The sequence below is a fragment of the Podarcis gaigeae genome (assembly GCF_964106915.1).
Source record: "Podarcis gaigeae genome assembly, chromosome: 2".
NCBI classification, from domain to species: Eukaryota; Metazoa; Chordata; class Lepidosauria; order Squamata; family Lacertidae; genus Podarcis; species Podarcis gaigeae.
Genome location: NC_139679.1, coordinates 112,822,970 through 113,386,838, shown reverse-complemented (window position 1 = coordinate 113,386,838; position 563,869 = coordinate 112,822,970). Strand labels below are relative to the sequence as shown.

At 45.7% G+C, this 563,869-nt stretch overlaps 29 protein-coding genes across 59 annotated transcripts in view; 15 read left to right on the top strand and 14 right to left on the bottom strand.

The window, feature by feature from the left end:
- The window catches only part of LOC310837719 (zinc finger protein RFP-like), an 8,955-nt gene extending 5,245 nt beyond the window's left edge, over positions 1-3,710 (top strand). For both annotated transcript variants that reach the window (XM_083724737.1, XM_083724736.1), the window contains exons 6-8: positions 591-703; positions 1,448-1,480; positions 2,708-3,710. In XM_083724737.1, coding sequence (XP_083580863.1) covers positions 591-703; positions 1,448-1,480; positions 2,708-3,219 — 658 coding nt within the window. In that variant the 3' untranslated portion in view covers positions 3,220-3,710. The remainder of the gene's footprint in view (positions 1-590; positions 704-1,447; positions 1,481-2,707) is intronic.
- Positions 1-228,925, bottom strand: part of LOC310837988 (E3 ubiquitin-protein ligase TRIM11-like) — a 1,016,249-nt gene extending 787,324 nt beyond the window's left edge. Inside the window, exons 1-3 of the mRNA XM_083725296.1 lie at positions 228,787-228,925; positions 225,359-225,558; positions 222,382-223,953 (exon numbers count right to left, since the gene is read on the bottom strand). Of these exons, the coding sequence (XP_083581422.1) occupies positions 223,322-223,953; positions 225,359-225,434 (708 nt within the window). The 5' untranslated portion in view covers positions 225,435-225,558; positions 228,787-228,925 and the 3' untranslated portion in view covers positions 222,382-223,321. The remainder of the gene's footprint in view (positions 1-222,381; positions 223,954-225,358; positions 225,559-228,786) is intronic.
- On the top strand, positions 8,724-21,281 carry LOC310837282 (vomeronasal type-2 receptor 26-like). The gene is made up of 6 exons (XM_083723589.1): positions 8,724-8,909; positions 15,787-16,078; positions 17,346-17,564; positions 19,446-19,676; positions 19,890-20,016; positions 20,330-21,281. Exons 1-6 carry the CDS (start codon positions 8,725-8,727, stop codon positions 21,220-21,222), a joined length of 1,947 nt encoding a protein of 648 aa, XP_083579715.1. The 5' UTR covers position 8,724; the 3' UTR covers positions 21,223-21,281.
- Positions 30,142-32,668, top strand: LOC310837740 (vomeronasal type-2 receptor 26-like; the record flags this gene model as incomplete). The annotated part of the gene is made up of 4 exons (XM_083724792.1): positions 30,142-30,357; positions 31,004-31,234; positions 31,445-31,571; positions 31,776-32,668. The coding sequence occupies exons 1-4, from the start codon at positions 30,259-30,261 to the stop codon at positions 32,666-32,668; spliced, it is 1,350 nt and encodes a 449-aa protein (XP_083580918.1). The 5' UTR covers positions 30,142-30,258.
- LOC310837354 (uncharacterized protein) lies at positions 38,376-48,714 on the top strand. The gene is made up of 6 exons (XM_083723806.1): positions 38,376-38,481; positions 41,206-41,710; positions 42,546-42,621; positions 43,157-43,224; positions 44,406-44,532; positions 45,451-48,714. The coding sequence occupies exons 2-6, from the start codon at positions 41,297-41,299 to the stop codon at positions 46,902-46,904; spliced, it is 2,139 nt and encodes a 712-aa protein (XP_083579932.1). The 5' UTR covers positions 38,376-38,481; positions 41,206-41,296; the 3' UTR covers positions 46,905-48,714.
- LOC310837699 (zinc finger protein RFP-like) lies at positions 52,869-62,889 on the top strand. 3 transcript variants are annotated; one of them, XM_083724696.1, is made up of 8 exons: positions 52,869-53,174; positions 55,734-56,163; positions 56,641-56,736; positions 58,516-58,746; positions 59,855-59,877; positions 60,922-61,037; positions 61,851-61,883; positions 62,112-62,889. In XM_083724696.1, the coding sequence occupies exons 2-8, from the start codon at positions 55,747-55,749 to the stop codon at positions 62,627-62,629; spliced, it is 1,434 nt and encodes a 477-aa protein (XP_083580822.1). In that variant the 5' UTR covers positions 52,869-53,174; positions 55,734-55,746; the 3' UTR covers positions 62,630-62,889. The 3 variants fall into 3 exon arrangements, with proteins under 3 accessions (XP_083580822.1, XP_083580820.1, XP_083580821.1); XM_083724694.1 differs by having other exon boundaries at positions 55,728-56,163; XM_083724695.1 differs by lacking the exon at positions 52,869-53,174 and adding an exon at positions 54,283-54,725 and having other exon boundaries at positions 55,091-56,163.
- Positions 66,640-92,986, top strand: LOC310835787 (zinc finger protein RFP-like). Its single transcript, XM_083720752.1, has 15 exons — positions 66,640-67,283; positions 70,766-70,855; positions 72,068-72,298; positions 73,223-73,245; positions 73,644-73,759; positions 74,384-74,410; positions 75,358-75,384; positions 76,442-76,983; positions 81,526-81,747; positions 86,777-86,872; positions 87,841-88,071; positions 88,442-88,464; positions 89,568-89,683; positions 90,216-90,251; positions 92,093-92,986. The coding sequence occupies exons 1-15, from the start codon at positions 66,867-66,869 to the stop codon at positions 92,617-92,619; spliced, it is 2,724 nt and encodes a 907-aa protein (XP_083576878.1). The 5' UTR covers positions 66,640-66,866; the 3' UTR covers positions 92,620-92,986.
- On the bottom strand, positions 97,675-146,582 carry LOC310837397 (uncharacterized protein). 11 transcript variants are annotated; one of them, XM_083723951.1, is made up of 6 exons: positions 143,758-143,957; positions 143,230-143,322; positions 119,545-119,674; positions 104,324-104,428; positions 100,880-102,061; positions 97,675-98,710 (listed from the first exon to the last, which is right to left on the bottom strand). In XM_083723951.1, exons 1-6 carry the CDS (start codon positions 143,806-143,808, stop codon positions 98,493-98,495), a joined length of 1,779 nt encoding a protein of 592 aa, XP_083580077.1. In that variant the 5' UTR covers positions 143,809-143,957; the 3' UTR covers positions 97,675-98,492. The 11 variants fall into 11 exon arrangements, 7 of the variants coding, with proteins under 7 accessions (XP_083580077.1, XP_083580072.1, XP_083580073.1 ...); XR_014560521.1 differs by lacking the exons at positions 97,675-98,710; positions 100,880-102,061; positions 104,324-104,428; positions 119,545-119,674; positions 143,758-143,957 and adding exons at positions 132,412-133,066; positions 138,462-140,040; positions 140,586-140,696; positions 141,800-141,929; positions 145,867-146,582; XR_014560522.1 differs by lacking the exons at positions 97,675-98,710; positions 100,880-102,061; positions 104,324-104,428; positions 119,545-119,674; positions 143,758-143,957 and adding exons at positions 132,412-133,066; positions 138,462-140,037; positions 140,586-140,696; positions 141,800-141,929; positions 145,867-146,582.
- Positions 119,805-130,324, bottom strand: GLOD5 (glyoxalase domain containing 5). 2 transcript variants are annotated; one of them, XM_083725404.1, is made up of 5 exons: positions 129,992-130,324; positions 127,488-127,640; positions 126,300-126,455; positions 125,240-125,419; positions 119,805-120,201 (listed from the first exon to the last, which is right to left on the bottom strand). In XM_083725404.1, the coding sequence occupies exons 1-4, from the start codon at positions 130,061-130,063 to the stop codon at positions 125,288-125,290; spliced, it is 513 nt and encodes a 170-aa protein (XP_083581530.1). In that variant the 5' UTR covers positions 130,064-130,324; the 3' UTR covers positions 119,805-120,201; positions 125,240-125,287. The 2 variants fall into 2 exon arrangements, with proteins under 2 accessions (XP_083581530.1, XP_083581529.1); XM_083725403.1 differs by lacking the exon at positions 119,805-120,201 and having other exon boundaries at positions 124,200-125,419; positions 129,992-130,322.
- On the top strand, positions 151,311-160,123 carry LOC310837955 (butyrophilin subfamily 3 member A1-like). The gene is made up of 4 exons (XM_083725216.1): positions 151,311-151,820; positions 154,685-154,774; positions 156,779-156,862; positions 159,134-160,123. The coding sequence occupies exons 1-4, from the start codon at positions 151,739-151,741 to the stop codon at positions 159,652-159,654; spliced, it is 777 nt and encodes a 258-aa protein (XP_083581342.1). The 5' UTR covers positions 151,311-151,738; the 3' UTR covers positions 159,655-160,123.
- On the bottom strand, positions 176,471-213,036 carry LOC310837596 (uncharacterized protein). 3 transcript variants are annotated; one of them, XM_083724439.1, is made up of 11 exons: positions 212,891-213,036; positions 193,235-193,401; positions 191,631-191,704; positions 189,666-189,792; positions 186,401-186,514; positions 185,892-185,974; positions 184,872-184,998; positions 184,244-184,354; positions 181,434-181,694; positions 179,772-180,185; positions 176,471-177,051 (listed from the first exon to the last, which is right to left on the bottom strand). In XM_083724439.1, the coding sequence occupies exons 3-11, from the start codon at positions 191,652-191,654 to the stop codon at positions 176,705-176,707; spliced, it is 1,608 nt and encodes a 535-aa protein (XP_083580565.1). In that variant the 5' UTR covers positions 191,655-191,704; positions 193,235-193,401; positions 212,891-213,036; the 3' UTR covers positions 176,471-176,704. The 3 variants fall into 3 exon arrangements, with proteins under 3 accessions (XP_083580565.1, XP_083580566.1, XP_083580567.1); XM_083724440.1 differs by having other exon boundaries at positions 181,434-181,691; positions 212,891-212,987; XM_083724441.1 differs by lacking the exon at positions 186,401-186,514 and having other exon boundaries at positions 212,891-212,995.
- On the top strand, positions 191,731-207,920 carry LOC310838061 (galectin-1-like). Of its 4 annotated transcripts, none has more exons than XM_083725455.1 (4): positions 191,731-191,870; positions 204,505-204,584; positions 204,707-204,866; positions 207,367-207,920. In XM_083725455.1, the coding sequence occupies exons 2-4, from the start codon at positions 204,556-204,558 to the stop codon at positions 207,541-207,543; spliced, it is 366 nt and encodes a 121-aa protein (XP_083581581.1). In that variant the 5' UTR covers positions 191,731-191,870; positions 204,505-204,555; the 3' UTR covers positions 207,544-207,920. The 4 variants fall into 4 exon arrangements, with proteins under 4 accessions (XP_083581581.1, XP_083581579.1, XP_083581580.1 ...); XM_083725453.1 differs by lacking the exon at positions 191,731-191,870 and adding an exon at positions 193,327-193,458 and having other exon boundaries at positions 207,367-207,558; XM_083725454.1 differs by lacking the exon at positions 191,731-191,870 and adding an exon at positions 200,352-200,523.
- LOC310838057 (16 kDa beta-galactoside-binding lectin-like) lies at positions 213,953-221,528 on the top strand. Of its 2 annotated transcripts, none has more exons than XM_083725448.1 (4): positions 213,953-214,017; positions 217,788-217,867; positions 219,595-219,766; positions 221,311-221,528. In XM_083725448.1, exons 1-4 carry the CDS (start codon positions 214,009-214,011, stop codon positions 221,455-221,457), a joined length of 408 nt encoding a protein of 135 aa, XP_083581574.1. In that variant the 5' UTR covers positions 213,953-214,008; the 3' UTR covers positions 221,458-221,528. The 2 variants fall into 2 exon arrangements, with proteins under 2 accessions (XP_083581574.1, XP_083581573.1); XM_083725447.1 differs by lacking the exon at positions 213,953-214,017 and adding an exon at positions 215,938-216,261.
- Positions 228,926-233,991: 5,066 nt separating the features above from the next.
- On the bottom strand, positions 233,992-240,754 carry LOC310837811 (uncharacterized protein). Of its 2 annotated transcripts, none has more exons than XM_083724961.1 (5): positions 240,491-240,754; positions 238,813-239,305; positions 237,104-237,208; positions 236,768-236,842; positions 233,992-234,614 (listed from the first exon to the last, which is right to left on the bottom strand). In XM_083724961.1, the coding sequence occupies exons 2-5, from the start codon at positions 239,303-239,305 to the stop codon at positions 234,127-234,129; spliced, it is 1,161 nt and encodes a 386-aa protein (XP_083581087.1). In that variant the 5' UTR covers positions 240,491-240,754; the 3' UTR covers positions 233,992-234,126. The 2 variants fall into 2 exon arrangements, with proteins under 2 accessions (XP_083581087.1, XP_083581088.1); XM_083724962.1 differs by lacking the exon at positions 240,491-240,754 and adding an exon at positions 240,417-240,485.
- A 14,275-nt stretch (positions 240,755-255,029) lies between these two features.
- LOC310839503 (E3 ubiquitin-protein ligase TRIM7-like) lies at positions 255,030-287,042 on the bottom strand. Its single transcript, XM_083728141.1, has 13 exons — positions 286,964-287,042; positions 283,340-283,765; positions 279,860-279,955; positions 278,017-278,247; positions 277,360-277,482; positions 268,978-269,064; positions 266,115-266,528; positions 263,557-263,652; positions 260,628-260,858; positions 258,836-258,858; positions 258,591-258,709; positions 257,526-257,552; positions 255,030-256,456 (listed from the first exon to the last, which is right to left on the bottom strand). The coding sequence occupies exons 2-13, from the start codon at positions 283,751-283,753 to the stop codon at positions 255,909-255,911; spliced, it is 2,409 nt and encodes an 802-aa protein (XP_083584267.1). The 5' UTR covers positions 283,754-283,765; positions 286,964-287,042; the 3' UTR covers positions 255,030-255,908.
- On the bottom strand, positions 270,777-276,759 carry LOC310838013 (butyrophilin subfamily 1 member A1-like). 2 transcript variants are annotated; one of them, XM_083725334.1, is made up of 3 exons: positions 276,650-276,759; positions 274,116-274,169; positions 270,777-272,814 (listed from the first exon to the last, which is right to left on the bottom strand). In XM_083725334.1, the coding sequence occupies exons 1-3, from the start codon at positions 276,663-276,665 to the stop codon at positions 272,261-272,263; spliced, it is 624 nt and encodes a 207-aa protein (XP_083581460.1). In that variant the 5' UTR covers positions 276,666-276,759; the 3' UTR covers positions 270,777-272,260. The 2 variants fall into 2 exon arrangements, with proteins under 2 accessions (XP_083581460.1, XP_083581461.1); XM_083725335.1 differs by lacking the exons at positions 274,116-274,169; positions 276,650-276,759 and adding an exon at positions 273,343-273,890.
- A 3,876-nt stretch (positions 287,043-290,918) lies between the features above and the next one.
- Positions 290,919-304,193, bottom strand: LOC310837605 (zinc finger protein RFP-like). 2 transcript variants are annotated; one of them, XM_083724463.1, is made up of 8 exons: positions 303,242-304,193; positions 300,637-301,056; positions 296,748-296,999; positions 296,552-296,574; positions 294,859-294,974; positions 293,007-293,033; positions 292,287-292,313; positions 290,919-291,947 (listed from the first exon to the last, which is right to left on the bottom strand). In XM_083724463.1, exons 2-8 carry the CDS (start codon positions 301,042-301,044, stop codon positions 291,208-291,210), a joined length of 1,593 nt encoding a protein of 530 aa, XP_083580589.1. In that variant the 5' UTR covers positions 301,045-301,056; positions 303,242-304,193; the 3' UTR covers positions 290,919-291,207. The 2 variants fall into 2 exon arrangements, with proteins under 2 accessions (XP_083580589.1, XP_083580590.1); XM_083724464.1 differs by lacking the exon at positions 303,242-304,193 and adding an exon at positions 302,697-302,749.
- A 5,224-nt stretch (positions 304,194-309,417) lies between these two features.
- On the bottom strand, positions 309,418-344,135 carry LOC310839502 (uncharacterized protein). The gene is made up of 16 exons (XM_083728140.1): positions 343,663-344,135; positions 339,744-339,839; positions 338,016-338,246; positions 337,825-337,847; positions 336,752-336,867; positions 335,999-336,025; positions 328,153-328,680; positions 326,026-326,123; positions 322,241-322,660; positions 318,992-319,087; positions 317,896-318,126; positions 314,473-314,495; positions 312,867-312,982; positions 311,557-311,583; positions 310,581-310,607; positions 309,418-310,099 (listed from the first exon to the last, which is right to left on the bottom strand). The coding sequence occupies exons 1-16, from the start codon at positions 344,089-344,091 to the stop codon at positions 309,570-309,572; spliced, it is 3,018 nt and encodes a 1,005-aa protein (XP_083584266.1). The 5' UTR covers positions 344,092-344,135; the 3' UTR covers positions 309,418-309,569.
- A 2,875-nt stretch (positions 344,136-347,010) lies between these two features.
- LOC310837688 (zinc finger protein RFP-like) lies at positions 347,011-367,038 on the bottom strand. The gene is made up of 8 exons (XM_083724666.1): positions 366,349-367,038; positions 365,380-365,475; positions 363,219-363,449; positions 362,219-362,241; positions 360,309-360,424; positions 358,357-358,383; positions 357,528-357,554; positions 347,011-348,393 (listed from the first exon to the last, which is right to left on the bottom strand). Exons 1-8 carry the CDS (start codon positions 366,739-366,741, stop codon positions 347,858-347,860), a joined length of 1,449 nt encoding a protein of 482 aa, XP_083580792.1. The 5' UTR covers positions 366,742-367,038; the 3' UTR covers positions 347,011-347,857.
- Positions 367,039-373,729: 6,691 nt separating this feature from the next.
- On the top strand, positions 373,730-382,414 carry LOC310837589 (uncharacterized protein). The gene is made up of 3 exons (XM_083724426.1): positions 373,730-373,883; positions 376,323-376,489; positions 381,047-382,414. Exons 1-3 carry the CDS (start codon positions 373,733-373,735, stop codon positions 382,358-382,360), a joined length of 1,632 nt encoding a protein of 543 aa, XP_083580552.1. The 5' UTR covers positions 373,730-373,732; the 3' UTR covers positions 382,361-382,414.
- A 3,521-nt stretch (positions 382,415-385,935) lies between these two features.
- On the bottom strand, positions 385,936-394,170 carry LOC310839501 (zinc finger protein RFP-like; the record flags this gene model as incomplete). Its single annotated transcript, XM_083728139.1, is given in 7 exon segments — positions 385,936-386,456; positions 388,805-388,920; positions 389,217-389,239; positions 389,797-390,021; positions 390,106-390,201; positions 393,694-393,823; positions 393,826-394,170. Coding segments are annotated over 7 exon segments (1,389 nt in total). The 5' UTR covers positions 394,104-394,170.
- Positions 394,171-396,607: 2,437 nt separating this feature from the next.
- Positions 396,608-411,080, bottom strand: LOC310837501 (zinc finger protein RFP-like). 2 transcript variants are annotated; one of them, XM_083724181.1, is made up of 9 exons: positions 410,587-411,080; positions 407,005-407,319; positions 403,809-403,904; positions 402,545-402,775; positions 402,402-402,424; positions 401,275-401,384; positions 400,812-400,838; positions 400,486-400,545; positions 396,608-398,767 (listed from the first exon to the last, which is right to left on the bottom strand). In XM_083724181.1, the coding sequence occupies exons 1-9, from the start codon at positions 411,001-411,003 to the stop codon at positions 398,217-398,219; spliced, it is 1,830 nt and encodes a 609-aa protein (XP_083580307.1). In that variant the 5' UTR covers positions 411,004-411,080; the 3' UTR covers positions 396,608-398,216. The 2 variants fall into 2 exon arrangements, with proteins under 2 accessions (XP_083580307.1, XP_083580308.1); XM_083724182.1 differs by lacking the exon at positions 400,486-400,545.
- Positions 411,081-417,970: 6,890 nt separating this feature from the next.
- LOC310837529 (zinc finger protein RFP-like) lies at positions 417,971-436,090 on the bottom strand. The gene is made up of 11 exons (XM_083724244.1): positions 435,995-436,090; positions 435,440-435,868; positions 433,728-433,823; positions 432,865-433,095; positions 431,297-431,319; positions 427,172-427,293; positions 425,643-425,669; positions 425,046-425,135; positions 422,499-422,603; positions 420,965-421,069; positions 417,971-418,903 (listed from the first exon to the last, which is right to left on the bottom strand). The coding sequence occupies exons 2-11, from the start codon at positions 435,857-435,859 to the stop codon at positions 418,374-418,376; spliced, it is 1,749 nt and encodes a 582-aa protein (XP_083580370.1). The 5' UTR covers positions 435,860-435,868; positions 435,995-436,090; the 3' UTR covers positions 417,971-418,373.
- A 15,937-nt stretch (positions 436,091-452,027) lies between these two features.
- LOC310837709 (zinc finger protein RFP-like) lies at positions 452,028-486,930 on the top strand. 4 transcript variants are annotated; one of them, XM_083724719.1, is made up of 11 exons: positions 452,061-452,196; positions 454,050-454,478; positions 456,709-456,804; positions 458,572-458,802; positions 459,744-459,766; positions 460,807-460,922; positions 461,355-461,387; positions 483,325-483,414; positions 483,565-483,597; positions 485,282-485,382; positions 486,511-486,930. In XM_083724719.1, the coding sequence occupies exons 2-11, from the start codon at positions 454,059-454,061 to the stop codon at positions 486,565-486,567; spliced, it is 1,200 nt and encodes a 399-aa protein (XP_083580845.1). In that variant the 5' UTR covers positions 452,061-452,196; positions 454,050-454,058; the 3' UTR covers positions 486,568-486,930. The 4 variants fall into 4 exon arrangements, with proteins under 4 accessions (XP_083580843.1, XP_083580842.1, XP_083580844.1 ...); XM_083724717.1 differs by lacking the exons at positions 483,325-483,414; positions 483,565-483,597; positions 485,282-485,382; positions 486,511-486,930 and adding an exon at positions 463,210-464,902 and having other exon boundaries at positions 452,028-452,196; XM_083724716.1 differs by lacking the exons at positions 483,325-483,414; positions 483,565-483,597; positions 485,282-485,382; positions 486,511-486,930 and adding an exon at positions 463,210-464,902 and having other exon boundaries at positions 452,060-452,196; positions 461,355-461,399.
- On the top strand, positions 466,339-509,994 carry LOC310837600 (zinc finger protein RFP-like). Of its 3 annotated transcripts, XM_083724455.1 has the most exons (8): positions 466,339-466,519; positions 466,669-467,097; positions 503,232-503,327; positions 503,960-504,190; positions 504,405-504,427; positions 506,058-506,179; positions 506,901-506,933; positions 508,678-509,994. In XM_083724455.1, the coding sequence occupies exons 1-8, from the start codon at positions 466,502-466,504 to the stop codon at positions 509,235-509,237; spliced, it is 1,512 nt and encodes a 503-aa protein (XP_083580581.1). In that variant the 5' UTR covers positions 466,339-466,501; the 3' UTR covers positions 509,238-509,994. The 3 variants fall into 3 exon arrangements, with proteins under 3 accessions (XP_083580581.1, XP_083580579.1, XP_083580580.1); XM_083724453.1 differs by having other exon boundaries at positions 466,339-467,097; XM_083724454.1 differs by lacking the exons at positions 503,232-503,327; positions 503,960-504,190 and adding exons at positions 470,646-470,741; positions 472,048-472,278 and having other exon boundaries at positions 466,339-467,097.
- On the top strand, positions 495,400-548,756 carry LOC310839500 (zinc finger protein RFP-like; the record flags this gene model as incomplete). Its single annotated transcript, XM_083728138.1, has 8 exons — positions 495,400-495,486; positions 538,832-539,260; positions 542,582-542,677; positions 543,847-544,077; positions 544,976-544,998; positions 546,558-546,673; positions 547,702-547,746; positions 548,599-548,756. Exons 2-8 carry the CDS (start codon positions 538,841-538,843, stop codon positions 548,754-548,756), a joined length of 1,089 nt encoding a protein of 362 aa, XP_083584264.1. The 5' UTR covers positions 495,400-495,486; positions 538,832-538,840.
- On the top strand, positions 497,442-535,068 carry LOC310837606 (zinc finger protein RFP-like). Of its 2 annotated transcripts, XM_083724466.1 has the most exons (8): positions 513,832-513,864; positions 514,013-514,441; positions 515,445-515,540; positions 516,151-516,381; positions 518,131-518,153; positions 518,721-518,842; positions 519,618-519,650; positions 521,404-522,720. In XM_083724466.1, exons 1-8 carry the CDS (start codon positions 513,847-513,849, stop codon positions 521,961-521,963), a joined length of 1,512 nt encoding a protein of 503 aa, XP_083580592.1. In that variant the 5' UTR covers positions 513,832-513,846; the 3' UTR covers positions 521,964-522,720. The 2 variants fall into 2 exon arrangements, with proteins under 2 accessions (XP_083580591.1, XP_083580592.1); XM_083724465.1 differs by lacking the exons at positions 513,832-513,864; positions 514,013-514,441; positions 519,618-519,650; positions 521,404-522,720 and adding exons at positions 497,442-497,966; positions 531,819-531,851; positions 534,146-535,068.
- On the top strand, positions 525,930-531,160 carry LOC310837926 (zinc finger protein RFP-like). Its single transcript, XM_083725171.1, has 6 exons — positions 525,930-526,591; positions 526,740-527,168; positions 528,172-528,267; positions 528,878-529,108; positions 529,479-529,501; positions 530,770-531,160. The coding sequence occupies exons 1-6, from the start codon at positions 526,574-526,576 to the stop codon at positions 530,852-530,854; spliced, it is 882 nt and encodes a 293-aa protein (XP_083581297.1). The 5' UTR covers positions 525,930-526,573; the 3' UTR covers positions 530,855-531,160.
- A 6,752-nt stretch (positions 548,757-555,508) lies between the features above and the next one.
- LOC310838094 (zinc finger protein RFP-like) overlaps positions 555,509-563,869 on the bottom strand; it is a 13,151-nt gene continuing 4,790 nt past the window's right edge. Inside the window, exons 4-8 of the mRNA XM_083725488.1 lie at positions 563,575-563,597; positions 562,850-562,965; positions 561,985-562,014; positions 560,848-560,952; positions 555,509-558,523 (exon numbers count right to left, since the gene is read on the bottom strand). Of these exons, the coding sequence (XP_083581614.1) occupies positions 557,994-558,523; positions 560,848-560,952; positions 561,985-562,014; positions 562,850-562,965; positions 563,575-563,597 (804 nt within the window). The 3' untranslated portion in view covers positions 555,509-557,993. The remainder of the gene's footprint in view (positions 558,524-560,847; positions 560,953-561,984; positions 562,015-562,849; positions 562,966-563,574; positions 563,598-563,869) is intronic.

Here is a 563,869-nt window from a genome sequence, read left to right as displayed (position 1 = left end):
GTTTCAGAATGAGAACAGAAATCGCGCGGCAGCAGCAGCAGGAGGCCCCATTAGCTAAAGTGGTACCTCAGGTTAAGAACAGTTTCAGGTTAAGAACGGACATCCAGAATGAATTAAGTTCTTAACCTGAGATACCACTGTAAACTTAACTCAAAGTAGAAACTGTAAAAAGATTTAGACAGATTTTTCTGAGCACTTGAGGTAAAAAAAAAAAGGTAATTGAAAACAACTGTTTTCCGAATCATTCCGAATCTCCTAGACAGAGAAGTTGATGACAGGTGGTTGTTCTGCCGTCACCCCCCAAATAAATCCTGGCTGCAGCCATGACTCCCAAAAACCTTGGAACAAACCCTGCACATTATTCCCTGTCCCCACAGCCTCTCCTTGGAGCAGAGGAAGAGGAGGCTGTAATTCAGGCCACGTAATGAGAGAGGGTAACCAGAATACTTCACTGCTATGCATACAGCAATTGGTAGGGGCCCCATTGAATTTGGGTCTCTGGCTATAGTCCCCATTGAGCTCATTTGCTCTTTTCTGTTTACTGTTTCTGTATTGTGAGGTTGGCTGCTTAAAAAATATCTCTTTTCCAGATTTGAGGAGGAGTTTGCGAGTCCAGTGGCTTTTCCACCAGCAAAGCGATGGGGACTCTATGGTTGGCATGATTTCACGTTCCTTCTGCACTCTGCTGTAGAAAAATTCACAGGTGAGAGAAGGGCTGGGGCAAAAAAAAGTTAAAATGGCCCCGTAGTATAGTACTCCAAAAGTGTGTGTCTGCTGCTTTAGTCCTTGAGCCTGGCAGGACGAATGGGCAATTCTCAGCATTGGTTGAGAAGGTGGCAATAGTTAACTGTGCAGAGGGCAGTGGTCAAAATGGCTTCTTTTTAGAAGAGTTTGGAAGAGTTTGGATTTGATATCCCGCTTTATCACTACCCGAAGGAGTCTCAAAGCGGCTAACATTCTCCCTTCCTTTCCTCCCCCACAACAAACACTCTGTGAGGTGAGTGGGGCTGAGAGACTTCAGAGTGACTAGCCCAAGGTCACCCAGCAGCTGCATGTGGAGGAGCAGAGATGCGAACCCGGTTCACCAGATTACGAGTCCACCGCTCTTAACCACTACACCACACTGGCTCTCTCTTTTAGGTCTTGTTTTGGAATTTTGTTACCTAGGACAGGGTCAGGGAAGCTTTTGCAGTCCAGGTTTCCTTCTGGGTGACTTTCTGAGGGTCACATTCCAGTGATGGAGGGGGCCAGAAGCAGAAGTGGTGGAGCAGCATCTGCAGATGTTTCTACACTCATTCACATGTGCCTCTGTCCTCCACGCTTTGTGAAGAGTACAAGGACGCATTGCGGATGGGCAAAAAGTCTGAGTATGAAGCAGTGGGTGGGGAAAGAACTGTTGGAATGAGTTATGTGCTTTTGCTTAATGTGTGTTCTTTCCCCCTCCCAGGCACTCTGGTATCTGGATATCCAATGCAGGAAGGTAAACATGAGAGACCAATGGGGGGCCAAATTCACAGGATGACTAGTTGGAATAATACCTTTCGGTCATCAGATGATGGGCTGAAGAGGAACACTTTAAAAAGAGATCCTCCTGAAAGTTGTTAATGAGGGCAAAGGATGTACCTCATTCCAGAAATTGGGAACACCCCCCCCCCCCGGAAGGCCTGGTCACAAGTCAACACCATCATTATGGTGCCATTGCTGTTTTCTATTGCCAGGCAAAAATACACTAGTATTTACCCAGGCCTCTCGATCTTAATTTTCTGCTTGTCTTTTAGTTGAGTTTGATCTGGTCAATTATTATTATTATTATCAATTATTATTATTATAGATTATTGGTGTGTTTTAGGTTGTGCTTGCTCTTGCTCACAAGTCACTTTGAGTTGACCTTTCTGAAGAAAAAGTGACTAATGAATATGATAAACACCGTATTTTTCGCTCCATAAGACACTGTGAGTGCGCAGATAGGGGGAGCTGCGCAGCACCCCTTCAGCGACATGCCTGTCCTTCTCCAGCTTCACTTGAAGGGGCGCTGTGCAGTTCTCCCTCTCTGCGCAGTGCCTCTCCTTTGCAGGAAATGCGCTGTGCAGAGAGGAAGAACTGCCCAGCGCCCCTTCAGCAATGTCCCTGTCCTGGCTTCTGCACAGCCTCTTTGGGCAGGGGGAGCCTTCATCCTGCTGCCCTGAAGAGGCTTGGCGCAGTTATCCCAGAAGCTGGAACAGCCACACGGTATCCCAGAAACCAGATCCCTCTTGCTGTTCTGGCTTCTGGGATTCAGAATAATTTTTTTCTTGTTTTCCTCCCCCCAAAACTAGGTGCGTCTCATCGTCTGGTGCATCCTATAGAGCGAAAAATACGGTAATAGCCAGGCAGCCCCGAACAGCAGCACAATGAACTGGGCCCCCAACTTGTTCATAAGGCAGTTGTTTTTTCATCTGGAACTCTCCGGAACTCAGTTCTGGCACCTCTCAGGTGGGCACCAATGCCATTCTAAGAGAGCAAGGGAAGTGTTCACAGTGTGTTCTGGCACCTCTTTCCCCAGAAAAATAGCACTGTACGATGGATGAGGAGTGGAGGGTGCTCTTTAGACAGACTTTGGAGCCAGCCACAGCTGGACCGCTTTTCTCCCTAGTTCAGGTTATGTATTGTTCTCAGCCCGACTGCTGGTTTTGCCATAATTTACATTCTCCTTCTCTCTGCCTTCTAGTAAGCGTGACTTTGGATCCAGACATGGGTAGCCCGCAGTACTCCCTATCTGATGATCTGAAAAGTCTGAGGAAAGATGGCCCTCTAGATCTGGCCAGTGATGTCCTTGGCCGCCTTCCTTTTGTGTTGGGATGTAATGTATTCACCACAGGCCGCCAATGCTGGGAAGTCATGGTGCACGGTGAGGACGACTGGGCTGTGGGCGTGACCAGGATTTCTTTGAGGAGGAAGAAGAGAAGCACAGCTGCCTTTAGCCCCTCAGAAGGGATCTGGGCGATAGGCAAGTGGAAAGGCGGCTATGCAATGTTCACCTCTCCCAAAACTCCTGTGCCCATGAGCGGAGAGGTGCTGAAGAGGATCCGAGTGTCCTTGAACTGTGACGGGAAGCAGGTGTCTTTTGCCAATGCTGACAGTGGCGCCGTGCTTGCCAAGTTCCAGACAGCTTCATTCTTGGGGGAGCCGCTTCTCCCCATCTTCTGGTTGGAAGGGAAAACCTGCCTCTCTGTCTCCTGAGGCAGCCATGTTTCACCCCACAGGCCCTCCTGCCCCCTGACCTCCAGCCTCTCGTTCCTCACTTCACATTTCCCTCTACCACTGTTCCTCACCCCTGACTCCACCATCAATGGAAATGACTCTTCTCGTGGTGTGACATCGTAGGCCGAATTTCTGTATTCGCCTTGGTCATTTGCTTAGTATGTTTATGGGAGTTTCTCAGCCAGTGAGGAACCTTCTGTGAGATTTTTGTTTTTCCCGGTGAGAGAAGAGGATCCTGATATGAGGAGGGTTGGGGGTTGAACCTGGTAAATTCAGGGTTTAGTATTCCATAAGAGAACACTCCGGTTTTATTCACCACAATTTGTTTTATAGTTGTGAATGAAGCAAATGTTCATTTTTTTAAAGAACAAAGAGCACGTGTGTTCACTTTTTTGTTTTGTTTAGGGCATGGGAATGGTGAATTTGGGATGGCTTTTAATGAACTGATCCAATAAAAGGTTTGTACTTTTGTGGTTGTTTCTTTTTTTTCTTCCAATTTGTTTAATTTTCACAAAATTATAAACAAACAAGCAACCACAAATCATAATCTTATTAAAAATTATTAACATTGTTAAGTGACTTCCTCGCTTCCCCTTGGTTGAATTTCCATGCATATCCATTTAAGGGTTTTCCAAATCACAGTTCTTATAAAGTTTACCTTTCGCTTTAACATCTTTCAATCTTTTCATTTTGAAATTATACAAATTGATTCATCACTTAACCTATATAAAATCCTAAGCCAATTAGTTATCTGCAAGTTATTTCCAACTAATTTAACTTAACATATTTAATTAAATAATCATTAATTTTTTTCCCCATTCTTCCTGGTACTCCTCCTCCTCCTGGTTGTGGACTCTTAGGTCGGCTAGCTCCAAAAAGTCCATCATCTTCATCTGCCATTCTTCTATCATTGGTAATTCTTGGGTTTTCCACTTTTTAGCTAATAAAATACGAGCAGCAGTTGTGACATACAAAAATAACCAGGCCTCTGGTTTCTTTATGAATATATATTTCAACATTTTTTTTTCAATTCATTATATATCTTTTCCCAGAAGTCTTTCACTTTGGGGCAGATCCACCACATGTGATAGAAAGTTACTTCCTTTATTAGCATTTCCAACATAAATTATCACAGTTATGATATATCTTAGCTAACTTAACAGGAGTTAAATACCATCTGTACATCATTTTCATTATATTTTCCTTTAACACAGCACATGCAGTGAACCTAACCCCTTTCTTCCACAGTCTTTCCCAATCCTCGAACATGATATTGTGTCCTACATCTCTTGCCCAATCAATCATCACAGATTTAACTTATTCATCTTTTGTATGCCACTCTAGCAATAGCTTACACATTTTAGACAATTTTTTACCTTTATTATCCAACAACTCAGTCTCTAACTTAGATTTTTCAGAAGCAAAACCATTTTTCTTATCTAGTTTGAACAGTTCATTAATCTGGTAATAGTGTAACCAATTTAACTTATCTTCAACTTGATCAAATGGTCTTAGTTGGTTCGTCTACTACTTTCGCCCTCACCCTTCATGCTCAAATGTCTGCTGACCATTTATTTCCACATAGTCTCCCCCCCCCCCGAAATCTACTCCTGTAATCGATCTGTGTGGTGGTTCTCTCAGCATATATTCACGACAACCTTATGGGGTAACCTAGGTTAAGAGATGAGCAGAAGGAAAGGAGGACCTGCTTCTATTGGTAAAACCTATTTGGTATTTCGCAACCTTAGTCAGACCTAGCAGAGTACACGCAGAATCCATGGAAGCAATTGGCAACTTGGCTACAGACAGGATAGAGGAAGCAGGAACCAGGAACTTGTAGTTAGGTGTTTATTATATACAGTGGACTATTTACAGGAACAGAACATGGATCTTTAGCTAGCTCTCTCTGACACGACTCACAACTCCTACACTGACACAGAACTCTGAACCTCATGAACTCCTAACTAACACATTCCAGTTAGTAGGCCATTAATTATCACTCCCTTGAGAGAGCTTGACCAATCAAGGAGCAATCTCCATGTCTCTGTTATCACCAGGCAGACTTACTCCTTCAGATTGCCTTCTGGCTGTCTGCCAAACCTTAATTGACTCTGTGTGAGTAGCTGCACATATACAGTTTCCCAACAGCTTTTATAACTGCTTATCACGCACAACGCACCATCGGTTAAAAGCACATTTAAAGCATATGGCTTCCCCCAAAGGATCCTGGGAGCTGTAGTTTGTTAAGGATGCTGAACATTGTAGCTCTGTGAGTAACAAACTACAGTTCCCAGGATTCTTTGGGGGAAGCCAATGTACTTTAAATTTATTATTTTATTTATTTGTTGAATTTATATACTTCCCTATACCCAAAGGTCTCAGGGCGGTTCACAAAAGAGATCGCAATATATAAAACAAAAACAATAATCCAGTAATTACCCCCCCCCCCGAAAAATCCAGCCACATTTTTAAAGGGTATGGGATGTTGTTTAGGTCAACCAAAGGTCTGATTATAAAGGAATGTTTTTGCCTGGTGCCTGAAGGTGTATAATGAAGGCGCCAGGTGAACTTCCCTGGGGAGAGCATTCCACAGGCAGGGAGTCACTGCAGAGAAGGCCCCGTTCTCGTGTTGCCACCCTCATGACCTCTCAGTGAGGAGGCACATGAAGGAGGGTCTCGGAAGATGATCTTCTTGGATAATTAAGCGTGACTAATTGGTTTACGACCCCAATTAGGTGCAGCTTACAGCGGTCCGGCACGTTTCTCTCAAGCTGCGCCGATCTGCGTATCTCCGTCACGCCTTGCAGAGTAAAAACACAGCGGGGGAAAAAAACTGTTGCTTGTTGCTTAGATCCAGGCAAACACATCAGGCACTTGTGTGTCCATTTATTAGCCTTTTATTACAGCAGAATATTTACAGCTCAGCATTTCTCAGATTCTCCTGGGCTGCTAGCATTCATGGCCGCCCTTCTCTCTCAGAGACAAAGAGAACAGTGAGTAGAACTCCTCCCTCCTTCCAAAACTGACGTCAGAATGTGAGGCGTCAGAACATCTTAACCCTGTAAGTTCTGAATCTCTACAGATCTCAGGGTCTGAGTAGGTTCATATGGAAAGAGGAAGTCCTTGACGTATTGCAGTCGTGAGCTGTTTGAGGCTTTATAGGTCAAAACCAGCACTTTGAATTGGGCCTAGAAACTAATACAGTGGTACCTTGGGTTAAGAACTTAATTCGTTCTGGAGGTCTGTTCTTAACCTGAAACTGTTCTTAACCTGAAGCACCACTTTAGCTAATGGGGCCTCCCGCTGCTGCTGCTGCACCGCCAGAGCACGATTTCTGTTCTCATCCTGAAGCAAAGTTCTTAACCTGAAGCACTATTTCTGGGTTAGCGGAGTCTGTAACCTGAAGCATATGTAACCTAAAGCGTATGTAACCCGAGGTACCACTGATGCTCAAACCGTCTTGCTCCAGTGAGCAACCTGGCCGCTAAATTCTACACCAGCTGAAGTTTCGGAGCCGTCTTCAGAGGCAGCCCTACGTATAACATATTGCAGTAATCTAACCTTCAGGTTACCTGAGCACTGGCAACAGCAGTTAGGATATCCCTCTCCAGATATGGGGATAGCTGGTGCACCAGCCAAAGCTGATGGAAGGTACTCTGGGTCACTGAGGCCTTACTTGAGATACTTTTGTCAGATCCTGCACCTCGAGTGACAGCAAAGGATCCAGGAGTACCCCCAAGCTATGCATGGTGTGTCTGCAGTGTTTCGTTCTTCTTTTTAATGTGCAATCTTTTTTTTAAGTAACATTATTTACAGATCAGTTTCCTTTCTTGAGACATTTGCTGAGGTTCTCTGCTATTCACTTGTGTTCCTTTGGTGGCCTAGGGTGTGGTTGTTCATTTGTGATTGGCTGTGGTGATCTTTGTTTGCATGTGTAAGTGGGATGGGTGGTTGTTTTGGATCAAGTCAGCCATATTGATTTGTATGCTGTTGGTGGATTATTGTCATTGTCTTATTGGGTTATGTATGTGATAAAGGAGAGCCATACCAGGGTGAAGGTGTCTTCTTCTATTTGTCCCCATGTCAGTTTCAGTTCATTGGTTAATTTTTCTAGTAAGGCTGTTTCCCATACTATTTGATGTCTGCAGTACAGTGGTACCTCAGTTTAAGTACTTAATTTGTTCCGGAGGTCCGTACTTAACCTGAAACTGTTCTTAAGCTGAAGCACCACTTTAGCTAATGGGGCCTCCTGCTGCTGCTGCGCCGCCGGAGCACGATTTCTGTTCTCATCCTGAAGCAAATTTCTTAACCTGAGGCACTATTTCTGGGTTAGCGGAGTCTGTAACCTGAAGCGTATGTAACCTGAAGCGTATGTAACCTGGGGTACCACTGTATTTCCGAACCACTCCTTTTATTCCAAGACCGAAGCTCTGTTATGGTAAAAGCAATGCCCAGCCACTTCTCTAGGCAAGTTTCAGTTTCAGGAACAGGAAACCGAAGCTGCACAAACCAATGAGTGTCTTGTAACCCCTTAAAGCAACGGTTCCCAATTAGTTAAGTACTGCACTTCCATAGGGGTACCTGATTTGTAGCTCAAGAAAAAGGGTTGGAAAAGACTATCTGGGATTCTAGAAAGTTCTAGGCAACTTTGGGCTGTTTTGACTTCCTACGAGACAGCTTGATAAGAAGAAGAAGAGTTTGGATTTGATATCCCGCCTTTCACTCCCCTTCAGGAGTCTCAAAGCGGCTAACATTCTCCTTTCCCTTCTTTCCCCACAACAAACACTCTGTGAGGTGAGTGGGGCTGAGAGACTTCAAAGTGTGACTGGCCCAAGGTCACCCTGCAGCTGCATGTGGAGGAGAGGGGAAGCGAACCCGGTTCCCCAGATTAGGAGACTACACCACACTGGTGATTAGTTCATGAACAAGTGCATGTTGTGTAAATCTGAATCCTTCCTAATGCAATGGAAGATCAAACATCCCTTCCAACCTCAGGGATTTGAGCTGTGAAAGTACAAAGCCACACTGCAAAGTCTCATAAACATATTTTCCCCAGCTATACACTTGCTGCAGAGAGAATCAAGACATTGCTGTGTACTCTGCACCTGATAATTATCAAAACTATTGTAATTTTTATTTTATTTTTTCCTTCTGAAAAGCTCTGGGGAGTTTTCCAAATATCATTTCTGAAACTCATAACAAAGAAGTCAGAAGCAAGAACAAAACATAAAAACTTTGTTTACCCAATGTGGAAAGGCTGGTGCATTAATATCTCGGGGGCACAAATTCAGGGCAGGCAGAGACTAGGCGGAGGTGAGGTTTAAATATGAGCTCCTTTATTTCTGAAACCACAGCTGGACTCCCATCTGGATCAAGAAAGCACTGCAGCAGATCGCAGCTGAGAGCAGTCAGGCAGAAGGGAGTGCAGCACCAGCAGCAGCAGACAACAGTGAAATGATAATAATCTCCCTAATGCTTTTGCTAATGATGCCCCATTCATCCTGTAGGACACTGAAGGGGAAATGCCAGTTTGGTTTGATAAATGATCGAAAAGGCACACTTAATTATTATAGGCCAGGAGACCACCTCATTGTTGGTGTCTTAGCTACAGGCACTGTTGTGACCTCCCTGCATGATTTCTCCAAGTCTCCATCTGCTACTGATTTTAAGTATGTCACCATGTGGAGAAACATTTACTACTGCTACTTTCACTGTGATTCCATGCTCTCCCTTTCCTGCTAAATTTTACCTCAAATATGTCCTCAATTGGCTTCAGGAGTACCATCATTCCTGGGTGCACAGGGACATTTGTACACAGCCAGAAATTTCTCATACAGCTGTGTAGCTATGAAACACCAGACGCTCCTTCCCCCTCTGCCTGTAGTGTAAAGGTAAAGGTAAAGGACCCCTGGACAGTTAAGTCCAGTCAAAGGCAACTATGGGGCTTCGGCTCTTATCTCGCTTTCAGGCAGACAGCTTTCTGGGTCATGTGGCCAGCATGACTAAACCGCAGGTGTCTCTCCAGCAGAGCTCACATTATAAACAGCATGACATGGGTAGAGGTGCTGTTTCAGATAAGCAGCTCTGAACCCATCTAAGGCTTTGCATATCAAACCCCAAACACAGAATTGGGCTTGACAATTAATTTTCAGCCAGTGCATGTCTTTGAGGGCCGATGTTCCCTTTTCTTGGGGAGAAAAATCCTGTTGCCAAACAACCATTTCCTTTTTTTTTTAAATAAGATATTTATTAAAGATTTTCTTAATACAATAAAACAACAACAACAACAATATAACTTTACAATAACCATATTTTCTTCACTTCTTTGGACTTCCTCACATCTCTCGTTCCTGCGTTCTAAGTTTTTCAAACTTTACCCAGCAATTTATCACCTTGTTTCAATTCTTATATTATAATTTCCAATATTGTGTCCCTAGTTTTAGATAATTTTACCCAAACCTTAAAAGCTTAATTTTAGCATAATATTTATCCAAAATTTGTCTTTTCTTATGTTTTCATTTATCTTCATATTTCTTTTAACTAACTTGATGGTGCCATATTGTTAATAATCTTACATCTTTCTTAACACTCATACAATTTACAGTATTTTTGCAGATAGTCCTTAAATTTCTTCCAGTCCTCCTCCACAGCCTCTTCTCCCAGGTCCCGGATTCTGCCAGTCATTTCTGCTAGCTCCATATAGTCTATCAGTTGCTTCTGCCATTCTTCCAGTGTGGGCAAATCTTGGGTTTTCCAGTGCTTGGCGAGAAGTATCCTTGCTGCTGTTGTTGCATACATAAAAAATGTCCAATCCTTCTTTAACACCCTCTGGCCGACGATGCCTAAAAGAAAGGCCTCTGGTTTCTTAGGGAAGGTATACTTAAATACCTTTTTCAACTTGTTATATATCATTTCCCAGAAAGCCTTAACTCTAGGGCAGGTCCACCAGAGGTGAAAGAACGTTCCTTCGGTTTCTTTACATTTCCAACATTTATTATCAGACAAATGGTATATTTTTGCAAGCTTGACTGGGGTCATGTACCACCTATATATCATTTTCATAATATTTTCTTTCAAGGCATTACATGCCGTGAATTTCAAACCGGTGGTCCATAACCTTTCCCAGTCAGCAAACATGATATTGTACCAAATGTCCTGTGCCCATTTTATCATAGCCGATTTCACCGTTTCATCTTGTGTATTCCATTTTAGCAGCAGATTATACATTCTTGAAAGTACCTTAGTCTTAGGTTCTAACAGTTCCGTTTCCAACTTTGATTTTTCCACCTGGAATCCTATCTTTTTATCCAACTTGAAAACCTCTTTGATCTGAGCGTAATGTAACCAATCTCGCACTTTATCTTTTAGTTTCTCCAAACTCTGCAACCTCCAATTATCTCCATCTTTTTCTATTATTTCCCAATATTTCCGGGCCTTAGCTTCCATTGATGATAACCACCTTGGGGTCTTATTTTCCAATAAGTCTTTATATTTTATCCAGACATTAAACACTGCTTTCCTAACAATATGGTTCTTGAAAGCCTTATGACTTTTGACCTTGTCATACCACAAATATGCATGCCATCCATAAGCATTGTTAAAACCTTCCAGATCCAAAACCTCAGTGTTTTCAAGAAGCAGCCAGTCTTTCAACCAGCAGAAAGCTGCTGATTCATAGTACAACTTTAAGTCTGGCAGGGCAAAGCCCCCTCTTTCTTTAGCATCAGTTAGTATCTTGAACTTAATTCTGGGCTTTTTGCCCTGCCAGACAAATTTGGAAATATCTCTTTGCCACCTCCCAAAACACTCCATTTTATCCACAATCTGTAAAGTCTGGAACAAAAACAGCAATACATTCATCTTTATAGCAGCAATTCGTCCTGACAAGGAAAGTTTCAATCTTGACCAAACTTCTAAATCCCTTTTGATTTCAGACCAACACTTTTCATAGTTATCCTTAAATAGACTCATGTTTTTCGCTGTTATGTTTACCCCTAGGTATCTTACTTTTTTAACCACGTTTAACTCTGTCTCTTTCTGAAACCTTTCTGATTCTGAAGGTGTTAAATTTTTCCCCAATACCTTAGTTTTCTGCTTGTTGAGTTTAAATCCCGCCACCCGACCAAACTCCTGAATCAATTGTAATACCCTTTTCGTGCTAGATTCTGGCTCCTGTAGGGTCAAAACTAGGTCATCTGCAAATGCTTTAAGTTTATACTGTTTCACTCCGACCTGAATTCCTTCCACCAACCGGCCTCCTCTAATCATATTCAAGAGCACCTCCAGGACCGAAATAAATAACAAAGGGGAGATAGGGCAACCTTGTCATGTTCCTTTTTCGATTTTGAACTCTTCCGTCATCACATTGTTCACTATCAATTTAGCCTTTGTTCTGAATAAATTGCCTCTATCCCATTCTCAAATCCCCGTCCCACTCCCATCCCTTCCAAATTTTTCTTCATAAACTTCCATGAGATGTTATCAAAGGCCTTCTCCACATCTATAAATATTAACACTGCTTTTGTATTAATATTTGTTTGCAAAAGCTCCAAAATGTCAATAATGTTCCTTGTGTTAGCAAACAAATGTCTACCTGGGAGAAAGCCTGCCTGGTCCTTGTGAATTACTTCATTTAAAACTTTTTTAAATTTGCTTGCTAAAATGTCTGCAAATATTTTGTAATCCACATTTAGGAGGGAGATGGGGCGGTAATTCTTAAGTTGTGTCTTTTCAGTTTCTAGTTTAGGTATCAATGTGATGAAAGCTTCTTTCCACGACTCCGGTGCCTTCTTCCCCTCCATAATTTCATTGCAAACCTCCATTAATGGATGTATCAGATAGTCTTTCAATGTCTTATAATATTTGGAGGTAAGCCCATCTGGCCCTGGAGATTTGCCCAATTGCATGTTCTGAATGGCTTCTTCAATCTCTTGTTGTGTTATTTTGTAGTTCAGGATTGTTCTATTTTCTTGAGACAGCTTTGGTAGACCATTCCTTGTCAAAAATTGTTCTATCTCAACCTCATTTTGCGGCCCTTGGGTGTATAATTGTTTGAAATATCTCTGGAAACACTTTCTGATCTCCATTGGATTCTGAATATTTCTTCCTTCTATCTCTAAATTTGTGACCGTATTTAATTTTTGTCTCTTTTTCAACTGCCATGCTAACAATTTCCCACATTTATTTGCCGATTCAAATGATCTTTGTTTCATTAGCTTAACTTTCCACTCCACTTCCTGATTTATCAATTTAGAATATCGTGCTTGGTAAAGTTTAATTTCTCTCAAAATCTCTTTTGACTTCGGTCTCGATCTTAACTTCTTCTCACAATCTTTGATTTTCTCCAAGATCTTGTCCTTTTTCTCATTCTGTGTTCTTTTCTTTATAGTGTTCTGTTGTATCAAGAACCCCCTCATAACCGCTTTACTTGCGTCCCAGATGATTCTTTTTTCCACCGTAGTGTTCAAATTTATCTCAAAATAGTCCTTCAAAAGGCCTTTTTAGTGATCTCCTGATCTCTAAACAAATTGTCATTCATCTTCCATCTGAAGGAGCCGGTTGGAGTTAGTCTCATATCCATCTTTACGGCATTATGGTCGGAGCAGGTCTTTGGGCAGATTTCCACTTTTCTAGTCTTAGGTGCCAGACCTCTAGTTATCCATATTTGATTGATTCTTGTCCATGGCAGTTGGGCTTCAGAAAAGAATGTTCCTTCTCTTCCCAGGGGGTTCTTTGTTCTCCAAATGTCAATCAAGTCCATATTGTCAGTCAGTTCAAAAAATGTTTTAGGTAGTCTGCCATCTTTTGTCACATTTTGGCTATGTGACTTATCCATGTTGGTCGATGCCACCCCATTCATGTCTCCCATCATGATGATGTTGTCATAGTTCAGATAGTCCAGCATTATCTCATGCAGCTTCTTATAAAATTCCGATTTCCCCTCATTTGGCGCATAGATTCCTAATATCAAAAACTTTTCTCCTTGGTTTTGTATCTCAATTGCCAAAATTCTTCCTTGCTCATCTTTAAATAAAAATTTTGGTGACAGGCTCTCTTTTGCATATATCACCTCACCTCTTTTCTTGACTCGGTCCGAAGAGATAAATTCTTGGCCTAATCTTTTGTTTATTAACACTTTTCTGTGGAGCCTGGTCACATGTGTTTCTTGCAGGCAAATAATGTCCAATTGTTCTTTTTTCAATATGTGAAATATTCTTCTCCTTTTTTCCAGAGAGTTGGCGCCATTGATGTTCCAACTCAGAAGTTGCAGAGACATCCTGGACAAATCTGTTATTCCTCTAGTGGTGGTATCTTTTTCTCCTGGTCTTCAGACCCCGAAGGTGTAGGTGTAGGTGCAGGTGATGGTCCAGACCCTGAAGGTCTTTCGATCCCTTTCTGAAGGTCCTCTCCGTAGGTACTCAAAATTTTTTCTTTATCCTCAGCTGTTTTAATTTTCACTTTCTTCCCTCTAAATGTGAAAGATAATCCTTGGGGAAATTCCCACCTAAAAACAATTGAATTGCTCCTCAGCAATCTTACTAACTCAGTGTAGGTGGATCTAAGGTCCAAAAGTTGTTTTGGGATATCTTTGTAAATCTCTGCTCTTCTATCCAAAATTTCAAGTGACTTTTTGTAATGTAGGCCTAGTATTTTGTCCCTTTCCTCCTTAGATCTCAAAGTAATCAAACAGTCTCTGGGCCTGTCTTTCCTTGTTAATTTTCCAAGTCTAAAAGCAGTCACAATTTTAAAGTCCTTTTCTTCCTCCAAAGGCCAAAACTTGGAAAATTATTTTGTCAGGAACTCAATTAAGTTCCCTTGTTCAAGTTCTAATATTGACCTCAATCTCAAATTATTTTCCCGAGCCCGTAGTTCTATCATAGACAGATAGGCCTGCTGTTCTCCAATTTGCTTATGCAATGGTTTTACCTCCTGCTTCAATTCTTCAGCTTTTTGGTTGGCTTCCTCTGCCAGTTTTCGATTTTCTGCGGTGGCTTCAAATAATTTGCCAATTGATTGTGCATTCAAAGTAACTTGTTCAGTTAATTTATTAACACTGGCTGTATTTTGGTCAATCTTAGCCGTTTGCTCATCCGCTTTTTTGTCCAAAGCCTCCAATTTTTCAAAGATTTTATCTAGTACTGAAGTGGATCCTCCTGCTGCCATATCTTCCAACAAAGGTTGCTCAATTCCTTCTTCCACTTCCAAAACAGCAGGGACAGATGATCTACGCGGCTGTGAAGTTAAAGTCAAAGTTGTTTGTTTAGCTTTAGCTTTGGCCGCTCTTGTTTTCCCAGTGCCACTCATTCCAGTTCTGTCTGCTAGTCAAGGTCAAACTGAGTGTGTTCCCATAGGAATCCACCAGCCCAGAGGGTAAACAGTCAGATAGGAGGAAAGGAAAGAGAAAGCAGAGTCACATGCAGTTGTAAGTCCAAAACCCTCTAGAGGGAGTTCAAATGTGTTTTGAGGGAAGAAGTCAAATTGTTAAAATCAATTATTTAAAACTCCAGTCCTTACAAAGTTCTGATACTTCTAAAACAATGTCCAAACAGCCATTAGTCTCCAAAGAACCTTCAGTTTTCCTGTAGTTAGCAGAGTTGGTCTTAAAAACATAACAATGTCTCCAGCAAGTGCCAGAAAAGATGATTCAATATAACAGTTCCAATAACACTCAACTTGTAGCAAACCAAAGCAACAAAGTGTCAAAATTTGCAATCTGACAGTTCTGTCAAACAGGCAGTCCGACTGCCTGGGTTTCTCTGTAAAATTGTAGTTCCAGCAGAAGAGGTAAAGCACAGTCCGTACTAAAAAGTAGATCACTTAAACAATTAAATCCTAGATCTCCATAGAAACAGCTCCAGTAGATGTACAGATTGATTGCTTTTAGCGCCTTTTCAAAGGCTCCAAACATCAAAGTCTTTTGCTTTAGATCTTAAGCAGAGGCGAGAGACGGACTTCCTGGTTGCATCTCCCGCTTTTAGCTGAATTAATAGTAATTTAGCCTCCAATTCTTCTATCTTTTCTTACTCACGGGTTTCTGCTTTCGAATCGGATGTTCCCAGGAAAAAAGGTCAGCGCTCACCGACAGCGGCTACACGGCTTCACTCCACAGAAAGAGTGATCGACTCACAGCACCGCGCCAGCCCTTCCACGTTCCGAAACCCCTTACGGGGTCTCTTCACCGTTTTGGGGGGCGCTTCTGGTGCCCGCCGAGTCCCACGGCCACAGGCTTTCGCTGCCGGTCATTTTCCGATGTGGGTCTCCGCTTTGCCGTAGCGGACGACCCGTTTCTGCGGAGCTCCCCCTTCACAGTTAGAAGAGGACAGCCATTGTCGTTCGCGCCGCCTCCGGAAGTCCTAATTCGCCAAACAACCATTTCCAAATGAACTGAAAACACATAAACTCTGAGCTGGCCTTCCAAGAGTTGTCACAGTAAAATCCAAATATTTCTCCTAGTTATCCATGCTCTAATGTGAAAAGATGCACAAACTTTAATACTCTTTCACTGAATGCACAATGAAAAATCTGATGACATCTATTTGGCTGCAGGATATATGATCAAAGTTACTGGCACATCCTGCCCTTCTTGTTTGCCATTCAAGAGATCAGTCGGAATCCCAGGCTCCTGCCCAACATCACCCTGGGCTACAACCTCTATGAGAGTTATTTTCATGCAGTAATGACTTATGAAGCTGTGCTAGACCTGCTGTCTGGTGGGCAGAAGAATGTTCCAAACTACATCTGTGAAAGACAGAATAAACAGCTGGCTGTTCTAGAAGGAGGTGACTCTGCTGTTTCCAGCTTGATTTCAACCATTCTGAACATTTATAAAATCCCACAGGTATGAATTGGGGAAAGGTGGGTGGATTGGGGGCTGAGCCTATTTCTGTACTGCAGTTTCTCTCCCCCGGTTGCGTCAATCTCTCTTATTTTTTCATCTTTTCTAAGTTTGCTCATTAAAATTTCCAATACCATAATAAATAATAATGAGGAAAGAGGGCATCCCTGACTTGTACCCTTTGAAATCTCGATGTTTCCTGTCACCCTGCCATTGATGATATGTTTGGTCTTTTGCCTCCTATAAATTGCCTCGATTCCTCTCACGAATATTTTCCTCAGGCCCATTTATAACTTCTATTAACTCTAATTTTTTCCATCTCTTTCTTCCTTTTTTGTATTGCATTTTGTTCTATTAAATACAACCTGATAATGACTTTGCCTGTGTCCGAGACTGTTTTGAAATCTGTGCCTTTGTTGCTATTAATTTCAAAGTTTTCTTTCACTAACTTTTTGACCCCTAGAAGTATACAAAATCACTACATCTGCTTCTCAAAAAAAGCAAATACCGTTCAAATTAAAAACAGCCTACCTACAACACCATTATAAATCTTTTAACTAAATAAAAATAAATCGGGGCTCTCAACTTCCTAGACACCTAATCAATCATCATGGTGAATATGTTCCCCATTATTAATCAGTTGAGGTTAATACATATTTGCACAAAACGCAAATTCTTTTTCTCCTAGATCAGCTATGGTTTTGCTAGTCGTGCACCAGCTGATAAATCTCAGTTCCCTTTCTCCTATCGGATGGTCCCAAAAAAAGAGCCTCCTCACCTGGCTATGGTCAAATTGCTCCTGCATTTCAAATGGACGTGGATCGGTCTCATTGCACCAGACAATGACAAGGGAGAAAAGTTCATGAGGACCTTCACAGCTGCAGTCACAAAGAATGATATTTGTGTGGCCTTCTCAGAAAGTATCACAGATATTGTTATTTCCAGTCCAAAGAACCTGCTATTATTTCTCATGCAGAGAGAAATCAATGTCGTTGTCTACCATGCAGATGTTCCATCCACTATAATTCTAGTTGCGTGTATGACATACTTTGGAAATACCTTTAAAATAACAGTGGGAAAAGTTTGGGTCACAACAGCTTTGCAGGATCTCAGTATGAGTTTGGCAGCTGACACGGATCCCCACTCTGTCCCTGCTTCTTTGTCCTTCTTAATCCAGACAAAGAGGAGGACAAAATATAAAACATTGGATCTAAATGCTGTTTTAACCCAGAAGCCTACAGATATAACATTTACGTGTTCTGTTTCAAAGAATTCTGAGAGAGTCCAGGAAAGATGTAGAGAGAGAGGAGAACTGGGGACCATGTCACAAGACTTTACTGAGAGAATGTTGTCTCAAGACAGCTACAGTATTTACAACACTCTCCAGGCCATGGCAAGTGTCCTGAGTGCCGTATACTCATCCAAACCAAGCCTGGTGGCCGTGGTGGGAAGCAGAAAGATAGACCTTGAAAGAATACAACCATGGCAGGTATGATCCTTTCTCTGGCATATTCTCAACCCTGAACGGTGATTCAGAAATTAAATTCTGATTTCAGGATATATTCATGGTGGGATTGGTGGGGATGTTCTGAACCCATAAATGAGACAAAACCATTTTGTCAAGTTCCCAGTGCCTCACACTTATACGTGAACATTTAACTGGACACTGCCCAGGCTCCTGGCACCATCTCCTCTTATCCTAACAAGGTGTACTTACTGTTACACCTTGTATTTGGGGCAAGAGTCCAGGGGGCCAGAGAGCAGCAGCAGGAGGAGGTGGAGGGGCACCCAAATACCACGGGGTGGCTTACTACATTTGGAAGTGAAATAATTCTCATATTTCCTTGGCAAACCTGTGTGTGATGCCTAAGACCATGAAATACTGAGCCCAAAATTGTTTGAGGATATTGCTGCCTTGGGTATCCGATTAGTGATTATTTTTTAGCTGCGGGGAGGGGCAACCAAGGGAGGGGGTGGAAAACCAAGGCATCCCATCCCAAGCCCACTTTGCTGTGACGTGTCTGCTTTGAGCTAAGGGGAAAGAGCCCCTCCAAGACTGGCTAAATTACAGTATATTCTCCTCCAGCTTTCTGAGAGGCATAGTGAGGGAAGCACATGTTCCTTGCCAACTGCTTCTTTTTCAGACATGAAGCTGTCTACAACCATGTTGTGGAGTTTGGTGGTTAATGGGTTAACCTCTGGTATGCCCTGTACCTGGGAGGGGCTTCTACGGGAAGCCGAGAAGGAAGTAGTCATCTCTTTGTTCTGTGAGATTGGTTTCACTTTGCCTCCGAGAGCGAGAGGACAAAGACGAAATGGGTCCTAGCTCTGATGGAATGGAATGCTTTGCTTGTAAATAAGGTTTTTAACTTAGAGAAGCTGTCTGGACTATATTCACTCCCTTTTTCTCTCACACGGAAGACGCTGTGTGTCTGCTATTTGTTTTTCTACCTGGGGTCGTATTTCTCAGAGTTGACGCAGAGGAAGCGGCCGGACAGAGAAAAGCAATAAATCAGCAATAAATTAAGCAATACCTAATGCAGCAAGACCCTATGTAATTCCCTTCTCGTGCATTTTGGTGCCTGGTCTATCACCGTCCCCTTTTCCAGTGAAAGCCGATTTGCTCTTGTTTTGATGATGATGATGATGATGATGATGATGCTCCCATCTGATAACAGTATTGGAGAGCAATGCTGGAACATGTGTGTGAAAAGAGAAATCCTTTCCTGTAGGCACTCGGCACTTCTTAGCCCTCCAGCTTCCACTCTTCTTCCCCCAAGTGTCTCCACCCAAATCACTTTCCCCAAATGTGCACAATCTCCTCTTTCAAACTGCTGTTGGGAGAGGCATTCACAAACTAGATGCAGGGCTACTCTGCCCATGAAGGTGGACTGAGGCAGCCCTGGGAAGCAAGGCTTCAGGTGGGGGTGGATGACACCTTCCTGTTTTGCCTCAGGTGGTAAAACGGGACAAATCACTGACTACATGTTACCTGTTCCCGGGCTGAAGGGGTACAGTTACAGGCGAGTTCGTTTGTCAGCCTGCACCCCATATGCTTAAAGGACATTGAGTAAATGTGTTGTAAAGGCTGCCACCTGGTGCCCCCATTTGGATGGCTCTTCCATTTTAGAATGGGACCACACACCCTGATCCTACCACAACGTTATAACCACACTAGCTGTCATTCCTGGTTCTAATTTTAGCATGCAATATATTAACGACTCTAGCTCTGCTATTTCCCAAATAAGAGTCCCATCTGAGTCTCTGGGACTACATCTTGGGAGACTAGAGTTCTTAGTGGCCAAGGCTCATGTACGCTACTTTGTTCCTCGTTTGCTAATTGTGTGTGTGTTTTCCTGTACCATTTTAGCTCCACTCTTTCCTAAGAAACCTCCACCTTTACAACTTTTCCATGGACGGAGCTTACTGGGATGAGAATGGGGAGCTGGCAGCTGACTTTGACATTGTCAACTGGGTGGCGTTTCTCAATAAGTCCCTTGTTGGGTTGAAAGTTGGGAGTGTAGAGAGATCAGCATCTCCAGAGAAAATCAAGTTTGCCATTGACCGAAATGTCATTGTGTGGCCCAGATGGTTCAAACAGGTGGGTGAAAGAATTAATCACATCTTATTCTCTTTAATACATCAGACCAAGCAATATTATGCTATTGGCCAGACAGCAGCAAACATACACGTGCATAGCTTATTCTGCAATTCTAACCTCATTGTATGATTCAGGCCTAGCTGCACTCTATGGCTCCTCCTATCCACAAAGTCCTAACATCTTCTGCTTGATGCTTTTTCTCATTTTGGCTAGAATGTGCCTCTTTCAAGGTGTACCGAAAACTGTCGTCCAGGATATGCCAAGGCCATTAAGGAGGGAAAATCAATTTGCTGCTATGCTTGTGTTGAATGCATGGAAGGAACAATCTCCATTCAGGAAGGTAAATGTCCCTGAAAGATATTTAGAAGAGTTGACGTTTCATAGTACAAAATCACTTTCAAATTCCAGGCATTGGTACCTATGAAGGGGCTGTCTTGCTCCAGTAAAGGAGCTCAATGGAATATGCTGGCCCTTAATACTTTTATTTTGACCCCAGACTTTAGCCCAAAATTGCTTCATGGCAAACCCACAACCCAAAATAAAGTAAACAGATAAGAATCACAAAACAATATACTTGGTATGTAGTAGACTACAGATTATTATGGCTATAATATTCATACTGGCAACACTGAAGTCACTCTTGTGTTTTTCAGATGCAAAGCATTGCAACAAATGTCCAGATGATCAAAATTCCAATCTACACAGAGATCAGTGTGTCCCCAAGATTATACATTTCTTGTCCTATGAAGAACCTCTGGGGATGATCATGGCTTCTTTTGCCCTGCTTTTGTCCCTGACTGCTGGACTTCTTTTGGGACTCTTCATTAAATACTTTGACACACCAATAGTCAAGGCCAACAACCGGGACCTCACCTACTTGCTCCTCGTCTCCCTCCTGCTCTCCTTCTTGTCCTCCTTCTTATTCATCGGTCGGCCCCAGAAGTGGACCTGCCTTCTCCGACAAACTGCCTTCAGCATCATCTTCTCCGTGGCCGTGTCTTCCCTGTTGGCAAAGACTATCACGGTGGTGGTGGCGTTTATGGCCACAAAGCCAGGGAGCCAGATGAGGAAATGGCTGGGCAAGAGCTTGGCCAACTGCCTGGTCTTGTCTTTTTCCAGTGTCCAAGGGGGCATCTGCATGGTCTGGTTGGGAATGTCTCCCCCCTTCCCAGACTCCGACATGCACTCCCAGCCTGGGCAGATCATTCTGCAATGTAACGAAAGCTCTGTTGCCATGTTTTCTTCTGCCCTTGGCTACATGGGCTTTCTGGCGGCCGTCTGCTTCACGGTGGCTTTCCTAGCCAGGAAGCTGCCTGGGGCCTTCAACGAAGCCCAGCTGATCACCTTCAGCATGCTGGTGTTTTGCAGTGTTTGGGTGTCCTTTGTGCCAGCCTACCTGAGCACCAAGGGGAAATACATGGTAGCCGTGCAGATCTTCTCTATCTTGGCCTCCAGTTCAGGGTTACTGGGTTGCATCTTTATCCCCAAGTGCTACATTATTGTCCTGAGGCCAGATCTGAATAAAAAGGAACATCTAATGGCATAACTTTTTTAAAAAATCTAGTCTTCTTTTGGCATACCTCTGCAATGATACAACCAATGAATGTGAATTGAGAGTTCCTTTCCCAATATGCCAATCTAACATCCTTCCTCCATGTGAATCAGAAAAGAAACTGGTCTTTGGACACAATGAAAGTGGGGTGGCCATAGGACCTTTTCTTTAAAGATTTGCAATCCCAGTTTTTGCAATCTGAATCTAAGTAGAATCATGTTAACATTACTGGGTTTTCCATGTTATTCCTTGAAGGAGAACTACCTGAAAATGATTTATCGATGGTATTTAACTCCAAGTAGACTTGCTAAAATGTGTAAGTCCTAATCAGAGAGGTGCTGGAGATGTAATGAGGTTAGAGTATGTTTTATCATATGTTGTAGACTTCTCAAAGGACAAAAGAGTGCTGGGAAATGATTTATAATGAATTGGGGGGAAATGTTTAGAAGTACCTTTCCAAAAAAACCAGAATCCTTTTTGTTGGGTATAATTCAGAGGAAAATTCCCAGGTGTCAACTATTGTGGTCCATGTTTTGCTACCCAAAAATGGATAAAGAGTGAGGTCCCCACCAAAGAAGGAAGCTATCAGATAGAACACAGCTTCTTCAAACAGTTTTGTGGATTATTGGAAGGAAAGATTTGCACATTCTTATTGGTCCCATTATAAATTAAATAGTTCTATTTCTGGGTTTCTTTGTGTTTTATTTCTGGAAGCTGGGAATGAAATCCTTTTTGTTGGGTGTAATTCAGAGGAAATTGTTTAGCTCATGTAAAGCATGCAGTGATTTATGATATGCAAAATGAACCGTGGAAAAAGAAGGGAAGTCATTGATTTAAGGATGTCTAAATGAATATATTGAAATGCATATTAGAAAAATTTAATAAAAATTTCATTAAAAAAACAGTATTGGCTTTTATTCAACTAATGCCCATACGGTTTTGAAGGATCTGATCTTAGGGTGGAAATGAAAACAGCACTAAGGAGATCTCTCCATCAGCTCAAGTGTTTCTGCTTTCCTGATGAATGACTTATCCCAGTGGTGGCGAACCAGAAAGGGCATTCAGAGCCCTCTCTTTGGGCATGCACGCCATCACCCCAGCAGGGCTGTAGCACCGTCCAAAGTCTGCGGCCACAGGGCCTGGTGAGCACTGAGGGGCTGAGCAGGCATTGACTTTTGATGTGCCAGGGCCTGATCCCACCAGTCTGTTTTTCCTACTTTGGAGTAAGCCGCCTTTAGTTCAGTAGGGATTAACTCCCATGTCAGTAAGCATATAAAGACGGCAACCTAAGAAGGGGCTTCTGGGTTTACATGTTCGCTGAGCTTTCCCACGTAAGCCAACAGAAAAAAATCATTCCATGGAGACTGCGATCAAACGGCAGCAGAAGAGATGGCAAATAATAATGTCAGAGCCACCCGAGGTCCCAGCTCACAAGAGACCAAAATCCAGTCCAAGTTATATACAAAAGGTTTTATTGAAGAACATTGTTGTCGTTACGTCCAGGCTCCGTGGCTCAGCATCTGTTACCCTTAGATGTTTGAAGTCCCCTCTGAGTCAGTCCCGCCCCTGCACCAGCTTAAGAGGCTTGTACTGCTCCACCTTTTCCTCTCCTTCCTTTTCCGCAGGGTCTTCCTGCCCCCCTGTGCTCCCTCCCTTCGGGACTCCCCCGAGGCTGAGTCTTCTGACGCCTGCTCCCCCCTCCTTCGTGCTTTGGGACCAGGCTCCTCCTCAGGGCTCTCCTCATTTCCGCGCGCCTCCACATTTGAACTTGGCGCGCGTACGTTGCCTCTGACCTTCCTTTCGACCGTTACGCTACTCTCGGTACTACACTCCTCCCCTTCCGGCAGGACGTCCTGCTCCGAACTCCTTCCCCTCTCTGCTCCCTGTTCTGCTCCTTCTGACACACTGGTAACTCCACCCCCTTCACTCCGTTCCGACGGAGAGGCCGGTCCCGATCTCCAACCCCCACTGGGGATTCCCTCTTCGTTCCCCTGCTTCTGACTGCTTCCCTCTCTACTGCCCCTTGGCCTGACCAGGGGGGCTCCCTTTTGGGAATCCTCGGATTCACTTGACGGACTCACTGACAACCTCGGGTCATCGTCGTCCTCTTCCTCGTCACCCTGGGACCCCTCCCCCTCGCTCTCTGTCCCTGAAACCCTGACAAATAATAATAATAATAATAATAATAATAATAATAATAATAATAATAATATATTTATACTCCACCCATCTGGCTGGGTTTATTTATTTATTTATATTTATTTTATGTGCACATGCACATATTATTATCTCAAATTACAAATTGGGAGAGGGTGGCTCTTAGTACAGCCCTCCAGTGTTCAATAGTGGCCAAAATTGTGGAACCTTCTGGAAAAAATGTATTTCCGAGGTTTGATGGCTCATAACACCACTTTGTTTTGGAGTAATACCAGTGCTCTCTTTCTGTGGGGACACAGGGGGACGCATACCCCATCACATTTTGTTAATTTAATGGGAGAAGAAATTCACTGTATTTCTTTCCCCCGATTTGAACTGTATTTATTTCCCCCCTGTGGTGATCTTCCTCAGTTGAAATGAGAGTACCCCTAGACATTTTTAAAGAAAAAAAAGCACTGAGTTATAATACCATAAAATTATATATCAATGGAAAGATAATTTAATGAAGAATGTAATGCAGTAACTTTTATGAAGGATTATTTAATACAACAGCAGCCATAAAAATATACAGGTGAAAATGCCATGTTGGCACTTTGTGATAAATAAGTGGGTTTCGGGTTGCAGTTTGGGCACTTGTTCTCTAAAAGATTCACCATCACTGGTCTGTACTCTAAACAGGACCACCAAATCGATGGTAATATTCTCCAAATATGCTTTAAGATGTTGAAGGATATGAGACTGTGCTAATCAGGAGCCATCCTTCCATTGCCTTCTTAACTAAGAAACCCAAGCATGGGTCAGTGGAGAATGAGCATTTGGAAAAGAAAGCAATACTGGCTTCTTGGACCGTCAAGGTCTTGGCTGCATTGCCAATGGATCTACGATGGGCAAGATATTGCAGAACCTGCCCATCTCTTGGTGCTGAGGGGGTGGACCGGGCACACATGGCACCAAACTGCAGCACAAGACCCCTGCTTGAAGCTGCAGGTGTGTGGCTGAAAGTGAAGGTCAGAAATTCCTCCCAGGCCTTTTGATAAGATCAAAATGTGGATGGCGATACAGACGTCATTACTCCACGGATCACTTTGCGCTGTCAAGATTCCAAAGATGGTCTGGGAAAGGGTCTGGTTCCTGAGAAGCCTCTGGAGCCAGGGTATGGAAGCGTTCCATCTAGAAGCAAGACAGGGCATCAGCAATGCTGTCGTCCAACCCAGGGACGAAACTGGCGGTGAAGGAAAAGTTGGCCTGCAAGCAAAGGAGCACAAACACACACAGAAGCCCCAATACTAGGTCCAAGCGTGTTGATTGCCAGTTGATAACATTGACCACTGTCTGACTGTCCAACCAGAATCTTAACCAATGATTCCTAAAAACCTCGACTCATAGGTGAATGGCAACCACAATAGGAACAAATTCAAGGAAAGTAAATGGGGGTGATAGCAGCACCCTGCCAATGCTCTGCGTACCACCTTCCTCTAAAATAGACCTCAAAACCAAGGGAACCTGCCGAGTTGGAGTGCACCTGGAGGTCATGCTGAGTGGCAAGAATATCCTATGAAAGAGAAATGCCGTTGTATTCCAAAAGGAATTTGAGCCACACCGCCAAATCTGCTTTAACTGCCTTACCCAGGCAGACCCTGTGATGAGGTGACTGCAAGTTCAATGTTAGCCGTGCAAGATGTGCACAGAAGGCTCTTCCCAGAGCTATCACCCTGCAAGAAAAGTTCAGGTGACCAAGAAGTGACTGGACTTGGCATAACGTCACCTTTTAAATATGTAGGTGCTGCCTAATAACTTCTCGCGGGGTTGCTATTTTATCCCGCAGAAGACGGGAAGCCTGTGTCACCAAATCTAATTCAATGCCAAGATAGGTAAGTTTAGTAACTGGGCCTTTGGTTTTTTCCAAGGCCAGAGGGACCCCAATTCCCGTGTCATAGCGGCGAAAACATTCATGAGCTGTTGACAAGGGAGGGGAAGAAAGTGGGGCAATAAAGAGGAAATCATCGAGATAATGATACACACATAGCTAGAGCCCATTCTATAGCTAGACCCCCTGGCAAATAAAGCGAGATGAGCGCCGCAACCTCAGAGTCGGTCACGACTGGACCCAATGGTCAGGGGTCCCTTTACCTTTACATACATACATACATACCCCACCAATCTGGCTGGGTTTCCCTAGCCACTCAGGGCGGCTCCCAACAGAATATTAAAAACAATAAAACATCAAACATTAAAAACTTCCCTAAACAGAACTGCCTTCAGATGTCTTCTAAAAGTCAGATAGTTGTTTATTTCCTTGACATCTAATGGGAGGGCATTCCACAGGGTGGGTGCCACTACCAAGAATGCCCTCTGTCTGGTTCCCTGTAACCTCATTTCTCACAAGAAGGAAACTGCCAGAAGGCCCTCGGAGCTGGACCTCAGGAACTTTTTGCATACAAAGAATGTGCCCTAAGAACTGAGCAATTGTGATTCCATTGCAATACCTATTATCCTTATCCTTATTATTATTATTATTATTATTATTATTATTATTATTATTATTTTGTACAAACGTATTGCAAGTAACAGGGTTGGAAAAGACTATCTGGCATTCTAGGAAGTTCTAGGAAACTTTGGGCTGTTTTGACTTCCTACGAGACAGCTTGTTAAGTTTTCATAAAGTTTAGAAAGAACGAGTGTGTGTTTGGTAAATCTGAATCCTTCCTAATGCGATGGAAGATCAAACATACCTTCCAACCTCAGGGATTTGGGCAGTGACAGTAGACAGTGCACAAAGCCACACTGCAGAGTCTAATAAACATATTTTTCCCAGCTATACACCTGCAGCAGGGAGAATCAAGACTTTGCTGCATACTCCGCGCCTGATCATTATCAAAACTATTGTAATTAATTTTAATTTTTTTCCTTCTGAGAAGCTCTGGGATGTTGTCCAACTATTATTTCTGAAACTAACAAAGAAGTCAGAAGGAAGAACATGTAAAAACTTTGTATGTGGAAAGGTGGGTGCATTAATATCTCTCGGGCCACTGAGGGCCTGGGCTCAAATTCAGGGCAGGCAGGGACTAGGCGGAGGTGAGGTTTAAATATGAGCTCCTTGATTTGAAACCACAGCTGGACTCCCATCTGGATTAAGAAGGCACTGCAGCTGAGAGCAATCAGGGCAGAAGGGGCTGCAGGAGCAGCAGACGGCAATGAAATGATCATACTCTCCCTAATTCTTTTGCTACTGATGCCCCATTCGTCCTGTGGGACACTGAAGGGGAAATGCCAGTTTGGTGTGATCAATGATCGAAACGACACACTTAATAATTATAAGCCAGGAGACCACCTCATCACTGGTGTCTTAGCTGTAGGCATTACTAATGACTACCTGCGTGATTTCTCCAAGTCTCCATCTGTTTCTGGTGTAATGTATGTCACCACGAGGAGAAAGATTTACTACTGCTACTTTCAGCTGTGATTCCATGCTCTCCCGTTTTCCTGGTGTCTTTTCCTGATCAATTGTACCTCAAAGATGTCCTCACTTGGCTTCAGGGAACCATAATTCCTGGTGCACAGGGAACTTTAGTGCACAGCCAGACATCTCTTGTGCAGCTGCCTAGCTATGAAACGCCAGACGCTGCTCCCCCCCTCCCTGTCTGCAGTGTAGCTGCCCACTGGGCTATGAGATATGGCTAAGGTGCTGTTTTTGTTTGAAGCTGGCTCCAACGTGAAACTGAACATTGTTCCCCAGCTTTTCAAAAGAAAGAGAATTGTGGTGGATTTACTATTCCAGAATTAATTATAGTGTAGATATAGCAAAAAAAGAGAGAGAAAGCAATTTGGAATAGTCGGATGAAGTGTTTCTGTACGTGCTTGTGCAGTGACTTACATTGTACACTTGTTTTACTTGCAGTGGTTTACAGGCCTCTCAACCTCTGTCAAGGATGAAACATCTAGCAGTGTCTCCCCAATAGAACTTGAATTGTAGGCAGCATGACATGGGGAGAGATGGTCTTTCGGCTAAGCAGGTCGAAAGCCATCTAAGGCTTTGTATATCAAACCCCAAGCACAAAATTGGGCTTGACAGCCAGTGCAGGTCTTGGAGGGAAGATGTTCCCTTTTCTTGGGTATAAAAATCCTGTTGCCAACACCCATTTCCAAATGAACTGAAAGCACATAAACTCTGAGCTAGCAAAATTCATATATTTCTACTTGTTATCATTGCTCTTATATGAAAAGATGCACAAACGTTTTTTTCCAGATTAATTTTTTATTGATTTTCAGTAAACATACATACATTCATAAATTACACAAATATAGGTTACATATTTAATTTAGGCTCTATCATGCCTCTGAGTTCCCTTCATTTCTTTGGTAAGTATCAAATAAAATTCTAATGTCACGTACTTTATATATCATATTATGAACTACACGCTGTAAGAGTTATTCCAACCCTACCAGTGTCTTCAAAGATTTACAATTGTTTCTTATATACATTCAAATATTTACTCCAATTTTCTTGAAACTTCTGCTCGTCCTGATCTCTTAATTTTCCTGATAGTCTGGCCAATTCTGCGTAGTCCATCATTTTAACCTGCCAGTCCATTATATTCGGTATTATGTCTGTTTTCCAATTCTGAACTAACATATTTCTGGCTGCTGTCGCGGCATATAGAAAGAGGTTTTTATCTTTTTTTTTCAATTTCCTTTCCAATCAATGCCAGTAGAAAAGCTTCAGTTCTTTTTGGGAAAGTATATTTAAAGATTTTTTAAAGTTCGTTATAGATTAATTCCCAAAAGCCCTTCACTTTACTACAGGTCCACCACATATGGACAAACTTTAACATTCTTTCACTGACTGCAGAATGAAAAATCTGATGACCTCTGTTTTACCGCAGTCCAGAACCTATGAGGTATTGGCACATCCTGCCCTTCTTGTTTGCCATTCAAGAGATCAGTCGGAATCCCAGGCTCCTGCCCAACATCACTCTGGGCTACAATCTCTATGAGAGCTATTTCAAAGGAAGAATGGCTTATGAAGCTGTGTTAGACCTGCTGTCTGGTGGGCAGAAGAATGTTCCAAACTACATCTGTGAAAGACAGAATACACAGCTGGCCGTTCTAGAAGGAGGCGACTCTGCTCTTTCCAGCCTGATTTCAACCATTCTGAACATTTATAAAATCCCACAGGTATGAATTGGGGAAAGGTGGGTGGATTGGGGGCGTAGCCTACTTCCATATTGCAGTGTCTCTCCACCAGTTGCGTCAGGCTATATGCAAAGATATATCTTTTTCCCAAGGCTTTCCTAGATCCGTGCTTATTTTCTAGGGGAAAAGGTGCCAGAACTCAATATAAGTATCGCACTTCTAACATATTCTCTGATGTTCCCTCGTCTTCTCTAGATGCGAACTGGAAGTAGGCGATCTTACAAATGAAACTGAGTGCACCACACACTGGAATATTGGTCAGAAAGTCTTAGTATTGTAATGCAACAGGTGAAAGGAACATTAGAAAACAGGACAGAGCACTAACATTACAATGAGGAAAACGAAGAGAATATTCCCCACGTTTGAATGAACCCTTTGACTACCAGGTCTAGGCTACTGGTTGTCCTTTAACAGTGTTGGCAGAGCAGAAGGGAGGTGGGACTAAGCTGCCATTATGGAGACTTGCAACTGAGCAGTTGTTTCCCAACTCCTGAGGAGACCACCCATGTAAGACCCCCCTGGCCTTTAGTGACACATTAGAGAGTAATGGCAGCAGAAAGGACTAGTGCGTATTCCCACGGCTATTGGTTTACCCGACAGGATTGATGCTATAACCTCCCTAAAATTACACAAGCAGCCAGGATGAATGGTCAATTAATAGGTCACCTGAAAGTCTTTTTGTAGGTAGAAGGAACAGAGGACATAGGGAAGCTTCATGGTTTCAGGTTTTTAATTTGGGGGTGGGATACCAATGCTGCATTAAACTACATGACATGTTTGTGTATATGTAAGTTTGCTTTATACAAGCTGTATATATGTAAAGAGGGGAGCGGAGAATAAAACTTGGCTCTCAACTGCCCAGACACCTAATCAATCATCATGGTGAATATGTTCCTAGTTATTCATTTAAGTTAATACAGAGTTGCACTTGGCCCTGAAAACAATTGAAAAAACCAAACTCTTTCTTTCTTTTCCTAGATCAGCTACGGTTTTGTTAGTCATGAATTTACTGATAAAACTCGGTTCCCTTTCCTCTACCGGATGGTCCCAAAACAAGAACCTCCTAACCTGGCTATGGTCAAATTGCTCCTGCATTTCAAATGGACGTGGATTGGTCTCATTGCACCGGACAATGACAGTGGAGAAAGGTTCATGAGGACCTTCACAGCTGCGGTCACAAAGAATGATATTTGTGTGGCCTTCTCAGAAAGTATCAAAGAAACTGAGGCTTATAATTCAAAGCACCTGTATTCATTTCTCATGCAGAGACAAGTCAATGTCGTTGTCTACCATGCAGATTTTCGATCTACTATAGCTCTCCTTGTGCTTATGACAACCGTGGAAAAGACCCTTAAAATAACAGTGGGGAAGGTTTGGGTCACAACAGCTTTGCAGGATCTCAGTATGAGTTTGGCATCTAACAAAGATCCTCAATGTGTCCCTGCTTCTTTGTCCTTCTTAATCCAGACAAGGAGAAGAACAAAGTACAAAACATTTGATCCATATGCTCTTGAAATCCGCCAGTTTATAAAGACAACATTTAAGTGTTCTGTTTCAAATAATTCTGCCAGAGTCCAGAAAAGATGTAGAGAGAATGCAAAACTGGGGACCTTGTCACGAGAATTTACTGAGAGAACGCTGTCTCAAGACAGCTACAGTATTTACAACACTATCCAGGCCATGGCAAGTGTCCTGAGTGCTGTATACTCTTCCAAACCAAGCCAGAGGGCCATGGAGGGAAGCAGCAAGATGGACCTTCAAAGACTACAACCATGGCAGGTATGATCGTTTCTCTGGCACATTCTCACCCCTCAACTGTGAGTCAGAAATTAAATTCTAATTTGAGGACATATTCAAGGTGTGGTTGGTGGGGATGTTTTGAACCCGTAATTGAGGCAAACCCATTTTGGTAAGTTCCCAGCGTCTCACCCTTGTAAGTGATCATTTAATTGGACATAACCAATTTGAAAATTGAAGACAGGAGTGCCTGGCATGCTCTGGTCCATGGGGTCATGAAGAGTCGGACACGACTAAACATACAACAATTTAAAATTGGGAGAAGAACACTGCGCAGGCTCCTGGTATCATCTCCTTTTAACCTAACAGGAGATACTTTATTACTTACCGTGACATCTTGTATTTTGGGCAAGAGTCCAGAGGGCCAGAGAGCAGGAGGGGGAGGAAGTGGAGGGGCACCCAAATACCACGGGGTGGCTTACTACATTTGGAAGTGAAATGATTCTCATATTCCCTTGGCACACCTGTGTGCGACACCTAAGACCTTGAAATCCGGAGCCCAAATAAGAGTCCCATCTGAGTCTCTGGGACTACACCTTGGGAAACTAGAGTTCTTAGTGGGCAAGGCTCATGTACGCTACTTTGTTCCTCGTTTGCTATTTGTGTGTGTTTTCCTGTACCATTTTAGCTGCACTCTTTCCTAAGAAACCTCCACCTTTACAACTTTTCCATGGATGGAGCTTATTGGGATGAGAATGGGGAGCTGGCAGCTGACTTTGACATTGTCAACTGGGTGGCGTTTCCCAATAAGTCCCTTGTTGGGTTGAAAGTTGGGAGTGTAGAGAGATCAGCATCTCCAGAGAAAATCAAGTTTGCCATTGACCAAAATGTCATTGTGTGGCCCAGATGGTTCAATCAGGTGGGTGAAATAATTAATCACAACTTTTTCTCTTTGATGCCTCAGACCAAGGAATACTATGCTCTTGGCCAGTCAGCAGCAATCTTACACCTGCATAGCTTATTCTGCAGTTCTAACCTCATTGTTTGATTCAATCCTAGCTGCACTCTATGGCTCCTATCCACAAAATCCTAACATCTTCTGCTTGATGCTTTTTCTCATTTTGGCTAGAACGTGCCTCTTTCAAGGTGTACCAAAAACTGTCGTCCAGGATATGCCAAGGCCATTAAGGAGGGAGAACCAATCTGCTGCTATGCCTGTGTTGAATGCATGGAAGGAACAATCTCCATTCAGGAAGGTAAATGTCCCTGAAAGGATATTTAAAAGAGGGTGTTGCCTTTTCATAGTACAAAATCTCCTTCATATTCCAAAAACCTACAACCCAAAATACAGTAATCAGATAAGAATCACAGAATAATATAGTTGGTATGTAGTAGATTATGGAATGTCATGGCTATAATATTTATATTGGCAACACTGAAGTCACTCTTGTGTTTTTCAGATGCAAAGCATTGCAACAAATGTCCAGATGATCAAAATTCCAATCTACACAGAGATCAGTGTGTCCCCAAGATTATACATTTCTTGTCCTATGAAGAACCTTTGGGGATGATCCTGGCTTCTTTTGCCCTGCTATTGTCCCTCACTGCTGGTTTTCTTTTGGGAATCTTCATTAAACACTTTGACACACCAATAGTCAAGGCCAACAACCGGGACCTCACCTACTTGCTCCTCGTCTCCCTCCTGCTCTCCTTCTTGTCCTCCTTCTTATTCATCGGTCGGCCCCAGAAGTGGACCTGCCTTCTCCGACAAACTGCCTTCAGCAACATCTTCTCCGTGGCCGTGTCTTCCCTGTTGGCAAAGACTATCACGGTGGTGGTGGCATTTATGGCCACAAAGCCAGGGAGCCAGATGAGGAAATGGCTGGGCAAGAGCTTGGCCAACTGCCTGGTCTTGTCTTTTTCCAGTGTCCAAGGGGGCATCTGCATGGTCTGGTTGGGAATGTCTCCCCCCTTCCCAGACTCCGACATGCACTCCCAGCCTGGGCAGATCATTCTGCAATGTAACGAAGGCTCTCTTGCCATGTTTTCTTCTGCCCTTGGCTACATGGGCTTTCTGGCGGCCGTCTGCTTCACGGTGGCTTTCCTAGCCAGGAAGCTGCCTGGGGCCTTCAACGAAGCCCAGCTGATCACCTTCAGCATGCTGGTGTTTTGCAGTGTTTGGGTGTCCTTTGTGCCAGCCTACCTGAGCACCAAGGGGAAATATATGGTAGCTGTGCAGGTCTTCTCTATCTTGGCCTCTAGTTCAGGGTTACTGGGTTGCATCTTTATCACCAAGTGCTACATTATCATCCTGAGGCCGGATCTGAATAAAAAGGAGCATCTGATGGTGTAATGTAAATATGGTTTCCAATATTAGTACATTTTTCATAGCACGGCATTAATAAAATCAATATACATGCCAGCAGCATTCATTCCCTGACTATTTCTTTCCTTCACGTGAATCAGAAAGGAAACTGGTCTCTAATGACAATGGGATGGTCGGAGCCCTTTTCTTTTAAATATAGACATTCCCACTTTATTCCTATCTGAATCCAAGTAGAATCATGTTAATATTATAGGGTTTTATTCAACTAATGCACCTATGTTTTCACCAGACCCATTTTGCAAGGTCTGATTTCAGGGTGGAAATAAACATGCCGCTAAGGAGATTGCTACAGCAACCCTGGTATTCCTCCTTGGATGTCACAAACTGGTTGGCTGTGGGGTAATAGTTGCAGGTCCCAGCTTGGGAAGGAGGCTCAGTGCCTAGGGATTAGGGGTGAGACAATGATGAATGGTCAGAGGGAGAAGACTGTGGGGAGGTGTCAGAAGCTGTAGAGGTAAACAGGGCTTAGTGAGCAGGGGGGAGTCTGTAGCAGAGAGCAATCCAGAAAGAGGCAGAAGCTGGAGGAGGAGAGGAGGGAGGCAGAGATGAGTTCAGCTGGTGAAGAGCCATCAAACATTAATACATCAAACATTAAAAGCTTCCCTAAACAGGACTGCCTTCAGATGTCTTCTAAAAGTCTGGTAGTTGTTGTTCTCTTTGACATCTGGTGGGAGGGCGTTCCACAGGGCGGGTGCCACTACCGAGAAGGCCCTCTGTCTGGTTCCCTGTAAACTTGGCTTCTCACAGTGAGGGAACCACCAGAAGGCCCTCAGCGCTGGACCTCAGTGTCCGAGTAAAACGATGGGGGTGGAGATCCTCCTTCAGGTATACTGGATCGAGGCCGTTTAGGGCTTTAAAGGTCAGCACCAACACTTTGAATTGTGCTTGGAAACGTACTGGGAGCCAATGTAGGTCTTTCAAGACCCCGGTGTTATATGGTCTCTGGGGCCGCTTCCAGTCACCAGTCTGGCTGCCGCATTCTGGATTAGTTGTAGTTTCTGGGTCACCTTCAAAGGTAGCCCCACGTAGAGCACAATGCGGTAGTGTCTCCCCTTCCTGCTCCCTACTGGTTTCCCAGAACCAGGAGAGGCATGAAGAGAGCAGAGGAGATGTTAGCTTCATACAGACACGGTCTCAGATTGCTTGAGTTGGCTGGGGCAATTGTAGGGATGTCTCCACAACTGCCTTACTGGGGCAAGACCTGCTGGAGAAGAGTTGCTGCGCTTTCTTCTTCTTCTTCCTTGGCGATCACTCGTAGCCAAGTAAGATTGTCTTCCTTAAACAAGGTTCTGAGTCTGTAAGTGACTGTGGAGGCCATTTCTGGATCCACATGTCCTTCCACAGTAGGGACATTGGTTCCTGGGCGGGAGTTGATCATGGTGTGGATTTGCCAAGTGTTCCTTCCTCCTAGCACGTTTCTCCCTTGCATCCTGAGTTTGAGTGTCTTCAAAGCCCATGGCACCTTTGGTAAAGGCTGTTCTGCAACTTGAGTGCTCACAGGCCAGTGTTTCCCAGTTGTCAGTGTTTATACTACATTTTTTTAGATTTGCCTTGAGACAGTCTTTAAACCTTTTTTGTTGACCACCAGCATCACGCTTTCCATTTTTAAGTTCGGAATAGAGTAATTGCTTTGGAAGATGGTCATCAGGCATCCATACAACATGACCAGTCCAATGAAGTTGATGTTGAAGAATCATTGCTTCAACACTGGTGATCTTTGCTTCTTCCAGTACACTGATATTAGTTCGCCTGTCTTCCCAAGTGATGTGTAAAAATTTTCGGAGACACCGTTGATGGAATCTTTCGAGGAGTTAGAGATGGTGTTTATAAGTGGTCCATGATGATCCAGCAAGTGCGAATTGCTGCGCACATTACACCTGACACTCCTGTGCAGATAAAGAGCTAACTGCGGCTGATAAAGAGTTAACTCCAGCTTGCTCAGTGTTCTTTCCTGCTGGCTCACTCCTCTCATTGGCTGATGGAATTAGCTGACCTCTCCTCACCCTGAGTGCTGCTCTGGGGTTTCTCCTGATCCTCCAGAGCTGATCTGGGAAAGGCCAGTTGTGGTAGCAGGACTCCTTGCAGTGGCTCCCCCTAGCACAACTATTTACTTGAATGCAGCCCTCAGAAATTAGAGTATATTTGTTTGTATTTATTATTATTTATCTTAACATTTTCTACCCTCCTTATTTTTCCAAGGAGACATATTTACACACCATAATGAATGCAGAATAAAACAGACACAATCCTTTAAAAGTGTTGAGGAATTTGCAGCAGGGCCCCAGATGATGACAGGACTATGTGGGGAGAGGCAGATGGTGTTGGGATTTTGCATTCCACCTTAAGTTGCACAAACGGGATTGTTACGTGTCACATGTCTGTTTACATTCCAGCACAGTTTGCTGGCATAAGCGGAACTTCCCTTCCGCTGTGTATAGCTTTGGCTTTTGACTCTCTCTCTGAGGAGCCGGCAAGGAGAGACGACATGTTTCTTTGTCCTGATTTATGCTTAATAAATCCATAGCTTGTAGTATGTATCCACAAGCCTCACGCCTCTTCTGTTTGTGCAGTTTGCTCTGCTGATATAGTGTGCTCATGTCAGCACACATGAGTCACTGATTGACATTGGAGCCAGAGGTCAAGGGATCTTCGCACGATCCAGGGGGGGGCTAAAATACCCAATTTCCATGCTGTTGATGCCACTAAAGGCACGGAACCTTAAACTGAGCCTGGAATATAATTGGCCGCTGATACAAATCCCATAGTACTGACATGATAGACTCAAAATGCCTAGTTCCTGTCAGCATTCCAACAGCATCATTCTGCACTGGCTGAAGTTACCGACTTTTTTCAAGAGCAGTCCTATGTAAAGCACATTACAGTAGTCTAATCTGGAGGTTACTAGAAGATGAGTGACTTTGGCACTGTTCACCTTTGTCCGTAAGAGCTATAAGGCGAATGCTGCATGCACTGTATCTCCAAGCAGTGAGAATGGTACCTGGAATAAAGGTCACTGGAGACTGGTGTCTTTTATGGTATATATAGCATTATTTGCACATATGTACAACCTAGGCATAAGATGGAAGGGCTCACAGCTGTAAAGACTTTTCGCAGGGGAGAGACATGCTATTTTGCTGTGAGCATTTTCTTTCCTCCTGTTGCGCTCTTCCTGTGTTCTTGTCTGCAAGGGACTATGGTTTCCAGACAGTCACCCATCAGGCACTGATCAGACCCAGAACTGAAGGAGCATCTCCACCCCCAACGTCCAGCCAGACACTGAGGTCCAGCTCTGAGGTCCTTCTGACGGTTCCCTCCCTGCGAGAAGGGAGGTTACAGGGAACCAGGCAGAGGGCCTTCTTGGTAGTGGCATCTGCCCTGTGGAACACCCTCCCATCAGATGTCAAGGAAATAAACAACTATCTGACTTTCAGAAGAAATCTGAAGGCAGCCCTGTTTAGGGAAGTTTTCAATGTTTTATGTTTTTAATACTCTGTTTGGAGCTGCCCAGAGTGGCTGGGGAAACCCAGTCAGATGGGCGGGGTATTATTATTATTATTATTATTATTATTATTATTATTATTATTAAACCACTTAGCAGGGGGTTAACCAGACTGGGATAGGTGGGATAGCAGGCTTGTTGGTTTTTGAATGTCTGGTATAGAGTTTTGTTGTTCTGTATGGGGCAATGACAATAAAGATTATTGTATTGTATTGTATTGTATTGTATTGTATTGTATTGTATTGTACCGTACCGTATCGTATTGTAAGAGGAGAGCAGCTTCTGCTCCCACTCTGGGGCCTTGTTTGTGTCTGCTTCTACCCCTTTAAAAGCTAGCAAAGGCTAGAGAAGATGCCCATTTTATTCACACGGATCCTGGGCTGCTCTGACCCACAACTGGGCAGAGGTGCAATGATAGAAGATTCACAGGCCAATTTTCAGCCAAGGTCCTCAAAGTAGCTTACAACAGGGGTTCTCAAACTCTCCCATCACCCTCCATGGCCACTTGAAAATTGCTGAGGGCTTTAGCAGACCACTTAATTGTTTCCTCCACCCCCCAGTTTGTTGTAGCCTTTGCAGTGTTCTGTTCTGTGCATGAACCTTAATTGTATTTTTATTGCTTCTTTTATAACTTACGTTTTGCATTTTATCACATTCCGCAGAATTAAGGCCGCAATACAAAGAATTGCAAGGAATAAGAGCAGGAACTAAAATACAACTAAAAATCAATGTTTAATGGGATGGGGGTAGCCTCTCCCATCTTCACTCATTCTGAGAGCTGGCTGAATGGGAGATATGATAGCCATCTTCCAATATCTAAAGGGCTCTTCGCATGAAGGAACAAGCTTGCTTTCTCCTGCTCCGGAGAGTAGGACACGAACCAATGGATTCAAGCTACAAGAAAGGAGATTCCGACTCAACATCAGGAATAACTTTCTGATGGTAGGAGTATTGTAAGAATTCTAAGGTCCAGTGGCATAGCGTGGGGGGTGCAGGGGGGGCCGGCCGCACCGGGCGCAACATCTGGGGGTTAGGGTTAGGGGGCGCAAATCCACGGGTTAGGGGGCACAAATCCACAGGTTAGGGGGCGCAAATCCACGGGTTAGGGGGTGCAAATTACTTGCCTTGCCCCGGGTGCTGACAACCCACGCTACGCAACTGCTAAGGTCTCAAATATAGAATAAATATTCATAAATGCGCACATATCTAAATATATAAACCATGTGTCTGAAATAGTACAGGGGAGCAATCCTGATGCCATTTTGACTCTCCCAGTGACCTCAAATATTCCTCTGCAGTAAAGGAGGCAAATGTCTTTTTGCTTACACAAGGAGAAGGGGACGACGGAGGATGAGATGGTGGGACGGTGTTCTCGAAGCTACCAGCATGAGTTTGACCAAACTGCGGGAGGCAGTGGAAGACAGGAGTGTCTGGCGTGCTCTGGTCCAGGGGGCCACGAAGAGTCGGACACCACTAAAGGACTAAAAAACAAAATGTTTATTGAGGGGTCAATAAACCCCCATTGGCTATGCTGCTCCCCCATTGGCTATGTCCATGTTGAACTAAATAACTCTCAGGTCCCTTTCAGCTCTACAATGCCATGCTTCTATAATGGGGTTTCCTATTTCTCGCAGTCTTTTTCAATGCAAACTGTTCTTCCCGTTTCTGGCCAAGGGACGGAACAGCTCGGAATGCCAGACATGACAGTCCCCTAAAACAGTGTTTTTCAACCACTGTTCCGCGGCACACTAGTGTGTCGCGAGATGTTGCCTGGTGTGCCGTGGGAAAAATTGAAAGATTTCAAAATAAAGTATTTTATAATTTTTCATATTTCTGTTTACTTACTATTTTATAATAAAGTAATTATAAAATACTTTCTTTGTGTTTATTTGATTCCTATTCAAGAGAATTACTTTATATATAGTCAATATAGGCACAGAGTTAATTTTTTTAACATTTTCTAATGGTGGTGTGCCTCGTGATTTTTTTCATGAAACAAGTGTGCCTTTGCCCAAAAAAGGTTGAAAAACACTGCCCTAAAATAAAACATCTTTGTGTGTGCGCGCAATGCGCGTTGAGAGGGAGGCGTGATCTTGCTGCGCTCGGCTTTCCAAGGGTTAAAAATGAAGTGCTCTGGATTCCTAGAGAGGAAAGTTCCATGGTCCTCCAGATCAAAAGCCCCTCCCTCCAAAGTCCCTTCCTGCAAGAGGAGGGGGGCACGGCTTTTGTGTCTCTCCTCTCTAAGTGCTGCGTCGTCGGCGGCGGCGGCTTAAGGGATCTGGTGAGTCTTCCCTCTCTTCTCCAATAGTGTGCATTTGGGAGAAGTGGCGGGTGGGGGGGTCCCAGGGCTGCAGGGGGAGGGTGCATGCCCCCCCCCGGTCAGCTAATGCATGGGGGAAGCCCCCTCCAAGACACAACCCCCAAATCCGGGAGCAGAGGTTCCTCTCCGCTTCCCCTCTGCAAAGCCAGACAGGGGGCGAGTTTTACATTTAGGTCTGCAACTGTATACTTCTGTATTTGTATCAATTCGCAGCTTGGGGAGGGATATTGGGGCCAGGAAAAAAGAAAATGGAATGCAAATAAACCGATGAATGAAGAAGTCACATTTATTAACAAGGATCACAGGAATAATAAATGATACAAAGAGAGAGAGAGATCAAGCCTTCCCATGTCGTTTGCGTATCACACACACAAAAATAGCACAATAAATTTTGCAGCAATATCTACAACATGTGGTTCGTTTTCAGTGGTCCGTGTAGAAGTTCTTGGTTCGCGAATTAGTTTAAACAAAGCCGAAAACAAAGGAGGGAACAGGATAGAGCAGAGTTTACAGCATCACATAGCCAAATGCTATATCTAGAGACTCAGGTTAATTATGTATAATAGTGATTTTTCCTCTTATGTTACCAATGAAACAATATGAAGTGTTGGTCTTTTGATGAATATGGGGGGAGGGGTGTCGAAGTGAATATAATTTAAATTTAGATCAACCAGATGGAGCCAAACGCTGATTGTGTGTGTGTGTGTGTACGTGTGTTTGAGGCTTTATTTTATTCTCAGGATGCTGTAATGTCTGTGTTTAGTTATGCAAAAACTCTTGCCAGCCTAGCAGTTCGAAAGCACGTCAAAGTACAAGTAGATAAATAGGTACCACTGTGGCAGGAAGATAAACGGCGTTTCTGTGCGCTCCGGCTTCCATCATGGTGTTCCATTGCGCCAGAAGCAGTTTAGTCACGCTGGCCACATGACCTGGAAAGCTTTCTGTGGACAAATGCTGGCTCCCTCAGCCTGAAAAGCGAGATGAGTGTCGCAACCCCATAGTCGCCTTTGATGGACTTAACCATCCAGGGGTCCTTTATCTTTTCGGGTGGGTTAAGCTATATAACATTATTATTAACCCCTAACTCTAATGCAAACCCGTTCTTCACCCGAAATTCCCAGGGCAGATTACGACATTAGAACACAGTATTAAAAACAGTTTTTTAAAGAAACTGTTTTACAAGCACAGTCCTACAATCATAATTACAGTACTTCTTTACTTGTCCAAGTGCTAGAAAATGAGATGGAAGTGGGGGGGGGGGGATGTGCAACTGAAGTGGGGGTGGGAGAGAGAAAGAAACTTTTTAGGACCCTGAGGTTAGGATCCACATTATAGCCTAGTGTCCAAATTGAACTAGGTAGAATTCACTCACTTGTCAGTCACAGTTCTGACTCTGTTCATTGACTGAAAACACTGAAAGGCAGGAGCAACCCTGGAGAAAACTGGACACCACCCACACACACACACCCACACCACTGATTTGCAGCACCAGACTTCTGGATGGAATGGGGAGGTTAAAGGGGGAAAGTAGTTGAAGAGGAAGAACTTACCCAGTTCACCAGATTACGAGTCTATCGCTCTTAACCATTACACCACACTGGCTCTCTTAGTTGGTCTGATGTGAATGATTTTTATGCTAAGGGGAGGCTGAAGTTCTGTTTATTTTTGTCTATTTGTTAATTGGGGGGGGTCTGAGTGTTGCTTTTTTGTTATTTGAGTATGTTTTGTTGTGACGTGGGGTTTGTGATTTCAGCTCTCTTGACATAATATGCTGGAGACAGCTCTCTAGTAACACTTCTTTATTAAAGCAACAAGACTAGAACCTGAGGAGGGGAGAGCTACATTTATAGGGACAGGGAACAAACTAGAAAGGATACATTTTGGAGGGAACAATATCAGGCAATCACAGTCCTGCCTTTTGGAGGCAACCAATAAGACAGAGGATCCAAATACAGCAGCTTAAATGAACCAATAGTAGCTGTACCCTCTGGAACCAAAAGGCAGTTACTTTACCCTAATGCAAATACAGACAATAATAATACAGATATAAAATCCTTTGACTCAATACACAACACGTTTTTTGCATTGATTTTATGTTATATGAAATATTAATATATTATATGGTTCCCCCATCCCCCCCATGGTAATACGTACAGTCATACCTCAGGTTACAGATGCTTCAGGTTGTGTTTTTTCGGGTTACGGACTGCCGAATACCCGGAAGTTCCGGAACGGGTTACTTCCGAGTTTTGGCGGTCGTGCATGCACAGAAGTGCCGAATCGCAACCCGCACGTGTGCAGACACGCTGCTGTGGGTTTTGAATGCTGTAGGTTGTGAACATGCTTCCCACACGGATCACATTCGCAACACAAGCGTCCACTGTGTTGCGTGTGTATGTTTGTTTGTTTTTTGCATATGCTGTAAGTTGCTTGGAGACCTTTAGGTGACAAGCAGCTAATAAGTCTAACAAATGAAATGAAATGAAGTGATTCATCTCATAGAAATTGCTTGAGTTGCCTGTACATTTTGCATTGTAGCGTTCTTTCTTTCTTAAGAAAGCTCAGAGTGCAGGCTATGGTGCAACCCAGGTCTGGTTCCTAGCCGGACTTTTCCACACCTGCTCAGGGAACATTTTCCTTCTCCTGACAGTGTATTAATTTTATGATAATGTAATTGCTTTGCAGAACTTGCTGGCACCCTTAATTGGGAGAAGCAAGACGTGGCAGAAGACAAAAGAATTCCTTCAGATCTTCTGGAGTCTTCCTGAGAGCACAGATGGATGAGCAAGACTCGCCTGGCCCTCGAGAAGGAAGAGGCAATACCATACAAAACGGGAGCACCGGGGGATTCTGGGAAAATTCAGTGCAGAAAATCCTGGGTGAGGAGGACACCCTCAGCTCAGATGTGCAGAGCCAGCAGTTCAGGCAGTTCTGCTACCAGGAGGCCAAAGGACCCCGAGAAGTTTGCAGCCGACTCTACCACCTTTGTCGTCAGTGGCTGAAGCCAGAAAGGCATACGAAAGCTCAGATGCTGGACCTGGTGATCTTGGAGCAGTTCCTGGCTGTCCTTCCACCGGAGATGGAGAGCTGGGTGAGGGAATGTGGAGTGGAGACCAGTTCCCAGGCGGTGGCCCTGGCCGAAGGTTTCCTCCTGAGTCAGGCAGTGGAGAGCAAGCAGGCCGCACAGGAGGTGAGAGAGACTTTCATCTTATATATATAATTTTTATTAATTTTCAAACATATTATCATGCATTCCACAAAGTTTCATCACTTATACAATCTTTTTGGACTTCCATCAGCACCTCTGATGATCTTCCATTTTTATAATTTGTTCTGCATTTCTTAAATTCATATTGCCTTAATTATCTTAACTAACATCATCCTTTTCATTCAATAAAGCAATAATTCCAATTATTAACCTTACAAAACTTCCTGTAAACCTACAAATGTAATTTGGTCATCATAACTACTTTTCAAATAGTCCGTAAATTTACACCAATCTTCCCTGCGGCGGGGTGCGCTCCCGCTGCTCGGTCCCAGCGCCTGCCAACCTAGCAGTTCGAAAGCACCTCCGGGTGCAAGTAGATAAATAGGGACCGCTTACCAGCGGGAAGGTAAACGGCGTTTCCGTGTGCAGCTCTGGCTCGCCAGAGCAGCGATGTCACGCTGGCCACGTGACCCGGAAGTGTCTCCGGACAGCGCTGGCCCCTGGCCTCTTGAGTGAGATGGGCGCACAACCCCAGAGTCTGTCAAGACTGGCCCGTACGGGCAGGGGTACCTTTACCTTTTACCTCTGTGAATCTCTGGTCCCGCCGGTTTCGAATTCTTCCCGTTTGTTGATCTGAGAGAGACTTTCATCTTGATGGGCTCAGAACATGAGGAAAGGTACCCCATGAGTCTCTACTGATCACCTGTCCTTTTTTGGAAAGCATCCAAGGAATGGTAATCGGATATACCTTGCCTCTGCTGTTCCTTTTCTAATCATTCTCCCCTTTCTTTGTTTGCAATCCTTGTTGCTAATTTAGGGAGCGAATCTGTTTGTAGAATTGTGCATGGATTACTCTGAGGCAGAGACATTGGACACCAGACAGAGGCTACTGGGTAAGGGTGAATGATTTTCTCTCTCTCAGTTTGGTCGCATTCTGTTGATTTTTGTTATGTACTGAAGTTCTTGCCCTGGGCCAATAGGGGGATACTGTAGATAGTTATGCAAATAAGGGATTGAAAGTGACGTTCAGTGATTGGATAGTTACAGAAAGTGGTTACTGTTGCGTTGTAGTGGAGCTCTATATAAGCAGGCTGGCTGAACCCTTCAGTTCAGTTCTTTCCTGGCCTGTGAATAAACAAGAGCTGTTTGAAGAATCGCTGTGTCATCTGATATGTTCACCCACAACTTAACAATTTTGAAACTAATCCACGGGTTCCTTTAATCTTTTGGGGGAAGACACTTTAAGCCACGGGCCCCAAGGAGAGGGGATGTATTTTTACACAACTAAAATATGAAATGGGTACAAATGTCAAAACGCCCTCAGCAGGTGAGACTTTTTCTAAGGCCCATTTGTAGGTTAAGAGATGCACCGCTTAACCTTTGAGAAGCATGCACTAAAGGCTCCCCACCTGCCCTTGTTTTTCACAGGTGACAGAATGATGCTGGCAAGACCTTCTCATCCATCTTTTCATCGTGGCAGAGAGGAACCAGCTCAGGTAGGGGGAAGGAGCATTGTGGGAGAAGAGGCAGTGGACTAGGGCAGTCAGCGCGCCACTGGGCCCAAACAAATCTCTCTCCCCTGGGCTTCTGTCAGAGCTTCCCTTAACAATGGCTGAAAAGGCCATTCATGGCGGTTTATGTGCTGAGAATAAGAAACAGCCGCCTCACCGTAACTAGCTTTCTAATTGTCGCTAGTGTTTTATTTATCAATAGTTGAAGTTTTTATTTATATGTTTATCGTTTAATGCTAAAGTACGCTTCTATGCAGTTTTACAAACCATGAAAAACAGTGGCCAGGATTCACCTAACCAGCTCCATCAGTTGCAAAACAGGGCTTTCCCCTTCCCCCCATGCACTCCTTGAATTTTATTTATGCATTTATTTATTTATTTATTCATTCATTCATTCATTCATACATACATACCCCGCCCATCTGGCTGGGTTCCCCTAGCCACCCTGGGTGGCTCCCAACAGAACATTAAAAACACAATAAAACATCAAACATTAAAAACTTCCCTAAACAGAACTGCCTTCAGATGTCTTCTAAAAGTCAGATAGTTGTTTATTTCCTTGACATCTGATGGGAGGGCATTCCACAGGGCAGGTGCCACTACCAAGAAGGCCCTCTGCCTGGTTCCCTGTAACCTCACTTCTCGCAGTGAGGAAACCACCAGAAGGCCCTCGGAGCTGGACCTCAGTGTCCAGGTAGAAAGATGGAGGTGGAGACACTCCTTCAGGTATACTGGGCTGAGGTCGTTTAGGGCTTTAAAGATCAGCACCAACACTTTGAATTGTGCTCAGAAACGTACTGGGAGCAAATATAGGTTTTTCAGGACCGGTGTTATATGGTTTCGGCTTTAGGACATTGGGAGGGTACCCCCCACAGAACAGCACAAGGGGAGAGTAGAGAGATCTTTCCACCTGGCAAACTGGAAAGCTTGCACAGACAGTATGATTGAGGAACACAATGTGGAGTTCCATTTACACAGATTAATAAACATCATTAAAATACACAATAAAAGAATTCCATTAAAATGTTAAAATAAACATCCAACATGTGCAGCAAAACAGTATCATTAAAACAACATAGCAATTACCAAGCAGAAAATAACAGAGAAATATGTAGCAGATAATCTTTATGCTGTCAAAGAGGAGGATATTTCCCTTTTTCTTTTAGGGTCCAGTGCGCTTTGAAGATGTGGCTGTTTATTTCACAGACGAGGAGTGGGCATTGCTGGATCCTGACCAGAGAGCTCTGCATAACAAAGTCATGGAGGAGAACTGTGGGATAATGGACTCTCTTGGTAAGGCTCCCTGTTGGATCGTAGTATCTGTTTTGAAATTCAGTACGTATTTCCATGTCATGAAGTGCCAATATTTTGACGTAGCTCAACAGTGCCACCCAAATCATTTGGGACACTAACACCCCCACAGCTAACCTTGAATGGAAGGCTATCTATTGTTTCGTCTGTGAATATTCTTCCTCTGGTTATGCCTTTTTAAACAGTCTGCTCTGAACCAGCCCACCCAGGCCTTCAGAGTTGAAGAAACTTCTATCAAGTTTTTTGTTTTTGCTTCTGTCAGTTTTTGGTTGACCAAAGAAACTACTGACATTGAAGATGGAGCAGATTCCACGATGGGGCCAAACAAAATCCATCCCAGGTTTTTCAAATCTCTTTTTTTTAAAAAAAAAAATATTTATTAAGATTTTGGAAATTACAAAAAGAAAAAAGAAAAGTTAAACATAGAAAAACAGAAACAAAAACAAAAACACTACATAAAACATTAAATTAGCAAAACAAAACAAACAATTAAAAACACTTCCAATCTTTTCGATCTTAACTTTCATACACTTGTTTCATTGACTTCCTCAACGCCTCCCTTTTTGTATTCCACTTCAATTAACTATTTCAGCAAGTCCTTTCCATCTTCATCTATTTTCTGTCTTATAGTTAATTTTAACATATTGTAACCTAGTTTTTTCCCCTTTTAATGCATTAACCATCTATCTATACCTAGTTCCTTCTCAGGTTTTTCAAATCTCAGGTTCCCATAAATATGTCAGCTAATGGCAGTCAACAAAGACAGTGAACCCTGTAGTAAGATCTCACATCTAACTCCCTTCAGTTCTTCCTCTTTCACAAGTATTAATTAGCAGTGTTCAATAATTTGGGGCTACATTATTTTCTTGAGGCTCTAATCCATTTCTCCACTTGTTGCAGGTGGGGATGAATTGGAAATTAAGAACAAGGTAGTTCACAACAAAATCCACACAGTGGAGAAGCCATCTAAATATTTGGAATGTGGAGAGAGCTTCAGTCAGAGCTCCCATTTCGCTTCCTATCAAAGAAATCCCCTTGGGAAGAAACCCTATCAGTGCTTGGAATGTGGAAAGAGCTTTAATACAAGCAGAAACTTCCGTCGACATCAAAGTATTCACCGTGGGGAGAAACCGTTCCATTGCCAAGAGTGTGGGAAGAGCTTCAGTCAGAAAGAAAGTCTCACTTCCCATCAGAGAATTCATACAGGGGAGAAACCGTATCATTGCTTGGAATGTGGAAAGAGCTTCAGTCGAAGTCACCGCCTCACTTCCCACCAAAGAACACATAGTGGGGAGAAACCATATCTGTGCTTGGAATGCGGAAAGAGCTTCAATCGGAGTGACCGTCTCACTTCCCATCAGAGAATTCATACAGGGGAGAAACCATATCAGTGCTTGGAATGTGGGAAGAGCTTCAGTCAGAAGGAAAGTCTCACTTTCCATCAAAGGATTCATACAGGGGAGAAACCCTATCAGTGCTTGGAATGTGGGAAGAGCTTTAACACAAGCACAAACTTCCGTCGACATCAGAGAATTCACAGCGGGGAGAAACCCTTTCAGTGCCAAGAGTGTGGAAAGAGCTTTAACACAAGCACAAAATTCCATAGCCATCAAAGTATTCACCGTGGGGAGAAACCATTTCAGTGCCAAGAGTGTGGAAAGAGCTTCACCTGGAAGGAAAGTCTCACTTCCCATCAAAGAATTCATACAGGGGAGAAACCCTATCAGTGCTTGGAATGTGGGAAAAGCTTTAATGCGAGCACAAACTTCCGCCGACATCAAAGTAGTCACCGTGGGGAGAAGCCGTTTCAGTGCCAAGAGTGTGAAAAGAGCTTCAGTCAGAAGGAAAGTCTTCTTTCCCATCAAAGGATTCACACCGGGGAGAAGCCATATCGTTGCTTGGAATGTGGGAAGAGCTTCAGTCAGAGCGCACCTCTCACTTCCCATCAGAGAATTCATACAGGGGAGAAACCCTATCAGTGCTTGGAATGTGGAAAGAGCTTCAGTCATAGGTCCAATCTCACAGCTCATCAGAGAATTCACAGCGGGGAGAAGCCATACCACTGCATGGAATGCGGAAAGAGCTTCAGCCAGAGCTCCTACCTCACTTACCATCAAAGAACTCACAGTGGCGAGAAACCTTATCAGTGTTTGGAGTGTGGGAAGCGATTCACCTGGAAGAAAAGTCTCACTTCCCATCAAAGAACTCACAGCGGGGAGAAACCCTATCAGTGCTTGGAATGTGGAAAGTGTTTCAGCCAGAGCTCCAATCTAACCACCCATCAAAGAACTCACAGTGGCGAGAAACCATATCAGTGGCTGTGTACGGATTTAATTTTAGGAGACTTTCATTAGTATGCAGGTGAGGATTGCAATGGTGTTCTTGTCATTTGGCCACCCGGCACAGAAGTTGACCTTGTCTCTCAAAACCATGGAGTGCATAGTCAGTATTTTTTCATACCATGTACCTAGATCTGTGAGGTGCAAGCCGTTGGCCAAGATGTGATTTGGCAACACTCAGCTCTCAATGCTGAGCTTTCCTTTGAAGACGCTGACGTAGTTCCACTTCTAGAGCCTCCAAATTGCAAATTTGTGGTGCTCCTGACCTCCGCTGTCCTCCTCAACATGTCTAGGGTGGTGGTGGTATCAACTGAAGCTCTTTCTGGTATCTGCTAAACGCACACAGGACATCTGTCAAAAACTCCACAAGTTTTCCTCTGTGAGAAGGTTAAGTAAAGGATTCCCCTGTCCTCCTTTGATCATTCAAAGTACATAATGAGTGCATGCCGGGAGCAAAGAACTGTATCTATGAGGAAGAAAGAGTTCTCTTAACCACTACACCACACTGAGAGCCAGTGTGGTGTAGTGGTTAAGAGCGGTAGTCTCGTAATCTGGGGAACTGGGTTCGCTTCCCCGCTCGTCCACATGCAGCTGCTGGGTGACCTTGAGCTAGTCACGCTTCTCTGAAGTCTCTCAGCCCCACTCACCTCACAGAGTGTTTGTTGTGGGGGAGGAAGGGAAAGGAGAATATTAGCTGCTTTGGGACTCCTTCGGGTTGTGATAAAGTGGGATATCAAATCCAAACTCTTCTTCTCTGTTCATTGAATCTCAAAGGTGGTTGGGAGCAACAGGAAGCAAATTTGTTTGCTTCAGCCAACTTCACTTCTCCTCTGCGCATGTCAAGACACATGAAAGGAGGCTTAAATTGAACCAAGACTCTGAACAACACAGCTCACCCCAGTGGCAGCATCCGACTCATTTTCCCATGCCGTGTGGATAGGACACCAGATCTTGACTCGTGGGACATTTTTGTCAGTGTCTCACCTATATTCCTTGAGACTGATCTACTTCTGATCTACTTCTGATCTACTTCTGATCTACTTCTGATCTTGACACTGATCTACTTCCTGCCCAGTGTTAAACTGAGACTCATAACGGACGAGGTGTTGTTGAAACCATGCTGAGTGGCAGTGTGTCCAGTCAAGGTTTTGTGACCCTCTTCACGAGGCCTTGTGCCCCACAGATTGTCAGCTCTAACACTCCAAAGAAGTCTTGCTCTTCTTCTCAAGATTTGAAGCCACTTTGTCCAATGTATATCTTTTGTCTGTGTGTGTATCCTGGCTGCCAATCTGTATCACCTGTGGTCCCATCCCTTCAGCTATTATTGAATGTGGATGTATCTATTGTAACATGAACATACACTACAAAATAGTTGAAGGTTCCTTCTGTTTACATACACTGTTAATGGTATACTAGGTTGTGAAGCCCTCCCCAGTGCTCCGGAGGATCTTCAGAAGAACGCGAAGGCTCCAGGAACTCCTGGTGAACCCTGCTCTCGGTCACTCCTTAACTGAAATTCCTCTCAGACTATTGCTGCACTCTTTTGGTACCTGCTTAACATACTTGTTAATCAGGTATGCCTTTCCAGAGGCATAGATGTAGATGTGTTTTAATCTTATACTGGCAATTATAATATTTTAAACTGTTTTAATTTTGCCTTTTTATTTCAAACGTTTTACTTGTTTTCAACTTTTTAATTGATAATTTTAACCTTTCTAGTGAACCACGTAGATGTTTTGTTACCATCAAGTGGCATATAGGTTTTATTAAATAATAATAAATAAAGGTCTGTCCTTCCCCCAATTGTAAGGGTTTTAGAAACCTACTTTGGTTTTTTTGTTTTTGTGGAACATTTGCAATACAGTCGTACCTTGGATCCCCAACGCCTTGGTACTCGGACATTTTGGCTCCCGAACATCACAAACCTGGAAGTGAGTATTCCGGTATGCAAACGTTCTTTGGAACCCAAACATCTGGTGCGGCTTACACAGCTTCTGATTGGCTGCAGGAGCTTCCTACAGCCAATCAAAAGCCGTGCTTTGGTTTCCGAACGTTTTGGAAGTCAAACGAACTTCCAGAACAGATTCCGTTCGACTTCCAAGGTACAACTGTACTTTATATAAAAGTTTGTGAGTTGTTTTTCCTGGTATCATTTCATGGAATAAGCACCATCTATGGAAAATGGCTTCCATCTTCCAGCAACTTTTTTGCTGATGGCTCTGTGCTCTGACCTGTTGTTATTGTTGATAATATTTTTTCTTTTTTTGTATCCAATTCATTAGTAACTGAAAATAGAAAGATGCCCCTCATTTATTTTTATTTTTTGAAGGAATGACCACGGTTTGCTTTTGGAAAGTTCTCAAAAGTATAAATTTGGATCATTCACACACTAACGTGGCAGCTGGGGCTTCCAGGGGAAAAGTAACTCAAAAGATACAAATATAGAAAGGAAAACCATAGGGACACCTTTCTCAAAAAAATGCATTGGACTGTGCCTGCAGCATATGTTCAGATTTGGTCAGCACGCGAAGGACTATGACCCTCTAGTGTTCTTAGTCGGTCTCATATGTTTGGAAAGATAAATCTCTTGCTGCACCACATCCCTGGAAGGCAAAAGGATACAGAATTTATATATCTAAATACCCTTACTCCTCATATAAATTGCCGCTGTAGAATCCTTTGGGAGGAAGAGCGGGATATAAATTTAATAAATATGGTATTGTACTGCGTGGCAGCAAATTGTTACACAACTGAAAAACAAAACACCGTCATAGTTCCACTTCACTTTGCAGTGAACAAAGGCGTGAACCACCCTGAGACCTCCGGGTATAGAGCGGTATATAAATTCAATAATATTAAATAATAAATACAGGCAGGTCTTTGCTTTCCTTCTTTTCAGCCCAGCCGTATGATAACGTGGCTTCAACAACAGCTATCCTGAAGGAAAAACAAGCCTGCATTTGATTAGAAATTGGGAGAATTTGTACACTTTCTGAGGCTTTACTTCAGAAGTGTCTAATCTTCAGCCCTGAACCACAGCTTACACCATCCCTGACCGCTGGCCATGCTGGTTTGGGCAGATGGAAATTTGGATCCCACAACATCTGGAGGGCCAAAGCTTCCCCATCTTATACTCTACTTGACTGGAAGCACGAATTGGTCACTGAAACCGGCATGCCCAAACAGATGAGCTATGCTTGACTCTTTTGCTTTGCAATTACAGTGGTATCTCGGGTTAAGTACTTAATTCATTCCAGAGGTCCGTTCTTAACCTGAAACTGTTCTTAACCTGAAGCACCACTTTAGCTACTGGGGCCTCCTGCTGCCGCCGCCGGAGCCCGATTTCTGTTCTTATCCTGAAGCAAAGTTCTTAACCTGAAGCACTATATCTGGGTTAGTGGAGTGTGTAACCTGAAGCATATGTAACCTGAAGCGTATGTAACCCGAGGCACCACTGTACAGTGGTACCTCGGGTTACATACGCTTCAGGTTACAGACTCCGCTAACACAGAAATAGTACCTCAGGTTAAGAACTTTGCTTCAGGATGAGAATAGAAATCGTGCTACGGCGGCAGTGGGAGGCCCCATTAGCTAAAGTGGTGCTTCAGGTTAAGAACAGACCTCCAGGACGAATTAAGTACTTAACCCGAGGTACCACTGTATACCACAGTGGGTTTCCATGTTAAGATCAAATAAAGTACACTGCACCAGAATTGAGGTCAGTTTGGTTTCATTTAACCAAAAGCTTTCCCGCTTGCTGGCTGGCTGATCTGCTCGCTCAGCCTTTCGCCATAACGGTGACAAGTTGTACTGTAAGTAGATGATGTTGCGTTAAGGATATATTTCATTGGACTGGTCATGTTGTGTGGATGCCTGATGATCGTCTTCCAAAGCAACTACTCTATTCCGAACTTAAAAATGGAAAGCGTAATGCTGGTGGTCAACAAAAGAGGTTTAAAGACTGTCTCAAGGCAAATCTTTAAAAAATGTAGCATATACACTGACAAGTGGGGAACACTGGCCTGCGAGCGCTCCAGTTGGAGAACAGCCTTTACCAAAGGTGTCATGGGCTTTGAAGACACTCGAACTCAGGACGCAAGGGAGAAACGTGCTAAGAGGAAGGCACTCTTGGCAAATCCACACCGTGATCAGCTCCCACCCGGAAACCAATGTCCCCACTGTGGAAGGACATGTGGATCCAGAATTGGCCTCCACAGTCACTTATGGACTCGGCTACGAGTGATTGCCAAAAAAGAAAAGATTCATGATTCCATAACATTCTGCACTCCACCCCCAAACATTTAGCGAGGACAAATCAGCACCATACATTCTTATACCACTTTTAACAATTGTGGCTTCCCCCTGAAGAATTTTGGGAAGCGTAGTTCGTTAAGAGCGCCAATAGTTCTTAGGAGATACACACATACACCCTTAAAGAGCTACAATTCTCGAGAGTGGTTTAACAGTCAAATTCCTCTTCTTATGGACCTTTGAGGATTGTAGCTCTATGAAGAAATACATATGCTTTCTAGGAACTCCCAGCATCCTTAAACTACAGATCCCAGGGTTCTTTGGGAAATGTTTTTATATACAGTGGTATCTTGGGTTAAGTACTTAATTCGTTTCAGAGGTCCGTACTTAACGTGAAACTGTTCTTAACCTGAAGCACCACTTTAGCTAATGAGGCCTCCTGCTACTGCCACACTGCTGGAGCACAATTTCTGTTCTCATCCTGTAGCAAAGTTCTTAACCTGAAGGACTATTCCTGGGTTAGCGGAGTCTGTAACCTGAAGCCTATGTAACCTGAGGTACCACTGTATGCTGGAAGCAACCCAGAGAGGCTGGGGCAAGTTCAGTCTAGTACGGGGCAAAACCTTTTATGCTGTTTCTCTAGACCAGGCACCCCCAAACTTGGCCCTCCAGATGTTTTGGGACTACAACTCCCATCATCCCTAGCTAATAGGGCCAGTGGTCAGGGATGACTAGACCACTTAAGAGTTTGCTTGCTTTTAAGCATCATGATGCGCTTTAGCAATGCTTTTAAATAAAGAGCACGAAATAAAAGGGGTGAGAGGGACCTGAGAGAATGAAAGCAAAGAGAGTAAAAAGTGAAGCTGCCCCAACTCTGGCACTAAGCCAGAAGAGAAGGAAGAAGTGATGAAACCTGTTATTGTTTAGTTGTGTCCGACTCTTTGTGACCCCATGGACCAGAGCACGCCAGGCACTCCTGTCTTCCACTGCTTCCCGCAGTTTGGTCAAACTCATGCTGGTAGCTTCGAGAACACCGTCCAACCATCTCATCCTCTGTCATCCCCTTCTCCTTGTGCCTTCCATCTTTCCCAACATCAGGGTCTTTTCCAGGGAGTCTTCTCTTCTCATGAGGTGGCCAAAGTGCTGGAGCCTCAGCTACAGGATCTGTCCTTCCAGTGAGCACTCAGGGCTGACAGAATGGATCGGTTTGTTCTTCTTGCAGTCCATGGGACTCTCAAGAGTCTCCTCCAGCACCATAATTCAAAAGCATCAATTCTTTGGCAATTAGCCTTCTTTATGGTCCAGCTCTCACTTCCATACATCACTACTGGGAAAACCATAGCTTTGACTATACGGACCTTTGTTGGCAAGGTGATGTCTCTACGTCTATAAAATAGACGTCTTGCCTTTTCACTCCTGTTTTCGGCAGGCGGGGAAACCACAGCAGGAATAAAATTGGTCTGAGCCACACCTTTCCCGGGAGCAGCCAATCCACGGAGAGCGGATCCGCCCTCGAATGAAAGGAGGAGGGATTCAGAGCTTCTCGCAAACACACGTCTTCCCTCCCACCAAGCAGTTTTAAGGAAAGCGATGCCCTTTAAAACCCCTCGTGTGGAAAGAGGCCCATTGCAAGAAAATAAATGGCACCCAAACGAGAGCAGACTCGGGACTTGCCTGCAAAGCCACAGTTTCACCTTTCACTCCCCTCCCCCCCCCGCGCGCGCAACGTTAGCTGCTCCACCTGCGTTGATCCGTGGGCACTCGGCGCGCCTTCTCATTCATGCGCGCTCCGCTCATTCATGGATTGTTGCCCCAAGCACGCCACGCCCCCCCCCCCCCCCGCGCGCAGGGAAAGGCGTGGCTTCGGCCGCCACTATTTATCGGTCGCCTGGAGCAGCTTTAGAACTTCCCTTTCGCGCGGGTGCTTCCTCCGCATCCACAGTTTCGCCATCATCTCTGGACGCTGGCCGGTCTCTGCTCTCTCTTCCCCACCTAAAGAAGTACCGGAATTGGCAGCACGCAGCGTTTTGGGAGGTAACCTCCTCCTTTCTTATCTTGCTGCGTAAAAAAGCTGGCTGCTGTTTTGAGCTGGCATCTTAGGGAAATTGCTGTGCTTTAAAACTAGCTCCACTTATTATTCTTGTTGTTGTTATTCTTATTATGCTTGCGCAACCTAGTCTTCCTCCTAACTGAATAAGGGGAGCACGGGAAGCTTGCGAGGAAAGAGCTAAAGAGCCTTTTTTAAAAAGCGGAGCTACCTTTGCAGCCTCCTTGCCCCCTCCCTCAACGTCAGAGGGTCCAGTTTCCTGTCTAGTACACTGGAATCCTGAATCTTCTATGAAGCTGCCCAGCTTTACGGACCCTTTGTGAATAAACCTGAACAGTCAATAGGCTATGTTTAGTTCAGTTGCAGAGCCACAGTGGGTTTATTTTGTATTCTGTTTTTACCTTCTGCTTGCTTTCTCCCCCCCCCCCAAAAAAAAACCTTTTATTCCTAAGGAAAGTTCCTTCGTGTGACTGCTGATGTATGTATGTCTGCCAGCCTCAGGGTTACAGAATCTCCACCTACCTAGACACTTGGCATTCAGGCTACTGGGAGTTTAGGATCGCAGTTTGTAGTGACCACACACTCTATTGAGGTCTGGGAGAGTCTCTGAGATATTGATGGACACTGGCTCAATCCCTTTTTTAAAAGGACCTGCTTTAGTGTGTTCCAGTTTTAAATATACAGTGGTACCTCGGGTTAAGTACTTAATTCGTTCTGGAGGTCCGTTCTTAACCTGAAACTGTTCTTAACCTGAAGCACCACTTTAGCTAATGGGGCCTCCAGCTGCCACCGCGCGATTTCTGTTCTCATCCTGAGGTAAAGTTCTTAACCCAAAGAACTTTGGGTTCTTCTGGGTTTATTTCTGGGTTAGTGGAGTCTGTAACCTGAAGCGTATGTAACCTGAAGCATATGTAACCCAAGGTACCACTGTGTGTGTGTGTATATCTACACACACACACACACACACACACACACACAGTGGTACCTCGGGTTACATAAGCTTCAGGTTACATTCACTTCAGGTTAAGAACGGACGAATTAAGTACTTAACCTGAGGTACCACTGTATATATGTGTGTGTGTGTGTGTGTGTGTGTTAAGACCCCCTCGCTGAAGAAAGTTGCAAAAATTAAGTATCACCCCTTAAAATGAGACTCCCTACAAAGCCCTGCTTTGATCTATTTATCTGTCTAAATTGAGGACTCAGTTACAACTCCCACAATCCCTGTCAATTGGCCATGCTACCTGGGATTGATGGGGCAGGTGGGCACTGTGTTGGCTATGCTTGATGTAAATGGATATTCGGGAAAACATTTCATTTTCTTGAAATACCCTTTCCTTCCTCCTCCTCCAACAACCCCTCATTTTCTCACCCGCTCACCCTCAGGCTGAGTGAGTGGCTGTTGAGAACATGTGAAGAGTGTTAGAGGCCAGAAGAGGAGTTCATCTCCGTGTGGACGGTGATTTGCTGAAGCTGTCAGACAACTGATGGACCAGTTGTCTAGGTGCAAGTTTCTTTAGTGTGGAGGTACATGAAAGGTACATGAAACTCGAAGAGACGCAGGTGGCGCTGTGGGTTAAACCACAGAGCCTAGGACTTTCCGATCAGAAGGTCGGCGGTTCGAATCCCAGCGACGGGGTGAGCTCCTGTTGCTCGGTCCCAGCTCCTGCCAGCCTAGCAGTTCAAAAACACGTTAAAGTGCAAGTAGATAAATATGTACCGCTCCAGCGGGATGGTAAACGGCGTTTCCGTGCGCTGCTCTGGTTCACCAGAAGCGGCTTAGTCATGCTGGCCACATGACCCGGAAGCTGTACGCCGGCTCCCTCGACCAATAAAACGAGATGAGCACCGCAACCCCAGAGTCAGCCACGACTGGACCTAATGGTCAAGGGTCCCATTAAAGGTGAGATTATATCGTGTGAAATTTAAGTGCTCTGGTAAAGAGGTGCTCTGTTGAGTATTCTGTTAGAGAGCTTTGCTATAAAGTGAGGTTTTCAGGTCTTGGTTTATATATTTGAGCAGGGTTTATATACTAATAGTGAGATATAAGAAAGGGCACAGCTACTATGTGTTAGAATTCCTGCTCCATGATTGCAGTCATGGGATTTTTGTCTATCACATGACGATATGTGTTTTGACTCCACAGAGTAGGAAGTGACGGAGACAGGATGTTTGTGTTACTGTGTTCCGTGAAGTGGGACTATTGCCCTTTGTTCTTTTTCTCTTTGCTGTCTGATGCTAGAGAGAGAGGGAGCCATGTTGCAGTGCTCCGTGTGTGTTTATATGTAAATAAAGTAGATTAGCCAAAATGCTGAGTTACTGAGGTCTGATACGCAAGCTGCGAAGACTCTGCGGATCCCTAAGTATGCCGGTGTCTGTTGCCATCGGTCGCTGTGATGTTTGGGCTGAAGAAAGCTTTTGAAGCTCCCAAACGATGAACCAGGAGGGAGAGAACATGCCAGTTGGGCATGTGTCTCTACCAGGGTCCTACTCGAGTGTAGGCTGAACTCCTGACACTATTTCCCTCTCTTTTCCTGCAGTTCCAGGAAGAGAACCACCATGGCTGCTGAGAACCTCAGGAAGAGGTTTCAGGAGGAGGTGACGTGCTGCATTTGCCTCGACTTCTTCACCAATCCTGTCACCTTAGAGTGCGAGCACAGCTTCTGCTCCGCCTGCATTGCCCAGTGCCGGGGGGAATCTTCTGCCAATGCCCTCTGCCCTCTGTGTAAAAGGGCCATCCGGGCAACAAAGTCCAAGCCGAACAAGCAGCTGGGCAACTTTGCCGAGATAGCCAAGCAGCTGAGAGATCAGGAGAGGGAGGAGGCTGAAGGGAGGCGGTTCTGCGGGAGACACGGGGAGCCCCTGAAACTCTTCTGCAAGGATGACCAAGTCCCCATCTGTGTGGTGTGTGACTGGTCCAAGGAGCACAAAGGACATGAAGTGGTTCCCAAGGAGGAGGCGGCCCAAGAGTACAGGGTAGGTTAAGGTTACCAGATTTTTTAAAATGAATCCGGGGATCCTTTTTTCCCAGAACTTATTTACACTGTTGAATTTATCTTAAATCTGCCCACGTTTTCAAATAAACACAATTTTCCTCCATATATTCAGTAAACATTTCCCAATCTTCTTTAAACGTATGCTCTTCTTGTTCTCTTATTCTATATGTTAGGTCTGCAGGTTGCACATAATCCATCAGCTTACGTTGTCATTCTTCTTTAGTTGGGACTTCGCTCGATTTCCATTTTTCGGCTAACTAAACACGAGGCCGCAGGAGTGGCATACATAAATAACCCTTTTTGACACCTGGGAATTTCCATCTGAATTATCCCCAACCCAAAGGACTCTGTTTGTTTTTGGAAAAGCACTTTTAAACATTTTTTTTCAATTCCTTATGGAACAATAGTGACTTTTTTTCAAACCTGCTCTAACGCGATTTCTCGCCCTCCTCTCCAGGATCACGTCTGCAGCTTGCTGGAAGTGATGAGGAAGCAGAGAGAAGAGATACTGGTGCATATATTGAATACAGAAAAGGAAAGCCAAGACCTGCTTGTACGTGTCTCTTTTCACCAGGAGCTTGTGGCGCTATTATTTTGAGCACCACGTGCCACCAAGAGTTGTCTAGTGTATCCTGAGCTCTCAGAAAGCCTCCTGAAGATGCTCTGACTTCCTAGAATGCCCTAGAAAGCTATTGTGCCTTGGGAGCATAGCTGAATGTTGTGGTTCCCTAAAGGTGGCTCATGCACCACAATGTGATCCATAAATGGATTTTTTTTGGGGGGGTGAGGGGGCAGGAGGGAAGACAGACAATGAATACCACCCTGATCTCTTGGAAGAAAGCATGGAAAATGTTGTAATTAAAGTAAATACAGTGGTACCTCTGGTTGCGAACAGGATCCATTCCTGAGGCCCTTTCGCAACATGAAAAGCCCGCAACCTGAAGCGCTGTATCTGCGCAGGTGCGCAGCGTGATTTGGTGCTTGTGTGCATGCGCAAAGTGCGATTTAGCACTTCTGCGCATGGGCGAGTGGCGAAATCCAGAAGTAAGCCTTTCCGGTACTTCCGGGTCGCTGCGGGACGCAACCTGAAAAAACGTATCACGAAACAAACGTAACATGAGGTATGACTGTAGATGTCTGATTTTGCTTTATATTTTTATTATTACCTTCATACCCCAGGTTTCCTCCAAGGAAACTAAGGGTGGCATATTTACCATAGCTGCCAACCGTCCCTTATTTAGCAGGAAACTCCCTTATCCCAGTGCCGTGTCCCGCTGCTGTCCCTTATTGATGATGTCCCTTAAATTTTCTGGGTTTCATGTTCGCCCGGCTCGGGAGGGAAGCAGTGGCTTGGGGTCCTCCACCGCGAGAGAGAGATCGTGCTTGCGCCGTCGTCCTGGTGCAAGGAGTTCCATCGGCCCTTCCTGAGGGAGAGGGGGGTGAGGGAGACAGACTCTTGCACATGCCGCCCCGGAGGCGGCAGCAGTGGTGGCAGCTGAGGAGGCGGCCTGAGGGAGGAGGAAGAGGAGGGGATGGGGAGGAACGCAGAAGGGCAGTACGTTTCTGAGCACAATTCGAAGTGTTGGTGTTGACCTTTAAAGCCCTAAACGGCCTCGGCCCAGTATACCTGAAGGAGCGTCTCCATCCCCATCGTTCTGCCCGGACGCTAAGGTCCAGCGCTGAGGGCCTTCTGGCGGTTCCCTCATTGCAAGAAGCAAAGCTACAGGGAACTAGGCAGAGGGCCTTCTCGGTTGTGGCGCCTGCCCTGTGGAACGCCCTCCCATCAGATGTCAAAGCGATAAACAACTACCTGACATTTAGAAGACATCTTAAGGCAGCCCTGTTCAGGGAAGTTTTTAATGTGTGACATATTAGTGTATTTTTGGTATTTGTGGAAGCTGCCCAGAGTGGCTGGGGAAACCCAGCCAGATGGGTGGGGTACAAATAATAAATAATAATTATTATTATATTCAGCGGCCGCCACAGCGCCGCAACCACCTCATGCCGGATTGACAGCATCTGTCAATCCTACCAATGTATGTAACTCTTTACAATAGCAAAATCCCTTATTTTGGCTGCTGGTCCCTTATTTTCAAATCTGTAAGTTGACAGCTATGCATATTTGCATTTCTCCCCCCCCCTCCCCATTTTATCCTTACAACAGCCTTGTGAGGTAGGCTAGGCTGAGAGACAGTGGCTGGCCCAAGGGCAGCCAGTGAGCATTATGGCTGGGTGGGGTGGGTGGGATTTGAACCCTGGTCCCTCAGGTCCCCTAGTCGAGCTCTCTAACCACCACACCACACCGGCTCTCCTCTCTCTTCACCTGCTGCAGAAACGGATAGAATCCGAGCGGGAGAAAATGACAGTGGGGGTCAAGCAGCTGTACCACATTATCAAAAAGCAACTGGGCTTCATTGTGGCACAGATGGAGTGGGCCAAAAAGGAGATTATGACGAAGAGGGACGAGCAAATGGCCAAACTCTCCCAGGACCTCTCCTCTCTGGGCAGCAGCATCCAAGAGATGGAGCAGACATCTCGGCTGCCTGTGAGTGACTTCCTACAGGTAAGATGGCTGGCTGCATTTTCCCTGTACAGTCGTACCTCAGAAGTCGAACAGAATCTGTTCCGGAAGTCTGTTCGACTTCCAAAGCGTCTGACTTCCAAAGCACGGCTTCTGAACGGCTGCAGGAACCTCCTGCAGCCAATCGGAAGCCCTGTTTGACGTTCGACTTCCAAAAGAACGTTTGAAAGCTGGAACACTCACTTCCGGTTTTTGATCGTTTGGGAGCCAGAACGTTCAACTCCCAAGGCGCTCGGGAGCCGAAGCACGATTATAGTGTTGTACAGTGGTACATCAGGTTACATATGCTTCAGGTTACAGACTCCGCTAACCCAGAAATAGTGCTTCAGGTTAAGAACTTTGCTTCAGGATGAGAACAGAAATCAGGCTCCGGCGGCGCGGCAGCAGTAGGAGGCCCCATTAGCTAAAGTGGTGATTCAGGTTAAGAACAGTTTCAGGTTAAGTACGTACCTCCGGAACGAATTAAGTACTTAACCTGAGTTACCACTGTATACAGAATAAAGCTGGGGGAAGAAGTAGTCGTGGGGGGGGGGATGGGAGAGAAGATTGCCCCCCCCTTTTAACCTTTTCCAACTCAACAATATCCTTTTTGAGTTGAGGTGACCAGAACTTTATACAGGACTCCAAATGCAGTCGCACCACACATTTGTATAAGGCATGGGTAGGCAAACTAAGACCCGGGGGCCGGATCCTGCCCAATCGCCTTCTTAATTGGGCTCGTGGATGTTCTGGGAATCAGAGCGTTTCTACATGAGTAGAATGTATCCTTCTATTTAAAATGCATCTCTGGGTTATCTGTGGGGCATAGGAATTCGTTCATTCCCCCCCCCCCTTCAAAATAAAATCTGGTTCCCCACAAGGTCTGAGGGACAGTGGACCAGCTCCCTGCTGAAAAAGTTTACTGGCCCCTGGTATAAGGGCATGCATCAGGATATTGGCAGCTTTTGTTTTCTTTCCCAGCGATCCTTAGCTAGAAATTTTAAACCCCCAATGTATCCTTACCCCAGGGGGCATTCAGGTTCTGTGGGGGGTCTCCTTAGCAGCCTGCGGCAGGGCACTCAGTTCCCTCTTCTCCCTCTCCCCCCTCTAGGACGTTGCAGGCACCTTGCAAAGGTAAGTGGGTCCCGTTCGTTCTGTTTCACATTCGATTTACCTTGAATGGCTTTGCACAATAGGGGAAGTTGCTGCTGCAGCGCCGTTTAACCTGTTCCTTCCCCAGTTATATTTGTACCTGGCTCAGCTCTTCCAAAGGACCAGCCAGCTTTGCACAGGGAAGAAGGTGGTGGTGAAGGAATCTCCTCTTCCTTTTAATTTCACTTGCTGAAGGTCAATCGGCTTGTCCTTAAAGGGGCGGCACTTCCTGTGAGAGGTGGATGATCTGTTGGACTGTTCTTGGGATGGTGTGGGATGAACTTATTGGCAAAACCTATTTGGTGTTTCGCAACTTTCCGACTAGTTGCAGGACCTTAGCCAGACCTAGCAGAGTAAACGCAGGCCCCACGGAAGCAATTGGCGACTTGGCTGCAGACAGGATAGACGAAGCAGGAACCAGGAACTTGTAGTTAGGTGTTTATTATACACAGTGGACTATTTACAGGGACAGAACATGGATCTTTTGCTAGCTCTCTCTGACACGACTCACAACTCCTACACTGACACACAGAACTCTGAACCTCTGAACTCACACATTCCAGTTAGTAGGCCATTAATTATCACTCCCTTGAGAGAGCTTGACCAATCAGGGAGCTGTCTGCATGTCTATGTTATCACCAGGCAGACTTACTCCTTCAGATTGCCTTCTGGCTGTCTGCCAAACCTTAATTGACTCTGTGTGAGTAGCTGCACGTACACAGTTTCCCAACAGAACTTTAGATAGTCTTGAAGCCCAGTTGCTTATTATGGTGTCTTCTTCTCCACTAAGCAGCCCGCAAGGCATGAAGGGTGGAGTGTGACCTACAGTACAAAAATGACCCAAATTGTGCCAGTTTTCTGAGATGGGTTTATTGGTGTTCACCTTCCTTCCTTCCTTCCTTCCTTCCTTCCTTCCTTCCTTCCTTCCTTTTTCTGTCCATTTCTCTCTTTTCCTGCCACTGTGATTAATAATCTGTCCAGATAAAGGGATAATCATCATTATAGGCTCTTTTTCTCTTTCTCCAGGAGCAAGGAGGTCAAGTTTAAAAACGTAGCCGCTTTCCCTCCAAAACTAAAATGGAAAACTTGGGAGTTTTGGGACGTCACTGCCATTTTGCAGAAGTTCACAGAGAAATTCAAAGGTATTGGAAGGGTTTTGGGTGGGGAATCGGCTGCCAAGCAAGGGGGAAGGGTGGAATTGGTGTGGGAATGAGGCTTTGTGGGAGATTCTCTCAGATGAAGGGGAGCTCAGGCCACAGCGAGGAGGCCATTTTTTATTTCTTCCAGAAGCACAGCTTCCTGCATCTGGAAGTAACTGCTTCCTAGTGTATTGTTGCCTTGCAGCAGAGGAAGACAGAGAATGCCTAAGGCAGTTTGGATTCTTCTCTCCTGTCAGCCCCTCGATGAAAGAAAGAAGGCCCTGCATTGTCAGCTAGGAACCTGGAAATGGCAGAGTTATAAAGCCATAACACACACATATACCTTAACCCGACTCGAATTGAAGGTGACTGGATTTCATGGGCAAACCAGGATCCATCCTATAGACTTCTGGTATTGGAAGGCACCCAAAAGCTCTGTTCAGTTGACTATTTATTTATTCACTTAATTTCCTTTATGAATCGCTTCTCATAAAGTTTCCCAAAGCAATTTCACAAGATAAACATATACACACTGGCTTATCCACGCCTCCCCTTGTTCTGCTGCTTCCGTCACCCTCCTGGGGGGGAAACGACTCTTTAGTGCTCAATCGGAGCCAACAGGAATCTGGGTTTTCCCCAGATTGCCAAAATCTACTGGTACCACATTCCCGATAGGTGGTCCTGCAACCTTTGATTAAAAGCCCTCTTAACAAAAGGGGGGGGGGTGTCTATCGGTTACTGGTTTTTACACATGGGGTGGTTTTCTGTTCATTTGGAAGCACTCCTTTGATCTCACTCCCCCATTTTCTTCTACAGGCAATCTGATATCTGGATATTCACTGCGTAAAGGTAAATGTCAGGCAGCAAAAGGTGGTGTTGAGGTATCTCTCAATAGCTGACCACCTATTTCTTTGTTCACTCACTTTAAATCCAGGGTGGGAAACTGGATCGAGAAGTAGCCACAGAGTGTTTGTTGTGGGGGGGAGGAAGGGAAAGGAGAATGTGAGCCACTTTGAGACTCCTTCGGGTAGTGATAAAGCAGGGTATCAAATCCAAACTCTTCCTCTTCTTCTGCAGCGAAAGTGTCTCTGAACCCAGCCACGGCCCATCCTCGGCTCATCGTATCCGAGGACCTGAGAAGTTTGGCGCTGGCAGAAAGGTCGCAGACCCTTCCCCTCAGCACTGGCCGATTTGAGCGCTGGCCGTGCGCTCAGTGCCGGGAGTCCTTCAGCTCTGGCAGAAGCTACTGGGAAGTCGAAGTGAGGAACGAGGGCGCCTGGGCTCTGGGCATCTCAAAACCGCTTGTGGCGGTCAGGAAAGACGCACAGCCTTCCCCGGAAGCCGGTGTCTGGGCTATTGGGAGGTGGGAGGGTCAGTACAGGGCTGTTGTCCCACCACATTACCCTTTCCTGTATCCGAGCAGGGAGCCCCAAAGAATACGAGTGGCCCTGAATCTGGATGCTCAACAGGTGGCTTTTTTTGATGCTGAGGCGGCAAGCCTGCTCCACACTTTCTCCTTAGCTGAATCCTCGTCCGACACCTTCTGCCCCTTCTTTTGGATCTGGAAAAAATCCCATCTCCAACTCTGCCCGTGAGAAAGGAGAGCAGCCTCTGTTGTTGATCTATTTTCTGCTCCTTCCCTCCGGCTGCTCCCAATGCAAACTTAACAACAAACCTCCAAACCAAAAGGCTAGATATTCTTCAACACTCTAAGGTTCTGTTTACCGTTTTTCACAAAACAGAAGCTTGCCTCTCTTTGAAATCGGTGTAAATGCTTTTTAATGTTTGATTTTACCTTACAGAATGAGCAGCCTTGGAGGTTTCTTTAGAACCATGGAAGTTTTATATATATATTCTTAACACACAAATAAAAAGAATAAAGGATCGTTACTCTCAAGGTGGCCTGAGCTTTATTTGCTGTGGAAAGTCCAGGATCTGAAGCATCTGTTGCTGCTTTTCTGTGGCTAAATGTTTTTTACTTTAAAAGCTGTTTGACAGTGGAGCGGTCTCCCTTGGGAAATTTTGGGTTCTCCTTCCTTGGAGGTTTTTAAGCAGAGGTCAGATGACCTGTCTGTCCTGGATGCTTTAGCTGAGATTCCTGCAGTTCAAGGGGTTGGACTAGATGACCCTAGGAGATCTCTTCGAATTCAACAATTCTGTGGTTTTATTATTCCCTGGTGGGTAGATCCTTGGCGTATTTACATAAAATTGCAAAAAAAAGAAGTGAGTGTTGGAACTCTGAGCCACATCTGCAACTTGTTTTTGCATGCAAGCAATAATGGCGGTCGGACGCGGGTGGCACTGTGGGTTAAACCACAGAGCCTAGGACTTGCCAATCAGAAGGTTGGCGGTTCGAATCCCTGCGACGGGGCGAGCTCCCATTGCTCGGTCCCTGCCCCTGCCAACCCTAGCAGTTTGAAAGCATGTCAAAGTGCAAGTAGATAAACAGGTACCGCTCTGGCAGGAAGGTAAACAGTGTTTCCGTGCGCTGCTCTGGTTCGCCAGAAGCGCCTTAGTCATGCTGGCCACATGACCCGGAAGCTGTACGCTGGCTCCCTCAGCCAATAAAGCGAGATGAGCGCCGCAACCCCAGAGTCGGCCACGACTGGACCTAATGGTCAGGGGTCCCTTTACCTTTAATGATGGCTGTCAATGGCAACAAAGGACTCTTTGCAGTGAAGCTCCCCTATATTCTGAGTTCACTGTTTCTTCAGAAACGAAAGGTGAACAAATGTATCCAGTGTGGCAGTGCAGCACATTTAGAGCTGTGGAGGTAAGAGGATAAGCCACTGTGGCTAGAAGTCTCTGATAGCAATCCACCACCATAATTTTTTTCCCATTCATCTTTTTAAGCCATCCAGGTTAGTGACCAACACTGGGGAATGCCATACTTTAACCATGCACAGTACGAAGAAGTACCATATTTTTCCATGTATAAGACGTGGGATTTTTTTATTAAGAAATATTGTTAAAAATTTGGGGTTGTCTTATAGACGGGTAGTGCATAGGGGGGATGGGCGATTGTCATAGCTGTTTTCCTTTTTTTAAAGGGAAATTCCCTTATTCTGAATAGGATTCCTTGCAAGAAAAGGGAAAGGTTGACAGCTATGGCGATCGTTGGCACCTGCGAGTAGGAAATACACAGTGGTGATTGGGCGGGTGATTAGTGTATGCGCCAAGGGCTGTTGTTGCGGCAATTGGGCGGGCGATTTGTGGCTGCTGGCGGGCGATCGGGCAGATGATTGTTGACTTCTGTGAGGCGTGAGACTGGCAGCTGCGTTGAGGCAGGTGAGTGATTGCCGGCAATCCCCCCCCCAAAGGTGAACAACTCTGGGCAACCTTTCCTTTTTTAAAAAATAAATAAATTTTTTATTCATTTTTTCTTTTTCATTCATTACATACATCTCAAATTCTTTTTTCCAAGTGAATTTTTATTGTTTTCCTTCCATATTCTTTTCCAACAAATTGTAATAGCACCATACTGTACATTCCCTTTGACTCTGCCAAGTCGCGACCCCCCTCCCTCCCCACAACTGGTATATTTAAAACCTTTCCATCACGCACATCATTGGTACTATTATACATTGGAGGCATTGTGTCAATCCTGCTAGTGTCTTGACCTCTTTACAATTCTTCTTTAAATATTCAATAAATTTACTCCAGTTATTTTGGTATCTTTGATCTCCCTGGTCCCGGATCCTCCCTGACAGTTTGGCAAGTTCTGCATATTCTGTCAACTTCGCCTGCCACTCCTGAATAGTTGGTATATCTTGTACTTTCCATCTTAGGACCCAGAAGGGTCCTTGCGGCAGCTGTAGCATACATGAACAAATTTTGATCTTCTATTTTAATTTCTGTTCCTATTAAGCCTAATAGACACGCTTCTTTTGGGGAAAGTATATCTAAATATTTTTTTGAGTTCATTATAAATTGATTCCCAATTTTTTTTTACCTTATCGCAGGTCCACCACATACATCTCAAATTCTTAACATTTACTATGTATTCCTTCCCCCCCCCAGGCTCCCCCCAACACCCGCTTCTGGTTTGTTTCTCCTTTCACCCACTTTGCTACCTCCTAACAGAAAAAGTTACGAATAACATAACATCAGACCTAAAAACATAAAAGTAAAAGTAAAGACACTTTAATATTTCTCTATCTTCTACACATTTTCTAATACAAATAATCTGAATGTTTATTTAAATCCTGCCATCAAGTCTATCGACTTTCTTTGTTTCTGCAAGTACAGTGGTACCTCGGGTTAAGTACTTAATTCATTCCAGAGGTCCGTTCTTAACCTGAAACACCACTTTAGCTAATGGGGCCTTCTGCCGCCACACAATTTGTGTTCTCATCCCGAAGCAAAGTTCTTAACCCGAGGTGGTATTACTGGGTTAGCGGAGACCGTAACCTGAAGCGTATGTAACCTGAAGCGTATGTAACCCAAGGTACCACTGTATAATATAAATGGTTCCCATTCTTTTTCCGCCGGGTGACCTTTTTTTCAACAACTTTGGGGGCACCTGCGGATCTTTGCACCCCTGCGCCACATATGCTTATATATTGTTAATAATAAATTTTTATATGCCTGTTGTCTTTGTCCATGGAGTTTTCTTGGCAGGGATACACCTAAGCCCGTTCTGCCCCTTTCCGTGGCATCTTTATGACACTTTGGGGCTGCTTCCAGGTTTGGCGCCATGTGTGATTGTGCATCATTCGGAAATTGGTTGTTACCTGTGCTACATCTTCTGGTAGTGGATGTTCATAGTTTAACTGTGCTGTATGAAGAAATACTCTGACCTGGCCCTGTGAGTTAAACCACAGAGCCTAGGACTTGCCAATCAGAAGGTCAGCGGTTCGAATCCCTGCAACAGGGTGAGCTCCCGTTGCTCGGTCCCTGCTCCTGCCCACCTAGCAGTTCAAAAGCACGTCAAAGTGCAAGTAGATAAATAGGTACCACTCCGGCAGGAAGGTAAACGGCGTTTCTGTGCGCTGATCTGGTTCGCCAGAAGCGGCTTAGTCATGTTGACCACATGACCCGGAAGCTGTACACCAGTTCCCTCGGCCAGTAAAGCGAGATGAGCGCCACAACCCCAGGGTAGGCCACAACTGGACCTAATGGTCAGGGGTCCCTTTACCTTTAATCCTCTAATGTTCTGCTTCATTTGATCCCCATGAGTTCCAGTATTATTGTTTCCATTTATTAAATTTGTGTATCGCCCTTCATCCGAAGACCTCAAGGCGGCTCACAGCGTGTTCAACACGACTGATTTTGCACACACCTTTCATTTCCCCATCGCTCCCGCCTTTCTTTCTAACCTAAAATGGGCCAGATGTTGTCACTTCCCTCCTAGGGGGAGTTGTCCCAGCTCCATTATCATTTTGATTGCCCCAAACTATCCCTGTACCTTGAGCACAGAGCGCCCTATGTCAGGTGCTGTCACGTGTACGCATATATACAAACGAACACACAAACACGTGCACACAGCTCCCTGGGGACCGCAGCAGATCAGCTGGGCAGGGAGGGGATATAATGTACATCCCTCCCAATAAATAGGATCTGGTGGGTGGGTGGCAGGACGTATTCCCGGGAGCCACTCCTAGTTTAAACGATCCTAAGAAAAGATCATGGCTGTTTCTGGAGGAAAGAGATCTACCCCTCCCTCTTAGCCCAGGCCACCCATCTGACAGCAGCAAAAACATCCGGCTAAGGCACACCCCATTGCCGCTCCTCGCTCAGCCAGTCCCGGAGGAGATTCCGGGAAACGGACTGCAAAGTCATTGCAATTGCGATCAGAAGCCAGAGCTGTCCTTCTTCCCGGGCGAGGTAGCCATGGACCACCCGGGGGGTCCCATCCAGGCGCTGTGCTTGGAAGCGACCTGCTCCATCTGCCTGGAGTTCTTCAAGGACCCGGTGATCCTCGACTGCGGGCACAATTTCTGCCAGGGCTGCCTGGCCCAGTGCTGCGAGGAGGGGGGCAAAAACGTCTCCTGCCCCCAGTGTAGGGAAGCGGTCCCGAGAGAAAGCCCCCGGCCCAACTGGCAGCTGGCCAGCATGACAGAAATACTCCGGAAGCTGGAGGAAGAAGGGAGCGGGGCAGAAGCCAAGGAGGGGGGCTTGTGCCACAAGCACCGGGAGCCCCTGAAGCTCTTCTGCAAGGAGGATCGGGTCCCCATCTGCGTGGTGTGCGACAAATCCAAGGAGCACCGGGACCACCCCGTGATTCCCATAGAAGAGGTGACCCAGCAGGTAAGAAATCTCTGCTGTGGGGCATTATGGGGCAGTGACTTTGTTTTTCTTGGGGTGGATCTGTGCGGGAAAGCACCGGGATCGTAAAGTGGTAGGGGACCTCAGAGGTCATCCATTCCAGCCCGCGGCTGCTGCTGCAGAAAATCCCTGCCTACAACATCCCTGATAGGTGGGCATGCAGTCAGTGGCGTAGCGTGGGGGGTGCAGGGGGGCCCGGCCGCACCGGGCACAACATCTGGGGCTTAGGGTTAGGGGGCACAAATCCATGGGTTAGGGGGCACAAATCCACGGGTTAGAGGGTGCAAATTACTTGCCCTGCCCCGGGTGCTGACAACCCACGCTACGCCACTGCATGCAGTTCCTGTCCTCTGGAGCAGCTTTCCCTGAACTGGTGCACACCAGGGGTTTGGGACTACATCTCCCAGCAGTTCCAGCCAGTCAGGGATGATGGGAGGTGCAGTACATCTGGAGGGTGTCGGGGTGGCTGTTGTGGCAGGACAGGAAACGAGTTCACTCCATCATCTACGTCGAAGGGCTTCAGATATTAGAAGGAGGCTGCCTATGGCCTCGTCACCATCTCTTCTCTAGGCTAAACATATCCTTCTCAGAGTTTATATTTATTTTATCACCTTGGCACCCCATTTTTCCTCTAATAAGTTGAAGAAACTGCAGTGGTTCAGAGTGGCTTAGCAGAGTGGCTTAGCAGTCCTAAGCACTCTTCATAGGGGGTGCTGGGAATTGTAGTTCTGGGAATAGGGGGTTCTCCTGACAACTCAGAGCACCCCTTAACAAACTACATCTCCCAGAGTTCTCTGGGAGGAAAGCCATGCCTGTTTAAAGAGGTATCACAGTGCTTTAATGTGTATGCTGTCGATGCTGAGCCTTGGCTGTGCTCCAGCAGGGCTCTTTCAGCGTTTGTCAACACTGCTATATTCATCATGAGTCCTGGCTGACCACAAACTTGACATGAGCCAACAGTGTGACGCGGCAGCTAAAAAAGCCAATGCAATTCTGGGCTGCATCAATAGGAGTATAGCATCTAGATCAAGGGAGGTAATAGTGCCACTGTATTCTGCTCTGGTCAGACCTCACCTGGAGTACTGTGTCCAGTTCTGGGCACCACAGTTCAAGAAGGACACTGACAAACTGGAACGTGTCCAGAGGAGGGCAACCGAAATGGGCAAAGGCCTGGAATCGATGCCTTATGAGGAACGGCAAAGGGAGCTGGGCATGTTTAGCCTGGAGAAGAGGAGGTTAAGAGGTGATATGATATCCATGTTCAAATATATAAAAGGATGTCACATAGAGGAGGGAGAAAGGTTGTTTTCTGCTGCTCCAGAGAAGCGGACACGGAGCAATGGTTCCAAACTACAAGAAAGAAGATTCCACCTAAACATTAGGAAGAACTTCCTGACAGTAAGAGCTGTTCGACAGTGGAATTTGCTGCCAAGGAGTGTGGTGGAGTCTCCTTCTTTGGAGGTCTTTAAGCAGAGGCTTGACAACCATATGTCAGGAGTGCTCTGATGGTGTTTCCTGCTTGGCAGGGGGTTGGACTCGATGGCCCTTGTGGTCTCTTCCAACTCTATGATTCTATGATCATCAGCTTGAAGATGATGATAATAATAATAATAATAATTTATAATAATTTATCATTTATACCCTGCCCATTTGGCTGGGCTTCTCCAGCCACTCTGGGCGGCTTACAACAAAATATTAAAATACAGTAATGCATCAAACATTAAAAGCTTCCCTAAACAGGGCTGCCTTCAGATGTCTTCTAAAAGTCTGGTAGCTGTTGTTCTCTTTGACATCTGGTGGGAGGGCGTTCCACAGGGCGGGTGCCACTACCGAGAAGGCCCTCTGCCTGGTTCCCTGCAACTTGGCTTCTCGCAGTGAGGGAACCGCCAGAAGGCCCTCGGAGCTGGACCTCGGTGTTCGGTCAGAACGATGGGGGTGGAGACTCTCCTTCAGATATACTGGGTCAAGGCCGTTTAGGGCTTTAAAGATCAGCACCAACACTTTGAATTGTGCTCGGAAACGTACATTCAGTACACCACACTTCTGTTTACAGCACAGTCGTACACAGATGTACTCAGAGGTAAGTCCCTCTGGTTTCAATGGGGATCACTCCCAGATAAATGAATACAAGACTACAGCTTTATTCTCCTTTTTCCTGGAAGAATTTGTATTGCTTCATTGGGCTCAGTTTGTGGTTATAATCTAAGAGCGCGTCCCGTTTTCCTTCCATTCACAAACTTTGGTTGAAGCTGCTCTCTCATAGAGTATAGTTCTTCAAAAGAAAAAAGACAGAAATCTTCAGGTGTCCACCCCTGAAAAGAAACACCCCTCTTTTTTTTTGCTTATTCGCCCCCCCATATTTTCTCCTCTCTCGTTTACTCATTTGGTGTTGTTGTTGTTTCTAATGCATTTTTATTAAATATTTTCTTAGTTTGCAAAAGTCTGTGCAATCTCTCTCTCTCTCTCTCTCTCTCTCTCTCTCTCTCTCTCTCTCTCTTTTTCCAAGTAACATTTTTTACAGATCAGTTTCATTTGTTGAGACATTAGGAGGAAGAGGGGGGAGGGGGGGAAGATGGGTGGGGGTGGGTTCGGGTGGTGAGGTTTCTGTTATACTTAATATATGTGGGGTTTCATGTCAGCGTCGCTTGTGCTGGTTCTCTGCTATTCACTTGTGTTCCTTTGGTGGTGAGAGAGGTTGGGGTTGGCCTAGGGTGTGGCTGTTTATTTGTGGTTGGCTGTGGTGATCTTTGTTTTCATGTGTGATTGAGGTGGGTGGGTGTTTTGGATCAGGTTAGCCATATTAATTTGTATGCTGTTGGTGGATTATTGTCATTGTCTTTGTTGGGCTGTGTGTGTGATAAAGGGGAGCCATATCGGGGTGAAGGCGTCTTCTTCTGTTTGTCCCAGTGCCAGTTTCAGTTTATTGGTTAGTTTTTCTAGTAAGGCTGTTTCCCATACTATTTGGTACCATGGGTCCATGCTTACTCCTGACAGGTCTCTCCTGGTTAATGGTGCTTCTGGCTGCTGAAGGTAGGTGGGTTACAAGTTCTGTGTGGTGTAAATGGGCATTATTGTCTTGGAAGATGTTTAGTAGGGCCAATTCTGGGGTGATTTCTAATACTCATTTGTGAACATTGAAATGAGAGAAGGGTCAGCGTAACCCTAGCTGTTGTAATAAATACATAACTGCACATTGTGCCTGAGTCTCCAGTTAAGTGTGGCACAAACATGCAACTTGAAAATAAAATGCTGACCATTCATTCTTAAATACCCATTTGAGCAGAGAAGACATGAAAGGCCCACCTTGCGAAAGAGGTCCCTGATTTATCCAAGGCGAAATATGGAGGGGACAGGTTGCTAGTCCTGCAGTCGTATCAAACATGGCTTTCAAAGGAGATTAATCAGTGGCATCAATAATTCTCCATATAAACATTCTTTCTTTTCTTTTCTTTCTGCTTCTCGAGGAAAAGGCTGAGCTGAAGTGTTTGGAAAAAGAGAGAGAAATTCTTGCGGATCGGAAACTAGCTGAAGAACTGAGAAGCAAAGAATGTCTAGTAAGTGCTTATTCTTAAGGTACAACTTTCCCCAAGCTAGAGCAGATGTTTTGGACTACAACTCCCATCAGCCCCAGTCTGCGTGGCCAGGGGTCAGGGATTATGGCAGATGTAGTGTGTGTGTGTGTGTGTGTGTGTGTGTGTGTGTGTGTATAATCTCCATATGGAGGACAAGGACAGATTGTAGTCTTTGGGGATGGGTGTTGCCTACAAGACTCCTCATCCCCCCCCCAAGACATCTCAGCCCGGTGTTTCCAGGCTGGCCTCTAGCTGAAGAGTCAAGTGTTGACTACGAGCCATTGGCACATTTGCGGGCATCTTTGTAATGCAGAGTTGGTCTGCCAATGGGCCTGGTGCCAGAAGCCTGCTCTCCATAGAGCACATCCTTGGAGATGCTGCCATCTTCCATTCTGTAGACATGACCAAGTCAACGTAGACATCACTAAGACAGGAGAACAAAAATGCTGGGGATGTAGGCATGGGAGAGCACATCTTTGTCTGGAATTCCATCCTGCCCTGCCATGCTCAAAATCAGGGTTAGGCAACCTAAGGCCCGGGGGCCAGATGCAGCCCAATCGCCTTCTCAATCTGGCCCATGGATGGTCCAAGAATCGGCGTGTTTTTACATGAGTAGAATGTGTGCTTTTATTTAAAATGCGTCTCTGGGTTATTTGTGGGGTACAGAGGTACCTCAGGTAACATACACTTCAGGTTACATATGCTTCAGGTTACAGACTCTGCTAACCCAGAAATAGTGCTTCAGATTAAGAATTTTGCTTCAGGATGAGAACAGAAATAATGCTCTGGAGGCGCGGCAGCAGCTGGAGGCCCCATTAGCTAAAGTGGTGCTTCAGGTTAAGAACAGTTTCAGGTTAAGAACGGACCTCCGGAACGAATTAAGTACTTAACCCGAAGTACCATTGTATAGGAATTCGTTCATTTCCCCCCCAAAATATAGTCCGGCCCACCACATGGTCTGAGGGACGGTGGACAAGCCCACGGCTGAAAAAGGTTGCTGACCCCTGGTCAAAATCTTCCTGACAGAGCACATGTGGAAGGCCTTGAGATGTTTCTCCTACGTCACTTGGGAATCACAGGCAGGGAAAGGGTTGGCGCCTTCTTCTCTTCAGGAGTTATGCACCTGCATGTAAGAACCAGCCCTCCGTGGTTACGGCCCGTCGTTGACAATTTCTGTGTTTCCCTCCCCGCCAGACGGAATTAGAAATGGAGAAGCAGAGAGTCGTGTCTGCCTTTGAGCGAATGTACAACTTCCTGGAAGAAATGGAGCTCCTCAGGCTGGCCAAGCTCGAAGGCCTGAAGAAAGAGGTGGAAGTGATCCAGAAGGAAAACCTCACCAGACTCACAGAAGAGATTTCCCACCTCAGTAACCTGATCACTGAAGTGGAGAGGAACTGCCAGCAGCCGGAAAACGAATTTCCACAGGTGAGGCTGAGTTTGCCTCCAGAGGTACACAATAGAAACATCTTTTCATTTTGCCCCCGTTGCATAAGCCCAGATCATGTCCACCTTTGCTCTTCAAATGACACGTATACTCACTTCAGTTACCCATATATGATTTCCTTGATGATTCCCCTTCCCCCCGTTAAATTGTATCTTTATTGTTAAGTTGTGGGCGAACATATCAGACGACACAGTGATTCTTCCAAAGCAGCTCTTTATTTGTAAGCTGGAACACAACTGAGGAGCTCAAACAGCCTGCTTATATAGAGCTCCACTAGAATGCAACAGTAACCAGTTTCTGTAACTAGCCAATTACTGAACGTCACTTTTGATCCTTCATTTGCATACAAACTATCCAATCACTGAACGTCACTTTCGATCCTTCATTTGCATAACTATCTAAAGTATCCCCCTGTTGGCCCAGGGTGAGAACTTCAGTACATAACATTTATAGTGGTCGTTTATAGCACCATTTATAGGGTTCTGCTTTTAAACAATCGTAGAGAACTTTCAAAAATGTTTTTAAGGTGGGGAAAAAAACTGAAGTGGGGAGATTTGGGGCACGGCGCTTCATGATATCGCAAACACTCTGCACGCAACCCCTTCTGCTTCCAGCTGGCAGAATTTGCACACACAGCCCAAGCATGATACTCAAGAGAAGACTGTTCACATGACAAATAATCCCAGGGAGAATTAATTCCTGCTTTTTACAAACCAAGATAAAAAGACCGTTCCCAACTCCCTTTACAAGAAAGGGGAACTCTTCTTGAATCATAAGATTGGAAATAAAGTTGACACAAACGTGGGGAGTGGCATTAATTCCCAGCAGAATAACAAGCAATCCAGCCTGTGTTGTGTTTGTGCAGCTGAACAGAACTCTTTCTCCCCTTCTTCCCATGCTGTCAGGACATCAAAAAGGTTTTGAGCAGGTAAGTGGCACTTTCTCACTCCTTGAGTCATAGAATCATCAAATTGTAGAGTTGGAAGGGACCGCGAGGGTCATCTAGTCCAACCCCCTGCAATGCAGGAATCTCTTGCCTGAAATTAATAAGAGTATTGTGCTTTACCAACCTGAAAAAGGGCTCCCTGACTCTGTTCTGCACCCTGGGATTTCCAGCAACAGAGATATCTCCACGGGGCTCTCAGGAATCTGTGAACCATTTTGTGGGACGTGTCTGTTGGAGAAGATGTCTCCTTAGGTTTCAGAGGAGCGCCATATGGGGCAAACCAGGGAATGGATCCATCTCCTCAGGATAGCTCTCCTCAGAGGAGTTTGCCTGGGCAGGGGCCATGGCAGACTTCTCTGTTTTACCTGCTTCCCTTGCAGATATGAGAAAGGGCAAGTGAGACAGCTGGTGGACCTTTCTCCAGGACTGGAAGAAAAGTTCAGGATTTACTCTCAGACGAATTCCGCTCTGGAAGAAGCTATGGAGAAATATAAAGGTATTGGTGGTAGTCATGGGATCTGAGGGAAGGAGGCCGGGTATAGTCCTTTGAGTGGCTCTGTGAGGAAAGAGAGGCCCTTGATGAAGAGGAAGCGGTTCTCCTCCTGTGGTTCCTCCAGATTTCTGAACTGGCGTCCCAATAAATATTGTCCCTTTCCATTCCATTCCACTTTGGTGGATCTTTTGATGAGCTTGCATTAAAGGCAAGCTGGTTGCTTTCCTCACAAAATAATCTGTGGGCATCAGGGTGGAAGAATCTCGTCTCCCACCATCCATATCTGTTTCTGAGGAGAAGGAATGTAGCTTGATGCCATTGCTCTCTTGAGAGGCACCTGGCGGGGCAAGAAAGAGCCTGTGGCAACTTAAAGATCAAAATATATATTTATTATGGCGTACAGTTTTGTGGTTCTTCAGTCCATGAAAGCTTCGGCCAGAATAAATAAATGGGCTAGTCTGCAAGGTGCCACAGGACTCCTTCAACGCTATACTTAATTTTATGTAAGTGAGACTCTTGTGTGGTTTTCAGTTCTTTTTTTCTTTCTCTCTCGCATGAATTTACACATTGCTATCTACAGTATATGGTGGTCTGAGTAAATTTGTCATCCTTTTCTCCACATGGCAGAATCTCTGGAGGAAGCAGTAAACAAAGGTAGTTTTCTGGGAATGTATGGGAAGGGAAATTTTGATGGGAGATTGTGCTTGAGATAGAGGTTGCTTCCAAACTAGAACGTAGGCTGTGGTTCTCCTTTTCCAAAAGTGAAATTATAATTTGTTCTTCATGACCTGTTCTATAAAGCTTATACAAAAATAACTCCTGTTCAGCAAAGGTTCCTTGCAACATGAATTAGAAGTTTTCTCTTTGCAAGTTCTGCTTATTTTTTTGTTGCCTACTGATTAGTGTGGCTGGGAGATCAGAGACTGATTGTTTATTAGCTGGCTTCTGTTACTCATAAAGTAGTTGTTTTAGAGATCCAGATTCCATGCACTGTTTTTTCTGTTTCTGTTTTGATAGAGAAATAGCACTATTTCATTGAGAACGGGTGAGAGGGAGAGAGAAGGAAATGGATTAAGACCCCTACAGAGAAGAAAAATTCGGGGGCATTTAATCACTAATCCTACAAACACCCTGAACCAGAAACAATAAAACAAGGAGAACAGGAATCTTTTAATTAAAGCAACACTAGTCTTTGAAAGCCTCAAAAGTGCTCTGTCTGTCCATACTGTTTTATCATAAAAATGATCATAAAAAAACCAATGAAAAATTGGGTGTACAGCAAAGAAAACACTGGAATGCAACAATTTAGCAACAATGACATATTCTCCTTAAAGACTGAGTGAACAAAGGATAGTAATTTAAGAAACAGAAAAAAGATCTAGTGTAGAAACAACCAGGGTTAAGACGCTGCCCTCTCTGATCATGGAAACCACATCTGAGAATTCAAAAAACAACAATTAACTAAATACAGTTCTAATTGAAATTTGAACGTGATCAGTTTAGTGTGAGAGGTTTCACTCCCTCATGAAACATTAAATGATAGACCACTCTATATATGATGGTGTCTGATTTAATTTGTCTCTCTTTCCCCTGCACAACAGAGTCTCTGAATCAAGACTTGTACAAAGGTAACTATAAAAATAAAAGTAAATTAAAAAGTGGGAAACTTTTGATGGGGGATGGAGGCTCAGCAGCAGCCCCACACTGAAGTATTTAATTGAGTTGTGTCAGGTCAGGGCTGGGGCCCTCCAGGCGCTGTCAGACTCCAACTCCCATCAGCCCCAGCCAGCATCATCAATGCTAGGGCATGATGGGAGTTGTAGTCCAAAACATGGAAGGCATCAGGTTGGAGAATGATATCCTCCAGAGCTTTCAGATGCCCCATCCAGCATGACTGTAAAGACTGGCGGAAGTCCTACAAATCTCCTCAGAGGGCACCAGGTTGCCAAAATCTGGTCTGGAGAAAAGAGACATTATGAGAAGTGGGGGTGGGGAGGACCACAGGCCCCGGTGGCCAAAGCAGGCCTCAAGGCCTCTCTTATTTGGCCCCCTCCAGACTCTCCCTAGGCAAACACCTATCACTGGCCTTCCCTGAGTGTGTTTGTCTGGCTAGAAGGTGTCTGCCAACTGCCGCAATGCCTCTTGCATGCCTAGATGAAGACGTGTGTGTGTTGTGTGTGTGGGGAGGCCTTTGGTTTTTGCATGGCTGGAATATCACCTAGTGTGGAAGTCAGAGTTACATCTGCTGATCCACCCACTTTCCCATTTGACCCCGCCCACCACTGGCCTCTGGAAGGTTGCCCAGGATGAAATGTGGCCCTCGGAAGCTGAAAAAGGTTCCCCCAGATCCGCTCTAGCCTCTGAGACTAGTCTTTCCAATGATTTAATACACCCTGCTCTTCTTTCTGTCTGTCTATCTATATTTATCTATCATCTATCTATCATCTATCTATCTATCTATCTATCTATCTATCTATCTATCATCTATCTATCTATCATCTATCTATCTACTATCATCTATCTATCTATCTATTTATCTATCATCTATCTATCTATCATCTATCTATATCTATCTATCTATCTATCTATCTATCTATCTATCTATCTATCTCTATCTATCTATCTATCTATATCTATCTATCATCTATTTATCTATCATCTATCTATCTACCTTCCCCTCTGCAGCGAATTTCACTCTGGATCCTGACACCGCAAACCCCTTCCTCATCCTTTCCGAAGACCTGAAGAGCGTGAGAAGAGGGAGTCGATACCAATCCGTGCCCGACAACCCCGAGAGATTTGACATCATGATGAGCGTGCTGGGCCGCGAGAGATTTGCTTCGGGGAGGCACTGGTGGGAGGTGGAGGTGGAGGAAAATTTGGGGAGGTGGGCCGTGGGGGTTGCGAGAGAGTCCGTGAGGAGGAAGGGGCAGGTCCGCATAAGCCCCGACGAGGGGTTCTGGGCTGTGGGGAAGTCTTTCCACAACAGCCACGACTTATCCTCCCCGTGCCAAATTCTGGCTTTCACATCCCCAAAGCCAACCCCCTTGATCCTGAGGCGTAACAAGCTCAGGAAGATCCGAGTGTCCCTGAGCTACGAAGAGGGTCGTGTGGAGTTCTTCGACGTCGATTCGGATGACCTGATCTTCGCTTTCCAGCTGGCCTCATTCTCTGGGGAGAAGATCCTCCCCTTTTTCCGGGTGTGGAGAGGGGTCAGGTTGAAGTGCTGAATTCTAAGGGAGAATCTTCCCCCATCTCAGCTACAATAACTTCCACCATCCTGAAAGGAGGTGACGTTCTAGCGCTTTATTTGCACCCAGGCAAGGAGCTTACGGTCTTAGCGGCTTCCCAACAGTAATGGTGTCTCCCAGTCCTAGATCTTAACTTCCATCGGCGATGAGAGAAAACAGAATCAATGTAAAAACATAAGCGAAACAGGTGGGATTAGAGACTCCCTACACTGGGGAACCAGTGGCCCTCCAATTAGCATGGCGGATGGTGAGGGATTATGGGAGTTGTAGTCCCAACAACTGGAGGGTCAGAACCTCCCCAATCCTGCCCTACAGCTTCAGTCCTGGCTGTTACTTAAAACTTTTTCTTCCCCCAGCTATATATTTTTGGTAGGGCCCTTAGAAGACACACCAAAGGGAAAAAAGTTCAGCTATGGTGGACTTCTGTTTATTAATGATTCCACTTTTCTACAATAAGGCGGCTTGTGTGGGATTTGTAGTAGTCGCCCACAGATCAGGTGAAGAGCTGCTTGGCTTCAACTCGTGCCCTTCAGTTACTGCAGCTCCGTTGATTGAATCTTGCCATTCAGGAGTCAAAGTGGGAAAAGGTGGTCCTGCTTCTGGAGAGGGGAGGTACATCTGCCTCAGCCTAAGATGGGGAATCTAGATTCCCATCAGCCCTTGTATTGCAAATCAGGCTTTGTAGGAGTCCAACGACATTGAGTTCCCCCATTCCCTTCTAGGAATTGAACTGCAACTGGAAACCAGAAGCGTGGGTGAAGCTTTTTGATAATATCTCTTTGGGGTCAGGTAATGTGCTAAGCTTTCTGGAGGCCATTTTTGTTCTGATGGCAAGTTAGACAGGAGCCCTTTGTGAGCATTGACAAGAGGATAAGGCATAGAGATAAAGCCACTTAGGTGATGTTAGCTTTTTCCTCCCCCCCCCAATAAATTTTTATTATTTTCTTTACACTATCATTCTTACAGTACAATACATTAATCAACATATAAACATTTTTGCTCTGCCGAGCTTGCAACTTCCCTCCTTCCCTTCAGCTGGTATCCCTTATCAAATCCAATCACATATTTTAACTTTTTACGTCTTATCTACATTGTAGGAGTTATATCAGTCCTGCTCGTGTCTTTAAAGTTTTACAGTTATCCTTTAAGTATACAATAAATTTACTCCCATAGCTTTTTCCATAGGGCAGGGAATGTGGAGACATTTCCATCTGTAAAATCATAGGTACCTCCGTCTTTGAGATGGACCTTAATTTGCAAACATCTTCTATTTGTGCTGTTTTCTCCTCCGTATCATTGGCATGTTGTTTACAGTGCCAAGTCCTGTAGCATAACATAAATAAAAAATCGGCTTGGCAAACACTTCTGACAATCTTAGGCTTTTTTCACTCTCTGGTTATGCTTATGGGGGGGAGGGGACTGGAAGCTGCTTCCCACAATAGTTTTGCTTCTAATTTTCAGTTGTTTGGAGGCTGGGAAGGCAAGTACAATCTCTTGGCAGGAAGGCTGACAGAATATAAGGCTTGTGTACAGGGTGCTGGAGGAGACTCTTGAGAGTCCCATGGACTGCAAGAAGATCAAACCTCTCCATTCTGAAGGAAATCAGCCCTGAGTGCTCACTGGAAGGACAGATCCTGAAGCTGAGGCTCCAGTACTTTGGCCACCTCATGAGAAGAGAAGACTCCCTGGAAAAGACCCTGATGTTGGGAAAGATGGAGGGCACAAGGAGAAGGGGATGACAGAGGACGAGATGCTTGGACAGTGTTCTGGAAGCTACCAGCATGAGTTTGATCAAACTGCGGGAGGCAGTGGAAGACAGGAGTGCCTGGCGTGCTCTGGTCCATGGGGTCACGAAGAGTCCAACATGACTAAATGACTAAACAACAACAACAACAGGGCCAGCCACCATGAATTAGCCACTGTGAATTAGGATGCTAAGTGCTGGATCTCTTGAGCTTTTTTAATCCACCAGGTGTGGATCCAGAATTGGCCTCCACAGCCACTTACGGACTCATTGTTAAAACCGTGTTTATGGAAGACAATCTTACTCGGCTACAAGTGATCGCCAAAGAAGAAGAAGGAATCATAGAATCATAGAGTTGGAAGAGACCACAAGGGCCATCGAGTCCAACCCCCTGCCAAGCAGGAAACACCATCAGAGCACTCCTGACATATGGTTGTCAAGCCTCTGCTTAAAGACCTCCAAAGAAGGAGACTCCACCACACTCCTTGGCAGCAAATTCCACTGTCGAACAGCTCTTACTGTCAGGAAGTTCTTCCTAATGTTTAGGTGGAATCTTCTTTCTTGTAGTTTGGAACCATAGGAGAAGAAGAAGAAATTAGGATGCTAATTAAATGTATAAAGTACCACATTTCTCAAAGTTCAAAGAACTGCAAATAAGAATCTCAGGGAACTGCTGTTTTCTTTTGTACAGTGGTACCTCGGGTTAAGAACTTAATTCGTTCTGGAGGTCCGTTCTTAACCTGAAACTGTTCTTAACCTGAGATACCACTTTAGTTAATGGGGCCTCCCGCTGCCGCCGTGCGATTTCTGTTCTCATCCTGAGGTAAAGTTCTTAACCCGAGGTACTATTTCTGGGTTAGCGGAGTCTGTAACCTGAAGCGTCTGTAACCCGAGGTACCACTGTACTGTAGTTCCATAATGAAATGCTCAAAATGAAGGCAGGCTCACAAGGGGGAGGAGTCACCCCTGCAAGGTGCATTTCCTTAAGAACGTAAACAGTTCCCTCAAAACCCCAGTTCCAAGTCTCTTCTCCCTCACCAGCCAGTAGAAACTCTGTGCCCTGTTTTCTCATCACTGCCATTCTGGCACATGGCCCATCAGACTACCTGTCTTGGGGCCGCGTGCAGAGTGCGGAGGAGGCTGAAGAGGGAGCAAAATGCCCAAGATCTCCTCCTCCTATCCAGGAGGCTGCACGCTTGAGCATTTGGGCAAGCCATTGTTTGGTTTAGTGCTGGTTCTGCTCCAGAACATTGTGTTTCATCCTGTCATGGCTAAAATGCATCTTTCATCCTCAGACGTGGTTTTCATTGGTTTCACAAGGGAAATTCCTCCGAACCGTGGCTTTAAAATGAATACAGAGGAAGAGGAGCCAGTAAATAACATGTTTACTTTAGGCTGGCAGACGCTACAGGACGCTGGCGCAAACGTCGAATTTGACCAAGTTGTGCACAAAAGAAATCTGAAACAAACTATATCTCTGTGTATAACAAAGTAGTAACTCAGCTCCTAAGAACCAATTGCATCTGAGTGGGTTCACGTTTCTTTGTGAAGGAAATCCGCATTTCTTTCATGAAGTGCCTGAAGTGGAAAAGGAAAGGCCTTGGGCTCAGTCCTTCCTGCATTCAGAAAAATTGGCTTGTTCTCTTTCTATGAGGAGCAGGAGGAAAGTTACAGGAACCCTTCATCTCGCTGTTTATGATGATGATGATTTCAATTTACAGTGGTACCTCAGGTTACATACACTTCAGGTTTCAGACTCCACTAACCCAGAAATAGTACCTCGGGTTAAGAACTTTACCTCAGGATGAGAACGGAAATCGCGCGGCGGCAGCTGGAGGTCCCATTAGCTAAAGTGGTGCTTCAGGTTAAGAACAGTTTCAGGAAAAAATAGACTGTTAATTGGTGAAAGGAGGGAAGGTAAAGTTACATTATGTTAAGATAAATTACAGAACAAAAATTGGAAAAGATGGAAAGGATTTGCTGAAATAGTTAACTGAACTAGAATACAAAAAAGGGAGGTGTGAGGAGGTCAAGGAAACAAGCAAATGAAAGATAAGTTATGGGAAGATTAGCTGTGTTTTTGTTTTTGTTTTTGTTTTCTTCCTTATTGTGATGTGTTGTTTTGTTTTTGTTCAATATGGTGTTTTTACTTTTTCTTTTTGTAACCTTTAAAATTTTAATAAATTTTTTTTTTTTTTTTAAAAAAAAGAAGTTTCAGGTTAAGAACGGACCTCCAGAACAAATTAAGTTCTTAACCCGAGGTACCACTGTATATGCCTCCTTTTATCAAAAGTTCCCAGGGAAGTGTGCGACATTAAAAACACATTACAGAACATCAATGATAAAAACATACTGGAAATTATGCTGACAGATAGCTTAATACTGTACAACCTTTTGTATTAACCAAGTTGTTTTGACACCTAAAGCAGAAAAAACCCACCACAAATGCTTTCCCAGGGAGTACAAAATACAATGAAAACAAAATTAAATAACAGATTTGCTACCCAAAATCAAACAGCATCTCTCACTGCATCTGATTGTAAGCAGGATTTTCCCTGTTTACCTAAAAGTGAAATTTCCCAAGTGTCTGCGCACACAAACACACCCACCCTGCTAGTTATACAATTCTTGGTCAAGAAACCTGAAAGCGAAACCAAAACACTTTTTTTTTTTCCAGTTGCTTCCTGCTGCTCTCAGATTCCTCCGCCATCCGGTGTCGGTTGCACAAAGGGAAATGCCAGGCCTTTATTGCATCAAAAGGAGCTTGAGATAAGAATTGCTGTTGCTGCTGCTGCTGCTGCTTCTGTTGTTGTCACTTGGAGACAGGCTTGGAAGAGGAGGAGATGGAGGAGATGGAAATGTGCGAGAAGCACCGTGAGCCCCTGAAGCTCTTCTGCAAAGACGACGAATGCCTCATCTGCTTGGTCTGCGACAGAGCCAAGGAGCACAGAGGACACAACGTGGTCCCTGCAGAGGAAGCTGCCCCAGACTACAAGGTAACGGTATTCACCGTGACAGAAGGTCAGGGAAGAAAAACATGTAGTTGTCCAGATTTTGGGGGGATGCCCCCAAAGAAAGGACATTAAGGGGGGAGAGGCTTCAGTGGGATTTGAACAGAACCTCTGTTAATTGAGTACTTTCAATGCTTTTCAATAATTTTGGTAGATCTAAGCCCATGGATGTAGCCAAGTGAGTCCGTAAGTGACTGTGGAGGCCAATTCTGGATCCGTACGTCCACAGTGGGGACATAGGTTTCCAGGCAGGAGTTGATCCTGGTGAGGGTTTGCCAAGCGTTCCTTCCTCTTAGCCCGTTTCTCCTTTTTGTCCTGAGTTCGGGCGTCTTCAAAGTCCATGACGCCTTTGGTAAAGAACCATGTGCTTCTCCGTAAGTAACGTGGAGGAAAAGGTGGTTTAAATGCAACAAATCAGTCAAAATGAATAAAGCAGTACAGTGGTGCCTCGGGTTAAGAACTTAATTCGTTCTGGAGGTCTGTTCTTAACCAGAAACTGTTCTTAACCTGAGGTACCACTTTAGCTAATGGGGCCTCCCGCTGCCACCATGCCACCGCCACGCGATTTCTGTTCTCATCCTGAAGCAAAGTTCTTAACCCGAGGTACTATTTGTGGGTTAGCAGAGCCTGTAACCTGAAGCGTCTGTAACCCGAGGTACAACTGTACAGTGGTACCTCTGGTTACGAACGCTTCAGGTTACAAGCTCCACTAACCCAAAAGTGGCTGCTCCTGGCTGCAAACCTTGCCCCAGGATGCGAATGGAAATCACACACCTGAGGGGCATGCGCACCATTACACAGGATACCCCATTAGTGATAGCCCGCCTCAGGATAAGAACAGTTTCAGCTTAAGAACTTACCTCCGGAACGAGGTAAGTAACCAAAGGTACCACTGAAGACTTTGAACACAGAAGACTTTGAACAGTCATGGTTTCCCCCCAAAGAATCGTTGAACTGCAGTTAAGGGTGCTGGTAGTGATGTGGGACCTCAATAAAAATAAAAATAAAAATAATTTATTATTTATACCCCACCCATCCGGCTGGGTTTCCCCAGCCACTCTGGCCGGCTTCCAACCGAATATTAAAAACAATACAGCGTCAGATATTAAAAACTTCCCTAAACAGGGCCGCCTTCAGTTCTAATACAATACTCTCCTCACAGAGTTACAATTTCCAGAGTAACCATCCCTCTTTCCAGGGAACTCTTAGCTTTATCTCTTTTCCACACCAGCATTTTTTTCCAATGTCCTTTTGTGCTGCATATCTCTTCTCTGCAACATACACAGAAGAAACTTTGCTTTTAGATTCCATTCCTACTGCCTATAAAAATTTCTCACAGGTTTAGGATTCACTGTCTGTGCTGAGCTTTCTGCATATGTTTTGTGCAGCTTCCATTAATTTTTGTAAGTAGTTTTTGGGAGACTTTACTTCTCATCAAGAGACAGAAATGTTTGTTGTCGTTGTCATCATTGTCCCCCCACCACTGCCACCGCCACCCTGAGCTTCAGGCTACGGACAGCTTTGAACAGATGTTATAGAATTTTGTTCCTGGTTCACAATTTTATCATGAAACACTTGTTTTTTTACTTTTTTTGTAATTCTACCTGGACCAACTTTCTCTTTGATTTTTTTCTGGATGCCAGAATGATCTCTAGTACCACATATCTAACAACACAGAAAAAACCATGCTGTCCAGAAAAAACCATGCTGTCTAGGGTTGTAAAGTCTGCGGAGAGAATAATTGGGTGCACTCTTCCCACCTTGGATCAAATCTATGCTGTCAGGTGCCATAGGAAAGCTGCAGAGATAGCGCAGGATAGTACGCACCCCCGGAAATGATCTCTTTCAGCTTCTGCCTTCTGGAAGAAGGTATAGGGTTATAAAGACCAGGACTAGCCACCTGAGAAACAGTTGCTACCCAAATGCAATTCTGGTTCTAAACACAGCATAAGGAGTCTTTATAGCATATTGTATTTTAAAATTGGGTTTCAGAGTTTTTAGGGGTTTTCGAATGTTTTGTGTAGATTTCCAATTTCATTGTTGTGTATGGGACAATGACAATAAAGATATCGTATAGAAGCACGTTTCTAGGAATTTCACTATGTTCTTAAACTAAAAGGCCAGTTAAGGTAAAAGTAAAGGGACCCCTGACCATTAGGTCCAGTCTTGACCGACTCTGGGGTTGCAGCACTCATCTCACTTTATTGGCCGAGGGAGCCGGCGTTTGTCCGCAGACAGCTTCCGGGTCATGTGGCCAGCATGACTAAGCCGCTTCTGGCAAACCAGAGCAGCGCACGGAAATGCCGTTTACCTTCCCGCCAGAGTGGTACCTATTTATCTACTTGCACTTTGACATGCTTTCGAACTGCTAGGTTGGCAGGAGCAGGGACCGAGCAACGGGAGCTCACCCCGTCACGGGGATTCGAATCGCCAACCTTCTCATCAGAAAGTCCTAGGCTCTGTGGTTTAACCCACAGCGCCACCCGCGTGCCAAAGGCCAGATAGTTAATGGGATAATGTAGTAAACTTTTAACTAGAGTATTGGTGGTGTTTAGCTAGTCCAGTGTAGGATTCAGCAATGGATAAGATGCAGCTAGTTTTAATCATGCCTATTGCAATCACCACTTTATACTCTCTTTTCTCCAAGTTTCTGTGTACAACGTGCTGTCGATTTCTCTTTGACATTATAATGCTGGTGTCTTTCACTGGCTGAAATGCACTCACTGCTCTTCTGCTGGTGTATTTAAAATTAATCTTTCCAAACAGATTGTAGCCTCTTGGCTCCTGTTTGATCACCAACCTCATTTTCAATCTCTGCTGCATTTGGGGGCCACCTTGTTCGTTCTGCTGGGTGGGGGCGCAGCAGCTTCGCAGTGTTGAGAACTTAATTGGTTCATGTTCACAGAATGTTATATATAACACATCCTGCCAAACATTTGCTTGTGAGTGTTTATTTCTTCCTGGCTGCTGTTTGCGGTTCCAGACCGGAAAACCCAATTGTGTGCTTGCACGAGATATGCAGATACACAAAAATCCAGACACACAGAGGCTGACAAGATTAAATATTTTTAACCACTGTTGATTTCAATCAACTTTTGAATAGTTTAATACCTGTTTTTATCCGCTGATTGGCGATTTTAAAAGTTTTCTATTGTTGTAAAGTACCTAGAGGTGGGTTTTTGTTTTGTCTTTTTACAGTCAAGGGGGTAGATAAATTTTGTAAGTAAGCAAGCAAGTAAATGAAATCAGCTATTACATTTAACAAGTAAAATGAAAAAAGTAATGATAGACAAATAATAATAAACCAGATGACTGGCTGGCCAATAAATCTTTATTACAAGGATAGGGAGACTGGATTTGAGGTTGTTGGATTCCAGCAACAACAACAACAACAACAACAACAACAACAACAACAATAAAAATAAATTACCTATACCACACCCATCTGGCTGGATTTCCCCAGCCACTCTGGGAGGCTCCCAACAGAATTAAAAGCACAATAAAAGATCAAACATTAAAAGCTTCCCTAAGCAGGGCTGCCTTCAGATGTCTTCTAAAAGTCAGATAGTTGTTTATTTCCTTGACATCTGATAGAAGGATGGTCCACAGGGCAATTACCACCACCGAGAAGGCTCTCTGCCTGGTTCCCTGTAACCTCACTTCTTGCAGGGAGGGAACTGCCAGAAGGCCCTCGGAGCTGGACCTCAGTGTCCGGGCTGAAGGATGAGGGTGGAGACGCTCCTTCAGGTATACTGGGCCGAGACCATCAATCCCAGGCCAGCATGGCCAGTGGTCAGGGATGATGGAAACTGTAGCTGAACATCTGAAAAGCCACAATTTCTCCATCTGTCCTTTAACATTTCCCCCCTCTGTGGTCTGTCTCTCTTCTTTAGAAATCAGCTCTGCCACTTAAACCCTTCAGTTTCCAAATAGCTCTGCCTTTACATCTGTTTATTTCCCTTTCCCTACACTCCTGAAATTGCAGTTTGGCAGAGAAGGGCTCAGGAGTTCAGTGGGCGTTGGAACGTAATGTAAAAGTGCTGTCTAAAATGTATAAAATATTGTTGGAATGGGTGACAAAGGATGAGCAGGTAAAATCCTCAATGATACATTGGGCAATAGATATTGTTCATAATATAGGCATGGAAGAACGGGAACAATTGTGGAATGGGGATATAAAATTTACAGCATGCTATGGTTTAAGAGAAAATTATATGAAAATGATATATTGACGCTATCTAACACAGAGTAAACAGGCAAAAATGTATAAAACTAAATCAAATTTTAAGTGTTGTAAATGTAAAGAGAAAGAAGACTCTTTTATCATATGTGGTGCTCTTGCAGTAAGGTTAAGGCTTACTGGGAAATGATATACAATGAAATGAAAAGGATGTTTAAAATAACATTTGGTGGTTTGTTTTTTTAAAAAAGAGCAGAAGCTTTTCTCTTGGGAATTATAGGGATAGAACTACCTAAATTGTATAGAAATTTATTCATGTATGTGACTACAACAGCAAGACTGCAACTTGCCTCAAAATGGAATGCAGCAGAAGTCACAGCAAAGGAAGAATGGATACAAAAACTTTTGGAATATGCAGAAATGGCAAAACTTACCGGAAGAATAAGAAATCAAGATAAACTTTTTTTTAATAAAATAATGGAAATGGTTTATTGAATATTTACAGATAAAAACACTGGCAGGGTTACTGTAATAACCTGCAGCTACATAAGAGTATATTTATAAAGAAGATAAATAAGTGAGCAAATTACGTTAATTTGGATATGCAGAAGATATTAAAAACAAATTTAAGGAACCACAGAAAAAGTGGAAAGGAAGTAAAGTTTTAAGATGTCAAAATGATTGTAAGATCAGTGAAATGTACGGTATATATCTGAAAAGTATAAATTTTTAAAAAAAGTGTTTAGTGGGCATCTCTTGTCCGTGCCTGGAAACTATGACATTTGGGGTTTGCTCACTTGGCTACATGATGTTGTGCATTTTCTGTTTGTTTAGGAAGAAATCGAGGGCCACCGGAAGTCTGTGGAGCTCATGAGAAAGAATCTTGAGGACCGTGTGTTGGCCGAAGAGCTGGGAAGCCAAGAATGTCTGGTACGGGTTTGTTGTTATTATGGTATAGAATCATAGAATCATAGAGTTGGACGAGACTACAAGGGCCATCGAGTCATTTAGGAAGGTGGAATCTTCTTTCTATACACCTGGGGGTATACACCTGGGGGTCAGCAATGCAGAGCTTTAGGGAGGCAGCATGCCCACCCTAAACATCTGTGGCAGCTGTGAAAGGTCTCAGAAATCCCCTCAAAAATCCACAATGTCCCATGGAGAAAACGGGGGGGGGGGGGGAGCTGGTCAAATGTTGCTGAACCACAGGCAGATCCAAAGTGAGCACTTCTGAAGGCAGCCCTGTTTAGGGAAGTTTTTTAAGTTCTCATGTTTTATCATGTTTTTAATATGCAGCAGCTAGACTGGTGACTGGGAATGGCCACCAGGACCACATAACACCGGTCCTGAGAGATCTGCATTGGCTCCCAGTACGTTTCCGAGCACAATTCAAAGTATTGGTGCTGACCTTTAAGGCCCTAAACGGCCTCGGTCCTGTATACCTGAAGGAGCGTCTCCACCTCCATCGTCCAGCCAAGACACTGAGATCCAGCGCCGAGGGCCTTCTGGCGGTTCCCTCCCCGCAAGAAGTGAGGTTACAGGGAACCAGACAGAGGACCTTCTTGGTAGTGGAACCCGCCCTGTGGAACACCCTCCCATCAGATGTCAAGGAAATAAGCAGCTATCTTATTTTTAAAAGACATAGGAAGGCAGCCCTGTTTAGGGAAGTTTTTAATATTTAATCCTGTATTGTTTTTAACACTTGATTGGGAGCTGCCCAGAGTGGCTGGGGAAACTCAGCCAGATGGGCGGGGTATGAATAATAAATAAATTATTATTATTATTATTATTATTATTATTATTATTATTATTATTATTATTGCATTCTCCATAAATGTTCCTCCTCTTCCATCTGGTTTTCTTCCCCTCATTTCACTCTTTGTACATTTGCCTCCTAGGCAAAATTAGAAGCCGAGACAAAGAAAGTCAAGTCTTCCTTTCATCGGATGTGCAGATTGCTCGAAAGAATGGTGCACCTCAAGCTGACCCAGATGGAAGATCTGAAGAAAGAGATCAATAAGAGGCAGCAAGAAAACGTCAGCAAGCTCTCTGAGGAGATCTCCCACCTCAACGATATGATCGTTGAGATGGAGGAGAAGTGCCAGCAGCCGGTCTGTGGATTCCTGCAGGTGAGAGTTGAGACCATGACATCTCCCAGCAGTTCCTACATGAGAAATGTAGGCCTGCTGCCTACCAGCCCTATTTAGGAAAATATAAACTGCCATTTGGACATTAAGGATTAGAGCTGGGCTTTCTCTCCATCATCATCATCATCTCATCATGAAACAAATGTTATTACTCATTATTACTTCTTAGTATTTATTAGATTTTTAAGCCACCCTCCACCAGAATGTGGAATGGGGACAGGCTTCCATTTTGTCCTTCACCTCAGGCCCTAGTTTTTCCATAGAAGGAAGGGGGAAAGGACTCTCCACAACAACAAAGATCAGGCCAGTGTGTGTGCTGGCTGGGTAACTGAGACCTATTTCTCTGTTTCAGGACATCAGAACCGACTTGAACAGGTATGTGGCTTTCTCCTACCATCTTTTGCATTTCATCTCTGGTGGGATTCCATTTTAAAAGCAAACAAACACATTTCTGTGGAGTGCTGCCAAGTGCTAGATTTCTACCTCAGAGTTGCTGAGGAACACAAATGGGGCAATTGACCACCCTCTGAAGATGCCTATTGCTTGATACTGAAAGGCAGAACACCTTCCACACAACACAAAAGCTTACACTGCAGACAACTGTATTCCTAAACTCATTCATTCCTGAATTTGAATCCATTGGTTTGGCTCCTACTCTCTGGAGCAGCAGAAAACAAGTTTGCTCCATCTTCCATTTTGACAGCCCTTCCGATATCCGTCTTCTCTTCTTCAGGTTAAACGTACCCAATTCCCTCAACTGTTTAGCAAAAACCCTGCAAAATTTGGGATCCCTTCCTAACCGGTGGCGCTGTGGGTTAAACCACAGAGCCTAGGACTTGCCAATCAGAAGGTTGGCGGTTCGAATCCCCGCGACGGGTTGAGCTCTCGTTGCTCGGTCCCTGCTCCTGCCAACCTAGCAGTTCAAAAGCACGTCAAAGTGCAAGTAGATAAATAGGTACCACTCCAGTGGGAAGGTAAACGGCATTTCCGTGCGCTGCTCTGGTTCACCAGAAGTGGCTTAGTCATGCTGGCCACATGACCCGGAAGCTGTACGTCGGCTCCCTCGGGCAATAAAGCGAGATGAGCACTGCAACCCCAGAGTCGGTCACAACTGGACTTAATGGTCAGGGGTCCCTTTACCTTTACCTAACCGGTGCCAATCTGTTGCAGTTGTTTTGAAGTGAAACCCCCATGTTTTGCAGCACCCAACAAACTGAGCAATTGATACATCAGACACAGGGTTCGTACCTAACTACAAACCCGACCAGGAGGAATGTTATCTCATTCCTCCATTTAACCATGAAATCAACTAGAGCAGCATTTTCTTGTAAAGTAATGCCATGTTCAAATGACAGGCTGAGGTATCAACTTATGAGTAAGATCTACTCTCAACTACATGTCAGGCTTCAGCACTGCAGGTGGGCCGGGGAGCAGTAGTCCCTAGCCATCCCTTAAATGTTAACCATCTTCCCTTCCAGATATGAAAAGGAACAACTAAGGGATGCAATTGAGCTTTCTCCTGGATTGGAAGGGGCGGTTGGAGTTTATTCAGAGAACAGCTCTGCTTTAGGAATTGCTGTGGAGACATTTAAAGGTACTGGTTTGAATCCCCACGACAGAGTGAGCTCCCATTGCCCTGTCGCAGCTCCTGCCAACCTAGCACAGTAGTTCGAAAGCACACCAGTGCAAGTAGATAAATAGGTACCACTACGGCGGGAAGGGAAACAGCCTTTTCATGTGCTCTGGTTTCTGTCACGGCGTTCCATTGCACTAGAAACGGTTCAGTCCTGCTGGCCACATGACTTGGAAAGCTGTGTGTGGACAAACGCTGGCTCCCTTGGCCTGAAAGTGAAATGAGTGCCACAACCCCAGAGTCGCCTTTGACTGGACTTAACCGTCCAGGGGTCCTTTTTTTACCTCACTGGGATGGGAACAACTCTGGAAGGTCAAGGGAGACAGATGTCTGTGGGTGCTCCACTCAGTTGCACAGCTGATGTTAGTGAGAGAAAGGGAGGGAGGCATCGACAGTGTCCATTGGAGTCTTTTATCAGGTGCTTGATTGACATGTAATGTGACAGTGCCAAATGTATCTGAATAAATGGATAATTCTTTCCTCCACATAACAGAGTCCTTGGAATTCCTGGAGCCGGCACTGTACAAAGGTAATTTTCTTGGTCAGATGAGATGGGAGGTGGTGCTTGAGATGGTTTCAAGGGGGCTAGCTCTGGAAGATGTTACCATTTGCTTTAATGAGAACCATGTAAATTGCACGTGTGGCGCAGGGGGGTGGGGCAGGGACAACATCAGGAGAATAAGAGTTAAAGTCCCCCATGCCGGTGCTAGGGTATGAGCCGTGAACTGTAACCAAAGTATGTTATTGGGTTTACGGTTCATGGTTTGTCTGAAGGAGATGAGCCTGGGTTTCTACAACATGCCAAAACATGGTTTAGCACATGGCAGCGTAACAGGAAGACTAAGGGAGGGCAGTGGCCTTAGTCTGCAGCAGCTAGACCAGTGACTGGCAGTGTCCGTGGATACCGTATAAAACCAGTCCTGAAAGACCTAGATTGGCTCCCAGTGCATTTCTGAGCACAATTCAAAGTGTTGGTGCTGACCTTTAAAGCCCTAAACTGCCTTGGCCCAGTATACCTGAAGGAGCGTCTCCACCCTCATTGTTCAACCCAGACACTGAGGTCCAGCTCTGAGGGCCTTCTGGCAGTTCCCTCCCTGCAAGAAGTGAAGTTACAGGGAACCAGGCAGAGGGCCTTCTCAGTAGTGGCGTCCGCCCCATGGAACACCCTCCCATCAGATGTCAAGGAAATAAACAACTATCTGACTTTTAGAAGACATCTGAAGGCAGCCCTGTTTAGGGAAGTTTTTAATGTTTGATGTTTTATTGTGTTTTTAACATTCTGTTGGGCGCCACCCAGAGTGGCTGGGGAAACCCAGCCGGAAAGGCAGGGTATAAATAAATTAGTAGTAGTAGTAGTAGTAGTAGTAGTCTCCTCTCTAGGGAACCTTCATGCATAGCCGTTTGCACTAAGCTATGTTTTGGCTTATGGCTTGTCCACACTTCTGCTTGCCCTGTCTCTGGGTGGGGAAAACACTCTTTACCACCAAATCGGAGCAAACGTCAATTGGGTTTTCCGTGGACTTATGTTTGTTCTGACTCAGCGGTAAAGAGCGGGTTTTTCCCGGGGAAAGTGGCAGGGTGAATGGAAAACCTCTTGCACCCGTGCCTAGAAACCCCAGCCAAGCAGAATACCTCTTGGATCTGTGTTTTCTAGACACAGGAGAAGCGGGGTGTGGAGGAGCCAGGAGAGCTGCATGCGAAACAGCCCACAATATCCACGTGACTTCACCATTTAGCTCTAGGGAGGTTTAAAAACAGCTCCATCCAATTAGACCATGTAGTACATAAACATTAACTGGAAAAGACATTATGATTTCGCCTTCCATCCCCAGAGGCCTGGTGTCGAAATTTATACAAGGACGGAGCTCCTTACTTACAGATCTCAACAACTGGGCAGGTCTATTTTGGAGGTGTCACAAAGCCGGTGACTTCATCAGCCAGAGATTTCCCCACTCTTTGCTAAGGCCTCCTGAAACAGATTATGGCAAAAGTCTGGAAGAAGGAGGGTTGTTTAGTTTTTCGTTTTTTAAAAAATGTCTCCAGAAACAGAAGTGGATTCTTTCTGTGACATCACTCATTCAACCTCTTCCTTTCTTCTCTTCTTCCTTCTTTATCTGTGTTGGTGCAGTGGTTAAGAGCGGTAGACTCGTAATCTGGTGAACTGGGTTCGCTTCCCCGCTCCTCCACATGCAGCTGCTGGGTGACCTTGGGCCAGTCACACTTCTCTGAAGTCTCTCAGCCCCACTCACCTCCCAGAGTGTTTGTTGTGGGGGAGGAAGGGAAAGGAGAATGTTAGCCGCTTTGAGACTCCTTCGGGTAGTGATAAAGCGGGATATCAAATCCAAACTCTTCTTCTTCCTTCTCTTGCAGTGACAGTGACTCTGGATCCAGACACGGCACATTGCCGCCTCGTTCTCTCCGAGGACCTAAGAACTGTGAGGAAGGCAGAGGAAGAGCAGACCCTGCCTGACAAACCGGGGAGATTTGATGTTGGGCCCTGTGTGCTGGGCCGCGAGCGATTCACTTCCGGAAGACATTTGTGGGAAGTGGAGGTGGACAACGAAGGCAGCGGGGCGATGTGGGCCATGGGGGTAGCACGAGAGTCCGTCAGGAGGAAAGGAAAGGGCAGCTTTCGGCTGATTCCCAGCGAGGGAATCTGGGCTGTGGGGGCAATAATGGGCGAACTCGTAGCGTTTACTTCCCCCCAACAGACCCCTTTGGCCGTGGGGCAAGACCCCAGGAATATCCGCGTGACCCTCGACTACGAAGAGGGACTTGTGGAATTCTTTGACACGGACAGAGCTGAGCTGATCTTTGCTTTTACGGGAGCCTCCTTCTCTGGGCAGATGATCCGGCCCTACTTCTGGGTAGGGTACAGATCCCAGCTGAGGTGCTGAATCGCAGGAAGGAGATCCTTCCCCTTGTTTCCTATCAGTTCCCTGAAAGAAGGAAGCATTCCAGCAATTTTCCTTCATAGCTCCATGAAAGGTTCCCAAGCCATTTTTTCAGCCTCAGTGGTTTTTGAGTAGGACCTCCTGATCTCAGAGCAGGAAGAATGAAATGAAATCAAATCAAATCGTAGAATCATAGTTGGAAGGGACCCCAAGTGTCATCTAGTCAAGCCCCCCTGCAATGCAGAAATCTCAACTACAGCATCCATGTACAAATTAAAAAAAATACCACAGAAAGTTTGGTGGCTCCCTTTTGTGGCAGGTTTTTGAAATATTTACGTCTGCATGCAAAAATGGTAAAAGAAGCTACAAACAACAGGTGTTGGTGTGGTTTTTTTGGGGGGGGGCGTTTGCTTGAGCTCATATACAGTGGTACCTTGGGTTACATATGCTTCAGGTTAGACTCCGCTAACCAAGAAATATTACCTCGGGTTAAGAAATTTGCTTCAGGATGAGAACAGAAATTGTGCTCCAGGAGCACAGCGGCAGTGGGAGGCCCCATTAGCTAAAGTGGTGCTTCAGGTTAAGAACAATTTCAGGTTAAGAACAGACCTCCGGAACGAATTAAATTCTTAACCCGAGGTACCACTGTACCTTTAAAGGTGGTATGGCAGGCAGAATTTCAACCAGTACAGACTATCCGGTCCCTGCATGTCCAGATCCACCTTAAAGCAGCTATAGATCAAGTTGCCAAGAGTGGGGACAGGAATCAAATTAGCCCAGTCTCTTCTTGCTGTTCCTCCACCCGAACCTCAGCAGAAGAAATTCCCTGTACCACTTCTCAGTATTGTTTTTTATACTTCTCTGAGTCTCTGGTTTAAGAAAATCCACCTGTAGGTCCCTCCTCACAGAGCTACAATTCCCGGTACCCTTAACAAACTACAGTTCCTAGGATTATTTGAAGAAAGTTATGTCCTTTGAGTGTGCATTGGCTGTGCTTAAAAATATTGCATAAAACAAATGAAATACCGTGAAAATCCCTGAAATGAGAAGTAATCGACTAGAAATATTATCTTACGGAAATAAACTAAATAAGAATAAATAAGTTTATGGAAAAAAATAGAAAAACCTGTAGAAACTGTACCTTTGAGTCCTCAATCCTTTATTACTGCACTTTGCTTCATCTAGGTTGAGCTAGGATTATTCTTCAGAATTTTTGGGAGTTCTACCCCCTTTTTTGGAATTTTGGTCATTTAAGGTTTATGAATTTTCTATTTCCTTCTGAGGAAACTGAATAGTTCAGGGAAACGAGGTTTCTAGCCGGCATCCCGTTAAGGCTTTGTTCAATTTTAGGTTTTTCTAATTTTTTCCTGCTTACCTATAAATTAGAGACCACTTCTTCCTTTTTTAAAAAATAGTTTTTAATAAGAATTTCAACATAACAAATTATCAAAAACATATCATCTCCATTCCCCCCCATTTTCCCCCTCCCCCTTCCCCAAGAAAAACCCACTCACCCCCAGCTACTCTCTCCAGTTTTTCAACACATATTATTCTCTGCATATTACAAAATTGTAAAGATCCTTAAATTATCTATCTATTATGTTAACAATAATAAATTTGTGTATGTTTATTCAAAACCTGCCAAGGACTCCAATTCATTTTGTTGCTTTAAAAAGTAATTTATAAAAAGTTCCCATTCTTCTTTAAAGCCACAGTTGTCCTTGTCTCGCAATTTCTATGTCAATTTCGCCAGTTCCACAACAACAACAACAAGCTCTACCTGTTGGATGTGCCTGCCCTAGATGAATGTAGAGTTGATGTCGAAGAATCGTACACAATCTTGGAAAAAAGGCACTTTAAAAAAAGAACACACCTGGAGCCCAGCTGTAGTAAACCATGGAATATATTTATTAAAGACAGGGAAAGCAGGCGAGTTGGATAAATGTAATACAAAGCAAATGGTACACAGTTACACGTTGAAGCAAAAGTCAAAAGTGTTTTCTAGGATGCAGAAGCTACCTAGCAGCATGACTGACCCGATCTCTCATTCAGCATAAAGATGTGGTGGGAAACTCAAGGCCCTTCATTGAAGGGGGTGTGATGGGCTTTGTAGTGTAGCAACATCCCAAGGCCAGCAGGTTGCCCAACCCTGACATAAATGCAACCATGGAAGACCTTCCGAGCTGAGTGACCGTTTGCCCACCAAAAGTCCTAACCACAGAGCGCCTTATCAGGCTGCCGCCCCCAACCCCAGTTTAGTCCAGCTCCCCTTCTGCCAGAGTGAAGGAAAAATTGGGGAATTTCTTCAGTCACATTCGTAGATTCCACCTTCCCTCCATGGAGCCCAAAACAATATATGCTCCATGGTAGAACATCTGTGTTGCTTGTTAAAGGTAAAGGAACCCCTGACCATTAGGTCCAGTCACGACCCGACTCTGGGGTTGCGGCACTCATCTCGCTTTATTGACCGAGGGAGCCGGCGTACGGCGTACATGACTAAGCCGCTTCTGGCGAACCAGAGCAGCGCACGGAAACGCCGTTTACCTTCCCGCCAGAGCGGTACCTATTTATCTCCTTGCATTTTGATGTGCTTTCGAACTGCTAGGTTGGCAGGAGCAGGGACCGAGCAACGGGAGCTCACCCCGTCACAGGGATTTGAACCGCTGACCTTCTGATCAGCAAGTTCTAGGCTCTGTGGTTTAACCCACAGCACCACCCGCATCCCACATTGCATGTTAAAGACCCTCAATTCAATCCCCCGCTAGGAAGGACAGGGGAATATTCTGTGTCTGAAACCCTGGTGGTTGGCTGCCAATCAATGTAGGCATTACTGAGCTAGATGGACCAACTGTCTGACTTTGATATAAGGCAGCTTCCTATGTTCCTAAATGATCCCTGCGGGCGTACATTTCCCCATGAGAAAGCAGGCAGCTAAAATAGGCCCTGGCAGACTGAAAATGGGCCACTGCCGACGGATTAATCTTCCGATTATATTGCTTCTAGCGGAACCCTGCAAATAACATACGTTCCCACTTGTTTTCCATCAACACAAACCACAGCCCTTGCATGGGTTCTTCATTAACAATGAGTCAATCGATTCGCACAGGGCTTGTTTTCATTGCATGGCTTTTTCAGATGAGAAGTGCTCCCCCTTCCCTGCGCTCTGCCTTTGGTAGAACTAGACATGCTTTGCAGGATGAAGCTGCCAGGTTCAATTCGCACTCAGCACCGCCAGTCAAAAGCAGCAGCAGGTGACAACTGACAGCAAAGAGCTCTGGAGAGCTGCTGCCAGTAGGGCAGACAACACTGGGTTAGGTAGACCAACGAGCTGGCTCGGTATGTCCACATTTTATTTCGTAGAATCGTATAGAGTTGGAAGGGACCCTGAGGGTCATCCAGCCCAACCCCCAGCAATGCAGGACTCTTTTGTCCACTGTGGGGCTCAAACCCACGACCCCAAGATGAACAATCTCACACTCTACCCAACTGAGTTTCTCCAGTTTTACGCAGGTACCGCACTTTTCACTCCATAAGAAGCACTTTTTTCTTCCTAAAAAGGGGAAATGTTTGTGCGTCTTATGGAGCGAATGTGTGGTCGATTGCTGGCTCCCTTTTTGGCTTGCCTGCTTGCCCAGGCCTCCATGGTTGAATGTTCTGCAGACGGAGGCTGTTTGTTTTCCCCAGTGACATGTGACTGGCTGATTAGATTATCTATCTGGAAACTGTAGAAACGGCTCCCTTTCCTTTCCTAAGGAAGCTGCGGAACTGTGAGCCGAACCCCATAAAAACAGGATTTCTCCCCTTTCAAAAGAAGCTGCACAACTTTGAGCTGATTCCAAAAAAACCGGGATTTTCCCCCTTTCCTCCTCTAAAAACTAGGTGCGCCTTATGGTCAGGTGCATCTTATGGAGCAAAAAATACGGTAACTTTCCACAAATTTCAAATTGCCATCGAAGAGGCGGGGTTCTTTGTAGCTCCGAACGATCTCAATAAGTTCTGCTGATCCCCCGTTATCCAAACACCTCCCCACGTTAAGATGCTCCCTGCTGGACCACATCAATGGTCATTCTAGCATCCAGCATCCCACAGTGGCCAACCAGATGTCTCCTGCCTCTAGATAGCCCACAAGCAGTCAATAAGGCAATAGACATCGCTTGCTGTAGACTGAAAAGGCTACATATCCATGCAGGGCCTTCACATCTTTGTCTTGTCCATCATTTAGCTATGCTTTTGTGTGCATAAATACTTAAGAACACAAGTAGGGTGCTAACCCTTATGTTTCCCTCCCTTTATGGTTTTGATCTATGGGCTACTATTAAAACAAGGCTGCATTTTAAATTGTAATTTTAAATTGGGTCCCCCCCCCATTATGTTTTTATTGTAATTTTACTGGTAATAGCCGCCCTGAGCCCGGCTCTGGCTGGGGAGGGCAGGGTAAAATGAAAATTTATTATTATTATCTCACTTGTGGTTCCTAGCCAACTGGTATTTAGAGGCCTCTGTCCTAGAATCATAGAATCATAGAGTTGGAAGAGACCACAAGGGCCATCGAGTCCAACCCCCTGCCAAGCAGGAAACACCATCAGAGTACTCCTGACATATGGTTGTCAAGCCTCTGTTTAAAGACCTCCAAAGAAGGAGACTCCACCACACTCCTTGGCAGCAAATTCCACTGTCGAACAGCTCTTACTGTCAGGAAGTTCTTCCTAATGTTTAGGTGGAATCTTCTTTCTTGTAGTTTGGATCCATTGCTCCGTGTCCGCTTCTCTGGAGCAGCAGAAAACAACCTTTCTCCCTCCTCTATGTGACATCCTTTTATATATTTGAACATAGCTCAAAGTTAATATACAGCCATCATGACTAGCAGCCACTGATAGCTTTTTCCTCCACAAATCTGGCCTTGTTTGTCCTGAATATTCCACCATTCTGCTTCATTGGGCGACATCTGTTCTAGAATTATGGGGTGGAAGACTTTCCCCACTTTTTCTGTACCATGCATAATTTTATAACTCTCGATCCATGACTCCCCTGAATCAATTTTTTTGCAAACTAAAAAGACCTCCGGAACGAATTAAGTACTTAACCCAAGGTACCACTGTATTTCTTCTCTTCATTCTCTCCACCCTTTTTGAGATGTGACCAGAATTGCACATTGCGCTGTATACCGTACCCAAACCTTTGGGGGAGATTGCAAGTGTACCATTCAGAGATGAGACAGATTTGCCTCACAAATTAAGTTCTCTTTGACATTTGATGCCAAGTAATAAATATGCAATGTCAATATTTGATGCCCGGTAGTATCTGAAAGTTGTTACTTGAAAGCATTTCAAAGACGACATGCAGAAGTATTAGTATTTGAAAGCCGGCATGCAATAGCATTCATATTTGACTATATTTGCTAGCTAACATGCAAAGTTTTTTTATGATTTCACTAAATTTGACAGATGGCATGCAATGGCATTTAGTGTTTAAGCACATGTAAGTAATTGGCAATCAAACCATTTGTATTTAATCACCGACATGCAATAGTGTTTACCATAATCTGATAAGATGGAATGGAATGGTATGTAGTGTTTGATAATAGTCATGCAATAGTATTTACCTACCTACCAGTATTTTATAGCTGACATGCAATGGTATTTAGTTTATGGCTATTTTAAAGTTGCTGGCTTATGGCATTTTATATTTGACACCTTATAAAAAAATGAAACAATCAGAGAGACTGTCTAATGAAAGTCTAAAGCACCCATATTTTGTGGTCGATTTTCAAAATGTGTTGGGAATAGCTTGTTTCAGCTTTAGTGTCATTTTCTCTGACCACTTTTGGACTGTGATGTCACCTCAGTCTGTTATCGAAGAGAACTGACTGCCATAGGTCAGTGCTTTCTTCCGACATACGCTTTGCCATCCTGGGTCAAGGCATCTTCTTCTGTGTGAACACCTTCACTCTGGCCCAGAGACCCTTGCAGGCTGAGCCACTTCCCAGATGCGAGCCATTCATACAGTTTGTTTTCCTGCACCGATTCCCCGGCATCACACCCCAAGGCTTGGTTCGCCAACAAAATGTTGTCCACGCACTGGGCCAGAGGATAGCCTGAAATGAGAATAAGTGCAGGCTGAGATCACACGAGGAACAATGCGGAATTATAAAACTACAGTCACCCACAAGAGCAATGAACTAATCTGAATGACGGAAGGACCACAGAACTCTGACCTTACCTTCATACTCTCATAATTTACCCCCAATTCTCTCTCTAACAGTGAACTCGGGTGGTTGAGTGCCAGTCAGTTTGGATGGAAAACAGGTCTGCACAAAAATAAGGTTGTGGTTACTATATTTTCTTGGGGGAAACCTCAGTTCTCCTCCTGGAAACAGTGCTTCTCTATGGAAGAAGAGGTGATCTCAGCAGCTAGGATTGCTTTTTACAAGACGCTGTAACTCTGGTTACATCCAAAACGAGGCTAATGTTGGCACTCTCTACACAGAGCACAGAAACTTCACCAGGTACCAAAAAGAACAAAACTTCATAAAGAATTGGGAAAATTTATAATTTATTTAAGAAACCACTGTAAGCAGATGAAAACATTAGCAGGATTGCAATAGCACTCATAAGGTAGCAAAGACTATGGACAAAATGGAGAGACATAAAATATGGACTGTGAAATAATATGCAGTTGAAAAGGATAGCAATAGGACCCATGGAGGGGATGCTGGGAAGTCCAGAGATACAGAAAAATCTCTAAATATGGCTATGTAATTAGTAAGTAAAACCTCCGCGAATGTCCACCCCGCTGAGCGTCGATTTTGGCGCGCGGCAAACCCGGAAGTACCGGAATGGGTTACTTCCAGGTTCGCCGCTCACGCATGCGCAAAAGCGCTAAATCTCTAAATCGCACTTCATGCATGCGCAGAAGCGCAAACTGCTCAGCGCATGTATGCAGAGCGCCCTTTGTCGAGCATCCCTTTCGTTGCTCCAGAACGGATCCTGGACTCAAAACAAGGTACCCCTTTGTGGCGTTTGCCCTCTTAGGTGTGTGACATCTTACTGGATTCATAAGGAAAGGGTTAACTAATTGTAAAATGACTAACTAACGGGAACCCAAGGGGCAGAGTTAACTGTGTATAAGGTTTAAGCACAGAGTTTTTTGAGTTAGAGTTAAGGTGGTTGAGAAGACAGACTGGAGTTAGAAGAGACAGAGAAGATAAGTCTGTCGGTTGGGCTAGTCTAGTGTGAGAGACTGAGAGAATGTGTTAAGAGGAGTCAGTCAAACAGTTGAGATAATCAGTCAGAAGGTAATAATAATAATAATAATAATAATAATAATAATAATAATAATAATAATTATTATTATTTATACCCCGTTCATCTGGCTGAGTTTCCCCAGCCACTCTGGGCTGCTTCCAATCAAGTGTTAAAAACAATACAGAATTAAATATTAAAAACTTCCCTAAACAGGGCTGCCTTCAGATGTCTTTTAAAGAGAAGATAGCTGCTTATTTCCTTCACATCTGAAGGAAGGGTGTTCCACAGGGCGGGTGCCACTACCGAGAAGGCCCTCTGTCTGGTTCCCTGTAGGAAGCTATAGGCCGGTAAAGAAACTAAAGTTAAGATACTGACAGGAATATTATCTGAGAAACCATCAACTGGTTAATGTTTGTAAAATAAACTTGTTTATTTGGTTCACTTTCAACAACTGTCTGGACTCAGTGTGTACCCGAGAGTAACAGGTTGGTGGCAGCGGGGAAGCGAGCACAGTGATGGCACAGGGATCAATAGACCATTAAACGTCCGGGGACCCTGTGTGATCGCCACACCCTGAAATTCTATAGCTGTAAAATCAAATAATGGGATGCAGGTGGCGCTGTGGGTTAAACCACAGAGCCTAGGACTTGCTGATCAGAAGGTCGGTGGTTCGAATACCTGTGACGGGGTGAGCTCCCGTTGCTCGGTCCCAGCTCCTGCCAACATAGCAGTTCGAAAGCACATCAAGTAGATAAATAGGTACCACTCCGGCGGGAAGGTAAATGGCGTTTCCGTGTGCTGCTCTGGTTCGCCAGAAGCGGCTTAGTCATGCTGGCCACTAGTGTACGCCGACTCCCTCGGCCAATAAAGCGAGATGAGCGCCGCAACCCCAGAGTCGGTCACGACTGGACCTAATGGTCAGGGGTCCCTTTACCTTTACTTAAAATCAAATAAAAATTATTTAAAACAAACCACTAAAAACCCAAACCTGCCCTTTGTGATAAAAAGGAGTAGCTCACCTATATGTTGCCTCTGATGGTGAATGAGACTCCGATTGGCGCTGAACCTTTTCCCGCATTCCAAGCAGGCATAGGGCTTCTCGCCCGTGTGGACACGCTGGTGGGTCACGAGGTGGGTGCGGTTGGCAAAGCACCGCCCACACTCTGCGCACTTGTAGGGCTTCTCGCCCGTGTGGACGCGCTGGTGTTTGACGAAGGCCGAGCGGTCAGCGAAGGCTTTCCCGCAGTCCGGGCACCCGTGGGGCTTCTCGCCCGTGTGGCGCCGGTGGTGGCGGGTCAGGTGGGACGGGGAGCCGAAACATTTCCCGCAGTCAAGGCACCGGTAGGGTTTCTCCCCCGTGTGGGTCCTCTGGTGCCTGACGAACGTCGAGCGCTCCGAAAAGCACTTCCCGCACTCGGCGCACTTGCAGGGCTTCTCCCCCGTGTGGACGCGCTGGTGGCTCACCACGTGCGACTGGCGGGCGAACGACTTGCCGCACACCAAACACTTGTAGGGCTTCTCGCCCGTGTGTACCCTCCGGTGGCTCCCGAGGTGTTCCTGGCGGGCGAAGGTTTTCCCGCACTCGGTGCACTTGTAGGGCCGCTCCCCCGTGTGGACCCTCTGGTGTTTCGCGAAGACGGAGCGGTCGGCAAAGCATTTCCCGCACTCGGGACACTTGTAGGGTTTCTCTCCTGTGTGGACTCGCCGGTGCTTCAAGAGGTGGGACTGCTGGACAAAGCTCTTCCCGCACTCCAGGCACTTGTGGGATCTCTCCACGGCGTGGATCCGCTTGTGGCTCACCAGGGCCGATGGGTCGGCGAAGCACTTGGCGCACTCTAGGCATTTGTAGGGTTTCTCTCCCGTGTGGTAGCGCCGGTGGATGACGAGCTGGGACTGGCAGGCAAAATGCTTCCCGCACTCCAGGCACTTGTAAGGGGTGTCCCCCGCGTAGATGCCCTGGTGCCTGGCCAGGTGCGCCTTGCGGCCAAAGTATTTGTCGCAGACCAAGCACTTGTAGGGCTTCTCCCCGGTGTGGACAATCTGGTGGCTCATCAGGTGCGAGTGGCAGCCGAAACATTTGCCGCATTCCAAGCACTTGTAGGGCTTCTCCCCCGTGTGGATTCTCAGGTGGCGGGTGAGGTTCGGTTTCTGAGTGAAGCGTTTGCCGCACACGGTGCACAAGTGCTTTTTCCGAGGGTTATCTGCAGAGAGAGAGAGAGAAATCACCTGAGAAGGAGCCTCAGAAAGCATATGGACAGAGGTGAGATTGTTGTACAGCGGTGCCTCGCAAGACGAAATTAATTCGTTCTGCGAGTTGTTTCGTCTTGCGATTTTTTCGTCTTGTGGAGCGCAGATTCCCTGGGTATTAACGGCTTTAAGAAAAAGGAAACAAACTCGCAAGACGTTTTCGTCTTGCGAAGCAAGCCCATAGGGAAAATCGTCTTGCGAAGCAACTCAAAAAACGAAAAACCCTTTCGTCTTGCATGTTTTTCGTCTTGCAAGGCATTCGTCTTGCGAGGTACCACTGTACAGTGGTACCTCAGGTTAAGTACTTAATTCGTTCCAGAGGTCTGTTCTTAACCTGACACCGTTCTTAACCTGAAGCACCACTTTAGCTAATGGGGCCTCCTGCTGCCGCCGTGCCGCCGGAGCACAATTTCTGTTCTCATCCTGAAGCAAAGTTCTTAACCTGAAGCACTATTTCTGGGTTAGCAGAGTCTGTAACCTGAAGCGCATGTAACCTGAAGCGTATGTAACCTGAGGTACCACTGTATACACAAAGATGGAAAGATACAGCGCTACCTGCTATGCATTAATGGTTGATAAAATTATTGGACTTAGCTGAGATGGCCAAGGTAATGGGATTAACTTGAGAAAAATCTTTTTTTAAAAAATATTTTTTATTAGGAATTTCAACGTAACAATTCATCAAAGTCAGATCATCCTAATTTTTTCCTCCCCATTTTTCCCTCCCCAAGAAAGAAAAACCCACCCCCCACCCAAACTTCCCTCAGCTCCTCTCTCTGATTTTTCAGCACGTTATTCTCTGCATGTTATAAAATTGTAAAGATCCTTAATTTATCTATCTATATGTTACCAATAAAAAGTTTGTGAGTGTTTATTCAAAACCTGCCACAGAGTCCAATTCATTAATTAGAGAAAAATCACTACAGTGGTAGCTTGGTTTACAACCATAATCTGTTCCGGGGGTCCAGTTGTAAACCAAAACAGGTTGTAACCCAAGGCAGGCTTAGGGCCTCCCCCACAAAATTGGTTGTAATCCAAAGCGGTTGCAAACCAAGGTACCACTGTATTGACATTTATTAAGGACTGGAAACGTCTTTTGGTTTTTTTGCGTGAAAGAGAAAATGAACTTGTAACCTCTGGATTTGTTGAAGATAGAAAAAATATTGGCTCATAGAAAAGTTGGATGTTTCAAGAAGGCAAGAACTTTAAAAATGAATGGGGAAAGATTATAATTTATCTACAAAACCACTGTAAGCAGGTTAAAACATTAGCAGGATTTTAACCACACTTGCAAAGTAATGGAAAGTATGGATAATTCAGAAGGATATAAATTTGGATAAGTATTGATATGCAGTTGTAAATCTTATTATTAGGACTCGTGGAAGGGATGTGGAGAAGTCAGGAGATTCAGAGTAATCTTGATACAGTACAGTGGACGCTCGCATTGCGAACATGATCCGTGCGGGAAGCACATTTGCAACCCGCAGCGCCGCATCCGCACATGCGTGGGTTGCGATTCGGCGCTTCTGCGCATGCGTGGAAACCCAGAAGTAAGCCGTTCCGGTACTTCCGGGTTCGGCGCAGTATGCAACCCAAAATTGCGTAACCCGACGTGTCCATAACTTGAGGAATGACTGTATTTGGATTTTGAATGGTTTTTTGTTGTATGTTTATATTTTTTAAAAAATCAAATAAAAAAAAGAAAAAAGAAAAGTTGGATGTTAATGAGTGATTACTATACAGTGGTACCTCTGGTTATGTACTTAATTCGTTCTGGAGGTCCATTCTTAACCTGAAACTGTTCTTAACCTGAAGCACCACTTTAGCTAATTGGGCCTCCTGCTGCTGCCACGCCACCGGAGCACGATTTCTGTTCTCATCCTGAAGCAAAGTTCTTAACCCGAGGTAATATTTCTGGGTTAGCAGAGTCTGTAACCTGAAGCGTATGTAACCTGAAGCGTCTGTAACCCAAGGTACCACTGTATTTAGCTGTAGGACAGAAGTCTTTTTTACTTTGTTTATTTTCTTTCCCCCCCCCCCTCTCTCATTTCCTCCTTCCTTTTCCTTTTCCTTTTCCTTCTGAATGAGGAAATGAGGAAAAAGGCAGTTGTACCATTTCTCAGAGCGAGATTAGAGACATCACCAAATTCTAAGAGTACGCACAGCCAACACCAGGGCTGCCAACACCCTTTGCCGGGCTCAAACCAGTGCCTCACCTGAACAGGTGTCAAAGAGCTTCCTTCCATCTGGAGAATCGGGCACACAGGGCTCTTCTCCTTGTTCCAGGCGGCAGATGAGGCCAGGCTTAGGGACTGGGCATCCTTCTCAGGAAGAGAAAAGGAATGATGAGGACGGTTTTCCTGTGTTTTGGACGCTGAGAGTTGTTAAAGGAGTTCGCTATTGTCCTCAGAGAGCTGCCGTCCTGAGAGTGGTTTAATACTTCACTCCTCTTTCCCAGGGAACTCTGGGAATTGTAGCTCTGGGAGGGGAACAGGGGTCTCCTCACAACTCTCAGGGCCCTTAACGCACCCACATTTCCCAGAATTCTTAGGGGGAAGCCATGACAGGTGGCCATCCAACCTCTGCTTAAAAACCCTCAAGGAAGGAGATTCCAGTGGTGGGCGGAGCCAGGGGCAAAAGTGGGCGGAGCAAAGCATCTACATTTTATATGTAAAAAAATGTTATCAATACATTTTATATTTGTATTGGGAACTAATTGTACCCTTGCACGGTAGTCTCTCTCTCAAAAATATAATAATAATAATAATAATAATTATTATTATTATTATTATTATTATTATTATTATTATTATTATTTCTACCCCACTCACTCTGGGCGGCTTCCAACAGAATATTAAAATACAATAACCTATTAAACATTAAAAGCTTCCCTGAACAGGGCTGCCTTCAGATTAATGTAACAACTTGCAGTTTTATAAGAGTATATATTTACAGCAGATAAATAAATGAGCATGTTAAATGAGTTTGTGATATGCAGAAGGTATTAAAAAAAAATAATTTATGGTATGGAACCGCAGAAGGAGAGGGAAGGAAGTCAAATTTCAAAACGTTAAATTGATTGTAAAACTAATGAAATGTTTAAATTTGAAAAAAAATATAAATAAAAAATGTTTTTAAAAAGGAAGCAAGGGTCTCTATGAGAGTTCAAGGATTATTATTACAAATGTTAATAATAGATGCATTCTAGCCAAGAAAAGACACTCAAGAGTGCAACAAACTCTTTGTGATTTTATGTTGTGAACCGCCCTGAGACCTACAGGTATAGAATGGTATGCACCAGTAAATTTAATGAAATAAAAGTAAAAGCGCGGATATTATGCGGTGTGGCCTTAGAAGAGTTCAGAGGGCCGCACAGAGACAACTGGAGGGCCGCATTTGGCCCCTGAGCCTGACGTTCCCCACCCCTGACATAACTAAATCTGAAGGAAGGAAGCAACTTCCCTAATGCAGAAAGGAAAGACGGGGGAAGGAACTGGCATAAATCTTATATTTTGAAGCCACCTTTGCCAACCTGCCACCTTTGCCAATGCGGCCCCTCTAGTGTTTTGGATCCTAACTCTCATCAGCCCCGACCTATAGACACAGCCTTCGCACACCTACGCCAAGGAAGAAGAGAGTTCCTTACCCAAGGAGGCCACGTTCCCGTAATTCTCTATCATGACTTCCTTGTACAAAGCTCGTTGGTTGGGGTCCAGCAGATTCCACTGCTCCTTCGTGAAATACACGGCCACATCCTCAAACGTCACCAGGCTCTGCAAGAAGAAGAAGAAGAAGAAGAAGAAGAAGAAGAAGAAGAAGAAGAAGAAGAAGAAGAAGAAGAAGAAGAAGAAGAGTGTGGCAGAGGCAGAAGCAGAGATCAAGCAGGCTACTGAAGGTTTGTTAGAAGAAGAAGAGGAGTTTGGATTTGATATCCCGCTTTATCACTACCCAAAGGAGTCTCAAAGCGGCTAACATTCTCCTTTCCCTTCCTCCCCCACAACAAACACTCTGTGAGGTGAGTGGGGCTGAGAGACTTCAGAGAAGTGTGACTGGCCCAAGGTCACCCAGCAGCTGCATGTGGAGGAGCGGGGAAGCGAACCCCGTTCACCAGATTACAAGTCCACCGCTCTTAATCACTACACCACACACAAAGGATCGTTGCTCAGTCTCCTGCGCCTGGCAGAAATACTTTCTCGCTGGATCTGAAACAGAGGTGGGGATCCCTCCCCCCCCAAAAAAAATGCTTTTTGGGACTCCCATCACCGCCAGCCAACATTTCCAATGGTCAGGGCTGACGCAGCACCAACAAGTAGAGGGCCACGGATTCCCCAGCCCTGCTGTATAATAATGCCTAGGCAACACGATGACCATATATATACGTAATAGACCATCTTTATAGAATTCCTTCAAATCATAAAAAGTTCAGAATGAAATCTTTAGTCTCACAGTCTCTGAAAATCTTTAAATGAAGAGAGGTACTAAACTTTGTACGGCAGAAGACAAGCTGTGAAGCTTTGTGTACTCAACAATGATGTCCAACACTGAACAGTAATTCCGGATATTGACTACTGTTTCGTAGAATTCGTCATCAGCGTGGTGGGTGGATATAGAATGCTTCATAAACTGAAAATAAAATAAATTATACATACGATGACCTGCCTGCCATATCACTTTACAAAAATTATAAACTAGAATACAAACAGTAATGAAAAAGAGTACATACCCCTTTTTATTTCGAATGAATGTATATAAATGAAAATATATCCACCCACCACGCTGATTGTTGAATACTAATGGACGGCCTTGGGGCAGAAGCTGTGCAGGGTTCCAAGAGACTGCTGGCAGAGTAAGGTTTTCTTCCGGCTTGTGACTCATTCAACTCTTAACAAAAGTTCCTCATTTCCTTATTGGAAATTATATATTGCTTACTTCCCAGAAAGTGTCGTTTACTGTCAGTCCCTGGGATTCTGAGCTTAGTGCCTATTAATTTGCTTGCTTTTCAGCAAAGTGTACTAAAGCTGTCACTGGCACCTGCCTATTTTCTGAATATAAAAGGAAGTGTTACAAAGTCAAAGGACAAATAATTGGACTTTTACAACCCTACGCATGTTTACTCTTAAGTAGCTCCCACTGATTTCAACGAGACTTTATCGCATGTAAAATGCAAATGTGTGTTTGAAGTTTCTGTATTTCTTGGTATAGGACACAGAAGCTGAAGGTCTTGTTCTGTCACAGGCTAAGTCAGGGGTCAGCAAACTTTTTCAGCAGGGGGCCGGTCCACTGCCCCTCAGACCTTGTGGGGGGCCAGACTATATTTTTTTTTGGGGGGGGGGAGAAATAATTCCTATGCCCCACAAATAACCCAGAGATGCATTTTAAATAAAAGGACACATTCTCCTCATGTAAAAACACTGATTCCCGGACCATCCGCAGGCCAGATTTAGAAGGCGATTGGGCCGGATCTGGCCCCCAGGCCTTAGTTTGCCTACCCATGGGCTAAGTCAACATTTAAAGACTTTCCCCAAACTTTCATAACATCAATGGCATATATATATATATATACCTTCTTGAAGAAGGAATCTCCATTCTGCTAGATGAAAGGAACCATACACAGCACAGTGAAGCCAGATTTTTTTTTTAAAAAAATTGTTTATATTATGTTCTTTTATTTTACAAGCAACAGCAACAAAACTAACAAGACTTCCACTTCCATTCATAACGCGACAGACAGCGGTAAAAGTCAGCCAACTGGGAGAGTCGACAGAACTGGCCCTCCAGCTCTTAATCAAAATTCAGCAAATCACACATATTAAAGCATTAGCTGCTGACCGAGGCAGGAAGGGCTTGTGATATTTGGCAAGCCCCTTCCTTACAGCGATCACATCGTACTTAGGCTCCCACTTTGCAGATAATATCTTCCTGCTAAGCTGTCAAAACCTAGAGGACTCTGGCAAATCATTTTTATTGAAAGTAGAATTTGAAATCAATAAGTAATTAGGGTAACACAAGAATTGGCTCACCGGATCAAACTCAGATTTACGTTCCATGATTGGCGGCAGGGTTTCAGGCAGGGAGTCTTTCTCAGCCGTACTTGGAGATTTTGGGGGTTAAGCCTGCAACCTTCTACACATGCAAAGCCAATGTTCTAACACTGAGTCCCATAGTAAAAGGTAAAGGGACCCCTGACCGTTAGGTCCAGTCGTGACCGACTCTGGGGTTGCGGCGCTCATCTTGCTTTACTGGCCGAGGGAGCCGGCGTACAGCTTCCGGGTCATGTGGCCAGCATGACTAAGCTGCTTCTGGCGAAGCAGAACAGTGCACGGAAACGCCGTTTACCTTCCTGCCAGAGCGGTACCTATTTATCTACTTGCACTTTGATGTGCTTTCGAACTGCTAGGTTGGCAGGAGCAGGGACCAAGCAACGGGAGCTCCCATGGACGATTCCCTAAATACGCAATTTCAGGGACTTTGCCTCCCCGCTTCCTGCAGGAAAGAATGCTCTGCTCTTAACTGCTAGCTCTCTCTCTCTCTCTCTTTTAACTCATTAAATATATAACCTTCCCTTCTTCCCAAAGTTGCTTGGGAATGCAGAGGAGGTGCGCTGGGGTCTTGGCCATCAGCCAGGAAATCAAATGTCGCTGGCAGGCTTCACCTCCTGCCACCTGGCCAGAGCATCATACCAATTGGGAGACTGACGGACCAGTGGGCAGAACAGTTGCTCCAAGGCTTTGCTTTCCTCTTCCCTCCACATCCTTCATCCTTTTGTGCAATGCCTGCTTGATTGTGAGCCTGCAATGCAGGGATGGTCTTATCTTTTCATATAATTACAGTACAGTCGTACCTTGGTTTTCAAACAGCTTAGTTCTCGAACGTTTTGGCTCCCGAACGCCGCAAACCTAGAAATGAGTGTTCTGGTTTGCGAACTATTTTTGGAAGCTGAACGTCCGACAGGGCTTCCAATTGGCTGCAGGAGCTTCCTGCAGCCAATCAGAAGCCGCAGTTTGGTTTTCGAATGTCTTGGAAGTCGAACTGACTTCCAGAATGGATTCCGTTCAAGGTACGACGGCACATACATACTCTATAGGTGAAGGTAAAGGGACCCCTGACTGTTAGGTCCAGTCATGGCCGACTCTGGGGTTGCAGCGCTCATCTCGCTTTACTGGCCAAGGGAGCCGGCGTACAGCTTCCGGGTCATGTGACTAGCATGACTAAGCCGCTTCTGGCGAAACCAGAGCAGCGTAAGGAAACGCCATTTACCTTCCCGCTGGAGCAATACCTATTTATCTACTTGGCACTTTGATGTGCTTTCAAACTGCTAGGTTGGCAGGAGACGGACCGAGCAACGGGAGCTCACCCAGTCGTGGGGATTCGAACCGCCATTTACTCCTCTTAGCAATCATGGCTAGTTGTTGAATCTTCCATGAATTTTTCAAATCTTTTTTTTTTTTTTTAAAGAGATATAATCTAGTAGATATCAACTATCAAGTCTCAGCACCAACATCCAGAATTCTTGGGCAGCCGATAGTGTCCTGGGCCCCTTCTTTCCTTCTCCACTGCTGCCCCATGCTCCAAAACATGGTGCACCCAACTAGGCCTAGGGAAGCCATCATTTCGAATCCTGCCATTACTCCACCAGAGCACCACTTCTCAGCATGGTGGGAATTTTAAACGCTGCTCCCTGCAAAGAGAAAACCAGCACAACACAGGCAGAAGGCTAAGTCAGGACCTGTCTCAGTGCTAAACTAGTTTTCTGTTTGCAGGATGTTTTCCCTTGCAGGAGGCATTCAGAAGCTGCAAAGCACAATCACAGCTGCAGTCTAAGCTCCACCATGCCACCTCATTTTGCTGCACAAAACATACAACAGAGTCTCAAGAACTGGTCCCATGAGCGTGGTGTCACAAAGGTTGACCTGACTTCTTTAAGGTTGCAAACTGACTCAGGCTACAGTCCCAACAACTAAGGTAAGGTAAAGGGACCCCTGACCATTAGGTCCAGTCGTGGCCGACTCTGGGGTTGCGGCGCTCATCTTGCTTTATTGGCCAAGGGAGCCGGCGTACAGCTTCCGGGTCATGTGGCCAGCATAACTAAGCCGCTTCTGGCGAACCAGAGCAGCGCACGGAAACGCCGTTTACCTTCCTGCCGGAGCGGTACCTATTTATCTACTTGCACTTTGACGTGCTTTCGAACTGCTAGGTTGGCAGGAGCAGGGACCGAGCAACGGAAGCTCACCCCGTCGCGGGGATTCGAACCGCCGACCTTCTGATCGGCAAGTCCTAGGCTCTGTGGTTTAACCCACAGCGCCACCCGTGTCCCTCCCAACAACTAAAGAGGGCCTTAAATCAAAGTAAACCTTTTCCAGATTGCTCTGCAGGTATAACACACTTTCAAAGGGCCTTGGCACTGCACAGCAGAACTAGAGAACCTGTAGAACCTGTATTGTTGGACTACAACTCCCATCATCCCCAACAATTGGCTGTGCTGGCTCGAGAAGGCTGGGAGTTGCTGTCCAACACGTGCATTGCTACAGTAGAGAGGTCCCTGCCCCCAGAACCATACAATCTAAACCTGGACAGAAGAACAAGGAATGGGAGGCACACAGGTAACAAGAGATGCAGATAAGCAAGCAAAGTGACACACAATCCATTCTTTTTATAATTCTGTCAGCAAGGAGAAATGTTAGAGACAAGACGTTAGATTCGTGTCTCCTGCTTAGAAAAAAATGATCCATGCCTGTTTTGTTTTCACACCACTGCGGCAGAGATATTTACAATGTTGCAGAGATTTTTTCTTTTTTTTTACGATGTTGTCATCAGCAGGCAATGATACGAGACGCTGGACAAAGTGTGTTCTAACCCACAAAAGCTCATGGTTACGCCTTAAGTCTTTAAGGCGCCTACGAGAGTCTGTCTGAGTTACGATCGGAGGGTAGCGTTGGGGAACTTGCACACACACATCGTGAGGGGACATGCCTCCAAGCATGGCTTTTATAGCACTGCAGCGCCAGCAGGGACCACATCAGTCACACTCACAGACACACACAAAATATGATGCCGCAAACAGCCAAGGACACAACAACTCTCTCTCTCTCTCTCTGTTTGTGCGTGTATTTCAGAGGTGGATCTGAGACTTCAGCATGCAAAATCCCGAGGATCCGAGTCTCATCAAAGCGCTGGATCCGTGGCTTAAAAGATAAATAAGTGAAACCATGCAATGACAGCAGATTGACATATATAAACAGACCCACGCATGTGTATCAGCTGCTTGTTTTTCTAGTTTTCCTGCTGCTTTTTCCAAACTAAGGCAGAAGCACTTTCAGGATCTACAAGGACCTGAGGTTTATCTTTTCCCCGCCATTTTAAGAGGTTATATTTGGTCTCTTCCCACCCACCCCTTGCTTTTCTGCCCTTCCTTCTCCCCACACCCAGGCACCCCCCCCCTACAAGGGGGTGCAAAGCTCAGCCCCTTCCTTTTCCCCCTCTGGGTCTATGAAAAAGGGTGGGGAGGGAACTCAAGCAGACAAAGGAGACACCCCCCTCCCATTCCCCCAAGTTGCAATACACATAACCCCCCCAAAAAAGCCCCTCGCCCCCCCCCCCGCTCTCAGTTAATGCACTCCCCCCCCCCACCTTTTACCTGCATTTGCAAAAGGTGGGTTTCTCCTCCGGACAGTTTCCGGCTCTTGCAACTCAACTCACTGACGCCCCCCCCCCCCTTCTGTCCTGGGGATGCTGCGCTCACGCGCTTCCCCACGCCCTTTTTCCAGCTCAGCCAATCCCTCGGCTTCTTCGCACCCATCCGGGCCAATCCACTGTCGGGATATTCAAGACTCAGTACCGTGGAGGCGGGGCTAAGAACCCAGTGGCTTCTGGGAATCGTAGTCCTTGTTCTTCCTCCCCCCCCCCCCAAGCTGGTCCTCAGCGCCTCCCTTTACCCTGCGCTTGAGAGACTTGGGTTGTTGCTTTCTAGTTTTTAACCCGTTTTTCGGCCCGCAAAGCACTCTGTAGGGTTGGAAACGAAAAGAATAGAATGATAAAATATAAAATAAATAGTAAAGGGGACCCCTGACCATTAGGTCCAGTCGTGGCCGACTCTGGGGTTGTGGCGCTCATCTCGCTTTCTTGGCCGAGGGAGCCGGCGTACAGCTTCCGGGTCATGGGGCCAGCATGACTAAGCCGCTTCTGGCGAACCAGAGCAGCGCACGGAAACGCCGTTTACCTTCCCGCCGGAGTGGTACCTATTTATCTACTTGCACTTAAGGGTGCTTTCAAACTATTAGGTTGGCAGGAACAGGGACAGAGCAACAGGAGTTCACCCCATCACAGGGATTCGAACTGCTGACCTTCTGATCAGCAAGTCCTAGGCTCTGTGGTTTAACCCACAGCGCCACCCGCATCCCAAAATATAGAATAGAATAGAATAAAATAAAATCTAAAATAAAATGATGCTGCTGCAAAGGTAATGAAGATGACCTTAACATTTTAAAACTGCAGCAGACGAAAACAAAATCCAAAACAGGAACAGCCTGTGCATTTGTGTTCTGGTGCAAAATCACTACCTTTTTTGGAGGGGGGGGGTGGAATTCAGCCCTTAGGTTTTATTTAGATAGAATGAAGTGTTCCCTCCACACACAAGAATATGCTGGTGCCCTTTTTTTCTCAGGCTGCTTCCAGATTTATTTATTTATTTAAAAAAGATGTTTTTAATAAGGATTTCTATTTTTAAAACAAGCTACAGCAACAAAACAGAAAAGATTTAACAATGGAAACAAATCCATGAAATGCCCATTTTGCTGCTGGTGCTCAATACAAAATAAAACGCATACAAGAAAAAGCAGGCAATCCCACCGCCCCCAGAAAGCAAACAAGTTCCCCCCAACAACTTTTTATTTACCTTCTGTTTATAAGTACATTTTTAAAATGTACAAGGGTTAGGAGCTTGAGCAGCAACCAAGAGAGGTACTCTAACCACTACACCCCATGACCACCAGGTAAGTTGTCTCTGTGTGCATGGCTGCACCTCCTCCAGTAACACAGGCAATCTTCAAGGGAACACATAGCAGGCAACAGCTGTGACATTCAGCACAACTTCCAAGCTGAAAATGTCCAAGTCCATGTGGGGGGTGGGAACCCCTTCTCCATGGACATGCTGTTCACCATCTGCAGCAGAGAGCTAGAGCGGCCCCACTGCCTCCAAATCATTCGATTAGCTTCTGTCGAGCTGTACGAAAATAACTGTGCCACCTTTTCCCTCCCAGTCCAACTACAGGGATTCCACCAAGCGGAGGGGGGAAATTGGCCGATGGACAGAGGCAGTCATCTGTCAGCTGAGTGCTGTGCAGCAGATGAAAAACACAAATTCATTGGTGTTTGCTGAGTGGGTGGCAAGTCTGCAGTCTGAAGGTGGCTGATATTCAAGACCAGAGGCCATCTTATCTTTAGGAATGAACCTAGTGGATGTTGTGTGGGCCCGGGGGGAGTCGGTGGAACTACAGTGGTACCTCAGGTTAAGTACTTAATTCATTCCAGAGGTCTGTACTTAACCTGAAACTGTTCTTAACCTGAGGTACCACTTTAGCTAATGGGGCCTCCTGCTGCTTCCACGCCACCAGAGCACGATTTCTGTTCTCATCCTGAAGCAAAGTTCTTAACCTGAAGCACTATTTCTAGGTTAGCAGAGTGTGTAACCTGAAGCGTATGTAACCTGAAGCGTATGTAACCCGAGGTACCACTGTATATGCTGTAAGCTGCCCAGAGTGGCTGGGGAAACCGTGTCAGATGGGTGGGGTATAAATAATAAAATTATTATAATATATGTGTTTGCATTCCTGCATTATGAAGTCATACGATTTTGTTTCCAAATCTTGTCACCACTGAATTACAAGCTTTCCCATCACCCCCCTTTTCAGTGATAATATAGGGTGTAAAGGTAAAGGACCCCTGACAGTTAAGTCCAGTTGTGAACGACTCTGGGGTTGCAGCGCTCATCTCGCTTTACTGGACGAGGGAGCCAACGTTTGTTCGCAGAGTTTTTCCGGGTCATGTGGTCAGCATGACTAAGCCGCTTCTGGCAAACCAGAGCAGCACACGGAAACGCTGTTTACCTTCCCGCCGGAGTGGTACCTATTAATCTACTTGCACTTTGACGTGCTTTCGAACTCCTAGGTTGGCAGGAGCTGGGACAGAGCAACAGGAGCTCACCCCATCGCAGGGATTCGAACCACCGATCTTCTGATTGGCAAGCCCTCGGCTCTGTGGTTTAGACCACAACACCACCCATGTCCCCAATATAGGGTTTAGAGCACACCAATGAATAAATATGCAATTCTGAGTATTGTTTGCATCTCTCAGCTACACGTCCTTTGACGTCCGTTCTCTATGGCAGAGGTTCTCAAACTGTGTGGCAAGAAAGGATGGCAAGTGTGGCAGGAAGATTCAAGGACAACCAAAATAACATTTAAACATTTCAGTGTAGGTATGGGTATACAACCAGAAACAGAAACCACGACTCTCTTCAAGAACATTGGCTGTTCTTCCACGACATATTGTTGTGAACAGGAGTTCTCAACTCTGACAAATATGAAAGATCAGAAAAAAAGGAAGGCGATAAGAGTTTGTCTCAAATCAGACCTACTACAAATGAGATTAACTGGAAAAAGCAAGCTCACACCTCTCACTGAGTTTGCATACCTACTTAAGGTGCATATGTAAGAGGCTCATTCATAATTAAATTTTGGGAATGATTCATGTTCTTATGTAGCTCCTGGTATGTCCCATGGAGGACCTTAAGGTCCACAAACGACAACATTTTGGAGGTCCCAGGTCACAAGGTGGTTACACTGGCCTCAACTAGGGCCAACTTTTCAGTACTGGCCCCGACTTGGTGGAACGCTCTGTCACAAGAGACCAGGGCCCTGCAGGACTTGACAACTTTCTGCAGGGCCTGCAAGACGCAGTTGTTCTGCCTGGCCTTTGGTTTGGACTCAGTCTGATCCTTATGTTTCCCTCCCCTTATGGTCTTGATTTATCGGCTATTTTAAAATGAGGCTGCACTTTAAATTGTATTTTAACCTGTATTTTAAATTGGTCGCCCCCCTTTCTTTCCCCCTATTATGTTTTTACTGTGATTTTATTGGTGTTGGTCGCCCTGAGCCCGGCTCTGGCCGGGGAGGGCAGGGTATAAATAATTTTTTAGTAGTAGTAGTAGTATTATACTTGCTGGTGTTCCACAATCACATTATAAAATAGCTGTGACCTATGTTGTAAATCAGGGACGCAGGTGGCGCTGTGGGTTAAAGCCTCAGCGCCTAGGACTTGCCGATCGAAAGGTCGGCGGTTCGAATCCCTGCGGCGGGGTGCGCTCCCGCTGCTCGGTCCCAGCGCCTGCCAACCTAGCAGTTCGAAAGCACCTCCGGGTGCAAGTAGATAAATAGGGACCGCTTACCAGCGGGAAGGTAAACGGCGTTTCCGTGTGCGGCTCTGGCTCGCCAGAGCAGCGATGTCACGCTGGCCACGTGACCCGGAAGTGTCTCCGGACAGCGCTGGCCCCTGGCCTCTTAAGTGAGATGGGCGCACAACCCCAGAGTCTGTCAAGACTGGCCCGTATGGGCAGGGGTACCTTTACCTTTACCTTTTTATGTTGTAAATCAAGTTGTTTCTTTTCCTTTTTCCAATAAAAAAATGGGTGCAGCCCACAGCAATTTTTTATTCTGAAAGTGTGGCCCAGAGATAAAAGCTTGAGAGCCACAGCTCTATTGTATGGGGAAAGGCTTGGAAGAGTCATAATAATTCTCATCCACATGGGCTCTCTCGTGGCAGATGAGGGCTGACGTCGACGGGAAACATTCGCCGCACATCAAACACGTATAAGGTTTGTCGGCCGCACAGGTCCTCTGGTGCCTCATAAGGTCTGAACTTTGAACAAAGCATTTATGGCATTTCAAGCATTTGTGGGTCCTCTCGCCCGGGTGAACTCTCTGGTGTTTTGCCAGGGTGGAGGGATCAGCAAAACACTTCCCACACTCCGGACACTTGAAGGGCTTTTCTCCCGTGTGGACTCGCTGGTGTCTCTCGAACTGCGGTTTGGAAGCGAAGCCTTTCCCGCACTCTGAGCACCGATAGGCCAAGCGTTTGTGGGTCGTCCCTCCCGTGTGAACTCGCCGGTGTTTCGCAAACGTTGAGGAGTCAGCAAAGCACTTCCCGCACTCCAAACAAACGTAGGGCTTCTCCTTTGTGTGGATTCTCCTGTGCGTCGCGAATGTGGAGTTGTGGGCGAAAGACTTCCCGCAATCCACACACTTGTAAGGTTTCTCTCCTGTGTGGACTCTGCGGTGAGTAGCAAACGTGGAAGAATCGGCAAAACTTTTCCCGCAGTCCGAACACGTAAAGGGCTTCTCCTTTGTGTGGGATCTCTGGTGCCTCGCAAAGATTGCTCTCCGGGCAAAACTCTTCCCGCACTCTGCGCACTCAAAGGGTCTTTCTCCTGTGTGGGTTCTGCGGTGCGTGGCAAGCGCAGAGGAATAAGCAAAGCATTTCTCGCACTCCGCGCACCGGAAGGGTTTTTCTTTCGTGTGCACCCTCTGGTGGTTTGTCAGTTCCGACTTGCGAGCGAAAAGCTTCCCGCAATCTAAACACTCAAAAGGTTTCTCCCCAGTGTGAACTCGCTGGTGGTTCCCGAGCTGCGACTTCCACGTAAAACATTTCCCGCACTCCGCGCATTTGTGAGGCTTCTCCCCTGGGTGGAATCTCCTGTGCGTCACAAAGGCTGTAGAATAAGCAAAGCTTTTCCCGCACTCCAGGCACTTATAGGGGTACTCTCTCGTGTGGACTTTCTGGTGGGTGACGAGCACCGACTTGTGAGAAAAGCGCTTCCCGCATTCGGCGCACACAAAGGGCTTCTCTCCGGTGTGACTTCTCCGGTGCTCCCCGACCTGAGATTTCCAAGCGAAACACTTCCCGCAATCTAAGCATTGATAGGGTTTCTCTCCCGTGTGGACCCGCTGGTGGTCGGCGAGTTTTGATTTCTGGACAAAGCACCTTCCGCACACGGCGCACTGATACGGGTACCTGCCCGTGTGGGCTGTCTGGTGAATCACGAAATAGGATTTGTGAGAAAAACGCTTCCCGCACTCCGCGCAGCCGTAGGGCTTCTCTCCGGTGTGGATTTTCCGGTGGCTCGTGAGGTTTGATTTGGTGGCACAGCGCTTCCCGCACTCGGAGCACTTGTAGGGCTTCTCTCCTGTGTGGACTCTCTGGTGGATTGTGAACTTTGATTTCTCAGCAAAGCACTTGCCACACTCCAAACACTCATGGGCTTTCTTTCCTGTACGGAGATCCTGGCATCTGGCAACACGTGATTTCTGAACAAGATGTCCCTCCCGAGCGGCATGTGGGTGATTTCCCTTTTGCTCATCTGCTGGAGCAAAAGGCAGATAGAAATAGGATTTATTCTGGAGGAAGGAAAAGCTGGAAACCTGGGAAGAAGGTTGAAAGGGGAAACTGAACCCCTGAAACATCAAGTAACGAAGCAGCTTGAAAACACCTCCCTCTTTCATCCCATCATCCCCAAACACTGCAGTCACATCCACATCACACATTGACACTGCATGGCTTCCACCAAATAATCCTGGGAGCTCTAGTATAAGGGTGCTGGGAACTGTAGCTCTGCCAGGGGCAAGCCGGGAAAACAGAAGAGCAAATAAAAATTTTATTGTCACATGAATTTGGGGGCTTAGGTCTTCAGCAGCAGTTGGTTTAATGCAGTGTTTCCCAAACTTGGGTCTCCAGCTGTTTTTGGACTACAACTCCCATCATCACCTAGAGAGGAAGACCAGTGGTCAGGGATGATGGGATTTGTAGTCCAAAAACAGCAGAACTGATCAGAGTCCCAAGAAATCACGAAAGAGTTTGGGGATGGTTGGCTTCCCCTGAGACCCCTCACCTGAGCTGGCGTTGGAGTTCTCAACTTCATCCAAACCCCAACAATTTGGCACCCACGGTTCTTCCCCTCGTTCCAGGTGGGAGATGAGCTCAGGTTTGGTGAACGGAAATCCTACCCCGGGAAGAAGACAGCAGAGAATGTGACAGGAGATGTGGTGAAACACAACCAAACCCCCAAAGCGGGAACCACACAACCACCACACATATCCTGATATCTTTACAATTGGGGAAGAACCTCCTTGTCCACTAGGTCTGGCAAGTGTCTTAAATTGGACCCTATGGCTATTGCCCCCAGACCACACCCATGATATACAATGTCAGTTAAAACTGCACCTGCTAAAGAACAATTGGGAGCTTAAAGAAAGCTTCCAATTGTTTGTTAATTTCTTCCCTTAATGTTGGAGTTATAGAATACAGTGGTACCTCGGGTTACATACGCTTCAGGTTACATACACTTCAGGTTACAGACTCTGCTAACCCAGAAATAGTACCTCAGGTTAAGAACTTTGCTTCAGGATGAGAAGAGAAAACACGCAGCAGCAGCGGGAGGCCCCATTAGCTTAAGTGGTGCTTCAGGTTAAGAACAGTTTCAGGTTAAGAACGGATCTCCGGAACAAATTAAGTACTTAACCCGAGGTACCACTGTACAGTGGAACCTCGGAAGCCGAACACCTTTGAACTTGAAAGTCTCAGCTCCTGAACGATTGAAACTCGAAAGTGATTTTTCCGGTTTTCGAACGATTTTCGGCAGCCAAACATCCAACACGACTTCCGATTGGCTGCAGGACAGTCCTGCAGCCAATCGGAAGCCACGCTTTGAAAGTCAAACGCTTTGGAAGTTGAACGGACTTCCGAAATGGATTCCGTTGGACTTCCAAGGTACGACTGTGTGTGTGTGTGTGTGTGTGTGTGTGTGTGTGTAGATAGATAGATAGATAGATAGATAGATAGATAGATACACACACAGTGGTACCTCGGGTTACAGACGCTTCAGGTTACAGACTCTGCTAACCCAGAAATAGTAGCTCGGGTTAAGAACTTTGCTTCAAGATAAGAACTGAAATTGTGTGGCGGCAGCGGGAGGCCCCATTAGCTAAAGTGGTGCTTCAGGTTAAGAACAGTTTCAGGTTAATAACGGACCTCCGGAACGAATTAAGTTCTTAACCCGAGGTACCACTGTGTGTGTGTGTGTGTGTGTGTGTGTGTGTGAGAGAGAGAGAGAGAGAGAGAGAGAGAGAGAGAGAGAGAGAGTATTCAATCAATGAATGCATGAGGCAGTTGCATGAATGATGGTTCAAGTGTGCCTAGGTCTTCTCTCAGCCTGGTCTGCCTCAGCCTGTTGTGAACAGGGAAATCTATTGAGCAACTTGCCCTGAATATTTTTAGAGAAAAGGCCCAGTGAAGAAACCAGGTGTGCCATAAATACGCATCATTTCAAACATGCAGAGAAGGGCAGGTGAATTTCGAGGCTTCTTGCAGAATGATGAACCAGAATCCTTACCCAACGAGGCCACATTCCCATAATTCTCCATCATGACATCCCTGTAGAGGGCCCTTTGGTCGGGATCCAGCAGAACCCCCTGGCTCTCCGTGAAATACACAGCCACATCTTCAAAGGTCACCACCGGCCCCTGCAAGGACAAAGAGACCCCCCATCTCATTGCCCACAAATGTTTTCAAGAGTAGAGACATCACCTCGCCAACAAAGTTCCGTATAGTAAAAGCTATTGTTTTCCCAGTGGAAGTGAGAGCTGGACCATCAAGAAGGCTGATCGCCAAAAAATCGATGCTTTTGAATTCTGGTGCTGGAGGAGACTCTTGAGAGTCCCATGGACTGCAAGAAGATCAAACCTCTCCATTCTGAAGGAAATCAGCCCTGAGTGCTCACTGGAAGGACAGATCCTGAAGCTGAGGCTCCAATACTTTGGCCACCTCATGAAAAGAGAAGACTCCCTGGAAAAGACCCTGATGTTGGGAAAGATGGAGGGCACAAGGAGAAGGGGACGGCAGAGGACGAGATGGTTGAACAGTGTTCTCGAAGCTACCAGCATGAGTTTGACCAAACTGCGGGAGGCAGTGGAAGACAGGAGTGCCTGGCGTGCTCTGGTCCATGGGGTCCCGAAGAGTCGGACACGACTAAACGACTAAACAACAACAACAACAGGGCGCAGACCTGGAACAGGAAGCAGCTGGCCCAGAAGGCACCTTGCCCCACTGACTCAGTCCAGACTCTCCTCATCTTCCCACATCCACGACTCCCCTCCTGTCCCGGCCCTTGATTTAAAAAAAGTTGCTTCTGGAATGTGCTACTTCAGGCTGCAGGTGGAGCAGTCTTTCCACACAGCACAATGCCAGTGGTAGAATAGACTACAACACTTGGGTCACTTCCGCAAGGCCCGCAGGTGGCTTTTGACAGGTGAGCAGGACATGTCATGTGATTGACAGGTGGGTTGCCCCGCCCATCTGTCAAAGGTTGCCCCTGAGGAAGATCTTTATCTCACCCCCCTAGAGAGAAAAGGTCCCCCTTGCCCAGCTTGAAAGCATTGCAATTATGAGCAAACACAGCCACCAGCTGTGTTAAGAGAGTAGATTTAGGGCATCAGAACTTGAATATACGAGGTACTGTCCAAGTTCAGAACATCAGGGGGGCGTTCCGGCCAGGTGTGTGTTGTGAGATCAATGCTCTACCTCTACCACATGCAAATTCCACACAATATCTATGTGGCATTGCTCATATTAAAAGCACTATTTTATATTTCTCACCCACCCACCTCCCATTTCATCCAGGTTTGCCATTTGCTAAGAAAATCCAATAACTCGTTGTTGTTGCTTTTTTTTTAAAAAAAAAGCCCCGTTTGTGATATCTAAACAATAATAATAATAATAATAATAATAATAATAAATTATTTATATCCCGCCCTCCCCAGCCGAAGCTGGGCTCAGGGAGGCTAACAACAATAAAATAATACAACAATAATACAATCAAATTGCAAAATTAATCCCCCACTACTTGGAACTGTCCCGTTCCTTTAACAACGAACAAAAGTGCGCTGAGATCACATGCATGCAAGCACCTTTAAGGGCTGTTTTGTTTTGTTTTTTCAAAACAAACGAAGAAGAAGAAAAAGAAAGCTCTTTCAGGGATTACAGCGGTCTGAACGTTTATCTCTTTTTTTCTTTTCTCTATCCACACCTCCTCCCCCCTCCTCCGCCATTTTTTGAGGTCACATTTGGTCTTTTCTTATCATTTCCCTCTCTTCCCAAGTACATAAAGGGATGCAAAGTGCAGCCGCTTCCTATTCCCTTCTGCATCGAAAAGCAAAATAAAAACAATAAAATCAATACTGGGGACCCACCAAACAAAGGGAGGAGTCAGCCCTATTTGCCCATGCTATGCAAATATAAAACAGCTCCTCGCACACGCCTTCCCAGTGATGCATTTTCCAGCCTTACCTCCATTCCGGCTCCGGGAGATAAAGATGTTCTTCTTTCCCGCAGTTTCTTGCGAATTTAGAGAATGCCCACCTGGCTCTGCTGCCCTGGGTGGAATGTTGCGCTCTGACGTCTCCCGCCCCCTTTCCCCATCTCAGCCAATCACTCGGCACCTTCGCCACCCTCTCAAGCCAATGGGCAGGCCGCATTCCCAATGGCTGCTGGGAAATGTAGTCTTCTTCTTCTTCTTCTTCTTCTTCTTCTTCTTCTTCTTCTTCCTCCAGGGCAACATTTTCGCAGGGACTTGAGGGTGTTCGCAGACGGGGACCAGAGCTGCAATATTTTGTTGCTGGCCTTGCTGCAAACAAGCTATGGCTTAGGGCCCCCCAAAAAAAATTCAAAGGAAAAAAACAACTGGATGTACATTTCCAGAATATAAGATAAAACACAAATAAAATTAAACCTACATACAGCAACAGTGGTTTGTGTTGTGTAGGCTCCTATGATGTAAGTACTGTAATGGGCCCTGCCTGCTAGCCTGCTCCCTAACATATCACTGGTTTGCTCATTTCTATATATAGGGTGCCTACATTCTGCTATTTATAATTATTAGTAGATTGCATCATATATTTACACCTATTAAATATACCTATCCTTTGGTAATTCTTCACAGAACTCTAGCCCAATGGTTGCCATCAATTTGTTTTGAACTGATTTTATAGTGAATTGATTTTATAATGCTGTGTTATTTTACTGTTGTTAGCCGCTCTGAGCCCAGCTTTGGCTGGGGAGGGCGGGTTATAAATAATAATAAAAATTTAAAAATTATTATTATTATTATTATTATTATTATTATTATTATTATTATATGTTATAGGAAGTTTCTAGAGACCAGATTATGAAATTGTGTTTCTAAAGGAACTTTTGTCATTACCCAATGCCCATGTGTTTGCATTATTATGTTTGTTATGGATAGAAAATCATTTTACGTTTTTTTTTTTAAAAAGGTAAAGGACCCCTGATAGTTAAGTCCAGTCGCGAACAACTCTGGGGTTGCGGCGCTCATCTCGCTTTACTGGACGAGGGAGCCAATGTTTGTCGGCAGACAGTTTTTCCGGGTCATGTGGCCAGCATGACTAAGCCACTTCTGGCAAAACAGAGCAGCGCACGGAAATGCCATTTACCTTCCCACCGGAGTAGTACCTATTTATCTACTTGCACTTTGACGTGCTTTCGAACTGCTAGGTTGGCAGGAGCAGGGACTGAGCAACGGGAGCTCACCCTGTCACAGGGATTCGAACCACCAACCTTCTGATCAGCAAGCCCTAGGCTCAGTGGTTTACACCACAGCACCACCCAAGTCCTCATTTTAAGTTAAAGCTTCATAATTATTCCACTATTAATATACTTCTTCTTAATTGCATTTCACTATAAATATACTTAATTGTATTTCAGTTCAACAATTTAGATAAAATACATATTTTGTCCATAAATTACCATATAGCAGGCATGTCCTACCAGTAGATCGCGATCTACAGTGGTACCTTGGTTCTCAAACGCCTTGGTTCCCAAACGCAGAAAACCCGGATGTAAGTGTTCCAGTTTTCAAACATTTTTCAGAAGCCGAACATCTGATGCGGCTGTCGGCTATTGTTTCCGGGGCGCTTGCACCACTCAGAAGCTGCGCCTTGGTTTTTGAACATTTCGGAAGTCAAACAGACTTCTGGAGTGGATTAAGTTTGGCCCTTTTGTCTTTGCCATTTTTTTGTGTTTTTGTTTTTGATGCTTTTTCGGTTAATTTGTTTTTGTGACTGTGTCGAACCCAGTTCAGCTACTGATTGATTGACTGATTGTGTGACTGCGGAAATGGATAAAAGCCCCCCCATCCAAACAATGACTATCATCAGTACAGGTAAGAAAAAATAATAATTTTTATCATCTACAATACTGTCTTATTTATTTTATAGTACAGTACATTGATTATTGCTTTCATTTTATGGATCCATGGTCTCGTTAGATAGTAAAATTCATGTTAAATTACTGTATTAGGGGTCGTTTTTAAAAGTCTAGTACAGATTAATCCATTTTGCATTACTTTTTGGAACGGATCTCCCGAAAGAATATAAGAATTTGTAGAAAGTACTTTTATCAGATGTGGTGGCAATGCAAGCTTATGAAAAAACATTTTTTTCCAATCCATTATATAACATTTCCCCATTTTCCCCCTCCCATAATTTTGCATTGCCACCACATATGATGAAAGTCCCTTCTACCTCTTTACATTTCCAACACTGATTTTCCCTCGCTTTATACATATTTTTTGCCAATTTAGCCAGTTTTCAATACCACATAGCCATTGTTTTCATATAGATCTCTTTAAGTCAGGTCCAGGCCATGAATGTGAATTCCTATTGTGCTTTTAATTCTTCCTTTAAACTATTTTTTAATTATTTTTTGCAATCACATAAAATAAAAAATATCACAGCCCACCTCCCAAATGTGGAATTTCCAAAATCCCCCAATTTCCCTCCATTTTTTCCAATTCTTTTTAAGTCAGGTCCAGGCCGTCAATTTTAGATTGTTATTCCATAATCTTTCCAAATCTGTCATTTGAATATTATGTCCCACATCTTTTGCCCACTTTATCATAATACACTGTACCTTTTAATCCGTTGTTTCCCATTCTAACAAGTTATACATTTTCAATAATAATAATAATAATAATAATAATAATATATTTATTTATACCCTACTCATCTGGGCAGCTTCCAACAAAAGATTAAAATACAATAATTCTAAAAGCTTCCCTAAACAGTCATTTGTCCATGAAGTTTTCTTGGCAGGGACACTGGGGTGGCTTGCCGGTTCCTGCTCCAGGTGGATCACGTTTGGTCAAAACTCTCCACTATGACCTGTCCATTTTGGGTGGCCCTGCACGGCATAGCTCATAGCTTCTCTGAGTTATTCAAGCCCCTTTGCCACAGCAAGGCATGCAGATAACACAACCTTGATGGCAGAAAGTGAGGAGGAATTAAAGAACCTTTTAATGAGGGTGAAGGAAGAGAGCGCAAAATATACTCTGAAGCTCAACATCAAAAAAATGAAGATCATGGCCACTGGTCCCATCACCTCCTGGCAAACAGAAGGGGAAGAAATGGAAGCAGTGAGAGATTTTACTTTCTTGGGCTCCATGACCACTGCAGATGGTGACAGCAGTCACGAAATTAAGAGACACCTGCTTCTTGGGAGAAAAGCAATGACAAACCTAGACAGCATCTTAAAAAGCAGAGACATCACCTTGCCGACAAAGGTCCGTATAGTTAAAGCTATGGTTTTCCCAGTAGTGATGTATGGAAGTGAGAGCTGGATCCTAAAGAAGGCTGTTCGCCAAAGAATTGATGCTTTTGAATTATGGTGCTGGAGGAGACTCTTGAGGGTCCCATGGACTGCAAGAAGATCTAACCTCTCCATTCTTCAGGAAATCAGCCCTGAGTGCTCACTGGAAGGACAGATCCTGAAGCTGAGGCTCCAATACTTTGGCCACCTCATGAGAAGAGAAGACTCTCTGGAAAAGACCCTGATGTTGGGAAAGATGGAGGGCACAAGGAGAAGGGGACGACAGAGGACGAGATGGTTGGACGGTGTTCTTGAAGCTACAAACATGAATCTGACCAAACTGCAGGAGGCAGTGAAAGACAGGAGTGCCTGGCGTGCTCTGGTCCAGGGGGGCACGAAGAGTCGGACACAACTAAACAACAACAAACAGTCATTTAGTGTCACTTTCCATTATTTCTCTCTGGAAATTGGAAATTTCACAAGTCACTCCCACCGTAGTTGCAGACTTCCAGCAGATTAAGGTCCGGGTCTCGGAAATAAACGGATTTTATTGGGCCAAGTGCCCCAGTTCTGACCACTGGGCCTTCTTCAATGCTGACCCCACATCCCTAAAAAAAGTGACGGGAGGAAATGAAGGAAATGAAAATGAATGAAATGAAATGAATGAAAAAATCTAAAATTCCATCAAAAGCATCGAGGGCCATTTGCAACGTTACATTGCTCCTGCAATGCCAAAACCGCCCCCCCTTTTTAAAATTGAGTGTTACAACTATTCCATTCATTGTTAAAAATAAAAGAACACCTAAAAAAGTAAAAAAACTACACACAAGAAACACCAGAACCTGATAGTAAGATTCTAATAATAATAATAATAATAATAATAATAATAATAATAATACTGTAATAACATAATTTCTACCCCGCCCATTTGGTCACTCATTGTTAAAAATAAAGTAACAATTTTTAAAATATTATTTTCTGCTGTACTTTATTGGAAGGAGAAAAACAATCATTTCTGTAACAACAAAACAATTTATGTAACTAAACAATAACATGATAGCATATGTATCCATGTTTGTTAACTGATGTAGTTAAACCATTTCCCCCAAAAAACCCCACAAAACTTGGAGTTTTAGCACACATAAAAAACTTTAAACAAATCCTTATTTCCTGATGAATAGCTTTTGGACTATAATGTAACTGAAATAGAAAACTATATTTGGAAAGATTTTTCCTCCAAAAGCATTTTATTTAAAAAAATAATAATTAAAATTTTAAAAATCCAATTTAAATTTTAAAAGCCCTATTTAAATAAAAAAATCCAATTTAAATAAAAAAGCTGATTTAAATTTTTTAAAATCCAACTTAAATTAAAAAACCAATTTAAATAAAGAAAAGCCGGTTTAAAATTTTAAAATAGGATATATATATATTTTTAAAAAACAACCCATTGATTTTTATCCATCCTGGTTGCAGCCCCTGCCTGACCTTCAGGTGTTCTACCAGCTGTTCCAGAGGCATCTCTGTGACGAGGCAGAGGTCCAAAGAGCCAGGGGTCGGCTGGTGGGCTTTGGGTTCGAATTCCTTCCCCACCTCGTGGAGGTTGAACTTCTGCTGTCCAAAATGCAGAGCTTGACGGTTTCCCTGTGAAGGCAAAACGTAGCCTGGAATGATGAGGAGGGAGACAAGGGAAGGGCCCGGGCTTGGCAAATACAGCCTTTGATCATGGTAGAGATATTCCGTATTTTTTGCTCTATAAGACTCACTTTTTCCCTCCTAAAAAGTAAGGGGAAATGTGTATGCGTCTTATGGAGCGAATGCAGGCTGTGCAGCTATCCCAGAAGCCAGAACAGCAAGAGGGATTGCTGCTTTCACTGCGCAGCGATCCCTCTTGCTGTTCTGGCTTCTGAGATTTAGAATATATTTTTTCTTCTTTTCCTCCTCCAAAAACTAGGTGTGTTTTGTGGTCTGGTGCGTCTTACAGAGCAAAAAATACGGTACCCGTTTCGGAATTCTGTTCCAAAACTGAGGCACGCTTTCCCATTATTATTTTTTTTAAAAAGCAAAACGTCCACGACCAGGAGGAGGAGGAGTATCAGGAAGAGTGGAATAAATTTAATGATTATCTAGTTAAATTTGTTAAGTTAAATTAATTGAAAATAGCTTGCAGATACCTAATTGGCTTAGGATTTTATTTATGTTAAGTGATGAATTAATATGTTTAATTCCATAAGGTGAAGATTTAAGGATGCAAATGTTTAGGTTAAATTTCATAAGAATTGGGATTTGGGAAACCATTAAAAGGACATGCAATGAAATTCAACCAAGGGGAAGCGAAGAAGTCACTTAACAAAGTTAATAAGTGTAATTTTCAATAAGGCTATGATTTATGTTTGTTTGTCTTGTGTGTGTGTGTGTGTGTGTGTGTGTGTGTGTTTGTTTGTTTGTTTATAATATTGTGAAAACCATTAAAATTTTTGAATTTAAAAAAAATAAAAAATAAAAAAGCAAAGTGGATTAATCCATCCCAGACTTTTTAAAAACAGCAATTTGAGCATGAGTTTTACTCTCTAACGAGACCGTTGATCCCTAAAACGAAAGCGATCCTCAATGGGCCATACTGTAAAATAGATAACACCGTCTTGGAGGTGATAAAGGGGTCGCCGTTCCCAGCACCTTGAAGGAGATGACTTCCATGCCGAGGACCCGGGAGTAGAAGGCGGCTGTGTCCTCAATGCTCCTCACTGTCATTACCAGGTGGTCCAGCCGGTGGATCAGGCCCGGTAGGGCCGCCTTGCCGCTTCGCTCCTGGGACATTTCCCGAGGAACCTGCAAAGCACAAGGAGAATTGCAACGACCCAGCGCAGGAGATTTGTCAGCAAGACTTGATTTAAAACATTTTTTACAGAGAGATTCAGCCTTGCTGGCATCCTCCTAATATAGACAAGTGGGGGAAGGCTTCCAATTTGGAATAATAAAATCCCTTTTTTACAAAAAGGTTCAGCCTTGCTGGCATCGTCTTTTTACAGTGGTACCTCGGGTTAAGTATTTAATTTGTTCAGGAGGTCCGTTATTAACCTAAAACTGTTCTTAATCTGAAGAACCACTTTAGCTAATGGGGCCTCCCACTGCTGCCCTGCCGCCACCGCACAATTTCTGTTCTCATCTTGAAGCAAAGTTCTTAACCCAAGGTAGTATTTCTGGGTTAGCGGAGTCTATAACCTGAAGCGTATGTAACCTGAGGTAACACTGTATTGACAAACAGAGGAAGATTTCCTTTTTGGAATAATACTGAAAGGTTCAGCCTTGCTGACATCCTCTTAATATTGACAAGCGGAGGAAAGTTTCCTTTTTTGGAATAATAAAATAAAGGCTGAACCTTTCTGTAAAAACAGGATTTTATTATTCCAAAAAGGAAACCTTCCTCTGCTCACCAACATGAAGAGGATGCCAGCAAGGTTGAACCTTTATGTAAAAAAGGGATTTAAATCAAGTCTTACTAACTAGTGATTTAAATCATGATATAAATCGATTTGATTTAAATCAAATCCTCCCTGCTGCCCTGTGCAGCAGAACCCTAAATCTAGCTTTGCAAGGTCCCGGGCTCGGGGACAAGGACACCGCCTCCCCTTGCACACACATTTGCTTACTGCATTTTTGGCTTTCTGTTTCGATGGAGAACAGCATTTGCTGGGCTTTCATGTGGCACCAATCAAATGCTGCCAATGCAACCCTTGCCCCTGGGGAAACCCAGCAGGATGGGCAGGATATAAATAATAAAATTATTATGATTACAGTGGTACCTCGGGTTACAGACGCTTCAGGTTACAGACTTTGCTAACCCAGAAATAGTACCTCGGATTAAGAACATAGCTTCAGGATGAGAATAGAAATCAAGCGGCGGCAGCGGGAGGCCCCATTAGCTAAAGTGGTGCTTCAGGTTAAGAACAGTTTAATAAATAATAATAATAATAATAATAATAATAATAATAATAATTTATTCCCCATCCATCTGGCTGGGCTTCCCCAGCCACTCTGAGTGGTTTCCAAAAAAATATTAAAATACTGTAATACATTAAACATTAAAAGCTTCCCTAAATAGGGCTGCCTTCAGATGTCTTCTAAAAGTTGGGTAGTTGTTGTTCTCTTTGACATCTGGTGGGAGGGCGTTCCACAGGGAGGGCACCACTACCGAGAAGGCCCTCTGCCTGGTTCCCTGTAACTTGGCTTCTCACAGTGAGGGAACCGCCAGAAGGCCCTCGGTGCTGGACTTCAGTGTCCGGGTGGAACGATGGGGGTAGAGACGCTCCTTCAGGTATACTGGGCCAAGGCCATTTAGGGCTTTAATTTAGGGTCAGTACCAACACTTTGAATTGTTCTCGGAAACGTACTGGGAGCCAGTGTAGGTCTTTCAAGACCGGTGTTATGTGGTCTCTGCAGCCACTCCCAGTCACCAGACTAGCTGCCGTGTTCTGGATTAGTTATAGTTTCCGTGTCACCTTCAAAGGTAGCCCCACATAGAGCGCATTGCAGTAGTCTAAGCAAGAGATAACCAGAGCATGCACCACGCTGGCAAGACAGTGCACAGGCAGATAGGGTCTCAGCCTACATACCAGATGGAGCTGGTAAACAGCTGCCCTGGACACAGATTTGACCTGTGCCTCCATGAACAGCTGTGAGTCCAAAATGACTCCCAGGCTGCGCACCTGGTCCTTCAGGTTACCCCATTCAGGACCAGGTAATCTTCCACACCTGCCTGCCTCCTGTCCCCCCAAAACAGTACTTCTGTCTTGTCAGGATTCAGCCTCAATCCATTAGCTGCCATCCATACTCCCACCACCTCCAGACACTCACACAGGACCTTCACCGCCTTCACTGGTTCTGATTTGAAAGAGAGGTAGAGCTGGGTATCATCCGCATACTGATGAACACCCAGCCCAAAACCCCTGATGATCTCTCCCAACGGCTTCATATAGATATTAAAAAGCAATGGGGGAGAGGACAGAACCCTGAGGCACCCCACAGCAGTTTCAGGTTAAGAATGGACCTCCGGAACAAATTAAGTTCTTAACCCGAGGTACCACTGTATTCTAAGAATCCATGTTCAGACTTCCCATCATAGGAATAACTGCCCCCACCCCACAACTAAAAGGTCAGGACAGTCAGGAGTCAGAAAATACCTGGACAGGTAAGGAGGAAATTCTGCACAGCAGTTGGCGGCAAAGGAACCGGAGACTCGTCCAGCTCAGCATTTCCTGGTCTGAAGGTGGAGTTTGAACTGGTTTGGCATATTCAGCAAGTGAAGGACACCCTCCCTGGGTCACACGCTGGAAAAGTCATTCTCGCCTCTCCCGCCAAGTAAATGATTTGCCAACCCACCGGGCTTGGGAGACAACTTTCAGCTGGGCCTCCATCAAGGAAACTGGGTGCTTCTTGTATTTAGAGATCGGAAAGGGAGTGCTTTTGGCAAGCCATGTGGGAGAGCCATTTCAGGAATGCGTCAAGATATGCGGTCGCCTGAAAAAGCTCCTTGGTTTTTGAAATGCTTCTGGGCACGGCTAGAGATGTAAAATTTCTGGGAATTTTCCAGTTTTTCCAAAACCGAGGTGTGCTTTCCCATGGAAAGGAATGTGAAACAAATTAATCCGTTCCAGACTTTCAAAAACAGCCATTTGAACGTGAATTTTACTCTCTGACAAGACCGTTGATCCCTAAAATGAAAGCGATCCTCAATATCCTATAAAATAAATAACACTGTCTTGTAAGTGAAAAAGGGGTCGCCATTCCCAGCACCTTGAAGGAGACTTTACTGTAGCATTTGTGTTTGATTTTAAGAAATGTGTAATATGTTTAGGGTGTCTAAAGAACTATGGGGTAGGGAACCAACGTGTTTTGAACTCCGATTAGCCCCGGCAAGGTCCACCAGCAGTCAGCAATCAGGTGAGGTCCAGCAACATCTGAAGAGACATAGCTTCCCAATTCTGGATCCAAGATACAAAATAGAGGATCACGGATAGAGCATTGCTAATTTACAAGTTCCCAGCCTTTGCAGGAATTTCCAAGAGCTGTTAACTTGCACATGGTTGTATCGCCTCCACAGAGAAATGGATGGATAAAAGATAGATGGATAGATAGGTAGATAGATAGATAGATAGATAGATAGATAGATAGATAGATAGATAGATGATAGATAGATGATATAGATAGAGAGAGAGAGAGAGAGAGAGAGAGAGAGAGAGAGAGAGATATAGACAGACAGACAGATAGATGAATGAAAGCTTAACTGGCAATATATTTAAAATCAGTGGCAGGCCTGTCCACCCAAACTTTATTTTTAATTGACTGAATAGTAATGAAAACAGCGACACTTTTTACATACCGGTAATTAAAAACAATCAAATCAGATGATAATTTTAGGTTATATGTTAGTGCTTAAGTTTAAATTGATATATTTTTTAACTGTTGCTATATCTGTATTGTCCCTGTTATACCTAATTGCAAATTCAAATGTATCCCTATCGTGTTTTATGACTGTTATGTATTGAAGTTCTCACCCTGGCCACCAGGGGTATCGTGTATATAGTTTTCACTCAGGTCCACGTCAGTTCATTTAGGTCTTGTTGTTACGATGTTGACAGCCGGCTGCCTATAAAAGCAGGCCGGCTGAGCTGTTTGCAGTTCAGTTCAGTTTCAGCTTACTATAAAGAACCACTTGGAGAAATCTCTGTGTCGTCTGCTTTGTCAACCCACTACTTAATAATGACTTCCTTGATATTGTATGTGGGCTGGAACTGGTCTGTGACCGAAATAATAAAAGTCATTCATTCGTTATTATTATATTTATATTTATTTATTTATACCCCGCCCATCTGGCTGGGTTTCCCCAGCCACTCTGGGTGGCTTCCAACAAAAGATTAAAAATACATAAAAACATCAGTCATTAAAAACTATCTTTCCTAAATATAGGATATCCCGCTTTTTTTATTCAATGACATAGAAGAATAGAATTGTAGAGTTGGAAGAAACCCTGGCGGTCATCAACTCCAAACTCTTGCGATGCAAAACTCCACTAAAGCTTCCCCTGTCCAACCTCTGTTTAAAAACCTCCCGTGAAGACAAGTCCACCCTCTTCCAAGGGAGCCCATTCTTACTGCCAGAACGTTCTTCCTGGTGTTTGGTCAGAATCTCCTTTATTGTAACTTGAAGCCATTGGTTCATGTCCCTCCAGAGCAGGGGGAAAACAGCTTGCTCCATCTTCCATGGGATAACCCTTTAGATATTTGAAGATGGTTATCCTATCTCCTCCCAGTCTCCTCTTATCCTGGCTACAAACCCAGCTCTGACTTAAGGTCAACTACAGTGGTACCTCGGGTTTCAGATGCTTCAGGTTACAGATGCTTCAGGTTACAGACTCCGCTAACCTAGAAATAGTACCTCGGGTTAAGAACTTTGCTTCAGGAGGAGTACAGAAATTGCGCAGCGATGGCGCAGCGGGAGGCCCCATTAGCTAAAGTGGTACCTCAGGTTAAGAACAGTTTCAGGTTAAGAACTGTTCCAGAACGAATTAAGTTTTTAACCCGAGGTAAAGGGACCCCTGACCATTAGGTCCAGTCGTGGCCAACTCTGGGGTTGCGGCGCTCATCTCGCTTTACTGGCCGAGGGAGCCGGCGTACAGCTTCCGGGTCATGTGGCCAGCATGACTAAGGCGCTTCTGGCGAACCAGAGCAGCGCACGGAAACGCCGTTTACCTTCCTGCCAGAGTGGTACCTATTTATCTACTTGCACTTTGATGTGCTTTCGAACTGCTAGGTTGGCAGGAGCAGGGACCGAGCAATGGGAGCTCACCCCGTCACGGGGATTCGAACCACCGACCTTCTGATCGGCAAGTCCTAAGAGCAGACAATTTGCTATAAGAATTTAGAACTTCTTCTTTTTTGTCACTTTAATAAAGATACGTTTTAGTGATTAACTGCATCCTACCCAGATCTGGAAAATCTTGTCTGAAGGGCCGGTAGATAGCAATAAAAGCATCAGTCTATAAACACACAAACACACTCCCAGGTTAAATGTACTTTCAGACATGCGTCAAACACTCATAATGCCTTCACTTTGCAGAAATATGTTCATTCTCAACCATCTTTTTGGCAAGGCCTGTTTCCTCAGACAATATTCTTTCTCGAGTGGCTTCTCTATCTTCTCCCAAAACTCAGTGCTCTCATGGACTTTGCAGAAGAGCATTTCTCTTCGATAAAATGCTGGGATGAAGAAATAGAGAGAGAATTAGATTACTGCAACACGTTATAGAAAAGGCTGCCTCTGAAAAGGCAGGCATAATGTTTTACAAGAAACAACACTGACAGAATAATTGCCACACAGAGGAAGAGCAAGGATATAGCTTGAACACTTCCCCTGCAGCTTCATTAATCATTTAATACGAATGGAAGTCGTTAACATCACGGTTGTTGTATAAGGGATTGTTATTTTGACTGGGGTGTTAATAAGATTTTGGAACGCAGAAATAAAGTAAATTATCAAACCATTAATTCTAGCACACCGGGGGGAGGGCACCTAAATTATATAATTTGGTATCTGAATGATTGGTATTAGTAATTGTATTATAATTTGGCATTGTTATAATGAGGCTACTATTAGATTATTGTAATTGAAAACTAATAAAAAACATAATCTAATTTATGTATATATATATATATATGCAGGTTTTGGTGTCCTCGGGTGTCTTCCCGTGTAAAAGTTGGGGTGTCTAGGCGACGTTTCGACGAGGTCTCACTCGTCATCTTCAGGCTGGTGCTTTCGGCTTCTTGTTACTGGAACAGAGCGGGATCTCAATGTTTGAGTTCCTATAAATACTGTAGAGGGGGTGTGGTGTCTAGCCTCCAATGTTCTGGGCAGAGAGGAAGTTCCCAGGCTAGTGTGCCTTTTCTTCTTTTGTTCCTTAATTACTTGAGAGATACCTTGAGTGATTTCTTGAGTGATATCCTGAGTACCACTTAGGTGGGTCATTAGGTGTGGATTAGTTGCTAAAGTCTTTGTGTCTTGACCTCTTGAACTTTGTGAAGAGTTTTCCTGAGAAGATGGCTGTATTGCACTTAGTTGTGCTTTGGCTTGGCTTCGTGTATAGGGGCGAGCTGTGGTTTTGTGGCTTGTGTCAGCCAGATCTGTGTAGGGATTGCAGGGGGGTGCAGCATCCGGAGGTGCCACCATGGATTGGCTACTGGATGGTGTCAGTAATTCATCTGTGGAGAGGGTCTGGGTTTGGGTCTGGTGTGGTTGATTGGTGTTGGCGTTCTGTGTGCCTCTGGATCTGGTGTCAGTTTTTGTGGGGAGGGCTAATTTCCAGATGTCTGGCAAGCGGGATGTGTCGTCACGCTTGTTCATGTTGTGAGGGTGTTTCTCTATCTCGATGGCTTCCATGATTATTCTCTTGTGGTGATGTTCCGTGTTAAAGAGCAATTTGGAATCTGCAAAATTAATTTCGTGTCCTGTTTCTTTCATGTGTTGGAAAAGAGAGGAAGTTTTTTCTTCTTTTTTGACGGCATTCTTGTGTTCTGCGATACGTGCATTTATTCGTCTGTTTGTTTGTCCAATGTACGTGGCTGGGCAGACTTTGCAGGGTATTTCATAGATCCCTTGGTTTTCCAACTGGATTTTATCCTTGGGGTTTCTGAGGATATTGGCTATTTTTTGGTTGGTGCAAAAGGCTGTTTTGATATTGTGTTTATGGAGGATTTTGCTAATTTTATCTGTAGTGCCCTTGATATAAGGAAGGAGGGCCATGCCATTGTTTTCTTCTGTGTCTTGGTTTTTGGGGGGTGTTTCCTTTTGGATTAGCTTCGTAATCCTGTTTTGCTGGTATCCATTGGCAATTAACACATTTGAGAGATTCTGTAACTCAGTTGTCAAGTGGTCTTTGTCAGCCAGGCGTTTGGTTCTGGAGATGAGAGTCTTGGCTACGGAGTTTATTTGTGCAGGGTGGTGGTGTGATTGCCTACAAACCTATAAAAACAGATCCCACCACCTATCTGGAAAAAACCACCAAATCCAAAATAAAAGCCTCTCCTATCAGTGAAGAAATCCAGCTAAGAATCATCCCCAGAGAAAAATCATCCAGATGCCCCAAACTCTACGGCCTCCCCAAGATACACAAAGAAGGAACACCACTCAGACCAATAGTCAGCTCCATAGGCTCACCTCTACAAAATCTCGCTAAATTTCTCGCCAAGCAACTTCAGCCCTATGCAGAATCCATCTCTTCACACGTACCAAACTCCTTCCAGTTCATAGAAACAATAAAGAAGCAAAACCTACATCCTAATGACCTACTTGTGAGCTTCGATGTTGTATCTCTCTTCACACAAGTGCCCATTAATGAAGCCTTGACAGCTATTCAAAACAAATACAATCCCCCCGAATACATCTTGGACCTGACCAACCACTGCCTAACCAACACGTACTTCATCCACAATGGACAAAGATACAAACAGATAGAAGGAGCACCTATGGGATCACCCCTCTCACCGGTCATCGCAAACCTGTACATGGAACACTTTGAAACCAATGCTTTAGACAAGTCAGAACACAAACCCAAACTTTGGCTCAGATATGTTGACGACACCTTTGTAATTTGGCCACACGGGAAGGAAAAACTGGATAGCTTCCTCACACATCTCAACAACTTACACCCCAAAATACAATTCACTATGGAAATAGAAGCCAACAACCAACTTCCCTTCCTTGACGTCCTAATCTACAAAAAACCTGATGGCTCCCTAGGACACACTATCTACCAGAAAAAAACACACACCAACCGCTACTTACATGCACAATCACACCACCACCCTGCACAAATAAACTCCGTAGCCAAGACTCTCATCTCCAGAACCAAACGCCTGGCTGACAAAGACCACTTGACAACTGAGTTACAGAATCTCTCAAATGTGTTAATTGCCAATGGATACCAGCAAAACAGGATTACGAAGCTAATCCAAAAGGAAACACCCCCCAAAAACCAAGACACAGAAGAAAACAATGGCATGGCCCTCCTTCCTTATATCAAGGGCACTACAGATAAAATTAGCAAAATCCTCCATAAACACAATATCAAAACAGCCTTTTGCACCAACCAAAAAATAGCCAATATCCTCAGAAACCCCAAGGATAAAATCCAGTTGGAAAACCAAGGGATCTATGAAATACCCTGCAAAGTCTGCCCAGCCACGTACATTGGACAAACAAACAGACGAATAAATGCACGTATCGCAGAACACAAGAATGCCGTCAAAAAAGAAGAAAAAACTTCCTCTCTTTTCCAACACATGAAAGAAACAGGACACGAAATTAATTTTGCAGATTCCAAATTGCTCTTTAACACGGAACATCACCACAAGAGAATAATCATGGAAGCCATCGAGATAGAGAAACACCCTCACAACATGAACAAGCGTGACGACACATCCCGCTTGCCAGACATCTGGAAATTAGCCCTCCCCACAAAAACTGACACCAGATCCAGAGGCACACAGAACGCCAACACCAATCAACCACACCAGACCCAAACCCAGACCCTCTCCACAGATGAATTACTGACACCATCCAGTAGCCAATCCATGGTGGCACCTCCGGATGCTGCACCCCCCTGCAATCCCTACACAGATCTGGCTGACACAAGCCACAAAACCACAGCTCGCCCCTATACACGAAGCCAAGCCAAAGCACAACTAAGTGCAATACAGCCATCTTCTCAGGAAAACTCTTCACAAAGTTCAAGAGGTCAAGACACAAAGACTTTAGCAACTAATCCACACCTAATGACCCACCTAAGTGGTACTCAGGATATCACTCAAGAAATCACTCAAGGTATCTCTCAAGTAATTAAGGAACAAAAGAAGAAAAGGCACACTAGCCTGGGAACTTCCTCTCTGCCCAGAACATTGGAGGCTAGACACCACACCCCCTCTACAGTATTTATAGGAACTCAAACATTGAGATCCCGCTCTGTTCCAGTAACAAGAAGCCGAAAGCACCAGCCTGAAGATGACGAGTGAGACCTCGTCGAAACGTCGCCTAGACACCCCAACTTTTACACGGGAAGACACCCGAGGACACCAAAACCTGCATTCCTGTACCCGTGAAAATCTACGAAAGCAAATATATATATATATATATACCACCAATCCTGGCCCAACTACATTGGCTGCCAATTAGTTTCCGGGCCCGATTCAAAGTACTGGTTTTGACTCATAAAGCCTTGAATGACTCAGGGGCACAATAACTCAAGGCCTGACTCTCCCCAGATCCTGTGTTCATCATCGGAGGCCCTTCTTTGTGTGCCTCCTCTGCGAGAGGTCCGGAGGGTGGCAACACGAGAACAGGGCCTTTTTCCCAGTGGCTCCCCACTTGTGGAATGCTCTCCCCAGAGAGGCTTGCCTAGCACCTTCATTACATATCTTTTAGGTTAAGGCAAAAACATTATTTTCTTCCCAGGCCTTTGGCTAATTAAATAATCTATGACCTTTTAAACCGGGGAGGGGAGGGGAAACTGTTCTTGGTTTTTTATTACGCTATATATGGCTGTGTTTTTATATTGCAAAACACCCTATCATCTTCAGATGAAGGACGGTGTAGAATTTTAATAAATTAATAATAATAATAGGTAAACATTTTGAGCTAAACCTGATCTTCCCATTCCACAGAATGAAGATTGGAATCCTAGACTGTACTGCTTCAGATTGAGGACATCGGAGGAGAGTCAGCCAAAAATATTTCCCCATGTAAAAAAAGAAGAAAGAAAGAAAAAAAACCTCTCTTCATGAAGTAAACTAGCTCATCGGGTTACATTTGCCCTTTGGCTAATTAAACAATCTGTGACCTTTTAAAAGCAGAGACATCACCTTGCCGACAAAGGTCTGTATAGTTAAAGTTTTCCCAGTAGTGATGTATGGAAGTGAGAACTGGACCATCAAGAAGGCTGATCGCCGAGGAATTGATGCTTTTGAATTATGGTGCTGGAGGAGACTCTTGAGAGTCCCATGGACTGCAAGAAGATCAAACCTATCCATTCTGAAGGAAATCAGCCCTGAGTGCTCACTGGAAGGACAGAACCTGAAGCTGAGGCTCCAATACTTTGGTCACCTCATGAGAAGAGAAGACTCCCTGGAAGAGACCCTGATGTTGGGAAAGATGGAGGGCACAAGGAGAAGGGGACGACAGAGGACGAGATGGTTGGACAGTGTTCTCGAAGCTACCAGCATGAGTTTGACCAAACTGCAGGAGGCAGTGGAAAACAGAAGTGCCTGGCATGCTCTGGTCCAGGGGGTCACGAAGAGTCGGACACGACTAAACGACTAAACAACAACAATGGGCTTTTAAACTACTTTTTTGTGGGAGGGAGGGTATTGTTTGACTTTGTTACTATGTTATGTCTTTTAGTATTTATATTGCAAACCATCCTGTGATCTTCGGATGAAGAATAGTATAGAAATGAAACTAATTAATCAATTAATTAAAGAAGAACGATCATTTAAGGCAGGTTGTGTTGATCTGCTCAGCAGTGGATAATCTCTGCTCCATAGACATAATTAAACCTGCCAGCCAAAATTATGACATGTGGAAGTAAATATAACAATGTCTCACCTGGTGTTCTCAGGTGTGAAGAATCTCTACTGGGATGAATATTCATGAGGTCAGTCATCTGTGTGAGCTGCCTGGTGTCTGAGAAGGGCTGATTTCAAAGAAAAACATTTCCTACACTTTAAGCACTTATACGGCTTCCTCCCAGTGTGGAGTCTCTGGTGGTTTTTGAGGTATGACGTCCGAGCAAAACATTTCCCACACTCCATGCATTTATAAGGTTTTTCTCCTGTGTGGGCCTTGTGGTGCTTCACGAGGCTAGATTTCACAGTGAAACACTTCCCACACTCCAGGCATTTGAACGGTTTTTCCCCTGTATGGACTCTCAGGTGTGTCTGGAGATTTGATTTATTAGCAAAAGCCTTCCTGCACACCTTGCATGTGTAGGGTTTCTCTCCTGTATGAACTCTTTGATGTTCCACAAGACGGGACTTGAGATTAAAACATTTCCCGCACTCCAAACATTTAAAGGGCTTCTCTCCTGTGTGAACGCTTTTGTGGATTGTGAGGTGCGATTTCTGACCAAAGCACTTCCCACACTCCAAACACTTATGTGGTTTCTTTCCCCCGTGGACTCTCTCGTGGTTCACAAGATGCAACTTCCAGGAAAAAGATTTCCCACACTCCAAACATTTGTACAGTTTCTCCCCTTTGTGGACCCTCTCGTGGCTGCGGAGGTGCGATTTCCGAGCAAAACATTTCCCGCACTCGGAGCATTTGCACGCTTCCTCGGTCGCATGGCTTCTCTGGTGGAGCGTGAGGTTTGATTTCCAAGCAAAACATTTCCCACACTGCGCGCATTTGTAGGTTTTCTCGCCGGTGTGCACCCTCTGGTGTCCCGTAAAGGCAGAGGAATCAGCAAAGCATTTCCCACACACCAGGCATTTGAAAGGTTTCTCTCCCGTGTGGGTTCGGCGGTGGATCGTGAGGTGTGATTTCTGAGCAAAGGACTTCTCGCAGTCCACGCAGTCGAAAGGTTTCTCTCCCGTGTGGGTTCGGCGGTGCATCACGAGGTACGATTTGTGAGCGAAACATCTGCCACATTCCAAGCACTTGTGCGCTTTCTCTCCCGTGTGAACCCTCTGGTGGCTCACAAGTTTTGATTTGTGGGCGAAACCTTTGCCGCAGTCCAAGCACTGAAATGGCTTCTCTCCCGTGTGGATTCTCTGGTGCATCATGAGGTACGATTTCTGAGCAAACGTTTTGCCACATTCGGAGCACTTGTACGGCTTCTCTCCAGTGTGGACGCTCTGGTGCCTGTTGAGTTTTGGCTTTTCAGCAAAGCGCATCCCACACTCCAAGCATTGGTGAGGTTTCTCTCCTGTGTGGACTCTCTGGTGTATCACAAGCGGCCATTTCCAAGCGAAACGTTTCCCACACTCGGAACATTGGTACGGTTTTTCTCCTGTGTGGACTCTCTGGTGCTCCACGAGCTTTGATTTACGAGCAAAGCACTTCCCACAATCCAAGCATTTGTTCAGTTTCTCTCCTTCCATCATTTGCTGGCGATTGGCAAGGGCAGATATCTGCGTTAACTGCAACCCCCATGTGAAATATAAATTATTTTGACTGCACAGACCTGCTGAGATAAGGGGAAAATAGTAAAAAAAAAATTATTTTGGAGAATAAAGAAGACTGAAATATGTTAAGAGTTAGAAGGTGGAAATTCAGCTTGCTTTATTGGCAGAGGGAGATGGCGTACAGCTTCCGGGTCATGTGGCCAGCATGACTAAGCTGCTTCTGGTGAACCAGAGCAGTGCACGGAAATGCTGTTTACTTTCCCGCCGGAGTGGTACCTATTTATCTACTTGCACTTTGACGTGCTTTCGAACTGCTAGGTTGGCAGGAGCAGGGACTGAGCAATGGGAGCTCACCCCATCGCGGGGATTCAAACCGCCGACCTTCTGATCGGCAAGTACTAGGCTCTGTGGTTTAGACCACAGCTCCACCCACGTCCCTATATCAAACACTAACTCCTCTCAAAATATAAATATAATGCAGCTTAAGGGCTAGGTGCTGTACAATAATTAAATTAGGAGGAAATCCTAACATTTTAAAAGGATAATGGCCAGATTCCCCAGAAATCTGGAAAGAGTAATGGTCCCCTGGTTTCCTAAAATCCCTTACCTGAGTTGGAGCTGGAACTCTCTGTTTCATCCAAGTCCTGAGAATCTGGCACCCAGAGCTCTCCCCGCTTTTCCAGCTGGCAAATAAGTTCAGGTTTGGCGAATGGAGATCCTTCTCAGGAAAGAAAAAGAGAGAATGTCTAAGGATGTGATGAACCCCCGCAAACTCATCCTATGACCCCTCAAAGTGACTCCAGAAAACAAGCCCCAAAACTACTTTTCATAACACAATTCACCATCAAATACATAGCTGAATTTTCTGAATCTATAAAAATAACAGCAAATTATTTTTTTTTAAAATATCCCTTCCTTTATCTTTCCTTTCCGGGTTGAACTGTGCATTGTTACAGTAACTTAAAGGTCAGAAGACTTTTTCCAAGGCAGCACGTTGGCTATTGTACAGTGGATGCTTGGGTCATGAACGTGATCCGTGCGGGAGGCACACGCAGGTTGCGATTCGGCGCTTCTGCGCATGCGTGAGCACTGAAACTCGGAAGTAAACCGTGCTGGTACTTCCAGGTTTGGCACAGTACGCAACACAAAAACACACAACCTGAAGCATCTGTAACCGAGGTATGACTATATTTGTTTACCCACTACGTCATGGGTAGGCAAACCCAGGGGCTGGATCTGGCCCAATCGCCTTCCAAATCCAGCCTGCAGACGGTCTGGGAATCAGCGTGTTTTTACATGAGTAGAATGTGTGCTTTTAATTAAAATGCATCTCTGGTTATTTGTGGGGCACAGGAATTGGTTCATCCCCCCCCAAAAAAATATAGTCCGTCCCCCCCCAAAAGGTCTGAGGGACAGTGGACCAGCCCCCTGCTGCAAAAGTTTGCTGACCCCTGCACTGCGTGGTTTGCCTTAAAACTGAGCTCCTCCAAAATCCCATGCCCATCTCTGCCATTTTGCACTGGTGTTATAACCCATTTCAGTGTACAGTTGTCAGTAAGCCCTGTAAATCCCTGACCCCATGCGTACGGCCTTAAATGATCTAAAGAATGCTAAAGAATGGGGCAGATGCATGAACAATGTAATGTCTTGGTCTTCCCTCAGAACAGCCTGCCGTGACATTGCAAGAAGGTAAGTATATCATGCAATCTGACCTTTAAAAACCTTAAGAAATTAGGACATTAATAAATACATAGAGTCGTTATTTGCCCTGTGAACATGAAGACATCCAGCTGTTTCGTAATGAAGACAGAAGCTCCTTACCCAATGAGGCCACATTCCCATAATTCTCCAACATGACATCCCTGTACAAGGCCCTTTGGTCAGGATCCAGCAGAGCCCCCTGGCTCTCTGTGAAATACACAGCCACGTCTTCAAAGGTCACCACCGGCCCCTGCAAGGACAAAGAGACCCTCATCTCATTTCCCACATATGGTTTCAAAAGGATAAGGTAAAGGTAAAGGACCCCTGACAGTTAAGTCCAGTCACGAATGACTCTGGGGTTGCGGCGCTCATCTCGCTTTACTGGCCGAGGGAGCCGACGTTTGTCTGCAGACAGTTTTTCTGTGTCATGTGGCCAGCATGGCTAAGCCGCTTCTGGCGAACCAGAGCAGCGCGCGGAAACGCCGTTTACCTTCCTGCCGGAGTGGTACCTATTTATCTACTTGCACTTTGGCGTGCTTTCGAACTGCTGGGTGGGCAGGAGCAGGGACCGAGCAACGGGAGCTCACCCTGTTGCGATGATTTGAACCGCCGACGATCGGCAAGCCCTAGGCTCAATGGTTTAGGCCACAGCGCCACCCGCGTTTCAAAAGGATAGAACTCTGCAACTCTAGAATCCCTTTCAAAAGTCTGAGCCACAGACACAGAACAGAAAGTAGCCACCCCAGAGGGCATCTTACTCAGCTCAACTTACAGAAACCACTTGAAGCCACATCTACTTATGCATTGCTCTCCAAAGTCCTAGCAACACAGGCCAATGTTTTTTCTGCCCAAAACTCCAAATGCGAAAAACCAGGTTGTTGTGTGATTTTAAAAAAAGGTTTCTGGAATGTGCCAATTCAGATTGCAGTGGGTGATCAGAATACTCCTCCATACAAAAAACAAGACAAAACCAGTAACAATACCCTCCCTATGCAGAGAAAATTAGCATAGTCATCCTACGTGTTCTTGTCTGTGAGATGTCCATGCAGTATGATGGGCAGGACATTTTGTACCGGGGAGGGCATTCAAAATGCTCAGTTTTCCACACACACACACCCCTACGTGATCTGCTTCCTGCATAGACTTGCCCCAGATGCCCCACGCCAGAAAGGGAGATCCACACACAGAAGAAAGATTTGTATTAATGGAGATTGTAAAGCGTGGGTTGTAAACATTCCCATACTTCTGGCTCTGTGAATGAGAAATGCAAATTTCCATCCATTGTCCTGGGTAAACTAGTCTGTGGATCTTGTAGGAACGTTCTTCCAAAAGTTATTTCTGCCATAAATTGTCCCACTTACTAGATGGATCTTTTCATCCAATCCAGAAGAAGTCTTTTTACATTCACAAGGGGAGAGGGATGGAGGAAAGGAAGGAAAGAAGTGGTGCTTTGGGTTGTTCCCTGCCTGGTTCACTCTCCTTGCATTAGGTCCTGGTTCCCCCCTCCCATCTCCTCCCACCCACCAATCAACTTACAGAGGATCTCCTACCTGGTTTGGCTGTTGTGCAACATCTTGCCTTGTCCTGGAAGGTGGGGGCAATCTCATTTGAGACTTGGATATCATTTTTTTCACTCTGTGGGGCTAAGGAGGGTGAAGCAAAGAGAGAGGGGACATTTTCAGAAGCATAAACGTTCAATGCGACATCGCACCCCCAAAACGGACAAGCCATTTGCTAACTTCACATTGTGGGAAGAAAGGAAGGGGCGAAATTCTCAATGGCTTCAGCGCTGATTGCTCGGACAGTGGAAGTTGCTCCAAGTCCCAGTCACCACATGGAAGCAGTTTAAAGTCCAAATAGTTTACTGCTGAAGAAGATAAGGCTCAGTGTAACAGTTCCAGGACATACAGCTTGTAAGCTTTTGCGGATACAGATATAGATACAGATACATACAAGTACAAAGTATCTCTGTGGCTCCAAATAAACTCCAGCCATTCAAGACACACTGGACAAGCAACAGACTCTGACTTGCCCTGACAAACAGTAACTGAGCTGAAATACATTAATTGCAGATATACCTGGTGCACTGGGCTGTTATCATAGCAACTGGCTTGGCTGACCTTGCACATTTGATTAACTGATCCATGGGGTGATTTATGCTCAGAAAGGAAATGAACCCCTTCTCAGGTCCAGTTGCTCCAACACTGATGCACTCGGAAGCTTCCCTACTCTGAGTCGCACCCTTGGCCCCTCCTGTTCATTCAGTCAAGCTGGCAATGGCTACAAGCTATTTGCCTTCCTGCTGGAGCAAACCTAAGATTACACCTGGTACCTTCTGCCCAGGGGTGCCGACTTATAAAAAATATTGGGGGGGCCCATACCGGGGTCCTGCCCCGGGAAGTTTTCTAAGATCCGCTCCCGGCCCGTTGCTGCTGCTGCCGCCCGCCTCGTGGCCCCCTCGCCAGCTGAGGGAGGGAGATAGACCGAGAAGGAGAGAGATGCGTGGTGGGCAAGGCAAGTGCCCGCCGCGCCTCGCCTCCCACCGCCCCTCGTGCCGGCCGCCCCCTCCCCTCCCTTCCCCGCTCGCTCGCCCTCCTCACCCCAGCTCTTGGCCGTTCGCCCCAGGAACTCGCTGCTGTTGGGGTTGTAGATGAACCTCCGCCACTCGGCCATAGACTGACTGAAGGGCTTCTCCTCCTCCTTGGCCATAGCGAGCGAGAGAGAGAGAGGCTGGAAAGAGAGAGGGAGCTCGGCGGTTCGCGGGCGGCGGTTTTTCCCCTGCCGAAACAACAGCGGCTCCTCAGAACCGCTAAGTAACTCTCCCTCAGGCGCCCGGCGGGAGAGCAGAAGAGAGGAAAAGGAAAGAGGGGCTGGGCCAGTCGCACGCACCGAGCAAAACTACTCGCGCCGCCTCTTTTACTACTGTAATAATTATTTGTTTTAACTCATTACTGAATGTATTTTAAAAGGTAACTATCGTCAAACAAGGAAAATAAAAAATACCAACATAATTTTGTGATTTTACAAAGCATAAGATAACTAATAATTTTCTTAAATTATTGGGGGGGCAGAGCCCCCCCAAACGAATTTTTGAGGGGGCTCGGGCCCCCTCAGGCCCCATGGAGTCGGCGCCTATGCTTCTGCCAAAAAACTATCTGTTCTACCCTTGAGCTCCCAGGTAAGACAGCTTTACCAATTAGGACAGGATAACTCATGGAGTAGCCATCTCTCTGTGGCTGAAAGATGGAAGATTACCAGATCTATTCCTTACATCCCACACCAAAAGTGATAACACACTTTACAGTCACTGTAAACAGCAATTTGCCACCCAAATTATTGAGGAGGCCCATGCCCAGATGGTAGAAAGCCCCTTGGGGATAGAAACCCACTTCTGGACAGCTGATTCTGCCATTCTGCAAGATGCACAAAAGCCAGAGAACTGGTCCGTTGAAAAGGAATTGAAAACCCTCAGCTAGGAACTACTTTATTTTTATTAGGACAAGGTGCAACATCACAAAAATAGTGAGCAAGCTTTCAGCTTCTCAAGAACTATTTTCTTCCCTTTTCTAGGAAAGACTTCATTCTCTCTACTAGATAATACTAACAACTGCCTAACATGGAGCCTCTCTCTCTTTCAATTATATTTTTACTAAGTTTCAACATTTTCAACACATGCAATCCAGTGTGCATTTAATTCTTTCCCTTTCTCTCTCTTTTTAAACCTAAAATTAATTTCCATCTTTGCTAATCTAAACACTGCCGTGTGTCTATTTCTAACTAAGGTTTCTGAGAATGCAAACTCCATCCCTCTCTCTTTCTGCGCGCAATCGCAGGCGGGAAGAAACGCGGTGTGCTTCTTTGTCCATGCGGTGGCACTTTCCCCGGGCACAGCCTGATCCATCAAAGACCAAAATCCCCTCCTACATCGCATCTTTAAAGGAAATCCTGCAGACGCCATTTTGCGCCCTTAGACCAACTCGCCACTCCCCGCTTTGTTTAACAGCTGGAAGAAGAGCTCTGAATAGCAAGCTTGCTCGCTATTTGGGGGCGCGCGCGAGATTTCTATGTTTATGGGGTTTTTTCTTATAATTTGACGGATACACTCAGATCAGGCGGAAATAAAAATAGAGGGTTTTTTTGGTTTTTTAAATGCAACATGTATAATTCTAAAAGTAAACTCTACTCACCCAAAGTGCAGACGCGTCTTCTTGGCTGCTGCAGCCTCCAAGCCAGTGGAGACGATCCCAGGCAAAAGTAGCCTCGCGCGCCCTCCCTGCGCACTCGCGCAAGCTGGAGGAGAGTGCGGACCTTGGAGGAGCGCGAAGGGATCGGATCGGAGGCTGGGACCCGCGTCTCTTGCCCCTCTCCGAGGTGCTCCAGGCGTCGCCGGACGGAGGAAAGATTGTCGCGGCTCTTGCAAATTGACCCTGATCTCGGAGAGCGCACGGGGGAGTCTTATGGCATCATCGCACGCACTGCTCTGACCTTGGGGGTGGTCGGTGGGGGGATCTGATAGGAGACATGCATTTCCACGCAGGGGAAAATTGCTCCCAGTCCCACTCAGCAAAGGTCCAAATGGGTTGCTGTTGCAGAAAAGAAGGCTCAGCAAAACAGTGCATAGATATAGCAACGGATCCCGGTTGTTGGCAACGGATCCCGGTTGTTCCAAATGAACTCCAGCAATTCAAGACTAGCGCACTCTGCATAAGGATGACGGCGCACAAACTAAGCTGAGCTATAGTCATCACAGATATAGGCAAGGCGCTGAGCCATTGCCATAGCAACTGGTTGACCTTGCACCTGCGATGAGCTCATGCGTGGAGCGATTTGCACTCACACATTAACCCCTTCTCATGTCTAGTTACTCCAATAATGATGTGTGTGTGTGTATAAATATATAATTATTAAAGGTAAAGGTACCCCTGCCCGTATGGGCCAGTCTTGACAGACTCTGGGGTTGTGCGCCCATCTCACTCAAGAGGCCAGGGGCCAGCGCTGTCCGCAGACACTTCCGGGTCACGTGGCCAGCGTGACATCGCTGCTCTGGCGAGCCAGAGCCGCACACGGAAACGCCGTTTACCTTCCCGCTGGTAAGCGGTCCCTATTTATCTACTTGCACCCGGAGGTGCTTTCGAACTGCTAGGTTGGCAGGCGCTGGGACCGAGCAGCGGGAGCGCACCCCGCCGCAGGGATTCGAACCGCCGACCTTTCGATCGGCAAGTCCTAGGCGCTGAGGCTTTAACCCACAGCGCCACCTGCGTCCCATATAATTATTGCATTTAGGTAAAAAAAGGTAAAGGACCCCTGGACGGTTAAGTCCAGTCAAAGGTGACTATGGGGTTGTGGCGCTCATCTCGCTTTCAGGCTGAGGGAGCTGGCGATTGTCCACAGACACCTTTCCGGGTCATGTGGCCAGCAGGACTAAACTGCTTCTGGCGCAACTGAGCAGTGACAGAAACCATAGTGCACAGAAACGCCGTTTACCTTCCCACCACAGAGGTACCTATTTATCTCCTTGCACTGGCATGCTTTCAAACTGCTAGGTTGGCAGGAGCTGGGACAGAGCAACGGGAGCTCACTCCGTCACGGGGATTTGAACCAGCGACCTTCCGATCGGCAAGCCCAAGAGTCTGAGTGGTTTAGACCACAGCGCCACCCGCATCCCTAGTTACTGCATTCTCAAGCCACTTCTCTACCAAAGAGCTCAGTGCATGTATGGTTCTCCCCTTCCCCATTTGATCTTCACAACAGCCCTGCGAAGTAAGGTTAGGTTTCGGAGAGACTGGTAAGGGCTGGTTGGGGATTTGAACCCAGGTCTCTCAGGCCCTTGTGCAGGGCTCTTAACCTCTCCAGTGGTACCTCGTTCCGGAGGTCCATTCTTAACCTGAAACTGTTCTTAACCTGAAGCACCACTTTAGCTAATGGGGCCTCCTGCTGCTGCTGCGCCGCCGGAGCATGATTTCTGTTCTTATCTTGAAGCAAAGTTCTTAACCCGAGGTAGTATTTCTGGGTTAGCAGAGTCTGTAACCTGAAGCGTCTGTAACCTGAAGCGTATGTAACCCGAGGTACCACTGTATACACACCAGCTTCTTCTGTATATTACTATGATCAATAATAATACATGTAAGTTCCGTTTAGTTATTACTGGTAAGAGATGTTTCAACATCTCTTATCGTGTTTGTTGGCAACCTTGTTTGCGGCAACAAGCACTCCGTTCCTCATTTATTTGTTATATTTATATCTGGGCCTTTAATCCAAAGAGCTCAAGGCTGCGTACACCATGTGTCTGCGCCCATCTGTGGGAAAACAACAACCCTGCGAGGTGAGGCAGTTAAAGAATGCGGCTGGCCCAAGTTCACTCACTGAAATTGCATGGCTGAGATTGGGGGGTGGGATTCAAACCTTGGCCGCCCCAGTCCATGGGTAGGCAAACTAAGGCCCGGGTGCCAGATCCGGCCCAATCGCCTTCTAAATCCGGTCCGCAGACGGTGTGGGAATCAGCTTGTTTTTACATGAGTAGAATATGTCCTTTTATTTAAAATGCATCTCTGGGTTATTTGTGGGGCCTGCCTGGTGTTTTTACATGAGTAGAATGTGTCCTTTTATTTAAAATGCATCTCTGGGTTATTTGTGGGGCTTGTGTATGCAATAACTAGGGGTGCGGGTGGCGCTGTGGTCTAAACCACTCAGACTCTTGGGCTTGCCGATCAGAAGGTCAGCAGTTCGAATCCCCACGACGGGGTGAGCTCCCGTTGCTCAGTCCCTGCTCCTGCCAACCTAGCAGTTCGAAAGCACGTCAAAGTGCAAGTAGATAAATAGGTACCGCTCTGGCGGGAAGGTAAATGGCATTTCCGTGCGCTGCTCTGGTTCACCAGAAGCGGCTTAGTCCTGCCCTTATTCCCTTATGGGGTACACAAGAGCCCTTATAGAGTCCTTTGTAGGTTCTCCATCGGTTGGAGAAAATAACAGAGGCCAACCAGAGAATATTGAGAAGCAAAGCAACTAGTAAGCCTGATCTTTATTAAAGTTGTTGCAACAGGGTGCTCCCCTCACATACAGGAAAGGAGGAGGACCCAGAATAAAGGTGTGCCCGCCCTTATATAGACATTTTAAATTTCCTGCCCTGGAGCTCAAGACCACCCCTCCATACATCATACATACATCACAGAAGGGGTGTAAACCAAGACCACCCCCCACAAACACCATACCTACCTCACAGAAAAGGTGGTCTACAACAGAAATTTGAATGTTGTTTTTCCTGTCTGCCAGGTTATCTGATAATGCTTTATCTGGTTGCCTTTCCTGGTAGTCTGGTCCTTCCTTTGAGATGGTGATTTCCCAATTCCTGAGACTATGGGAAGGTTCCCTCACCCCCTCCCTCCTTGCAGAGAAAACATTTGGTCAGTTTGGCAGCCAAAATGGTTTCAGGGCAGTCTTCCTGTGCTGTTCCAGACATGTGGTCCACATATCTATGTACGTGCTTGGTTGGTGCATTTATGAACATTTATTTCATATCTCTATCTATCTATCATCTCTATCTATCTATCTATCTATCTATCTATCTATCTATCTATCATCTATCTATCATCTATCATCTATCTATCTATCTATCTATCTATCTATCTATCATCTATCATCATCATATATCTATATCTATATCTATATCTATCTATCTATCTATCTATCTATCATCTATCTATCTATCTATCTATCTATCTATCTATCTATCATCATCTATCTATATCTATATCTATCTATCTATCTATCTATATCTATCTATCTATCTATCTATCTATCTATCTATCATCTATCTATCTATCTATCTATCTATCTATCATCTATCTAATCTATCTTTCTATCTATCTATCATCTATCTATCTATCTATCTATCTATCTATCTATCTATCTCTATCATCTATCTATCTATCTATCTATCTATCTATCTATCTATCTATCTATATCTATCTATCTATCTATCTATCATCTATCTATCTAATCTATTATCTCTATCTATCTATCTATCTATCTATCTATCTATCTATCTATCATCTATCTATCTATCTATCATCTATCTATCATCTATCTATCATCTATCTATCTATCTATCTATCTATCTATCTATCTATCTATCTATCATCTATCTATCTATCTATCTATCTATCTATCTATCATCTATCTATCATCTATATGACCTTAATTTTTTTATTACAAATTAAACCTAGGAACTGTGGTCAGAGTGATATGTTGTGCCTGTTCAAGATAGACCATAAATGCACAGGAAAAGGTAGACCGGCAATCCCTTTGTTTCCAGACAGTGTTCCTTGGGTTACTTTTGACTCCACAGTGGCCTCTTGTTGGACAGCTGCTCATGGGATATAGCAGAGCAGAGATTCAAGCCAGGCCAATTCCACCCGGTCCAAGTCAATCATCATCATCATCAGTTTGGAGCATGGACAGTTTGGTTAAGAGCAGTAGTCTCATAATCTGGGGAACCGGGTTCGCTTCCCCGCTCCTCCACATGCAGCTGCTGGGTGACCTTGGGCCAGTCACACTTCTCTGAAGTCTCTCAGCCCCACTCACCTCACAGAGTGTTTGTTGTGGGGGAGGAAGGGAAAGGAGATTGTCAGCCGCTTTGAGACTCCTGAAGGGGAGTAATAAGCAGGATATCAAATCCAAACTCTTCTTCTTCTTCTACATGCCTAGCAACTAAGGTCTCACCCCATGCATCTGACAAAGTAGACTTGATGAAGTGGCACAATAAATTTGTTAAGTCTTTCTGATAGCAAGAGCTGTTGGACAGTGGAACGGTCTCCCTCGGGAGGCTGTGGATTCCCCTTCCTGGGAGGCTTTTAAGCAGAGGTTGGATGGCCACCTGCCTTGAATGCTTCAGCTCAGATTCCTGCATTGCAGGGACTTATGCTAGAGAACCTTTGAGGTCCCTTCCAGCTCTATAGTTCTGTGGTTCTATGAAAAGAAACGCTTTCACCGCAAGAAAGAAGCTTCCCTTCCTGGCAATTTTTTGATGATATATATGGTTTCACGCTTCCCCATTTACAAATCACTATTTCGAAAATGTCTTATAAACGTCACCCTAGAGAAAAGACAACAGAGGGAATCTTGGGAACTGTAGTTTTTAAGGGTGCCTGGAGTAGCGGCTGTGAGAGGTCGGCACTTTTCACAAGCTACAGTTCCCCAGATTCTTTGGGGGGAGGCATTATTATTATTATTATTATTATTATTATTATTAGTGCTTTTTTCTAAAAATATATATATAGTTAAAGATACTCTCATTTTCCTACTCATATTCAAATGCTGCACTTTAATGAGGCCATACTTAGATTCACAAAATGTTTAGGGGTATGTGTACGCCTGTGTCCCCCCCAGAAAAAGCTCCTCCTCCTCTTCTCCTCCTCCTCCTCTCCTCCTCCTCCTCCTCCTTCTTCCAATATTTATAGCCTGTCTTTTTCCCTGATGAGGACTCTAGGTGGCTTACAACTAAAACAGAAACAGCTAAAAATATAGGCAGGAAACAGGGAAAAAAGTAACCAATTAAAACCAATTAAGTAATAAGTGGTATAAGAGTGCTTTAAATGTACAATGTGCACATCCAAGCCACATACCTGTTCCTTCAGGGAAAGTGCAACCCCATCAACAACAGGTAAGCTGCCAACTTCCTGAAGCTGGAAATCCACTAACCGACAGGATTTCCCTTCATTGCAGGATCCAGCTTCAGTTCATGGGATGCCAACTGCCGTACGCAGTCATTGCATAAGCGAGTCAGTCGCAAACCTCAGGGAGGTTGTCAAACATGTTTGGTGTGTTCATCTCCAGATGATATCGCTGGGAACTGAGGAAGTCTCGTTTGCACAAGACGGAGGAGGAGGGTTGTTCCTGCGCCAATTTTTACATATGGGTGGTTGTTTTTTGTTTTGTTTTTTACAACTTGAATCGTCTATGAAAGTGAAGAACTCTCCCTTCCAAGGACAGAAAGTCTAGCTTCCAGGAATCATCTCGCTTGCAGAAGCTGCTTTACTCGGGGCTGAAGAGAAAGCCTAGAGGATGGAGGATGAAGAAGGATACATGACAATAGACAGAGGAAGCAGAGACACCTATGCGCCACCTGTTCCCCCAAAGCCACAAGGTATGGACCAAAACTGAGTTACAGTAAGCTTTAACTAGCTGGCAAGCAAATATTCCAGGCAAGGGTGTTTGGTTTCTTACCAAAGTCACTGGCTTGTTACTGTTAAGAGGAGCCTGTGTGTGGTTTAGTGGCCAGTGTGTTCGAATAAGGTTTGGGAGCCTAGGGATCAAATCCTCGCTGTTCAGCCACAAAGACCACCTTGGGGCATTTATTCTGTCTCAGTCTAATTCTTAATTTTTGGCCTGTTTTCAATTTTGTGTAAGCTGCCTGGAGTCCCAGACTGGGGAAAACTCCACTGCGAAAAATCACCCGACCCAGGTCAGAGCTCTTTGTGGAGAACGATAAATCTTCTCAAGAGAGCTTTCTTCTTCCTCCTACAATTTAGCTTGTCTTATAGAATATATACGGTACCCCAAACAGCACAGGCCCTGTACAAGCTAAGGAGATGGAAGGAGACCATGTTAACGGTTCGGTTGTTTTCAACAAGAGACTAGGCTATGTACAATTAAAACACATTTAGAGCACCCACAGGGACGCGGGTTAAACGACAGAGCCTAGGACTTGCCAATCAGAAGGTTGGTGGTTTGAATCCCCGCAACGGGGTGAGCTCCCGTTGCTCGGTCCCTGCTCCTGCCAACCTAGCAGTTCGAAAGCATGCCAGTGCAAGTAGATAAATAGGTACCGCTCCAATGGGAAGGTAAACGGTGTTTCCGTGAACTGCTCTGGTTTGCCAGAAGTGGCTTAGTCATGCTGACCGCATGACCCGGAAGCTGTACGCCGGCTCCCTCGGCCAATAAAACGAGATGAGCGCCGCAACCCCAGAGTTGGTCATGACTGGACCTAATGGTCAGGGGTCCCTTTACTCTTTACCTAGAGCACCCACACCTCCCAGTCCTAAGAAATGCAGTTTACTCCTTACAGAGCAACCACCTCCAGCACCCTTAACAAACTACAGTTCCCAGGATTATGTGTGTGTGTGTGTGTGTGTGTGTGTGTGTGTATTTTAACTGTATGGTGTGTATGCAACCTATTGGACCAGGCATTCAGTACAGTGGTACCTTGCAAGACGAATGCCTCGCAAGACGAAAGAGTTTTCCGTTTTTTGAGTCGTCCCGCAAGACGAATTTTCTTATGGGCTTGCTTCGCAAGACGAAACGCCTTGCAAGTTCTTGCGAGTTTGTTTCCTTTTTCTTAAAGCCGCTAAGCCGCTAATAGCCGCTAAGCCGCTAATAGCCGTGCTTCGCAAGACGAAAAAACCGCAAGACGAAGAGACTCGTGGAACGGATTAATTTCGTCTTGCGAGGCACCACTGTATCATTAATCTTATCAGCTGTCCACATATGCAGTGGCGTAGGGTGGGTTGTCAGCACCCGGGGCAAGGCAAGTAATTTGCGCCCCTAACCCATGGATTTGCGCCCCCTAACCCTAACCCCCAGATGTTGCGCCCGGTGCGTCCGGCCCTTCCTGCACCCCCCACGCTACGCCACTGCACATATAGCTGTGAAAAAGCTGTGCTTGGGAAGTAGCCTATTTAGACGGATTGTGCGTCTGTCTTTGCCTCTGTGGTGAGGAACTATTCAGCAAGAATGGAAACTTTTAGGGCAGTACGTCATGCCTAATATTAGGCAACGTTCCTTCCAGGAGCTGATCATTTAACTGTGACTCATAAGAACTTAAAGAAAAGGAGCCAACATCTCTCTGGGGCCAACCGGATGCTTGCATAGCTGTTGTTTTTTTTGCAACTGTATTCCTAAGTATATCCAAGAGTAGAACTTTACACCTGCCTGAGATTTCTGCAACTCCATAAAAGCCCCCTTCTTAGGGTTGCCATGTTTCTAGAAGTGAAATTCAGGACACAAAAGTTGTTGACCTCAAAATTCCGGACGTTTTGTGCCGATTTTACGAAATCTCCCTCCAACCCCAGGACGCTATTTCCCCCAGTTAAATCCAGGAAATTCTAGATGTACAGTGATAGCTCGAGTTAAGTACTTAATTCGTTCCGGAGGTCCGTACTTAACCTGAAACTGTTCTTAACCTGAATCACCACTTTAGCTAATGGGGCCTCCTGCTGCTGCCGCGCTGCCGGAGCCCGATTTCTGTTCTTATCCTGAAGCAAAGTTCTTAACCTGAAGCACTATTTCTGGCTTAGTGGAGTGTGTAACCTGAAGTGTATGTAACCTGAAGCGTATGTAACATGAGGTACCACTGTATGGCAAACCTGCCCCTTCTGGAATATCAAGGCCAGGCTCTTTGTAGCATAGCAGTCATCAGGCACATGAACAAGAAGCCGTTAGTTCAGCTCTCGGTTCAGCTCAAAGTCCTGCAGTGGCTTTAAACTAGCCTCAGTCCACTCTGAACATTGGCCATTTGTTGCATGGAGGGCAAAACAATCTTTGGTGCTATTCAGCTATGTTTTACTCATAGCAGACACAGCAAAATCAACGAACCTGTGTTAATCCTGTTCATTCATTTCTGTGGTTCTGCTCTGATCTAGCTAACTACACCCCTTATCTAGTAATAGCAAATTCATTCCCTAAGTGGGGTTCCTTAGGTAGCAAAAACGGCACCATCTACGGAATCAGCAAGCCAGAGTGTGGATTCCAGGTTTTGCAAAGTACAATAAATATTGGAGGCTGTGGGCAGCAGTGAGACCCTAATGGAAGGGAACCCCAAAACAAACCAATGAAAATAATATTGCTCACTCCAGGGGCACAGAATGAAGACCAATTGGAGGTGTGGTGGTGGAATGGAGTATTCCCAGAGGGGGTCACTTGGAACCCTGAATCCGAGCACTCCATTCACTTCTGCTTTTCATAAAATGGCTGTGGTTGCGTTTTCCTGACGAAACTTTATCAACTCCACAGAAACTCCTTCGAAATGCTGCAAAGTCACGCTGAGGGTCTTACTGGCAGTCAGCATCGCTCTGAACGTGGCCCTGATCATTGTTCTTATAGGTAGGCTTCTGACCTATTCTAACTCATGGTGGGGCTGCCCCATATTTTCCTGGCCCTGCTCCTGTGTCAGAGACATGGGGAACCTCAAGCTGTCGTCATGGACTGGCTGGATGCCGAGGAGTGGTGGGAGAAGAAGACTCAGAGCCAGGGGACTGGTGGTGGGATGACGAGGAGTGGCTGGAGAGAGAAGAGGGAGCAGATTGGGAGGAGGAGGAGGTGTCGGGGGCAGAAAGAGGCAACAGGGTTTAGTGAGCAGGAAGAGGCTGTGGCAGAGAGCAGTCCGGAAGCAGAGATCAAGCAGGCTACTGAAGGTTTGTTAGAAGAAGAAGAGGAGTTTGGATTTGATATCCCGCTTTATCACTACCCTAAGGAGTCTCAAAGCGGCTAACATTCTCCTTTCCTTTCCTCCCCGACAACAAACACTCTGTGAGGTGAGTGGGGCTGAGAGACTTCAAAGAAGTGTGACTGGCCCAAGGTCACCCAGCAGCTGCATGTGGAGGAGGAGGGAAACGAACCTGGTTCACCAGATTACAAGTCTACCGCTCTTAACCACTACACCACTGGGGTGGTGTAGTTAGGGGTGGTGAGATTTCTTAGGAGATCCCCATTCCCTGGGAAGAGGGACTGATTGTTAACCCACTCGGGTAATTGTATCTCTGTGCAGAGAATAAGGGTCTACTAACAACACTCAAGATGATCTGCAGTGATGGGAGTCTAAGCGTAAAGCATGTTGCTATATCCTCATTATTAAGATTGGGACAATACCTTGCAAAACCAAAAACCTATCAATGGACCCCTCTTCTTCTTCTCTGCACAGAAGTTGACCATGCTCAGTAGCCTGTCCTCTGAGAACGTTCCAGAAGCAGGCAGATGGGCTGATCCACAGGCGTTTGGAGGAGGGCTGGATATTTCTTTTAAGTCTGTTTGCTGTAATTGCATATTTCTCCAGGTTCTTTATCTACCATCAGATATTGTTGTGGAATGCAGCACAGTATGCCTGCAAGAAAGTGTGACCTTTATCCTGGGCAGAACTTGCCCTTGGAGTTTGAAATCTCTTGAAATGTTAGATCTCCTCCTCCTCCTCCTCCTCTCTTTTTTGCCCAGCGCAACCCCAGGAGTGCTGAAGATGTTTTTTACAATCCTGCTCGATGTATATTCAGTGAATCATAGTTTTATATTTATACAGTGTATCAGGGCCGGCCCTACTATGTGGTAGAGGGAGGCGGCAAATCCTGAGGTGCAGAAAGGAGCTAGAAAGGCTTCAGCACCGAAACAAGCTTGTTGCCCTAGCACGACCGGTGCATCAACAAGGCAGTGTGAGGTGTCCTGCCTCAGGTTGCATGCTCCACAGAGGGCAGAAGATCCTGAGCCAGACTGAGTAAGCCAAAGAAAAAATTGAAAGCCAAAGTTGGGGAGACACCAGCAACAACACCTTGTGGAATGCCCCTTTTCTGCTAAGACTGACAGTGAAAAGGGGAGGCTCCCACAGAGCAGCCATGTTGCTGCTGGTCTCTTCCCACCCATCCATCTGGACGGAGGACGTTGGTGGCCGGCCTCGCCTCAGGCGCTGAAAGGTGTTGAACGGCCCGACAGTATATACCGTATTTTTTGCTCAATAAGACTCACTTTTTCCCTCCTAAAAAGTAAGGGGAAATGTGTGTGTGTCTTATGGAGGAAATGCAGGCTGCGCAGCTATCACGGAAGCCAGAACAGCAAGAGGGATTGCTGCTTTCACTGCGCAGCGATCCGTCTTGCTGTTCTGGCTTCTGAGATTCAGAATGTTTTTTTTCTTGTTTTCCTCCTCCAAAAACTAGGTGCGTCTTGTGGTCTTATAGAGCGAAAAATACGGTACATAATTTACATACATAATAAAGAAACATGTGCTTAGTTTATTATACTGTTTGATATTGGGGCAGCCTGTGCATGAGGCCTACTGTTGGTCAATGCTGGTTACATAAGGACACAGGTTCTCCATACCTGCCCTAACCTGAGCTATTCTGAAAGTTTTCCAGGTAAGAAACGCGGAAGGAGGTTCCTGCTCGCCGAGTTCCCCCAATTCATGCACTGCGCTTCCAGGAAATCCAACAGGTAACTTAAACGCCTTTGTCTCTCTTTGAACACAAAGCCTACCGTAACCCTCCTTAATAATTTTACCATACATTTGTAAGGTGGCAGTACTACTGTTAAGGGACGCGGGTGGCGCTGTGAGTTAAACCACAGAGCCTAGGACTTGTCGATCAGAAGGTCGGCAGTTCGAATCCCCGCGACGGGGTGAGCTCCCATTGCTCGGACCCTGCTCCTGCCAACCTAGCATTTCGAAAGCACGTCAAAGTGCAAGTAGATAAATAGGTACCACTCTGGCGGGAAGGTAAACGGCGTTTCCGTGCGCTGCTGTGGTTCACCAGAAGTGGCTTAGTCCTGCTGGCCATATGACCTGGAAGCTGAACTCCGGCTCCCTCGGCCAATAAAGCAAGATGAGCGTCGCAACCCCAGAGTTGGCCACGACTGGACCTAATGGTCAGGGGTCCCTTTACCTTTTTACTACTGTTGTGAGACGCCTTAAGACAAACTGCAACTTGGTGGTGAGTTTCGACCCACCAGTTAAAGACCAGTGTCCAGCTCTCATCCCTACACACGCTACCAAGAGGTCTGGGGCCTTTTGCGTGAGTTATGTGTGCTCGTTGTGAATATGTGTTTATAACCCTTCACCTTTTGCTCACAAGATGTTCACACACAAGAGAAATAAAAACTGGTTTACTACCGAGTGATAGAATATATGGACGCTGCTGCAGATAGCAAAGTTACAAATACAGGTGGAAGTTACGTTCTAGGGATGGCAATCATGTATACTCGAAACACTCCCTTGGAACTGCCCCTACACCAGCAATCGTACCTTCCAGAGCTGGCACACTGAACGGGTCTTACCACTCAAGCAAGGAGACCCTCCCAGGGCCCGGTAAGCAGGGCAGAGAGCTTAAAATCCGTTTCCACACTGGGGAAACCCTGCACAAAGGGCTTCTAAGCAAATCCGCCTTCTGTGCATTTAATCTGTGTGATGTCAGCCGGTCAGCCTTAAACTATGCGTAGTTGGAATCGCACGTGTTCAAAGCACGTAGCTTGTAAGTTCCCTGTATAAGTGGGAAGCAACTCACATTGTAAAGGGACCCCTGACCATTAGGTCCAGTCGTGACCGACTCTGGGGTTGCGGCGCTCATCTCGCTTTATTGGCTGAGGGAGCCGGCGTACAGCTTCCGGGTCATGTGGCCAGCATGACTAAGCCGCTTCTGGTGAACCAGAGCAGCACACGGAAACCCTGGTCACCTTCCTGCGAGAGCGGTACCTATTGATCTACTTGTACTTTGACGTGCTTTCGAACTGCTAGGTTGGCAGGAGCAGAGACGAGCAACGGGAGCTCACCCCGTTGTGGGGATTCGAACCGCCGACCTTCTGATCAGCAAGTCCTAGGTTCTGTGGTTTAACCCACAGCACCACCCGCATCCCCCCAACTCACACTGTACCGAGGGGTAAAAGAAGGATCCTTTTCAAGAGCCAAAAGAGAGGGAGATTGGTCAGGGAACATATTGACAGGAACACCTCTGTAAAGTCCAGGGAAGCACCAGACATGTTTAGGACCAGAAAGTGTGTGTCTTGCGGAGGAAAATTTGAAAAATTGCTTGACGTTTTCAGTGAATGAGTACAAATCCTACGAAGGCGAAGTGACAAGGAAAAAATAACCTACTGCAAAATGACCCAGGGAGGACTGAGTATTCCCAGTTTTGTGTTGGAGGAGGAAATTGAAAACAGGGAGCAAGGAGGAATGGAAGGGTCCACTTTCACGTTGAAATGTCAACGGAAAGAGCAGGCAAGGGCTGAGGAACCTCAAGCCCTGTTGCTGCTGTTGCACCTCTGTGTCTCACCTTTTGGATTAATCCCCAGGCCACACTCCTCACCCGACCTGCTTGGCAAATTCATTTTTGACCTGTGGAATGGGTCCTTGAACTGAGATAAGGCCCGTAGCTGTCAACTTTCCCCTTTTCTTGCGAGGAATCCTATTCGGAATAAGGGAATTTCCCTTTAAAAAAGGGAAACGTTGACAGCTATGATAAGGCCTTCTGCTGGCCTGGCTGGAGAGAGGAGAGAGGTACCAAACCGTACCTCTCTCCTCTCTCCAGCTAAGCCAGCAGGAGGATTCAAAAACAGGTGTGCAGCTGACAACACAGTCACATCTGCTGCTCTGCTTGCTGTTGCCTCTGCACCTGCCAGTCAAATAAATTTCTCCACGTTTTGGAAAGTGGAATATACCAGCCAGGGTGGAATCTACCATCCTACGGTCTGATCCTTCATTTTCTTTTCTTGCAGCCCGAGTGACTCTGGATCCAGACACGGCCCACCGGCGGCTGGTGGTATCCAAGGATGAGAAAAGTGTGCGATGGGGAGAGGTGGAGCAGACTCTTCCCAACAACACCAAGAGATTTAACCAGCATGTTTGTGTGCTGGGCAGGGAGGGATTCTCTTCAGGCAAACGCTGCTGGGAGGTTGGCGTGAAGGGCAAGGGGGAATGGGCAGTGGGGGTGGCCAAGGTGTCTGTGAAGAGACAAGGGCTGACAGACTTCAGCCCGGCTGCGGGCATCTGGGGAATAGGAGAATACGAGGGACTCGGGAACTACATAGCTTTCACCACTCCTCACACACGGCTCTCCTTTCCCAAGAGGCCACAGTGGATCCGCGTGTTTTTGGACTACACTGCAGGGCAGGTGGATTTTTTCGATCCGGAAACCCAGACCACAATCTACACCTTCAGTTCAGCCGCTTTTGGTGGGGAAAAGGTTCTCCCTTGGTTCCGTGTGTGGGATGGAACTGAACTTATTGTGCGTCCCTGAGACACTGGACTCCACTCAAAAGGGTTCTTCTGCCTCTGGAGCAGCCTAGGCTCTGTGACCCTGGAAAACCTGACTGATGTCTCTCCATAGCACCTTCCCGTGTTTTTACATAGTTTTTAATTGTCTTTAAATGGTTTGATTTCAGTTGCATTGTTTTAACGTTTCGATGCTTGCGATCTTGGAAGGAAAGGTGTACAGTGGTACCTCAGATTAAGAACTTGATTCGTTCTGGAGATTCGTTCTTAACCTGAAACTGTTCTTAACGTGAGGTACCACTTTAGCTAATGGGGCCTCCCGCCGCTGCCACACAATTTCTGTTCTCATCGTGAGGTAAAGTTCTTAACCTGAGGTACTATTTCTGGGTTAGCGGAGTCTGTAACCTGAAGCGTCTGTAACCTGAAGTGTCTGTAACCCGAGGTACTACTGTATTACAAATGTAATGAACAATAAGTAAGGTAATCCTCTCAAATTATAGAGGCCTATACTAATTGCTTACGGATAGAAAGGAGAGAGGAGGGTTTGCAGTCCCCAACTTAAAATTGTACTACGAGGCTGCCTGCCTTTGTTGGGTTAAAGATTGGATAACCTTGGAGAATACCGACTTACTAGATTTAGAGGGGGCAGACAACAGGTTTGGCTGGCATGCCTACCTGTGGTCAAACAAAGAGAAGGCCCATAAAGGATTTTCGAGCCACACTATCAGGGGCTCATTGTACGAAGTTTGGGAAAAAATTAAAAAACTGTTAGAGTGGAAAACTCCTTGGTGGCTGTCCCCAACAGATATCCTAATAATTAAAAAAACAAACATGGAAGAGCAAAGATTGACATATGAAGACTTATTGGTGAGATCTCAAGACAGTTGGAAACTAAGACCGTATGAGGAATTGAAGGGAAAGCTGACAGGCTGGATACAGTACCATCAAATCAATGCAATATGGACAGAAGACAAAAAAATCGGAATGAATGAAAAGAAATCCAAATTCCAGATCGAAATAATTGAGAGTAAGTCTAGGCTATTGTCTAAAATGTACAACATACTTTTGGAATGGGATACAAAAGACGAGGAAATTAAGGAAGTTATGGTCAAGTGGGCGATAGATCTGGGGCATAACATAGAATATGAGAAATGGTCAAAATTGTGGAATGAGGGGATAAAATTCACGGCAAGCACTGCAATTAGAGAAAACCTAGAGAAGATGATATACAGATGGTATATAACACCAGAAAAACTAAGTAGGATGTATAAGACCGGAAATAAGGCCTGCTGGAGGTGCAAAACAAAAGAAGGTAATTTTATACATATGTGGTGGGCATGTGAGGAAACGAAAAAGTTCTGGGATCAGATATATAATGAACTAAAAAAAATATTTAGATACACATTCCCAAAAAAACCAGAGGCCTTCCTATTAGGTGTTATTGGAGAAGAAATTAGGAGAGAAGATAAAACCTTGTTTCAATACTCAACAGCAGCGGCCAGAATGTTAATCGCCCAAAATTGGAAAAGTACAAACATACCAACGGTGAGGGATTGGCAAATAAAATTATATGACTTCGTTGAATTGGCAAAAATGACGCAAAGAATCAGAAACCAAAAAAATAGAAAGTTAAAGGACGATTGGAACAAATTTATGGTCTATATTGAAGGTAATTTTAGAAACCTACGAACTATAGCAGGTCTGTTATAAAACTTCTGATGTATTAACTAATAACCAATACCAGCTGTAAAATGAATTTTGAAAATCAGAAATCCGAAATCAGTAGGGAAGGAAGTCAGGCGTTGTATGTTAATTGGTATTTTTCTTTAGTTCTCGTTCTTTTTTTTCCTTTTTGAATGTTTTGTTTTTCCGTTTCGTTGTATGTGTATGGTATATGAAACTTAATAAAAAAAAATTTAAAAAAAAATTATAGAGGCCTATACTGAAGGGGAGGTTCCTATATAGTTATATCTCTATAATTCCAAGCAAACTGGTTTTCTTTTTAAGGAAACCACGGAAGCGAGTAAGGGCGGATCTACACTGATCGGTTAAACGTTATTGAATATAATGTTATATACAGTCGTACCTTGGTTCTCAATAGGGACGCGGGTGGCGCTGTGGGTTAAACCACAGATTTGCCGATCAGAAGGTAGGCAGTTCGAATCCCCGTGACGGGGTGAGCTCCCATTGCTCAGTCCCTGCTCCTGCCAACCTAGCAGTTTGAAAGCACGTCAAAGTGCAAGTAGATAAATAGGTATCGCTCCGGCGGGAAGGTAAACGGTGTTTTCGTGCGCTGCTCTGGTTTGCCAGAAGTGGCTTAGTCATGCTGGCCACATGACCCGGAAGCTGTACGCTGGCTCCCTCGGCCAATAAAGCGAGATGAGCGCCACAACCCCGGAGTCGGCCACGACTGGACCTAATGGTCAGGGGTCCCTTTACCTTTACCTTGGTTCTTGAATGTAATCCGTTCCAAAAGTCCATTTGACTTCCGAAAATGTTTGAAAACCAAGGCGCGGTCTCCAATTGGCTGCAGGAACTTCCTGCACTCATTCAGAATCTCTGTTTCCAAAGAATGTTTGAAAACCGGAACACTTCTGGGTTTTTGGCGTTTGGGAGCCAAAACGTATGAGCAGTGCTTTTTTTCTGGGGGTACTCAGGGGTACGCATACCCCCCTAAACATTTTGTGAATCTAAGTTTGGCCTCATTGAGGGGCAGTATTTCAATATGAGTAGGAAAATGAGAGTACCCCTAAACATTTTTATGGAAAAAAAGCACTGCATACGAGTAGTAAAGCATTCGAGAACCAAGGTACAACTGTAATGTTCAATGCAGTTTTCCACTGCCAGTGGCTTACTGCTCTGCAGCGCCCTCTGGTGTCACATTTTAATGACGCCTTTTTAACGTTATAAACTTCGAGTGTAGATCTGCCATAGGTACTTCGAGTAACTTGGGAGCGTGTGAGTCATTGGAGGAGGGCAACATCCTACTTTGTGCTACTCTAGCATCTTGTATACATCTTGTATCTTTAAGCATGGTTTAAAGATTTTGCGTGCCAGAGGGCTGCAAAGCAGGTTTGCCTAGCAGATGAGCAATATTGGCAGTCTGGACTAATTTGAGAAAAAGTTCCCGTGCGTGTTGAGAGAACAAAATCGAGATAGTTCAGACCTGGATCCTGGCAGAGAAGAATGTTATTTTCATAAGCCAACTGGCTTTCTGGATTCAGTGGAGGGGGGCGGACTTCCGTTTGCCAGGACGTGTCGCTATAAAAACGGTTCCTTCTCAATACCAGCTCAGAGAAGGCAGGGAATGCAACTGTAGAGAAGACCACGGGGAATGAGACTATCAGTTCGGAGAAGGCCAATTGGAAGAAGCCAATTAAGGAAAGGATCACAGTTTGAAGAAAGGATTACAATTCAGAGAAGACTTAAACAGCAGAATTCAAAGAGCTGCACCCATCTGCATATCTCCCCTTTTCCCTAGTTCCACTTGTGCAGGATCTCTGTCTTTGGTAGGGGAATATCTTCCCAGGGTCAATCCCCACAAGATTGTATTTTGTCAGGTAATAAAGCTTAGAGCTTTCGTTTTGGGTCTGGTTATCTGTCTGTATATTCCTTTGCAAAGGAAAACCCCATATTGTGGTCTGGTTGTTCATCCTGATACCTTTGCATTCCCATTTGCAAATAAAACACCTTACACTGTGTGTCGCAGCATAGACCAGGGGTCAGCAAACTTTTTCAGCAGGGGGCCGGTCCACTGTCCCTCAGACCTTGTGGGGGGCCGGACTATATTTTGAGAAAAATAATAATGAATTCCTATGCCCCACAAATAACCCAGAGATGCATTTTAAATAAAGGGACACATTCAACTCGTGTAAAAACACGCTGATTCCTGGACCATCCACGGGCCAGATTTAGAAGGCGATTGGGCCGGATCTGGTCCCTGGGCCTTAGTTTGCCCACCCATGGCATAGACACATACAGCAAGGCTGTTATTTGAAGTTTGCTAGCCAGTTTGATCCCCGAACTGGGTTGTAGCCCTAACAATCCAATCCAGCTCTGAGCTCTTCATAGAATATCAGTATGGGAGTTGTAGTTCAGCAATAGCTGGAGAACCAAGGGTTCCCTATACCTGCTGTGAGTTGGAAGGGAACCCTAAGGGCAATCTAGTCTAGTTGTTGTTCTTGTTTAGTCGTTTAGTCATGTCCGACTCTCCGTGACCCCATGGACCAGAGCACGCCCGGCACTCCTGTCTTCCACTGCCTCCCACAGTTTGGTCAAACTCATGTTTGTAGCTTCGAGAACACTATCCAACCATCTCATCCTCTGTTGTCCCCTTCTCCTTGTGCCCTCCATCTTTCCCAACATCAGGGTCTTTTCCAGGGAATCTTCTCTTCTCATGAGATGGCCAAAGTATTGGAGCCTCAGCTTCAGGATCTGTCCTTCCAGTGAGCACTCAGGGTTGATTTCCTTCAGAATTGAGAGGTTTGATCTTCTTGCAGTCCATGGGACTCTCAAGAGTCTCCTCCAGCACCATAATTCAAAAGCATCAATTCTTCGGCGATCAGCCTTCTTTATGGTCCAGCTCTCACTTCCATACATCACTACTGGGAAAACCATGGCTTTAACTATACGGACCTTCGTTGGCAAGGTGATGTCTAGTGCCATGCAGTAAATGCAGGAGGTTCTATATCACACACACACACACAAACACACACACACACACACACACACACACACACACACTTAAAACACACTTGCTTTTAAACTGCTGATGCAAGTTTGTGGTATCTCGTGTTAACATGGTACAACATCCTTTTTGAAGTCAATCTTGCAAACTACTAAAAAATAAGGAAGGTGTTTAAATTCAGCTGCAAGCCAATCACAAGTGTCCAAGAAGCCTTGTGGGGTTTTGATAGGTGCCCCTGAGATTGCAAAGGAGCTAGAAATACTACCAAACTTTGAGACGGAACAAGCTAGAAAAAGGAGAAATGCATCAGTTTGAGTATGAGGCCGAAAAAGAGGCGCCACAAGATCCGAAGCAGAAATTCGAAGCAGGTTATTTGAAGCAGAGGTTGGAAGGCCATGTAGGATCTAGTTGAGATTCCTACGTTGCGGGGGATCCCTTCCAACCCTACAATTCTAATACAGTGGTACCTTGGGGTAAGAACGTAGTTTGTTCCGGAGGTCTAATCTTAACCTGAAACTGTTCTTAACCTGAAGCACCACTTTAGCTAATGGGGCCTCCTGCTGCTGCCGCGCTGCTGGAGCACGATTTCTGTTCTCACCCTGAGGTAAAGTTCTTAACCCGAGGTACTATTTCTGGGTTAGCGGAGTCTGTAACCTAAAGCGTATGTAACCCGAGGTACCACTGTACCTTGAACGTGACTTAGTTATATACTGGCAACCAATGCAAAGCTTTCCTCGCTGGTGCAGAGCTGTTCTGGCTAAAAACTGGAGCCCAGCATTCTGCGCTAGCTACAGTTTCCTCACCAACCTCGAGGGCAGCCCTTCAAGGAGCACATTGAAGCCATGCAAGCTAGAAATTACCAGTGTCTGCACCTCTGAGACCAGGCTGTGTCCCTGTCCAGGAATGGCCACAGCTGGTGCATCAACCGAAGTTGGGACAACGCTCTCAGTCACTGAGGACAGCTAGCTCTGCCTCCAGGGACAGCGAAGGACCTAAAGCCACATTCCCACTTATTAATAACACTTGAATACTCATGGAAAACCCCAGGAACTGTCACTTGTTAAGGGTGCCTGGAATTGTGGCTCTGTGGGTGAGCACTTTTTGCAAACTACAGTTATTTGGGGTTAGCCAGGGATCAGCAAAATTTTTCAGCAGGGGGCTGGTCCACTGTCCCTCAGATCTTGTGGGGGGCTGGACTATATTTTTTTGGGGGGGATGAATGAATTCCTGTGCGCCACAATAACCCAGAGATGCATTTTAAATAAAAGCACACATTCTACTCATGTAAAAACACCAGGCAGGCCCCACAAATAACCCAGAGATGCATTTTAAAGAAAAGGACACATTCTACTCATGTAAAAACACGCTGATTCCCGGACCATCCGTGGGTTGGATTTAGGAGATTGGGCCTGATCCGGCCTCCGGGTCTTAGTTTGCCTACCCATGGGGTTAGCCATGACTGGTAAAGTGATATAAGATGACACAGGTGGCACTGTGGTATAAACCACGATCAGAAGGTCGGCGTTCGAATCCCTGCGACAGGGTGAGCTCCCATTGCTGTACCTGCTCCTGCCAACCTAGCAGTTCAAAAGCACTCCACTGCAAGTAGATAAATAGGTATTGCTGCGGCAGGAAGGTAAACGGCGTTTCCATGCGCTCTGGCTTCCGTCACGGTGTCCCGTTGCGCCAGAAGCCACATGACCCGGAAAGCTGTCTGTGCACTAAGCCCAGCTCCCTCGGCCTGAAAGCACCCCATAGTCGCCTTTGACTGGGCTTAACCACCCAGGGGTTTCCGTTTTATGTACAATGTGCATCCAAGCCATGTACCTGTTCCTTCGGGGAAAGTGCAACCCCATCAATAACAGGTGAGCTGCCAGTTTCCCAGACCTGCAAACCGCTAAGCCACAGGATTTCCTTCTTCACGGGATTCAGCTTCGGTTTACGGTGTGCTGCCGCCGTACGCAATCATTGCACAAGCGAGTGTGTCACAAACCGACAGAGTGGAAAGGTGGATTGCTTCACATGTTTGGTGTGGTCAACTCCCGCGGCAATTGGGGAAGTCTCATATTCATTAGACCGAGGAGGAGAGGGCTATTTTTACGTGCTATTTTTGCAGCTTGAGTGGTCTAAAAACTGCTAAATTCTCCTTCCAAAGGCAGAAAGTCTAGCTTTCAGGAATTACCTTGCTTGCTGAACCGCCTCTCCTTGGATCTTAAGAGAGATGTTAGAAGATGGAAGATGAAGAAGGTTACATGGCAGTAGATGAAAGAAGCAGAAACATCTGCTCACCACCTGTTCCCCCAAAGGCACAAGGTATGGACTGAAACTTGGACATTGCAGGTTTCAGTTGGCTGGCATGCAGTAATTCCAGTCAAGGATGCTTAATTTCTTAGTGAAGTTGTGGCCTGTTACTGTTTATTAGGAGGGGGAGTGAGGTGTAGTGGTCAGAGTATCAGACTAAGGCTCAGGAGGCAAGGGTTTAATACTAATAATACTAATAATACTAATAATAATACTAATAATACTAATAATACTAATAATACTAATAATTAATTTGTATCCCGCCCATCTGGCTGGGTTTCCCCAGCCACTCTGGGCGGCTTCCAACAAAGATTAAAAATACATTAAAATGCCACACATTAAAAACTTCCCTGAACAGGGCTGCCTTCAGATGTCTTCTAAATGTCAGGTAGTCGTTTATCTCTTTGACATCTGATGGGAGGGTGTTGCACAGGGCGGGTGCCACTACTAACAAGGCCCTCTGCCTGGATCCCTGTAGCTTTGCTTCTCGCAGGGAGGGAACCACTAGAAGGCCCTCAGAACTGGATCTCAGTGTCCGGGCAGAACGATGGGAGTGGAGAAGCTCCTTCAGGAATACTGGGCCGAGGCCATTTGGGGCTTTAAAGGTCAACACCAACACTTTGAATTGTGCTCAGAAACGTACTGGGAGCCAATGTAGGTCTTTATGTAGGACCGGTGTTATGTGGTCTCGGCAGCTGCTCGCAGTCACCAGTCTAGCTGCCGCATACTGGGTTAGTTGTAGTTTCCAGGTCACCTTCGAAGGTAGCTGCATGTAGACCGCATTGCAGTAGTCCAAGCGGGAGATAACTAGAGCATGCACCACTCTGGCAAGACAGTCCGAGGGCAGGTAGGGTCTCAGCCGGCGTACCAGATGGAGCTGGTAGATAGCTGCCCTGGACACAGAATTGACCTGCGCCTCCATGGACAGCTGCGAGTACAGAATGACTTCCAGACTGCGCACCTGGTCCTTCGGGGGCACAGTTACCCCATTCAGGACCAGGGAGTCCCCCACACCTGCCCGCCTCCTGTCCCCCCAAAACAGTACTTCTGTCTCGTCAGGATTCAACCTCAATCCATTAGCCACCATCCATCCTCCAACCGCCTCCAGACACTCACACAGGACCTTCACCGCCTTCACTGGTTCTGATTTGAAAGAGAGGTAGAGCTGGGTATCATCCGCATATTGATGGACACCCAGTCCAAACCCCCTGATGATCTCTCCCAGCGGCTGCATGTAGATGTTAAAAAGCATGGGGGAGAGGACGGAACCCTGAGGCACCCCACAAGTGACCAAATCCCTGCTCAGCAACAAAAATCACTTTGGGGCATTTAATCTGTCTCAGCCTAATCTACCCAGTGGCGCAATTGGGGGCAGGACTTGGGGGCGGAAGTCCAGAGCCACACTCAGCAGAAGGAGAAGCAGGGACCCCCAAAACAGCGGGGCAGGTTCACCACACTCTGAAGTCAATGAAGGAAGTGGAGTTTGAGGCCATCGAGCCAGGATTACTGAGGGGTGTTGTGAATCTAAAAACGATGTATGCTGCCCTGAGCGCTTCAAAGGAATGGCAGATAAGAAATAATAATAATAATAATAAGTTGTGTTTTCCTGATGGACCTTATCAACTCCACAGAATCTCCTTCAAAATGCTGCAACATCACGCAGAAGGTCTTCCTGGCAGCGAGCATCGCGCTGAACGTGGGCCTGATCACGCTTCTGATAGGTAGGCTTCTTGAGTAGTCTTAACTCATGGTCGGGCTGCCATGTCTTTTCTTGGCCCTGCTCCTGTGCCAGGCTTGGGAAACTTCAGGCCTGGGGCCAAATGTGGCCCTTCAGGTTTCTCTGCCTGGCCCCTGGGACTCTCCCCAGGCCAGATTCCTCCTCACTGGCCCTGCTTGGCACCTTGTGTGAGTGTTTTCGTTTGGCTGGAATATATCCTCCAACTCAAATAATACCTCTACTCGCCTGGATGGAGAGTATGGGTAGACACTAGCCTACCATGCAAAGGCAACAATTTATGTCAATTAACTGCCGACTTTTGCCTCTGGCTCTGCATATCTGGGATGTGGCCCCTCAGAAGGTCGCCCCAAAACTAATGTGGCCCTCAGGCTGAAGAAGGTTCCGCTTCCTATTCTATTTCTTAACAGTGGTCTGGCACTTGGAAATATACAGTGATACCTTGGGTTATGAACCTCGTTCTGGAGGTCCGTTCTTAACCTGAAACTGTTCTTAACCTGAGGTACCACTTTAGCTAATGGGGCCTCCCGCTGCCGCTGCGCGATTTCTTTTCTCATCCTGAGGCAAAGTTCTTAACCTGAGGTACTATTTCTGGGTTAGTGGAGTCTGTAACTTGAAGCATCTGTAACCCGAGGTACCACTGTAGTCCTAGCTATTAAAAATACCTCAGAAAATATTGTTTTTAAGAGAGCCAATCGGGGGGGGGGGGGTCACATTGCCCTTAAAAATTCTGGAAAACAGCCTCTTCTTTCTTGTTGCCAATGCCTCTTGGCCACTTCTTGGTTTTTTTAAAAAAAAATAAAGGCCCCATCTGCACTATACTTTTAAAGCAGTATGGTACCATGTTTTCTTCTGTGGATGGACTAGGGCAACCATGTATTGTCCAGATTAGACCACACCTGCCTGCTATTGCTGAACAGTGGTTTCCTAAGGTTCTCTGGTGGCTCACAGATTCTCCATCCCTGCCCTAACCTGAGCTATGTTGAAAGTTTTCCAGATAAAAAACATAGAAGGCGGTTCCTGCTCACGGACTTTGCCCAATTCATGTGACTCGCTCCCAGGAAGTCCAGCAGGTAATTTCATCTCCTTCTCTTTGCCTCTCTTGGAATACAAAGCCTGTCCTGAATTTCAAATTCTTAATATTTCTCTGTATTGTTAGCACGGTGGTAATTCTGCTCGGGTCAAACTGTGACCCGGTTGTGGGTTTAAACCCACCAGTTAAAGACCAGTGGCCTACAGGGAGCCTGCAAGCAGGAACTGAGCAACAGCACTCATGAAGCGTTGCCTCTCTTTAAATGGCCTGTGGTCCACGAAAGCTCCCTCCATAATAGATGTGTGAGGATTATCTCACAATGAAATGTGAGGAAATGAAAAACGACGGGAACCTCAGGCCTCAGGCTCAACTGCAGCCCTCTGTACCTCCCTATCTGGCCCTTAGGTGTCTCCTCAGGCCACATTCCTCACTAAATCCATCTTGTTTTGTTCCTGCGTTTTGTTTGCACCTTACTGGAATGGCTTCTTCAACTGTGGTAAGGCCTCTGGACTGCCTGACTGGAGAAGAGAGAGAGGTATTCGTAGAAACCTCTGAATTATTTCGTGCGGTTGGGACGTAAGCCTACAAGACAGTTGCTCTGCCTGCTTCTGCCTTTTGATCTGCCTGTTAGGATCGTCCTACTCTTGTGTACTCTCCCTCCTGGTCGGTTGTTTGGGAGCTTCAAAAGCTTTCTTCAGCCCAAACATCACAGCGACTGATGCCAAGAAGCATCAGCACACTTAGGGATCCACAGAGTATTGGCGGTTCATGTAACAGACTCAATAGCACAGCATTTTGGCTAATCTACTTTATTTACATATAATACACTTGGAGCACTCCTTCCTCTTTCTCATCAGACAGCAAAAAGAGAAAGAACAAAGGACAACAGTCCCATTCCATGGAATACAGTAATATAAACATCCTGTCTCCGTCACTTCCCACACTGTGGAATGAAAACATACACCGTCATGTGATAGACAACAATCTCATGACTGCAAACACGGAGCAAGAATCCTAACACTGCCAACCTGAGGCATGAAGCTTCTGGAAGGTTCCTCACATGGGAGCGGGACCCCTGAGGCTAAAAAAACAAGTCCCCCACCGCCTTTCACTATTGCACCTTGATAGGTGCAAATATAATCTCCCTTGATTGATCAAATATATTTCCCCAAGGTTCAGAAAGTGGGATCTAACAGCTGGTACAGAGTCTGTCGGCGAGAGCCACCAAGTCTTCTCCTATGGCAGGAATCTATGATCCTACGATCTGATACTTTCTTTCCTTTCCTTGCAGCCCGAGTGACTCTGGATCCAGACACGGCCCACCGGCGGCTGGTGGTATCCAAGGATGAGAAAAGTGTGCGATGGGGAGAGGTGGAGCAGACCTTTCCCAAAAGCGCCAAGAGATTTAACCAGCGCGCTTTTGTGCTGGGCAGGGAGGGATTCTCTTCAGGCAAACACTGCTGGGAGGTTGGCGTGAAGGGCAAGGGGGAATGGGCAGTGGGGGTGGCCAAGGAGTCTGTGAAGAGAGAGGGGCCGACAGGCTTCAGCCCGGCTGTGGGCATCTGGGGGATAGGAGAATACGAGGGACTTGGTAACTACATAGCTTTCACCTCCCCACAACACACACGGCTCTCCTTTCCCAAGAGACCACAGTGGATCCGCGTGTTTTTGGACTACACTGCAGGGCAGGTGGATTTTTTCGATCCGGAAACCCAGACCACAATCTACACCTTCAGTTCAGCTGCTTTTGGTGGGGAAAAGGTTCTGCCTTGGTTCCGTGTGTGGGATGGAACCGAACTTATTGTGCGTCCCTGAGACACTGGACCCCGTACAAAAGGGTTCTGGAGCAGTCTAGGCTCTGTGATGCCGGAACACCCGCCCAATGTCTCTCGATAGCACCTTTCCCGCGTTTTCCCTCAGCTTTTACTTGTTTTTAAACAAGATCTATATTATTTTTCGTTGCATGGCTTTGACAGCTTGGGTATTTGCAACCCTGGGCTCCTTAGCAAGGAAGGGTGGGTTACAAATGTAAAAAAAAAGGAAGTAAACATCTCCAAACATGAGAGGGCTAGACAATTACAAGCAAGCTTTTGCTTTTTTGACAAAAGCCACAGAAGCGAATAGGTGCTTTGTGTAACTTGCGAGAGAGAGAGGCGTTTGAACAGGGCAACATTGTTTTTTGTGCTAATCTCACAATTAAAATACATATTGGGTTTTTCAAGCATGCTTTTAGTAACTTTCCAACCCTAATAAACAGAAACACTAGGGCCAGCTTGGCAACCTGGTAAATTAATGTTTATTAGAGACCTTTACCCTTTATGATATAGGACGCGGGTGGCGCTGTGGGTTAAACCACAGTGCCTAGGACTTGCCGATCAGAAGGTTGGCGTTTCGAATCCCCGCAACAGGGTGAGCTCCCGTTGCTCGGTCCCTGCTCCTGCCAACCTAGCAGTTTGAAAGCACGTCAAAGTGCAAGTAGATCAATAGGTACCACTCCGGCAGGAAGGTAATCGGCGTTTCCGTGCGCTGCTCTGGTTCGCCAGAAGCTGCTTAGTCATGCTGGCCACATGACCCGGAAGCTGTACACCGGCTCCCTCCGCCAATAAAGCGAGATGAGCGCCACAACCCCAGAGTCGGTCACGACTGGACCTAATGGTCAGGGGTCCCTTTACCTTTACCTTACCCTTTATGATACAGTCACATCTGCCGTTAAAACCATGTATCAAACCTCTTTATTCTATCCTTTTAAAAGCTAGAAAAAGTTGTGTTTTTAACCTAGTTAGACCAGACATTCCCAACCTTCGGCTCGCCAGATGTTTTGGACTAAATTTCCCATAATCCCTGACCACTGGTCCTGTTAGCTAAGGATCATGGGAGTTGTAGGCCAAAACATCTGGAGGGCCACAGGTTGGAGACGCACGAGTTAGACCTTCACCTTTGCAGAGTAATTCCAGCCTTGAAACGAAACCAAAATGGCCAGAACATTTACATTCCTGTAAATTCTGGACAGATTTTGCTTGCAGATGGGTAAGACAGAGGTTTGGCCTAGCAGATGAGAAATCTAAACTCTTTGCTACTTTAAGAAAAGTTCCCATGCATGTGGAGAGAATATTGAGACATCTCGAACCTGGGCCCTGGCAGAGAAGACTGCCATTTTTTACAAGCCAATTTACTTCCAGGATTCTACGGGGAAGAAATTTTGCTTGCCAGGACTTGTGACTACAGAATAAAAACAGTTCCCTCTCAATTCCAATTCAGAGAAGGCAATCTGTGCAGAGATGCTAACTGTGAAGAAAACCAACTGGAACTGAGAAGACAATTCCGAGAAGGCCAACGGAAAGAAAGCAATTGAGGAAAAGGATTGAAGCCTGAAGGAGATTACAATCCAGAGAAGTATTAAAACAGCATAAACCTTGAGAAGCTACACATGCTTCCACAGGCCTCACTTTCTTTCAATTTTTGCTTGTATGAGATTTCTAGGCCAGGTCTTTGGGATATGTGAGTGCTAACTGGGGAATATCTTCCCTGGGGTCAACTTCCACAATGGAGAGGACACTTCGCTATGTAAATCTTTTGTCAGGTAATAAAGCTTTGAGCCTTCAGCTTTGTTCTGTATTTGCATTTCCTTGCAAAAATAATATAATTATTAATAATAATAATTTATTTTTTATACCTCGCCCATCTGGCTGTGTTTCCCCAGCCACTCTGGGCGGCTCCCAGCAGAACATTAAAAACACAATAAAAGATCAAACATTAAAAAGTTCCCTAAACAGGGCTGCCTCCAAGTGTCTTCTAAAAGTCAGGTAGTTGTTTATTTCCTTGACATCTGCTGGGAGAGCGTTCCACAGGGTGGGCACCACTACCGAGAAGGCCCTCTGCCTGGTTCCCTGCAACCTCACTTCTCGCAGGGAGGGAATTGCATGAGACACACTAGACAGGCCCCTCCATTATTTGGGGGGAAATGAATAGGAATTCCTCATTTGGGAATCCTGTCTCTTCAGTCCCTTTGAAGAGCCACTGTTTTAGGCCAGGGTGCTCCTGAATACCCACTGCTTGGAAGCTTAGCTGGAGGGAACACAGCTATTGCATTCATGTCGTACTTTGCAGAGGCATCTTGTTCGCCACTGTGATAAGAGGATGCAGATGCTGAGGTCGGATCCAGCAAGGGTCTTCTTACATTATCCATTTGGGCCGGATGCTGACCCTTCCCACTGCCACTTCTCTGCTCTTTCCTTTTGGACATTTTCTAGCTGCTCGCTCTGGATGAGCGACGGACATTGCGCAGCCTGCCAGCGATTTGTTAGGCGTTGCCTTTGAACTGGAAGATCTGGGATGGCCGACACACAGCTGCATTTCCCTTGCACTTGTTGCAATGAAAAGAACAGCGAGCATGTGCAGCATGCCGTTCTGTTTTATTTCTAGAATCATCAGATAGTTTCGCATAATTTTGCGATGGACATTGCTTTCTCGGTGAGGAAGAAGAGAAGGTGGGAAAAGGAGATAACAGGACAGATAGATAGTTAAAGCTGGGGGGAAATATGGGAGAAACGTACACTGAAAATGTTGACTACAATAATAAAATAAAATTATTATAAATTACCTTTTTTTTTGCTCTATAAGACTCACTTTTTCCCTCCTAAAAAGTAAGGGGAAATGTATGTGCGTCTTATGGAGCGAATGCAGGCTGTGCAGCTATCCCAGAAGCCAGAACAGCAAGAGGGATTGCTGCTTTCACTGCGCAGCGAACCCTCTTGCTGTTCTGGCTTCTGAGATTCAGAATATATTTTTTCTTGTTTTCCTCCTCCAAAAACTAGGTGAGTCTTGTGGTCTGGTGCGTCTTATAGAGCGAAAAATACGGTAGTTTGGAGATGGTATTTAACACCAGTCAGATTAAATCAAATAAACAAGGAATACTTGGTGTTATGTTGGAGGGGGTGTTATGTTCACATGTGGTAAATATGTACAATTGGGGGGGGGCAAAGGGTGTTTAAGGAAAGAACATAAAGCACTGGGTTAAAGTTGACCAAAAGTCCAGAGGTAGCATCATTATCAATTAACGATGGAGTGGAAGGTTCACAGGCTATGAAGGACTTGCTCACAAATTTATTGACGGCTGCACAAATTATTACAGCTAGGAAGGGGCAAGCAGAATATAAAATGGAAAAATAGTATAAAGAGGTTTGGGATGTAGCTATTAATGATGAATTAACATGTGCCATTAAGGTAAGATGGGGAATATGCAGGAGAAATGATTTTGAGGAGATATGGAAGGTATTTGTAGAATTTGTATAATGTTAAAACAGAAAGGGGTCACACCATCACAAGAGGTGTTGAAATTTTGGGAGATGGGATAGTTACAATGGAATGGTCTCAGTGGTGGGGTGCACATGTTTATTCTTATCTATGATTATTACTTTGCCAAAATAAAATAAAAAAATTAAACAAGAATGGGGGGGGGGGAGGAAGAGGAGAAAGGCCACATTTTGGACTCACCTGTTGGATTTTCCTCTTCCTGTTTTGAGACATAGCCTGGCAGTCGACTGCAAAAGGGGGAAATTGCTCAAGGGGCTGCTACAGCTCAGCACTATTTCACACATGGCACGCAACACGGAACACAGCAACGACACACGCAGGAGGGGTGGCTCACCTGTGGCCTCGCAGAGGTTACTGGAGTCCAACGGCCACCTGCCTCAGCTGCTAGGGTCAAGGGCCGGCAAACATGGGAGCCGTTGTGCCACAGGTTACCCATGCTTGCAAACAAGAATTAGGGAGGGAGGAGAGAACGGGGCCTTCTCTGCAGTGGCTCCCCGTTTGTGGGATGCTCTCCCCACGGCACTTCGCCTGGCGCCTTCATTATACACCTTTAGGCGCCAGGCAAAAATGTTCCTCTTCGACCAGGCCTTGGGCTGATTCACATCCAATGCCCTTTTAAAATGGGGGGGGGGTTTGTTTTCATTGTGTGTTTTGTGTTTTTACGTTGTGATTTTATCCTGTGAACCACCCTGAGACCTGCGGGTACAGGGCAGTATACAAATTTAATAAATAATAAAAATGAGTAACATTTCTTTTCAGAGATGGGACACTGATAGTGCTTCACATGAACTCTGTAACTCTGACAAACAACAAGCAACGTAGCTCATTACAGTGGTACCTCGGGTTACATACACTTCAGGTTACATATGCTTCAGGTTACAGACTCCGTTAACCCAGAAATAGTGCTTCAGGTTAAGAACTTTGCTTCAGGATGAGAACAGAAATCGTGCTCCAGCGGCACTGCAGCAGCAGGAGGCCGCATTAGCTAAAGTGGTGCTTCAGGTTAAGAACAGTTTCAGGTTAAGTACGGACCTCCGGAACGAATTAGGTACTTAACCCGAGGTACCACTGTATTAAGATCCTTGCACTGGGCATGGGGATGAAACTGCAGTTTACCTCTGACACAGCTAAGACACGCAGCATCTTTAAGAAACTACAGTTCCCAAGATTCTTTGGGGGAAGTCGAGCGAAGAATTCAATATGGCGCCAAGGAGATTGTCCCGCCAGGGCAATCTTTTCAGCCAGCCAGACAAAACGAACACCCCTCCCTTTCCCTGACACCTCCAGAGCCTATTTCAGGACGTGTGGGGCAGCCTCAATGCACAGGCTTCTGCTAGTGGGACTAGTTAGCTGAATCCTGCCCCACATGCTTTGAAGGAACATTGTGGATGTGACCTCAAGTCTCTCAAACCACTATAGAGGGTTAAGCGTGGCCTCAGCAAAGCGCTGTTCAAGCAGCTCTCACTCCCTAAAATGGGGCTCCGTAAGGCTTTTGGTGTGAGGGGAGCTGGGTGCCTCGCCCACCCTCAAAATTCAAAATGGGTGGCTTGTGGTCCAAAACAGTTGGTGAGCCTCCCTCTAAATCAGGGATCAGCAAACTTTTTCAGCAGGGGGCCGGTCCACTGTCCCTCAGACCTTGTGGGGGGCCGGACTACATTTTGAAAAAAAATAATAGTGAATTCCTATGCCCCACAAATAACCCAGAGATGCATTTTAAATAAAAGCACACATTCTACTCATGTAAAAACACCAGGCAGGCCCCACAAATAATCCAGAGATGCAGTTTAAATAAAAGGACACATTCTACTCATGGAAAAACATGCTGATTCCTGAACCGTCCATGGGCCGGATTGAGAAGGCGATTGGGCCGGATCCGGCCCCTGGGCCTTAGGTTGCCTACCCATGCTCTAAATAGACAGTCATTCGATACACAGGGCGAAGGGCTCTCTCCTTTTCTGCCACACAGCTTCTGGCCAAAGACATCATTTCCCTGCCGCCATCTTGCCTCATCCCACGTGGGTCCTCCGATGCCGATCGAGGTTTCCTTTGAGAGTGAACTGCTTCCCGCACTCCGCACAGGAGTAGGGTTTCTCTCCCGTGTGAATCCGGTGGTGTTGATAGAGGGCTGTTTTGCTACCGAACATCTTCCCGCACTCAAAGCACTTGTGGGGCCTCTCTCCAGTGTGGCTGTTTTGGTGCGCCCCCAAGTCCCCTTTCTTCTTGAACCTCTTCCCGCAGTCGTAGCACTCAAAGGGCCTCTCGGTCGTATGGCGTTTCTGGTGGCTGCTCAGGCTGGATTTCTTGCTAAAAACCTTCCAGCATTCCGGGCAGGCGAACTTTTCCCTCAGCTCATCTGTTGGAACAAAGAGCAGAATGTGCATACCGTTTTTTTCCGCTCCATAAGACGCATCCAGTTTTTAGAGGAGGAAAACAAGAAAAATATATATATTCTGAACGAAACAATGGATGTATGATTTTTGTGGTTCATGCTGTGGCCACAGACATGTGATCTGATGGTGAATTTGGGGTGACCCAATGCAAAAATCCTGAGGATCCATGTGGATCCGTGCTTTGTAACCACATTTTTGTGACATTGCGGTCCCACACAATAGTGGGTGCGTGATTTTTTTTGGTCCAGGCTGTAGCCATGGACATGCTATGTGATCTGATGGTGAATTTGGGGTGAACCAATGTAAAAATCCTGAGGATCCATGGGCTTTTACCTCCCAGGCAGCCTCCTTTATCTCTAGCATCCCTTATCTCTCTCCCCGATCAGCAAACGATCAACAGCTTTGTTTCAACACCCACTTCCCTCTTTCAAAAGCATGACCTGCTTTTTGCCCCTGGGCAATTCAGCTCCAGGGAACACGCATTCACTCCATAAGATGCACAGACATTTCCCCTTACTTTTCAGGAAGAAAAAAGTGTGTGTTAGGGAGCGAAAAATACGGTATAACTATATATGTATATATATCTTCAATCATATATAATATGTATACACACACACTGACACTTGTGTCTCTCTGTATTTTTGTAAGGCAAATCATACTGCAGTTTGCATGGCTGCCGACGGGATCTCTCTATCTGTTATAATATCCCATTTTAAATATATATATCACGTCCATTCAGTTTCTCTCGTGCCTGTGTAGCTCAGCCTCCTCTCCTTTAGGGAACAGGCACACATTCGAAATCCAGAGCGGGCAAGAATCCTGAGAGAGAAGGGTGGGCCATTTTAGGATGTGAAACTCAACGGGAAGCCTTAAAAATAGGCTTTGGGGTATGAGGAATTAAAAGCTGTTGGAAGAACGGAAGCCTTTTTCAGACTATTATAATATTATTAATTTGCAAGCAGGATTTATTATAATAATTAAGAATGAGAGATTATTGTATTATGATTATGATATAAAATAAGGGTGCCCTACGTCCAAGATTTCCTGGGATTTCCAAAACAAAAGTGGGGAAAAGCTCAAAAATTTTGGGGTCTTCCTAAATAAACAACCTTCCTAAATAAACAAGCTTCCTAAATAAACAACCTTACTAAATAAACAACCTTCCTAAATAAACAACCTTCAGAATGTCCTGGTTTTACTTTTTGAAATATGGCAATCCATATTTCAAAACAGGGTGAATCAATGAGACAGAATTAAAAAAATCCATGGACAGGAAGCCACTAAAATAAAACAAACATTTATCACGTACTGGATTTTTTATGTGAAATTTGTGTGAATTCAATAAAATGTTTGTTTTAAAAAAAGAATTAAAAACTGCTATTATTTTTGTGACTGGACAACAGAATGTCTATGTGCACTTTTTTAATAACAATAATGCAAAGCTGAAAAATGAATGAACTGCAGCTAAAATATTACAGTGGTACCTCGGGTTAAGAATTTAATTCGATCTGGAGGTCCGTTCTTAACCTGAAACTGTTCTTAACCTGAGGTACCACTTTAGCTAATGGAGCCTCCCGCTGCCATCGCGTGATTTCTTTTCTCATCCTGAAGCAAAGTTCTTAACCCGAGGTACTATTTCTGGGTTAGTGGCATCCGTAACCTGAAGTGTCTGTAACCCGAGGTACCACTGTTATGTTCCTTTTTGCACATGGTCTACTCCTTCCCCTGCCCACCCCCCTAATATTCTTAAGAGGGTCTCTTCCGCAGTCTTCAGAGAGTAGCTGGAAGTGGGGAGGCAGAAAAAGGCCCTCCTTTCTTTCCAACTCTGCAGTTTTAATCCGAAATCTTAGGCGCAGCACTGTGCCCAGAGCTCAGAAACCGCTCGCGTTAATGAAATTCCCTGTCATAAAATGCACCTGGAATCATGGGAGTTTCGAGCGCTGCCGTTGAGGTCCCTTCCAATTCTAAGATCTGGCTGGCCCCTGTGAGAACAGGATACAGTGGTACCTCAGGTTACATACGCTTCAGGTTACAGACTCCGCTAACCCAGAAATAGTGCTTCAGGTTAAGAACTTTGCTTCAGGATGAGAACAGAAATCGTGGTCCGGCGGCGCGGCGGCAGCAGGAGGCCCCATTAGCTAAAGTGGTGCTTCAGGTTAAGAACAGTTTCAGGTTAAGTACGGACCTCCAGAATGAATTAAGTACTTTCTGCTGTTATAAAGAATTACGTACAAATAGATTGTTAATGGACAAAAGGGAAAAATAAGGTTAGAATGTGTTAAGATAAATTATAGGACAGAAAACTAAGGAAGATGGAAAGGATTTGCTGAACCAGTTAATCGAAGTGGAATACAAAAAAGGGAGGTGCGAGGAGGTCGCTGAAACAAGTCAACGAAAGATAAGATTTTGAAAGTATTTGGTGTGTTTCTAATTGTTTATGTTTTGTTATGTATATGTAGTGTTTTTTTGTATTGTACTGTACTGTATTGTTTTGTTTTGTTTAACTCTTTTTCTCTCTTTTTTTGTAATTTTTAAACTCTTAATAAATATTTTTTTTTTTTAAAAAAAAAGCCAGAACGAATTAAGTACTTAACCCGAGGTACCACTGTACTGGAGTAACCTGGTGGGCGCTTCTTATGGCCTCGCCACCTGGAGAAGATCCCCCCGGCGCTGCCCTGCTCACCTGGGTGCTGATTCTGGTGTCGGACCATGTCTCCCCTCTCACAGAAGGCCTTGCCACAGATGGGGCAATCGTAGGGCTTCTCCCTCGCGTGCTTCAGGTAGCGCCCCTTCCTGCTGAACTGCTTCCCGCAGTCGGCGCACTGGAAGGGCTTCGCTTCTTTGTGGAGGATTTCGTGCCTGGTGAGGTTGGAGCGGATGTTGAAGCGCTTCCCGCACTCGAGGCACGGGAAGGGCCTCTCCTGCCGGTGTGTCCGCTGGTGCCTCACCAGGCTCCCGTTGTCGTAGAAGCTTTTCTCGCACTCGGGGCACTGGAAGGGCCTCTCTCCCGCATGGACCCTCTGGTGCCTCTCGAGGCCTCCTTTACTGAGGAAGCTCATCTCGCACTCGAGGCACAAGTAGCGCTTCCTCAGGTCACCTGCGGAGGGACCAAACAGGCAAGGAGTGACCCCTCTGGAAATGATGGTGCAGGACTAATGCCACCAAGCTATTGATGCTTGGCAGGGACAAAGTTAAAACGGACAGGTCCAGAGATTATTTTGAAGCCTGGGAGTTTGAGGTCACTGAGTTCCATAACAATGAGAATCGAAAGATGTCTGTGTGGTTTGCGGCATAAATGGAATACCGTGTCTGCAAAGGACTGGTGCATGCTCTGGTTATCTCCTGCTTGGACTACTGCAATGCGCTCTACATGGGGCTACCTATGAAAGTGACCCAGAAACTGCAACTAATCCAGAATGCGACAGCTAGACTGGTGACTGGGAGCGGCCGCCGAGACCACATAACACCGGTCATGAAATACCAACATTGGCTCCAAGTACGTTTCCGAGCACAATTCAAAGTGTTGGTGCTGACCTTTAAAGCCCTAAATGGTCTTGGCCCAGTATACCTGAAGGAGGGTCTCCACCCCCATTGTTCTACCCGGACACTGAGGTCCAGCACCGAGCGCCTTCTGGCGGCTCCTTCACTGAGAGAAGTGAGGTTACAGGGAACCAGGCAGAGGGCCTTCTCGGTAGTGGCACCCGCCCTGTGGAACACCATCCCATCAGATGCCAAGGGAAAAAACCAACTATCTGACTTTTAGAAGACATCTGAAAGCAGCCCTGTTTAGGGAAGTTTCTAATGTTTGATGTTTTATCGTGTTTTTAATATTCTGTTGGGAGCTGCCCAGAGTGGCTGGGGAAAACCAGCCAGATGGGCGGGGTATAAATAATAAATTATTAGTAGTAGTAGTATTAGTATTATTACTAAAACCAGTCAGGCATTTATGTATGATAAACAGTGGGAGAGACGCGTTGTGACATACGCATTATTGATTTATAACTAAAGATTTACGTGGGCTGACAAAGCGAAGAGCAACTTGGGAATGTCCTATAGTTAAGCAAAATTCTAGCAAAATTGGTAAAGAGTAGCCGACAGAAAATGAAGAGGAGAAAAATAGAAGGGGAAAAAAATGCTAAAATGAGTATTTCCTTTATCCTCTCTACAGAACAGGGGAACAAAATATATTTGCTCAGGCCGTTTAGTTTAGGTTTTCCTTTTATGGTAGATTTTTATTGCCCGCCGCAGTTTGTTTCTATCTATCTAAAAGGTGCCTTAGTTGTTGCAGAGCAAAGCACAAATAAATAAGCGACACCCCAAAGCATGGGGACCACAATTCCCTCACCGAGATGGGTTTTCTGATGCTGAATAAGCGCATCTCTTTCCGTGAACCTTTTCCTGCATTCGTGGCACTCGTGGGGCTTTTTGCCAGTGTGGATCCTCCGATGTTTGACGAGGCCTCCTTTGTCGCGAAACCCTTTCCCGCACTCGAGGCATTTGTAAGGTCTCTCCCCCGTGTGGGATCTCTGGTGCCTCACGAGGCTCGCTAGCACCGTAAAACTGTTCCCACAATCCGGGCAAAAGTGCCTTTTTTTCTTGTCACCTGCTAGGAGGGAGACAGAGAGAACGCTCATGTGAACAAAGGAATAAACCAGAGACATTTTAGGGGCTGAGAACATGAGGGACAAACCTAAATAAATCATTTAGAAGGAGCCGAGAGGAAATTAAAATGTTTGAAAAAACAGGAGGCAGAGTCCTCTCCAGGAATGGGCGGGGAGCACTGGGGAACAATTTTTTTTGAATGTGTTGCCTAGAATGTTATTTTTGTTTCAGACACTACAAATTGTGGATAAATTAAATTGTTTCAAGAAGTGGCAGAAAGATATATCTAAATTTGTCTGGCAGGGCAAAAAGCCCAGAATAAAGTTTAAGATACTTACTGACGCAAAAGAAAGAGGGGGTTTTGCCCTGCCGGACTTAAGACTGTATTATGAAGCGGCAGCTTTCTGCTGGTTGAAATATTGGCTACTACTTGAAAATGCAGACATTCTGGATCTGGAAGGTTTTAACAATATGTTTGGTTGGCATGCATATATTTGGTATGACAAGGTTAAAGTGCACAAGGGTTTTAAAAACCATATTGTCAGGAAAGCACTATATAATGTTTGGATTCGGTATAAGGATTTGTTGGAAAACAAAACGCCCAGGTGGCTATCACCAATGGAGGCTAAAGAGGTGAAGAAACTTAATATGAGAACTAATTGGCCAAAATATTTTGAGATCTTAGAACTAGAAAGTGGTGAATTTAAATTACAGAGCTTTGAGAAGATAAAGTCCAAGGTACGAGATTGGCTCCATTATTTTCAAATAATGGAGGCCTTTAAACAAGACAGGAAAATTGGATTCCAGGTGGAAAAATCAAAATTAGAAACTGAATTGTTAGAACCCAATACGAAGAATTTATCAAGGATGTATAACTTGCTGTTGAAGTGGAATACAATTGATGAGACAGTAAAATCAGCCATGATTAGATGGGCACAGGACTTAGGTTATGATATTATGTTTGCTGACTGGGAACAGTTGTGGACCACAGGTATTAAATTTACGGCTTGTAATGCCTTAAGAGAAAACATTATAAAAATGATTTACAGGTGGTACATGACCCCAGCCAAGCTCGCGAAGATTTACCATTTGCCCAATAATAAATGGTGGAAATATAATGAGACCGAAGGTACCTTTTTCCATCTTTGGTGGACCTGCCCAAAGATCAAGGCCTTCTGGGAACTGATTTATAATGAAATTAAGAAAGTACTTAAATGTACTTTTCATACGAAACCAGAGGCATTTCTTTTGGGTATGGCCGGCCAATTGGTGTCGAGGAGGGATAAGATCTTTTTTATGTACGCCACAACGGCAGCAAGGATTCTTCTAGCAAAGTATTGGAAGACACAAGAGCTACCCACACTGGAAGAGTGGCAGGCGAAAGTGATCGACTTTATGGGATTGGCAGAAATGACCGGCAGAATCCGTGACCAAGAGAAAGAGACTGTGGAGGAAGATTGGAAGAAGTTTAAAGCATATCTTAAAAATTGCTATAAAATTGAGGAGTGTTAAAGTGTTAAGGGAAAGGAAGATGTATAATTACAGCTATATATATCTTTTGATTTAAAGGGTAATTGAAAGGAGAATAAGTTAAACTATAATTGGCTAAAAGGGTTGCTGAAAAATTTTGAAACTAGGATGCAAAAAGGGGAAGGTACGGGGAAGTCCGAGAAAAGAGGCTTATGAAAATGAGGTTAAGAAAGCAAAATGTATGTATGTGTCTGTGTTTGTTGTTGTTTGCATTGTTTGGTGTTGTTTCGTTGTTAAAATTGGAAAATTAATAAAAATTTTATTAAAAAAAAGAACAATTTTTTTTCCCATTTTCTCTTGCATGAGCTTTTTCAACTGTTCTTCCATGTTCTTTCTATGCTGATTTCAAATCTGAAATCGATTTCTGTGTACGTGCTATAGTTATCTTTCAATTTCCGACTTTTGCTGATATGTCATATTTACACTGGGGATAAGTGGACACTGACACGTTGATCTACCCTAACCACATGGTAATTATTGTTTTGCAAACTTAATTTTTCTTTATTTTTATAGTTTTGTAACCTTAATATAGGGACGTGGGTGGCACTATGGGTTATACCACAGAGCCTTGGACTTGCCGATCAGAAGGTCAGTGGTTTGAATCCACACAACGGGGTGAGCTCCCGTTGCTCGGTCCGTTCCGACGGGAAGGTAATCGGCGTTTCCGTGCGCTGCTCTGGCTTGCCAGAAGTGGCTTAGTCATGCTGGCCACATGATCCGGAAGCTGTACGCCGGCTCCTTTGGCCAGTAAAGTGAGAGTCGGTCACCCGACCTAACCTAAATATTTGTATTTTTCAGATTGGACCATGGCTTCTCCAAGTAGACAAAAATGTGTAAACAAGTGTGGTGCATGAACTGCAAAAAACCCCTAGAGCTTACAGAACAAAACCAACTTCAGATATGAAATCGGCACATCTAAATTAGGTTAGAACAACTGCAAGAAATTTTTTGTTTCCCAGTGTTATGTTTAAATGCTCTTCAACTCAAAACAAGCAAACGAATCTCGAATCCTTCCTCTCTCACCAGAGCTGGAGTCCAAGGCCTTCCTTTCCTCCAGGGCCTGTGGATCTGGCACCCAAGGTTCTTCCTCTTCTTCTAAGCTGGAGATCAGGGAGGGTTTGAGGACATGAGACCCTGTTTGGAGAGAAAAGCCAAAGAGGATCAAGGAGGAATCAGACAATCATTTCTTGGTCTCAAGTAGGGCCAGGGCCTTTTCAGTACTGGCCCCAACTTGGTGGAACACTCTGTCACAAGAACACTCTGTCACTAGGGCCCTGCGGGACTTGACATCTTTCCGCAGGGCCTGCAAGACAGAGTTGTTCCGCCTGGCCTTTGCTTTGGAGTCAGTCTGACCCTTATGTTTCCCTCCCCTTATGGTTTTGATCTATGGGCTACTTTTAAAATGAGGCTGCATTTTAGAGTCTCAGCCTGTGTACCAGATGGAGCTGATAAACAGCTGCCCTGGACACAGAATTGACCTGCGCCTCCATGGACAGCTGCGAGTCCAAAATGACTCCCAGGCTGCGCACCTGGTCCTTCAGGGGCACAGTTACCCCATTCAGGACCAAGGAGTCCTCCACACCTGCTCCCCTCCTGTCCCCCCAAAACTGTACTTTTGTCTTGTCAGGATTCAACCTAACAAGGTACTTACCCAACCAAGATGTATTTTCATAGTTCTCAAGCATGACATCCCTGTACAAGCTTCTTTCAGCCGGATCCAGCAAGGCCCACTCCTGCTCTGAAAAGTACACAGCCACATCCTCAAAGGTCACGGGTCTCTGCAACAGTGACGATAACAACAGGTGAGCAAACTAAACTAAACTTCACTTCCCCAGGTACCATCCCAAAGAGGCCTTGACCCCAAACCACACACAATAGTGGCATATCTGCTTCGAAATGTGGTTTTGCTCATATCTGAGATTCTGTAGAGGCACTAAACTCAGTCTGTCCTCAGCCAGCTCGTGTCTGTCTGGGTTCAATCCCTGTCACCCTAGGCAAAAAAAAGGTAAAGGACCCCTGGACAGTTAAGTCCAGCCAAAGGCGACTGTGGGGTTGTGGCGTCATATTGCTTTTCAGGCTGAGGGAGCTGGCGTTTGTCCACAGACAGCTTTCTGGATCATGTGGCCAGCAGGACTAAACTGCTTCTGGCGCAACTGGACACCATGACAGAAACCAGTGCGCACAGAAACACCGTTTACCTTCCCACTGCTATGGTACCTATTTATCTACTTGCACTGGCATGCTTTTGAACTGCTAGGTTGGCAAGAGGTGGGACAGAGCAACAGGAGCGGGGATTTGAACTACCTTCTGATTGGCAAGCCCAAGAGGCTCAGTGGTTTAGACCACAGCACCTGTTCCCGAAACCTTGGAGAGCTTCTGCCAATCATCACAGGATCTGTAGACAATACTGTGTTGGATGGACCAATAATCTGCCTCGGAACAAGACAGTTTGTATGCCTCCCCTCTCCCACAACCACACAGCGGGACTCTCTGATGGCATCCTCACAGCAACACTGTGAGGCAGGGGTGGCCAAGGGACAACAAGTGGCCCAACAGAGATCTGAAATGCTGGTCTCCTTGGCCCAGTTGGGATTTCAATCCACTACACTAGTTCTCAATGTGAGCAAATGACAGATTTCTGTTGCTGGGCTCTGCAATCAGAGTTTCCTACCTGCCCAGGGTCTGCCTCAGTTGTATCCCTTCCACCAGGAGGAGCGGGTGCACCAGCACAGAGAGAGTACGGACTTCTTGCACCTGAAGGCACAAAAAACGCAGAGAACAATTCCATTTCTACCCAGCCTTGAACTTTTGACGCTCCGTTTAACCAAGCCTCAGAAAGTGAGTGGAGTGAATTCTGCGAAAGGAATTCTTCTCCTTCAGCAAATATCACATGCAGAAGAAAATGCATGCAGGGGGGCGACAGGCACACAGAGGTAGCACCATTTTGATTACATTGATTATCATCACCCTTGTGATCTAAACCGCGGTTCTCAAGGCAACAAAATATAATCTGAAGGGAGCTTACGAGAGGGTAACTTTGTGGCACCACCCCACCATGTTGGCATCTTCCCTCCCGAACAGGGATGATGGGAGTTGTAGTCCAACAAAAATCTGGGGATTTTTGCATCGTGCACAATCCCAAACACCTTATTTGAAAGCTGGCTTCATCTAATTTCGCACCTGGTCTAGAGTCCAGAGTCTTCCCTCCATCCACCTCACAGGGGATCGGAATCCAGGGCTCTTCCTCTTGTTCCAGCCGAGAGATCAGGTCGGGTTTGAGAACTGGAGACCCCACTTGGGTAAGGATGTGAACATTATTATTACCGTTCCTGTTGCTATTCAATACTCAACATACCGCCTTACATCAAAAACTGGCTTCCGAGAGGTTTACGAAGTACAAAGGCCAGTTGCACATACGAACATCCATAATTGAAACACGCAATAAATCAAAGCTCATGAAAACAGCACAGCAATCAGAGGCGGTGAAGAGAGGTTGATTGTTCCACTACTTTTGGAAGTGTAGCTTTGGGAAGGAGATCAAGCTAAAGGTAAAGGGACCCCTGACCATTAGGTCCAGTTGTGGCCGACTCTGGGATTGCAACGCTCATCTCACTTTATTGGCCAAGGGAGCCGGCATACAGCTTCCGGGTCATGTGGCCAGCATGACTAAGCCGCTTCTGGCGAACCGGAGCAGTGCATGGAAACGCCATTTACCTTCCCGCTGGAGCGGTACCTATTTATCTAACTGCACTTTGACGTGCTTTCGAACTGCTAGGTTGGCAGGAGCAGGGACCGAGCAACGGGAGCTCACCCGTCGCGGGGATTTGAACCGCCGACCTTCTGATCGGCAAGTCCTAGGCTCTGTGGTTTAACCCACAGCGCCACCTGTGGGCCTCCAAACTCTTGACACCCTTATTTATTTATTTGTTTGTTTGTTTGTTTATTATGATGAATTTATATACAGTCATAGCTCGGGTTACAGATGATTCGGGATACGGACGCGCCGAAACCCGGAAGTACCGGAATGATTTACTTCCGGGTTTTGGACTCGCGCATGCGCAGAAGCACTAAATCGCACTTTGCGCATGCACAGACGTGGTGTTGCGGGTTGCAGACACTGCGGGTTGCGGACGTGCCTCCCACACGGATCACATTCGCAACCCGAGCGTCCACTGTACCGCCCTACACCTGGAGGTTTCAGGGCGGTTCGCAGAAAAGATCACAATATACAAATTAAAAATAACCTAATAATACACACACACTGCAAAAAAAGAGCCACATTTTAAAAAGGGTATAGGATGTCAATCAGGTCAACCAAAGGCCTGGTTAAAAAGAAACATTTTTGCCTGGCGCTTAAAAGTGTATAATGAAGGCGCAAACCTTGAGAAACAGCAGCTCCCGGTACCCTTTGGGGGAAGCCAGGGGTGTTTAAAATGTTATCATAGGTCTTTAGATGTATAGAATCATAAAATCGCAGAGTTGGGACCCCAAGGGTCATCTAGTCCAACCCCCTGCAATGTACCGTATTTTTCGTCCCATAGGACGCTCCGTCCCATAGGACGCACCTACTTTTTTGGGGGGGGAAATAAAGGAAAAATTTTTTTCCTTTATTTCCCCCCCCAAAACCAGGTCGGGGAACATTGGGATGGCGGTGCTGCGCCTCCCCGCTGTCCCCCGAGCTTGTGGGGCTGGCCCATGTCTGCCTGGCGTGAGGGGCGCTCTGCTTCAGGGCGCCCCGCGCGTTGGGCGGCAGGCTACAGTCCGCAGCATGGGGAACCCTCTGTTTCAGGGCGCCCCACGGGCCCCCCGGGTGCGCAAGGCTTGCCAACACCAGCGCGGAGCACGGGGCGTCCTCCAAAGGGCGCCCCGTGCTCCGTGCTGCCGGCTTCCGCCCGCAAACCTTGCGCTCCCGGGGGGAGATCCCCCGGGTGCGCAAGGCTTGCCGACACCTGCGTGGAGCACGGGGCGGCCTCCGAAGGGCGCCCCGTGCTCCGTGCTGCCGGCTTCCGCCCGCAAGCCTTGCGCTCTCGGGGGGAGATCCCCCGGGTGCGCAAGGCTAGCGGACACCTGCGCGAAGCACTGGGCGTCCTCCAAAGGGCGCCCCGTGCTCCGTGCTGCCGCCCGCAAGCCTTGCGCTCACGGGCGCAAGGCTTGCCAACACCAGCGCGGAGCACGGGGCATCCTCCGAAGGGTGCCCCGTGCTCCGCGCTGCCAGCTGCCGCCCGCAAGCCTTGCGCTCCCGGGGGGAGATCCCCCGGGTGCGCAAGGCTTGCCGACACCAGCACGAAGCACGGGGCGGCCTCCGAAGGGCGCCTGGTGCTCCGTGCTGCCGACTTCCACCCGCAAGCCTTGCGCTCACAGGGGGGGGGGGAGATCCCCTGGGTGCGCAAGGCTGGCCAACACCAGCGCGGAGCACGGGGCGGCCTCCAAAGGGCGCCCCGTGCTCCGTGCTGCCGGCTTCCGCCCGCAAGCCTTGCGCTCTCGGGGGGAGATCCCCCGGGTGCGCAAGGCTAGCGGACACCTGCGCGAAGCACTGGGCGTCCTCCAAAGGGCGCCCCGTGCTCCGTGCTGCCGCCCGCAAGCCTTGCGCTCACGGGCGCAAGGCTTGCCAACACCAGCGCGGAGCACGGGGCGTCCTCCGAAGGGCGCCCCATGCTCCGCGCTGCCAGCTGCCGCCCGCAAGCCTTGCGCTCTCGGGGGGAGATCCCCCGGGTGCGCAAGGCTTGCCGACACCAGCGCGGAGCACGGGGCGGCCTCCGAAGGGTGCCCTGTGCTCCGCGCTGCCGCCCGCAAGCCTTCGGCTCCCGGGGGAGATCCCCGGCTGCGCAAGGCTTGCGGACACCTGCGCGAAGCACAGGGCGTCCTCTAGAGGGCGCCCCGTGCTCCGCGCTGCAGGCTGCCGCCCGCAAGCTTTGCGCACCCGGGGGAACTCCCTCCGGGCGTGCAAGGCTTGCGGATAGCTTCCTGGAGCCTGGAGAGCGAGAGACGTCGGTGCGCACCGACGCCTCTCGCTCTCCAGGCTTCAGCGAAAGCCTGCATTCGCCCCATAGGACGCACACACATTTCCCCTTCATTTTTGGAGGGGGAAAAGTGCATCTTATAGGGCGAAAAATACGGTATGTTGTGAATGTGGCCTAGATGGGCCTTTGGCCTGATCTATGCAGGTGTTCTTCAGGTGTTCTTATACCTGGCAAATGCCCTCAACTGATTTTCCAGAACAGCCCTATTATTATTTATTAAATGTGCATGCCATCATTCATCCGCAGAGCTCAGGGCGGTTCGCAACATAAAAATGCAACATAAGAGCACAAAATACCTGTTAAAAACAAGAGCAAACAAAGAAACCAATAGCCCCGCTTCCCCTCCCACACATTTAAAAGGAGTATAAGATGGCTGCTTCAGAACATATATCTGTCCCAACAAAATGATGAGAAATAGTACCTACTCAGGAAAGCCACGTGGCCATAATTCTCCGCCATGACGTCGCTGTACAAAGATTTCTGATGCGAATCCAGAAGATCCCACTGACCCTTCGTGAAATAGACAGCAACGTCTTCAAAGCTCACCAGCATCTGAAAGGTGGGGAGAAACGACTACAAGAAGGAAATGCAAAACAGGCTGATTTCACCAATATAAAGAAAAATGGCCGCAACATGTGCAGTGTTTACTTCCCAGGTTGAAGAGGGCACACAAAGCTCATAGGTTTTCTAATAAATAACAACAAGGACTCCAATATCTTCAGGAATGCCTCCCCCAATAGGAACCTACGCATATCTTTTTTGGACGGATCTTCTCCAGATCCCCGCTCTAAGGAAGGTGCCGACAAGGCAGAGGGCCTTTTCAGTGGTGGCTCCTCCTCTGTGAAATGCTCTCCCCAGCAAGATCCACCTGGTGACTTTACTGACATGTTTTCAGTACCAGGAAAAGGCTTACCTCCCTCCACCCCAGCCTTTTGATAGACTGAGGTGATAGTGATTTGTTACTGTGTGCTATTCCTATTGTGGCTGTCACTAGGGTTGTACTGATAGTATAACCAGTGATAAAATATATAAGCTAATCACCAAATGGCTCCTTCAACCTAGGTTACGGTTGCCACAACGAAATGCCTAGGCATCATTTCCCCCTCCCCCCATGGTGAGGTTTATTGTTCCAAAATGTTCGGGAACCAAATAACGGCTTCTGATTGGCTGCAGGAAGCTCCTGCAGCCAATCAGAAGCTGCGGAAGCCCCACTGGAGGTTCAGGCTCCAAGAGAACGTTCGCAAACCGGAACAATCACTTCCGGGTTTGCGGCATTCGGGAACCAAAACATCCTAGTTCCAGGGCATTTGACAACCAAGGTAAAACTGTACAGTTTTATATGTTAAAGAGAAAATCTAAAAGCAGTTTAAGGTAAAGGTAAAGGGAACCCTGACCATTAGGTCCAGTCGTGCCCGACTCTGGGGTTGTGGCACTCATCTCGCTTTACTGGCCAAGGGAGCCGGCGTACAGCTTCCGGGTCATGTGGCCAGCATGACTAAGCCGCTTCTGGCAAACCAGAGCAGCGCACGGAAACACCGTTTACCTTCCCGCCAGAGCGGTACCTATTTATCTACTTGCACTTTGATATGCTTTCAAACTGCTAGGTTGGCAGGAGCAGGGACCGAGCAACAGGAGCTCACCCTGTTGCGGGGATTCAAACCGCCGACCTTCTGATTGGCAAGCCCAAGGCTCAGTGCTTTAGACCACATCAAATGAAACAATCCGAAATAAAACAAGCTTCAAGCTTGTTCAAGCTTCAAGGAAAAATATTTCAGATCCTTCTCTGAGTGACATTTTGCTTTCACGGTATTTACCTACCCAGTTTACAGAGCTGCCCCATAGCGGAAGTACTCACGCCAGTCGCAAAACGCGCCTGGGGAATTTCAAACCCTGGTCATAATGTATTAATGTTTTCAATTGTGTTCTGAGTTCCTTGGACACCTTTGGGTAGCAGGTAAAAAAGGTAAAGGACGGTTACATCCAGTCAAAGGCAACTATGGGGTTGCGGCGCTCATCTCACTTTCAGACCGAGGGAGCTGGTGTTTGTCCACAGACAGCTTTCCGGGTCATGTGGCCAGCAGGACTAAACCGCTTCTGGCGCAACAGGACACTGTGATGGAAACCAGAGCACACGGAAATGGCGTTTACCTTCCCAACACAGCGGTACCTATTTATCTACTTGCACTGGTGTGCTTTCGAACTGCTAGGTTGGCAGGAGCTGGGACAGAGCAACAGGAGCTCACCCTGTCGTGGGGATTCGAACTGCTGCCCTTCCGATCGGCAAGTGGATTAACAATCGTAATGGGCCAGCAAGAGCAGGGGGGGAAAGAGCATTTCTCTGAGCTCACACCTCCCTGGGACAAACCCTCTGCCTTCATCCTCCTGCATACCTGAGCCAGGTGTGTTACTGACATCTCTGTTCCTTCAGGATGAATGGGCCATCAGAGCTGAAATGTGCCACAGCCTGTGAGGACAAAGTGGAAAGGAGATGGTTTCAGGAACGGGGATCCTGAAATCTGAAAGCATGAAATCTTCTGATTCAGGGTTGGGGAGCCTGTGGTCCGCACCCCAGATGCTGCTGAGCTCTGGATCCCACCGACTCCAGCTGCCATCATTCGGCCAACGGTCAGGTAAGATGGGAGTTGTAGTCCAGGCAACATGTAGCAAGCCAAAAGTCTCCCAGCCATGCTGCCCATGCAATCCTGCCCATGCTTACTTGGAAGTAAATCCCACTGAGTTTAGCGGAGCTAACTCCCACATTAAGTGTGCATAAGATTACTATTGTCATTATTTATTTGGCTTACATACAGGACCATATAACAGCGGTCCTGAAAGACCTGCATTGGCTCTCAGTATGTTTCCGAGCACAATTCACAGTGTTGGTGCTGGCCTTTAAAGCCCTAAACAGCCTCGGTCCAGTATACCTGAAGGAGTGTCTCCTCCCCCATCGTTCTGTCCGGCCACTGAGGTCCAGCGGCGAGGGCCTTCTGGCGGTTCCCTCACTGCGAAATGCCAAGTTACAGGGAACCAGGCAGAGGGCCTTCTCGGTAGTGGCATCCGCCCTGTGGAACGCCCTTCCATCAGGTGTCAAAAAGATAAACAACTACCTGACATTTAGGCAGCCCTGTTCAGGGAAGTTTTTAATGTGTGACATTTTAATGTATTTTTAATCTTTGTTGGAGGCCGCCCAGAGTGGCTGGGAAAGCCCAGCCAGATGGGCGGGGCACAAATAATAAATTATTATTATTATTATTTATCAAAAGACCCACAGGGCGTTGTACAACATTAAGAGCATATTCCGAGAGGTTGGTACAAGAAGATATTGATTTCGGTCAGTGGAGAGGTTATGCTAAGTAATATGCTTGAATGTTGAACGTGGATAAATGGATAAAACAAACACCGTTAGCTATACTGCTGGATAAGTGTTTAAGGGTTTTTGTATTTGTTTAAAAACCAATAAAAAATTGATTTAAGAAAAGGCGGGGGGGGGAGAGACACATTTTATGGAACATCAGTAGTAAAAACGTAATGAAAAGAATACTAACGGACAGCATAATAGTGAGAGATTCGAGACAGACAAAAGAAGGTGGAATTTGCACGCGTGGAATTTGCTCCGTACAAGAGGTAGAATCCTAGAATTGTAGGGCTGAAAGGGTCATTTAGTCCAAACCCACCCCCAAAAATGCAGGAACGGTTTTAAAAGAGGGCAAAGGCTGTGCCAATGGCTATTTATTCCCTTAGAAACGAGTATTTGGGGATCGCGCGTGGGGAGGTCCTGTTTGGAGAGGCTTGCCGTTGGGGCATCTGGTTGGCCGCTGGACTGGGGTGATCCCTTGGCCTGATCCTGATCTTCGGATGCTCTTAGCCCGAACAATGCCTCGCCTCCCTCCTGCCCCACGAATCCAATCTGCACCCCCTTCCTTTCTCCTTTTCTTCCACCCGGAATTGCACCTTTCACCCACGGGCTTTTCAGTTCATCTATTTTTAAACTCACCGGCTTTCTCCCCCAAGAAACAATGCACCGCCCCAAGGCCTGGGAAATTCCATTAATTATTTCCCACGGTGGGCGGAGCAGGAAGCGACATCCGCCATCGATCTCCCCGCCATCCAGCCGAGCTAGGAAAGGACTCGCTTGGCTTTTAACCCTTAACGCAACAGGAGCTGGGCAAGAAAGCAACGCATTTGTCATACAGTATATTGTGTTTGCCACTGCTCCAGGTTCTCTGTAACGGCTTGAATCCCCTTTAAAATGTCGCTTCTCTCTCTCTGTCCAACAGCTCTCATTCTTGTCTAGAATTAAAATGTTGAATCTTGGCAGCATTAAGATAAATTCAACAGTGAAAATAAGTTGTGATGGAGGTAATGATGGAATGCTGAATGGTTTAGTTTATGTAAAGTATGCAGGGATTTTATGTTATGCAAAATGAACCATGGAAAGAGAAGGAAAGTCACTGATATTTTAATGATGCTTAAATGAGTATTTTAAATTGTGTATGTTGTTCTTGTTGTTTAGTCATGTCCAACTCTTCGTGACCCCATGGACCAGAGCACGCCAGGCACTCCTATCTTCCACTGCCTCCCACAGTTTGGTCAAACTCATGCTGGTACAGCGCTGTCCGGAGACACTTCCGGGTCACGTGGCCAGCATGACGAAGCTGCATCTGGCGAGCCAGCGCAGCACACGGAAATGCCGTTTACCTTCCCACTAGTAAGCGGTCCCTATTTATCTACTTGCACCCAGGGGTGCTTTCGAACTGCTAGGTTGGCAGGCGCTGGGACCGAGCAACGGGAGCGCACCCCGCCGCAGGGATTCGAACTGCCGACCTGACGATCGTCAAGTCCTAGGCGCTGAGGTTTTACCCACAGCGCCACCCGCGTCCCTAAATACACACACATATACACACACACACACACACACACACACATATATATATATATACAGTACACACAGAGAGAGAGAGAGAATATTAAAATTTGGAAATCTTTCCATTATTCAAATTCCCTGTACCACTTGGGTTATATTTACATAGCACCCTATAACACGGGGTCTTTGCTTTTGAGACTGCTAGACCTACACATGCAGCAAGGGTCCAGGTGTTAAGATTAGTAGATGTGCTTTTATTACGCTGCTCCTGCATTGGAGGGCAGCCTTTGTAGGCAGGGTGTGCAAACTGCTGGGAAACCCATCTCGCATTGGAAGGCCTTTTTCAAGCATGGTTGCTGCCACGCAGCTGGGAAGGGAAGGGTTAACCCTTCTCTGCGTGCTGTGACACCCCCCACCCCACCCCTCAAAATCCTTCCTGCTACCTAAGCTTCCCATTAGTTTAGGCTTGTTCTGTAGAGAATGCAATCATTCTATCTGGTAGTTATAAGAACTTCCATTTGACTTAAATAACCAGCCCCTGAGTTTGCTTTCTTCCTCTTCCCTCCCTACCCCCTTTTCCTTTTGTGTTTTGACCTTAAGATTGTAAACCTGTGGGCAAGGAATGTCCTTGTTTTACTTTCTGGGCATGTAAGCTACTCTTGAAAGCATAATTTTTTACCTGAGAGGCCTAAAAAAGGTAAAAGACCCCTGACAGTTAAGTCCAGTCGCGAACGACTCTGGGGTTGCGGCACTCATCTCGCTTTACTGGCTTAGGGAGCCAACATTTGTCCACAGACAGTTTTTCCAGGTCATGTGGCCAGCATGACTAAGCAGCTTCTGGCAAAACCAGAGCGGCACACAGAAACGCTGTTTACCTCCCCGCTGGAGTGGTACTTTCAAACTGCTAGGTTGGCAGGAGCTGGAACAGAGCAATGGGAGCTCACCCCATCGTGGGGATTCAAACCCCCAACCTTCTGATCAGCAAGCTCAAGAGGCTCAGTAGTTTAGACAACAGCGCCATCAGAGCTTTCCAAACTTCTCATGTTGGTGACACACTTTTTGGAGAGTAATCAGTAATTCAGTTTTATTAGCAAACTGGAGGTTAAACTAACCCCTTATAAAGAGCATTTGCACAATGCACCTGCACACTGCAGCCAACACACTAACATGTCACAACACAGAGTTTGCAAAGCTCTGATCTTTCATCCTTAATTAAATATAAGCAGGTTCCTCCCTTTCTTGCTACCATCTCCCATCATCCTTGGCCACTGGCTATGTCAGCTGTAGCTGATGGGACTTAGAGTCCAGCAACATTGGAATGGCTACAGCTATCCTCTCCCTGTTACAGAAGGTTTATAAGTGGTTGCAGGATTAAGGCTTTAACCAGCAGCTCAGATCAATCCTGTCTCAAGCCCGGTTAATACACTGGGCAGAAGTGGCAAGGAACAATAAAAATTGTTTAGCTGCCATGGTCTATCTAATTCATCGTCCTGTTTGCATGGAGGCCAATCAGATGTCTAGGCGAAGTGTAAATAGGTTTTGATGGATGTAATAATAGATGGTTTAGTTTGTATAAAATATGCAGGGATTTATGTTATGCAAAATGAACCATGGAAAGAGAAAGGAAAGCTTTTGATATTTTAAGGTTGTTTGAATGAATTTTCAAAATTGTGAAAGAGAATACAGTGGTACCTCAGGTTACATACGCTTCAGGTTACAGACTCCGCTAACCCAGAAATAGCACCTCGGGTTAAGAACGTTGCTTCAGGATGAGAAAAGAAATCACGTGGCGGTGGCACGGCTAAAGTGGTACCTCAGGTTAAGAACAGTTTCAGGTTAAGAACGGAACTCCGGAACGAATTAAGTACTTAACCCGAGGTACCACTATATATATATGAAGGGCATGAGTACAATAGAATTCTCCGTGTGATTTCAGACTTCAGCTAACAGATCACATTGTGATTATTCCCCAATGAAACTGATAGTTTATTTTAGCAAAGACTTCCAATTGGGTTACAAAAATGTCCCGCACGTACATAATTATTAGGAAGACTATATTTTAATTTACCTGTTTTTTGTGGGCTTTTTTACTTGCTCTGAAAGCTCCATGTACGTGGAATTGGCAGTCAGATCGAAAAAAAGATAAGTTTCGTGCTGGGAGTGCCAACAAAGTTCTGTACTGCATGGCCAAACTTGGCCCTCCAGCTGTTTTGGGACTACAACTCCCATCATCCCTAGCTAACAGGACCAGTAGTCGGGGATGATGGGAACTGTAGTCCCCAAACAGCTGGAGGGCCGGGTTTGGCCATGCCTACCTGCAAACCAATCCTCAGAAGACAGATGCAGCTTCATCCTATCCATGCTTAATCAGATTGATAGGTTGAGGTAGGAATTGCAACCTCTGGAGAAAGTGGTGGGCGGAAAAAGCCCACCCACAAATGCTTTCGCTCATCTTCAGGGTGTTAGGGCAGGTTTTAAAGTATTCTTCCCCGTGAGCAAGCTGTGAGATATATATATATATATATATATATATGCTTTCGTAGATTTTCACGGGTACAGGAATGCAGGTTTTGGTGTCCTCGGGTGTCTTCCCGTGTAAAAGTTGGGGTGTCTAGGCGACGTTTCGACGAGGTCTCACTCGTCATCTTCAGGCTGGTGCTTTCGGCTTCTTGTTACTGGAACAGAGCGGGATCTCAATGTTTGAGTTCCTATAAATACTGTAGCGGGGGTGTGGTGTCTAGCCTCCAATGTTCTGGGCAGAGAGGAAGTTCCCAGGCTAGTGTGCCTTTTCTTCTTTTGTTCCTTAATTACTTGAGAGATACCTTGAGTGATTTCTTGAGTGATATCCTGAGTACCACTTAGGTGGGTCATTAGGTGTGGATTAGTTGCTAAAGTCTTTGTGTCTTGACCTCTTGAACTTTGTGAAGAGTTTTCCTGAGAAGATGGCTGTATTGCACTTAGTTGTGCTTTGGCTTGGCTTCGTGTATAGGGGCGAGCTGTGGTTTTGTGGCTTGTGTCAGCCAGATCTGTGTAGGGATTGCAGGGGGGTGCAGCATCCGGAGGTGCCACCATGGATTGGCTACTGGATGGTGTCAGTAATTCATCTGTGGAGAGGGTCTGGGTTTGGGTCTGGTGTGGTTGATTGGTGTTGGCGTTCTGTGTGCCTCTGGATCTGGTGTCAGTTTTTGTGGGGAGGGCTAATTTCCAGATGTCTGGCAAGCGGGATGTGTCGTCACGCTTGTTCATGTTGTGAGGGTGTTTCTCTATCTCGATGGCTTCCATGATTATTCTCTTGTGGTGATGTTCCGTGTTAAAGAGCAATTTGGAATCTGCAAAATTAATTTCGTGTCCTGTTTCTTTCATGTGTTGGAAAAGAGAGGAAGTTTTTTCTTCTTTTTTGACGGCATTCTTGTGTTCTGCGATACGTGCATTTATTCGTCTGTTTGTTTGTCCAATGTACGTGGCTGGGCAGACTTTGCAGGGTATTTCATAGATCCCTTGGTTTTCCAACTGGATTTTATCCTTGGGGTTTCTGAGGATATTGGCTATTTTTTGGTTGGTGCAAAAGGCTGTTTTGATATTGTGTTTATGGAGGATTTTGCTAATTTTATCTGTAGTGCCCTTGATATAAGGAAGGAGGGCCATGCCATTGTTTTCTTCTGTGTCTTGGTTTTTGGGGGGTGTTTCCTTTTGGATTAGCTTCGTAATCCTGTTTTGCTGGTATCCATTGGCAATTAACACATTTGAGAGATTCTGTAACTCAGTTGTCAAGTGGTCTTTGTCAGCCAGGCGTTTGGTTCTGGAGATGAGAGTCTTGGCTACGGAGTTTATTTGTGCAGGGTGGTGGTGTGATTGTGCATGTAAGTAGCGGTTGGTGTGTGTTTTTTTCTGGTAGATAGTGTGTCCTAGGGAGCCATCAGGTTTTTTGTAGATTAGGACGTCAAGGAAGGGAAGTTGGTTGTTGGCTTCTATTTCCATAGTGAATTGTATTTTGGGGTGTAAGTTGTTGAGATGTGTGAGGAAGCTATCCAGTTACAGAATCTCTCAAATGTGTTAATTGCCAATGGATACCAGCAAAACAGGATTACGAAGCTAATCCAAAAGGAAACACCCCCCAAAAACCAAGACACAGAAGAAAACAATGGCATGGCCCTCCTTCCTTATATCAAGGGCACTACAGATAAAATTAGCAAAATCCTCCATAAACACAATATCAAAACAGCCTTTTGCACCAACCAAAAAATAGCCAATATCCTCAGAAACCCCAAGGATAAAATCCAGTTGGAAAACCAAGGGATCTATGAAATACCCTGCAAAGTCTGCCCAGCCACGTACATTGGACAAACAAACAGACGAATAAATGCACGTATCGCAGAACACAAGAATGCCGTCAAAAAAGAAGAAAAAACTTCCTCTCTTTTCCAACACATGAAAGAAACAGGACACGAAATTAATTTTGCAGATTCCAAATTGCTCTTTAACACGGAACATCACCACAAGAGAATAATCATGGAAGCCATCGAGATAGAGAAACACCCTCACAACATGAACAAGCGTGACGACACATCCCGCTTGCCAGACATCTGGAAATTAGCCCTCCCCACAAAAACTGACACCAGATCCAGAGGCACACAGAACGCCAACACCAATCAACCACACCAGACCCAAACCCAGACCCTCTCCACAGATGAATTACTGACACCATCCAGTAGCCAATCCATGGTGGCACCTCCGGATGCTGCACCCCCCTGCAATCCCTACACAGATCTGGCTGACACAAGCCACAAAACCACAGCTCGCCCCTATACACGAAGCCAAGCCAAAGCACAACTAAGTGCAATACAGCCATCTTCTCAGGAAAACTCTTCACAAAGTTCAAGAGGTCAAGACACAAAGACTTTAGCAACTAATCCACACCTAATGACCCACCTAAGTGGTACTCAGGATATCACTCAAGAAATCACTCAAGGTATCTCTCAAGTAATTAAGGAACAAAAGAAGAAAAGGCACACTAGCCTGGGAACTTCCTCTCTGCCCAGAACATTGGAGGCTAGACACCACACCCCCTCTACAGTATTTATAGGAACTCAAACATTGAGATCCCGCTCTGTTCCAGTAACAAGAAGCCGAAAGCACCAGCCTGAAGATGACGAGTGAGACCTCGTCGAAACGTCGCCTAGACACCCCAACTTTTACACGGGAAGACACCCGAGGACACCAAAACCTGCATATATATATATATATATATATGCTTTCGTATATATATATATATATATAAAAAACACTGTTAACGGAGAACTCTGAGGGCTCCCTTGGACAAAAAACAAGGACACCAGCCAGGAATTCCAGAGCAAAACAGCAGCCAGTAGGCTTGGTCTTTATTGAAGACTGTCGCGATAGGACTCCCACCTGCCACAAGGTGGAACAAGATGGAAGCCCCGAACAAAAGAGAACCCAAACTTTTATTAGCTGCTAATCCCCATGTTACACCCTCCCAAACTACATCACTCATACATCATGGTTACATCATGAAAGGGGAGGTCTGGTGGCAGTAATCTGAGCCTCCTGGACCCTGCCCCATGGCTCTCCTTGCCCTCCACCAAACACCCATCAAGTGTAACAAAAGAGATATTTACATTTCCCTGTTTCCCAGCCAAGTTAATCACACCCTTTTGTCTTCATCTGGGTTTGTTATTTCAGGAATGGCTACCTGTCTGGCACTCAGGTACCAGGATGCCAAGGATTATCACTCAGGCAGAGGGGCTGCTGAGTAGCTGAGCTCACCTGTCTATATGAATTTCTGAAGTTTTCTTAGTGAGCCAGTACATAGATACATTTATCCAGTGGCATAGTGTGGGGGGTGCAGGCCGCACTGGGCGCAACATCTGGGGGGAGTGCGCTCGCACTCGCAGCTCTCTGAGTGCTAAAATCCACGGGTTAGGGGGCGCAAATTACTTGCCTTGCCCCGGGTGCTTACAACCCACGCTACGCCACTGCATTTATCAGCGAATTGTTATGTTTGGTATCGTGCAGCAAAGGCCCTTTGAATAGATAGGAAGAAACTGTGATGGAAGTGTTTTGTGGGGACAAATCACAAAAGTCACAATTGTGCTGACTTTGGTAGTGGGCTGCATGTGCATGATATCTGCTGGAGGGGCAACCCCCCCAACCTATACATAAATTCCTGCAACAACACTTAACAATTGGTCTGGAAGGAACCCACCTGGTGAGATGCTCCAATCTGCTCCATTGACCGGCCTCGCCTACTCTTGACTAAATGGTGTTTACAGGCCAGCACCTCTGATTGGATGGGAGGAGTAAGGACAGACTCCTGACCACGGCTTTAAGGGTCAGGCTTTGAAGCCCTTTCGCGGATTCCTCCTGTGTCTTTTTTGAAGCAGCTCTGAGAAAATTATGGAGTATGTAAGTTACTCCCGAGTGTGACCAATCTGCATAGCAAGAGGAATAGTTCTAGCTGACTACCGTACTGTGTTGTGTTTGTCGGGGGGGGGGGGTGGTTCCCTCTTAGGGGAAGCAGATTAAATTGTAATTTTGTCAAGTCGTTATAGAAAGTTTAGGAGAAAGAACAGTCTGGTGACTCAGTCTCCCTTGTGCAACTTGCCAGTGGAGCAGTACCTGGTTTTCCACTGGGGTGGCAGGTGCTTGTATATTTTACTAATAATATGCATGTTTGTGTGAATATGCCTATATTGTGGGGGTTTTTCGTTTACTTATGTTGTAAGTTGCTTGGAGATCTTTCGTAACGAGCGACTAACCAATTAAATTACCATGGCCCTGTTTTTTTAAAGAGAAGTGGGTCAGGAGGGGTTTAAATATGCTCTCTGTCCCTGTTTTTTAAAAAATTCATTTATATTAGATTTTACAAGCAAATAAAAAAAGTTTATAACAATACCAAATCCATATCCATTTAAAGAGATTTCTGAATCTCGCAACTCCCCCCCCCCTTGGGTCCTAGTGTGAACATTTTCAACTACATATTATTTCGTGATCTATTTTTCTGTAACAGATAGGTAGCCGTGTTGGTCTGCCATAGTCAAAACAAAAAAAATTCCTTCCAGTAGCACCTTAAAGACCAACTAAGTTAGTTCTTGGTATGAGCTTTCGTGTGCATGCACACTTCTTCAGATACCTTTTAAAGAGAAATAAACTTCTTCAGATACCTTTTAAAAAGAATCTGAAGAAATGTGAGAATCTGAAGAAGTGTACATGCACACGAAAGCTCATACCAAGAACTAACTTAGTTGGTCTTTAAGGTGCTACTGGAAGGAATTTTTATTTTATTTTTTTGTATTTATCCATATTATCCATAATACCTGTTACATTACAAGTGATATTAAATTCTAATAATAATAATAAAAAATTAAAGTCCTGCTAATGTTTTCATCTGTTTACAGTGGTCTCTTCAGTAAATTATAAATTTCCTCCATTTTTTTAAAAAAAGGGTTTGTCCTCTTGGTTCCTGAGTTTCCAAGTCAGCATTGCCATTTTGGCATAGTCAATCAGCTTAGTTTGCCATTCCTCTCTGGTAGGGACTCTGTCTTCTTTTCATCTCTGGGCTAGTAGCACCTGTTCCTGTTTTTGAAAATGCAATTTATTAAAAGAAGAAATTAAGCCATCTGTGTCATGCCAAATGATCAGCTGTCAGGGTTTGCAAGTGCACCAGCCAGCTGACTGGCGGCATCAATCAGCTGATTGACAGTGCAAATTTGCTTTTGGCTGAGTTCTGCTTTTACCTACCCTACAACAGAGAGAGAGAGAGAGAGAGAGAGAGAGAGAGAGAGAGAGAGAGAGAGAAATATAAAACAGTAGATAGGTCTGCGGAAAGTAGTGGCAGATAACCATGGCAGGAACTCTCCTCTGTTTGGGTGATATGTTGAACTGGCTCTGCTCATTATCAGTGCCATGATGTTTGACCACCTAGATGTTGCCGAACTACAACTCCCATCAGCCCCAGGCAGCATAGCCAGTGGACAGGGATCATGGGAGTTGTCCATCAAAACCCATTATTACGGTAAGGTAATTAGGTTCAGTCGTGTCTGACTCTGGGGTTGCGGCGCTCATCTCGCTTTATTGGCTGAGGGAGCCGGCGTTCAGCTTCTGGGTCATGTGGCCAGCATGACTAAGCTTCTGGCAAAACTAGAGCAGGGCATGGAAACGTTGTTTACCGGAGCGGTACCTATTTATCTACTTGCACTTTGACGTGCTTTCGAACTGCTAGGTTGGCAGGAGCAGGGACCGAGCAACGGGAGTTCACCCCGTCACAGGGATTCGAACCGCTGCCCTTCTGATTGGCGAGTCCTAGGCCCTGTGGTTTAACCCACAGCACCCCCCCACATTACGGTACTTGTATTCAAAAAATGGGCATTCAACCATCCTAGAACATTTTTTTCTTTGTTCGCAAATATTTTTTTTCAATTTTCATATTCCAATTTGTATCAAATCAAATCTTGCCACATCATAATATAAACAATATAATACATTCCAAATTAAAAGAATTTTGGGACTTCCCATGTTCTGGATGTCTGGAGAAAGTCTCTTTCAGTTGTTCCTGCGTTTATCTCTCTTGTTTTTCCCCAATTTCATAAGTCCGATCTTAACCCATTGTTTAGTCTTCACAGTCCTGGTGTATGACTCTATCGTGTCCAACAAATCCATCTTTCTTTTAGCATGCAGGAGGCAGTTTATTCTGTGTTTATTTCCTTTAATTGATTTTTAGTGTAGTCATCTCAGTCTTTCATTTCACCATTTTACCTTCCAGGTTCTGGGCTCTGTTCCAACACTCTCAACACACGCCAACTCTCCTTGTCTTGATAGGATTTATGGCGCAGCAGTCTTTCAGTCTTTCAATGAGTTAATTTACCTTTACCTTTTTATTCCAATTACAGTGGTACCTCGGATTACAGATGCTTCAGGTTACAGACTCCGCTAACCCAGAAATAGTACCTCAGCTTAAGAACTTTACCTCAGGATGAGAACAGAAATCGTGCTGCAGCAGCGGGAGGCCGCATTAGCTAAAGTTGTACCTCAGGTTAAGAACAGTTTCAGGTTAAGAAGGGATCTCCACAACAAATTAAGTTATTAACCCAAGGTACCACTGTATAAATCTCCCATAGTGTCCAACTTAATGTTCCAAGTTAGCGTTCCAAATGTGGATCTCCGTAGCAAAGCTTTTCAACCTAGAACATTTTCAGACCACAACGCGATAGTATTTACCGGTACATGGAGAAAGGACAGATAGACATCATTTTGATGGAGACTTAATGAATACTTACTTTTTTAAAAAAAAAGTAGTGGAAAAGGGCTAGCTAAAAATAAAAGATGACTTTGAATTGAATTTAAACCAAGAAACAGATATTAAGACAGGGATGATGGAAAAGCAGTGGTGACAGGATTTACTTTTTAAGTAGCAGAAGGAGTTGAAAAATCAAGAGACAATGTTGGAAATAGCTCAGAAAGAGAGTGAACTTAGACAATTTTCTTAAAAGGTGAAATTCTACAAGCCATCAAAATGTTGCGAAAATTATCTATGTCAGAGTAGAAGCTGAAATATTTAAAGCAGGGGTCAGCAAACATTTTCAACAGGGTCCACTGTCCCTCAGACCTTGTGGGGGGGGCGGACTATATTTTTTGGGGGGAAATGAACTGTGCCCCACAAATAACCCAGATATGCATTTTAAATAAAAGCACACATTCTACTCAAGTAAAAACATCTGACAGGCCCCACAAATAACCCAGAGATGCATTTGAAATAAAAGGACACATTCTACTCATGTAAAAACACACAGATTTCCGGACTGTCCGCGGGCCAGATTGAGAAGGCGATTGGGCCGGATCTGACCCCCAGGCCTTAGTTTGGCTACCCATGATTTAAAGCAATGAGCAAACCAGGCATGGAAACTTAAAAACGAGAGGTAAAACAATTTTATAATTAAAGTAAGGTAAAGGGTAAAGGGACCCCTGACCATTAGTTCCAGTCTTGACCAACTCTGGGGTTGCGGTGCTCATCTCGCTTTATGGGCCGGGTCATGTGGCCAGCATGACTAAGCTGCTTCTGGCGAACCAGAGCAGTGCACGGAAACGCCATTTACCTTCCTGCCAGAGTGGTACCTATTTATCTACTTGCACTTTGAGGTGCTTTCGAACTGCTAGGTTGGCAGGAGCAGGAACCGAGCAACAGGAACTCACCCCGTCGTCGGGATTCGAACCGCCGACCTTCTGATCGGCAAGTCCTAGGCTCTGTGGTTTAACCCACAGCGCCACCTGCGTCCCATTATAATTAAAGTAGCAAGTAAAAATGGGATATTGTATGTCAAAAAAGTAATAAGGGGGCCCATGTTTCCCCACGCCTGGTCTAACGCTGCCCTTGGGTCTTATTTTAGCAGCTGGCTGTCACCGACAAGACAATCAAGATTGGCGATGGGATCCTGGTGATGGGGAGAGTGACCCCAGATGCCAAGAGGTTTGTACTGATAAAGCAGAAGAAAAATACATGGGTTGAAGGGGGAAGGAGCAGTGTGGGGTTCTGCTGCTTCCTATCAAATGTGAGTTTCTTCTCCAGTATCTCCTCCGTCTCCATGACAGGTTTGCCATCAACCTGGGCCGGGATCGCCACAACCTCCTCCTCCACTTCAACCCTCGCTTTGAGACACGTGACATTGTGTGTAACTCCAAGGCGTGTGGAGTGTGGGGTCAGGAGCTGCGAGAGTCGCTCTTCCCTTTCCAGCAGGGAGAAGAAGCCAAGGTGAATATGAGGATACGCCGCTAGCTCAGGGGTGGAGCATTGACCTCGCAAGTGAGAGGTCACAGGTTCAGTCCCTGGAATTTCCGGGTAGGGTGGGAAATGTCTCTTGTTTGAAACTCAGGAAAGCCACTGCCACTCATTCCAGACCAGCGGTTCCCAAATAGGTAAGTACTGCGAAGCCTCTGTTTTTCCAAAAGCCAAGTCACAGACTCCCACATTTTTGAAAATGTTGATATTTCTGTGGTAGTTTTTTGCTATGCAAATGATGCCACCATTAGGGCCAGGCGATATTTCAATAATATCGTCCAAAACCGGTTTGAAGTCCATCTCGTGACATCGGTTTCATAGTTTTTGAGCTGGCAAATATATCGCGAATCGTGATGTGTGTTAGGACTGGGCGATACTGTCCAAAATCAGTTTCAAGTCCATATCGTGATAATGGTTTTGTAGTTTTTGAGCTGGCAATACATCGTGAATCGTGCAATGTGCGCGCGCGCGTGCTATGCAAAAATCACAATGTGGGGAAAACCGTGAAGCCAGCCAATGCCTCTACATAGCTCCATCCTTATTTCAGACATCTTGATATATCGCAATGTTTAGCTGGTGATATATCGTGATGTCGCAAAACCAGAAATCCCCCGGCCCTAGGCACCAACATGTCCTAGCACAAAACCAGGATGCGCACCTTCCAGGCCACACTCCTGCACAAGTCACATGACCCACATGAGAGCACAGCGCTCAAAAACGGGGTGTTAATAGGTATGTGCCATGGATCTCCTGGGTGGGTTATGTGGACCCCTAATTGGGAACCAGTGCTTTAGACAATACAGTCATACTTTGGGTTGAAGTTGCTTCAGGTTGAGCGTTTTTGGGTAATAATAATAATAATAATAATAATAATAATAATAATAATATATTTATACCCCACCCATCTGGCTGGGTTTCCCCAGCCACTCTGGGCGGCTTCCAACAAAACACTAAAATACAATAACCTATTAAACATTAAAAACTTCCCTAAACAGGGCTGCCTTCAGTTGGCTTTTAAAAGTAAAATAGTTGTTTATTGCCTTGACATCTGATGGGAGGGCATTCCACAGGGCGGGTGCCACTACCAAGAAGGCCCTCTGCCTGGTTCCCTGTAACTTGGCTTCTCACAGTGAGGGAATCGCCAGAAGGCCCTTGGCGCTGGACTTCAGTGTCCGGGCAGAATGATGGGGGTGAAGACGCTCCTTCAGGTATACTGGACCGAGGCCGTTTAGGGCTTTAAAGGTCAGCACCAACACTTTGAATTGTGCTCAGAAACTTACTGGGAGCCAGTGTAGGTCTTTCAAGACCAGTGTTATATGGTCTCAGCGGCCGCTCCTAGTCACCAGTCTAGCTGCCACATTCTGAATTAGTTGTAGTTTCTGGGTCACGGAACACATTACTTCCAGGTTTCGCTACTTGCGCATGCGCAGACGATCAAAATGACGCCATGCACAGAAGCAGCGAATCGTGACCCGCGCACAAGCAGACGCGAGTTGTGTTCACTTCAGGATGCGAACGGGGCTCCGGAACGGATCCTGTTCGTATCCAGAGGTACCATTGTACTGAGCTTGATGATCGATCAATAGTCTTAACTCGCTTTAAGACCGTTTCCTGTGTTCCTCGTAAGGCGAGTTGGATAAAGTGGGGCGATAATGTTGCAAAGCAGGCATTTTGTAACCTTTGGCTCCCTCCAGACCCTTTTAATGTATTTATATAAGTTTGTATGCCGCTTAATAATAAAATACCTAAGCGGCAAACACACGAACGTGATTTTAAGATAATAAAAGATGGAAACAATTTACAACACACGAATAGTGCATGGGTAAGTTGCATAACGGGGAAAGTCTGAGTGAATAAAGAAGCTTTGAGCAGGTGATGGTTACTTGGCAGCAAATGCCACAGTCCTGGCACTGCCACACTGAATGCCCTATTCCTCGTAATCAGAGCCGTCTTTCCCATAGGGCTTAGTGGTTCGTTGCGCCAGGGCGCTGGCCTCAGGGACACCCAGCGAGTGGGGGAGCTGTGCAGCTTTGCCAGCGGCCTCCCCTTTCCCTGCAAGCCCGCCAGCTGCACCCTGTCAGCCATATAGTTTCCCCCTGGCTGGCCCTGCGCAGCTTCGCCCCCCCCCCATCCATGGTCATTTGAGGGTGCTGGGTGGATATTTGCACCCTAGTGCCACACCTGCTAAAGACGGCCCTGCTGGTGATCCCAGGGTGGGCATCATGCAGCACTGTCCAAAGTGCCTCTGCTGCAATTTGGGGCCATTTGTGCCACCAGTTTCCCTCTGCTCTCAGTCACCTCCCACCTGCTTGCCTTCTGGCTGGAGAAGAAAGAATGGACCGCATTGCACCAAAGGTCTATCTAGAACTACAACTCCCATCAACCCCAGCAAACAGCCTGACCAACACTTGTTGCACTCCGACAACTTCTGGTGAGCACCAGGTTGGCTAAGTCTTTGGTTTCTCCTTGCTAGATCTCCATCTCCTTTGACGCCAGGGCGGTGACGGTGACGATGCCAGGAAACAAGGAGATCAAGTTCCCCAACCGGCTCGGGATGGATTCTGCACAGTTCTTCTCGGTGGCCGGAGACTTCAAGATCAAATCCGTCAAGTTTCTGAACTATTATGCTCCCTTTGCAGCTCTGAACTAGCTGGGGGAAAGAATGTGCAAATAAAGTCCCGTCTCCCAGAGTTTCTGTTGTTTGAATGTGAAATCAGGAACCATGTCCTCCAAATTACTTCACCAATCACTGTATTTTTCGCTTTATAAGACGCACCAGACCACAAGATGCACCTAGTTTTTGGAGGAGGAAAACAAGAAAAAAAATATTCTGAATCTCAGAAGCCAGAACAGCAAGAGGGATCGCTGCGCAGTGAAAGCAGCAATCCCTCTTGCTGTTCTGGCTTCTGGGATAGCTGCGCAGCCTGCATTCGCTCCATAAGACGCGCACACATTTCCCCTTACTTTTTAGGAGGGAAAAAGTGAGTCTTATAGAGCAAAAAATACGGTAGTTAACCAAGGCGTTAACTCAGGGTGCCTCTGGGCTGTCAGTGTTTTGCTGGAGGGGACTCGGCTGCATACCAAAACTTTAGGTTTGCACACTTAAAGGGGGTTAAAGTGCTGTGCTGCCCTAGTGTAACAAATCCACAGAAATAAATAAAGCCACAGACTTGCATTTTGGAATGTGATGACAAAATACCTCCAGGGATTTGGGTGAATGAATGATAAAGGTTGTGTAAACACCCTGCAGGAACATCAGGACGAATGAATCAAAACAAATGGCCAGCTATAATCTAACCTCTCTGTAATCAGCATGCAAGCAAATTGGGATATACAGTGGTACCTCGGGTTAAGTACTTAATTCGTTCTGGAGGTCTGTTCTTAACCTGAAACTGTTCTTAACCTGAAGCACCACTTTAGCCGCACCGCCGGAGCAGGATTTCTGTTCTCATCCTGAAGCAAAGTTCTTAACCCGAGATACTATTTCTGGGTTTGCAGAGTCTGTAACCTGAAGGGTATGTAATCTGAGGTGCCACTGTATACTCAATAAATGGTTTATCTGGAGGGACCCTTAGCAGCCTCTGCCTTTTAGTCCATTTTAGTGTATTGCCTATTATATTTACAATATAATGCCAGATATTCCTCCCAAGAGCTCAAGCTGCCCCTCCCCGTTCTATTCCTAATAGCCGCCCTGAGAGATGGTGACTGGTTGAAAGCTCTGAGTTTCACGGCTGAGTGGAGATTCAAACCCGGTCTCCTAGGTCCTACTTCAGCACACTGAAAGAGTCAGCAACTTGCAGAGATTATTATTTTATTTTATTTTATTTATTTATTTATTTATTTATTTATTTATTTATTTATTTATTTATTTATTTATTATTTCTACCCTGCCCACCTTGCTGGGTTTCCCCAGCGACTCTGAGCGGCTTTCAACAGAACATTAAAAACAGAATAAAACTTCAAACATTAAAAACTTCCCTAAACAGATGTAACCATACGAGGGAGCAATCCTAACTATGGGAAGCCAGCGCAATTTATCCCGGTTTAGGTGAAGCTGGTGTAAAGCACGCCTGACCCAAATCTGTTCAGGAGCAATGTTCCTGCCAGCTGAGCCATTGTAAGCCCAGCAGAGGGAAAACAAGCCTTTAAAACAGAATTTAGCTCACGCTGCCCTCTTTGCTGGTATAAGTTGCACTGGGTTGCCTGGTCACATGTTTGGGCAGAATGGGGTTAGGATCCAGCATATTCCCACCATAATGCTCTATTCACCATCTCCAGGTCAAGGTGGAAATAGGTAAGGTAAAGGTAAAGGACCCCTGGATGGTTAAGTCCAGTCAAAGGCGATTATGGGGTGCAGTGCTCATCTCGCTTTCAGGCCGAGGGAGCTGGCGTTTGTCCACAGACAGCTTTCTGGGTCATGTGGCCAGCAGAACTAAACTGCTTCTGACGCAACTGGACACCTTGACAGAAACCAGTGCGCAAAGAAACACTGTTTACCTTCCCACTGCTATGGTACCTATTTATCTACTTGCACTGGCATGCTGGCACAACGAGACTCCATGATGGAAACCAGAGTACATGGAAATGCCATTCACCTTCCCGCCAGAGCGGTACCTATTTATCTACTCGCACTGGTGTGCTTTGGAACTGCTAGGTTGGCAGGAGCTGGGACAGAGTAACGGGAGCTCACCCTGTCTCGAGGATTCGAACCACCAACCTTCCGATCGGCAAGCCCAAGAGACTCAGTGGTTTAGACCACAGCTCCACCCGCATCCCTTAAAGGTGGGAATATCCCCTGCCTGACACCCCTGGAGAGCTGCTGCAGTTACTGTAGACAATACTGACAATACCAAAGGTCTGACCTGGTAGAAGGCAGCTTCTCTGGGCAGCCCATGTCCCCCTTCTTTTTCACCCAACAGGCAGACACCAGTGTGGTCTGTTGCTGTGTAGTGTGTCATATTGGCAACTTCTTTCCATCGTGGCTCTTGCAACGTGCCCCTAAAGTAAAGGGTAAAGGGACCCCTGACCATTAGGTCCAGTCGTGACCGACTCTGGGGTTGTGGCGCTCATCTCTCTTTATTGGTCAAGGGAGCCGGTGTACAGCTTCCGGGTCATGTGGCCAGCAGGACTAAGCCGCTTCTGGCGAACCAGAGCAGCGCACGGAAACCCTGGTCATCTTCCTGCGAGAGCGGTACCTATTGATCTACTTGCACTTTGACGTGCTTTCGAACTGCTAGGTTGGCAGGAGCAGGGTCCGAGCAAAGGGACCCCTGACCATTAGTTCCAGTCTTGACCAACTCTGGGGTTGCGGTGCTCATCTCGCTTTATGGGCCGGGTCATGTGGCCAGCATGACTAAGCCTCTTCTGGCGAACCAGAGCAGTGCACGGAAACGCCATTTACCTTCCTGCCAGAGTGGTACCTATTTATCTACTTGCACTTTGAGGTGCTTTCGAACTGCTAGGTTGGCAGGAGCAGGAACCGAGCAACAGGAACTCACCCCGTCGTCGGGATTCGAACCGCCGACCTTCTGATCGGCAAGTCCTAGGCTCAGTGGTTTAACCCACAGTGCCATCCGCGTCCCTCAGAGGAAAGGTAGGATCTTAAATAAATGAATAAATTTATTAATAAATAAATAAATAAATATGGAAAGTTCAGCTTGCAGGCTTCCCACTGGCACCCGGTTGACCCTTGTGGCCAAATGAATACTGGACAAGATGGGTCTTTGGTCTGATCTAGCCAGGCTGTTTCTTAAAACTATCTGTTTACGCCTCGTGTCTCTTTTCTCTTTCCCTACCCAATGCCATCCAGAGAGCCAATCAAATTGAATACTCATCTCTAGAGTTCAGAGAGGCTGGAGGGTGCCAGACTAAGATGGATAACGGGACGCCAGCCGTCGTATACGCCGAAATACCCAAGAGCAACTTAACCAAGAGGGTTGGCTAGTTGCTGACGCCGCTGCGCATCTCAAGGATCGCGAACAGAAACAATTCCTTCCGACGAACTTAGGAATTTCTGCAAACGTTTTAACAGCTCAGGATACCAGGAAAGCTTGATAGGACACCGTCTGAAGAAGTATGAGCAGGAAGTGTTAGCAGCTGTGAACTATTGGGGTCAGAGAAGGCGGAAGAGTGGCAGCCGTTTGAAAGGAAATTTCCTGCCTTTGGATTACAAAATATTAGAAACCACACACACTGCAATACATTTTGACGTGCTTTCAAACTGCTAGGTTGGCAGGAGCAGAGACGAGCAACGGGAGCTCACCCCGTTGTGGGGATTCGAACCGCCGACCTTCTGATCAGCAAGTCCTAGGCTCTGTGGTTTAACCCACAGCGCCACCTGCGTCCAACGTGCCGCTAGAGGCCTCATTAATAACTTTTGGTACATGTACAATTCTGGAGTTCAAGGTGCAAGATGATAACAGGCCAGCCAATTCTTATAATAACAGCAGCTAAGATTATCCCCCCCCCCCCCCGGGGACAGAGGAAGGTGTTTTGGAAAGTGACAAGCGAAACACCTGCCCACCGTCTCTGTCGAATCAGCTTCAATGCAAATAGACGCTGTGGGAGCACAGAGGGGGCCCTTTAAGTTGGCAGGTCTCCATTTAAAACATCTTATTAGCAGCGCAGATGCACTTGGGAGTAATTTGGCTGTTAACGTCTCCCAACTGTGTCTGAGCTAATGATCCCTGGGAGTCACCCACAGGCTTTGACGGTGTGAATTCACCAAGGAGAAATCCACACAAGAGATTCTTAATCATCATCATCATTTTTTAGCGCCTTTAAAAAACGCTGTGCGGTAATTGGTGTTTAGCTGTTGTGGCTTTCCCCAAAAGAATTATGGGACTTTACTTTGATGATGGTGTTGTTGAGAGAGTCCCTGTAACAAAGGGATCATTTCTTACTTTCTTATCAAATATTTTTTATTAGAATTTTCAACATAACAGTTTATCAAAAACATATCACCCTCATTTTCCCCCTTAGTTTTCCCCTCCCCAAGAAACACCCCCTCCCACCCCCAGACTTCCCTCAGGTCCTCTCTCTGGTTTTTCAACATATGCTATTCTCTGCATATTGTTACCAATACAGTGGTACCTCAGGTTACATACCTTTCAGGTTACACACGCTTCCGGTTACAGACTCTGCTAACCCAGAAATAGTGCTTCAGGTTAAGAACTTTGCTTCAGGATAAGAACAGAAATTGTGCTCCGGTGGCGTGGCGGCAGCAGGAGGCCCCATTAGCTAAAGTGGTGCTTCAGGTTAAGAACAGTTTCAGGTTAACTACGGACCTCCGGAACAAGTTAAGTACTTAACCCGAGGTACCACTGTAATAAATTTGTGTATGTTTATTCAAAACCTGCCAAGGAGTCCAGTTCACTTTGCTGTTTCTTTAAGTACTTTGTAAAAGGTTCCCATTCTTCTTTAAAGTCACCGTTGTCCTTATTACGCAGTTTATGTGTCAGTTTCGCCAATTCCACATAGTCCATCAATTTCTCTTGCCACAGTTATTTGGTTGGGATTTCGTCGTTCTTCCATCCTTGTACTAGTAAGACTCTTGCCGCCGTTGTCGTGTACATAAAGATGTTCTTCAATTTCCTTGGCAGGACAAAGGGATCATTTCTATACCCAAAGAAGAAGAAAAATCTCCAACAAAAGATTTTGTTTGGATACATTACACAGTAATTTTGCCCACATTTTCACTCTGGCCTGTAAGGTCAATCACGCTTTTATTTTCTAGGCATGCATGGGGAATTCAGAGAGAGGGGAAGATATATGGCTTAAAGTCTTACAGATTAAAACAAGGTTTATTTGTCTGAAGGTTTGATTTCAGCCTCCAAATAAAGTTGTAAGAACATAATAATTGCTCTGCTGCTAAAGTAGCTCACTTTCTTTCAGGCTTTACATTTGGTCACTACAGATGTAAGTTATATCTGCAAGGTATTTGCCAAATTCCAACAAGGACTACAACAATGTGCTATACATTTAAAGGAGTCTCATACCTCTTTAAACTTCCATGGCTTCTCCCAAAGGATCCTGAGAACTTTAGTTCGTTAAGGATAATGAGAGATGCATGGAGACCCCATTCCCCTCGGAGCAACGATTCGCAGATATCCCTAAAAAGAGGGATTGACTGTTAAATCACACTGAGAATTGAGGCTCTGAGAGATCATTCCAGTAGCAGCTGCCTGGAGCAATCCTATATACTTATTTACCTGGGTGTAATTTACCTGGATCCAATGGGACTTAACATCTGAGTAGATGTCTGGGGTTGTTCTGTGACAGACTCAAAAACACTGACAGACTAAAAAAACATTGCTCTGACATTTTGTGGGTGGTGGTGCCCTGATCTTCCATCAGCATGGCCAACAGCCAAAGATGATGGGAATTGTAGTTCAACACTTTCTCTATGTCAGGGGTCAGCAAACTTTTTCAGCAGGGGGCCAGTCCACTGTCCCTCAGACCTTGTGGGGGGCCGGACTATATTTTTAGGAGAGAAAAAAAGAACAAATTCCTATGCCCCACAAATAACCCAGAGATGCATTTTAAATAAAAGCACACATTCTGCTCATGTAAAAACATGCTGATTCCCGGTCCATCCGGGGGCCAGATTTAGAAGGCGATTGGGCCGGATCCGGACCCCAGGTCTTAGTTTGCCTACCCATGCTCTATGTCAGTGATGGCCAAACTTGGCCCTCCAGCTGTTTTGGGACTACAATTCCCATCATCCCTGACCACTGGTCCTGTTAGCTAGGGATGATGGGAGTTGTAGTCCCAAAACATCTGGAGGGCCAAGTCTGGCCATCACTGCTCTATGTTCATGATGCTGGGACCTGACTAAAATTATGGGTTCCTCACATGGAGTCAGGAATGCAAAGGACATCGAATGGACCAAGAGAGACACAAGTCTCGTCACTTAGCAATTTGGTTAATGATTGGAGAGACTCCAATTTCCATTGGCCAGTCTCTTCTTCACTGATTGATTGATCCTTACAGGCTTGTTCCTGATTGGCAGGAAGAAGGCCACACCTCCTCTTGGCCACTATTTAAAGCTCAGGCAGAAGAAGGAAATCTTGTTTGCTTTGGTGTTTGTCAGAAGCTGAGTCATCAAACCTTCACAATGGAGACTGTAAGTTGTCCGGAGGGAGTGGACTATGAGAATATGAGAGGAGTTTAGTTTGTTCTTTAATGTTAGATAGGGTCAGCTGGTAAGCATTTTAGCTTACTGTTTAATCTTCCTAAGTATATTTGGAAGTCAGCCCGGTAGAATTGATGGAGGCTTATTTCTAAGTGGAGCTGAGAGATTGCAGCCTTAATGAGTCAGGGATCAGAGGTTGCCAGTTCTGAGTCAATAATAGGTTTCTGCAGCTCATAGTGGCATGCCCATATCTAAAGATTCTTGAATGTTGCTCTAGCAAAACCTCCTTAAAACCGTTCTCCCCAAAAGCTCCGCTGCTGGACAGAATGCAAAAGGAACTAGCAATCCAGTTCTGTCTGGGTCTGCGAGATTGCAAATCCTATTGTGCTTCTGTGTACTTCTGGGTGTACGTGGAGTTAGAATTGCAGACAGTGGTAGTAGTTTCCTAGTTCCTTGTCGCATGGGTCAAGGTGGATGAACTGTTTATAGCTGCAGCAGTGCCTTCTGAATGAAGGCTAGTATTGCATGGTACTTAAGGCTCAAAGAACTGCCCTGGCCCTACCGTTTAGGCCTGGTGACATTCCAGCCTCAGGCAGTTGATGCTGGGCGTTGTGAAAGGGTAGCAAATTCGTGGTATCTAACTTCCCGTATCTCCTTACTGCTAGAAAAAGGAAAGGTTCCTGTAAATTCTTAGAGGTGGCCGGCTGTGCGTAATTTGCTTTGGGCAACAAAATATATCTTTCACGGTCATTCCTGTTTTTGCTCCGTAGAGCATGAGACTCTTAATCTCGGGGTCATCGGTGGGTGAAAAATTATTGCATTGCAGGGGTTGGACTAGATGACATTCATGGTCCCTTCCAACTCTGCAATTATGTTTATCCATGAGTTGATTATAAACAGAAGGAGTCAAGGTTGTGGCAGTTACTCATGCCTTAAGAGTACAGTGGTACCTCAGGTTACATACGCTTCAGGTTAAAGACTCCACTAACCCAGAAATAGTGCTTCAGGTTAAGAACTTTGCTTCAGGATAAGAACAGAAATCGGGCTCCGGCGGCAACAGAAGGCCCCATTAGCTAAAATGGTGCTTCAGGTTAAGAACAGTTTCAGGTTAAGTACGGACCTCCGGAACGAATTAAGTACTTAACCTGAGGTACCACTGTAGTTATTTGCTGATATAACGGCTGGTAATAAACTAATTTAATTATTGTGCTGTGCATGTGACCAGGCATGCCTTTAGAAATTATTCGGTGGTGCAGCTAGATATTAAATTGCTTAAAGCTCTCTGGGCTTCATTTTATTATTGTTTTCCTGTTTAGAAAATGCCTATTACTTAAATTCACTTCAAACTGTAGCAAAGCAACTCTGCTGTGTCTGGGGCCTTCCGGCATATCCCACAGAGCGTGGCCCTGAATCTCTGCCCGAAAGTTTTCTCTGATGATTCCACTGGGCTTATTAGGGGTTGTAAATGTTCTCTCTTGCTCTGCAAGCCATGATACTTTGTGCGAGACTTGTGGGTAGGAGGATGCCAGCCATTGTCTGGTTTGGCCTTGAGGAGGGCAGAGGCCTTGTGAGCAAAACGGAAAGGCAAACACTTAGCTATAGCACCTAATGATAACGGACATTCCTGAAAAAAGACGTCTTTGATTTTCTTAACCAAAAAAAGAACATTCCTGTTGGATTGGGTCAGAGAAACTCAAACAACTAGTCTTGCTCATTTACTCATTAACTACATGGAGAGAGCCTGCAGCTGGCTTCTTGTGAAACGGAATTGAAATAGCCAAATTTTCTCCCCTGTACAAACACATTTGTAAAGCACTAATGGTTTTCTGTGCTGTTGTAAACAAAAATCTGCCCTTTTTCCCTTATGGGGTATCCAAGAGCCCATATAGGTTCCCTATTGGTAGGAGAAAATAACAGAGGCCAACCAGAGAATATTGAGAAGCAAAGCAGCTAGTAAGCTTGATCTTTATTGATCTGTTGCAACAGGGTGCTCCCCTCACTCGCAGGAGAGGAGGAGGAACCCAGAACAATGGCGTGCAAGGCCTTATAAAGACTTTTGAAATTGCCACCTTGTAGATCAAGACCGCCCCCAGAAACATCATACATACATCACAGAAGGGGTGTAACCTAAGACCACCCTCCAGATATATCATGCCTACATCACATAAAAGGCGGTCTAAAACAGAAATTTGAATGTTGTTTTTCTCCTGTCGTTGTTTATCTCCTGTCTGGCAGGTTACTTGATTGGATTGCCTGGGGAGCCTGGCCAGTTTTTTGTAATGATAAATACTTAGTTCCTGGGCCAGGTCACAGGCTCACACCCTATTCATAAATGTGCCCTTAAGACAGGATTTGTGAGGAAAGAGACAATGGAGAAGTTTCCCACTTTGACCTTGCAGAGAAATAATTTGCTCAGTTTGGGAATCAAAATGGTTTCAGGTCGGTCCTCCTGTGCTGATCTATGTACGTGCTTGGTTGGTACACTTATGAACATTACCATATATCTAAGACCTCAAAATTCGTATCACAGTGCCTCGCCCCACATCATAATTTTGTTCTGAAGTAATGAACTCTTTGTGTGACTCCCTTGTCTGACCTGAACTACACCTGCAACCAGCATACTGCCCTCCAGCTGTTGGGGGCTCCCACTCCATCCTCTCTGGCCATTGACCATTTTGCTGGGGTCTGATGGGAGCTGTCCTGAAAATGCCTCTCTTCCAGCTAGATTCCTAGAATTGCTGGGAAACGGGGAAGGCTTATAATTTCTTGCCCTGTGTCCCTGCTCTGCATATGGGAGCATTCACCTGGAAACCAGCAATAACAGCTGTGTAACACTTTGTCTGTTATCACGTCCAGACCATAGATTTAAATCACTCATATACTTGGTTTCCCCTAAAGAATATTGGGAACTGTGGCTTAAGATTTTAACAACTCTCGGCACCCTCTACAGTTCCCAGGAATCTTTGGGAACATAGCTGTTTCAAAGTGGTATGAGTGTTTTAAATGTATAATACAGATGTGACCTACTTCTCCAGTTGGATCTCTGGTTCCTTCTCCCTTCCCCTTCCATGCTTGCAAAATTACAGTTCCCAGGTTTCCTGGGAAGGGGGGGGGCTTCCTAACCTTTATGGGGATGTGGACACCAGTCATAACATAGCTGTTGTGGTGGGGTTGGGATAATTCAACATGGTGCCTGTGGAATTGTGGCGCGATACAAGATGGCGGTGGTGGTCCAGCATAGTATAATGCAAAATGGCCGCCACATCTGAAAGACCAGAAGCAGAACATAGCTGTCAACGTTTCCCTTTTTAAAAGGGAAATCTCCTTATTCCGAATAGGATTCCTCTCATGAAAAGGGAAAAGTTGACAGCTATGGACCAGAACATGATATGGACATGTCCCCTCCATCAATGGAAATAATGGCCACTGTCCCCCACTTGCTGACAGAAAGAAGCTTGTTACATGTCTCCTTCATTCGGAATAGGTGGATAATTCTGGAACCCAATGAACTGTGGGCATGTTTAAGGGTTGTGTGTTCAATAATAGAGAGGCCAAGCCAATGGGGTGGGGGTGGGGGAAAGAAAACAATGCTTCATTGATTAGGGTGCAGCTGGGCCCTTTCTGGGAACTGCAAATATTTGCAGGGAGTTTCTTCCAAGAGAAACTGGAGTGGAAATGGTTCCCATTTCCAGATAGGAATGACAGTGATAAGATGTTACCTGTGTGCATTCTAATGCTCTTTGTTTCTGCTTTTCCTCCAGCAAATGGTTTTTTCTCACTTGTCAATCAAGCCTGGTGAATGCATCAAAGTGAAGGGGAAAGTGCCACCAGAGGCCAAAAGGTTTGTGTTGTTGAAGGTGGGCTGGTCTATTTTTGTTGGTGCAAAACAAACAAACAAACAACCCCCCCAAGCATATAGAAAGGAGAATTCCTGAATGCCAAGCTCTAAGTTTGGGGCAAGTACTCTTTGGTGAAGGAACTCCAGCAGAGATTTAAAGTCACAAAATATGCAGCAAAGCAGAGTGTGGAAAGGCAGGCTGCATTTGAAATATGCCCCTCCAAAATGTCCCCTTAAAAAAAAATATTTCCAAAGTTTCTTCCCCCAGCATAAAAAAGACCACACATTTGGTATAAATGGTTTACTTACAAACTCTCCAAAGGTCAGATTCATGTGCTTCAGAAAAGTTGCACAGGCAGTAAAACCTAGGTTGGTTACAAAGTGGTGAAAGTGCCTAAATTATTGGTATAGGAACTCAATCATTTATGAGAGCCATGCTGTTGGAGCAACCAATACATTATTGGAATGATAAGGTAAAAGATACAGTAAAACCATATATTTTTAATTAGTAATCTAACCAGCCACTGATGCTGATCACTACTAAAGGATGCTTAGCTTAACTATCCTTAAGAATTATTGGATGCTATTTTTGTGTGCTTTTATGGGCTCCTCCAAATGAACTGTCCATCCTGCTTTTCAAAGCTTACGTGGAGCTTATACAATGCCTGCTCTTTATTGAGCGTTTGTTCTGACTGTGGAGGCAGAGCATAGATTTTGGGGGGAGGTTACATATCTTCCCATTAATCATTATCTGACTCCTCTTAGTACAAGCAAGTTAAACGGTTCCATGATCACCACCACCAGTCTGTTAAAGGACTTGAAAGATGCAGTCAAATACCTTCAGCAGTGGCTTAGCATGGGTTGGCAGTGCCCGGGGCCACATGGAGGGGGTGAGAGGGAGGTAAACAGATGTAGTACGCATGCACATTCAACTGCTTAATGGCATCCGCATCACATGGGAGATGGCAGCTGCAGAGATGAGAAGAGTTATTGGAAGAGGACTGGAAGAACTTTAAAGTTTATCTACAAAAACATTGTAAAATTTATGAATGCTAAGGGCATTGTAAAGGAAATGAAGGGGTTCTAGTGATTAAGATAAGTAAGAGTATAAAGGGAAGGATAAAGGATGAACTTGAATAACATGATAATTGCTGAACTAATTTTAAAGTGGAATACATGAAAGGAAGGCGGGTGGAAGCAAAGAAAATAAGATTTGGAAGGGTATTAATCTGAAACGGAGTTTTTTAATGTTGAATTTTCTTTTTATGTTTTTATTTTTTTCTATTCTGTGTTTTTGTTTGTATTTCTGATGTGTGTGTTTGTTGGTTTTTTGTGATTTTAGTTAATTTTATTGTTGTTAATTTTTGTAAAACTCAATAAAATATCATTTAAAAAAAAAAGATGAGAAGAGTTCTTCCTTTGTCTGGAGAGGTCACATGGAGAAGCTTTTTTCAATGGAGCCCAGCGATGGAAGCACACAACTGTATTGAAGCAGCACCGGGGGTTGAAATTTGTGCCCCGGGTAACTGCCCCCACGCTACACCACTGCAAAACAGGACTTTGCAAAGACAAAGGCTTTTGCCAAGTCACAAACCCAGGCTGGGTCAATCGGCAACAGTATCCTACTTCCAATATCACCATAACAATAGAACCGTTAGACTTTGTCTCTGCCAGCTCCTGCTAATCCACCTTGTGAGTGTTTGTCTCATGTGGTCCTCCCCTCTTTCCAGCTTTGCCCTCAACTTGTGCCACGATGATTCAGACACGATCCTCCACTTCAATCCTCGCTTTGATAGTCACGGAGACGTCAACACCATTGTGTGCAACTCAAAGACGAATGGGCAGTGGGACTCGGAGCTGCGGGAGTCGCTGTTCCCCTTCCAGCAGGGAGAAGACACCAAGGTGAGCAGGAATAGCCTCAGCACCGCCAGAACTTCAAGGCGAGGCAGTGGTCATTCCTGGATTGGGGACCTCCTTGGGCACTGGGAACTTCAAAATAAGTTGGATCCTTGGTCCGCCTGGCATTGACTCTCCTGGTATTAAGTAGTGAGTGGACATAGCAGATGACAGAGATTTCTCCAGGTAGTTCTTTATAAGTAAACTGGAACTGAACTGAACTGCAAACAGCTCAGCCGGCCTGCTTTTATAGGCAGCCGACTGTCAACATTGTAACAACAACAACCCAGGGTTTCCCGCCTAAATTAACATGTGGACCTGAATGAAAACTATATACACAATACCCCCTGGTGGCCAGGGTGAGAACTTCAATACATAACACCTGGGTTTCAGGGAGAGGCTACCTGAAGATGCTGAAAAATTGAACCCAGGTCTTCTGCATGTGATATGGTTCCTCTTTCCCCTGGGCTATGATGGGGGTGATGCTCCTTCAGGTATACTGGGCCGAGGCCATTTAGAGCTTTAAAGGTCGGCACCAACACTTTGAATTGTGCTCAGAAACATACTGGGAGCCAATAAAGGTCTTTCAAGCCGCTCCCAGTCACCAGTCTAGCTGCCACATTCTGGATTAGTTGTAGTTGTTGTTTCCGGGTCACCTTAAAAGGTAGCCCCACATAGAGCCCATTGCAGTAGTCCAAGCGAGAGATAACCAGAGCATGCACCACTCTGGTGAGACAGTCCGTGGGCAGGTAGGGTCTCAGCCTGTGTACCAGGTGGAGCTGGTAGACAGCTGCCCTGGACACAGAATTGACCTGCGCCTCCATGGACAGCTGTGAGTCCAAAATGACTCCCAGGCTGCGCACCTGGCCCTTCAGGGGCACAGTTACCCCATTCAGGACCAGGGAATCCTCCACACCTGCCTGCCTCCTGTCCCCCCAAAACAGTACTTCTGTCTTGTTAGGATTCAACCTCAGCCTTCATCCATCCTCCAATCGCCCCCTGCAATGCAGGCATCTCAACACATGGTTTCCCATCCAATTTGAAACCATACCAGACCCTGCTTAGCTTTTCAAACGTTCTAGCAATTTTATTGCTGCACCACTAGAGGGAGAGAAAGGATAGATGTGTTTTGTGTGAAAAGCATCAATTAGCTGGTTTATTTTCATTAAAATGTTTAAAAAGAGGGTTGCATCCATGTCCTGTTTACAGTAGACCCATTGAAATGAATGAGCTCAATTTTTCCATGCCTATTAATTCAGGGAGCCTACCCTAAGTAGAACTGGCATTGGCTACAACTCTGAATTTCTCTCCCCAACCTTAATTTCTACAGCCAAATGATGAGGGTCATGGTTTCAGGTTGAACTGCCCTAACAGAACCCCCCAAACAAAATTGGGCAGGAGGTACAATTGCAAGGGTGATAGTAGTTTATTTCCCTCCCTCCCTCCATTAATCCACTCCTGTTTGGGCCATAAATCTCTTGGAAGCATCTAATTGCCTCTTTCCAAGGATCAACCCATGACCCTAACTCCTTGACTCCTCTTCTTCCCAGATCTGTTTGTCCTTTGATTACGAGGCAGTGACTGTGAAGATCAACGGAGACCAGGAAGTCAAGTTCCCTAATCGGCTTGGGGCGAGTTCTGCAAAAATATTCTCGGTGGAGGGAGACATTGCGATCAAAAGTGTCAAGTTTGATTGAAGTTCAGCCATGTCTTATTTTGTATGTCTATAGAAGGAAAAACAGAAAATAAAATGTGTTGCTTGACCTTGTCTGCCTTGCCATTTTCCTGGGGATTCCTATTGACATACAATTACCACTCCGGGAGGGAAACAGATACCAGCCAACGACAAATGCGAACTTGGATTAAAGTTAGATTGTTCCTGGTTTGAATTCCAGGTTTTCTCCTTGGCTAAGGTGTGAATGCATGCATGATTTCATTATGTTCCATGAGATTTATCTAGAGCCCATGTTTCATTGAACTTAATTTAGTGTTTTTACCCTGCTGCTCCCAGATCAACAAAAATGAAACAGTCCCAGTTCTTGGGTTTAGAATCTTAAAAAGACAACACAAAAGGAAAATGGATTGGGAGGAGGAAGTAAGCAAACTCAGAACAGTTTTTAGTTACAATGTCTTTTAATGATCAGCTGGGATGGAAGCTGTTCAAGGAGAGCAGGAGCCAAAAGTTCTTGTTTTCTCTTTTCTTACCTCCTGACAGGTTATCTTTTCAGGTGACTTCAGTAAATAAGCATTTAATAGAATGTATAGAAATGCAATAATTCTTCCAGTGAAGTTGTGAAGCAAAAGCACTGAGCTCTTTCAAAGTGTGGCACAACCCTCTGGCTGTGTACACACACCATATGCTTAAAGGACCCTCCCCCAAAATGCTGGGAACTCTAGTTTTAAGGATGCTGAGCTTTGTATCTCTCTGAGCGTAAACTACAGCTCCCATGATCTTGCAGTGTGTGTGAAAAGTACAAATGCCGCCTTGGCCTTATGTATTTGAGCTTCTTGGTGACAGCAATCTGGTCCCTTGGTGCCTTAAAATAATTGAAATTGAAATACTTTACTGTCACTTGTACAACTTGTATACAGTGAGATTACATGAGTACCTAGTGTAATACAATGAATGCAGTACAGTTGTACCTTGGAAATCGAATGGCATCTGTTCTGGAAGTCCATTCAACTTCCAAAACGTTCAGAAAGCAAAGCGCGACTTCTGATTGGCTGCAGGAAACTCCTGCAGCCAATCGGAAGCCCGCTGGACATTCGGCTTCCAAAAGAATGTTCAAAAACTGGAACACTCACTTCTGGGTTTGCGGCATTTTGGAGCTAAAACGTTTGAGAACTAAGCTGTTTGAAAACCAAGGCATGGCAGTACTTGAAAGAAATGAGTTCAGATCTTTCCTTCAGCATAATATGGTAATTGTCTCCTTACAGCTGTCTGAGTTTAATTTTTTAAAATTTTGTTTTGACTATGGCAGACCAACCTACCTGTAACTAGTTTAACATTATGGCCAACCAAAATGTCACAAATTGGTGAGTAAGGTTTTATTTAGCTATTTATATAAATATTTATATACAGTGGTACCTCGGGTTACATACGCTTCAGGTTACATACGCTTCAGGTTACAGACTCCGCTAACCCAGAAATAGTGCTTCAGGTTAAGAACTTTGCTTCAGGTTGAGAAAAGAAATTGTGCTCCGGCGGCGGCAGCGGGAGGCCCCATTAGCTAAAGTGGTGTTTCAGGTTAAGAACGGACCTCCAGAATGAATTAAGTACTTAACAGGAGGTACCACTGTACTGCTGTATCATAAATATGTCTGTGGTTTACAGCAATGTAAAACCAGACAGTAAAATCATAAAAGGTTTTGAGTCCACCTGAACTTAGGTTTTAAGCAAAGCAAGGAAGAGGAGTGATGGAGGAAAGCTGTCTTGCTCTTGACATCTGCATCGGTCAAAAATCCATTTCCCTTTTATGCCTGATGTGCGGCTGGTCACAGAGCATTCGCAGTTCAGAATTTGCCACTCGGCCATTGGGTTTTGCGGTGGAATTTGAGATTTCAGCAGCTCAGCCTGACTCCCCAATACACCCCGAAAAAGGGACAGATCCTCTCCCCGGAGAACGAGGCTGCAGGGAAACTGAATATCAAGTCATCCGTGTCAAAGAAATCCACGCGACCTCCTTCATAGTCCAGGTACACCCGGATCTTCCTGGGCTCGTATCTCAAGCTCAAGAGGGTCCTCTCGGAGGATGTAAACGCCGTGAGCCGATAAGGAGACAATGGCGTCCTCAGTGAGTCTGGCAGGGCCTTGCCCAGAGCCCAGATTCCCCCGTTGGGATTGAAACTGACCTTTCCTTTCCTCACGACGGACTCTCTGGCAGCTCCCACTGCCCAGATCTCCATGTTTTCTTTCAACTCCCATTGCCTTTCAATTGGACGAGACTCTCCTTTCCTCCTGACGGATGGTTCTCGCGAAGCCCGCAAGGCCTGCGGCGGTGCCTCTTCTACTTCCACCTCCCACCAGTGTCTTCCCGAAGCGAACCTCTCTTGGCCCAGTACAAAGGGCTCCCAGTCAAATCGCGAAGGGTTGTCAGGCAGGTCCTGCGTCCTGCATCCCCATCTTACTCTCTTCAGGTCTTGGGAGAGGATGAGGTTTGCATGAGCTGTGCTGGGATCCAGAGTCACGTTCACTGCGGAGAAGAGGAAAAATAAGGAAAGAAGGATGGTTGGATTTATTATTATTATTATTAAAGATTTTCTTGTTTTACAGAAGTATGTGTAATGTCTCTCCTATTTTTTCCATGTACCCTTTTTACAAATCCGTTTCATTTGTTGAGACATTAGGGGGAGAGAGAAAAGGGGTGGAGGGGGGAAGATGGGTGGGGGTGGGGTCGGGTGGCGATGTTTCTATTATGCTTAATGTATGTAGGGTTTGGTGTCAGCGTTGCTTGTGCTGTTCACTTGTTTCTTTGGTGGTGAGAGAGGTTGGGGTTGGCCTAGGGTGTGGTTGTTTGTTTGTGGTTGGCTGTGGTGATCTTTGTTTTCGTGTGTGAGTGGGGTGGGTGGGTGTTTTGGATCAGGTTAGCCATATTGATTTGTAGGCTGTTGGTGGATTATTGTCGTCTTGTTGGGCTGTGTGTGTGATAAAGGGGAGCCATACCGGGGTAAAGGCGTCATCTTCTGTTTGTCCCCGTGTCAGTTTCAGTTTATTGGTTAATTTTTCTAGTAGGGCTGTTTCCCATACTATTTGGTACCATTGGTCCATGCTTACTCCTGACAGGTCTCTCCAGTGTCTGGTTATGGTGTTTCTGGCTGCTGAAAGTAGGCAGGTTATGAGTTCTTTGTGGTGTAAATGGGCATTGTTGTCTTGGAAGATGTTTAGTAGGGCCAGTTCTGGGGTGATGTCTAATACTTGCTTAGTTATTTTACATATTTCTCATGTGGCTGTTGTCCAGAATAGTTGGATTTTGGGGCACTCCCACCACATGTGGAGGTATGTTGTATGGTGCCAGTAGAAACTTAACCAGAGAGGGACTCACAAAACTCCCTTTCCACCGGCTTCTGGTCAGGAGGCCAGCCTAACCTACCTTACAGAGGTGTTGCGGGGATTAATAATAATAATAATAATAATAATAATAATAATAATAATAATTTATTTGTACGCCGCCCTCCCCGGCCGGAGCCGGGCTCAGGGTGGCTAACATCATGAAACTAACACAGTATACACAGTAAAACTATACACAGTATACAATATTAAACGTGAACAACGTAAGCTACCTCGAGCTTACAAAAATATGGGATTTCAATGCAATGAAATTTAAATGCCATTTAGAGCTTTAAACACCACCAGCAAGAGCGCCTTAAATTCACCAAGAACTGGACTGGCAACCGATTATTAGATTTACCTAGGTGCTCTAACATATAGCAAGCTGCAATCTCATGTTAAGAAATGCTTGTTTTGACGTAGGATTACATTGAAATGATGTTTTTCATGGGGAGCGGGTGCGATTTAATGCAAAGGCCCCCCTACTTGACCTCCATCTCATGCATTTAAAGAGCCAAAAGTTCCCTTAAGTTTCAGTCGTGGAGATCTACCTTTCTTCCGTGTTTGTGAAAGGATTCGTAGAGGTGTGTTCTCCTTGAACTTTTCATGCAGGCACAACCTTGCCATGGGTTTGGTGTTGCCGGCACAACGGTGCAAAAATGGGTGGCTTCGGCAGTGCAGAGGGGTGACTTTGGCAAGAATAAAACGTTCAGAGGTCAGTCCTTCCCATGATTGTGGTGTGGCATGAATCCTGCAAGGCAAAACGTTTAATCTGAAGCCAACGGATAATAATAATAATAATAATAATAATAATAATAATAATAATAATAATAATAATATATTATTATTTATACCCCGCCCATCTGGCTGGGTTTCCCCAGCCACTCTGGGCGGATTCCAACAGAATATTAAAATACAATAGTCTATTAAACATAAAAAGCTTCCCTAAACAGGGCTGCCTTCAGATGTCTTCTAAAAGTCTGGTAGTTGTTTTTCTCCTTGACATCTGAAGGGAGGGTGTTCCACAGGGCGGGCGCCACTACCGAGAAGGCCCTCTGCCTGGTTCCCAGCAACCTCACTTATCGCAGTGAGGGAACTGCCAGAAGGCCCTCGGCGCTGGACCTCTGTGTCCGGGCAGAACGATGGGGGTGGAGACGCTCCTTCAGGTATACTGGGCCGAGGCCATTTAGGGCTTTAAAGTTCAGCACCAACACTTTGAATTGTGCTCAGAAATGTACTGGGAGCACTGAGGGAAGGCACTGTCCCTTTACAGAAATGCTGGGAGACCTTCAGCCCTTCAGATGTTCTGGGGGCTGGGGCTCCATTTCCCATCATCCCTGAACATTGGCTATGCTCGCTGGGCCTGATGGGAACTTTCTCCAACCCTGTATTATGGTTAAAACTCTTCTCACCAGTATCTCCCATTTGTGTGCATTTGTAGGGGACAGTGAGAGTTCCTTTGCATTATTCTATTGCTGTTTCAGCATGTGGGTAATGTTTACTAGTTTTACGCTGCAGTGGTTGTTCTGCAACTTAATGCAATGTCGTATACCGCAGCCGTGTCGTGTGAGCTCCCCCATTCCTTCGTGAGCCCGCAAAGCAGTATCGGACACCTGTCAAAGCCCATTTGTCGGCGTCAGTTGCTGCTCTTCTCTGCACACTGCGACCTGAAACGCATTGTGGCGGGGTGTCTATGGGTGCTGGATTCCACGATTTAGGGTAGGGGGTCAGCAAACCTTTTCAGCACGGGGCCAGTCCACTGTCCCTCAGACCTTGTGGGGGGCCGGACTAGATTTTGAAAATAAAAATAAAAATGAACAAATTCCTATGCCCCACAAATAACCCAGAGGTGCATTTTAAATAAAAGCACACATTCTACTCATGTAAAAACACCAGGCAGGCCCCACAAATAACCCAGAGATGCATTTGAAATAAAAGGACACATTCTACTCATGTAAAAATATGCTGATTTCCAGACCGTCTGTGGGCCGGATTGAGAGGGCGATTAGGTTGCCTACCCCTGGGTTAGGGAGACAACATGGGGTAGTTTCACCAACCAGATGTGTCGATAGGTTCCTTCAGTCTGTGGCTAACTTCAGATGTGCTCAGAAGCGATAACCGGCCAATAAAGCGAGATGAGCGCCGCAACCCCAGAGTCGGTCACGACTGGACCTAATGGTCAGGGGTCCCTTTAGCTTTACCTAGGTAACCATTGTCCCTCCAGATTGGGGTGCTGCAAAGTAATTTTAAGAAACTCTGGACTAGCTGGTTTTAAAGGGGGGCTGTTCTGTGGCCATATAAATTACTCTAGTGAGGAAAAACGCAATCAGAACTTCATTTTGCCCCCCCCCCCCCAAAAAAAAACTGCCATTCCATAATATACAGCTGCTCTTCTATTCCTAATAGGTTAGTACAGGGTTTCCTAAACTGTGATATGTGAACTTCATTCTGGTGGTCCATGGCATCTCTACATTAAGTGTTCATCTTGATTATTAACTGCACGTTCGATTGCTTATTTTATTTCTTGCCTCGCATTTTTGTTTTACATTTTTTTTTAATTCTACGGAATGCAAACGGTGATGAAGCAAAATGCAATGTAAGAAATGAAAGAAGCTGTAAAAATACATTGAAAGACCTAGCACAGTGCAAATTACAATCATAGCTGTCAACGTTCAGATTTGAAAGTAAGGGATCAGCAGCCTCACCTGTCCCGGGGACAGTCTATGGGATATCTAACAATCTGGGATAGCAGCGGGAAATGGCACTGGAATAAGGGAATTTCCCGCTAAAAAAAGGGAAGGTTGACAGCTATGATTACAATAGCTACAACAGGCAAAATAATTAAAATAATCCAGTGGTCTGCTAAAACCACCAGCAATTTTCAAGTAGTCTATGGGAATGAGGAAGAAGTCTGAGAATCACTGGTTTTTGGGGGGACAGACAAAAAACTATAAAAACTACTGCTTGCCAGCATAAATCCCAAAACTGCTTTTTTATTTTTTAAAAGAAATACCAGTCTCAGCAAATATAAATGTTTTTATAAATGTTCTAAATTCCACTGTGCTTTTATCCTGCTTTTCTATTCTGCAAAGTTTTAATATTCTCAAGGTTTTCCGTTTATATGGTGATATTTCTTATTGCTGTATCTGTGTTTTGTATGCTGCTTAGAAACTGTGGTACTTAAAAGGTAAAGGTAAAAGGTAAAGGTACCCCTGCCCGTTCGGGCCAGTCTTGCCAGACTCTAGGGTTGTGTGCTCATCTCACTCTATAGGCTGGGAGCCAGCGCTGTCTGCAGACACTTCCGGGTCACGTGGCCAGCGTGACAAGCTGCATCTGGCGAGCCAGCGCAGCACACGGAACGCCATTTACCTTCCCGCTGGTAAGCGGTCCCTATTTATCTACTTGCACCCGGAGGTGCTTTCGAACTGCTAGGTTGGCAGGCGCTGGGACCGAACGATGGGAGCGTACCCCGCCGCGGGGATTCGAACTGCCGACTATGCGATCGGCAAGTCCTAGGCGCTGAGGTTTTACCCACAGCGCCAACCGCGTCCCACTGTGATACTTAAGGAGGTATATAAATTATTTTTAAAATGAAATGATTTGGGGGGGGGGGGTTTAAAAAAACAAAACAGGAACTTTTTGAAGGTGCAGAGTGTAAGCAAGTAAGCACACGATAAACAAACAAAGGAACTAATAAATAAATAGCTTTGCATCTTGCTCCTTCCTCCTTACCTTGATCCCAGACCCAGAAGTCCCCTGACTGTGAAACCTTTTTGCTTTGAGGCGGAGGATAACTCAAGACAACCGGAGGCAGCGCCGCAAAATGCACATTTGCAGTTATTGCGCACACATACAAGGGAACTTACAAAAGCCAAGGCAGACTCGGGATATCAAGCAAAGCCGCAAGATGAGGCTGCCGGGGAAAACTCAGACCACACTTCCATCCACAATAGGACATGAAACAGTGGAATAAACAGACCTGCTGGCTAATCGGACCTCTCCAGTCTTCAAGTTTCCGTGTCTCTGAAGTTGACAGCAGCCTCCAGGCAGAGACTTCACATCAATGTTTCTCGCCACCTCCCTCCTCAGGTGGTTTTATAGCCTGCCCTTGATATTACTCCATCCGATGCAATCCTAACTGTTTACTCAGCGGACTTTTTGGCAAGGCCAAGCTCTGCAAAATGATACCTTTGCTTATCAGTTTTGCATCTCTCATAAACGGTTATATTTTACGTAAGCGGATGTAAGTGCTCAAACAAGCCTGTATTTATGAGCTATCGGGGAAAAGCGAGGCGATGGCCTCAGGGCGGCACCCTGGAAAGATGTGAGAGGGGCGACCGCCTGGGGGGCAGAGAAGCCTCCTCATGGAACTGTATGCAGCGTGGAGAGAAGACATAAGGTTCACCGCATGTTATAATTTGAGAGAAAACCTAATGAAAACGCTGTACCAATAGTATCTGACCCTGGCCAAACTGACCAAGATGCACAAGAAAAGCTCTGACATTTGCTGGAGATGCAAAAAAGGGGTTGGTACCTTTATGCACAGGAGGGACACGGGTGGTGCTGTGGGTTAAACCACAGAGCCTAGGGCTTGCCGATCAGAAGGTCGGCGGTTCGAATCCCCGCGACGGGGTGAGCTCCCGTTGCTTGATCCCTGCTCCTGCCAACCTAGCAGTTCGAAAGCACCTCAAAGTGCAAGTAGATAAATAGATACCGCTCTGGCGGGAAGGTAAACTGTGTTTCCATGCGCTGCTCTGGTTCGCCAGAAGCAGCTTGGTCATGCTGGCCACATGACCCGGAAGCTATACACCAGCTCCCTCGGCCAGTAAAGCGAGATGAGCGCAGCAACCCTAGAGTCGGCCATGACTGGACCTAATGGTCAGGGGTCCCTTTACCTTTTATGGTCTGTTTATGTTGTTTTCCATTTTGTTTACGTTCTGTGTAAATTGTTTTATAATAAAGAATCTTTTTAAAAAAGGAACTGTAGCATTGGAAGGTGCGGCGAGGGTCCTCTAGTCCAACCACAGGAGCCCACATGAGGAAAGCCGACAGGTGACATCGACACTTCATCCAAGAAGCAATTCAGCTGCGCTCTCTGCAGCCAGCCAGCGAGACACCCTTTTCCAGGGGGGCTTGGAGGCAGAAAAAATTCCCCAGTCTGCCCAGTTGTAGTCTGTTCAATGGGACGTCATGTGTCATGACTTCAGGCCCATTGATTTGCACGGGAACGAAGGCCACATCTGCACTATAGACTCAAAGCAATCTAGACTTTAGAACAGTCATGGCTAGCCCCTCAAAAGAACCCTGTAAAAGATCTGTAGTTTATGATACAGGTGACTGAAAATTGCTAGGACATCTCTAGGTCTCATTCCCATGGGAAGCTCTGTGAAGCTCTGTGAGGGGAACAGGGTTCGTTTCATCTAACAATTCTCAGAAACCTAAACGAACTCCGGTTCCCAGGACTTTATGAGGGGGAAGCCATGACTCTTTAGAGGGATATGGTGCTATTTTAAAGGTATAATATGGATTGGGCTCCAATCTAGAGGGATACAGCCATTTTTCAAGGGCACTTCTCTTGTTGCCACTTTCAGGTTTGTATGATTTATCGTAAGGCCAACTAAAGGTTTTATGGCCTTCAGCCTGGCATTTCCAATCAGTTGTAAACTTGGGACTTTCCAGCTGCATGTTTAAAACCCGGGTACAAAGGTCCATCAAGTACAGGTGGGCAAATGTCTCAATTTCTTTTTCAGTTTCTCATTTTTCCAATCTCAAGCTCCATTCTCCACATTTGTTTCTGGTGTCTTTATTCTTAAAGGACTCGTGAAAGTTAATTCGCATTTTCATGTCCCCTTCTCCAAATAGATACATTTTTGCAAAGCAATTTTGCCTAATGTAACGCATAGGTGTATGTTTTTCCCATCCATTATACGCATTTGTATGCACACTTTACATCAGTGCATGCACTTTTGCACGCACAAATGGACAGCTGCATTGCAAAATCTGGAGAAGTCCGGGTTTCAAAGGGTGGCTGCCTTTCAGTTCTTGTGCTGTTTCAGAAAGTGTGAATCGGGTAGGCTCAGCTTGAGATGCAAAATGAACCAAACTTCTCCTGCTCCTCATCCATACCCTCAAATCACCTTAGTGATCCCAGGACCAGCCCCAGGCCACACTGCAATGGTACAACCCTTTCCCTATCCACTCTCATAGAATCACAGAAAGGTGACGTAGAAATTTTGTAAATAAATATATTTTTTATGAAGTGGTCTGTCAAAGATCTCTGAAGCTTCCAGGCTGCTTGCAAGTATAAAAGTTGAGGGTGGAAAAAGCTGTGTCGGTGGATTATCCAGCTAGAGCTCATAGCAGACACCTGGAAAATTGGGCATACAGTGGTACCTCGGGTTACATACGCTTCAGGTTACAGACTCCACTAACCCATAAATAGTGCTTCAGGTTAAGAACTTTGCTTCAGGATGAGACCAGAAATCGTGCTCCTGTGGCGCGGCAGCAGCAGGAGGCCCCATTAGCGAAAGTGGTGCTTCAGGTTAAGAACAGTTTCAGGTTAAGAACGGACCTCCAGAACGAATTAAGTACTTAACCTGAGGTACCACTGTATATGTTTTCGTGCAGGAGTGAAATTGACTCACCAGCTCTATTTGGTTTCCATGATAACATGATGGTTGTTTTCTGAAGGCAGCCCTATATAGGGAGGTTTTTAATGCTTAATTATGTTTGTTTATATGCTGGAAGCCAGAGAGTTTGGCTAGGGTAACCCAGAGTACAAATAATAAAATTACCATCATTAACCCCCGCAACTGTTTTTACCAAGTGGTTCAAAGGGTCAGCCTAGGAAACTGAAACTTAGGAGAAAAAGAAAGCTGGTGATTACGAGAAACAGACACCGCAGGGTGGAAACTCCATAGCTCTTCTGCGGCAGTTGCTCTTTAACTGTTTATTTCCAAAGGAACAAATGATACCAAACAGCAACCACAGATGCACAAGACTCTCTACATTTAGAGAAGTGTCCCACCATTTTAAAACAGGCATGGCTTCCCTCAAGAATCCTGGGAAATGTGTTAAAAAGTGTTGCCGGGAGATCCCTATTCCACAAACGACCATTCCCACTTCCCCGGAGAGAGGGATTGTTAAACCACTCCCAGAAACTGTTTGAGAAAACGAAGAGGGAAGACGTAACACTCTAGTTAAGGACCACAATACCTCAGGAACGGCCTCTTCTCATATGAACCTACCCAGACCCTGAGATCATCTTCTGAGGCCCTTCTTCATTTGCCGCCTCCTCAAGAGGTCCAGAAGGTGGCAAGACGAGAACAGGGCCTTCTCTGCAGTGGCTCCCCGCCTGTGGAATGCTCTCCCCAGGAAAGTCCGCCTGGCGCTTTCACTATACACCAATAGGCGCCAGGAAAAAACACTCCATTTTAACCAGGCCTTTGGTTCAGTTGATTGACCTTTTAAAATGGGGGTGGGGTGAGGTTATTGGGTTGTTTTTATTTTGATTGGGTATTTGATGGTTTTATATTTTGATTTTGTTTTGTGAACCGCCCTAAGACCTCCGGGTATAGGGCAGTATATAAATTCCACCAATAATAATAAATAAAATAATAATAGTGGCACCCTCCTGTGGAATGCTCTCCCTTCAGATAAAGATACAGTGGTACCTTGGGTTACAGATGCTACTAACCCAGAAATAGTACCTTGGGTTAAGAACTTTGCTTCAGGATGAGAACAGAAATCGCGCGGCGGCAGCAGGAGGTCTCATTAGCTAAAGTGGTACCTCAGGTTAAGAACAGTTTCAGGTTAAGAACGGACCTCTGCAACAAATTAAGTTCTTAACCCGAGGTACCACTGTATACACAACCTTTAGAAGACACCTGAAGGCAGCCCTGTATCGGGAAGATTTTAATGTTTGATGTTCTATTATGTTTTCATATGTGTTTGAAGCTGCCACTATCTTTTACTCTAACCTACTTCACAGGATTGTTGCGAGGAGGAAATGGGGAGGAGGAAATCCCTGTACAGCACCTTGAATTCCTTGGTATATAAATTCAATAAATAATAATAATTAAGCCAGGGGCTGGACGAATGCGGCAGCTAGACTGGTGACTGGGAGCAGCTGCCGAGACCATACAACACCGGTCTTGAAAGACCTACATTGGCTCCCAGTACGTTTCCAAGCACAATTCAAAGTGGCTGTGCTGACCTTTAAAGCCCTAAACGGCCTCGGCCCAGTATGCCTGAAGGAGCATCTGCACCCCCATCCTTCTGCCCAGACACTGAGGTCCAGCTCCGAGGGCCTTCTGGCGGTTCCCTCATTGCGAGAAGTCAAGTTACAGGGAACCAGGCAGAGGGCCTTCTCGGTAGTGGCACCCGCCCTGTGGAACGCCCTCAAAGAGAAAATCTACCAGACTTTTAGAAGACATCCGAAGGCAGCCCTGTTTAGGGAAGCTTTTAATGTTTGATGCATTGCGGTACAGTGGTACCTCGGGTTACATACGCTTCAGGTTACATACGCTTCAGGTTACAGATTCCACTAACCCAGAAACTAGATTTCCACTAACGGCCTGAAAGCCTGGAAAGCTGCTGCCAGTCAGTGCAGACAATACTGAGCTTATTTATTTATATTATATCATTTATATACTGCTTGATTGCAGGGGTGGGAAACCTCAAAGCATTTTATGAAAAAGAAAAACGCAATAAAATTATCACCACAGTGGTACCTCAGGTTACATACGCTTCAGGTTACAGACTCCGCTAACCCAGAAATAGTACCTCAGGTTAAGAACTTTGCTTCAGGATGAGAACAGAAATTGTACTCCGGCGGCGAGGCGGCAGCAGGAGGCCCCATTAGCTAAAGTGGTGCTTCAGGTTAAGAACAATTTCAGGTTAAGAATGGACCTCCAGAACGAATTAAGTACTTAACCTGAGGTACCAATGTATTTTAATATTTTGTTGGAAGCCCAGCCAGATAGGTGGGGTATAAATAAATTGTTGTTGTTGTTGTTTCAGCATGCACGGGAAGCACTAGCTAGACAACTAAGGGCTACCAACTAAAGGATGATTTCCTCCTGCCTTTCCCAATGGACCAGGGCGGTTTGACACCCTTTGAAAGGCACCTTTGTGCTGTAAGCAGTTGGATGAATTGGCCTGCAGAGAAACAGGTGATCCAGAGTTCCTTTTTCAGCAACAGGTTTATTTCAAGCCACCCGTTCTTTCGCAACAAACTGTTTTCAAAAACTTACTGGAAAACGTCTCTTGGTAAAAAACACAAGTGTTCGCGGCCGCCATTTCTTTGGTCTCTCCAGGGCTAGGCCATGTGGTGCGTGTTGTTGGTGGGGAACAGCAATGAGGACAGGTTGTTGGAGTGCAACCGACGGAGGGGGCTCCGTGGGCTGCAGTTCTCGTCATTCGGCCTGGCGTGGCCCCTCTGGGCGTTGGCGCTGTTGGGCACACCGGGGCGAGGTGTCCTGGCCTGCGGGTGGCTGGCAAAGGCGTCGGTGAGGCTGCTGAGGTTGGCGGCCAGTCCCTTCAGAATCTCGTTGTGGGCGCGCATCATCTCCATAATCTGCCTCCTCTCCTCCCGGCACCCGGCCGCATCCTGCCTCAGGGTCTTCAGGAGACTGAGCGCCACCTCCCTGTCGCGGCCCATCTCATGGAGAAGCTCCTCCTGCTCCTCTCTCGACTGCTGCAGCAACTCCTGGAACAGGGTCTCGGCCCCTTTCCTCTTCTTGGGCCGCAGTATGGCAAAGTCAGCCAGGGGAGATGGGGCGGGTGGCGGGTGGGCCACTGGGGGTTCTGAGGGTGGGGGAAATACAAATGATAACTTTATTTTACTTATTTACTTTTATTTAACTTTTTGTAATAATAACAACAACAAATGAAGCAATCGTTTGTCAAAAGATGCACGCCCACACAGGTACAGTAGTACCTCGGGTTACATACGCTTCAGGTTACATACACTTCAGGTTACAGACTCCGCTAACCCAGAAATAGTACCTCAGGTTAAGAACTTTGCTTCAGGATGAGAACAGAAATTGCGTGGCGGGAGCGGGAGGCCCCATTAGCTAATGTGGTGCTTCAGGTTAAGAACAGTTTCAGGTTAAGAACGGACCTCCAGAACGAATTAAGTTCTTAACCTGAGGTACCCCTGTTGTAGTATTTGGAGTCAGATGATCTCGCCCAACCCCCTACCAAGGCAGGAAATCAAGTACTACAGCATTCCTTAATAATAATAATAATAATAATAATAATAATTTTTATTAGTTTATAAAGAAAAATAAAAAGATTATTGTCAAATATCTTTTTTTTGTCCAAAGTAAAGCATTAATCTAGAGGTGAGATAAGAGGAAAAAGCAGGAAGGAGGGAGAGAGAGAGAGAGAGAGAGAGAGAGAGAGGAAGGAAGGAAGGAAAGAAATATAAAGAAAAAGGAATTAAAGAGTGAAAGAGAAAGAGAGAAAAAAGGAAGAAAAAAGTTAAAAAGCTAAATAACTTCTGATTTCCCCCCTGTCCACTGTATATAAACATTATTCACTTCATCCACTCCAGTATAAAGCCACTAATAAACCCACTTTCTACAAACCATTATCTTCTATTCTCAAATCCAAATGTCATTATTTCTTTTTCTTTTTGGTGCAAAAGGTCTATGAGTGGTTAAGAGTGGTGGACTCGTAATCTGGTGAACCAGGTTCGCGTCCCCGCTCCTCCACCTGCAGCTGCTGGGTGGCCTTGGGCCAGTCACACTTCTCTGAAGTCTCTCAGCCCCACTCACCTCACAGAGTGTTGTGGGGGAGGAAGGGAAAGGAGAATGTGAGCCGCTTTGAGACTCCTTCAGGTAGTGATAAAGCGGGGTATCAAATCCAAATTCTTCTTCTCAGGGGGGAGAGAAAGCCAGGATGCCCCTCTGGGCTTTGAGCCAGAGGTGGATTGCAGAGGCACTTCCATTGCACTGCATTTCTAAGAGGTAGCATGAGGTCAAGGAAAAGGCCTTGTCCCTTATAGTCATGTCCTGGGAACCATGAGTGAGTGAGTGTGTGTGAAAAAGACTTGATGAAAAGAAGGGGAGGCTGTGGACACTTTGGGCTCAATCTCTCCTGGCTTTTCTCATAGGTCAACCCCACTCTCATCACTCCCAGAAAACCTGATGCAACCGAGCCAAAGCTCTTTCCGCATTACAGTGGTACCTCTAGTTAAGAACTTAATTCGTTCTGGAGGTCCGTTCTTAACCTGAAACTGTTCTTAACTTGAGGTACCACTTTAGCTAATGGGGCCTCCTGCTGCCGCCGCGCGATTTCTGTTCTCATCCTGAAGCAAAGTTCTTAACGCGAGGTACTACTTCTGGGTTAGCAGAGTCTGTAACCTGAAGCGTATGTAACCCGAGATACCACTGTATTCAAGAATCCAGATCTGCTGGAACTTCTTCAACTGAGTAACTGAGCACAGATCACAGTGACTTCTTCCATCAGTCTCAAATGGCTGAACTGATATGATTATCATCTATTTATTAGTCATCTAATGTGAAAATAGTCTCCAGGCGATTAACAGACTAAAACTACAGAGTTCGAAAAAACTTAGTAATCATTACCATAGTAACAAAAGAAAGCAACAGCTACAGTCATACCTTGGAAGTCAAACAGAATCCGTTCCGGAAGTCCGTTTGACTTCCAAAATGTTCGGAAACCAAAGCGTGGCTTCTGATTGGCTGCAGGAAGCTCCTACAGCCAATCAGAAGCCACAGAAGCCCCGTCGGACATTCGGCTTTCAAAAGTAGTTCACAAACCGGAATAGTCACTTCCAGGTTTGTGGCGTTTGAGAACTAAGCTGTTCGAAAACCAAGGTATGACTGTATTCAATTGCAAGAACAGTAAAAACAGCAGCCGTGACTATTCTTGAATGTAAATTTATGTTGCAGACAAAACAAAACCAAGAGTTGTATTTGGACAACGCGTACCTGTGTTGACGAGGACATCCTGATGCGAGGGGCTTATTTGGTTAACTTGGGGTCTCTGATAATCCAGGTCTCTTCCTGTGGCAAAATGCAGGGAGAAAAACAAAGCAGAAATAAAGGAGGTTAGCAGAGCTGGGTTTGCACAACAGAAATGCACGGTTTGTTTGGTTTTTATTTAAAAAATTGTTGCACAAAAGGATTAAGGGTGTTGCAAATGAAACAACAAAAAGATTCATAGCAGAGTTACCACGCAGAACATTTTCACCACAATTTCTCCAGCACCCACAGGGAAAAAGCAACACACCCACCAAACTCCCAGTTCAAGCGGCCAACTCTTACCACTGCCTTCATTGCTGTCTTCCTCCTTCATCGCTGCCATGTCGTTCTCCCCAGCCTCTGCCGTGTCTTCCTCAGTACCATTCCCAGTCACCATTCCTGTGTCATCTGGAGAACAAAGCAAGCAGGGGGGAAATACCCACCAGTAGTCAAAATTAAAACAGCTAAAGGAAATAGACACAGAGACATGTTCCCAAGACACGGGTGGTGCTTTACTTCTTATACAAATATTTCAGATGACTGGTTCTGTTTGTAACGCAACTTAAGAAAATAATAAAGAAATGCTCTTTTAAAAAAATGTGGCTCAAATTTTTCTCTTTCATAATAATAATAATAATAATAATTTTTTTATTTATACCCCGCCCTCCCCAGCCAAGACCGGGCTTAGGGCAGCTAACAACCAATAATAAAAACAAGTTGATTAAAATACAATTTAAAAGATTAAGATGCAATCTCTTCATAGAAGGAGAAAGGAAAAAGAAAAAGGGGGAGGGAATCAAACTGATTCTAAGCCAAAGGCCAGCCTTTGCCAACCCCTGAACGCTCGACCCTCAACAATAATTCATGGCAGGTGCTAAAATAATAGGATATCACCAGGTAAAAATGACCAATAGCCCAGGTCAGCCTTCCCCAAACTGGTGCCCCCCCCCCGATGTTACTGGCTGTAGCTCCAAACATCTGGGGGAAACTACATTGGGGAAGGCTGGCCTAGTGAAACGGGTAAAAAAAGTTGACCCCCCCAAAATTTCATTTCAGTCCCACCAAGGACTGAAAAAGATAACATAGAGAATAGCGTTTATTCATGTACAGTGGTGCCTTGGTACTCAAATGTCTTGATACTCAAACAACTTGGAACCAAAACACTGTAAACCTGGAAGTAAGTGTTTGTTTGCGGACTTTTTTCAGAAGCTGAATGTGCTCCATTTTGAGTGTTACACTTCCGTTTTGAGTGCCACGCTGAGGTCTGTCTGTCTTTGCTAATTTTGCGTTTTTTGCAGCTCTTTTTGTTTTGTTTCTGTGACTGTGTGGAACCCAGTTCTGCTACTGATTGATTGATTGTGTGGCTGGAGTACATTGTTTATTGCTTTCATTTTATGGACCAGTTGCCTCGTTAGATAGTAAAATTCATGTTAACTTGCTGTTTTAGGGGTTGTTTTTAAAAGTCTGGAACAGATTAATCCATTTTGCATGACTTTCTATGGGAAAGCACACCTTGGTTTTGGAACACTTTGGTTTTGGAACCAACTTCTGGAACGGATGATGTCTGAGAACCAAGGGACCACTGTATGCTACAGAGCAAAACTATAACTGCGGCAATTTTCTCGAGAAAGGAAACAGGAGGCCGCAATGCATACTGCCAATCAAACTCCCCCCGTAGAAATGATCCTGTTCAGCAGGCATCGCTAAATAGCAGTGTGGAGCAATACAGTGGTACCTCGGGTTAAGTACTTAATTTGTTCCAGAGGTCTGTTCTTAACCTGAAACTGTTCTTAACCTGAAGCACCACTTTAGGTAATGGGGCCTCCTGCTGCCGCCACGCCACTGGAGCACGATTTCTGTTCTTATCCTGAAGCAAAGTTCATAACCTGAAGCACTATTTCTGGGTTAGCAGAGTCTGTAACCTGAAGCGTATGTAACCCGAGGTACCACTGTATTAAAATGACCGAATAGCGTAAGCAGGACTCGGGGCAGCTGTGGCTGTGGAAACCTACCAGAGTCCTCTTGCTTGAGGTATTCTCCAACATTAACCACATGAACATCCGGTGGGATGATTTCTTCCGCTGCCGGCTGCGGCTGTTCCTGCGCTGCTTCCGGCTGCGGCACCAGGTGGAAGCTCAGGGTTCGGCCCACCCGGCTGGGTTTCATGCTCGCGTTGCCCTGGAGGATGCGGTGCAGCTGTTCGTAGAAAGGGCAAGTCACCTTGCTGTTCCCCGCTTTGGAGTTGTGATCAATCACACGCTTGTATTCCAGCCTCATCACTTTGGTCTTTGAGCGGCACTCCAGGGCGGTCCGGCGATGGCCCCGCGTGGCCATCTTCTGGGCAATGTATTCGAAAAAGTCTATGTTCTGGTGGCTGTTGCGGAGCTGGTCCTGGATTTTCTGCTCTCCCCAGATGTCCAGGAGATTCAAAGTTTCCTGGAGCCGCCATGAAACGCCACGGCCCTTGCGGCCGTTGCTGGTACCCCCGCTGCTGTTGCCAGTCATCTATCAAAACGACGGGGAGGAAAATAAAGAGAGTTTCGAAACGCACGCCAGAGAATGCATAAGTTACAACCGACAGAGCCTTGAAAGCTAACCAAACTAAAGAGACCTCAAAAAAGCTAATCCAGAAATGGAAACAAGAACAAATACCAACGTTGAAGGAGTGGAGAACGAAGCTGATGGACTATGCAGAACTTGATAAATTGACTGGGAAGATCGGATATCTTCGAGATCAAAAGTTCATCGAGGACTGGGGAAAATTAGTTGAATACTGGGAATGTATAAGTGATAATGGAATAACGCTAGTGACATTTAAAAAAGCTCTGTAATAACATAAGAAATATTGTAAAAAGGCAAAATAGAAGTGGGGGGTAGGTATAAAGGCAATAGCAAAATTTGGAAATGTGTAATTAAAGAAGTTAGAATTTGGATGATTGGCAGAGAGGCCGAAGGAAGTCAAAAACGGAAAATTTAATAGAAATTGTAATGTGGCATGAATGTATGGAAAATGAATAAAATATAATTTAAAAAAACAAAACAAAAAAGCTAATCTAGGTCTGGACCAGTTACAGATAGGTAGCCGTGTTGGTCTGCCATAGTCAAAACAAAAAAATTTCCTTCCAGTAGCACCTTAAAGACCAACTATGTTAGTTCTTGGTATGAGCTTTCGTGTGCATGCTACTGGAAGGAATTTTTTTTGTTTTGACTAGTTCTGGACAACAGCCATACGAGAAATATGTAAAATAACTAAGCAAGTATTAGACATCACCCCAGCAACACACAACACATACAAAACAGCGACAATTTGTTGCTGACAAAGGACAGCTGGACATATAAAGGGCCCATTACCTTCCAGCGGTTCTCAACCTGTGGGTCCCCAGATGTTGTTGGACTACAACTCCCATCATCCCTGAGCTCCGGCCTTGCTAGCTAGGGGTGATGGGAATTGTAGTCCAACAACATCTGGGGGGCCACAGGTTGAGAAAGGCTGGTTAGGGCCTCATCAAACCTCAATCCGGCCCTGCATCTGCCCCACCCCACCCTAAAATGCCTCCCGATTCAGCGCAGAGGGGGCACCCGCCGCCTGCCTCCCCGCTTACGAGGAACAGCTTACGAGGTGGGAGTCCACGCCGAAACCATTGCACCCCCCGCCGCACCCCCCAAAAAAAGCACCGACGGATTTTTCACCTTGGAGGGAAGCAGCAACGAGGAAGAGCCGCGCCTGCAAAGCGGAGCCCAAAACAAAAGGCAGCTGGAGTCGCAGGGGGTGGTGGCGCGGAGCGGCTCCTCTGATTGGACCTGGCGCGGCTCAGGAACGTTCCAGGAAGCCCCCTCGTCCAATCCTGGAACGAGGCGCGGGGACGGGGGGGACACCGCGGATTCCCACGGCTTTCTCCGTCTGCTGCGGAAAGTCAGCGGAAGTGGGTAGATCCGTGGAGGTTTGCTTTCGGATTGCTCCTTCCTGGGAGGTGCACTGGGCTGTGTGCGCGTATCGTTACTGAAAGCCTGCTACTCCGGGTTTGGGCGCCGGGGGGCAGCAGAGCTCCTTCAGCCACGCGCCTCCTTTTTAGGTTGGACGCCTGCATAGCAGGGGGGTTGGACTAGATGACTCTGGGGATCCCGATTTTGTGGTTGCCTCATTCTTTGGCCGCAGGCAGCCCTTCGAAGTACAGTGGTACCTCGGGGTACATACGCTTCAGGTTACATACGCTTCAGGTTACAGACTCCACTAACCCATAAATAGTACCTCGGGTTAAGAACTTTGCTTCAGGATGAGAACAGAAATTGCGCGGCGGCAGCAGGAGGCCCCATTAGCTAAAGTGTTGCTTCAGGTTAAGAACAGTTTCAGGTTAAGAACGGACCACTGTATAGCTGATCTTGGCCAGTGCATGTCAAAAGAAGCACAAGTTTCTTTTTTTAATTTCATGGGTTGCCCTTTTTGTGGAACAATCTAACTTTGGCATATGGCTTAAATGCCTTATTTTACTTATTTATTACATTTATATACCACTTTACAGGACGCGGGTGGCGTTGTGGTCTAAACCACTGAGCCTAGGGCTTGCTGATCAGAAGGTCGGCGGTACAAATCCCCACAACGGGGTGAGCTCCCGTTGCTCGGTCCCAGCTCCTGCCAACCTAGTCAAAGTGCAAGTAGATAAATAGGTACCACTCCAGCGGGAAGGTAAACGGTGTTTCCGTGCGCTGCTCTGGTTCGCCAGAAGTGGCTTAGTCATGCTGGCCACATGACCCGGAAGCTGTACGCCGGCTCCCTCGGCCAATAAAGCGAGATGAGCGCCACAACCCCAGAGTTGTCCACCTGAACCTAACGGTCAGGGGTCGTTTTACATTTACCGCTTTACATCTTCCAAGGAGCTCAAGCATAGCTGTCAACTTTTCCCTTTTCTTGCGAGGAATCCTATTTGGAATAAGGGAATTTCCCTTTAAAAAAGGGAAATGTTGACAGCTGTGAGCTCAAGTGTACAGGGTCTTCCTTCTCCCCATTTTATCCTCACGGCACTCCTGTGATGTAGGTTAGGGTAAGAGACAGTGGCGGCTTCAAACACATATAAAAACATAATAGAACATCAAATATTAAAAACTTCCCTGTACAGGGCCACCTTCAAATGTCTTCTAAAGGTTGTGTACAGTGGTACCTCGGGTTACATACACTTCAGGTTACAGACTCCGCTAACCCAGAAATAGTACCTCAGGTTAAGAACTTTGCTTCAGGATGAGAACAGAAATCGGGGCGGCAGCAGGAGGCCCCATTAGCTAAAGTGGTGCTTCAGGTTAAGAACAGTTTCAGGTTAAAAAAGGGCCTCCGGAATGAATTAAATACTTAACCCGAGGTACCACTGTATTTCTTTATCTCCTTGAGGCAGGGCTCCACTACTGGGAAGGCCCTCTGTCTGGTTCCCTGTAAGCTCACTTCTTGCAGTGAGGCCCTCAGAGCTTCTTGCAGAAGAAGGCCTTTGGAGCTGGACCTCCGTGTCCGGGCTGAACAGTGGTCAAGAACTGCACCATGAGACATGTTTTACATCAGTTTTATTACATTTCACATTTGGTTGCCCTAACCTGGAGGAAAGTACAGCTGGGACCCTTGCTCTTCCAGCACGTTCATCTGAAACATTCAAACAATGTTTTACAATTCCATATGCTTTGTGGTGTTGTTATTTTCTTCGTGTTTTATCAAGAGGCAAAGAACATCCTGTTTATGCTGAGGCTATGTTGTCTTTAATCTTAACGATCACCCACCTCGTTACTGAGAGTCAGCGAAAGTGCACAAAAGCAGCAGACGCTTGAGTTTTCCCATGACTGTCGTCCAGTTGAGCCCCATCATGGCTGCGGTGCTGTTTGATGCAGCAGGTGGATTGCCAAGGGGTTGGTGAGCAGTGCAAGCAGAGGTTCGGCCTCTAATGTATTTTATTTCCAACAGATAATACCCGGTTCACATGAAGAGGAGCGGTCTAAAGCAGTTCACATTAAAACAACGGGCTGTAGTCCACCAACTTTTTCTCAGAATACACCTGTGGAAACGAAGGGAACCAAGCCATGGCGATTAATTGCAATGAGTCTTACTCTGAGTAAAAATTGGCTGAGTGCAACCCAAAATACAGTAATACAATAGCAATGAAAGATACAGTGGTACCTCGGGTTGAGTACTTAATTCGTTCCAGAGCTCCATATTTAACCTGTAACTGTTCTTAACCTGAAGCACCACTTTAGCTAATGGGGCCTTCTGCTGTCGCCGTGCCGCCAGAACACGATTTCTGTTCTCATCCTGAAACAAAGTTCATAACCCGAGGTAATATTTCTGGGTTAGCGTAGTCTGTAACCTGAAGCGTATGTAACCTGAAGCATATGTAACCCGAGGTACCACTGTACAGTGGTACCTCGGGTTACAAACACTTCGGGTTACAGACTCCGCTAACTCAGAAGTAGTACCTCGGGTTAAGAACTTTACCTCAGGATGAGAACAAAAATTGCACAGCAGCGGCAGGCCCCATTAGCTGGTATCTCAGGTTAAGAACGATTTCGGGTTAAGAACGGATCTCCAGAACAAATTAAGTTCGTAACCAGAGGTACCACTGTATATTGCTATAGCCCTACAGAAAGCAAATCATTTGACATATACCAACATTTAAAGCTCACCAATAATTTCACATCCAAAAGCACCAAAGTAAGCACAACACACACACCGCTTCATGCACCTTATGAAGTAGACTCTATTCCATGAAAGCTTATGCCTCAACCCAAAAGGCCACAAAGATTCTCTTCAGGGTTTCTTCAGCATCTTAGGGATATAACTGTACATCATTAACGCACCCGCTATCTGGCAAAGAGAATGGAAAGCTAAAAGTTAAAGGTTTCCTCTCTCAAAACCATACTTCCTCACCTCCCCATTTGAACTCCTTGAAGCGATTTTCTGTCAAATCAGCTCAGTCAATCCCCATTCCAAACTATTGCTATGGCTGGGAGTCCCCACCCCACACCTCCCTGTGGCCAAGCAGAAAAATATGTATGAAAAACAAGCACAAAAACAGTCAACTTACCAAGCTTGTTAAAAGGTTTGGGGATTCCGTTCTCACTTTTACCTTGACTGGGCTAAAGGTAGGAAAAAACACGCTTACACTCAGCTGGCAGTCACAAAAATCAAATGCAACAAACTGGTCACTAGGAGAGCTTGCTTGCTCAGACTAGCACCAGCAATACAGTGGTACCTCGGGTTAAGTACTTAATTCATTCCGGAGGTCCGTTCCTAACCTGAAACTGTTCTTAACCTGAAGCACCACTTTAGCTAATGGGGCCTCCTGCTGCCGCCGTGCCTCCTGAGCATGATTTCTGTTCTCATCCTGAGGTAAAGTTCTTAACCTGAGGTACTATTTCTGGGTTAGCGGAGTCTGTAACCTGAAGCGTATGTAACCCGAGGTACCACTGTACAAGCTCCCCTGTTTGAGAAATATCTGTATCCCCCCCTATCAAAATGCAGAGACAGAGCCCTACAATGAGCCAGCTCCACCTATAGGGCTGCCTCAGCTGACATTAATTTTGGCATCATGAAAGGGCCTCAAATTGTTTTATTTATTACAGCTGTGCTTTTTCCAGTTAGGCAAAGGAAGAGGTCCTTATGGGATTCCAAAATAACTTGGTGTGTGTGTGTGTGTGTGTGTGTGTGTGTGTGTGTGTGTGTGTGATTTGCTCTTCTCTGTCGGGTAGCAAAATGTCTTGGGCTGACCCTGAGCGGAATTGTCCCTGTTGCCTCCAGTTGGTCAGAAATTAATTCCAGAATTGGACAGCCTTGATGAAATCTGCCCAGTGATATCTATTCAGCTATCAGCTTCCGGAGAACATGTCTGGTTTGTTTTGACAAAGCTTACAGGGACGCCGGCTGTTTATGGAACATCCTGATTTGATTTCAGGGAAGTTAAATGATGTTGCGTCAAAGCAAAAGTGTTATCTGACACCTCCCAGTGCTTTCCCCCAGCCTTTCCCCCAGTGCTTTTGGAGGGGAAGCGGGTTTAATCCACAACAGCGCCAAATCAACTTCAATGGTGCAATCTGAATTTGACAGTACATGACTGAATCCCATTCTGGAGGTACCTTATCTATCTCGGATACAGGTCAACAGAACAGGTGCACATCTTTCACCTACATTGGCTCCCAGTATGTTTCCGAGCACAATTCAAAGTGTTGGTGCTGACCTTTAAAGCCCTAAACGGCCTCAGTCCAGTATACCTGAAGGAGCGTCTCCAGCCCCATCGTTCTGCCCAGACACTGAGCTCCAGTGCCAAGGGCCTTCTGGCAGTTCCCTCACTGCGAGAAGCCAAGTTACAGGGAACCAGGCAGAGGGCCTTCTTGGTAGTGGCGCCCTCCCTGTGGAACGCCCTCCCACCAGATGTCAAAGAGAACAACAACTACCAGACTTTTAGAAGACATCTGAAGGCAGCCTTGTTTAGGGAAGCTTTTAATATTTGATGTATTATAGTATTTTAATATTTTTTTGGAAGCTGCCCAGAGTGGCTGGGGAAGCCCAGCCAGATGGGCGGGGTATAAATAATAATAATAATAATTATTATTACTAACCCAGCCTCAGTAGTGTGAGGAAGCACGTTTATGCCCTTGGCGACAGGGGTGCCAAGTTGAATGGGGAGCCCAGGTAAGTGTCGCCTCACATAATTGATCACATGACGGGGTGCACGAACACCATTTGAATGGCAATGGCCCTCAACTGGGGGGGGCAGCCCCCTCAAATATTTTATTGTGGTGTGTGTGAAAGAACCTCAGCCCCTAGGCTTGTGGATGAGCGATGGCCGCAAAGGGATCTTGTGGCAACCAGAACATGGAGGCATTAATGGTTCCTACAATATAACATCTCTGGTCAGAAAGCCACACCAGTTCTATTTACAATTTTATTGATTAGCATGAATAAAAGCTTTTAGGGTGGATCCGTACTATACAATCAAAGCATATTGAATGCACGTTCCCCCCCAAAAAAGAATACTGGGAACTGTAGTTTGTTGAGGATCCCACAAATGGCACCCTTTCCCAGGGGAAAACTATAGTTCCCAGGATTCTTGGTGGGGCCACAGAGACTCTCAAGCTGGACCTAAGAAAGTTCCAGTTAAAAAGAGGTCAGGAAGGGGTCCCAGGCCTCTCCAAAGAATGCTGCCTTCTGCCTAAGTTGGCCGGGGCTCCTTTTGCAGGAAAGGCAGGGTATAAACCAAATCCTGAACAAGCATCCCTTTCCTACTTCTTTCCCTTCCTTCTCCCACCTGTTCACATCGTTTTGCTATGTCAGCCTTACCTGTGGTGAATGCGTTGCCCATCCCAAGTGATGGAGACCAGGTAGTCCCCGGGCACAGCAGGGCAGTTCTCAAAGCCATAGATCCCATCTCCCAGGTCCACCTGCTTGAGGGGCACTTCCAGTCCTTCTGTGGGGAAAGATGGTGGTGCTCGAGGCACACAGAGGAAGGATCAATGCAATCGTAGTAGTAATAATAACCAATTGCAGTTGTACCTCAGAGGTCAAACGCCTTGCAACTCAAACGTTTTGGTTCCTGAACGCCGCAAACCCGGAAGTGAGTGTTCTGGTTTGTGAATGTTCTTTGGAACCCGAACATCCGACACAGCTTCCGATTGGCTGCCTGCAGCCAATCAGAAGCCGCGCCTTGGTTTCCGGACATTTTGGAAGTCGAACGGACTTCCGGAACGGATTCCATTCGACTTCCGAGGTATGACTGTACTTGATTTATAAAATTCATAGATAGGCAACTCCCCGCTTATGCAGAGGGCTACATTCTGGGGACCTGGGTGCTAAACAAAATCACATAAAGTAGGGAGCACTCTCTAAACACCCTTTAAATGCCCTCTCTGCCCTGTGCTCTCCCATCCAGAACAAACATACAGTATCCAAAAATATCCACAACTAGAATTGAAGCTCTGGGGCTAGCAGGAGGCTAGAGGCTGCGCAGGAAATTGGCTGCTGCTGCTGTTTTATAGGAAAACCCCAAAGTTGCTGAGCTTTTTTTTCAAAGCGGTGCATTTTGGAAATTCCCCCTGGACATCATTCTGCCTTGGGTTAAACCACAGAGCCTAGGACTCGCCGATCAGAAGGTTGGCGGTTCGAATCCCCTTGACGGGGTGAGCTCCCGTTGCTCGGTCCCTGCTCCTGCCAACCTAGCAGTTCGAAAGAATGTCAAAGTGCAAGTAGATAAATAGGTACTGCTCCGGCGGGAAGGTAAACGGCGTTTCCGTGCGCTGCTCTGGTTCGCCAGAAGCGGCTTAGTCATGCTGGCCACATGACCCGGAAGCGGTACACCGGCTCCCTTGGCCAATAAAGTGAGATGAGCACCGCAACCCCAGAGTCGGTCACAACTGGACCTAATGGTCAGGGGTCCCTTTACCTTTTTAATGTATGGCAGCTCTATGCTACTGCCAAGGAGATTCAGCCACCCACTCGGCCATAAAGCTCACTGAATGAATTTGAATCACCTTTGGAGACAACTTCCCTGCCCCCAATTTATCAAAATAACTGCAGCTTTCTCAGAAATCTGGACACAAACCTAGCTTGGTGCTGCCAAAAGAACAACACCGTAAGAAATCCGGTCCCACCTCTGAACGTGCAAAGGAGTGCCTCTGAACCTATGCAGAGTGCAATCAAGCACTGACCCCACCCACACACAAGAATTGGACAGCAGTGCTTTCAGATCAAAGGGTTGGGACTTGTGGGTAAAGGCACACATCGCACCAAGCCCAAATTTAAAGTTAATCATGGTGTAGGGAGGAGAGAGAAGGACTTACCTGGCCCTTTCACGGTCACTTTGAGCTTCTCGTGATTTATCCCGTTTCTTGCGTAGACCTTGAAATCTGCTGCCTCCTTCACCAGGGCACCTTCGGGTTGCAGACCTCGACCCACAGCCCAGCAAACATTGGGCATAAGTGCAGGAGCTAGAGAGAGGTGAGCGGAACGTTAACTCCACATCCATCCTAGAACCCCGAAGAGATCTTGTAGGATTTGAGGGTTTTTGTTTACAATCAAGTGGCACATATATTTTATGCACTGCAAGATTTATTAACAGGCTCCTGTAAAAGTCAAATCACTTGAGATTTCTAGCTTTAACGATCTTAGTTGTTTTATCCGAAATCATAGGAGCAGGCTCCCAAGGTTATAGGAACTCAGGAAGCTGCCTTAAACTGAGTGACCATTAGGTCCATACTTCATGCAAAGGGACGCGGGTGGCGCTGTGGTCTAAACCACAGAGCCTCTTGGGCTTGCCAATCAGAAAGTCAGTGGTTCAAATCCCAGCGAAGGGGTGAGCTCCCGTTGTTCGGTCCCTGCTCCTGCCAACCTAGCAGTTCGAAAGCACGTCAAAGTGAAAGTAGATAAATAGGTACAGCTCCGGTGGGAAGGTAAACGGCGTTTCCGTGCATTGCTCTGGTTCGCCAGAAGCGGCTTAGTCATGCTGGCCACATGACCTGGAAGCTGAAGTCCCTTGGTCAGTAAAGCGAGATGAGCGCCGCAACCCCAGAATCGGCCACGACTGGACCTAATGGTCAGGGGTCCCTTTACCTTTACCCAGGCATTTATAAAATCTGTATGTTTTAAATTACACTTGAAAAAAAATACAGTGGTACCTTGGGTTAAGTACTTAATTCGTTCTGGAGGTCCGTTCTTAACCTGAAACTGTTTTTAACCTGAAGCACCACTTTAGCTAATGGGGCCTCCCGCTGCCGCTGTGCCGCGGGAGCACGATTTCTGTGCTCATCCTGAAGCAAAGTTCTTAAACTGAGGTACTATTTCTGAGTTAGCGGAGTCTGTAACCTGAAGCATATGTAACCTGAGGTACCACTGTGGTGATAATTTTATGTGTTTTTCTTTTTCATAAATTGCTTTGAGGTTTCCCACCCCTGCAATCAAGCAGTATATAAATTATATAATATAAATAAATAAGCTCAGTATTGTCTGCACTGACTGGCAGCAGCTTTCCAGGCTTTCAGGCAGTAGTCTCTCCCGACTCCATCTTCCCCTTTCCCTGCTCCCTATCAGGGATATGCTGGAAGTGGTTTTCCTGCAGTGGGCTAAATTTTCTTTAAGGTTGCTGTTGTTTTTAAAATTATGTTTCCATAGAAAATTTGCAATGTTAGGCTGTTGTAGTGAAAGCAACAAAGAGTCTTGTGGCCCCTTGCGGTTTTCTACAACACTTAGCCCAATTGCCATTTGAATCTTAAGGTAAAGGTAAAGGGACCCCTGACCATTAGGTCCAGTCGTGGCTGACTCTGGGGTTGCGGCGTTCATCTCGCTTTATTGGCCGAGGGAGCCGGCATACAGCTTCCGGGTCATGTGGCCAGCATGACTAAGCCGCTTCTGGCGAACCAGAGCAGCGCACGGAAATGGCGTTTACCTTCCCACCGGAGTAGTACCTATTTATCTACTTGCACTTTGACGTGCTTTCGAACTGCTAGGTTGGCAGGAGCAGGGACCGAGCAACGGAAGCTCACCCCGTCGCGGGGATTCAAACCGCCGACCTTCTGATTGGCAAGTCCTAGGCTCTGTGGTTTAACCCACAGTGCCACCCACGTCCCGTTTGAATCTTACATGAGTACAATTAACGTATTGCTCCAATAGAGCTTTGATAAAGCTCTATCTGATTATTGTAACCTAATGGTTGCCCCCGATAACGTTTTTGGACCTCCTTCATTTCCTTGTAAGATAGTGACCTTGGTACAGTTCATATGTCAGCTTCTCTGTGGAAGAAAGCGTAACAGATTTAAAGTCAGAGCATGCATTTTGCAGATATGTCATTACATTAAACAAAACAAAAAAACCCCTACTCTTATATTTCAATATTGATTAAGCTAAGCATTTTAATTAAGCCTGCAGCGGACAAATAGTCTCCCAGCACAGGACTGTGCTGTCTTTATGATATATGGTTTATTTACACAAATATACAACCTGAGACTATGATGGATGGGTTTACAGCATTAACACTTCAAGAGGGCCTTGATTCCCCCAGAACCACAGCCTTGGATTCAAACAGAAATCAGGCATAGCTCAGTCTCCCAGCTGGCCAGCCTGGAAGCTCACCCATCTCTCAGCTGTGGCCTTTGTCTTTATAACTGCCAGCAAGTTGAGGGATGGGGGCCAACCCATTTATTATCTGGCACAGAGCCACTTCCTTTGTTACCTTAATGGCCCATACTCAGAAGGCCACTGCGTCACCAGGAAGCTAGCCTGGTTATTCCAAGAATTGAATCCATGATTGATTCAGGAATTAGAAGGGAGCTCAGTCATAAAGCCTACCCTCCCCAAAAAAAACTCCTCACACCATGCTGCATCTTCTGCTTAGAATGCCAAAATCTTCCCGAATGTTCCTCTTGTCCCAGTCAATTGCTGTTTAGGGAAGTTTTTAACGTTTGAAGTTTTCTTCTGTTTTTAATGTTCTGCTGAAAGCCGCCCAGAGTGCCCGGGGAAACCCAGCCAGATGAGCAGGGTAGAAATAATAAATTATTATTATTAAAATTTTTATTTAGAAGCAGCTCATACCCATAGCAAGAAGGGCAATACTTGTGAATAAGTCCCAGGCTGGGACATTTATTTAGAAAGACAGACAGCTCAGTCGGTAGAGCGTGAGACTCTCAATTTCAGGGTTGTGGGTTCTGGAACACCTTGCGACTTGAACATTTCGGCTCTCAAACGCCGCAAACCCGGAAGTGAGTGTTCCAGTTTGCGAATATTCTTTGGAGCCTGGACGTGCGGCGTGGCTTCCGATTGGCTGCAGGAGCTTCCTGCAGCCAATCACAAGCAACGCCTTGGTTTCCAAACGTTTTGGAAGTCGAACGGACTCCTGGAACGGATTGCGTTTGACAACCAAGATACGACTGTGCATCGAAAGCAAAAGTTCCCTCTTTCTAGGAAGTGGAAAGGGTGAGGGAAACGTGGGGACGCTTCACGAATTTGCCTGTTGTCCTTGCGCAGGGGCCACGCGGATCTTCTCTGCATCGTTCCAATTTTGGCACATGCGCTGCCGACGTGAACACGGGGTGAGGGAAATGTGACAGGAAAAGCAAGCACTACAGACATCTTCAGGACATAGCTGTCAACTTTCAGATTTGAAAATAAGGGATCAGCAGCCTCGAAAATAATAATAATAATAATAATAATAATAATAATAATAATAATAATAATTTGTTATTTGTACCCCGCCCATCTGGCTGGGTTTCCCCAGCCACTCTGGGCAGCTTCCAACAAAACACTAAAATACAATAACCTATTAAACATTAAAAGCTTTCCTAAACAGGGTTGCCTTCAGATGTCTTCTGAATGTCAGGTAGTTGTTTATCTCTTTGACATCTGATGGGAGGGAGTTCCACAGGGCAGGCAAAAATAAGGGATCAGCAGCTTCACCTGTCCCGGGGACAGTCTACGGGATATCTAACAATCCGGGATAGCAGCAGGAAGCAGCAGGAAATGGCGCTGGAATAAGGGAATTTCCCGGGGAAAAAAGAAGGGAAGGTTGACAGCTATGCTTCAGGATCATTCCAGGAAAAGTCAGCTCCTCTTTAAGAAACCTCTGACTTTCACATCAACCGAACCTTCCTAGAAACGGCATCCTTTTCCTGTTAAATAGTGGGTAGACATGGCAGACGACACAGCGATTTCTCCAAAGCAGCTCTTTATTTTGTAAGCTGGAATAGAAACTGAACAGCAAACAGCTCAGCCGGCCTGCTTTTATAGGCAGCCAGCTGTCAACATTGTAGCAACAACAACCCAGGGTTTCCCGCCTAAAATAACTGACGCGGACCTGAGTGAAAACTACCTACAGTATCCCCCTGCTGGCCCAGGGTGAGAACTTCAGTACATAACATTTCCCTTCCCCAGAATGACCCCCAGTACCTTCAAATTCGTTCATGGATTCTTTCAGCATGGAACCTCTCTCACAGAAAATCCTGAGCTTCTTCTCCAAGTCTGGAGAAACTCCCAGGTGCTGCTGCCCCATTTGCCTGTTCTCACATCTGGAAGGAAGTTGGCTTAGCATAAGCAAGGTTAATGGAGACCTGCCCTTTCGAAAACGTGTAGCCTCAGGTCACAGAATCAGGAGCTGTATTTAAAGGTCATGTAGTTCAGCTCTTTGGCCACCTCATGAGAAGAGAAGACTCCCTGGAAAAGACCCTGATGCTGGGAAAGATGGAGGGCACAAGGAGAAGGGGGCGGCAGAGGACGAGATGGTGGGACACTGTTCTCGAAGCTACCAAAATGAGTTTGACCAAACTGCGGGAGGAGGTGGAAGACAGGAGTGCCTGGAGTGCTCTGGTCCAGGGGGTCACGAAGAGTTGGACCCGACTAAACGACTAAACAACAACAACAACAAAATCAGCTCCTTGCTCATTTTGGAAACCCAGAAGCAGAGCGTACTCAACAGACGGCTGCCCAGCCTTTATCTGAATTCCTCCGAAGACCACGACGCCCAGTTTATTAGTTTATTGTGGAAGGAGAATTACCTAGGTTTTTCCTTATAAGTCAGCCTTCCTGTATCTGAAGCCCATTAGATATGACCTCATGGCCATCCAGGCCTATGATGTGGAGCTATCTTCCAGGAGAGGCTGTGTGATGATAGCATGACATTTCTATGTATATAGGATTAAGCAACAATAACAGTATAATAGGCACTGCGCCGCAGGAAAGAAGGGGAAACAGAAAGGGGAGCGACCAAAAAAAAAAAAAAGTTGCATACCTGCTCAGCTTATTTTTTAAGTCCTGAAAAAGAGGATGAGGGAAATGGGTCTCAGTTGCACTGGCAGAACACAAACAAGGCATCTCGTTCTATTGAAGATTCCTTTGCCCTTCCTTTGTAAGTTGGAAAACCAAGACTGCATCCACATATTATACATTCTGTCAGTTCGCATTTCTTAGTGCAGAAAGGACTGATCTGATGTGTGGAGATCTTTCCTATTCTGATTAATACAAGGGGATTCTAGAAGCTACTAGAACATGGGTAGGCAAACTAAGGCCCGGGGGCCGGATCCGGCCCAATCACTTTCTAAATCCTGCCTGCAGATGGTCCGGGAATCAGCATGTTTTTACATGAGTAGAATGTGTGCTTTTATTTAAAATGCATCTCTGGGTTATTTATGGGGCACAGGAATTCGTTCATTCCACACCCCCCCAAAAAAATCTAGTCCGGCCCCCCACAAGGTCTGAGGGACAGTGGACTAGCCCCCTGCTGAAAAAGGTTGCTGACCCCTTTACTAGAAGCTCCTCTGTGTGAGAGAAGCAGGTGATTGCTTGGGAATCTTAAGGGAAAGATTAAGGTTTCCCTTAAGGGAAGCTGGTTTTAACTAGTTCTCTTATCTCTCCCAATTAAGGTCATGCTGACCTTAAATATAGGGCCAGAAGGGTTTTACTTTCTCTTTCTATCTCTCTTCCTTCTAGTGTGGTGTTCTGTACATAGTACGCTTAGTGTTAAGTTTTAGTCATGTTATAAGTTTATAAGTGCAGCAACTGGAATTTTTAATGGACTGTGCCAATCCTGAATGTACAGTATTTGGATTTGTGATCATTATGCTCATTTGCCTTCAAGCATAAGTAGAGCTCTGCTGGATGAAATATTGCCTCTGGTCTATTTTTGGAAACGCTGCTACTATGTGTATAAGGTTTTCCTCCACACGGATGACACATTCAATGGGGGCCCCCTCAAGGGCCCCCAAAATATGCTTTGAGTGAGAAACCTTTAAAAAGCCCCAGTTGAATGAGATATTGCAGTTCTGTTAAAAACCCTTGGTTCATAATAGTTTCCTTTTGTTCATAAAAGACACATAGCACAGTTGCTGCTTGGCTGTTGGAGACTAGATAAGAATTATATTGGGGAGTGAACTTTGAAGTAGTAAAATTGTGGGAGTCTGGCTATGGCAGCTTACTAAGGGCGACTCCCCTCATGTAGGCCTGTTATCTAGCTGAACAGAAATCTCAGAATACACTTCTCCATTCTTTAATATGTAGGGTTGTATCTATGTAGGCTTCAAAACTTTAGGAGCCTGGAAGGGCTGGACACACGTCAAGTTGCTGGCTGGACACCTAGAAAGTTGTATCTAAAGAGTGTTCTGCCAGCTATAGCATATGTCTGCAGCATTTTGATTAGTTTTTATATACCGTATTTTTCGCTCTATAAGACGCACCAGACCACAAGACGCACCTAATTTTTGGAGGAGGAAAACAAGAAAAAAAATATATTCTGAATCTCAGAAGCCAGAACAGCAAGAGGGATCGCTGCGCAGTGAAAGCCGCAATCCCTCTTGCTGTTCTGGCTTCTGGGATAGCTGTGCAGCCTGCATTCACTCCATAAGATGCACACACATTTCCCCTTACTTTTTAGGAGGGGGAAAAGTGAGTCTTATATAGCAAAAAATACGGTACTTAACCCGAGGTACCACTGTAGTGCAATGGGGGGGGGGGGGGGGTTGAAGAATCTGCATCAGTGAAAGGTGACCGGCTTCCAGTAATTTAGATGCATATCATCAACATCATCATCATTTAATAACATTTATACCCCGCTTGATTGTAAAAAAAAATATTAAATTTTTTTTGCAAAACGCAAAACAGGTAAACATTGGCACAGCATTTCTCCGCAGAAGTGGGGGATTCCCCTCATTTTCACTGACCTTCTTCCTGCTCAGACATTTCCCAGACAAAAAAACACAAAGTGTTGGTGTCACTCACTGCCCCCCTGCTAATCTAAATAATTACTCCACTTTCCGGAGTAAAAAACTAAGCAGCCGCAGGACAATCTATTCCAGGAGGAAGAAAATTAAGGAAACCATTATCTTTAGGGGGTTGCTATTGACCTCATGGGACGCGGGTGGCGCTGTGGGTTAAACCACAGAGCCTACGACTTGCCAATCAGAAGGTTCGAATCCCCACGACGGGGTGAGCTCCCGTTGCTCGGTCCCTGCTCCTGCCAACCTAGTCAAAGTGCAAGTAGATAAATAGGTACCACTCCAGCGGGAAGGTAAACGGTGTTTCCGTGCGCTGCTCTGGTTCGCCAGAAGCGGCTTAGTCATGCTGGCCACATGACCTGGAAGCTGTATGCTGGCTCCCTCGGCCTATTGTAAGTAGGATGAGTGCTGCAACCCCAGAGTTGGCCACGACTGGACCTAATTGTCAGGGGTCCCTTTATCTTTATTGACCTCATAGGAATGTGTGTGTGAAGAACATGAAATAGGATTGCAAAAGTTTGTAGGTTTTTTTCATTTTTTATTTTTCAAAAAACAAACTCTTCCATAGAAAATAACATCAGCCATTGTGCTCTGACCCTCTCCCCAGCTTGCCGCCTTTACCAGACTGCAACCTCTTCCCCCTAGGTCACCAATTCTAAAGACTCTCCTTTCAAACTCTCCTTTGTTTTCTGAACCAACTCAGAACTGCAGGAGGGGCCCCACCCAACAGCTATCTGGTCCAGAATCCCATTCTCCTTGACTTTTCTTAATGGCCCATTCCTTCCTTCTTTTCTTCCTTCCACCATGTAGTTTTTATTATTATTAACATTTTAAAGTTTTTCAGTTGCATAAAATAAAGTTGTACAAAATAAAGTGGAAAAATAATGTTGTGGGAGCTATGGCTTGTCTCCCAGGCACTTCCTGACATGGGGGAGCTGGCCTGGTTTATATTTTAATGCTTGCTAAACCTACTGTCTGGCATCCAGTTCTAACACACCACACACAGATTAAATTCTAACATTTACTGGATCCAGAAATTTAGGGTGTCTGGTGTCTGGCACCCACAAACTCATAACACTGCAGAGAAAATGCTAGGCTGTCACCTCCTCTCAGGTTGGGGGTGGTAGAGCTGGTGTGGGTGTCATGGCTTGTCTCCCAGGTACTTCCTGACATGGGGGAGCTGGCCTGGCTTATATTTTAATGCTTGCTCAACCTACTGTCTGGCATCCACTTCTGACACTCCACACACAGATTAAATTCTAACATTTACTGGATCCAGAAATTTAGGGTGTCTGGCACCCACAAATTCATAACACTGCAGAGAAAATGTTAGGCTGTCACCTCCTCTCAGGGTGGGGATGGTAGAGCTGGGAGCAGTGAGGATCGTCCTCAGGACTCAACACTTCAGACCAGCTCCCCACCAAACATGGAAAAAGGGCTGGACCTTCTCCCCAGAGAATGAGGCTTGTTGGAAATTGAAAATCAAGTCGTCAGTGTGGGCATTATAGAATTCCACACAGTCCTGATCATAGTCTAGGGACACCCGGATCTTCCTGGGCTCATAGCTCAAGGTCAAAGGGGTCCGCTCAGGGAGGGTTGAAGCCCAGAAGGGATCAGATGAGGCTGACTCATCGTTTCCCTTCCCAATGACCCAGATCCCCTCAGAAGGAAGCATGCGGACAAAGCCTTTGCGCCTGACAGACTCTTTGGCAACCCCTACGGCCCAGTTGGCCCGTTCTCTTTCCTCCTTCTCCTCTTCCACCACCACCTCCCACCAATATCTTCCTGAGGCGAATTTTGCATGGCCCAGCGCGTAGAGCATGCTGTCGAATCTCCCAGGGTTGTCCTGAACGTCCTGCATTTCCCTTCTTCTTCTCAAACTCTTCAGGTCCTCGGTTACAACAAGAAAGGGGTGGGCGGTTCCTGGATCCAGAGTGACGCTCACTGCGAAGAAGAAGAAGAAGAAGAAGAAGAAGAAGAAGAAGAAGAAGAGAATATGACAAAGGAGGCTGGATGGCTGATGAAGTCAGGTAAAGGCTCAGTCTCACCTACTGGAGAGAGGCTTGAAAACCCCCCAGGCCTGTTCCTGGGGCCCAGCAAAGAGTGGAAAGGACCACTCCTTCAATTACAGGCAGGTTGAGGACAGAGAGGCACTGTGGACCCCCACTCACATATGGATATTTTGGAAGTCCCACATCCCTAAATAATAATAATAATAATAATAATAATAATAATAATAATAATAATAATAATAATTATTATTATTACCCTGCCCATCCAGCTGGGTTTCCCCAGCCACTCTGGGCGGCTCCCAACAGAATGCTAAAAGCACAACAAAACATCAAACATTAAAAACTTCCCTAAACAGGGCGGCCTTCAGATGTCTTCTAAAAGTCTGGTAGTTGTTTATTTCCTTGACATCTGAGGGGAGGGTGTTCCACAGGGTGGGCGCCACCACCGAGAAGGCCCTCTGTCTGGTTCCCTGTAACCTCACTTCTCTCAGTTAAGGAACCGCCAGAAGGCCCTCGGAGCTGGACCTCTGTGTCCGGGCTGGACGATGGGGGTGGAGATGCTCCTTCAGGTATACTGGGCCAAGGCCGTTTAGGGCTTTAAAGGCCAACACTTTGAATTGTGCTCGGAAACGTACTGGGAGCCAAAGTAGGTCTTTCAGGACCGGTATTACATGGTCTCGGCGGCCACTCCTAGTCACCAGTCTAGCTGCCCCATTCTGGATTAAGCAGGCACTGACTTTACCACATGTGGAATCCCTGCCATCCAGCATCTTAGTTGTCCTCTCATTAATGAGCCCAATTTCTGTTCATATGAAAGGAAATAAATTGACTTTTCCAGAAGAGGGTTGCAGCAAGCCACCCGCCTAAGGCCCAGAGATCCTCTGATGAAGATTGGGTATATAAATTTATCAAACTAAATAAAAGAAAAATGAAGGCAACCAGTTGAAATTGTGAACACTTGTGAACATTTTCTCTTCTTCCATTCCTTACAGATAGTTTACCTTTGTTCGGTGCCTGCATCAGCAGCCCTGTTATACAGAAGAAAGAGCGACTAATTAAAAATGTGGTCAAAAGTCCATCAAGTATATAATTTGTTAACCGTCCCTTCCCCCTCAATCCCCACCCTCATACTAAATTCTTGGTTAATGAGGCCTATTGTGGATATAATTGGGGGGACGGAAGATGGGTCAGGTGGCCAATTACTCACGGACAAAAAACAAGGATATGCGTCGCCTAAAAAGAAAAACAACAACTGTGAATAAAATTGGCGCACGTTCTGCTCATAGATCAGCAGTGGATGGATGCCATTGGGAATGGGGGGGGGGGGTAGAAAGGCATAAAGGCAAACTTTAGATGGTGCCAGAGTCAATGACAAGCAAAGAAAACTATTTCTAGTTTTCTCTCCATCCTCTTCTCCGCTAAGAGCTCGTCCATACTGTTGTTTAATGTGGGCCGTAAGGTTCCGTCAATCCATATGATGGGTCTTCTCTAAATCAGCACCTCCCCACACTTTTGCCTTCCCCAATCCCAGGTTTTCTCATCCCCTCTCCTTTTCAGAGTATCCCTGGTATGTGCAGAAAAAAATATAATCGCAAATGGATTCTGCGTGACCTTGCCATGTATATACCAAGATCACAAACACCACTTCCTTGCTTCTTCGCTCACCTGGGACATGTTCAGGGAGGGAAAGGCATGGATAACCTATTCAAGGGAAGGGTTTTCAAACACCTATAGGGTAACCACACGCCCCATTAGGGATGGCAGGATCTAGAATCCATCTAGGTTGAAAACAGCATGTTGAGGACGAGGAGGAAAAAATTCCAGACTGAGATCAACTGCATTTTTGTGCTACAAATGGCTAAGTGTGTGCACAGGCAAGGAGGACAGTTGCATCAAAGGAATTCTAGGAAGCGGATGGAATGAGGGAAATGTGATTTGAGACCCGCTGGATCAGCTCCTCTTTAGCAAAATTCTGACTTTCGCAGCAACCAACAGAGATGCGGAACTGCCTGACAAACGGCGTCCTTCCTCATTCCATGAACTGACCCCCCGACCCCAAAGAATACCTCTGCATTTCTCCAAGGTATCCTTCAGAAACGAATTTTTCTGAATGTAACTTATGAGTCTCTCTTCCATGCCTGTAGAGATTTCCAGCACTGTCCGCTTTCTTTTCCACTGCACAAACCTGTAAGGAAGGTGGGTCAGCCTAAGAGATGGTTTAAACAGCAGCAGCAGCAGCAACAGCAGCACCCAATGTGGGCGACCGGCCACTGGAAAAGGATAGGAAAGAGACCGAGAAAGAGCAACGTACCTGATCACCCAAGTCCCAACGCCCTGAAAGAGAGAATGAGAGAAATGGGTCTCGGCTGCACAGGCAGAACACAAACAGGGCATTTTGCTCTACAGTGGTACCTCGGGATGTGAACGGGATCCGTTCCGGAGCCCCATTCGCATCCCAAACGGAACGTAAGACGCAACAGCGCGTCTCTGCGTGCACATGCGCGTGACGTCATTTTGAGCGCCTGCGCATGCACGAGCAGTGAAACCCGGAAGTAACGCGCTCCGTTACTTCCGGGTTGCCGCGGAGTGCAACTCGAATGTGCTCGACCCAAAGCACATTCAACTTGAGGTATGACTGTATTGGATATTACTTTTCTTGGAAGGCTCCATGCATACAATATTATAAAAAGGTAAAGGACCCCTTTACCTTTACCTTTACCCTATACCTTGATGCTTTTGAATTATGGTGATGGAGGAGACCCTTGAGAGTCCCATGGACTGCAAGAAGATCAAACCTATCCATTCTGAAGGAAATCAGCCCTGAGTGCTCACTGGAAGGACAGATCCTGAAGCTGAGACTCCAATACTTTGGCCACCTCATGAGAAGAGAAGACTCCCTGGAAAAGACCCTGATGTTGGGAAAGATGGAGGGCACTAGGAGAAGGGGACGACAGAGGACGAGATGGATGGGCAGTGTTCTCGAAGCTACCTGCATTTGACCAAACTGCGGGAAGCAATGGAAGACAAGAGTGCCTGGCATGCTCTGGTCCATGGGGTCACGAAGAGTCGTACACGACTAAACAACTAAAGAACCACAAAGGACCCCAGGACGGTTAAGTCCAGTCAAAGGTGACTATGGGGTTGCGGTGCTCATCTCGCTTTGAGGCTGAAGGAGCCGGCATTTGTTCTCAGACAGCTTTCTGGGTCATGTGGCCAGCATGACTAAACCGCTTCTGGCGCAACGGGACACCGTGACAGAAGCCAAATCACACAGAAACATTATACATTCAATGGACACAGAGACTGTATTTTCTTCTATCAAGTAGTCCATACACAACCTGGACCTATTACACATTCAGTGCCCTGGGAAAAGCGCTTTTTCACAAATCAGTTTCACTGTGGCTGGGTGTACGCCAAGATTTCAACCCCCAATTCCTTCTTCGTTCACCTGGGATATGGGGCAGGGAGGAAAAGCCATAGAGAACCTAATTCAAGGAGAGCATCTTCAAATGTGTATCAAGTAACCACACCCACTTTGGGGGATGGAAGGTTCTAGAAACAACCTGGACTGAAACCAGCATGTTGAGGATGAGCATGCATGGTTCCACGCTGAGAAAAAGCTACTCCATTGCGCAACAAACGGATAATAAGTTTGTACAGAGCCCAAGTGTCCTCCCCAGGTGTTATGTACTGAGTTGAATAGGATCCAAAATGCAGCAGTCTGATTGGTCCTAGAACAATAGGATCCAAAATGCAGCAGTCTGATTGGTCCTAGAACAATAGGATTCAGAATGCAGCAGTCTGATTGGTCCTAGAACAATGCAGAGGTATGATTGGTCTGCAGGAGCCACCCAATCCAGCTCCAGATGGAAGTGAATCCACAACCTGATTGGCCTACGGGAGAATTCCGGAATTAGCCAATCACATGCAGCCCATTGTGTAAATAATGTATATAAAGCAGATACTTTGGGGAAACTTTCATTCCTCCTCACCACTATGAGCTGAATAAAGAGCATGAAATCCACTCTCGACTCTAGAGTATATTTCACTAGGGACCCGTACTCCCGGGATCAGGGAGCTGCCTTTGTGTTTCACTGTCTCACCTGCAGGAACTCAAAAGGCGGCAGTTGGCGCTTCTTTTCTATGTCTGCGATGTGGCTACTGAGAAAGGCGATATCCTGTGAGAGCTTGACGATATTACTTTCCTTTTTATTCTTCATCTCTTTCTCCAGATCCTCCAGCTCGGTCAGCCAAAAGCGCTGCAGCTCGTGCAGGAAGTTGTGCATTTGCTCAAAAGCGTCCATGATCTTGTTCTTCTCCTCCTCTAGCTCCGCCTGAAGGGGAAATAGAAATTGGGGAGGGAGTAGATGTGGAAGCTGAGTGCCATTCAAGGGAGCATAGCTACAGGCCTGTGACGCATACTGCAAAAGAATTCTACACATAATGCTTCTTTAACGTACCACAGTGCAGTAAATTTCCACAGGATTCTTAAGAATGAACCTTTTTTCCGTTGGTGGTACAGTGGTACCTCGGGATAAGTACTTAATTCGTTCTGGAGGTCCGTTCTTAACCTGAAACTGTTCTTAACCTGAAGCACCACTTTAGCTAATGGGGCCTCCCGCTGCCGCTGGAGCACGATTTCTGTTCTCATCCTGAAGCAAAGTTCTTAACCCGAGGTACTATTTCTGGGTTAGTGGAGTCTGTAACCTGAAGCGTATGTAACCCGAGGTACCACTGTACTGACTTTGGAAGGGGGACACCGCAGAATTTTTTCCGTTGCCAGATTTACCATGGAGCTTATGGTGCAAGCTGGGGGGAAAGGGTCTCACAACAAATGAAAAAAATTACATACAGTCATAACGCGGCTCCCGAACGCTTTGCGAGTCTAATGGTTTGGCTCCCGAACGCCGCAAAACCGGAAGTGACTGTTCCAGTTTGCAAACGTTCTTTGGAACCCGAACGTCTGACGCTGCCAATCGGAAGCTGTGCCTTGGTTCCCGAATGTTTTGGAAGTCGAACGGACATCCAGAACGGATTCTGTTCAACTTCCGAGGTACCACTGTACACACAATACACTAAATAAATAGATAAATAGCAATCTTAGAGATTAATGATATACGTTAATCTTGGGAATGCAACAAAATTAGAATCAGGTAACTGGTAAAAATGGCCACTCGGTTCACCAAGGTTTATGTGTTTATATTTTGAATAAGATATATATAGGAGCACCAAAAAATTTTAAGCGACTCGAAAGGTCTTAATCCAGCCCTGCAAAGGCTGCCTGCCATAACATTGCTCCCTTGTGTTATCCCCGTCTTTGATTAGAAGGGCTCAGGTGGTCTTGGTGGCAGGGTTGGCAAAATGTCCTAGGCCGGCCCTGCTTTAAGGTATCCTGGACGCAAGATGTTCAGGGCTTTTCGTATTAACACAGGAGCACACTGAGCCAGTTGCAAATGGGCACCCAGCACAGATGTGTTGTTTTTTTCCCTGACGGGAGATGCACAGCAACTTTACTGAGCTCTAAGGCAGAAACGTGAACACAACCAGAGGCCTTTCTCCTTGGGATAATAGGTTCTGAAATGCCCAAGAAAGATGCAAAGTTATTTTTGTATGCCACAACCGCTGCTCGAATTCTTATAGCTCAGAAATGGAAAACACAAGAATTACCAACTGTGGAAGAATGGCAGATGAAAATGATGGAATATATGGAGCTGGCAGACCTTACTGGAAGAATCCGCGACCAGAAAGAAGAGGAACATCAAGAAGAGTGGAAGAAATTTAGAGACTATTTGAACAAATATTGTAATATTAAAAATTAGAAACTAAGAAAGAAAAATTAGAAACTAAGAAATTAGAAAGTAAGAGTTGTAAAATAACTGAGATCTGAACTTTAAGAAAAGTTAACAAATTAGAATTTAATTGGAATATTGTGTTTTAATAATGATATTGGAAAACTGCTACATTTAAATACAAGGAAATTCAGAAGGGAGGACTCAGAGGAAGTCGAAATGATGTTAAGGATGCTAGAAGTTTAAACGGTCAATTAATTTGTGTGGTTTGGGCGTTTGTTAATATGTGTTTTTCTTGTTATCTTTTTTGTTTATATTATTAATTTTGTCCCTTCAGTTTCTGTTGTAATAGGTGTTATATTTGCTAGAAACTTAATAGTAAAGGTAAAGGGACCCCTGACCATTAGGTCCAGTCGTGACCGACTCTGGGGTTGCGGCGCTCATCTTGCTTTATTGGCCGAGGGAGCCGGCGTACAGCTTCCGGGTCATGTGGCCAGCATGACTAAGCCGCTTCTGGCGAACCAGAGAGCGCACGGAAACGCCGTTTACCTTCCCACCGGAGTAGTACCTATTTATCTACTTGCACTTTGATGTGCTTCCGAACTGCTAGGTTGGCAGGAGCAGGGACCGGGCAACAGGAGCTCACCCCTTCGCAGGGATTCGAACCGCCGACCTTCTGATCGGCAAGTCCTAGTCTCTAGGGTTTAACCCACAGCGCCACCCGTGTCCCTAGAAACTTAATAAAAATCATTAAAAACAAACAAACGTGAACACAGCCTGATATATCTGCCGGCACACATATCCAGGATGACAGAACTGTTGGCCAGCCAGGACTCATCCCCAATGTGGGAACTATAACAGCAAAGAGGGACGCAGGTGGCGCTGTGGGTTAAAGCCTCAGCGCCTAGGACTTGCCGATCGAAAGGTCGGTGGTTCGAATCCCTGCGGCGGGGTGCGCTCCCGCTGCTCAGTCCCAGCGCCTGCCAACCTAGCAATTCGAAAGCACCTCCGGGTGCAAGTAGATAAATAGGGACCGCTTACCAGCGGGAAGGTAAACGGCGTTTCCGTGTGCGGCTCTGGCTCGCCAGAGCAGCGATGTCACGCTGGCCACGTGACCCGGAAGTGTCTCCGGACAGCGCTGGCCCCTGGCCTCTTGAGTGAGATGGGCGCACAACCCCAGAGTCTGTCAAGACTGGCCCGTACGGGCAGGGGTACCTTTACCTTTATAACAGCAAAGACCTACCGGAAATGCCTTGATCCTCTTTTCTTCAGCCAGTTTCCATTCCCTAACTACTTGTCTCTCTTGCACCAGAAACTGTACCCGACTCTGGATTCCTTGCTGTGGAAAACAAAATGAGGCTTTTTGACCTGTGAGAAATCAGCCAGTTTGATGCCCAGACACAATTCCCCCCACAAAATATTGGATTTATTTTTATTTTTGCAATAAGGAGAGTGACAAAGAAATGCACTGGAAAGCATGGGATAAAAGTCATCGAACTTCCCCAGAAATAAACCGGAATTAACGCTAATCAAATAGCCTCCGAACAAATCAGAATTAATGCTCAATAAACAAGTCATTTGGAAGTGCCTTATGTCCAGTCTTTATTGAGCATTCATTTTTATTAATTTGTGGGGTATGTGTACATGGTATTAGTCTTTTTTGTTTACCACACTTTTCAAGAACCCAGTTTTACCCCACAAGCTTCCTCATTTCAGAAGTTTGATGGGTGTGTGGAGAGAGAGAAAAAAAAGGGTCTTTTTGCTGTTGTCATTATCCCCATTTAAAGTACTGCCATACCACTTTAAACAGTCATGGCTTCCCCCCCCCCCCCAAAAAAAAATTATTGGAGTTGTAGTTTGCTTAGGGTGCTGAGAGCTGTTTGGAGACTCCCTCATTCGCCTCTCAGAGGTACAATTCCAGACGTCTAAAATGCCTGAGGGGAAAATTCCTTTAAAATATTTTTGGAGATTTTGCCAAAAAAACCCACACCTCAACACCTTTGTGTCCAGATTTTCACTTTTTTGAAATATGAGAACCCTAGTTTAACAACCAATCCCTCTTCCCTGGCAACTTTGAGAACTGTAGCTGTGAGGAGAAGAGCGAGTCTCCTAACAACCTAACAGCACTTTTTACAAACGCCAGCTCCCAGAATTCTTGGGGGGAAGCCATGACGGCTGAAATGGTATTAAACACATAGTGCTCCAAATGTGCAGGTGGCGCCACTGTGAAACAATTAAGAGTCAGAAATCCTTGCCAATATCTTATTTATTAATTCCATTTATAAGTGGCTCCGCTCTACATAATCCACTGGCAATTAATTCTTACAGCTATTAAATTTAAAAGCTACACTCCGCCTGAAGTTTTAAAGATCACAGGGCACTTTACAATATAAAAACATAGAATTAAGCCACAATATAAAAGCATAGAATTAAGCCACAAAATCAACTATACCACTTCCTACTGATAACAAATCCATCTTTGGAAACCGCTAACCAGTGATGGCCAAACTCGGCCCTCCAGCTGTTTGGGGACTACAGTTCCCATCATCCCTGACCGCTGGTCCTGTTAACTAGGGATGCTGGGAGTTGTAGTCCCAAAACAGCTGGAGGGCCAGGTTTCTCCATCAGTGCGCTAAACTTTTTGCCCCGGTATTATTCTCGGGGGTGAAGTCTGCTGTAGCTCAACTTTTCTCATGCTAAAGGACAGATATGCCCTTGGAGGTGACTCAGCAACCCCCTTTTAAGCAGAAGCTGCAAATGGAAAAGGCTGCTCCAGTTAACCTTAGGAAACAAACAACAACACTATATCTTTTCCAACTCATTATAAATCAATCTCCCAAAAGTCCTTAGTTACTTTGTACATCCGCCACATGTGGTAAAAGGAGCCTTCTACTTCTTCTTTTTTAAAAAATGTATCTTTATTAATTTAAAATAAATACATTAATGAAAAAACAGCTGTATATACAGGTAAACAAACATACAATGAATCAAACAAACATATAACAGAAGGATCAAACAAACCACCACACTATAAGATATAAGAAGATTAATATAATTCTCATCGTATATACACTCCTGGTATTGAACACAATTATAAAACTTACAGAGAAGAAATTTAAAACTGACTTCCAATTAATCTCACTGTACTTTATCTATCCATTACTTCATACCGCCCAGTTAGATATTTCTTATATAATTTCCTTTTACCTCCCTACAAACTTTTATTTATACAATACTTCTACTTCTTTACATTTCCAGCAAATATCTGACGTTGATTTATATACCGTATTTTTTGCTCTACAAGACTCACTTTTTCCCTCCTAAAAAGTAAGGGGAAATGTGTGTGCATCTTATGGAGCGAATGCAGGCTGCGCAGCTATCCCAGAAGCCAGAACAGCAAGAGGGATTGCTGCTTTCACTGCGCAGCAATCCCGCTTACTGTTCTGGCTTCTGAGATTCAGAATATTTTTTTTCTTGTTTTCCTCCTCCAAAAATTAGGTGCGTCTTGTGGTCTGCTGCGTCTTATAGAGCGAAAAATACGGTATATTTTGGCTAATTTGCTTGGCGTTAGGTACCATCTATACATCATAGCAAGGTGGGGATTAAAGCTAGACCTCTGAAGCACATCTCCCTCCTCAAAGAATTCTGGCCGCTATAGTTTACCCCACGCAGGGTTACAACTCTTAGGAACCAACTGCAACGTCCAGAATTCTTTGAAGGGGAAAATGGGCTTTCCAGGTAGAATGCTCATGCAACCTAAGACACAGTTCTGAGAATTGATGCTTGAAGGAGATTTCCTACCTTCACCTGCTGTGAAATCCGGTCCAGATTAAACATGGCGTGTTCGCTGTGCTCTTGCGACCTCTTGCAGACGTTGCAGATGGGGGCTATACAAACCTTGCAGAAAAACTCAAAGGGCCCCCCATGTCTCTCGCAATTGGTTGTCTCCGCCTGAGAGGAGAACTGCTTGGCTATTTCGACCACGTTGGCCAGCTGCCGGTTCGGCCTGAAGCTGGTTCTCTGGGCTACCTGCCTGCAATGGGGGCAAGATGCTGGTCCTTGGGTTTCTTTCCAGCACATGGTGAGGCAGGCTTTGCAGAAGCTGTGCCCGCAGTCCAGAATCACCGGGTCTGTGAAGTAGTCCAGGCAGATGGGGCAGGAGGTTTCGTCCAGGAACTGCCGGGTGAGGAGCGCGCTTGCCATGTCAGCTCCGCTCTGAAGCAGAAGGGAGAAAGGGAGGATGTTTTGCTTTTGGTTTGAAGGCACCGACTGTTTCCTGGAACTGCCAGGCTCTCCAGCATGAGTCATCCCAGATTAAGTGTTCTAAGCCACATCCCTTCATATTAAAAGGTGGGCGTGGACTGTTGCCAAAGATTCGTTCAAAAACGCAGCACTTTTTTTCTGGGGGTACGCAGGGGTACGCATACCCCTAAACATTTTGTGAATCTACATCTGGCCTCATTGAGGGGCAGTATTTCAATATGAGTAGGGAAATGAGAGTACCTTTAAACTTTTTTTTTAAATAGAAAAAAAGCACTGCAAAAACGTATGCCACCATAGAACAGCTTCCCATCTCCAGTCAAACCATCCACCTGACAATAACACTTACAAAATACAGTGGTGCCTCGGGTTAAGAACTTACCGTATTTTTCGCTCCATAGGACACACCCGAGCAAAGGACACACCTAGTTTTTAGAGGAGAAAAACAAGTAAAAAATATTTTGAATCAAATCAGTGTCGGGGCTGAAGGGGAAAGCCCCGGCATCCCCAAGCTAGAACAGCGAGACGCTGCGCAGCGCTCCGTCTCTCTGTTCTGGCTTTGGGGACAGCCTGTCAAGCCTCCGCAGGGCAGTGGGGTGCCTTCACCCCGCTGCCCTGCGGAGACTTTGCGCAGCTAACCCCAAAGCCTTTGGAGTGCAGCGCGAGTTCCCGCTGCGCTCCAAAGGCTTCAGGCAGCTATCCCTGAAGCCTGGAGAGCGAGAGGGGTCAGTGCGCACCGACCCCTCTCGCTCTCCAGGCTTCAGCGAAAGCAACGTGTAGCCTCCAGAGCGTGGAGGGAGCGCTCTCTCTGCACTTCGGAGGCTTCGCGTTGCTATCGCTGAAGCCAAGGAGCCTGCATTCACTCCATAGGATGCACACACATTTCCCCTTCATTTTTGGAGGGGGAAAAGTGTGTCCTATAGACGAAAAATATGGTAATTCGTTCTGGAGGTCCGTTCTTAACCTGAAACTGTTCTTATCCTGAAGAACCACTTTAGCTAATGGGGCCTCCTGCTGCCGCTGCATGATTTCCGTTCTCATCCTGAAGCAAAGTTCTTAGCCCAAGGTACTATTTCTGGGTTAGTGGAGTCTATAACCTGAAGTGTATGTAACCCGAGGTACCATTGTACAACATTTGACATGTGTCTGCCTCCGTTATTAGCTTATTGTTGATTCTGATTACTTTTTGAATGCTTTAAATAGCTGTTTTTACTCATCATTTTATCGTTTTTACAAAACCACTTTTTTCTTTTTACCATTAAGAGGTATACAGTGGTACCTTGGTGCTCAAAATGCCTTCGTACTCAGACAACTTGGAACCCAAACACTGCAAACCCAGAAGTAAGTGTTCTGGTTTGCGAACTATTCTCAGAAGCCAAACGTGCTCCGTTCTGAGTGTTTAGGGGTTGTTTTTAAAAGTCTGGAACAGATTACCGTATTTTTCGCTCTATAGGACGCACCCGACCATAGGACGCACCTTGTTTTAGAGGGGGAGAACAAGAAAAAAAAATCTCCCCCTCTATGCTCAGCACCCCTTCAGCGAAGCGGCAGGAGAAACGGAGCCCCTTCCATTTCTCCTCCTGCTTGGCTGAAGGGGCGCTGCGCAGCTCTCCCTCTCTGCTGAAGCCAGGAGAGTCTTGCTCTCCCGGCTTCAGCTAAAGGAACCCGAAGCCTTTGGAGCGCATTGCGAGTTCCCGCTGCGCTCCGAAGGCTTCAGGCGGCTATCTCCGAAGCCTGGAGAGCGAGAGGGGCAGTGCGCACCGACCCCTCTCACTCTCCAGGCTTCAACGAAAGCAGCGCGTAGCCTCCGGAGCGTGGAGGGAGCGCTCCCTCTGCGCTTCGGAGGCTTCGCGTTGCTATCGCTGAAGCCAAGGAGCCTGCATTCACTCCATAGGATGCACACACATTTTCCCTTAATTTTTTGGAGGGGAAAAAGTGCATCCTAGAGAGCGAAAGATACGATAATCCATTTTGCATTACTTTCTATGGGAAAGCATTCTTTGGTTTTGGAACGGACTTCCAGAACGGTTCAGCATGAGAAGCTTGCGTTTTCAAAGGAGAAGGTCAAAGTAGCACGTAAGCAGGAGGAGGTTGGAGGGAACAGAAGATAAGGAGTGAAGGCCGAAGGCCGTTGCTATGCAACTTTGCTGGAGCGAGACAGAACATCTGCTGTTTATGAATGCTTGTGGCATCAATATTGTGTCTTTTACCTTGAAGCAGTGGCACTTTCCTCTTTGCCTACAGGGTATCTGTGCGGATGAAGTGACAACCATTGCAATGCTTTTAATAAAGATGCCCAGTTTGACAGACAAATTGGGGTCTGGGTTCTTTTGGCTGCCCAGGCTGAATCCACAGCTATTGGGGCAAGTGAGTTCCCCTTCCAATATTTCCCTGAGGAGACCACCTGCTTTTCTTTGGAGCTTTCTGCTTCTATTATCTTTTTTGTATATGTCAGAAGCAGCCCAGAGTGGCTGGAGCAACCTAGCCAGAGGCTTCAGGTTAGGGACAGACCTCCGGAACGAATTAAGTACCGTATTTTTCGCCCCATAGGACGCACCGGCCCATAGGAGGCACCTAGGTGTTTTGGGGGGAAATAAAGAAGAAAAAAAATTTCCCCCCCAGGCACGGAGCTGGGTCGGGGAAGCTGGAGCTTCCCCAGCCCCTAGAACAGGCTGTTCTCCGCAAGCCGTGGGAACCCTCCCACGGCTTGCGCAGAGCTACCCGAAGCCCAGGCGCGACTGCTCAGCACGCCCAGGCTTCGGGTGTAGAGGCAGATCTGCGCAAGCTGTTGGAGCCCAGCGGGAACTCCTGCAGGCTCCCAAGGCTTGCGGATAGCTTCCTGAAGCCTGGAGAGCGAGAGGGATCGGTGCGCACCTGCATTCGCCTCATAGGACGCACACACATTTCCCCTTCATTTTTGGAGGGGAAAAAGTGCGTCCTATAGAGCGAAAAATACAGTACTTAACCCGAGGTAAACATACGGGAAAAAACTTTCTGGCAATAAGAGCTGCTCAACCGTGGAACGGACTCCCTCGGAAGGTGGCGGACTCTCCTTCCTTGGAGGTTTTAAGCAGAGGTTGAAGGGCCATCTGTCATAGATGCTTTAGTTGAGATTTCTGCATTGCAGCGGGGTTGGACTAGATGACCACTGGGTGCCTTCCAACTCTACTATGATATCTAAAAGCGTAACCAGTCTGCATGCAAGTCAACGGAGTACAAGGCTTTGGCAGGCAACTGAGTGCTTGATTTGGCCTGGGAGGAGAACTGAGAAGGAAACAAGGCCTTTTCTGCAACCTTGGAGGATTATTGATATCTCCGAATCTTGTCCAGCATGTTCTCTGTCCTCCACCAGCTTCGTTTCTCAGAAGTGTTTTTGTTTGCGAGTGATGCCCTGCTTGCTAGTAAACAGGTTCATGGTCAGGTGTTCACACACCTATTTCAGCAACGTCTATGCTATTCCACGTCGACGGAATTTAAGATGGCAGGATCCGCAAGGATCATAGAATCATACAGTTGGAAGGGAGCCCCGGGGGTCATCTAGTCCAACCCCCTGAAATGCAGAGATCTCAGCTGAAGCATCCATGGCAGATGGCCATCCAACCTCTGCTTATAAAACTCTATTATCCTGAGGGTCACCGGGTTCTCCACCTCTTCTTTAGAGAGTGCTTTAAGGCCCAAAAGTTGAGAACAGCTGTTTTGTGTTGGTTGTTTTCTAAAACATGCCTATCGGGAATATTTTGCTTTGGCTTTAAAGTGGAATTGGTGTGTTTTAGCTGTGTGTGTGTTTAAAATCAGGGATGCAATATTGTAAGAGTGCAGAATGACAGGACAGAAATATTTAATTCAAGCTGCTAGCATTCAAATTGCAAGTACAGTGGTACCTCGCAAGACGAATGCCTCGTAAGACGAAAAACTCGCAAGACGAAAGAGTTTTTCGTTTTTTGAGTTGCTTCGCAAGACAAATTTCCCTATGGGCTTGCTTCGCAAGACGAAAACGTCTTGCAAGTTTGTTTCCTTTTTCTTAAAAATGCATTCCTATGGGAATCCGTGCTTCGCAAGACGAAAAATTCGCAAGACGAAAAAACTCGTAGAATGAATTAATTTCGTCTTGTGAGGTACCACTGTATTTTAAAATGTTATGAACACCTTCAGGGTTTTTTTGGGGGGAGGGGGAACACACATAGCCAGCTGAAGCAACGAAAATTTCAAAAAAAGTAACTTTATTCTCTGTTACATAATCCTTTTAAAAGCACACAAATGATGGCTAAAAAAAACCTAAAAACAGAAGTAACGGCACTTTTACGAGGAAAGTGTGACCTGCATGTTCCCAAATCAGTATCGTGTCAAAGGTAATAAAAGAAGAATTAATTTTAAAAGTGGGTATTTCTCCCTATTAGCAATCAAATCACTTGAGGGGTGTGTCCCAATCTCTTAGGAGCCATCTGCACTAAATATTTAAAGCTGTAGTGTGCCACTTTGAACAGTCCCAATGCATCCTGGGAACTGTAGTTTGTTAAGGGTGCTGAGAGTTGTTAGGAAACCCCTACATGCCTCAATTTCCAGAGTGGTTTCTAATCATTCCCCATTCCCAGGGAAAGTCTAGCTCTGAGAGGGAAATAGAGGGCTCTTTACAACTCTCAACACCCTTAATAAACTACAATTCCCAGGACTCATTTGGGGAAGCCATGACTATTCAAAACAGCTTCAAACATATTGCAAAGATGGGAATTAAGCTTGTATTATTCTGACCTCATTCCACTACCACACTTGTCCACTCTTTATAGTGGCTCCCCTCCCGCAGGAAACTCCAGCCTAGGCTCTCAGATTCAGTCACCTGACCTAGAATGTCACATGACTACCTAAGCCCTTCACCCACCAAAATAAACGTATTCCTCACCAGTGAGACCTCCCCATTGCAGCTACAAGCCTCTTTGTGTAGAAGGGAAGCAGAGGCGTGCACCGTGAGCCCCCATCCCAAAATTGTACCCCAAACCCACCTCTTGACATTTCCGAAAGAGAGAGTAAGGCATGAGTAGCTGTTTAAGTACAGACCACTCTTTGCGATCGCAACCCCTGGTCACGGAGGGGACCCAATTGCGTGGAATGGCTACAAAGGACCAACTTGCTCCTTTGCAGTTGTTGAGGGACAGATATATATATATATTCCTTCATACGGAGGGAAAGAATGGTGGAAATAAAGCACAGGGAAATAAATGCAAAAGCCCAAAGTGAGCACAGTTAGACGCTTCTTCCAACTGCAACATCCTGAAAAAAACCTGCTTTCTACCCCAAAATAAATTTTTTCTGGTAGAGTTCACATTTTTTGTTTGCCCCGACACTTGCACAGTGAGGGCAATTCCCAAATCCGTTCATTTCCCCCCCTGGCAAAGGTACTGGATCATTACCCCTAAATTTTTCGATTGTCTGCAGCTTTTTTATATATAAAAAAAAAGTTAGAAGGAATCATTATTTCAAAACAAAGTAATGACACGGAGGGCCTCTAAGCCTTCTTGGAAACATGCAAATAAAGCAGATGGGGAAACAATCTAAAAGCTGTGGTCAGGAAACGGAATCCTGCCTGAAAACCAGTTAAAATGGCCGCCCTTATATAGTCACAGATAAAACTCTAGTGTGTCACCACCATTCTGGGTGGGATTTTTGGGGGTGACAGGAGGCCCCCTCAAGAGTCAGCACTTCAGAGCGAATCCCCTCTCCCGCAGCTGGAAAAAGGGCCTGATCCTCTCCCCAGCGAACGACACCGAGTGGAAAGCAAAGATGAATTCGTCGGTATCGGCGTCGAAGAAGCCCACCCAGCCTAACGGGTAGTCCAGGGCCACCAGAATCTTCTTGGGCTCCTTTGTCAACATCAACGGAGTGGTTTCGGGGAAAGTTAAGGCCAAGATTTCGTGAGGCAGATACGTGTCGCAAAACGGCTTCCTCAGAGCCCAGATGCCCTGGTCAGGGCTGACGTTGAAGGATCCTTTCCTCGCGATGGAGTCTCTCGCCACCCCCAGGGTCCAGCTGCCTTCTCCCAAGACCTCCACCGTCCACCATTGCGTCCCCGAAATGAACCTCTCGCGGCCGAGCACACAGACCTCCCAGTCAAATCTGTCTAAATGCTGGGAAACGTTCTTCTTCCTCCACTCCCTCTCCTTCCACGACGGTTCCCATTGCACGCTCTTCCGGTCCGGAGTGAGAACAAGATAGGGGTGTGCTGAGTTTGGATCCAGAACAACATTCACTGCAGGAAAGAGGGAAGATGGAGTGGCTTCAGGAAAGAAGACCTGTGGCTTAGCAGTAGAGGCGCATGCCTTGCATGTCAGAGTAATGATGATGATGATGATGATGATAATAATAATAATAATAATAATAATAATAATAATAATAATTTTTATTTATACCTCGCCCTCCCCAGCCAAGGCTGGGCTCAGGGCGGCTAACAAGCAATAATAAAAACAAGTTGAATGAATACAAATTAAAATACAACATTAAAATATTGAAACATTAAAATATTAAAATGTAGCCTCATCGCAGGAGGAGAAAGGAAAAGAAAAAAGAAAGAGGGGGAGGGAATCAAATTGGCTCCAAGCTAAAGGCCAGGCGGAACAACTCTGTCTTACAGAGAAAGAAATCAGATCCTGCAGGGCCCTGGTCTCATGAGGCAGTGTTCCACCAGGCAAGAGCCAGTGTTGAAAAGGCCCTGGCTCTGGTTGAAGCTAATCTAACTTTCTTAGGGCCCGGGACCACTAGGGTGTTGCTATTTATGGACCTTGAGGATCTCCGTGGGGCATACCGGGAGCGGCCAGGGTTTCCCAAATATGGGTCTCCAGCTACAATTCCCACCATCCCTGAACACTAGTCCTGCTAGCTAGAGATGATGGGAGTTGTAGTCCAAAAACAGCTGGAGACCTAAGTTCGGGAAACCCTGGTTGTAGACCATACTGAACTGGATCGGCCAATACAATGATACCTTGGTTCTCGAACGCCTTGTGACTCAGACGTTTTGGCTCCCGAACGCCGCAAACCCGGAAGTGACTGTTCTAGTTTGCAAACGTTTTTTGGAAGCCGAATGTCCAACACGGCTTCCGACTGAGTGCAAGATGCTCCTGCAGCCAATCGGAAGCTGCACCTTGGTTTCTGAACATTTTCGGAAGTTGAACGGAACGGACTCCATTCGAGAACCAAGGTACCACTGTAGTTGGAGTCAGTACAACACAGCTTCCCATGCAAAGGATAATCTTCAGCTGCTGCAGAATCACCCCCAGACTCTTCCCCAAAACTTCAGCTGAATGTAGGCAAGGAGGCACAGCAAACAGCCACAGGTTCCTCAAACAATTTTGTGGGTTCGTGGCCGGAGTGCCATTTGATCTCACGCTCAGGGCAGTGCCCCTCATCCTATGCTATTCCATCTCCCGTACATCCTCATTGCAAAAGTAAGCCCCCTGGTTATGCGGGGGGGGGGGGGCTCTCTTAGACCCCAACGCCTAAACACCACCTCCTGTTAAAATGTCCCCTCTCTCTCTGTCTCCCCAGGGAAGTTACCTGTGTTGACAGCTTCCTCCAAGTTGTTTGCGTCCAGCGCTCGCTCCAGGGAATCTGTGAAGGAGAGGGAAATTGCTCAGACCCTCAAACATAAAGAAAATGGCCTGTTCCTGCCTCTCTTCCCCAGGCCTAGAGTGGGGCCTGACAGACTACAAAAGAAATATATATATAAAATAAAATAAATTGTCCAGTAGCACCTTAGAGACCAACTAAGTTTGTTCTTGGTATGAGCTTTTGGTATCTGAAGAAGTGTGCATGCAGACGAAAGCTCATACCAAGAACAAACTTAGTTGGTCTCTAAGGTGCTACTGGACAATTAATTATTGTTGTTGTTGTCGTTTAGTTGTTTAGTCGTGTCCGACTCTTCGTGACCCCGTGGACCAGAGCACGCCAGGCACTCCTGTCTTCCACTGCCTGCCACAGTTTGGTCAAACTCATGCTGGTAGCTTCGAGAACACTGTCCAACCATCTCGTCCAAGAAGAAGAAGAAGAAAAGTTCGGATATGATATTCCACTTTATCACTACCCTAAGGAGTCTCAAAGCGGCTCACATTCTCCTTTCCCTTTCTCCCCCACAACAAACTCTCTGTGAGGTAAGTGGGGCTGAGAGACTTCAGAGAAGTGTGACTGGCCCAAGGTCACCCAGCAGCTGCATGTGGAGGAGCAGAGACGCGAAGCCAGTTCCCCAGATTACGAGTTTATCGCTCTTAACCACTACACCACACTGGCTCTCAACAATTATTATTATTATCATTATCATTATTTCTACTGCATCAGACCAACACGACTACCTACCTAATTAATTTTATAATGAATGATTTTAGAGTGTTGTTTGTGTTGTACTTTTGTACTGTTTTATTGTTGTTAGCCGCCCTGAGCCTGGCTTCAGCTGGGGAGGGCGGGATATAAATAAAATTATTAATTATTATTATTATTATTATTACCTGAATCTAGACTACAAAAGGACTGCTTACCATCCAGCAGAGAATAATGCTTACATTCTTTTAAACTGCTTTGTAACTGCGTTTTCAAAAAAAAATTAACACTGTGTGTGTGTGTTGGGGTGGGGTTACCCAGCCACTTTTGTTTATATTTTATGTATTTTGTGTTTTTCCTATTGTAATTTTATCTTGTGAACCGCCCTGCAGGTATAGGCCGGCATATAAGTTTTATTTTGATGGTGATTTCATGAACAGCAACAACAAAAACCAGCTCTCTCAAGGCGCAGAAAACCCTAGGGAGTCAGCATTTAAATTGAGATCATGCTGTTTAGAATTACACTGTATTCTTAAAGCCTGTAATCGAGTCCAATGACATACGGAGGTGAAAGTGAGGGGAGGATTCCCAAAGCAGGAAGAGGAGGCTCTTTCCATTTGTGCCGGTGCACTCAGAGACTTTTTTGCTAACTGGGGCAGAGACAGAGCAAAGGTGGTGCTGTATCTGTCCATTTATACCTGTGAAGCCGTTTCGGTCAACCATGCCCACCTGCCCTACTGAGCAAGCCCCAAAGGATCACCCTTTATTTATTCAGTGGGCTGTGTTTGCCTGAGCTTGAGTCTGGACTACGGATTCTGAGCCCCTGTGTTCTGATTCGATACATGATATCCAATCACAGGACATTTCAGGATTTGGGCCTCTGCCGTTGGCCCTGAAACGCTGAGTCATGATTGGCAGCTTGGAAGTTCAGACAGCCAATCACGTTGGGGTTGGGAGTGGCCCATGCCTTCAGAAAGGTATATAAGCAGTTGCTTTGCCCCTGTTGTCCAGTTCTGTTAGTTCAATAAAGGTTATTGCTGTTATTCACTGTGTCTTGCCTTGTGGGATCCCACCTACACTTCAGGACCTTCACAGGACTTGCAGCTATCATGATTTGTAGCCACCAAGAGCCTTTTGTAAACTCATCTAAGACAGCAGCCTTACATGTTGTGGTGGCAAATTCCATATAGATTGGAATATAGATTGTGTGGAGGAGAAATAGAAGCAGGCGATACCTCTTTTTTGAAGACCTACTGAGGGACCTTATAGGGGAATTGACCCCCCCCTTTTTTAATGACATTTGTTGCAGAGAAGCATAGCTGTCAATGTTTCCCTTTTTTAAAGGAAAATTCCCTCATTCTGAATAGGATTCCTCGCAAGAAAAGGGAAAAGTTGACAGCTATGCAGAGGAGCCTGAAATTGGAACTTTCTGAGAACACCTGTAGCCATTTCCCTTCCTTCAAAGGTCAACTGTGTTGGAATATTCTAGAAAGAACTTGAGAATTGGTCTTGAACAGGTTGCCAGGCAACAAAAAAATCTACCCAGCAACAGGTGCCTTTATTAACGGCATGTGATCAACAAGGGTCGGTGTGTAAATGAGCATGAGTTTCTGGCCAGATGGGTGGAAGAGGAAAGGATTGTGTTATTTTATTTGTATTCAAGCAGCGTACATGTTTGTAAATAATAAAGATACTCAGTTAAAAGGAAACTCCGCTGCAAGTCTATTAGAAGAAGAAAACCCAAGTGTAAATGCTGCACACACAACAACAAACTGTACCTTTGTAATTCTCCATGGCCTCCTCTAAAGCGGTGGTTTTCTGAATGGCAATTCTGAAATGGGCTTCCAAGCAGGAATGAAGGACCACCACAGGCTCTACTAAATTCTCCTCACACCTGGAAGGAAATACAAAATAGTAAAATAATGCCATTCTCCCGTGAACTTGTGTCATTAAAGGACAAGACGGGCTTTTAACTCAAGAACCACTCTTGAACAAATGCCTAGGCCTGGTGTTCTAAAGCTTGAGACCTCTAGTAAAAATAAAAATTATAGACCACTTAATCATAAAAGAAAAAACACACCTCCAGGTGGGTCACATAAAACAATGTAAAATAGTAATAAAAAAAGAGCTTCTCTCCTAAAGTAAGAAGAGACCTGCTGGATCAGGCCCAGATTGTATCTGGCCCAGTATCCTTTTGTCGTTGACAAACTTATCCTCCATGAAACCCCAAAAGCAGGTAGACAGCTCTCACATTGCAGAGGAAATAAGAAAGTCACAATCTTCCATATTACCCCTACGAAGAAAACTGCTTGCAGCAGTTGAGTGTATCTAAGGAATGTTAGAACCATATTTTGCAGAGATCCATTTATGCTTGTTTTTTAAAATGAAAACAAATGTGTGAGGGGGTGGGACACCCCCCCCCGGGAAAAATAGCAGGGCAGCACCAACTCAAAATTAAAAGAGACAGACAACAGTGCGAACCACACACAGTGAAGGAAAACCGCGTCATTTGTTTGCAGGAACAGCCCCAGTGTGATCGAAACTCGTCCATGCAAAGAGCAAAGGACACAAAAAGGGGAGCTACATACCTACTGATAACATTGCTAACGTCCTGAAAGAAAGAGAGAAATAGATCTCAGCTACACAGACAAAAGGGACACGGGTGGCGCTGTGGGTTAAAGCACAGAGCCTAGGACTTGCTGATCAGAAGGTCAGCGGTTCGAATCCCCGCGACGGGGTGAGCTCCGGTTGCTCGGTCCCTGCTCCTGCCAACCTAGCAGAAAGCACGTCAAAGTGTAAGTAGATAAATAGGTACCACTCCGGCGGGAAGGTAAATGGCGTTTCCGTGCGCTGCTCTGGTTCGCCAGAAGCAGCTTAGTCATGCTGGCCACATGACCTGGAAGCTGTACGCCGGATCCCTTGGCCAATAAAGAGAGATGAGTGCCGCAACCCCAAAGTTGGCCATGACTGGTCTCCCTTTACCTTTACACAGACAAAACAAACACAGGGCTTCCTCTTGTCCTAGTGGTGATTTCTTTGTCTGTGGAAAGCAACTGGCCGTTCCTAGGATCGTGCCTCCTTCATTCCAAGGCTCCTGAAACATGCATTTTGTGTGTGTTTGTGTGTATGTGATTCTAAGTCTCACCTGCAAGAATTCACTCGGGGGCTGCCGGCACTTCCCTCCCATCTCCGCAATCAGCCCATTGATCCGGGAAATCTCCTCAGAGACTCTGGTGAGGTTCTCTTCCTGCTTCCTCTCCAGCTCTTTGGTCAGGTCTTCCAGCTGCTCTAGCCAGAGCTGCTGTTTCTGAATGAGGTACTCATGCATTATCTCAAAGGCGGACATGATCTTCTGCTTCTCTGTTTCTAACTGTTTCTGGGAGTGGGAGAGAATACATTAAGGAAAAATAAGGCAGAAGAACAGGGCCAGATTTAGGTTTGAGGAGGCCCTAAGCTACTGAAGGTAATGGGGCCCTTTATATGCCCAGCTGTCTTTTGTCAACAACAAATTGTCACTGCTTTTTGTGTTGAATATATGATATATATAAAAAAGCAGAGACATCACCTTGCCAACAAAGGTCCATATAGTTAAAGCTATGGTTTTCCCAGTAGTGATGTATGGAAGTGAGAGCTGGACCATAAAGAAGGCTGATCGCCGAAGAATTGATGTTTTTGAATTCTGGTGCTGGAGGAGACTCTTGAGAGTCCCATGGACTGCAAAAGATTAAACCTATCCATTCTGAAGGAAATCAGCCCTGAGTGCTCACTGGAAGGACAGATCCTGAAGCTGAGGCTCCAATATTTTGGGCACCTCATGAGAAGAGAAGACTCCCTGGGAAAGACCCTGATGTTGGGAAAGATTGAGGGCACAAGGAGAAGGGGACGACAGAGGACGAGATGGTTGGACAGTGTTCTCGAAGCTACCAGCATCAGTTTGACCAAACTGCGGGAGGCAGCGGAAGACAGGAGTGCCTGGCGTGCTCTTGTCCATTGGGTCACGAAGAGTTGGACACGACTAAACGACTAAACAACAACAAGCTACTGAAGGTAATGGGGCCCTTTATATGTCCAGCTGTCCTTTGTCAACAACAAATTGTTGCTGTGTTTTCAGTTGAATATATGCTATATGGTAATTTATGGACCTCATAGGTATATAAAGCCATTTGCACATAACAAAATATGCATTTTATCAAAGTAATTGTTGAACTGAAATATAATTTTGGAAATGTAGAGTTTTTCCCCCTTTAATTTTTATGGGGGGCCCCCAAGAGAGTGGGGGGTGGATCAGGTTGGGGAACCTTGGGGCCCGTCAGATATTGCTGAACAACAAATCCCACCATCCTGGTCATTGGTTGTCCTTGTTGGGACTGATGGGAAGAGAAGCTCCCAAGGGACAGCTGGGAGAGTTTACCTCTTTCGTAGTGGGATAAAACTTAAGATCTACCTTTGAGAGAGGCATGGGAGTAGCCAGGATTTTTTGGGAGGGGGCAGGCTTTTGCAAGGAGGACAGAACTTCAGATTTGTATTAATTTTTACTGATGGGGAGGGCAACTGGCCCCTGCTCCCCCATGGAGAGAGGATTTGTATTCTTCTTTTTCTGATTTTATTTTTGTTTAGATTAAGTTTTTTTAGTGTAACACATTATGAAAAGTCTTAATAATTTATTTATTTTTAAAACAATCTTGAGGGCACCAAGCCAGACAGGTCTAAATTACAAAATCTGACACGGCTGGTTGTTCAGAACTTGCGGGTACAGAAAAGGAGGCACCTTGCCTCGGTATCGTACGCACAATCTCTCCGACAAGAGATTGTCTGCATGAAGTGTACTGGAGAGGTAAACCCCTTCCCATCTCAGTCCTGCAGGTTGACCTTCACAGGTGACTTTATCAGTCACGTGGCCATGATGTCATTTGATTGATAGGTGGGTGGCCCCTGTCCATCGGTCAATACTGGCCCACAGATTCCCCACCGTAATGACATAAACCTACCAGACATTTCTGCTTTTTCTGATCTTTAGCTAATTTCCGGTCCACAAGCCTTTTCCTCTCTTGCTTCAAAGACTTCACATAGACACCAATTCTCTCCTGAAAAGAACAGAAAAGTCATTTAGCTCTGACAGGACTTCAACCCACCTGATGTAAACCAGTCATTTCCTTAGAAAATAAAGCCCGATTCAAGACAACAGATTCTGCCCTGCCCTGCCCGCCCCCCCTTTTATTCCAGGACAATCAAGTGTCACTGCTTTCTTTTTCTTCTTCTTCTTCTTCTTCTTCTTCTTCTTCTTCTTCTTCTTCTTCTTGTCCCCATCTCTGACTAGCCTGCTCAAAGTGGCGATATTTTGGGAAGAGATGGGAAGAACTTCAATAAGAAGTTGAAACTTTGGGATCACATGCTTCATTATTGCTATTAATCACCTTCTATAAGCGGGTGGCGCTGTGGGTTAAACCACAGTGCCTAGGACTTGCCGATCGGAAGGTCGGTGGTTCGAATCTCCGCGACAGGGTGAGCTCCCGTTGCTCGGTCCCTGCTCCTGCCAACCTAGCAGTTCGAAAGCACCTCACAGTGCAAGTAGATAAATAGGGACCACTCTCCGGCAGGAAGGTGAACGGCGTTTCCGTGTGCTGCACTGGTTTGCCAGGAGCGGCTTAGTCACGCTGGCCACATGACCTGGAAGCTGTCTGCGGACAAGCGCCGGCTCCCAGCCTCTTGAGCGAGATGAGCGCGCAACCCCAGAGTCGGTCACGACTGGACCTGATGGTCAGGGGTACATTTACCTTTTTATACCAACGTCTTTGCCAACAAAGGTCCATATAGTTAAAGCTATGGTTTTCCCAGTAATGATGTATGGAAGTGAGAGCTGGACCATAAAGAAGGCTGATCGCCGAAGAATTGATGCTTTTGAATTATGGTGCTGGAGGAGACTCTTGAGAGTCCCATGGACTGCAAGAAGATCAAACCTATCCATTCTGAAGGAAATCAGCCCAGAGTGCTCACTGGAAGGACAGATCCTGAAACTGAGACTCCAATACTTTGGCCACCTCATGAGAAGACTCCCTGGAAAAGACCCCGATGTTGGGAAAGATGGAGGGCACAAGAAAAAGGGGACGACAGAGGACGAGATGGTTGGACAGTGTTCTCGAAGCTACCAGCATGAGTTTGACCAAACTGCGGCAGGGAGTGGAAGACAGGAGTGCCTGGCGTGCTCTGGTCCATGGGGTCACGAAGAGTCGGACGCGACTAAATGACGAAACAACAACAACATACCAACGTCTCCAGGCAATGCAAAACAGAACAGCGAACAGCAACTGAAAACAGGAAACCCAGAAGGTTTGAAACCAAAGTAAAACTTATTATTACTAAATACTATGCTTAAATTGAGATAACCATAATTGTACTGGACATCTGCATAGGGCTTTCCAGCGCTCAATCAGTGTCGGCTCCTAGTTTTGCAAGAACTTTTTGGGCAAGACTTGCCGGAGAAAGCTCATCTCGCTTTCAGGCCAAGGGAGCCGGCGTTTGTCCACGGACAGCTTTCCAGGTCATGTGGCCAGCAGGACTGAACCACTTCTGGTGCAACGGAACACTGTGATGGAAACCAGAGCACACCGAACACCATTTGCCTTCCCGCCATGCGGTACCTAATTATCTACTTGCACTGGTGTGCTTTCAAACTGCCAGGCTGGCAGGAGCTGGGACAGAGCAGTAAGAGCTCTACCCAACGCAGAAATTCGAACCACCGACCTTCCAATCGGGAAGCCCAAGAGGGTCAGTGGTTTAGACCACAGTGCCATCAGCGTCCCTTTTAAAAGTCACTTGATCCAGGGATAGTCCACATATTTATCAGCCTATTTCTGCCTCTGCTCCTTAATGGTGACTGCTCTCGCTCAGGCTGCACAGAAGAAGCATTTGGGTTCCAATATATTCATTCCGACTGTGCAGATAAAATATAATGGATAGAATTCTACAGGATGGGGGTATTAGTGTGTGAAAACAGTCCAGATCCAGTAGCCTTTCTACTTGGAATAATAGGATTGGAATTGCCCCAAAAGATGTTAGATTGTTTTTGTATGCCACTATAGCGCAAAGGGGAGGCGGGTGGTGCTGTCGGTTAAACCACAGAGCCTAGGACTTGCCGATCAGAAGGTTGGCGGTTCGAATCCCCGCGACGGGGTGAGCTCCCGTTGCTCAGTCCCAGCTCCTGCCAACCTAGCAGTTTGAAAGCACCTCAAAGTACAAGTATATCAATAGGTCCCGCTCTGGCGGGAAGGTAAAGGGCGTTTCCGTGCGCTGCTCTGGTTCGCCAGAAGCGGCTTAGTCATGCTGGCCACATGACCCGGAAGCTGTACACCGGCTCCCTTGGCCAATAAAGTAAGATGAGCGCCGCAACCCCAGAGTCGGCCACGACTTGACCTAATTGTCAGGGGTCCCTTTACCTTTACAGTGGCAAGAATTTTATTAGCCAAAAACTGGAAATCACAAGAGATACCAACAATAGAAGAATGGCAGATGAAGATGTTGAATTTTTTGGAGCCGGCCGACCTGACTGGAAGAATCTGCGACCAGAAAGAAGAGACACAAAAGGACTGGAAGAATTTTAAAGAATATTTGGCTAAATACTGTAATATAAGATAAAGAGAAACCTCTTGGAAGTAAAAAAAAGGCCTAGGGTTAGAATAAGATTATGTTGTTAATAAATATTAAGGAATGGAGTATTAATAATGGAAAGGAAGTTAGTAAATGAAAGAAGTTAATATTATTAGAAATATGAATTTGGAGAACGGCTAATCAGGTGATATAATGAAATTCAGTTAGAGGGGATTCGAGAAAGTCAGTTATCAATGTAATGAAATTAGGATTTGGAAGTTAAAATTCTTTTTATGTTTTTTTGTGTATTGTAATGTTTCTTTTTTACTTTTTTCTTGTTCCTTTTCTATGTGATTAATGTGAAAATTAATTTTAAAAATTGAAGAAAAAGGAAAAGGAAACAGTCCAGATCCAAAGATCCCTAGATGGTGGAGATGTCAGGTGCTATCCTGACACCCAGGCATCTTCAATGGGTCGCAAGTGGCCGGTAAGGTAAAGGTAAAGGGACCCCTGACCATTAGGTCCTATCGTGACTGACTCTGGGGTTGTGGCGCTCATCTTGCTTTATTGGCCGAGGGAGCCGGCATACAGCTTCCGGGTCATGTGGCCAGCATGACTAAGCCGCTTCTGGCGAACCAGAGCAGCGCACGGAAACGCCGTTTACCTTCCCACAAGAGAGGCACCTATTTATCTACTTGCACTTTGACGTGCTTTCGAACTACTAGGTTGGCAGGAGCAGGGGCCGAGCAACAGGAGCTCATTCCGTCACAGGGATTTGAACTGCTGACCTTCTGATCGGCAAGTCCTAGGCTCTGTGGTTTAACAGATGCGCCTGGCTAAGTTCGAACGCTGCTCCTCAGCCACCTGCTACAGCAATTGCCTACCTTATACTGGCGAGAAGCCTCTTCAGCAGGAAAGACGCTGTGGCCTCTGTGCAAGTCCGACCTGTCGCACACCTCGCAGATGGGGACTTTGTCATCCATGCAGAAGAGTTTCAGGGGTTCCCCGTGCGTCTTGCATACCCCATCCTTTCCCTCGACTTGTCCTTCCTCCTGAATTTTCTTGATGAGTACAAGGCTTGCCAGTTGCCAGTTTGGGCTGAAGTTATTTGCCTCAACCCGTTCTCTGCACAGCGGGCAGGAAGGGTCTGCGTCGGACTCCCCCAAATATTGGGTGATGCAGGCTTGGCAGAAGTTGTGCCCGCAGTCTACAGTCACTGGGTCTTCGAAGTAGTCCAGGCAGATGGGACAGGTTACTTCATCGTAGAATGACGTGCTGGTGGGACTCCTGGTTGCCATGGCTGCCTCCCTCTGAAGCAAAAGGACAGGCTTAGTTAGCGAGAGCTCTGCGGATCAGGCCAAAGGCCCATCGAAGGCCTGCACTATTTTCTCACAGTGGCCAACCAAAAGCCTGTGAGCAGGACGTGAGGACAACATCCCTCCCTTCCCCCTGTTATTCAGCAAAGCATTTCCTCTGATATGGTCATCATTGATAGTTCGGTCCACCATGAATTTGTCCAACCCAAAGAGGCTGTGCTTCGTTTATTTATCACTACAGTGGTACCTCAGGTTACAGACGCTTCAGGTTACAGACTCTGCTAACCCAGAAATAGTACCTCGGGTTAAGAACTTTGCTTCAGGATGAGAACAGAAATCGTGAGGCAGAGGGGGGACAGCAGGAGGCCCCATTACCTAAAGTGGTACTTCAGGTTAAGAAAAGTTTCAGGTTAAGAACAGACCTATAGAACAAATTAAGTTCTTTACCCGAGGTACCACTGCACAGTCACACTCATATTGCGTCCGCTTCAGGTTACATGTTTTTGTGTTGTGTCCCGCAGCAACTTGAAGTACCAGAATGGGTTATTTCTGGGTTTCGCTGCTCACACATGCGCAGAAGCGCTAAATTGCGTGTGTGCATGCGGAAATGTGGTGCTTTGGCTTGAGTCAGTTCCGTGTTACGGACGGGCCTCTAGAACGGATCTTGTCTGTAACACGAGGTTCCACTGTACAGTGGTACCTCGGGTTAAGTACTTAATTTGTTCCGGAGGTCCGTTCTTAACCTGAAGCACCACTTTAGCGAATGGGGCCTCCCGCTGTGCCGCTGGTGCACGATTTCTGCTCTCATCGTGAAGCAAAGTTCTTAACCTGAAGCACTATTTCTGGGTTAGCGGAGTCTGTAACCTGAAGTGTATTTAACCAGAAGCGTATGTAACCCTAGGTACCACTGTACATCTTTATCCGGTGCTGTTTTTCTAGGGGGGGGGGGGAAGAGGCGCCAGAACTCACCATGAATACCTTCTTGTTCTCTTAGGATGGCAATGGCGCCCACCTGAGAGGTGCCGGAAACTCAGTTCCGGCTAAAAACAAGCCCTGTCTTTATCACACCTTTCCCATACGGAGCTGAAGGAAGCGTGCGTGGTCTTTCCTCACAACAAGCCTGTGAGGAAGGCCACCAGAGAGCATGACCGGCTCACAGTCACCCTGTGAACAAAATGGCCGAGCAGGGATTTGAAGCCTGGTCTCCCAGGTCCTAGCCCTAACCACTACACCGCACTGCCTTTCCCTGCCTAGAACTGTGGGAGATGGGGGCAGGGAGACCCACTGAGATCCCCTGGGTCCATATGACTGCTTTCGCACACCTCATTTAATGTGTTTTCCCAGTTCTTTTACATTCACTCCTCTGCTGCTCTGATTCTTTTATATGGGACAATCCGTCCCTTCCTTTACCATCACCCAAACCACCACCTATGGAAGTACAGACACAACTCTTGCTCCTTAAGATGGACTGGAAAGAGGAATCTGTAGAGCTTGGCTGTGTGCACTGAGAAAAAACTAAATTTTCCATTGCTACTTAATTCTACAAATCAAACTGTTTCTGAAAAAAATGTTTCCTCTCCCACATCCTGCTTTTTTGTCCTTTTGTTGTCTTAGACAAAGCTGAAGGCAAAAGAGGGCTCCTTTTCTTTTTAATGTGCTTTTCTTCCTATGAGGAGGAAGAACGACACTTGCAATTTTGGAAGAGGAGCCTCAGAGTCATTATTACTCTGCACTTGCTCAAGAGCCGTATTCTTTTGAGATTTTATCGCATTCAAAATCCATGCCTAAACCACTTTAAAATTCCCAGGGGATATAACAAAATAACAAATAGAGACTAAAAAACTATCTCTCTCTCACACACAAAAAATGCAAACAAACAGCATTATAAAAACAGAAATTCAGGAGACCAGTGTTAAAATCCCCAACAACCAGAAGCTGGCTGGGTGACCTTGGGCCAGTCTCCAACTCTTGGCTTAACAGGGTTGTTGAAAAAACCTTGGAAAAAGGAGGGTGGGTGAAAATGCTGAACGCCACCTTGAGCTCTTCTGAGAAAAATGTGATATAAACACAATACAATAGTAAAATAAAGGCGCAGGCAACTCCTGAGGAAGAAGTTACGCCTTCACAATATGTCTGAATACCATTTCACATACGACTGGGCACACTTCAAGTACAGTGGTACCTCAGGTTACAGAAGCTTCAGGTTACAGACTCTGCTAACCCAGAAATAGTACCTCGGGTTAAGAACTCTGCCTCAGAATGAGAACAGAAATCGCACGGTGGCAGCGGGAGGCCCCATTAGCTAAAGTGGTACCTCAGGTTAAGAACGGTTTCAGGTTAAGAACGGACCTCCAGAACAAATTAAGTTCATAACCCGAGGTACCACTGTAGAATAAAACTTTACATGGGGCTGTGGCACAAATGGACCATAGATGGGAAAGGGGAGCCAATAGCTGAAATATTTAACGTTCAGCATTTAATAGTGAATCAAAGTGGGGCCAACACATTGAAACAGCAAGGCCCTGCCTTCCTGCCTTACCTCGTTTTGCCTCCGAGCTGAAAGCTGAAGCTTTCTTGGCTGCTAACCACACCCTGTTGCAAACTCAAGGGGGGGGGGGCATTAAAAAAACTTTGAAACGCTTATCCCTCACTCTCACTTTCTCTTACGCACCCCTATGCTAAACCCACGTGTGTCGCTTTTCATTCTAATAGCATTTATAAACCGCTTAATCAAAGCAGTCTCTAGTAAAAACGGTAAATGAGAAGCAGCTGAAAATCCAGAAGGCAATTAAGGTAAATTAAAATTAAAAGAACAGCAACCCAGAGATACATTTTTTTTTTTTTTTGACTGAATTTGATTTACTGCCTACCCAGGCCTCGGGGCAGATCACAGCCATTTAAAACACAGAGTTAAAAAAAGAATTCAGAAATAAACGAATAAATTACACATAATTTTGAACGGGAAGAGAACCACGTGCGCCACCTTGCGCTCCTTGGATGGAAAACGGGATAGAAAATGCAACCAAATACAATACGTACTGTACTTTCTAATATTTCTACGAAAGAGGAGGAGGCTTGGATTTTTTGCACGGTGGCTTGTTTTGTTTGCTCAGGACAAGGGACTACCCAAACCCTGCAACCCACCCTCCCCAAAAAAGGGCTTCTCACAGCCCTGCTGTACAAAACCATCACCTTAGCTTTTCCGCTTGCAGAGCGAGCGCCGCTTTCCCAGGCTGCGAATTGGAGACAAACCAAAACAGTGGGGATAAAAGGCGCTAGTCCCGCTGAAAATTCGAAAGCGCCTCGCCTGGGATTGGTCAGGACGGTTCAGGCTGCGCTCCTCCGGCCAATCGGGGAGAGGGGCGGGGCGGACCAAGAGCAATTACAACACACAAACGCACCCCGCCCCGAAATCTCGTTTCTTGCCACCCCTACCTGCGATGCTGTCTGGGGTGGGAAGAATTGGGAAGAAGTGTTAGCTGCCTCCCACGGGGATTTGAACCTGGGACCAGCCTAGTGCAAAGTGGCTGGATGAGTCCCCTCTCTGAAACCTCCGTGTAAGGAATTATTAGAATTTAAGAGTTGGAAGGGAACCCCAGGGGTCATCTAGTCCAACCCCCTGCAATGCAGGAATCTCAGCCAAAGCATCCGTCATAGATGGCCATCACACCTCTGCTTAGAAACCTCCAAGGAAGGAGAGCCCACCAGGATATGAAATTAGATTTTTAATTTTTGTTTGGTATGGGATCTTTATGAGCTTTTTTGGGAGGGGGGAATAGGGGAAATCTCCCTGTATTTTTTAATTTTTTATTTCATAAAATTTTATATCTGTCTCAGTTATAGGGAAACACCTCCAAAAGCGGTTTACGAAAAAGGATAACGCAATTAAGATTATCACGGAAAAAATGTACACCATATATGCATAAACAGTGGTACCTCTGGTGGCGAACGGGATCCGTTCTGGAGGCCCGTTCGCAACATGAAAAGAACACAACCGCAGTGGCGCGTCTGCGCACGTGTGGGTTGCGATTCGCTGCTTCTGCACACGTGCGTGACATCATTTTGCGCATGCGGTGAAACCCGGAGGTAACCCTTTCCAGTACTTCCGGGTTCCCGCAGGATGTAACCTGAAAGAGCGTAACATGAAGCGGATGTAACATGAGGTATGACTGTAGTGTTTTATGTGTTATTCAAAAGGAAATCAAAATATTTCACTCTAGGGTCTGAGGGTGAAGCAGGAGAGCTGCCATGGGCATAGCCGGGGGGGGGGGGGCAGCTGCCCTCCATTAAGTAAGTAAATAAAATACTTAACTGGTCAATTGTGTCACAGATAACTCAGTTCTGCCCCCCCCCCCGCCCCAAACACAAAGCCTGCCCCTCCTAAATACTGGTTATGCCCATGGAAGCTTCTGGTGCAAACTCTCACCTACCATATGCAAAACCTAAGGTGATGCCCCTCCCAGGTCCTGCCTGGCTGGTTGAGCCAAAACTAGATTCCTTGGGAAGGTAACATGGCTGCAATCTGGAAGGTAACATGGCTGCAATCTGGTGTTTCCTTGAAAGAAACCTCACAGAACTCAATAAAAAGGTAAAGGTAAAGGACCCCTGACAGTTAAGTCCAGTCGTGAATGACTCTGGAGTTGAATAATAATAATAATATTTTTTATTTATACCCCGCCCTCTCCAGCCAAGGCTGGGCTCAGGGCAGCTAACAAGCAATAATAAAAACAAGTTGAATGAACACAACTTAAAAACAAGATTAAAATACAACATTAAAACATTAAAATACAGCCTCATCACAGCAGGAGAAAGGGAAAAAGAGGGGAATATGGGTTTACTGGCCGAGGACTCAAATAGGGTTGCATGCAAATGCACCTTTGCTACTAGGTTTTGCTAACTGTCAAAAGATGAAGAAAGGTGGAACAGCTGTGTGTCCTTGGCGTTAAAAAGAGGGATCACTGCCAAGACCACAAAACAAGATTAGCAGCTTCTGTCCATAGCAATGTTTTGGATAATCCAGTTCTCTGTGCACACAAGTTGAAAGGAAGCAACATAAAAGAGGGGCTTTTTAGTGGGATAAGCGGCCTCATTTGGCCAAGATCCTCAGGTCTTGCACGCAGGGTTTAATACTGTTGCTCACCACCACCCCAAACTTTGAAAGATGACATTTCAGGCGTTGCTGCAGGGTTCGTGTTTCCTTTTGCAATTGAGGCACAGCCGACTGTGGCGTCTCCAGGATATATGGTTTATTGACACATACAGTGGTACCTCAGGTTACAGATGCTTCAGGTTAGAGTCCGCTAACCTAGAAACAGTACCTCAGGTTAAGAACTTTGCTTCAGGATGAGAACAGAAATCATGCTCTGGCGGCGCGGCGGCAGCAGGAGGCCCCATTAGCTAAAGTGGTACCTCAGGTGAAGAACAGTTTCAGGTTAAGAGCAGACCTCCAGAAGGAATTATCTGTGGGATTGAGTGTAGGTATGTTTGAACATTTTTAAGGATTGTATGAAATGTATATTTGTATGCTTGTATATTTGCAATATGTGTGTATTAATGCTGAATTATTTTAATTATAAAAACTTTTCCAAAAAAATGAAGGAAAAAAACAACTTTGCTTCAGGATGAGAACATAAATTGTGCAGCAGCCCCATTAGCTAAAGTGGTGCTTCAGGTTAAGAGCAGTTTCAGGTTAAGAATGGACCTCCAGAACGAATTAAGTTCTTAACTCAAGGTACCACTATATATACAACCTGAGCCTATGATGGAGGGGTTCACAGTAATAACACCCCAAAAGGGATGGTCTTCTCCCATAGCCACAGCCTTGGACTCAAAATTCAGGCTTGGCATTCGCTCCACCATTCCAGCCCACTAGTTCACATAGCTCTCTCCCCTAAACTGGCTTTTTCTCCTATCAGTGAGTAGAGCTCCCCCCCCCCCCCATTCATCTGCCACAGAGCCCCTTCCTCTGCCCTCCTTACACCTAACCAGGATAGCCTGGGCTTGATTTGAACACTTCCTGAAGCTGGGAACTAGGAGTCTGGTACCCCCGTTTTACAACCACCAAACACTACCATAGCATAGGCTGACCTGCCAAACTTAGCTATGTCCCTGTGGCATTTGCCCTCCTAGGTGTGTGACATCATACTGGGTCATAAGGAAAGGGTTAACTAATTGTAAAATGAATAACCAATAGGAACCCAAGGGGAGGAGTTAGAGTTGTTAAGAAGTCAGTCTGAAGTTAGAGAAGAGAGAGGGAGGAAGTCGGTGGGTTGGGCAAGTTTGATGTGGGAGTGAGAGAATCTGTTAAGAGGAGTCAACTAACAGTTGAGATAATCAGTCAGAAGGTATTAGGAAGGTATAGGCCAGTAAAGAAACTAAGGTTAAGAAACTGACAAGAAAAATGATCTGAAACCACAAACTTGTTAATGCTTATAAAATAAACTTGTTTATTTGGTTTAATGTTAACAACTGTCTGGACTGTGTGTACCCAAAAGTAACAGTTTGGTGGCAGTGGGAAAGCGGGCACAGGGATCAATAGACCGTCAAACGTCTGGGGAGCCTGTGTGATCGCCAGTCATGTCCCCTCATACTGGGAGGAAATAGGTAATCAAGCTTTTTGTTGTGTTCCAGCCTACCTCCGCTGAAGCTGTGAAGAGGGCTGAGCTGGCTGCTCCACAACATGGCTCTCATCATCCACTCCTGTACCAATAACCTAGGAAGTCTCACCACTTTATAACTTGTTTTACTGCCTGTGCAACCTTCCTGACTGGTGTTTGGAAAAGCACATGAACTGGACCTTTGAGGAGTTTATAAGTAAACTAATCTTTAACTTGCTAAATGTCTGGCCTTTTCTTAGGCTGGAGAAAGAGGGAAATTTTGGAATGGTTTATTTTAAAGGTGTAACAACATATATTTTCACATTTCACCTTGCTGCATATTTTGTTACTTTAAATCTCTGCTGGGGTTCTCACCAAGAGTCCTTGCCCCAAACATGATTCTTGGCATACAGGAACTCAATTTTTTATACATTTTTGCCTGGCTGGGTTCATTTTTCCCCAGACAGGGTTTCTGTGCCTATAAATCACACAAAAGTGGGGTTGGGGTGGGGACTCAACACAGTAACTGTGTTGGGCCAGAATCTGCTGAATCATTCTGTGTAACACAAAGAGCCTGTTCCTCTTTTTATTTTATCTCAATAAATGGTCATTCCAAAGGTACAGCCACACAAAGAAGACTCCAAAACTAGCCTACTTCATTTGCATTTTGCAAGTGGAATATTCCATGATCTGAGATGAGGAACTGGAAATCCTGCCATTTAGACTGTGCCCCCCCCCCCCCCGGCTTAACTAAGGTTAAGAAACTGACAAGAAAAATTATCTGAAACCATAAACTTGTTAATGGAACGGGAAAACCTGCGGTCCTCTGATGTTGCAGGATCAGAACTCCCACCACCCCTGATCAATGTGGAACGCTTCCGCGGCTGATGGGCGTTGGCGTCCAACCTCATGCGAGAACCACCGGTTCCCCGCTGCTGTTCTGGTGTTATCATTTCCGTTCACGGCAGCGGGGCTCCGAGGCCAGCACTTCAAAGCCGTCCCACAGCTCCTCACTTGGAAAAAGGGCCGGAGCTTCTCCTCAGAGAATGACCCCGTGTGGTAGGTGAAAATCAAATCGTCGGTGTCGGCGTCTGAAAACTGCACCTGACCCCTTTCGTAATCCAGGGACACGCGGATCTTCTGGGGATCTTTTGCCAAGGCCAAAGGGGTCGGTGCAGGGAAGGTGAAAGCAAAGAACTGGCAAGGCGTAGATGGGCTGCGGGAAAACCTCCCCACCGCCCACACCCCTTCGTTCGTATGGGTGCAGATAATGCCTTTCCTCCTCATGGTGTCTCGGGCAACCCCCACAGCCCACATTGCCCTCCCCCAGGTTTCCACCTCCACCACCCACCAATGCTTCCCTGCCGTGAACCCCTCCAGGCCCAGCACACAGAGCTCCCCGTTAAATCTCTCTGGGTTGTCAGGGAGGTCCCCTGTCGCCCCTCTGTTGTTGCTCTTCTTCTTCTTCTTCTTCTTCTTCCCCCCCTTCCTCTTCTTCTCCACCTCCCACCACACACTCTTCAAATCCTCAGAGACGGTAAGGCAAGGGTGTGCGGTATTTGCATCGAGGGTGACATCCACTGCAGGAGAAAAGAGGGGAGAAGATGCCAGGTGGCGGTGTCAGGAGCGAGACGGAAGTAAATCACACGATCTACACAGGCTTGGCAGGGCGTCCGGCCTACCGAACACAGAAGCTCATGCCTGCTAGGGTCTCACTCCATGGATCTGTTGCCAATACTAAAAGCCCCACTTCCCCACCGCCTTCCACATTCTCACCTCTCCAGCGTTTCCCCCCAAGCAATCTGAGACTAAGCCTTCATGGAGCCTGCTGCTGCTCCACCCATTTCAGCCCTCTTCTGGTCCTAAGAACCATCCAGTCTCTCCCACCCCCACGTTATCCAAATCATTCCCCGAGTTACCTTTGTTCAGGTCTTGCATCAGAGGAGCTGTTGCAGGGAGGAAAGAGTGACAAATTTAGAGACAGATTAGCACTAAAACCAAAACAAACCCTCTCAAAGAATTGTAGAGTTAGAAGGGACCCTCCCTCAAGGAATCTCGACTAAAGCATCCATGACAGGTGCCCATTCAACCTCTGCTTAAATAACTCTAAGGAAGGAAAGCCCACCACCTTCTGAGATATGAAATGGATTACTTTATTTTCCTGTGTGAACTCCATGTTCCAAGATAACTTCCTTCACTAAGGGAGCCTCACCTAGTGCCATCATTACAGGCACCAGGCAAAAACATTCCTCTTTACCCAGGCTTTTGACCATTAAATACTCTATGGTCTGTTAAAGCTCAGGGGGGACAGGGACCTGTTAATATTATTATTCTGCTTTTCTGCTTTGTATTATTATTATGCTTTGTATCAGGTTTTGTAAAATGTTTTTAATGTTGTATAACACCCTAGGATCTTTTGATAAAGCCGGACTATCCTAACGTGTGTGTTGGTGCAATAAAAACATCTCACGTTAAAGTGCAACTAAATTGGACATTTTAATTGATTTTCTGTTGAAAGGATTCATTGCTGTGGAAAGTCCCCCTCCCCCCTTTCTATGGACCACACAAATGGTTTCCTAGATGCAGCTGAGTGGCTCCCTCAAACTCCATCTTCCATCAAAAATGTCTGAGAGAATTACCTGTGTCTTGAACTTGCTCCAAAGATGCTGATGCAGAAGAAAAGACAGAAAAATAAATAAATCAGATAATAAATAGAAGAAATTGTTTTGGGGAAAAAAACAAAGAATCTCAGCACTTTCACATTCAGGTTGTAGACCCACACTCCCTTAAACGGGATTAAATGTCATTAAATTCAGCGGCGTTTACTTCTGAGTAGACATGTATAGGACTGTGCTATTACATCAGCATTTTTTTGTGTTTACTTATAAAAATATGTGTAGATTGCTATACCATACGGTAAATGCCGAAGCAGTTTCCAACCACACACCACACACAATGAAGACCAGGTTAGTAATTAAAACCAGAGATCAAATATTTCAGAAACACTTTTTCTTAATTGCCTGTGTACGCTTGGAAGCACAGGAAAGTTTTCATTGTGTCCAAAGGTTAAAAACAGCAGCCACCTCCAGGCCTCTATCTCCACAGGACACATCCTCTACTAGTCATCTGCCCAGACACTGAGGTCCAGCTCCGAGGGCCTTCTCAGTAGTGGCACCCGCCCTGTGGAACGCCCTCCCACTAGATGTCAAAGAGAAAAACAACTACTTGACTTTTAGAAGACATCTGAAGGCAGCCCTGTTCAGGGAAGCTTTTAATGTTTAATAGGTTATTGTATTTTAATATTATGTTGGAAGCTGCCCAGAGTGGCTGGGGTAACCCAGCCAGATGGGTGGGGTATAAATAATAATAATGTTTATTAATTATTATTATTATTATTATTATTATTATTATTATTATTATTATTATTATTCATCTAGGTTTTTTGCCTGGCTGGAATGTGCCACTCAACTCTGACCATGCCTGCCAGCATCCCTGGGGGATGGTTAGAAAAGAATCCACAAAGTTGTGTGGAAACTAGCCTTCTGTACCAACGGCAAGATGAACATTCATTGCTCTGCCTGATTTTGCCTCTGGAAAGATGGCCGTAAGGGAGCGTGGCTCCTGGGCTGCCCCACCCGATTTAAAATTAAGATTATGCTGCTTGCAATAATGTTTTGCTGCTTAAATGTGAAGGCCAGGTTAACGACAAGGAGATGAAAGGGAAGTCACACAGAGGACTTTGAAGCAGCAAGAGGCGACACTTTCCATGTGAATCGGGTGCATTTTCACTTATACCTAAGGTTCCCCAAACAAAGGATGTTGCTTCGATCTCTTGTTGACTAGGAGAAACACTGTGTCCCTCCTTGCAGAATAAGGTGGGGCTGGCTCTGAAAGTTTCTCTTCTTCAGCAAGAAATGGACAGCTTTCGGAATGGAATGGTGAGGGGGAGTTTTAAAAGTAAAGTCACTTATACACCAGTTTTTCCTCCTCAAAATGGCTTCCATGATATTATAAGCAGAACCTTGCTTCTCTGCTGACGCGGAACCAAAGGGGAAAAAGATTTTTTTTTGAGATGTCTCCTCAGACATTCTGCGGAATCTCATAGGGTAGGACAGGTTAAGGAGTGATTTAATTCTCCATAAGTTGGTACAAAATGCTTTTCTTTCCAGGATGCAGCTGCAGAATACTCATGGCTGTCTTATCTCTGTTCCTGTGTGGCCAGGCACATAATTCTGGCCTATACCATAAGCTCCAATTACAGCATTCTGTGGTACTGTGTGGTGCAGAATTGTAGAGAAGGATTGAGGGAAGACAGAAATGGAAAGGCTTGTGAAGAAACTGAAGACTAGATTTGCAGGGCTTTGAACTTGCACTTTAAGCAAGGACTATGAAAGCTGAAAGCCCTCTCTGGGCTCAGAAAGAGGCCTTCTTGAAGCAACTGTGTTTTGTGTTTACCAAGTAAAGCAAACCCTGCTATGCTTTTGGCTGTACCTTTATACTTCTCCGTAGCCTTTTCCAGCGCAGAACCTTTCTCCACGGCGATTTTGAGCGTCTCGTCCCACCAGTGAGAAAGGTCCGATTCGTGCTCAGATGCTTTCTTCTCACACCTGGAAGGGAACGCGGTCAAGTTTAAATAACAGCAGCAGACTACAGCTCTCGAAACATTAAACGAGAGGGCTGAGCTCTTAATCAAGATGTACTTATCGGGAAGGTGCCCTAAGCTACCGTTTCACGGCCTGAGATCTTTTGAGCCAACTGCTTCTAATCCAGTCAAATTCATCCTGAACTGGGACAGCCTCCTATATTTCCTCCTCTATCACCTGTCCACCCTGGAGGAGAACCATCTAGATTGGTTATAAAAATTGCCTAGGAAGCTTGAAGGGAAGGGAGAAGCAAAGGCCCAGCGCCAAGAACGAAATACGTGTGTCAAAGGATGATGCAAACATCAACAGAGGTGCAGTTAAGATACTTGGGTGCAAGCAGGCCACACAAAGCACTTTGAAGCCCCAGTAACCAGCTGATGGCACACACGTGGTTTAATTTCACACTGTGCAGGTGAAAACGAGCCCCATGACTATCAATCTCAGGTGACTGGCAGGTGGCTAGGACCACCCCCTGCCAGGATGCGGTCATGGGGGGCGGGGAGAGGTAAAGACCTGGCTCACTGGCCTAGACCCAGTCTCCCACACTTGCCTTAGGCAGGAGGACAATCTGATGTTTGCCACAGAAGGCAACTGGCTGATCATTGGTGGATTTGCAGGGCTTCAAAGTGCTGAGTCACTGGACATTGCAGGCGCCCCTTTTTCAGCGACCTGAGTCTTTACTCCGCAGGCGGCAACAGGTATAAGAGCAGGTGGGCCTGGCCTGGCCAAAATGGAAGCACCAGCGCAGAAGAAAGCAGGGGCTGATTGCCCAGCAGCAGGGCAGGGACTTCACATGAACATGTCTGCATGTTCTTTCCATGGCAGCTTCAATAAAAAGGTACAGTCATACCTTGAATCTCAAATGCCTTGGCACCCAAAGAAATCAGCCCCCGAACAATCGAAATCTGAAAGTGAGTGTTCCGGGTTTTTGAACGATTTTGTTCCTGCAGCCAATCAGAAGCCGCGCTTTGGTATCCGAATGTTTTGGAAGCCAAACAGACTTCCAGAAAAGATTCCATTCGACTTCCGAGGTACGACTGTATAGCAGAGGACTAAGTCTAAAGGTGAAGGGACGCAGGTGGCACTGTGGGTTAAACCCTTTACCCTTAAGTCTAAAGGTAAAAAGGCCACTACTCCCTCTTCGGTATCTGAAGGGCATCTGATTGTGAGGTTGTAGAGAAGTCACCCTTTGCGGAAGAAATAAAACTCCAGAACCTTCATCTACTGCCGTTGGAAGGAAATGGTTTCTAACGACCGACTGTACTCCAGAGTGCCTTTATGTGGGCCTCTTTTACAGAAATCTGTCCCCCCTCCCACCCCCAAACGAAACCAAGGTTGTTTCACAGGGGGTGAAAAAGGAAGGAGTGTGAGCAAGGCTAGATAGAAAGGGGATTGGGGAGAGAAAGACCAAATTAAAAGAGCAAAGTAATGAACCTCACGCAACGCTGAGGAAAACAGTATCGTTTGCTTTCCAGAAACACACCAAAAGGGAGCAAATTTCTTCCACATGAAAGCCGAAAGGGTGTGTGTAAGCCACATACCTCGTTAAGGCTCTTCTGATGTCCTGAAAAATAAAAATAAAAGTGGGTGTCAATTACACAGGCAGGAAAAAACACTGGGCTGTTTTTCGTTCTAGTGAGAATTCCCCACCGGCCTGTGGAAAACAAATGGATGGACACAGGCTCATTTTCTTTTTCATTCAAGAGACCTGGAAGTCACCTTTGCATTAAGCCTCACCTGGAGGGATTCCTTCGGGGGCTGGAAGACGTTGTATGATGGCTGCACGTTTCTTGCCTCCATTGCCACAATCAGGTTTCTGAGTCGGGAAAGCTCCCCAGAGAGTTCGGCAAAGTTTCCTTCACCCCTCCTCCAAATCTTTTTCTCCAGATCTCCCAGCTCTCCTAGCCAGAGACGCTGTTTCATCCGGAGAAATACCTGCATTCTCTGGAAGGCGGATCTGATTTTCTGCTTCTCTGCTTCTAACTGCGCCTGGGGAGGAAAGATTTCAAAGGAAGTGCAGAGGTGGAAAATGAGAATCAGCCGAGGGTCAGTTTAGGACCAGTGACTTTAACTATGAATCTCATCAACAGGTAGAGGCTCATCCACACTCCCTTTGTGGCCCTGTATTCTGAAAAAGCTTATGTGGGTTATGTTAGACACTTAATGGGAAAATGTCCTGGTTGGTTTCTGGCCCCAGACTGGACAGCAATACATATTTTACTGGTATACTAGTAAATACGTGGGGACACGAGTGGTACTCTGGATTAAACCACAGAGCCTAGGACTTGCCGATCAGAAGGTCAGCGGTTCAAATCCCCGAAGCGGGGTGAGCTCCCGCTGCTCGGTCCCAGCTCCTGCCAACCTAGCAGTTCAAAAGCACATCAAAGTGCAAGTACCACTCTGGCGGGAAGGTAAATGGCGTTTCTGTGCGCTGTTCTGGCTTAGTCATGCTGGCCACATGGCCCGGAAGCTGTTTGCGGACAAACACCGGCTACCTCGGCCAATAAAGCGAGATGAGCCCCAGTCGGCCACGACTGGACCTAATGGTCAGGGGTCCCTTTACCTTTAGTAAATACGTATCTGAATTTTCCCCCTTCTTCATGATCAATGCTGCTCATAGTTATTCTTGAGCTAGCCTGCTTGGGCAAGATAGGAGTTTCCCATTTTATTTTTCCAATTACTTTGCCTCTGTTGAGCTCAAGACTTCAGAGTTTTACTTAAAAACATATTTTTTCTTACTGTTTACCTGGACCCTACATCTTGGACTTTACCTCTTGGCTTGATTTGATTTTGGGGTTGGTTTTCCCCAGCCTTAAGTTTAATCTGAACTGCCATACAACTGGGAAACTTGATCCACGTTGCATATAATTAGTTGGCCTTGTGAAAGAGTTCAGGTGGGGTTGAGCATCTGTTGCCAGTTCTTTCAAAGGCATCTCGGAAAAAAGAGGCAGCAAAACTTAAATTTCAGCTGAATTTTAATCCCGAACGCTGCAATCTTTGCATGCAACGGCTGTGTCACATTGTTTTAACACAACGCAACACATTCACATCTTTAACTTTTCCTGCAATCCCAGCCTGTTCTACATTACAGTGGACACTCAGGTTGCGAACGTGGTCCGTGCGGGAGGCACGTTCGCAACCCGCAGCAGCACGTCTGCGTGGGTTGCAATTCGGTGCTTCTGCGCAAAGCGTGATTTAGCACTGCTGCGCATGCGTGACTGCCGAAACCCGGAAGTAACCCGTTCCGGGACTTCTGGGTTTCAGCGCGTCCGTAACCCGAAAAAACCCCGGCAAGCGTCTAGGTATGACTGTACTTTTCATTCAATCACCAAATTATGCCACCTGCGCAGGTCATGTTTTCTGAGATTTCCTTGCCTAAAACTTAAGCTAGTGCATTTTCTAGTTCTCTGAAATTTCTTACATATCATGTTTGCAGTGACATATAAAATCCTACCGTTTAGGACCTGACTATTTGCTAGACTGTCTGCTCCCCCTGTATACACCAACCGTGTGTTTCAGACCAAGTGGAGTCTCTGTCTTACCAGTACCAGCATTTGCAAAGGATAAAATACATGAGTGGGTCCTATGCAGAATCCCCTCAAATCTGGAATGACCTCACAGATCCAGTTGATGCCAACCCTGATGGGTTTTAGGCATCTTGTAGCGACTGACTTAGGGACGCAGGTGGCGCTGTGGGTTAAAGCCTCAGCGCCTAGGACTTGCCGATCGAAAGGTCGGCGGTTCGAATCCCTGCGGCGGGGTGCGCTCCCGCTGCTCGGTCCCAGCGCCTGCCAACCTAGCAGTTCGAAAGCACCTCCGGGTGCAAGTAGATAAATAGGGACCGCTTACCAGCGGGAAGGTAAATGGCGTTTCCGTGTGCGGCTCTGGCTCGCCAGAGCAGCGATGTCACGCTGGCCACGTGACCCGGAAGTGTCTCCGGACAGCGCTGGCCCCTGGCCTCTTGAGTGAGATAGGCGCACAACCCCAGAGTCTGTCAAGACTGGCCCGTATGGGCAGGGGTACCTTTACCTTTACTAGCGACTGACTTTAGCATTTGGTTAAGGCAGGCCTAGGCAAACTCAGCCCTCCAGATGTTTTGGGACTACAACTCCCATGATCCCTAGCTAACAGGACCAGTGGTCAGTGATGATGGGAATTGTAGTCCCAAAACATCTGAAGGGCCGAGTTTGCCTATGCCTGGGTTAAGGTGACTACAGAAGTCTTGCAGCTCTCACTGTACTGTAAATCTGACCTATTGTGGTTTTATTCTGTGAAGCAATCGCCTGGTCCCTTCTGGCCAAGCCGTATTGCTCCCTTGAACTTAAAAAAGAACCAGATATTAAATTGCGGGGTGGGGTGGGGGGGAGAGATGCACACAGCAGCAGGATATTTCTGTGAAAATAGAACATTGCTTTGGAATTGGAAGAGCGGTGCCATCTTTGTGGGGTTTGCAGCCAAATCACAAATTCATGTTTTGCTAGGTGTGCAAAGGGCCAGAGGGTTCTAAAACTTCCTAGAGAGGACATTATGTGCGCTCATTCCCTGGTCTCTTCTGGGTGGGAATTCTGTAACAAATGAAAAATATTTTATACTTCCTCCTGCCTCTTAGGAAACTCTTATCTACCATGCTTCCAACACATACAGCTTATTTTGAAGCCAACTTTTGTATGCTGTACCTGATAATATTTTCTTACTTGTATTTGCTGTCTGCTTTGAAATGCAAGTAAACATTTTTTTGTTTATCTTATGAAAAACGTGTTGCTCATTCACTGCAATGGGGGTGAAGAGGGGGAGGTTAGCAGACCACAAATAAAAGGTATAAAAAGGAGGTCTGGATTTTGTTGAGATTACATCAGCCTCCTTCCCTGAGGTTAGAAATAAGAACAGTGAAAGGGACAGGATGGGCCACAGCGTATAACAACATGGCACCTTCTGAGATTTTCTGACAGAGAAGAGATACGGATTATTAATGAGCTGGTTGTATGTAAAACTGAGGATTAAATCTGGTGAAATGTGAAGGGTGGGTGACGCTGGGAGATTTGCGGTGTGAGAGGCAGGGAATGCTATTATCAGAGGGAAGTGTTTCAAAATTGATTAATGGTTGTTATAGATAGATAAAAGAGGATTTTACTCAATTGTTATTTTGAGGACAGGTTATAACAAGGTATAAAATGCATACCACAAATAGGTAATTGAACAGGTGATGTGTAGGGCGATGGGATGAATGCATTTTGAAATGATAGTTGGAAAAGTTATTGTATTGGGAGCAGCAAAGAAGGGAGAAAAATAGAGGGGACAAGGCGGGGAGAGTCAGTTTTTAATTTTTTAAAAAAATTGGAGACAATTTGTTGTAAATTATGCAAAGTCAATAAAAATAACCGGCAAAAAGGTATTTTAATATGCTAAAAAAAAAAAAAATCGAAACAGCGCATTTACTTTTTGTATTTCTCCCACACGTATGGGATAAGAGGTTTGCGTTTTAATCTACAAATTTAATCCTTAATCCATCTCCTGCATAATCTTTGCATGACCTTTTACTCCAGGGAAAACTCATAGGGCTGCATAGAACCCTCCAAAAAAGAGCCAGGGCGATTTCCTAGGACCACCTGCCATATCAATTTCTTACCTTGTATTTTACGGAGATCTTGCTTATAGAAGACGCAGTGTGGCCCTGGTCAGCATGCAACCGGTCCCAAACCACACCCATTGGTGCCTGACCATCCCTCCATTTCGTGGGCTCCTGCTGCCTCTGGGGCTCTTCCCACTTTCTCTTCAATCCTTTCCTTTCCTGGAAGTTCTTGACGATCTCGACCATATTTGCCAGCTGACGGTTTGGCCTGAAGTTCCTCTGCTTGATCCTCTCTCGACACTGAGGGCAGCAGGAGTCTACATTGGGGTCCTCCCAAAGTTGGTCAAAGCAGGCTTGGCAGAAGTTGTGGCCGCAAGCGATTGTAACTGGGTCTATGAAGTACTCCAGGCAGATGGAACATGTCGCCTCCTCGAGGAGCCCCTCAATAGCACCCTCGGCTTCCATGGCTACCTCCCCCTGAAGAATAAGGACAAAATTATCAGTTTCATTTGAGATCTCCAATGCAGACTGCGTGTTTCCTTCTCTAGAACAACCAAGGGGAGTTGTGTTAGCTGGATGGAACTAGACTACAGGATCCCCTTAATCAATCAGTGGTTTGTTTGTTTTTAATAATAGGATTAGTAACTGCCTATGGGGCCTGTTTTAGGGACGCGGGTGGCGCTGTGGGTTAAACCACAGAGCCTAAGGCTTGCCAATCAAAAGGTCGGAGGTCCCAGCTCCTGCCAACCTAGCAGTTCGAAAGCACGTCAAAGTGCAAGCAGATAAATAGGTACCACTCCGGCGGGAAGGTAAATGGTGTTTCCGTGCGCTGCTCTGGTTCGCCAGAAGCGGCTTAGTCATGCTGGCCACTAGTTTTGCTTGACTACTGTAATTCGCTCTATGTGGGGCTGCCCTTGAAGCTGTCCCAGAAGCTCCAGTGGGTGCAGAATGCTGCAGCGAGGCTCCTCACAGGGTCTCTGCCATGGGAGCATATTCACCCAGTGCTTTTCCAGCTGCACTGGCTTCCGGTGGAGTACTGGGTCAGGATTCAAGGTGCTGGTTTTGACCTTTAAAGCCCTTCACAGCCTAGGACCCTCGTACCTACGGGACCGCCTCTCCTGGTATGGCCCATGGAGAAGCTTAAGGCCCATAAATAGCAACACCCTAGAGGTCCCAGGCCCTAAGGAAGTTCGATTAGCTTCAACCAGAGCCAGGGCCTTTTCAACACTGGATCTGGCCTGGTGGAACTCTCTGCCTCATGAGACCAGGGCCCTGCAGGATCTGATTTCTTTCCGCAGGGCCTGTAAGACAGAGTTGTTCCACCTGGCCTTTGGCTTAGAATCAGTTTGATTCCCTCCCCCTCTTTTTCCTTTCTCCTCCTGTGAAGAGGCTGCATCCTAATGTTTTAATGTTGTATTTTAATCTTTTTTGAATTGTATTTTAATCAACTTGTTTTTATTATTGGTTGTTAGCTGCCCTGAGCCTGGTCTTGGCTGGGGAGGGCGGGGTATAAATAAAATTTATTATTATTATTATGACCCATAAGTTGGCTGGCTCCCTCGGCCATAAAGCGAGATGAGCGCCGCAACCCCAGAGTCATCCGCGATAGGACCTAATGGTCAGGGGTCCCTTCACCTATGGGGCCTGTTTTAGTACAACAGCTGGCAAAACACAGGATTTATTTGTTAGCTCATTCCAGTCCCAAACTATTTGGGAGTGGCAAGGAAACCTGTTGCTAGTTAAACCAGGATCCTCCAAAATAATGTGGGCAACACATCTAGCCCCTAAACATACAGGTGACACCTCCAACCACCACCCCCTGCCCCATTTTGTGAGACGCCTGGAGATTTCCCCGATCCTAACCTGCAGGTTCCTCTTAGCCAGGGTTCAGCAAACTTTTTCAGCAGGGGGTCGGTCCACTGTCCATAAGACCTTGTGAGAGGCCGGACTATATTTTGGAAGAAAATAATGAACAAATTCCTATGCCCCACAAATAACCCAGAGATGCATTTTAAATAAAAGGACACATTCCACTCATGTAAAAACACGCTGATTCCCGGACTGTCTGTGGGCCGGACTGAGAAGGCGATTGGACCAGATTTGGCCCCCGGGCCTACCCATGCTCTTAGCCTCTGCCTGCCTCTGAATCAAAGAGCGAAAAAGCCGATTCTCAAATTAGGACATGTGCAGAGCAGGATCTACTAGTTGATTTGAAGTAGATGGGCAAATATTTCAAGATCCAAACTGTTTAATGATGACCCACCCCAATTTAAACTAATGAACTGGGGGGGGGGGGGAAGCTGCCAGAATCAGGAACAGATCTTTAGGTGGAAGGACCATGTGATCTATTCAGCTCTGGAACCCCAGAACTGCTTTCTACCTGCTGCAATGGTATTTCTTTATGCTCTTTATCTTTAATTTTTTTAATATTAGAAATATATAAAAAAACAAAGTCAGTCCCACAAATCTTCTGACGTGGGTGGGGGGAGACGAGAAAAAACTCAAGGCCAAGGAACAAACCCACCTCCCCCTTTGCATTTTAGACCACTTTTTTGTCCCAGCATTTTAAAGTTGCACACCGCCCGGGCAGGAATGAAGGATATAAATGAAATAAATATTAATAAAAAAATCTCTTCCGTGAGCACGCAATGCCGGCTCTCACCTGTCCTGCGCGCTGGAGTCTCGTGGGAGCGCACAAAGGATCCGGGATCCGCTCCGAAAGTTCGGACGTTCCCTGCGCCTGCGATTGGCCAGAGCAGCCGAGCTCTCCCGACGTTCCAAGCGATCCCTCGCCCAATCAGGTGAGAGAGTGGGAGGCGCGGCGCGCTGGGTGGTCCCGGGCGAAAGCACGTGGGCGGCAGCAGCAGCAGCCGCAGAGCTTTCCGCTTCTCCCCACGGCGCTGGTTACTCAGGGGGCTGGCTGGCTGGGATAGGGCAGGGCTGTATACGCACGAGAAACGGAAGCCTCCGCTTTACGAGCTGCAACGATTCCGCACACTGTATTTCGCTTAAGCGTATAACCCGATTCCCAAAGGGCGGAGGCGCTTTGCACATGCTCAAGGGCGCTAGTGCTTTCCCCTAGGGATCCACATAGGGGCTCAAGGCTAATACCGAGCGCAGATTTGGAGAGAGTCGGGGAGGCTTACTGGCACATGGAACCTCAATAAAATAGCAGGGTTTGCGGGGGGTTTTTTTGCAGCAAACACGCTTTTAACTGAGCCGCTCTCCTGGCTGCAAGGCGGATCCGCCTGGCTGTGTTTTTTGCCCCCTATTTTCCTGCTAACTCGAGACGCCGTGGGGGGTGGGGAAATTTAAATGATGAGGAGCTTTGCACCCAAACCTTGCCTAATTTACTGCTTCTCCATCCCATAATGAGTCTGGGAGAAAATAAAAATAAATATTTATTTAATAAAATTAGTAACTATTTAATAAATAAAAATAAAGGGGGTGCCTTTTATAATAATTTTTCAGCACCTCGCACGCTGCCTTCTTTGCATAGGACAAAAGAGCGCACGAAGAATGGTGATTTTTTAAAAGCTACGCTTTTCCCGCTCCGTTTTTATACAGACAAGCAAAGCCAAACCTTTGCGCTCGATGTTAGTTCGGATGGCGAGTAAACTTGCTGCTCTGGAAATTCGAGGCTGCCTGCCTCTTCCTATTGGTCGGAAAGGGCTCAGCCTGGGGAATTCGAACTCCGTCGCCCAATTAGGGACGGCGGGGGCGGGGCAGAGCAAACGTTAACTCTTCCCGTGCTGCGTGCGCTACTTTTAGTGATGTTTGCAGAAGTTTTTTTCTGGAGGGGAGGGGCGCCCAGCAAGGCTATCATTTATTTCCTTAAATCCCACCTTCATTCCATCATTGAATTGTAGAGTTGGAAAGGGTCACTAGGGTCATCTAGTCCAACCCCCTGCAGGAATTTTTCTTTTGCTCAAGTTGGACTTGAACCCACAACCGTGAGATTGAGTCTCATACACTACTGACTGCACTATATCATGTACATTCCTTTTATGCCAGGCCTTTAGCTGAGTAACATTTTATGCTCTTTTCAGAGTCGGAAGAGACCCCAAGGATCATCTAGTCACCCCCCCCCCCTGCAATGCAGGAATATGCAGCCGTCTCATACAGAAATCGAACCTGCAACCTTGGTGTTATCAGCACCATGCTCAAACCAACTGAGCATGTGTTTGTGTGGGGAGTGTTGTAGGAAACACCCCCCCCCAATCATGAAGGAGCGTCTCCATCCCTATTTTTTTAAAAAAATATTTTTTATTAAGGATTTTCTTGTTTTACAGAAGTGTAGTGCCTCGTATTTTTTTTTTCCTTCTTCTTCTTCCATGTAACGTTTTTACAAATCCGTTTCATTTGTTGAGGCATTAGGGGGAGAAGAAAACAGAAAGAAAAAAGAAAGGGCGGGTGGGGAGAGGGAGGATGGATGGGGGTGGGGTCGGGTGGCGGTGTTTCTATTATGTTTAATGTATGCCCTATTGTTCAGGGACAATGAGATCCAGCGCTGAGGGCCTTCTGGCGGTTCCCTCATTGCGAGAAGCAAAGCGACAGGGAACCAGGCAGAGGGCCTTCTCGGTAGTGGCGCCCGCCCTGTGGAATGCCCTCCCTTCAAATGTGAAGGAAATAAGTAGCTATCCTATCTTTAAAAGACATCTGAAGGCAGCCCTATTCAGGGAAGTTTTTAATATTCAACACTATTGTTTTTAATACTTGATTGGGAGCCGCCCAGAGTGGCTGGGGAAACTCAGTCAGATGGGCGGGGTATAAATAATAAATTATATTATTATTATTATTATTATTATTATTATTATTATTATTCAGTTTGTACAAACATGACACTCTCACAGGACATACGCGAAGCTTCTGTTATAAATTCATAGAAAATCACCCATACATCGGATCTGCACTGTTCCACTTTTATTTTACACCATGAAGGAAAGACTATCAAAGGGGGGAGACTCGTCACAAGGCAGCCAAGAGCCCTACCCAGTTGGCATGACAACCTTGATGGTCCTAGACAGAAGATCATTACACTCACAAAGGACCTGCATATGGGAGTGGATTCAGCATGGACTGAAACAAAGGACAGTGATCAGCTCTTCCCTCTGGAGACAGAAAACTGCAAACTCCCCTTTGTCACCTGGAAAGTACTCATAGGGAGGGGGAAGGAGGAACCGGCCAGGTGACAAGACACTCAAGTTACCACCACAACTCCTCCCTCAACCCCTCCTTTTTTGTGATGTGTCAGTGATGTAGTCTTAGGGGTGTAGCATGAGGGATTAGTAGCTAATAAAATTTGGGGTCTCCTTTTCTTCAGGGCTTCCATCTTGTTCCACCTGGTGGCAGATGGGAGTCCTGTCGAGACAGACTTTAATAAAGACCAAGCCTACTGGCTGCTCTTTTGCTCTGGTATTCCTGGCTGGTGTCCTTGTTTTTTTTGTCCAAGGGAGCCCTCAGATTTCTCCGTTAACAGTTGGGAGGGGGGCTTCTCTCGTTCTGGTTTTTATTATCCATTTTGTGTTTTTGTATTTACGGCCCTGAGATCTTTGGGTGAAGGACAGTGTACACATTTTATTATTAATAATAATAATGTACGTCAGCTGCTCTTGTAAAAGCATTTTATCAATGCATGTGACATCCCGCCCCCCCCCCCAATCCTTTCTCCACCCCATGCAAAGGAAGCATTCTGTTATGTATTAAGAGCTGAGTGCTGCCCCATAAACGAACAAGAACAATTGCTTTGCTGTGGTGTTGGTGCACAGCAAATTTGTTCACTTCCTCTATACTTGTCAGTCTTTCCCTCTGTAGGATTTTTGTTTTGTGTTTATAATGAGACCCCTTGAAAAAACACGTACCGTAAATGTAATAGGCTGTATAATAACAATTGTAAAGTTATTTACTGGAAACTACTTCTCAAAATAACAATTGTAAAGTTATTTACTAGAAACTACTTCTCAAAATGGGACGTGGGTGGCGCTGTGGGTTAAACCACAGAGCCTAGGACTTGCCAATCAGAAGGTCAGCAGTTCGAATCCCTGCGACGGGGTGAGCTCCCATTGCTCGGTCCCTGCTCCTGCCAACCTAGCAGTTCAAAAGCACATCAAAGTGCAAGTAGATAAATAGGTACCACTCTGGCGGGAAGGTAAACAGCGTTTCCGTGTGCTGCTCTGGTTCACTAGAAGCAGCTTAGTCATGCTGGCCACATGACCCGGAAGCTGTACGCTTGGCTCCCTCGGCCAATAAAGCGAGATGAGCGCCGCAACCCCAGAGTCGGCCACGACTGGACCTAATGGTCAGGGGTCCCTTTACCTTTACCTTACTTCTCAAAATTAGATACAGCTTCTCATAATGTCAAAATCAACATCGTGACACAACATATTAAAATATAGCTTATTCAGTTAACCACCAAGTCCAGTATGTACAAAATGCGATTCCTATTTTGTCAGTCCCGTAGTACATTCATTTCCAATTTCTTCATCTTCTCTTGTATTTTTCTGTCTGGCGTATTCCTTAGAAGAGTACCATGAAATAGTCTTGTAAGTGTTTAATGAAGATGATAAGGTTGGTAGACATAAGAAACTGGCACTGGTAGATGCTGGCAAAGGACTGACAAAATAGGAATCGCATTTTGTACACACTGGACTTGGTGGTTAACTGAATAAGCTATATTTTAATATGTTATGTCATGATGTTGATCTTGACATTATGAGAAGCTGTATCTAATTTGGAGAAGTAGTTTCTAGTAAATAACTTTACAATTGTTGTTATACAGCCTATTACGTTTACGTGTTTTCTCAAGTGGATTGCGTAATATAGGCATTCTGGTGGTTTTGATTTATAATGATATCCCATGCCACTCGGTTTCAATACACAGACCTGAGATCTCCTCGTCTTCTGAACCACACAAGCACTGAGAAATAGGACAAGTTTGGATGATTTTAGAAAGATTTATTGTAACATAATTTAACGAGGAGATAAAGTGCAAGAGGAAAAATAACAGAAGGCAAACACATACTGTCAGGACTGCCGCTAGGTCCCAGCTCACAGAGGACCAACGCCCAGTGGATATTATATACAAAAGTCTTTATTGAAGTTTAGTTTCCATTTCCAAGCTCTGGGCGCGCAGGCCCACGTCTTAACGCTAGACCGGCTAAGTCCCCTCTGACTCACTGCTCCACCCACACCAGTTTAAGATTCTAGCCCGGCTCCACCTCTTGCGCTGCTCTTTCCTGCGTTGGGTCCTTCTGCCCTCTGGGGTTCCCTCCTTCCTGGACTCCTCTGACGCGGAGCCTCCTGAGTCTTGCCCCTCCCTCCGGCGGGCTTTAGGACCTGGCTCCCTTCCCGGGCTCCCCGCTGTGCCGCGCTCCTGTACATTTGAACTTGGCGCGCGCGCCCAGCCGGTGACTTTCCTTCTGACCGTTTCCCCGCTTCCTGATGTGGGTGTTGCCAAACCTGACTCCTCTCCTCCCTCTGGTGGTGAGGACACTGGTCCCGACTCCTGGGACTCCCCCTCCCCACTGCGCTCTGGTGGAGACGCTGGCCCTGATCTCCAGCTGCTGTTCAGGGACTCCCCGCTGGCCCCTCCCTCTTGAGGTTTCTCCCTTGGAATCTCCCTTGCTCTGGCCACCGGCGCTCCCTTCTGTGAGTCCTCCGATTCGCTAGAGAGGCTTGTGGAATAACTCTGGCCACTGTCACTGCCTGCGCCCCCCTCGTACTCCTCCTCCTCACTCTCCATTTGCTCCCCCTCCTGTGTCTCTCCTTCTGAACCCCTGACACATACAAAAACTATTGCGAGTCTAGGGCCAGATCTTCCTTGCCATCACTTCTCCCTCAGTCTACCTCACCTCCTGCCGATTCGCTCCCCAGGCTGCTAACTGTCCTTCAGAGATAGCCTTTCATCCTGTCCTTCAATCTCTTTTTCCAAACAAGAACCGTGATGTTATCCTGTACCATAAATACACATCTATCTGGCCTTGCTCTGCTGTCCTTTCAGATATTATCTATCATCTGAAAGCAGTTTCTGTATGTGAAACCTTCGCCAAGCATTTTGTATGTCCCTCGATAAACTTCTGCTTTTAGCTGTAATATGGTGTGTCTTATGATTACATGTCTTGAACCCTTTTGTCAGCTATTTATGAATATGAATATTGCATAACCCAAATGCACCCCGCATAACATGTGACTGTTACCTAAAAATGCTAAATGTACCACTTAACAGTTTGACAATTAAAGTATTGTGTTTTTTAAGACCCACATCTCTGGCTGAATTTATATTACTCTGTTCTGTTCCACAGAACGGTTTTACCTGAATTATTTTTTTTGGTAGCTGCAATGGCTTTGCCTTTTATAGCTGTATATTACATTGCCATAACCCACCCTGAGACCCTGTGGTGAAGGACAGGTAAGAAATCTTATACAAGAAAATGGAATAAAAATAATTTAAAGATGGCAGTGTTGCTGTGAAGCTTCCTGTAGTCATCCTTTTTATCTTGCAGTGTCATAAAATTAGAGGAGGGGTGGGAAGAGAGGGAATGAATAGGCACATTACACGTGAGGGATGTTGTTGGAATTATTCCAAGGGGGGGGCTAGATATTCACTCCTATGCAGGGGGAAAGTGCTGGAAATAAGCAGCAATCAGTGAAAAAAACTCAAAACAGTCGTCAGAAGCTTCCTTTCCCTGCAATGTTTTGAAATAATCATGCCCTCAACCCCAATGCTGCAGGTTGCGTTCCTTTCATGTTGTGAAGGGGCCTCCAGAACGGATCCCGTTCGCAACCAGAGGTACCGCTGCATTTGGAGCTTTTTCCTATTTTGTTTACAACGATCATTTCAAAGAGTGGTAACGAAAGGGCCCATCGAACCCAGACTGTTTTTATTTGCTGCCTTTTCTTTTCTGCAGATGGAAGAATCTTACCATCTAGAACGGAGAAGTTTTGGAGAGGATTTGCTCCTCTCAGGGCGGTGGCCCTGCAGAGTTTGCGTTTCAGCATTTCAGGCTGACGTCGCAGCACACCTGCAGAAAGGGCCGGATTTTCTCCCCGAAGAACGATCTCGGAGGGAAAGCGAAGATGAATTCCTCCGTGTCGGCGTCGGAAAACTCCACGCAGCCCGCCTCGCAATCCAGGGCCACGCGGATCTTCCTGGGCTCTCTCCTCAAGGTCAGGTCAGTCGGCTGAGGGGAAGTAAAAGCCAGGAACTGGCAGGGGGAGGGGGAGTAGCAGGGCGGCTTCCCCATGGCCCAAATCCCCTGGTGGGGGCTGATGTCGACGCCCCCCTTCCTCCTGACCGACTCCGTGGCCACCCCCACGGCCCACGTCGCCTTGCCCCACACCTCCACCTCCCACCAGTGCTTTCCGGAAGTGAATCTGTCGCAGCCCAGCACGTAGGGCATGGTGTCAAATCTCTCGGGGTTGAAAGGCAGGTCCTGCTCCCTCTGAACTCTCCGCACGGCCTTCAGGTCCTGGGACAGAATGAGGAAGGGGTGGGCCGTGTCCGGATCCAGAGTCACGTTCGCTGTGGGAAAAGAGAGGGGCGGAGAAGGAAATTGGAGGAGGGATGATGTCGGCGAAAGGATTGGGGTAAGGGGCAGAGGCGAGGGCAGGGAACTTCTGCTCTTGTTGTTGGCCACTGTGAGCCTGGCTTCGGCTGGGGAGGGCGGGATATAAATAAAATGTCATTTTATTATTACAGTGGTACCTCAGGTTACATACGCTTCAGGTTACAGACTGTGCTAACCCAGAAATAGTACCTCAGGTTAAGAACTTTGCTTCGGGATGAGAACAGAAATCGTGCTGCGGCGGCGCGGCAGCAGCAGCAGGAGGCCCCATGAGCTAAAGTGGTGCTTCAGGTTAAGAACAGTTTCAGGTTAAGAACAGACCTCCAGAATGAATTAAGTTCTTAACCTGAGGTACCACTGTATTATTATTGCCACCCGATTAAGCAGCTAAGTCTCCAACTTCCCACCCAGCGCTTCCCATTCCATTGAGTTATTTACCTTTCTGCAAGGTTTGCTTCAAATAATCTGTTACGGGAAGGAAAGGGTGACAAGTTTAAAAGCTGATTCTCGGTAAACACAGAGACACCCCCCCCCCGAAATGTCCTGTTCATTATGCGTTCATGACGATTTGTGGTTGTGCGCCACTGGGCACCAACATTTCCTTTTATTCCTAGAAAATGACCCTATTTTTCGCTCCATACGACACACTTTTTTCCTCCTAAAAAGTAAGGTGAAATGTCTGTGCGTCTTATGGAGCGAATGTGTGGTCGACTGCTGGCTCCCTTTCTGGCCTGCCCGCTTGCCCAGGCCTCCATGCTTGAATGTTCTGCAGACGGAGGCTGTTTGTTTCCGCAGTGCCATGTGACTGGCTGATTAGATTATCTGTCTGGAAACTGTAGAAATGGCTCTGTCAGGGAACTGACATCGGAGACAGGAGTGGAGGCAGCGCTCCCAAGCGATGCCGGAGAAGGGACAAGCAGGGAGAGAGGGGACTCAGCAGCTGGGGAAGGAATTCAGCGTAACACCAGGGATAAAGGGGGGCGGATGGGGGAATCGGAGAGAGGGCTCCAGGACTCTTCGCTGGAGACCAGCGGGGAGAGCACAGGTCCTCCGCTACCCACACCCACCCTGTGCAGAAGACTTCCCCGCAGGGAAAGTAGGCGTAGACTTGGCGTCAAAGAATTTCTTTGCTGGAAGAAATTCAAGAAACACCCACTGACAGATTCTGCTAGCGACTGAACAGCCACGAAGTGAAGGGCTGTCCAGCCAGGAAATGTTTAACTAGGCTACCTAGCCAGGAGTGGCGGCAACTTACGCACGAGCAACCCCATATAACCATTACAGGCTCCTTTCCTAAAGAAGCTGCAGGACTGTGAGTTGATCCCTCCAAAAAAGGGGCTTTCCCTCTTCCCTCCTCTAAAAACTAGGTGCGTCTTATGGTCAGGTGCATCGGATGGAGCAAAAAATACGGTACCTGGTTGCAGAACTTGCTCCAGAGATTCTGTGATGGAGAAGAAAAGGTGAACAAAGTTATTCAGACCATCATACGTTGAGCGGCAGTTTGTTTTGTGAATAATAATAATAATCAATCTCAAGACCCTTGTGGGCAGGAAACTCCACATTTCGATCAGCACAAGCCACTCCTGGGGGGTGGAGCAGCAGCAACGGTTCTTCAGATGCCCTTTCAGACATTTCCAGGAATCTCCAGAAAAGACAGGTCCCCATCTAAAAGGATTTGGCTTTCCTTGCGAACAGCCTGGAATGGGAGCTGATAGCTGCATCCATGGCCAGAAGCGTTTGCCGCAGACAGCATGGCATGGCTCACTTGCTTTCTCAGTGCTGAGCGTCATTCGTGGTTACTGAAAGGGAAAGGCGTGTGGAGGCCAGCGCGGTGAAGGTGAGGCAGCAGGGTCATCAGACTGGTGCTGCTGCTGCTGCCCCACTGCACCTAGCTGAGCTCCTATGCCCTCCCAGGAACCAGTTCCATCTGGTATGCTGGCTGAGACCCGACCTGCCCATGGACTGTCTTGCCAGAGTGGCACATGCTCTGGTTATCTCCTGCTTCAACTACTGCAATGCGCTCTACGTGGGGCTACCTTTGAAGGTGACCCAGAAATTGCAACTAATCCAGAATGCGGCAGCTAGACTGGTGACTGGGAGTGGCCACCAAGACCATATAACACCGGTCCTGAAAGACCTACATTGGCTCCCAGTATGTTTCCAAGCACAATTCAAAGTGTTGGTGCTGAGCTTTAAAGCCATAAACGGCCTCGGTCCAGTATACCTGAAGGAGTGTCTCCACCCCCATCGTTCTGCCCGGACACTGAGGTCCAGCGCCGAGGGCCTTCTGGCGGTTCCCTCACTGCGAGAAGTGAGGTTACAGGGAACCAGGCAGAGGGCCTTCTTGGTAGTGGCGCCCGCCCTGTGGAATGCCCTCCCATCTGATGCCAAGGAAATAAACAACTATCTGACTTTTAGAAGACATCTGAAGGTAGCCCTGTTTAGGGAAGTTTTTATTGTTTGATGTTTTATCACTTTATTATTATTATTATTAATTGTATTATTATTAATAAGATTCTGTTGGGAGCCACAGAGCGGCTGGGGAAACCGAGAGAGATGGGTGGGGTATAAATAAATGAATAAATCATTATTATTATTATTATTATTATTATTATTATTATTATTATTATTATTGCAGCTCTTGGCAGTGGGAAGACAGCTGAACAGTAGTTTGCCTGTCTAACCCTGTGCCAGCTACTGTCCTTTCCCGTCCTCCTTCAGTACCTTTATAGTTCTCCATAGACTTCTCCAAGGCAGCATTTTTCTGTGAGAAAACTCTGAGCTTCTCTTCCAGCCTGGGAGAAAGGACCACTGCATGCCCTCCCAAATTCTTCTCGTACCTAGAAGGGAATACAATCGTGTTTATGGAGCAGTAGTAAAACATACTAGCTCCCCTTTGGGGAATTATAGGGGCAGAACTACCCAATCCCTACAGAAACTTATTCATGTATGCGACTACGGCGGCAAGAATGTTATTTGCCCCAAAATGGAAAGAAGTGCAGGCGAAAGAAGAATGGATACAAAAACTTAGGGAATATGTAGAAATGGTGAAACTTACTGGAAAAATAAGAAATCAAGATAAACTTTTTCATAAAAGAATGGAAATGGTTTATTCAATATTTACAAACCAACTGTAAAAAGATAAGAACATTGGCGGGATTATGGTAATAACCTTCAGGCTTATAAGAGTATACATTTAAAGTAGATGAATAAATGATTAAGTTAATTTGGAATATGCAGAAAATAAAATAAATAAATTTAAGGAACTGCAAAAAAAGGGGGAGTCGAGTTTTGAAATGTTAAAATGCTTGTAAAATTATTGAAATGCATAAAATTGAAAATCATAAATAACTTTTTTTAAAAGTAAGAAAACATATTTTTCCTGTAAGCATCAAAGTGCTTCTAGATGACCAATTTACTTAGCATTCATCCTGAGCTGTTTGCACAAACCTTGCATGGAGGTGATGCACAGTCCACTGTCTAGGGAGCATTCATTCTGATTTGTTTGCGTGGAGGTTATTATTCCACATTTCCACATTTCTCCATCACTTTCCTTCCTGCAAAAAGGCTGATTCCTTTTTAAGGGAGTTTGATGCACCAGAATGCTTTAATCCAACTTAATTATACAAACCTGTCTCAATGAAATTTCATTGCTGCTGTTTTTGCGGGGGATCAGGAAGGCCAAGCGGAAGAGAGATGAGGAGCTCCGGTGCAGATACAAAGCAAGGACTCATCACTAAGTGGTACAGTACATGCTTCACGTTCAAAATAGTCTCATGTAGCAGAGGCTGGGGAAGACCTTGATATAAGCAGCTGGGAGAACGGCTTTCAGCTGGAGTTCACAGCACTTAGGGGACCCCACCTTATGTCCCTAAATCCTCTTGTGATCTTTCCGACAAAAAAAACCCCTAAATCTGCAGACACAAAATACATTTATAGCACATGGCGACTCCCCAAAGATTCTTAGAAGCTGTGGTTTATTAAAATCGCTGGGAACTGTAACTCAGGGAGGGGTAAGTTGCGGTTCCCAGGATTTTCGGAGGAAGCCATATGCAGAAATCTGGGTTTTGTTTCATTTGTTTTTAAACGGGATTTAAGCTGTTTGATGGCAAATGAAATCGGAAAAGGAAGGAGAAGGAGCAGGGGGGAAAGGAGGGGAGTAAAAAATAAACGAGATGGAGGGAAATAATATATTTTCTCTTCCAAATAACTCCATGGGAGCTAAGCTTCCTGATGCAAAGAGGGGGTTGGACTTGTTGACCCTTGGGGTCCCTTCAACTCTACAATTCTCTGTTTCTAAGAAATGGGGAGGAGAGAAAGAGCCACGTACCTGCTTAAGGAACTTCTGGTGTCCTGAAAGAGAAACAGAGAGAGAAATGGCTGCCAGCAGCACAGGCAGATGACACACAGGGCTACTACTTGTTCAAATAGGGATTCCTCTGCCCCCTTCCTTGTCTGTGGAAAACAAATCGCCATTACCTCTCTCGCCCTGACCTAGCCACTGTGATCCACGCAACGGTCGCCTCCAGACTGGATTATTGTAACTTGCTCTACGTGGGGCTGCCCTTGAGACTGACCCAGAAACTCCAGCGGGTGCAGAATGTCGCGGCGAGACTCCTTACGGGGTCCTCGCTGCGGGATCACATTCACCCGGTGCTATACCAGCTGCACTGGCTCCCGGTGGAGTAGGGGATCAGCTTTAAGGTGCTGGCTTTAACTTTTAAAGCCCGATACGGCCTAGGACCCTCATACCTACAGGACTGCCTCTCCTGGTATGTCCCACGGAGGACCTTACGGTCTTCAAACAAAAACATCTTGGAGGTCCTGGGCCACAGGGAGTTTAGGCTGGCCTCAACCAGAGCCAGGGCTTTTTTGGTCGTGGCCCCAATCTGGTGGAACGCTCTGTCACAAGAGACTAGGGCCCTGTGGGACTTGACATCTTTCCGCAGGGCCTGCAAGACAGAGCTGTTCCATCCCCAGGCCTTTGGCCAAGGCACAGTCTGACCCCCTCCTTTGGCAATCCTCACAGAACTCCAGTGCAATGGTTGCCATTAATTTGATTTTGAATTGATTTTAAAATGAATTGATTTTAGAATGCTGTGTTACTTTTATTGTTGTTAGCCGCTCTGAGCCCGGCTTCCGTTGGGGCGGGCGGGATATAAATATTTTTTTTTTAAAAAAAATTATTATTATTATTATTATTATTATTATTATTATTATTATTATTTCTACGTTCAGGCCTTCTTCCTTTCAAGAGCTCTGGAAGGTGTCTTTGGGCACCTCCTGACATCCGATTTATGGCACACCCATGTCTTTGTAGGCTCCTGGTGCTATCAGGACAGTCAAATACCACCCTGCGTTCTCTAATGTTTGTGGCTGCAAACTTTTTGGGGTCGTTGCATTGCTTTGTTTCCAATCAGCAGACATGTCACAAAGAGTAAAAACACTGTTGCTGATAGGTTGTGGTATAAGGCCTTTCCTTCTAGCCTTCCACCCCATTAAACCAGAGAAGAAGAAAAGGGAAACTCCCGTTGGGGGTAGAGGGGACAGGTGGGAATAGCCAGGCCTCTATGTAAGGATCCTCTATGAAGAAAGGGAAGACTTGGCCCATGCTCCCTTGCCAGAGGCCATCCTTGGGCTCTTCAGCCCTGCTGGCTGGGGCCAGAGAAGGAACACCAGCGTCCTTGGTTTACAGTGCGGGGGGAAAGTATTTGATCCCCTGCTAAATTTGCCCGTTTGCCCTCTGACGGAGAAATGACCAGTCCATAATTTTAATGGTAGGTTTACTGTAGCTGCGAGAGACAGAATAACAACAGGGAAACCCCCCAGAAACCCAGAAGACAAAAGTCAGAGATTGATGTGCATTATGATGAGTGAAATAAGTATTTGATCCCCTATGAACCAGCCAGATGTCAGGCTACCTGGTATCTTCACTGGATGTAAGGAGCTGAGATTAGAAGCGCCTGCCGTAAGGGAGAGGTCTTACCTGTAATCCCAGCTCATTACAGTACCTGTACATAAGACACCTGTCGACAGGAGCAATCAATCCAGCAGATTCCAAAGTAGCCACCATGACCAAGACCAAAGAGCTGTCCAAGGATGTCATTGTACAAGATTGTAGACCTGCACAAGGCTGGACTGGGCTACAAGCAACTTGGTGAGAAGGTGGCAGCAGATGGTGCAATAATTCGCAAATGGAAGAAACGCAAAATAATTGTCAACCCCCCTCGGTCTCAGGCTCCATGCAAGATCTCATCTCATGGAGTTGCAATGATCATGAGAACAGTGATGAAGCAGCCCAGAACTACACGGGGAGAACTTGTCAATGATCTCAGGGCAGCTGGGACCATAGTCACCATGAAAACAGTTGGTAACACACTACGCCATGAAGGACTGAGATCTTGCAGAGCCCGCAAGGTCCCGTTGCTCAAGACAGCACATGTACAGGCCCGTCTGCAGTTTGCCAATGCACATCTGAATGACTCAGAGGAGAACTGGGTGGAAGTGTTGTGCTCAGATGAGACCAAAATCGAGTTCTTTGGCATCAACTCAACTCGCCGTGTTTGGAGGAGGAGGAATGCTGCCTACGACCCCAAGAACACCATCCCCACCATCAAACACAGAGGAGGACATATTATGCTTTGGGGGTGTTTTTCTGCTAAGGGGACAGGACACCTTCAATGCATCGAAGGGACGATGGATGGGACCATGTATCGTCAAATCTTGGGTGAGCACCTCCTTCCCTCAGCCAGGACTTTGAAAATGGGTCAAGGATGGGTATTCCAGCATGACAATGACCCAAAACACACGGCCAAGGCAACAAAGGAGTGACTTAAGAAGAAGCACATTAAGGTCCTGGAGTGGCCTAGCCAGTCTCCAGACCTTAATCCCATCGAAAATCTGCGGAGGGAGCTGAAGGTTCGAGTAGCTACACATCAGCTTCAAAATCTTACTGACTTGGAGCAGATCTGCAAAGAGGAGTGGGACAAAATACCTTCTGAGATGTGTGCAAACCTGGTGGCCACCTATAAGAAACGTCTGACCTCTGTAATTGCCAACAAGGGTTTTGCCACCAAGTACTAAGTCATCTTTTGCAAACGGATCAAATACAGTGGTACCTCGGGTTAAGAACTTAATTTGTTCTGGAGGTCCGTTCTTAACCTGAAACTATTCTTAACCTGAGGTACCACTTTAGCTAATGGGGCCTCCTGCTGCCATCACGTGATTTCTGTTCTCATCCTGAGGTAAACTTCTTAACCCGAGGTACTACTTCTGGGTTAGCGGTGTCTGTAACCTGAAGCGTCTGTAACCTGAGGTACCACTGTACTTATTTCACTCATTATAATGCACATCAATCTCTGACTTTTGTCTTCTGGGTTTCTGGGGGGTTTTCCTGTTATTATTCTGTCTCTCACAGCTACAATAAACCTACCATTAAAATTATGGACTGGTCATTTCTTCATCAAAGGGCAAACGAGCAAATTTAGCAGGGGATCAAATACTCCCCCCCCCTGCACTTTACCTATTTCCCTCCCTTCACAGGGAGGCATTGGAGTTATGGACCTCAGCCAGTCAAGGTCAGCAACACAGGAGCATGGCAGCCCCTATGAGGCAAAGACTTTGCTTATTAGTGAAAGTCATCCAGGACATGGCTGGAAGCAACATGCCTGAAATCAAGGAGACCAGACTTGAGTTGGTGCCTTCTTTCACCCCTTAGGCCTCTTCAGCTCCTCACAGGGTACTGTATACTCACCTGCAACAATTCGCTCGTGGGCTGCAGGTACTTCCATTTCATCTCTGCGATCAGCTCGTTGAGTCGGGAAATCTCCTCAGAGAGTTTGGCGAGGTTTTCCTCCTGCCTCCTCTCCATCGCTTTCTGCAGATCTTCCAGCTGGCCTAGCCAGAGGTGCTGTTTCTCCACAAGGAACTGGATCATTCGCTCAAGGGAAGACCGGGCTTTCTTCTTCTCCGTTTCAAATAACATCTGGGCAGGGGGGGGAGAATGAAAAGAAATTGGGCAAGGGGGCAGAGGTGCAATGATGAGGTTCTTTGGCATGGTTGTTCACAAAACTTGCGGGTACAGAAAAGGGGCCACTTTCGCCCCTTTGCTGCATCACATTCTTCATTAAATTATCTTTCTATTGGTACATAGTTTTATGGTATTACTCCCCCCAAAAATGATATTATGGGCCATCAAACCTCGGAAATACACTTTCCCCAAAAGGTTTCCACAATTTTGGCCACTAGTGTATGTTTTATGCTTCTAAAGTAACAGTGGCTTGTGATCTGTAAAAGTTCCTTTTAAAAACATAAATATTGTCTATTTTTTAACCACAATATTAAATTGAAAGCAAGGGGGGAACGTCCCCCCCCGCCATAGCTTCAAAATTCCCAGAAATGTTAAATTTCCAGAAGGCCATGGGGATTCCACCTGACAACACACTGCCCAATAGGTAAAGGTAAAGGGACCCCTGACCAGTAGGTCCAGTCGTGGCCGACTCTGGGGTTGCGGCGCTCATCTCACTTTATTGGCTGAGGGAGCCGGCGTACAGCTTCCGGGTCGTGTGGCCAGCATGACTAAGCCGCTTCTGGCGAACCAGAGCAGCACACGGAAACACTGTTTACCTTCCTGCCGGAGCGGTACCTATTTATCTACTTGCACTCTGACGTGCTTTCGAACTGCTAGGTTGGCAGGAGCAGGGACCGAGCAACGGGAGCTCACCCCATCGTGGGGATTCGAACCGCCGACCTTGTGATCGGCAAGTCCTAGGCTCTGTGGTTTAACCCACAGCGCCACCCGCGTCCCACACACAGCCCAATAACAGGACCCATAATAAACACAAACTTACCAGACACTCCTGCCTCCCCATCTCTTCAGCAAATTTCAGGTTCACCAGCTTTTCTCTCTCCTTTTTCAGATATGTCAGGTGGGACTTGATTTTCCTCTGCAGAATCAGGAAAGCATTTTTTCCTCTGTCAGGAGTTCAGTTCATGTCGGATCGCACACACTGACTCACTGGTGGTTTCTTTCTAATGCATCTATTTTTAGTTGCCTTCCATTATGCCATCATCATCACCAAAGTATTTATCCCCTTCTAAACCACTGCCTCGAGGCGATTGACACAGAAGATAATTAAAAACAGAGACACCAAAGCAACAAATATGTGTTAAAGCCAGATTTGCGTGTCTCTACTTGGAAGTAGGCCCCAGTGAGTTCAGTGGGACTTACTCCAAAGTCAGTATGTGCAGAACGGCAGATTGAAAGTCACCTCTCAGTTATGCTCTTGACCAAAAATGGTATTTATAAAACTGCAGTGAGAATAATAATAATAATAATAATAATAATAATAATAATAATAATAATTTTTATTTATACCCCGCCCTCCCCAGCCAAGGCTGGGCTCAGGGCGGCTAACAAGCAATAATAAAAACAAGTTGAATGAATACAACTTAAAAACAAAATTAAAATACAACATTAAAATGTCACTGCTTCTGTGGAAGGAGGGATGGGGAGAAAGCCAGGAAACTGGGAGAGCAGGGTTCGAATCCATGCTGAGCCATGAAGCTTGCTTGGTGACTTTAGGCCAGTCTCCATCTCTTAGACCAGGCATAGGCAAACTCGGCCCTCCAGATGTTTTGGGACTACAACTGCCATCATCCTGGACCACTGGTCCTGTTAGCTGGGGTGGTGAGAGTTGTAGTCCCAAAACATCTGGAGAGCCAAGTTTGTCTATGCCTGTCTTAGACTAACCTACCTCACAGGGTTGTTGTGAGAGTGAAATTGGAGGAGGGGGGCTGAGAGGAGAACCAGAAACACCAAGTTGAGCTCCTTGGAAGCAGCGTTAGAAATTCCCAAGGTGCCAGTTGCGTTTTGCAACTCCAATTGTGACCACATGAAGATCTTGGGATGCCTGGTTGTCATCTGACATCTCCCTCTAGGTGGCCTCCCCAGCTTTCTTAAGCAGAAGAGCTTACTTATTGCATTTCACCAAGGAGTACATGGTTCATTTTTTTTTTTTTTTTTTTGCATTTTAAAATTTTTATTGAGTTCGATTAAATATACATTATACATTATATACATTATATTCGAGTTTCGGCATTTCTTATCATTTTGGGCTTCCTTCAGCGATGTTGACATTCATTCGTATTTGAGTCTTAGAGTCACATCCCATCCTTTCATATTGCCATTCGTACCTCCTTTTTTACATTGTTTCAATTAAACAATACTTGTTAGCTCTTTACAAAGCCTCTTTAAATGCCACTAACGTTGTATTTACAAAACATTTGTTCTCCAGATAACCCACGAATTTCCCCCAGTCTTCAATAAAATTTTGATCTTTTAAGTATCTTATTTTCCCTGTTAGTTTGTCCAGCTCGGCGTATTCTATTAATTTTGCTCTCCACTCTACCACCGTTGGGATTTCTTCCTGCTTCCATCTCTGAGCTAACACCATTCTGGCTGCCGTGACCGCGTACTGGAAGAGTTTGTAATCCTTTCTCCTAATATCCTTTCCCATAATGCAAAGTAAGAAAGCTTCTGGTTTTTTGACAAAAGTATAGCCTAACATCTTTTTCAATTCATTGTACACTTCCTCCCAGAAACTTTTAACTTTCTTGCATTCCCACCATAGATGGTAAAATGTCCCTTCCTTTTGTTTGCATTTCCAACATTTGTTGTCTACCTTGTACATCTTGGCCAATTTCACGGGTGTCATATACCACCTGTATTGCATTTTCATCACATTTTCCCTGAGTGACATACAGGCCGTAAATTTAATATTATATTTAATATATTATAATAATAATATATTAAAATTTAATATATTTAATATATTTAATATATTTTATCACTACGACAAGCCTGTGAGGTAGGTTAAGAGGCAAGTGACTCACCCCGTGAGCTTCATGACCGAATGGGGACATGAACCCGGATTTCTTAGGTCCCAGTCCAACACACTCTAACCACGACACCAAACTGGCTTCCCACCCTTCATCTGTTTACATCAAGTAGGCAAACAATATATGCAGAAAGCGAAGTGTCACTTAGAGAAGGATCTAAAAGTATTTCCCTTGAAGCCTGAATGTGTTTTGCTCTGTAAAACTCTGTTGCAAATTGCTTTGAGGTCCCCCCCGCTTTGAAATATAAAGCGGCAAAAGATATGAAGAATACTACTGCCTGGAAAAGAAAGTTGGTATAGAAATCAGTAAATGATACGTACAGTGGTACCTCAGGTTAAGAACTTAATTCATTCTGGAGGTCTGTTATTAACCTGAAACTGTTCTTAACCTGAAGCACCACTAGCTAATGGGGCCTCCCACCGCCACTGCACAATATCTGTTCTCATCCTGAAGCAAAATTCTTAATCTGAGGTACTATTTCTGGGTTAGCGGAGTCTGTAACCTGAAGCGTCTGTAACCTGAAGCGTCTGTAACCCGAGGTACGGTACTCTGGTGGCACGGCAGCAGCAGGAGGCCCCATTAGCTAAAGTGGTGCTTCAGGTTAAGAACAGTTTCAGGTTAAGTACGGACCTCCAGAACGAATTAAGTATTTAACCCAAGGTACCACTGTATATGAAACAGTAAGAGCTGTTCAACAGTGAGATGGTCTCCCTCAGGAGGTTGTGTATTCTCCTTCCTTCAAAGTTTTTAAGTCGAGTTTGGATGCATTAGCTGAGCAGGGGGTTGGCCTAGATCAGGGGTCAGCAAACTTTTTCAGCAGGGGGCCGGTCCACTGTCCCTCAGACCTTGTGGTGGGCCGGACTATATTTCTTGGGGGGAAATGAACGCATTCCTATGCCCCACAAAATATCCCAGAGATGCATTTTAAATAAAAGCACACATTCTACTCATGTAAAAACACACTGATTCCCGGACCATCTGCGGGCCGGATTGAGAAGGCGATTGGGCCAGATCCAGCCCCCGGGCCTTAGTTTGCCTACCTATGGACTAAATGACCCTAGAATAGGAAATCACAGAATGGCAGCGTTGGAGGGGACCCCAAAGGTCATCGAGGCCCACCCCCTGCGATGCAGGAGTTGCATTGCAGGAATGCAACAAACAAACAAACAAGCAAATCTCTTTCCCTTGAAGTTTCCAACCTTATACTGCAGGGAAGCCTCTTCTGCGGGAGAGGAGTCGTGGGGGTCAGGATCCCCCTTGGGTGGGTCGCACTCCGCCCCCAAGAGCAGGGCTGGGTCGTCCTTGCAGGAGGCCGGGCTGGCTTCTCCCGAGTCCTCTCCCGCGTCCGCTCTGAGCTGCCTGACCAGCTGCACTAAATTGGCCAGCTGCAAGTTGGGCCGGAGGATCCTCTGCTGGGTGGCTTCCCTGCACTGAGGGCAGGAAGGGCCCGCGCCGGATTCTGCCCAGTACTGGACGAGGCAGGCTCGGCAGAAACTGTGGCCGCAGTCGATGGTCGCCGGGCTCGCGAAGTAATCCAGGCAGATGGAGCAAGTCGCTTCCTCGCGGAGGCCTTGCAAGGGATCTCCGGACGCCATGGCCGACTCCTCCTCCCTTCCAGCCTTTGAACAATTTTAGGACTTTTGGGGAAAGGGTGTTTCCTTTCTAGGAAATGCCTCCGGGCAGGGGCGGATCCAGCTGAGCTCAGCTGCAAGAGCTGGAATGTGGGGAGAGAACTGGATGCATGTCAAAGTTATTAGTCCGGTCCCCAAGTATTTTGCAAGCGAAGAAGTGACTCGGAAACTTGTCGCCGATTTATTTATTTATTTATTTATTTTAAAAATCGTCTTTATTGATTTAAAATACCATCTTACAAATATATTACAAATGCTTACAACGGAGCTAAACATGGAAATGAAAAAGAAAAAAAAGATAAAGAAAATAATAATAATAATAAAAAATGAACAGTAAGTAAAGAATATCCGTTATAACATATCTTATCCAATAAAATTTTCTGTAAGAAACTTCCAATCATCCTCATTGTACTTTTTCTGTTGTCTTAATTCTACATAATTCTCGAAATATTTATTCCATTTGTTTATCATACACAAGCATCATTCATTTCTGCAAGGATAATATCATTGTCGCCGATTTAATAATCCGATTTTACAAAATGGCGTGTCTAGTTGCCCGCTTCCCCTCCCCCACTCGCCTCATCTTAGAAAGTGACCTTCTCCCATGCATGCACATTCCAGTAGATTTCCTGTAGCGGGTTGGGCTAGATGACCCTCAGGTCCCTTCCAGCTCTACAGTTCTATGAGTCTTGGATCCCAAGTGGCAAGTTCAATCTCTGCCTTTGTCTGCCTATGAATCGGACAGCTGAGCGGCATCATTCACGGCAGCTTCCTTCTCTTTTCCTCTCCTCTATCCAGGCGATTTTGGTCCATCCATTTCCCTGTGTTAAACCTGAAGTCCCATGCCTTATATAAAAAGGTTTTCATGTGCAGCTTGTGGGGTGGGGGTGGTTTGAATGCCATCTTTGGTGTGTGTCCCCCCCCCAAACAAAGCCTGGGGTTTTTGGGTGCCTTTAAGATTGGGAAACAACCTTGATGGCAGAAAGTGAAGAGGAATTAAAGAACCTCTTAACGAGGGTGAAAGAGGAGAGCGCAAAACATGGTCTGAAGCTCAACATCAAAAAAACTAAGATCATGGCCACTGCAAATAGAAGGGGAATAAATGGAGGCAGTGAGAGATTTTACTTTCTTGGGCTCCATGATCACTGCAGATGGTGACAGCAGTCCCAAAATTAAGAGACGCCTGCTTCTTGGGAGAAAAGCAAGGACAAACCTAGACAGCATCTTGAAAAGCAGAAACATCACCTTGCCAACAAAGGTCCGCATAGGTAAAGCTATGGTTTTCCCAGTAGTGATGTATGGAAGTGAGAGAAGGCTGATTGCCAAAGAATTGATGCTTTTGAATTATGGTACTGGAGGAGACTCTTGAGAGTCCCACGGACTGCAAGAAGATCAAACACATCCATTCTTAAGGAAATCAGCCCTGAGTGCTCACTGGAGACAGGACAGATCCTGAAGCTGAGGCTCCAATACTTTGGCCACCTCATGAGAAGAGAAGACTCCCTGGAAAAGACCCTGATGTTGGGAAAGATGGAGGGCACAAGGAGAAGGGGGCGACAGAGGACGAGATGGTTGGACAGTGTTCTTAAAGTTACGAACATGAGTTTGACCAAACTGGGGGAGGCAGTGGAAGACTGGAGTGCCTGGCATGCTCTGGTCCAGGGGGTCACAAAGAGGCGGACACGACTAAACAGCTGTTTTATGTCTCTCTCTCTCTCCCACCCCCCACTCCCCCCAGCTCTGAGGGCAGAAGTGAAGCCTGCTGCGGAAATCAGCCTTAAAAGAACAGAACACACGGATGGGTGTGTTAATCTGGCTGGCTCAAAATCACTTCCTTTATAGGCAGATTAGCAAGCATGTGTTTAAAAAATGCATCCCGTCTGCTTTGGCTCAAAGTCCTTCTCTCAAGGGAGAGACAACGCAGACTGAGAAAGCCATATGAGGCCATGGGCGTACCCAAGGGCACGACGGGGTGAGCTCCCGTTGCTCAGTCCCTGCTCTTGCCAACCTAGCAGTTTGAAAGCACACCAAAAAGTGCAAGTAGATAAATAGGTACTGCTCCGACGGGAAGGTGAACGGCGTTTCCGTGTGCTGCTCTGGTTCGCCAGAAGTGGCTTAGTCCTGCTGGCCACACAATCTGGAAGCTGTACGCCGACTCCCTCGGCCAATAAAGCGAGATGAGCGCCGCAACCCCAGAGTCGGTCACAACTGGACCTAATGGTCAGGGGTCCCTTTACCTTTACCTAACCACTAGGTGGTGCTACTGCAGGTATTTCATGCAGGCGCAGTTTTGCTCTGAAGGCCTGAGCTGCTGCTTTAGCTGCCCGTTCTCTAATTGTTTTATTATAAACCAGTATTTCAAAACCCCAGTTCTTGACTTCCATTCCTATTGGAATAAATCTCCCTCTGCACACTTTGCCCTAGTAGAGGCATGTTCTGTACACATAACTTGGTTGGAGAACGGCGTCTCAAAATCTGGAGAAGCATGGTTACTTACGTTTTTTTATCAGAAAGTGTGAATTATGTAGCCCTGCCTTTAAAAGCAAATGGAATTCAATTTCTATCTCCTCCCCCCCTCCATTTCTCCCCCATCAGAGCGCAATCCTGAAAAGAGGATATTCATAGAGGTGGCCCTTCTCTCCATACCAAGATAGTGCAGAAGGCAACAAATCAGAAGACAAACTTTATTTTCTTCATGGCTGTCAAAGAGCAAGCAAATAACGTTCAGGATTTCACACATCAGCAGAAGTAGCAAGCATCTTCACAAAGGGGAAGGTCTCTGTGTGTTTCTGAATTGAAGATTTCTTTAAAGATGAACATGGAAATAGCTTTCAAATGTCTCCACATATATTGCATCATTGTATCTGTGCTAATCTTGGGAAGTGTGAGCTAGGAACAGGACCGGATTTAGGTTTGATGAGGCCCTAAGCTACTGAAGGTAATGGGGCCCTTTGTATGTCCACATGGCCATTGTCAACAACAAATTGTCACTGTTTTCTGTGTTGAATATATGCTCTATGGTAATTTATGGACCTAACAGGTATCTAAAGCCATCTGCACATAACAAAATATGTACATCATAGGAGCCTACACAACACAAAACACTGTTGCTGTATGTAGGTTCCATTTTATTTTTATTTTTATTTTATATTTTGGAAATGTACATCCAGTTTTTCACCCTTTAATTTTTTTTGGGGGGGGGCTGGGGCCCTAAGCTATAGCTTGTTTAGCTTATACGTAAGTCTGGCACTGACTAGGAAGTATGAATGCAAACCTGATCAAACTCACAAAACACCAGACCTAGAAAGCTACAGGCCCCAAAACATACACTTGCAAGGGAGACAGTACCTCACGGATACAGACCTAAGCTTCATTTTCACGCTGCCTGCGTGAAAGGTCTCCCATGAGTAGAAAGGGCAAGTGGGGATTGCGTCACAAGATCCCTGGACATCTGAAAAAGGGATGTCGGCATGAGAGCATCTATTCACCCATAGGCACTCTGTGCAAATAGGACTAACCCCAATTGCACAGTGGTTCCTATTTCTTGGAATGCCTTTCCACCGGTGAGCAGCCTGCAGTTGTACTTTTGCAGCTATTAAGAGAAGGCAGTCGTTCAGTGCTGGGTCTGGGTCTAATGGGTGAAGGGAGCAACAGATTTCTTCCTACATATCATAACCAGTGAAAGGAAACTCAAACTGTGCTAGATGCTTCTTTTCGCTTCAACATAATTCTGTCTTCTTCCCTCAAAAACAAAGAAGCAAGATAAGGGTGGCTTTCCTCTGTTTAGGGTCAAAAGATTGAGATGAAGTAGTGACAATGTTTTAGACCCCTTGATTTTCTCTCCTCTCACCTTTGACACTGAATCAATGTTTTATAGCTTCTTTTTAATATTTTGGGGAACTGCCAATCACCTTTCCAGTAACTTGAATCCGTTGGTTTGGGACTGACCCAGAAACTCCAGCGGGTGCAAAATGCCGCAGCAAGACTCCTTATGGGGTCCTCGCTGCGGGATCACATTCACCCAATGCTATACCAGCTGCACTGGCTCCTGGTGGAGTACAGAATCAGGTTTAAGGTGCTGGTTTTAACCTTTAAAGCCCTATACAGGCTAGGACCCTCGTACCTACGGGACCGCCTCTCCTGGTATGTCCCACGGAGGACCTTACGGTCTTCAAACAAAAACACCTTGGAGATCCCGGGCCACAGGGAGGTTAGGCTGGCCTCAACCAGAGCCAGGGCTTTTTCGGCTGTGGCTCCGTTCTGGTAGAACGCTCTGTCACAAGAGACTAGGGCCCTGTGGGACTTGACATCTTTCTGCAGGGCCTGCAAGACGGAGCTGTTCCACCAGGCCTTTGGCCAGGGCACAATCTGACCCCCTCCTTTGGTAATCCTCACAGAACTCTAGCCCAATGGTTGCCAGTAATTTGATTTGAACTGGTTTTATAATGAATTGATTTTAGAATGCTGTATTATTTTACTGTTGTTAGCAGCTCTGAGCCCGGCTTCGGCTGGGGAGGGCGGGATATAAATAAAAAATTATTATTATTATTATTATTATTATTATTAACAACAATAATAATTTATTTCAAAGCACAGCCACCAAAGGAATCCTTGAAATCTGCAATTTTTTTGTTTGTTTCTTTGCTTTTGCCAATGAAGGGTCCTAAAACCTTGGGAACTGGAAGTCGTGCCTGAAAGCTGTTTAGCCCCTTTGCCTAGCTGTTACACAATGTTATAAGAAAAACTGCTCCTCTTTCCTTTATGTGGTATCCAGGAGCCCATATAGAGTCTTTCTAAGGTTCCCTGTTGGTAGGAGAAAACAGAGGCCAACCAGAGTATATTGAGAAGCAAAGCAGCTAGTAAGTCTGATCTTAGTAAGTCTGATCTTTTTTAAACACATGCAGGAGGGAGGAGAACCCCGAACAATGGTGCGCAAACCCCTATGTAGCCTTTTGAAATTGCCTCCCCTGTAGCTCAAGACCACCCCCAAATCATCATACATACATCACAGAAGGAGGCTGTCTACAGCAGAAATCCTGCCTGCCAGGATACCTGATAATGGTCACTGATTGCATTACCTGGGCAGCCTGGCCATTCTTTTGTGATGGTTAATACTTTAGTTCCCAAGTCCAGCTCACAGGCTCACCCTATTCACACACAAATATGCCCTTTAAGACAGGATTTGTAAGCAAAAACACAAAGGGAAGGCTTCCCCCATCTTCCCCCTTACTGCAGAGGAATATTTGACGCCATTGGGAGAGTCAAAATGGCTTCAGGATTGCTCTCCTGTACTATTTCAAACACATGGCTCATATATTTAGATATGTGTGCATTTATGAGTATTTATTCTATTTTTGAGGCCTTAAAAGTCTTATAACAGCAACCACTGAGAAGGTTCCAGAATGCTGTCTACTTAGGGTGGTGGGTCTTGTTGGGGGGTTTTCCCTGCTCATCACCCCCCCCCCACAAAAAAATTCAACACTTTAGAGTGACTCCCAAACCCAAGAGGAAGAAGGGGCGGATCTTCTCCCCCAAGAATGACCCTGCAAAGAAAGTGAAGAGACATTCGTTGGCGTCAGCATCAAAAAATTCCACCAGACCCCCTTCGAAATCCAGGGACACCCGGATCTTCCTGGGCAGTTGCCTTACGGTCACAGAGACCGGCTCGGGGCAGCTCAAAGCTACAAGCTGAAAAGGCGAGGACTCGCCAAACTGCTTCTTCAGAGCCCAAACCCCCTCATTCGGATTAAGCCTAAACGGACCCTTCCTCCTGACTGAGTCTTTGGCAACACCCAGACCCCACATGGCTTGGTCTACCGTCTCAATCTCCACCTCCCAGCAAGGCCTTCCTGAGGTGAATCCCTCGCGGCCCAGCACAAAGGGCATCCAGTCAAATCTCTCCCGGTTGTCGGGCAGATCCTGCTTCTTTGCTGCCCTTCTCACACTCTTCAGGTCCTCAGAGACGAGGAGCTTTGGGGACGCAGTTTCCGGATCCAGGGTCACACTCACTGCGTGACAGACAGACAGAAAGAGAGACAGAGACAGAGACAGACAGAGAGAGAGAGAGAGGACAGATGATGGTACAGTGGTACCTCGGGTTAAGTACTTAATTCATTCCAGAGGTCCGTACTTAACCTGGAACTGTTCTTAACCTGAAGACCACTTTAGCTAATGGGGCCTCCCGCTGCCACTGCGCGATTTCCATTCTCATCCTGAAGCAAAGTTCTTAACCTACAGCACAATTCTGGGTTAGCGGAGTCTGTAACCTGAAGCGTATGTAACCCGAGGTACCACTGTATACACCATGCCAGTCTGATCTGCATTGAATCCGATTTATTTTACATGCAGAATTGTTTTGATTGCTGAGGTTATTTTCAGTCACCTCAAGATGTTTCACAGGTGAATAAACAGGTAAGGTGTTATGTACTCATTATGTATTCAGAATGCAGCAGTCTGATTGGTCCTAGAACAATAGGATTCAGAATGCAGCAGTCTGATTGGTCCTAGAACAATAGGATCCAGAATGCAGCAGTCTAATTGGTCCTAGAACAATAGGATCCAGAACGCAGCAGTCTGATTGGTCCATAGGAGCCACCCAATCCAGCTCCAGGTGGAAGTGAATCCGCAACTTGATTGGCCTACAGGAGAATCCCGGAATTAGCCAATCACGTGGGGCTCATTGTGTTAATAATGTATATAAAGCAGACATTCTGGGGGAACTTCCTTTCCTCCTCACCACTATGAGCTGAATAAAGAGCATGAAATCCACTCTTGACTCCTTGTATATTTCATAAGGTTAAGAGCTTGTCTGCTGATTTGAAGTGGCGGCAGAGTTGAGTTCACACCTCACAATCTTAGGCTCTACCCCACTCCTGTCTTCATGAACATGCCAACCTTTCTACACTCCCCCCAGATCAACCCTAACCAGCCCCCAGCCTAGATACTTCTGACTGAATTTCCCAAAAGGTTGGCCCAGTCAGTTGCAAAATGTCATCTGATCATCACATCGTTGAACAAGGGGCTTTTGTCCACGTCCCATGTTGTCCTTCTTATTTTGATGATGCGTTTTGTGGTTTTATATTTTGATTTTTTATTCTGTGTACCACCCTGAGACCTCCGGGTATAGGGTGGTCTATAAATTCAATAAATGGAGGCTTCCGGTCGGCGCCAGCGTTTAATGGCGGTCTTAGCCTCGAGCTCCGAGGCAAGACTGCTCCGTAAAGTTCGGGTCTGACCCGCTACGGCGAGCGGGGGACCCCTAAAATCACAGGCGCTGAAGCCTGTGAACAAGGAGATTCGGTGGGCACCTTTGCGCCCCCCGGTATCGCGAAGGAGCCTTTTTAAAGGCTCCGGAGCGGCATCGGGTGTGAGCGCGGTGCTGAGGATCGCAACCCAGCTTACGGAGTGAAGCCGCGTCGCCATTGACGGAGAGCGCCGATTCCTTCCTGAAACAACCGATTGGCAACATTACCCGTGAGTAAGATCTGCAAACTAAATGGGACTCTAAAAGCAATTTAAGAAAATTCGGCTGAAAATGGGAGAGGTAGAAAATAAGGAAGCCAGCCCTCCCGGAACTGCACGACCGATTGAGCAATGGAAAAACAAGCTATTTTTAAAGGGAACCTTTCTATTTAAGAAACCTTATTGAACTCTTGATATTGGAAGAAATCCCCCCCCCCCACAGGCAGGTGAAGGGGGGAAGAGGACTGTGTAAATCTAATCTGCCAGAGGACAGGGGGTTGGGGAAAAAAAAGTCTTCCGCTGCCGAAGCCTCTGATCAGGCTGCCGGGAAAAAAACAAGCGCCAGGAAAGTGAGCTGTCAGAAAATGAGCTGTCAAAAAGCTGGTGGATACAGAGGCCAAACTTAATTGAAATAAAATAACGGGACTTTAGGTAATTGAACTTATAAGATATTGGATTTGAAACAAATAAGGCTTTTGGCTGGACGTTTGCTTGGTGGAACTTTGCATTGGCTACTTGTTTCCCTGTCTTTTGTGTTGCTATTGTCGCCATTACTTGGATACAATTTCCCCCTCTAGAGGACTAAAAGAGAGAAACAGTTGCACTGTGATAGAGACAGAGAAGTGGGATTTTCCACTTGCAACTTTCCTGTGGGAACGACCTTGAGTTATGAGCACTCCACAGGAGGAAATAACAACAAGAAGCAAATCAAAACAAACTCAAAAGCAGACCCAAAGAAGAGGCTCCACATCAGGAGCTACAGCTGTACAGGAAAAAGGAACAACAGCATCAATGGAATCTATGACACAGGCACTGCTTAGAATAAACAAGTCTTTAGAAGCACTTACCAAGCAGTCCACAGAGAACTCTAGGAAATTGACAGATAATTCTAAGAAATTGACAGAGCTGACAACAAGACTAGACCTGAACACAACGGCAATTGCAAATAACACAGACTCTATAAACCGTCTTGTGCAAGAATCTACAGAAACGAGAAAAATAGCCGAGAGCGCAAGGAGCACAGCCGAGGACACCAGGGGAAAGTTTGTACCCATTGCAAAGAAAGTCAACGAACATGATTCAGCTTTGGCCTTTTTGGAGCTAGAGAGGAAAAATAAGAATTTGAAATTAAGATCAGTACCAGAGGAAGAACAGGGTAACCTGGGAGACTTCCTGACAGATAAATTTCAAGAATTTTGGATTGATGAACTAGGAGGGGAAGAGGAGCAGGAATTTGCAATTACCTCAGCCTTCCGGATTGGCAGAAAACAAGGCAAGAAACCAAGGGATTGTTTAATTACCTTAAGATCCAAAGAAGAAAGGGATAAAATATTGAACCTACATTTTCAGAAGGCCCTGATTGTTAAGAATTCCCAGGTACAGATCTTCAAGGACATTCCTAAGCACTTCCTAGAGGTGAGGTTTCAATTTAAGACTTTAGCAGATTTGCTGAAAAAATATAACATCCCATTTAGGTGGGAATTTCCACAAGGATTGTCCTTCAACTTCAAAGGGAAGAAAATTAAGATCAAAACAACTCAAGATAAAGACCAATTTTTGGAGAAATACTTTGAGGACTTTGAGAAAGGAACTGTAGAAGAGAGGGAAATACCAGACATAGCAAATCTATCATTTGGACTTGCCCCAGCACCTACTGACGAGGAACAAGAACTTGGAGCAGTCGGCGGAAAAGCAGCCCAATAACAGAAATGTCTCTGCAATTTTTGAGTTGGAACTGTCACGGCCTGAACCATCCCCGAAAAAGAGGACAGGTGTTTCACATATTAAAGAAAGAACATCTAGATATAATATGTTTGCAAGAAACCCATATTGCCAGGATAAACAGAAAACTTTTGATAAATAAAAGATTGGGACAAGAATTCATTTCTTCTGACAAAGTCAAGAAAAGGGGAGTTGTGATTTATGTGAAAGAAAAATTAGAACCAAAATTAATTTTCAAGGATGAACAAGGAAGATTTCTGGCAGTGGAAATTCAAATTCAAGGAGAAAAAATTCTGATTGTAGGAGTTTATGCACCTAATGAAGGGAAGGCCGAGTTCTTTAAGAAGTTGCATGAGACGTTAATGGATTTTATGGACTTTAAAATAATATTTATGGGAGATATGAACGGAATAGTCTCCACAAACATGGATAAAGCGCAGAGACAAACGATTTCCAAGGATGGGAGACTGCCAAAGACTTTTTTTGAACTGACTGACACCATGGACTTGATTGATATCTGGAGAACAAGGAACCCTCTAGAAAGAGAGGGGACCTTCTTCTCTGAAGCAAAAATGACATGGACCAGGATTGACCAAATATGGATTTCCAGCAATCTGGCACCAAGGGTTAAAAAGACAGAAATCTGCCCAAAAACTTGTTCCGATCACAATGCAGTAAAGATGGAAATGAAGCTGACAACAACTGGAACCTTCAGATGGAGAATGAATGACACCCTGTTTAAAGATGAAACAATTTAGAAAAAGGCCCAAAAGACATTGAAGGACTATTTCGAGATAAATTTAAGATCAGAGGTGGAAAGAAGAATAATATGGGATGCAAGCAAGGCCGTGATGCGAGGTTTCCTGATTCAGCAAAACTCCATAAAGAAGAAACAACAGAATGAGAAGAAGGAAAAAATCTGGAATCAAATAAAAGAAGGAGAGAAGAAACTGAGGTCTAAACCTAAATCTCAGGAGATCCTAAGAGAAATAAAGTACTATCAGACTCAATATATGGAACTGGTGAATGAGGAGATAGAATGGAAAATAAAACAAATGAGGCAAAAATCATTTGAATCAGCAGATAAATGTGGGAAATTGCTATCATGGCAACTGAAAAAGAGACAAAAGCTGAACACTGTGACATCCCTAGAAGTGGATGGTAAATTTATCAATAAACCAAACGAGATTAGCAATTGTTTCCAAAGTTATTTCAAAAAGTTATATGCTCAAGGGCCAAAGAAAGAACAAGAGATTGAAGAATTCATTAAAAAATATGGACTCTCAAAGATTTCTGAAAAAAGCAAGAGGACTTTAAATGAGAAAATTACAGACCAAGAAAAAGAGGGTGCCATTCAAAAAATGCAGCTGGGAAAATCACCAGGACCAGATGGACTGACGGCGAGATACTACAAAGCATTGAAGGAATGGTTAATACAACCATTGAAGGAAGTATGCAACCAAATCTTAGAGGGGAAAAAGGCTCCCGAATCGTGGAAAGAGGCATTCATCTCACTTATACCAAAGACAGAAACTGAGAAACACCAAGTTAAGAACTACCGCCCTATATCACTCTTAAATGTGGATTATAAAATTTTTGCAGAAATTTTAGCAAAAAGATTTTAAAAAGTGTTATCAGAGGAGATTCATAAAGACCAAACAGGCTTTCTCCCAGGGAGATACATGTCAGACAATGTGAGAAATATTATAGATATATTAGAACTCCTGGAGATGGAGATAAACAGAAAAGCAGTGTTGATCTTTGTGGATGCGGAGAAAGCCTTTGACAATATTTCTTGGACCTTTCTAAAGAGGAATCTCCATGGGATGGGGGTAGGCCATAATTTTGAAAATGGTATAAGTGCAATATACTCTGAACAAAAGGCTAAATTAATTGTGAACGGTATGGTTATGGATGAGATTCCAATAGAAAAAGGGACACGACAGGGATGCCCAATATCCCCTCTATTATTTATATCTGTCCTGGAGGTATTATTGAACATGATCAGAAGGGACCAGCTGGTAGAAGGGATAAGACTCGGAACTAAACATTATAAGTTAAGAGCTTTTGCAGATGATCTAGTTTTAACTCTGCAACAACCAGAAGCCAGTACGAAAAGAGCTTTAGAACTTATTGAAATATTTGGTCAAGTGGCAGGTTTTAAATTAAACAAACAAAAGACGAAGGTGCTGGGGAAAAATCTAACGATCGAGGAAAAAGATAGCTTTCAAAGAGAAACCGGTTTAGAAATAACAAAAAAGGTGAAATACCTGGGGGTGAACTTAACATCAAAAAATGTGAACCTATTTAAAGATAACTATGAGAAATGTTGGTTGGAGGTGAAGAAAGATCTCGACATATGGTCTAGGTTAAGACTCTCCTTGTTAGGCCGAATTGCTGTTATTAAGATGAATGTATTGCCGAGAGTGTTGTTTTTATTTCAGACATTACAAATTTTGGACAAAATGGACTGTTTCAAGAAGTGGCAGAAAGATATATCTAATTTTGTCTGGCAGGGCAAAAAGCCCAGAATAAAATTTAAGATTCTAACTGATGCAAAGGATAGAGGGGGCTTTGCCCTGCCGGACTTAAGACTTTATTATGAAGCAGCAGCTTTTTGCTGGCTGAAGCAATGGCTACTTCTTGAGAATACAGACATTTTAGATCTAGAAGGATATGATAACAACTTCGGTTGGCATGCATATTTATGGTATGACAAGGTAAAAGTGCATAGAGGTTTTAAAAACCATATTGTCAGGAAAGCATTGTTTAATGTATGGAATCGTTATAAAGATTTGTTGGAAAATAAAACCCCCAGGTGGTTGTCACCCCTGGAAGCTAAAGCGGTAAAAAAACTTAATATGGATTCAGACTGGCCAAAATACAGTGAAATCTTGGAATATGATGGTGAAAAGCTCAAATTACAGAGCTTGGAGAAATTAAAACCTAAAGTCAGAGACTGGTTACATCACCAGCAGATTAATGAAACATTTAAGCAAGACAGGAAAGTAGGATTTCAGAAGGAGAGGTCAAAGTTAGATACGGAACTATTGGAGCCCAATACTAAGAATTTGTCTAGAATGTATAATTTGCTGCTGAAATGGAACACCCAAGATGAAACAGTTAAATCAGCAATGATTAAATGGGCACAGGATATTGGTCATGACATTATGTTTGCGGACTGGGAAAGGTTATGGACCACAGGCATTAAATTTACGGCATGCACTGCCTTAAAAGAGAATATAATGAAAATGATCTATAGGTGGTACATGACCCCAGCCAGGCTAGCAAAGATATATCATTTGCCCAATAATAATTGCTGGAAGTGTAATGAATGTGAAGGAACTTTTTACCACCTTTGGTGGACCTGCCCAAAGATTAAGGCCTACTGGGAAATGATCTATAATGAAATGAAGAAAATTCTCAAGCGGACATTTGCTAAAAAACCAGAGGCTTTTCTCTTGGGCATGGTCGACCAAATGGTACCAAAGGAAGACAGAACATTCTTCATGTATGCAACCACAGCAGCAAGAATTCTACTAGCAAAATATTGGAAGAAGCAAGAACTACCCACTCTGGAAGAATGGCAGACCAAGGTGACAGAATTTATGGGATTGGCAGAGATGACCGGCAGAATCCGTGACCAGAGGAGAGAGACGGTGGAAGAGGACTGGAGAAAATTTAAAGTTTATCTTAGGAACTGTTGTAAAATTTCGGAATGCTAAAATGTCAAGGGATATAAGATAGAGAATTATAGCTGTTAAATCTTAAATTTAAATAAAATATAAAGAGAATCAGTTATGAATTGGAATGAAGGATTGCTAGAAATGCTGTTTTAAAAAAAATAAGGGTGCAGTGAAGGGAAGGCTTGGGGAAGTCGTGTTATGTATGTTATTGTATGTTATGTCTTAGTATGTTATGTTATGTCATTGTATGTTATGTTATGTTTTTATTTTGTTATATTTGTGAAAATGAATAAAAAATATTTTTTAAAAAAATAAATTCAACAAATGTTGTTATTGTTGTTGTTGATAATAATAATAATAATAATAATAATAATAATAATAATAATAACAACAACAACTCAATCCCCTCAAAAGTTTCCCATATCAATGTGGGGCACATGCTTTAAAGATAATTTACCTTTGTTCAGGGCTTGTGTCAGAGAATCTATTAAGAAGAGGAAAGAGTAACAAATTTAAATATCACCATTGGGGAAAAAACACAACCCTCTCAAACCAAGTGGATCTTTGGGGGTTTCCCCTCAGAGTAACTACCGTATTTTTTGCTCTATAACACGCACCCGACCATAACATGCACGTAGTTTTTAGAGGAGGAAAATCTGTAGGCATGCCACCCATAGGCATTTCCTCCATAACACGCACAGACATTTCCCCTTACTTTCTAGGAGGAAAAAAGTGAGTGTTATGGTGCAAAAAATACGGTATTTATTCAGCAATTGTCCTGTTTTGCTTGCAGAAAGCTTATGCAGTTGTTAGACTACCCCTAGTTTTTACTGTGAATGGCAATGAACATCTGTCTTTCATGGCTTTTGGGGTGTATAGAAGCCTTCCCATTCATCAGTCACTCATTCTGCAACTACCACTTTCTAAACTGCTTCAGTCAAGCACCACCCCCTTCAACACTACCCTTGTTCAGACTGAAGGGGAGTAAAAGATTCGTACTGATAGAGAAAATTAAGCCATGGAGAAGCAAAGCACAGCAGCAGGCTGTTTTCTTTTTCTTTTTGATACAGCATTCCTGCGTCTTAAAAGAACCAGGAAGAACCACCAATAGGGAAGGGAGAGGATAAGGTTTCTTACTTTCCTTGAACCCAGCCTGGAACTGGTGCATGCTGTGAGACCTCCATTTCCCTCCTTAAGGTACCCAAATTACCTTGAGAGCTCTCCAAAGCCTTTTCTAAAGCAGAGTTTTTCTGCGACGCAAACCTGAGCGCCTCTTCCATCTTCGGAGAAAGGTCCGTCATGTGCCCTACTGAGTTCTTCTCATGCCTGGAAGGGAATATGGTCAGGGAATAAGGAAGAGTTATATAGATGTAGGGAATAAGGAAGAGATATACAGTGGTACCTCGGGTTAAGAACTTAATTCGTTCTTAACCTGAAACTGTTCTTAATCTGAAGCACCACTTTAACTAATGGGGCCTCCCACTGCTGCTGTGCCGCCAGAGCCCGATTTCTGTTCTCATCCTGAAGCAAAGTTCTTAACCTGAGGTACTATTTCTGGGTTAGCGGAGTCTGTAACCTGAAGCGTATGTAACCCGAGGTACCACTGTATAGATATATACAGTGCTTTCCCCCCTAAAAAAATGTTTAGGGGTACAGTGGTACCTCGGGTTACAGACGCTTCAAGCTATGCATTTTCGGGTTGCGCACCGCGCTGAACCCAGAAGTACCGGAACAGGTTACTTCCGGGTTTCGGCGCACGCCGAAATTGTGCTTTGCACATACGCAGAAGCACAGAATCGTGACCCGCACGTGCGCAGACATGGCGCTGCGGGTTGCGAACGTGCCTCCCGCACGGATCACGTTTGCAACCCGAGCGTCCACTGTACTCTCATTTTCCTACTCATATTGAAATACTACCTGTCAATGAGGCCAAACTTAGATTCACAAAATGTTTAGGGGCATGCGTCCCCCTGTTACCCCCAGAAAAAAAAGCACGGGATATACATCTATTTAATGAACAGTCAGAAGGTATTAGGAAGGTATAGGCTGGTAAAGAAACAAAAGTTAAGATACTGACAGGAATATTATCTGAGAAACCATAAACTTGTTAATGTTTGTAAAATGAACTTGGTTTTTTGGTTCACTTTTAACAACTGACTGGACTCAGTGTTTTACCAGAGAGCAACTGGTTGGTGACAGCGGGGAAGCGAGCACAGTGGTGGCACAGGGATCAATAGACCGTTAAACGTCCGGGGACCCTGTGTGATCGCCATAGCCACATACCTGCTCAAAGCACTTCTGATGTCCTGAAATAGAGGGGGGGGAAAAGAGGTGTCAGTTGCACAAGACAAAACAAGCACTGGGCCCCTTTTCATAGCAAGCAAATTCCTTTGCCCTTTCTGTTCCTTGACTGCGTAAAACAAAAGGCTTGTGCCTTCTTTCTGCCCACCTGGCACCTTTGTGCTGAGTCTCACCTGTAAGAATTCACTCGCAGGCTGCTGGCTCCTGTCCTCCATCTCCACAATCAGCTCACTGAGTTGCGAAATCTCCTCGGAGAGTCTGGAGAGGTTCTCTTCCTGCCACCTCCCCACCTCTTTCTCCACGTCTTCCAGCTGGCCGAGCCACAGGTTCAGCTTCTCCTCAAGGAACTCCTGCATCTTCTCAAAGGCAATTCTGATCTTCTGCTTCTCCATTTCTAACCCCGCCTACTGGAGGGAAGTGGGCGGAGTGGGGGAAATACAGAGAAATTTGGAAAGGGGCAAAGGGAGACGAGGAGCTTCAGTCAAAGGATGCTGACTGTTCATAATAAAGCTCTTTCATAAGCTGTAGATCAGTGTTTTCCAAACTTGGGTCTCCAGCTGTTTTTGGACTACGACTCCCATCATCCCTCACTAGCAAGACCAGTGGTCAGGGTGATGGGAATTGTAGTCTGAAAACAGCTGGAGATGCCAGTCTGGGAAACACTGCTATAGATTAAGGAAATGGGGCATTTTGCCCAACTAATCTAAGGTAAAAAGGTAAAGGAGCCCTGGACGGTTAAGTCCAGTCAAAGGTGATTATGGGGTTGCGGCACTCATCTTGCTTGCAGGCTGAGGGAGCCAGTGTTTGTCTACAGACAGCATGTGGCCAGCATGACTAAACCACTTCTGGTGCAACGGATCACCGTGATGGAAACCAGAGCGCACGGAAACGCCATTTACCTTCCCACCGCAGCGGTACCTATTTATCTACTTGCACTGGTGTGCTTTCAAACTGCTAGGTTGGCAGCAGCTGGGACAGAGCAACGGGAGCTCACTCCGTCGCAGGGATTCGAACTGCCGACCTTCTGATCGGCAAGCCCAAGAGGCTGAGTGGTTTAGACCACAGCGCCACTTACGTCCCGCCCAGATTTCTAAACACATTCTAACAGGTACAAACAGATACCGTCCCCTGTGGAAGTTTATTACTCATCCTACGGTTCATTCCATTCACCAGTCCTCCAACGGCAACTGTGTTCTGGGCAATCAACAAGCTGCCACTTTGGGGAGCCAACACACAGGTGATTTGAATGTGTGTGTAAACAGGGATGCGTATGTGACAAATCTGTCTCCTGTCCATGTTCTTGAAAAGCGACAAGAAGCAGCTCAGCTGGACATTCTGGAAAGCAATCAAAGGGCTCCACCCTGTACATCCTTGTCTAAGGAGTCCATAGCCTCCACAGAACAACACCTATACAGGCCAATATACAGGTGGATATTTCTCTGACAGGGTGGCCTGTGGAGTCCTAATGCATAGAATCATAGAATCATAGAGTTGGAAGAGACCACAAGGGCCGTCGAGTCCAACCCCCTGCCAAGCAGGAAACACCATCAGAGCACTCCTGACATATGGTTGTCAAGCCTCTGCTTAAAGACCTCCAAAGAAGGAGACTCCACCACACTCCTTGTTGAATAAGACTGGGCCCAAGACAGAACCCTGTGGCACCCCACTAGTCACTCTTCTCCAGGATGAAGAGCAACCATTGATGAGCACCCTTTGGGTTCGGTCAGTCAGCCAGTTACAAATCCACTGAGTGGTAGCATAGTCAAGTCCGCATTTTACCAGCTTCTTTACAAGAATATCATGGGGCACCTTGTCAAATGCCTTGTTGAAATCAAGGTAGGCTACATCCACTGCGTTACCTTCATCTACCAGGCTTGTAATTCTGTCAAACAAATACCTACCACACACTCCTGCCTCCTCAACTCTTCGGCTGATTTCTGCTCCACAAGTTTCTCTCTCTCATCCTTCAGAGACTCTAGGCGGGCCTTGATTTGTTCCTTTAAAAATATAAAAGAGTTTTGCGACATTCACCCTCCTACAGAGGGTGGTGAATCCAGCACAAGATATTACGGACTGTCCCATGAATCCGCTGGATGAAATAGCAGAAGAACATTGCCTCAGGAGAGTGAGGAAAATTCTCAGGGATGATTCACACCCTGGCCGGCACTTTCTTGATCTCCTGCCCTCAGGCAGAAGATATAGAAGCAGGATTCGTCGCACCAACAGGGTAAAGAACAGCTTCTATCCATGGGCTGTTTGGCTGCTGAATGAAAAGATCACAACAGGGCAGCTGACTTTCGGGTTTGGTGGGTGTGCATCAGTAAACGAGGGGAATTAATTTTGACTAAGAGAGCTGAGTGGGGGGGGGTGTTGCTCGTGTAATCTCACTGTATACAAGTTGTACAAGTGACAATAAAGTATTTCAATTTCAGTTATTCAGAGGTCAGTCCACCTGATGCCTGGGGGGGGGGGGAATACACATCTGATCAGAGAATGACTGGCTAGGGTAGAATCATAGCATCATAGAATTGTAGAGTTGGGAGGGACCATGAGGATCATCTAGTCCAACCCCCTGCAATGCAGGAATCTTTTGCTCAACATGGGGCTCAGACACATCACCCTGAGATTAAGTGTCTCAGGCCAACTGAGCTATCTTCAAGGTAACTAACTTTTTGCCCTCCAGATGTGGCTAAACTCATTTGGCCATGCTGGCTGGGACTGGCAAGAGTAGGGCTGTGTGTACACACACACACACACACACACACACACACAAACAAATTTCAAGGCACATGTCCCTTCCAAAAGGATTTTGGGAACTGTAGTTTGTGAAGGGTGCTGGGAATTGTAGTTCGCACGGTTCCCAGGATTCTTTGGGTGAAATGGCGTGATTTAAACCTATGGTCTGTACACACAGCCTTGGGAGTCTGACAACATCTGGAAGATATCAAATTAGCTAAGCCTGGCCTTTTATGATTTATGAGTTATTTATAGCCATTTAAATGTGTTTGGGGGGGGTTGGGTAGTTTTGCTTCCAGCTATTTATTTTGTGCTTTTATTCTGTATTTTTTATATTTTGAACTGCCCTGAGATCTTTGGGTGAAGGTCGGTATATAAATTTAATTTAATAATAATAATAATAATAATAATAATGGTTAATGTATTTATTATTTATTGCATTTATATTCCACCTTCTTTTCCAAAGAAGCTCTAGCTGGCATAGGTGGTTCTCCCCATCCTCCTCATTTAATCCCCACAACAGCCCTGTGAGGTAAGCCAGGCTAAGAGGCAGTGACCAGCACAAGGTTACCCAGTGAGTTTCACAAGCGAGTGGGAATTTGAACCCAGGCCCTGCTCCAACACTCTAAACCATTACACTACACAGGTGGTTCTGCCTTTCTGGAAACCACAATTTCTTCTGAAAACCTTTGTTCCCCATTTTCACCCATCCTCACCTTCCCATTTATGCCCTCCCCAGCAGCTCTTAAGGTTTTTGGGGAATCCCCTCACCATCTTCATGAGTGCTAGTTTGAGCCACAAATTGGCAGCCCAGGGATCTTGGCTCAAATCAGGACCATAGAATGGGGTGCAGAGGATTTTGTGTTTTTTTTTTGTCTTTGCTCCCTGAGAGTCCCATGGACTGCAAGAAGATCAAACCTATCCATTCTGAAGGAAATCAGCCCTGAGTGCTCACTGGAAGGACAGATCCTGAAGGTGAGGCTCCAATACTTTGGCCACCTCATGAGAAGAGAAGACTCCCTGGAAAAGACCCTGATGTTGGGAAAGATGGAGGGCACAAGGAGAAGGGGACGACAGAGGACAAGATGGTTGGACTGTTCTCTTCATGAGTTTGACCAGACTGCGGGAGGCAGTGGCGTAGCGTGGGTTGTCAGCACCCGGGGCAAGGCAAGTAATTTGCACCCCCTAACCCATGGATTTGCATCCCCTAACCCTAACCCCCAGATGTTGCGCCCGGTGCGGCCGGGCCCCCCTGCGCTCCCCACGCTATGCCACTGGTCAGGAGGGCCTGGCATGCACTGGTCCATGGGGTCACAAAGAGTCGGACACGACTAAAAAACTAAACAACAACAACAACATAATCCTAAACTGGAGCTGGGTTCCTACTCTGGCATTCTGCATAGCTAAAAGGAAAAAAAAGGTCAAATCGAAACCAATTTCCAACTCAAAAAATAGTCACATCCCAGTCTTCAAAGGCAGAACCTTTGAATGATTCACATCATTTGGCCATAGCCGCACACCACAACCACGCCACAACCACCGGTCTCTCTGGTTGCCCTTCCCCTGTCCCCCCCACCCCTCCAAGCATCACTGGAATCCCCTTAGAAAAAGAGTCTTTTAGCAGGCAGGCAGCCAGAAAGCAAATCTCCAACGGCCCTGCCCTCTTCCTTGAAAGGCCCCCTGTGCCCAGGTTTTTTCGGAGAAGGGGAATTAAAAGGCTTGGCAGCTGGAACCCAGTGCTACAGGGCATCCTGCCATTTAAAAAAATTCAGAAGGAACAGGGCCCTGTGGGCCACGGGTGCCGACAGACAGCTTAGGAAACCCATACATTTGTCTGCCTGGAGAGACAATGGAGCGTGCCTGGAGAATCAGTCACAATGCCTGCTGCAGCTACAGAGACCAGTGACTCACAGCGGTCCGCTGCCTCCTGCGTTGTTTTTGCTGCGTTTGCAGCACGGACTTGACCTTTCTGGGGCACAACCCTACCCAAAAAAGAAAAACAAGAGAGGGTGCCCTCCATCCGAGCTTCCACACTGTCCCCCAGCCCACGCGCTTGAAATATCAGGCGCACGGCTCAGAGCCGTGCTGTTCGACAGCGATTCATTTGGGTTGCATCTTATATATTTCTGGTGATGTTTTCTTTTTATTTTCCACGTTCGATTTTTCATGGCAATAGTTTCCTTTGTCCCATGACGTCGGTGTTTGACAATGCCAGTTTGCAATTTATATTTTTAAGGAATATTAACAACCTCAGATATGTGGATGACACAACCTTGATGGCAGAAAGTGAGGAGGAATTAAAGAACCTCTTAATGAGGGTGAAAGAGGAGAGCGCAAAATATGGTCTGAAGCTCAACAACAACAAAAACGAAGATCATGGCCACTGGTCCCGTCACCTCCTGGCAAATAGAAGGGGAAGAAATGGAGGCAGTGAGAGATTTTACTTTCTTGGGCTCCATGATCACTGCAGATGGTGACAGCAGCCACGAAATTAAAAGACGCCTGCTTCTTCGGAGAAAAGCAATGACAAACCTAGACAGCATCTTAAAAAGCAGAGACATCACCTTGCCCACAAAGGCCCATATAGTTAAAGCTATGGTTTCCCCAGTAATGATGTATGGAAGTGAGAGCTGGACCATAAAGAAGGCTGATCGTGGAAGAATTGATGCTTTTGAAGAAAATCAAACCTCTCCATTCTGAAGGAAATCAGCGCTGAGTGCTCACTGGAAGGACAGATCCTGAAGCTGAGTTTCCAATACTTTGGCCACCTCATGAGAAGAGAAGACTCCCTGGAAAAGACCCTGATGTTGGGAAAGATTGAGGGCACAAGGAGAAGGGGACGACAGAGGACGAGATGGTGGGACAGTGTTCTCAAAGCTACAAACATGAGTTTGACCAAACTGCGGGAGGCAGTGGAAGACAGGAGTGCCTGGCGTGCTCCGATCCATGGGGTCACGAAGAGTCGGACACGACTAAAGGACTAAGCAACAACAGTGCGCGCAAGTAGTGAGCCTCGTTGCGCAGTGCGTAAAAGCGCGTGGCGCAGTCCCGGCAGATACCCACCCACCGCCCTGACTTCCCTACCTTGTACTCTTGGGACGCCTCTTCCATGGGACACACGCGGTGTTCGCGGTGCTCCTTGGACCTGTCGCACACCACGCAGATGGGCGCTTCGTCGTCCTTGCAGAAGAGCTTCAGCGGCTCCTGGTGCGCTTGGCACATCCGCCCCTGCCCCGCGCCCGATGCGCGCCTGTCTCCCCCTTCTCCCTCCTGGAGTTTCTTGAGCAGCTGCGCGACGTTGGCCAGTTGCCGGTTGGGCTTGAAGTTCCTGGGCTGCACGGCTTCTTTGCACTCCGGGCAGCAGGAGGGAGAGTCGGGGCCGGATCCTTCCCAGAGACCCGCCAGGCAGGCGCGGCAAAAGTTGTGCCCGCAGTCCAGAGTCACTGGGTCTCGGAAGTAGTCCTGGCAGACGGAGCACGTCGCTTCATCGCAGAGCCCTTGCACGGCCGCCATCGCTGCGTCTCCCCGGAGTGCCCTAAGAGACACCCTCTTTTTAAGTTTCGTTTCTCCTTTCCGAGACTTGCCTGGGCGTTTCCTTGCGGGTTGATCCCTGGGGAAAAGCAGAGGAGGATCCTGCGAGAATAAACCGCACCATGGAAGCTGGAGGAGCCGCTTTCAGAGCAGAAGCAGCTTAAAAATAAATAGAGAGAGCTTTAAATTATCAATGACTTCCCTTCTTCTCTTTCCACGTTTCATTTTGCATAACCTAAATCCCTGCATATTTTACATTAAACTAAACCATCCAGCATGCCATTATTTCATCCACCAAAACTTACTTACACTGTTGAATTTATCTTAATGCTGGCCACGCTTTCAAGTGTACACAATTCCCCCCATATAGTCAATAAACATTTCACCATCTTCTTTGAACGTATGTTCTTCTTGTGCTCTTATTCTATATGTTAGGTCCACAAGCCTTTCTTATTTTACTTATTTATTATACCACCTTAGCCTTCCAAGGATCAAAAGGTGGTGTACATGGTTCTCTTCCTCCCCATTTCATCTCCACAACAACCCTGTGAGGTAGGCTAGGCTAAGAGATGGCAGCTGACCAGTGATCCCCTTGATCATTTTGACGGTCCTTTTCTGAACTCCCCCCCCCCTTTCCTTTGACCTTGGTTATTATGCAACGTTTATTATAAATAAATATATGAAAAAAACTTACTCTATTTTAATATATTATATTATATTGTATTGTATTATTATTATTATATTATTGTTAATTTTATATATATATGATGGGAATTATCTGTGGGATTTGAGTGTAGGTATGTTGTAGGTATGTTGTATGTATGTAGGTATGTTGTATGAAATGTATGTTTGTATGTTTGTATGTGTATTAATGTTGAATTAGTTTAACAATAAAAAATTATAATAATGAAAAAAGAAAGAAAGGCTGCAATGTTTGGGACTTTTTAGAGGAAAGGCACTCAAAGAGGTAGCATCAGAGATCTTTATAAAGTTTCCGAGCACAATTCAAAGTTGGTGCTGACCTTTAAAGCTCTAACCAGCCTCGGCCCAGTATATCTGAAGGAGCGTCTCCACCCCCATCGTTCTGCCCGGACGCTGAGGTCCAGCTCTGAGGTCCTTCTGGCGGTTCCCCCACTGTGAGAAGCAAAGTTACAGGGAACCAGGCAGAGGGCCTTCTCGGTGGTGGCGCCCTCCGTGTGGAACGCCCTCCCACCAGATGTCAAGGAAATAAACAACTATCAGACTTTTAGAAGACAACTGAAGGCAGCCCTGTTTAGGGAAGCTTTTAATACTGGATGAATCAATGTATTTTAGTATTCTGTTGGAAGCTGCCCAGAGTGGCTGGGAAAACCCAGCCAGATGGGCGGGGTATAAATAATAAATTATCAATTAATTACTACTACTACTACTACTACTGTAGGATGCTGGACTAGATGGGCCATTGGCCTGATCCAGGAGCCTCTTCTTATGTTCTTAAAACAAAAGTAGAATGGAATAAGCCAGAACTAAGCATATTAGAACAAATTTCCATACCGAAATCAAACACTATAAATTAATATTGCAAGGTTCCAAGTAACATGGTGGAGCCAGAGGCAATGAAGGGCATACAGCCCTCTAATTCTAAATTTGTCCCTATCTTCTTCTTTTATATAATAACTTTAATTAAATTTTCTGCTTTATAATTTCAAATAAACATTTTACAAACTTCAAAATATCCAGTGACTTCCCTTCTTTTCTTTCCATGGTTCATTTTACATATCCAAATCCCTGCATATTTTACTATAACCATTCAAATCAATTTTCCACTTTTACATCCATCAAGAATTATTTACTCTGTTGAATTTATCTTAATGCTGCCCGCGTTTTCAGCTGTACACAGTTATTTTCCATATATTCAACAAACATTTTCCAATCTTCTTTAAATGTATGTTCTTCTTGCCCTCTTGTTTTGTCCCTATCTTCTATCTAACCTGTTGATAGCTGGGAAATATTTTTAATTTATTTACATTTATACAGTGTACATTGTATTTTAAAATATTAGGATGCTAAGTTACATAGAAGTTAGAACATGTTAGGAAACTTGTTTTCAAATTGTTTTACAACTAGATGGGCTGGAGGAAGTTAGAAGGAAATTGTTATTTACTTTGATAGCTTTGTCCATGATTAGTTTACACAATTCTTTATTTATCTTGTTTCCTTATCTTGTTTCTTTAAATTGTTGCTTTTAACTGTGTTTACCAATATTTTATGTTTCATTCTTTTTGTAAACCATTCTAAGATCTCTGCTTAAAGAATCACATGGTGCATAATTTTTATGAAATAAATAAAATGAATAAATACCCAGAAGTGGCTAAAAGCGCCTCCAGACAGTCACTACGTATTTTGTGGTACGTTTGCACCAGAAATTTAGGTTTTAACATTGAAAGCAGGGGTCAGCAACCTTTTTCTGCCATGTGCCGGTCCACCGTTCCTCATGTGGTGGACCAGACTATATTTTGAAGGAAAAAAATAATGAACAAATTCCTATGCCCCACAAATAACCCAGAGATGCATTTTAAATAAAAGCATGCATTCTACTCATGTAAAAACACCAGGCAGGCCCCACAAATAACCTAGAGATGCATTTTTAATAAAAGGACACATTCTACTCACGTAACAACACGCTGATTCCCAGACTGTCTGCAAGCTGGATTTAGAAGGCGATTGGGCCGGATCCGGCCCCCGGGCCTTAGGTTGCCTACCCCTGATTTAAAGATTTGAGCATTTAAAGTGGAGCTAGTCACCCACCCCAACTCAACAAACCCACTTAATGAAAAAAACCTGACTTTCCTGCAGAAAGTGTCTAAGAAATGCATTAAAAAGTGTGGGCTAACTTAATAACAGGGAGGCACGCATACACTCTGAAAGCAAATAAGGAGATTTATTTATTTATCCATCACCTTTTGAAATGAAAGAGCCACAAAGCGACTTATGAAAGATTTAAAGACAAAAAATACAGCAAATATGCAATCGGTTAAGACTAAAGTGTTTATCCGAATAATCAATGAAAGAGTTTTGTTCCCCATCCAACCAGGATGTGGATGAACGCAGAACAAACGTCTGTCTGTCGTTTAACTGCCACACCAGCAAAGCAGAATGAATATTCGGGAAATACTAGATAAAGCCAAACCTCCATGTAAGCAAATGAGGGCGAATGCTCAATAAATGTGTTGCCCTGAGGGGCCCAGACTGTAGCCTCTTGCTTGGCCCTGAGAAAAGCATATGTTGTGTACTGAGTTGAATAGGATCCAAAAGGCAGCAGCCTGATTGGTCCTAGAACAATAGGATTCAGAATGCAGCAGTCTGATTGGTCCACAGGAGCCACCCAATCCAGCTGCAGGTGGAAGTGAATCCGCAACCTGATTGGCCTACAGGTGAATCCCGGAATTAGCCAATCACGTGGGGCCCACTGTGTAAATAATGTATATAAAGCAGACATGCTGGGGGAACTTCCATTCCTCCTCACCACTATGAGCTGAATAAAGAGCATGAAATCCACTCTTGACTCTGAGTATATTTCAGCATAGATTTGAGGTGGGGAACCTGTGGCCCTGCAGATTTTGGTCATTGTTCCCACCAGCTCCTAGCCAGTATGAGGGATGATGGGAGCATCTGGAGGGGCGACAGATTCCCCACCTCAATGCTTGGAGTCGACAGGGCCTCCATTAATGGTGTTGTGTGTGGTGTAAATAAGGATTTTCCTCAAGATTCAGCAATTCATTGTGACCCCTGAGACCACCTGGAAAAAGGGCAGGATCCTCTCCCCAGAGAAGGAGGCTGAAGTGAAAGCAAAGATCAAGCCACCTGAATCGGCATCAAAAAAGTGGACCTGGCCCCCTTCATAGTCCAGGGACACCTGGATCTTCCTGGGCTCACAGCTCAAGGCCAAAGGAGTCCACTCAGGCGTAGTTAAAGCAAACAGCTGGCAAGGCCAAGGCGGACCGTGCGGTCTCTTCCCCACAGCCCAGATGCCTTCCTTCGGACTGAAGCTGAAACACCCCTTCCTCCTGAGGGAAACTCGCGCCACCCCTAAGGCCCACATCGCCCCTTCCTCCTCTTCCACCCCGACCTCCCACCAGTGTCTTCCTGACACAAATCTCTCACAGCCCAGTACACAGAATTCCCGGTCAAATCTCCCGGGGTTCTCAGGCAGGCCCCGATATCCGTCTTCCCATCTCACGCTTGTCAGGTCCTCTGAGAGAACCAGGAAAGGGTGTGCCGTGTCGGGATCCAGAATCACATTCACTGAAGGGGAAAAGAGAGAAAAAGGAAAGAAGGTGAGCAGCGTTAAAAAGAGAGAGAGAGAAAAAAGAAAATGTTGAGCTCAGTGGCTGCCAAGTGACCAGGGCCTCCCCAGAGCCATCTACGATACCATACAATACCCTGTGTCCAGGGCAGCTGTTTATCAGCTCCATCTGGTACGCAGGGTGAGACCCTACCTGCCCGCGGACTGTCAGAGTGGTGCATGCTCTGGTTATCTCCTGCTTGGACTACTGCAATGCGCTCTATGTGGGGCTACCTTTGAAGGTGACCCGGAAACTACAATTAATCCAGAATGCGGCAGCTAGACTGGTGACTGGGAGTGGCCGCCGAGACCATCTAACACCGGTCTTGAAAGACCTACACTGGCTCCCAGTACGTTTCAGAGCACAATTCAAAGTGTTGGTGCTGACCTTTAAAGCCCTAAATGGCCTTGGTCCAGTATACCTGAAGGAGCGTCTCCACCCCCATCGTTCTGCCTGGACACTGAGGTCCAGCTCCAAGGGCCTTCTGGCAATTCCCTCACTGCGAGAAGCCAAGTTACAGGGAACCAGGCAGAGGGCCTTCTCAGTAGTGGCACCCGCCCTGTGGAACGCCCTCCCATCAGATGTGAAAGAGAAAAATAACCACCAAACTTTTAGAACACATCTGAAGGCAGCCCTGTTTAGGAAAGCTTTTAATGCTTAATAGGCTATTGTATTTTAGTGTTTTCTTGGAAGCCGCCCAGAGTGGCTGGGGGGACCCAGCCAGATGGGTGGGGTATAAATAAATTATTATTATTATTATTATTATTATTATTATTATTATTATTATTATTCGATATGATACCATAATCTTTATTGTCATTGTCCCATACAGAACGACAAAATTGAAAAATGTACCTAAAACATTCAAAACCAACAAGCCTGCTATCCCAGCTATCCCAACCTGGTTAGCCGCCTAAAAACTCTGATACCCCGTTTTTAAATACAATATACTTTCAAACTGTTAGGTTGGCAGGAGCTGGGACCCAGCAACAGGAGCTCACCCCGTCATGGGGATTTGAACCGCCGACCTTCTGATCGGCAAGCTGTAGGCTCTGTGATTTAGACCACAGCACCACCCGCATAGTAGTCAAAGCATATTAAGGATTTTGTTCAGGAACAGTGTTTTTCTAAATACACTCTGTAACAATTTTTGGTTTGATTGGTTCCTAATTACCTTTGCCATTTTTGCTAGTTCTAAGTATTCACACAATTTAATTTGCCATTCTTCCTTTGTAGGGTTTTTTTTCTCCCTTCCAATTTTTAGCAGTCAGCATTCTTGCTGATTCTTATACCCTTCGTCTGAAGATAACAGGGTGGTTCACAATATAAAAGCACAAAAATGGATGCCCATAACAACCAACAAAAACAGAGGACATCACGGGGTCAGCTCACACCCTTGCTCAGCTTCCACACTGGGAATTTAAAGCAGAATAGTCACACTGAGGGCTTGTCCACACTTGCCTCCTCACCCCACTTTTTCCAGGCACCCTTTCTTCGTCCCCAGAGACTTCCCCACAAACACCTGCTCTTTAAAGCTCAATCGGAGCAAATGGCAATCTGCGGGAAAACTTGAATTGATGTTTGCTCTGATTAAGCGCTAAAGAGCAGGTTTTTGTGAGGAAAGCGCTAGGGCAAAACAAACAAATACTCCAACGCTTTTAAGCGCAGAACCTGTGCCTAGGAAGCATGGGGCAAAAGGTAAATGTAGATAAGCCCTTAGTTAACTCACTTTTTTATGGGGCTTCCATGGTCTCTCTCTCCTCCCTATAAATCAGCTCTATCACTTTAACCCTTCCCTTTTCAATAGCAGCCAGTTTCTCCCCACCCCATCAATTGGGGTGAGAAGGATGAATCATAGCTGAGACTGCAGTAAAGGGGGAGGGAGAATTTGATACTTCCCCTCACATTATGGTCCCATTGAAAACTTCCCTCTTCACAACATCTGGAGATGGAAAGAGAAGATTCTTTTTTATAATAATTTTTATTAAGGTTTTCCAAATTAGAACAAATCAAAACAAATTAAATCCAATCTATTGCCAATAACTAGGACTTCCCCTCCCTACCCCCTCTTGTGTTCCAAATCTTCCAAATAAGCAATTAAATTCAACAAATTCTTATCCCCAAATTACACTCTTCATCAATAACCCAATTTATCCAAATTCCCATCCCCTAAGATCGATCTATACCCTTCAACGAGTTTCCCCCTTTCAAACATAGTACAGATGGAAATAAGATAAATATAAATAGTAATTTTACAGCCTTTGGATTCCAATTTTCCCTCCCCTCTTTCCCCTTTGCGTTTCACCTATCCCTCCACTTCTAATATCTTCCTGGAGTTCCCACATTACACTATGTCCCTCAGGTTCTTTGCCAGTCTTTAATTACGGATGTCCAATCGTAGAAGGAGTCTATCAAATAAGGGCCCATTTCTTCTATCCAGGTTTTTATATCCAGGAGTAAAAACTCCAATTTTGTATCCATAAGCTTGTCAAACCTGAATATCCCAAATGTTCCCCCAGTTCTGTCCAGTTCTTGTTGTTTCCTTGTTCTTATCAATCATTCTCCTCCTTTTTATTTCTCTGTTCTCCCACAGAAATGTTCTTTTTCCAAAAGTTTCTAGTGTCTCTGCAGAGGTTTGTTATTCTTGAAGCAAAGCATTACATCATGTTCCTTTCATTTTCCAACAAATAGTTCCATTGTTTCCTGTAGTGTGTAGACCTCTGTAGACAAAATAGTGTTCCATTCCTGCAGTTTCCCAGGAGATTGAAAGTTCCATTCAACTGTTCACATTTCCTGTGAAAAACACATGCAATGTCCCTCGGCTCCTCTAGGTGGATTGCAATAACAAAGTTCCCTTCCAGAATCACATCCACCAGACCAAGTAGCTTGTTGACCGATATTTAAAACAGTTTGTATTCAATTTGTAACAAATATAACCGGCAAAGTCCTTATAACAAAGTCTCTATTTTAATCTTCCTTTTTGACAGCTCTTTGACAGCTGTCAAGGCCTCCATCACTTTTCTCCAGGCAGTTTCACGAATCGCTCCAGGGATTCCGGGGGGGTTGCTTTTTTTTTTTTTTTTTAAACAATTCCACTTTTCTCCTCCAGCTCAATCTTATAATTTTCCCTCGCGAAGTTGCTGATTCGGCAAGATAAGGTTACACTCGATCTTAGTTGTCCAGTCCTTTGTTTTGGCTCTTCTACAATTTAGGGGTAGGCTGACTTCCTTTTTTCCACCTCCCCCGTTCGCTCCGAATTTTAAAAATTTATCCCCCTTTTTTTTTTTAGTCCATATTCCAATTACTCACGGGTTCTTCTTTAGAGCCGAATTTTCAATGGAAGAAGTCAGCGCTCTCCGCCGGATGGCATGCGGCTGCGCTCGGCAGGGATAGCAGAGAACTCAAAGCACCACGCTTCTCCCCGGCACCCGATCCGTAGCCTTTAAAAAGGCTCCTTCACGAGTCGGGAGGGCGCTAACGGTGCCAGCCGAGTCTCCATGTCCACGGCCTCAATCTGGCCGTGGTTTTTAAGGGTCCCCGCATCGCCGGTGCGGTAGGACCCAGCCCCTGCCAAGCCGGCTCCCTCCGGAGCTCGGAGGGAGCCCGCCATTCGGCGATGGCGCCGACCCGGAAGTCCGGAAAGAGAAGATTCTGCTCACAGGGTTGCAGAATGTTGTTTGGAATCTATTAAGTCTGCAAGAACTGCGGTTACATTGGCAATATAAAGCAGAAGAGCAATGACTGGGTGCTGGCAATTTAAAAAAATGTTTTAACTGATCTTAACATAAAAAATGGATTTTTCATGTTCTTATTTTATTTTTAATTTGGTGTGGTGGTTGGTGTTTAATTTTACTTTGGTGTTTGCCTCCCTGCGTTCCTGTTATGTACTGAGTCGAATAGGATCCAAACTGCAGCAGTCTGATTGGTCCTAGAACAATAGGATCCAAAAGGCAGCAGTCTGATTGGTCCTAGAACAATAGGATTCAGAATGCAGCAGTCGGATTGGTCCTAGAACAATGCAGCAGTATGATTGGTTGGCAGGAACCACCCAATCATGCTCCAGATTTAAGTGAATCCACAACCTGATTGGCTTACAGTAGAATTCCGGAATTAGCCAATCATGTGCAGCCCATTGTGTAAATAATGTATATAAAGCAGATACCTTGAGGGGACTTTCATTCATTCCTCCTCACCACTATGAGCTGAATAAAGAGCATGAAATCACTTTGCGACTCTGAGTATATTTCACTGGCGACGAAGGTGGGATCCCGCGGAGCTGACTGCCACACACAGCACCGCAGCACCGCCACCTGCCGCACCGCTGCCTCGCACCGTGTATCCAGGCTTCAGCTCCGGGACACAAGGAACTCAGAATGGCAACCGACAGCAGCTTCTCGCCGTTCAACCCAGCAACGGGAGACTGGGAAGCGTACGCCTCCCGTTTCACTTTCCTCCTAGAAGCCAAAGGGGTCACCGATGAAGAAGACGCCAAGAAGAGGGCGATATTCTTCAGCGTCTGCGGAGAGGAGACGTTTGAAATCGCCCGGGCTCTCCTTGCGCCTGAAGACGTCGCTACTGTTCCATACAAAACAATAATGGAACAGCTGAAGGGGCACTTTTCGCCGCAACCCTCAGTGGTGGCTCGTCGAAATGCCTTCTATGCAAAGCGGCAAGCCCCTGGGGAAACCATAACTGGGTTTGTGACCTCTCTCCGCCAAGCCGCCCGGTTCTGCAACTTCTCAGAGCTGGAGAACATGCTTCGTGACCGCCTCGTCGGTGGCCTGAGGGATGAGAAACTGCAACAACGACTCTACGCTAAGAAGGACCTAACGTTCCAGGTCGCTCTGGAGGAGGCCCTGGCAACGGAAGCTGCCAAGAGGTCGACGCAAGAGGCACGGCCGAGCCTGCCATCCCAACCGAGGGTCCACCACGAAGACCTCACTGACGACTCAGGATCTGACAGGGAGGAGGTGCACCGAGTACAGCAGCGCACTCAAGCAGCCCACATACCACAGCTGCCTCGACGAGAAGGAGGGAACTGCGCAAGCTGCGGGGAAACTCACGAGAGGAGGACCTGCCGTTTCCGCAATGCAGAGTGCAGGCAGTGCAGAAAATTGGGACACATCGCCCGGGTGTGTCGGGCTCGGCCCACCCGACGCCAGGCATCAGATGACCAATCCAAGAGCCCCAGGTCCCGGGGCCCAACGCACCAAGGCAACTCGACGGAGCTCACGGACTTCCAGGTATACCAGTTGCCCTACCCCAACATAGAGAAAATTTATGTAGAGGTACGGATAGAGGGGGCCCCATGCCGCATGGAGCTTGACACGGGTTCAAATCTATCCATAATCTCGGCAAGGACCTTAAGGAAACTGTGTCCTACTGGGGGTCCCAAACTCAGGCCGGCCCCATTCACCCTCCGGGACTTCCAGAAACGTAAGGTCCCCACAATGGGGGTGGGGACCTTCAGGGTGCAATACCGAGGGCGGACGCGGCAACTGGACTTGCTTGTGGTCAAGGGCCCCTACATTAGCTTACTGGGATTGGCATGGTTTGGACCACTGGGACTAGCCATCACCGGAGTGAACCACACTACCTTACAAGTGGATGTGGACGCTATATGCAAGGAATTTCCAGGGGTTTTCGATGGGAAATTGGGACAGTATACGGGCCCCCCCATTGCTCTACAGCTTGACCCCGCAGTACGACCAGTCAGGCTCAAGGCCCGCCGGGTCCCGTTCGCCCTGAAACCACGTATAGACGAGGAATTGGACCGGCTAGTGGAGCAAGGAGTGCTGGAGCCGGTGCCTAATGCCCCCTGGGAAACCCCAATCGTCACACCCGTCAAGCCTAATGGTTCGGTCCGCATCTGCGCAGACTACAAATGTACTATAAACAAGGCCCTCACGGCCCATGCATACCCAGTGCCAGTGGTCAGCCATGTCCTTGCTACCCTGGCTGGGTCGAAAATTTTTGGCAAGCTGGACTTGGCCCAAGCATATCAACAGCTGCCAGTAGATGAGGCCACAGCAGAGGCACAGACGATTGTGACGCACAGAGGAGCGTTCAGGGTAAAGCGGCTGCAATTCGGTGTCAGCGTGGCACCAGGCATATTCCAGAATCTAATGGACTCGCTCCTTAAAGGGATTCCTGGCGTCACCCCCTTCTTCGATGATGTGTTGATTGCCGGGCCCACACCAGAGGAGTTTGAGGACCGCCTCCGCACCGTTCTGCACCGTTTCCAGACAGCGGGTCTCAAGGTGAAGCGGGAAAAATGTCTACTAGGAGTGCCTCAGGTGGACTTTCTGGGATTTATGGTGGACGCAGAAGGGGTCCACCCGACTGGGGACAAGGTACGGGCCATTTGTGATGCCCCAGCGCCCAAGAGCAAGACTGAACTTCAGGCCTTCTTGGGACTATTGAACTTTTACCATTCCTTCCTTCCCCACAAGGCGGCGGTAGCGGAGCCCCTACACAGACTCCTGGACAAGCGGGCCCCTTGGGTGTGGGGCCAGCGCCAGGAGGCCGCATTCCAGGCAGTCAAGGACTTGCTTGTCTCAAACTCGGTCTTGGCACATTTTCACGAGAGGCTGCCGGTGGTGCTAGCATGCGACGCCTCGCCCTATGGCATTGGCGCTGTCCTGGGACACCAACTCCCGGATGGGAGAGAGGTACCGGTGGCATACTTTTCCCAGACACTCAACGCAACCGAGCGGAACTACTCACAAATCGACAAGGAGGGTCTGGCAATTGTGAAGGGAGTAAAAAAATTCCATGATTTCTTGTACGGGCGGCCCTTCACCGTGGTGACTGACCACAAACCGTTGCTTGGCTTGTTTGCCCCCGAAAAGCAGACCCCCCAAGTGCTGTCTCCTCGTGTCCTCAGGTGGTCAATTTTCCTTGCCAGCTACCAGTATGCGCTGATTCACCGCCCGGGGAAGGCGATGGGCCATGCGGACGCCCTCAGCAGGCTACCACTACCGGAAACAGGCCCCGACCCAGCACCTGCACAAGAGGTTATGAGCCTGGAGCTGCTTCCCGACCGCCCCATTCAGGCACAAGAAGTGGCACACCACTCCAAGAAAGATAGGGTCATCTCCCGGGTCCTGGACTGGGTGTGGAGGGGATGGCCCAGCAGCAGGCCTGGGCCAGAATTCGCTGGCTACACAACCCGCAAACATGAACTGTCGGCCCACAAGGGGTGCCTTTTATGGGGAAGCAGGGTCGTTGTTCCCCAGCCCCTCCGCAAAAGGGTCCTCACAGCCCTACATGAGACACACCCAGGGGTAGTAAGAATGAAGGCCCTTGCCAGGAGTTATGTGTGGTGGCCGGGGATCGACGGAGAGATAGAGGCCTGGGTCAAACACTGCCAGGCCTGCCAAGAATCCCGCCCAGATCCCCCAAGGGCCCCAGTCCAGTCCTGGGAGTCCGCCCGAGCACCATGGTCACGCCTGCATGTGGACTTCGCTGGCCCCTTTCAGGGGAAAACATTCTTCATAGTGGTGGACTCCTACACCAAATGGCTGGAAGTCGCACTGGTACCGTCCACTTCTACGTCCGCAGCCATCCGGGTACTACGCAGGCTGTTTGCAACCCACGGGCTCCCTGACACTCTCGTCTCAGACAACGGGACTGCATTTACGTCAGGAGAATTCCAAACCTTCACAGCGCAGAACGCCATCCGCCACATCCGTTCGGCGCCATTCCACCCTGCCACCAATGGCCAAGCAGAACGCATGGTGCGGACCACCAAGGACACCCTTCGCCGCATGACGCAAGGGGATTGGGAGTACCGCCTTGCCACATTCCTCCTAGCACAGCACAGCACCCCCAGCTCAACGACTGGCCGGAGCCCCGCTGAACTACTAATGGGTCGGCGCCTTGCAATCAGATTGGACCGCCTTCACCCCGATAGAGCTCAGGATGAGGTAGTGGTGGGGGAAGGCAGGAACCCCCGGACCTTCGAGGCCCAGGACCCAGTGTACGCAAAGAATTTTGGGGCAGGCCCAGCATGGGTACCCGCCACAGTCACCAGGGTCACTGGCCCTGTGTCGTACGAGGTGCTAACGGATGGAGGGCAATGCTGGCGCCGCCACTGCGACCAGATACGGCGACGATTCCCGGGAGAAACCCAGGAGGAGGAAAGGGCAGAGGAGTCCCAAGGGAACAGTGGGGCAGTGAGGCCCATAGAGCAGCAGGGGCCAGCAGGAGAGGCAGAATCAGTAAATACAGAGAGGACCCGTGAGGCCGAAAGGACACCGGAACCAGAACCACGACTGAGCGAGCCGGTTGCGCCAGACCAAACAGCCCCATCACAGCCAGCATCCTTGGAACACGAGCCAGAACCTGAACACCGGACCAGGGAACACCACAGGCCGCAACGGACGCGTAGGCCGCCAGCGTACCTTGAGGACTATGAATGCGACCTCCCGGGCAGGACTGGAACTTAGAGGGGAGGGGTGTTATGTACTGAGTCGAATAGGATCCAAACTGCAGCAGTCTGATTGGTCCTAGAACAATAGGATCCAAAAGGCAGCAGTCTGATTGGTCCTAGAACAATAGGATTCAGAATGCAGCAGTCGGATTGGTCCTAGAACAATGCAGCAGTATGATTGGTTGGCAGGAACCACCCAATCATGCTCCAGATTTAAGTGAATCCACAACCTGATTGGCTTACAGTAGAATTCCGGAATTAGCCAATCATGTGCAGCCCATTGTGTAAATAATGTATATAAAGCAGATACCTTGAGGGGACTTTCATTCATTCCTCCTCACCACTATGAGCTGAATAAAGAGCATGAAATCACTTTGCGACTCTGAGTATATTTCAGTTCCATTGCAAGGAATGTCAATATAGGCATAATAATAATAATAATAATAATAATAATAATAATAATAATAATAAACAATCAATCCACATCTGCAATCTCTGTGAGCCACTACTCTAGTCTGCCTCTATCAGTCAGGTTCTTTGACATTTCTGAAAGAAAGGTGTGTGGAACCACCTGCCAGACGCAACCTCATTATAGATATTTAAGCCTTCATCACCATCAAGAGTTCCCCCATCTCCTACATTTTCCTGCCAATATTTACCTTTGCTCATCGTTTCCTTTGCCGGCTCTGTTTTTTGGGAATAAAATGTGGACAAACGTAAAGTGAGATAATAATACATACAGCAAGTATGTCAGTTCATGAGAAAAAAAAGAACGACGAAAGAAACACAGAATACTGAGATGAGCATTTTAATTAGAAACCTAGGAAGCCATATAACAAGGCTGAATGTAAGAATCACAGAACTGCAGAATTGGAAGGGACCCCAAAGGGCATGTAGTCCAACCCCCTGCAATCTAATTTAGTATTGTCTACACCAGAGGTTTTCGACCTTTTGGAGTCCACGGCTGCCTTGAGCAACTACAGTGGTACCTCAGGTTACAGACGCTTCAGGTTACAGACTCCGCTAACCCAGAAATAGTACCTCAGGTTAAGAACTTTACCTCAGGATGAGAACAGAAATCGTGTGGCGACAGCAGTGGGAGGCCCCATTAGCTAAAGTGGTACCTCAGGTTAAGAACAGTTTCAGGTTAAGAATGGACCTCCAGAACAAATTAAGTTCTTAACCTGAGGTACCACTGTACATTCTTTCAGCGGCTTCCCTGTGGGGCTCAAGAGCCCAGTTTTTCGCCTCTTGCCCTTTTCTGAACACCCTCCCTTGTGGAGGGTTCCTTCAGCCTCCTCTCCCCTCTTGTCTCCCTTCTCCTTAGGAGTCCTCCAGGCAACCTCACCAAAACCCAAAACTGCATCATTTCCTCCCCACCTTTCACCTGGAGCAATGCAAACACCTTCCTCTCCCCATCTCCCATTTAAAAAAGGGACTCCTCCCATCTCCAGAGTTTTGCTTCCCATAAAACTACCACAAAATTACCTTTGCTCAGTGCTTCTTCCAAAGACTCTGTTATGGGAAGGAAAAGAGGACAAATTTACTCCAGGTGAGTTACACAGCAACATGAATCAATCACAAAATAACTTAGTACGACCAGCATTTAAATAACACTAGTGAACAAATTTATGCTTTTTTTAAAAAAAAAATGAAAACTGCTTTAGGTGTAAAGGGAGGCAACTTGATGGAGAGGAAGAATCAAAGGAGAAGAAGAGTTTGGATTTGATATCCCGCTTTATCACTCCCCTTAAGGAGTCTCAAAGCGGCTAACATTCTCCTTTCCCTTTCTCCCCCACAACAAACACTCTGTGAGGTGAGTGGGGCTGAGAGACTTCAGAGAAGTGTGACTGGCCCAAGGTCACCCAGCAGCTGCATGTGGAGGAGCCGGGAAGCGAACCCGGTTCACCAGATTACGAGTCCACCGCTCTTAACCACTACACCACACTAACTCTCAGGAGATCACTTTTGCAGGAATCACTTTTGAATAATCCCTGACAGATGTTCCTCCAACCACACTGGCTCCATGGCTATGTTCTCCCTCTACTGTCAGAGGCAGCATGGCTGTGAATACCAGTCAACAGTGAACTGCAGATCAGGAGAGCACTGCTGCACTCTGTTCCTGTTTATGAACTTGCCAGAAACATCTGGTTGGCCCCTGGGAGAAAAGGATGCTGGATTAGATTGGCCTTTGCCCTGATCCAGCAGGTTCTCCTGATGTTCTTATGTTTACGTTATATTCTTGTACAAATGGGCTTTTGCTTTTCAAATATTGCTCCAAAGAAGTGGGTGGGTGCATTAATGCAGTGTTTCCCAACCTTGGGTCTCTAGCTGTTTTTGGACTACACTTCCCATCATCCCTAACCACTGGTCTTGCTCGCTAAGTATGATGGGAGTTGTAGTCCAAAAACAGCTGGAGACCCAAGCTTGGGAAACACTGCATTAATGGATACTTAAGTTGCCAGACAACAGATTCTGCCCCCTCCATTTCCATGTCCACCAGGAGAAATGCTCTAGTCCAGAGATAGCTGAGGTTCTCCAGTTGTTGCGGTGTCAGGAGCTCAGCCTGCACTCGAGTAGGACCGTGCCCAACTGGCATGTTCTTTCCCCCCAGGTCTTTCGTTCGGGAGCTTCAAAAGCTTTCTTCAGCCCAAACATCACAGCGACTGATGCCAACCGACGCCGGCATACTTAGGGATCCGCAGAGTTTGCACATCATGCATGACAGACCTCAGCAACTCAGCATTTTGGCTAATCTACTTTATTTACATATAAACACACACGGTCCACTGCAACATGGCTCCCTCTCTCTCTAGCATCAGACAGCAAAGAGAAAAAGAACAAAGAACAATAGTCCCACTTCACGGAACACAGTAACAAAGTTACTGCCCACAAAGTTGATGGGCATTCCCATTCAAATGGTGTGTGTGTGCGCGTGCGTGCGCACTGTGTCATGTGATCAGTGGGGCGGGGCTTACCTGGGCCCCACAATATTTTATTCAAGTTGGCATCCCTGATAAGCCAGTATAATGTGGTCTAGTCTATGGGTCTCCAAACTCTGGGAGACCCTCATTCCTCTTACAGAGCTACAATTCTCAGAAGGATTTGATTGTTAAACCACTCTCAGAATTGTAGTTTTGTGAAGTGAGAGGATGTCTCTGCACTCTTGAGAAGGTACCATTCCCAGGATTCCTGGGGGGGTCGGAAGCCATGACTGTTAAAGTGATCTAATAACAGTGCTTCAAATGTATGGTGCAGAGGTGGCCTTTGATGAGGAGAATCCTTTTACGGAAGACACCCTGAGCCCCATTTTAGGAAACAGGACGAGGTGTGACACAGCCTCACTTGTCAGACACCTGGGACATTGCAGAGAAAGCCAGCCCCTCGCTTTGCATGCACCCAATCTGGAAAACCCGCCTCCTAGAGTTGTCCCCCAATACCTTCAATTTCTTTCATGACCTTTTTGAGAACCAGACTTTTATGAGAGTAACTTCTGAGTCCTTCCTCAGGCCCTGGAGAAAGCTCCACCACCTGCCTCAGTTGCCCCTCCTGATACCTGGAAAGAAGTTGAGAGCCAGTTAAAAGAGTGGTTTGAAAGCACTGTCTCCTCCTGCAGGCCTGAATCACAAGGAATCCATGACCCTACAGATATTGTTAGACTATAACTCCCATCAGCCCCAGCCAGCATGGGCAATGGTCAGGCATGATGGGAGCTGTAGTTCAGCAGCACCAGAAGAACCGCAGGTTCCCTTATTCTGTTGTAGCATGAAGCGGCAGACCGGATATTTTATTTACTCGTGACAAGGTTCCTTCAGCAATACCTCAGTTTTCGAATGTCTCTATTGTCGAATATTTGAAAATAAGGGACCAGCAGCCTTGGAAATAAGGGATCAGCAGCCAAAATAAGGGATTTTCCAAACACAGGTATGTTCAACTTCTGAGCCCCTCCAAGCCAAAGGCAGAAAGCCCAGCCAGCAGCCAAATAAAGCCTCAAGTGGTGGTCCCCACAGTGCAGCAACCCGGCAAAGGGGATGCAGCAAGGAAAACCACCGTCACCTCTCCGCTGGGAAGCGCTGAGCAAAGGCGAGTCCCCAGGCAACGCGGCCGATTTGATCGGCACAAGGCATGCAAGCTCCACCCCCAGTCGTTCTTAGATAATAATAATAATAATAATAATAATAATAATAATAATAATAATAATTTATTATTTATACCTCGCCCATCTGGCTGGGTTTCCCCAGCCACTCTGGGCGGCTTCCATAGAAACCAAAAATACATTAAAATATCACACATTAAAAACTTCCCTGAACAAGGCTGCCTTAAGATGTCTTCTGAATGTCAGGTAGTTGTTTATCGCTTTGACATCTGCTGGAAGGGCGTTCCACAGGGCGGGCGCCACTACCGAGAAGGCCCTCTGCTTGGTTCCCTGTAGCTTTGCTTCTCGCAATGAGGGAACCGCCAGAAGGCCCTCGGCGCTGGACCTCAGCATCCGGGCAGAATGATGGGGGTGGAGACGCTCCTTCAGGTATACTGGACTCCTTCAGGTATACTTAGACTCCTTATTGGGTGAGCAACGCAGCCAAGCAACACAGTTGGAGCCTCCCTCCTCCCTGGCCAGCAGGGAGGGAGGGAGAGGAGCTGCTTCCTTTGAAACCCGGGAAATTTAAGGGACATCAGCGGGACACAGCGCTGGGATAAACGACTTTTCAGCCAAATAAGGGACAGTTGACAGCTATGACTCGTGACAAGGTTCCTTCAGCAATACCTTGGTTTTCGAAAGTCTCCATTGTTGAACATTTCGGTTTATGAACACCATAAACCCGGAAGCAAATGCTTAGGTTTCCGAACACACCTCGGAAGTTGAATAAGCCACGCAGCTTCTGCTCTGTGTAAGATCCTGAAGCCTAATTGTCGACTGTTTTCGGTTTTTGAATGTTTCAGAACTCAAACGGTCTTACAGAATGGATTACATTCGAAAACCGAGGTACCGCTGTGATTGGTGAGTGAGTGTTAGAGGGTGAGACAAAGTGAAAGCGAAAGAGAGAGAGAGAGAGAGAGAGAGAGAGAGAGAGAGAGAGAGAGAGGAGTCCACTGCTCAAAACCTTTCATTTCCTTTTGACCTCACTGTTTACGATACTGCCCCTCCCTCTCCAACTATGTAGCTATGTACCTGAAACTCATGGTAGCAACATCAGGTATCCTGATCAAGGGAACAGTCATCCATGAAAGCTTACATGCCATAATAAATCCATTTGTCTTTAAAGGTTTCGCAGTATCCTTTGTTGCTTTTGCTGCAAGAGACTATCAAAACCAGAAAGAACAGCAAGCGGAGAGAGTAAGAGTCACATACCTGCTCAGGGTCTTTTTTATGTCCTGAAAGAAAGAGAGAAATGGGTCTCAGTTTGGGACAGGTGCTTCTGATTTTGGCAGCCCTAAATGCAGTTATCGACGTTTCCAAAACTATTTGCGATGGAAAGTCCTTCATGGAAATTCACCAGTCTCCTAATAAATGTGCATTTTTCTATGCATTTCCCCCTCAAATATACACATTTTTGTACATCAATCTTCCTTAATATAATGCATTTTGATGCTATTTTCATGGACGTGTACATTTTTTACCTCATTACAGGCATTTTTGTACACAGTGTTTTGCTGGAGACGTGCGCGGCAAAATTCAGAGAAGTGCGAATTTTGAAGGATGGCTGTGTCAGTTGCCTTGCTTCAGACTTATTTAATAATTCTTATACAGTGGATGCTCGGGTTGCGAACATGATCCATGTGTAAGGCATGTTCGCAACCCACAGCGTTACTAACCTGCACCTGCGCATCTCCCCATGCGCGGGTTGGAATTAGGTGCTTCTGCACATGTGTGACTGCCAAAACCCGGAACTAACTCATTCCGGTACTTCTGGGTTTCGGCGGTCCGTAACCCGAAAAAATGCAACCTGATGTGGCTGTAACCCGAGGTATGACTGTACAGTGGTACCTCAGGTTAAGTACTTAATTCATTCCGGAGGTCCGTTCTTAACTTGAAACTGTTCTTAACCTGAATCACCACTGTAGCTAAGGGGGCCTCCTGCCACGCCGATGGAGCACAATTTCTGTTCTCATCCTGAAGCAAAGTTCTTAACCCAAGGTACTATTTCTGGGTTAGCGGAGTCTGTAACCTGAAGCGTATGTAACCTGAAGCATATGTAACCTGAGGTATCACTGTACAGTGTTAGAAGCTGAGATAGGAAAGATAGGAGGCAAATGACACCTTAAACCTAGGTTATGGGCGCAAGAGTGGAATGTCTAGGTGTGTTTTTTCATAACAAGGGAGTAGGATCCATCTCTGTCTCAAGTCTCACCTGCAAGAATTTGCTGTCTGGCTGCTGCCTCTTCCTCTCCATGTCACTGATAAGTGTGTTGAGGCGGAAAGACTCATCGGAGAGGCTGGCAACATTTTCTTTCCATGTCTTCTCAACCTCTCTCTCCAGATCTCCTAGCTGGGCCAGCCAACGGCGCTCGTTTTCCTTAAGGAACTTCTGCATTTGCTTGAAAACACCCCTGATATTGAGTTTCTCCACTCCCACCTGTGACTAGAGGGGCAAGGGGGAACAAGAGACATAAGGAAAGGTGGCAAACAGTGGAATAGGAGGCTGGGTTGTATCCAACGATGCTGTTCCACTTGCACAACACACTTCTGTTCACACAACAGAATTCCCCTTTCCTTTTCTACAACCCCCAGGCAATCTCAAATCTGCTCCAGGGGGATAGGGGAACTTCCAGAGCAGATTTTTAGGGGGATGAGGGGGAGGGCATACAACCCCTCCAAATTAAGCAACAGTGTGTGCCTGTAGCAACGAATTACAGTGGTACCTCGGGTTAAGTACTTAATTCGTTCTGGAGGTCCATTCTTAACCTTTAGCTAATGGGGCCTCCCACTGCTGCCGCGCCACCGGAGCACAATTTCTGTTCTCATCCTGAAGCAAAGTTCTTAACATGAAGCAATATTTCTGGGTTAGCAGAGTCTGTAACCTGAAGCGTCTGTAACCTGAAGCGTATGTAACCCGAGGTACCACTGTAATTTGGCACATAGTAGTAGTAGTAATAATAATAATAATAATAATAATAATAATAATAATAATAATAATAATGTATTATTTGTACCCCGCCCATCTGGCTGGGTTTCCCCAGCCACTCTGGGCGGCTTCCATAGAAACCAAAAATACACTAAAATCACACATTAAAAACTTCCCTGAACTTAAGATGTCTTCTGAATGTCAGGTAATTGTTGATCGCTTTGATATCATGATGCTTCCCTTCCTCTGGCAAGTACTGACGGTCTCCACAAGACCCATACCCATGTATTCTCTTAAAAGGTTTTCTGGGCACCTTATACCTCAACAGCCTGCCACGTCCAGCGGCGGAGGAAGCCTCTTGGGCACCTGGGGCAGCAAACTGCCCATAGGGGTGGGGCAAACTGCCCACAGGGGCAAGGCGAACTGCCCACAGGGACATGGTGTGCACGGGGGACAGGATGGGACTGCACGGCACGGCCACTGTCCGCCCACTGCCTCCCCCCAGCTGTAGGTCAGTTGAGGCCCCACGGTGCACCCTGTCTCTACTGGCACTACATGTCCTGTCCCGTCCCTATGGGCATCCCTATTGGCGTGGCGGTGATCCACCCAGGGGGGATTTTGTCACCCCCCCTCAGGGATGACACCTAGGACAGACTGCCTGCACCGCACCGCCTGTTCTCCGCCACTGGCTATGTCGGTTCAAAATGTGCATTGAGGATAGTTTAAATTGCTTATTTTAAATTGCATTTTGAATAATTCAGTCATTTGGAAATGTCTAGGGGAGCATCTTGAGAAGTAGAGACATCACCTTGCCAACAAAGGTTCGTATAGTTAAAGCTATGGTTTTCCCAGTAGTGATGTATGGAAGTGAGAGCTGGACCATAAAGAAGGCTGATCGCCGAAGAATTGATGCTTTTGAATTATGGTGCTGGAGGAGACTCTTGAGAGTCCCATGGATTGCAAGAAGATCAAACCTCTCCATTCTGAAGGAAATCAACCCTGAGTGCTCACTGGAAGGACAGATTGTGAAGCTGAGGCTCCAGTACTTTGGCCACCTCATGAGAAGAGAAGACTCCCTGGAGAAGACCCTGATGTTGGGAAAGATGGAGGGCACAAGGAGAAGGGGGTGACAGAGGACGAGATGGTTGGATAGTGTTTTCGAGGTTACCAGCATGAGTTTAACCAAACTGTGGGAGGCAGTGGAGGACAGAGGTGCCTGGCGTTCTCTGGTCCATGGGGTCACGAAGAGTCAGACACGACTAAACGACTAAACAACAACAACAAAGGGGAGCATCTGCTTTGCATGTGTCTACAATGACAAGAATGAGCTTGTGTGAAATTTGTAGTACAGTCATCCCTTGGAAGTTGAATGGAATCTGTTCCAGAAATCCGTTCGACTTCCAAAACGTTCATCCCCAGTACTGGAGCTGGAGGAACAAACACCTACTAAATATTTCTGCTTCTTCTCATCTTCAGCCTGTTCCCGGTGCAAAATGTTTTCTTTCTTTTTCTCCAGGGCCTGGAGCTGGGCCTCGATTTTCCCCTGCACAAACAGGAAAAAAAGACTTTTGCTTAGTCAGCCAGTCCAGTTTCCCCCAACTGAGTTCCTTATAAAGCCTTATAAAGTCTGATCCGATGGACAGTAGATGAGGCCCAGCTCTTAATTTCAAAGCTTCCTGGTGTTGGCTGCCGGGGCGACAACAACGACAACATCACCACCAACACAATCCTCTTGTGATTCGCTACATGACCCCACCTCTGTTTTGCATACTTAGATTGTAGGTCTTTCGTTTATTTAAACACTTAAACACTTTATATGCCACTTAACTACAATTGTGCTATTATAATTAAACATTTGGGAATCAAGAGGCCTTTCTAACCTATTGCAAATCACCTACAGTTCCACCAGCAGATCCCAAACTACCTTCTGCCTAGGTAAAGGACCCCTGACTGTTAAGTCCAGTCGCAAACGACTCTGGGGTTGCGGCATTCATCTCGCTTTACTGGCTGAGGGAGCCGATGTTTATCCGCAGACAGTTTTTCCGGGTCATGTGGCCAGCATGACAAAGCCGCTTTAGGCAAAACCAAAGCAGCGCATGCAAACGCCATTTACCTTCCCGCCAGAGTGGTACCTATTTATCTACTTGCACTTTGAGGTGCTTTCAAACTGCTAGGAGCAGGGACCGAGCAATGGGAGCTCACCCCATCGCGGGGATTCGAACCGCCGACCTTCCGATCAGCAAGACCTAGGCTCTGTGGTTTAACCCACAACGCCACCCGTGTCCCACCTTCTGCCTAGCGCTGGCTTAAATAAAAGAACAGCAATGCTCTCCACACCACGTGCCATTTCAGCTGCATCTATTGTGTCTCCTCCTGCTCTATCCATCTGGACCCCCAAACAATGGCAATTCCCTACCTTATATTCCTGGGCAGCCTCCTGCACAGGGACGACTTGATGATCTCGGTGCTCCTTGGATAGGTTGCAGATCACGCATATGAGGACCTGGTCATCCTTGCAGAAGAGTTTGCAGGGTTCCTGGTCCCCCTTACACAGCTCAGACTTTTTCCCCTCCTCAATTTTCCTGATTATTTCGACCAAGTTTGCCAATTTCCTGTTGGGCTTGAATTGCCGTGGCTTCAAGGCTGCTCTGCACTGAGGGCAAAAAGGGTTCTTCTCCCGCCCGTTTCTCAGGCAGGCTTGGCAGAAATTGTGCCCGCAGTTGGTAGTCACTGGATCTTCGAAGTAGTCCAGGCAGATGGAGCAAGTCACTTCTTCGCGAAGCTGCTTCTCAGGAGTTCCTGCTGCCATGGCTGCCTCTCCCTGGGCCAAACGACAGCCTTGGTTTCGTTTTCTGATTCCTGTTACTGCCAAGGTGTTTACTCTCCTGCTTCTACTTCAAGGGAGGGCAAGCACTGGGGCATACAAGAGCCCCACTGAGGATAACAATGGATTAAGCCTTGCCTTTATTGTGCTCGCCACATTTATTTTTAATAATGAATTGGGGAGAGGCAATAGCTCCTTTTGGTTTCTGTTATGTTCCTTCTCCTCCCTCCTTTTAACGGATAAACAACTCTGTCCTTCCCCGCCCTCGCTGAGGAGTTGAGAGAGTGAACTAAGGTTTCTCACAATCCCTTTCTTACTTCCTTAACAAAAGCGTCAGACCCCTGTCTCAAGAAAGAGGGAAGTGGCGTTCCCTTTCTCTGAATAAATCTTTTTTTAAAAAACCCTTTAAATTTAGTTTTACAGTGGTGCCTCGGGTTACAGACGCTTCAGGTTACAGATGTTTCAGGTTACAGACTCCAATAACCCAGAAATAGTACCTTTGGTTAAGAACTTTACCTCAGGATGAGAACAGAAATCGCGCAGCGGGGGCAGCGGGAGGCCCCATTAGCTAAAGTGGTACCTCAGGTTAAGAACAGTTTCAGGTTAAGAACGGACCTCTGGAACGAATTAAGTTCTTAACCCGAGATACCACTGTATTAGCTAAACAGAAGGACAAGAACAACAAAACAGCAGTGGTGAGAGAATCAAGGATCATTGTGCTCCTAAATGTGGGTGTTGCTTGGTTCTTAAGGGTGAGCCAATCTGTCCTTTCTGAGTTCATGGTGTCATGTTTTTCTAGCCTTTTAGTTGCAGAGCCATCTTTCCCATAGGGCTTAGTGGCGCGTTGCCCACTTAGTGGCGCGGTGCCCCAGCGAGTGGGGGAGCTGCGCGGCTTTGCCGGCGGCCTTCCCTTTCCCTGCACGCCTGGGTGTGCAGCTTGGCCCCCTAGGCTCCTGTGCATGGCAGGAGCGTGGGAGGGGAGCCCCGAATAGGCGGGTGGGAACGGTTTCGAAGGGGACGCTGGAGTCTCTCTCAGCAGCTCCCTGTCAAAGCTCCCCACCAGCAAGTGAGGACCCTGTCCCTCCCTTTTCGGTGCAGCGGCTTCCCAGGGGCAGAAGGGATGCAGACCCATCCGTAGCTGTGCCCAAGCGCATTTTTATTTCTCCCTTATGTAGCGTCAGTGTCGTAGCGTGGGTTGTCAGCACCTGGAGCAAGGCAAGTAATTTGTGCCCCCTAACCCGTGGGTTTGCGCCCCCTAACCCGTGGATTTGCGCCCCCTAACCCCCAGATGTTGCGCCCGGTGCGGCCGGCCACCCCTGCACCCCCGCTACGCCACTGTGTAGCGTTGCGAAATGCAGTGGGCTGAACATGCACACCCCGTACACTGCATGTGTGGTTGTGGGTGAGGACAATCTGCTGCTGTCCCACCACACCCACTCACTTTGAGAGGATCAGGGGGCAACCGGGGTTGGCGTGTTTTGAAAGTTTTTAGAGTTTCCCGTAATACTGTATAGTGTTTCTCAGCCTTGGACCTCCAGCATGAACTTAGCCAAGGGGGGAGGAAGGGGCAGCTGCCCCTCCCCAGATCAAGTAAAATAATAGAAATACTGAACTAACTGACCAATCACGTCAGTCCTGCCCCCTCCCAATAAAAACCCTGGCTATGCCCATGACCTCCAGCTGTTTTTGGACTACAACTCCCACCATCCCTGACCACTGGTCCCGCTAGCTAGGGATGATGGGAGTTGTAGTCCAAAAACAGCTGGAGGCCCAAGTTTGAGAAACACTGGCGTAATACATTTCTAGATGCATCCTCAAAACATCGTAGATATGTCACAGAAAAGGTGTGGTGTCAGGCAGAAATCTGAGATCCAGGCACACCCCTGTCAATCAAGTATAGGTGTTTTGGTTTTTTTGCTTACTCCATTACAGTACAATAAAAAGTACAATTCCTTACTTCCTGAGTCATGTCAGATACACCCCATTGTCCTGTTAGGGTTTAATTCCACTATGGGATGAGTAAGTATTCTGAATGAGATTGTTACCCGTCTGGCAGGATATCACCAGTTATGACTCCTTGGAAAGGCTCTGCGGATCTGATTGTACATCTTGGGGATTATGGAGTGGGCTTACTAACCCCTCTCCTGAATGCCATTGGATCAGAGAAGATTGATACAACGAGTGATATCTTATGCACTTCCAAAGTTTTCTCATAGAATAACATTGAGCCAATATGTAGATTCAGTGAATCACTATGTTTGCCATATTCATTGATTTCCTGTGTTGTCCTGGAGTCGCAGGCTCCTTCTGCAAACTGAGCTGGCCTCCCTAGACAGATGCAATGCCTTTGCAGATAGATATGTTGCTGTCATTTTCCTCTTGACCCTACGGGCTGCTGTTGCATGGCTCTCAGGGATCTGAGCAGAGAGGCATTTTATGAATCGAGTTTTGAACCTAAATGAATGAGGCTTGAGGAAGCCCTTAAGGTAAAGGGACCCCTGACCATTAGGTCCAGTCGTGACTGACTCTGGGGTTGCAGCGCTCATCTCGGTTTACTGGCTGAGGGAGCCGGCGTACAGTTTCCGGGTCATGTGGCCAGCATGACTAAGCTGCTTCTGGCGAACCAGAGCAGCACACAGAAACGCCGTTTACCTTCCCGCCGGAGCAGTACCTATCTATCGACTTGCACTTTAATGTGCTTTCGAACTGCTAGGTTGGCAGGAGCAGGGACCGAGCAACGGGAGCTCACCCCATCACGGGGATTCGAACCGCCGACCTTCTGATTGGCAAGTCCAAGGCTCCATGGTTTAACCCACAGCGCCACCTGTGTCCCCTTGATACCCTCCAACATACTTGATTCATACCCTCCAACATTTCCCCAGTGAAAACAGAGACGTCCCATCCAACATTTCTGTGATGAAAATAGGAAAGTCCCAATTGCAGAAAACAAAACAAACCCTTTAAGCAGTTTATATTTTTTAAAAATATAAATAAATAAAGCTGCTGTGGTAGCTCTCTTGGCCCTTGGGATGGGGAAAGGAGAAGGCTGTGAAGCTTGCACATTGCAACCCTCCTTCAAACTTTCCACAGGTGTTCATGGGCAGAGGAACCTTCTCCGTCACCCGGGGTGCTACACCAAGGAGTGGGGCGAACCGCATGGCAGCCCAATTGGACGGCATACGAGCGGCAGCTGTATGGAAGCCAATATGGAAGCAGCACCCATATGGAAGCAGCACCCATACTGACTCTTCGCCACTCCACAGCTGGGGGGAGGCAGCGGCCCATCTTGTCACACACACACCCGGGGCGGCCCACCCCCTCCGCGCCCCTTCGTTACGCCACTGCAGGTGTCCACAATATTGAGCACATAGCATGAGCCCGTGGTTGGAGGCAGGATGATTCCCCTAACAGTGGCTGGAACCTGAAGGAGGGCAGATTGCGGTTCCACTCAGTTTCCTGCTCCAGGGCTTCCCATAAGCATCTATCTGGTGGACCAGTGTAAGAACATGTCATGTGGCCAGCATGACTAAGCCGCTTCTGGCGATCCAGAGCAGCACACAGAAACACCGTTTACCTTCCCGCTGGAGCGGTACCCATTTATCTACTTGCACTTTGACGTGCTTTCGAACTGCTAGGTTGGCAGGAGCAGGGACCGAGCAACGGGAGCTCACCCCGTAGCAGGGATTCAAACTGCCGACCTTCCGATCGGCAAGCACTGGGCTCAGTGGTTTACACCACAGCGCCACCCGCATCCCTTCTGCACCCACGTCCCTTCTTCCCAGATTCTTCCCAGATTGTTAGATATCCCTTAGTCTGTCCCCAGGACAGGTGAGGCTGCTGATCCCTTATTTTCAAGGCTGCTGATCCCTTATTTTCAAATCTGAAAGTTGACAGCTATGCTGGGGCGCTCCTTTTGGATGTCCGTGCATCCACCAAAATCAGCTGGAGAGCTAAGTCTGGGAAACACTGATGTATTTAGACATAAAAATCCTAGAAGGGTCCCTGGCATGAAAAACAACCATGTAACAACTCTTGGGCCGCAGCCTTTTCAAGGTCTCCCTCAAGGCAACTTTGCCCGCAGGATTTCCCCCGCGCTCAAGCCTCGCTCCCGGAGCCAACCAATCACAGCGCGCCCCGCCAGGCACGAGCCCGGTCTCTAAGCTGCCAGACGCTCCCAAGGCCGCCTTTGCCCATCAAGGGCGCGCTTACACCTGCCGGGCTCCGACGGCACTGCGCAGGTGCAACACACAGCTGGGACCCAACCCTGCTTAGGAAAACGGCGCCTTCGATGAAGGGGCGTGGCTTACCCGGGCCGAACCTTGAAGAGGCCCCGCCCCCCGCCGCGAGTGTTAGTTTGGTTCCTGCTCGCCACGTGCGTCTTCGCTCCTGTTTTTTCGACGGCGCGTCCGCAGAGGCAAGGCAAGAGCTCCGCGGCGGAAGGGAAGAAAGGAGCGGGACGGGGCTTCTTTGCCTTCCCGCCCCCCACCCCGCCAAGGCAGTGGGGAGAAGAGGGCGGTGGGCGTCCTGGGCGCTGCAATAAGCGCAGGAGAAGCGGGCGGTATCTGCGCAGGAGGGCGACTGCTGCCTGCAAGCGAAGCCTGGGGACGGGAGAGGAAATGTGGGAACCATCGGAGCTTTCTGGTGGGCAGATCCACTCCTGCCCCCAGACAGTTGTCAAAGGGGGGCGGCCAGGGTGCATTTTTGGGGGGTGAAGGGGTGCCCTCCGCGCCCGTTTCTCTCCCCCCCCCCCTTCAGTAGAGTACGCAGGTGGCCCGGGACGGGGCGCGTCTCTCGGGCGCCTCCCCCAAGTGCGCTTTTTTGCTCCGCTTTCCCCGGCGTTATTCTGGGGCGGAGGCGCCTGCCGTGCCTTCCTGGGAGGCAGCACGGGCTCGGTGGCTTCCCCTGTCCCGCCGGTCTTGGCCCCAGCTCGTGAGCCCCCCGCGACCACCTCGTGGGTTTCCTGACCCCGGGGCGCGTCTTAGTTTGGGCCAGGAATTCTGTTTGATTTCCCAAAGGCAAACGCGAGTTGGCCTGTCCCAACAGCCGCGGGCTGTTTCTTCCGACCTGCCCTCAGCGTCTCTGTTCCGGAGTTTGTCCTCGACGGGTCTGTAGCCAGCATGCACAAGGGAGCCCTGCAAAATCCTATTAATTTTTTCACTCCCCCCCCCCCCTTAGATTTCCGATATGCGCCAACCCCGGGTGTTGCATTCCCCTTGGTGGCTCAGTGACTGAGGAATACCTTAGAATGGTGCCCTAATGCTTAGGTAAAGGGACCCCTGACCATTAGGTCCAGCCGTGGCCGACTCTGGAGTTGCGGTGCTCATTTTGCTTTATTGGCCGAGGGAGCCGGCGTACAGCTTCTGGGTCATGTGGCCAGCATGACTAAACTGCTTCTGGCGAACCAGAGCAGCGCACAGAAACGCTGTTCACCTTCCTGCTGGAGTGGTACCTATTTATCTACTTGCACTTTGATGTGCTTTCAAACTGCTAGGTGGGCAGGAGCAGGGACTGAGCAACGGGAGCTCACCCCGTCGCGGGGATTCGAACCACTGACCTTCTGATCACCAAGTCCTAGGCTCTGTAGTTTAACCCACAGCGCCACCCGCGTCCCTTTCCTTATAGCTTGTTAAATTGATTCTGTGTGGATGTACCCATTTTTGGCACCGCCTGGTAAAGAGTGGGTTATAAAGCTTAACAATGCAAGATTGAAATTAAAGACAGGTGAACATAACTTCAGTCTAGGACTCTACCGTTGTGAAGTACTTAATAAGGGGGCACTGCCCTCCCAAGCTGGTGCATAACAGCCTTAAAGCACTTGAAAACAAAATTAGAAAGTGTCTTTTCACACAAATAATTAGGACTAATCTCTTCTTGCCCACCCACAGTTTTTGTTTCAGCAGCCATATATAGTTGCTAGTGTTTAAACGTCTCGAAGTCAGAAGCATTAGCTCATGGGTAGGCAAACTAAGGCCCGTGGGCCGGATCCGGCCCAACTGCCTGCTAAATCTGGCCTGCGGACGGTCTGGGAATCAGCATGTTTTTACCTGAGTAGAATGTGTCCTTTTATTTAAAACACATCTCTGGGTTATTTGTGGGGCCTGCCTGGTATTTTTACATGAGTACATTGTGTGCGTTTATTTAAAATGCACCTCTGGGTTATTTGTGGGGCATAGGAATTTGTCCATTCCGCCCCCCCCCAAAAAAACCCAATAGTCCGGCCCCCCACAAGGTCTGAGGGACAGTGGACCCAGCCCCCTGCTGAAAAAGTTTGCTGATTCCTGCATTTAACTGATCTACTTTGTTACACTCAGTGACCAGCCAGCAAGTACTGACCACCTTTCGAATACTTGGCTAATTTTGGGCTGGCTGACACAGATTTTAGCAAGGCTGATGAGGATTTTATAAATTTGTACCTTCTCCTAACAGGGAAACTTTATGAAACTGAACGAAAACAACGTCTGGTTTTGTTTTCATTGAAAATCATTCGGTTAAAATTAGATACACCAGTTCACCTGGCTCTGAAAGGACATCAGTACCAGGGGAGCCTACCTGGGATTTGTGGGGTGCCAGGAAATAGCTTGTGCATACCTGACACAATACAGTGGTACCTTGGGTTAAGAACTTAATTCATTCTGGAGGTCTGTTCTTAACCTGAAACTGTTCTTAACCTGAGAACTTTAGCTGATGGGGCTTCCCACTGCCATCGCGCCACTGCCGTGTGATTTCTGTTCTCCTCCTGAGGTAAAGTTCTTAACCTGAGGTACTATTTCTGGGTTAGCGGAGTCTGTATCCTGAAGCGTATGTAACCTGAAGCGTACATATCCTGAGGTACCACTGTAATCAAGAAAGCAAAGAGTCCTTGGCAGGATCTTAACAGATCAGTCGTGGCGTTTACAGTTTTGACGTGAAAACCTACCTTGCAAAGGCCTAGCTTTCCCCCTCACCTTTCTCTCATGCTTCTGTCTCCAGCAGCTCCATGCCCAAGAGGAGAACAGTCCGCTCACTGGAATGGCTGTGCCTGGAGAATGTGGCTAAAAATATGCAGCGTATCTGGGCCAAAGCTTGTGCGGAAAACCACCAGGACGGACACCGCGTTCGCTCTGTTGCAGAGCCCTACATCTGCCTGCGTAAGAGGGGCACGGCAGATGGGAGGCAGAGGAGAGACTGACCACAAAGACCCCATGGCCAAGCCACAGATTGCATTTCAAAAAGGCAGTCTGGCAAAGCATTGGGGGGGGGGGCGGGCGTCTTGGCCCTGTAGCCTTCTGCAATTTGCATCTCTGAGCCTTGTAGCATCCTATGCAGGTGGTCCTGTAAAAACACGCTCACCTGGCTAGAAAAGCTGCCTAGGTAGGAAGGCTCTATCTCTTAAGGCAGAACTGGGGAGCAGGTGGCCGTCCAGCTGCTGTTGGACTCCAATTCCCATGGGCCCCAGCAAGCACAGCCTGTAGTCAGAGATGATGGGAGTTGTGGTCCAGAGCAAAGTTCCCCAGGAGGCAGGCAGGTGTGGAGGACTCCCTGGTCCTGAATGGGGTAACTATGCCCCTGAAGGACCAGGTGCGCAGGCTGAGAGTCATTTTGGACTGTCAGCTGTCCATGGAGGCGCAGGTCAATTCTGTGTCCAGGGCAGCTGTCTACCAGCTCCATTTGGTACGCAGGATGAGACCCTACCTGCCCGCGGACTGTCTCGCCAGAGTGGTGCATGCTCTAGTTATCTCCCGCTTGGACTACTGCAACACGCTCTATGTGGGGCTATCTTTGAAGGTGACCCAGAAACAACTAATCCAGAATGTGGCAGTTAGACTGGTGACTGGGAGTGGCCGCCAAGACCACATAACACAGGTCTTGAAAGACCTGCATTGGTTCCCAGTACGTTTCCGAGCACAATTCAAAGTGTTGGTGCTGACCTTTAAAGCCCTAAATGGCCTTGGCCCAGTATACCTGAAGGAGCGTCTCCACCCCCATTGTTCAGCCCGGACACTGAGGTCCAGCGCTGAGGGCCTCTGGTGGTTCCCTCATTGCGAGAAGTGAGGTTACAGGGAAGCAGGCAGAGGGCCTTCTCGGTAGTTGCACCCGCCCTGTGGAACACCCTCCCATCAGATGTGAAGGAAATAAGCAGCTATCTTATTTTTAAAAGACATCTGAAGGCAGCCCTGTTTAGGGAAGCTTTTAATGTTTGACAGACTATTGTAGTTTAACATTTTGTTGGAAGCCGCCCAGAGTGGCGGGGGAAACCCAGCCAGATGGGCGGGGTTTAAATGATAAGTTATTATTATTATTTTTGTCCTGCTCTTAGCAGCAACTTTTCCTATGCTGTTTCTTGTTCTGGTAGATCACTCGGCTACCCAGATTTTAAAAGCTAAGCAAAATCTGGCAAAGTCTTTTTTTTTAAAAAAAAGATATTTATTGAAATTTCAAAAGTTATACAAAAAAAACAGTAATAAAAACAAAACACAAACACAAAAAATAACAAATATAAAAAACAAAATACAAAACTAAAAACCATTTAAAAACAAAGTTTCAATCCTTTATTTTCTTATAACTTACTTCCCCGACCTCCTCATACCTCCCCTTTCTGTATTTCAATTTCTAATTATTAATTCAACAAATCCTCTCCCTTAATTTTCATTTAATTTTTAACCTTTCTTTTCTTTTTACTTAATCATTACAGCTGAAAACCACTTAATTTCTAAACCAACATCATTCTAACATTCATTAATTTTACAATATTTCCCAAGATAGTCCTTAAATTTCTTCCAATCTTCTTCCGCCGTCTCTCTTCCCTGGTCTCGGATTCTGCCAGTCATTTCTGCCAGTCCCATGTAGTCTATCACCTTCATCTGCCATTCTTCCAAGGTGGGTAGATCTTGAGTCTTCCAATACTTTGTGATGAGTATTCTTGCTGCTGTTGTAGCATATATAAAGAATGTTCTATCCTTCTTTGGCACCAATTGGCCGACCATGCCCAGGAGAAAGGCCTCTGGTTTCTTCAGGAAGGTATATTTAAATACCTTTTTCATTTCATTATATATCATTTCCCAGAAAGCCTTAATCCTTGGGCATGTCCACCAAAGGTGAAAGAATGTACCTTCATTTTCTTTACATTTCCAACAAAAATCTGGCAAAGTCTTTGCCAGGGAGCATGTCAGTGACTGGCTGGCTAATAATAATAATAATAATATTTTTTATTAATTATTTATACCCTGCCCATCTGGCTGGGTTTCCCCAGCCACTCTGGGCGGCTTCCAACAAAATATTAAAAATACATTAAAACATTAGTCATTAAAAACTTCCCTAAACGGGGCTGCTTTCAGATGTCTTCTAAAAAGCAGATAGTTGTTTCTTTCCTTGACATCTGACGGGAGGGTGTTCCACAGGGCGGGTGCCACCACCGAGAAGGCCCTCTGCCTGCTTCCCTGTAGCCAGGGGAACTTTCCCTGTAATGTCCTGCTGTCACCCTCTGCACCTTCTGGTTTGCTTCTAGCTCCTTACCACCTGAGGAAAGCATGTGTCTAATGGTTGTGCAAAGTTTTGTGTTTATATCTGGGTATTTCCTCCCCACCCAGCTGACTCCCTTGTTCAGAAGCTGTTCAAGTTAATGGAGGAAGGCAATTGCTTGAACCGACCGGTCCTGCGCTTCCTCCTGGTGCCGCAGCTGACGGTGCTGAGCTTGAACATGTGCCCGAGGCTGGTCATCAAGGCCGTTGCCGACATCATCGCAGTACGTTGCAAGGTAAGGAGTGTTCATGCTTTGTAGAATCATAGAATCATAGAGTTGGAAGAGACCACAAGGGCCATGGAGTCCAACCCCCTGCCAAGCAGGAAACACCATCAGAGCACTCCTGACATATGGTTGTCAAGCCTCTGCTTAAAGACCTCCAAAGAAGGAGACTCCACCACACTCCTTGGCAGCAAATTCCACTGTCGAACAGCTCTTACTGTCAGGAAGTTCTTCCTAATGTTTAGGTGGAATCTTCTTTCTTGTAGTTTGGATCCATTGCTCCATGTCCGCTTCTCTGGAGCAGCAGAAAACAACCTTTCTCCCTCCTCTATGTGACATCCTTTTATATATTTGAACATGGCTATCATATCACCCCTTAACCTCCTCTTCTCCAGGCTAAACATGCCCAGCTCCCTTAGCCGTTCCTCATAAGGCATCGTTTCCAGGCCTTTGACCATTTTGGTTGCCCTCCTCTGGACACGTTCCAGTTTGTCAGTGTCCTTCTTGAACTGTGGTGCCCAGAACTGGGCACAGTACTCTGTGCTCTGACTTGATTCCTGCGGGGAGCTCCTTCCTCTAAAATGGGGGCTCCTCTCTTGCTGCCTCCTGGTCGTAGCTGTCAACTTATAGATTGGAAAATAAGGGACCAGCAGCCTCGAAAATAAGGGACCAGCAGCCCAAATAAGGGATTTTGGCTTAGCTTATACAGAAATCCGGCACTGATGGAGCCATGCTGCTTTGGCTGCCACTGACTGTGTTTTGCAGGGGGTTGGACTAGATGATCCTAAGGGTCTACAACTCCCACCAAAGAAGAGGGGCAGACAAAACTGATGAACGACGTCGAGATGGCAAAGCTTACAGGCAGAATTAGAAACCAGGAATAGGACCTCTTTAATAAAGAATGGGGAAAGTTTATAATTTAGTTGAAAAGCTATTGTAAAGAGTTACATACATTGGTAGGATTGACAGAAAACGTGTAGTAAAAATTTGAACTATGGGTGGACAAATGTTTTATAAAAATAGTTATGAAAGGGATGCAGAGGGGGAAATCACGACTTTAAGATGCTGCACTGGCTGGAGGGTATGCTAAGCAGCACGTCGGGGCTTCCGTCGTCCTGGCGCGAGGAGTTCCATCGGCCCTTCCCCACCTGAGGGGGGGGGGGGAGGGAGAGAGACTCTTGCCCACGCCGCCCGCACACGGCTCTTAGCGTGGAGGAATGGCACTCGAAGAAACAATGATTTGCGGAAGCTTTATGTGCAGAGTTCCTTACTGGTCCCTGCAGTGAAAGAGAAATTTGGGGGTGTCCCGTTTCCATGGTTGGCCTGGTCTCAACTTCACTCCTTCTTAAGAAAGTCAAAACAGGTAACAACACAGCAATTGACTCAGTTCAAGTTCTTGCCGAAGGATGAAGCACACTTTCTAAGCGGCCTGGTTTCCACTATTTAATTAGTTCTCTCTATTTTGTGTGAGTGTTTGGAGGTGTGAGGATGGGTGATGGTTTAACAGATTGAGGGTGAATCCTGACAAGACAGAAGTACAGTGGTACCTCGGGTTAAGTACTTAATTCGTTCCGGAGGTCCGTTCTTAAGCTGACACTGTTCTTAACCTGAGGTACCACTTTAGCTAATGGGACCTTCTGCTGCTGTCGTGCTGCCGGAGCACGATTTCTGTTCCCTTCCTGAAGCAGAGTTCTGAACCTGAGGTAATATTTCTGGGTTAGCGGAGTCTGTAACCTGAAGCGCCTGTAACCTGAAGCGTCTGTAACCCGAGGTACCACTGTATTGTTTTTTTGGGGGGTGAGGCGGGTAGGTGAGGGGGAGACTCTGGTCCTGAATGGGGCAGCTATGCTCCTGAAAGACCAGGTGCACAGCCTGGGAGTCATTTTGGACTTACAGCTGTCCATGGAGGCGCAGGTCAATTCTGGTACGCAGGCTGAGACACTATCTGCCCACTGACTGTCTCGCCAGAGTGGTGCATGCTGGATACCGCAATGCGCTCTATGTGGGACTACCTTTGAAGGTGACCCAGAAATGACAACCAACCCAGAATGCGGCAGCTAGACTGGTGACTGGAAGCGGCTGCCAAGACCACATTACACCAGTTTTGAAAGACCTACATGGCTCCCAGTACGTTTCCAAGCACAATTCAAAGTGTTGGTGCTGGCCTTTAAAGCCCTAAACGGCCTCGGTCCAGTATACCTGAAGGAGCGTCTCCACCCCCATTGTTCTGCCCGGACACTGAGGTCCAGCACCGAGGGCCTTCTGGCGGTTCCCTCTCTACGAGAAGTGAGGTTACAGGGAACCAGGCAGAGGGCCTTCTTGGTAGTGGCGCCCACCCTGTGGACACTGGTATACGAAGTGGGAATGAGGGAGTGGGTTGCACCGGGTAGCATTTGGGGAAAGGGTTCCATCGTGGCTGCCCCCCCGATACGTACACAACCCCTTCCCGGGATGGTTGCCACATGCCGCGCCCCCGCGGCAATGCGCCACGTCCCCACGGGCGACGTGCCATGTCCCTGTGCTGTGTGCCAGCCACGCCACGGCCTGTTCTCCGCTCCAGGGGCTGTAGCATGTTCCTCCACCACTGTCTGTGGAACGCCCTCCCATCAGATGTCAATGAAATAAACAACTATCTGACTTTTAGAAGACATCTAAAGGCAGCCCTCTTTAGGGAAGTTTTTATGTTTGATCTTTTATCGTGTTTTTAGTATTCTGTTGGGAACCAGCCAGAGTGGCTGGGGAAACCCAGCCAGATGGGCAAGGGTATATATAATATATTATTATTATTATTATTATTATTTATTATTGCTATTGATGTCGGGCCATCTGATTATCGCAGAACAGTCTGGGCGCACGATCCACAGGAGAGAGAGAGACTGGAGATCAGTTAAGGAAAGCCTCCATTTAATAAAATGATTGCTGCGTGAACCAAAGGGCTCTCCCACACTTAACTTTCGCTCCACGTATTCTGGGAAAGGTCTTGTGTGTCCAAACACCTCCAATTGCTTTCCCCGGGGAAACCCTGCTCTGTAACGTTGAATCGGAACAAATGGCAATTTGGGTTCTCCATTGATTTGAGAAAGCATTGAAGTGTGTGTTTTCACAGGGAGTGCGGTGGCAGCAAGGAGTGCTTTGACTCGGTCTGGAAAAGTGTGTACCTGTGTCTAGAAAGTGCAGAGGGAAAATAGTGTGGTTCAGCCTCTCCCGTGGCTGTGCCCCGCCTCCCCCCGCTGCCCCCCCACTAAGCCCTTTCCCTCTGTGGTAGCAGTAGGGGGCACGGTATAATGTGCCCACGGAGGAAGGCTGGAGCATGGCAGCAATGACGAAGAACAGTCATACCTCAGGTTAAATATTCTTCAGGTTGAGCATTTTCAGGTTACGCTCCGCGGCGACCCAGAAGTAACGGAACGCGTTACCTCCGGGTTTCGCCGCTCGTGCATGCCGCTCGTGCATGAAGTTATGCGCAGAAGCGGCGAATTGCAATGCGCAGTTGCGGGTTGCGTTCTACTCAGGATGCGAACGGGGCTCTGGAACGGATCCCATTTGCATCCAGAAGTCCCACTGTACAGTGATAGCAGCTAGCAGCTGTGGGTTTTTTACTTTATTTTTTGCCTCCAGCAGCAAAACATTCCAGTCCTGCAGAGAGCATGCATAGAATCTAGCCTACCACACAAACACAACTTTCGCATGCATTGTGCTTGGCAGTTTTGCTTCTCGCCACAACCACCACTGACATCCGGCCCTGGAAGGATTGCCCAGGGAGGAATGTGGCCCTAAGGCCCTAACCCCCAGACGGAACTGACGGTGGCACATTTCGTGGGCTAGTGTAGATGCACAGAGAGTTGTGCTCAAGTCGACGCCCTTTGTTTTCCTGTTCGCAAAAGCTAATTCGACAATAAATCGGTGAGGTTTCTTGTATGCGTTTCTTACTTACTGCATTGGTACTATGGGCCACTGTGTTCTTAGTACGATGCTTTGTTAGCCGAGGGGGACCATTAACAGTGGAACGCTGGACCAGCAATTTCTGCCTTCTGTGCATTTTGTGCAACATATGACAACAGGCAAAGGGTGCCATGTTTTGGTAGGTGTTCCTGTAGGGCAGACATTAAGGGACGGACACACACAGGCTCCATGGAATCCAACACATTAATACACAGCCTGCCTTTTACAGTGGTACCTCAGGTTAAGTACTTAATTCATTCCAGAGGTCCGTACTTAACCTGAAACTGTTCTTAACCTGAAGTACCACTTTAGCTAATGGGGCCTCACACTGCCGCCACGCTGGCCGGAGCACAATTTCTGTTCTCATCCTGAAGCAAAGTACTTAACCTGAGGTAATATTTCTGGGTTAGCTGAGTCTGTAACCTGAAGTGTATGTAACCTGAAGTGTATGTAACCTGAGGTACTACTGTATTTACAATGACTTCTGCCAACTTGGTGCTGCCCCATACGCCTTCTGCGCTGGCTGCGGCTGATGGGATTTGTAGTCCGGCGAATCTGGAGGTCGGCAAACGCCGTTGTACGTGAGCAAAAACAAACCTTTCCCTTTCTCTTTCCCTGACACGGCAGAACCTGTCTTCCCTGGATATCAGAGGCTGCTGCCGGATCCCCGCAGACTCCCTCATCGACCTGGTGAAAGCTTTGCCGAACCTCGCCCAACTCAACCTGTCGGACACCCAGTGCAACGCCCAGGTGCTTGCTGCCGTGGGTTCCCACTGCCGGCAGCTTCTCGAACTGGACATCGTCGATTGCAACCGGCTGTCTCCAGAGTGCCTCCTCCACTTGGCCTATGACCCTGCCACAGGCTCACTCCGCTCCCCGGCCTTGAAGGTGCTCAGAGCCAGATATCTGATGGGCAGACCTCTCCTCCGATGCATGGTTCAGCACTTGGTCTTTCTGCTCCTGGCCTTGCGGAGCCTGACGATCTTGGACCACCCTTCCGTTCTGGAGGCCGTGTGCGCGATCTACAGGCGGCAGTTCGACGACGTCCCGGTTGCCCCCGAGTTCCCCTCCCTGGAGGAGCTGGTGAGACGCAGGATGTCCGGCCATAGCGGCCACGGGCTCACGCTGACCCTCACAGAATTGGACGATGTGGCACTGAGCTGCCTGCCCACCGCTTTAGCCGTGTGCCCGCACTTGGCCGACGTGACTCTCATTTTTGAGGGCAGCCCTGGCTTGGGCCAGGACTTTGCACCCTGGCGCCACATCTCCCGCCTGACCCTTGACAACGACAGCCAGTGGGATGTTGCTGATCTTCTGCCGATGGCGGCCGCCCTCGGAGCACAGCTGCACTCCCTCTCATTGAGCGGCTTTCTCTGCGAAGATGCTTCTTCCTTCTGGACCTTCCTGGGCCACTGCCCGAACCTCCGTAAATTGGTGGCTAACCTCCCTCCTCCAGCAGTGTGTGCCCCTGACGACGACGAGGAGGACGACGACGACGAGGAAATGGTCGAAGGCTTGGAGGAAAATTTCAGCCCCGTGCCTCATCAATTCCCCCACCTCCGTTACATTTTCCTGATGTACCCTGACGCAGAAGGCCCTCTTCCTTCCCAGCACAAAGCCGTGTTTAGAGCATGCCTTGTGTCCCTGCTCCGACATTCGCCCCGACTCGAAAGCTTGCTCCTGGCTTGCCTGCCTTTTTCCCTGGACAGTGTGTTTGAGCAGGTGCTGGAGCCGCCGGCCACAGCCCTGACTCACCTCCAGAAGCTCTCCTTGATGGAAACCAGGGTGTCCGGAAGCACCATCCACCTGCTGTTATCCTCGGAAAACCAGCTGAGCTTCCTCGATGTGCCGGCTTGCTCACGCATCTTCAGGGCAGACTATGACGACTTCCTCAGGAGAGTCAGGAGCGAAGGTTTGGACATGGAGATTTCCTGGGAGTGAAAAGCCTGTTTCTGCTGTTGCCCAGGACGGCTGCTCCTCTTGTGTTGGGGCCAAGACAGGGTCTCTCTTAATAAAGTTTGCTTTATCTAATAGTTTTTCCGCCTCTCAGCGATCTTGAAACCCAGAGTGGGATGGTCAAGTGTCTTTATGTGTGAGTTGGGGGCAGAGAGGGGCATTTTACGCTGGGCTTGTAGTAGCAACTCCTCCCTGAGACTCATGGGCATGGAAAGAGCCCTGCATTTATATATAAAAAAATAGTTTAAAGGCCCATCTAATCCAGTACAGTGTTACCTTGGTTCTCAAACTTAACCCGTTCCGGAAGTCCATTCCAAAACCAAAGCGTTCCAAAACCAAGTTGTACTTTCCCACAGAAAGTCAAGGATTAATCCATTCCAGACTTTCAAAAACTACCCCAAAACAGCAATTTAATATGAATTTTACTATCTAACGAGACCATTGATCCATAAAATGAAAGCATTAATCAATATACTGTACTATAAAATAAACAAGACAGTATTGTAGATAATAAAAATTAGAATTATTATTTTTTCTGACCTGCATTGATGATCGTCATTGTTTCGATGGGGGGCTTTTATCCATTTCTGCAGGCACACAAACAAATTAACCGAAAAACCCTCAAAAGCAAAAACTCAAAATAAATAGCAAAAACAAAGAGCACCAAACTTAATCCAGAAGTTTGTTTGACTTCTGAAATGTTCGAAAACCAAGGTGCATCTTCTGATTGGTGCAGGCGCCCTGGGAACAATAGACGACAGCCACATTGGGCATTCGGCTTCTGAAAAACGTTTTAAAACCGGAATACTTACTTCCAGGTTTTCGGCATTTGGGAACCAAGGCGTTTGAGAACCAAGGTACCACTGTATCCTGTTTCACAGTGGCTGATGACCAGTTATTCTGCATCAGGCCTCTCATCCTGTAGATGGCACAAAGCCATTATGCCTAGGATCATTAATTGCTCCATGGATTGGACTAATTGACTTTCCAAGAAGAAAAACCCAACTAAGCCACTGCCCGTTGCCACAACTATGAGAATCCCACTTCTCTCTTCTGAATTGCCCCCTATATGGCATCATTGGATGATTGAAGTTACAGCATTTATACAGTCCTTTTGGTGTGTCTGTCCAGTTTTTCCACACCACCCAGAATTCCATAAAGTTCTGTTAACAGCTGAATACCAACATGGGCTCTTAGGTATACAGTCCATAATAGTAAGCAAGCCTGGAAACTTTTAACAAAAGTGATTGGTGTGTGAGTGCATGTGTCATACTCCTTTGGGAAGAAAGGTGGGCTAGAAATTTAATTGTAAAGAAAAAGGCATGTATCGAGTGGATAAATAAACTACCAGCGATGATAATGCCACAGGAGAAGCCATACAGGGAGAGGCTGCAGTTCGGAGGAATAATTTTGCATACTTTGCATGGAGAAGTTCCTTAATTCAGTCCCTGGCATCACCAGGTAAGGTCTGGAAGGAATCCCTGCCTGAAACCCACCAGCAAATGATCCTCACTTTCTGTGCTGCTGCTTGATAGAATACTTTTTTTTTACACGTACACAGAGACTGGAGGGAAAAGGTTTCCAGACTAGAGACTTTATATCGGAGGGTTTTGTGTCATTAACAGTAAGCTTAATGATCATTATATGCTTCTATAGATGCAGAGAGAACATCTTTCCAGGGAGGAAGGTCTAATTCAGTGTTTGGGCCTCCTGCTGTTTTTGAACTACAATTCCCATCATCCTTGACCACTGGTCCTGCTAGCCAGGGATGATGGGAGTTGTAGTCCAGAAACAGCTGGAGGGCCAAGTTTGGGAAACATTGGATCTGCATCTTTCCTTAACAAGTTCTTCAGAGATAAAAGAAATCGGAGCTGTTGTGATTTCACACATGGGGAATTTCTCCTTATTCCTTTTGATGGCCTGATCTGCTTCCAGCCTCTTGTCACATTCTTTCATTTCCTGGCTACTTTTCGACAAAGTGTTTTCTTCTTCAACTAATTTCCTCTCTCACAGGGGGCGTTCCAAGGAAATACCTACAGTGGTACCTCAGGTTAAATACTTAATTCATTCTGAAAGTCCGTTCTTAACCTGAAACTGTTCTTAACCTGAAGCACCACATTAGCTAATGGGGCCTCCTGCTGCTGCCGTGCCGCCGGAGCAAGATTTCTGTTCTCTTCCTGAAGCAAAGTTCTTAACCCAAGGTACTATTTCTTGGTTAGCGGAGTCTGCAACCTGAAGCGTATGTAACCCGAGGTACCACTGTAAAAGTACCCCATTTTCCACTATTCAGGAATCCTGGTTTTGCACTCCAGCCCACAGCAACACCCCTGACCCCAAGCCCAGGCCTCCTCCTCTCTCACTGTACATCATTAAACATTAAAAACTTCCCTAAACAGGGCTGCCTTCAGATGTCTTTTAAAAGTAGGATAGTTGCTTACAGTGGTACCTCAGGTTAAGTACTGAATTCATTCTGGAGGTCCGTACTTAACCTGAAACTGTTCTTAACCTGAAGCACTATCTCTGGGTTAGCGGAGTCTGTAACCTGAAGCGTATGTAACCCGAGGTACCACTGTATTTGAAAAGGGATTAAGGCACACAGCTACCACTTCCTTGACTGTGGCTCTAATGATTATACCCATGGAAAGCATGGTGGAAATAAACGCAACGGTTGTAACATGCCAAACAGGCTTGGTTTTAAAGGTTTTTATTTCAGTTCAGTGCTTTGAAATAGCCTCTTCAACAAAAATACATAAAAAAGGAAAGGATGAATCTTGTGTGTAAAGGTTCCTCTTTCTAGCAGGGTTCCTATGACTAAAAGCTTCCTGGTAGCCACAATTTGATAACTGCGGGGATGCAATTCAATGCATAATTGCACCACACGCAATGAAAATCCGAGCTGCTGCTTGGTTTTCTTGCCTTGCAGGTTTTGAAAGGTCGGATGAGAAGCCTGTGGATCTCCAGATTTTGCTGGACTACAGCTCCCATCCCCCCTGATAATTGGCCATGTTAGCTGGGGTTGATGGGAGGTAGAGTCCAATGACATATGAAGGGCCGCAGATCCTGGGTTAAAAGGACAGTAATAAAATAATGAGGAAGAGGGGGCATGACGATTCAAAATACAGCAATGGGAAAGGAGGCTCTAATCCCGTTTTACTCATTTTTTAATGCTATGGGTGTGTGCTTCCACTTTTGCCTAACTGATGAAATATACTAAGGGCCAAATAAGCATGTGGTTATCTCCTTGTGTGCTTGACTTTTGTTTACTAAATGTAAAGGGGGCTATCCAAACTGGAAAAAGTGCTATGTGTTGCTTTGCCCCAGCCAGTCTGGATTTGCCATCCACATGCTGGCTTATTTTTTTAGTAAATAACAGCCAAAGGCCAATAGCATCCTTAATGCCACGCCTCGCTTGACTAAAATCTGCAGGGCTGAGAACTGGAAGTGCTAAAAATTTATCAGGCTGCACCTCCTTGCCTAGGCCTAGAGAAGAATGCGCCTTCATTTTCAAGAGTTGTGGAAATGGATCCTCGAGATTCAACATTTCAGCTTGCCTCCCCACTTCAGATGGAAAAACGGGCAGATCCTCTCTCCAGAGAAGGAGGCTGAGGGGAAAGTGAAGATCGAGTTGTTGGTGTCTCCTTCGAAGAACTCCACGAGGCCCTCTTCGTAGTGTAGGGATACTGTATTCGGATTTTCCTGAGCTCGCTTCTGGCATACACAACGGTCAGCTTAGGGGAAGTCGAAGCTGAGAGCTGCCAATCGGAGAACGACCCAAAAGTGTCCACCATGGTCTTCTGCAGAGCCCAGAACCCCTCGCTAGGGTTAAGGGTGATGTCCCCCTTCCTCTTGACAGACTCTCGCGCCACACCAACCGCCCACTCGGCCCATTCCCCTCCGACCTCCACGTCCCACCAATGCTGCCCGGAAGTGAATCTCTCGCGGCCCAGCACACACGTCTCCTTGTCGAATCTCTCGGGGTTGTCGGGCAGGTCCTGGCGCCTGTCTCCCCATTGGACGCACTTCAGATCCTCGGACAGGATGAGGTTGGGGTGCGCCGTGTCTGGGTACAAAGTCACATTCACTGTGCAGGGCAGAGAGAGAGAGAGAGAGAGAGAGAGAGAGAGAGAGAGAGAGAGAGAGAGAGAACTGCATGGGTCAAGGAAAAGGACCAGCCTCTCGGCTGCCGGACCACAACTCCCCCAAACCTCATTTTGGCCAGGCTTCAGGAGGGCCAGTAGACTTCACCCCACCCCAGTGCCCCAAGGATGAAGGAGAAACTTGCATATTGTATGGGAGGCTTTGCTTGGGCTTCCCTCTGGTGGCATCCCTAAGGGTGTTTGTTATGTTTTGGAGGGAAACCCTCTGAGTTGTTGAGGTAGGAAAACGTCATCTCTGCCCTCAGAGGCTTGTGGCTGAGAGTAGTGTGGGAAGCAGAGCTCGCGTACAGATGTAAAGCCCAGGGGGAGATAGCAGAAAGTTTGGGGAAATCCACCCCAGGTCCTCCTACCATTTTTGGAAACTAAAGTCAACCCCTCTGTCCTTGAGAAATATAGGGCGAAAACTGGGTTCCCCCTCATTTTCTTTTTTTTTCTTCCCCCTGGGCTTTCATGTCTCTAATCTTTTCCCTCAATATATTAAACAGCATCCTATTGAAGAAATTGGATGTCCGCTAGTTGACGTTAAGGGAGCTGGGTGTCAGAAAGGGCCTTCTCTCTGGTAGCACCTTGTCTAGTGAGGATGTTTTAAAATTTTCCACAATGGTTATGTGGTTAATGTTTTCCTGTTGTTGTTTTTTTTTGTTGCTTTGTTGCTATTCTTATTTAAACCAGCCCTCACCCATTGTTACCCACACATCATCATTTTCTCTTACTTAGATCAGTTGTGCTGGACTCCTGGCTGAGTGAAAGAGATAAATTAACCACTTTTTCATTTTTCCAGAATGCAGTCTGTTGAACTATCTGCATAATAAAACCCCATTAAGTGCTTGAAAGGGACGTGGGTGGCGCTGTGGGTTAAACCACAGAGCCTAGGACTTGCCGATCAGAAGGTCGGCGGTTCATATCCCTGCGATGGGGTGAGTTCCCAATGCTCGGTCCCTGCTCCTGCCAATCTAGCAGTTTGAAAGCACGTCAAAGTGCAAGTAGATAAATAGGTACCGCTCCGGCGGGAAGGTAAACGGTGTTTCCGTGTGCTGCTCTGCTTCGCCAGAAGCGGCTTAGTCATGCTGGCCACATGACCCGGAAGCTGTACGCCGGCTCCCTCGGCCAGTAAAGCGAGATGAGCACCGGAACCCCAGAGTCGGTCACGACTGGACCTAATAGTCAGGGGTCCCTTTATCCTTTTATCTTTAAGTGCTTGAATGAGGGCCTGCTATTGATTCCTGACCTGCCATCAAATATTTCCCATCTCCTCTAGTTCCCGGCAGGTATTATTTACCTTTGTGCAATGCTTGCTCCAGAGACCCTGTTCTGTGGAGAAAAGGTTCACAAATTACTCAGTGCGTCATATACCGTATTTTTCGCTCTTTAAGATGCACTTTTCCCCTCCTAAAAAGTAAGGGGAAATGTGTGTGCATCTTATGGAGCGAATGCAGGCTGCGCGGCTATCCCTGAAGCCTCTTCAGGGCAACAGGAGGAACACTCCCCCTGCCCTGAAGAGGCTTGGCACGGCTATCCCAGAAGCCAGAATAGCAAGAGGGATCACTGCTTTCGCTGCTCAGCGATCCCTCTTTCTATTCTGACTTTGCTTTGCTGGAGAGGCGCTGTGCAGCTTCAGCAAAGCGGGAGGAGAAACAGAGCCCCTTCCCTTTCTCCTCCCGCTTTCCTGGAGAGGCGCTGCACATAGAGGGAGAGAAGATTTTTTTTCTTGTTCTCCTCTAAAACTAGATGTGTCTTATAGAGCAAAAAATACGGTATGCAGCAATGTGCCATTGCGTCTGTCTCTCTTGTACATGAAACTCCTCATTAACAGCATCAATTAAATTATGATCACTGTTTATAGATGCTTTTTTGGTACATGTCTGGAATCCATGTTTCGAGTAAAGGCGCTAATAGGATAGGGAAACAAACTGGAACGAACACTTAAGGCTGGATGAATCCATGAAGTTTAGTTTCTCTCCATTTCTCATTTTTTAAATCCTAAATTAGGTTTGCCTCATTTCTACATGCATTTGCATTTTTTTTAATTGAAAAAAGGTCATCCTGAAAATGCAATTTTTTTCCAGTGTGTACATTATTGAGATCAATTACTCCCTAACAGAACACATTTTTTTTACATTATTTCCACTTTTTTATCAATTGCACGCCTTTTTCTACAATGACCTTGAAGTGAAAGCCAGTTCTTCTGTAACAAGGAACTGACTTTCTCTGCCACCCCCTATCAAAAACACAGATCATTTCTGTATCTCTATATTTGAGTTGTCTCCAATACCTTCACATTTCTCAATAGCTTTTTCCAGAGCAGAATTTTTCTGAGCGCAAATTCTGAGAGTCTCCTCCTGCCCTGGAGACAGTTGCACCAGCTGCCTCCCTAGTGCTTTTTCATACCTGGAAGGGGAAGAAAGTTATGAACCTGGAATTGGATAAAGTTTAATTTAGTTTATTTATATGCTCTCTCTTTTTTATTTTCACAGCGGACTGTGCTCAAAGCAGCTCACAATAAAGCAGGTATCAAAACACACAACGTTTTGTTACGAAACACATGGACAACATCAAATAAGGCAAAGTGAAAATAGATAGCATCGATTCAATTTGGCAAGGGAATAGTCTAGTCTTACATGGTTGAGAGCCAATGTTTGTCATTCTCAGATCAGACCCATTGAAACCAACCAAAGGTCACATACCTGCTCAAAGTGCTTTTGATATCCTGCAAGAGAGAACAAGGTGAAGTTGTTCTTAGTTGTACAGGCAGAAATAATTTATTCCTTCTGGGGGAAATAATCACTGTTGCAGGAGGGTGTCTTATTTATTCCAAATATTAGAATTCAGAGAACTTTAAGAGGAGCTCTGCTGGATAAAACCAATGGCCTATCTAATCCACCCTCCTGTTTTCACAGATGCCTATGGAAATATTCATAAGGTCTATTCCAAGACGAGTAATCACACAAGGAGCTAGCAGTGGGGTCTGTTGTGTACTGAGTTGAATAGGATCCAAAATGCAGCAGTCTGATTGGTCCTAGAACAACAGGATTCAGAATGCAGCAGTCTAATTGGTCCTAGAACAATAGGATCCAGAATGCAGCAGTCTGATTGGTCCACAGGAGCCACCCAATCCAGCTCCAGGTGGGATTGAATCTGCAACCTGATTGGCCTACAGGAGAATTCTGGAATTAGCCAATCACGTGGGGCCCACTGTGTAAGTAATGTATACAAAGCAGACATTCTGGGGGAACTTCCATTCCTCCTCACCACTATGAGTCTCACCTGCAGAAATTCCCTTGCTGGCTGTTGGCATTTCCTCTCCATTTCTGCAATCATCCCACTGACACTGGAAATCTCATTGGAGAGCCTGGTGACGTTTTCTTCCTGCCTCTTCTTAATCTTCTTTTCCAGGTCATCCAGCAGGGCCAGCCGGAAACACTTGGTTTCCTCCAGAAATATCTGCATTCGCTCAAAGGCCGATCTGATCTTCTGCTTCTCCTCTTCCAGCTGCATCTGGGGGGAAACACACACACACACACACACACACACACACACGGGGTGGGAAGGAAGAATGTGGACTGAGACGCTTACCAGGCACTTTTGACTTCCCTGTTCTTCTATCACTTTCCAATCCACAAGCCTTTCTCTCTCTTTCTGCAGAGACTTCAGCTGGGCCTCGATTCTCTCCTGCAACGACAGAGAAGGCTTTTATTCTGGGGAGTTCAGTCTACCTTGTGGCTCAGGGATTCCCTTAGAGAAATCCTGTTTTGATTTTGGTAACGTAAGGATGGGAGGCAGTTTCTGTTTTCAAGGTTTCCAGAAATTTGCAAAAGGGAGAACGTGAGACTGCCTCCTTGATCGTTCTTGACTTGGTGACCGCTTGCTCTACACACAATTCAAAGTGTTGGTGCTGACCGTTAAAGCCCTAAACAGCCTCGGCCCAGTATACATGAGGGAGCGTCTCCACCACCATTGTTCAGCCTGGACACTGAGGTCCAACTCCGAGGGTATTCTGGTGGTTCCCTCCCTGCAAGAAATGAGGTTACAGGGAAGCAGGCAGAGGGCCTTCTCGGTAGTGGCGTCCGCCTTGTGTAACGCCTTCCCATCAGATGTCAAGGAAATAAACAACTATCTGACTTTTAGAAGACATCTGAAGGCAGCTCTGTTTAGGGAAGCTTTTAAGGTTTGATGTTTTATTGTGTTTTTAATATTCTGTTGGGAGCTGCCCAGAGTGGCTGCGGAAACCCAGGCAGATGGGTGGGGTATAATTATAATTATAATTATTTGCTCAATAAACCTTCCTCCCAAAGCTAAGCCTGCTAGGACACCTTACTCCATAGTCTTAAAACCTTCATGCCTTAATTAGAGTTAAGCAAGTTGGTTATATGAGGCTGATTTATCCCATAATACCATCCTCAGCACAAATAATCATGGATATATGATAAAAAAGAATCCCTGAAGTGGTCCCTGTTGGAGTTGTGGAACTGCCCACTTACAGAGAATCTTCCGAAAGAAACCCAGGCTATTCCACACTGGCGAAATTCCCCTTCAGTACTGCAGGAAGGTTTGAATATTGCAAGGCCCTCTAGGGGGTGCAGTGCATCTTTGTGGGTGCCATCACTGGGCCGGGACAAAAACCTGTTCTTAGTGACTCCCAAGCTTGCCTGTTCTTCAATCCATATAGTCTGATCTTGGTTATGGCAGTGTGTGATGAAACATTGGGAATATTAAGTTAAGGTTTATTAAATTCACCAAACAAACAAACAAACAAACAAATTTATTTATTTATTTATATATAGATATATTATTTATTATTTAATATATATATATATATATATATATATATATATATATATATATATATATAATTTTAATACATCCCACTCTACCTGGTTCAGCAAACTGGGCTCAGGGCAGCTAACAACAAATTTAAAACACTTAATTGTAATACAACATAGAAGCAGCATAAAATACAATATAAAAGCATGAATAACAATAAAATTCAAAGTTCAAAAAATCAATTTGGGGGAAATCCATCCAATAAACATTAGATAGTCTCCAGGGCTAGCTGGCTGAATTAGTCCTACTTGGGCCAGTGTGGAGGCCAGGGGAGAATTAGCTGTGGGGTCTCAGAGCGGGTAATCTTCATAAAAGGGGTATGTGGGGGGAGGCAAGAGAAGGGAAATAAAAGATCAGGCTGAATTCAAATTAGAGGCCAGGTAGAATAGCTCTGTCTTACAGGCCTGATGGAAGGAGGTTAAATCCTGCAGGGCCCTCGTCTCATGGGACAGAGCATTCCACCAGGTCGGAGCCATCACTGAAAAGGCCCTGGCCCTGGTGGAGGATAGTCTGACTTCCTTAGGCCCCGGGACCTCTAAACTATGGGTATTCATGGACCTTAAGGTCCTCTGCGGGGCATACCAGGAGAGGCAGTCCCATAAATGCGAGGGCCCTAAGCCACAAAGGGTTTTAAAGGGCAAAACCAGCACCTTGAAGCTGAACCTATACTCCACCGGGAGCCATTGCAGCTTGAAAAGCACTGGGTGAATATGTTCCCATGGCAGGGACCCTGTGACGAGCCTCGCTGCAGCATTCTGCACCCGCTGGAGTTTCTGGGACAGCTTCAAGGGCAGCCCCGCATACAGTAAATTACAGTATTCAAGCCTGGAGGTGACCGTTGCATGGATCACTGTGGCCAGGTTGGGGTGGGAAAGGTAAGGGATGAACTGCTTAATGTGACGAAGATGGGGGGGAAAGAAAGTCCTGAAGCAAATAATAATAAAATGTTACATGTAGGTAACCGTGTTGGTCTGTCATAGTCGAAACAAAATAAAAAAAATCCTTTCAGTAGCACCTTAGAGACCAACTAAGTTTGTTACCTGAAGAAGCGTCTCCAACTCCATCGTTCTGCCCGGACACTGAGGTCCAGCACCGAGGGCCTTCTGGCAGTTCCCTCACTATGAGAAGCCAAGTTACAAGGAACCAGGCAGAGGGCCTTCTCGGTAGTGGCACCCGCCCTGTGGAACGCCCTCCCATCAGATGTCAAAGAGAAAAATAACTACCAAACTTTTAGAAGACATCTGAAGGCAGCCCTGTTTAAGAAAGCTTTTAATGTTTAATAGGTTATTGTATTTTAGTGTTCTGTTGGAAGCCGCCCAGGGTGGCTGGGGAAACCCAGCCAGATGGGTGGGGTATAAATAATAAATTATTATTATTATTATTATTATTATTATTATTATTATTATTATTATTATTGGTATGAGCTTTCATGTGCATGCACACTTCTTCAGATACACACCATAAGAAAATGGTTTGGGCAGTAGCAATAATACAGTGGTACCTCGGGTTAAGTACTTAATTTGTTCCGGAGGTCCATTCTTAACCTGAAACTGTTCTTAACCTGAAGCACCACTTTAGCTAATGGGGCCTCCTGCTGCTGCCGCGCCACCGGAGCACGATTTCTGTTCTCATCCTGAAGGCAAAGTTCTTAACCTGAGGTACTATTTCTGGGTTAGCGGTGTCTGTAACCTGAAGCATATGTAACCCGAGGTACCACTGTATTATATTACACTGTTAGAAAAACAGGTCTAATAGTGTAATTTAAGATTACGAGTATTTGTGCTTCCCAAACACCCAGGAAAACAAAAATGCATTCTCCTGCGAGAATTCTTATAGCAAAATACTGGAAGACACAGGAATTACCCACCGTGGAAGAGTGGCAGATGAAGGTGATCGACTATATGAGTTTGGCAGAGATGACGAGCAGAATCCGAGACCAGGGAAGAGAAACGGCGGAAGAGGATTGGAGAAAATTTAAGGACTATCTAAAGAAATATGCAAAAATTAGTGAATGTTAGGCTGGTGTTAGATGAGAAGTTAGGGGTTAACTGCGGCAATAGATAAAAGAAAATGAGTGTTATTAAAATTAAATTGAAACAAGTTGGGGATTCGCTTAAAATTTATCGATAGGAGAACGCAGTAAGGGGAGGTACGAGGAAGTCGGGAAAGTAAGGCATATGAAACTAAGATTTGAAAGTATATGTGTTTTATGTTTTATTGTTTTGTATTTGTGTTGAAAATGCTGTGGAAACTTTAATAAAAATTAATTTAAAAAAATGCATTCTCCTGGCACCAAAATTAAAACAAGGTTGGTGTCAGTCCACGGTGGTGTTTTTCTACCTTATACTCTTGAAAAGCCTCTTCCATGGGGAACACACTATGTTCTCGGTGTTCCTTGGACCTGTCGCGCACCACACAGATGGGGTCTTGGTCAACATTCCAGAATAGTTTCAGGGGCTCCTGATGCCTCGGACACATTCCCCTCTTGCCATCTTCCTCCCTTCCTGCAGTTTCTTGACCAGCTCCACCAGGTTGGCCAGCTGACGGTTTGGCCGGAAGTTCCTCTGCTGGACGGTTTCCCTGCACTGAGGACAGGAAGAGTCTGGGCTGGACTCTGCCCAATACTGGGTGAGGCAGGCCTGGCAGAAGTTGTGCCCGCAGTCGATGGTCACTGGATCCTTGAAGTACCCCAGGCAGATGGAGCAAGTCGCTTCCTCGCAGCACTCCGACACGGCACTTCCAGATGCCATGGGCTGCCTCTTAAGTCTTGTTTCAAATTTCAAACCTCTCCTTTCCTTTACAAGAATATTATCTGTGTGGGGCAGCTCATTTTGGGCAGCGTAACAAAAACGACCAGCAGAATCAGGCCAGAAACCTGAAAACCAGTTTTATGAGTTGTTTTCTTGAATCAAGCTGGACTTAAACCTATATTTTTTAAAAAAAATAATCTGGCTGCCTTGGACCAGAGTCAAAGCTCCAAACATACAAGTAGTGGTGACCAAGTTCAAAACAAGTGGTCCAAAAAACAACCACTCAAGACTTAGGGGGTGTTGACGGCTTCCCTTAGTTCTAGGTGTGTTTGGAGAAGTTATCTTCCCCAGCAAGCCCTCTGAAGAGGAGGCGAAGCCAGAGAAATTGGTAGATGGGGACTAGGAGTTGGACTCTGCTTGGAGCTCAAGTAGGGACCACAGACTGTTGCCTAGCAACAAGGCTGCAGCGTGGAGAATTCTTGAACCGAGACTGGAACCTCCATCCCTCCCTGGAGCCTTCTGACACATGGCAGCTCTGATATGATGCTATTCTGTCACTCATCTTTTTCTTTTCTTGCTAAGTTTGTGCTGCACTTCCGAGCAACTGGTCTGAAATTTGTTGGTCTGTGTCCGAAAGTGTCACCCTCCCTCCCCCCCCACCGCTGCTTCCCTTTGGAAAACTGTTTACTGCTGAATCGGAACGAACAGCAGTAGGGTATTCTGTAGATTCCCATTTGTTCTGATTCAGTGGTGTGGAGCAGGTTTTCCTGGGGAAAGTGGTGGAACACTCCCCCCCCATGGACCAATAAATCTCGGGTCTGTGCTTAGAAAGTGCAGCAGAAAATCAAATGTGGAAGAGCCCTTGTACAGGTTTACTCAGAAACAAACCCCATTGAGTTCAATGGGACTTACTTCCAAGTAGGGAATGGAAGAAGGCGTGTGAATTCATAACCTGAAAAGTTTTTGAGCTAAGTTACTGATCTCACTGTCTCCTGTGGCAGAATTACATGACTTGTTTACTTATTTATTTAATAAGGTTTATACACTGATTGTGTGAGGAATGCTGAAGGTTTCTCCTTCTTCTTTGGCGATCGCTCATAGGTGAGTAAGATTGTCTTCCATGAACACAGTCTTAAGAGTGAGTCCGTAAGTGACTGTGGAGGCCAATTCTGGATCCACACGTCCTTCCACAGTGGGGACATTGGTTTCCAGGCAGGAGTTGATAACTGTGTGGATTTGCCAAGCGTGCCTTCCTCCTAGCACGTTTCTCCCTTGCATCCTGAGTTTGAGTGTCTTCAAAACTCATGACACCTTTGGTAAAGGCTGTTCTCCAATTGGAGCGCTCGCAGGCCAGTGTTTCCCAGTTGTCAGTGTTTATAACTACATTTTTAAAGATTTGCCCTGAGGGAGTCTTTAAACCTCTTTTGTTGACCACCAGCATTGTGCTTTTGATTTTTAAGTTCAGAATAGAGTACAGTGGTACCTCGGGTTAAGTACTTAGCGGAGTCTGTAACCTGAAGCATATGTAACCTGAGGTACCACTGTAGTTGCTTTGGAAGATGAAGACATTGGCTTGTGCTCAATATGAGGAGGGCAGGATGGGGTGTGAGGAATATGTGGGGACATTGAAGCTGGCCCAGTGTATACATACATTTTTGTGTTGGAATTTCCTGTTCAGACATAATGTTGACCAGGTTTACAGAGCATGTGGGTGTTTAGAGACGGCACCTTTCTTTCTCCCTCAAAAACTCCTTTCCTCCCAGGAACTACATAGGGAATGAGCAGTGTGTTATCTGCTTACAGAAGCCATTGGTCCCTTTGTAGCCTCAGTTTGAATACAGTGGTACCTCAGTTTACATACGCTTCAGGTTACAGACTCCGCTAACCCAGAAATAGTGCTTCAGGTTAAGAACTTTGCTTCAGGATGAGAACAGAAATTGTGCTCCAGCGGCATGGTGGCAGCAGGAGGCCCCATTAGCTAAAGTGGTGCTTCAGGTTAAGAACAGTTTCAGGTTAAGAACGGACCTCCGGAACGAATTAAGTACTTAACCTGAGGTACCACTGTACCTTGCTCTTTCAATCTAGAGAAGGAAGTGTTTTGGGTCATGAAAAATTAAATTTATTTTTTGTGGGGAGAAAAACCACATGCAACTGTAAGCAAGCGTTCCTCCTATTTTAAAAATGTGTATGTGTGTGTTTGATTTTTATTTTATTTTATTTTTTGGCCACTGGATCTGGAAAGATGAACAGATGAATTCAAAAAACATATGTCCTTGTGTTATGGCTTAGTTTCTAAACGAGAGGTATGGAAATCTTGTCAGAAAATCATACTTGACCCTTCTTCTTATATGGCATCTCTTCACCTGTCCCTAGATGTGCAGAGATAAATTTGAGTTTTTTCAGTGGGAAAATAATGACACTCTGCTCATGTATAATGATACACTTTCCCCCCAAAATATGGTATATGTATAATAAGTATAAAAGAGTAAAACAACATACTGTGGTACATTTCTGCAGAGTAACTTTATAAGTTTATTGATACATACTGTTAAACATACAGCAATGTGCATTGTTTAATGTATCTGCTTATGTGCTGGTTATTGGCATACTAGAAGTCTAGGCCCAAGTTTGGGGCAAACACCCTTTGGTGAGAAAACCCCAGCAGAGATTTAACATCGCAAAACATGCAGCAAAGAAAAGCATGGAAATATAGGCTGTAAACCCTTTTTAAAAAGCTCTTTCCAAGCTATATTGATTCCCCAGCACAGAGATAGACCACATAAAATGGTTTCCTTACAAAGCAACTCATGTGCTTTTCCATACAGCAGACAGAAAAGATACGCAGCCAGTCAAAATCGTTGCTCAACTACATGAATGCAAAAGTACCTAAACTATTGGTATATAAAAATGCTAGTTTCAGAACTCCATTCTGGTCTGAAACAAAGGAGGCAGGTTAAAGCTATGCTGCTGGCTGGAGTGACTACTAGTTCAGAGATCCTTCCATACAGAAATCCAAAAGGCTTGGTTACCCATTTCTTCCCAAGGTGGGAGGGGGAAGTAAAATAGACGAAGCCTGGCAGGACAGCTTACTCTATGGTTTTAACCTCTTCACGCACTAATTATTCAAGCATGCTGGATTATACTGGTTACTTTAGGAATTCTAGAGTGCATATGCATATGTAGAATAGTGCATAGGATATGCAATGATTATTCATATTTTCATCAGAAAAAAGCATGTTTCTTGACTAGATTAAGGAATATGATTGGAATTTTTAAAAATCCAGGTGGATAAGCTCAGTATAGAGATTTTAGTGTGCATTTCTCCTTATGCAATTTTGGCCAATATACCCATTTTTGCAAGTAGTTTCGCTAGACATAATGCATGTTTGTATGCTATAGTGATTAATATATGCGGTTTTAAGCACAATTCCCCCTAATGTACATATTATCTGGCTAGAAGACTGCTAAATTCTGCATAGCAACATTCTGAGAAGTGTGGATTTTGAAGGATAGATAGGCTTTGGTTCACACATTGTTATGGGGAGTGTAAATTTGGCATTTTTGTATTAGCATGCAAATCAAACCGAATTTCTCCTCCTGTACCTACTAGGGCTGCAGAGTGCGTTTGGCTGAGTCCCAAACTGAATCAGACTGATTTGGGGGAGGGGGGGAATCCGGGCATCAACCGAGTCAGGTTCAAATAGCCCTGGATTGGGTTGCAAAGCCCAGAGCAATCCAGGGCTGTCAGGGGGTGGGACATCCCTGTCTGCACATGGGTGATGTGCAGACCCAGGGACCGCAAACCGGGGCCATGAGGCAGATCAGTGGGGTCTCAGCAGAATCCTAATACACACTTCCATAGCTGCTATTTGCTCCAGAAGGAAAGCTTCCATTAGCACAGCCCAAATACACCCCCACAGCTGCTATTTGCACCAGAAGGAAAGCTTCCATTAGCACAGCCCTAATACACCCCCACAGCTGCTATTTGCACCAGAAGGAAAGCTTCCATTAGCACAGCCCTAATACACCCCCACAGCTGCTATTTGCACCAGAAGGAAAGCTTCCACTAGCTATCTGTTTTCAGGGAAAGACCAGGGCTGGTGAATATTCTGCTCAGTTTCCACACTTCAATTCAAGTCCTTCTCCCCCCAGACAAAAAAAGGGACGAATGGCCTCCCCAGTGAACGAAGCTGCCGAAAAAGTGAAAATGGAGGCACCTGAATTGGCATCAAAAAACTCCACCTGGCGTGCTTTGTAATCCAGGGATACTCGGATCTTCCTCACCCGATGCGCCAAGTGCGAATGGCTTGGCTTGCGGGAAGTGAAAGCAGTGAGCTTTTTGGAAAAGGGGCTCACCCCCACAGCCCAGACCCCAGCTTTAGGGCTCAGGTTGAAACCTTTATTTCCCTGGAAGGACTCTCGTGCCGCCCCTACGATCCACAAGCACTCCTGATCCATGTATTCCTTGTCTTCTTCGTTTAAATCCAGCTCGGCCTCCCACCAGTGTCTCCCGGACGTGAACTTCTCACGGCCCAGCACGTAGGGTATGCAAAACAATTCGTCCTCGGCTTGGTCGTCAGACACTTCCCCAACCTTCACGCTCTTCAGATCGGCAGACAGTGCGAGCAGAGGGTGTGCCGTTTGTGGATCCAGAGTCACGCTCACTGAAGGGCACACAGAGAAAGGGAAAATAAACGTGGGCTTAAATCTCCCGGCGAGTAAGCGTACACTCCTAAGCAGATGAGAAGGAACGATCCCTTCGGGTCTGCTACACCTGGGAACGCCACCTTTAGCTATGCTTTCTACCCATTTCCAGTCAGAGACATATTTACATCATAGCTGTCAACGTACAGATCTGGAAAGAAGGGACCAGCAGCCTCTAAAATAAGGGATCAGCAGCCAAAATAAGGGATTTTGCTATTGTAAAGAGTAAGATTGACAGATTCTGTCAATCTGGCATGAGGCGGTTGCAGCGCTGCGGTGGCCGCCCTTCTGCGTGCCTCCTCATCCCCTCCTCTTCCTCCTCCCTCAGGCCGCCTCCTCAGCTGCCGCCACCGCTGCCGCCTCCAGGCTTGTGGGCGGCGTGGGTGAGAGTCTCTCTCCCTCACCCCCTCTCTCTCGGGTAGGGAAGGGCCGATGGAACTCCTCACACGCTCTCTCTCGCAGCGGAGGACCCCGAGCCGCTGCTTCCCTCCCGAGCCAGGCGAGCATGAAACCCGGGAAATTTAAGGGACATCATCAATAAGGGACAGCAGCGGGACACAGCTCTGGGATAAGGGAGTTTCCCGCCAAATAAGGGACGGTTGAAAGCTATACGTAGAGATGACTCTGAAGACTGTTTGAAAACTACAGCTAGTGCAGAATTTAGCGGCAAGGTTGCTCGAGCAAAACGGTCTGAGCATATTACACCAATCCTGGTCCGATTTCACTGGCTACCAATTAGTTTCCAGGCCCATTTCAAAGTGCTGGTTTTGACCTATAAAGCCTTAAATGGCTCAGGACCGCAATACCTCAAGGACCGCCTCTTTCCATAAGAACCTACCCAGACCCTGAGATCATCTTCTGAGGCCCTCCTTTGTGTGCCTCCTCCTTGAGAGGTTTGGAGGGGGGTCACACGAGAACGGGGCCTTCTCTGCAGTGGCTCCCCGTCTGTGGAATGCTCTCCCTGGGGAAGTTCGCCTGGCGCCTTCATTATACCCCTTTAGGTGCCAGGCAAAAATGTTCCTTTTTAACTAGGCCTTTGGTTGACTTCATCAACATCCTATGCCCTTTTAAAATGTAGCTCTTTTTTGGGGTGGGGCATTATTGGGTTATTCTTTTTATTTTGATTTTATATATTGTGATCTTTTTTGTGAACCGCCCTGAGACCTCCAGGTATAGGGCGGTATATAAATTCAATTAACAACAACAATTAATAATAATAATAATAATAATAATAATAATTACTCATTTGTTAGACTTGGTAGTTTTTATTTGAATGACATGCTCTCAGCGACTATGGTTAATGTTTTATGTGTCATTGGGTGTCCTTATTTTCATTGGAGGGCTTGTGTTTCCATCTAATTCTTCCAGAACTTACTTTTGTTCAGTTCTCGTTTAAGAAGCAATAGAATAAAACAATCATCATATATGTTTCAGCGGTTGCTTCTTTTTTAAAAAAGGCCCTGTTACAGTACTTCCCTAATTAAGATTGGCATTTAAATATAGGGCTATGCTGAATGAATTAACTTTTGGATGGCATGTCAGGCACAGTTAAGAAACAATTATTATTTACTCAATTTACTGAATTTATTCCCAGAATAAAACCAGTTCTGCTCCTTGACTCTTTTCCAAGCACCATCTCCCACCAAGATTTAGTTCTCATTTAGTTCCATAATATTACCTTTCTCCAGTTTTTGCTCCAGAGGCGCTGTAGTGTGAGTGAGAAATTTATTCAAACCTTCTGAAATATAAAAATGAGGTACTGTATTTCATGGGTTGTTTTGCTTTTTTAGGTTGATTATTGCTTTGTGTGACTCACAAGCAAGCAAGAAGCAGCAGCAATGTACAAAATGTCAACTTGACCTCGATTAAGATCATCACATAAATTAGAATTACATTAGATGTGCTACAGTTTTAAAGTGGGTGACTTTCTGTGGTCAGCAGATGGACCCACTGGCAACTTATCCCATCAAAATATCCCTTGGTATTCTGTCCCCCGAAAATTACCTTTCTTCAATGCTTCCTCCAGAGAATCTGTTTGAGGAGGTGGGAGAAGGAAGGAAATGTTAGGTTTAAAAATGACAAATTCGCTCAAAGAGCTTATCAATATGTAATAAATAATGTAGATTTCATTTTTTTGAAAAAAAAAATCATATTTACTGCAATGTTTCCAGCTCTACTGCAATCTTCCAAGATGCACTTGCTAGGCCTCTCCAGAATCTCTCAGGTTTGCACCATCGATTCGCAGAAAGGCACCGCAATGTTTTTGTTTCTATGCCTTTCGCTGGCAAGGAATTTTGCCTTTTTCACAGCCGGGTGGATGTTTCCGTTGCATATTCCACCCCGGGCCCTAGATCACTTTCCTCCACAGTTATATCTTTGAGAGCTCAACCTCTCTCTCTCTCTCTCTCTCTCTCTCTCTCTCTCTCTCTCTCTCTCTCCCCCGCGACTCCCGAGCTGCCCCAAATACCTGCACATTTCACCATAGCGTTTACTAGCGCAGAATTTTTCTGACAACAGATCTTGAGTCTCTCCTCCAACCAGGTGGAAAGGTCTGCTGAATGCTCTGCTCGTTTCTCCCTGTACCCGGGAAGGAAAGATGGTTTTGCGAAAAGAAAGCTTAAAGAATGGTAATTCCTCTAACGCTTTATAGATTCAATGCGTGGCACCTGTCGTTTGAAAAGGTTTTTAAGTAGCCAGCGCTACTTAAAAAGGGGAAGTAGAGAGGGAGGAATGAAGGGGACTACAGCCTGGTTCTATATAGAGGGGCTTCTTGGGCTCACACAAGAATGTGCTTCATCCCTTTGAAGGTGACCCGGAAAGTACAACTAATCCAGAATGCGGCAGCTAGACTGGTAACTGGGAGTGGCCGCTGAGACTGTATAACACCAGTCTTGAAAGACCTACATTGGCTCCCAGTACATTTCCAAGCACAATTCAAAGTATTGGTGCTGACCTTTAAAGCCCTAAATGACCTTAGCCCTGTATACCTGAAGGAGCTTCTCTACCTCCATTGTTCAGCCTGGACTCTGAGGTCCAGTTCCGAGGGCCTTCTGGCGGTTCCGTTCCTGCAAATAGTGAAGCTACAGGGAAGCAGGCAGAGGGCCTTCTCGGTGGTGGCGCCTGCCCTGTGGAATGCCCTCCCATCAGATGTCAAGGAAATAAACAACTATCTGGCTTTTAGAAGACATCTGAAGGCAGCCCTGTTTTGGGAAGTTTTTAATGTTTAATAGGTTATTGTATTTTTTATAGTGCTTTTAATATTCTTTTGGGAGCCGCCCAGGGTGGCTGGGGAAACCCAGCCAGATGGGCGGGGTATAAATCATCATCATCATCTCTGTCAAGACAAATGTAGCTGTGGACAAATTATCTGTGCCAAATAATGTCAGATCCAAAGGGTGTAGAAGCTAGACTAAAAACTGTGTAACAGAAAGGAAGAAGATAAGCCAGTTATTGCTCACCTTGCCCTACAGCCTATGGACATTATACTGTTTATTCTGCTTTTGCTACTGTTAGCTGCATCAAGGCTTTCTGGGGAATAAGCAGGGATTTATTTAATTTTAAGAGTCAGTAATGGCAGGAGAAGGAGCTGCATACCTGAGCAAGGTACTTTCGATGTCCTGAAAGAGAAAGATACAGAGAAGTCTGTCTCATATTTGTGTTACCAGGAGGCCTGATTTGCCCCGTTTTCTCTGCGGAAAACTAAATGTCACGTTCAGGTGACATTGACTCCATCTCACCTGAAGGAACACCTGTGGAGGCTGCTCACACTTCTTCTCCAGCTCAGCGATCAATTTCGTGAGGTAAGAAATGTCCTCCGAGAGTCTGTTGCCATTTTCCGCCACCTTCTTCTTAATCTCCTTTTCTAGGTTTCTCAGGCGGGCCAGCGAGAAACTCTCTTTTTCCTCCAGATAACTTTGCATCTTCTCAAAGGCGTCTTTGATTTGCTGCTTTTCTTTGTTTAACTGTTTCTGAGGGAAGAACGTCCACACAGGTCTCACAAATGCACCTGGAACAAACATGGAAACCCCACCCTCTGTCCTCCACACATACACATAAATCCGCTCCACATATCAGACGTGCAGCATGCACAGGCAACACAGCACACATCCAGTACAGGCAATGACCCATTTACACACATCCAGCTGACCCATGACTGCACAAACATACAGCTACTTTCAGGCTGCACACAGGGCAAGGAATGGCTAAGGAAAGAAGCGATTAGTTCCGAAATTTTAGGAAAGTAGGAAGTAGGAAAGTTCTAGCCTTTCCTGCCATACCAGCCTGTGGGTTTAAAGGATGCTATGCTAGCAATTCGAAAGCAAGTGCAAGTAGATAAATAGGTACCACTCCGGCGGGAAGGTAAATGGCGTTTCCGTGCGCTGCTCTGGTTTCGCCAGAAGCGGCTTAGTTATGCTGGCCACACAACACGGGAAAACAGTCTGCAGAAGTGGACAAACGCCAGCTCCCTCAGCCTGTAAAGCGAGATGAGCGCCGCAACCCCTTAGTCGTTTGAGACTGGATTTAACTGTCAGGGGTCCTTTAAAGGTAAAGGGATCCCTGACCATTAGGTCCAGTTGAGCCAGCGTACAGCTTCCGGGTCATGTGGCCAGCATGACTAAGCCGCTTCTGGCAAACCAGAGCAGCACACGGAAATGCCGTTTACCTTCCCACCGGAGTGGTACCTATTTATCTACTTTGACGTGCTTTTGAACTGCTAGGTTGGCAGGAGCAGGGAGCTCACCCATCGCAGGGATTCGAACCGCCGACCTTCTGATCAACAAGTCCTAGGCTTTGTGGTCCTTTACCTTTACCTTCACCTTTTATATACATGATTTAGAAGGCTTTGTGGAATAGCCTCGGGTTAGTCTGGCCAAGTGCAAGGCAGTTTTAAAGCGACAGGCTTTCTGGGGTTCAGGTTTGCCCCACGATCCCTGCCTTGGCTGCAAGTCTGTTGTCTACGCACAACCTTGGCTTGCAAAGATCTTGAATAAAAAAACCTACCAGACATTTCTCCTTTTCCTCTTCTTCGGACTGTTTCTGATTGACAAGGTTCTGCTTTTCTTTCTCCAAATACTTCAGCTGGCTCTGGGTTCTTTCCTGCACAGATTGAAAATAACATTGTGTGCCACCCAAGTCTCCGAGCGATGAGAGATTCCCGGGGTTCCGGGCGCTTTCTCATCAGGGTTCGTGTTTCCTTTTGGGAATGAGGCACAGCAGAGACTGTGGTGCCTTTATGATATGTTGTTTGTTTACACATATATACAACTATCTGTGAGTTGAGGGAGGGGCAATTGCCATCTCCCCTTCTTTTGTTCTCCTTACACCTCCCCCCGGAGACTCACATGGCTATTACAAAAATTAGAAACCTTGGTTAGATTTTAACATGGGTAGGCAACCTAAGCCCCGGGGGCCGGATGCGGCCCAATTGCCTTCTCAATCCGGCCCGTGGATGGTCCAGGAATCAGCATGTTTTTCATGAGTGGAACGTGTCCTTTTATTTAAAAAATATCTCTGGGTTATTTGTGGGGCCTGCCTGGTGTTTTTACATGAGTAGAATGTGTGCTTTGATTTAAAATGCATCTCTGGGTTATTTGTAGGGCACAGGAATTCGTTCATCCCTCCTCCCAAATATAGTCCTGCCCCCCACATGGTATGAGAGACGGTGGACTGGCCCACGGCTGAAAAAGGTTGCTGATACCTGTTTTAACACTTGCTGGATCCTGGGATTAGAGGGGTCTGGCACACAGCATAACTCTCCAAGCCTTGATTGAATTCTAACACTTGCTGGATCCTGGGATTACAGAGGTCTGGCACTGACAAACTCATAACGATAATTTGGTCCTGGCAGGAGGGCAGCCCACATGATGCCAAACACAGATCTCCTTAGAAAACGTTCACCCTATCAAGTCATTCCATTCTTTCAGAAAAAAATGTTTTTGGGCCAGCCTGTAGGATTCCTTAAAAATGTGTGTCTGAAACATTGACATGATCACGGGTAGCTAAGACGGCATAGGCCACTGCTGTGGTGACATTTCATCTTCCCCATGTCTTTGTACTACGCAGCAGACCCAAAAGGGCTTATGTCTCACCTGAGCATGAAGATCTAGAAATCTGCAGAGGTTTCTTCCTACTCCTTCCTTGGAAAATAACGACCATATCCCAGGCATCCCCGATCCTGCGGCCCTCCAGATGTTTTAGCCTACAACTCCCATGACCCCTAGCTAACAGGACCAGTGGTCAGGGATGATGGGAGTTGTAGTCCAAAACATCTGGAGGGTCAAAGGTTGGGGATGCCTGCCATATCCCCCTTCTCCACCTCTTTTCTGAGTATTTTAGATACATATTATATGAGCCAGTCTGATTGTGAATCAAACTATTTGTTCCTTTAGCAAAAAGCTGCCTTCAGGTTTGTAGGATATTAGATAAAATTAATTCACTTTCTCAGCCCAGTTGGAAGGAACTGAACCTGGGATCTTAATTTGCCCTGTGGAAAGCCCTCCCATCAGATGTCAAATAATTATTTGACTTTTGGAAGACATCTGAAGTTTTTAATGGTTGATGTTGATGGCTGCATATAAATAATAAAATTATTATTATTATTATTATTATTATTATTATTATTATTATTATTACTACTACTACTACTACTACTACTAAGGCTCATCTGGAGCAAATCTGAAGCAGATGCATTGTTGAGCCTGAGCATTAATCTGCGCCATACAGCCAACAACGTCCCTGTGAGAAGCGAGGTTACAGGAAACCAGGCAGAGGGCCTTCTTGGTAGTGGGGCCCGCCCTGTGGAACGCCCTCCCACCAGATGACAAGGAAATAAACAACTATCAGACTTTTAGAAGACATTTAGCAGCCCTCTTTAGGGAAGTTTTTAATGTTTGATGTTTCATTGTGTTTTTAATATTCTGTTGGGAGCTGCTCAGAGTGGCTGGAGAAACCCAGCCAGATGGGCGGGGTATAAATCATCATCCCTGACAAGACAAATGTAGCTGTGGACAAATTATCTGTGCCAAATAATGTCAGATCCAAAGGGTGTAGAAGCTAGATGTTTGATGTTTTATTGTGCTTTTAATATTCTGTTAGGAGCCGCCCAGAGTGGCTGGGGAAACCCGCCAGATAAGTGTGGTATAATTAATAAATTTATTATTATTATTATTATTATTATTATTATTATTATTATTATTATTATTATTAAACTCTCCAAACTCTCAGGCAGAATTTTATAGACTGAGATTACCCGGGGCGGATCTACACTCGTCATTTATAATGTTTAAAATGTGTTAACAGAGGGCTCTGCAGAGCAGTAAGCCGCCAGCAATGGAAAACTACCATTAAGCGTTAGAGAACATTATATTCAATCACGTTTAGAAGATCAATGTAGAACCAGCCCTGGATTGAATCCGGAGTCTTCTATATGTACCGTATTTTTCACTCTATAAGATGCACTTTTCCCCTCCTAAAAAGTAAGGGGAAATGTTTGTGCGTCTTACGGAGCAAATGCAGACGGGAGGCTCTGCTCAGCGCTCCCTTTAAAGAGCCACGTGGAGCTTGTGTGCGGCTCTTGGGGGCTTTTCCCCGAGAGAGAAGGGCAGCCCTCTTCCCTCCTCGGGGAAAAGCCCCCAAGAGCCGTACACACGCTCCGCACGCTCTTTAAATGGAACGCGGCTCTTGGGGGAGCCTTCCTCTTGCTGCCCGGGAGAGGCTGCACGCGGCTATCCCAGAAGCCAGGACAGCAAGAGGGATCGCTGCATTGTCCTGGCTTCTGGCTTAGCCACGAGCAGCCTCTTCTGTTGTTAGGCGCTCTGAGCCCAGCTTCAGCTGGGGACGGTGGGATATACCGTATTTTTTGCTCTATAAGACTCACTTTTTCCTTCATAAAAAAGTAAGGGGAAATGTGTGTGCGTCTTATGGAGCGAATGCAGGCTGCGCAGCTATCCCGGAAGCCAGAACAGCAAGAGGAATTGCTGTTTTCACTGTGCAGCGATCCCTCTTGCTGTTCTGGCTTCTGGGATTCAGAATATTTTTTTTCTTGTTTTCCTCCTCCAAAAACTAGGTGCGTCTTGTGGTCTGGTGCATCTTATAGAGCGAAAAATACGGTGATTTCCTCCCCTCCCTTCATAATTCAGCACTGACTATAATAGGAACAGAGGATCCCAGCATGACCCCCCCACACACCTTACTTTACCTTATATAATTTCAGTGGAAGGAGTTTGAGGCCTTCTACTGTTTCTGCCAGCAGCAAATTGGATCGAAAATTCCACTTCTGGATCCGGGATTTGCAAAGAGGACACTTCAACGCTCCCCCATCCTGATTTTCCAGTATCTTACAATAGCAGGTGATGCAACCCCGGCAGAAGTTGTGGCCGCAGTCCAGGGTCACAGGGTCTGTAAGATACTCCCTGCAGATGGAGCAAGTGGTTTCCTGTTCCTCATTTGTGGTTGGTGAGCCCGGAACTGGGGTCTTCGTGGCATTGATGTTAGGAGGTGCAGCTTGAGTCACCTGCAGAATGGGTATGTTTTAGGAGAGTTTAGATTTGATATCCTGCTTTATCACTACCCGAAGGAGTCTCAAAGCGGCTAACATTCTCCTTTCCCTTCTTCCCCCACAACAAAAAATCTGTGAGGTGAGTGGGGCTGAGAGACTTCAGAGAAGCGTGACTATCCAAAGGTCACCCAGCAGCTGCCTGTGGAGGAACGGCGACGCGAACCCGGTTCACCAGATTACGAGTCCACCGCTCTTAACCACTACACCACACTGGCTCTCACTGTGCAGGCACAGCATGGAAACCTCCTTGAGGGATACCCGAAAGCTTAATGCCTGAATCTCTGCTGGAAGAGTGTCCCAGTAACCCCAAAGGCCTGCTTTCTGGTTGCTTGCCCACAGGAAAGAGATTCTCCCTTTGGCAAGGGAGAAAACTATTTCCTGTGTCTGCTGCACAAATATTCCCCTAGAGCAGACCCGAAGGAGTCTCAAAGCGGCTAACATTCTCCTTTCCCTTCCTCCCCCACAACAAACACTCTGTGAGGTGAGTGGGGCTGAGAGACTTCAGAGAAGTGTGACTAGCCCAAGGTCACCCAGCAGCTGCAGGTGGAGGAGCGGGGAAGCGAACCCGGTTCACCAGATTACGAGTCCACCGCTCTTAACCACTACACCACGCTGGCGTAAATTGCTGTAGGATAATAACTATTTGAATAATAATAATAATAATAATAATAATAATAATAATAAGCCACTTGTTGCACAGAGGTCTCCAAGAGACTTAAAAGAGTTTAAAACAGAATTCAGAGAAACGTAATTAGCAGTCGGGCAAAAACATACACAGTTCACCGCAATTTACAAAGCACCTCTCCCAACAGCCCAGAAAGATCACTTCTATGGAGTCGGCTTGCATGTCCTCTAATACATTGCATGGAATCCAACATAGAACTAAGGCAATTGTTTCATCAGCACAAGGATTTCTGCTTGGGCAATGAATTGTTCTCCCACTGGAGGGGCTACTTTGCCTGCAAATTTCATACAATCATAGAATTGGAAGGGACCCTGAGGGTCATCTAGTCCAACCCCCTACAATGCAGGAATCTTAGTTGAAGCATCCCTGACAGATGGCCATCCAATCTCTGCTTATAAACCTCCAAGGAAGGAGAGTCCACCGCCTCTCGTAGGAATCTGCTGAACAGACTGAATGTTCAGTCGGAATCTCCTTTCTTGCAACTTAAAGCCATTGGTTTGCATGCTACCCTCCAGAGCAGGAGAAAACAAACTTGCTCCCTCTTGCATGTGACATAGCCCTTGAAATATATTCAGAGTCCTGTAGTGATTTCATGCTCTTTATTGCAGCTTGTAAAACAGTGATTGAATTGCCCCCCAAACCTCAGGCTTTTATATACCGTATTTTTTGCTCTATAGGACGCACTTTTCCCCCTCCAAAAATTAAGGGGAAATGTGTGTGCGTCCTATGCAGCAAATGCAGGCTCCTTGGCTTCAGTGATAGCATCGCGAAGCCTCCGAAGCTCAGAGGGAGCGCTCGCTCCATGCTCCGGAGGCTTTGCGCTGCTTTCGCTGAAGCCTGAGGACCGAGAGGGGTCGGTGCGCACCAACCCCTCTCACTCTCCAGGCTTCAGGGATAGCTGCCTGAAGCCTTTGGAGCACAGTGGGACCTCGTGCTGCGCTCCAAAGGCTTTGGGTTCCTTTTGCTGAAGCCAGGAGAGCAAGACACTCCTGGCTTCAGTAGAGAGGGAGAGCTGCGTGGCACCCCTTCAGCGAAGCGGGAGGAGAAATGGAAGGGGCTCCATTTCTCCTGCTGCTTCGCTGAAGGGGTGCTGAGCAGAGAGGGGGAGAATTTTTTCCCCCTTGTTCTCCCCCTGTAAAACAAGGTGCGTCCTATGGCCGGGTGAGTCTTATAGAGCAAAAAGTACGGTACATTATTTACACAATGAGTCCTGTCTGATTGGCTGATTCTGCTTTTCTCCTGGAGCCCGATTGGTCTTTTCCAATCAGTTGTCGCAGTCTATGATCCTACCAGCCTAATAGGCTGATTAACTTCTTCCTGGAGCCTGATTGGTCTTTTCCTGCAAGCCAATCAGTTGTAGCATTCTAGGATCCTACCTGCCTATTGTTCTAGGATCCAAGCTGAGTACATAACAGCCCTTCAGATATTTCACTCACTTATGTGAAAAGGAAAAGAGATTATAGCCATTTTAAAATTCCCCATTATAGTAAATGGGGTCAGAAACACAGCTTCAGATTTAACAGATCAAATATGAACCCCAATGTGCCGATGCATTTAGCTATGTTGTGATTTTGGTCTGTTTTTATTTTGGCGGTGCGTTGGATGGTGGCTGATACATTGGTTTAAGCATTTATTAAGTTATTTATCCATATTTATTGCAAAAGGTTTCTATCCTGCTTGATTGCAATACAACCTCAAAGTCATTTACAAAAATAAAAATATATATAATTGTTGGCAAAAAGAGAGAGATAAAAGCAGCTATTTACGACATTTAGAAATTAATTAAAATCAAGGTAAGCCAAAAGCCAGATTAAAACACACGTCAACATCCTACATGCTTGGAGTTACGCACCTGCAGAAGTTCTTTTTATCAGTTCCTACACTTTGGACACCAAGGAGACTTCAACAACTTCCCCTCGGGATGTTCCTGACAATGGGCTGAAAGCATCTCTGCTTGGGCAACAGATTTCTGCACATGCAGTGAGACTTACTCTCCCTCTCCCGTCCCCTCCACCCCCCTGCATGCCCTCAAAATCAGCTCAAGGGTTGCTTAGCCATCATTTAGTCTCGTACCCAAGATGATTCTGCTATTCCCCCAAATATGGCCAATGGCAGTGGCTGAACCATTCCTAGAAGTGATGGCAAGGTGTTCTGAGTTAAACAAAAGAGGAAAACCTCCACCATGCTCAACTGCCACATTCCCTCCCTACAAAAGGTGTTCGAATTTAACCCCCAGGCCCCCAAAGTAACAAAAAGAAGTCTCAGTTTTCCCCTGCAGCTCAAATGGCCTCATGAAAGTGTACATGGAATACCATGGGATCATAGGATTGTGGAGCCATCTTGTCCAACCCTCTGTGAGGCAGAGATCTTTTGCCCAACGTGGGGGTTGAACCCACAACCTTGAGAGTCAGAGTCTCATGCTCTACCAACTGAGCTGTCCGTGTGTGTGAGTGTGTGAGTGTGTGATCTTCAGCTTGAACATCCAGGAAGAAGACCCAATTATTTCCCGGTCCTCTTCCTTTGTGGAGACCTCTTACCTTGGATCCTTGAGTGGCCACTTCTGCAAGAACCACATCCTGGATTTTGTCCTCCTTGTTGCATTTGGACACGGTGCAGATGGGGGCTTGATCCTCCTTGCAGGAGAGCCTCAGGGGATCTTGGTGACTCTTGCTCACTTCCTTCCTTTCGGCATCTCTTTTCGCCCCCTCCTGAAGTTTCCTGACCAGCTGTACAAGGTTGGCCAGTTGCTGGTTGGGCTTGAAGTTCTTTTGATGGACGGTTTCGCCACACAGCAGGCAGGAAGGGTCTCTGTCGGGCTCCCCCCAATGAGGCAGCGAGGGGAGACAGGCTTGGCAGAAATTGTGCCCGCAGTCGATAGTCACTGGATCGTCGAAGCATTGCTTGCAGATGGAACAAATCTGATCAGGGAAGTCATGGAGAGAGCCTGAAGCCATGGCTTTCTTTCTTTCTTTCTTGCTTGCTTGCTTGCTTGCTTGCTTGCTTGCTGTCTTTCCTCAACACATAATGAGGGGACTTATATTGCATTCGGGATGCCAGGGTCTTGGTGTCAGAGTTCCAGGATTGGTCTGAAAATGTGGGAGGGGTTAATGCCTCCCCCTTTTCTCAGGCAGTTCCTGGAAATCACACAAACTAAGTGGCTGCACAAACGTTGACACTACACGGCTGATTCTGCCTCTGTTGTTGCTGTGATAAGCAAACACCCTGGAGCAGAGAGACCTCTCTCTCTGTATAGAGATTCCCAGAGCACTTCAGGATCCTGTGTGTCCGTGACTGCCCTTTACACAGAAAGTAGGGGCAGGGGAGAAATGCAATTCAGTTTACATTTTAAAGCTCAACGTGCTTAACCAGCCCTTTCTGAAACCACACGGGAAGCAAAACACAGCCATTCTTTGAAATTTTCACGTCTCTGAATTTTGCAGGGCAGATCTTGAGCCAGAAGGGATATTCTGCAAAGGTTCATGTGCTAGGGTGAACCGTGCATAAAAACGAAAATAACATACCGTATTGAGCGAAACGGCTTTGTTGACAAATTTGCACACCAGGCAAAATTGTGTACAGTTTGGTTCGTATTAGGAGAAATTTCTTCCTATTAGAAGAAAACTGATGGTGACTTGAACAATAATAGCAAACTGATGTGGAAGCTTAAGACCAGAAAGATGAGAAATTGAGTGAAACTGGAATGGACAGAGTCACCCATCCCTATACATAAGTAACACACGTAGAGGCCTTGGGTGTGGAATCAGCCACATAACAACTGTTGGAATGTTCTGGAACATCTGCTTAAACAGAACGTCCCTAAAGCGGTATAAAAAGGGGTTCGTGTGCAAATGCTCCATATGCATAAGAACATTTTGAAAGATGAGTACAGTTGAATGGAAGCACTTGAGGCTCAGTAAGTAGGATACAGTGGTACCTCGGGTTACATACTCTTCAGGTTACAGACTCTGCTAACCCAGAAATAGTGCTTCAGGTTAAGAACTTTGCTTCAGGATGAGAACAGAAATCGTGCTCTGGTGGTGCAGCGGCAGCAGGAGGCCCCATTAGCTAAAGTGGTCTCCAGGTTAAGAACAATTTCAGGTTAAGAACGGACCTCCGGAATGAATTAAGTACTTAACCTGAGGTAACACTGTATTTCAAAACTTTCAAGGAGCGTCTCCACCCCTATCATTCAACCCGGACACTGAGATCCAGCTCTGAGGGCCTTCTGGTGGTTCCCTCACTGTGAAAAGTGAAGTTACAGGGAACCAGGCATAGGGCCTTTTTGGTGGTGGCGCCCGCCCTCCTTGTGTCAAGGAGATAAACATCTACTGGACTTTTAGAAGGCATTTAAAGGCAGCCCAGCATAGGGAAGTTTTTAATGTTTGATCGCTATTATTATTATTATTATTATTATTATTATTATTATTCTGTTGGGAGCTGCCCAGAGTGGCTGGGAAAACCCAGCCAGATGGGTAGGGTATAAATAATAAATTATTATTATTAGGGACAAAAGCCAAACATAGTCCAACTCTCCATAAAAATCAAGAGCATCATACCATCAAACACTCATGTAGAGCATTAAATATTGACTTTGTTAAGTGACTTCCTCGCTTCCCCTTGGTTGGATTTCATTGCATGTCCTTTTAACGGTTTTCCAAATCCCAATTTTTATGAAATTTAACTTAAAACATTAACATCCTTAGATCTTCACCTTATGGAATTAAACATATTAATTCACTTAGCATAAATAAAATCCGAAGCCCATTTAGTATCTGCAAGCTATTTTCAGTTAGTTTAACTTAACAAATTTAACTAAATAATCATTAAATTTATTCCACTCTTCCTGATACTCCTCCTCCTTCTGGTCGCGGACGCTTCCGGTCAGGTCGACTAGCTCCGAAAATTCCATCATCTTCTGCCATTCTTCTATTGTTGGTAATTCTTGGGTTTTCCACTTTTTAGCTAACAAAATACGAGCAGCAGTTGTGGCATACAAAAATAATTTAACATCTTTCTCGGGCAATTCCAAACCTGCTATTCCAAGAAGAAAGGCCTCTGGTTTCTTTATAAATGTATATTTCAACATTTTTTTCAATTCATTATAAATCTTTTCCCAGATTTCACCTTGGGACAAGTCCACCACATATGATAAAAGGTTCCTTCCTTTTCTTTACATTTCCAACATATATTGTCACCATTATGATACATCTTTGCTAATTTTACAGGAGTCAAAGACCATCTATACATCAGCCAGCTCCAAAACCTTCTGCCAAAACCTTCTGACTCCAAACAGATAACAGCAAGTTATATAAACCTTTCCAATTTTGACGGGATGCAACCAGCAGAAATGTAATCAGTTCTTTATTTAAAGCATCTGTCTTGAAAATTGTTGATAAAGATTTTTTGGGGTGTACACTGAACCGTTTGTTTGTGGAACAAACTTAATGAAGAAGCGTATGAACTCATGTTGGCAATCATGACAATCATCGTCTTATCTCTTTGCGCAACATCAACAGAGTTTTGTGTTCGGGACCCAATCCTTGGCAGAGAGCTTCTATCACAAGTACTTAATTTGATAAAGTTAATGGTTTTCACATGTCCTACAACAGAAGGCCTGCCACTCATAGGTTTGGAAGCTAGTGCTTTGCTTTTAACTTTCTTGTAGAAGAAGCAATGAATCCAACTAGCCTTTGGAGCAACTCTGTGAACAAGTTGGACTAAGCCATTCTCCCTTCCTATTATAGATGGAGCAAATTGTTCTTCAAAGTTTCGGTTTTCTTCAAAGGGCTCTTCAAAGACCGGGTGTCCATTTCTTGAAAGATAATAATCAAGTTGTTTGTTTTTCAATCCGACGTGCTTTCTTTCTAAACACTTTGATGGTTCTTATGTTTCCAAACTTTCATTTGCTAAGCACATTTCGCACACTGAGGTGTTGGCCTGCTATTCATCTAGTACAGTGGAACCTTGCGTAAAGAACTTAATTCGTTCTGGAGGTCTGTTCTTAACCTGAAACTGTTCTTAACTTGAGGTACCACTTTAGCTAATGGGGCCTCCTGCTGCCGCCATGCAATTTCTGTTCTCATCCTGAAGAAAAGTTCTTAACCTGAGGTACTATTTCTGGGTTAGCGGAGTCTGTAACCTGAAGCGTATGTAACCTGAAGCATTTGTAACCTGAGGTACCACTGTACAAGAGAACCTCTGTTTCAAATGTTGTGGGTCAAACCTTCAGACCCTTTCAGTAGTTGTGTCTTCTTTTTACTTTCTAGGGGGCTGCTCGTTGGTGAAGGCGGCCTGTTGTTGAGCAGAAAGGCGAGAAGCTATCACCATGATGTTTTCTTATGGGAGCCAGTGTGGTGTAGTGGTTAAGAGCGGTAGACTCGTAATCTGGGGAACCGGGTTCGCGTCTCCGCTCCTCCACATGCAGCTACTGGCTGACCTTGGGCTGGGCTAGTCACACTTCTCTGAAGTCTCTCAGCCCCACTCACCTCACAGAATATTTGTTGTGGGGGAGGAAGGGAAAGGAGAATGATAGCCGCTTTGAGACTCCTTTGGATATCAAATCCAAACTATACTTATCAAGAAAGCACCCATGGCATCCAAAATGATTGTATTTTTCATCTCCTTTGGCTTTCAGTTACTTTTACCAACTCCTTTCTTTCTCTGCCCCCTGCTGGTGCCTCCCCCTCTTCCTCAACCTTCTGGTACTTTTTTGTCCTCGTGTCACCTGTCTTGCTTTTGCTTCTCTCTCCACACCTTTTGTTTTCTCTTTGCCTCTTCCTTGCACCTTTCTCAGTCATAGAATCATAGAACTGTAGAGTTTTTTGGGGGGACCACGAGGGTAATCAGGTCCAACCCCCTGCAATGCAGGAATCTCGACTCAAGCATTCCTGACAAAATGGCCGCCCAACCTCTGCTCAAAAACCCCTGAGGAAGAAGAGTCCACAACCTCCTGAGGGAGTCTGTTCCACTGTCGATGTTTTGTCGGAATTGCCTTTCTTGTAACTTGAAGCCTGTGCTGGGCCCAGGGGTAACCTGAGAATCCGGTTCAGAATCCAAAGGTTCCGCTAGGAGTCAGTCTGACAGGGCCAAGGCAGGACATGAGGCAGGATACCAAGCAAGGAGAGGTACAGGATCTCTGGCATACAGCAATGTTGCCCCTGCAACCTGGGGTGGGGTCCAACAGCCTTTGTCGGGGTAACAGCCGATCCTGATCCCCTGGCGACTCACCTCCCTGTTTCGCCCAAAGGCAAGCACTCCTCCTGCGAGTACTCAGGTCTCTCCTCTCAGACTTGAGTCTGCAGCTCGGGAGACGTTGGTGGGTTACTAGACCCAAGGGCCGCCTCAGCCTCCCCTGACCAAGCCGGTGGTGGAGCAGCTGTAAGTGATGGCCCAGCTGAAGGCAACAAGGTAATCCCCGCATCTGGAGCCAGGGCAGGCTCAGGCCCCTGACTCGGCCCAGCTGGTGCTTGTTGCAGGGGCACCTGTGCAGACTGGGACTCTTCAGGATCAGGCCCCAGACTTGGTTCAGATGATGCCTGAGGCAAAGGATCCGGTGCAGACTAAGACTCCTCTGGTCCGAGCCTGAGTCCCAGGCCATCACAAAGCCATTGGTTCTAGTCTTACCCTGCTCATGGCGCATTTGTTGTGGACCCGTGCATCTTGTCCGCCATACAAAGGCAATCATTATTGCAGAAGAGGGAAACATCTGGCTATCTGCATGATGAAATCTAATTAAGTGCTTAAATGAACTGGTGCTGACAAGCCTCCCCCCTCTCCCCCTGTCATATGCTTCCCATATTTTTGATACAATTTGCTTGTTCAATTTGCAACTATTTACCTTTGGTCTATTCCAGCTTGCAAAACCTTTTTACATAAAGGGGAAATGTGGGAACATTACATTCAGGCCATCACACATATGTCAATGTCCAACTCCAACTTCTTGAAAGATCCCATCAACGGGGTCTCCAAATTTTTGTAAACATCACTTGGGAAGACAGGTGAACTAATGCCAGTGTACTAGAAGAAGTGTGATGGCCTGGGAATCTGATTCAAAGGCTGAACCGGAGGAATCCCAGTCTGCACAGGAGTCCCCGCCTCCAGGGCCGGCTGAGCTGGGGCAGGGCCTTGATTCTGAAATGCCTACACCTGTGCCGGATCCTCAGGAGCAGGTACCAGGTGATTCCACTCTGGCTCCAGAGGTGGTTGAGGACTCAGTGCCTACAGGTGAGTCTCCCCCTGGGCCCAGTAACCCTTCAGCCTCTCCTGAACTGCAGAGGCTCAGGGCAGAGAGGCGAAGGGAACTGGCTTCTCCCAGGAGGAGTGCTCGCCTTAAGGCCAGGAGAGGCGGGTCTCCTGGGGGCCGGGACCGCCCCTGGCCTTACAGAAGATAAAGGCCAGTCAGCCCGGTCTCAGGTTGCGGGAGCAACGTCGTTGATGAGCTGTTTCGGCCAGCATCCAGTCCTGTTTCCCCCAGAGTTCCTGTCTTTGCCCGGCTTCCCGCTGTGGACCCCGCTTTGCCCGAGGAGGACTGTCTGCCGACCCTCAACTCAGGTCCTGGACCTCGCCCCACGGTAACCTCCCCCCTGGACCAGCACAAGAAGCAAAGATCACCAGTGTCGAAGCAATGATTCTTCAACATCTACTTCGTTGGACTGGTCATATTGTGCAGATGCCTGATTGTTGTCTTCCAAAGCAACTACTCTATTCCAAACTTAAAAATGGAAAGCGTAATGCTAGTGGTCTACAAAAGAGATTTAAAGACTGTCTCAAGGCAAATCTTAAAAATGTAGTATAAACACCGACAACTGGGAAGCACTGGCCTGTGAGCGCAGCAACTGGAGAACAGGCTTTACCAAAGGTGTGATGGACTTTGAAGATGCTTGTACTCAGGATAAAAGGGAGAAACATGCTAAGAGGAAGGCACGCTTGGCAAACTCTCACTGTGATCAACTCCCACCTGGAAACCAATGTCTCCACTGTGGAAGGATTTATGGATCCAGAATTGGCCTCCACAGTCACTTATGGACTCACTGTTAAGGCCGTGTTCATGGAAGACAATCTTACTCAGCTACGAGTGATCGTCAAAGAAGAAGAACATATGTCAACGAGTCATTACAGAACAGGCCATGTACCCACCCTGGGCAACCTCACAATAGCACATTGTTTTGCTTTTAGCTCATGTATTGGTGATCTACAAGGGAAGAATTCTGTGTTGATCACTGTGTGTAGATGCCTGGAGGAGGAGGGGGAGGAAGGAATTGGAGCTATTTCTGTTCTGAACATGGAAGCATGTTGGAATGGCTGTGAATGAGTAGAGCTAGTGACATGGCGATGTCAATGCTAATTGCATTGCTTTACCTCTCATCTCAAGGCCAGGTGTACAATAAATGTGGAGTTGATAAATTTTGTCCTTGTGGAACAGAGGATACACGTTTTGCCAAACCAGGAGTAGCCTGCACACCTGTTATAATCACAGATGGCTTCTAGGATTCTAGACCAAGGGTTCCTGGAGTGCATCTGGGGACCCTCAGAGGTCTATGAGCTTCATTCAGGTGGTCTGCAGTGACAACTTTGTGGGGTGACATAGCTTTGTGTGTGTGAAAAACGTTGTGTGTGTGGGGGGGGAATGGTGGATCAAGTCAAAAGACCATCTGGCCCAATATTGCATTCTCACACTGGCCAACCATGTTCTGGAAGCCCAGGGTGGAAAAGCACTCTTTGTTCCCGCCATCTGGTATTCAGACTGACAGGCAGGGAAAATACATAGTGCTCAAGGCCAATAGCCATTCATACCCTAATTCTCCATGAATTTTGTTCTCTGCTTAGGAGGGCGGACATTTTCTCTTTAGGTTGTTACTGTAGGCTCAGATTTTCACCTCAGTAGGCGGAACATAGTCAGGGATAAGGACCACAGAATAAACATTGCAACTGAAAACAAGGAGATGGTTTATTGATGCAAAACACTCAGTACAGTTCAGAATTGATATTGTAGACCAGCGGGTGCCCACTTATTTTGGACGAGGGCACATTTCAAGTTTTGAGGGAGTGCTGTCGGTACCAGTAACAAAATGGCTGCCACAGGACCATAACAAAACATGGCTGCCATAATACAATATGAGAGGGAATACAGTGGTGATGAAGCTTTCCCCTTAACTGTATTTTCATACTAGAAGAGGCTTAGCCTGTTGGATTTCTGCCTGCCAGACCATTGTTAAAAGCACCGTTTTTCCCACATGCCAATCTCATGCAGCTGCACGGGAAGTGCAAAAACAACTCCTCTTTTTCGGGGCATTGGGGGTGATTGGGGAGGGGGCTGTGAGGAGATTCAGCAGCTCAGTTCAGCTCCTTGCCCGACCAAGAAAAAGGGCCGGATTTCCTCCCCACAGAAGAACGCTTCCGGGAAAGTGAAGATCAAGACATCTCCTTTGACATCAAAAAATCCCACAGAACCCCTTTCATAGTCCAGAGTCACCCGGATCTTCCTGAGCTCATGATTTAAGAGCAAAGGCGTCCGCTCAGGGGCAGTAAAAGCCCAAAGTCCATACAATGAGCCAACCATGGCTTTTCCCACAGCCCAGATTCCTACACTGGGTTGAAGCCTGACCTGTCCCTTCCTCGGGGTCGACTCGCGTGCCACCCCCACAGCCCACGTGGCATTTTTCTCTCCCCCAACTTCCACTTCCCACCATTTTCTTACTGCACGGAATCTCTCGCTGCCCAGCACGTAGGTCTTCGGATCAAATCTCTTTGGGCTGTCGGGCAGATTTTGCCTTTCCCCTCCACACCTCACACTCTTCCCATCTTCAGAGAGAATGAGGTAGTGATTCGCTGTTTCTGGATCCAAAACTATATTCACTGTAAGAGAGAGAGAGATTCACACACAGAGAGAGGGAGCCGGGTCAGTGTTTGAATTATAGGGCAAGGTGCATGTGTGGATCTATCTTTTGTGGTACCCTATAGTTTTTTTTATATGCCTGTTGTCTTTGTCCATGGAGTTTTCTGGGCAGGGATACTGGAGTGGCTTGCCAGTTCTTGCTCCAGGTTTTTTTGCTGGAGGAGATTCTTGAGAGTCCCATGGACTGCAAGAAGGTCAAACCTATCCATTCTGAAGGAAATCAGCCCTGAGTGCTCACTGGAAGGACAGATCCTGAAGCTGAGGCTCCAATACTTTGGCCACCTCGTGAGAAGAGAAGACTCCCTGAAAAAGACCCTGATGTTGGGAAAGATGGAGGGCGCAAGGAGAAGGGGACGACAGAGGACGAGATGGTTGGACAGTGTTCTCGAAGCTACCAGCATGAGTTTGACCAAACTGCGGGAGGCAGTGGAAGACAGGAGTGCCTGGCGTGCTCTGGTCAATGGGGTCACAAAGGGTCGGACACGACTAAATGACTAAACAACAATAGTTTTTTGTGTTTAGGAAGCTACTGAGGGGGTTATGGGTTGGCTACAGTTTGGAGGGGTGGGTGGGAGTCAGGGCTAGGAAATGGCAAATTACAAATTTTTGGTTTCTTATGTTTTCTACTCCTGAATTTAGTTCTCCACATTTTCACATTGCTGTGCAAATTCTTTTCTTTTTTTAAGTACTCATGAAAATCCATCTACGTTGCTAGCTAATGCTAACATTTTTTTTTTGCATGTTTACATCCTTGGAGAACTGCGCTGCAAAATTCGGAGAAGTGCAAATTTCAAAGGGATTTTTTTTAAAGTACTCATGAAAATCCATCTGCGTTGCTAGTGCGAATTTCTCCTAATACTTTTTTTTTTTTGCATGTTTGTACACATTGCATCCTTGGTGAACCATGCTGCAAAATTTGGAGGAGGCTGACATCGCAATTTGCATATACTTTCAGGAACTGTGAATTAGGTAAGATTCGCCTTTCCACGTGAACTGACCTGAATTTCTCCCCATCCTTAGTCAGAGCGGAGCTTATGGATTTTGTTAAGGTGGCGAGGCTCAGAGGGCAGTGACTTGCCCAAGGAACTAAGTTGGAGACTGCATTCCTACACTTGCTAGCTTGGAAATGAATCCTTCTGAACTCCATAGAACCTATGTCTGGGCAGACCCAGGTAGGATTGCTCTGTGTATCTCCATCTGCTGGTGGGAGGGTGAATTGCCTCCGGCACTGTGAAGAAGGAAGGAAGGAAGGAAGGAAGGCCAGAGGGAAGAGGGAAGAGAAGAAAAAGGAGCAGGAGAGAGTTTAAAAAAGAGGGAGGGAATGGCTCACACTCCTCTATGCTCTCTGATGGGTTTTTATTAGGTAAGTGTGGGAATATATTAACTATATTTTATCCCTCCACAGACACATGTGCGTGAGTTAACAAACAAAAGAATCAGCTTATTGTCTGCTTATTAAGGGTGGGGCTGAGCAGAGTTTAAATCCCAATTTAGGCAGTTTAATTCAAATCATAGGAATTAGCCGTTAGGGTGATCTCCTCCTTTGCTTCCCCTGTTTATAAAAAAGAACAAAAAAACCAACAACAAAAAACAGACCACAGACTGAAAAGTAAGTTTAAAACATATAATCATCCTTAGCAGCAACAGCATTAAAGATAATACTTGTATTTACAAAAAACAAAACAAAAACAGCTTCAGGCATGCACCCGAATTTGGAGCAAGTGGAGGCATGTCTGCCTCCATTGTTGGTCGAAGGAAGAGAGAGAGAGAAGGAACAGGAAATATTTATTGGCTTCTTCCCCCACAGGAGAGAAGGGGAAATGACACCACACACTGCCCTCTCTACCAATTACATTTTTATGGTCTGTGGCCTATCAGCAAGACAGCTCTATGGTCTTAACTCATTCACATGCTAACTAGTAAGTATGTGCAATATTACTGTAGATTTGACTGCAAAATCTCCCCCACACATTCTCTCTCACACACAAATAGGGGGGAAAAAATGTCCCCAAGCAGCGTACCTGATTCTATCTTCCCAAGTCTTCCCGAGTTGCTCTTCTCCCGCATGACGCACATTTCACCTTGTTGTATGCTCTCTGGTGTTGAGGAGGGCATGACAGAGCCAACTGCAGCAGCAAGGAACATGATTAGTTGGGGACATCTTTAAGAAATGGCCAAGTAAGACAAATAACAGTTGACTGAGGTTGACTGAGGGAAATGATCAGGGATCAACCAAAGCAACACTGATGTTCCTCCCAGGAGGTCCTGCCTAAGGGAATTTTACGTTGAAAACAGCAAAGTGTTGTTAAAGGCAAGGTGTGAGGAGGCAAGGCACAACGCGGGAAATTCAAGGAAGTGACCAAGATGTGGACTGCATGCCCATCAGGAAAGGACCTTGGAAATTGCCAAAAGCAAAGTACAGGTGTCCTCCTTTTACAAGTTTTCTTGCGCTTAAAGGACTGCACCCTCTCATGAGAGAGAGAGAGAGAGAGAGAGAGAGAGAGAGAGAGACTTTGTATTGAAGCCTTGTAAAGAACCTTTTAATGAGGGTGAAAGAGGAGAGCGCAAAATATGGTCTGAAGTTCAACATCAAAAAAACGAAGATCATGGCCACTGGTCCCATCACCTCCTGGCAAATAGAAGGGGGAGAAATGGAGGCAGTGAGAGATTTTACTTTCTTGGGCTCCATGATCATTGCAGATGGTGACAGCAGCCACAAAATTAAAAGACGCCTGCTTCTTGGGAGGAAAGCAATGACAAACCTAGACAGCATCTTAAAAAGCAGAGACATCACCTTGCCAACAAAGGTCTGTATAGTTAAAGCTATGGTTTTCCCTGTAGTGTTGTACGGAAGTGAGAGCTGGACCATAAAGAAGGCTGATCGCCAAAGAATTGATGCTTTTGAATTATGGTGCTGGAGGAGACTCTTGAGAGTCCCATGGACTACAAGAAGATCAAACCTATCCATTATTAAGGAAATCAGCCCTGAGTGCTCACTGGAAGGACAGATCCTGAAGCTGAGGCTCCAATACTTTGGCCACCTCATGAGAAGAGAAGACTCCCTGGAAAAGACCCTGATGTTGGGAAAGATGGAGGGCACAAGGAGAAGGGGACGACAGAGGACGAGATGGTTGGACAGTGTTCTCGAAGCTACCAGCATGAGTTTCACCAAACTGCGGGAGGCCGTGGAAGACAGGAGTGCCTGGCGTGCTCTGGTCCATGGGGTCACAAAGATTCGGACATGACTAAACGATTAAATGACTAAACAACCATAACAACAAACCACATTTTACTCTGGAGATCTTACGTCTGAGCTGGCCCAGATAGGGTTGAACCACATACCCCACATATCTGTTGATGGGAGGGGGGAAGAGCCCTTGGGCTGGGAAGGGGAAAAGGAAGGAAGACCAGAGGGAAATGAAAGTCGGGGAAACAGAGGGACAGGACAGAAGGTTTCTTAAAAAGAAAGAAAATGGGTGGGCGAAAGGAAAGGGATATTCCTCCCCTTTATTTGTCTCACAAACACAAAAAATCAAAAGTCACAAAGCAACGTACCTGATGACACTCTCCGGAGTGCTCCCAAGCTGCTCCCCTGCCTCCCAGTCCTGACGTCCCCCTCCCTCATGCTTGCTGACCTCAAGGAGGGCTGGAAGGAATCACCTGCAGCAACAGCAAGCAACATAACTGGTTGGGGGCATCCTTAAGAAACGCTCAACTAAGACGCAAACAGTTGTGCTCTGGTTGGTTTAGGGACGCGATCGGGGACCAACCGAAGCAATACTGGGGAAAATAGTTCAGGGTTCTTCCCACTGAATTTTGCCCTGACAACAGCCAAGTGTTGTGAAGGGTTGGGGGTGGGAGGAAAGGCACAGGGCAGGAAGTGGCAAAGGTGTGGACCACATGTGCAGCTGTGGGAGACCTCAGAAGCTGCTATGGGGAAGGACAGGTGTCCTACAAGCAGGGGTGTACAAAGTGGGGGGCGGAGGGGGCCGGCCTGTTAGGATTCTTGCTCTGTGTTCGGAGTCATGGGATGGTTGTCTATCACATGATGGTGTATGTTTTCATTCCACAGAGTGGGAAGTGACGGAGACAGGATGTTTATATTACTGTATTCCGTGGAGTGGGACTATTGTCCTTTGTTCTTTCTCTCTCTGCTGTCTGATGAGAAAGAGGAAGGAGCAAAGGCAGAGTGCTCCAAGTGTATTATATGTAAATAAAGTAGATTAGCCAAAATGCTGTGCTACTGAGTTCTGTTACGTGAACTACAAATACTCTGCAGGATCGTGAGTGTGCTGATGCCTCTTGGTATCAGTCGCTGTGATGTTCGGGCAGAAGAAAGCTTTTGAAGCTCCCGAACGACTGACCAGGAGGGAGAGAACATGCCAGTCGGGCATGTGTCTCTACCAGGGTCCTACATGAGTGTAGGACGAACCCAACAGGGCCTCCCCAGGTGCCACTCTGGGGGGGGGTGCTGTAGAGCAGTCGAGGGCATGCACAGTCAGTATGGGCACTGCTCACACGGCATCAGTACGAGCTGCCGCTCTCTCGCGCCATCCATATGGGATGCCGCACATGTGCAGTCCATATGGATGTCGTGCGCGTGCCACCGGGCGGTTTGCCCCGCCCCTCGGCATCCCGCCCCGGGTGCTGGAGAGGGTTCCTCTGCCACTGCCTACAAGTGGTGGGGAGGGCAGGAGAAAGGGAGCATGAGCACTGGCTCTGATGCCTCTGATGCCAGGTATGACTCAAGGCTTCATACCAGCGCAAGCACCAACTCTATGGGAATGAGGACACCTCAGCTCCCCATCTGTGGGGATGGGGCTGAGCCTCCCAGTCTTGAGAGGCTGGGCCACGGCGGCAGCCCTGATGGGCTTCCCTGTGGTGATGGCAGGCCCCACCAGGCCTCCCCACAATGGCAGAGGGCCCCACTGGGCCTCCTCCTGACTTAGGTGACGTCACACATGCGTGTTGCACTTCTGACGTCATGAGCATGCAACGAGGTGCCCCCTCCCCCATGTTGGGTAGACCTTGGCGCCTCTGCTTACCAGCAACCTGCAAATATACTTTTCTAGCATTTTCCTTCTACCGTATTTTTCGCTCTATAGGACGCACCCGACCGTAGGACGCACCTTGTTTTAGAGGGGGAGAACAAGAAAAAAAATTCTCCCCCTCTCTGCGCAGCACCCCTTCAGTGAAGCAGCAGGAGAAACAGAGCCCCTTCCATTTCTCCTCCCGCTTCGCTGAAGGGGTGCCGTGCAGCTCTCCCTCTCTGCTGAAGCCAGGAGAGTCTTGCTCTCCTGGCTTCAGCAAAAGGAACCCGAAGCCTTTGGAGCGCAGCTCGAGGTCCCGCTGCGCTCCAAAGGCTTCAGGCAGCTATCCCTGAAGCCTGGAGAGCAAGAGAGGTCGGTGCGCACCGACCCCTCTCGGTCTCCAGGCTTCAGCAAAAGCAATGCGAAGCCTCCGGAGCGCAGCGGGAGCGCTCCCACTGCGCTTCGGAGGCTTCGCGTTGCTATCGCCGAAGCCAAGGAGATTGCATTCTGTAATGGGTTGCTTGTGCGTAAGCGCCAAACCGCTCCAAGTTGAGTAGTTGGCTAAAACTTTCCCTGACCGGACAGCCCTTACTTCGTGGCTGTCTTAATCACTGGCAGAATCCGTCAGTGGGCGTTTCCTGAACTTTTTCCAACATAAAAGCTCCTTGACAGAGAGTCTCTGCCTGGATTCCCTGCGCGACAGCTTTCTGCGCAGAGTGGGAGTCCCAAGGGGAGGTCCTGAGCTCTCTCCACTGGTCTCGCTGGAAGCATCCCTGAGCCTTACCTCCGACGCCTCCTCCTCCCCTCCTTCCTCAGCGGAAGCTCTCCCTCTTTCCCTGCTGGTTCCCTCCCCAGCGTCCGGGAGCCTCGCCACCCCCCGAGCTCCGATGGCAGTTCCCTGACACATTCGCTCCATAAGATGCACAATTTTTGGAGGGGGAAAAGTGCATCCTATAGAGCGAAAAATACGATATATCCCACCCACAGACACATATATGTCCCCTCACCATCTCTCTCTCTCTCTCTCTCATTTACACACACAAAACCCCCTATAAGTAACAAAGCAATGTACCTGATGATACCCTTTGGAGTTTTCTCAAGCAACTTCTCTCTTCATCTTGTTGCACACTCTCTGTCCTCGAGGAGAGTAGCAACGAGTCAGCTGCAAGAAGAAGAAATTTGATTGCTTGCAAGGTGCCCTTAATAAATGCTCATCTAAAGGCTTGTCAACCTTTCCATTTGTCCCATGCCTAGAAAGGATGCATCTGGGTGATTTTGGGCTTGCCCTGTGCTTCCCAGGCATGGCTCTGAGCAGTTTTGCCTTTGCCTCTCTGCTTTCTCAGGGAAAACCTGCTCTTTGGTGATAAATTGGAACAAACGACCATCTGCAAATGAGAGAATGTGGGCCTTAGCTCTGAAGACTGCCGGGGCACAGTCACTGCCCTACCAGTTGTTAATAAAGAGCCTCTTCTGCATCTCATGTTAACTTTTACCAAGAAGAATCTTTGATATTGAAGAGAATTTCATTAAGGGCTATACAGAATGTACCAATATTTGTTTGCTTGTCAGATGTGAACCCTTGCCATTAGCACAAATACCCCTTCTTGGTCTTACCCAAGCACCCCCTCCCTTCAAAATCCTCCCATCTCATTAAATCCCAGAATATTACCCTTATTCTGTACTTCTTCCAGGGACTCTGTTATGAAGAAGAAAGAGGGAGAAATTTATTTATTTTATTTATTTAAATCATTTTTATTGATTTTTCCATGTATACCACTTCTAACAATATATTTTTAACCATTTTTCATATTTTGACCCTCCTCCCCTGGACTTCCCTCATACTCCCATTTTGTTTTATTTCCATATTGTTCACCCTGCGTATTATTTCCCCCAAATTTTCTCAATACATATAGTCTCATTTTTCGTTGTATACAGTTGTGATTGTTTACGGAAACCCTGCCAATGAGTCCATTTCTTTATGTTGCCTCCTCATACAGTGGTGCCTCGCAAGACGAAATTAATCCGTTCCGTGAGTCTCTTCGTATAGCGGTTTTTTCGTCTTGCGAAGCAAGCCCATTGACAGCTTAGCGGATTAGCACTATTAGTGGTTTAGCGGCTTTTAGTGGCTTATCAGCTTAGCTGATAAGCTGCTTAGCTGCTTAGATTGGGACATAACTTTTTTGGTTTTATTTGTGGTAGGGTTGCCATATTTCAAAAAGTGAAAGTCTGGACACAAAGGTTATTGACCTTTTTGAAGAAAATGGTTGAACTTTTTTTTTTTTGAGCTATTTTAATAACAATTTGCCAAAATGTACGTTTTCAACATGAGTTGCCATTTCAGTGATTGCTGCCCGAAGACTGTTTCTGACGGCTGAATCCCAGCAAGCCATAAAGAGAATCAGAGCACGATGCTTGATTCCTGTTTTGAATCCAAGGCTGTGGCTATGGAAAAATAAGACTGTCTTGGGGTGTCTGTGCTGTGAACCGCTCAATTGTAGGCTCACATTGTATATACAGTGGTACCTCGGGTTACATACGCTTCAGGTTACGAACTCCACTAACCCAGAAATACTACCTCACATTAAGAACTTTGCTTCAGGATGAGAACAGAAATCGTGCTCTGGCAGTGCGGCAGCAGCAGGAGGCCCCATTAGCTAAAGTGGTGCTTCAGGTTAAGAACAGTTTCAGGTTAAGAACAGACCTCCAGAACGAATTAAGTACTTAACCCAAGGTACCACTGTACAGTATGTGTAAATAAACCATATATCCTAAAGACACCACAGTCTTTGCTGTGCCTCATTTGCCAATAGGAATCTCAAACCCTGGTGAAGCAGCCTGGGACCCCTGGAATATTCACTGTTTGGAAATTGGCATGACATGCAACTATCTATCTATCTATCTATCTATCTATCTATCTATCTATCTATCTATCTATCATCTATCTATCTATCTATATCATCTATCTATCTATCTATCTATCTATCTATCTATCTATCTATCTATCTATCATCTATCTATCTATCTATATCTATCTCTCTCTCTCTCTCTCTCTCTCTCTCTCTCTCTCTATCATCTATCTATCATCTCTCTCTCTCTCTCTCTCTCTCTCTCTCTCTCTCTCTCCATCTATCATCTATCTATCTATCATCAGTCATCATCTATCCCACATCTATAACACCACACAATAATGTTTGTTACCTTTGAATTTCTTGGTCGCCTTCTCCAAAAAAGGATGCATTCTAGAGAATTTATCTATTTGCTCTTTTAATCCAGGAGGAAAAACTATTGCATCTATGGTTTTATTTTTATTTTTATTACACCTAGGAAGAAGCAAGTGAGGTTTACTGTGATCCATCTGGTCATTCTCAAGTCATTCTTAATTCAGTCGTCAGAATGAAGGAGAAAAGTGTGAGCAGCAGGAAGATACCAAGGGATCGTCCATGATAGGTTTTTCTTTCATTCCCCCTGGTTTCCCCACGAAAGTCCCCACTGTTTACCGCTGAATCGGAACAAAGGTCAGTCGGGTTTTCTGCGGATTGACAGCAAAATAGAAGCAAACATTTATTGGGTTTTCTGTGGATTTATGTTTCTTCCAATTCTGTGGTAAGCAGCAGGTTTTCCCAGGAAAAGCGGTGGGACAAAAGAAAAGCTTCTGAGACCTTTGCTTAGAAATCACAGGAAAGGCAGAAGTGTGGATGAAACCCTGTGATAGCAGCGAATGGTATTGTCTGCCATGTGCCCACTACAAAGACCTATTGCAAACGGGAAAATGAAGTATAGTTGGGGGGGGGGGGATAAAGTGTAAATTTACATAAACATTTTTTTCATATAACATTTACATATAAATGATCAATCCATAATCTATTTTACCTGTCTTTTTTTTAAAAAAAAACAACAACAAATTTTACAGTTAAGATGCAGAAATATTTTCAAACTATCTGTCTGAAATTTTGACACACACGTTGCATACCGTACCATGTTTAAAATTACAGCTAGGTCAGAAGTGCCTGATTAACTTGTGACAAAGTTGTGATTTGTCGCTGCTTCTACCTGATCAGAAGAGGGTATAAATCGGCCCAATTTAGTTGAGGATCTGGGTGAATCTGGAGCAGAGCCTTACTGAATATTTTCTCCAACAAATTATGTTTGCACACAAGTAACTAATAAGAACCTCTCTTTACCCTGGCCTTTGTCATCTAGGAGATGTATTTTAGGACCCACCCTGTTTTCTTGGATTGTAATTTGTTTTAACTATTTTTTATATTGTATTTCAATTCAGAAGCTGCCCTGGAACCTGACAGTGGAGGGCAAGTAAGAAATCTAATAATCCACCACCACCACCAACTCTGATATGATATAAAATATAAAAAAATGAAGAAATATCATCACTTCTTCCTAAAATATGCATTTTATATGCACCCTTCCAAAAAAATCCTAACCATTTTTGTATGCTGGTCTATGCATCCCCCAATGTGGTTTTTGTAAATTTCACCGCGCGAGGTACACAGTTTTGGATAAAAAATGCATCACAACATTTGTAAAAGTGTGCAATCAGATTGGTAACTGTTTTCTGATCTGCTTATTGGTCTGTAAACTGTGAAGTAGATTGGTTCACATAAAAGTATTGTGTTGTTGTTGTTGTTTAGTCGTTTAGTCGTGTCCGACTCTTCGTGACCCCATGGACCAGAGAACGCCAGGCACCTCTGTCCTCCACTGCCTCCCGCAGTTTGCTCAAACTCATGCTGGTAACCTCGAAAACACTATCCAACCATCTCGTCCTCTGCCGTCCCCTTCTCCTTGTGCCCTCCATCTTTCCCAACATCAGGGTCTTCTCCAGGGAGTCTTCTCTTCTCATGAGGTGGCCAAAGTACTGGAGCCTCAGCTTCACAATCTGTCCTTCCAGTGAGCACTCAGGGTTGATTTCCTTCAGTATGGAGAGGTTTGATCTTCTTGCAGTCCATGGGACTCTCAAGAGTCTCCTCCAGCACCATAATTCAAAAGCATCAATTCTTCGGCGATCAGCCTTCTTTATGGTCCAGCTCTCACTTCCATACATCACTACTGGGAAAACCATAGCTTTAACTATACGAACCTTTGTTGGCAAGGTGATGTCTCTACTTCTCAAGATGCTGTCTAGGCCTGTCATTGCCCTTCTCCCAAGAAGCAGGCGTCTTTTAATTTCGTGGCTGCTGTCACCATCTGCAGTGATCATTGAGCCCAAGAAAGTAAAATCTCTCACTACCTCCATTTCTTCCCCTTCTATTTGCCAGGAGGTGATGGGACCAGTGGCCATGATCTTCGTTTTTTTGATGTTGAGCTTCAGACCATATTTTGCGCTCTCCTCTTTCACCCTCATTAAAAGGTTCTTTAATTCCTCCTCACTTTCTGCCATCAAGGTTGTGTCATCTGCATATCTGAGGTTGTTGATATTTCTTCCGGCAATCTTAATTCCGGCTAGGGATTCATCCAGCCCAGCCTTTCGCATGATGAATTCTGCATATAAGTTAAATAAGCAGGGAGACAAAATACAGCCTTGTCGTACTCCTTTCCCAATTTTGAACCAATCAGTTGTTCCATATCCAGTTCTAACTGTAGCTTCTTGTCCCACATAGAGATTTCTCAGGAGACAGATGAGGTGATCTGGCACTCCCATTTCTTTAAGAACTTGCCATAGTTTGCCGTGGTCGACACAGTCAAAAGCTTTTGCATAGTCAATGAAGCAGAAGTAGATGTCTTTCTGGAACTCTCTAGCTTTCTCCATAATCCAGCGCATGTTTGCAATTTGGTCTCTGGTTCCTCTGCCTCTTCTAAATCCAGCTTGCACTTCTGGGAGTTCTCGGTCCACATACTGCTTGAGCCTTCCTTGTAGAATTTGAAGCATAACCTTGCTAGCGTGTGAAATGAGTGCAATTGTGCGGTAGTTGGAGCATTCTTTGGCACTGCCCTTCTTTGGGATTGGGATGTAGACTGATCTTCTCCAATCCTCTGGCCACTGCTGAGTTTTCCAAACTTGCTGGCATATTGAGTGTAGCACCTTAACAGCATCATCTTTTAAAATTTTAAATAGTTCAGCTGGAATGCCATCACTTCCACTGGCCTTGTTATTTGCAGTGCTTTCTAAGGCCCATTTGACTTCACTTTCCAGGATGTCTGGCTCAAGGTCAGCAACCACACTACCTGGGGTATACGAGACATCCATTTCTTTCTGGTATAATTCCTCTGTGTATTCTTGCCACCTCTTCTTGATGTCTTCTGCTTCTGTTAGGTCCTTTCCACTTTTGTCCTTTATTGTGGAAATCTTTGTACGAAATGTTCCTTTCATATCTCCAATTTTCTTGAACAGATCTCTGGTTCTTCCCATTCTATTGCTTTCCTCTATTTCTTTGCATTGCTCGTTTAAGAAGGTCTTCTTGTCTCTCCTTGCTATTCTTTGGAAATCTGCATTCAATTTCCTGTATCTTTCACCATCTCCCTCGCATTTTGCTTGCCTTCTCTCCCCCGCTATTTGTAAGGCCTCATTGGACAGCCACTTTGCTTTCTTGCATTTCCTTTTCATTGGGATGGTTTTCGTTGCTGCCTCCTGTATAATGTTACGAGCCTCCATCCATAGTTCTTCAGGCATTCTGTCCACCAAATCTAAATCCTTAAACCTGTTCCTCACTTCCACTGTGTATTCATAAGGGATTTGACTTAGATTGTATCTTACCGGCCCAGTGGTTTTTCCTACTTTCTTCAGTTTAAGCTTGAATTTTGCTATAAGAAGCTGATGATCTGAGCCACAGTCAGCTCCAGGTCTTGTTTTTGCTGACTGTATAGAGCTTCTCCATCTTTGGCTGCAGAGAATATAATCAATCTGATTTCGATGCTGCCCATCTGGTGATGTCCATGTGTAGAGTCGTCTCTTGTGTTGTTGGAAAAGCGTGTTTGTGATGACCAGCTTGTTCTCTTGACAGAACTCTATTAGCCTTTGCCCTGCTTCGTTTTGATCTCCAAGGCCAAACTTGCCAGTTGTTCCTTTTATCTCTTGACTCCCTACTTTAGCATTCCAATCCCCTATAATGAGAAGAACATCCTTCTTTGGTGTCACTTCTATAAGGTCTTGTAAGTCTTCATAGAATTGGTCAATTTCAGTTTCTTCAGCACAAGTAGTTGGTGCATAAACTTGGATTACTGTGATGTTAAAAGGTCTGCCTTGGATTCGTATCGAGATCATTCTATCATTTTTGAGATTGCATAAAAGTATAGACCAAATCAAATTATCCCTTACCTCTGAGCAAGGAAATTAATATTATTGATTTTCATATTCATAACAAACCCACATACCTTTCCAGCATGCTTCTCATATTCTAGATGGAAGAGACAGAATGAGAGAAATTCAGTCCCTTGCACCAGTTGCCTCCAGCAGTTTATTACTTTCCCCTTTTCTTTATATATCAACCAAATACTGAAGTGCACACGCCTACGGGACCGCCTCTCCTGGTATGTCCCACAGAGGAACTTACGGTCTGCAAATAAAAACATCTTGAAGATCCCAGGCCACAGAGAGGTTAGGCTGGCCTCAACTAGAGCCAGGGCTTTTTCGGCCGTGGCTCCAATCTGGTGGAACGCTCTGTCACAAGAGACCAGGGCCCTGCGGGACTTGACATCTTTCCGCAGGGCCTCTAAGACAGAGCTGTTCCACCAGGCCTTTGGTCACAGCGCAGCCTGACCCCCCTCCTCTGGCAATCTGCACAGATTTTTGCTTATTGGTTGCCATAAATTTGATTTTAATTAATTTTTATAATGAAATGTTTTTAGAATCGTTGGATTATTTTGATTGTTGTTAGCCGCCCTGAGCCCAGCTTCAGCTTCAGCTGGGGAGGGCGGGATATAAATAAAATTTATTATTATTATTATTACTGTAAATACTTCTACAGTGGTACCTCTGGTTACGTACTTAATTTGTTCCAGAGGTCCGTTCTTAACCTGAAACTGTTCTTAACCTGAAGCACCACTTTAGCTAATGGGGCCTCCTCCTGCTGCCATGCAATTTCTGTTCTCATCCTGAAGCAAAGTTCTTAACCTGAGGTACTATTTCTGGGTTAGCAGAGTCTGTAACCCGAGGTACCACTCTATAGACTTCTACAGACCAATGAACAGCCCTTCCTCAGAGGACAACCTGGACTGTTTCATTGTGCCATCGCTCACCTGCAAGAATTCAGCCACTGGCGGCTCCTGTTTCTCCTCCAGCTGCTTTATTAAAAAACTGCAAAAGCCCAGACATTTGTTTCTAAATTTGAAAATCCCCCTGGATGGGCATGTAGGCCCCCCAAAAGAGGACATGTCTGTGATTTTCCAGATGCATGGCAACTGAAAGAGACTGAGAGAGGAGCTCTCTGCCCCAGAACACCCCCCGGTTATGCTTCTTCCTGAAATGCAGACAGATGGCACACCTGGGATCGTCTGCCAACTGCAAGTGATCCTGGGCTATGCTCTGCTGCTGGCGCCCACCACTGGTGCCGCCAGCCTGAGAGCAGATGTCAGCTTGCTACCGCTCATGATGTACATTGCTCTACACACAACAGCGCGGGTATATTTGAACTGGGTAGAAGAAGAACTCAACTGGCCAGTGTTGCTGGTGCCATTGCCAATGCTAGCACAGAAACTCCCTGGATCCATTGTAATTTGGCAGGCTTCATCCATACTGCAGGAGCAGCTTTGCCTGCAAATTCCATCCACTTCTATCAAACCTGAATCATGCAGTTTGATGAAGCTCCAAATCACAGTTTTGAACAAAATGTGTGGCCAGTGCACATCACTACTATGAATACTTCTATAAACCAACAGACAGAGTGGTTGGGAGTACAACCCTTCCCTGCAGGACGACCTGGACTATTTTGTCGTACTCTTACCTGCAAGAATTCAGTCGCTGGCTGTTTCTGCTTCTCCTCCAGCTCCTTAATAAGGTCATCAATAGAAGACATTTCCTCAGAGAGTTTTGCAATATGTTGGTCCTCACAGGATTTAATCTCATCATCCAGTTCCTTCAATTGAGCCAGCAGGAGGCGCTCTTGTTCTTCCAGAAACTGGTGCGACTGCTGGAAATCAGCCATGATATTCTGCCTCTCCATGTCTGTTTGCTTCTGCAAAGAGAGAGTCATGGCCAGACAAAAAATGTTTAGATGTCCCTTTGATTCCATATGCGCAAGCTGACTGGCAGGGCAGCTGATGTTTACTTCAACACTCACAATGGTACAGAAGTTCAGTCACAGCTGAGGGCGGCAGGCAGGCTGGCTTAGCAGGACACAGCCTCTTTGCTTGGCTCGGTCCTCAGTATTTTCCTGCTGCTCACCTACCGATCTATTAAGCTGCTGCTGCTCTCTATTTGTTGGTATCTTCATCCTGCCTTGACCACCTCACTCTGCCTAATAGTAGGGCCGTGAGGAAGTGACGAGAAGGAGGAGGAGGAAGACTGGCTTTGTGGGGTTCATTCTTAAAGGATTAATGCTGGCATGGCTGGACATTTTTGGACTCAAGGACTACATTCGCCCCTAGACAACCCTACCAGTTTTAGCCTGTCCTGCTGAATGTTGTCTAGCCTTGCAGGCAGCTGCTCTTCAAGGTCTGAAGCAGAGACCTTTCCCAACTCTACCACCCAATATCCATTTAACTGATAATGTCAATGATCAAACCTGGGACACTGTACAAGCAAAGAATTAAGGCCTCACTCTGTCCAGTATAACCATCCTGGAGAGGCAAGAAGGTTTGCACCTACCAGCAGATTCTGGCTTTCGTTCTCCCCCTTCAGTTTAGAAGACAGAATTTCTTCTCTCTTTTTGTTCAGGAACTCCAAATGATGCAGAATTTTACCCTGGGGTGGCCAAAAAGGCATTTGGGTTAGTTTTGGCAGCAGAGATATAAACTGTAACAGTCGTGTCTGTTCAAGAAACCAAGAACACAAAGGTTGAAAAGGGTCTACGTGCAGCTTCTAGGAAACTTCCATTCTTAATGAAGAATTAGATTAAATATATGCATATTTATAAAGCTAATGTTTAATATTCTGATTAAATATGGGGGAAACAAGGGGAATCAAAATTATGGGGACACAGTGTAAGAGATAAAATGTTTTCTCATATACCAGGTTGGCACAAAACAGAGTATCTGTATGAGATTCGGCTCCTGGGCCAAGTCAGTCACCCTCTCACATTTTCTGCACCAAACCAGGCGCTTTTCTAAAGTTAAACTGGGTATGAACCAAGGTTTGTGGCTGGTGCACAACCCTATTCAGAACTTGCTCTTTTCTTTCTTTCTTTCTTTCTTTCTTTCTTTCTTTCTTTCTTTCTTTCTTTCTTTCTTTCTTTAAAAAAGCTTGCAGTATTCACCATGAAGTGCCACACTTTTAACATTTGGCGTGGAATGGTGCCTGTACAGCTGAGTACCCCCAGAAATGGTGGCCATAACATCTGTTTCCCAACATAAATTCTGGGACTAGAGAAAATGGGAAACTGCTGGGACCTAGGGAACATCAAATGCTTCCACAAGCCTGGCTCATACAGAGTCAGACCTCTGGTCTGTTTCCTATACTGACAGAAAGTTGCTTTGGGGTGAAGGCTGTCCCCAGCCCTACATAATATTGCTAAGGAATGAACCTGGAACCTTCTTCAGTCAAAGCAGAAGCTCTACTGTTGAGCTATGGCCCTCAGACCAACCTTCCAGCGTTTCCCTGCCCTGATAGTTCTCTGGGCTCCTGGGGCAGGAAAAGGTGGGAGATGGTTGAAATGAGCACTTTTCAAGTTCCCTTGGAACTTCTTGCGAATATTCCTACTACTGAATGCTCAGTAAGTACAGTGGTACTTCTGTCTACGAACTTAATTCGTTCTGGAAGTCCGTTCTTAAACCAAAGTGCTCTTAAACTGAGGCGTATTTTCCCTACTGAGGCTTCCCGCTGCTGGTGCCCTTCAACTGTTTGGCTTCCATTTATCTTCTGAGGCAAAGTTCACTAGCCGGAACACCTACTTCCTGTTTTGCGGAGTTCGTTGCCCGAATAGTTCATTAACAGGACTGTTTGTAGACCGAGGTACCACTGTACAAGATAGGAGCTGCAGGCCTCTCTATCTGGCCTCTCCCCAGGCTGAAACATTCGCCAGCTCCAGTTCACATCCTCCTCAAGTCTTTTTTGCCAGGCTAGAATGTGTCCTTGAACTCCACTAATGCTTTCCACTTACTTAGATGGCAGACAGGGACAGCAGTGAGAGCATTTGTAGGAACTAGCCTACTGCAAAAAGGTGAAATTTTCAAGCGTTGCTCTGTCCGCTTTTGTCTCGGGCCCCAATAACCAGCAGCGTTTAGGACACAAACACCCACCCACACACCCCACCTGAATGTCACCTAGAGAAAAATGCAGCCCTCAGGCTGAAATATTTCCCCCATTCCTAGGATAACTGAGGATCCCATGGAAGTCTGGTCCCCAATCCTACAGCTCCCTACCTGATACTCCTCAAAGGCCTCCTCCTTTGGGATCACCTTGTGGTCCCTGTGCTCCTTGGATTTGTCGCACACCACACAGATGGGGTCTTGGTCGTCTTCGCAGAAGAGTTTCAGGGGCTCCTGGTGTCTCCCGCAAACCCTTCCCAGCGCTTCCGACCCTCTGGCCATCTGAAGGCTGAATTTCTTGACTATTTCCACAATGCTTGCCAGTTGCCGGTTGGGCCTGACATTCCTTTGCTGACAAGGTTCCCTGCACTGAGGGCAAGAAGCATCTTGGTCCAGTTTCCCCCAAGCCTCGGTGATGCAGGTTTGGCAGAAAATGTGACCACAGTCTATGATCACTGGATCTGTGAAATACTCTAGGCAGATGAAGCATGTCGTTTCCTCGCAGAGGTTCTGGACTGGACTCTCGTCTGCCATTTCGTCTGCCTGAAAAGGGAATAAAAGGCTGAGTTTTATTTCTCCAGTTTCAAGCCACAGGGGGGGCCTTTCCCTCCCTCTGGGTGACTCATAGTCTTTGCAAAAGCAGCAGCATATATTGGAAGAAACTCTTACAGTGTGCAACTTTCACATCCGTACCAAGCAGTCAAAGTGTGTGGTGTCTGCCAAAGAAATTTGGCAATGGACGTTTACCCCAAAAGGCTACACTTCCCAGCACCTTTTTTAAAAAATAAATAATTTTTCTGTTTCATTCATTACATACATCTCAAATTCTTAACATTTACTATATATTCCTTCCTCCCTCCCCTCCAGGGTTTCCCTAAACTTCTGGTTTGTTTCTTTTTTCACCCACTTTGTTATCTCTTAACAGAAAAAGTGATTAGTAACATAACATCAAGCCTAAAGACATAAATATAACAGGAAATACACCACCATATTTCACTATCTTCTAAACATTTTCTAATGCTAATAATGTAAATGTTTATCTAAATCCTGCCATCAAGTCTATTGACTTTCTTTGTTTCTGCAAATATAATATACATGGTTCCCAATCTTTTTCAAAGTCTCTGTTGTCTTTTTCTCTTAGTCTATCTGTCATTTTTGCCAGTTCTGCATACTTCATCGACTTCTCTTGCCATTGTTCATTAGCTGGTGTTTCTCCAGTCTTCCAATTTTGTGCAGTCAACATTCTTGCTGCTGTAGTGGCATACATAAATAAAGTCCTCATTTCTTTTGGTATGTCTTGACGTAAAATACCTAACAAAAAGGCTTCTGGGTTTTTTTTACAAAATTATTTTCAATATTTTTTTCAATTCATTGTATATCATTTCCCAGTAGGGTTTTACCTTTTTACAATCCCACCACATATGATAAAACGTACCTTCTGTTTCACATCTCCAACACTCTTTCTTTTCGTTTTTATACATTTTTGCCAATTTAGCCGGTGATAAATACCATCTGTACATCATTTTCATATAGTTCTCTTCGGTCTCCCACTCCAAAAGAATGTTATATGGCTTTTTTAATAATTTTGTATTTTCTTCTATCACTTCCTTTTGGAAGTTGGAAACCGAATATGAGAAGCCTTTTTTATTATCCTTATTAAAAATATCCTGTAATTGTTTATGATGCAACCAGCTTCTTTTATTTCATCATAGTCTTTCAGTTTTAACTTTCCCTCTCGTTCCACCAACAGTTCTCTATATGTTGGCCACTCTCCTCCCCCCCCCCCAATATTTTAAGTGATTGTGCTTCAATAGGTGATAGCCACCAAAGTGTTTTCAGTTCTAATAAATCTTTATATTTCTCCCATACTTTCATTTTTTTTAAAAAAATAATATTTATTAAATTTTTGTTTAACAATAAAGATATATATAAAAAAACATACCAAGTTCAGATATCCTCATTTCATAAACATCCTTGGAATTCCTCACGCCTCTTGTTCCTACTCTCTAAACTCATAAGTTTTACCAGCAAATTATTAACTTAATTTAATTTGTCTATTAAAATTTCCCAATATTCAAATCTCAAATTTAATCTTTTAAATTTCTCTTGTCAAAGGTTAATTATAGAATACCATTTATCCACAATTTATCTTATTTTTCAATTACATTAACTTTTACAGATATAGCTTATTAATTTGTTGGAGCCCTGATGTTGCAGATCATACAATTTTCTTAACATTCATACAGTTTACAATGCTTTTGTAGATAATCTTTAAACTTCTTCCAGTTCTCCTCCTCCAATTCTTCTCCCTGGTTTCGGATTCTGCCGGTCATCTCATCCAGTTCCATATAGTCCATCAGCTGCATCTGCCATTCTTCCAGTGTGGGCAAATCTTGAGTTTTCCAGCCCTTAGCAATGAGTATCCTTGCTGCTGTTGTGGCATACATAAAAAAAGTTTGATCCTTCTTTTGCACACTTTGGCCGACAATGCCCAGGAGGAAGGCCTCTGGTTTCTTAAGAAAGGTGTACTTAAATACCTTTTTCAGCTCGTTATATATCATTTCCCAGAAAGCCTTCACTCTAGGGCACGTCCACTAGAGGTGAAAGAATGTTCCTTCAGCCTCTTTACACTTCCAACATTTATTGTCAGGCAAATGATATATCTTTGCAAGCTTGACTGGGGTCCTGTACCACCTGTATATCATTTTCATAATGTTTTCTTTCAGGGTATTACATGCCGTAAATTTCATACCGGTGGTCCATAACTTTTCCCAGTCAGCAAACATGATGTTGTACCCTATGTCCTGTGCCCATTTTATCATAGCTGATTTGACCGTTTCATCCTGTGTATTCCATTTTAGCAGCAAATTATACATTCTTGAAAGTGTCTTAGAGCTGGGTTCTAACAGTTCTGTTTCTAACTTTGATTTTTACACCTGGAATCCTAATTTTTTATCTGACTTAAAGACTTCTTTAATCTGAGCGTAATGTAACCAATTTCGCACTTTCCCCTTTAGTTTCTCCATACTCTGCAGTCTCCAGTTGTCACCATCTTTTTCTATTATTTCCCAATATTTCAGCCATTTGGCCTCCATATTGAGTCTTTTCGGGGCCTTAGCCTCCATTGGTGATAGCCACCTTGGGGTTTTATTTTCCAATAAGTCCTTATATTTTGACCAGACATTAAACACTGCTTTTCTGACAACATGGTTCTTGAAAGCCTTATGTATTTTAACCTTGTCATACCACAGATATGCATGCCAACCAAACGCATTATTAAATCCTTCCAAATCTAAAACATCAGTGTTTTCAAGAAGCAGCCAATCTTTCAACCAGCAAAAGGCTGCTGATTCATAATACAACTTTAAGTCTGGCAGGGCAAAGCCCCCTCTTTCTTTAGCATCAGTTAATATCTTAAACTTGATTCTGGGCTTTTTGCCCTGCCAGACAAATTTAGAAATATCTCGTTGCCACCTCCCAAAACACTCCATTTTGTCCACTATTTGCAAAGTTTGAAATAAAAACAACATCTTTGGCAATACATTCATCTTGACAGCAGCAATACGATCTGACAAGGAAAGTTTCAATCTTGACCAGACATCTAGGTCTTTTTTAATTTCAGACCAACATTTTTCATAATTGTCTTTAAATAAATTTCTGTTCTTCACTGTTATATTTACCCCTAGATATTTGACTTTTTTAACCACATTTAATTCTGTCTCTTTTTGAAACCTTTCTGACTCTAAAGAAGTCAAATTTTCCCCCAAAACCTTAGTTTTTTGTTTATTAAGTTTAAATCCTGCCACTCGACCAAATTCCTGAATCAGTTGCAATACCCTTTTAGTACTAGGCTCTGGCTCCTGTAGGGTCAAAACTAGGTCATCTGCAAATGCTTTCAGTTTATATTGTTTCGCTCCGACCTGAATACCTTCCACCAACCGGTCTCCTCTAATCATATTCAAGAGCACTTACAGGACCAAAATAAATAACAAAGGGGAGATAGGGCAACCTTGTCATGTTCCTTTCTCAATTCTGAACCCTTCTGTCACCACATTGTTGACTATCTATTTAGCTTTTTGCTCTGAATAAATTGCCTCTATCCCATTATAAAAACCCCGCCCCACTCCCATTCCTTCCAAATTTTTCTTCATGAACTTCCAAGAGATGTTGTCAAAGGCCTTCTCCGCATCTATAAAGATTAAAACAGCTTTTGTATTAATATTTGTTTACAAAAGTTCCAAAATGTCAATAATGTTCCTTGTGTTAGCAAACAAATGTCTACCTGGGAGAAAGCCTGCTTGGTCCTTATGGATTACTTCATTTAGTACTTTTTTAAATCTTCTTGCTAAAATGTCTGCAAATATTTTATAATCCACGTTTAAAAGGGAGATGGGGCAGTAATTCCTGAGTTGCGTCTTTTCAGATTCTAGTTTGGGTATCAATGTGATGAAAGCTTCTTTCCATGACTCCGGTGCCTTTTTCCCTTCCATAATTTCATTGCAAACCTCCATTAATAGATGCATCAAATAGTCTTTCAATGTCTTATAATATTTGGAGGTAAGCCCATCTGGCCCTGGAGACTTGCCCAGTTGTATGTTCTGAATGGCCTCCTCAATTTCTAATTGTGTTATTTTATATTTCCGGATTGTTCTGTTCTTAAGAGACAACTTTGGTAAACCATACTTCTGTAAAAACTGATCTATCTCTGAATCATTTTGCGGCCCTTGTGTGTAAAGTTGTTTGAAGAATCTCTGGAAGCACTTTCTAATTGCCATCGGGTTCTGAATATTTCTTCCCTCAATTTCCAAATTTGTTACTGTGTTCAGCTTTTGTCTCTTTTTCAGCTGCCATGCTAGCAGCTTTCCACATTTATTTGCCGATTCAAAGGATCTTTGTTTCATTAACTTGATCTTCCATTCTACTTCTTGGTTCATCATTTTTGCATATTGTACTTGATAGTGTTTAATTTCTCTTAAGATCTCCTTTGATTTCGGTTTCGATTTTAACTTTTTCTCACCTTCTTTAATTTTCTCCAAGATCTTGTCTTTCTTGTCATTCTGCGCTTTTTTCTTGATTGTATTCTGCTGTATCAGAAACCCTCTCATCACCGCCTTACTTGCGTCCCAAACAGTTCTTTTTTCGACTGTAGTATTCAGGTTTATCTCAAAATAGTCCTTCAAAGCTTTTTGGGCCTTTTTAATAATATCCTGATCTCTAAACAAGTTGTCATTCATCCTCCATCTGAAGGAGCCGGTTGGAGTTAGTCTCATATCCATCTTGACAGCGTTATGGTCGGAGCAGGTTCTTGGGCAGATTTCCACTTTTTTTATTTTCGGGGCCAGGCCTTTAGTTGTCCAAATTTGGTCAATTCTTGTCCATGTCAGTTGGGCTTCAGAAAAGAATGTTCCTTGTCTTTCTAGGGGATTCTTTGTTCTCCAGATGTCAATCAAGTCCATGTTGTCAGTCATTTCAAAAAATGTCTTTGGTAGTCTGCCATCTTTTGTCACGTTATGGCTTTGTGACTTATCCATGTTAGTTGATACCACTCCATTCATATCTCCTAACATAATGATGTTATCATAGTCCAGATAGTCCAGCATAATCTCATGCAGCTTCTTGTAAAATTCCGATTTCCCCTCATTTGGCGCATAGATTCCTAATAATAAAAACTTTTCACCTTGAGCCTGAATCTCAATTGCCAGAATTCGTCCATGTTCGTCCTTGAATAGGAGTTTTGGTGACAGGCTCTCTTTTGCATATATCACCACGCCTCTTTTCTTTACTCGATCTGAAGAAATAAATTCTTGGCCTAATCTTTTGTTTATTAACACTTTTCTGTGTAGCCTAGTCACATGTGTTTCTTGCAGACAAATAATGTCCAATTGTTCTTTTTTCAAAATATGAAATATCCTTCTTCTTTTGTCCGGGATGTTGGCGCCATTTATATTCCAGCTAAGAAGTTGCAGAGACATCCTGGTCAAATCTGTTATTGATCTGGTGGTGGTATCTTTTTCTCCTGGTCTAGAGACCCCGCCGGTGTAGGTGTAGGTACAAGTTGTGGTTCGGCCCCTATTTCTCCCATACTTTCAACCATGATTTTCTTATTAAATGGCTGTGGAATCCTTTATGTACTTTTGCTTTTCCATACCAGAGGTCGGCATGCCATCCAAATCTATTATCATGTCCTTCCAAGTCAGTTATTTCCTTCCTGTCTAACTTGATCCAATCTCGGATCCATATTAGGGATATTAGGCAGCTTCATAATACAATTTTAAGTCTGGAAGTGAGAATCTGCCTCTTTCTTTCACATCTGTTAAAATTTTGTTTTTTATCCTTAGCTTTTTACCATTCCAGACAAATCTTGATATTTCTCTCTGCCATTCTTTAAAGCATGCATCCCCTGTTATTACTGGAACAGTTTGGAAGAGAAATACAGTGGTACCTCAGGTTAAGAACTTAACTCATTCTGGAGGTCCGTTCTTAACCTGAAACTGTTCTTAACCCGAAGTACCACTTTAGCTAATGGGGCCTCCTGCTGCCGGTGCACCGCCGCTGCACAATTTCTGTTTTTATCCTGAAGCAAAGTTCTTAACCGGAGGTACTATTTCTGGGTTAGCGGAGTCTGTAACCTGAAGCATCTGTAACCTGAAGCATCTGTAACTCAAGGTACCACTGTAACATCCTTGGAAGTACATTCATGTTTATAGTTGCAATTCCCCCCATAAAAGGGAGGTTCATCCTTTTCCATGTTTCCAAATTTCTTTTAATTTCCTGCCATTTTTTTTTCATAATTATCTTTATGAGAAGGGGGGGGAGGAAGTGGAGAGAGGAATCACCTGCGTCTCCCAAACAAGGCTGCACTGCCTCACTAAATGTGCATCACTAATAATAATAATAATAATTTATTTATACCCCGCCCATCTGGCTGAGTTTCCCCAGCCACTCTGGGCAGCTCCCAATCAAGTGTTAAAAACAGTACAGCGTTACATATTAAAAACTTCCATGAACAGGGCTGCTTTAAGATGTCTTCTGAATGTCAGGTAGTTGTTTATCTCTTTGACATCTGATGGGAGGGCGTTCCACAGGGCGGGTGCCACTACCGAGAAGGCCCTCTGCCTGGTTCCCTGTAGCCTCACTTCTCGCAATGAGGGAACCGCCAGAAGGCCCTCGGCGCTGGATCTCAGTGTCCGTGCTGAACGATGGGGGTGGAGATGCTCCTTCAGGTATACAGGACCGAGGCCGTTTAGGGCTTTAAAGGTCAGCACCAACACTTTGAATCGTGCTCGGAAACGTACTGGGAGCCAATGCAGATCTCTCAGAACCGGTGTTATGTGGTCCCAGCGGCCACTCCCAGTCACCAGTCTAGCTGCCGCATTCTGGATTAGTTGTAGTTTCTGGGTCACCTTCAAAGGTAGCCCCACGTAGAGTGTGTTGCAGTAGTCCAAGCGGGAGATAACCAGAGCATGCACCACTCTGGCAAGACAGTCCGCGGGTAGGTAGGGTCTTAGCCTGCGTACCAGATGGAGCTGGTAGACAGCTGCCCTGGATACAGAATTAACCTGCGCCTCCATGGACAGCTGTGAGTCCAAAATGACTCCCAGGCTGCGCACCTGGTCCTTCAGGGGCACAGTTACCCCATTCAGGACCAGTGAATCCCCCCCCACCCACTCCCTGTCCCCCCAAAACAGTACTTCTGTCTTGTCAGGATTCAACCTCAATCTGTTAGCCACCATCCATCCTCCAACGGCCTCCAGGCACTCACACAGGACCTTCACCGCCTTCAGTGGTTCTGATTTAAAGGAGAGGTAGAGCTGGGTGTCATCTGCATACTGATGAACACCCAGCCCAAATCCCCTGATTATCTCTCCCAGCGGCTTCATATAGATATTAAAAAGCATGGGGGGAGAGGACGGAACCCTGAGGCACCCCACAAGTGAGAGCCCAGGGGTCTGAACACTCATCCCCCCCCCCACTTTCTGGACATGGCCCAGGAGAAAGGAGCAGAACCACTGTATGACAGTGCCCCCAGCTCCCAGCCCCTCTAGATGGTCCAGAAGGATGTTATGGTCGATGGTGTCAAAGGCCGCTGAGAGATCCAGCAGAACTAGGAAATAGCTCTCACCTTCGTCCCTAGCCCGCCGGAGATCATCAACCAGCGCGACCAAGGCAGTTTCAGTCCCATGGTGAGGCCTGAATCCCGATTGGAAGGGATCCAAATGGTCCGCATCCTCCAGGCGTGCTTGGAGTTGATTGGCAACCACCTGCTCGATCACCTTGCCCAAGAATGGTAGATTTGAGACTGGGCAATAGTTGGCCAAATTGGCCGAGTCTAAAGATGTTTTTTTAAGAAGCGGTTTAATGACCGCCTCTTTCAGCGGGTCTGGGAAGGCTCCCTCACAGAGGGAAGCATTCACCACCCCGCAGAGCCCATTGCTTTTATCAGCCAGGATGGGCAATGATCAAGGAGACAGGTGGTCAGTTTCACTTGTCCAAGCAGCCTGTCCACATCCTCGGAGGTAACAGATTGGAATTGATCCCATGTAACAGGACCAGGTGGGACGCAGGTGGCGCTGTGGGTTAAAGCCTCAGCGCCTAGGACTTGTCGATCGAAAGGTCGGCGGTTCGAATCCCCACAGTGGGGTGCGCTCCCGCTGCTCGGTCCGAGCGCCTGCCAACCTAGCAGTTCGAAAGCACCTCCGGGTGCAAGTAGATAAATAGGGACCACTTACCAGTGGGAAGGTAAACGGCGTTTCCGTGTGCGGCTCTGGCTCAGCAGATGCAGCTTTGTCACGCTGGCCACGTGACCCGGAAGTGTCTCCGGACAGCGCTGGCCCCTGGCCTCTTGAGTGAGATGGGCGCACAACCCCAGAGTCTGTCAAGACTGGCCCGCACGGGCAGGGGTACCTTTACCTTTACCTTTAATAGGACCAGACAGTACTCTAGCACTCTCCCGCTCCGGCCCTTATCCCACGGTGGAGTCTACCTCCTTCTGAATCTGAGTGACTTTATCTGCAAAAAACTTTGCAAAAGCATTGCAGGAGATCTTGGGGTCCCTACCAGGTCCCGGTGGTACAGGTGGTTCCGATAGATTGTGAACCACCTGAAAAAGTCTCCTGCTGCTGTTTTCTGCAGATGCAATGGAGGCGGTGAAGAAGGCCCTCTGCGCCGTCGCCATTGCCACTTGGTAGGCTCAACGTTGAGCTCTAGCCCGTGTCTGGTCTGATTCAGAATGAGCTTTCCTCCACCAGCGCTCTAGCCGTCTCAACAATTGTTTCATCACCCTCAGCTCAGGGGAAAACCACGGGGCTGTCGGGGCTCCATGCAATCGGAGAGGGCACTTTGGAGCCAGACAGTCAATAGCCCTGGTTAACTCCGCCTTCCAGCGTGCCACCAGGGAATCAGCTGAAAGGCCATCAACTTGGGATAAAACATCCCCTACCACTCTCTGGAAGCCAATTGGATCCATTAAGTGGCAGGGGCGGACCATCCGAATCGGTCCCACCTCCCTGCAGAGGGGAAGGGTCGCGGGGAAGTCCAGTTGCACCAGGAAGTGATCTGACCATGGCACTTCTTTTGTTTCACTCTTAGTTAGTGTCAGATCACCAACATCCGTAGAGGTAAACACCAGGTCTAAGGTATGTCCGCGGCTATGAGTTGGGCCAAACTTATTCAGGGACAGCCCCATGGAGGCCATGCTTTCCATGAAGTCCCGAGCGGCCCCTTGTAAGGTCGTGTCGGCATGGATGTTAAAATCCCCCAGGACAACCAAGCTAGGTGTCTCCAGGAGCATATCCGCCACGACCTGAAGCAGCTCGGGCAGGGAATCCTTGGTGCAGCAGGGAGGTCGTTACACCAGTAGGAATCCTGTACTGCCCCTATTGCCCAAATTCCAGAACATGCACTCGGAAAACTGGGTCTTCCCAATAGGACGCCTGGTGCAGACTAATGATTTCCTAAAAATCATTGCAACCCCCCCCCTCCCCACCCACATGACCTGGGTTGCTGTGAGTAAGAGAAACCTGGTGGGCAAGCAGCGGCAAGGACAGGCCCATCTGCTTCATCCAACCAGGTCTCTGTCACACATGCCAGGTCAAATCCTCCATCCACAATCAGGTCGTGGATGGCAGTGGTTTTATTCATCATTGACCTGGCATTGCACAGCAACACTCAGGTCATGTGGGTTTCCCTTGCTGATTCCAGTATCCTTCCGGTCAGGACCAGACCTGGAGGCAGGGATAGTCCTCAAACAACGACTAAGCCTGCCTCCTCGGTAATGAGATGGTCTGGTCTTAGCATAACTCCTCCTCCTGCCCATGATCACTGAGATCGGGTGTCCCAATACATCCCCCCCCCTGTGGAACCTGCCCCAGCCATTCTATTGGCTGAGGCCCACTCCCAGGCAGCCCTGACCCTTCCCCTTAAAAAGCAAAATACAAACTATATAATAACTTAACAGAATAATAAAAATAAAAACAAAGCAAGGAACAATAGTGCTAAAATTAAACTACTCCCCACCCTGACTAAATGCTTATCCCACCCCAAGCAAAAATAAAATAATAAAATAATATAATATTATAAAAACCATTTAGTAAAGGTAAAGGTACCCCTGCCCGTACGGGCCAGTCTTGACAGACTCTGGGGTTGTGCGCCCATCTCACTCAAGAGGCCAGGGGCCAGCGCTGTCCGGAGACACTTCCGGGTCACGTGGCCAGCGTGACAAAGCTGCATCTGGCGAGCCAGAGCCGCACACGGAAACACCATTTACCTTCCCGCTGGTAAGCGGTCCCTATTTATCTACTTGCACCCGGAGGTGCTTTCGAACTGCTAGGTTGGCAGGCGCTGGGACCGAGCAGCGGGAGCGCACCCCGCCGCAGGGATTCGAACCGCCGACCTTTCGATCGGCAAGTCCTAGGTGCTGAGGCTTTAACCCACAGCGCCACCTGCGTCCCTCCATAAAAACCATTTAAGATGCTGCAAATTAAAAGGAATAAAGGAATGATTCCTTTATTCTTCAATGATAAACATTTACTGTTTTATTCACGTTCAGATGTGAATGGTGTTTCCTTTCACAATGATGTCTTTATTAATACAAAACTGCAAAACAACAACAGCAGCACAAAATACACAAAACAGAAGTGTTGCTGAATGTTGAATTTCCCCTTCTTTGGAAATAACTGTAGACTTTTTCATATATAGAATTCTGGAAACTCCACTGAGTATTAACAAAACAGGAACAATAAAACTGAAACCTCCTTTCCGTGAACCTCAAATTGGTAAGCGGCCACATCTCTGTTCCTGCCGAGAATGAATAAGCTTGCACCACTTCTTGTAATTCACTATTCCAAACTAAAATGAAAAGCTTCGCTTTTTTTCCAGTGAAAGGGCAATTTGCCAGTCTTTACCCTCCTTCATACTTACTTTATTGGGAAAGCCACTTCCGAACTAGAGAGGAGGTGGGGTTGCGGGCTTCAAGCCCCTCCCCACACAAGCGGGGGCTGGCGCACAGCCCCTGCGATACTAGGGGAATCCTCGGCTGCATCATTCCCCCCCCCCAGCCAGCCAATTGGCTGGTCCAGGGGGCGTGGCCCGCCCTATTTAGGGCCTGCGCAGCCAAGGACCGCCCTCTTTGGAACGTCGCGCTCCAGCTGACCGGGTTATGCAGATCATAAGGGGAGGGGGGAAGGAAGCACAATCACCTTCCCCCAAATCGAAGGGAAGTCCGGTAAAGGATTCTGGGGGGCGTGGCCTCGTCCTAAGCCTATGGAGGTGTGGGCCAACGGCGCACCCCCAAGCGGTGACCCCGGGGGGAGCTGCTAGTTGATGTGCCTCAGCAGGACTCCCCCTACTGGTGGTTAACTCTTGCCGGTCTTCATGCAAGCGGGCTGAAGCCGGTTAGCTGATAGGACCAATGCCTAAGCCAATACCCCTCAATTCCTGTAATCAATAAAGTTGTGGCCTAATTTGACCCATTAACCTTAAACTCTGGTCTCTTGTGTCTTTATTTCCCGGGGGGGGGGGGAACTCGCCACACAAGCTCAGTCTTGTATGCCATGTCCCAAATTGAATCAGTGCTCAGGGGCGCCGACTTATAAAAAATATTGGGGGGGGGGGCGTGGCCCCATACCGACTTATAAAAAATATTGGGGGGGGGCCAAGGCCTCCAAACTGCTGCTGCTGGGGGAACGAAAGGGGCGAGCCCCGGGCTGCCCCAACCTTAAGTGAACCTGTGAGGGCCCGCCCTTTGCGGCAGCCGATTGGCTGCCGCCGTGGGCGGTGAATATTAATGAGCTAGGGGGAATCCCCGCTTCTCGCTGACGCCAGCCCCGCGAGATTGTTGATGGGTCGAGAGCCCACAACCCCACCCCCTCTCTAGATCGGGAGTGGCTTTGTTTTAACTCATTACTGAATGTATTTTAAAAGGTAACTATCGTCAAACAAGGAAAATAAAAAATACCAACATAATTTTGTGATTTTACAAAGCATAATATAACTAATAATTTTCTCAAATTATTGGGGGGGCAGAGCCCCCCCAAACGAATTTTTGAGGGGGCTCGGGCCCCCTCAGGCCCCATGGAGTCGGCGCCTATGTCAGTGCTTCATTTGGGTTTTTTGTTGTTGTTTTTATCGTTGAGCCCTTACCAACAACAGACTCGCACAAACTACACATCAGGGTAGCAGAGCTGTAGTGTGGTTGACATCCCATCGGCCCCCGAGAGAGCAAGAAGGGGAACAATGTGGTTCCCCAAAACAACAGGAGGCCACGATCGACATTTGCTCCAAGACAGACAACTTGCAGGGGGGCAAGGGGAGAGAGAAAGAAGAAATTGGTGGCTGCACATGGCGGCAGTGACACAGCATGTCAGAATCCGTCCATTACAAACTCCCTGTAAAGTGGGGGGGGGGAGCACTTAGAGTGCTGAACCCTTTCCCCATCACACATACAACCTTCCCTGCCAAAGGCACTTTTGCCAGACGTCCCCCCCCCCCCAATGTAAGAAACCTACACTGGAGGGTAAACAGATGGGAGTTTTTGGGGGGGAAGGAGGGGGAAGAAAGTCTAACGGGGTGGGTGGGAAGATGGTCCAATGCCTTCTTTTCTTCCACCTACCCCTCCCTTGCTTTGAAGGATTTGTCCCAACCAAGTGAGTTTTGCTACTGTCAGATGGGTCTTGATTACACCCAAGGGCAACCTCATCTCATTGCCCCACACTGAGCCAGGAGCAGACCCCCTCCCCAGAGAACGCAGCATTGGTGAAAGTGAAGATGATGCTGTGAGAGTCGGCATCAGAAGAGAGCACTGATCTGTTTTAATAGTTCACACACACATGCATCCTCTTGTACCAGAACGCCGCCAATTTACAGGTTGTATTGCTGGACTGGGGCAATGGCCCCAGGGATATTCCAGGAGCCGTGGATGGGTAATAATCACCAAGAGAAGTCCGAACGATAGCCCAGATCCCATGTCCAGCATTCAAACTGTCCATATTGCATCAGCCTGCTGTTATCTGCAGCTTGTCTCATCTTTATAAACACTGTTGGGTCATTTTTAGTAATAGTTGGTATTACTCCTTGCAGTCTATTTACCAATATCGCTGTTAAGATTTTTGCATCAATGTTTATCAAAGAAATTGGGCAATAGTTGGCACATTGCGTCAGGTCCTTGCCGGGCTTTGGAATAACAGTAATGTAAACCTGGTTGAATAATGTCAAGATGATTCCGTCTTTAAATATCCCATCATATAACTGATATAATTTAGGTGACAGGAGATCAATATACCGTATTTTTCACTCCATAACATGCATCTGACCATAAAACACACCTAGTTTTTAGAGCAGGAAAACGAGAAAAAATATATTCTGAATCACACCTTGGGAGGCTTTCCTTCTCCCCACTTTTTTCTCCCCCTCCCCAAGCAGCACAGTCCCATTTTCCAGCCTCCTCTTCAGTGGCGTAGCGTGGGGGGTGCAGGGGGGGCCGGCCGCACCGGGCGCAACATCTGGGGGTTAGGGTTAGGGTTAGGGGGCGCAAATTACTTGCCTTGCCCCGGGTGCTGACAACCCACGCTACGCCACTGCTCCTCCTCTCCATCCCTTTTGCCCAAACTCCTCAGGTGACGCCTGCAATTTCTCCCCTTCGCTGCTGCCTCTCCTTTGCCCTCTACCATGACTCTCCACTCACAGCAACCTACCTCCTCTCCCTTCACTCAGCTTCTTGGTCCCCCTCTTCTCCATCCTCTTCCTCCCCTCTCTCAGCAAACAGATTGCCTGCTGCTCCCAAACCTTCCTGGGGCTTAATGGGATGGGGGAGGCTTTCGGCAACCCGGGAGGGCGATTCGGCTCCAGGGACCACACATTCGCTCCATAAGATGCACAGACATTTCCCCTTACTTTTTAAGAAGAAAAAAGTGTGTCTTATGGAGCGAAAGATACGGTATGTTTTATACCATTCCGCTGACGATTCCTCTTCCACTTAGAAACCTGGGACTCAATGTCTGTGCGTTGAGTCCGGCCATTGGCTCACCTAGCTCAAGTGATGCCTTGTGGAATATCTGAGGAAGCTGAATATTTGAGATTCCGGACAGGCAAAAGAGAGAACTTCACAGTCAAACAATGGAAGACGCTTCCCCAGAAGACAGCGATGGCCACCAACTTGGATGGCTTTAGAAGAGGATTAGGCAAATTCATGGAAGAGAAGGCCCATCGATGGCTAGGAGCCGTGACGGCTGTGCTCTGTCTCCATGCTCGAGGCAGTAGTACGACCCATGAAACACGTTGGCGACTAATATACACACAATAATTACCAAAATGATTATGCATTCTTTATCAATCTTGTGAGAAAAAGATGCAAACTTATGCAAAGCCGCAGAGACTTGCGAACTGCCCAACCTAAGATGAACTTATAATGCCTGATTTCAATGGATTTTTCAAGTGCTTAACTCAGTCTTTTGTTTTCTCTATCTTTTTAGGTAAATTCACGAAGATACCAACAAAAGGTAAGTTCAATGTTCACAATACCAAGAGATGCTAATGAAGTTGTAGAGACAGGGTGCTGGCGTTTTGCACCTGTTTCGCCCTGGCAGTCCAAATAATCAAGAAGCGGCTGTTCACCCCCAATGGGGCCCTTTTACTGGGGCCTGCAGGTAGCACACTCCCAAAGTAGTTGTTGCATGAGTCGTACTACTTCTATCAGCAGAATAGGTTGCAAACCACTTCAGATTGTCACACCGGTGTAACCTTGTCAAGTGTAAACGTTCTTGCGCACTGCACCCGTGCTCACTTTTTGCACCCCTCTCCAATCTAACCGAAACCTGCCCCATTTTACGTGTAATTTGACAAACCTGCGCCACTTTATACCACCCAAAACCTAAGGTATAAAAAGCTCCAAGTTACTTTTGTAACGGGTTCTATGCTGCTCACCTGTGGAGAACCCAGCTGCAACGGAATAAAAACAGGATCACAGCTTAAAGCTGCCATGCTCTTCTTTTTCTTGGTTGTGGTAGTCTCTTGACTTTTCAGGCTACTTAGCAACCCATGAGGGGGCCCTGATGCTCAATTGTATTTTTACACAACACATAGGAGCCAACTTCTAGAGGCTGAGGTACCGTCACAACCCTCTATAAAATATTTGAGAGGGCCAGCCCCCACCTTGATGGACATTGCCATTGAAATAGTGTGTGTGTCATATCATGTGATATATATATATATATATATATAATTATATATATATATATAAATATATAATTTATATATTATATATTATATATAATATTAATATATTATATATAATATATTATATATAATATAATATATATAAATATATATAATTTTCAACAATCATTTAACATAATTTCATATCATACAATTTTTAGACTTACATCAATCACATCTGAAAATTTTCTAATCTTTTCCACTTGGTTTACATTTCTTAATTTCCCTATTACTTTTAATTATCTTAACTAACAACTCTCTTCGTAACCATCCTTGCAATATTTCATATTTCCCTCCTTACAAAACGTCTTATAGTCCTACTAGCATAATTTGTTGATTACAATTGCTTTTCAAATATTTGTTTTCAAAAATTTGTTGGAAGCCTCCCAGAGTGGCTGGGAGGGGGACCCAGCCAGATGGGCGGGGTATGAATAATAAATAATTATTATTATAATTATTAAATATTTCACATATTTATTCCAGTCTTCCGAGAATCTCTGGTCACGCAGGTTTCGAATCCTTCCTGTCATCTTGTCCAATTCTGCATAGTCCATTAATTTCGTCTGCCATTCTTCTTTCGTCGGTAATTCTTCCTGTTTCCATTTCTGGGCCAACAATACTCATATCATGTGATTGATTATGTGGAGTGGGGCTTACTGGGCCCCCAATATTTTATTCAGGCTGGCACCCCTGCAACAACATACACAGTGGGGTTTGTGGGTGGGGAAGCTCCTTTAACTCAGCAATATGGTTGTTCTCCTGAAATAGAAAGAGCTCACAGCCGCTCTGTGATCAGCCTCTTCCCCATATGGGAATGAACAAAGGGGTGGAGAGCCCCATCTTCCCCTGCAGATGTTTGTAGTTGCTGAGGAGTCAAAGTCCAGTCCTCCTTTCCCCCCCTCGCTTATCAGAAGGCACAGCTGAACCTGATCTTTCTCCCAATCACCAAGCTCAGCACCTGGGATGAGCTTTCTAGCCTGAGCCCAGCCATTTCACTTCAGAAGCAAACCCCAGTTGAGGTCAGGCTACTTTTGCCTTTGCACGTAGCATTTCAAAGGGCTACAGATTAGTTGGTGCAGAACAGCCCTGGGTGACTTTCCAGGGGCTTCTTTTGGGAAAAAGCTAAGCTGCCAGAAAAGAAAACAGGAACAAGAAGAGTTCAGGTAGGTGGGGCAGATATTTGAGAAGGAAGAGTAGAAAAGAAGGGCAGTGTGTGTGTGCGTGTGTGTGTGATGGTGTTTGTAGAAGGAAGGTGAGTAAATTTACAAAAAAAGCCAGTGTTTTAGGAGCAAGGTGGCAACTCGGTTCATTCAAAGCACCTCGTCTTGCATACCTGTTCTATATCCCTATTTTTGTTTCCTTCTTAACCAACGTTTAAGCTACACTGTTGCCCCCGACATATGGCACCTCTCATGAATGTCAAAGGTATGCTGGTTTGGTGTGTTTTGGGGGTGTGTTTTTGGGTGGAGATTTCCTTTTTCATTCTACTTCTGATACAATTTATTATTATTATTTTATTTTATTTATTTTGAAACATACAAATGCATACATAATTAACTAATACATCCATTGACAGCTTCTGAAAAAAATCAAATATCAAAAAATTAAAAACTATACATCTCAGCGCATTTATACTTCTGATACAATTATTTATTGGGACGGATTCCCTCCACCCTGATCCTCACGGGTGATTTTTGCCTGGGCAATCTTCCATTAGGAATCAGTGGGGACCACAATAAATCTGGTGGATCTTTTGAGCAATGCATTCCCAATTTACAGTAATTTTAACTAGGCATTACTCCCTGAAGTTTTTTGTTTTTCTTCAACTCTTCCAATCCTAGGGGTAATATAAACCTACTTACTGTTCCTTCTCTTAAGTTAGCTGAACTAGAGGAGGGGGCGGGTGGAAGGGGGATAGTTTCCTTATATTTTATTTTAAATCCATGCTTTATTAGGTGCCTTAAACCGCTGGTGTAAATAGTTATACATTTCTGCTCTTCAAAGTATTGTCATAGCCCCATTGTAACTGCTTAATCCATTGTTTTGTACTTGTGTTTTATATATGAAGTGCTGTTTGTTCTGCATCATGTTTTCAGTGTTTCAAATGAATGCTTGCGATTTTTCTCCATTTGTCTAGTCGCGGGTAAATTTTAAGTTGACTTTCATTTTGATATGTTTGTGGCTCTTTGCTTGCTCTCCCTATGCTCACTGAACCAACCGAATATGGACTGAACTCGGAAGCTATTTTCAATAGTTATTTCTAATTTGCTCACTAGGAATTAACTCTTCCCACTTTGTTTACCATCTTGCCTGATGAAGAGTTTCCAAAACTTGCAGCCTGATAAAAGCACCCCTCCTATTAGGGCTTTTGATATTTTTCTTAGGGGCCAACATGGCTTATATTTCAATGTTGTCTAGGGTTCCCTAAAAGGGACGCAGGTGGCGCTGTGGTCTAAACCACAGAGCCTAGGACTTGCTGATCAGAAGCTCGGCGGTTCGAATCCCTGCTACGGGGTGAGCTCCCGTTGCTTGGTCCCTGCTCCTGCCAACCTAGCAGTTCGAAAGCACGTCAAAGTGCAAGTAGATAAATAGGTACCGCTCCGGCGGGAAGGTAAACGGCGTTTCCATGCGCTGCTCTGGTTCTCCAGAAGCGGCTTAGTCATGCTGGCCACATGACCCGGAAGCTGTACGCCGGCTCCCTTGGCCAATAAAGCGAGATGAGCGCCGCAACCCCAGAGTCGGTCACGACTGGACCTAATGGTCAGGGGTCCCTTTACCTTTACCTTAGGGTTCCGTATGCTGCTATTATTACTGTTATCATTTTGCTATCACATTTGGAATTTCAGAGAACAGTCCATTTCAACTTGCAGCACTAACCCATTTTTAGTATTAGATTAAGTAAATCTCTGCCTACACAATAAAGGTTTATCTACACATTTCTTTCAATGGGAGGGAACTGCCCATCGAGTGTTGCGAAATGAGAAAAGGGAAACTAAAGCCTTCGTTACCATTTCAGGGAGACACAATGGCAGAAGGCAACCCAGTCCAGAACCTCTGTGAGGAAACGACATGCCCCATCTGCCTGGAGTATTTCAAAGACCCAGTGATCGTAGACTGCGGCCACAATTTCTGCCAAGCATGCATCACCGAGACTTGGGGAAAATCAGATGGAGATGCTTCTTGCCCCCAGTGCAGGGAACCTCATCAGCAAAGGAATGTCAGGCCCAACCGGCAACTGGCCAGCATTGTGGAAATAGCCAAGAAATTCAGCCTTCAGATGGCCAGAGGAGCGGAAGCGCTGGGAAGGTTTTGCGAGAGACACCAGGAGCCCCTGAAGCTCTTCTGCGAAGATGACCAAGCCCCCATCTGTGTGGTGTGCGACAAATCCAAGGAGCACAGGGACCACAAGGTGATCCCAAAGGAGGAGGCCTTTGAGGAGTATCAGGTAGGAGATGGAAAGTGGGAGGGTATGAGGAACGGGGGACCCATCCATCTGCTTCCCTTAAGTGTCTTGACCCTCGTTGAGCATCCCAAGCAAATGCTGTAAGGACATAAGGAGAGTCCTGCCGAATGGAGCCAAGGGACCATTAATTCTGCATCCTGTTCTTACACTGGTCCACCAGATAGATGCTTATGGGAAGCCCTGGAGCAGGAAACTGAGTGGGAGCACAATCTGCCCTCCTTCAGTTTCCAGCCACTGTTAGTGGAATCATGCTGCCTCCAACCAGGGGCTCATGCTATGTGCTCAATATTGTGGACACCTGCAGTGGCGTACGAAGGGGGGCGGAGGGGGCGGGCCACCCAGGGTGCCACCTGGAAGGGGGGGGTGATGGCCTGGGAATCCAATTCAGAGGCTGAACCGGAGGAATCCCAGCCTGCACAGGAGTCCCCGCCTCCAGGGCCGGCTGAGCTGGGGCAGGGTCTTGGATCTGAAGAGCCTGCACCTGTGCCAGAGCCTCAGGAGCAGGCACCAGGTGATTCCACTCTAGCTCCAGAGGTGATTAAGGACACAGTACCTACAGGTGCTCCTCTCCCAGCCCTGCCAGAGGAAGGAGAGTCTCCCCCTGGGTCCAGTAACTCCCCAGCCTCTCCTGAACTGCAGAGGCTTAGGGCAGAGAGGCGGAGGGAACTGGTTTCTCCCAGGAGGAGTGCTCGCCTTAAGGCCAAGAGAGGCGGGTCTCCTGGGGGCCGGGACCGCCCCTGGCCTCAGAGCAGATAAAGGCCAGTCAGCCCAGTCCCAGGTTGTGGGAGCAACGTTGTTGAGTACCTGCTCCTGCCCGGGCCCACACCTGACCCTCCAGTGTTCCTGTCCCCGCCTGGCTTCCTGCTTTGGACCTCGCCCCGCTCCTTGTGAACTGTTTCCAGGCTAGTGACCCAGGACCGGACTTTGACTACGCCAACGGTAACCTTCCTCCCGGGACCAGCACAGGGGGTGACAAGATTGACCGCTGCCTCCCCTCAGCTGTGGAGCGGCGAAGAGCATGCGCACAGTCAGTATGGGCGCTGCTCGCATGGGGTCCGTACAGGCATCTGATCGGGCTGCCGCGCAGTTCACCCCACCCCTCAGCGTACCGCCCCGGGTGACGGAGAGGGTTCCTCCACCTCCAAACACCTGTACAAAGTTTGAAGGAGGGTTGCAATGTGCAACCTTCACAACCTTTCCTTTCCCCATCCCAAGGGCCGAGAGAGCTACCACAGCAGCTTTATTTATATTTTTTAAAAAATATAAACTGCTTAAAGGGTTTATTTTGTTTTCTGCAATTGGGACATTCCTATTTTCATCACAGAAATGTTGGAGGGGACGTCACTGTTTTCACTGGGGAAATGTTGGAGGGTATGGAATAGGATGTCCCTATTTTTATCGGAGAAATGTTGGAGGGTATGAATCAGGTGGTGTATAAATTTCATGAAATAAGTAAATAAGCAAAATACTGCATTTTCCACTCTATAAGACGCACCAGACCATAAGATGCACCTAGTTTTTGGAGGAGGGAAACAAGAAAAAAAATATTCTGAATCCCAGAAGCCAGAACAGCAAGAGGGATCCGGCTTCTGGGATAGCCTCTTGCTGTCCTGGCTTATGGGATAGCCGTGTGAGCATCTCCCAGGCAGCGGGAGGAAGGCTCAGTGGCGTAGCGTGGGGGGTGCAAGGGGGGGCTGGTCGCACCGGGCGCAACATCTGGGGGTTAGGGTTAGGGGGCGCAAATCCACGGGTTAGGGGGCGCAAATTACTTGCCTTGCCCCGGGTGCTGACAACCCACGCTACGCCACTGGGAAGGCTCCCCAAGAGCCGCGCTCCCTTTAAAGAGTGAGCGGAGCATGTGTGCAGCTCTTTAAAGGGAGCGCAGAGCAGAGCCTCCCGCCTGCATTCGCTCCATAAGACGCACACACATTTCCCATTACTTTTTAGGAGGGGAAAAGTGCGTCTTATAGAGTGAAAAATATGGTAATTTAGAAGCATAGCATGAACAGCGGGGTGGGGGTCGGGGCAGCCTGGGGCCTAGAGTCCTGAATATCAGACAGAGAGGTCTTGAGCCACTGGGCCTGAGGATCCCCACCAATGTCCCCAGCTCTCTTCTGTCTTTGTGTACTTGAACCTTGAACTGACATTGCAAATCCTTTTTTAAAAAAGATCTCTGTCCCAACAATGAACTCAAATGCCTCCTTCTTTTCAGGATAAAATCCAGGGTCATTTGGAATTCCTGAACAAACAGAAACAGGAAATTCTGACTTCTAAACTGAGTGGGGAGGCTGAAAGCCAGAAGCTGCTGGTAGGTACTTGACTGTAGAGGCTCCAGTATGTTTATACTTCCAGGATGAGGCCTTAGTTCTGAGCGCTGGGATGTGAATAGATGCTATTTATCCAGAGCTATTTTTCTGGAAAAAAGAGGTGCCAGAACTCACCACAGACGCCTCCCTTGTTCTCCTGTAATGGCAATGGTGCCCACCTGAGAGGTGCCGGAACTGAGTTCTGGTGAGTTCTGGATTTAAAAAAAGCCCTGGATATATTTATTAGATATTACCCTTCCTTCCTCACATTTGTGGTTTCAGTAGAGTGCATCATTTTGCAGCTTAGAAGGGAAGCTTAGATAAGCTCCTTTTAGTTTAAGTAATCCAGAATGCTTTAAGACAGGCTGGATTTTCCTGTTGTTTCCCCCCTTTTAAAAACTTAAAATAACAACAACGTCTCATAACAAGTACAAATAACATTTACACACTCGGAATACTTGCTGAAGGGTAACAGATACAGCAGGTTTGTCAGGCAGGCTTAAAATGGTAATTCAGTTACAAAGACGTACTTAAGTCTAGCTTAAAAATGGAGCCTGAGCATGGAGCTCAGACTTAGCAGATAGTCTCATACTCTGTTGCCGGCATGGTGATGTAGAGCAGAAAGCAAAAGTGTACTCAGGCAGGCAGTGGGAGTGTCTCTCAGAGTCTTCTCTAGCAAACTTACAGGAAAACTCTGAGATTCATCTCCTTTCATGTGCCTAGCTAGCAAAACATGAATTGGCCTGTGCCTCATTTACACAGTGTCCTGGATTTAGTCCCACATTTGAATGCCTGATCTACCCGACCCACAACAATTTTTTCTGCGCATCCAAGTTGCTTGGGCAGTGAGAAGAGAAAAAATAGAAATAGGAAAAGCTATTGCCATAGCTATCTCGTTGCCATAGCTATCTCGCTTTCAGGCCAAGGGAGCCAGCGTCTGTCTGCAGACAGCTTTCTGGGTCATGTGGCCAGCAGGAATAAACCACTTCTGGCTCAACCAAACACTGTGACAGAAACCAGAGCGACACATGGAAATGCCATTTACCTTCCTGTCAGAGTGGTACCTATTTATCTACTTGCACTGGCGTGCTTTCGAACTCCTAGGTTGGCAGGAGCTGGGACCAAGCAATGGGAGCTCACCCCATCACGGGGATTCAAACCGCTGACCTTCTGATCAGCAATCCCAAGAGGCTCAGTGGTTTAGACCACAACGGCACTCATGTCCCTATAGCCCAGCACCCTGATGGTGATATAAATGCTGCTTCCCTGGCCATCGGGTTGATCACTGGATGCGTGTGGAAAAGGCAAAAACCTTAGCTGGTTGACAGGAATCAGCTGGCAGGAGGCTATGTGCCTTTGAGAGAGTAAGGTGGCCACATTCATATTTGACCACACCCACTGCTGGCATGCAAACTTTGGAAGCTAAGCCAAGGATGAATGCTGCCCCTGAGTGAAAAAAAATAGGCCAGCTCTCTCGTTAATCCTTTAAAAAGAACTGAACGCAGCAAAGCCACCCCTTCTTCTTCCCACTTTAGCCAGGCTCCACCATCAGAAAGAAAGAAGTCGCATCTAATATTATTATGGGTGTGCAACGGAGCCATGCAGTCTGCCCTGATTCCCCTAAGGTAGTCTGCCTGCTCTCTTCAGTTGCGGAAGAAGCGCTGTCCCGTTGCCAGTGCTGAAGTGAACTGCCGCCCCAGTCAGTTTGCGTATGTGAAATCAGGGAAGCACCTAAATATATTTGACTGGCCCTGACTTTCTCATTACAGAAGCGGACGGAATCGGAGAGGCAGAAAATCGTGGCCGATTTCAAGCAATTGCACCAGTTTCTGGAAGAACAAGAGCGCCTCCTGCTGGCTCAACTGAAGGAACTGGACGATGGGGTTAAATCCTGTGGGGACCAACATGTTGCAAAACTCTCTGAGGAAATGTCTTCTATTGACGACCTTATTAAGGAGCTGGAGGAGAAGCAGAAACAGCCAGCGACTGAATTCTTGCAGGTAAGAGTTGACACAATTAAATAGTCCAGTTTGTTCTGCAGATAAAGGTTGTACTCCCAACCACTCTGTCTGTTGGTTTATAGAAGTATATTCACAGTAGCGATGTGCACTGGCCACACATTTTGTTCAAAACTGTGATTTGGAGCTTCATCAAACTGCATGATTCAGGTTTGATAGAAGTGGATGGAATTTGCAGGCAAAGCCGCTCCTGCAGTATGGATGAACCCTGCCAAATTACAATGGATCCAGGGAGTTTTTGTGCTAGCATTGGCAATGGCACCAGCAACACTGGCCAGCTGAGTTCTCCCTCTACCCAATTCAAACATGCCCTCACTGTTGTGTGTAGAGCAGTATATATCATGAGCGGTAGCAAGTTGACATCTGCTCTCAGGCTGGCGGCACCAGTGGTGGGAGCCAGCAGCAGAGCATAGCCCGGGATCACTTGCAGTTGGTAGAAGATCCCAGGTGTGCCATCTGTCTGCATTTCAGGAAGCAGCATAACTGGGGGAGGTTCTGGGGCAGAGAGCTCCTCTCTCAGTCTCTTTCAGTTGCCATGCATCTGGAAAATCACAGACATGTCCTCTTTTGGGGGGGTCTACATGCCCGACCAGGGGGATTTTCAAATTTGAAAGCAAATGTCTGGGTTTCTGTAGTTTTTTAAATTGTATGTGTGTGGGGTGCGTGTGTGCTGGCGGCTCGGGGTCAGAGGGCGATTGCCCCCCAAAAGCTCGGAATTCTTGCAGTATGGCAACCCTATCTCAAGTTTTCACCCCCTCCATCTTAAATAAGCAGAAGAATTTGCAGCTTAGTGAGCAGACAATGGAGGATATGGGATCAGGGAAGTATAGGACCATGCGATGCGAAGTTTCCATCTGTCCGATATGTAGGAGGAGACTGGTGCAAGAGGCTGAATTAATGTTATTCTCTCTCTTCCCTTCTAGGATATCAGAAGCATCTTGCAAAGGTATGTGGCTTTGTTACACACAGTGGGCTGATATGAATCTCCTGTCTCTCCGAAGAGAGTTTAGATTGCTTCACTTAAAACCATGTGCCAATCTAATTTACGTATTACAAACAAATATGCCAGTCAGAATACAGTTATTCATTGGATTGCAGATTTTCTGAAATTTTGTGGTGTAGCTTTGATGTAAAACTATTGTATTGGGGAAGGGAGGATGCACATAAAAGGTTTATTTTAGGGGAATAACTGATTCACCTACTGTAAACTTCATTTCAGAGCAGATTATGATGGTGATTTATTCGATTTCTTACTTGCCCTTCACTTCCTGGACAGGCTACAACAATCTCAAAATATGATATTAACCCTAATATACATATCCCAGGTGTCAAATGCCAAGGTAAAATGACGCTGTTATTAGATGCAATGTACATTCTGTGCTTGGGGAAAATATTCAGCATTCTAAAAATCAAGTTTCTTTAGGTTTTAGGCATTTCTGACCTAGCTATAATTTTAAACAGGGTATGCTAACCAAATTTAGGCAGGTTGTTTGAAAATAGTGTTTTATATTGACAATAAGGTTGAAAAAAATGAGTTAAAATCTAAAATTACATTTTAATGTAATTATTTTATACTTCTCATTTTTTAAACATTTTACATTGTTTTTAACTCGACATTTAATAGTATACTTAACGTATTATTGTGTTGCATCTGCTCTGTTTTCTTATCTTCTCTACTGGTTATTGACCGAAATATATATACATAATCTTATCTCATCTGCAAATTTTATATGAAAAGTATATGTAAGCTAACTCTTTATTCTTCTCCTTTATTCTTCTTATATTTCATGATAGAAATTTATTCAGAGTATAATAGGTGTTTGTAATTGGGCAGATAATTCTGCTGCCTGCCTCCTTTCTCTTTCTTTCTCTCTCTCTCTCTCTGCTTTTGTGGTGTTCCCACTTTTCTTCTTCATCTCAATTGCTGATACGAGACTTGAGAACGAAGAGATGAATTGCAAATAAAATCTGTTTGCTTCTTCCTAGGTGCCATGAAAATAAAGCTGTGGATCCAGTAGCTTTTCCTCCCGGATTTAAAAAGCGAATTGAGAAATTCTCTAAAATGCATCCTTTTCTGGAGACCACCATGAAGGAATTCAAAGGTAACGAAGGGTCATTGCGTTAACTTTTAGAAATTGGGTTTGAAAATATAGCTCATCTGATCCTGTTTTGAGTCTAACTGTGGGTGGGAATTGACTGCTTGAAGGAAAAATGGCTGCGTGGAATTTAAGATTTCCACATTTAGAATTTCCCATTAGATACTTGAAATCTCAGCATTTGAGGGATCTGCGTACAGGACGTTTTCTTCCTTTAAAAATTTGAGCAAACCATTTGTATTTGGCAATGGTTTCAGATCTACCTTGCTTTTCTTCATAACACTTAACGGCAATGATGCAAGAGGACCAAAGGTTGGATACGTCGGCTAAATGTTAGCCTTTTTTTTTTTTTTTGCACGATAACAGTTTCAATCACTGTCAAGTATTGGAGTCAAGTATTAGCAGTAACTCGTTTCTCATAACGCTTTTCTTCCTTAGACATTGTGCTCTCTGGGCCGCAAGAAAAGAAACGTACATTTCCAGGTTTGGCAGATCTTTAAACAATTTTTGCAGCTGAGATATAATAATAATAATAATAATAATAATAATAATAATAATATTTATTTATTTATTTATTTATTTATACCCCGCCCATCCGGCTGGGTTTCTCCAGCCACTCTGGGCGGCTTCCAACGGAATATTAAAATACAATAACCTATTAAACATTAAAAGCTTCCCTAAACAGGGCTGCCTTCAGATGTCTTGTAAAAATCTGGTAGTTGCTGTTCTCTTTGACATCTGGTGGGAGGGCGTTCCACAGGGCGGGTGCCACTACCGAGAAGGCCCTCTGCCTGGTTCCCTGTAACCTCACTTCTCGCAGGGAGGGAACTGCCAGAAGACCCTTGGAGCTGGACCTCAGTGTCCAGGCAGAACGATGGGGGTAGAGACGCTCCTTCAGGTATACTGGACCGAGGCCCATATGGGAGGGTTTTTGCACTGAAGGGAAAAATTTCAGCTGTGTTTTGGTGTCAGGAAACAAAAATCTGTCTCTGCGTGTCTTTCATGCTTCCCTTGCCTTTCCGTCCGTGCATGTGCACAGACTGATGTCTCAAGTAGATAATCTGTGATGCCTAATGACAGGAAGTGAAGAGCTGCCTTTATACAAGCTCAAGTCATTTCACCCATCTAGCTTAGTGACTGGCAACAGCTCTCCAGGGATTTATACAGGGGTCCTTTCCTTGCCCTACCTAGAGATAGTAAAGGTAAAGGGACCCCTGAGCATTAGGTCCAGTTATGGCCGACTCTGGGGTTGCGGTGCTCATCTCACTTTATTGGCCAAAGGAGCCGGCGTACAGCTTCCGGGTCATGTGGCCAGCATGACTAAGCTGCTTCTGGCGAACCAGAGTAGCGCATGGAAACACTGTTTACCTTCCCGCCAGAGCAGTACCTATTTATCTACTTGCACTTTGACGTGCTTTCGAACTGCTAGGTTGGCAGGAGCAGGGACCGAGCAACGGGAGCTCACCCTGTCGCAGGGATTCGAACCGCCGACCTTCTGATCGGCAAGTCCTAGGCTCTCTGGTTTAACCCACAGCGCCACCCGCGTCCCAGAGTTAGTAGAATCATAGAGTTGGAAGGGACTTTGAGGATACAATTCCAACCCCCTGCAATGCAGGAAGATGCAGCTGCCCCATACAGGGATCAAACCTGCAACCTTGGCATTATCAGCACCACGCACTAACCAGCTGAGCTATCCATACTGTTTGCATGCAAACCTGCATTGCAGGGGGTTGGACCAGATGTCCGTTGGGGTCACTCCCACCTCTATAGTTCTGTGAAACCAAATGCCCTACGCAAGTGGTTCTCCCTCTGCTTCTGAATTTATTTTTATGGGGAGGGGATACTTTCCCAGGAGTACGTTGGCTTCTCAAGCGGCCTCCTAGCTCAGAGCTGCATAAAACTTGGATGTAGGTCATGGGTAGGCAAACTAAGGCACGGGGGCCGGATCTGGCCCAATCCCTTCTCAATCTGGCCCACGGATGGTCCGGGAATCAGCGTGTTTTTACATGAGTAGAATGTGTCCTTCGATTTAAAATGCATCACTGGGTGATTTGTGGGGCCTGCCTGGTGTTTTTACATGAGTAGAATGTGTGCTTTTATTTAAAATGCATCTCTGGGTTATTTGTGGGGCATAGGAATTCATTCATTCCCCCCCCCCAAAAAATATAGTCCAGCCCCCCACAAGGTCTGAGGTACAGTAGACCGGCCCCCTGCTGAAAAGGTTTGCTGACCGCTGAGTAGGTGCTAACTCCTTTGGGGACCTGCCTCCGTAATCCTTTCCTTTCTTTTGCAGGTGAAGACATGCCCAAATTAGTACTATCATCATATTCCACCTTGTCCTGGGGTTCTTACAGAGCTCCCAATGAATTGCTTTGTTCTTCCTATGTTATGGGAGTTGAGAGAATCACCTCTGGGACCCATTCCTGGATAGCCAACGTGGGGGGTGAAAAGTTCTGGGCCGTGGGGGTGGCCAACGAGACTTTAAGGGGATGCAATATTGTCAATTTGAACGCTGGTCTTGGGATCTGGGCTATCGTCCGGACTTCCGCTGGTGATTATTACCCAACCACAGCTCCTGGAATATCTCTGGGTCCATTGCCCGCGTCTAGCAATACAGCCTGTAAGTTGGAGAAGCTCCAGTCCAAGAGGATCTGTGTGTGTGTGAACTATAAAAAAAGATGGGTGGTCTTTTCTGACGCCGACTCTCACAGCGTCATCTTCACTTTCACCAATGCTGCGTTCTCTGGGGAGGGGGTCTGCTCCTGGCTCAGTGTGGGGCAATGAAATGAGTTTGTCTTTGGGGGGCAATCAAGATCCATCTGAGAATGGCAAAATTGACTTGGTTGGGCCAAATCCTTTTGAGCAAGGGAGGGGTAGAAGGAAGGAAGGAAGGAAGGAAGGAAGGAAGGAAGGAAGGAAGGAAGGAAGGCACTGAACCCTCTTCCCTCCCACCCTCGTCAGACTTCCCTCTCCCTCCCACCCAAAAAAGCCTCCCAGCTGTTTACCCCCCAGTGTAGGTTTCTTACATTGGGGGAAAACGTCTGGCAAAAGTGCCTTTGGCAGGGAAGGTTGTATGTGTGATGGGGAAAGGGTTCAGCACTCTAAGTGCCCTCCCCCCCCCCCACTTTACGGGGAGTTTGTAATGGAAGGATTCTGATATGCTGTGCCAATGCCGTCACGTATGATTTTGGCCTGAGAGTGTCCCGTGCCAAATAATATTATGGTATGTGTGGCAAAACATTAAAAAACCTACAGTGCAGCCACCAATTTCTTCCTTCTCTCTCCCCTTGCCCCCCCCTGCAAGTTGTCTGTCTTGGGGCAAATCTGGATCGTGGCCTCCTATTGTTTTGGGGAACCACATTGTTCCCCTTCTTGCTCTCTCTGGGGCTGATGAGATTTCAACTACACTATGGCTCTGCTACCCTGATGTGTAGTTTGTGCAAGTCTGTTGTTGGTAAGGGCTCAACGATTAAAAAAACCCCCAAAACCCAAATGAAGCACTGATTCAATTTGGGACATGGCATACAAGACTAAATTTCTGAATAAATTAAGTATGAGGGAGGGTAAAGACTGGCATATTGTCCTTTCATTGGAAAAAAGCGAACCTTTTCATTTTAGTTTGGAATAGTGAGGTAACAAGAAGTGGTGCAACCTTATTCATTGTTGGCAGGAACAGAGACGAGGCTGCATACAAATTTGAGGTTCACAGAAAAAAGGTTTCAGTTTCATTGTTCCTGTCCTTCATTAATACTCAGTGGAGTTTCCAGAGTCCTGTATATGAAAAAGTCTGCAGTTGTTTTCATAGAAAGAGAAATCCGATATTCGGCAATGCTTCTGTTTTGTGTATTTTGTGTTTTTTTCTTTTTGCAGTTCTGTATTAATAATGGCGTTTCTTTTCACTATTATGTCTTTAACGTCCGAACATGAATAAAACAGTAAATGTTTATCATTGGAGAATAAAGGAATCATTCCATTTGTGATGCAAATATACTGGAGCAATGCAGCCTTATTGGGGAGTTGACCTAGCTGTAGGGGGTTCCTCTCTACTTCCTCCCCCCCCCCAAAACCTTCCCAAACAGGGTGGCAATTATTTCTGGGGCCATTTCCTTGGTTCAGCAAAGATACAAATATAAAAATGCAGCTCCCTTCTACAACTGGATTTGAAGACTCATACAAACTCGCAACATACAAACGACTTTTCATATAACCGCAGACTTGCCATGGACAAATTCAATGATATTTGGAATCCATTCTTACAAATACTGTAATTAGCTTAAGATCTGGTGAAGAACAACCTTGTAAAGTAAAAAAGGAAAGATACAACCGTCAGTCACTCCGGCCCCCAGTGCAATTGCGGAAGCTTCAGCTAGAGGGTGCCTGTGTGTCTCTAAATTATGAACAAATATCAACAATATTTTAAATGCTGGCACAAGATATTCCTTCACTCTTTCAACAATGCCCCATTCTGTCACAAGAGGATCTCCCAGATCAGCGAGACACAACTGAATGTGATTGGAAAAAGCATTATTATTATTATTATTATTATTATTATTATTATTATTATTATTATTATACCACCCTATACCCGGGGGTCTCAGGTGGTTCCTAAGAACGTGGGTGCCACCAAATCCCTATAAAACAGATTGAAGGGGCAAGATTTCAAGGACAACTTGAAATTTCATAGGCCAGCTGAACCCTATCCCATGTTTTTCTCTCCAATTGTTTTCCCTACGAAAGGGTTCGTGGAGTTATGCACTCAGAGAAGGGTATATAGAATTTGAACCCATATAAAAGCAGGTGGCGTTATGGTACAAACATAATGGAACCAGTGCTCCCCACAAAAGCTGATGAAGAAAATGCCAATGAATTATTCCCCCTCCCCCCACCCCGAGAGCTATAGAACAGTTGCATGAAACAGTCCCAGGTAACTTTTCACTTAGGTGATGTTGTGGGTGGGTGCGTGGGTGGGGTTTTGGAGGAAGGTGGGTGGCTGGGTGAGGAAGGAAACTAAGCTGCACGAGAGGGGGTGGCGAATTCAAAAGTCAAAGTTAGTTGTCCCCAAATCCTGTTAACATTTGGGACTGGAGCAACAGTGTTTGCAAGAAGATACTGTTTGAGAACAGGGAGACAGGAAACCAATTCTTCCCTCACTGATTGCTTCTCAAGTAAACAATTGTTTTTCTTAGGCTTTACAGTGGTACTTCTAGTTACAAACTTAATTTGTTCCGGAGGTCCGTTCTTAACCTGAAACTGTTCTTAACTAGAGGGATGCTTTCTCTAATGGGGCCTCTTGCCGCCACCGCACCGACGGCACACATTTTCCGTTCTCAACTCAAAGTAATTCTACCAGGTTAGTGGAGTTTGAAACCTGAAGCATTTATAACCTAAGGCGTTTGTAAGTCGAGGTTCCACTGTACTTCCTTCTTCTTCCTGTTCCTGTCAGTTAGTATTTGACCTTTTATTAGCCTCATGATGGCCACACGGCTCTCACTCAAATTTTCCTGGGGACTGTAGTTAGTTAAGGGTGCTGGGAAGTGTAGCGTTTTGAGGTAAACAGCCATTGCCAGGATTCTTTGGCAGACACCATGCACTTTGAATTCACGGTACAGATGTGAAGCTGCACACTGTAACGGTTTCCCCCCGGCTTATGCTGTTTCTTTTCAAAAACTATGAGTCACCCAGAGGGAGGGAAAGGCCCGCCCTGTGGTTTGAAACTGGAAAAACGAAACAAAAGCTTTTATTCCCATTTCAGGCAGACGAAATGGCAGACGAGAGTCCAGTGAAGAACCTCAGCGAGGAAACGACATGCTGCATCTGCCTGGAGTATTTCACAGATCCAGTGACCATAGAATGCGGCCACAATTTCTGCCAAAGCTGCATCACCCAGGCTTGGGGAAACTCGGACCGAGATGCTTCTTGCCCTCAGTGCAGGGAACCTCGTCAGCAAAGGAATGTCAGGCCCAACCGGCAACTGGCAAGCATTGTGGAAATAGCCAAGAAATTCAGCCTTCAGATGGCAAAAGGGGCAGAAGCACTGGGAAAGGTTTGCGAGAGACACCAGGAACCCCTGAAACTCTTCTGCGAAGACGACCAAGACCCCATCTGTGTGGTGTGCGACAAATCCAAGGAGCACAGGGACCACAAGGTGATCCCAAAAGAGGAGGCCTTTGAGGAGTATCAGGTAGGGAGCTGTAGGACTGGGGACCAGACTTCCAAGGGATGCGCGGTTATCCTAGGGATGGGGAAAATATTTCAGCCTAAGGGCGGGGTATGTGGGTGAGTGTTTGTGTCCCAAACGCTGCTGGTTATTGGGGCCTGAGGCAAAAGTGGACAGAGCAACACTTGAAAATTTCACCTTTTTGCAGTAGACTAGTTCCTACAAATGCTCTCATTGCCGTCTATGTTCACCATCTAAGTAAGTGGGAAGCATTAGTGGAGTTCAGGGACACATTCTGGCCAGGCAAAAAAAGACTCAAGGAGGATGTGAACTGGAGCTGGTCAATGTTTCAGCCTGGGGAGAGGCCGGAAGCGAGTTAGGAGCTGCAGGACTCACTATCTGGTACTGAGCATTCAGAAGTAGGAACATTCACAAGAAGTTCCAAGAGAACTTGAAAACTTGAAGGCTGGTCTGAGGGCCATAGCTCAGCAGAGGGTACCAGCTTCATTCCTTAGCGTTTTTCTGTAGGGCTGGAGACAGCCTTTGTCCCAAATCCTGGAAAGCAGTCTGTATAGAAAACAAACCAGAGGTCTGACTCTGTATAAGCCAGCCTAGTGGAAGCATTCAACGACTTGGATGATGGACTCAAGGGCATCCTGATCAAATTTGCAGATGACACCAAACTGGGAGGGGTGGCTAACACCCCAGAGGACAGGATCACACTTCAAAACGACCTTGATAGATTAGAGAACTGGGCCAAAACAAACAAGATGAATTTTAACAGGGAGAAATGTAAAGTATTGCACCTGGGCAAAAAAAATGAGAGGCACAAATACAAGATGGGTGACACCTGGCTTGAGAGCAGTACATGTGAAAAGGATCTAGGAGTCTTGGTTGACCACAAACTTGACATGAGCCAACAGTGTGACGCGGCAGCTAAAAAAGCCAATGCAATTCTGGGCTGCATCAATAGGAGTATAGCATCTAGATCAAGGGAAGTAATAGTGCCACTGTATTCTGCTCTGGTCAGACCTCACCTGGAGTACTGTGTCCAGTTCTGGGCACCACAGTTCAAGAAGGACACGGACAAACTGGAACGTGTCCACAGGAGGGCAACCAAAATGGTCAAAGGCCTGGAAACGATGCCTTATGAGGAACGGCTAAGGGAGCTGGGCATGTTTAGCCTGGAGAAGAGGAGGTTAAGGGGTGATATGATAGCCATGTTCAAATATATAAAAGGATGTCACATAGAGGAGGGAGAAAGGTTGTTTTCTGCTGCGCCAGAGAAGCGGACACAGAGCAATGGAATACAAGAAAGAAGATTCCACCTAAACATGAGGAAGAATTTCCTGACAGTAAGAGCTGTTTGACAGTGGAATTTGCTGCCAAGGAGTGTGGTGGAGTCTCCTTCTTTGGAGGTCTTTAAGCAGAGGCTTGACAACCATATGTCAGGAGTGCTCTGATGGTGTTTCCTGCTTGGCAGGGGGTTGGACTCGATGGCCCTTGTGGTCTCTTCCAACTCTATGATTCTATGATTCATTTGATGTCCCCAAGTCCCAGCAGTCTCTCTCTTTCTTTAGTCCCAGAATATATGTTGGGAAACAGATGTTATGCCTACCAGTTTTTGCTCAGGAGGCCCCCCCCCCCTGGTGGTCTAGGAGGGCAGTCTGCCCAGTGGAAAGGTTGTCAGGAGCTGGGGATGCAGGTCCGTAGCTTGGAGGAGGTCCTCCTGGCCTGGATCCTTTGCTGTCACTTGAGGCTCAGGTGGCCTCAGTGGCACAGAGTGCCTCCCTTCAGCTTTGGCTGATGCCCAGCTACACCCCTATCTGGACAGGAGTAGCCTAACTACTGTTGTCTATGCTCTGGTACACTCATATCTTCCTTCCTTTCAGAAATTTGAAAGCCATTGTGATGTGGTGTTTAGAGGGCTGGGGGAGAACCAGCTTCAAATTGCCACTCTTACTTAAAACTCACTGCTGTGGCCGGAAGTCACTTTCCCCCAGCCTAACCCACCTCACAGGGCTGTTGTGAGAGTTAAAGTGAGGGCAGGGGAGAAGAACCATGTAGATTGCCTTGAGTTCCTTGCAGACAGGTGGGACAAAAATGGAAAGGTGGGTGGGTGGATAACACTGGGAAAGATGGGTGGGCCTTTGTTTCATAACCCCATCTTCCTGGACGTGAAGTCCCATGGATTTCTGAAAGACTACATTTGCATTGCTTGCAAACATGTGAGTTCCTTAGCTATTTTCTCATTTGCATTTTGGGAGCTGTAGCTGTTTGGTAGGGGACGCACATGGCGTTGTGGGTTAAACCACAGAGCCTAGGACTTGCTGATCAGAAGGTCAGCGGTTCGAATCCCCGCGACGGGGTGAGCTCCCGTTGCTTGGTTCCAGCTCCTGCCAACCCAGCAGTTCGAAAGCATGTCAAAGTGTAAGTAGATAAATAGGTACCCCTCTGGCGGGAAGGTAACCGGTGTTTGCGTGCGCTGCTCTGGTTCGCCAAAAGCGGCTTAGTCATGCTGGCCACATGACCCAGAAGCTGTACGCCGGCTCCCTCGGCCAATAAAGCGAGATGAGCGCCCCAACCCCAGAGTCGGCCATGACTGGACCTAATGGTCAGGGGTCCCTTTACCTTTACCTTTGCTGTTTGGTGCAATAGGGTACCAGCACATGGTACCTTTGGATATTCTAACACAGACAACACCTGGTTTCGTTGTGCCATCAGGGAAGTATTAGGTGCAGTGCTATCCATGCAGAAAATGCTGAGCTTGTTTGGCTCAACATATTTGCGTGAGAAGACATTCTCTGCTATGAACTTTAACAAGAACAGCGTGAGGACAAGACTAAGTGACTCTCACCTGTGTGGCATTTTGCAGATCAAAACCACTGCCTTTGAACCAGACCTAGCCTATGTCCAGATCTCAGTTTCACCCTTCACATTAGTGCACGCAAGTTTTGGTTTTTTTTCCAATTGAGATGAATACATTGTGAAATCTCAGTTAATATCAGTTGGTCTAAATCAGGTATAAATATATTTGGACACAACATGTATACCTGGTGTTATGTTCCTGTTCATATTTTTTGAACTTAAAAGTTGACAGGCAACCTTTATTACCAACAATATGTAATGTACTTTACAATGTTTCTGACATATATTTCAGCTTCCTGGATTTTTTCCCCCATCTGCCCTTTAGCTATGAAAGGCAGAGTGATTCAACACCTGTTTAGATTTGTCATCCATGTGATGAAATGAAAAGTATGCCATTTGCAATAAACTTTGCATAAGTACTCAGTGATATGCAGTACCAGCACCTTTCCACCCCAAATGTTAAAAGTGTGGCATTTGCAGTAACAACTTCATGGTGAATACTGCAAGCTGTTTTTCTTAAAAGAAAAAAGAAAAAGAGCGAGCTGTGAATAGGGCTGTGCACCAGCCACAAGCTTTGGTTCATACCCCAATTTAACTTTGGAAAAGATCATGGTTTGGTGCAGAAAATTTTATGAGGCTGCTACAATTTTATGAGTATATCTTTGCTGCCCAAACTAACCCAAATGCCTTTTTGGCCACCCCAGGGTAAAATTATGTGTCATTTGGAGTTCCTGAACAAACAGAAAGGAGAAATTCTGTCTTCTAAACGGAAGGGGGAGAACGAAAGCCAGAATCTGCTGGTAGGTGCAAACCTTCTTGCCTCTCCAGGATGGTTATACTGGACAGAGTGAGGCCTTAATTCTTCGCTTGCACAGTGTCCCAGGTTTAAACACTGGCATTATCAATTAAATGGATATTGGGTGGTAGAGTTGGGAAAGGTCTCTGCTTCAGACCTTGAAGAGCAGCTGCCTGCAAGGTTAGGCAACATTCAGCAGGACAGGCTAAAATTGGTAGGGTTGTCTAGGGGCGAATGTAGTCCTCGAGTCCAAAAATGCCAGCCATGCCAGCATAATAATAATAATAATAATAATAATAATAATATTTCCCCAGCCACTCTTGGCGGCTCCCAACAGAATTAATGATAATAAAAACACAATAAAACATCAAACATTAAAAACTTCCCTAAACAGAGCTGCCTTCAGATGTCTTCTAAAAGCCAGATAGTTGTTTATTTCCTTGACATCTGATGGGAGGGTGTTCCACGGGGTGGGCGCCGCTACCGAGAAGGCCCTCTGCCTGGTTCCCTGTTAACTCACTTCTTGCAGTGAGGGAACCACCAGAAGGGCCTCGGAGCTGGACCTCAATGTCAGGGTAGAACGATGGGGGTGGAGACACTCCTTCAGGTGTACCGGGCTGTGGCCATTTAGGGCTTTAAAGGTCAGCACCAACATTTTGAATTGTGCTCAGAAATGTACTGGGAGCCAATATAGGTCTTTCAGGACTGGTGTTATATGGTCTTGGTGGCCACTCCCAGCCACCAGTCTATCTGCCGCATTCTGGATTAGTTGCAGTTTCCAGGTCACCTTCAAAGGTAGCCCCACGTAGAGCGCATTGCAGTAGTCCAAGCAAGAGATAACCAGAGCATACACCACTCTGGCAAGACAGTCCGCAGGCAGGTAGGGTCTCAGCCTGCGTACCAGATGGAGCTGGTAGACAACTGCCCTGGACACAAAATGACTCCCAGGCTGTGCACCTGGTATTTTAAAGAACGAAATGAGCCCACAAAGCTAGTCCTCCTTCTTCTTGTCACTTCCTCCAGGCCCTACTATTAGGCAGAGTGAGGTGGCCAAGGCAGGATGAAGATGCCAGGGAATAGAGAACAGCAGCAGCTAATAGATCGGTAGGTGAGCAGCAGGAAAATACTGAGGACTGAGCCAAGCAAAGAGGCCATTTCCTGCTAAGCCAGCCTGCCTGCCGCCCTCAGCTGTGACTGAACTTCTGTACCATTGTGACTGTAAACATCAGCTGCCCTGCCAGTCAGCTTGTGCACATGGAATTAAGGGGACATCTAAATGTCTTTTTCTGGCCATGACTGTCTCCTTGCAGAAGCAGACAGCCACGGAGAGGCAGAAAATCATGGCTGATTTCCAGCAATTGCACCAGTTTCTGGAAGAACAAGAGTGCCTCCTGCTGACTCAATTAAAGGAACTGGACGATGGGATTAAAAACTGTAGGAATCAATATATTGCCAGACTCTGTGAGGAGATTACCTCCCTTGACAACCTGATCAGGCAGCTGGAGGAGAAACAGAAGCAGCCAGTGACTGAATTCTTACAGGTGAGCAATGGTGGAACGAAACCGTCCAGGTTGTCCTCTGGGGAAGGGCTGTACCACCACACACTCTGTTCATTGGTCTATAGAAGTATTTACAGTAGGTGTGTGCACTTAAGTATTTGGTTGATATATAAAGCAAAGGGTAAAGTAATAATAAACTGCTGGAAGGAACTGGGTTGGTCAAAGAAAGCTTGACAAGAACAATGAGTCCATTTCATGTCCCTTCAAGTTGCATCTTGTTGGTGTCTCCTTACATCTGCCAGTGTCAAGTCCCTGTCATAGTATCCCTTCTACCTGCGAACAGGTACCTAAAGTCAGCCTAATTGTCAAATCAAAAATACCTGTCTGTGTGTGCACAGCTCAATCCTAGGGAAAAAATGGAATCCCTTTTATTTTTCACTTTCCTAAAATCAACTTTAAAGACTCATAACACAAACCCCCAGACCTATTTGTCCCCTTCTTTCTTTCTTTCTTTCTTTCTTTCCTTCCTTCCTTATTTTACTCCAGTTACACTTGTCTCTCATGTTTTCCTATTTTAAGACTGTCCATAAAACACCAAGGGAAGTTAAGTGATTCCTTTTTTCCCTACTCCAGAACTGTAAAGTCTACCTTTGTGGGAGAACTGTTGCAGTTATCACTCATTCCCTCTAAAGGAGCAACCATGGGCACTAATTTCATCCATTTTTTATTAAAGGTTATAGAGGTTTCCTTTAAAAGAGATAAAGAGAGCCAAAGCTCCCAATGGGACGCCCCCTGCATTTATTTGCCTCTAATTTGCAAGGTTTAAGCTACTCTGGAGGGACAAACAGGCTTGCAAATTTCATCCACTTCTGTCAAACAGAAACAAAGTTAGAGTCATAATATGGAACATTCGTGCTGGTGGAGCTTAATTTTTGACCAAGTAGAATTGAATCTGGACCCTGTGTTGCACTGGGCAGAGTACGAAGTACTTCAGGGCGAAAGAAATCAATATTTTAAACTAGGGTTGCCCAAACTACACGTGACCTTGTAACTTACAAGCAGATGGAAATCTGTAGCATTTAAAGGAGGCAAGGAAGCATGTGGAAGAGAAAGCCTGTGGAGGACGGGTGAGGCCCCGCTCCAGCCTGCTCCCCCTTTTTTTTTATTAGTTTCAATTCCTTACACCACATCAAACATTAAAACAACAAAAAAGACAAACAGGACACACACAAAAACCAGCAAAATAATAATAAAAAAAACCAAAAGAAAAACCTTACATAACATGAGACACCAACAAATTAACTTACAATAACTAAATAACTAAATCACACAACAATAATTGACTTCCCTTAAACTCGGTTTCGTAATGTGTTATAAAAGGTTTTCTATCTGCAGTTTCATTTTCTTAAAGCTCTTTACGTCACAAGCGTTATATCGAGCCTACTGTGATTTTTAGATTTTTTTTACATCTGTTTCAATGTATGCCATAAATTTGTTCCATTCATTGTTAAACTTTGTACCTTTTTGGTTTCTTATTTTCTGTGTCATTTTTGCTAATTCTATATAGTCAAATAATTTGGATTGCCACTTGTTTATAGTTGGGATTTTTGATGTCTTCCAATTTTGTGCTATTGGGGTTCTAGCAGCCACTGTTGCATATTGGAAGAGTGTTTGATCTTCCTTTTTAATTTCTTCTCCAATTATCCCCAGAAGGAAGGCCTCGGGTTTTTTTTTGTGAAGGTATATTTGAATATTTTTTTGAGTTCATTGTAAATAGATTCCCAAAACTTTCTAACTACCTCACACGACCACCACTGTCAGGGAACTGCCATCGGAGTTAGAGGTGCTGGACAGGCTCCAGCAGAGTAGGAGAGACTCTGCAGCAGAAGCAGGAACCAGCAGGGGGAGTGCAGGAGTTACAGCGGAGGGGAGGCTCTCAGACGCTTCTAGTGAGAATAGTGAAGAGGTAACTAGACCCCCTTTAGGAATTCCCTCCCTTCGCCGGAAACTGTCACGCAGAGAGTCACGAAAGCGCATGTCCGTCAAACAGCTTTTATGTTGGCGTAAGTTCCGTAGACGCCCACTGTCAGATTCTACCAGCGACTGACGGAGTCATGCTTTTGGGGGCTCCGTTAGTGCCTGGGTTTGGATGACCGGCCAAACCCCAGCGGGATCAAGCTTTTACGCACAAGCAGCTCATTATCCCATCACAGCAATCTGACAGTCTCCGAAAGCTGTTTGTGCAAGCAGAGGGCATCATGAGTGAACCAGCAGGAACCGGGGCAGCTGGAGCTGGAGCAGATCCAAGCCTGGAAGAAAGGTACAGGGCGTTGGAGGTCCAGCTCGCACTGCAAACGGCGAGGCTGGAGGAGAGGAGGGCTCAAGATGCAGATAAGGGGAAAACCACCCCACTTGCCAGAAGGGTGCCTGGATTGGTGCAGAAATTTGGGGGGAATCCCAGGAACTATCAAGCCTTTAGAACAGAGATGCAATATGCTCTCAATCTACTGTTTGATGACTTCCCCGATGAGAACTCTAGAGTGGCGTACGTGATTGGCCATCTAGAGGGAGGGGCGAGGGACTGGGTTCGCCCCCTGATGGCAGCCAATAATGAAATCTTAAAGGACACAATGAAGTTTTTTCGCGCCATGGACTTGATGTTTTCCAGCGAGATTGAGCAGGGGATGGTGCGCAGGGAGTTGATGGCTTGTAAACAGGGGAGCCGATCTGTACGTGAGTACTGGACTGAGTTCACCATGCTGATTCATAGACTGGGGTGGAACCTTGCTAGTGAACCTATTCAAATGCTATTTGAAGAAGGTCTCTCTCCGGCAGTGAAAGATGAACTTTCCCGGGCGCCTAGGGCGGAGTCTATGGACCAGCTGACTAAATCAGCGCTGTCCATAGGAGCACGCCAGGAGGCTAGAGCTTTGGAAAAGCGGGAAGGAAAGGGGGAACGTTGGAAGGACTTCCGCATTCCAGAGATTCCGGAGCAGCCTTTCCCGCCAGCAGAGCCGATGGAACTTGGAGCAGCGCGCGCGCGCACAGTTTCAAACACCAGTGAAGGGCGGAAGAAGGAGGGAAAGAGCGGCAAGAGATGCTATCTCTGCCAACAGCCAGGTCACTTTGCCAGAGTCTGTCCGCAAAGGAAGGAATGGCAAGGGATGGCAGGAACTGTTGGGGGGAAGGAGGAGGATGAAATGAAGGAGCAAGTAAAAGCCAACGCCTGGTTGCCAACATCGGGGCACAGCAGCCAGGCCAGGGAGTAGTGAACGTGCCCACGCCGGAACCCCCAAGACCAGCACTTGTGATAGAGGTGTTGCTGGAACTGGCAAACGGACACCCACTAAAGATAAGAGCGCTATTGGACTCAGGTAGCTCATGTAATTTCATGAGTAAGGAGTTTGCAGCTGAGCACCAGATACAGACTATCCCATTAAGTAAGCCTTTGCAGGTTACCACGATTGATGGGAGGGAGCTGTTGGGAGGAGAAGTGAGCCAACAGACTGTACCAATGATAATGAGGGTGGCACGGCACACAGAACTGATAGCGTTTAACGTAGCCACCCTAGGAGGAGCCCCTATTATCTTGGGAATGAGCTGGCTGGCACTACATGATCCGCTAGTAGGCTGGCATCAGCGCGTGGTTTCCTTTGGATCAGCACATTGCCTAGAACACTGCAAGGAGGGAGAGGCCCAGGCAGGCAGCAGGGCCACTCTAGCAGGGGTGGAAGTGATGGACAAGGGGAAGGTGCCACCACAATACGCTGACTTGATTGACGTATTCAGCGAAAAGGAAGCGGATAAATTGCCCCCGCACAGACCCTTTGACTGTCAAATTACCTTACTCCCAGGAGCACAATTGCCAGTGGGGAAGCTGTATGCAATGTCAGACAGTGAGATGCAGGAGTTAAGGGAGTTCATTGACAAGAATCTCAAGAGAGGTTTCATCAGAGAGTCACGAGCGGTGGGGGGCAGTCCAGTGTTCTTTGTGGACAAAAAAAACACGGGCAAGCCCAGACTTGTGTGTGATTTCAGGTCCCTGAATGCAGTGTCAGAACCAGTGACTTTCCCTATGCCTAGAATTGATGACATTCTGACACAGGTGAGAAAAGGGAAGATTTTTACCAAGCTGGACCTTAGGGGGGCATATAACTTGATACGTGTGAGGAAGGGGGATGAGTGGAAGACCACTATGTTCACCCCCTTGGGGGCGTTTGAGTACCTCGTTATGCCTTTCGGATTACAAGGAGGCTCCGCCTGTTTTCAATCATTCATGAATCACGTCCTGGGGCCATTGCTCTACAAGAACTGCGTAGCGTTCTTAGATGACGTCCTGGTGTACTCAGAGAATGAGGAGCAGCATGTGCGAGATGTAAGAGAGGTACTGAGCAAACTGCGAGAAAACCGGCTGTGGGTGAAACTGGAGAAGTGTCAGTTTCATACTAGGGAGGTGGAATTCCTGGGGTACCGGTTGTCTGACAAGGGATTGGCCATGGATCCCAGCAAGGTTCAAGCGGTACTGGAATGGAAAACACCAAAGACCAAGAAGGACGTGCAAAGGTTCCTGGGGTTCGGAAACTTCTATAGGAAGTTCATCAAAAACTTTGCCCATTTGACCGCGCCCATCACAGATTGTCTTAGTAGCAAAAAGAAATTTGTTTGGACGGAAGAAGCGCAGCGGGCGTTCGAACGCCTAAAGCAGGCGTTTGCGTCGGAAGAACAGCTTCTGCACGTGGATCTACAACAACCAATGAGAGTGGAGACTGACGCGTCAGACCGAGCAGTGGGGGCCGTGCTTCTCCAGCCGGGAAAGGATACGTCGGAATGGAGACCGTGTGCATTCTTTTCGCGGAAATTGAACAAATCCGAGAGGAACTACACAGTGTACGACAGAGAACTGCTCGCCATTCATGAAGCATTCCGGAAATGGCGGCACTTGCTGATTGGGGCGCAACACAAGGTTCAAGTCCGAACTGACCACAAAAATCTGGAATATTGGAGAACAGCCCGTGTCCTGAACCAGAGACAAGTGCGATGGGCCCAGGAGTTCTCCAAATTCCACTTTGAGATTCGTTACGTGCCAGGTTCAGAGAACGTGAGAGCGGATGCCCTTTCCAGGAAACCTGAGTACTTAGAGGGGGAGGGAGCGCCTGAGGCAAGGCATGTAATCTCCGAAGACCGCTGGGTGTGTGGGGCGGCATTGGTGGGGCAAAGGGAACTGATGGAAGGTACAGAGAACGATGAATACGCCCAAGAGAAACTCAGAGAACTCAGGAGGACAGAAGAGAACACAGGGGGATTTGAAGAAAAGAACGGGGCGTTGTATTACAAAGGGGCACTGTACATACCAGATGGGGAACTGAGGGGCAGAGTACTCAAGCAGTTGCATGACAGCCCCACAGCGGGACATTTTGGACAGCACAAAACCATGTGGTTGGTTACCAGGGAGTTTTGGTGGCCCAAGGTGAGGGAGGACGTGCGGGAATATGTTAGGGGTTGCGACAGGTGTCAGCGAGCAAAAGGAGAGAGGGTGGCACCAGCGGGGCTATTACAACCCTTACCCACGCCAGAAAGGCCTTGGGAGGCAGTATCCATAGATTTTATGACGGACCTGCCAAAATCCAAAGGCAAAACAGCTGTCATGGTGGTGGTAGATCTATTAACCAAAATGTGTCATTTTATAGCCTGTTCACATGCGGTTACAGCGGAGGAGACCGCCAAGTTGTTTGTAGAGCATATTTTCAGGTTGCATGGCGCCCCCTTGAGGGTGGTCAGTGACAGAGGCAAACAATTTACTTCCAGGTTCTGGAGGAAACTTATGAGCTTACTGCAAGTAGAACTCAATTTCTCCACTGCCCGACACCCAGAAACTAATGGGCAAGCGGAAAGGGCAAACGGCATTTTGCAACAATACCTGAGGTGTTATGTAAAGGACAGAGAAAATGATTGGGTAGATAAGCTACCGCTGGCCGAATTTGCCTACAACAACGCGGAGAATGTGTCCACAGGGATGAGTCCTTTCCTGGCAAACTATGGGTGCCATCCCCGGGCATTCCCAGGAGAGGGGGGGGAGAGGTGGAGCGTGCCGGCAGCGGAACATTTTTTTGAAGAGATGGAAGCGATCCACCGTCAGCTTCAACTTAACTTAGAGAGAGCCAAGGAAGAATATAAGAAGCAAGCAGACAGAAATAGGAGGGAAGGTGAAATCATAAGGGTGGGAGACCGAGTGTGGTTGTCCACCCAAGGACTACCGTTCAAGGGTGGGAGTAAGAAATTGAGACCCAAGAAATTGGGACCCTTTGAGGTCATACAGCAGGTCAACCCAGTAGCATTCAAACTCAGACTGCCCAGTCACATGAAATTACACCCAGTATTTCACAGGTCATTACTGTCGCCGTACCGAGAGGGACGTGAGTGGGGGGAGCGTGAGAGAGAGGCCACCCAAACGCTCGTGATAGAAGAGAGAGAGCGCGACATGAACGTGGCAGGAATCATTGATTCCAGGTGGAAGGGGAATCAGGTGGAATATCTGGTAGAATGGGAGGGGGGAGTAGAGTCGGAAAACACTTGGGTGCCAGCAGAGGTAGTGAATGACGAGATCTTAATAGAAACATTTCATCAGCGTTTCCCAAGAAAACCGCAACCCGTGGCACGATTTAGAAGGGAACACTTTGGGACCACCGATGAGGAGGGAGAGTTTGAAGGGTTCCCAGAGTCAGGGGTGGGTGAGGAAGCTGCCTCCGACGAAGAAGAAGAAGACGGGGAGAGAGACGGGACGCCGTGGCTAGAAGTGTTTGAATCCTCTGATGACGAGGATTGCTCTTTCAGGGGCTTTCCGCCCTCACCGCCAGTGGGAGAGGAGGCGGGAGGGGGTGAAGGGGGGCCTGGGGGGGAGGTGGATGTCAGGGAACTGCCATCGGAGTTAGAGGTGCTGGACAGGCTCCAGCAGAGTAGGAGAGACTCTGCAGCAGAAGCAGGAACCAGCAGGGGGAGTGCAGGAGTTACAGCGGAGGGGAGGCTCTCAGACGCTTCTAGTGAGAATAGTGAAGAGGTAACTAGACCCCCTTTAGGAATTCCCTCCCTTCGCCGGAAACTGTCACGCAGAGAGTCACGAAAGCGCATGTCCGTCAAACAGCTTTTATGTTGGCGTAAGTTCCGTAGACGCCCACTGTCAGATTCTACCAGCGACTGACGGAGTCATGCTTTTGGGGGCTCCGTTAGTGCCTGGGTTTGGATGACCGGCCAAACCCCAGCGGGATCAAGCTTTTACGCACAAGCAGCTCATTATCCCATCACAACCACATATGATAAAAATTGCCTTCCTTGATCTTACATTTCCAGCATGATTTATCTCCGGTTTTGTACATTTTTTCCAATTTTACAGGCATGATGTACCACCTGTACATCATTTTATACATGTTCTCTCTGAGTGTTGTACATGCCGAGAATCTCATACCTTTATTCCATAGTGTCTTCCATTTATCAAACTCTATGTTGTATCCAAAGTCTATTGCCCATCTCACCATTACTTCCTTTATTTCTTCATCTTTGGTGTCCCATTCAAGCAACTGGCTGTACATTTTCGATAATGAGTTTTGATTTGTTTTCTAATATTTCTACCTGAAACCTGGATTTTTTTCCGTTCATCCCATTCTTTTTATCTTCAGTCCACATAGCATTAATTTGGTGAAATTGGATCCAACCTGTCAGTTTATTCTTTATCTCTCCAGCCTGCTCCCCCTTAAGGCTCTAACATGGCAAGGGCTGAGAGCAGCTTCTCACGCCCGCCTTGCCCAGTGGGGCCCACGGTCCCTGGACTAGCACGTTGTCTCTGCAGAAAACACTGTGTTATACATAGAAAAATACAGTATGCCCCCTCTGTGAACTGATGTGTGGGAGGGGTCTGGTACAAAGGACTGAATTTCCTCAGGCCGTGGGGAGCCCCGGGAAATTAATAATTATAATTTGGACTATAATTTGGTCTTTTTTATTTTAGTTTTTATTTTATTTTAATTGGAGTATTATGATTGGATATATTAATTGGATGTTTTTATTGGAAAATCAATAAAAATGATTTTTAAAAAAAGACTGAATTTCTCTCATTCTGTCTCTTCCATCTAGAATATGAGATGCATCCTAGAAAGGTATGTGGCTTTGTTATGAATAGTGGGCTGGTATTGATTTCCTTCCTCTGAGGTAAGGGAGAAATTGATTTGTTCTATGTGAGCCAATCTAATTCACAGTTTACAGACCAATAAGCAGATCAGAAAACAGTTACCAATCTGACTGCACACTTTTACAAATTTTGTGATGCGTTTTTTATCTCGTGTGGGGAAATGTACAAAAAGCATATTGGGGGATACCTAGAACAGCATACAAGAAAGGATAGGATTTTTTTGGGGGGGTGTTATGCATATAAAATGCATATTTTATGAAGGAGTGATGATATTTCTTCATCTACTGTATACTTCATATCATATCAGAGATGTTGGTGGCAGTGGATTATTAGATTTCTTACTTGCCCTCCACTGTCAGGGCAATTTATGGATTAAAATACAATATTAAAAATAGTTAAAACAAATTACAATCCAAGAAAACAGGGTGGGTCCTAAAATACATCTCCTAGATGACAAAGGCCAGGGTAAAGAGAGGTTCTTATTAGTTCCTTGTGTGCATTATCTGCAAACATAATTTGTTGGAGTAAATATTCAGTAAGGCTCTGCTCCAGATTCACCCAGATCCTCAAGTAAATTGGGCCGATTTATACCCTCTTCTGATCAGGTAGAAGCAGCGACAAATCACAACTTTGTCACAAGTTAATCAGGCACTTCTGACCTAGCTGTAATTTTAAACATGGTACGGTATGCAACGTGTTCGTCTAAATTTCAGGCAGATTGTTTAAAATATTTCTGCATCTTAACGGTAAAGTTTTTTTAAAAAATAAAATAAAAGAGAGGTAAAATAGATTATGGATTGATCATTTATATGTAATCTTTAAATGAAAAAATGTTTATGTAAATTTACACTTTATACTCTCCACCCCCTTATACATCATTTTCTAATTTGTAATAGGTCTTTGTAATGCTCACAGGGCAGACAATACCATTAGTTGCTATCACTGGGCTCATCCACACTTCTGCTTTTCCCGTTATTTCTAGGCACACTTCCGAGAAGCTTTCCTTTTGCCCCACCGCTTTTCCTGGGAAAACCTGCTGCTTGCCACAGAATTGGAAGAAACATAAATCAGCAGAAAACGCGATAAATGTTTGGTTCTATTTCGCTGTTAACCTCCGAAAACCCCGACTGACCTTTGTTCCGATTCAGTGGTAAACAGCAGGGAGTTTCGTGGGGAAACCAGGGGGAATGAAAGAAAAACCTATCATGGACGATCCCTTGGTATCTTCCTGCTGTTTCCACTTTTCTCCTTCATTCTGACGACTGAATTAAGAAAGATTTGAGAATGACCAGATGGAGCACAATAAACCTCACTTTCTTCTTCCTAGGTGTAATGAAAATGAAAATAAAACCATGAATGCAATAGTTTTTCCTCCTGGATTAAAAGAACAAATAGATAAATTCTCTAAAATGCATTCTTTTTTGGAGAAGGAAACCAAGAAATTTAAAGGTAACAAAGATTGTTGTGTGGTGTTAGTGTGGGATAGATAGATAGATAGATAGATAGATAGATAGATAGATAGATAGATGATAGATATAGATGATAGATAGATATAGTTGCATGCCATTCCCATTTCTGAATGATAAATATTCTGGGGATTCCAGGCTGGTTCCCAAGGATTCGAATTTTCTATTGGCAAATGAGGCACAGCAAAGACTGTGGTGTCTTTAGGATATATGGTTTATTTACACATATATACACAGCACAGACACCCCAAGAGAGTCTTGTTTCTCCCATAGCCACAGCCGTGCCTTCAAAACAGGAATCAACCATTGTGCTCTGAGCCAGTGTGGTATAGTGGTTAAGCGTGGTGGACTTGTAATCTGGTGAACCGGGTTCACTTCCCCGCTCTTCCACATGCAGCTGCCTTGGGCTAGTCACACGTCTCTGAAGTCTCTCAGCCCCACTCACCTCACAGAGTGTTTGTTGTGGGGGAGGAAGGGAAAGGAGAATGTTAGCCGCTTTGAGACTCCTTAGGGTAGTGATAAAGATGGATATCAAATCCGAAATCTTCTTCTTCTTCTTCTTTTTCTGGCCTGCTGCCTTTTACAGCCTGTCACATCCCTAACCTCTACTTCAAAACTCTGGTTTTGTCTTCTAACTCTCTCAGAGCTGGGGGAGGGGGCCATTAGTGTACCCCATTATTGGCGCTGTCTGCAGAAAGGAGCTCTAAATCACACGAGGATCCTACATGAGATTCTAATGTGATTGGGGCAGGGAATAGAATGCCAGAAGGAAAGAGCAATATATGGAAATTTTAATTTTCACATGTAGAATCTGCCATTAGATATCTGATGTTTTGAGATTTGAGGGTTCTATTGGAGGGTCAGTTTAAAATTCCGAGTGACCTTTCAGTCTTTGGCATTGATTGCAACTCTTCTCTGAGCGCACCACCCCCCAACATGCTAGCATAACACTTAATGCTAATGCCAGAAGAGGGTGAAAGAGGGAGTAAAAGGTAAAGGTAAAGGGACCCCTGGCCTATTAGGTCCAGTCATGACCGACTCTGGGGTTGCGGCGCTCATCTCGCTTTATTGGCAGAGGGAGCCGGCATACAGCTTCTGGGTCATGTGGCCAGCATGACTAAGCAGCTTCTGGCGAACCAGAGCAGCGCACGGAAACGCTGTTTACTTTCCCGCCAGAGCGCTACCTATTTATCTACTTGCACTTTGACGTGCTTTTGAACTGCTAGGTTAGCAGGAGCAGGGACTGAGCAACAGGAGCTCACCCCGTCGCAGGGATTCAAACCGCCAACCTTCTGATAGTCTCTGTGCTTTAACCCACAGTGCCACCCGCATCCCTTGAAAATATTTGGCATGAATACACTTCCAAGCTCTCTAAATCTAAAGCATTGCCCTTGGAGCCAAATTTGAGTGTTGACTTTTTCCTCATTTCACTTTCCCCCTTAGACGTTGTGCTCTCTGGGCCTCAAGAAAAGAAAAACACGGCTGTACCCCAAGCAGCACAAGGTTTCTGGATTCCCAAGCTGCCTCCCCTGGGTTCGTATTTCCTTTTGGGGAAAGATGGAGTACTATGGCTACATTTTAGATTTAGGCCTGAACACTCTTGCAAACATTCTATATCTAAAGTATTGCCCTTGGAGCCAAGTACGAGTATTGACTTTTTCCCCATTTCACTTTTTTCCTCAGACGTTGTGTTCTCTGGACTTCAAGGAAAGAAAGGTACATTTCCAGGTTTGACAGATCTTTAAACAATTTTTGCAGATGAGAAATGGGAGGGTTTTGCACTTCAGTCTCCCAGCAGCACAAGATTGCTGGGGTCCCAAGCTGCCTCCCCTGGGTTCGTATTTCCTTTTGGGAAATGAGAGACAGCAGAGACTGTGGTGTCTTTAGGATATATGGTTTATTCACATATATATAGAATCTGAGCCTATGGTGGAGGGGTTCACAGCACGGACACCCCAAGAGAGTCTTGTTTCTCCCATAGCCACAGCCTTGCATTCAAAACAGGAATCAACCATCGTGCTTTGATTATCTTTCCATCTTGCTGCCTTTTACAGCCTGTCACATCCCTAAATGTTACTTCAAACCTCTGATTTTGTCTTCCAATTATATCAGAGCTGGGGAAGGGGCCCTCCCAAGAGCTGTCTGGCACAGAGCCCTCTCTCTGACTTTCTTGATGGCCCAACTCCTTTCCTTTGCTCTTGGTTAATGGTCCAGACTAACTGTGTACATGGTGACTCCTACTGGGACTAACTCTCCTGGCTACTATACAATGATGCAGCTGCCCCCCTTTCGCTTGGCTCCCTTCTCCTGTCTGCAGTAGGACAAACCGATGAATACCACTTCCTACTGCAATCTGGTGAATGAGAGGACAGGGAAGCAAGCAAGAATAGCTGGAGCTACTGGCTCTGCATTGAAAGGAAGTTCTGAAGTGGGCTGTTGCTTGCTCTGAAGCTGGTTCAGACTCATCAAAGCCAATTGTGGAGGGAAGACTATGGCTCTCTTGTGCTGTTCACTTCTCCTACACACTTAGAACCACATGAGGGAGAGCAGAGATATGTGCACAAGCTTTGCTCCCTCTAGTGTACCCCATTATTGGTGCTGACGGCAGACGGGAGCTCTAAATCACATGAAGATCCTACATGAGATTCTAATGTGATTGGGGGCAGGGAATAGAATGCCGGAAGGAAAGAGCAGTGTATGGAAATTTTAATTTTCACATGTAGAATTTCCAGTTAGATATCTGATATCTTGACATTTGAGGGTTCTATGGGAGGGTGAGTTTAAAATTCTGAGTGACCTTTCAGTCTTTGGCATTGATTGCAGCTCTTCTCTGAGTGTTCCCCCCAAAACATGTTTTCATAACACTTTATACCAATGCTAGAAGAGGGCAAAAGATAGAGTTGTTGTTGTTGTTTAGTCGTTTAGTCGTGTCCCACTCTTGGTGACCCCATGGACCAGAGCATGCTAGGCACTCCTGTCTTCCACTGCCTCCCGCCGTTTGGTCAAACTCATGCTGGTAGCTTCGAGAACACTATCCAACCATCTCGTCCTCTGTCATCCCCTTCTCCTTGTGCCCTCCATCTTTCCCAACATCAGGGTCTTTTCCAGGGAGTCTTCTCTTCTCATGAGGAGGCCAAAGTATTGGAGCCTCAGCTTCAAGTTCTGTCCTTCCAGTGAGCACTCAGGGCTGATTTCCTTCAGAATGGAGAGGTTTGATCTTCTTGCAGTCCATGGGACTCTCAAGAAAAGCAAAGCAAAGACTCTCAAAAAAGATGGAGTACTATGGCTAAATTTTAGATTTTGGCATGAACATACTTGCAAACATTCTAAACTAAAGAATTGGCCTTGGAATCAAGTATGAGTATTGACTTTTTCCTCATTTGACTCCCCCCCCCCTTAGGTGCTGTGCTCTCTGGACCTCAAAAAAAGGAAGTCAGGACTGTACCCCAACTCAATCTCCAAGCAGCACAAAATTCCAGGGCTCCCAAGCGGTTTTCCCAGGTTTCGTATTTCCTTTTGGGAAATGAGATACAGCAGAGAACTGTGGTGTCTTTGGGATATATGGTTTATTTACACATATATACAATCTGAGTCTACGATGGAGGGGTTCACAGCATGGACATCCCAAGAGATTCTCCCATAGCCACAGTCTTGGATTCAAAACAGGAATCAACCATCGTGCTCTGATTCTCTTTCCAACTTGCTGCCTTTTACAGCCTGTCATATCCCTAAACTCTACTTCAAAACTCTGGCTTTGTCTTCTAACTATTTCAGAGCTGGAGGACTGGGAAGCAAACAAGAGTAGCTGAAGCTTAACATTTGAGGATTCTTTTTTCTATTTCTTTTTCTATTTAGAATTCTGAGTAATCTTCATTACTTGGCATTGATTTCTCTGAATCCGGTCCCCCTCAATGTTTTCATAAAATGTAATGATGATGCTGGAATGCTGTGGCTAGGTGTGTGTTATGAACACAGTAAGCGGAGTCATAAGAGATTTCCTTCTCCCAACCAAACAGCATCTTCCAGAGTCCCAGTTAAGGGGGAAACGCCTCACACACAGTTCAAAGCAACCAAGTGTTTAATGTCTCTAGACACAAGACACAGTTCTTCTGGTCTTTAAAGTAAAGATACGTATGAGCAGATCCATTGACACTCATCACCATGCTAGCTAATGCTTCTGTATAAAACCCACGGCCTCTTTCCCTGAGTCCTACAGAGTCAGACCCTGACAGCAAGTGGGACAGGGCACAGACAAGACAGACAGGATGAAAGCAATGCCCTAGAGGCTACTATTCCTGTCTCTACATGTGGGCACATTTACTGGGCCAATGGGAGGGTGAATGACTCCACAAGTCGCACACTCGACCTTTCTGGTGTTGCCATGGCAACCCAGGGCACCTGGCACCCTTATCTCAGAACATCCAGATGTGGGAAATGTGCTCCTCAAGGCACGAGCCCAAGCACTGTGCAATTTCACCCGCTGTTCACATTACATCAACACGGATGAGGGCAAACGGTCATATAAGGTCGAGATTCTGGCGTGAACACACTTCCAAGCACTCTGAATCTAAAGCATTACCTTGGAAGTATGAGTACTGAATTCTTCTTCATATCACTGTTTCCCCTTAGATGTTTTGTTCTCCTGACCTCAAGATAAGAAAGAAAAATTCCACCAAAAATCCATAGAAGCCCTGGTGAAGATATTTCTCTTTCTGGACTTCTCCAAGGATGTGATTCAAGCGCACTCAAAATTTGTCAAAGCAAAGACCTTTGTAGGGCAAAGAATATGGAATTCTACATTCAGTTCTTGGCAAAGTCTTGTATTCAGTATTTTGGTCAAACTCACAATCTCAACCATCCGGACTTTGCAGAGGCATTCCTCACTAAAATCGGTTGACACCCTGGAACTGAAGCTTTGGATGACTCCATTAACTGACTAATAAGAGGATACACTGTTGAAGACATTGTTTTGCCAGTCTGGGCGTTCGGCCAATAGACTGGAGTGTAAACAGTCAGCAGTGAAAATCAACAACAAAAGAATGTTTTATACCGGCCAATAGACTGGAGTGTAAACAGTCAGCAGTGAAAATCAACAACAAAAGAATGTTTTATACCGCCTGTTTATTGACTAGTGAAGCAACAGAAGTCACGACCGCTTTTTGAATATAAATATTAACAAGTCAGAGTCAAGCTGATAAGGAAGAAGTATTTGAGGTATATGAAAGGCAGGTTTTATATACATGCACATACAGTGGTACCTCAGGTTACATATGCTTCAAGTTATATACGCTTCAGGTCACAGACTCCGCTAACCCAGAAATATTACCTTGGGTTAAGAACTTTGCTTCAGGATGAGAACAGAAATCGTGCAGCGGCGGCGCGGCAGCAGCGGGAGGCCCCCATTAGCAAAAGTGGTGCTTCAGGTTAAGAACAGTTTCAGGTTATGAACGGACCTCCGGAACAAATTAAGTACTTAGCCTGAGGTACCACTGTACAAGAAACCTTGTAACAATGAATAGTGGATTTACAACCAAGATAAGAGGGGCCAAAAGGAAGTTGTTACTATAATACGAAGTTAGTTAGTTTAAATGTAAAAGGGCTGAGAGATTCCAAAAAACAGTGAGTAATTCTGCAATACTAAAAACCTCTAATTACTTATATCGGTTATTTACAAGAGACACATTTGTTAAATCAAGACAAAAAAGTGTTAATGAAGAATTGGGTAGGAAAGGAATATACTGCAAATTTCCAGTGCTAGAGGCCTGCTATCTTGATACGAAAAGGATTGAGAGTGGATATATGACAAGTTATTAGAGATGAAAATGGATGGTATTTAATTTTGTGTGTGAAAATTGACGAAATAGTAATAATGTTGATTAATATATATGGGCCAAATGTAGATTCCCCAGATATGTTTTATCAATGTTTTACTCATCTAAGTCAAAGTACATACAATAAACTTATACTGTAATAGGAGGTGATTTCAATGAAATGATTGATCCTAACCTGGATAGAAGCAAGGTTCCATGAAAAAAAGTTTCATTAGTTAGAGAAACTCTTAAAAAGTACATGCAAGAGTTGAATTTGGTTGACCCTTGTAGCAGGAACCCCCCCCACCCCAATCATTCTGTTTGTATAAACTTCACACTCACACACTACATACGCCACATTTCTGTTATAACGCCACATTTCTGTTATAAATTCATAGAAAATCAACCATACATTGGATTTGCACTGTTCCATTTTTATTTTATTCCATATGACAAGAACTAACAAAGGGGGGTGACTTAGTCCTGGTCAGCTTAGTCCTGGTCACCCATAATCCCTTCACTGTCTCAGCACGTAACACAGGAGCCCTGCCCATGCCAACCCTGATGATCCCAGACAGAAGACAATCAAGATCACAAAGAACTTGCATATGGGAGTGGATTCAGCAGGGACTGGAACAAAGGACAATGATCAGATCTTCCCTCAGGGGGCAGGAAACTGCAAAATCCCTTTTGTCTCCTGGAAGTTCCTGGAAGTGACTCAGGGGGAGGGGGAAAGGAGGAACCAGCCAGGTGACAAGACACTCAAGTTACCATCACAACTCCTCCCCTCCTTTCTGTAATGTATGCCTCCCTCAGCACCTCCTTTCTGTAATGTATGCCTCCCTCAGCACCTCCTTTCTGTAATGTATGCCTCCCTCAGCACCTCCTTTCTGTAATGTATGCCTCCCTCAGCACCTCCTTTCTGTAATGTATGCCTCCCTCAACCCCTCCTTTCTGGGGGTGGGCTAGACCTAGAGGAGGGGAATTTCAAAAGTTTTTATAAGACCTTGCACACTATTGTTCGGGGTCTTTTCTCTCTCCTGCACGTGAGGGGAATACCCTGTTGCAACAGTTCAATAAAGGCCAAGCCTACAGGCTGCTGTTTTGCTCCAAGTTATCCTGGTTGGTGTATTTGTTTTGTCCAAGGGAGCCCTCGGATTTTTCCTGCAACACCCTGTTTTAGGTTTAGGGTCCATCCAGTTCAAGACTGTGATATTGATGTATGTTCCAAGACATGTATTCCCTTAAGCTCCACCACTTATAGCTGTTTTAGCTGCATATCTTCTAGTTCTTAAAAGTTTTCATTATCAGTTCTTATCCATCCATTATCTGTGTTTAACCTTGTATTCTATTCACATATTTATCCTATGCTTGTTTTCTTGTTCTTACTTGCTTTAACAATTACCTGTGTAACTTCTACAGTCATACCTTGGTCTGAGTCCGTCCTGGCTTGAGTCCATTCTGCGGAACGTCGGTGGCAAATCTGGAAGTACCAGAACGGGTTACTTCTGGGTTTGCTGCTTGTGCATGCGCAGAAGCACTAAATCACGCATGCGCATGCGCAGACACAACACTTTGGCCTGCGTCATTTTCAGGTTATGGTGGGGGCTCCGGAACGGATCCCCAACGTAAGCCAAGGTACCGCTGTATTTTATTCATATGTTTTTCTTATGCTGGTCTGTGACTGTAATAAAGATTATTGATTGATTGATTGATTGATTGATGTTGTGTATCTGATCACAGTGCAATTAGCTTGGATTGGAAGTATTATAATACAGCTAAGATACCAAGAAACTGGTATTTTAACATCTCATTACAGTCATACCTTGTCCGGCATCCGCCCTGGCAGGAGTCTGTTCCACCGAACATCGGCGCCAAACCTGGAAGTACCGGAACGGGTTACTTCCAGGTTTGGCGCTTCACACATGCACAGCGCTTTGGGCGTGCGTCATTTTTGGCTTAAGACGGGGGCTCCGGAACGGATCCCCGCCTTAAGCTAAGGTACTACTGATGACCAGTTTGTAAAACAAATGAAGACCGAGACCGAACAATTCTTTGATATAAATACTGACACGTTGACTGCTAGGATATATGAATGGGAAGCGTATAAAGCTTTTATTAGAGGTTGAATTATAGCGTACTCATCACATTAAAAAAACCCTTAAAAATAGTAAGGGGGGGAATTGAAAGAGGAAATTAATGACTTATGGACATTAATAGTTAACAAGCCAACTTATGAATTGTATAGTAAGAGGCGAAAGAAGGAATTTGAACTAAATAATATATTGTCCCAACAAGTTGAATTCATGCTTTTTTGTACAGAACAAAAGTATTGGGAGACAGGTGAAAGGGCCCCCCCAAAAAAACTCCCAGCTGTTTACCCTCCAGTGTAGGTTTCTTACATTGGGGGGAAACATCTGGCAAAAGTGCCTTTGGTAGGGAAGGTTGTATGTGTGATGGGGAAAGGGTTCAGCACTCTAAGTGCCCCCCCACTTTACAGGGAGTTTGTAACGGACGGATTCTGACATGCTGTGTCACTGCCGCCACGTCTGATTTGGGCCTGAGAGCGTCCTGTGCCAAAGAATGTTATGGTATGTGTGGCAAAACATTTTAAAAAGCCACCCTGCAGCCACCAATTTCTTATTTCTCTCTCCTCTTGCCCCCATGCAAGTTGTCTATCTTGGGGCAAATCTGGATCGTGGCCTCCTATTGTTTTGGGAAATGAGGTTCACGGAAAGAAGGTTTCAGTTTCATTCTTCCTGTCCTTCATTAATACTCTGTGGAGTTTCCAGAGTTCTGTATATGAAAAAGTCTGCAGTTGTTTCCATAGAAGGAGAAATCCGATATTCAGCAATGCTTCTATTTGGTGTGTTTTGTGTGTGTTTGTTTTTGCAGTTTTGTATTAATAAAGACATCATAGTGAAAGGAAACGCCATGAACATCTGCCAAGTGAATTTTTATTGTTTTCCTTACATATTCTTTTCCAACAAATTGTAATAGCACCATACATTCCCTTTGACTCTGCCGAGTCGCGACCCCCCTCCCTCCCCACAACTGGTATATTTATCCTCTTTCCATCACACACATCATTCTCATATTAGTACTATTATACATTGGAGGTATTATGTCAATCCTGCTAGTGTCTTGACCTCTTTACAATTCTTCTTTAAATATTCAATAAATTTACTCCCGTTATTTTGGTATCTTTGATCTCCCTGGTCCCGGATCCTCCCTGAGAGTTTGGCAAGTTCTGCATATTCTGTCAACTTCGCCTGCCACTCCTGAATAGTTGCTATATCTTGTATTTTCCATCTTTGGGCCAGAAGGGTCCACGCGGCAGCTGTAGCACACATGAACAAATGTTGATCTTCTATTTTAATTTCTGTTCCTATTAAGCCTAATAGACACGCTTCTTTTGGGGAAAGTATATCTAAATATTTTTTTGAGTTCGTTATAAATTGATTCCCAATTTTTTTTTAACTTATCGCAGGTCCACCACATATGGAAATAGTCCCCATCTGCCTTTTTACATTTCCAACATTTTCTTTCCTTTTTCCTATATTATTTTGTTTATACTTGTTTATAAATTCCCCTTCGTTTCAGAAACCTGGTAGGGATCTCCCTAAAAATCAAGATTTTCACTCCATCTATGCATAGATTTTTGTTGTAATTCAGTCTGAGTATTTCATTTCTTATGTCCAATGAGTTAAACATGACTAGAACATCTCCAGGAAGCTTTTTTGCCCTTGCTTTCACTGATCTAACCTTTATTCTAAATACAGATAGGTAGCCGTGTTGGTCTGCCATAGTCAAAACAAAACAAAATCCTTCCAGTAGCACCTTAAAGACCAACTAAGTCAGTTCTTGGTATGAGCTTTCGTGTGCATGCACACTTCTTCAGATACACTGAAACAGAAGTTTCCAGACCCTTCTATATAGTGAGAAGGTGGGGAGGGGTATTACTCAGAAGGGTGGTGGGAATGGGTGATTGGCAGATAGCTGTGATGAGCCTGTTGACGACTCTTAACGACTGCAATAGGTCTTACAGGAAAAAGCAAGGAGTGAGAAGGTGAAAAATGGCTTTGTCATGTATAATGAGATAAGAATCCAAGGTCTTTGTTCAGGCCAGGTGTCCTTCAGCTCTCTATATTGGACAAACAGGCCAGACCTTACGCCAAAGAATAAACGGACATAAATCGGACATCAGGAATCACAAGACAGAGAAACCAGTAGGAGAACACTTCAATCTCCCAGGACATTCTATACAAGATCTCAAAGTAGCTGTTTTACTACAAAGGAATTTCAGAAATAGACTGGAAAGAGAAGCTGCTGAATTGCAACTTATCACCAAACTTAAAACCATGGAGACACCTGGTCTGAACAAAGACCTTGGATTCTTATCTCATTATACATGACAAAGCCATTTTTCACCTTCTCACCCCTTGCTTTTTCCTGTAAGACCTATTGCAGTCGTTAAGAGTCGTCAACAGGCTCATCACAGCTATCTGCCAATCACCCATTCCCACCACCCTTCTGAGTTATACCCCTCCCCACCTTCTCACTATATAGAAGGGTCTGGAAACTTCTGTTTCAGTGTATCTGAAGAAGTGTGCATGCACACGAAAGCTCATACCAAGAACTAACTTAGTTGGTCTTTAAGGTGCTACTGGAAGGAATTTTTTTTCTTTATTCTAAAGACATTCATTATCATTGGGCCAATATCTTCTTCTCTTAGTTCCATCCACCCAGCTAGTTCTCTTATTATTTTATCTCTTATATTCTCATTTGGCGTCTCCGGGAGACCCCTGAATTTCAGATTTCGCTCTTTTTGACGCATCTCCGGAGTAGATAGATTACCCAACATCTCCTCCTGTGCCCTATTCATTTCTGTAATTTCTCCTCTAATTTGTTCTGTCTGTCTTTTTACTTCCTTTAGATATTTCTGTGTGCGTTTGGATAAATCCTCAACCACCTTAGTTCTTATTTCCAAGTCTTTTACCTTCCCTGTCAACTCTCCCACCAACATTTCCAATTTTTTGTCTAAGGCTTCCTGGACCTCCAATAATTTTCTCTCTATATATTGCTCATTCTGCTTAAACTCTTTTCTTATTTCCCCCAGTAAGCTCTCATATTCCCTGTTTTCTTTTCCATTTTCTTGCCTAGATGGGCATCTCTCTCTCTTTTTTAAAAAAATAATATTTATTAAAGTTTCAAAAAAGTTACAAAAATGAGGAAAAAAAGAAAGAAAAAAAAAAGAAAACAGGAGATACAAAATGCAGAAAAGTAAAAACAATTAAAAACATTTCCATCTTTCCATGTCTTGTCTTTCATTTACTTGTTTCCCTGACCTCCTCATGCCTCCCTTTTTTGTATTCTAGTTCAATTAAATATTTCAGCAAATCCTTTCCAGCTTGGTTTTTATCCTAATAATTTATCTTAATGTACTATAATTTTACATTCTCGTTTCACCAATTAAAAAATCAATTTTTACCTGATCTTTTATATCGTTTCTGCTAAAATCACATTACTTCATTCCAACATCCTTCTAGCATTCCTGGATCTTACAATGTTTCTGTAAATAAACTTTAAATTTTTTCCAATCTTCTTCCACCAACTCTTCACCTTGGTCTCGGATTCTGCCAGTCATCTCCACCAGTTCCATATAGTCCATCACTTTCATGTGCCATTCTTTCCAGGTGGGTAAATCTAGTGTCTTCCAATATTTTGCAATGAGTATTCTTGCTTCTCTTGTTGCATACATAAAAAAAGTTCTGTCCTTCTTTGGCACCAATTGGCCGACCATGCCCAGGAGAAAGGCCTCTGGTTTCTTCTGAAAGGTATATTTAAGTACCTTTTTCATTTCATTATAGATCATCTCCCAGAAGGTCTTAACCCTTGGGCATGTCCACCAAAGGTGAAAGAATGTACCTTCAGTCTCTTTACATTTCCAACATTTATTATCGGGCAAATGATAGATTTTTGCAAGCTTGACTGGTGTTATGTACCACCTGTATATCATTTTCATTATATTCTCTCTTAAGGCATTTCATGCCGTAAACTTAATACCTGTGGTCCATAACTGTTCCCAGTCAGCCATCATAATGTTATGTCCAACATCTTGGGCCCATTTAATCATAGCTGATTTCACCGTTTCATCCTGAGTATTCCATTTCAACAGCAAGTTATACATTCTTGACAAATTCTTAGTTTTAGGATGTAACAATTCTGTTTCCAATTTTGATTTCTCCACCTGAAACCCATTTTTTAAATCCAAATTATAAACCTCCATTATTTGATAATAATGAAGCCAATCCCGTACTTTGTTTTTTAGTTTTTCAAAACTCTGCAGCTTTAATCTGTCTCCTTCTTGTTCCAATATCTCCCAATATTTTGGCCAATTGGCCTCCATATTGAGCTTTTTCAGAGCCTTCACTTCCATTGGTGACAACCCCCTAGGAGTTTTGTTTTCAAGCAGATCCTTGTATCTTATCCAAACATTAAACAAAGCTTTCCTGACAATATGGTTTTTAAATGCTTTATGTGCTTTGACCTTATCATACCATAGATATGCATGCCACCCAAATACATTGTTGTTGTTGTTGTTTAGTTGTGTCCGACTCTTCGTGACCCCATGGACCAGAGCACGCCAGGCACTTCTGTCTTCCACTGCCTCCCGCAGTTTGGTCAGACTCATGTTTGTAGCTTCGAAGACACTATCCAACCATCTCGTCCTCTGTCGTCCCCTTCTCCTTGTGCCCTCCATCTTTCCCAACATCAGGGTCTTTTCCAGGGAGTCTTCTCTTCTCATGAGGTGGCCAAAGTATTGGAGCCTCAGCTTCACGATCTGTCCTTCCAGTGAGCACTCAGGGCTGATTTCTTTAAGAATGGATCGGTTTGTTCTTCTTGCAGTCCATGGGACTCTCAAGAGTCTCCTCCAGCACCATAATTCAAAAGCATCAATTCTTCGGCGATCAGCCTTCTTTATGGTCCAGCTCTCACTTCCATACATCACTACTGGGAAAACCATAGCTTTAACTATACGAACCAAGGTGATGTCTCTACTTCTCAAGATGCTGTCTAGGCCTGTCATTGCCCTTCTTCCAAGAAGCAGGCGTCTTTTAATTTCGTGGCTGCTGTCACCATCTGCAGTGATCATTGAGCCCAAGAAAGTGAAATCTCTCACTACCTCCATTTCTTCCCCTTCTATTTGCCAGGAGGTGATGGGACCAGTGGCCATCATCTTCGTTTTTTTTATGTTGAGCTTCAGACCATATTTTGCACTCTCCTCTTTCACCCTCATTAAAAGGTTCTTTAATTCCTCTTCACTTTCTGCCATCAAGGTTGTGTCATCTGCATATCTGAGGTTGTTGATATTTCTTCCGGCGATCTTAATTCCGCCTTGGGATTCATCCAGCCCAGCCTTTCGCATGATGAATTCTGCATATAAGTTAAATAAGCAGGGAGACAAAATACAGCCTTGTCGTACTCCTTTCCCAATTTTGAACCCATCAGTTGTTCCATATCCAGTTCTAACTGTAGCTTCTTGTCCCACATAGAGATTTCTCAGGAGACAGATGAGGTGATCTGGCACTCCCATTTCTTTAAGAACTTGCCATAGAGTCCACACAATGTTTCAGCCAGCCACCAGGGGGAGAACTTTCCCGCCTTCTTTGCTTTTGGAATGTAATTTTTTAGCTCCCCACACTTCTATCCCTCCTCTCCCCACGTCCTCCAACACACAGGAGGCAGCAGGAGAGCCCGAGAGTCTCCAGGCAGATATTCCAAAAGGCAAAGGGTAAGAGTTTATTTGTTATCCCCCGTGTGTTTTCTTCTCTTCTTCTATCAGTCCATAAGGTTGTTTCAAACCACGCGCGTGTTGTGCAAGGCTCCCAAGTTCCCGAAGCGTAATTTCCGGCTTCTTCTTCCTCCCGATGTCGGAGAGGGAGGGGGGAGATTAAACCCCCCCCCCTGTTTTTCTTTGTTCCTTTAATATTAGTCTTGACCCCCTCAGGAAAGTGTTAAAAGTCAGTGTAGAAACCACCACCACGTGCTTCTCCTATAGTCAGGGTTTCTCCTTGCTTTCTCTTTGAGTCTGCAGTCCAAATCTTTTTTTGCAAGTCCAGTATGGCTGAGACCCTCTTCACTTAAAATGGAGGAGGACGGTGAATTATTTAGTGATTTGCCTCCGTCCGACAGAGACCCGTCCCAAGCCGATCAAAAGACACCTACAGTACTTTCCCCCCAGTAGTCATTTGCCTCAACACTTTGTAGTTCGTGTTCGAGGGTTTAAAAATTAACACTCACTCAGCGGAAACTTTTTTCTGGGTTAAAAAGTAGTCTCATATACCAGAAAATGCAGTATGTTGAAGATCTGCCATGTAGCTACAAATTTAATCAATCTAACCCCCCAAAGGGGGAAAGGTGAAATGAGGAATGTGAGTGTTTGCAGATCCAGCCTCCGAGAAGAGCACCACCACAATGTATATTCTGAATCAGTGTATATAATACACAGGGTTAATACAGAAAAGAGAAGATTCTATTTTCATTGCATGTGTGATCCTCTATGCCTATGCAAGCTTATTACTAATGTATGTGTCTATGTATGTTGAGGATCTGTCATGTAGCTACAAAATTAATCAATCTAACCCCCGAAAGGGGGAAAGGTGAAATAAGGAATGTGAGTGTTTGCAGAGAAGTCGCAGTATGTGGAGGAATTAAGGAACAAAGAGAAGCAGGAATTGTAAATAAGTAAACAAGCGAGGGCATTTGGACAGAGCAGATCCACCATCTCCGTATCACCAAAAACTATAGGTCAGAAATTTAAATGAAAACGTACATGAAAGTGAGAGATGCATTAGCTGAGAGTCCTGCGACTAGATGAGGCTTGGGATCCCTTCCATCTCTACAATTCTGTCATTCTTTGTGCTCATTTGTACGTGGAGACAGCAAATTTTAAAATAAGCAGTACAATTGAAATAGAAATATAGTCCATCTTACCGTAGCAGGGGGAAAGACTGTGTCTTCCTGCTCAGTATGCTGACTGGATGCTAACCGTGCCCATGGGCAGTGCCAGAGTGCCAACTGCTCTCCCTTCTCAGGGCTCTTTATCCTTAAACCCAACTTGGATTGGATGCTCCTTCAGATACAGACAGTGTGGTATAGTGGTTACGGCGCTGGACCAGGATGGGGAGTTCAGGGTAGACACACACAATAAAAACACATGAAATCATAAACTTAAGTAAACACTCATGTGGTTTTTGCTTTTCTTTCTTTGGGCTTATTTACTTTAATTTTATTTTGATCTAAAAGCCTAATCATATCAGCTACAGTGTCCCGACCGTGGTAATTCAAAAGTCAAAGTTAGTTGTCGGCAAATCCTGTTAACATTTGGGACTGGAGCAACAGTGATTGCAAGAAGATACTATTTGAGAACTGGGGGTGGGAGACAGGAAACCAATTCTTCCCTCACTGATTCCTTCTCAAGTAAACAATTGTTTTTCTCAGTCTTTACTTCCTTCCTCTTCCTGCTCCTGTCAGTTAGTATTTGACCTTTTATTAGCCTCATGATGACCACATGGCTCTCCCATAAATTTTCGAGGGGACTGTAGTTAGTTAAGGGTGCTGGGAAGTGTAGCTTTTTGAGGTAAACGGCCATTGCCAAATTTTTTTAGCAGACACCATGCACTTTGAATTCATGGTACAGATGTGAAGCTGCACACTGTAACGGTTTCCCCCCGGCTTATGCTGTTTCTTTTCAAAAACTATAAGTCACCCAGAGGGAGGGAAAGACCCACCCTGTGGTTTGAAACTGGAGAGACGAAACTAAGGCTTTTATTCCCATTTCAGGCAGACGAAATGGCAGACGAGAGTCCAGTCCAGAACCTCTGTGAGGAAACAACATGCCCCATCTGCCTGGAGTATTTCACAGATCCAGTGACCATAGACTGCGGCCACAATTTCTGCCAAAGCTGCATCACCGAGACTTGGGGGAAATCAGACCAAGAAGCTTCTTGCCCTCAGTGCAGAGAACCTCATCAGCAAAGGAATTTCAGGCCCAACCGGCAACTGGCGAGCATTGTGGAAATAGTCAAGAAATTCAGCCTTCAGGCGGCCAAAGGGGCGGAAGCGCTGGGAAGGGTTTGCAAGAGACACCAGGAGCCCCTGAAACTCTTCTGCGAAGACGACCAAGCCCCCATCTGTGTGGTGTGCGACAAATCCAAGGAGCACAGGGACCACAAAGTGATCCCGAAGGAGGAGGCCTTTGAAGAGTATCAGGTAGGGAGCTGCAGGATTGGGGACCAGACTTCCACGGGATCCTCAGTTATCCTAGGGATGGTGGAAATATTTCAGCCTGAGGGCTGCATTTTTCCCTTTGCGAAATTCGGGCGGGGCATGTGGGTGAGTGTTTGTGTCCCAAACGCTGCTGGTTATTGGGGCCTGAGGCAAAAGTGGACAGAGCAACACTTGAAAATTTCACCTTTTTGCAGTAGACTAGTTCCTACAAATGCTCTCATTGCTGTCTATGTTCACCATTAAGTAAGTGGGAAGCATTAGTGGAGTTCAGGGACACATTCTAAAGGTAAAGGTACCCCTGCCCGTACGGGCCAGTCTTGACAGACTCTGGGGTTGTGCGCCCATCTCACTCAAGAGGCCGAGGGCCAGCGCTGTCCGGAAACACTTCCGGGTCACGTGGCCAGCGTGACATCGCTGCTCTGGCGAGCCAGAGCCGCACACGGAAACGCCATTTACCTTCCCCCTGGTAAGCGGTCCCTATTTATCTACTTGCACCCGGAGGTGCTTTCGAACTGCTAGGTTGGCAGGCGCTGGGACCGAGCAGCGGGAGCGCACCCCGCCGCAGGGATTCGAACCGCCGACCTTTCGATCGGCAAGTCCTAGGCGCTGAGGCTTTAACCCACATTCTAGTCAGGCAAAAAAAAGACTTGAGGAGGATGTGAACTGGAGCTGGTCAATGTTTCAGCCTGGGGAGAGGCCGGAAGCGAGTTAGGAGCTGCAGGACTCACTATCTTCTACTGAGCATTCAGAAGTAGGAACATTCACAAGAAGTTCCAAGGGAACTTGAAAAATGATCATTTCAACCATCTCCCACCTTTTCCTGCCCCAGGAGCCCAGAGAACTACCGGGGCAGGAGAAGGCTGGAAGGCTGATCTGAGGGCTGTAGCTCAACAGTTTTTCTTGTTTTACAGAAGTATGTGTGTAATGTCTCTCGTATTTTTTCCATGTAACATTTTTACAAATCAGTTTCATTTATTGAGACATGGGGGGGGGGAGGGGGAAGATGGGGTGGGGGGGGGTCAGGTGGCGATGTTTTTATTTTGCTTAATGTATGTAGGGTTTGGTGTCAGCGTTGCTCATGCTGTTCATTTGTGTTCCTTTGGTGGTGAGAGAGGTTGGGGTTGACCTAGGGTGTGGTTGTTTGTTTGTGATTGGCTGTGGTGATCTTTGTTTTCATGTGTGAGTGGGGTGGCTCCCTTTTATCACATACACAGCCCAACAAGACAATGACAATAATCAACCAACAGCATACAAATCAACATGGCTAACCTGATTCCTTTGCATTGTTATGTAGGGCTAGGGAAAGCCTTTGCCCCAAAGCAACTTTCTGTCAGTATAGAAAACAGACCAGAGGTCTGACTCCGTATGAGCCAGGCTTGTGGAAGCATTTGATGTTCCCCAGGTCTCAGCAGTTCCACTTTTTCTCTAGTCTCAGAATTTATGTTGGGAAACGGATGTTATGCCCACCATTTTTTGCTCAATGGTCTAGGAGGGCTGCCCGGTGGAAAGGTTGTCAGGAGCTTCGGCTGGTGGCCCAGCTACACCCCTATCTGGATATGAATAGCCTAACTACTGTTGTCTATGCTCTGGTAACCTTAAGATTAGATGACTGCAATGCACTATATGTAGGGCCGTCTCTGAAGACGGTTTGGAAACTTCAGCTGGTGCAGAATTCGGCAGCCAGGTTGCTCACTGGAGCAAGACGGCTTGAGCATATTACACCAATCCTAGTCTGACTGCACTGGCTACAAATTAGTTACCAAGCCCAATTCAAAGTGCTGGTTTTGACCTATAAAGCCTTAAATGGCTCAGGACCGCAATACCTCAAGGACCGCCTCTTCCCATATGAACCTACCCGTACCCTGTGATCATCTTCTGAGGCCCTCCTTCGTGTGCCCCCTTCCTTGAGAGGTCAGGAGGGTGGCAACACGAGAACAGGGCCTTCTCTGCAGTGGCTCCCCGTCTGTGGAATGCTCTCCCCAGGGAAGTCTGCCTGGTGCCTTCATTATACACCTTTAGCTGCCAGGCAAAAAGGTTCTTTTTAACCAGGCCTTTGGTTGATTTGATTGACATCCTATGCCCTTTTAAAACGTGGTTCTTTTTTGGTGAGTATGGGGTTGTTGTTATTTTGATTGTATATTTTCTGGTTTTATATTTGGATTTTATTCTGTGAACTGCCCTGAGCTCTTCAGGTATAGGGCAGTATATAAATTAAGTAAGTAAGTAAGTAGGGGTCACAGTAGCCCAATCTTGAATGCAGAAATCCTTAGCATTTCTAGGTAGGGCTGGGGATATACGGGACCTGAAATCCAGTCAGTACAGCCAGTACTGAGCTAGTTGGACCAGAGGTACATATAACTCAGTGTAAGGCAGCTTCCCCTCTTTCTAGATATGTCCCAAACCCCCAGAGGATAGGTTTCAGGTATTGTGAGCCATGTGGCTCACAATTCTGCTGCAGAACCACATCAAAGCTTCCTATTAGCAGAGGCCCAGGAAGTTCTACCTGCAAAATACTGCAAGGGGGAAAGGAGCAGCAAATGTTGTGAAGTTATTTTTTTTTTATACATTTTTTATTGCTTTTTTAAAAGTACAGAAATACAGAAAAAAGAATAAAGAGTGGTTATAAGAAAAAGAGATATAAATAACAAATTTCCATATTCTTTTTCCATCTAACCTATAGGACTTCCCCACATCCTCCGGACCCTGCGTTCTCTGTCTTATAAAGCATCAGCAATTTGTTAACTTATTTCAAAACTTATTGTAACTTCCATTTTATCATGTTCCCTATTTTCAATTTTACTATCGCTCAATTCTTATATGTTTTATATTAAACACAATAAAGTTATTTCATTATTTTACCTCTGAATTCTTGTGTCTTAATTTTCATTCCATTAACTTACATTTGCTGAAGCTAGAATTTCCTGAAAGGTGCATTTTTTTTTAACATTCATACAGCTTATAGTGTTTTTTCAAATAGTCCTTAAACTTTTCCCAGTCCTCCTCAGTTGTTTCTTCTCCCGCGTCTCGGATTCTGCCAGTCATTTCAGCCAGTTCCATATAGTCCATCAACTGCGATTGCCATTCCTCCAGCGTGGGTAAATCTTGTGTCTTCCAGTATTTTGCAATCAGGATCCTTGCTGCTGTGGTAGCATACATAAAAAAGGTTCTGTCCTTCTTAAGCACTCTCTGGTCTACCATGCCCAGAAGGAAGGCCTCTGGTTTCTTAGGTAAGGTAAATCTCAGTACCTTTTTTAGTTCATTATGGATCATTTCCCAGAAGGCCTTCACTTTCGGGCAGGTCCACCAGAGATGAAAGAATGTCCCTTCCGCCTCTCCACATTTCCAACATTTGTTGTCAGACAGATGATATATCTTGGCTAACTTGACTGGGGTCATGTACCACCGGTATACCATTTTCATAATATTTTCCTTCAAGGCAGTGCATGCCGTGAATTTCAAACCGGTGTTCCATAACCTTTCCCAGTCTGCAAACATAATGTTATGCCCCACATCCTGAGCCCATTTTATCATAGCGGATTTGACTGTCTCATCCTGTGTATTCCACTTAAGCAGCAAGTTATACATTCTCGAAAGTAGTTTACTTTTTGGCTCTAACAATTCAGTCTCTAGTTTCGATTTTTCCACCTGGAATCCAACTTTTTTATCTATTTTAAATACCTCTTGAATTTGCGCATAGTGCAACCAATCTCGTACCTTAGTTTTCAATTTCTCCAAACTTAGCAACCTCCAATTGTCTCCAGTTTTTTCAATTATTTCCCAATATTTAGGCCAATGGGCCTCCATGTTGGGTCTCTTACGTGCCTTGGCCTCCACCGGTGAGAGCCACCTCGGAGTCTTACTCTCCAATAAGTCTTTGTATTTTATCCAGACCCTCCAAATTGCTCTTCTGACAATATGGTTTTTAAACAATTTGTGCACTTTGGCCTTGTCATACCACAGATATGCATGCCACCCAAACGCATTGTCAAACCCTTCCAGATCCAGGACGTCAGTGTTCTCCAATAAAATCCAATCTTTCAACCAGCAGAAGGCTGCAGATTCATAATATAGCCTCAAGTCTGGCAGGGCAAATCCCCCTCTTTCTTTCGCATCAGTTAATATTTTAAACTTTATTCGGGGCTTTTTGCCCTGCCAAACAAACTTAGAAATATCCTTCTGCCACTTTCCAAAACATTCCACCTTGTCCACGATCTGTAGGGCCTGAAACAAAAATAACATTTTTGGCAATACATTCATCTTTACAGCAGCTATTCGGCCTAACAAGGAAAGTTTCAATCTTGACCATATATCCAAGTCTCTTTTGATTTCTGACCAGCATTTCTCATAATTATCTTTAAACAAATTCAAATTTTTGGAGGTCAAGTACACCCCTAGGTATTTTACTTTTTTAACCACATTCAGCTCCGTTTCTTTGGAGAACTCATCTGTTTCTGTAACTGTCAAATTTTTTGCTAAAACCTTGGTTTTTTGCTTATTTAACTTAAACCCCGCCACCCGACCAAAATCAGAAATTAATTCTAACACTCTTTTAGTGCTGGAGACTGGTTCCTGAAGTGTTAATACCAAGTCATCTGCAAATGCTTTCAATTTATATTGTTTCACTCCGACCTCAAAGCAAATGTTGTGAAGTTATGAGGAGTAAAGGATGTTATTAGGGCCAGTGCGGTTTCTTCTGGGGGTATTCAGTGGAACCAGCACCTTTCCACCCCAAATGTGAAAAGTGTGGCACTTCCTGTGATAACTTCATGGTGAATACTGCAAGCTTTTTTTCTAAAAGAAAAGAAAAAAAGAGCGATCTGTGAATAGGGCTGTGCACCAGCCACAATCTTTGGTTCGTACCCCAATATATCTTTGGAAAAGAGCATAGTTTGGTGCAGAAAATGTGAGAGGGTGACTGACTTGGCCCAGGAGCCGAATCCCATACAGATACTCTATTTTGTGCAAACCTGGTATAGAAACAAACTTCTATACCATCTCTTACGCTGTGTCCCCATAATTTTGAGTCCCCTTGTTTCCCCCCATATTTGATCAGAAAATTAATTATTAACTATATAAATATGCATATGTGAACACTGATTTAATTCCACATTGAGAACGGACGTTTCCTAGAAGCTGCACATAGACCCTTTTCAACCTTTGTGTTCTTGGTTTCTTGAACAGACACGCCTGTTACAGTTTATATCTCTGCTGCCAAAACTAACCCAAATGCCTTTTCAACCACCCCAGGGTAAAATCCTGCATCATTTGGAGTTCCTGAACAAACAGAGAGAAGAAATTCTGTCTTCTAAACTGACGGTGGAGACTGAAAGCCAGAATCTGCTGGTAGGTGCAAACCTTCTTGCCTCTCCAGGATGGTTATACTGGACAGAGTGAGGCCTTCGTTCTGCGGTGAAGCCTATGCTTCACTTGCACAGTGTCCCAGGTTTGATCACTGACATTATCAATTAAATGGATATTGGGTGGTAGAGTTGGGAAAGGTCTCTTCTTCAGACCTTGAAGAGCAGCTGCCTGCAAGGCTAGACAACATTCAGCAGGACAGGCTAAAATTGGTAGGGTTGTCTAGGGGCGAATGTAGTCCTTGAGTCCAAAAATGTCCAGCCATGCCAGCATTAATCCTTTAAGAATGAACCCCACAAAGCCAGTCTTCCTCCTCCTTCTCGTCACTTCCTCCAGGCCCTACTATTAGGCAGAGTGAGGTGGCCAAGCCAGGCTGAAGATGCCAGGGAATAGAGAGCAGCAGCAGCTTAATAGATCGGTAGGTGAGCAGCAGGAAAATACTGAGGACTGAGCCAAGCAAAGAGGCCGTGTCCTGCTAGGTTAGCCTGCCTGCTGCCCTCGGCTGTGATTGATGTTCTATACCTTTGCGAGTGTTGAAGTAAACATCAGCTGCCCTGCCACATGGAATTAAGGGGACATCTAAATGTTTTTGTCTGGCCACGACTCTCTCCTTGCAGAAGCAGACAGACATGGAGAGGCAGGAAATCATGGCCGATTTCAAGCAATTGCACCAGTTTCTGGAAGAACAAGAGTGCCTCCTGCTGACTCAATTAAAGGAACTGGACGATGGGATTAAAAACTGTAGGAATCAATATATTGCCAGACTCTGTGAGGAGATGGCCTCCCTTGACAACCTAATCAGGCAGCTGGAGGAGAAACAGGAGCAGCCAGTGACTGAATTCTTACAGGTGAGCAATGGTGGAACAAAACCGTCCAGGTTGTCCTCTGGGGAAGGGCTGTACCACCACACACTCTGTTCATTGGTCTGTAGAAGTATTTACAGTAGGTGTGTGCACTTCAGTATTTGGTTGATATATAAAGCAAAGGGGAAAGTAATAATAAACTGCTGGAGGCAACTGGTGCCAGGGATTGAATTTCTCTCATTCTGTCTCTTCCATCTAGAATATGAGAAGCATCCTGGAAAGGTAGGTGGCTTTGATATGAATATGAATAATATTCATTTCCTTCCTCAGAGGTAAGGGATAATTTTATTTGGTCTATACTTTTATGTGAACCAATCTAATTCACAGTTTACAGACGAATAAGCAGATCAGAAAACAGTTACCAATCTGACTGCACACTTTTACTAATTTTGTGATGCATTTTGGGGGGTTTTAAAAAAAAAGGCACCCAAAACTATGTATCTTGTGCGGGGAAATGTACAAAAAGCACATTGGGGGATGCATAGAAGAGCATACGAAAATGGATAGGATTTTGGGGGGAGAATGTACAGTGGTACCTCGGGTTAGGTACTTAATTCGTTCCGGAGGTCCGTTCTTAACCTGAAACTGTTCTTAACCTGAGGTACCACTTTAGCTAATGGGGCCTCCTGCTGCTGCTGCGCCGCCAGAGCACAATTTCTGTTCTCATCCTGAAGCAAAGTTCTTAACCCGAGGTACTATTTCTGGGTTAGCGGTGTCTGGAACCTGAAGTGTATGTAACCTGAAGCGTATGTAACCCGAGGTACACTGTATATAAAATGCATATTTTAGGAAGAAGTGATGATATTTCTTCATTTTTTTATATTTTATATCATATCAGAGTTGGTGGTGGTGGTGGATTATTAGATTTCTTACTTGCCCTCCACTGTCAGGTTCCAGGGCAGCTTCTGAATTGAAATACAATATTAAAAATAGTTAAAACAAATTACAATCCAAGAAAATAGGGTGGGTCCTAAAGTACATCTCCTAGATGACAAAGGCCAGGGTAAAGAGATACTCTTATTAGTTACTTGTGTGCAAACATAATTTGTTGGAGAAAATATTTAGTAAGGTTGTGCTCCAGATTCAGCTGGATCCTCGACCAAATTGGGCCGATTTATACCCTCTTCTGATCAGGCAGAAGCAGTGACGAATCACAACTTAGTTAACGAGGCGCTTCTGACCCAGCTGTAATTTTAAACATGGTACGGTATGCAACGTGTGTGTCAAAATTTCAGACAGATTGTTTGAAAATATTTTGGCATCTTCAAAGTAAAGTTGATTTTTTTAAAAAATGAGGCAAGATGGACTACTGATTGAACATTTGTATGTAGATTTTATATGAAAAAAAATGTTTAAGTCAATTTACATACCCCCCCCCTTTATACTTCACTTTCCAGTTTGTCATAGGTCTTTGTAATGGCCACAGGGCAGACAATACCATTAGTTGCTATCACAGGCCTCATCCACACGTCCGCTTTTGCTGTGATTTCTAAGCAAAGGTCTGAGAAGTTTTTCTTTTGTCCCACTGCTTTTCCTGGGAAAACCTGCTGCTTACCACTGAATTGGAAGAAACATAAATCAGCCGAAAACCCGATAAATGTTTGCTTCTATTCAGCTGGCAATCCACAGAAAACCTGATTCAGAAAACCCGACTGACCTTGGTTCCGATTCAGTGGTTAACAGAGGGGACTTTGGTGGGGAAAATGGGGAGAATGATAGACAAACCTATCATGGACGATCCCTTGGTATCTTCCTGCTGTTCCCACTTTTCTCCTTCATTCTGACGACTGAATTAAGATTGACTTGAGAATGACCAGATGGAGCACAATAAACCTCACTTTCTTCTTCCTAGGTGTAATAAAAACAAGAATAAAACCATGAATGCAATAGCTTTTCCTCGTGGATTAAAACAGCAAATAGATAATTTATCCAAAATACATCCTTTTTTGGAGAAGGAGACCAAGAAGTTCAAAGGTAACAAGGGTCATTGTATGATGTTTTAGATGTGGGACAGATTAGATAGATAGATAGATGATAAATAGATAGATAGATAGATAGATAGATAGATGATAGATAGATAGATAGATAGATAGATAGATAGATAGATAGATAGATAGATAGATAGATAGATATAGATAGATGATAGAGTTGTGTGCCATGCCAATTTCCAAAGAAGTGAATATTCTGGGGTCCCAGGCTGCTTCCCCAGGGTTCGAGTTTCCTATTGGCAAATGAGGCACAGCAGAGACTGTGGTGTCTTTAGTATATATGGTTTATTTATACATATAGGCACTCTGAGCCTACGATGGATGGGTTCACAGGCACCCCAAGACAGTCTTGTTTCTCCCATAGCCCCAGCCTTGCATTCAAAACAGGAATCAACCCTCGTGCTCTGGTTCTCTTTCCATCTTGCTGCCTTTTACAGCCTGTCACATCCCTCAGCTCTACTCCAAAACACTGGTTTTGTCTTCTAACTCTCTCAGAGCTGGGGGAGGCAGCTCTTCTCTGCATCCCCCACTCCAAACATGCTTTCATAACACTTAATGCTAATCCTGGAAGAGGGATGAAGATGGAGTACTATGGCTAAATTTTAGATTTAGGCCTGAACACTCTTGCAAACATTCTATATCTAAAGTATTGCCCTTGGAGCCAAGTACGAGTATTGACTTTTTCCCCATTTCACTTTTTTCCTCAGACGTTGTGCTCTCTGGACCTCAAGGAAAGAAAGGTACATTTCCAGGTTTGGCAGATCTTTAAACAATTTTTGCAGATGAGACATGGGAGGGTTTTGCACTTCAATCTCCCACCAGCACAAGATCGCTGGGGTCCCAAACTGCATCCCCTGGGTTCGTATTTCCTTTTGGGAAATGAGAGACAGCAGAGACTGTGGTGTCTTTAGGATATATTGTTTATTCCCACATATATAGAATCTGAGCCTACGATGGAGGGGTTCACAACACGGACACCTCAAGAGAGTTTTGTTTCTCCCACAGCCACAGCCTTGCATTCAAAACAGGAATCAACCCTCGTGCTCTGGTTCTCTTTCTGTCTTGCTGTCTTTTACAGCCTGTCACATCCCTAAACTCTGCTCTACTTCAAAACTCTGGTTTTGTCTTCTATCTCAGAACTGGAGGACTGGGAAGCAAACAAGAGTAGCTGAAGCTTGACATTTGAGTGTTCTTTTTTCTATTTCTCTATTTAAAATTCTGAGTAATCTTCATTATTTGGCATTGATTTTTCTGAATCTCCCCCTCTCCCAATGTTTTCATAAAATGTAATGGGAATGCTGGAAGGTGTGGCTTGCTGAAGTCAGCTGGGAGTTCACCACACCTCAACTGGTGTGTGTTATGAGCACAGCAAGCAGAGTCATCAGAGATTTCCTGCTCCCGACTGAACAACATCTTCAGAGTTTGTTAAGGGGGAAACTCCTCCCACACAGTTCAAAGTAACCAAGTGTTTAATGTCTCCAGACACAAGACCAGTCCTTCATCGTCTTTGAAGTAAAGATACGTACGATCAGATCCACTCATCACCATGCCAGCTAATGCTTCTGTGCAAAACCCACCGCCTCTTCTCCTGAGTCTCACAGAGTCAGGCCCTTGACAGCAAACGGGACAGGGCACAGACAAGACAGACAGGATGAAAGCAATGCCACAGAGGCTACTATTCCTTTCTCTGCATGTGGGCACATTTCCTGGACCAAAGGGAGGGTGAATTACTCCACAAGTCGCAAACTCAACCATTCTGGTGTTGCTATGGCAACCCAGTGCACCTGGCACCCTTATCTCAGGGCATCCAGTCGTGGGAAATGTGCTCCTCAAGGCACGAGCCCAAGTGCCTTACACCAACATGGAAGAAAGAGGTCAAACGGTCATATACGATGGCTAAATTTTAGATTTTGGCATGAACACAGTTCCAAGCACTCCAAATCTAAGGCATTACCTTGGAGCCAAGTGTGAGTCTCTAACTTCTTCCTCTTATCAGTTTTGTTCCTTAAGCAAATATATGGTTCCAGATTGGGCAGCGTTACTTCAGCTGTCTGGACCTCCAGAAAAGAAAGTACATCTCCAGCTTGGGTAGGGTTCTTTGTTTTGGTTTTTACATGTGAGATTGGGAGAAAGGCTGAGCACAGGAGCACAGGAAGCAGCTTTTTTACAGAGCCAAGCCGTCGGCCCATCTAGCTTCATATTGCCAACAATGACTGGCAACAGCTCTCCGTGGTTTTATGCAGGGAACTCACCCTACAGGATTTGAACCAGGGACCTTTGCAAGCAAGCCTCCCTCTGAGCTAGCATCCTTGCCCTCAAGGGGCGCTCCCTGAGTTTCTGAACTGACCTGCATGGGGGAGCGATTTCCCACCCCCCACCCCATTAGTACATTGGCTTTTCAAACCTCCTCCTCACTCAGAGCTGCAGAAAACGTGGACGCAGGTTTGGGGTGCTGCCTCTCTAATTATTTCCTTTCTCTTGTAGGTGAAGACATGGCCATTCCTAAACTAGTCCTAACAGTGTATGTCCAAGCAACAGCCCAATCAACGTATGGCCAAGCAGCATTTAAATTTGGTCCAAGCATGTATATTAGCCAACCATTGGTTGCCTCCAGATTCTCAAATAACAACATTAATTGTTGTTCCTATGTTATGGGAGTTGAGAGAATCACCTCAGGGACTCATTCCTGGATAGTGGACGTGGGGGACGAGAACTTCTGGGCTGTGGGGGTTGTCAAGGAGTCTTTAAGGGGTCACAATATTGACCATTTGAATGATGGAATTGGGATCTGGGCTATTGGGAGGATTTCTACTGGTGCATATTATGCTTCCACTTCTCCTGGAATATCTCTGGGACCATCACCCTCGGCCAGCACACAACACCTTACCTTTGCGATTTGGCCAAAGAGAATCCGTGTGCTTGTGAACTATGAAGCAGAAGTAATACTCTTCCGTGATGCTGACTCAAATAATAATCTCTTTACCTTCTCCCGTGCTTTGTTCTCTGGGGAGAAAATCTGCTCCTTTCTCTGTGTGGGGAAATGAGATGAGGTTGCCATTTGGTGCAAACTTGACAGGCCAGCGGGAGGTGCCAAGTCCTTTAAAACCAGGGGTGGGTGGGGAAGTTTAAAAAACAGCATGGAGGGGTCAGGAGGAAGGAACTGAATCCTCTCCCCACCCATACTTTCCTCCCTCAAACGTCTGGGGAAAGAACTTTTTTTTTGGGGGGGGGAGGAAGTATGTGTGGTGTGGAAAAGGCTCAGGATATTAAGTCCCTGCCCCAAACTGCCAACTTCTTTAGAGGGAATTAGTAACAGTCTGACTCTATCATGCAGTATTATTGCTGTCAAGTCTGAATGGGCCCTGCAGGCTTTCTCCTCCAAATAGCTTTCCGTTGTGGGAAACAAAACACATGAAAACTGCCATTCAGACACAGCTTCAGGGGGAAGTAGTAGCTGAAGAGGGGAGGCTTTTCAACGAGGAACTGGCACGAGGCCCTGATCCAGATTGGCAGCGTGCTTCGGATCACAACCCCATAGCTATATTTTATTTGGAAAAGAAACACACAAAATAGAAGCACGATCAGAAAGGAATTGTCTGCAAATACATGATACACAGATAGAGACTTGATATGGGGGCATTTAAACTTAAGTATCTAAAGAGCTGGGTTGTTTTATGTGTTTCAAGTAATTGTTCTATGTCTTTTTATAATTGTTTAATTGTTGTCACTCACTCTAGGACCTGATGTCGAAAGGTGTGTAAGAAACCTTGTAAATAAATAAAAGCAATTCCGCTTACTGCATTTGTGCGTGCCATTAATCGCTTAATGTCCAAGCTGCTCAGGGTGTGGTAGTGGCCCAAAGGGCTATAATGAATGTGATAATGTGAACCCCTATAAATCCTTCAATATGCTTCTAATAGAGAAGTTATGGTAACCTGTTGCTTTAAGAAACTGAGGGTTTTGCAAGATGCCGTCCCCCACTGGGACAGTAGGGCAGCCAATGCGTGAATCACAAAGATGCAGCTCATAAGTTAGAACGCAAGTTGATACACGGTGCAAATGGCTGCATGAAACACAGGTTCCCAACATGCATACTAACACAATGTAACAGAGCACAGTGAGAATCAAAGTTTAGTTTGCAATGCTTATTGCGCATGTGTATTAAACATGAAATGAGGTAATGATGTACATGATTGGTGAAAATTGAAATCCTTTGTTTGAAATGTTATAAATACCATCGCCCTGACCCTTGGGCTGGGTTGCAGTTTTGCGGAAAGATTCGACTGTAACCTATAAGCACTTACTTTCAGAAGAGCCCTGCTGATTCGGACCACAACTCCCCACTTCCTAGATCAAGGGAGCCCTTGTTTATTTCAGATATTAAGGACTCAAATAAAGCAACAGCAGTTTAAGAGTAATAATATAAGAGCAGACGTGAGCACCTTGTCCTCCACTGGTTCAGACTAGAGATACCTAACTGTGGTTCTGCAAATCCCCTTGTTGTAAGCCAAAAATGGCTTATCTTCTGAGTTACGCCAATAAAACTCAGAGACAAGAGGAGTTAGGAGTCCATTGTTGTTTACTGCAAAGCAATAGGTTATAGTTGAATCTTTTTGCAAAACTGCAACCCCACCCAAGGATCCTGATCTCTGGAACTTTGACTCTCACAGCATCATCTTCACTTTCACCAATGCTGCGTTCTCTGGGGAGGGGTCTGCTCCTGGCTCAGTGTGGGGCAATGAGGTGAGGTTGTCCTTGGGTGCAATCAAGATCCATCTGACAGTAGCAAAACTCACTTGGTTGGGCCAAATCCTTCAAAGCAAGGGAGGGAGAAGGAAAGAAGGCAGGAAGGAAGGCCATGAACCTTCTTCCCACCCCCCTTGTTAGACTTTCCTCCCCCTTCCCCCCAAAAATCTCCCAGTTGTTTACCCCCCCCCCCATGTTGGTTTCTTATATTGGGGGGAAATGTCTGGCAAAAGTACCTTTGGTAAGGAAGGTTGTATGTGTGATGGGGAAAGGGTTCAGCACTCTAAGTGCCCCCCAACAGTCTCCACATCCCTGTCTTAAAGTGTTCAATTCTCTAATAAAAAAGGTTAAACTATGTAGTGCCTCCCTGCCCTCCTTCCCACACTTTCTGAAATAAGTGTACTCTCAGTTCTTTCTGAGGTGGTAAAACTGCTCCCTTCAGACAGGGCTTTAGCCCAGCCTTCAGCCTGACATGCTGGATGTCCATGTGCAGGGAATGCATGTTCTACAGCAAACTGTTCAGTGAGTACAGTCCAGACACAGGTTTACCACCTCAGCAACAAGTAAACTTTCCTGTCACTGTGGTGTGGGTGCACCTCTTTACAACAACTCTTTACAACCTTCTTCCTGAAATGCTAGATTTCCATGTGCAGTGAATTTATGGCAAATTGTCCATGATTCAGCATCATGGAATACTTTGCAAGCTAAACACAATCTATTACATCTTATTCCTTATAATCATGAAGAGTCAGCATTTATTTCTCACACTGGGTGTTATGTACTGAGTCGAATAGGATCCAAACTGCAGCAGTCTGATTGGTCCTAGAACAATAGGATTCCGAATGCAGCGGTCTGATTGGTCCTAGAACAATGCAGCAGTATGATTGGTTGGCAGGAACCACCCAATCATGCTCCAGATTGAAGGGAATCCACAATCTGATTGGCTTATAGTAGAATTCCAGAATTAGCCAATCATGTGCAGCCCATTGTGTAAATAATGTATATAAAGCAGATACTTACGAGGGGACTTTCATTCATTCCTCCTCACCAGTATGAGCTGAATAAAGAGCATGAAATCACTTTGCGACTCTGAGTCTATTTCAGTGGGGCACGATTTCAAGGACAGCATAGGGAACTTGGTGGAGCCAGCTGAACCCTATCCCGTGTTTTTCTCTCCAATTATTTTTCCTACCAAAGGGTTCATGGAGCTTATGCACTCAGAGAAGGGTGTATAGAATTTGAGCCCATATAAAAGCGGGGGGCATTCTGGTACAAACATAATGGAACTATTGCTCCCCACAAAAGCTGATGAAGAAAATACCAACAAATGATATTTTTCCCCCTTACAGAGCTATAGAGCAGTTGATGAAACAGTCCCAAGTGACTTCCCACTTAGGTAATGTTGTGGGTGGGTGGGGGGTTGGGAGAAGGGTGGGTGGCTGGGTGAGGAAGGAGACTAAACTGCATAAAAGGGGGTGTTAGGGGGCAAGATAATATAGAACATTGAAGTATGGCAGAGGGTGCCACAGCTCACAACTAGCAATTTCCCCAAACTGGAGGCATGAGGATTAGCCAGATATCAGCCAGAACAATAATACATGCAGATGGTTATATGCTAGTTGGACAGCAGGGCCGGCACACCCGTGAGGCGAGGTGAGGCAGTTGCCTCGGGTGGCAGATCCAGCCTCCGAGAAGAGCACCACCACAATGTATATTCTGAATCAGTGTATATAATACACAGGGTTAATACAGAAAAGAGAAGATTCTATTTACATTGCATGTGTGATCCTCTATGCCTATGCAAGCTTATTACTAATGTATGTGTGTATGTATGTTGAAGATCTGTCATGTAGCTACAAGATTAATCAATCTAACCCCCGAAAGGGGGAAAGGTGAAATGAGGAATGTGAGTGTTTGCAGAGAAGTGACAGTATGTGAAGGAATTAAGGAACAAAGAGAAGCAGGAGTTGTAAATAAGTAAACAAGCGAGGGCATTTGGACAGAGCAGATCCACCATCTCCGTATCACCAAAAACAAAAGGTCAGAAATTTAAATGAAAATGTACATGAAAGTCAGAGATGCATTAGCTGAGAGTCCTGAGACTAGAAGACGCTTTGGATCCCTTCCATCTCTACAATTCTGTCATTCTTTCTGCTAATTTATACATGGAGACAGCAAATTTTAAAATAAGCAGTACAATTGAAATAGAAAAATATTCCATCTTACCGTAGCAGGGGGAAAGACAGTGTCTTCCTGCTCAGTATGCTGACTGGATGCTAACGGTGCCCACGGGCAGTGCCAGAGTGCCAACTGCTCTCCCTTCTCAGGGCTCTTTATCCTTAAACCCAACTTGGATTGGATGCTCCTTCAGATACAGACAGTGTGGTATAGTGGTTACTGTGCTGGACCAGGATGGGGAGTTCAGGGCAGACACACACAATAAAAACACATGAAATCATAAACTTAAGCAAACACTCGTGTGGTTTTGCTTTTCTTTCTTTGGGCTTATTTACTTTAATTTTATTTTGATCTAAAAGCCTAATCATATCAGCTACAGTGTCCCGACTGTGGTAATTCAAAAGTCAAAGTTAGTTGTCCCCAAATCCTGTTAACATTTGGGACTGGAGCAACAGTGTTTGCAAGAAGATACTGTTTGAGAACTGGGGGTGGGAGACAGGAAACCAATTCTTCCCTCACTGATTCCTTCTCAAGTAAACAATTGTTTTTCTCAGTCTTTACTTCCTTCCTCTTCCTGCTCCTGTCAGTTAGTATTTGACCTTTTATTAGCCTCATGATGACCACATGGCTCTCCCATAAATTTTCGAGGGGACTGTAGTTAGTTTAGGGTGCTGGGGAGTGTAGCTTTTTAAGGTAAATGGCCATTGCCAGGATTCTTTGGCAGACACCATGCACTTTGAATTCATGGTACAGATGTAAAGCTGCACACTGTGAGGGTTTCTTCTGGCTTATGCTGCTGCTTTGCAAGAACAATGAGTCACCCAGAGGGAGGGAAAGACCCACCCTGTGACTTGAAACTGGAGAAACGAAACAAAGGCTTTTATTCTCATATCAGGCAGGCGAAATGGCAGACGAGAGTCCAGTCCAGAACCTCTGTGAGGAAACAACATGCCCCATCTGCCTGGAATATTTCACAGATCCAGTGATCATAGACTGTGGTCACATTTTCTGCCAAACCTGCATCACCCAGGCTTGGGGAAAACCGGACCGAGATGCTTCTTGCCCTCAGTGCAGGGAACCTTGTCAGCAAGGGAATGTCAGGCCCATCCGGCAACTGGCGAGCATTGTGGAAATAGCCAAGAAATTCAGCCTTCAGATGACCAGAGGAGCGGAAGCGCTGGGAAGGGTTTGTGAGAGACACCAGGAGCCCCTGAAGCTCTTCTGCGAAGACGACCAAGACCCCATCTGTGTGGTGTGTGACAAATCCAAGGAGCACAGGGACCACAAGGTGATCCCAAAGGAGGAGGCCTTTGAGGAGTATCAGGTAGGGAGCTGTAGGACTGGGGACCAGACTTCCAAGGGATGGGGAAAGTATTTCAGCCTGAAGGCTGCATTTTTCTCAAGGCGACATTCAGGTGGGGTGTGTGGGTGGGTGTTTGTGTCCTAAACGCTGCTGGTTATTGGGGCCCGAGGCAAAAGGGGACAGAGCAACACTTGAAAATTTCACCTTTTTGCAGTAGGCTCGTTCCCAAACGCTCTCATTGCCGTCCCTGTCTGCCATCTAAGTAAGTGGAAAGCATTAGTGGAGTTCATGGACACATTCAAGTCAGGCAAAAAAAGACTCGAGGATGTGAACTGGAGCTGGCGAATGTTCCAGCCTGGGGAGAGGCCAGATAGTGAGGCCTGCAGCTCCTATCTTGTCCTGAGCATTCAGAAGTAGGAACATTCCCAAGAAGTTATACGGGAACTTGAAATATGCTCATTTCAACCATCTCCCACTTTTTCCTGCCCCAGGAGCCCAGAGAACTACTAGGGCAGGAGAAGGCTGGAAGATCATTTGAGGGCCAGAGCTCAACAGTAGAGCTTCTGCTTTGACTGAAGAAGGTCCCAGGTTCATTCCTTAGCATTGTTATGTAGGGCTAGGGAAAGCCTTTGCCCCAAAGCAACTTTCTGTCGGTATAGAAAACAGACCAGAGGTCTGACTCTGTATGAGCCAGCCTTGTGGAAGCATTTGATGTTCCCCAGGTCCCAGCAGTTTCTCTTTTTCTCTAGTCTCAGAATTTATGTTGCGAAATGGATGTTATTCCCACCATTTTTTGCTCAGGATAGTCCCCCCACAATGGTCTAGGAGGGCTGCCCGGTGGAAAGGTTGTCAGGAGCTTTGGCTGGTGGCCGAATCTAATTCCACATTGAGAACGGAAGTTTCCTAGAAGCTGCACGTAGACTCTTTTCAACTTTCATGTTCTTGGTTTCTTGAACAGACATGCCTGTTACAGTTTATATCTCTGCTGCCAAAACTAACCCAAATGCCTTTTCAACCACCCCAGGGTAAAATCCTGCGTCATTTGGAGTTCCTGAACAAACGAAGAGAAGAAATTCTGTCTTCTAAACTGAAGGGGGAGACAGAAAGCCAGAATCTGCTGGTAGGTGCAAACCTTCTTGCCTCTCCATCATGGTTATACTTGACAGAGTGAGGCCTTAATTCTTCACTTGCACAGTGTCCCAGCTTTGATTATTGGCATTATAAATTAAATGGATATTGGGTGGTAGAGTTGGGAAAGATCTCTGCTTCAGACCTTGAAGAGCAGCTGCCTGCAAGCTTAGGCAACATTCAGCAGGACAGGCTAAAACTGGTAGGGTTGTCTAAGGGCGAATGTAGTCCTTGAGTCCATAAATGTCCACCCATGCCAGCATTAATCCTTTAAGAATGAACCCCCCAAACCAGTCTTCCTCCTTCTCGTCACTTCCTCACGGCCCTACTATTAGGCAGAGTGAGGTGGCCAAGGCAGGGAATAGAGAACAGCAGCAGCTTGATAGATTGGTAGGTGAGCAGCAGGAAAATACTGAGGACAGAGCCAAGCAAAGAGGCCGTGTCCTGCTAGGTTAGCCTGCCTGCTGCCCTCAGCTGTGATTGATGTTCTATACCTTTGTGAGTGTTGAAGTAAACATCAGCTGCCCTGCCAGTCAACTTGTGCACATGGAATTAAGGGGACATCTAAATGTCTTTTTCTGGCCATGACACTCTCCTTGCAGAAGCAGACAGACATGGAGAGGCAGGAAATCATGGCCGATTTCCAGCAATTGCACCAGTTTCTGGAAGAACAAGAGCACCTCCTGCTGGCTCAATTGAAGGAACTGGACGATGAGATTAAAAACTGTAGGAATCAATATATTGCCAAACTCTGTGAGGAAATGGCCTCCCTTGACAACCTAATGAGGCAGCTGGAGGAGAAACAGAAGCAGCCAGTGACTGAATTCTTGCAGGTGAGCAATGGTGGAACGAAACCGTCCAGGTTGTCCTCTGGGGAAGGGCTGTCCATTGGTCTATAGCAGTGTTTCCCAACCTTTTTTGGGCAAAGGCACACTTGTTTCATGAAAAAAATCTCGAGGCACACCACCATTAGAAAATGTTTAAAAAATTAACTCTGTGCCTATATTGACTATATATAAAGTAACTCTCTTTAATAGGCATCAAATAAACACAAAGAAAGTACCGTATTTTTCGCCCCATAGGACGCACTTTTTCCCCTCCAAAAATAAAGGGGAAATGTGTGCGTCCTATGGGGCGAATGCAGGCTTTCGCTGAAGCCTGGAGAGCAAGAGGCATCGGTGCGCACCGACCCCTCTCGCTCTCCAGGCTTCAGGAAGCTGTCCGCAAGCCTTGCGCGCCCGGTAGGAGCTCCCGCCCAGCGCGCAAGACTTGGGGCGGCAGCCTGTTGCCCGAAGCACAGGGAGCCCTCCGGAGGGCTCCCCGTGCTTCGGGCGAGTGTCTGCAAGCCTTGCGCGCCCGGCAGGAGCTCCCGCCAGGCGCGCAAGGCTTGGGGCGGCAGCCTGTTGCCCGAAGCACAGGGAGCCCTCCGGAGGGCTCCCCGTGCTTCGGGCGAGTGTCTGCAACCCTGCGCGCCCGGCAGGAGCTCCCGCCAGGCCCGCGAAGCTTGGGGCGGCAGCCTGTTGCCCGAAGCACAGGGAGCCCTCCAGAGGGCTCCCCGTGCTTCGGGCGAGTGTCTGCAAGCCTTGCGCGCCCGGCAGGAGCTCCCGCCAGGCGCGCGAGGCTTGGGGCGGCAGCCTGTTGCTCGAAGCACGTGGAGCCCTCCGGAGGGTGCCCCGTGCTTCGGCGAGTGTCTGCAAGCCTTGCGCGCCCGGCAGGAGCTCCCGCCAGGCGCGCGAGGCTTGGGGTGGCATCTGTTGCCCGAAGCACACGGAGCCCTCCGGAGGGTGCCCCGTGCTTCGGGCGAGTGTCTGCAACCCTGCGCGCCCGGCAGGAGCTCCTGCCAGGCGCGCGAGGCTTGGGGCGGCAGCCTGTTGCTCGAAGCACGTGGAGCCCTCCGGAGGGTGCCCCGTGCTTCGGGCGAGTGTCTGCAAGCCTTGCGCGCCCGGCAGGAGCTCCCGCCAGGCCCGCGAGGCTTGGGGTGGCATCTGTTGCCCGAAGCACGCGGAGCCCTCCGGAGGGCTCCCCGTGCTTCAGGCGAGTGTCTGCAAGCCTTGCGCACCCGGCAGGAGGGCTCCCCGTGCTTCGGGCGAGTGTCTGCAAGCCTTGCGCGCCCGGCAGGAGCTCCCGCTGGGCGCGCGAGGCTTGGGGTGGCAGCCTGTTGCCCGAAGCACGCGGAGCCCTCCGAAGGGCGCCCCGTGCTCCGCGCTGCCAGCTGCCGCTCGCAAGCCTTGCGCTCTCGGGGGGAGATCCCCCGGGTGCGCAAGGCTTGCCGACACCAGCGCGGAGCACGGGGCGGCCGGCCGAAGCGAGCGGCGATGGGATTTGGGAGGGAGCTCGCTCGCCGCCCCGCGTGTGCTCGCCGCCGCCCCGCCTCTCGCCGCCGGACTCGCCCACCTCCCTCCCACGGCACACCAGGCAACGTCTCGCGGCACACTAGTGTGCCGCGGAACACTGGTTGGGAAACACTGGTCTATAGAAGTATTTACAGTAGGCATGAGCACTTCAGTATTTGGTAATAATAAACTGCTGGAGGCAACTGGTGCAAGGGACTGAATTTCTCTCCTTCTGTCTCTTCCATCTAGAATATGAGAAGCATCCTGGAAAGGTAGGTGGCTTTGATATGAATATGAATAATATTAATTTCCTTCCTCTGAGGTAAGGGAAAATTTTATTTGGTCTATACTTTCATGTGAACCAATCTAATTCACTGTTTACAGAAAAATAAGCAGATCAAAAAACAGTTACCTATCTGATTGCACACTTTTACAAATTTTGTTTTGGCTTAAAAAATCCACCCAAAACTGTATCTCATGCAGGGAAATGTACAAGAAGCACATTGGGGGATGCATAGAAGAACATACAAAATGGATAGGATTTTGGGGGGAGAATGTACAGTGGTACCTCAGGTTAAGTACTTAATTCGTTCCGGAGGTCCGTTCTTAACCTGAAACTGTTCTTAACCTGAAGCACCCGACTGACCTTTGTTCTGAGTCAGTGGTAAACAGAGGGGACTTTCGTGGGGAAAATGGGGGAAATGAAAGAAAAACCTGTCATGGCCGAGCCCTTGGTATCTTCCTGCTGTTCCCACTTTTCTCCTTCATTCTGACAACTGAATTAAGAAAGACTTGAAATGACCTGATGAGCACAATAAACCTCACTTTCTTCTTCCTAGATGTAATGAAAATAAGAATAAAACCATCAATGCAATAGCATTTCCTCGTGGATTAAAACAGCAAATAGATTATTTCTCCAAAATACATCCTTTTTTGGAGAAGGAGACCAAGAAATTCAAAGGTAACAAGGGTCATTGTATGATGTTTTAGATGTGGGACAGATTAGATCAATAGATAGATAAATAAATAAATAAATAAATAGATGATAGATAGATAGATAGATAGATAGATAGATAGATAGATAGATAGATGATAGATAGATGATAGATGATAGATAGATAGATAGATAGATAGATGATAGATGATAGATAGATAGATAGATAGATAGATAGATAGATAGATAGATAGATGGATAGATAGAGTTGCATGCCATGCCAATTTCCAAACGGTGAATATTCCAGGGGTCCTAGGCTGCTTCTCCAGGGTTCGAGTTTCCTATTGGCAAATGAGGCACAGCAGAGACTGTGGTGTCTTTAGGATATATGGTTTATTTACACATATAGGCACTCTGAGGCTACAATGGAGGGGTTCGCAGGCACCCCAAGACAGTCTTGTTTCTCCCACAGCCCCAGCCTTGCATTCAAAACAGGAACCCACCATCGTGCTCTGATTCTCTTTCCATCTTGCTGCCTTTTACAGCCTGTCACATCCCTAAACTCTACTCCAAAACTCTGGTTTTGTCTTCTAACTCTCTCAGAGCTGGGGGAGGCAACTCTTCTCTGTGCCCCCCACCCTGAACATGCTTTCATAACACTGGAAGAGGGAGGAAGACGGAGTACAGTGGCTACATTTTAGATTTAGGCCTGAACACACTTGCAAACATTCTAAATCTAAAGCATTGCCCTTGAAGCCCAGTACGAGTATTGACTTTTTCCCCATTTCACTTTTTTCCTCAGACGTTGTGCTCTCTGGACCTCAAGGAAAGAAAGGTACATTTCCAGGTTTGGCAGATCTTTAAACAATTTTTGCAGATGAGATATGGGAGGGTTTTGCACTTCAATCTCCCACCAGCACAAGATTGCTGGAGTCCCAAGCTTCCTCCCCTGGGTTCGTATTTCCTTTTGGGAAATGAGAGACAGCAGAGACTGTGGTGTCTTTAGGACATAGGGTTTATTCCCACATATATAGAATCTGAGCCTACGATGGAGGGGTTCGCAACACGGACACCCCAAGAGAGTCTTGTTTCTCCCACAACCCCAGCCTTGCATTCAAAACAGGAATCAACCCTCGTGCTCTGATTATCTTTCTGTCTTGCTGTCTTTTACAGCCTGTCACATCCCTAAATTCTGCTCTACTTCAAAACTCTGGTTTTGTCTTCTAACTCTCTCAGAACTGGAGGACTGGGAAGCAAACAAGAGTAGCTGAAGCTTGACATTGGAGTGTTCTTTTTTCTATTTCTCTATTTAAAATTCTGAGTAATATTCATTATTTGGCATTGATTTTTCTGAAACACTCCCCCCATCCCAATGTTTTCATAAAATGTAATGGGAATGCTGGAAGGTGTGGCTTGCTGGAGTCAGCTGGGAGTTCACCACATCTCAACTGGTGTGTGTTATGAGCACAGCAAACGAAGTCATCAGAGATTCCCTGCTCCCAACTGAACAGCATCTTCCAGAGTTCGTTAAGGGGGAAACTCCTCCCACACAGCTCAAAGTTACGAAGTGTTTAATGTCTTCAGACACAAGACACAGTTCCGGTCTTTAAAGTAAAGATATGTATGAGCGGATCCATTGACACTGATCACCGTGCTAGCTAATGCTTCTGTATAAAGCCCACGGCCTCTTTCCCTGAGTCTCACAGAGTCAGACCCTTGACAGCAAACGGGACAGGGCACAGACAAGACAGACATGATGAAAGCAATGCCCCAGAGGCTACTATCCTTTCTCTACATGTGGGCACATTTCCTGGACCAATGGGAGGGTGAATTACTCCACAAGTCACACATTCAACCTTTCTGGTGTTGCTATGGCAACCCAGTGAACCCGGCACCCTTATCTCAGGGCATCCAGTCGTGGGAAATGTGCTCCTCAAGGCACGAGCCCAAGTGCCTTACACCAACATGGAAGAAAGAGGTCAAACGGTCATATACGATGGCTAAATTTTAGATTTTGGCATGAACACAGTTCCAAGCACTCCAAATCTAAGGCATTACCTTGGAGCCAAGTGTGAGTCTCTAACTTCTTCCTCTTATCAGTTTTGTTCCTTAAGCAAATATATGGTTCCAGATTGGGCAGCGTTACTTCAGCTGTCTGGACCTCCAGAAAAGAAAGTACATCTCCAGCTTGGGTAGGGTTCTTTGTTTTGGTTTTTACATGTGAGATTGGGAGAAAGGCTGAGCACAGGAGCACAGGAAGCAGCTTTTTTACAGAGCCAAGCCGTCGGCCCATCTAGCTTCATATTGCCAACAATGACTGGCAACAGCTCTCCGTGGTTTTATGCAAGGAACTCACCCTACAGGATTTGAACCAGGGACCTTTGCAAGCAAGCCTCCCTCTGAGCTAGCATCCTTGCCCTCAAGGGGCGCTCCCTGAGTTTCTGAACTGACCTGCATGGGGGAGCGATTTCCCACCCCCCACCCCATTAGTACATTGGCTTTTCAAACCTCCTCCTCACTCAGAGCTGCAGAAAACGTGGACGCAGGTTTGGGGTGCTGCCTCTCTAATTATTTCCTTTCTCTTGTAGGTGAAGACATGGCCATTCCTAAACTAGTCCTAACAGTGTATGTCCAAGCAACAGCCCAATCAACATATGGCCAAGCAGCATTTAAATTTGGTCCAAGCATGTATATTAGCCAACCATTGGTTGCCTCCAGATTCTCAAATAACAACATTAATTGTTGTTCCTATGTTATGGGAGTTGAGAGAATCACCTCAGGGACTCATTCCTGGATAGTGGACGTGGGGGACGAGAACTTCTGGGCTGTGGGGGTTGTCAAGGAGTCTTTAAGGGGTCACAATATTGACCATTTGAATGATGGAATTGGGATCTGGGCTATTGGGAGGATTTCTACTGGTGCATATTATGCTTCCACTTCTCCTGGAATATCTCTGGGACCATCACCCTCGGCCAGCACACAACACCTTACCTTTGCGATTTGGCCAAAGAGAATCCGTGTGCTTGTGAACTATGAAGCAGAAGTAATACTCTTCCGTGATGCTGACTCAAATAATAATCTCTTTACCTTCTCCCGTGCTTTGTTCTCTGGGGAGAAAATCTGCTCCTTTCTCTGTGTGGGGAAATGAGATGAGGTTGCCATTTGGTGCAAACTTGACAGGCCAGCGGGAGGTGCCAAGTCCTTTAAAACCAGGGGTGGGTGGGGAAGTTTAAAAAACAGCATGGAGGGGTCAGGAGGAAGGAACTGAATCCTCTCCCCACCCATACTTTCCTCCCTCAAACGTCTGGGGAAAGAACTTTTTTTTGGGGGGGGGGAGGAAGTATGTGTGGTGTGGAAAAGGCTCAGGATATTAAGTCCCTGCCCCAAACTGCCAACTTCTTTAGAGGGAATTAGTAACAGTCTGACTCTATCATGCAGTATTATTGCTGTCAAGTCTGAATGGGCCCTGCAGGCTTTCTCCTCCAAATAGCTTTCCGTTGTGGGAAACAAAACACATGAAAACTGCCATTCAGACACAGCTTCAGGGGGAAGTAGTAGCTGAAGAGGGGAGGCTTTTCAACGAGGAACTGGCACGAGGCCCTGATCCAGATTGGCAGCGTGCTTCGGATCACAACCCCATAGCTATATTTTATTTGGAAAAGAAACACACAAAATAGAAGCACGATCAGAAAGGAATTGTCTGCAAATACATGATACACAGATAGAGACTTGATATGGGGGCATTTAAACTTAAGTATCTAAAGAGCTGGGTTGTTTTATGTGTTTCAAGTAATTGTTCTATGTCTTTTTATAATTGTTTAATTGTTGTCACTCACTCTAGGACCTGATGTCGAAAGGTGTGTAAGAAACCTTGTAAATAAATAAAAGCAATTCCGCTTACTGCATTTGTGCGTGCCATTAATCGCTTAATGTCCAAGCTGCTCAGGGTGTGGTAGTGGCCCAAAGGGCTATAATGAATGTGATAATGTGAACCCCTATAAATCCTTCAATATGCTTCTAATAGAGAAGTTATGGTAACCTGTTGCTTTAAGAAACTGAGGGTTTTGCAAGATGCCGTCCCCCACTGGGACAGTAGGGCAGCCAATGCGTGAATCACAAAGATGCAGCTCATAAGTTAGAACGCAAGTTGATACACGGTGCAAATGGCTGCATGAAACACAGGTTCCCAACATGCATACTAACACAATGTAACAGAGCACAGTGAGAATCAAAGTTTAGTTTGCAATGCTTATTGCGCATGTGTATTAAACATGAAATGAGGTAATGATGTACATGATTGGTGAAAATTGAAATCCTTTGTTTGAAATGTTATAAATACCATCGCCCTGACCCTTGGGCTGGGTTGCAGTTTTGCGGAAAGATTCGACTGTAACCTATAAGCACTTACTTTCAGAAGAGCCCTGCTGATTCAGACCACAACTCCCCACTTCCTAGATCAAGGGAGCCCTTGTTTATTTCAGATATTAAGGACTCAAATAAAGCAACAGCAGTTTAAGAGTAATAATATAAGAGCAGACGTGAGCACCTTGTCCTCCACTGGTTCAGACTAGAGATACTTAACTGTGGTTCTGCAAATCCCCTTGTTGTAAGCCAAAAATGGCTTATCTTCTGAGTTACGCCAATAAAACTCAGAGACAAGAGGAGTTAGGAGTCCATTGTTGTTTACTGCAAAGCAATAGGTTATAGTTGAATCTTTTTGCAAAACTGCAACCCCACCCAAGGATCCTGATCTCTGGAACTTTGACTCTCACAGCATCATCTTCACTTTCACCAATGCTGCGTTCTCTGGGGAGGGGTCTGCTCCTGGCTCAGTGTGGGGCAATGAGGTGAGGTTGTCCTTGGGTGCAATCAAGATCCATCTGACAGTAGCAAAACTCACTTGGTTGGGCCAAATCCTTCAAAGCAAGGGAGGGAGAAGGAAAGAAGGCAGGAAGGAAGGCCATGAACCTTCTTCCCACCCCCCTTGTTAGACTTTCCTCCCCCTTCCCCCCAAAAATCTCCCAGTTGTTTACCCCCCCCCCCCATGTTGGTTTCTTATATTGGGGGGAAATGTCTGGCAAAAGTACCTTTGGTAAGGAAGGTTGTATGTGTGATGGGGAAAGGGTTCAGCACTCTAAGTGCCCCCCAACAGTCTCCACAGCCCTGTCTTAAAGTGTTCAATTCTCTAATAAAAAAGGTTAAACTATGTAGTGCCTCCCTGCCCTCCTTCCCACACTTTCTGAAATAAGTGTACTCTCAGTTCTTTCTGAGGTGGTAAAACTGCTCCCTTCAGACAGGGCTTTAGCCCAGCCTTCAGCCTGACATGCTGGATGTCCATGTGCAGGGAATGCATGTTCTGCAGCAAACTGTTCAGTGAGTACAGTCCAGACACAGGTTTACCACCTCAGCAACAAGTAAACTTTCCTGTCACTGTGGTGTGGGTGCACCTCTTTACAACAACTCTTTACAACCTTCTTCCTGAAATGCTAGATTTCCATGTGCAGTGAATTTATGGCAAATTGTCCATGATTCAGCATCATGGAATACTTTGCAAGCTAAACACAATCTATTACATCTTATTCCTTATAATCATGAAGAGTCAGCATTTATTTCTCACACTGGGTGTTATGTACTGAGTCGAATAGGATCCAAACTGCAGCAGTCTGATTGGTCCTAGAACAATAGGATTCCGAATGCAGCGGTCTGATTGGTCCTAGAACAATGCAGCAGTATGATTGGTTGGCAGGAACCACCCAATCATGCTCCAGATTGAAGGGAATCCACAATCTGATTGGCTTAGAGTAGAATTCCAGAATTAGCCAATCATGTGCAGCCCATTGTGTAAATAATGTATATAAAGCAGATACTTACGAGGGGACTTTCATTCATTCCTCCTCACCAGTATGAGCTGAATAAAGAGCATGAAATCACTTTGCGACTCTGAGTCTATTTCAGTGGGGCACGATTTCAAGGACAGCATAGGGAACTTGGTGGAGCCAGCTGAACCCTATCCCGTGTTTTTCTCTCCAATTATTTTTCCTACCAAAGGGTTCATGGAGCTTATGCACTCAGAGAAGGGTGTATAGAATTTGAGCCCATATAAAAGCGGGGGGCATTCTGGTACAAACATAATGGAACTATTGCTCCCCACAAAAGCTGATGAAGAAAATACCAACAAATGATATTTTCCCCCCTTACAGAGCTATAGAGCAGTTGATGAAACAGTCCCAAGTGACTTCCCACTTAGGTAATGTTGTGGGTGGGTGGGGGGTTGGGAGAAGGGTGGGTGGCTGGGTGAGGAAGGAGACTAAACTGCATAAAAGGGGGTGTTAGGGGGTAAGATAATATAGAACATTGAAGTATGGCAGAGGGTGCCACAGCTCACAACTAGCAATTTCCCCAAACTGGAGGCATGAGGATTAGCCAGATATCAGCCAGAACAATAATACATGCAGATGGTTATATGCTAGTTGGACAGCAGGGCCGGCACACCCGTGAGGCGAGGTGAGGCAGTTGCCTCGGGTGGCAGATCCAGCCTCCGAGAAGAGCACCACCACAATGTATATTCTGAATCAGTGTATATAATACACAGGGTTAATACAGAAAAGAGAAGATTCTATTTACATTGCATGTGTGATCCTCTATGCCTATGCAAGCTTATTACTAATGTATGTGTGTATGTATGTTGAAGATCTGTCATGTAGCTACAAGATTAATCACTCTAACCCCCGAAAGGGGGAAAGGTGAAATGAGGAATGTGAGTGTTTGCAGAGAAGTGACAGTATGTGAAGGAATTAAGGAACAAAGAGAAGCAGGAGTTGTAAATAAGTAAACAAGCGAGGGCATTTGGACAGAGCAGATCCACCATCTCCGTATCACCAAAAACAAAAGGTCAGAAATTTAAATGAAAATGTACATGAAAGTCAGAGATGCATTAGCTGAGAGTCCTGAGACTAGAAGACGCTTTGGATCCCTTCCATCTCTACAATTCTGTCATTCTTTGTGCTAATTTATACATGGAGACAGCAAATTTTAAAATAAGCAGTACAATTGAAATAGAAAAATATTCCATCTTACCGTAGCAGGGGGAAAGACAGTGTCTTCCTGCTCAGTATGCTGACTGGATGCTAACGGTGCCCACGGGCAGTGCCAGAGTGCCAACTGCTCTCCCTTCTCAGGGCTCTTTATCCTTAAACCCAACTTGGATTGGATGCTCCTTCAGATACAGACAGTGTGGTATAGTGGTTACTGTGCTGGACCAGGATGGGGAGTTCAGGGCAGACACACACAATAAAAACACATGAAATCATAAACTTAAGCAAACACTCGTGTGGTTTTGCTTTTCTTTCTTTGGGCTTATTTACTTTAATTTTATTTTGATCTAAAAGCCTAATCATATCAGCTACAGTGTCCCGACTGTGGTAATTCAAAAGTCAAAGTTAGTTGTCCCCAAATCCTGTTAACATTTGGGACTGGAGCAACAGTGTTTGCAAGAAGATACTGTTTGAGAACTGGGGGTGGGAGACAGGAAACCAATTCTTCCCTCACTGATTCCTTCTCAAGTAAACAATTGTTTTTCTCAGTCTTTACTTCCTTCCTCTTCCTGCTCCTGTCAGTTAGTATTTGACCTTTTATTAGCCTCATGATGACCACATGGCTCTCCCATAAATTTTCGAGGGGACTGTAGTTAGTTTAGGGTGCTGGGGAGTGTAGCTTTTTAAGGTAAATGGCCATTGCCAGGATTCTTTGGCAGACACCATGCACTTTGAATTCATGGTACAGATGTAAAGCTGCACACTGTGAGGGTTTCTTCTGGCTTATGCTGCTGCTTTGCAAGAACAATGAGTCACCCAGAGGGAGGGAAAGACCCACCCTGTGACTTGAAACTGGAGAAACGAAACAAAGGCTTTTATTCTCATATCAGGCAGGCGAAATGGCAGACGAGAGTCCAGTCCAGAACCTCTGTGAGGAAACAACATGCCCCATCTGCCTGGAATATTTCACAGATCCAGTGATCATAGACTGTGGTCACATTTTCTGCCAAACCTGCATCACCCAGGCTTGGGGAAAACCGGACCGAGATGCTTCTTGCCCTCAGTGCAGGGAACCTTGTCAGCAAGGGAATGTCAGGCCCATCCGGCAACTGGCGAGCATTGTGGAAATAGCCAAGAAATTCAGCCTTCAGATGACCAGAGGAGCGGAAGCGCTGGGAAGGGTTTGTGAGAGACACCAGGAGCCCCTGAAGCTCTTCTGCGAAGACGACCAAGACCCCATCTGTGTGGTGTGTGACAAATCCAAGGAGCACAGGGACCACAAGGTGATCCCAAAGGAGGAGGCCTTTGAGGAGTATCAGGTAGGGAGCTGTAGGACTGGGGACCAGACTTCCAAGGGATGGGGAAAGTATTTCAGCCTGAAGGCTGCATTTTTCTCAAGGCGACATTCAGGTGGGGTGTGTGGGTGGGTGTTTGTGTCCTAAACGCTGCTGGTTATTGGGGCCCGAGGCAAAAGGGGACAGAGCAACACTTGAAAATTTCACCTTTTTGCAGTAGGCTCGTTCCCAAACGCTCTCATTGCCGTCCCTGTCTGCCATCTAAGTAAGTGGAAAGCATTAGTGGAGTTCATGGACACATTCAAGTCAGGCAAAAAAAGACTCGAGGATGTGAACTGGAGCTGGCGAATGTTCCAGCCTGGGGAGAGGCCAGATAGTGAGGCCTGCAGCTCCTATCTTGTCCTGAGCATTCAGAAGTAGGAACATTCCCAAGAAGTTATATGGGAACTTGAAATATGCTCATTTCAACCATCTCCCACTTTTTCCTGCCCCAGGAGCCCAGAGAACTACTAGGGCAGGAGAAGGCTGGAAGATCATTTGAGGGCCAGAGCTCAACAGTAGAGCTTCTGCTTTGACTGAAGAAGGTCCCAGGTTCATTCCTTAGCATTGTTATGTAGGGCTAGGGAAAGCCTTTGCCCCAAAGCAACTTTCTGTCGGTATAGAAAACAGACCAGAGGTCTGACTCTGTATGAGCCAGCCTTGTGGAAGCATTTGATGTTCCCCAGGTCCCAGCAGTTTCTCTTTTTCTCTAGTCTCAGAATTTATGTTGCGAAATGGATGTTATTCCCACCATTTTTTGCTCAGGATAGTCCCCCCACAATGGTCTAGGAGGGCTGCCCGGTGGAAAGGTTGTCAGGAGCTTTGGCTGGTGGCCGAATCTAATTCCACATTGAGAACGGAAGTTTCCTAGAAGCTGCACGTAGACTCTTTTCAACTTTCATGTTCTTGGTTTCTTGAACAGACATGCCTGTTACAGTTTATATCTCTGCTGCCAAAACTAACCCAAATGCCTTTTCAACCACCCCAGGGTAAAATCCTGCGTCATTTGGAGTTCCTGAACAAACGAAGAGAAGAAATTCTGTCTTCTAAACTGAAGGGGGAGACAGAAAGCCAGAATCTGCTGGTAGGTGCAAACCTTCTTGCCTCTCCATCATGGTTATACTTGACAGAGTGAGGCCTTAATTCTTCACTTGCACAGTGTCCCAGCTTTGATTATTGGCATTATAAATTAAATGGATATTGGGTGGTAGAGTTGGGAAAGATCTCTGCTTCAGACCTTGAAGAGCAGCTGCCTGCAAGCTTAGGCAACATTCAGCAGGACAGGCTAAAACTGGTAGGGTTGTCTAAGGGCGAATGTAGTCCTTGAGTCCATAAATGTCCACCCATGCCAGCATTAATCCTTTAAGAATGAACCCCCCAAACCAGTCTTCCTCCTTCTCGTCACTTCCTCACGGCCCTACTATTAGGCAGAGTGAGGTGGCCAAGGCAGGGAATAGAGAACAGCAGCAGCTTGATAGATTGGTAGGTGAGCAGCAGGAAAATACTGAGGACAGAGCCAAGCAAAGAGGCTGTGTCCTGCTAGGTTAGCCTGCCTGCTGCCCTCAGCTGTGATTGATGTTCTATACCTTTGTGAGTGTTGAAGTAAACATCAGCTGCCCTGCCAGTCAACTTGTGCACATGGAATTAAGGGGACATCTAAATGTCTTTTTCTGGCCATGACACTCTCCTTGCAGAAGCAGACAGACATGGAGAGGCAGGAAATCATGTCCGATTTCAAGCAATTGCACCAGTTTCTGGAAGAACAAGAGCACCTCCTGCTGGCTCAATTGAAGGAACTGGACGATGAGATTAAAAACTGTAGGAATCAATTTATTGCCAAACTCTGTGATGAAATGGCCTCCCTTGACAACCTAATGAGGCAGCTGGAGGAGAAACAGAAGCAGCCAGTGACTGAATTCTTGCAGGTGAGCAATGGTGGAACGAAACCGTCCAGGTTGTCCTCTGGGGAAGGGCTGTACCACCACACACTCTGTTCATTGGTCTGTAGAAGTACCGTATTTTTCACTCTAGACGCACCAGACCACAAGACGCTCTTGCTGTTCTGGCTTCTGGGATAGCTGCGCAGCCTGCATTCGCACCATAAGATGCACACACATTTCCCCTTACTTTTAGGAGGGAAAAAGTGAGTCTTATAGAGCAAAAAATACGGTATTTACAGTAGGTGTGTGCACTTCAGTATTTGGTTGATATATAAAGCAAAGGGGAAAGTAATAAACTGCTGGAGGCAACTGGTGCAAGGGACTGAATTTCTCTCCTTCTGTATCTTCCATCTAGAATATGAGAAGCATCCTGGAAAGGTATGTGGCTTTGTTATGAATATGAAAATGAATAATATTAATTTCCTTCCTCTGAGGTAAGGGAAAATTTTATTTGGTCTATACTTTTATGTGAACTAATCTAATTCACAGTTTACAGACTAATAAGCAGATCAGAAAACAGTTACCAATCTGATTGCATACTTTTACAAATTTTGTGATTCATGTTTTCGTTTAAAAAATCCACCCAAAACTGTGTATCTCATGCAGGGAAATGTACAAAAAGCACATTGGGGGATGCATAGAACAGCATACAAAAATGGATAGGATTTTGGGGGGGAGAATGTACAGTGGTACCTCTGTTTACGTACTTAATTCGTTCTGGTGTTCTGTTCTTAACCTGAAACTGTTCTTAACCTGAAGCACCACTTTAGCTAATGGGGCCTCCTCCTGCTGCTGTGCCGCCGGAGCACAATTTCTGTTCTCATCCTGAAGCAAAGTTCTTAGCCCCAGGGACTATTTCTGGGTAAGCAGTGTCTGTAACCTGAAGCGTATGTAACCCTAGGTACACTGTATATAAAATGCATATTTTAGGAAGGAGTGATGATATTTCTTCATCTACTGTATACTTCATATCAAAGATGTTGATGGTGGTAGATTATTAGATTTCTTACTTGCCCTCCACTGTCAGGTTCCAGGGCAGCTTGTGAATTAAAATACAATATTAAAAATAGTGAAAACAAATTACAATCCAAGAAAACAGGGTGGGTCCTAAAGTACATCTAGATGACAAAGGCCAGGGTAAAGAGATGCTCTTAATTAATTACTGTATACATTATGTACAGACATAATTTGTTGGAGAAAATATTCAGTAAAGTTGTGCTCCTGGTTCACCTGGATCCTCGACCAAATTGGGCCGATTTATACCCTGTTCTGATCAGGCAGAAGCAGCGACAAATCACAACTTTGTCACAAGTTAATCAGGCACTTCTGACCTAGCTATAATTTTAAACATGGTACGGTATGCAACATGTGCGCCAAAATTTCAGACAGATTGTTTGAAAATATTTCTGCATCTTCACAGTAAAGTTGATTTTTTTAAAAGAGGTAAAATAGATTACGGATTGATCATTTATATGTAATTTTTAAATGAAAAAATGTTTATGTAAATTTACACTTTATACTCTCCACCCCCTTATACATCATTTTCTAGTTTGTAATAGGTCTTTGTAATGGTCACAGGGCAGACAATACCATTAGTTGCTATCACAGGGTTTCATCCACACTTCTGCTTTTCCCATTATTTCTAGGCACACTTCCGAGAAGCTTTCCTTTGGTCGCACCGCTTTTCCTGGGAAAACCTGCTGCTTATCACTGAATTGGAAGAAGCATTAATCAGCAGAAAACCCGACAAATGTTTGCTTCTATTCAGCTGTCAACCCACAGAAAACCTGACTGACCTTTGTTCCGATTCAGTGGTAAACAGCGGGGGCTTTACTGGGGAAACCAGGGGAAATGAAAGACAAACCTATCATGGACGATCCCTTGGTATCTTCCTGCTGTTCCCACTTTTCTCCTTCATTCTGATGACTGAATTAAGAATGACTTGAGAATGACCTGATGGAGCACAATAAACCTCACTTTCTTCTTCCTAGGTGTAATGAAAATAAGAATAGAACCATAGATGCAATAGTTTTTCCTTATGGATTAAAACAGCAAATAGATAATTGGAGAAGGAGAACAAGAAATTCAAAGGTAACAAGGGTCATTGTATGATGTTTTAGAATTGGGATAGATTAGATAGCTAAATAGCTAGATAGCTAGACAGACAGACAGACAGACAGACAGATAGAGTTGCATGCCATGCCAGTTTCCAAACAGTGAATATTCTGGGGTCCCAGGCTGCTTCCCCAGGGTTCGAGTTTCCTATTGGCAAATGAGGCACAGCAAAGACTGTGGTGTCTTTAGGATATATGGTTTATTTACACATATAGGCACCCCAAGAGAGTCTTGTTTCTCCCATAGCCCCAGCCTGTCACAAACAGGAACCCACCATCGTGCTCTGATTCTCTTTCCATCTTGCTGCCTTTTACAGCCTGTCACATCCCTAAACTCTACTCCAAAATACTGGTTTTGTCTTCTAACTCTCTCAGAGCTGGGGGAGGCAACTCTTCTGTGTGTCCCCCACCCCAAACATGCTTTCATAATACTTAATGCTAATGCTGGAAGAGGGAGGAAGATGAAGTACTATGGCTACATTTTAGATTCTGGCACTTGCAAACATTCTAAATCTAAAGCAATGCCCTTGGGGCCAAGTATGAATACTGACTTTTTCCTCATTTCACTTTTTTTCCCTCAGACATTGTGCTCTCTGGACCTCAAGATGAAAAAGGTACATTTCCAAGTTTGACAGATCTTTAAAAAATTTTTGCAGATGTGAAATGGGAGGGTTTTGCACTTCAATCTCCCAGCAGCACAAGATTGCTGGGGTCCCAAGCTGCCTCCCCTGGGTTCGTATTTCCTTTTGGGAAATAAGAGACTGCAGAGACTGTGGTGTCTTTAGGATATATGGTTTATTCCCACATATATAGAATCTGAGCCTACAATGGAGGGGTTCACAACACGGACACCCCGAGAGAGTCTTATTTATCCCATAGCCACAGCCTTGCATTCAAAACAGGAGTCAACCCTCGTGCTCTGGTTATCTTTCTGTCTTGCTGCCTTTTACACCCTGTCACATCCCTAAACTCTGCTCTACTTCAAAACTCTGGTTTTGTCTTCTATCTCAGAACTGGAGGGCTGGGAAGCAAACAAGAGTAACTGAAGCTTGACATTTGAGTGTTCTTTTTTTTTCTATTTCTCTATTTAAAATTCTGAGTAATCTTCATTATTTGGCAATGATTTTTCTGAAACACTCCCCCCCCCCCCCCCCCGTTCCAATGTTTTCATAAAATGTAATGGTAATGCTGGAATGCTGTAGCTTACTGAAGTCTGCTGGGAGTTCACCACACCTCAACTGGTGTGTGTTATGAGCACAGTAAGCGGGGTCATCAGAGATTTCCTTCTCCCATCTGAACAGCATCTTCCAGAGTTCGTTAAGGGGGAAACTCCTCCCACACAGTTCAAAGTAACGAAGTGTTTAATGTCTTCAGACACAAGACACAGTTCTTCCGGTCTTTAAAGTAAAGATATGTATGAGCGCATCCATTGACACTGATCACCGTGCTAGCTAATGCTTCTGTGCAAAACCCACAGCCTCTTCCCCTGAGTCTCACAGAGTCAGACCCTTGACAGCAAACGGGACAGGGCACAGACAAGACAGACAGGATGAAAGCAATGCCACAGAGGCTACTATTCCTGTCTCTACATGTGGGCACATTTCCTGGACCATTGGGAGGGTGAATTACTCCACAAGTCGCACACTCGACCTTTCTGGTGTTGCTATGGCAACCCAGTGCACCTGGCACCCTTATCTCAGGGCATCCCATCATGGGAAATGTGCTCCTCAAGGCACGAGCCCCAAGCACATTATTACAGCAACATGGAAGACGTCAAACGGTCATATACGATGGCTACATTTTAAATTTTGGCGAGAACACACTTCCAAGCACTCCAAATCTATTTTTTTTTAAAAAATAACTTTTTAATTAGATTTTCCACAGTGATAACACAAACCACAAAGCAAACTGATACACAAAAACAGAAAAAGAAAAAAGAGAAAGAAAAAAGGGGGAACAATAAACCAATAAACAATAACAACAAACTTAATTCTTCACAAATCCAACCTTTTAAACATCTTGGTTGACTTCCCCAAATCCCTCCCTTCTGAGTTTCCTTGTAATTAAAAGTAACAGCTTTCCAATATCATTATTTAACTAAAACAATTTCCAGTTATAGTCCATCTTATTCACTTTTCTTAACATTCTAAATCCCATTTATTTAATTATAACTTAATTTAATCCTAGGCCTATTTGTTTCTTTCAAGTAATTTCTATTTTTTTATATTACAATATTTATTCAAGTAGTCCTTGAATTTCCTCAAGTGCTCTTGAAACTCCTCTTCTTTCTGGTCTTGGCTAAATTTTAGATTTTGGCATGAACACACTTCCAAGCACTCTAAATCTAAAGCATTACCTTGGAGCCAAGTGTGAGTCTTAACTTCTTCCTCATATCGGTTTTGTTCCTTAAGTGTTGTGCTCCCTGGACCTCACGTAAAACATATGGTTCCAGATTGGGCAGCGTTACTTCAGCTGTCTGGACCTCCAGAAAAGAAAGTACATTTCCAGCTTGGGTAGGGTTCTTTGTTTTGGTTTTTACATGTGAGATTGGGAGAAGGGCTCAGCACAGGAGCATAGGAAGCAGCTTTTCTACAGAGCCAAGCTGTTGGCCCATCTAGCTTCATATTGCCAACATTGACTGGCAACAGCTCTCCGTGGTTTTATCCAGGGAACTCACCCTGCAGGGATTGAACCAGGGACCTTTGCAAGCAAGCCTACCTCTGAGCTAGCATCCTTGCCCTCAGGGGGGGGGGGCTCCCTGAGTTTCTGAACTGACCTGCATGGAGGAGTGATTTCCCACCCCCACCTCATTAGTACATTGGCTTTTCAAGCCTTTTCCTCAGAGCTGCACAAAACCTGGATGCAGGTATTGGGCGCTGTCTCCCTAATTATTTCCTTTCTCTTGTAGATGAAGACATGGCATTTCCTAAACTAGTCCTAACAGTGTATCGCCAAGCAACAGCCCAAGGAACGTATGGCCAAGCAACACCCATGTATGGGAACCTACTATGGCATGTCTCCAAATCCTCAAATAAGAACATTAGTAGTTGTTCCTATGTTATAGGAGTTGAGAGAATCACCTCGGGGACCCATTCCTGGATAGTGGACGTGGGGAACGAGAACTTCTGGGCTGTGGGGGTTGTCACGGAGTCTTTAAGGGGTCACAATATTGTCAATTTGAATGATGGAATTGGTATCTGGGCTATTGGGAAGATTTCTAATGATGCATGTTATACTTCCACTTCTCCTGGAATATCTCTGGGACCATCACCCTCGGCCAGCACACGACCCCTTGCGTTCAGCACATATGGGAGTCAGCCAAGGAGGATCCGTGTGCTTGTGAACTATGAAGCAGGATTAGTAACCTTCCATGATGATGACTCAGATGATGCTCTCTTTACCTTCGATGCTTCGTTCTCTGGGGAGAAAATCTGCTCCTTTGTCTGTGTGGGGAAATGAGATGAGGTTGCCATTTGGTGCAAACTTGACAGGCCAGCGGGAGGTGCCAAGTCCTTTAAAACCAGGGATGGGTGGGGAAATTTAAAAAACAGCGTGGGGGGTCAGGAGGAAGGAACTGAATCCTCTCCCCACCCATACTTTCCTCCCTCAAACGTCTGGGGAAATAACTTTTTTTTTGGGGGGGGGGAGTATGTGTGGTGTGGAAAGGGCTCAGGATATTAAGTCCCTGCCCCAAACTGCCAACTTCTTTAGAGGGAATTAATAACAGTCTGACTCTATCATGTAGTGTCATTGCTGTCAAGTCTGAATGGGCCCTGCAGGCTTTCTCTTCCAAATAGTGCTCTGTTGTGGGAAGGAAAACACATGAAAACTGCCATTACCCACAGCTTCGGGGTGGGGGGAACAGCTGACGAGGGAGGCTTTTCAATGGGAAACTGGCACGAGGCTCCGATCCAGATTCACAGCATGTTCCAGATCACAACCGTATAGCTGTATTTTATTCAGAACAGAAACACACATAATAGAAGCACAGTTAAAGAGGAATACTCTGCAAATACATGATACACAAATAGAGACTTGATATGGGGGCATTTAAATGATCCCCTGTTATCTCCAGATTTGGATGGTTTTATGTGCTTCAAGTAGTTCTTCTATTTCTTTTTATAATTGTTTAATTGTTGTCACCTACCCTAGGACCTGATGTCGAAAGGTGTGCAAGAAACCTTGTAAATAAATAAAAGTAATTCCGCTTACTGCATTTGTTGGTGCCATTAATCACTTAATGTCCAAGCTGCTCAGGGAATTTGCAGAACCACTGTTAAGTATCTCTTGTTTGAACCCGCGGAGGACAAGGTGCTCATGTCTGCTCTTATATTGTAACTCTTAAACTGCTGTTGCTTTATTTGAGTCTTTAATATATGTAATAAACAAGGGCTCCATAGTCTGAACCAGCAGGAATCTTCTGAAAATATGTGATTTTAAGTGAAATAAAAATCCAAACAATTCCTCTATGTTTGAAATGACTGGCTTCAGATTTAACATTTCCCAACATGACCCATGTTGATGTGGTCGAGGCCAGTCTATTTTCCCTGGGGCCAGGGATCTTCAAGGTGTTGTATGGGGCATACCAGAAGAGGTGGTCTCGTAGGTACAATGGTCCTAGGCCGTATAGGGCTATAAAGGTTAAAACCAGCACCTTAAACCTGATCCTGTACTCCACTGGGAGCCAGTGCAGCTGGTATAGCACTGGGTGAATGTGATGTCGTGTTGGGGACCCCGTAAGGAGTCTCGCTGCGGCATTCTGCACCCGCTGGAGTTTCTGGGTCAGTCTCAAGGGCAGCTCCACATAGAGGGAGTTACAATAATCAAGCCTGGAGGTGACCGTCGCATGGATCACAGTGGCCAGATCTGGGCGAGAAAGGTAAGGGACCAACTGCTTAATTCGGTGGAGATGAAAAAATGCAGCCTTTGTTATAGCTTTAACCTGTGCCTCCATAGAAAGGGAGGCGTCAAAGATTACACCCAAATTCTTGACGGAAGGTGCTGGCACTAATTGCGGCCCCGCAAGGGATGGGAGTTGGTCTCCAACCCCATATCATCCTGACCCAGCCAAAGGACCTCTGTATTCGAAGGATTTAACTTCAACCGGCTCCCACATAGCCATCCAACCACAGCTTCCAAACATCTGATCAGTGTGTCTGGGGCCGAGTCAGGATGGCTGTCCAGCAACAGATAGAGTTGGGTGTCATCAGCATACTGATGGCAGCCCAGCCCAAAACTCCGGACAAGCTGGGCGAGGGGGCGCATAAAGAAGTTGAAAAGCATTGGGGAGAGAATTGTGCCCTACAGTATTCCATACGCCAAGGAGTAGTGCTCCCCCCCCCCCAGTGCCACCCTCTGTCCCCGACCAGAAAGGAACAAGCGCAGCCATTGAAGGACTGTGCCCCGAATCCCCATGTCGGTGAGGTGGGGGTCTAAAAGTTCGTGATCGACCATGTCAAAGGCTGCTGACAGATCTAAGAGAATCAACAGCCCCGACCCGCCTCGATCCAGCTGCCTGCGGAGATCATCTGTTAGGGCGACCAGAGCCATCTCGGTCCCATGACCAGAGCGGAAGCCGGACTGGAATGGATCTAGAGCCAATGTATCATCCAGAAATCCAAGCTGTTCAGCAACCGCTCTCTCAATCACTTTACCCAGGAACAGAAGAATTGAAACTGGGCAGTAATTGGATAGATCTAAGAGATCTAATGTTTCCTTTAAGAGCAGATGCACCACTGCCCCCCCCCCCCGCCCCACAGTCCGCGACTGGTGGAGGACAGAGAAACCCGCGGTCGCCATCTCTCGTAAGGTAACTGTTTCCCCTTTGTGCACCCAGGTCTCTGTCACACAAGCCAGGTCAACCCCCTGTGGGGTAAAGAAATCTCGTTGGGGGGCGGTTTTGTTGCCTATAGACCTGGCATTGCACAACATCAGTGAAGGAAGTGAGTAATCCTTGCTCACCCAACCTTTGTCCCTCGGGATGGCGTGCAGGTTGGAAGGGATATGAGTATATCTATCTCTCATACCCCTTCGCCTATAAGATCTGCCCCGCCACCATACCTCCCTTACCCTTCCATGGTAGTAATTCCAAGCCCCATGCTTGCCTCCTTTGATAGCATTGGTGTTATTATTAGAGCCTTATATGTTGTGGTGGTGAGTATGGGGCCCACCCCCAAGCCCAAGGTGGGAAATGGGCTTCAAGGGGGAGCGGTCCTCCCCAATACTCACAGGCAGAGCAGCAGCAGAAGTGACCACCCATTGGTGGTGGAGTGACCCCAGAAGGGCTTCATCAGCTTGAGCTCTTACTACTGAAATCTGTCTCTAGTTTCACCCAATTTCAAGAAACCGGTTCAAATTTGATCCAACAAACAACTGGTTATTTTTGTCATACAAAATGTAGCTGCTTATTCGCATCCTCCTTGTCTGACAACAGGGCAAGCGAATGGGATTCTTTGTGTACTTTGTAAATAGCAGTGAAGGAGCTGTATGTAGACTCAAACAGGGCAGATTTCTGTCACATTCTGGTCTTGTTTGTTTTGGGGGAAGTTCCCGCACGCTGAAATTTAAGTTCTATTCCAGAGGGAATCATGCAACATCCCTTGGCAGTTCACACCTGCTTCAGCTGAGCTGGCGATCAGCAGTCCTTTTGAATCAAGCCAGAGATTCAAGAAGTTACTCTCAACAGGTAATAATTCAGGGGCATTCTTGAAGAGATGGATTGGCTTATTGTGGGAATGTTTCTGGGACAAAAACTCTTGTTTACATGCCTGCTCTCAGATCCAAAGAGTAACTCACCACTGAGCACGGAGTCTCTGAGATCTGTGCAGCGCAGGAGTGCCAACCGGTCTCCCTTCTCAGGGCTCTTTATCCTTAAACCCAACTTGGATTGGATGCTCCTTCAGATACAGGCAGTGTGGTATAGTGGTTACTGCGCTGGATCAGGATGGGGAGTTCAGGGTAGACACGCACAAGAAAAACACACAAAATCGTAAACTTAAGCAAACACTCGTGTGTTTTTGCTTTTCTAGCTTTGGGCTTATTTACTTTGATTTTATTTTGATCTAAAAGCCTAATCATATAAACTACGGTTGTGGCGAATTCAAAAGTCAAAAGTTAGTTGTCCCCAAATCCTATTAACATTTGGGACTGGAGCAACAGTGTTTGCAAGAAGATTCTGTAACAGGACCTGGGGGTGGGAGACAGGCAACCAATTCCTCCCTCACTGATTCCTTCTCAAGTTAACTATCTGTAGATTGTTTCTCAAGCGTTACTTCCTTCCTTCCTCTTGCGCCACTCAGTATTAGATTTTTTTTTTTAGCCACATAGCTCTCACTTAATTTTTCCTGGGGACTGTAGTTAGTTAAGGGTGCTGGGAAGTGTAGCTTTTTGAGGCAAATGGCTATTGCCAGGATTCTTTGGCAGATACCATGCACTTTGAATGGATGGTACCGATGTGAACGTTGCACATGGTAAGAGTTTCTTCTGGTTTATGCTGCTGCTTTGCAAAGACAATGAGTCACCCAGAGGGAGGGAAAGGCCCACCTTTGGACTTGAAACTGGAGAAACGAAACTAAGTCTTTTATTCCCGTTTCAGGCAGACGAAATGGCAGATGAGGGTCCAGTCCAGAACTTCTGTGAGGAAACAACATGCTCCATCTGCCTGGAGTACTTCACAGATCCAGTGATCATAGACTGTGGTCACATTTTCTGCCAAAGCTGCATCACCCAGGCTTGGGGGAAATTGGACCAAGATGCTTCTTGCCCTCAGTGCAGGGAACCTTGTCAGCAAAGGAATGTCAGGCCCAACCGGCAACTGGCGAGCATTGTGGAAATAGTCAAGAAATTCAGCCTTCAGATGCCCAAAGGGGCGGAAGTGGTGGTAAGAGTTTGCGAGAGACACCAGGAGCCCCTGAAGCTCTTCTGCGAAGACGACCAAGCCCCCATTTGTGTGGTGTGTGACAAATCCAAGGAGCACAGGGACCACAAGGTGATCCCAAAAGAGGAGGCCTTTGAGGAGTACCAGGTAGGGAGCTGTAGGATTGGGGACCAGGCTTCCAAGGGATGCTCAGATATTCAAGGGATGGGAGAAATATTCAAGGACACATTCTAGACAGGCAAAAAAAGACTCAAGGAAGGTGTGAACTAGAGCTGGTGAATGTTGCAGCCTGGGGAGAGGCAGTTGTAGCCTGCAGCTCCTATCTTGTCCTGAGCATTCAGTAGTAGGAACATTCACAAGAAGTTCCAAGGGAACTCGAAAAGTGCTCATTTCAACGATTTCCCACTTTTTCCTGCCCCGGGAGTCAAGAGAAGTACCAGGCTGATCTGAGCTCAGCAAGGTAGCTCTGCCTTGCCTGAAGAAGGTCCAAGGTTCATTCCTTAGCAATTTTTTGTAGGGCTGGGGAAATTGCCCCAAACCCCTGGGCGAAGGGGCTGTAGCTCAGTGGTAGAACATTTGCTTTGCCAATGATCTGAGCTGGTGTAAGGCAGCTTCCTATATTTCTGTTAAAATCCATTCTTCAAATAAAGGCTGCTGGTTCTGTCAGTGTAAAGTTCTAGAAAGATTTATTCCAAAGGTCAGCCATAAATGAAACGTATTCTAGCTTCCATGTTCCTCAGGACTGCAGCCACAGAAAAAACAACAAAGTCCAATATCCAAATTTCAGTCTTCTGGCAGTATTCAGTACTAAACAAACGTGCAAGCTCCAAAGCACATAAGCAAGGGACAACAAACTGAAGTTCAATCCAGACAAGACTGAGGCACTGTTAGTGGGTGGTTCCTAGACCGGATGGGTGGGAGATCGCCTGCTCTTGATGGGGCTACACTTCCTCTGAAGGAGCAGGTTCGTAGCTTGGGGGTCTTCCTGGATCCTTTGCTGTCACTCGAGGCTCAGGTGGCCTCAGTGGCCCAGAGTGCCTTTCACCAGCTTCAACTGGTGGCCCAGCTACGTCCCTATCTGCACAGGGATAGCCTAACCACTGTTGTCTATGCTCTGCTAACCTCAAGGTTAGATGACTGCCATGCGTTATACGTACGGCTGCCTCTGAAGACGGTTCGGAAACTTCAGCTGGTACAGAATTCAGCGGCCAGGTTGCTCACCGGAGCAAGACTGTCTGAACATATTACACCAATCTTGGTCCATCTGCACTGGCTACCAATTAGTTTCCGGGCCCAATTCAAAGCGCTGGCTTCAGGACCACAATACCTCAAGGACCGCTTCTTCCCACATAAACCTTCCTGGACCCTGAGATCATCATCCAAGGCCCTTCTTCAAGAGGTTCGGAGGGTGGCAACACAAGAATGGGGCCTTTTCTGCAGTGGCTCCCTGTCTGTGGAATGCTCTCCCAGGGAAGTTTGCCTGGTGTCTACATTACACACCTTTAGGCACCAGGCAACAACGTTCCTTTTTAACCAGACCTTTAGTTGATCCGATTTACATCCTATGGCCTTTTAAAATGTGGTTCTTTCTTGGGGATGGTGGTATGGGGTTGTTTTTATTTTGATTATATATTTTGTGGTTTTATATTCTGATTTTGTTCTGTGTACTGCCCTGAGTTCTTCAGGTATAAGGCAGTATATGAATTAAGTAAGTAAGTAAGTAAGTAAGTAAGTAAGTAGGGGTCACAGTAGCCCAATCTTGAATGCAGAAATCTTTAGCATTTCTAGGTAGGGCTGGGGATATACTGGACCTGAAATCCAGTCAGTACAGCCAGTACTGAGCTAGTTGGACCAGAGGTACATATAACTCAGTGTAAGGCAGCTTCCCCTCTTTCTAGATATGTCCAAAAAACCCAGAGTATATGTATCTGCATGGTGAATACTGCAAGCTTTTTTTCTAAAAAAGAATAAAAGAGCGAGCTCTGAAAAGGGCTGTGAACCAGCCACAACCTCTGGTTCGTACCCCAAATTAACTTTGGAAAAGAGCATGGTTTGGTGCAGAAAATGTGAGAGGGTGACTGACTTGGCTCAGGATCTGAATCCAAATCCTGTTCAGATACAGTGGTACCTCGGGTTAAGTATCGCATTTTTCGCTCTATAGGACGCAGTTTCCCCCCTCCAAAAATGAAGAGGAAATGTATGTGCGTCCTATGGGGCGAATGCAGGCTTTCGCTGAAGCCTGGAGAGCGAGAAGACTCGGTGCACACTGACCCCTCTCGCTCTACAGGCTTCAGGAAGCTATCCGCAAGCCTTCGGAGCGCGGTGGGAGTGTCCGCCTGGCTCCCAAGGCTTGTGGACAGCAGCCTGCATCCCAAAGCCCAGCTGCGGCTGCTCTTCTTCAACGGGGGATACCGGCAAGCAGCTCCCTCTCTGCCCTGCTGCCCCAGGAAGCGGGGTGCCCCTGCACAATGAGGCGAGGGTGCGCCGTTGGGGAGCTCCGCGCTGAAGAAGCCGCGCAGGGAGCGGGAGCTGCAGAACCTGAGGCAGCGCACCCCGGGCTTTGGGCAGATGTCCGCAAGCCTTCAGAGCCTGGTGGGAACTCCCGCTGGGCTCTGAAGGCTTGCGGATAGCAGCAAGGTACGGGAGTGAAGGCGAGGTTGCACGCAACCTCGCCCCCGCTCCCGGACCCGTTCTGGGTGCTGGGGTCGGGGGAAGCTCGGGCTTCCCCGCCCCAGCCCCACGGCTAAAAGGGAAGCCAAGACAGCGAGCAGGATCCATCCCGCTTGTTGTCTTGGCTTCTGCCAAAGCCACGCGCAGCCTCTCCTGGCTGGAGAGGTTGTGAGTGGCTAAAGAGGAAGCCAAGACAGCCAGCGGGATGGATAATTTTTTTTTCTTTATTCCCCCCCCAAAAAACAACAACTGGGGGGAACCCTATGGTCCGGTGCGCCCTATAGAGTGAAAAATACGGTACTTAATTCGTTCCGGAGGTCCATTCTTAACCTGAAACTGTTCTTAACCTGAAGCACCACTTTAGCTAATGGGGCCTCCTGTTGCTGCCGCGCCGCCGAAGCATGATTTCTGTTCTCATCCTGAAGCAAAGTTCTTAACCCGAGGTAATATTTCTGGGTTAGCGGAGTCTGTAACCCGAAGCGTATGTATCCTGAGGTACCACTGTACTCTGTTTTGTGCAAACTTGGTATATGAGCAAACTTTTTATCTCTTACACCGTGTCCCCATAATTTTGAGCCCTCTTGTTTCCCCCCAGATTTAATCAGAAAATGAATTATTGTCTATATAAATATGCATATGTGATTTAATTCTACACTGAGAATGGAAGTTTCCTAGACGCTATACGTAGACTCCTCTCATTCTTCATGTTCTTGGGTTCTTGAACAGACATGCCTGTTACAGTTTATGAGTATATTTCTATTGCCAAAATTAACCCAAATGCCTTTTTGGCCACCCCAGGGTAAAATTCTGAGCCATTTGGAGTTCCTGAACAAACAGAGAGAAGAAATTCTGTCTTCTAAACTGAAGGGGGAGAACGAAAGCCAGAATCTGCTGGTAGGTGCAAACCTTCTTGTCTCTCCAGGAAGGTTATACTTGACAGAGTGAGGCCTTAATTCTGTGGTGAAGCCTATGCTTTGCTTGCACAGTGTTCCAGGCTTGTTCCAGGTTTGATCACTGGCAATATCAATTAGATGAATAATGGCACGGCCAGATTTAGATGAAGAAGCCTGCTCCACTTGTGAGGCCCCTCCTCATCCCCCCCCCCCCCCCAGCTAGAAGAAAATGGAAGAGTGTTATAAACAAAATTGAGTGAAGCCAAGAATGATGATGGGTATTTAAAATTCTGCAAGTTCATCAATAAGTTTCAGGTCAATATCTTCTTGGTATGCTCCCATCAGCAGGTCAACACCTTAATTTCTTGCTTAGATGCTGTCAAATCAGCAAGAAGGCAAACAATTATCAATACCGATGGACTATATTGTCTAATTTTGTTCGTGCAGCAGCCATAGACTTTTATTTTCTCTAATTCTATTACATATTCTCTGTTTAAGAATTGCTACGCCTGGAGTTTCTATTATCGCACGATTACAGGATTGGGACTATTGAAAGGTCCCCCCCCCCAGTGATATTGATTGACTACCATCTCCAATTTTGTTCATACAATATTTACTTATTTTATTAATTGTATCTCTATCATACGTTCTCAGTTCAAGAATTGTGAAATAACTCAGGTTATATATATTTTGCTAGAACATTATTATCTACGTGTTGCCTGTTATTGCTTAAGGGGAATAGAGAACAGCAGCAGCTTAGTAAATCAGTAGATGAGCGACAGGAAAATACTATAAAAAGAGCCCCTGAAAAAGAGACTCCTGACTCACTAGGCCTATAAAAGAGGCTCCTCGGAGGAACATCACCCAGCTGATGTTTTATCGATTTATTGATTTAAATATGCTGTAATCCGCTTTGAGATTTTTATTAAAAATATAAAGCGCTATAAAAATAAACAAATAAACAAATAAATAGATAAAATAAAATGACAGAGCCAAGCAACGTAGCAGTGTCCTGCTAAGCCAGCCTGCCTGCCGTCCTCAGCTGTGATTGAAGTTCTGTACCATTGTGAGTGTTGAAGTAAACATCAGCTGCCCTGCCAGTCAGCTTGTGCACATGGAATTAAGGGGACATCTAAATGTCTTTTTCTGGCCATGACACTCTCCTTGCAGAAGCAGACAGATATGGAGAGGCAGAAAATCATGGCTGATTTCAAGCAGTTGCACCAGTTTCTGGAAGAACAAGAGCGCCTCCTCCTGGCTCAATTAAAGGAAATGGATGATGAGATCAAATCCTGTGGGGACCAACATATTGCAAAACTCTCTGAGGAAATGTCCTCTATTGATGACCTTATTAAGGAGCTGAAAGAGAAGCAGAAACAGCCAGTGACTGAATTCTTGCAGGTAAGACTTGGTACAATTAAGTAGACCAGGTTGTCCTACAGGGAAGGGTTGTACCCCCAACCACTCTTGCACTGGTCACACATTTTGTTCAAAACTGTGATTTGGAGCTTCATCAAACGGCATGATTCAGGTTGACCAATGGGAAGGCTTCCCTGTTCTGCTTTGGGTCCAGATCTGCTTCCTTCCCCAGCTTCAATACTTGGAAAATTTAAAACATCTATTGCTCCCCATCCTCCCTTTTGATAGAAATGGATGAAATTTCCAGGCAAAGCTGCTTCTGCAGTATGGATGAAACCTGCCAAATTACAATGGATCCAGGGAGTTTTTGTGCTAGCACTGGCACCAGCAACACTGGCCAGTTGAGTTATCCCTCTACCCAATTCAAACATGCCCTCACTGTTGTGTGTAGAGCAATAGCAGTAGCAGATAGACATCTGCTCTCAGGCTGGCAGCACCAGTGGTGGGAGCCAGCAGCAGAGCATAGCCCGGGATCACTTGCAGTTGGCAGAAGATCCCATTCCAGGATGAAGCCTAACCAGGGGTGGGGGTGGGGTTCTGGGGCAGAGAGGGGGGCCTACATGCCCATTTGGGGGGATTTTCAAATTTAGAAGCAAATGTCTGGGCTTTTGTAGTTTTTTAATCAAGCAGTTGAGGGAGAAACAGAAGCAGCCAGCGACTGAATTCTTGCAGGTGAGTGATGGCACAATGAAACATTTGTCCTCTGGGGAAGGGCTGTACCATCACATTCTCTGTTCATTGGTCTATAGAAGTATTTACAGTAGGTGTGTGCACTTCAGTATTTGGTTGATTTATAAAGAAAAGGAAAAAGTGATAATAAACTGCTGGAGGCAACTGGTGCAAGGGATTGAATTTCTCTCATTCTGTCTCTTCCATCTAGAATATGAGAAGCATCCTGGAAAGGTATGTGGCTTTGATATGAATATTAATATGAAAAATATTAATTTCTTTCCTCGGATTTAAGGGATAATTTTATTTGGTCTATACTTTTATGTGAACCAATCCAATTCACAGTTTACAGACCAATAAGCAGATCAGTAAACAGTTACCAATCTGATTGGACACTTTTACTAATTTTGTGATGCTTTTTTTTTTGTTTTGTTTTAAAAAAGGCATCCAACACTATGTATCTTGTGCGGGGAAATGTACAAAAAGTGCATTGGGGGATGCATAGAACAGCATACAAATATGAATAGGGTTTTGGAAGGAGAATGAATGTAAAACACATATTTTAGGAAGGAGTGATGATATTTCTTCATCTGTTCATCTGTTCCTCTCAGAGTTGTTGTTGGATTATGGATTAAAATACAATACAGTGGAACCTTGGTTCCCGAACTTAATCCATTCTGAGAGTCACTTCGACTCCCGAAATGGTTCAGGAACCAAGTCACAGCTTACGATTGGCTGCAGGAGCTTCCTGCAGCCAATCGGAAGCTGTGTCGGACGTTCAGCTTCCAAAGAACCTTCCAAAACCGGAACAATCATTTCTGGTTTTCAATCGTTCAGGAGCCGGAACGTTTGGCTTCCAAGACATTAGGGAGCCGAGGTTCCACTGTATTAAAAATAGTTAAAACATATTACAATCCAAGAAAACAGGGTGGGTCCTGAAATACATCTCCTAGTTGACCAGGGTGAAGAGAAGCTCTTGTTATTGACTGTGTGCATTATGTGCAAACATAGTTTGTTTGAGAAAATATTCAGTAAGGTTGTGCTCTAGATTCACCTGGATTCTCTACCAAATTGGGCCGATTTATACCCTGTTCTGATCAGGTAAAAGCAGCGACAAATCACAACTTAATCAGGCACCCAGCTGTAATTTTAAACATGGTACGGTATGCAATGAGTGCATGAAAATTTCAGACAGATTGTTTGAAAATATTTCTTCATCTTAGCAGTAAAGTTTTGTGTTTTTTTTAAAAAAAGAGAGAGGTAAAATAGATTATGGATTGATCATTTATAAGTAAATTTTATATAAAAATATTTATGTAAATTTACACTTCATACTCCGCCGCCCCCCTTATACTTCATTGCCCAGTTTGTCATAGGTCTTTGTAATGGTCACAGGGCAGAAAATACCATTAGTTGCTATCACAGGGCTCATCCACACGCCCGCTTTTCCTGTGATTTCTAGGAAGAGGCTTTTATTTTGTCCCACCGCTTTTCCTGGGAAAACCTGCTGCTTATCACTGAATTGCAGGAAACATAAATCAGCAGAAAACCTGAAAAATATTTGCTTCTATTCAGCTGTTAATCTACAGAAAACTCGATTGACCTTTGTTCCGATTTAGCGGTAAACAGTGGGGACTTTCGTGGGGAAACTAGGGGGAATGAAAGGAAAACCTATCATGGACCTTGGTATCTTCCTGCTGTTCCCACTTTTCTCCTTTATTCTGATATCTGAATTAAGAATGACTTGAGAATGACATGATGGATCACAATAGACCTCACTTTCTTCTTCCTAGGTGTAATGAAAATGAAAATAAAACCATGGATGCTTTTTCTCCTGGATTAAAAGATCAAATAGATAAATTCTCTAAAATACATCCTTTTTTGGAGAAGGAGACCAATAAATTCAAAGGTAACAAGGATCATTGTGTGGTATTATAGATGTGGGATAGATAGATGATAGAGATAGATAGATTAGATAGAAGATAGATAGATAGATGATAGAGATAGATAGATGGTATATAGATGATAGATAGATAGATGATAGATAGATGCTAGATGCTAGATGCTAGATGATGATAGATGATAGATAGATAGGTGATAGATAGATAGATAGATAGATAGATAGATAGATAGATAGATAGATAGAGATAGATAGATAGATAGATGATAGATAGATAGATAGATGATAGATAGATATAGATAGATATAGATAGATAGATGATAGATAGATAGATAGATAGATAGATAGATAGATAGATAGATGATAGGTAGATAGATGATAGATAGATAGATAGATAGATAGATAGATAGATAGATGATAGATAGATAAATAGATAGATAGATAGATAGATAGATAGATATAGATAGATAGATAGATAGATGATCAATAGATATAGTTGCATGCCATGCCAATTTCCAAACGGTGAATATTTCAGGGTCCCAGGCTGCTTCCCCAGGGTTCGAGTTTCTTATTGGCAAATGAGGCACAGCAGAGACTGTGGTGTCCTTAGGATATATGGTTTATTTACACATATATACAATCTGAGCCTATGGTGGAGGGGTTCACAGGCACCCCAAGAGAGTCTTGTTTCTCCCATAGCCCCAGCCTTGCATTCAAAACAGGAACCCACCATCGTGCTCTGATTCCCTTTCCGTCTTGCTGCCTTTTGCAGCCTGTCACATTCCTAAACTCTACTCCAAAATACTGGTTTTGTCTTCTAACTCTCTCAGAGCTGGGGGAGGCAACTCTTCTCTGTGCCCCCCACTCTGAACATGCTTTCATAACAACGCTAATGCTGTAAGAGGGAGAAAGATGGAGTACTATGGCTAAATTTTAGATTTAGGCAGAACACCCTTGCAAACATTCTAAATCTATAGCAATGCCCTTGGAGCCAAGTCTGAGTATTGACTTTTTCCTCATTTCACCTTTTTCCTCAGACGTTGTGCTCTCTGGACCTCAAGGAAAGAAAGGTACATTTCCAGGTTTGGCAGATCATTAAACAATTTTTGCAGATGAGATATGGGAGGGGTTTGCACTGTTCCCCACTTAAATCTCCCAGCAACACAAGATTGCTGGGGTCCCAAGCTGCATCCCCAGGGTTTGATTTTCTTTTGGGAAATGAGGCACAGCAGAGACTGTGGTGTCTTTAGGATATATGGTTTGTTCACACATATATAGAATCTGAGCCTATGGTGGAGGGGTTCACAACACGGACACCCAAGAGAGTCTTGTTTCTCCCATAACCTCAGCCTTGCATTCAAAACAGGAATCAACCCTCGTGCTCTGATTCTCTTTCCATCTTGCTGCCTTTTACAGCCTGTCATATCCCTAAAATCTACTCTACTTCAGAACTTTGGTTTTGTCTTCTAACTATGCTGTTTCCTAGTTCTGCTGGATCCCTCAGCAGCCTTTGATTCCATTGACCATAACATCCTTCTGGAACACCTAGAGGAGCTGGGAGATGAGTGTTCAGACCCTTGGGCTCTCACTTGTGGGGTGCCTCAGGGTTCTGTCTTCTCCCTCATGCTTTTTAACATCTACATGAAGCCGCTGGGAGAGATCATCAGGGGGGTTGGGCTGGGTGTTCATCAATATGCGGATGATACCCAGCTCTGCCTCTCTTTTAAATCGGAACCAGTGAGGGCAGTGAAAGTCCTTTGTGAGTGCCTATAGGTGGTTGGAGGGTGAATGGCGGCTAACGGAGCATGGGGGAACAATTTCCAACCCCCCACCCCATTAGTACCTTGGCTTTTCAAGCCTTTTCCTCAGAGCTCCACAAAACTTGGATGCAGGTTTGGGGCGCTGCCTCCCTAATTGTTTCCTTTCTCTTGTAGGTGAAGACATGGCCATTCCTAAACTAGTCCTAGAAGCGTATGGCCAAGCACCAACCCAAGACATATATATGAAGCCACCATTGTTTTCCTTCGGATCCTCAAATAACATTAATCGTTGTTCCTATAAAAAAAAACAAAAGATACATGTGGGCATCTGAAGAAGTGTGCATGCACACGAAACTTGACAGGCCAGCGGGAGGTGCCAAGTCCTTTAAAACCAGGGATAGGTAGGGAAGTTTAAAAAACAGCATGGAGGGGTCAGGAGGAAGGAACTGAATCCTCTCCCCACCCATACATTCCTCCCTCAAACGTCTGGGAAAAGAACTTTTTTTGGGGTGGGGGAAGTATGTGTGGTGTGGAAAGGACTCAGCAAATTATGTCCTCCCCCCCCCCGCCACAACCTCTTTAGAAGGAATTAGTAACAGTCTGACTCTGACATGTAGTGTCATTGCTGTCAAGTCTGAATGGGCCCTGCAGGCTTTCTCTTCCAAATACAGTGGTTCCTTGGGTTACATACGCTTCAGGTTACAGACTCTGCTAACCCAGAAATAGTGCTTCATGTTAAGAACTTTGCTTCAGGATGAGAACAGAAATAATGCTCTGGCGGCGCGATGGCAGCAGGAGGCCCCATTAGCTAAAGTGGTGCTTCAGGTTAAGAACAGTTTCAGATTAAGAACGGACCTTCGGAATGAATTAAGTACTCAACCGGAAGCCAAACACATGAAAACTGCCATACAGCCACAGCTTCAGGGGGAAGTAGTAGCTGAAGAGGGGAGGCTTTTCAATGAGGAACTAGCACAAGGCTCTGATCCAGACTGACAGCATGTTCCAGATCACAACCCTATAGCTGTATTTTGTTTGGAAAAGAAACACACAAAATAGAAGCACAATTAAAAAGGAATGGTCTGCAATACATGATACACAAATAGAGACTTGATATGGGGGCATTTAAATGCCCCTTTAATTATCTAAAGAGCTGGATGGTTTTATATGCTTCAAGTAATTGTTCTAAGTCTTTTTATAATTATTTTAACTGTTGTCACCTACCCTAGGACCTGATGTCGAAAGGTGTGTAAGAAACCTTGTAAATAAATAAAAGCAATTCCGCTTAACACTGCATTCCCTTGTGTCTGGAGTTTGGAGAAAAATTGCCCCACCCCATGGGTGAACTTTGACAGATGGCTGGGACAATCACATAATATCACTATGAAATTACATGATTGGCATATGAGCTCCCTACCCATCATAGCTGTCAACATTTCCCTTTTTTAAGGGAAATTCTCTTATTCCAAATAGGATTCCGCGCAAGAAAAGGGAAAAGTTGACAGCTATGCTACTCATGCCTTATGGGGAACATTTGAAATAACTTGCGCTGCGGATAGATAGGACCAGTAGCAAAAGTGAGCAGAGTTCCTGCTATGCTCTCCATCCACACAAGCAAGAGAGATTATCCCTGTCCAAGGATAGATTTTAGTCAGAAGTGCATGCATGGGACCAGGGAGGCCTGTATCCTGGCGGCCATTTTGAGGGGCCTGCATCATTTGGCTCCTGCAGCTGAGGTTTTCCAACCCTAGTGGGAGCTTGAGGTCTCTTTTTTTTTATTATTGTGTGAAAACATTTATTTCAGTAAGCCCACAGACACACTTCTTTAATTGTGTACACTTGCCTTTAAACTTTTGCAGATTTTACCTGTGTTTTTATTGAAAACCATTTATACTATTCTTGTACCACAGCTTAGGTTTTTTTTTAAAAAAAACCAAAACAAACCTGAACTGGTTTCCAAACATTCCAAATAAACAAAAGCAACAACGATAAAACAATATTTCAATAACATTTCTTAAAAACAAAAGTAAACTATACATCATATAAAACTGAGAAGTGTACAAAACAGAAAATTTAAAAACAATTAGGAGCCAGAATCTAGCAAAACCTGGGTAAGCATTTAAGAGATGTTTTTAAGAGATGTTTGGAAATCTCTACTGTCTCCTTCTCATGAATTATCTGAGAGAGAGCATTCCAGAGGGCCTCATCAGCTTGAGCTCTTACTACTGAAATTTGACACTCATTTCACCCAATTTCAAGGGACCGCTTCAAATTTGATCCAAGGAACAACTGGTATTTTTATCATACGAAACACAGCTGCTTATTCACATCCTTCTGATCTGACAACAGGGCAAGCAAATGGGATCCTGGCTGGTATTTTTGTCATGCAATCTGTAGACTCAAACCAGTCTAACCAGGAGAGCCAGTGTGGTGTAGTGGTTAAGAGCGGTAGACTCGTAATCTGGTGAACTGGGTTTGCTTCCCCGCTCCTCCACATGCAGCTGCTGGGTGACCTTGGGCCAGTCACACTTCTCTGAAGTCTCTCAGCCCCCCTCACCCCACAGAGTGTTTGTTGTAAGGGAGGAAGGGAAAAGGAGATTGTCAGCCGCTTTGAGACTCCTTAGGGTAGTGATAAAGCGGGATATCAAATCCAAACGCTTCTTCTTTTTTCAAACAGTGCAGACTTCCTTCACATTCTGGTCTTGTTTGTTTTTTGGGGTGGGAGTTCACGCACACTGAAATTTAAGTTCCATTCCATTTGCTTTCTATTGTTAACACCTGCATGAAAGCTAAATACAGATCACCACAGTAACATGCAAAACAAGAAGAGTCGTGTTCCTATGCCACATCCTCCACCAGTTCATTGTTGCGTGAAAACATTTATTTCAGTAAGCCCACATAGACACATCTTTAATTGTGTACACTTGCTTTTAAATTCTTGCAGATTTTACCACAGCTTAGTTTTTTAGTTTTTTTAGAGGAGCTGGTTTCCAAACATTTCCAAATAAACAAAACAACAATATTTCAAGAACTAAAAACAAAAGTAAACTATACATCAAATAAAACTGAGAAGTGTACAGAACAGAAAATTTCAAAAATTAGGAGCCAGAGTCTAAACATGTAAGTTTTTAAGAGCTGTTTGGAAATCTCTACTGTCTCTGTCTCATTAATTATCTGAGAGAGAGTATTCCAGAGGGTGGGTGCTGCACCCACAAATGAAGTGACCACCCATGGGTGTTGGAGTGACCCCAGCAGGGATTCATCAGCTTGAGCTCTTACTGCTGAATTTTGTCTCTCGTTTCACCCAATTTCAAGGGACCAGTTCAAATTTCATCCGAGGAGCAACTGGTATTTTTATCATACAAAACGTAGCTGCTTATTCACATCTTCCCGGTCTGACAACAGGGCAGACAAATGAGATTCTGGCTCACGCTTCTCATGGTTCATGTACAGTGGTACCTCAGTTTAAGAACAGCCCACTTTACAAACTACAGTGGAAACCTGTGTTATGTACTGTCCTCCTTGCGGACACTTCGGGTTACGAGCTCTGCTAACCCGGACCTCCGGAACGAATTAAGTTTGTAACCGGAGGTACCACTGTATTCAGTTTACAAACTCCGCAAAACCAGAAGTAGTATCCCAGAACAGAAGCCAAACTGTAGAAGGGCACTGGCACGCCTCAGTTTAAGAACGGTTTTGGTTTAAGAACGGACTTCCGGAATGGATTAAGTTCATAAACGGAAGTACCACTGTACTTTGCAAACAACAGTGGAGGAACTGTATGTAAACAGGGCAGACTTCTCACACATTATAGTCTTGTTTATTTTGGGGGAAGTTCCCACGCATTGAAATTTAAGTTCCATTCCATTTGCTTTCTATTGTTAACACCTGTGGGAAAACTAAATACAGATCACCACAGTAACATGCAAAACAAGAGTCATGTTCCTATGCCACGTCCTCCAACAGTTCATACCTGCTTCAGCTGAGCTGGTGATCAGCAGTCCTCCTGAATCAGGCCAGAGATCCATCAGAGATACCCTCAACAGGCGACTGACTGGGGCATTCTTTTTGAGGGCATTCTTAAAGGAAAGTAGGCTCCTTTTCTTAAAGAGATGGATTGGCTTAAAGAGATGGATTGGCTTCGTGTGGGAGAAAAACTGTGGTTTAAATATGTCTGCTATCAGATCCAGAGAGTCACTCACCCACTGAGCATGGAGTCTCTGAGATCTGTGCAGAAACAGTTGCAGGGTTATGAGGCAGACACAAGGAATCTGGTCGCATGCTTGGACATGGCCCTGAGGAATTTCAAGCAGGAGCCTACGTGCGTGAAGGAGAATGCCACTATGTTGATCAAGAGTGATGGGGTCGTGTTGAAATTCTCCTGTGGGAATCAGAAATGTCTCATCTGCATAGATGATGCTGGCGGAGAACTCCAGTACAATGCCTCTGAGCTCTCGGGGGATGTTTATCTGTCAAGATTATGTTGCAGGCCCCAGCCACTGAATGTGGCAAGTCTCCAGGGAGTGAAGGAAAGTTTGGAGAAATGGGAGATGGGAGAAGATTTGAGAAGATGTCTCAAGCTAGCCCTGAAGGAGCTTCCCAAGGAACCCTTATTAGTGCAGGAAAATGCCCGGTTGATCATTAGGAAGCGCAAAGTTCAACTGGAGTTCATCTCTGGGACAGGGCAATGTGAGATATCGGTGTGTTTTGACAAGGGGGAACCTCATTATGAGGTTGAACCGAAGACCTGGAAAATGTATCGCGAACGGCTACCACTCCACAAGGAACACCTGAATGCCAAGAATTTGGAAAAGATCCGTAGAACAGTGAGATCCCTAGAAGGGACGCCTCCTGATGTCCGGAAGAGCCTTAATATTGCCTTGCACAGGTTCTGCCAGGAACCAGAGGATGTGAAGAAGAATGCCCGCATGGTGATTGAAGTGGAAGGAGGGGAGATGGAGCTAATCTCTGGGACCAGAGAGAATTGCATCGATGTCTCCTGTGTCGGTGGGGAAATATCCTACAGATGCAGCCGTCCAGCTCCAAGGCACAGGAAAGGGGCTCAAAGGAGGCAGGCACGAGGACGTCATCTCCAACGCTACCAGCCCTACCCACGCTGCCACCGTGATCAACTCCCGCCCGGAAACCAATGTCCCCACTGTGGAAGGACGTGTGGATCCAGAATCGGCCTCCACAGTCACTTACGGACTCATTGTTAAAACCATGTTTATGGAAGACAATCTTACTCAGCTACGAGTGATCACCAAAGAAGAAGAAGAAGAAGACCAGCGCAACTATCACCAGAGTTTCTTCTTGTGGCACTAAGCTTTGTTGTTCATGGGCACCACCTACGTACCTAAACACTGTCAGCTCAACCTCACAGGTCTATCTGCTTTCAGCAAGTCCTACAAAGTTCTGGCCTGAGAGTTGCTCAAACAGCTCCCCATTTCCTGCCATTTTCTTAGGATCACGACCCCCACCTGATTTTGACCTTCCACTCGCTGATGTTGCTGACCTTCTGCCCTGGTACTGTTGCCTAAGATCTCACGTGCTGCTTGACCTTCACAATGCTCCTGCCTCTGAGACCTCTGATCCAGATCTGACTTCTCTGAAACTGGACCTTATGTTGTGGATGCCCCTGTCTCCGGCCATTGGATCCTGATCTCTGGCCAGCTTCCCTTGAACTCTGGGCTCCCTGATGGTTTGGAACAGAACTGTGAAGGGCCCTGACACAAGCCCACAAATATGCAGGTGCTGTTCGGGACACTTTGGGGTAGTAAAGTGCAGTAAGGGTGCAAACGTGAGTAAAAATAACATACAAATATGAATTATTTTAGGGAAATATAAATCTAGGGGAAAATATGCTTTGCAGAAATGTATCTGTTATTTAGGCTATCAAATAGCAAGCCTGTTGATTTCAAGCACTAGTAGCACCTTAGAGACCAACTAAGTTTGTTCTGGGTATGTTTGTTCTTAGTTGGTCTCTAAGGTGGTACTGGAAAATTGCCTTTTTTCAAAAAAAATAATTTTTTTGGAAGGATTCTTTTAAAGACTTCCTGGGACAATAAGATTTGATTCTTTTAAGGGAGTTTTTAGGAGCTATCTTTTTAAAGAAATTTTTTGTTTATTTATTTTAAGTAAATAAATGTGTATATTAGAAGATTGCACAGAAATGCCCAGGACTTTTAAAACAAAGCAAAGCAAAATGAAACAAAACCACTAACTGATGTAGGAATGCAGAGAACTGAATTTAAGCCGGGGGGGGGGGGGATCAGAGTGAAACTGAATTTGCCACATCTGTAGCTGTTGGGACCTCACTTTAATCTCATTTCCTTTGTGAGTGGAATAAAAGAAGATGGTGCCAAGTATCTTTAGTTTCTTTCTTTCTTTAAAGCATTTCTACCCTGCTCTTCAGCCAAAACACCTCTTGGAGCAGTTTACAAACATCAGTAATAAGATGTTCCCTGCTCCTACAATCATAGAATCGTAGAATCGTAGAACTGGAAGGGACCTCGAGGGTCATCTAGTCGAACCCCCTGCAATGCAGATATCTCAGCTAAAGCATTCAAGACAGATGGCTGTCCAACATCTGCTTAGAAACCTCCATGGAAGGAGAGTCCACAGCCTCCCGAGGTTTTGTACACAAAAAGGTAAAGGTAAAGGGACCCCTGACCATTAGGTCCAGTTGTGACCGACTCTGGGGTTGCGGCACTCATCTCCCTTTATTGGCCGAGGGAACCAGCGTACAGCTTCCGGGTCATGTGGCCAGCATGACTAAGCCGCTTCTGGTGAACCAGAGCAGCGCACGGAAATGCCGTTTACCTCCCCGCCGGAGCGGTACCTAGTTATCTACTTGCACTTTGATGTGCTTTCGAACTGCTAGGTTGGCAGGAGATTTGCCTTTGCATTGTGTTGGCTTCTGTGCTGACTGCAGAGGAAACTCCATTCAATAGGGGGCAGCAGAGAAACACAGGACGCGAGAGCAGAGCTGAAACTAGGCTTTCTGTCACCCCGGTCAAAGACCCAGTTTGGCACCCCAACCCCCCTGATGCGTGTTTGTGTACATACATACACATACATACATAAATACACACACCCCTCAACATATTTATTTGTACTGGGCATAAAAAGTAGGCAATATATCATCTGAATACAAAGGAACCCTAAGCATTATTGTGACTGTATGACCAAAGGGGAAATTAGCAGCCTTTTCAGTAAAAGCAAATTGTTTGTCAAAAGTAGAACCTCCATGGGCAGCAATTGTCTATCTGAGGTCAGGTTTTGAATTGGATTTATTTGGTCACAGGATCGTTTAAAGACTGCATTTTCATAAGATCAGCCACGATGTTCTGGTTTCCTTTTAAAATGTTTTGTCTCTGTCTCTCTTTGAGGCTTTTTGCCACCCCACCCCTCTTCATGGTTCTGCGCAAACCTTTTCCAGATTCCTTTCAATTTTATTTTTGTTCGATTGTTCATTTTAGGAAATGATAATTTTGTAGTCATTTTAGGTTCCATGTAAGGTGAAGAAATAAATCTCCCCCCAACAAATTGTGAAATTTGGCTTTCACGACATGTCTTGCTGTTTCTATTTTTCTACACTGTCTTTTCTGTGTTTATTTGAAAAAGACAATTCCTGTACTGCTCCTATGTTTTGTAACTTTTAATGTTTCTTTTTTTTCTTGTTTGTTTGTACTTTATATTAATAAAAACTATTTTTAAAAAGGAGGTTTCTTCTATGGGGTTTCAAAATTCTACTCGGGGTTGGGGCGGGCCGGCAGAGCAACAACATTGCTGCTTTTCAGGAATGTGTGGTGTGGTGTGAAGAAGTCTAGATTTAGGGCCACCAACCTCAATCTTCCCTGATCGGACCTCCCTGTCACCCCCTTGCTATGTGTACATCATATATTCAAGATGAAGGGGCCGTCTTAGGGCAAAACTAGCCTGTGTTAATTTCAAATTTGTGCCCTTAAGTGCAGGACTGTTGTGTTTTTTTAATACACAAATTGCCAACAGGATCTCCAATCAAGAATAAGGCACCTTGAGTGGGTTATTGCACCTACCTGCCAAAGTCCCTTTAGCACTACTTCCTGAGCACCCGACAAACGGCAGTTTTTTGGGTCCTTGGGAACCGCATTGCAGGGGGTTTCCGATGGCCCTATGCTCAGCGGGAAGCTTAGGAAGTGCTGAGCGTTGGGCTTGCAAAGCACTTTGCACCATGCTTCCCAAATGCCCACCGACCCACTTGGCACTTTCCAGGCACCAAGCCAAAGCTGCTTCCTTCAGGGATCATCTGTGCAACTGGCTTCCTCGTGCGAAATTCTACTGTGCGGCTGATCCAAGCACGTCCATCTCCTTGCCCCACACCTGATACAGCATTTGATGCCAGGTGTGGGGTAAGTGCGTATGCACTGAGGAAAACTGCCTCAAGTTCCAATTTGGGACCAGTGCTGGGCTAAATCTGGCCTGCAGGCTGGAGGATCTCTATCCTTGGAGCCTTCTTGTATAATAATAATTATTTTTTGGTATAATTTTTTTGTTTTACATTTTAGAATACAGTGGTACCTCGGGTTACAGATTCTTCAGGTTACAGACGCTTCAGGTTACAGACTCCGCTAACCCAGAAATAGTACCTCAGGTTAAGAACTTTACCTCAGGATGAGAACAGAAATCGCGTGGCAGCAGGAGGAGGTCCCATTAGCTAAAGTGCTACCTCAGGTTAAGAACAGTTTCAGGTTAAGAACAGACCTCCAAAACAAATTAAGTTCTTAACCTGAGGTACCACTTATTCATTTAACTTCCTTTTTTCTCTTTCCATGGTTCAATTTGCATACCATAAATCCCTGCATATTTTACATAAACTAAACCATTCAGCATTCCATTATTGCATCCATCAAAACTTATTTACACTGTTGCATTTATCTTAATGCTGCTAACGTTTTCAAGTTTCAAGGACATTTCCCCTTTAGGTTGTTACTCTAGGCTCAGATTTTCACCTCAGTAGGTGAAACATAGCCAGGGATAAGGACCACAGACTAAACCCTGAAACTGAAAACAAGGAGATGGTTTATTGATGCAAAACGCTCAGTACAGTACAGAACTGATATTGTAGACCAGCGGGCGCCCACTTTTTTGGACGAGGGCACATCTCAGGTTTTGAGGGTGTGCTGTCGGTACCAGTAACAAAATGGCTGCCACAGGACCATAACAAAACATGGCTGCCATAATACAAAACATACAAAACATGGCTGCCATAATACAATATGAGAGGGAATACAGTGGTGATGAAGCTTTCCCCATGACTGTATTTTCATACTAGAAGAGGCTTAGCCTGTTGGATTTCTGCCTGCCAGGCCATTGTTAAAAGCACAAAAACACTGTTCTTCCCACATGCCAACCCGCTCTTGCCCCACAGATGGAAAGCCCCAAATTTCTGTGGCCATTCCTCCCTGAGCGCCATTCCACAGCTCTTTGCTTGGATCTCATACAGTTGCGTGGGAAGTGCAAAAACAACTCTTTTTCGGGGCATTGGGGGCGATTGGGGAGGGGGCTGTGAGGAGTCGTGCCCTCAAGATTCAGCAACTCAGTTCAGCTCCTTGCCCAACCAAGAAAAAGGGCCGGATTTCCTCCCCAAAGAAGGACGCTTTCGGGAAAGTGAAGATCAAGACATCTCCTTCGACATCAAAAAATCCCACAGAACCCCTTTCATAGTCCAGAGTCACCCGGATCTTCCTGAGCTCATGATTTAAGAGCAAAGGCGTCCGCTCAGGGGCAGTAAAAGCCCAAAGTCCATACAATGAGCCAACTATGGCTTTTCCCACAGCCCAGATTCCTACACTGGGTTGAAGCCTGACCTGTCCCTTCCTCGGGGTCGACTCGCGTGCCACCCCCACAGCCCACGTGGCATTTTTCTCTCCCCCAACTTCCACTTCCCACCATTTTCTTACTGCACGGAATCTCTCGCTGCCCAGCACGTAGGTCTTCGGATCAAATCTCTTTGGGCTGTCGGGCAGATTTTGCCTTTCCCCTCCACACCTCACACTCTTCCCATCTTCAGAGAGAATGAGGTAGTGATTCGCTGTTTCTGGATCCAAAACTATATTCACTGTAAGAGAGAGAGAGATTCACACACAGAGAGAGGGAGCCGGGTCAGTGTTTGAATTATAGGGCAAGGTGCATGTGTGCATCTATCTTTTGTGGTACCCTATAGGTTTTTTGTGTGCTTAGAAAAGCTACTGAGGGGGTTATGGATTGGCTACGATTTGGATGGGTGGGAGCCAGGGCTAGGAAATGGCAAATTACCAAATTTTGGTTTATGTTTTCTACTCCTAAATTCAGTTCTTCACATTTTCACATTCCTTTGCAAATTCTTTTTTTTTTAAGTACTCATGAAAATCCATCTGTGTTGCTAGTGCGAATTTCTCCTAACACTTTTTTTTTTTTTGCATGTTCAAACACCTAGGGACGCGGGTGGCGCTGTGGTCTAAACCACTGAGCCTCTTGGGCCTGCCAATCAGAAGGTCAGCAGTTTGAATTCCCACGGTGGGGTGAGCTCCCGTTGCCCGGTCCCAGCTCCTGCCAACCTAGCAGTAAGAAAGCACACCAAAAAGTGCAAGTAGATAAATAGGTACCGCTCCCTTGGGAAGGTAAACGGCGTTTCCTTGCGCTGCTCTGGTTTTGGCGTTCCATTGCACCAGAAGCAGCTTAGTCATGCTGGCCACATGACCGGGGGGGGGGGGGGGACTGTCAGCAGAGCGCACAAACACTGGACTTAACTGTCAGGGGTCCTTTACCTTTTTTTACACGTTGCATCCTTGGAGAACTGTGCTGCAAAATTCGGAGGAGTGCAAATTCCAAAGGAGGTAGGTAAGATTCGCCTTTCCACGTGAACTGACCTGAATTTCTCCCCATCCTTAGTCAGAGCGGAGCTTATGGATTTCGTTAAGGTGGTGAGGCTCAGAGGGCAGTGACTTGCCCAAGGAACTGAGTTGGAGACTGCATTCCTACACTTGCTAACTTGGAAATGAATCCCTCTGAACTCCATAGAACCTATTGTTAAAACTTTTGGAATCCGATGAACCTTTGAAGTGCTTTCGCCTGTTGCACAGCAGAGTATAGAAGAGTATCACAGCGATTGCTGAGCAACTCTTGAGATTGTCCAGCTGAACGACGAGCAGGAACAAAAACTGCTGACTAGTAACTTGGTTCTTGTTGTTTTATTATTTACAGCAGCAAACATACAAGCTATTCACAAGTTACTTTTTACAACACGACTTCTTCACTCTCAGTAACTCCTCAGCACTAACCACACCACACTAACACTCTCCAACACACACCAGTGTTATAGGTCATGCCTGCATAAGGAACTCAGACAATCACTTGGTTGTTGCTGGGTCTCCTTATCCCTAGGCAGATTCCTTACATGTCCTGTATTCCCATGCTGTGGAGATTCTAATTGCAAACGTGCTAAGCTGCCTGCAAATCATGGATTCCAACACCTATGTCTGGGCAGACCCAGGTAGGATTGCTTTGTGTATCTCCATCTGCTGGTGGGAGGGGTGAACAGCCTCTGGAGCTATGAAGAGGGAAGGAAGGAAGACCAGAGGGAAGAGGGAACAGAAGAAATAGGAGCAGGAGAAAGTTTAAAAAAGGGGGAGGGAGTGGCTCACACTCCTCTATGGTCTCTGATGGGTTTTTATTAGGTAAGTGTGGGAATATATTAACTATAAACATGTCTGCCTCCATTGTTGGTCAAAGGGAGAGAGAGAGAGAGAGAGAGAGAGAGAGAGAGAGAGAGAGAGAGAGAACAGGAAATATTTATTCCCTTCTTCCCCCTCAGGAGAGAAGGGGAAATGACACCACACACTGCCCTCTCTACCAATTATATTTCTATGGTCTGTGGCCTATCAGCAAAACAGCTCTATGGTCTTAACTCCTTCACATGCTAACTAGTAAGGTAAAAGGTAAAGGTACCCCTGCCCATATGGGCCACACTTGCCAGACTCTGGGGTTGTGCGCCCATCTCACTCAAGAGGCCAGGGGCCAGCGCTGTCCGAAGACACTTCCGGGTCACGTGGCCAGCGTGACATTGCTGCTCTGGCGAGCCAGAGCTGCACATGGAAACACCGTTTACCTTCCCGCTAGAAAGCGGTCCCTATTTATCTACTTGCACCCGAGGGTGCTTTCGAACTGCTAGGTTAGCAGGCGCTGGGACCGAGCAACGGGAGTGCACCCCGCCGCGGGGATTCAAACCGCCGACCTTTCGATCGGCAAGCCCTAGGCGCTGAGGCTTTTACCCACAGCGCCACCCGCGTCCCAGCTAACTAGTAAGTATGTGCATTATTACTGTAGATTTGACTGCAAAATCTCCCCCACACTTTCTCACACAAACAAATGGGGAGGGGGGGAATCCGCCCCCAAGCAGCATACCTGATGCTATTTTCCCAAGTGTTCCCAAGTTGCTCTTCTCCCTCATGATGCACATTTCACCTTGTTGTATGCTCTCTGGTGTTGAGGAGGGCATGGCAGAGCCAGCTGCAATAGCAAGGAACTTGATTAGTTGGGGACATCTTGAAGAAATGGCCAAGTAAGACACTTAACAGTTGTGCTCTGGTTGACTAGGGCATTGCTTTCATCCTGTCTGTCTTGTCTGTGCCCTGTCCCATTTGCTGTCAAGGGTCTGACTCTGTGAGACTCAGGGGAAGAGGCCGTGGGTATTCCACAGAAGCATTAGCTAGCATGGTGATCAGTGTCAATGGATCTGATCGTACGTATCTTTACTTCAAAGATGATGAAGGACTGGTCTTGTGTCTGGAGACATTAAACACCTGGTTACTTTGAACTGTGTGGGAGGAGCTTCCCCCTTAACGAACTCTGGAAGATGCTGTTCAGTTGGGAGCAGGAAATCTCTGATGACTCCGCTTACTGTGCTCATAACACACACCAGTTGACGTGTGGTGAACTCCCAGCTGACTTCAGTAAGCCAGAGCATTCCAGCATTCCCATTACATTTTATGAAAACATTGGGACGGGGGGAGTGTTTCAGAAAAATAAATGCCAAATAAGGAAGATTACTCAGAATTTTAAATAGAGAAATAGAAAAAAAAGAACACTCAAATGTCAAGCTTCAGTTACTCTTGTTTGCTTCCCAGCCCTCCAGTTCTGAGATAGTTAGAAGACAAAACCAGAGTTTTGGAGCAGAGTTTAGGGATGTGACAGGCTGTAAAAGGCAGCAAGATGGAAAGAAAATCAAAGCACGAGGGTTGGTTCCTGTTTTGAATGCAAGGCTGTGGCTATGGGAGAAACAAGACTCTCTTGGGTTGTCCGCCTTGTGAACCCCTCCACCATAGGCTCAGAATGTATATATGTGTGAATAAACCATATATCCTAAAGACACAACAGTCTCTGCTGTGCCTCATTTCCCAAAAGAAAATCAAACCCTGGGGAGGCAGCTTGGGACCCCAGCAATCTTGTGCTGCTGGGAGATTGAAGTGGGGAACAGTGCAAAACCCTCCCATATCTCATCTGCAAAAACTGTTTAAAGATCTGCCAAACCTGGAAATGTACCTTTATTTTCTTGAGGTCCAGAGAACACGTCTAAGGAAAAAAGTGAAATGAAGAAAAAGTCAATACTCGTACTTGGCTCCAAGGGCAATACTTTAGATATAGAATGTTTGCAAGTGTGTTCTGGCCTAAATCTAAAATTTAGCCATAGTACTCCATCTTTCTCCCTCTTCCAACATTAGCATTAAGTATTATGAAAGCATGTTTGGGGTGGGGGACACAGAGAAGAGTTGCCTCCCCCAGCTCTGAGAGAGTTAGAAGACAAAACCAGTATTTTGGAGTAGAGTTTAGGGATGTGACAGGCTGCAAAAGGCAGCAAGATGGAAAGAGAATCAGGGCACGATGGTGGGTTCCTGTTTTGAATGCAAGGCTGTGGTTATGGGAGAAACAAGACTCTCTTGGGGTGCCTGTGAACCCCTCCATTGTAGGCTCAGATTGTATATATGTGTAAATAAACCATATATCCTAAGGACACCACAGTCTCTGCTGTGCCTCATTTGCCAATAGGAAGCTCGATCCCTGGGGAAGCAGCCTGGGACCCCTGGAATATTCACCATTTGGAAATTGGCAAGGCATGCAACTCTATCATCTATCTATCTATCATCTATCTATCTATCTATCTATCTATCTATCTATCTATCTATCTATCATCTATCTATCATCTATCTATCTATCTATCTATCTATCTATCTATCTATCTATCATCTATCTATCTATATCTATCTATCTATCATCTATCTATCTATATCTATCTATCTATCTATCATCTATCTATCATATCTATCTATCTATCTATCTATCTATCTATCTATCTATCTATCATCTATCCATCTATCCCATATCTACATCATACAATGATCTTTGTTACCTTTAAATTTCTCGGTCTCCTTCTCCAAAAAAGGATGCATTTTGGAGAAATTATCTATTTGTTCTTCTAATCCAGGAGGAAAAGCATTCGTGGTTTTATATTCATTTTCATTACACCTAGGAAGAAGAAAGTGAAGAAAGTGAAGTTTATTGTGCTCCATCAGGTCATTCTCAAGTCATTCTTAATTCAGTCATCAGAATGAAGGAGAAAAGTGCGAGCAGCAGGAAGATACCAAGGGATCGTCCATGATGGGTTTTCCTTTCATTCCCCCTGGTTTCCCCACGAAAGTCCCCGCTGTTTACCGCTGAATCAGAACAAAGGTCATTTGGGTTTTCTGTGGATTGACAGCTGAATAGAAGCAAACATTTTAAGAATGAACCCCACAAAGCCAGTCTTCCTCCTTCTCGTCACTTCCTCACAGCCCTACTATGTGTTTTATATGCATTCTCCCCCCCCCCCCCAAAAAAAATCCTATCCATTTTGGTATGCTGTTCTATGCATACCTCAATGCACTTTTTGTGCATTTCCCCATACGAAAAAATGCATCACAAGATTTGTAAAATTGTGCAGTCAGATTGGTAACTGTTTTTTTGATCTGCTTATTGCTCTGTAAACTCTGAATTAGATTGGTTCAAATAAAAGTATAGACCAAATCAATTTATCCCTTACCTCCAAGGAAGGAAATTAATATTATTCATAATAATATTCATATCAAAGCCACCTACCTTTCCAGGATGCTTCTCATATTCTAGATGGAAGAGACAGAAGGAGAGAAATTCAGTCACTTGCACCAGTTGCCTCCAGCAGTTTATTACTTTCCCCTTTTCTTTATATATTAACCAAATACTGAAGTGCACACGCCTACTGTAAATACTTCTATAGACTATAGACTGATGAACAGCCCTTCCCCAGAGGACAACCTGGAGGGTTTCATTGCACCATTGCTGACCTGCAAGAATTCAGTCACTGGCTGCTTCTGTTTCTCCTCCAGCTGCTTAATTAAACTACAAAAGCCCAGAC

Bases quoted from the DNA above. Each gene is read 5' to 3' on its own strand.
- LOC310837688 (XM_083724666.1), bottom strand. From the start codon at position 366,741: ATGGCAGCAGGAACTCCTGAGAAGCAGCTTCGCGAAGAAGTGACTTGC. The intron at 360,425-362,218 runs GTATGTGACTCT...ACTTCTTTCCAG, and splicing joins ATAAAAAAGACCCTGAGCAG to GTATCAGGAGGGGCAACTGA. The intron at 358,384-360,308 runs GTATTGGGGGAC...TTCCCATAACAG, and splicing joins GGTCATGAAAGAAATTGAAG to AGTCTTTGGAAGAAGCACTG.
- LOC310837589 (XM_083724426.1), top strand. From the start codon at position 373,733: ATGCCCAAGAGGAGAACAGTCCGCTCACTGGAATGGCTGTGCCTGGAG. The intron at 373,884-376,322 runs GTAAGAGGGGCA...CTCCCCACCCAG, and splicing joins AGAGCCCTACATCTGCCTGC to CTGACTCCCTTGTTCAGAAG. The intron at 376,490-381,046 runs GTAAGGAGTGTT...CTGACACGGCAG, and splicing joins TCATCGCAGTACGTTGCAAG to AACCTGTCTTCCCTGGATAT.
- GLOD5 (XM_083725404.1), bottom strand. From the start codon at position 130,063: ATGCTGAGCTGGACGAGTCTCCGGTTCCTTTGCCGCCAACTGCTGTGC. The intron at 127,641-129,991 runs GTATTTTCTGAC...TGTGCTTTGCAG, and splicing joins TTTCCTCCTTACCTGTCCAG to GTTCCTCGGGAAATGTCCCA. The intron at 125,420-126,299 runs GTCAGGCAGGGG...CACTTTTTTTAG, and splicing joins AGCTGGTAGAACACCTGAAG to GGATGTGGGGTCAGCATTGA.
- LOC310837955 (XM_083725216.1), top strand. From the start codon at position 151,739: ATGGAGGATGAAGAAGGATACATGACAATAGACAGAGGAAGCAGAGAC. The intron at 151,821-154,684 runs GTATGGACCAAA...TCAACTCCACAG, and splicing joins TGTTCCCCCAAAGCCACAAG to AAACTCCTTCGAAATGCTGC. The intron at 154,775-156,778 runs GTAGGCTTCTGA...CTATTCTGAAAG, and splicing joins CCTGATCATTGTTCTTATAG to TTTTCCAGGTAAGAAACGCG.
- LOC310837605 (XM_083724463.1), bottom strand. From the start codon at position 301,044: ATGGAAGCCGAGGGTGCTATTGAGGGGCTCCTCGAGGAGGCGACATGT. The intron at 293,034-294,858 runs GTACAGCCAAAA...CTTCTGCATCAG, and splicing joins GGCTACGGAGAAGTATAAAG to CATCTTTGGAGCAAGTTCAA. The intron at 292,314-293,006 runs GTAATTCTCTCA...TCCCTGCAACAG, and splicing joins GGAGCAAGTTCAAGACACAG to CTCCTCTGATGCAAGACCTG.
- LOC310837282 (XM_083723589.1), top strand. From the start codon at position 8,725: ATGATGCCCCATTCATCCTGTAGGACACTGAAGGGGAAATGCCAGTTT. The intron at 8,910-15,786 runs GTATGTCACCAT...ATTTGGCTGCAG, and splicing joins CCATCTGCTACTGATTTTAA to GATATATGATCAAAGTTACT. The intron at 17,565-19,445 runs GTATGATCCTTT...GTACCATTTTAG, and splicing joins AAAGAATACAACCATGGCAG to CTCCACTCTTTCCTAAGAAA.
- LOC310837354 (XM_083723806.1), top strand. From the start codon at position 41,297: ATGGATGAGCAAGACTCGCCTGGCCCTCGAGAAGGAAGAGGCAATACC. The intron at 42,622-43,156 runs GTAAGGGTGAAT...TGTTTTTCACAG, and splicing joins CACCAGACAGAGGCTACTGG to GTGACAGAATGATGCTGGCA. The intron at 43,225-44,405 runs GTAGGGGGAAGG...TTTTTCTTTTAG, and splicing joins GCAGAGAGGAACCAGCTCAG to GGTCCAGTGCGCTTTGAAGA.
- LOC310837501 (XM_083724181.1), bottom strand. From the start codon at position 411,003: ATGGCTTCAGGCTCTCTCCATGACTTCCCTGATCAGATTTGTTCCATC. The intron at 400,839-401,274 runs GTATTTGGGGCA...CTCCTCAAACAG, and splicing joins CGCTATGGTGAAATGTGCAG to ATTCTCTGGAGGAAGCATTG. The intron at 400,546-400,811 runs GTAATTTTCGGG...TTTATATTTCAG, and splicing joins GGAGGAAGCATTGAAGAAAG to AAGGTTTGAATAAATTTCTC.
- LOC310839503 (XM_083728141.1), bottom strand. From the start codon at position 283,753: ATGGCAACCAGGAGTCCCACCAGCACGTCATTCTACGATGAAGTAACC. The intron at 278,248-279,859 runs GTAGGTTTATGT...TCCCACTCCCAG, and splicing joins AGAAAAAGCAGAAATGTCTG to AAACAGTTAGAAACAGAGAA. The intron at 257,553-258,590 runs GTATTCTTTGGG...TCTGTATAACAG, and splicing joins TACCTTGGAGAAATGCAGAG to GGCTGCTGATGCAGGCACCG.
- LOC310837600 (XM_083724453.1), top strand. From the start codon at position 466,564: ATGCTGTTTCTTTTCAAAAACTATGAGTCACCCAGAGGGAGGGAAAGG. The intron at 504,191-504,404 runs GTGAGCAATGGT...TCTTCCATCTAG, and splicing joins CAGTGACTGAATTCTTACAG to AATATGAGAAGCATCCTGGA. The intron at 506,934-508,677 runs GTACATTTCCAG...TTTCTCTTGTAG, and splicing joins TGGACCTCAAGGAAAGAAAG to GTGAAGACATGGCCATTCCT.
- LOC310837709 (XM_083724716.1), top strand. From the start codon at position 454,059: ATGGCAGAAGGCAACCCAGTCCAGAACCTCTGTGAGGAAACGACATGC. The intron at 454,479-456,708 runs GTAGGAGATGGA...CCTTCTTTTCAG, and splicing joins AGGCCTTTGAGGAGTATCAG to GATAAAATCCAGGGTCATTT. The intron at 459,767-460,806 runs GTATGTGGCTTT...GCTTCTTCCTAG, and splicing joins ATCAGAAGCATCTTGCAAAG to GTGCCATGAAAATAAAGCTG.
- LOC310838013 (XM_083725334.1), bottom strand. The intron at 272,815-274,115 runs GTAACTTCCCTG...TCTTTCCTGCAG, and splicing joins GGAGGAAGCTGTCAACACAG to TGAATGTTGTTCTGGATCCA.
- LOC310839502 (XM_083728140.1), bottom strand. From the start codon at position 344,091: ATGGCGGCCGTGCAAGGGCTCTGCGATGAAGCGACGTGCTCCGTCTGC. The intron at 339,840-343,662 runs GTAGGGAAGTCA...ATATTTTTAAAG, and splicing joins AGGCGTCCCAAGAGTACAAG to GAACAAATCAAGGCCCGCCT. The intron at 337,848-338,015 runs GTGAGACTCAGC...CCTCTATTTCAG, and splicing joins CTGCGAGTGAATTCTTACAG to GACATCAGAAGTGCTTTGAG.
- LOC310837606 (XM_083724466.1), top strand. The intron at 515,541-516,150 runs GTAGGTGCAAAC...CTCTCCTTGCAG, and splicing joins CAGAAAGCCAGAATCTGCTG to AAGCAGACAGACATGGAGAG. The intron at 519,651-521,403 runs GTACATTTCCAG...TTTCTCTTGTAG, and splicing joins TGGACCTCAAGGAAAGAAAG to GTGAAGACATGGCCATTCCT.
- LOC310837529 (XM_083724244.1), bottom strand. From the start codon at position 435,859: ATGGCAGACGAGAGTCCAGTCCAGAACCTCTGCGAGGAAACGACATGC. The intron at 433,824-435,439 runs GTAGGGAGCTGT...TGGCCACCCCAG, and splicing joins AGGCCTTTGAGGAGTATCAG to GGTAAAATTCTGCATCATTT. The intron at 425,136-425,642 runs GTAATATTCTGG...TTCTTCTTGCAG, and splicing joins GGAAGAAGTACAGAATAAGG to CTGACTCGTTGCTACTCTCC.
- LOC310837596 (XM_083724439.1), bottom strand. From the start codon at position 191,654: ATGTCAGTAACACACCTGGCTCAG. The intron at 185,975-186,400 runs GTGCGAAATTAG...TTGTGCCTTCAG, and splicing joins GACTCTGGACTCTAGACCAG to GTGCAAGAAGTCCGTACTCT. The intron at 177,052-179,771 runs GTGAGCAGGGCA...TTGTTCCAACAG, and splicing joins ACACCAGAATCAGCACCCAG to ATGAGCTGAGGGAAAAGTTC.
- LOC310837699 (XM_083724696.1), top strand. From the start codon at position 55,747: ATGGCTGCTGAGAACCTCAGGAAGAGGTTTCAGGAGGAGGTGACGTGC. The intron at 59,878-60,921 runs GTAAGTGGGTCC...CTCTTTCTCCAG, and splicing joins GTTGCAGGCACCTTGCAAAG to GAGCAAGGAGGTCAAGTTTA. The intron at 61,884-62,111 runs GTAAATGTCAGG...CTTCTTCTGCAG, and splicing joins TGGATATTCACTGCGTAAAG to CGAAAGTGTCTCTGAACCCA.
- LOC310835787 (XM_083720752.1), top strand. From the start codon at position 66,867: ATGGACCACCCGGGGGGTCCCATCCAGGCGCTGTGCTTGGAAGCGACC. The intron at 74,411-75,357 runs GTAGTTTTCTGG...CCTGCACAACAG, and splicing joins GGAGGAAGCAGTAAACAAAG to AGTCTCTGAATCAAGACTTG. The intron at 75,385-76,441 runs GTAACTATAAAA...TCCCCTCTGCAG, and splicing joins GAATCAAGACTTGTACAAAG to CGAATTTCACTCTGGATCCT.
- LOC310838061 (XM_083725452.1), top strand. The intron at 204,585-204,706 runs GTTTGTACTGAT...TCTCCATGACAG, and splicing joins GTGACCCCAGATGCCAAGAG to GTTTGCCATCAACCTGGGCC. The intron at 204,867-207,366 runs GTGAATATGAGG...TCTCCTTGCTAG, and splicing joins AGCAGGGAGAAGAAGCCAAG to ATCTCCATCTCCTTTGACGC.
- LOC310838057 (XM_083725447.1), top strand. From the start codon at position 216,220: ATGTTGTTTTTCTCCTGTCGTTGTTTATCTCCTGTCTGGCAG. The intron at 216,262-217,787 runs GTTACTTGATTG...CTTTTCCTCCAG, and splicing joins GTTTATCTCCTGTCTGGCAG to CAAATGGTTTTTTCTCACTT. The intron at 219,767-221,310 runs GTGAGCAGGAAT...TCTTCTTCCCAG, and splicing joins AGCAGGGAGAAGACACCAAG to ATCTGTTTGTCCTTTGATTA.
- LOC310837926 (XM_083725171.1), top strand. The intron at 529,109-529,478 runs GTGAGCAATGGT...TCTTCCATCTAG, and splicing joins CAGTGACTGAATTCTTGCAG to AATATGAGAAGCATCCTGGA. The intron at 529,502-530,769 runs GTATGTGGCTTT...CATTATTTCTAG, and splicing joins ATGAGAAGCATCCTGGAAAG to GCACACTTCCGAGAAGCTTT.
- LOC310837397 (XM_083723945.1), bottom strand. From the start codon at position 143,808: ATGTGCAAGGTCAGCCAAGCCAGTTGCTATGATAACAGCCCAGTGCAC. The intron at 143,323-143,757 runs GTATATCTGCAA...CACCCTCCTTAG, and splicing joins ATAACAGCCCAGTGCACCAG to CCCCACAGAGTGAAAAAAAT. The intron at 118,156-119,544 runs GTAAGGATTCTG...TTCCCGGGGTAG, and splicing joins TGGGAATGTGGCCTCGTTGG to GATTTCCGTTCACCAAACCT.
- LOC310837811 (XM_083724961.1), bottom strand. From the start codon at position 239,305: ATGACTGGCAACAGCAGCGGGGGTACCAGCAACGGCCGCAAGGGCCGT. The intron at 237,209-238,812 runs GTAGGTTTCCAC...TTTGTTCTCCAG, and splicing joins CCTCAAGCAAGAGGACTCTG to ATGACACAGGAATGGTGACT. The intron at 234,615-236,767 runs GTACGCGTTGTC...CCCCACCCTCAG, and splicing joins GGATGTCCTCGTCAACACAG to AACCCCCAGTGGCCCACCCG.